Source organism: Lycorma delicatula, chromosome 7 (assembly GCF_047948215.1).
Source record: "Lycorma delicatula isolate Av1 chromosome 7, ASM4794821v1, whole genome shotgun sequence".
In the NCBI taxonomy this organism is placed as follows: domain Eukaryota; kingdom Metazoa; phylum Arthropoda; class Insecta; order Hemiptera; family Fulgoridae; genus Lycorma; species Lycorma delicatula.
In genome coordinates this window covers 40,466,728-41,043,443 of record NC_134461.1, presented here as the reverse complement: position 1 = coordinate 41,043,443, position 576,716 = coordinate 40,466,728, and the positions used below count along the sequence as shown (strand labels likewise).

At 30.7% G+C, this 576,716-nt stretch overlaps 1 long non-coding RNA gene across 1 annotated transcript; it reads left to right on the top strand.

Moving 5' to 3' along the window:
* Window positions 1–135,972: 135,972 nt before the first annotated feature.
* Window positions 135,973–538,177, top strand: LOC142327407 (uncharacterized). Its single transcript, XR_012756980.1, has 4 exons — window positions 135,973–136,014; window positions 298,773–298,818; window positions 413,774–413,795; window positions 538,117–538,177. It is a non-coding gene; the product is annotated as an uncharacterized LOC142327407 (long non-coding RNA).
* The last annotated feature ends 38,539 nt before the right edge of the window (window positions 538,178–576,716 follow it).

Below are 576,716 nucleotides of genomic sequence, written 5' to 3'. Positions count from 1 at the left end.
TTACCGTACAAATGACTTTAGGCTATTCTCATTAAATAATTTCAGTATATCAATATTCTGTTATTTCTATTTATTTTTCTATTAAATAATGTAGAATCTACAGTTACAGAAAATTCATGAATAATTTTTAAAATGTATTAAGGTTACAGTGATTTTACTTTTGATCCACAATATTTTCTCTTTAGTTACGTGACGGAAGTCGCGCGACACATTTGTCGAGGATTTACTGTTTTATCATACAGATTCCTTTTTCTCACTAAAATAATGAGGAACACGTTTAACTGACAATTAATATTTAGTCGTAGCACCTTAATTATTTTAAACCGCATTCATAATTATTGACTAATTTAATTACTTCTCGTGTTGTCGGTAATCATTAAATAAAGTTAATTTTATTTTTGGCCTGAAACTTTTATTTCTATAACATCCACATTATTATTTACATTTATATCTATATAATTTTGAAAGATTTTAAAAATAATTTGTAAGAAGTGTATATCTTTATAAAGTATTAAATAGCTTTTTTTTTAATTCTGGATATTATTCATTTAAAAATTCCAACGTTACTTTAAGTTGTAATAAAATACGTTAATTGTGTTGTTAATAAGAAAATTATATATTTTATGTGATTTTTTTATCTATTAACTTATTTTAAGAGTATGTTTTAACAAGGTTATTTTTTTCTATTATACACGTTATTTTTTTCTTGTATGTAAAAAGAACTTTTTAAGTTTACGTGCCTAGGTTAATAAGTATTCTTTTAAGTAGTCATTTACGCGTTGTTTTTACTAATGTATGGACGGCAGGTAGTTTTCAATCAGTGTGTTTATTATCCAATTAAAATATACTTTTATTTTTTAATAAAAAAAAGAAATAACCGACGCGGCATGATTATTGTGTAGGCTATACGTATTTGTACGTGCGTGATGATGTTCTTCGCTAATAAGTAAATATAAATAAAATGTAGAATAAAAGCAAAACTTTATTGAATTTATAAATTCAGCGTTCATTTTGTATACGTGTTATTAGCGTTAATATTTATAGTTTCGTTTAGTGGAGCGATATGTCCGGTCTAAACGGACCGAAGAGGTTAGCGAGTCGAGTTGTGTACTGTAGTAGATTCGATGAATCGTTCGATCGATCTGTTAGAAAAGCGAGAATTGTTGAGCGAGCGAGTAAGCGAGAGAATTTAAGAGAGACGGAAAGAGCGAGAAAGGAACTGTTGTTTCGACCGGTCACGTTTATGGCATATTGGAAGTGCATATCGAGCAATTGTCTAATTTGTTTTGTTAATCACTTTAGTCATGGCTCGGCTCGTATAGCCGCCCCCCTCCCCTTTTAGGTCGGTCCGTCTGTGATTACGATATCAAATCGTCATCATCTCATTGTGCATGCAAACAGATTATTTCCTCCCCCTTTCTTTTTATTCTTCTTCTCGCTTTATCCATCTTCTATTCCTTATTCTTCATTCCCTTCATTATATTTTCCTCTCTTTCTCTCTCTAACAATTTACCACCGCTACAATCACAAGTACTCGACTAACCCTTAATTTATGATCGGTTATTGTAGTTTCTTTTCCTCTCGTTGTATACCTTGCCGTCGGGTATCTTATCTTAACATGATTTCAGTAGGTGAGGATAAGAGTTTTGAGTTTTTTTCTTCATGTCTATGTATTTTACATCTAGAATTTTTTATTGTTTCAGATATTATATTACATTACATTTTCTTACCCTGTAGTTATATTATTATTATTAATATTATCATTACTAGTCTTACTAATAATTTTTCCTGATATCAGTTTGTTTCATCGTTTCAAATATTTAAGTTTGTTAGAATTAATGGTATAGATATGTATATTTTATTTTACGTAAATAAAATGTAATTAAGTTCAACATTATTTTTGAAGTTTCTGCTGTACGTTGAACTTGAAGATTTTTGATGCGCTACTTAACGTAAAATAGAAAACTAAGTAAGAAGTTTGCAAAATTTCTTTGTGTGGTGTAGTTTATGTCGTACAAAAACTATTTAAATTGAATCGTGCTCGGTTAGAATGAAGGAAGAAAAACTTTTTCTAATGCCTTGAGGAAAATTAAATGTAAGTACAGGATAATCGTAATGAAAAGGAGTAAAATAATTTATAAAAAATATATTATTTTTGAAGTGGTACCAGCCAACATAAATTGAATATAAAGTTACGTAAAGTTAGTCCCTCAATCGACCGCTATGCAGCTAAACGGGATTCCCACATGTAAAATGGGATGTCAAGAGTACATAAGGGAGAGCGTCTCACGATCATACATCATCTTGAGTTCGCTAAGGAATATATATACTTGGTGATAATATATGTACCTAACTAAGCATTTATAAAATATTATTTTATCGTACTTTTGTATGTCGCATTTTATTGTTGTATTATATTTTTCGTAGATCTCATTTTATTGTAGTAAATCTTCTATTACCAATTTTGTATCGTTTGAAGTAGGATTTGTATTATATAAATCTTGGGGTTTTTTTTTTTTTTTTTTTGTTTAAGTTGTGTTGGCTGGCACCGACTTCAAAAATCATTATTTGTAACTTTTTAGTACTATTTATTATTTGTTGAAGTCGGTTTTTATTTTTATTTTTTATAAATTATTTTATTTCATAATTTTTATTGGTGTATAGTAGTTATATACGTATACACAGTGAGCAACATAAAACGGAACCCGACTGATCTGATCAGTCGAGCACAAAAGTGCGTCGATGTCCAGGGTGGTCGGTCGTTTTGACATCTTTTCTAACAATAAAGTAAATAAATACAACATTTAAATTACGTTATATGTTTTTCTTATTTAATTTATCCGTACCATTGATAAACTTTCAGTAAAGTGAAATACTTGGTAAAAATTTCAAGAAGATTAGTTTAGTAATTGTTGAGAAAAGGTGCAACGTTAACATTGCGAGAGATAGACTTCTGGTGTAACTCACCGGGTTGGTCTAGTGGTTAACGCGTCTTCCCAAATCAGCTGATTTGGAAGTCGAAAGTTACAGCGTTCAAGTCCTAGTAAAGCCAGATATTTTTACACGGATTTGAATACTAGATCGTGGATACCGGTGTTCTTTGGTGGTTGGGTTTCAATTAACCACACATCTCAGGATTGGTCGAACTGAGAATGTACAAGACTACACTTCATTTACAGTCATACATATCATCCTCATTCATCCTCTGAAGTATTATCTAAACAGTAGTTACCGGAGGCTAAACAGGAAAAAGAAAGAAAGAAGACTTCTGGTGTAACCCACCGGGGTTGGTTGGTCTAGTGGTGAACACGTCTTCCCAAATCTGCTGATTTTGAAGTCGAGAGTTCCAGCTTTCAAGTCCTAGTTAAAGTCAAATATTTTTACACAGATTTGAATACTAGATCGTAGATACCGGTGTTCTTCGGTGGTTGGGTTTCAATTAACCACACATCTTAGGAACGGTCGAACTGAGACTGTACAAAGACTTCACTCATACATATCATCCTTTGAGGTATTATCTGAACGGTAATTACCGGAGGCTAAATAGGAAAAAGAAAAGAATTTCGGTGTGCCCGGTAGTTTTTTTATATAGGAATAAATAATGCACGGCGAATTAAGAAACATATATTAGATAAGTGGAAGAAAGGAGAATAAAGTCTGAGTCATTAGAAAAATTCACAAAAATTATTTTCCTACAGATTTACGGTAGTGAAACTTGAACAATAGGAAACCCAACAGGGAAAAAATATTTAAGATTTTTGATTTCGGCATGTAACAAAATGATTTTGAAATCTGTTAAGATAATCGTAAAATCCGAATCAGATATAGTTGTAAAACGGGAAGAAAAAGACCGAAAATTATAAGGGAATATAAGGGAATCATATATACAGTCAATAAGTACATTCTTTCATTACTCAGAAACTGATAACCGATATTATTGTTAGGTTTAATCATCCACTTGCGTGCTGATACGAGTGAGATCATTCGATAGTCAGTTCTGGATAAGTTTCTTTTTATTTTAATCTGTATTACACGCCCTTTAAGTTTGTTACATTCTTCGCAAATGAGTTACACATATTTTAAAATTTTTATTTCATTTTTTTCAGAAGTCGTCTACCTCTTTATTATTTTTTTAATTTTATTTCAGTTTACTGCAGGTTATTTGAAAAAAACGTAATTTTTTTAATCGTACTATATTATTTTTCAGCCGGAACTTTCGCTTACGAAAGTGCTTACGTGTTTTGTATTTTCTTCTTCATATTGTTCTTCTTTAATTTTAATTGATAAAATTATTCTTTTATTACATCTTTTAAAGAATGAGAGTAATTTTATTCCATCTGTATATTTATTTTATATTGCATCCTTTGTTATTTTCAAACTGACTGCTAATTAGTGATTTATCTGATCTAAATTATTATTTATTTTAGTATGTTTAATCACAAAATTATACGAAAGGAAGGAAAAAAAAAGACAATAAAAATAGGAAATAAAAGTAAAAGTACGTTTGGTTTAATGAGTGGAAAGACCGTAAAAATAATACAGAGTTCTTATTTTGATATGTTTACGTTTTTTACTTTTCCCATAGTCATTGCTGTATTACCGTGCAGATTGCAGTTGTATGTAACTAAATAACTAGCTCGTTAAAACTGAAATGAGAAGTTATTTTGGCGTTAATTGTGCGGTGATTACATGCGATCATAATTTTGTTCCTTGAACAGCGTAATAAAAAAAAAGAAAAAAGAAATATTACTATATTGCGTATTCACACCTTTGTTTATTTTTTGTTTAATGCCGTAGCTAATGAAGGTAAACAAAAATTATAGTTCTGTTTTGTCGTGTTGATTTTTGAACGTTCTTCAAATGTATTTACATTTAAATATATTTTTGACGATATACAAAAATTAACACGGAAAAGAATTGAAAAGGGTTCTCTTAAAAAAACTTTATTAAGGTTGATAATATAAGATTTTTCCCCTTATTTTAAATAATTACTAAAATATTTCCCTTGTAGAAATTTAAAAGTAAAATCTTTAATTAACCGTTGGAAAATCAAATATTTTCATTTTTCATCAGAGAAGGAGATAATTCCGAAAAGAAATTATTGAATTCTTGCAAAGAAAAACTCCGACTTAGAGTTTATCCTGATTATCATGATTTCCTCTACGTATTGTATACTGTGTTGCCTCTTATATAATACTCTTATATAATATACTGTATGTCAGGAAAGTAAGAATATATTGTAAATTATTTTGGGAAAATTTCTGAAAAAACATCAATAACCTACATAAAAAGTGTGAGACAAAGAATAATGAATCAGTTCTGTTTTACTTTACGTAGAGCTTAACAATATTTAAGCCGTAAAATCAAAGCACATTTATTTTTTTTTTACTTTTAAGACCATAATGGGTCACTTTAGTTCATTTTTTTTTTGGCAAGTTCTTTCTTTCTTGCTAATTTGTTGTTTTTCAGCTTTTCTTTTTTGCCAGTAATTTCTAAGGGTTTCAGATCTTCTTGCCCTTTCTTGTTCAGAGTACACCCGGCTTATTGTTTTCTTGGGTTTTGATAGGAATCTTGTTTCTTTATTTTTTAATTTCTCATAGTTTAAGGTTTTCGTGGGTTTCTAATTCCTCCAAGTCTTTCTGTACTTCGTATAACCGGTTCGGTCTGCTTTTCTTGTTCTAGAAAAGTTCGAGTATCCGTCTGATATTTATTTATTATATATAAAAAATTGTGGAAAATAAGAAAATTTTCATAATTGAAAAAGTTTTTTCCACATTAATCATTCCGATTGTTTTTCGATTAGAACTATATTTTTTTAATTTAAATTCCAGAAATGAAAAATCAGAAAAGAGCATTGTTCTGCTAATGCGATTCTGGTTTTTGTTCTTGTTTTATATAATGTTCTATATTATTAATCAGTAGAGAACATGATGTTTCCGACGTTTGATTTATTGTACTTTTGTTCATCTGACTTATTTGTTTTTAGTTTTATCAGCTCTTAGAATTAACTGGATGTAAATACTTTTTATTCGATATGGTAATAGACGAGTACGTGTTGAACGATGTGTCAACTACATAATAGGAAATGTAAAAAAAAAAAAAAAGAAAGTGTTTCATTGTAGAAGCCGCACATATCGGTCCGGACTGACTCGAATACCATAATCGGGTTTAATTCCTTTACCTGTAACATACCATCTTACCTAATCAGAAAATTTTTCTCGTATCTTATCTGTTTGATCAGAACCGACTACATTTTCTCCGTTTTACTATAATGGTGATATATTTAATAGATCAGTATTTTAATTCGCTCCCTTTTCGTTATAGACTTTTTATTCTGTTTTACATTGCCTAAATGTTAATTGAATTTTTGAAAATTACAACCGAAATAGATTTGCGAATGATTACTTTCCATTCGTTGTTAACTATAATAATAGTAACAATAGAATGTTACCTAGCTCGCCTGATAGAATGTTTAAAATAAATTGTTCTTTCCTTAACAGACTAAAAACCGATAAAATCTTTAAAAAACTTTTCTGTAAACATTTTCAATCATCAAAAAACGAAGTTAAAATTAATTTATTTTATTTTCAAGAAAAGAGTTTAAAATTATGTGTAATAAGATTTTTTATTCAAATTAAAGTCAGATTTTTAAAAGCCCGTACGTTAGGTTTTGGATGTAACGTATTTAAACCGGATAGATTTTAAAAAGATATACAAATGTGTATCACACGGGAAGGTGATTTAATTGAAAACAGGAACAAACTATTTTTAAATTTATCGGTGGATTAAAATGAACCGTTAACCCATCCCTATCATCATTCACGTGGTTCTTTATATTCTTTACATCTAGCTCATTGTGAGTTGTGTGATAGAGCTGTAGTGTGCTTTTTACTAATTTCCGTTTTCTCCGAGCTTTCCATGTCTTGAATTCATCTGCTCGTCAGTGTCATTTTGCAAGGTAAATAAATGTTCATCTTACTGTAACGTTACGTAATATTTTCCAAGTAAATGGTGAAGAACGTAATAAAAATTGTTTTAGTAGTTCCTTGGGAAGTGTGCATTTAGTAAGATGGCGTCAGGTGGGGGCAGGTTATTACAGTGTAACCACATACCCCATTAAGTTTTCATAGGAAGCTAATATTATATGACCGTAAGATGTTCCATATGTACATCGAGATTGACGGGACGGAATGCTACCGCGTTCGTAGATACTAACGTTAAAAAAACTAAAAATTGAAATTGAAAAAAAATATTTTATGACAGGGAGATTATTACGTATTTTTAAAAAAAAGTACGTAGTTAAAAAGTTGTGTTATCTGAAGATAACGCAAGTAAACCAATAATTATCTCTTTTAACAGATGATATCGGAACAAAACTATTTCTGTAATACTTTTTTACTTTATTTCATAAATTTCACTTTTGATGTAACTATTTGCTTGTGTTATTAAATTTTTAATATGCGTAACTTGTGCAAGCACAGTTATTTTTACGAAGGTTTCGTGAAATATAATATTAATAAGTTAATTTTATTCTTTAGCTGTGCTATAAGATATTTTAAAAGCAACGAGCTGACGACGTTTTCGAACGATAAGTAGAAACGGTTACAATTTGTTGAGACTGTACAAGACTACACCTCATTTACACTCATACATATCATCATCATTCATCCTCCGAAGTAATATTTGAAAGGTAATTCCCGGAGGCTTAACAGGAAAAAGAAAGTGTTACAATTTGTTAAAATATTTCATTTAAGCAAAGTAAATACTTCTCGATTTATAACATTTAAGAATACTACTAGTTCATACGTTTAAACATTAACATCGTTCGTGTGAAGATGAATGTATTAGATTTTGGCTGCGATTTCAGTTAAATTTCATTATTTTATGTTTCAAAAAGTCGTAAAATATTATAAGTAGATTAACAGAGTGAAAACACATTTCAGACATTTTGAAGCAAGCATAAAGTGTTTCCGAAGAAGAGTATTTTATTTTCTAAGACAGCCCCGTCGAGACTTATAAAATTGGATGAGCGAGAAGCCAAAGAAGACATCAAAACTGGCTATGCGAAGCCCAGACAAAACGTTTTCCACGATCAGAAAACAGAACTTTCAGAATATGCCCTGTTTCAAACTGAATATCGGGGTATTAATGCTATGTAATATTTCTCAAGTTTCACGTACGTTGATTAATTATACATGAAGTGAAAGAACAACTCAGTTGCTCTTTCATGCAACTACAGTTTTATCTGTGCGCAAGCTCATAGACTGTTTCCTGTACTTTCCCTTGAAAGCGCTAGTAGAAAAGATGGCAACCCCTAACAGAAAACATTCTGTGTTTTGCAGTATGCAAACAGTGAATCGCTAATTACCGTTTAACGTGCATTCCGTTTGAAGTTCAAGAAAATCCTCACGCAATATTGCATTGTGAAACTCACCAAAACTGAATATTTTTGTACCGTATTCCCACAACACGTTCACGGGCCGTTCTTTTTCGCGGAAGCAGGTGTGATACGCTATCTTGATACGCTACAACTAAGGCTCTTTCTTCATCTGCAATACGAAACGCAGAACTTAATTTGACAACAAGATGATGCGCCTCCTCGCTGCCGTTACGCTGTACGTGATTGGTTGAATGGAAATTTTCCTCGTCCGCTTGATGGGCTCGCCGGGGACCAGATGACAGGGCTTGTTTGCCGTAGCCTCCACGTTCGTCCGATCTGATGCCGTGCCGATACTTTTTCTTTGGAGGTTTATAAAGGAAGGATGAAGTGTATGTGCCACCGTTACCAGCAGACCTACCCGACTTGAGACACAGGATTGAAGCAGTTGTCGCATCAATTACTTCAGACTTGCTGATTAAAGTAAAGTATTGGCTGGATGTGTCCCGTTGACAAATAATGCTCACATTGAACACTTATAGGAAAAACTCTTTCAGTCGCTCTTCATTTCATGTGTAATTTATCAGTGTAAGTAAATCTTAATAAATATTACGTAACTTTAAAACTCCGATATTCATTTTGAAACACACGGTATAAAGCATTCAGCTAACATATATTTTTGGACTGTCGACAGTAGACACTAAAATTATCTTACTAAGACAATCCTATTAAGATCTTGTCTTACAAAGGTTGATTTATGAATATGGAACAAAAAAATGCACTTCTACTGCCGTCAAACTGCCACGAAAGCGAAAAGGCTACTAAATACTAGTACTTCTATACTGGAAATTCTAATACTTAGAATTTCTTAAGCGAAATAATAATCTTTTATTCTGAAAATCGGAACCCACCAGCCTTAGCTCTGTGACCTAATAAGACCTATAGCCTAGTTTTAATAAGCATAATGTCACGGAATTCGTCAGTTCCCTTTGTCAACTTTGCAAGAAATATGGCTTTCTGTGCTATGAAGTGTGGTATGTAGATGAAATTGATCTGATCAAGTTCATGGAATTTATAAAGTTGTTGAACGGAAGGGTGTAAAACAAGTTTGATCGGCGACTTCAGCTGAACGCGGGAATGATATAATATGGTTGCAACAGGTATACGGCCGTTAAATAAACATTTATTTACCGATGAAGGTTTTATATAATCGGAAGAAATAGATACACCGTACAATATATTGAAAATTCGAAGGCTAATCTTCAAAACTGTTGAAAAAGGCCAATCTTGAAAAAGAGAATCGTAAGGAATGGTTAGGAATGATGAACCAACGTCTTCTAAAACTAACACAAGCTTAAGCAGATGTAGTCAGAGGAATAGTAAATGTACAACACGTAAATTTAATCAGCACAGTTTATAAAAAGAAGACTATAAAATAGAAAATGCAGAAGAGAAGTTCCAGGAAAGAAATGTCAGAAATCGAATCTTGTGATACGACGAAGATGAAGACTGTTTACATTTCAAGTGTCTAAAACTATGGGAAAATCTGAAAGTGGTAAAGCATGGACTCATTGTCTTCAGGTACAATCAGTGGACTCGTGCGTTTTGTGAAAACAACAACTCGTCTTCTTTTTATTTTTACCGTTCTTCAGATTTCAATGATGACTCAGATTTTTAACAACTTTTAATTTCAAGCATCAGTATCCACTTTCAGCTTTCACATACTTATAATAGTTATTCATTCATTTGGGTGTCTTAAATTTATTTTAATCATAACGAAAATGTAAATTGTTCTTTCAGATTAATCTTATATATTTAAAAATTGGGCTGAAAACCTAATTCCAGACCGTGTGGGCATTCTACTGAACGGATCTAATTGATTTTTAAAATTCTGCTCGGAATGGCCCACAGATATGTCATCGGACCCCACACTTGAGTCTACTCTGAGCATTTCTAATTTATTTCTTAATTGAAAATGTTTGCGATGTTATTACTCAGGAAAATTACTTCGAAGGTCTGTTGATGCTTGATAACATATATGAGAGCCATTCCAAGTATTATTTGAAAAACAAATTAGCCGATCCGTCCAGTAGAATGTCTGGACGGACTGGAAATAGGTTTTGTACACGCATTTCATCTGTGGTATGAATGGAAAGAGAAAAACAAGGGGGTTGGGGGTGAGACGTGAGTAAATGGAGTAGGTTTTTAGACAATTTTTGTAAATATATAATATGACTTTGTAATAATAACGCTGTGGCGCAGCACGAGTCCACTAGGCTTTTAGCCGGAATAGAATTTTAGCTGATTTTTTCAAATGTATAACATTACTGGGTAATAATAACACTGCGGAAGAGCAACGGGCCACTAGTTTATAACTTTTTTAAAATTTTGTAGTCTACTTAAGAGTAATGTAAAAAAAAAAAATAAAATAGCCATTGTAATTAATATTAAACATTTATCAAAAATTAAATTAAATACTTTTGTTGAAGAAATGCAGGTTTATTTTTATATATAATAAACAATTTACCCCACACTCTGTAACAGATGTCCCATCATGAGGCACATTGTTACACTCGCCAGTTAAAAAATTATAGCTTATAAAAAGAGTACGTTAAAATGCTGCAGTTGTAAAATATTTTAAATACCTATGAATAATAGTTATTAACAAATATCAAGTTGCGATTATTGTAGTTATAATATAGGCGAAGGAAAATAATATTTTTGACAAATTGTAATAGTTAATCTCACTTACCCCTACTTAGTTTTAACAGCATTGAAGTCTTTTATTGGGTTGATTTAATACTTGGAATAGTGCAAAAGATAGAATAATTCTTTGTCCAGGATAAGAAATTTATACAATGGAGCATTATTTGAAAGTAGACCACAAAAATCCTAATTACTTCCACCAAGGAGAAATTGGAAATAGATAGACTATTATCTTAACATCTTTATTTTGTTTAATTACATTGTAATAAAACTAAGAAATACTATTCTTTTACTTAACATAACATATAAAATGGCATGAAATTTTAATTAAGAGAATTTTCCCTTCCTTTGTTTTCAAAAAATTTGTTCTCTCTCTGTTTGTGTGTATCATAGCCGGTCATTATCGTCTATCCAGGGGGGGCTTCGCCCCCTGGTCCGCCGAACTCAGCAGCGGTCCAAGTAGAACAAGTAGTTCACTACTTTTTAAAACGTGACTTATTTGAATATTGTAACACGTACTGTTTTGATTAACAATAATCGATGCAGTGTTTGAATATTATTAACTGTCTTTATTGCTTCGAGTGACGTGTTTCGATATCTATCCTTTATCGTGAAGCGAATAGTATAATGACGCATGCGTAGTGTTACCTTAACAGTCAGCGCGTTCAGTTGAAGTAAACAATAACAGTTATAAAAGCATTATAATTCGCTGGATTAATAGAACTGTTGTAGTGTTCTCTCGCAGAATTTACACTCTTTTAAAATTATCTTTACCTCAACTTTACGTTGCAATCCGAGTAAGTATACCCGTGATGATAGTTTATGTATTTTGTTGTATGCATTTTTTTTTTACCAAATCAAATGAATGTGTTATTTAGATTACGGATTGGTTATTCGGTTATATTCATTAACCGGGATATCGATTTGCAACAGCAGATTAAATTAATTTTTTGAACGTGTTACTGAATACTATTATGATTTAAAAGTTTTTATTTATTTTAGACACCATATTCTCGAGTTATGTGTAATGAAGAAAACTGAAATTACCATTTATTGGATATTCATCTATAATTTATTATAGTAAATCTCGCATATATTAAGAGATATTACTCTTATATCAACACCTCCTGTGGAGGGCAGCAAAGTGGTGGTTGTCCGGTCACAGGGCAAGTCGTATGCTGATCTACTCCGGACTGTAAAGGATAAGATCTTTAAAGACGAGGCAGGGGAAATCCTGTCCCTTCGCAAGAGTAGAAATGAAGACTTGGAAGTCAGAATTAAAGATCCTAAAGATGCGGCTCAGTTTACCGCAACATTGAGAGACGGGGCTTCTGTCCTTCAAGTGGATTTTCGTACTAAGGGCGACCGACGCGCAGTGGTACACGTTAAAGACATGGAAGAGAGTACCACAGCGCAAGAATTAAGCGAGGCTATTACGGCTGTTATTGGAGACACTGAGTCTTTCAGAATTACCTCATTACGACAGGCTTATGGAAATACTCGAAATGCGACAGTAATAACCAATCAGAGGGCTGCAACTAAGTTAATTTCCAGTAGAATTAAGGTCGGCTGGGTGCACTGCCGGGCTTATATCAGGACTGATAGTATGAGGTGTCAAAGATGCTGGGCCGCTGATCACACGAGTACGGTATGTAAGGGCCCGGATAGGTCAACCCTTTGTTACAACTGCGATCAGAAAGGCCATGTGATATGAGACTGCAAGGAGGCCACTAAATTCCTTGACTGCAACGGCACGGACCATCGCACGGGAGGAGTGCAGTGTGGACTACCTAAATAATGGCTAAAATAATACCATCTAACGCCAACAGGAGCATTCTTTCCCACGATCTGGTGGGGGAGACTGCGAACGATCTTGAGGTTGACTTTATAGTCATCACAGAGTCCAACCTGAGAACGGCGGCCAGAGGTGATTGGTGGGCTGACGCGGTTGGGGATGTTGCTATCAGTAATGTCTCCGGCTGTCTTGGCTGGCACCTACTTCATAGAGGTGAGAGAATTCTGGCAGTAGCACTCCCGGACTTTGTCCTTATAGCCGGTTATGTAAGTCCAAACATTAATATCGGGGACTTTGCGCAGTACATCAACGATTTGCAGCGAGTCATACAGCGGGCACCTAGTAGACCTATACTCTTAGGTGACTTTAATTGTAAGTCCATTTTAACTGGCAGCTCTTATACCAATGCAAGGGGACGAATCTCCATTGACATGATGATGACCAGAGGGCTGATCTGCCTGAATGACTGCACTTATACCTACGAGGCAAGAGGCCATAGATCAGTGCTGGACCTTACACTGGTGGACGGCAGATGGAATCCTTCCGTCTTTAGTTGGAGCGTTCTTGAATCTGAAACCGGAAGCGATCACCTAGCAACTTTGCTTGTTATGGAAGGCGCAAGACCTTCAACATCAGCCACTACACGATTTAGATTTAGTCCAAGCTAGGCGTACTTTGAATCATCTAATAAAGACTAGTAAAAGAAACTGTTGGAAACAGTTGTGTGCTGACTTGGATTCAGACCCGTGGGGACGGGCATACAAAATAGTAATGAAGACACTAGGACGCCGCTTGCCTGTCCTAGTTACAGAAACGGCCAGACTGCATCTTCATAGCCTCTTCCCTGTTCATGACGAGGGACATACGGATATAATAGACTGTGAAGCTAAACGCTTTACACAAAACGAGGTCGCTATTGCCGTTTCTGGTCTGAAGGATAAAAAAGGTCCGGGTCCGGATGGAATCCCTGCTGCCCTCCTCAAAGGATTAATAAAGATAATCCCCTGGGAAATCACTGACGTGGCCAATTATGGAGTACAAAACACGACTTTCCCCGCATGCTGGAAGGAGTCACGGACTGTTTTCCTGCCTAAGAAGTCCGGCAATCAAGAAATCATTAGCTATCGGCCGTTGAGTCTCATCAATAATATGGGAAAGGTTGCCGAGCGCTTGGTAGCGAACAGACTTATCCAAGAATTAGGGTCCAAAGACGGGCTTCATGATAACCAATTTGGGTTCAGGAAACATAGATCCACGCTGCAAGCTCTGGATAAAATTACCAACTGAGTATTGTCTGTCAGATCTGGTACGTGGCGTACCAGAAGAATCCCGTTGCTTATTGTGTTAAATATAAAAAATGCCTTTGGATCGGTCCGGTGGGATACGATTATGGCAGCTGTCACGGACAAACAGATTAGTTCCTATATCAAAAGACAAGTACGAGAATAGTACGAGAATATCTGACTGATAGGTGGACTTTGGTCGAGGCGCTTGAAGGTAAATTTAGATATCAGCTTCATGGAGGAATGCCGCAGGGGTCTGTGTTACGCCCCTTGCTTTGGCTAATAGTAATTGATGGAATACTCAGACTGAGATTACTTGAAGGCTCGGAAATAGTTGCTTATGCCGATGATTTGGCTATATTAATTGAAGCCAAAACTGAACGTGACCTTGAAGTTGCCGGTAATGAAGTGCTAACATTGATTAATAACTGGCTCTCAGACCGACAACTATCTTTGTCTTTAGATAAATGTTACTATATTTTTCTGTCTGGAAGAAGGCGACTCAGAGACCTAAATCTCCGCGTGGGCGATCGTAGACTAGACCGTGTGGCAGTAACAAAATATCTTGGTGTCATTATAGACCCAGCTCTAAAGTTTAGTCCTCATCTCGCACAGAAATGTAAAGAGGTCGAGAATACCGCAAAGGCTTTAACAAGATTGTTGGCTGGACATGAAGCTCCACGTGCATCTAGGCAGCGGGTCATTGCCTCAACTTTAACCTCTGTGTTATTGTATGCTGCACCTATATGGGAAAACGGACTTTGTGTTGCAAGAAATGTCGCATGACTTAAAACTCAACTTAACCGGAGGTCTCGGGTTCGAATCCTGGTCAGGCATGGCATTTTCACACACGCTACAAATCATTCATCTCATCCTCTGAACCAATACCTAACTATGATCCCGCAGGTTAAACAAAAAAAAAAAAGAAGAAAGCTAATCGTTACAATTTCCGAATAAACTATTATCGTCAAAAAGTTACGTCCCTCGTAAATTACACGGTACCTTCACCAAAAATTTCGTAATTCAACTTTGTACAAATGTTATTTCTTATCTTTGAACCGAATAATTGGGTTTCAATGAAATTATTTTGAGAATGCAATTAGATTCACTTAGACTAAGTTAGGTTACGCTTAAAGTGTGTGTTATGTTAAATGTATTATTGCATTATTTACGGAGTAAATAACTTATTTGGTTTAAGTGGACTTTAGTTGAGTTTAGTTAGGTTTAAGTCATTAAGATTAGATTAGATAATAAGTAATTTATAAATTTGACAGAATCAGAGGTGAATCCTTAACTGTATATGTTACCTTCTTCTTTTTTATCTGTTTAGCCTCCGGTAATTACCGTTCAGATAATACTGTAGTCTTCAGTATCAGTCCGACTATTCCTGAGATGTGTGGTTAATTGAAACCCAACCACTAAAGAACACCGGTATCCATGATCTGGTATTCAAATTCGTAGTATTCAAATAACTGACTTTACTAGGACTTGAACGCTAGAACTCTCGACTTCCAAATCAGCTGATTTGGGAAGGCGCGTTCACCACTAGAGACCAGCCCCGTGGGGCTGTATATAATTACCTACCTACATTTTAATTATTTAACGCTCACTTAGATGTCTTACAACTTATAGTAAAATTCTGTTTTACTAAGATACCTTCTTGTTTAACTCTGATGTCTATTAACGGTAAAATTTATCGTTTAAGTTGATAAAAAGGAATTCCCATAATCCCAAATCATTGATGTGTAGAAGGAACATAAAATATTCAGCCCATTTTAGGTGTTAATAAAAATGAACGAAGCAATGTAGCGTGCGTTGATTTTTTCAAACATTAGTGTAGGCCTGTAGGTACTAGAGTTACTGATGACCTTGAATGAATACGCCGGCGCGATGTCAAGACAAGGAGGATCGTCAGTTAAGTAATGGCTACTGTGTAGGAGGAAGCAGGTTGTATAGTTTCATGAATGCCTATCTGTTGTTACTGTTCGTATATGTTTTCATTTAGAGTACGACCCTGATCCTTCTAATAAAGACACTAATCGGTAAAAAAATGTAAACATACAAGAAGTAAATAAAATAGGTTCTTGCATACCTACTGTCTCCGAGGAAGTTGTGGGTCGAGTAAGAGAAATTTTTCAGAGAAGCCCGGGTGAACCGACTCGTCGTGCGAGTTTAGAACTGGGAATACCGCAATCTATTATGGTGAAGGTTCTACACAAGCGCGTAAAACTACATGCATGCAGTTGAAGGTATACTATAAACCACGCCTTTACAATTTTACCCTGGACATTCTTGATAGAGTAAACGAAAATATTTCGTTTTTGGAAAAAGTAATCTTCTCTGACACTGTAACATGTTTCTGGTCATATTAACGGTCATAATTGTCTGTTTTTGTGGGGAAGCGAGAACCCTCATGCCGTTCGACAAACACACCGCCATAGCCTGAAAATTAACGTACGGTGAGCGTGACTGCTTATGAAGTAATCGGACCATTCTTCGCCGAGCCAACGGTTACTAGCGCTAGTTATCTAGACATGTTACAGGAATATACAATACCACAAATTGAACATCGGCATCGTTTTTTTCACAAGATGACACACAACACGCCGCTGGGGTTTACATGTTAGGTAGTAACTACATGAACAATTTCCTCAACGTTAGATCGGTCGTGATGGGCCAATTCCCTGGCCACCTTCATTCCTTGACGTTAACGTCAAATAAGAAATCGATTTCTTTCTTTGGGGAGGTTTGTCAAAGACTGGGTGTATGCAACGTAGGTTGCAAACTTCACTGAAATAAAAAGAAGAATCGAAGAATTAATGGAGTAACTCTAGATATTCTTCGTAATGTGTGGCGTTAAATTGAATATCGTCTAGACATTTAACGCGCCACAAAAGGTGCTCATTTGGAACTTGTTCGAAGATAATTAGTGTTCTAAACAAAACTATTTAAAATGTCTTGTTCCAACAATAAAACAATGCGTGTAAGTACGAGTATGTTGCTTTTTTATTTATTTTTTATTAACATTTAAAATGCGTCAAATAATTTATGATTTCCTGTTTACCATTATATTTATACTGTAATTCACTTGTTTGATTTCTTTTATTTTAGATTATCACACGCGTATTTTGTTTATTGTACGTTTAAGTCGTTGCAAAATGGAATGTTCCGAGTGTTTTCTGGATCTATACTGTCAAGATACATATTTTCTGTCATTATTAATTTGAAACACGTAAATTTTTTTAATTCTATAGTGTATGAATCATACTGAATTTGTCAATGTAAAAGGATTCTAGCTTTAGTTACTAATTTATTTATATTATATTTTATTTATAAATGTCTTTTAATATAAATTTTGTCTTCTTACGACTTAACACGATGTCTACAGAGTAGAAATCGAAGCAAAATGGTAGTACTGTTAATTTTGTTACTTAACACACGATTATAGATTTTATAAATTCTTTCTACGGAAAAATTCCACTTTTATTATTGTTATTTTTATTTTTATTTATTGTTATTATTATTATGCAATAAAATATTAGATAAATAATTAACCGAGATAGTTGTGTGTTTTTAAACTTGTTAATTATTAAAACGAATGAATAATATGTGTTTGCACTATTAAAATTCTTGATTATTTTATCGTTCCTGAACATAATTTTTATTTTTCGAATTTTGTTCGATCTGTGTTTTCACGAAAACTAGAATTATCAAAAGAATCCTTATGTTTGTGGATACCTTGTAGTGAGGAAATTTGTTAGCAGCGCTTGAAGATCCAGTGATGATACGGGGAAGCACCGTAGTGTAATGCGGCCCCTGCGCTGTACTCTTTCATTCCGTTGGCCGTTCTGTGTGTTTGTCTGTGACCGCCGTGCCTCTTACAGCCTTGGTAGGTTTGGCTATTGGTATCTATCTACTCGAGCAGTACACACCTGGTCGATCGGCTTCGGCTCTTCGCTGACCATGCTTGTTCTGTTCTCGACTTCGTTCCTTCTCTTTCTATCTCCTTCTCTTTCAAGTCATACCATACTTCATCCTACTCGTCCGTTTTTTTAATATTTATTTTTTCTTTAACTCGCTTAACACATTATTTTCACACCTTCTAATAAGCATTTAATTATGGGTTATTTTAAACAGTAAATTTGTTTCTGAATAATAAGCAGTAAATAGATATTTTAGGTACCTCGTAGATTTCTCGTTGTTAAATGGCAACAATTATATTTTATATCTTTTTCCTTGGTAATATTCAGCTCTGCTGAAACTATAATTCTCTTTTTATGTGCATGTAACTCATAACTAATTAAAATATTACATCTGTATGTTTTTCTGTAATACACATGTTTTATAATCAAAATTGATGGTTTACAATATGTATTTTTTTTTTTATTCCGTATATTATGTTGCTTCATGCGCTAAAATAACTGTTAAAAAATCTTGTTTTTTTATAGTATTACTTCAATATTTATCTTTTTTACTTACAAGAAAAAAATATATACTGCAGTCGTCGGAAGGAGCAAATTTTTTCAGATTTGATACTTTGAAATTTTGATATTTATCGGAAATAAAATTTACATTGAAATGTAAAACATGTAAAAAGATCGGTGTAGAATTTTAAATAAACGAGTTAAAATTCTGTCTTACCTTCAGAGATTTTAACGGAGGTGTTAAGATATCCATCACGGAGTATTCGATTAGGTTATGTCAGCCACTGAAATTATTTGTGGGTTGAGTTGCCTCGCCTAGAAATGATAGTTTATGAGATTTAAGAGCAACCGTACCCATTTTTCTTCTTTTTTTTTTATGATATTGGTTTTAAATATAACTCGTTAATAATGATGTCCAAATATCGTAGTACTTTTCTTCTTTACATTGAACGACTTACTTCTTTACTTTGCGATGAATTTGAAGCTCTTCTCATAGCATATCGTACTTTATTAAAAACTATGCTAATCCAGGGTAATATAATTTCTGAACTTTGCGATCGGGATACGGGAAATAATTTAAAAAAATAATTATAGTGTACATTAAAGTTTTATGAACAGTCCATCATGTCATGTTTTTACTTTCTCGTCTAGAAGGGAAAGTATTGTAATCGGTCCAATTTGGGCATATGCATTTTTCATCGGATCTTTACGTTTTGACAACTAAGGAACCGAAAAAACCGATGGAAATTTTCTGGATGTTCGTATTTACGTGTGTTCGGTGTCGTACCCTAAATCAGTTTATATCTCCAGAACTACTTTGATCGATTCTGACCAAATTTGGTCAGACTACTTCTATATATGGGGCATTGATGCCATTCAATTTTCAACTTATAAGGTCAAGGAAGTGAGGCTGTAGAGCAAGGTCATCCTCAGTATCTCGAGATTTCGTCTAATTAAGGTCTTATTTTTCTTAGACACATTTGTTAACAATTTTTAAAAAATTTCAGCAAAATCGCACCTCCACTACAAACAATGCTCTAAATAAACTAGCGACTATAAGTAGGTATACTGCGTCATTAGTACCCCCAGTCATTACAAGGAGCGCTAGTGTAGCACTGATGTTCAGCTGTTGTCTGCTACGTTGTGACATGACGCAGGTGTCCGGTAGAATTAAATAAATGAATAATATTTAAAGTGGAAAAATCTATTTAAATTGGCCGCTAGTACCGCCACACTCGCGTGAATGAAATACAGTATGCGCACGCGCTTTAGTTAGAATCATTGAATTAAATAAACAAAAAATATTATATATAAATAAAATGATAAATATTTTTAATTAAGTTGTGTGTGTAAGCCGTGTATCAGAAAAAAGCCGCGTGACGGGAAAAGTTCTGGAACTGTGTTGTCAGCTTTTTTTGTTTACGTAGAAATCTGGTAAAGTTTTTTTATAAAGTACATATTTTACGACATGATTTGTTAAACACTAAAGTAGTTTCTATTTGTTAAAAGAAATTTAAAAATTTGATACGATATGAAATTTTAGTTGTAATTTTTTATTAGGTAGATTTTATAAGAAAGCTACCTATTGTAATGGGTACCGTGATTCGATTTCCGGAAAGTTACGACATATCTTCGCGTTTCGTATCCCTCAGAGTCAAACCACTGTCAGTTCAGAAGTTTATATACATTCTACTTTCATGTGGACACGATAATTACCCTAATTTTTTTGCCAATCACTTTCAAATTGATAAAATATAACAACCCAAAATCGCCGTAATTTGCTCCCACACACTTTGTAATTGATACATAAAGTATAATGACCCAAAATCTCGATCGAGTTCGTTAATGGGCAAAATCGGAACTTTGGGGTGGAAATTAGAGGGCTTTTTCGAAAAACAAAATATCGCTATAACTTTCTTATTAAGTAAAATATTGAATTCGTTTAAAGTTCAGTTTAAACTCCAAAGAGTAGCAGGAGTAGCCTAAAACTTATTTAAGTAAATTTTTTTGATATCACCAACACTGGCCCAGGGGGTGGAAAAAATCGGGTCTCTGAGACAAAAAAAAATCATTCCTCCCTTAATAAACATAGTATCGAATCGGTTTAAAGTGGTCGTTAGTTATCTAAACATTACCTAAAATCTGAAACAAAGCAAGGGATGACCAAAATGTTGTTGGAATTGTAACAAGATGGGGGGGCTTGTCATATGCTAAACAAGGAGTGGAACTTTTTTCACATGCAACCATTGCCGTATTGAATAAATTTGAAGTTTTTCTTAACTTTAAAGTGAAATCTTTTTTATCCCCTACTTAGCACCGGTGAAATCTACCTCCGCCTTCCGGCGTGCCGAAAGGGATTTTTATTTATTATTCTTTCAGATTAATTTATGCAGCGATTTATTTATTTATTACTACTTTTTTGTCATACTACTTTTTTGATAGAACTGCTTTGTCATTTAATAAAATTTATCCAAATGTGTGATGCTTGACTTTGATCCTCTTGTTTCGGCGTAATGTGATCAAATATAGAAATACGTGTATCGTACCGGTTATTATAAACTTTTCCTTTTTCGACTAATCTTTTTAGTTTTGCTTATTCCTTCTTTATTTTTATATTTGCTTTCTCTTTGTTCCGCTTATTTTGTTTTTTTTTTAATTAAATTTTTTTTTTTTTGATTGCGTACAAATTATTTATGTCTGTAATTTTGTTGTGTTTGTAAATTAATGTATGAAAAATAATATTTTTAAAAATAAGAAACATTTATATCTTAACCTTATTTTGTATTTAATTAGTTTTACGTTTTTTCATGAAGCTGAAAATCGACGTATCACTAGCCACTTCACCGAGTGGCCAGTTCCTTTCACTTTTACGAGCATTAGATGTAGTAAATAGATAATTAGATGATACATCGAAATAAAATTTTGATCAAAATATTATTTATGTCTATATTTACTACATATTTTCCTATATATTTATGTATTTGTGACGGTTGTAAGTCATACGTCTTTCTGTCTATGGATGTCATTGGCTTCACATGATACGGTGGTGGCCTATTTCGATTCTAAATATAATAATTTATTACTAAGTTTCGCTCGATTGTAATATACGTGACTTTTCAACAGAATGGTACTGGAAGTAGCTGATTTTAGGAGTCTGTTGTGTTATTGATTCTGCTGCTGTATGTTGATTTATAGTTTTGCAGTTACCATGTAACGGTTTCTTTAGTAACATTACAGCCAACGCATTTAAAACGAAGAAATGTTCTGTTTTTTATTATTGTTTTCAATATTACAAGAATTTTAATTTCCTGTTAATGTTTTATTCTGATGTTAAACTGTTATAAACCCTGTAGCCTACAACGAGAATGTCAGATTATTCAATGATTCGGCTGTATAACTCATTTCTTAAGTTATTTTATTTTTTAACTTACTATTCTCTAGAACTTGGTAGTCCAATTACAAAAAACAATAATATACTATTTATGAACAATGTAATTTTTTCGAAAACTGGTTTTTTTTGAGAATGACTTTGATAGTTAATATATGAATGCTGTCTTTATTTCTGTAGGCTTAGCGTATTGATGTGCTGCAGTACATTCGGCTAAGTAAAGAAGACGATTACGTGAAGACCACTTCATTCCTAATTTTTCCTACTGAACGTGGCAGTCGATGCTTCTTCTTTTTATATGAGAATAATGCGTTGTTGCCCACAGAAAGGAATTCATTATTTTGTTGCATCGCATTATCTATCCGATCTTTCTTATGGTTGTGACGTACATAAACGGCACGGGCGAGACTAACCAAATATATTCTCTCTTAGAGTAGTGATGAACGGTTTAAATATGTCACTTGTAGCCGGCTGGAGGCGGGTATTCGGTTTACGACCGGATATAAAATCTAAGCGATTTATTTTGTCGCTACATAAGAATATCATTCTGACTGGCTTACCTAGTATTACACGTAAAATTATTCGCAGCGTCTACAGTTGAATATCCACATCTGTTTCGATGAGTTATTTGGTTTCGGCGATATTCCGTTTTGTGAAGGACGCATCTGGAAACCACTTCACTTCTCATTCTCACTTTATCTGTAACCTTTTTGGGGTGCCTCTGCCGTATTCGCAGATGACTATTAGGACAGGTACTCAACAACCGTTTTCTTATGAAATATTTATAAATAATTATATTGTGTTGCAACCTTTTAAAATATAGTGTTTTTTTTCGGTTCTGTATGAGAAATATGTGTAGCTTTAGCCATTAGCGTTTAGTTACGAGAGTTCACATATACCCAGATTACTACTTAAAATATATATTTAAAATATTTTATAGTCTTATCAGAAAAAAACCACATTTAACTGTGAATTAATTTTACGTTTGGTACTAGGTAAGCCGGTCAGAATGATATTCTTATATAACTACAGAATCAATCGCTTAGATTCAATATCCGGACGTGAACTGAATAACCGCCTCCAGCCGACTGGAATTTAATAATTCCCCAGAGTTTTCTAGTGCGTTTAGATGATTTTTTTTTTTTTTTTTTTAGTTCTCAATCGAATTAATGTATTCTGAAAGTTACTATAATATTATACGTATAGTAATCTAATGCATAAATATACATTAATGTAGTTCGGCTTCCTGAAAGCTGTATTCACAACAAAGGGAGCATGAAGCATTCAAATTTGACTGTCCTTTTTTCGATTGTAATTCGGACAGTCGGTCGGTCGACAAGAAGAGCGCTAGTCGACGGTAACCTATTTTGTAAAGCTGTTTGGTAGGGTGTAATCTAGATGCTAAGTCGTGACAGTGTCCGAAGAGGCGTGGTCTCTCACGCGGGCGTTTGTTTTTCACTTCAACACACCGTTGTGTTATGTCCAGCCCATCCTTTGTGTTCGTTTATTCTGGCGCTGCTTTAAGTTACGTTTAGGAGTTAGAACCTGACTGTTAGAATTTTAAAAGCTTCACTCTTTTTAATTCTTCAACTCGAACCAGCTCTCTCTAGTTCTTCGACTTTTTAACTGCTCGTTAAATCCGACTTAGAATTCTGTAATTAAATTAATTATCTTTTTCAGTGTTGATTTTTTTTTTTTTTAGAAAAAAAAAGACGATAATGAATAGTCACGTACAACAGAGTTAAAGTATAAAGAAAAAAATAATTTAATGTTTGTATTATTTTTTCATTATCTTTTGGTCTTCGTAAAAAAAAGAAAAGAAAATAAGGTATTTTTCATCTTTGTATCTTATAATTAAGTACTTTTATCTGTCTCGCAAATTTTTTAATGATGAAATAATTATCATTATTTTATTCAAAATAAATTTGTATTATGGAACTCGTGTTATTTACTTTGACTTTTGGTTTGTTTTATATCTGTTTCTTAATTAGATAGTATGTAACTTTTTTATAAATTTCATTTAAATACTTTTCTTTAGTTGACGAATTGTAGTAATTTTCATTTCATTTAGCGATAACCTACGGTAGAGGTTTGGGGAACGATTTGTAGTTCGGTTGGATTTTTCCACGTAGATCTGAAGTTCTGGATGAGGTTTTAAAGTAACAAGGTTACTTTAAAAAATCTTGAATCCGTTTCAAATGACCCTTTAATTAATTACTGGTAAAAAGCTGAGTTATGTTGCAGGATATGTTTAAATAGGTCGATGTTAAATCGTCTATCGGTTTGTTGCAACCATACCGGTAAACGTGTTCCGATCTTCGTGCCGAGGTCGCTGGGATCTCCATAATTGACTCCTTTGGTGTTATCCAGTAAGGAAAATTGGCTGTGAAATCCTCATCAAATAAAGCCGAATCTCCTGAACGTTCCTAAAATACAAATATATATTTAAAGAAGTTCTGGCTTTTATTTAATATATATAAAAAATATTTCGTAAATGAACCGTCTACAACAGTACCGCGAACCGAATACAGACTATTGTGAATTTTTAATTGTTGCTGTAACTTTATTCGATTAATTACACAAATTATTGGTTTATTAAGTTTTTTACTTTTTTGAACAGATTTCCTAGTCATAAATGCAGGTTTAAGCTATTGCTGTAGTTTTTTAGCAGGTCAGCAGATAGGAAATGTCTGTAGAAAAAACTTTATTATTGCTGTTTCGAACGAAGAGAATTTTTAAAAATCATGGAGACGTAATTGGCCGTGTTATTAGCATGTTTTCTGTTTTATGAAACATCAAAGATTTCCTTAAGATTTAGGCAGTGTCATTTTAATTTTTTGTTTCCCTTAGGTCTGTGATTCCCAAACTGTGCACCGCGGCCTCTTCACAGGGGCGCCGCGAATTATTGTAAAAACTTCATAATTAATTGAATATTTATAATTTTATTAATTTAATGTTAATAAAATATAAAAGAAATGTTAAATAATGCAAATACACGAGTCTTATTTATTTTATCACTTTCTTACGAGTAGTCATACTTTTACTTAGGGTAGGGCGCCACGGAAAAATATTTTATTGAAAAAGGGCGCCGCGACTCTGAAATGTTTGGGAACCACTACCTTAGGTGTTAGCTTTTCTAAGGTTTTAGAAATTAATCGAGAGAATTTCATTTATTATTTTCTATGTGGCAGTTAGCTTTCACGATGTCTACTCGAATTCGTAATATTTGTTACCACGATGAAGGGACCCTGTGATAAAAGCTGAATTGTTTATAGTAAATTACTTGCAATACCACTTCAACAATCGGTTAGTATAAATTAAACTAAGGACCGTTAATCTGGACTGTCTAGTGTTTTTATCTATTTTGGATTAAAATTTTATATCGATAGTCGAATCTTACTTAAGAATAACGATATTTAGTTATTAAAAACGTTTAAAGCTGGTAGACATATTTCAGAAAACCCACCGGATTGATATAGTGCTGAACTTGTCGTCGCAAATTAGCTGATTTCGATGTCGAGAGTTCTAAGGTTCAAATTGTAATAAAGACCCTTATTCGAATTTATAATTGTAATAAAGACCCTTATTCGAATTTGAATACTAGATTGTAGATTCCAGTGGTAATTGGTGATTGGGTTTCAATTAACCACACATCTCGGGAATGGTCGATCTGAGACTGTACAAGACTACATTATTTACCACTCATACATATCATCCTCATTCGTCCTCTGAAGTAATACCTTACGGTGGTTCCGAAAGCTAAACAGAAAAGAAAGACATATCTCAAAAAAGTTAGCGTTTTGCTACAAACATACTTTTTTATACATTAAGAAAAAATTGTTAGTTAGCAATTGTAATCATTAAACTGCCAATCATCCGGTTAATTTATCGGTAGAAATCGCTAAGAAAGACTTTTACAGTATTATTAATTAACTTGTGTATTATTAAACGTGAATTAACTTGTGAACTGATTCTTATAAATTTAATATAACTCATGAAATTTGGTTGTTAGAAGCATTTATAAATATGAAGAATTTTTTTAAAACTTTTTTTTGATCTCTTTTAGTAACAAAATTTGGGTAGTTTGACCACTCATTTTGCTTTTCCAATAAAAATATTACATTTTCTTATCATAAGTGCGGTCAGTCTGACATATCTCTCTGGCAGATTATTTTCGCGATCATCATTTTTTTGCAGTAAAACGCTGAGTATAGTTCAGCTAAAGGCCTTTCCAGACATCACGTCCCATCCGTCCTCAAACAGGAAATGATGTTTGTTTAAAAATAAATAAATCATGGACTTTCGTGGATGTTTTAGCTCACCGATTTCTTTGTACGATCCTCGTCGATGTCTTGATCTGCTTTTGAGCGGCAGCTACTCGTGGTAGTTCGCATATGTACGTACTAAAGGTGTAGCGCATAAGTTTACTGGATATTGGATGTTCGTTTTCTGCTATGGAATATACGTTTACCTACATACTAGTATATCATGTCGAAGAAGAATGTCTGGGACGATATCAGAGCTATTCTTGGAAAAGTAAATTTAGAAGTTAGAACTAAAGTAAATTTGGTTAAACTTAATTTTCGTCGTCACTACGCTTGCTGTCATCCCACAGTAGACTTTTGAAAAATCGCTGGTGGAAGGACGTTCTGAATACTGATATTTGAGAACTCAATTAAGAACATAATGGCAAGAGTGAACCTAACACTAAAAACACATCCACGGATGGACATTTGCTGTGCGAGTTGGCATATCATGGACGTCCACGAAGGGATGAGACGTGCGGTCTGAAAACTCCTTAAATTGTCACGTGAAATATCTGCGAAGAGGATATTGATAAAGAAAAAAGTTTATTTAACTTTCAACCCTTCCGATCTTCAAGAATCTCTACATTCCTAGCAGGACCGTGGACTGGCATGCCTGCTAGCTGTATCACTGAGATAATTCAGGTTTGTAATTTTAAAATGTAAGCGGTCTTCTGTTTGTTGTGATCTCATTGGCGAGCTAGAAATATGATTTTTTTTTTTAATGATTAAGATATTTTAATTTTCGTTTAGGTTAATCCACAAAAATTATTATAATCTCTTTTTTATCAGTATCCCAAAATATTCTTAATATTTATTCAAGAACATCTGGAGGTTCATCGGATTACTTTAACCTACTGTTCTTTTGCCTCGTAATAATATTGTATTTATGCGATCAAAATTATAACGTATACTGAACGAAAGTAAAACAAGTCGGCATATTTACATATTTCTACTATTAGTCGATTGTACTTCATGATTTTTTTAATGAGAATTTTTTCGCGTACAAAAAACAGTTAATTGCTTTGTTGGAATAACACTGATTGTGTTGGTATGACTGATGATCTCCTGTATCACGTAAGTCTCTTTCGCTTGCTGACTAACTCCCTATCACCTTCTCGTTCATATTTTTTTCTCTCTCTCACTACGGTAATATACGCGTTAGCTGTATTACGTTAGACTGGATGTGTGTTCCGCCAGATACAGAAGAAGAAGGAAACATTAGATAATATTGTAGGGTGATCCATCTTCCTAACGGTCTGACAAATTGCGCATTGTTCCCACAGACCGGTCTACAGCCGCCAGACTATTGTGTGTATCGTTTATTTCTTACGGAAACGCCTCGAAATAACAATAATAGGCTAGTAAGTAACATATGAAAAGAATAACCTATTAAAAAAATAGTGTATGTACATTTTATATATATATATATATATATACACACACACACCCTAACAAATATATAATAAATATATAAGTAAATAAATAAATAACTTATTTCGTTTTATGATTGTATTTTAAATATGTTTATTTATTTGTATATACGAACTCGGACAGAACATTTGTCTACTGTTATTTTTACGGGTTTGTATACCTCTAAATAGAAAAAGATGTTTTACGTTTTATTCTGTTTATAATAGAAATACTTATATTATTTTTTTAAAAACAGTCTCGTTACTTTTTTGGGAATTTTTATCATTATGAAATTGTTAAGAGGAAATGTTGTGGTTCATCATAAAATCACTCAAAACTCACCATTTTATTTATACATTTTATTTGTACAGCAATGAAATAATTGATTTTGTGCTGTAAAATAGATTTCTTTAATATCGCACTACTTTTAATATTTTCTGCCAATCGTATTACCGAAAATCTTAAAACAAAACAAAGATTTTTGATTGACTATCGTATAAGTTAGTTTCTTTTACATAGAGTAAAATATCACTGAAATATAAAAGCTGAAGGAACCAACATGAATGTGGTGTAAATTGAATTGAATGTATTTGCCATAATACTTGTTAAAACAAAGAATAGTAACATAATTAGAAATCAAAAGCAAAAATTTTTTTGGGGCTGGCTTTAAATTGGTCATATATTCAGTTATTTCAAAAGAGTTTATGAGTCCTGGTTTTTTAGCTTGTTCTTTGAGAACGGTAATTTGCTGTTTGGTTGCTTCAACTGAGTTAGAAATGATGGCTAGGTCATCTGCGAATGCTAAACAATCAGCAGTTAAATTCTGTTTTCTTATGTTTTTCTTGTAGTTTCTTCCTCCTTGTTCGCTCGTTGGGCGTAAGCGTAGGTGCAATAACAAAGGTTCTGAATAGAATGCTTTTTGCTTGCTATTTTCTGCTTTGTTGGAAAAGAGGTGTGATTAAGCTTCTTTTTAAAGGTGGTGATAAGGATCTTACTGAAAGTTTGTCGTACAGGCCTCTGATGTATCTGCCAGTAATTGGTAAGGTGTTTGAGAAGGTGTTGTAGTTGCGATTTAATGGAAGGTTGGCCTCGCGAAATCTCTTGATGGAGGACCAGTGTAGTTTTTGACTGGGGAAAGGTACAGAGGATGCAATTCTAAAAGTGATTGACATTGTTACTAACTTCGACTCAAATTGTTTAACTCCGACTGACTCTGTGTGGGCATTTAAGAACTTGTGGTGGCCTTCTGCCATGTATCAATTTTAATGACGGGTGTGTACGCTTGATGAGATCAGGGTGCTGCAAAGTTAATTTTGTAACCGATATGTAGTGCTTCGTGATAGTGGCATGAGGTGAGTAAGATGCTGTCTAAGGAGTGTCCCCAAGGCAGTGTATTGGGTTATGGAGTTTGACTCTATGCGGTTGAGGTTGTCCAGTGGATGTCTTGTCATCGCTTATGCCGATGATGGGCTTCTGCTGGTCAAAGGAGGCACGTCGAACGAGTTCGAATTCCTGGCAACTCAAGCTTGTAGAGCACTAGAGGTGTGGAGCAATAAACATTGATATTTAGCCCTGAGAAGACTCCCATGATGCTGCTGAAGGGCCAATTGCCCACTGCGCAGGAAGCCTGTGATTGGATGATCAGCCATCAAGTTTGTAACGTCTCATTGCATTGGTATTTGGGTGTACTCCTTGATGAGAATTCAGATTCAAAGATCACTTTGAAGGCTAAGACGGCGTGCGATTTCTTCGGGAGGGAGGTCAATCTCGATTGGGGTCTAAATTTTTAAATAATGAAAATTTTGTGTAAAGGTGTATGTGAGGCGATTATGCTTTACGCTGCACCTACATGCGCAAACAGAGTGAGGTATGGAAGCTACCACTATATTCTGATGAGGACTCCTGTTATTTACTGTAACGAGCAGCTGTAGGACTATTTCATGTGAGGCGTTCTATTTATCGCGGGTGTTAATCAATTGATATCCTTGCGTAGGAACATCAGTTATGTTACGCTGCAAAGAAATCCTGACTGTGCAGCGTATTTGGGAAATACAGAAGGAAGGTGTTAGTATTTGGGAGGAAGGTGGATGGCAGATGGGTGTTATACGCACGGTCTCTTTCCAGAAGTAAGGGTGTTGGGAGTCCTCGTGTGATCTTCCTGAACTGGCATTTGACTCAGTTCCTATCAGGTCATGGCATATTTTTGGACAGGCTGGCTCGATTTGGCTTGCCTGACTCGGGTCATTGTCTTGAATTCTTAGTATCAGATGATCCTTCACGTGCTGTATGTCTGCTCAAAATATGAGTTTAAGCATGCAGAGGTTATCAGGGAGCTTCAGGGTAACGGTTCGAGTCTGAATCTGGAGACTATCTGGAAAGTTAGAGAAAATGGCGTATTGTTGAAAGATTTGGTTTTTGATGCTCAAAAAGATTGCAGAGGGTGTTTAGTGTAGAATAGTAGCCTGGGTGGCTAGGGACCCGTTTGGGTGCTTTTCCATCAGAGTAATTGGTTTTGGCAATTGTGCTTGGTTGCTGTTTGATGTGTTCTTGGGTTGATTTATGATAATTTTGGTAATTTTGGATGCTTTGCTATGGTAGGTGAAAATTGCAATGTTGCGAACACTCTTGATGATATGAGATTAATATTTTGTTAAAGCTCAGTTTGTAAATTTTTATTGTTATCATTTTTTTTTTTTTGTTTTGGTGAGTTTGAAAAATATTTTTTGTTAGTTGATGTGTTTCAACATCGATGAAAATGATTTCCAAGGCATTTGCATCAGTACCATCCTGATTGAAGCCATACTGATGACTGAAATATGTAATCAAGTATTGAGAGGGTCTAGAAGATGACCTCAGTAAAGCCCATCAGGGCTAGGAACGGAGGGGGTGATGTAGCGACTGGAATCGTCTCAAGGCCGGTGTCTTCTATGGGATCTAAATGGATGTGGTTTCTTCCTCCACTCTCTGATCATTTTTTGAAGGACCCACTTGGAGAAAAGTGGTGACATCATCATCCTGTTCTACATCTGCCTTGACCTCAAAGTTATTTTAGATTTCTCCTCAAAATTTCAGTCCAGAATGAGTGTAAGTTAAATTAATATTCTAGTTTTAATTAAGTTTAAAAAAGTTTAATATTTTAGTTTTAAATTAATTTTCAAGGCCAAATTCTGCTAGGATATTTAAAAGTGATCATACGATTTTTTGAAATCTACAAATGTGATGACATATTTTTTAGGTCTTAATTTTAAATTATTGACTTTAAGTTGAAGATTTGTTCGGTGCAAGATTATTCTTTCCTGAATCCACTTCGGTATTCACCAGTTTGTCTGTCAAGTTGTTTCTTGGCCCTGATTAGTTCACACGGCTCCTGACGAAGCAGCGGCTCCAGCAACATTATTCAACCAAGTCCGTCGTCATTCTTGGCGTCACTCATTATTCATTCTTAAGTCGTCACTCTTGATCAGTTCCAGCCAGACGTCTACAAATGGCAATCGCATTCAGTAACAGTTCCAGTTCATAATTCAATTGTAATAAACATTTAATAATATGTAAATAATTCATTTAAAATTTCAAGTATATTAAACATTCAATTTACAGAGAAAAAAGTATATTCAAATATAATAAAGGGTTGATAACAACATCAACTTATGACTTTAATTATTTAAGAATCAGCGCTGAACTTCATCTGTTCGTACAATAATGATACTATTACTTTTTCTTTTTTGATACTATTTCTTGACATATCATTTACGGAATGCCTGATAAAAGCGAAAAGTTATAAGGAGAGAGACGTTTTTAGAAGTAAAAAAACTTAACTTCAATTATTTAAACCATAACTTAATGTTGCTTGTTCATAAATTGTTAAATAAATTATGATAATTTTTTTGTAATATTTTTATTTAATAATTTTTCTTAATCTAAGTTGTATTAAAAATTTTGATGGGTGTTTTCTTTCAGGTAAACTTTTCATCGTACCTTACTCCTTGCATTCTGTAAGTAAAATTACGTATATATTAATTAATTGCCATCAATTTTACTAGGTGTATTTACTGTTTTCTTGTATTTATTTATTTATTTTTAATATAGAATTATTTATCCCGGGTCGTTGCAATTGAGTATTGATTTATTTTTTTTATTTTCATAGTTAAAGTATTACGAATTTATTATTCTTTATCATTAAATATTGATATCATTATATTAGAAAACATTTTTTATTGGAATATAAACGAATAGAAAAATAATAAAATAAGAGCTCCTTTTAAGTTCGCATGTTTTCTTTTTTCACAGTCGACGTATTTTGGTTTTCCTATCTTTGGTTATGTACTTTTGTTGTACACTTTCGTTTCTGTTTCAAAGAAGTAGTTGTTAATTAATTGTTAAAAATTATTTGTCGGTTTTTTAACGAGTTAAATAAATATTAGATAGTTGATTTTAATTTACTAACATACTATTGTTTGGCGAGTAAAGATTATTTTAATAAGCGAGGAAATTTCCATAAGTAGCCAGTGTGTCTGGGGTGTACTAGACAGTGACGGGTAGTTAAAGTCACCCATACGCTGTTTGTGAGTACGCTATGATGACAAAAAAAAACAATAATCGGAAATCAAATCGTCAATGTAGACAATCTTTGTTTAAGAACACTTCCATTTTATTATATTTCGAAAAACTTTAATCACCAGAATTATTTCCATATGAAATGAAATGGGATTATCAAAATTCTTTCATTTTTTAAAGAGTAAGACTTCCGCGCGTGTGTGCATTACCTATTTAGTTTTAATTTTTTACCTTTATCAAGCTGTAATATGATTTTTTTCTTCTAAGTTGTTTATTTACTCATACTGTTTTTAAGGACTTAAAATAAAGGTGTTTTTCTTGAAGCCCACTTATATAACATTAACTCTTTTAAAATATTTAACCTAGTCAGTATCTAGAACGGCTTTTGCAGCCTTTTCTGATGAAAATGACAAATTATATTCTTTTTTGTTACATAAAAAATAATTTTTAATTAATATAAAATTGCGTTTATATTTTTATAATTATGTTACGTATGCTAGGTTACAATTAAATCAGTCTGGTTCCGTTACCTCTAAATTCTTCTTGTTAAAATTATAAAAACTTATCACATGAAAATAATCTAACTACGAATCATCAGTTCGGTTTTCCATAAAGTCGTGCTACAATAGAAGAGATACAAACTTAAAAAGATCATCCGAAAATTAATAGAAAAGAAATCAATGAGATGTGGTAAAAACGTATCTAACCTTACTTTTTATCCAGTAACCAGTTGTAGCGCGGTTGGGTCGTCGTGGAATGTAACATCGACTGGTACTGGTTGCATATGATTCAGTTTTTTGTTGCCGTGGCTGCTTAGTAGTCGTGAAAGTAAAACGCGCAATGCTTGTCGTGTTTTCGTTGCCGTTTAAATTATTAAACGGGTTGAGCAGAGAAGCTACATTAAAATTTGTCAGAAACTTGGTTACAACCAAATAGAGACAATAAGGAAGATTCGAACAGCATTTATTGATCGAGCTGTGAGTATTACGCAAAATAAAAAGTTGTAACGACGTTTCCAAGATGGCTGAAAGTGACGAACGCTCTTAAAAAAAAAATTCCGAAAAAATTACAAGTAAGTTGGATAGATTGTAATGAATGATCGGGGAATAACAATTAGACAGCTTGAAGATGAAGTATGAATATTTTTGGTTCAGACCAATCGATTTCAACGGAATGCGGTGCAGTAGCAGCAAAATTTGTTACAAAACTTTTTACTCATGAACAAAAGGAAAACCGATTGCAAGTTGAGCAAGACATGCTAGAACATGGATGTCTTGATTTTATTTATTGTGATTTTATGAAGAAATATAAATCCGGAAATGAAATTTGGATCTGTGGCTGTGATACTACGGCTAAGGAACCATCCTGTTGGAAAACTTTCACCGCGTCAAAAGAATACCTAGTAATCATGAAGCAATGTGAAGATCATGCTGACAGTTGTTTTGTTATTAAGGTATAGTTCATTACGAGTATGCTCCTCAAGGACAAACTCTCAATAAAGAGTACTACATAATTGTTTTTCTTCGCCTAGGAGATGCTGTTTGACCCAAGATACCACACCTTTGGGAAAATGGCGATCGAAAAATTCATCATGACATCGCTCCAACCCATGCATCACAACTTATTCAGAGATTCTTGGAAAAACAAGGGATAGAACAAATTCAATAGGTTCTCCTTAGTTACTCGCCAGATATGGCTACCTGTGATTTTCGGCTCTTTCCTAAGCTAAACATTTCGCATAAAGGAATGAAATTTAAAGATTTAGAGATCAAAAGAAGTTCGACAAGAGAACTTATGGTAGGCGTTATGCTCACTAACTTAAGGAGTACTTAGGCTCACTAAAAATGCTTTCAACAGTGGAAATATCGCTTGGATAAGCTTGTGACATCAGGGGGTTACATTGAATGGGACAAGTCGTTTAATTGAGTAGGTTAACTATAATTGTTTTTATGAGCCAAAGTCTGATACTTTTTGGTTAGACCTCATATTGTACGCCGCGTTCTTGGATGTAGCTAAAGCGTTTGATAGCTTGCCATCCTCAACGATTTGTACAAATTGAAAATAAAATTTCTTTAAAAATTATTTCTGTCAAATAGGTATTTAAAGATTAAATTTCAAGATGTCTGTCCTTAACGTCAGCTCGTAAAATCCGGAATACCCCAAGTAATTATATTTAGTCCGTTTCTTTATAAATACTATTTCATGTAATACTCACGTGTCAACTCCATCGTTCAATGTTCGTTGCATGTTGTAGTGTAGTGTAGTGTATGTATGGTGTAGTGTTCATCTGCCTGTAACGTGTTTGTTTATGTGATTGGATGTTACTGATTGATGTGATATGATGTGTGGAGTGTGCGGCATGAGGTATGTATTCTGGAGTGTATGATGTGATTTTAGTCTCTTGTGAGGAATCTTGTGGGTGTGTGACACCGGTGTCTGTTGACTGTGGTGTCTGAATGTGTGTGAGGGCGTATTTCCTACTTCCTCAAGTAATGCACACCAGTTGTACCAGGAAGGATGGGTAGCCAGGGGTGGAGGTTTAGTCGGTAGTGCGCAGGAACACATACGCATTTAATAACAACTTGCGGAACCCGTTAGCGAGCTCGTAAATTGTGTTCCTCCACCTAGTGAACACTTAACAACCACCCCAAAGCACAATGAGATGAGGATGATACGTGACATTTAAATGAGATGTAGTCTTGTTCAGACACAGGCCGACCATTCCCGAGACATGTGTTTGAGCCCCATCCACCAAAGTATACTTAAGCAACTGACATTTACTAGGATTTGAACCTCAGTACTTGGACTTCGAAAATCAGTTGTTAAGCAACTGGTTTGCGATGATGAGTTAACCACTAGATCAATCAGCCTTTGATGTTTTAAATTCAAATCTACATCGATATATTAAGACGTGTTATATCCACTTTCAGCAAAAAAAACGTGCCCTAGTGTGAAGTCTAAACAATAGGCTAATGCCTTAGTGTGATAAATAAAAGTACTTGAGAATCCATTCATTCCACGACGGATAGGAGTAAATATAATTGAAATTTACAGCAAGACGAGCAAAGTATCCTTTTTATCCAGCGGTTCCGATCAGAATTATTGTGAATAAATTCGAACGCTCTCGTTGTGTGTTGCAAAAGACTCACTTCATAGGTACTTAGATGTAGAAATGATAAATGAAAGAATTTAACTAGCCGTTATAAAATAAAACCATCCAAAATTTGTAATGTTTATCTAGACAGCAGCGAGGAAGACTTGTCCAAGTCAAAGAGAATCGAGTAACTTGTTTTTCCGTTAAGATACGATGAATAACTTAACTCATTCACTTAATTTCATTCTATTTAAATAAATGTTCAGTTCATTCTTTACATTCCATTGTTTTATACATTATAACTGTTGGAGATAACGCCACTGTCAAATTAAAAAATAAACAATATAAGTTGTTCAGCAATCAAATAATAAATAAAAAGAAATGTCTGTTTTTACTTCCCTGTACGAAATAAAGGAAGTATTGCGATCGCGAAATATCGGTTTTCAGATTTCAACGGAAATATCCATTTCGACTAATTTCGGCGTGACGGCAGTACGTACGTATGTATCGAACTGATATAACTCAAAAACGATTAAACGTAGGATGTTGAAATTTTGGATTTAGGATTGTTGTAACGTCTAGTTGTGCACACCTCCTCTTTTGATTGCAATCGACTGAACCAAAAGTGTCCAAAAGGCCCATAATCCAAAACATTTGGGCAGTAATAAGCCCTCATTGAGAGTTTTTCAACGATATATCATAAGAGTGGTACATATTTTCATCGGTTCCAAAGTTATAGTCAAATAAAATTTTAATTAATGAAATATTTGGATCTTACAAGAGGAAGGCACATCGGTTCAAATCCGACTTCATTTCTTTTTTTTAACATTTATTTTTCAAATTTAAATATATTGATTTATTAATAATTATTAATTTGCGATTGTAAAAAGATTTTTATAATAAATAATAAAAAACAATAAAAAAAAATTTGGAAAATATCAGTAGTTATTAATGAAATAAAACTTTATGTAATTTTCATTTTATTGTGTATATGTTATTTAGTAGGCGTACAAGGAAGTCATGTGGTGTCCACATGAGACTTTTTCATAACATTTTTAGTTATTCGTAGCGTGGTTGCTAGCTTCAACATGATGAAAATTTTTTAATGTGAACATTCAGTGTTAATAAATTATATTTTTTTCTAACAGTATGTTTGTTCATTTATAACTTTAAATTTACAAACCCGGCGGGGATGAAGTAGCACCTATTAATATATGAATAGCTATACAGTCCACATGTTATTGCATTTCTATATTTAAATTTAAAAAAAAAATGAATTAACTTGAAGAAAATATATGTTGGAGAGGAGAAAGATGTAAAACTGAAACATTTATTTTCTTCAAGGTAATTAATTCTTTTCTTAATTTAAATATAGTTTTGTACTTGTAAATAAAATTGTTATTTTAAAAATTATCCTACGCTTCAAATGCTGTGTTGTCTCTTGTTCTTACTATTATCATATGTTGCACTATTTATTATTGCCGCATTAATTCGACGGAAATGACGCTAATCAATTTCTTCTTATTGAAAATCATCATAAATAACACGAAATCACGATTTTGATTGAAATTAAAGGTTTTAACAATATAATGATTTAGTTTATCAACTGAGAAATGTTTATTAAATAAGACGGTTTGAGTTATAAAATGAGATTTTTTTTTAATAATCTGAAGCAAACTGAGGAGTGAAGTATGATTCCAAGCGATTAAATTAAAATATTCATTTAATAAATTCAAATAAAAATCGAATATTAAAATTCTGAAAGAATCGATTTGTTGAATTTGGGTTTTATTTTCCGAGGATGAATTAATTCATTAATTCACCTCAGAAGCTTTTTAAGTTTGCACGTAAAAATATAGATTGGAATTTTGTAGCCTGTGAAAAATGCCATTCCTGACCGAGATTCAAACCCGTTAACCGTGGATGAAAGGTCGAGACGCTGTCACATCGCCACGGAGAACGACAATTTTACCGAAGATTCGATTTTGTCATGAATTTTATTGTCGGTTTAAATGCGTAATTTTCTCTTTACAAGTGTATTTATTAAAATAAGATGCTAAGAAAAAAGTGCATTATTAGTATATGTTGGAAAGTATTACGTTAGTGTTTTTAAAATAATAACTTTACAAAGCCCTAAAACTTATTGTTATCAGATAGATAATTTGGGTTTGTAATACGTGATGATACTGTTTTATTTCACAATAGAACAGACAAACGTTTTTGCCAAGTTAAATTAAAAATAAGTATATTGCCAGCGTACATTTTTTTATTGTTTTTTAATAGTGTCGCGAATTTTGTAGTCGTCTAGTTTTAATCAAATAGCATTTTATTGTTGATGATTGCACTTACCTTGAGCAAAACACATTACTAAAATTATTTGCAATTTTAAAATTAAATTGCACCTTTTTCTTTGAAATTTACTTATTTATTTTTATTACTATAAATTATTATTAATTTTTCTTATTTTCACTTATTTTTTTATAAAAAAAAAAATTAGCTTTATTTTTACCAATTTATTATAAGATATTACATTATAAGATATAGCTGTATGGGACAAGGCTGGTATTGTCATGCTGACCCCGATTCTGTTAAAACGTACCGACCCTGTTCTATCTGTTAATGCCTGCAATCATGGTTCGTGCCACGAGATGATGTTAAAGGAGAGAAAAAGTATATTTTCGAGTTAAGACTCATTAAATCTCACTCTCTCTCTCTCTCTCTCTCTCTCTCTCTCTCTCTCTCTCTCTCTCTCTATCTACCTCTATAACATCGGTAATGCTCGTCTTTCCTATACTCTCTAATCTTTTAGAGTATTATCAGCTAGTAATGTTCGTTGGGGGAGAATATAGCCCTATATATTATTTACTAGACGATTTAGTAAAAAATAGAACGTACTCTCTTTTTACCGGTACACGATCGACATTACGTCGTTGCCGATATCCGTTAAAAACTACTCATCGCACTTTTTTTATGTCAGAATTCAATAATAATTTATGGTCGATCTAATTTTTGTTTCTCATACGACCTAACCAAAACTTTCTGTAGTGCAGTTTAATGTTTGTTACGTGTAATAATTGTAACGGTTTCCCGAAAATGTCGTAATCATTCTCAAGAATATTAAGCGTGGTATGTAAAAGTTTGGAGTGATGCGATTCTTCCGATTCCTTCTTCATTTAACCTTGTTTACAGTTTCAAATGTCTATATTTAACCTCACAGAAAACCCGGTATGTTTTGGTGAAAAGCATTAAAGAACTGAATGAATATCATTAAATGTAAGTAGTTGATAGTTTTCTGTTGTAGCTCAGACCTATTTTAACAACTAGTATCTTCCTTTTAGTTACATATTATTGCGTCATGTACATTATTTCTAATTAGTGTAGAAATAATACTTCAATTTTTACTTTAAGAAGTAAAAGAAGTATTTTGATCGCGAAAGATTTCAACGAAATTATCCATTTTGAATAGTTTCGGCGTGACGTCTGTACGTACGTATCTCGCATAACTAAAAAACAATTAGTTGTACAATGTTGAAATTTTGAATTTAGGACTTCTGTAACATTTAGTTGTGCACCTCCCCTTTTGATTGCAGTCGACTGGACCATAAGTATCCAAAAAAGCCCAAATACCAGACTTTGGATTTGGGACTTCTTAACTGCAGTAATAAGCCTCATTGAGAGCTTTTCAATGATATATCATAAGTGTACTTATTTTCATTTTCCAGAGTTATAGCCAAATACAAATTTAATTAATGAAATATTTGGATCTTACAAGGGGACGGCACATAGGTTCGAATCAGATTTCATCTCCTTTTCTTTTTTTAACTTTTTTTTTTAATTTAAATATATTGATTTATTGATAATTATTAACTTCTGATTGTAAAACAAAGTTACGATAAATTATAATTCAATAATAGAAAAAAAATTGAAAAAATATCAGAATTTATTAATGAAACAAAATTTCATTTTTAAAATTTAATAGGCGTACAAGGAAGCCATGTGATGTCCATATCAGATTTTGTCTTCTAAATTCATAAAAATAATTACAACAAATGTTACACTGACATTACCTTCTCCTTTTAATGTTGCCTGTACTTCTCTACATTCATGCATTGTTGTTTTCAACAGGAGCAGCTCCTATAATACAGCTCAAGGTAGTTCGAGCTTCTACGTTACTCGTTTTTGTTTTAAATATATCGATTCATTATTTCTATAAATTACATATGCAATTAAATTTATTTTTGTCACATTTACTTTGATTTTTTTTTTTATGTGGTCATCGGACAAAATCTTTTTTTTGAAATCATCCATTGGAAATTTGGCTAAATTCCAATCCAAATTGTGCCTCATTGTATCTCGGTGCTAGTGCATTTATTTACAATTTTAGATGGAACACTGATTTTTAGGTTCATAAAGTTACTCCTGTAGTTATTTTCGAATGGATAGGTACAATACGTCTGCCGTGAATTACAGTTGATGTCACAGCCCTCGGATTCTGATGAGGAAGAAACTATGGCGAATCATTTTCACGAACTTACTTTTTGTTTGCCCTCATCACAATACTTTTATACGCATCACAATACTTTTTTATTATTTTGTACAAGGAAGTAAAAAGGTGCAATGTTTTTATTATTATTTTGACTTAGCTTAAAAAATGGTTTTATATTTTTTTTAAGTTTTTAGAATTCAAATTATACTATGAAAAAGTAAACTGAAGCTTACCGTTTGAAAATGGTCGTAATTCCGAATTTTTTGAGTTGTTTTTGGTTGAGATTTATTTGCATTTCAACTAACGTACAGGTTTTACGTGATCATATATTTGTAGGTTACAGTAGAACTACATTAATGTATTTGGTAAATTGTTTCTTCGTTCTTATCTTTATTTACTTTTTATTCCCTTTATTTTCTTTTGTCTTTAATGTGTTAATTATCAGAATTGAATTATAATGTTTTTAACAGGTAAAACGTTTGTTTAGGTCGTATGTATATTCTCATAACATAGCATCACTAATAAATTTTACATTTCTTTAAAAAAAAATTTGTAATCTTTTTTTGTTTGATCTTTACTTCGGTGTTCATTAGCACTTATAAAAATAAATGTAGCTTAGGTATTGTTTTTGATGGTAATTATTGACTGGTTTTTTAAATAGGGTTTTCCATTTGCGATTGTATAATTTTTTTACAAAGATGTTTGTTCGTAAATACTTTAATTCAGCGATGGAAGATTCATGAACCTTTCTGTTTTAAAATAAAATATATTAATCAATTTTTTTTTACACTTACATTTTTTAATGCTACTACTTCAAACTGGATGTCTGAAATTCAATCGGATGTTTATTTGGAAAATATATTTTTTCTTTCTTTTTAATTGATCGTTTATCAACGTTTGATTGCCTTGGAAAATTATTGACGGCCTTTTAGTTATTTTTTATAATTTAACTTTTTTAGTTTTATAGATTCGTGGGATCATTGATTTTTTATCATGTATTTCGGTTCGGGTTGTTTTACGTGCAACACAACATTAAAAGATTTTTATTTTCATTTAAACGTTCTAATGACTTATTCGTTTCAGTATAATCTTTATGATGTTTTTTGATATGCTAATTAATTTTATTCTTCATTTACAAATTAATATCAGAATGACAAGGAATTATTTGTTTCATTAAATCTGTAAATGTAGAAGAACTACATTGAAATATCGATCCGATGTTTTTGGCTAATGTTAATTGTATAGTAACTGTGATGTAATTCCGAAACAGGTCAGATTCCACCAATTAATCACACATCTCAGGAATGGTCGACCTGAGACTGTACAAGATTACACTTCTTTTACACTCATACACATCATCCTCATTCATCCTCTGAAGGAAATCATCCTCCGGAATCACCGTAAGGTGATTCCGGAGGCTGAACAGAAAAATAAAAAAGAAGATCAGATTGCACGACGAAGATAAACATTTTTTTGACAGTACTAGAGTTATGCGATTGTATTTTGCAATTAAGTTTAGTTAATTCGTAGGTAGTATCTTAAAGTACTCGACAGTTTAGACTTTTGATAATGTTGCCTATAAGGATTCGTTTGTTGCCGTAAAAAGCTTTAAATAGTACTTCTGGACTTTCTCGGGATTTTTATATAGTTAAAAATTTATTGTTTTATTATTGGATGAACTTAAAAATTAATGTTTTGATTTAATGTGACCTTACGCATGGCCGCCTTGCTAAGAAAAATAAATAAATAACACGGGTATGTAAAATTATTTGATAGATCAGAGAAAATGTATAAAAAAATTAACATACACGGTGATATTAAAGTGTGAAAACTGCTTCATATTTTTATAAATGAGGGATACTAGGAGGTAAAACAATTTTTACAAAATTACTTTGTGGTGTGTTTAAACATTTTATCTGCTATTTTGGATCTCCTATATAGAATTTTTTTTTAAGTAGGAAGGCGGACATGTGACACATGATCTTAATGCAAGATTTTACGAGAAAAAAAATGATGCTGAAACCCGTTTTTCTATAAACGCATTCGTTTTCAAATTATAATCATCAAACAAAACTGCAAAAACGGAAAAATGGTAGTAATAATAAAACGAGGTAAAACTCACCGTAGTAACATTTTTATTTCGTATTAGCTTCGGAATTACATCCAATAACAAACTAAACGGTTAATGTTGGAATTTACGGCACAAATATTAATATTAACAGCCTTCACTGTAATAAGTAATACTAATAATAATAATAATAATACACTATAACAAATACTTTGCAACAAATGAAATGGCTATGTGAACTGATATTTTCTGTAATTTCCACAATATTTAATTTTAAAATTTCGTTAATCGTTTTCAGTCCTAAATTACTCAAATACAAAAAGAACAGTTTTGATTTTTTTTAAATGTATTACAAATTTTGAGTATTAAATCAGCTGTTACTTTACAACAATGCAAGTTATTAACTTCTCATTTTGGTTTCTTCACCATGGAACTGCAGTATTTGATTTTCTCTAAATTAATTACGTATTGTAGAATTAAGTTGTAGCGATACAAATCTTTGTTCTCTAGTGCAGATTTTAGTATTAGTACTTTGTTTATTCATATTGTTGTATCAAATAATAATGCATCCTAAAAAGTTCTTTCAATCGCTGAAGCTTTCAAGTTATTTTGTCCTTTACGAAATATTCTACTCTTTAAATGGTGGTCAAAAATTTCAAACACACAAAAATAATAATTTTGTTACTATGTGGATCCGCACTTCTTTTTACCACTTAGTAGCCCTCAGATTTGAAATATAAAGCCGTTTCCACACTTTAATATCATTATATATATTCATTTTGTTGTAAGCGTTGTTAGGAATATCTTAAAGGTAACATCAAACTGTTTTAACAGTAATACTATGAAAAATAAATGAATGAACATTTAATTTTTTCCACAATTACAGTAATGTTTCTTTCTTTAATAATTTTAATTAGGATGCTAAATTTTATTATTGTTTAGTTTTACGTAAACCATTGAAAAGTTTATTTATCTTTTAATTCAAATTTGTTATTTTAATTTTTAATTAATTTCAGATGACATGAACGTCAAAATCTATTATTCAACAACGTTAATAAATATTAAAAAAAAATTGTACACTTTAATTTATTTCTAAGTTTTCGAGAATCGTTTATAAGATTAATACAGCTTGGTTCTCTCATTTCCTAGCTTTCAGTCGTTGTTATATAGTTTGTCTTTTATCGTAAAACATAATTTAATTTAAATAACCAAAAATGACAGTATTTTTAACTATTTGAGCAAAAAATGAGTTTTTAAAAGTTTAATTTTTCACGTCTGTAAATACTTTTTCTTCCCGATAATTTGTCATTTAGAAAAACAGTACAAGTAATTAAACATAAATAAATCAGAAAATATTAAAAATAAAACCTCTGGATTGGAACACTCATTTAGTTTATGAAACTTATACGTAGGCTTCACAGGATGAGATGAATGATATGTAGCGTGTGTGAAAGTGTCATGCCTGACCGGGATTAGAATCCGGGACCTCGCATCCCAAACATTCATTTAGTTTATGAAAGTTCTACCTTTAAGTGAATACTATCTAATTCTATTATAAATGATATACACTGTGATTACATCTAATTTATTTTTGGATGGGTAAATTAAATCAGTTATTGCATTTATTAATACATGAAGTAATGAAAAGCTTAAAAACTAATAATTTTGTTTTTGAGAATGAGGATTTAAAATTTTTTTCTAATACAGAGAAAACTAAAAATACTCGTAAATTCAATATGTATAGTATTGAAACCCATAATTTTACATCCAAGACAAAAAATGAAAATGTTGCGGTGTTAATTAATGTTAATAAAACAATTAAAAGTTCTTCGCCCTTTATTCCGAAGGTTTTGGAGTAAATCATATGTGTAAATGGGAAATTAAAGACGAACCACAGATAATACCATCAAAAGCGAATGGCAGAAGGATTTCTTGCTAAAAAATCTTAAGTTTGTGATATTATGGAAACTTTGAGCTCTTTCTTTCAGCAATAGAGGAAATTAAACCAGAGGAAATATTATTTAGGTTACTAGTATTTGAAACACGGGTACAGAAACATGGACTCTGGGTCGAGAAACTCGATATCTGGAAAGTTTTGAAATACGGCGATGGAGGATAATGCTTGGTTTCAACCGGTAAGAGAGAATAACTTACGATCAGGTCTTGACAAATATAAATGAAAGTAGGCGTATGATTAAATCAATACAAAAAAGAAAAAGATAATCGGATAGGCCACATCCTAAGACATGACTATTCAAAAAGTAATGAAGGAAAGATTGCGGGTATGAGAGGAAGAGGAAGGAGAATAGCAATATTGGGTGATTTCAAAAGTAGTCAACGATTATATAATTTAAAAGAAAAAGCTCAGGAAAGACATTATGGAGATTGCTTTTTCTTTGATATCTATCACAAGAAGAAACATTTCATAATACATAAAGCTCTCTTTTCCCCATCTTTTATTACTCGTCAACAAAAACTGGCTAAGGAATTTTTTTAACGTTGCACGGTTATCTAGATTTTAATAAAATGTTAAATTTTTTAAATAGTTAAATTATTTAGACGCTTTAAAAATTCGTTTTTCCATAGCATTTGAAAATCTTACTTTTCAGTCGATTTGTATTTAATTTGTTTCGGCGTTATCGAAAACTTAAATTATTTTTGAATCTGCCGCATAAAAACTTCTATAGCCAACTTCCGGAACGATTAGGAACTTTTATATTCTGTACATAACTGTTATTTAAAAATATTGATAAATTTTTTTCAATAAAATTTTTCCTTTTCCTTTTATAATCTATTTCAGTCGATTTCTAGAGTAAAGTTTTTTACTCTCAATACTGGTTTACGTTAAAAGTTGATAGGAAAAAAAATGTGGTGTCCAATTAAAATAACGATATGCCTATTCCCACGTTGTTTTTGTTTTTAGTTTTATATATGTACATATCTATAAATCATTCTTTTTAATTTAAAACTGGTTATATTAGATCGCATGTAAGTAACGTTCCTTTTTATATATTAGTATATATTATCTGAAAATACATACTAATAACTGAAAGTACCGTTAACTGAAAATTTATGTTAGTTTCTAACATATTTAGTTGTTAGTGTCTATTATTCTAAATATTTATTAAAATATATTTATATTTTTATACAGTTAAATTTTCTCTCTAGGTATGTGTGCGTGCGTGTTTGTATATGCATATCAATTGGTCGGTTGATTTTTTAAGTTTCACGCATTTCTAGGCGCTAGGATATTTTTAGCTAAAAGTATTTATAGTTGGCTTATTACCCGGTTCTCATGTATAAGCTTGCTGCATAATATACGTAATTACGTTGTCGTAATTGAATCAAGTGTAATCAGGTATGGAAATTATTCACAGGTGTCTACTAAAGTCTCGTTAATTAATCCCTAACACGGATAGTCCGAACATGAGATTTATGCTGTTGATCGGAAGATACTTGTTTTTTTTTTTTGTTTTAGTTATTTTTTTTAACTCGTTTTCTTTGTTTTCTGGAAGAAACCGTTTTGAATAATTTAATGAATTTCATCCGGTTTTGTTTTGTTTTCTTATCAATAGTTTATTTAAAATGCGTTTGTCCTCTTTTTACACTCAAGACCTAAATAAATAATTTATTTAATTAATTACGGTGTAAAGTTTAATGAATTATAATTGTCTTTCCCTCCCTCCCCATTCTTTTGTTGCCTATCTGATCTGTGCTTCTTTAATTAAATAGTTTTAAAATGTATTAGTAAGTGAATACATTTATAAAGAAAAATAAATAAAATTATGTATTGTAGTAGTGATCTGTTTAATTTATGGGCTGTGATGTGACCGTTGTTAATCAGTGAGGAAGCAACTTCAGTAAGCAAAAATTAGGGTGTGTTGGAATAAAATAATGGAAATAGTTTTTTTTTTACTTTTATAAGATTTAGAGAAGCGGCATTATATATATATACACACACACACACACACACACACACACACACACACACACACACACACACACACACACACACAAAAAACACCAATAATTGTAAAAATGTTTTCAATAAATTAAAAATGTTTAGTACTTCAAGGGAAATGACTGTACGTACATTTTTCCTAAAGAAACAATAGCTGTGTTTTGCGATGTATTGTTTAAAAAATTTGACAATAGGTCAATCTCTCCAGCCGGGTTATTAAGGTGTTTTAAAAACTGAGGTGAGCGAAAATAGAATTTACGAGGGTAAATTGGACAACTTTTTAAGAATATACAAGAATATTTGTACGATGTGTGCGCCACAGTTTAGATCTAGAAACTTTACGTGTTACAACCAGCTTTTAATGGAGAAGTTAGCTTATTTTTTTAGCTTTAATGTATAAGTTGAATAAAATTATCCTTTATGTGGCAAAGAAGAAGTATGGTATTACATTTTTCACATCACATGAAATATTGCAACAAGATAAATTTTGGGTTGAAAAATAGGCCGATTTTTGTTAGAAAAAATAATTTTTGAGATTTTTAAATTTTTTATATGTTTCCCGAAATTAATCTTTCAGGAACTAGATATTTCAAATTAAAACGAAAACGGCGGCAAAAAAGAGTTTCCAACTTAAGTCATATTTTTAAAGTAATTTTCTCAAAGAAAACATATTTTAAGGCTATTATAAAATTTTGGGGAATTTCTAAATGCTGGTACAGTTCGGGAGCTGCAGCTGATTTCCAGTTGGACCTTTGTACGTAAACTTTTAACGTCAATTTATAGCGTTGTTTTGTTTTTTTATTTTATTTTAGTGAATTGTTTATTTGTAATATTGGAAAAATGAAAGTGAATGGAAAAGAGGCAATACAGTGGTTTTATTCTTAGAGAAATAAGTAAGTTTTTCTTTTAGCTTTTTTTGTAGCTGTTAAAATTTTAAATATTCTAATGATGGCGAAAAGTGTAACCGATAGGTAGGAAAAACTATTGCATTTTTGTTTGATCGCTTTATGAAATTATAGAATATTATTTTTCTCTACATTATCAGGAAAAAACAGGTTATTTTTTATTTTTGTATTTTGCGTAATCGCTACAAGTTTTCTGCAAATAAATGTTCTGAGTTCTTATAAAAGTGTACTAAACTGCTTCTTTACTTCTTTTCAAGGGGATGTAGGTAACCTCTGTAATGAATACCAGGGGCAAAAGACTATTTACAGGATTATGCTTACTTAAAAAAAAAAAATTATTATATTTATTGTGGCTAAAATAAGAATCTTGTGGGTGCTCAATTAGATTCATTTCATTATTTGTTTTTTCAAAATATTAATTTATTTAAAAAAATTTAATGTAATTTTATTAGAGAAAACATACCATCATTATTATGTTAAAGGAAGAAGTAAGGGATATTCAGTGGTTGATAATATTTTTTCGCACAAAGAAACATTTTTACCTATTATTCTGGTATAGATATTATATGTTACGTAACTCAAAATTAAATTTTTTTTTTTTTTTTTAATAAAAACCTGTTAACTGTTGTTAATCTTCAGGAGTAGTCTTTAAAGTAAAGTAGATAACGTATTACTAACATTACTTGTAAAGTATGCGACGTAAAGATTTATATTTTATTTATAAAAATATTTTAATGTAAAAACTATTTTATAATTTAGTCTTCCATTCACGTTCCTCGTTAATTTCAGTCCTAGTTTTAAAAATTTCTGTTGGGGTTCGGTACGGTAGAACTCTAAATAATTAGCGACTCTCTCCGAAATATGTGATAAATTACCATTTTTATTAAAATAAAAAAATAAAAAAACTAACAAAAATAATTTAGGTTTTTATAGACGTTGATTTAAGGAACGGTTTAGTTCCTCTTTTAAAATATCATCCAAGTTACGCCCATATATGTGTTGATATATTATACACGTTTACACACATAACAACGAGTATTTATACATTTTCTCGCTCGTATATCTTAATGTTTTAATGTTTATCAAAGTTTTTATGAAGGATAAAACATTTTTAGAGTTACGATACATTAACTTAACTCTTGTTTTCTTTATTTATTTAATTAAATCGGCTGCTTACCGTCGGTGATTTATGTTTTGTATTTTAATGATAAATCAGTTCTTATTTACGTATATACACACCTATGTGTGTATAAATATATGTCTGTAAGGCGATTTAAACTATACTCTCATCATGACCGGAGTGTATGGTTGTTAAATGAGATTTGCGTGAGTTGTTCGCTCTACGCCGATGTTCTGTTGAAATAAAGGCTGCAGTGTTCTTTGGCGCGAGCGATCGCTCGTCACTTCCGGGCATCGTTGTAAATGAAACAACGGTCGGTTGTTTTTTTTTGTAGTCGATTCTTTTGCTCCTTATTTTTCTTTTTACTTTATTATTTCTTTTTTTTTAAATTCTATTTTTTTCTTCCAAGTAATTGAATGCCAAATAATTAATTGTACTGTTATTACTATTGCTGCAAAACTTTGATTATTCTGACCTGAATGCTGATCTCCTTGGATTTCAGTTGTTAAGTGGATTTTAATTAACGGTCGGATATCGAGAATATTTTAATAAATTGTAATTGCACTAATTATCCTCATCATAAAGATAGTTTTTATTTTCATTTTGCGTCCGTTTTATTCTACATTCATTTTTCTGTTATTTCATATTTTATTGTATTTGGATTGTAATTTATTTTTATTTAGATCAAAAATACGATACAATATATAAAATCGTTTGGCGTTACAATTATTTGTTTCTTTTTTTAAAATCTCGCATTATTTATTTATTCTCTGTCGGGTAACTATGGGCCTTCCTCCATTTAATTCCAGTTACCGTACTTTTTTCCTTTTACTCTACGATGATAATTCATTTTGTAAATTGCTAATTCTAACTGGTAATCGAACTTAGAAGCTTACAGATTAAAGACAGAGACTTTCCCGCTCCACTTCTGAAATCGGTAAAAGGTTTAAAGAAGAAATAGATTTTTAAATCTTAACTGTTTATTCTCTTACGCACTACGGACCGATTCATAGTTATATAGTAACGTTTCGATAGATGAATTTTGTAACTCCTGAAAAAAGACGAATCTACCTGGATTTCCAAACAAGGAACCCACTGTGTAGTTTATCTTGGCATAAATCCACAGAATAAACTTTTATCGAATGGAAAAAACACGAAAATCATATGAAAATTTTTGGTCGACATTTTGATCGGTTGTTTTCGGAAAATTTACTAACATATTCGTATTCCCCGTTACTGCTATTTTGGATTTTTTATCGGATAAAACCCACTTCCCAATCAATTAGAGCAACATTACCGATAAATAAACAAATCTTTGGATGAATTACATCTTGTTTAGTACTATTTTATGCTTGTCAGTTTAAAAAATTATTAAGGATTGAATTCTTAGGATATTATATTATTAACCTTCTATTTACTTGTGCTGTAATGTAGTTAATTTAATTGTCAGAACTACATTTTACCTGGCATAAGTGTAGTCAAGGATTATCTTAGAATAAATAGTATATTGTTATTAGGGCTGAGTTTTAAAATATCTTACTAAGCAAAAGAAATTGCGCGTTGCACTTATTTTAGCAATAAATGTTCTCAACTCTTCTGATATGTTAATCTAAAATGTTAATGAATGATGTATTGTTTTAATTCATAAGTGCATTAAAATGATCTAATTTAGTCGTTTCACCTTTCATAAAAGTTTGCTTATTTAAAAGAAAGCAAAACCGAATATCAATGAAAAGTCTAGTAAAACTTTCCCCAACGAACATTCTTATTATTATTACTGTTCTATCAGTAATTAATTCTTTTCTAACAAGGTTATTATCTCCAACTTCTATGTACGCTAAATACACTAAGTTAATGTAATGCATTTATTGTAAGTTTACGCATTTTAGTAAATCTTCCATAAGTGCGTTTGAACCAACTTGATAGTTTACATCAGACGTCGACAACCTTTTTGTCAGTAAGGGCGCAAAATAAATTAAAAAGTTGTTCGGTGCGCCGCACTATTATTACATAATAAGCTGATACATTTATCTTCAAAGTCAATAAAACAAAACTGTTGTTCCCAGTCAACATTAAAACAATAAATTCTTTTTCTTTTACAATTATTCATGATGGTTTATTTATAAAATCCGTTTAACCGGTACGATACGTATTTGATAGTGAAAAGCTCGACTATCTTGCACGATATGGTTTCTAATAATACTTAAATAATAAAATATAGTCGATAATAATAATACCCAAAATACGAAGAACTCAGAATACGGTAACATACTAACAAATTTATCAGAAGCTAGAATATTCCTACTTGTTAAGTAGCGAGCGTGTCAGTGTGTGATCTTGATTGCTATTTGCCGACACTGAGCTTACGCAATTATATTGTGTTGTATACGCGCGATGCCGATACGGTTATTAGGCTTAGTAGGTGTGTAATATAGTGAGGGCGTATAAAAATATCTCATCGAGGGCGTCATGGCCCCGCGGGCGCCGCGTTGCTGATCCCTGGCTTACACCATTATTGCATAATGATTATTACAAAATTTTAATTTTGGCAACCATTTTGATGTGATCCGACGGCCGATCGCGAACGTTCGTGTATTTTTTGTAATCTTCTAACGATGCTTAATTCGAATCCGAAATGAAAATCAAAATTTGAGGACAAAAAATACTCACACACATTCACACGTAAATATTGAATTCGATAAGGAACTGTTTGTTCGTTGAATATTCAATCGATTGTATATTTATTTTAAATCTGCTCTTTGATAACGATAAATGAACTTTATTCAATGATCCAATGAACAGTCGTTCATTTTTCCAATTTTACGTTAAATTTCGTAAATGTGTTTTACCTAAAGGTTCCTGTGTTTACCGATAAAAAAAAAATTAAACCACAGAATTACGAAAGGCAAAGGCTGAAGCGATTTACAATCCCTCTCGACTCGCACAAATTTACTTAAATACAACGTAAGCCATATATTTTTTGCTTAGGACGCTTTTATAATATTATATTTAGGCATTGATTTTGTTAAATTAAAATCTAGTCTTTTCTCATTATGGAATTCGGTTGGTCTTCTGTTATGCGGCCGGTCGTAGCCTCGAGCTTCATTGACCGTGCTACCTCTTTTCAATAGACGACCTGTTTAACAATGGCTTAGCGACGAAGCACCCGATCAATGAAAGCTTCTTTTAACTCAAATTCCGTTCAGGTCATTTCATTACAGCATCGTAGACCCCTTCAGCTTCATTGCCGCAATGCGATGCGATGCGATACGATACGGTGATTTAATCTCCTTTCTTAATGTGCGTTTCGCCCATTATCTTTTTTTCTTTCGTGCAGCACTTCATCTTCCCTACTGATATTCTTATTCGGTTTTTTTTTTTTTACTATTATTCTTTATGAGCATAACTGTTTGTTAGTTTGCTCCTGGCTTTTTTTTTGTTTGTTTATCCACATCTATCGTCATTATAATAGCAATAATAATCACATCGTACATTCTGGATATCTAATTTTATTTTTACATCTCCTGTCCTTTGAAAACATATTTACTGTTGTTTTACATTAAATTGCAATATCATACGTACGGTAAGGGATATTAATTTTATTCGTGTATTATTTTTTTGATGTTCGAAAATGGAGACATAAAGATTCCAGATAATAATAGAACGGTTTGGTATCGAGTCTAGTACTTTTATTATAATTAAATCGGCACAAAAATTGAAATGATGTTCTATCGTTCGTAGAAGCAAATATTTTTTCAAATAATTATTAAAAAATACATTCCCTTGTAGAGAAGTGTGAGTTCGAATATACAGATAACTGCCGGGCTTAGTTTTTTTATTAGAATATTATTTAAAATTAACCATCTTATAAAATTGTTACTTAAATAAATATTATTTTTTATTTAATTTTGAACAATAATAAAATAAATTTTAATATTGAAAACATACGGTTTTATTATTTTATTGTTGAAAACATACAATAACTGTTGTCTTAGTAACTATAATTATTATTTGATTTGTATTTTAAGGCATCCCAAACCAGAATATGTTAGTTTTATGATTCTATTAAACAACCGTGACTTTGTAGGAAGAATACTTTTTTTTTTCCACGAGTAGGTTCTTAGAGGGTAAGTGTTCATGACAGTCGGTTACCCTGCAGCTTATAAATATGCAGTGTATTACGAATACGTATTTTTTTCTTTTTATGATAACCTGCTGTGGACTGCGCCTAAACAAAACGACTTCACTTCAGATTGTTTTCTCTTTTCCCAATACGTTTTCATCCTTTCGCTTCTTCTTTGCTCTGTTCATTTTATTTTTAATCTTCTTATTTTGTTTGTGGTTTGTAGTTTTTTTTAATTTTTCGTAAAGTTTTTTGTTGATCTAATATGAATTACCAAGTTTTTTTTACTTTCGTGGATCCTATGATTTTTTTTAACTCGTTCTAGTCTTGTATGACCAGCAATTGTTTTTCTCATGTTGTTTCTTTTTCCTTTCTCCCTAATATTTTCTCATTTTAAGTTCACCTGTATTCTTTCTGTATTTCCTTTTTAAATTCGGATTTGATGTTTTCTCTTCAACCTAAGGGTCCTTTAATCGTATTTCTTTCTATAATCACTTCTCTTTTTTTCTATACCTTCAAATTTCATATTTTCCTTTTTCATGTCTTTAAACCAATTTGTTGTCTTTTCTGTTTTACAAAATAACCCGATATCTTCTTCGTTAGTCTTTATTTTTTCATTAAAATCGTTTTATTATTTATTTTTTTAATTACTCTTTTATTAAGCGTAAAAAATCACAGAAGCATAAGGTGTAACGTATTGTATGTAAATTATAATAAATAAAGGAAACACTACAAACGATATTGTGTTTATTACCTGAAACAGTAGGCAGCGAACGCATAAAAGATCGGGCCTTCTGTTAGAAACAAACATTAGCTCGTTTTTTCTCTTTTATTGTATGTTAGTTTTACCTTTTAATTTTTGCGCCTAATGTAACCATTTAAATGTTAATCTATTTATTTTTTGTAGCGTTAAACAAATAAAAATTACGATAAGCCATTTATTTCATTACATTTCTCTGTATTAGAGTGTTTCGTTTAATTTTATTTTAATTTTATTATGTATACCGATTGACGATTGGATTGATCGATTTACTGATGTTATGATAAGTCATCTAATGAAAACAGACCGGTGAAATCTATAATTATATTTTTTTAATTTTCTTTTCCCCTTCGAATGTTGACCTGAAATGAGTAGAATAACTGGCACCGCATCGCGCGACAGGTTTTTTCCTTTCTTTCTGTCTTTTTTTATTAGATGCACGCTCTCTTGTCTGCCAGTTATTATTCATAGGATGTCCGCCCATTCCATTAGTATACTCCGGTTTGCGCATTCATTCTATTTGCATTATTTTATAACTCGCCACGGTATATTCCTATGCTTTTACGTACGTACTACGGGCCGACCGAAAGACCGGGCCTAAACCTTAGTAAATTTCACTTAATCATCTATCTACGAGAATACTGTATTACTAATATTTGATCGAGTCTCCGGTCTTTTTAAGTGGTCCCGATAACCGGTGTCGGCACAAGAAACACCGACCGACCTGCGCGCGGCGGACCGGCGGTGCGGCATGGCGTGCGGCGTCCTTCATCAAACGTTGCACCTTCCACCCCTCCGTACGTGTTCAGATAAACTATTACAATAACGATTATCACGTTAAATAATAAATTTATTCAACGACCTATGAATTTCATCTTATCAAATCTTCGGTATTAAAAAATCTACCTACTCGTATAATAGTAAAAACATCAATCGATCTACTCACTCACTCACTCACTCTCTCTCTCTCTCTTTTCGTTTTGCTCTCTTCTTTTTGTGTGTTTCTGTCGATTCGAATGAATTAATAAATTCACTTCAACCAATTTAATGAACTAATCGATTTATTATGTTTTTTAAATAAAAAAATATATTAATTTTTAAATTTGTCTCGATTATTTTTATTTATACGTCGGTCCTGTTTGTTGTTATATTATCTTGGTATATTGCTGCAAGTAAATTGAATTCAATTCTTATTTGTTATTATTTTATAGTTATGTTCTGTATTCGTAATAATAATAATAATAATATAAAGGAAATACCGCCATTGTAGGCAAAATGTAAATCCTATTCTAGATCTGTTTTCTTTGTTAATGTTTTTTTTTCTGTTGATAATTTTATGTTATATAAAGAATAATTCTTTCCTCTCGTTCGACATCGGTATTATGTTTTTATTTACTTGACTGGTTTAACGATTTATTATAATTTTTTTGCAATTTTATATTTTTCTGATAAATGGTCGTCTACAGTTCAATTTTCCTAACGATTGGTGTGTGATTATTTTTAATTGCTTCTATGCCATAACTCCAATTATTATTTTTCATATATGAAATTGTATTTTTTTTTATTTTACTTATGAAGAAAATTATTACATGTTTCATAATATTCACTTGGCTACTATTTGCGTATAGTATAGGTGACACAGAGATGTATACCCATTTTGGAATGAAGCGAACTCTGTTACTATTAGTCCAACCTGTAATTTGTTTGTCGTCAAATGTGTGTGAACTAATGCCATTTATTTCAGTTACCACGCCTGAGTGGAATCGGAAAAAACGGTCTTCCAGAAAAAATTAGTCGCGGAAAATTACATTCCAGACGTAATATTTACCACCTAACATAAATGGCATCTGTTTTTCCACATGTTCCGGCCAGCATAATAAAGTTCGGTGAAAAATTACCTATGTCGTGTTCATTCCAAAACGTGTATACAGCTCTGTGTCACCCTATACACTTACGGTTTTATAGATCTACGAGGTGTGATAAAAAAATACGGTGAATAATTTTTTATTAAAAAAGTAATATGGTTACATAGAATTCGATTTAATCTTCAAAGTACTGTCCTTGGCTAGCAATGCACTTATCCCAAAGTTGACTCCATGACTGGAGGCATTTCTGGAAGGCGTCTTTCGGAAGGCCTTTCAGCTGCTCGGTCGTGGCCCTCTCAATGTCAGCAATGGTGTCAAAACGTTTTCCTTTAAGCACAGTTTTAATTTTTGGGAAGAGCCAAAAGTCGCATGGTGCCAAATCCGGTGAGTATGGCGGATGTGGACAGACAGGAACACTTTTTTCGGCCAAAAACTCGCGAATGAGAAGCGAGGTGTGACACGGCGCGTTGTCGTGGTGAAGAAGGAAGCCATTGGTCCATTTTTCTGGTCGCTTTCTTCGTACGTCGTTTCGCATACGTTGCAGTACATCCTTATAAAATTCAGAGTTTACAGTTTTTCCCTTGGAACAAACTCTGATCGCACTATGCCCTCACTATCGAAAAAAACAACGAGCATGACCTTGATGTTGGATTTTGACTGACGTGCCTTTTTACTCGTAGGGCGAGGAGATGAACTGGTTTTCCATTGGAAACTGTGCAGTTTGATCTCAGGGTCATAGCCATAGACCTAACTTTCATCTCCAATTACAATTTTGGCCATAAAGTCCGGATCTGCATGGTGACGACCCTTCAACTCCGTGCAAATTGACACACTATTTTCCTTCTGTTCATCAGTCAAAAGTCTGGGAACAAATTTTGCACTCACTCGTCTCATTTGCAATTCATTAGTTAAAATGCTTTGAACGGATCGGTATTAGATGTGTTAAGGTCTTCCGATAGCTCTCGAATAGTCATTCGCCTGTTTGAACGAACCATTGTTTCCACTTTTTGCACATTTTCAACTGTTATTGAAGTTACTGGACGTTCCGCACGCTGCTCGTCTTTAACAGACTCATTTCCGTTTTTGAATCGGCCATACCACTTGTACACAGTCTTCAAAGTTACCACATTATCGCCGTACACCGATTCTAATATTTCTTGAGCTTCTTTGGCACTCTTTTGCAACTTAAAACAAAACTTAATGTTAATGGGTTGTTCAAAATCCATGTTGCGCGACAGACACGATAAACACAACCTCACTCTAGCGGCTCTGGCAGCTAACTGGCAAGCTCGAACGTGTTACAACTTGTCCCTCCCTGTCTTAGTTGATTACGCTCTTGGACAAATTACAGCATATGGATGTAGCATCGGCAGTTGCCGCTATAAAAATTCATTCACCGCATTTCTTGATCACACCTCGTATAATGAATCCAAATATTTTATTTTCGAGATTAAAAACCCGATCGGTAAAGGTATATGATAAAATTTAAATCGTTGATTAATCCTTGAACGCTTCATGTGGTTAAGGGGTGTCTATATTTCTCAGACGTTGGAGTTTATTGAAACTCTCATCCGCTTACCTTCTTAGAGCAAGTTGTAATGGAACCTATAAATTTCCTCGTTTTAAATGCAATTTGCATGCACACGTTATTGTATATGCCCTGCGTATACGCATGTTTCGCTTCTAGAGATCTGGTGCGTTCCCACCTAGACATTGCCTGTATGGCTTTTCGTCCACACAGACTACCGCTCTAAAAATGTTCGATGCAGTCCACAATTTATTCATTCATCTGTCTGGCTATTGCAAGCTAATGGACTGTGTCTATTATGCGGCACTGCGCCGGAAATTTAAATTTGAGCCTAACATGAGAAATATTTTCGGTAATGATGCGACTATGATATCGAATGTCATACAGTTTCTTAAGGCCATACATCTGGATTCAAAAAATGTGATTATTCATACAATCTTTTTGTCTGTTTACCGTATGCCATTTGGAGTATGTCGGATCTTTTAACACACACTCACACCATGTTGCGTAACATATATTTTTCTCCATGTGCAAACGGAATAGGTCGTAAAAGTATATTCTTTTGTAAGATTTCGTTTTTATTTATTGTTATTTGTCACTGTCACAACTGCACATTAAATAATCAACAAAATGAAATAAACTCATTGTAAAATCAAATCAAACTCCATATGTTATATGATCCTTTCCCTACTAACTACTTACTAATTCGATTGATTATAGTAAGTTAGAAAAATTATACAAATTCAAGTTTTACAGCTGGGCATGTTTGTTTAAAAAAAAAAATTAAAAAACATGAGTGGGATGTATTCATACGGTTCAGTGAAGTACGATATAAATCTTTTATTACCACCCTCATCCTTCATCAGTTTTTTAAAAATGTAATAAATTCAATCTTCCGTAAGATACAAACTATAGGGCGAAATTTCCCGATATATTAGAAAGCTGTTGTTAATTTAGCCTTAAAATTCTTATAACTGCCGTTTTTATAAACCTTTTTGCAATAACAGAAAATACTGACGTTTACCGAAAAATAAATCGTGCAAAAAGAATTAGATATTTATCTGCCTTGATTGTTTTCTCAACGATAATTTTTTTTATCCCATTTTAAGTAATTGTTTATCTTTTATTTTATAAACAAGGGTGAACAGAAGTAGAACTCTTTTCCTCTTCGCAAATAAAATTATTATTATAAAGAATGTACAACATTCTGTATTTTAACTGCTAATTTGATGTTTCATAATTAATTAATCCTCGTCTTTAATTATTTCTTTTTATTCATGAATTAGCGCGAGCGCGTGCACACACACACACATACAGAGAGAGAGAGAGAGAGAGAGAGAGCGAATAAGAGGGCAATTGTAAAGCTTAGACGATTGACAAGATTTTTTTTTAAATTAAATCTGTGTTCTAGTTTACTAAAGAGGAATTGCATGGCTTTTTTTAAAATTGTTTTTAATTTCGTTTATGGTACATAAAAAAAAGGTACATAAAACGAATATATGTTGTACAGGTTATTGAAAAATTTAATTAGACGTGTGATAATAATGATAGATTTAAAATACCACTTTCTGTAATGATGATAATGAATTTTTGTGCACATGGGAAAAATGCTGTACTTAACCAAGACTCGAACCTAGAACCTCCGTATGAAGGACTGCGACGCCATGAAAGATAGAATATATTAAAAATCATTTAAAGAATTTATGAATGTGGCTTTTTATCGTGTGTATGTACGTGTGTACAATTCTAAATTTGCACGTTCGCTTTAATTTGTTATGAAATGATTTGAATTACATACTTAAATTTAATTGTGAACGATAATAAATGTAAAAGAAAATAAATAATAATTATTTTGGGTTATGTTGTGTGAAATGCAGAATAAAATGTTTTATTGGAAAGGATGAAAAGAATGAGCAGAGAAGGAAGGCGTTCACAAAGTTTTTAGTCGGGACAAAAAACTGCAAATTATAGGTCTTTTATACAATTCGACCCAACAGCAAATGTAGACGAGGAAACGGAAAATGAAATATGTTTTAATTTGGATGCAGGTTGTAATTTGGCCTCATAACAGCGAGACAACATTAATTGTAGGAGGCAGTAGTGAAGTTTGTTGTTTGTAGTTGTTAAAGACGAGGAAGAGAAGGAATGACGGAGGGTCACGCACGTGGTAATGGTTACTTAAGAAAAAATAATAATAAAAGAAATGTTAGTCGGGTTGAAAGATTTCAACTCGTTGACTTCTGTATGTAAACTGCTTATTAGTGGCAATTACGGAAATAAGCTCAAATAAGTCACTCGTTCGAGAACGTTTTATCAATTTTGATGTTATCAGTCGATTCATTATCGCTTAAAATCAATTCATATAACGGAGATTTCTCTTCAAATCTTAGATATCGTACAAGAATATTGTTAAAAATTTGTTTCCATTTAATTACACAAAATTGGAATTTTGTATACGTTGTCGCGTCAATATTTTTCAAACTTCTACTATATAAAACTCCATTTCGTACTTCCATACACCACGGAATTCCGTTAACGGGTGGTGGTGGTGATCCGTAAGGAAACTTAAGCTCTCTAATCTTAGTTGGCCCTTAAGGATCCGACGGAAATGATTTTATTATTGCTGCATATATTTTAGGTGACCGGCCAAAAAGTTCTAATGTGAAGCTACCGTACTGAATAAAGATATCACGATCGTCCGATGGATTTGAATTGGATTTCTGATGCCTGAAAGGAGGACTTGGTGTAATTTTTTAGGTCTGGTTTGTTTGTAGTTTTTCTCCATCTTCTTTCTCACCGTACAGAATTTCCTTTATCCTTAATCCTTTCCTTCTAACTTTATTGAGGTTTAGAGTAAACGCTTATCGAATGATTCGCGCTAAGGATTTGAAGAGTGTTTCCTTTGTATTTATATCGTTCGTTCGGAAGGATTAACCTAATATTCTGTTTCTAAAAGGTTTTATGCAAAACGTCCGAAATGAAGACGAATTGCGTAGATTATGCAGGTTAATATGGAACGGAACCTCTTTATCCTACCTAATACGCCGGCATCCGTGGCGCGAATAGTAGCGTCTCGACCTTTCACCCGGAAGTCCTGGGTTTGAATCCCGGTCAGACTTGGCATTTTTCAGACACGCTACAGAGCATTCATCTCATCCTCTGCGGAATGAATTGCTTGACTGCCTCCCGGAGGTAAAAAAAAAAAAAAAAATACTACCTAATACGGTGATTAATTTTTAAATTGTAATTACGCCAGGATTAAAAGTTAAATGGGCTTATGTAGGCAGGTAATGTCATTACAGTTTTATTTACATACCTTCAATTGCTGTATACACATTGCTCTCTCTCTCACACACGATGTATATATATTTTTTTTACATCCAAATTTTTCTTAGTCACTTATAAAACTACTGATAAAGAACTCTTTCCAGTTTTATTTTCCATACGAATGATATGTTAATATTTTTTTTAATTTTATACCCGATTGGAATTTGTTTGTTAATAAACTGATCAACCGGTGATAAAAGGATATATCCCTTTTAACTACCGCAACCTTTGCCGAAGTAGATTAGATCAATTCATGTAACCTATGTTAAACTGTTATTAAAAAGTAATAGATGCGGATTTGATTAACGTTTATTAACTTAAAATTTAATTAGTTACTTTACGAGCACGTAAATTAAAATAGTAAAAAAAAATGTAAGTACCGATTTGTTGCTGTCGCTTCTAATTTCAATTTATCGAATATCAGTAATTGATAGATGTCTTGAGTACCAACGCAGAGGACGATGATTAATTCGTCAGATACGATAGAAAATCACAGATGATATTTAACCCAGTATCGACAATAGACTTGCGTACGATATTAAATATATCTTAATGCTTATCGGTCTGTAAAATCAATTTGTTATATTTCAATGTAAATTCTAACCTTAAAAAGATAAACGTAAAATATATTAACTCGTCGATCAAGAAATTATTTTTACTTGCTACGTTTAATAAGTTTACATGGTTATTTGAATTTCTTCTTTTTAAAACTAATTCCAATGTAGAATTAATTACAAACATTCTACGATCTGTCCGCGAGTCTTAGTTTTTAACATGGGAAGAGTTTAATATTTTTTTTTTTTTTTTTTTTTTAGGGGATCGTCTTTTTATTTAGTTTATTGATTTTCATGATTTCAATTATTTTACTTTTTTCTCTTTTTGTTTTTTGAATGAATGTCTATCTTACTGTAAGAGATTTATCTCGTTTGGATTATTATGATCAAATTACTTTTTTATTCTTAAGTCGATTTTAAATACCATACTGTTGTGGTCTTTTTGAGCCCAAATAATTTATTAACTGTTCTCTCTTTCTTCATCTGTTTTAAACATTCTGTTTTTAATCATCCTAATTTGTTGTACGATCAGATTGTAGTTTTAAAATGTTTCATAACCGTGCCAAATTCTTGTTGTAAAAATTCTTCATCAAGTTGTAAATTTTGTTTCTTTACGGTACGATTTAATTTTTTTTTTTTCAAATACGATATATTACTCTCATAAGTTAGTATTTTATTTTGGTTATAATACATTGTTACTGACCGTAGAATTATCATTGCTTTAACGTATAATTTTGTTTTTAATAAAAGAAAAGATCAATAAATAATTCTTAAAATTAGAATTGTTTCTTATAGAGCGAATGCTCCAACCGACAACCGACTGTTCGGAGAGTCACGGACATCGAAATTGCTAGTATAAGTTTAAAATGTACGTTATAAATTTTGGAACTAATTTCGAGCACTCTTCTGAGCCGGGTTGTTGTACCTTTATGCCGACTGTGTTGTTATAGACGAACGGCCGGTTGTTTAGTATGATACGGTGAATAGTGTATAGTATATAAACTGTTTGTTACTACGTTTTATTCCTTTCGATTCTTCGTCTTATGATTTAAAAGCGTTTACCATCAGTAGCTTAGTTTTTATTGGCTTTTTAGTAATGGCATGGATTATTTCATGAGTCGGGCAACTTTTTTCTTCGGCTTATTGACTCTGTTAAAAGATATACATCGCTATCCTTTAAGATAAAGAAATAATTTAGTTTTCCGTCTAAGGAAATAACTATTAATAAGAATTTTAGAGCGATCTTTTTTTATGGGTAAGTTATCCTGATGTATATGGTAGTTGTGAAAATTATGATATGTCGTTATTTTTTTACGATCCTATTTTCTTATTTGGTCTTTTTCAGTTAAGAAAGTTTTTCTTATAAAAATATAATTTCTATTATTTGTTTATTCGTTTTCTTTGGTTTTAATAATAATAAGATAAATATTGATATTCACAAGTAATAATAAAAAAGGACACCCGTTTTTTTACAAAAAAAAAAAACAAAAAAAAACTGGTAGGATATTTTACACGCGATGCTCATAACACATCATAAAATTATTGACTCAGCATAGCACGCGATACAGGTTTTGCTCATCATTTTATCACAAAAAATCGCTTGTATCTATACATGAAAATATTACTTTAGCTTATGTGAATTGTAACAAATTTAACGTATCAGAATATTCCGAAAAAATGCTACCGCTTTAATAAATCTATCCGGGAAGATATAGATTTTTGGAGGACATTTCATATTTTTTAATTATCGTAACAAAATCGACTAATTAAAATACGTTGTTTCTCTACATTTTTTTACACCAACTAAAATAAAAATGGTTTATATTTGTTAAAATGAACTATTTAAAAAATAAAAATCGTGCGTGTAACTGATCTTATATAATATTTGTGTTATTATTGCTGAAAATATAAAATTATAAATACCACTGGATACGTTTCTCTTGGAACATTACGTATTATTATAGCGATTTTTTCGCAAATTTTTCAAAATAAATTTATTTTCCTTACTCCCGACCCATTTTCGCAAATTGTCTAGTCAGGAAATATTGGCCATCCAACAACAATATAAGAGATCTGTAAATAAAGTATTGATACTAGTTCAGAATAACTTTTCATTTGCAGTTCAATTATACATGGACTCTGTCACCTTTTAAATAGTTCCCTTGGGAAGCCACACAACGCTTCAGACTGTTTCTCTCTCTTCATATCAGTCTTGGAACTAAGATACCGGAATATCCTTCACATGATCGATTACATTTTTTTATGTTTTCTGCTGTTCTAAAACGGTATTCTTTGAGGTGTTTTTTAAAGTCGAGAACAGGAAAAAGTCGCAGGGACTCAACTTAGGTGAATAAGGCGGTTGAGGACTACAGGAATGTTTTTCTTCGTCCTTTAGGATCGCGGCACACTTCCACCCTGTTGTTTTTCGATTCAACAGTGAGGTTTTTTGGGACCAATTTTGCACAAACTTTTTCCACGACCGATTCGTTTGTCAAAATTTGATGGACTGTGATATAATTAAAATCAATTGTTCTGCAATCATTCTGGCAGTTAATCGCCGGTCGTACCGTACCAAGTCTCTGGTTCGCTCAACATTGTCGTCACATTTTGACCTTAACGGTCTTTCAGAGCGTGAATCGTCCGCAATTAATTCCCGGCCATTTGAAAATGCTTTAAACCACCTAAAAACTTGAGCTCGTGACAGAGCGTCATCTCCATACGCCCTTTTCAATTTTGAAAAAGTTTCAGTAGCATTCTCACCGAGTTTAATATAAAAATTGTTTGCACAACGTTGCTCATAGTTAGTATCACTCATTTTTGTAACGCACAACAAAACCTCGTTTCACGAAAAGTTAGTTTACATCTCACGTGGCAACAATAGACTAAAACTATTAATACCTAATATAAATCAGCTGTTCATATAACCATATGTTTACTAGTAACTTTACTTTTTTGCCACATTGGCTGCCAAAAAAACTAGTCTCATTACTTTATTTACAGATTTTGTATCTGCCCTTTATCTTGCATCCCTTAATATTTTTCAGCCGCGAATCTTGTTCTTTAGTAAGCTCAAACTATTTTAATTTTTTTTTTTTCATTTTATTTAATCTAAATTTCACAATTATCAATTAATTATTTTGTCGGATGATGTTTTACAGCAGGATGTTGTGCAAAATTTAATGCGGGTACGTTCAACGATCCCACGTAATTATTTTATTTAAGATTTCACTGTAGCGCTTTAAAAATTTACCTTTTTTTTATATTTTCCGCCTGTTTGCGGAATTTTTTTTATATTAGGAAATTATATTAGTAAAATTTGATTGATTTAAATTTAACTAAGAAAATAGATTTAAGTTAAAACGACTTCATTATAAAATTCTATTTACTAATAAATTTTAAATCCATTTGTTTTAATAATTTAAAAATATAATATTAATAGTAAATGCCAAGTCAGAAAAAGACGGACAACCTTCTTGTAAAGTAGGACTGCGTGGGAATTGTGACCCGCCTCGTGTTATGTAGTGGCGGCTGCTAAAAGGTTCCACAGTCTGTAATATAAAAAATGAGAATTAGAGGAAAAGAAAGAGGTGTGACACGTCAAGACTGACGAAAATGTAAAAAAAGGAGAATAAAATAAAATAAAAATATATATAGAATTGAAGTAGAAGAAGAGGTGGTAGTGGTGGTTTGTGTAGTAGTAGAAATAATAAAAAAAAAGAAAGAAAGGTTTAAAGAAGGAAAGGAAGAAAGAAATAAAAAAGGAGGCGGAGGAGTGTAGTCAGCTTAATTGGTCTATTAATAAAAACGGTACTAGTCAGGTCGAATTTATTTGCGATGACTGAACGAACCGACTCATTTTGAACCGAACCGAACGAGAAATAAAAATAATAGTATTCCGAACCACCGAACCGGGCCGAACCAAAATCTTTGCGTGCGTGCGCGTGTGTAACGTGTAACACCACCACCGTTCTCTACTGCCTCACCCCTCGCTTTTAAACTTTTCTCTCTTTCGTTATCCTTCCCCGTAGTACTCTTGACTCCTTCATCTAATCTCGACTAATAAATTATAATGTAGCTGTATATACACATAACTATATATACCTTACGTCAGCTATATTTCCTATATCTAGATCAATAAATAACATCAATAAATTTACACGGCAGTTATAATAGTGTGTATAGTGTATCTACACTACGTACGTAACGACCGAAGATAACTGCTGTATGTCTATAACAGGTTATTGTGGATAAAAACATAATGTTTGTACTATAATTGATAAGGTATTGGATATTTTTATTATACTGCTTTCATTCCTTCCATATATACTCGTACAAACTCTGGTTTACCTGTACGATGTGGTATGTGCGTATGTGTGTTTTTTTAATGTACTATGCAAGATGTATTTTCAGGAAACGTGTCCGTTGTGGGATACCGTTCCTGTTAAGGATTCTTGAGATTGTAAATTAATTTTATAGATTAATATATGCTCGTATTTTATAAACGTACTATCATCCCACCGGCGGCTTCGTCCGCACTATATGGTTACTTCCGTTTCTCGTCGCGGTCAATCTTCTTTTTTATTTTAAGTTTTTTAATCAAGTAACCGGAGGCAAATGCGGCCAGTCGCGCCGTACGCCGTCGTACCCCTTAAAAAATTGAAATTCCCCAAAAAAAAACGTAAGTGATTTTTATATATTTATCTTAAGAGTGTTTTCAAGGTGAAATCTAGTTTAGTGTTGTCGAAAATGGGGTAAATTTGTTGCAATCTTTGTTCAAATCTTTTACCTTTGCTTCTACACCTTTCAAGGTGGAATCTCCTAAACCCTGGAAAGTATTTTTTATATATTCACATGAAGGTTATAACACATCAAAGGTTAACGTATCATCTCCATTTGTTACCGAGAAATTAAAAAAAAATACAAAATATAAATTTAATTGTTATTACTCCATGTTAGCCTTTCAAACTCGGAGTTTCAAAAAATCTTTTCCTAGTGTATATTTACACCATTAGAAGAACTTCTGTACAAATTTTCATCAATTTATCCTCTGGGCGTTGTTTTTAAACGGCTCACGACATGTATTTTTGTATATATTGATATGCTTTAAAAATTTCGTTGAGTGGATGTGACGAGTCGTTGTAGCATTTGATATTATAATTGCCTTCAATATGCAATACTTTATTATTATTCCTCAGTCAAAATAACGTTTGTTATGTTATTGATCATTTTAGTTTATGTGAAATAAAACTTCTTCGGACTGTGTAAATCGAACCCACCGGGTTGGCCTAGTGGTGAACGCGTCTTCTCAAATCTGCTGATTTGGAAGTCGAGAGTTCCACCGTTCAGTTCCTAGTAACGTCAGTTATTTTTACACGGATTTGAATAGTAGGTCGTGGATACCGGTGTTCTTGGTAGTTGGGTTTCAATTAACCACGCGTCTCAGGAACGGTCGAACTGAGAATGTACAAGACTACACTTCATTTACACTCATACATATCATCTTCATTCATTCTCTGAAGTATTATCTGAACGGTAATTACCGGAGACTAAACAGGAAAAAGAAAGGACCTTGTAAATCTATTAAATCGTAAATGAAGTACACTATTTAATTTATGACGTTATTTTAATTTCCATATTTCACCGACTTATATTTTTTGCTTACACAATTACTCTAGCGTTACCTCTCACAACTATGTAATTTTATTAAGATTATAAAAGTTTTACCGTTTGAGCGTTTAGAACTTTACCGATCGATTATGTCTGTCCCTTCAACATCATGTTCAAAGGAAGCATCTACTGAAATATTTTACTTTTTTCTGCATTTTTTGTATTTATTAAAAAGCGGCTATTTGTTTTAAGCGTACTTCTTTTCGGTTGTAAGAATAGAAATTTAGAGAGAAGAAGAAAGGCTGCAAGGGTTTGAAATGTGAGCAAGGAGATTGGGAAATATTAGATGAGGGTAGAATGAAAGATGAAGTAATGAGAACAATGAAAACGAGTTTAGAAGCATTACTACGATTCAAAACAGGGAAGCTAACCGGTTGAAGTTAATAATTAAGAGGACGAATTGATGAACATAGAATTAAAAGGATAAAAAATATGAAAAAAGAGAGTCCGAAAAAGTGTAAAAATTATTGATGATGTAAAAGGAAACGGAAGCTATTAGGAATTCAAAAGTTTAGTCGGGAATAGACGAGAATGGTGGCGGAGAGGTTTCATGGGTCCTGTTTCAGATTAGATAACCGTATAATATATTTTTTATTCGATCGCCTCAGTTTTAATATTAAAATAATTAAGTTTCTTAAGAACAGGGAGAAATAAATGCGGAGACACCTATGTCTTCGATTTTCGAAAAGATCAAAAATGATTGTTGTATGTTATCTTACTCGTACTGCGATACGATTCCCACAATTCGTAAAATCTTATTGGTCGTGGAATTAAAATGTTTTTCTGATTATAATTACATCGTCGAGTGCGATGTATGTATATAGTGGATGGATTTAATTTCAGTTTAAATTTAAATAAGAAACGAGTTATGAAATATGTTATTGTTTAACTACTGTTTATTAGTTTCAGTTTAAGAATAGAAAGTCATTTAAGTTTTATACCATTTTAAGGTATAAAATCAGTAAAGTTCACCCTAATCTATATCTACTCTATTTTCTATTGGCTGGTATTTTATCTCGCTCTAAAGATTATAAGTACGAAACTGATCATTTAATTGGCTGATTGAGTATATTTTACCCGTCATTTTTTTTTTTTTACCGATTAAATTTTAGTGGATCAGTTGGGTTGTGAAGGTCTGACAGGATATCGAAGTTTTATTCCTTTTCATCAAATGTATTTGAGTTATGCATTTAAAGGAAGTCATAACCGCCGCCTACCTTTGCTAAGTTAATTTTAGCTATATTGAATACTTATTATCTCACGAACTATTAATGTTACAAACTTAAGTTTTTCTTGGTACGTTGTATTCTAAGTAGATAAATTCATTTAGAATTAACCACATAACTATTAACCACTTCCCTAATGAAATATAAGTTAATAATTATAATAATAATAAAAACTCATTTTTTTAGGAATTATTTTTTTTAACGGATAATAGTTTACATATGTTTATAATTCTGATGTATTGAAAGAGATATGTACATGTAGAATGTTAACATTTAAATTTCAATTTATCTTCGGTGGTTCCTAAAATAATCGGTAATAAATATAGAAAAATATGATTTTTGGAAAACGGGATTTAAAATTTATATAAACGAGTTTTTTTTTAAGTTAACCGTCTTAAAATTGCCCGGCTTCATAATCTGGGTCATCAGTGTTAGCTTTCTGATCTTCTTCTAGCTTTAGCTTTTTATTTCTGCTTGTCTGTGTTGCGTTTTTTCTGCATTCCTTGAACTGTTTTCTCCGCCTCTGTTACCCGTTCTTCGTCATTCTATTTTTAAAATGATTACGCTATTAAGAATCGAATTGATTCCAATATGCGGCAGAATTTTACACTTTCTAAGGTTTCCATTATTAAATGTTGACACTGTATCATGTACTCCAAACGCAAGTGTTTCCTTTCTTACAAAAATATTTTTTGGCAATCGGTTCCAAATTATGTGGTTAGAGACTCTCGTTGGAGTTTTTTGTCTGTTCATGGAGATTTTTTTTTTCAATAATTGTTCATCAGATAGACTGTGTAAAGTCTTCGACTTTAGAGTTTGAAGAACAAGACATTGGGAAGGAAGTATTGGGTAAGAACAGTTTTTACTAGTAAATTTGACAGTTTTACTGACAAATTTACTGGCTTAAATATCTGACTGGCCAGTAAGATATTTAAGAAGAAATTCCAAAAAGCTTTTTTTTTAGCCTTACCGGTTACGACTGTCCTTAAGCTTTGGAATTTATAATTTCTCATATTTAAATTAATAATTCACATTATTATAATTTTTTAAAAACTGGAATTATATACTTTTCATAGTTATAACTAAGATAAGAATTCTGATTGTGACTATTTTAACTTTGATTTCGTTAGTAATATAAAATATGTTGCCATTGTTATCGATTCAAAAATATGAAGTCTGATGTAATTATTTATAATAATTCTCTAATAATTGTTAAGTAGCTTTTGCATAAATTTAAGATTTTCATGTCCGTATTATGGGTACACAGTTTAAAATTATGTAATTATATTGTACTGACACCACGGGTTGGTCTAGTGGTGAACGCGTCTTCCCAATTCAGCTGATTTGGAAGTCGAGAGTTCCAGTCTACACGTCTTAGTAAAGGCAGTTACTTTTATACTGATTTGAATACGAGGTCGTGGATACCGGTGGATCCACCGGTATCCAGGACCGGTGGATGGGTTTTGGTGGTTGGGTTTCAATTAACCACACAATCTCAGGCACGATCGAACTGAGACTGTACAAGACTACACTTCATTTACGCTCAGACATATCATTCTCATTCTTCCTTATCCATCAAGATTTAATTTTAAATCTTAAAACAACAAACACACGTAATTGATCTAATGTATCCTAGGCGGGTGAATTCCAAAAAGAAAATAAGACAATTATTAAAATAATTTAAATATCTCGGAGAAATAGTATAACGCTTGTGAAAGATCCAACTCAGAAAGAAAATTAAATGGAACTAGCCTATCAATTAACAGAAAATATATACGAAAAAAATCAATCCCTTTCTTTTAACTTAAAATTTAGATTCTATAAGGCAAATCGTTATTTTTACGCTTCGGAAACGATGATGACATTCAAAGAATCGAGACTGGAAAAAATAATTAAAAATCAAAGGAAAATTTTAAGAAAAATTTTAGGATGTAAATGTAAAAATAATCAAAATATCTTAAGATCAAATGAAGACATTTACTTTGCAGAAATATGGGGGAAAAACCGATTCTATAGGAAAAAATATAATTTAATATTAAGAAAATTATACTTGAAAAGAATGGAGGGTAACAAATTAACAAAAAATCTTTAATTATTTTTCTAAACAAAAAATAAGGGGTTTTAAGAAATCAAAAAAATCTAATGAAATTGAATATTAAAGAATACATTTTTTACTGAAATACTTTCAGAAATAAAATAAAACAATTTTAGAAGTTTTCAGAAAAAACTAAGAGAAAGAGGGAAGATAATTTTCCAAAAACGAAAGAGACGAAATTAGTCAAAGAATGAAAGAGTTCTGGCAGAAAGAAGCAAAATACAAAGAAAGTTGTTTAAAAAAAAATCTTACTCCAATGATTGTTTAATATTGAGGTATTCTAGGACTTCAAATGTTGTATTTCCTGTGGTTATCTCAGTATTGCTTACAAATAGGAAATACTCATTTGTTTATAAGGAGTACTGAACCTTTATCAACCGGATACGTTTTTCATTACTGTTTAAATTATTATGCTATCACCATGTTTTATGGGCATTCAATTTCGACTTACCAAAGCTTCAATTCGATTTTCATATTTAGAGGATTTCTGCACAGATTCGTTAATGTATTGTCGTCGGATTTTGTACTTTATATAATTTGTATCGGTAGAGTATACATTTATTTTTGCTTTTATCGTTAACATTAAATTTCATCTTATTAGCATTTTCATATTATTATTAATTGAATGTTTTAGTTTAGAACTGTTCCTTTTTTTTGCACAGGATTTATTTTTCGAGAAAAAATGTGTACTGTATTATATACTATGTATTCTGAGTTGTTATTTTTGCAATTATAAGCTAATAAAATTTAAATAAAAATAAAAAGTAATGATATTGACACCTTGTTCGCCTATTAAATTACATATAAATTACGCTTAATAATGATGACTTCCTTGTTCGCCTATTAAATTACATATACACATTTTTTGAAAAGCACATAAAAGTTTATTTAAATAACATCTGATATTTTTTATTATTATTGAATTATTTTTTCTCGTAAATTTGCTTACAATGAGAGGTTAATAAGTATTAATAAATCAGTATATTAAAAAAAAAGGAGATGAAGTCTGATTCGAACCGATGTTCCTTCCCCTTTTAGATTCAAATATTTCATTAATTAAAATCTTATGTGGTTATAATTCTGGAACCAATCAAAATAAGTACCACTTTATATATTTGAAAAGCTCTCAATGAGAGTTTATTACTGCAGTAAAGAAAAACTCCAAAATCCAGATTTGTTTTGGATTTTGGGCTTTTTTGAAAAGTTTTGGTTCAGTCGATTGCAATCAAAAGGGGAAATGCACAACTAAGTTTTACAGCAGTCCTAATTTCAAAATCTAAAATCTAAAATTAGCCGAACGGCTAATCGTTTTTGAGTTATGCAAGATACGTGCGTTCGTACAGACATCACGCCGAAACTAGTGAAAATGAATTCAGGGATGGTGAAAATGGATATTTCCGTTCTGAAAACCGACATTTTTTGCGATCACAATACTAATTTTACTTCGTACAAGGAAGTAATAAAAAACCCTAAAACTGAATATTATATTATTTGTTTTATTTCGGACATTTTTGGGTAATTCGGGAATTTTTCGCGATCACAATTTTTCCTTTACTTTGTACAAGGAAGTTAAAAGAATAATGTTTTTTAACATGCAACGTGAAACTAAGTTATTAAGCTTCACACACATCGGTAATGATATAACATTTATTATTCAGAGAAAAAATCTAAAGATTTAGTCGATATCGGTTAGTGACAGGAATTAATTATCTATCTTCATCGAAATTACTGAAGACGTATAAAAAGATCACGGAGATTCTAAAAGTGAAAGGTGATTGAACCGTTTTTAACTAGATAAGTTTTATCATTACTTTTTTTAAAATTTATTACTTAAAACCCTATTATTTGCTAAATAAAAATCATAATTAATCGTTTCATATTATAATATAGGCTAGAATATATGGTCCGGACGTTTTGATAAATAATGATAATATGTAAATTAAGTTTTTTTTTTATCACCTCGTGTTTTAAATAATGTTGTCAATTAATGAAGTTGTTTCTTTTATTCGTTTATCATTATTTTTTAAACTCTTTCATTATAGTTTTTTCTACTGTTATATGCAAAATAGCTGATAAAGTTGTTGGAACGGTTAGTGGTTAACTGCAACCACGCATTTTTTTTCTGTTTCTGTCTTTTGTTGCGTGATTGATTATCAGAGTTGTAGGGGGTAATATTTGATTAACCCGTAACGAAATGTTTTTTTCTATTTTAAATCTGTGAAAGTGTGTTGTCGTTTAAATAGATATATCTTAGTACGGTACCGATTGTAATTCGCTAAAAAATAATTTTTGTTATTTAATATACTGTATAAGATTTTAAGTTTTATATATATGTGTGGTTAAACCAGTTTTTTTTTAAGAAATAGAAAAAAGTACCGGTAAAAGTATTTTAAATTTGAATGTGTTGCGGTTAAATGTTTAGCACTTAATGATTGAGCAAATTAATACTACCACAATAGCGTTAAAGAAAGTGAAATCAGAATCTTATTTGTGGTTTCTTAAATTATATTAGAGGTTCTTTTAAGGAAATGTAAATTTTTTTTTATAAGATTCAATTCTATACCATTAAAATCATAATACGTTTAATGGAATCGTTTCAAAAATCATGGGAATGTATCTTTTACATTTTTTTTTTTTTTTTGTTTTTTAACGGAAAGAAACGTTCGTGTTATTCATTAAATAATCTTTTTATTAACGAATTATTCATTAGACTACTTTCTCTCGTAATTTATTGTTTGTATTGGATTAATTAAATTTAATTAAGCGATTAATTAATGGCCAGAGAGGTTTTTATCTGCCTTTTTTTTCTAAAAGGAGAGGGAAATGGATTAGATTGGCCTTCTAGCTCAATCAATAGATACGCAGTAGGTCCTCGTTTCGCTTATCCGTACCAGCATGTTAAATGCTTTCTCATGCTGACTCCTTCGACGGGTAAGTTTGTTTCTGTTGAATCCTTTACTCCTTTTAGGACTGTTATATAATTCTTGGAAGAAAAATGATTATTTTGTAACACGGAAAGTTTGTAGGCTGAAATAGTCGAATTGGTACGACTTGAGATAATCTGCTGCTCCGGAATATAACTTTTTTTATATCCCGAGGATTACGTTTGGGATACTAGCTGTCTGGAGAGGGCTCTTGGTTTTAATCTAAATGTTTGTTTTTCCTCTTATTTTATTTGCTCGTCATCCTTCCCATTTCATTATCCTTAATCTAGTTTTTATTTCAGGATTCCAGAATCCTGGAATAAATCCAGGGTGCTGAATGTATTCAAGCATCCAGAATGCTTCATTAAGTATTGATAACACTAAGGATGTAATGGTATCAAATTGTGTGGGGCTGAATGTGGTCCGACTCGAGGACCCCGTTTCGTATCGGATGGCTGGACAATAAGACAGTCATTGTTGTAATTCCGTACTTCCTAATTCGTTCCGAAATACAAAAGAAGTACGTAGGTTTTCCGAGTTCTAAAATGCTTCGTTTTCGATTTATGGCTAATGAAAGATTTTGCTGTGATTTCAACTACCTCGGTGAAATGAGGTCGTACTGAAGTTTTTGGGATGTTAACTAAGGGGCACAATTAGTGATTTATCACAATTTTTCACCTGAAAAGTCTAGTAAAATAGGTTTCAGAACCGTATCTGCAGTAGTTTTTGAGAAATCTGGAATGAAACCTAAATTGGGGTAAAAAACCCTGTTTTTTTATGTTTGACATAGAATAACTCTGTTAAATAGGTAGTAAACACTTAAAATCTTTAAACAAAACCTGTAGAGAATTTAATTCTGAACAACTTTCTTGTACGATAAGTTTAATAAAACAAACAAAAGTTAGAAAAATTCGAATTTTATTTAGAAACAGTACACTAGACCGAGGGAGTGAATTACATTTTCTGAGCGAGTACATTTATAATAAATGTTCAAAAATGATCTCGCCATTTTCAACACATTTCTTGGCACGCATCTGTACTGCTTTTGTTGCTCTTTTTAGTTCTTCAGGGCTGTTCTTAAGTTACCAAGCCGTATCCACAATACGGACAATTAATTCCTCATGAGAATGTATTATTGTTTTGTATGCGATATTTTTCATCCTTCCCTAGATACAAAAATCTAAAGGCGTTAGATCAAGCGATCTTGGTGGCCAGGAATCTGAACCTCCAAGCGAAACGGACGGTCTCCTGGGTATAGATGTTGAATTGGTTGTTTATGATGAGGACAAAAAACTTGTTAAGTATCCTCCAAATCATCGAATCCGAAACTCCGATCCGCTTAAAAAGACGTTGTCTACTGACACGCTTAGATGCGTTGAAGTGTATCGATAATAATTTGAATAGCCTCGTGTTACACAGATCGTTCGTAGCTGGTACGAATAGTAGATAGTGAATCTGTTTCCCGAAGATTGCGAAAAGTCACGGTAATTGTTTTGGGATCTGGAATCCTGCGATTCGGAAAACATATTTCATATTCTACTGCAGCAGCTGTAGTTCTACCATTAAAAACATCCAAAATGAATACCATGTCAGCGTATTCCTCTGCTGTAAATAAGTACGGCATCATTTCAACGACAAACCGATCACGTTCAAAGTAAAATTCACAGAAAATCTTCGCTAACGACAACCCCATCAGCCGGGTATAGTCACAGTACCCGATATACTTAAAATGATGTAAACACATCATTCTTTACTGCGCATTGTTGATCAGCTGTTGCTATTTATTGCCAACTTTGGAATAATTTTACAAATAATTTATTGCATTTTGTGATTCATTAAAAAATTATGTAAGTCATTTTTATTTTACAATTGTTGTGTAATTTCCAGTTTTATTTTTAAAGTAATTTTTAACAGTAAATTTTGTTTTACAAATTTTTCATCACCAAAAATGAATTTGGTTTCTTTTACGTTAAATAAGTAATTTTCTGGCAATTGTAGTAATAAATTGTTACTAAATAAATTTCGAATTTTTCTAATTGTTCTTTGTTTTATCTAAATTATCTTACACCATTTTACTTGTTTACTACCCATTTAAATGATTTTCCAGGTCAAAAACAAAAATAAATCGCTAATTCTGCCCCTTAATTAACGTCCTAAAAATTTCAGTACGACCTCATTTCACCGGGTAGCTGAAATCCGGCCAAAATCTTTTACTGGCCGTAACTCGCAAACGAGAAATTTTAGGACATAAGTTTATATTAAATTTTTCCACTATTTTCAGCGTAAAATAGGTTATGAAAGTCCCGGGAGAACTTCGTGATACACCCTGTTTTTTAATCATAAATTTTTAAATCTCTTATAAAATTATTACACTTTTATTGCATCGTTTCATTTAATTACAGTCTTCGAATATTTAATTTTTTAACGAAACCGATGATGTTTTATTTCCATTTGAAACGATCATTACCATAAAACAAATCGCTCCGTAAGATAAGCCGAGCTACTTTTTTTGCGGTGAGTCCACTGTTTGTTAAAAATATAATGTAGATCAATATATCAACGGTAAACGGTTTTACGCCTTAGACTGCAGGTCGTTGAGGATACGGGAGGTCAGGCGAGTCGCTCCGTTGAATTGCAGTGTTAAATCTACAATCGGCACCTTGACAGCCGCTCAGATTGATAACAGGAGAGTGTGATAAACTGTAAACGCCTCGAGTATTTCGTGCCCGACTAGTTTTGCATTACAATATATTATATTATCGCCTACAAATAATAAATAATTGATGAATATTATAGCACGTCAAACGGAATATTTTCTTCTCTCGGGACGGACCCAACGGTTAAAACAGAAAAAGAGTTGTATGATGCAAAATACGTGCGAGAGAGTCAGAATACGAACGACAAAGAGAGTGCGAGGTTAAGGGAGAGAGTCGAGGAAATCGTGACTTAATAATAATTGAGATGTCCTTACATTTATAAACTTTGACCTTTAACCGATGCAATTTAACTGTCATTCGGCTGAAAATATTCACTTTTCTGTTTGAAAAAATGATGCTATTTTTGTTATATTTCATAATCTTACTTATCACCGAGACGGTATAAATATTTCTTCATCAACTCAAATCGATAGATTTATCTCCGCGTTCTTTCTGAATTATAACATTTATTAAATGTATCAATTACTTAGATAATATTTATTATTTTTTATTATGCGATTATTATAAAAGAAGGATTGTCGTCATAAATTTCTTCTCGTTAAACGTTATTGATTGGTAATAAGTATTAAAAAAAATAAAGGTTCGTGAAATGAAACCGTTGGTTGCAAAAAATTGTGGATGTTTATTAAAATAAATAAAGGTTTTGTGAGAGGATTATTGGATGTAGTAGTAGTGATTTTTAAAATAAAGGTAAAATTATGGAAAATTAAAACTGCGGGTTTGATGTAAGAATATCATAGTTCGTATATAAACGTAGTTTTTAAATTTTGATTGTTCTGCAGTAAAGGATTACTCTTTATGATGTCAGGAGTTTTTAAAAAAATTTTTTTACAGCTATAGATTGAGATAACCTCACTACTATATAAAGAGATAACTTCTTTTTCGTTTGTTTCCGGTAACATTAACCGCTAAAACTATTGAACTGACAATTAGGAAATTTTAACTGCTGCTTTCTTCTGACACCCGGAATGTTTACCAAATTTATTGTCATTGTTTATACCGTTAGATATTGTCTATATCGACCGTTGTTTACGTCAATATAGACTTCTTAAGACATTTATGTGATTTACTAAATGTTCATTTTAATCTGCCGATGACTCGCGAGAATTCATCCTCACTCAAATAAAGTAGGACTTGTAGATTTTTATATCATAAACTAAGAACTTCTATTAGCGTAAGCCGTACACGTAATCGCCATAGATTGGACTTTCAGTTTGGTATTAATATACTCATAACGCTTAGGTCGGTGAGCACAGATAAGAAGAAAGAATTAATAGGGCTACATTATACTAAAATCAATGATCGCAAGCAACTTGAATCAAACGTTCTCAATGACTTGAAAAAGAACGTATTACGCTCGGCTCATAAATAAACTTGTCGTTTTACTAAACGCCTTGAAGAGTGACATTGAAGAATTCTAAGTGAGCGTTGTATCCACCGGGTTGGTCTAGTGGTGAACGCGTCTTCCCAAATCAGCTGATTTTGAAGTCGAGAGTTCCATCGTTCAAGTCCTAGTAAAAGCAGTTACTTTTATAGGGATTTGAATATTAGATCGTGGATTCCGCTGAAGTAATAACACCTAAATGGTAATTCCCGGAGGCTGAACAGAAAAAAGTGAGCATTGTACTCCTACACGTCAGGAAAAAATTTAGCTGTGTTCGATCTATTTAAATCATATTGATTTAGAGCGTTCTTTCTCAAAGTGGGTAATAACGCCCACTTACGGGGGCTGGAGGCCTTCAGAGGGGCGGTAGAAGACCCACAGAAAATTGGGGATGTTCAGGCGGTCTAGGAAGGCGATGGCTGATAAAAAAAAGGCAAAAATAGTTATATTTTCTTGATATTTCGAAGTAAAATGCAAGTTTCAACTCGGAAATAGGTTATGCCACGTTTAAAACAATAATTGCAATTTCTATTTTTAAGAGCGCTTCTTAAAAACAGCCATTGCATTTATTATTTTTAACAGATAGTAAGTTTAAAAATTTTGGGGGCGCTAGGTAAGTTTTGATTCTCAATGTGGGCGGTGGGCGAAAATGTTTGAGAACCAATGAATTTTAGAGTAATAAAAAATTAATATACTATTTCTTAACTTTTAAATAGTATACGATGGTCGATTTATTACGTTTTTTTTACGAAAAATAATTTATTTATGAAAAAGAATTTCAAGTAGGATTTATAAATGCAAAGTTTGTTGCGTTCACACCGGTTTAATAATAAATGAAACGCATTGTAAAATAAAATGATTAAATTATTTATGAGCTCTTTGGTATAATATTAACGTTTGAATTTTTGTTTTTAATATAAAAGGTGCTTGTAGCTCGTTTATTTAAAGTCGTTTCGGTCGACAAAGACCTGTACTGTCTTCTTTCCTCTATTCCATAAATGGAAAAAAATTCTCCAAATTCGAATGCAGCACAATAATATTATCTTCCTGGATTTAAACAATGACTCTTTCCCATATTTAACCGTTTTTAAAACAACATGATACTTTTTTCTTCTTCTTTTTTTTTACTGTCCTTTTTTCGTTTGAATATTGTTTTCTTATCTTATTAAGGAATCAGGATATTGGGTTTATACGTAAATGACACAGTGTTTGAACGTCGGACTCGCTGTGAATTCTCTCCCTACCTTTTGTTAGCCGGAACACTACCTCCCTCGCATGCATGTCGTTACAACGCATCGAGTTTGTTTGTGTGCGTGCGTGCATATATATTATGGTTAAACACACATAAAACTCTCTATTACTGTACTCCTCTTCAGACATCTTATTTTTCTCTTATTTATGCGTTTCTTGTCACTCCTGCTTTGCAGGTTTCTATAACTTATTTTGCCATTCTGTCATAACTTATTCTGGCAGCTTACTTGTTGTATATCCCTACTGAACATTGCTGCCGTGTTTCTTCGAGGAATATGCATAGGTTACTTATTCCGTATTCTACACTACGAGTACATTATCCATTATTTATTTAATATCTACTGTTAAGACGCTGTAACTATAAGTATTACGTTACTGTATTACTTTTTTTAATTTCATTTACGTATTGCTTTTACGTTGGTTTCATACATTTGAGAATATAGTTCATGTATAGTTGAACCCCCGTTACTCAGGAAATTCTACGTGATCCTCAGTTACCAAATAAAAAATTAATTCCTATTTTTCATATTTAAAAACCGATATCTAAATCTATCTTATAAAAATAAAAAAAATTATACGGTATTACAAATTTTCATCAAATGTATATTGAACATTTCTAAAATATACCTTTATAATTAATTTCTTATTTATCTTTTGAAGTGATTTTTTTCTATAATTTGAGATCCGAGGAGAAAAACGCGTAAGTTAAATTCACACCTTTTCTGCTTTATTAAATCTACCCTAATTTTCTTAATTAGAAATTGCTTTAGAAGTTCATATGAATTTTTGTTTCAGTTCGCTTTCCGATGTTCAGGTTCGAACGTTTTCACTACAAACGTTAAAACTAGTCTAACTGTACATCGCTTTATAATGTGGGAAATATTTTGGGATATAGATATTATTTTCATTCGAATAAAATAACCGTTAAAAAATAAATTTTAAATTACAAGTTTTTTTCCAGTCGATGTAAAAATGAACCGGTTTTTACCTTATTTTGATGCTTCTGCAAATCACGCGAACTTTAGGTTGGTGACAAGTGAGGAAGTCTGAGCCTGATTTTCGATGGCTATTTAGTTTTTTAGAAGCATAAGTTATTAGAGCTATTTAGAAGGTGCGCAGCATACGAGGTCTGTAAATAAAGTAATGAGACCAGTTATTTTGGCAGCCAAAGAGTCAACGCTGTAAAGCTACTGGTAAACATATGGTTATATGAACAGCTGATTTATATAAGGTATTAATATTTTTAATCTATTGTGGCCACGTGAGACGTAAACAAAATTTCAGTGAAACTAGTTTTTGTTTTGCGTTACAAAAATCACAGATATTAATTACGAGCAACGTTGTGCAATTACGTTTTGTGTTAAACTCGGTGAGAATGCTACTGAAACAATTTCAAAATTGAAAAGGGTGTATGGAGATGACGCTGTGTTACGAGGCCAAGTTTTTAGATGGTTAAAGTATTTTCAGATGGCCGGGAATCGTTTGCGGACGATCCACGCTCTGGAAGACCGTTAACGTCAAAAATTGACGGTAATGTTGAGCGAATCATACTTTATACGGTACAACCGACGATTAACTGTCAGAATGATTGCAGAAAAATGTAATTTGAACCGTACCACAGTCAATCAAATTTTGACAAACGAATTGGACATGAAAAAGGTTTGGGCAAAATTGATCCCAAAAAATGGCACTGTTGAACAGTAAAACAACAGGGTGGAAGTGTGCCGCGATCTTCTAGGGCGAATGGAAACTGTTCCTGATTTTCAAAAAACTGTTGTAACTGGTGATGAATTTTGAATATTGAATACGATCCAGAAACAAAACGCCAGAGCAAGGATTGTCACACTTCAAACTCACCACGTACCAGAAAAGCAAAAATGAAGACCATGGTAATTTGTTTCTTCGATAGTAATGGCATTGTTTATAAAGAGTTTTTGCCTGTAGGACAGACTGTAAATCAATATGTTTACCGAGAAATCCGTGAAAAACTGCGGAAAAAAGTCGCTCGCGTGAAGCCAGCCATCAAAGACAACTGGATGCTGCATCATGACAATGCACCTTTCACACTGCACTCTCAATTAATGAGGTTTTGGCGAAGAAAATCGTTCTTGTAGTTCCTCCGCCATCTTATTCACCTGACTTTAGTCCCTGCAACCTTTTAATTTACTCCGACTTCAAAAAACACCTCAAAGGACACAATTTTTTAACGGTAGAAAAAAAATGTAACCGAACATCTGAAGGTTATTCCGTTTGAAGCGTTGCGTGACTTCCCAAGGGAACTATTTCGAAGGCGATTGATAGTCCATGTATAATTGGATTGTAAAACTAAGGTTTTTATGAACCAGTCTCATCACTTTATTTACAGACCTCGTTTGTTTAAGCCGATTAATGTAAAATCGGTGTAATGTACTGCGTATAGAAATGAAATAACCATTTCCCAATCTGAGGTCAATAATTTGACAATTTTTTATTTATCTATGTACTTTTTCAAATCACATCGGATTTGAAGAATTCAAATCAATCAATTCATTGATTGAAGATTGTACAGAATGCTCTTTCTTCTACTATTCTGAATAACATCACTATTTTCGTAGATTAACTTCGTCGTCAGTAGATTAACTTTTCTTTCGTCGCATTAACTTCGGAACAATTTCGTGCGAATTTCACCCGAAATCACGCTTTTAAGATAAAAAAAAAAATTATCACTGTCGGAATTTTTCAGCTCGGTAATGTTGATAGTCTTTTTTTAATCGTATGCGTATGCTTACCTTCAAAAGTCCGTATGGGAACGTAGCAGATGGTAAATTACAATTTCTACCATTTTGAATCTCGAGGGTATAACGTGAGAAAAATTACTGCACGGTCCTCGTTCTTAAAGTAGTTCTGTTATTACTAGTTATTAAAATTAGCGGTCTTCGTAGTATATAAGCAACCTTATACTCTTTGCGGCAAGCTCAATTTCGATAAACCTCTATCGGTCTGTTTTTATTTGCAGGGTAATTGCTAATCATGAATTACATTATTTTTGCCTCAATTTGTTGTATATCGAGTAAATGTAATTTTGGCTTGCTGCCGTGGTATGATAGTAGTAGTAGTACCGTATTACCATTTAAAACCATCGCGGTAGAATTTTGTTGACGTTTCATTTTTACGTGAACTTATAGCATATGTACAGGTAACCGTAGATGACTTGTGATTAAAGAAATTAAATAAATAGCTAATTACTATCAAACGTTAAATATTTATCGTTTATTTATTTCTATAATCGTTTAATGTTAACGATTTTTAAATATATCGTCTATTATTACGCTTGTCTAAATAAATGAATATTTACATATATACATATATGTAACGAGGTAGATGTTTTAGTCCGTGCTATTCCACACTATTACGATCGAGATGTTTTAAAATGAAGTAGTCATAAAAAAGATTACAACGGCAGCCGACTACTTAAAGATAGGAACTTTTTTATTTCATTTATTAAAAGCCAGAAAGCACCATCAGTTAGTCGAACGTACACAAAAAACTAACCGGTTTTCTTGTGTGTAGTATAGGTTATACGGTTATGTGTGTGTATGTTGAAAGATTTTAGGTTTAGTGCTTTTTCATTTGTTACCACCGTATTTGTATATAAAACCTATATAATAGCATTTTAATTAAAACCTATTTATTTAGAATTGCTATACACGAATTGAAATCGTGTTATATTATCTATCTTGTCTGTTTCATTTACTGTACGTTTAAAATTTGTAAAGATCGATTCTTATGTACATTAATTTCCTTTCCTTTGCGTTCCATTTACATACAGTTACTAAAAATGTTTTCAATGTAATTTAAAAACAAAGAATAAATGGAAATATTTTATTTTGAAAAGATTTTTAGATCAAGATAAGATATTATTTATAACTTTAAATATATTTTTTTTAACTTCGAACTTTTATCTCGGAATTAATTACCTTTTGAACGGAATAATTTTTACGGGTGTAATCTGTTTAGATTAGTGAAGAGATGGCTACGAGTCACCCTCACCTATTTTTTTAAAAAGTAAAATCAAATATTTTTTATTTCAAATCATTACATCGGTTTAGGTAAAGAGTTTAATCTCTCATAAAAAACTTGTAAGAGAAAGTTTTTTTTTTGTTGAAAATCATTTATTTAAAAAGCATTTTGTTTATCCCAAAACTTTAAGATAAAAGTGGTCAAATTAATTCGGGCCGCAATGCAGATGTTTACATGCTTAGGAAAGTATGGCAACGAACCTAAATAGTTTTTTAACAGTTATTGATAGAAAAATGACATTTAGCAAGTTTTCCTGCCTTGAAACAGTCTATTTCTTTATAAGACCATCAGAATCCAAGTACCCTGGATAGGAGGAGTCAACTACCCCCACCCCTTCACCAAGGGAATAACATAACGAAACAGTGCATTTATAACCGCCACACTCGTAGCACCTAGATTGCCCCCGGGGGAAACTTACAAATTTGAAACGGAAAGAGTTGAGTTGAGACACACCACTTTGTAGGACTGAAAAATAAAAATTTTGACGTAACTTTGGGCTACGACAATCCTAGTCAAAATGACGACCGCTTAATTTTTTTCACAGCTAGTTTCAAAAATGATTATAATACTTTTTAAATAACTGTTTAATAGTGAAACGTTAAAAAATTGAAATTTAGCAAATGCTCCTTTCTCAAAACAATCGGTCCACATAAAATTTTTGTGTATGTTACAATTAATTAAGGCGTATTGCAAACCGCTTAATTTTAATTAGAGTTCCTGGGCCGGAACTTTTGTACGTGAAATTTGTTGTTTTTTAGTTACCCTCTCCTAAGTGCTTTTGATGTGGTAGTATAATCCGAAAAATAGGTGATTTTTTTTAAAGTAGTAGATGTTCACAATTACTATTTTTCTTTGATGAACTGAAAAGAAGTGTTTAAGGATTATCGTATTTTCTTAATACTTTTAGATATTTAAAAGTTGATCGATATTGCAGCTGGCAATAAGATTTTAGACGACCGTCACGTGATAAAATTCTTTTATGAAAATATCATACTCATTTTCAAGAATATTCTTTGCTATCTATATTAAGTTAGGAATAAACTGGTTTCCTCTTTTCATCGTAACTGAACAGGATGCACTGTTAAGATACCAATATCCCATGGCCACCGAAATAAAGGTGACGTTCATGACTCCTTTATTTTGTTCCACGGGGACTGACTGTATTTTAAACGGCGTTACTCTCAGAGAAAGAAATTCGGATTTTCCTCTTCTCTTTTAATTGAAATGCGTGTTTTACAGCCCTAAGAAAGGCTGGGACAGATATTATAAAGTAAGTAATTAATGTCCTACTTTCTGTCGTTAAACAACTGAAAAAAATTATTTGAATATTTGCTAGAATATATCACTTCAAGACCAGTTATATCAGAATGTATTTTTACAGAGAATAAAACAAAGCATCCTCAACAAGATAAACCCATTAACAAATACAATTTTCCTGGGGATTAAAATCTAAACTGCTCAGACTGCATTAAGGTCTGTACATTGGACAAACAAGATGCTGCGTTAAAGAAGTTTATATGAATAAATAAAAAACATTTAGACAAAGACAATACAAACGGTACAATCGATAACTGTCAACCATTTACTTATTGCAACCGGTTAAAAAACAGTTAAAATAAGAAAAAAATCAGGATCTTCTGCTTAAAGGATCCATCTCTTAACACAATCAATATGAAAAATATGTAACAACATCAGATTTAATACAATTTTTGGCTTAATACTCAGTATAGATGTTCATTAAAATCAGTAGCGGCGGCTTGAATCAGTAACAAGTAGTACAGAGCAACGCCTAGTATCTGTAATAAAGAATACAAGTTTAGATTGCTAATGTGTTTTAATGTTGACCATTAAAACATTACCATTAACATTTTCATTTTTTTCTATGTTAAACTGGCATTAATATGTGTTGTTAAAGATTACTATTGGAAATTTTGGAGTAAAAATTCATTTTCTCCCTTTATTATTAACGGTTAATAGCGAAAAAAATGTTTTCATAAAATTTATTTGTTTACAACAGTTTATTAACAATTTTAGCGCAGATACTTTACATTTTTATTTTTATTTTATTTTTACAGTACCATTTAAATTATAATTAGCAAAGTTTAGTTAAAGTAAATTTAAATTAGCAGCACCAACAAGGAAATATACGTAGCGTAATTTTTTACGGGACTGTTTGACATTCAGTTCTTAAGTTCTGTTGGAGATTAAATCTATTTAACATTAACGTTTAATCACTTGCAGAATATGCCTTTATATATATATATATACACACACACACACACACACACACACACAGAGTTGTGATATGTAATATTTTATGAATGAAATGAAAACTTAAATAAAATTAGCAAAAGTTTACATATTTACCATATATTTCCAGAAAAATATTCCAAGTGAGCACCATGCGCAGTGATGCACTTTTGTGATCCAGTGATTGTATTGACAGTCACCTGACCCAAAAAACGTTGTTGTCGACGTCATTCTTGTTCAATGTCCGCCATCCGTTTATCATGTAGCGTGGGGATCAAATCTCCGCATAAACTGTTATCCTTAAAATAGCCCCAAAGGTAAGTCGCAGTTTGATAAATGTGGGGAACACTGAGGCCACCGCCCTTTGTTGATACTTCGTTCTTCTGTAAAACCCGCATGCTAGTGAATCGTTTGGTGTGCGATCATGTTGTTCGTTTGTTGGAAGAAGCCGTATTCCTTTTCACAATCTGGTTAATTGAGCGTAGAATTTTTCGAAAATTGTACAGTATATTTCTGTACTGCATTGTACCGCGGGAGGCGGTCTGTGTTATAGCCGAAGTGAAATCAATAGATATCTTGGCTAATGAGCGTAAGGAACGCTATATTTCCAAGGTAAATAACCTATTGAAGTTAGAACGAAAGCAGGAGATTGAGGATCGGGGCCTTGCGTCTTGGCAGATAAGGTGGGACGAATCCCCCACAAGTCGCTACACGCATGGTATATCTCCTGTAGTGTCTCACGTATGTTCGATTAGATGGGTTTCCCCCAATCGGTATATCACACAGTTTCTGTCGTCCAATATCTTCTTTCTTTTTTTCCTGTTTAGCCTCTGGTAACTACCGTTTAGATAATTCTTCAGAGGATGATATGTATGAGTGTAAATGAAGTGTAGTCTTGTACTTTCTCAGTTCCCATTCCTGAGATGTGTGGTTAATTGAAACCCAACCACCAAAGAACACCGGTATCCACGATCTAGTATTCAAATCCGTGTAACAATAACTGGCTTTACTAGGACTTGAACGCTGGAACTCTCGACTTCCAAATCAGCTGATCTGGGAAGACGCGTTCACCACTAGACCAACCCGGTGGGTGTCATCCAATATCTGATGTCGTGCGAATATACGTGCTTGGACATATGAAATTAGGCTTCGTTAAAACATAAAATACAGCATCGGACCTGTCTGTCCATGAAAAATGCTTTTGAGAAGCTAGTCGCAATAATTAAGACGTGTCGGTTTGTCTGTTCTGTTAAGTTGTTGCACATTTCTTACACGGTACTGTTTCAAATTTAAATCGCGGTTGATATTACGTATAGATATTATCGGACCCGTAGAAATTGTTTGGATATCAGCTATAATCTTTGGAGTTCCGACGGAAGGTTACCTATTTTTTTTTTTTTTTGTTGTGTTTGAAATCGACCCCGTTGTACTCCACTTTTTACCAATTCGGAAATTTGTACCCGAAATATTTAACGCTTTTCTTGAAAAAATCCAGTATGCACATAAGTTTCCACTATAATAATCCTTTCCTCGGTCGAATAAATATTCTTTGCAGGTGTGTATTTTAAAAAATACAACTCCAAAGAACGAAACTACACTGCTCTGATGCATTAACAGTTTACAACCGATAGCAATAGAGGAAAACAGTAACTTCCACAACCAATTTTGGCGATAGTATTAGTAATATTAAAGGTGATGCTCAAATAACTCTAGATTAATAACTTTAGATTAACTTTTTTATTACCAATTTTGGCAAACCCCATGTTAGGATCAATGTCTGTCATAATGGATTAATTTTAAAGAATTTTAACTTTTTATAAAAAAAATTAAAATTTTTATTTAATTACAACAACAGCATTTAGGTTTACTTCTTCGTAGTATTATTTATGATGAGTTACCTCATCATCTGTTGTATGACGAGAACAGTGTATGTTATCAAACATTACTTTAAAAGATCTGTTACGTATATACTCGTATACATGAAGAGAAACAATTCTCACATTGTGTACCTATCCTAAACGTTTTTAAGACTATGATTTAAATTTCATTTTATTATACTACATCAAACATTTTCTTATATGTTTTGATAATAATCAGTTTTAAATGAATTGGATTTAAAAAAAAAAAAAGATTTAATTTTAAGCGGTAGTTTTCAGTTCTATTAAATAAAAATAAATTTACTCGGTCACAAAAATAAAAAATAAAAAAATGTTGTAATGTTTATTGAGAAAGAATTTTGTCGCAATCATCACATTTTGATAAAATTATCATCCACTTTAAGACGCTATTTCTTCACTTAAGTAATTTATTTATTAAATTACTCATACCAATTTTCTTCCATTTTTGTTTCCTCCTTTATATTGTTTCTTTTAAATTGGTCGGTTTTATTGCTGTAATTTTGTGTTAATAATTTTTTTATTACTTGTTTCTTTTTTTTACATCTTTATTGTATATTCTCGTATTTAATTTATTTTCCCATATTGTATGTAAAGGAATTTATTCAGTAAATTATTATATATAATATTTTTATTAGGAAACAAGAAACCGATTTAATTATTGTCGTTTAATTGTTTATTATTAAAATACCACTAATAAAATGATAATTAATTCTCCACTTTATATTTTTGTGTAAAAAAATCATAATTCAGTCGCTTCGTTAATAATTGTTTATGTGAAAAATTAATACATCCTATAGGTGGAATATATCTGCGATAAATTATTGAAAAACTGGTTTTTTAATTGTGTGACTAATTGTCTTTTTTTTAATTATTAGAAAAACGCATGTCTATTATACGTTCTATCTATGTTAGGTCTCATAATAAGTAATAGTTAAAGGCGACCCAAAACGAGTCATTCCTAAAAATAGCAAAGTAATTCGAAAGATCAGCAAGCATCCCTTGCCAGTTATATTAAAGAATGTGAAAAATAAAATTTCCTACCGACCCATTCACCCGACAAGTGACACTTTTATTCCGTTCACCACAGGCCCTGGCTGTATAATGAACGTCATGACTCTCAGAGTTCTATGTTTTCAACTCAGCTGTATGATAAGTAGAGTAAACGACGAATTAAAATTCACTCTTTGAGTAAATACAGACATTTTAATCGAGAAATAACCTTTTTTTACATTCTCCTTCCTGCTAAAAAATATACACATTATAAATTTAAACGTTTATGATGGTAGCACAAATAATTTTTTTATCGAAAAGTGCGTGATCATCGATTAAAATGTATTATACTTTGCAGTTATTCTATCGAGAAGAGAAGTTTAACTTGAGGAATAAATTATTTTAGGAGCTAGCCTTCTGGATCGACTCATATAGAGGCGAAGTGAATGAAAGCGAGAGAAGCTAGGAAGCGATCGACCCCGCTTCTGTAAAAACCACTCTTCGCCACCCGTTAGTTGCCATTAATTTAAAGCGAAGAGCCAAAATATTTTACTTTCGTCACCGTCGGTATGCTTTCATATATAATCTGTTAAATTTATAGCTCCGTTCGATGTAGAATCTAATACATTCGCACCTGTATCATGAGATCTTTCTGTTAGGTCTTAACAGATTTTGTTAATTTACTTAAAAAAATAATTTTCGGAATCAAAATCGACTAGCCTGTAACTTAGAAAAAGTTATTTATTTTTAGGCATACGTCGCCTACTTCTGCATTTATTTGTTGCTTCAAGAATCGATTATCTTCGTCGGCACTCGATAAATAAATTAATGAAAAATATTCATCGGAAATCGCTTAATAAGTTTGTTTTTATTTTTTATCACTATTTATAAATTGGTTTTATCCGTTGAAAGACATCCAGTTTAGTTAGCCGAGTTGAAATATGATGATTGAAGATATTATAATAATAAAAAGCAATATTTATCTATAATAAAAATAAATCGGCTCGCTGAACTGGTTTTTTTTCTATTATTTAAATTTAATATGGTATGATGTGATAAAAATGATTACAGGCTTTAATGATAACATCAGACTTCTTGTTTTCGGCCGGTCTCTCGCTCCCACGGACGGGGAACAACCGTCCGCCCGAGTTTAGTTCTTTAACTTACCAATAACCTGTTTACGGTTAAGTTAGCCAGGCTCAGCACTTCGCGTCGGTCTTCATCCCATTTTATCGTATAATTGTTTTTGGGTTATCGGTTTAGTACCGTTTTTCATTATTCGTCGCACCTTATCGTACGTCAACGTTATACTTTTTGTTTACTTACCTTTGCGTTCTGTCCCGTACTGTTATTCTTGATGCTTACTGTTTTAGTCACGCGATTTTTCACTATCTAAAAGACCCAGTAATTGTTTCGTACCTTATCGATTCGGGATTTAATTATAAACCAGTTTTTCTATCTATATCGACCTATCAAAAAAGGGAAGCAAAACGCCTATAAAAAAACATTCACTAAGCTGAAGTTTAATTTTTCTAAAATAACAAAAATTCTGAATTAAAATTGTTTGGCTATTTTCTTCTCGATTTAAATTTTAAAAAGTCGTAAGCATTTTTTCGAATATTTAGCCGACCTTTATAAAAAATTTAGACCAGGTTTTCACAAAGTCTGGTATGATTTCAAAAAATGTTTATGCTCACAAGATTTTAATTTTTTTTAAAAAAGGAAAGTCTGCATATAGTTTTTTTTTAATGGTCAATTAATTGTTAATAATTCGTTGATGTGTTTCTGCTTTACAATATTTTAACGTCGTTCGTTTATCTACTTTAAAACACTGTTAAAAAAGCACAGTTTTTTACTGTACTTCTTATGTCATTTGGATTTTACTATTTATTCCCAATTTATTTTAAATAACATCCGCATATCAAAAATATATGCGTTTAGAAGACTACCTTTTATAAAAATTTTACCAAAAAATATTTATCTTTATATTCCGCAAAAAAAAAACCAAAAAAAAAACAGAATTTCATGGGCTAGACATCTTGCCGCAAAAGCTTCTTTAATTCTCTCTATATAGTTATAAAACGATTACGAATCTGTCATTAGCTAGTATTCTTCAGAGATCATGCCCCAAATTCCAATCTTTTCCTTAATTTTTTTTCAATAAAGAAAAAAACAAACGATTAGAATAAATACATTATAAATAATCGATTTTCAGGTCTCCATGGCGTTGTGGTAGCGTCTCGGCCTTTCTTCCTGAGGTCTCGGGTTCGAATCCCGATCAGACATGGCATTTTCCATAACGCTAATAATTTACATTTCATACTCCCTTGCGCAAACTTCGAAAGCTTATACGATCACGTAATTATCAATAAAATAAAAATAATCATCCAAAAGAGTTATAAAGAAAAAAGCGACTCAAAAATATCATGAGTTATTAAATGAAAATTAAGTATTAAAGAACCAATACAAAGAACAAAAAATATAAATTCCAACTGTACCGCCCTTATTTACTTTTTGGCAACCTATTATTATTGAGGATCTACTTAAATACTACCGTCATATTTAAACAAAAGCAAAAAAAAAGTTGATGAGCTTTTGTAAAGTGAAAACTTTTGGAGAATACTTTGGACCAAACGTAAAAATAAATAAGAGTGCTCTATAATTCTCTCAGTAAACAAAAAAATAATTTCTAAAGTTAAAGGAAAAAAATGTATTTCCTACTAGGAGAATCAATGAGAAGTCGGATTTCTATTGTAAGAACTTGTCCAGCTCCACCCGTTATATTCGTGGTATTATTTGAAACAGAATATTTTTAATTATTTTATCGACGGTAAAGTTTTCATTTACATGATAAAAAAATTTTCATTTATATGATATATTCGATTCAGATTTAATTTTCTTTGACGGCATACATTTTTTCTTGTGTATCCTTTAGTTGAAAAAAATGGTAAAGTAATCGGTAAATATATGTAAGAGCTGTCATAAATTCTGTCGGCCATTCATCTTTAAAACCTCCTTCTCAGCCGTAAATAAGACCATATATTTGCAAACTTTTTTTTAAATTTCTTTTGTAGTCTTTTTAATTTTGTAAGTTGTGCAGAGCTATTATGATTTATTTTTTTTAGATAATAAATGTTGAATTATTTTATTAACTAAATAATAAATTTGTCAGCTGTCAGTTTATTGTAAGATAAGAATTGCTAACTATGATTATAAATAAATTTTATATTATTATTATTAAACAAATAAATTAATTCAAATATATATATTTTTTAAAAAGTGACATCGAAAACGGTAAAGAATAGTATCGAGGTGGGTTATAAAGTATGAATGTATTTGCGTAGGAGTGACTGATTGTATGTGAGGTGCAAACAGAGCGTTGTGGGTAATTGACGGTGTATATAAAAGTTAGGGTTTGTTGAGTGCATGTTTGTCGAGCTCAAAGTAGATGGCGATGAAGAAGAAGAAATAAAAAAGGGAGGGTAGAAGTTACGTGCGAACACCAGTCAGGATAAGGCGGGCGGTAGATTAAAATTAAAAAAAAAAATGTTGAAAGTACTAACACGACGTGAATTTATTACCGGTTAAAATGATTGGATAGTAAAGAGGAAGGAACGGAAAGGAACACCGACAAGAAATAATAATAAGTGAGAGAACCGGACGGGGGAGGGGCCAGAAGGGGATCTGCTTCAAATATTATTCAAATATATGCTAAATACATGCACTACTCAGTTTATATATATTGGCCTTGTTTAACGCTTTATCTAATAATGCTGTTAATAATTGAACAGTCTTTATTGTTTTCTTAATCAAAAACCTTTATATCTATCGTATCTCGCTCATGCATTATTTAAGTTAGCTACATATTATAATTTAAATAAAATGCACGGCTACATCTCTTCTCTAGCATTTTAACCCTAGAAAAAGATAATTTTTAAATTAATCAGTAGTCTTTTAATTTCTTCTCTTTTTTTTGTGTTAAGTTCTTTCCCTTTCAGTTCGTTTTACCTCTTCTAATTTAGCACACGTTCAGTTACCCGTTCACAGGTCATTTTACCTGCCCTTTTTTTATCTTAATATATTTGTTGTTAACCTCTGCCATAATTCATCAGAAAAACTAATGTCGTATAAATAAAGTATTTCGACTAATTTACTACAAAGAAAATTATTTCTAATGTGAAGTTAATAATCAATTTTTTAACTTCCATCCTTAATTCAGATTGACAGTTGTGAATTATTTCTACTAATGATTTTAATTCTTATGATGACAATAGTTGTGTACGATAGTGATATATAAGTATTACTTCTTTAATTGGAATGATACTTTAAACGCTAACACAACTTCTTCGCGACCATCCGAAGATAAGATATGATAAATTGTGATTTAATATTTTTTATATTTAAAAAAAAAATGTAATATGAATTTTGGAAAATATTTGTTTAATCTGTAAAAGCAAAGAGCTAATATTTTACAGTACTAAGATCATAATAAGAAAATACGCTAAAAAGGGATACCATTTATCCAGATGAGGTAGCAGCACTGGTTCTGTTTACTGTGTGTTCGAGAGATCTATACTGCTACATAAAGAGGATCAAAGTTTTTGTTTGTTCGGTGTAAACAAAAAAAAATACTCGATCAATCGCGACCAAATTTTTTACCCATGTTTCTTGACATGACAGATTGGTTTTGATATAGTCAACTCAAAAAATCTTGAAAAAATAATCTATTTATGTATGTAGTAATGGAGATTTGGCGGTTGAAACACAAACTTTAATGAATTAAATTAATGAACTCTGAGTCTCTATCACTGTGGGAGCTGAGTTTGAACCGATTGATTCGAATCAATCAAATGAATAATATTACAAAAATAATAGAACTAAATTTACGTTAAAGATAATATTAGATAAATTTAAAAAATATCTGTTTATCAATAATGGGCTTCCCTTGGGGAGTGCGTTTAAGGCTAGAGTGGTGAGGTATGCGAGCACCTCGTGGTAGGCTAGACCAATCATCACCATCAACTGATAACAAACGGGTTGCCCCTTGAGCGCTATTTTGGGAGGTGCAATGGGATGCTCTTATAATATCTCTGCAAACAATCGTCCGATTGTTGCAGAGATTAAATTTTGAAAACCCCGATTTTCAAAATTAAAACGGGGTATTTGTTAGTGGCTTGAAGGCTAACTTTTGCATGCATCTCGGTTATTCGGAAATATATATATATATATATATATATATATATATATTTGTTTGTTATCGCATCACGCAAGAATCGACCGACCGATTACATTCAAAATTGCATGATTTGTTATCCCAGAGAAGGTTTTAAGCCATTGACCGAAGCCCTGGCTCTCTTGAAGGTTAAGATATTAAAGATATTAATTATTTTTTCGCCCCTAAGGAGAATGAAGTTGCGAATAAAGTTATTCATTAAGGAGAAAATAGATTAATCCTTTTGCGTCATCATTATATTTCTGCCACCATGGTAAAGAAATAAGTTACGAATTTTTCGTCTTCAAAGGTGTGTGTACTTCAGTTATCTTAGTTACTATTATTCTATTTTTTATACTTCAGTTTTTCAGGTTTCTATAAAGTCTGAGTACTCTAATTGTTATTTACCAGTATTTGTACAACCATGAGAATAACGTACAGTGCGGAGTCTAGTGGTTGGATCCCTCTGAGTAGATATGAATGGTAACTGAAGCAAGCTCTGCAGGTGTCCAGGGTGCCGGTCCTCCTGGAAAATATGGAATGGCAAGTGAGGCGGCCTCTACGACCATGAGGTAGACCCCTTGGCTCCGGGAGGCTCCGAGGAGCCCCTGAATTGGCTCCGGGTTTTGCTTGGGCTGACCTGAGCCCCGAGGGTTCAGTTTCTGGCTAGACGGGCCGGCTAGTCTTTTATACTGCGATACATTCCCTTTTTCTGCATTATATGAGTTTGAGTGTTTTAACCGTTACTATACATAACAGATTATTTTGATTAGTGGAATACATAAATAATTCATTTGCTATATTAAATCAGTTTAACTTGCTGATAGTTCATAATATTTATTGTAATAGAAGGATTTAAAACAAATTCCTGATTGTATCTACATTAAAACAATTGAATAAATCAATTCGTATATTATTATTTTTAAAATTTCAATAAATTCGGATTATAAATAAATTAGAAATGATTAAATAGTGAATAAAAGAAGATACGTGTGTGTATATATATATATATATATATATACTATAAAATTAAAATAGACAAATTTAAAGATCTATTTATTACCGGGAAGATATTGTTTCGTTATCGTGCTATTGATAAGATATTGTACTGAGAATATACTCTTATACTAGTTTCGTTATATTAGTAACAAGTACACGTAATTTGAATACGTCAAACATCCGGTTTGTTAGTTGGCTTTGCCATGTAATACTCTGTTCGAAAATGCCTCAAGTTACGCATGCGATTACTTCGGCCCGCAGAATTTGCATGACACTGTCTGGTAAATAATTGGTTTCTGAGAAAGTAATTAAAGAAGAAAAACCCAACCTTTAAGTGTTCTTTGTAAGTTTTATAAATTAACATAAGATTATTAACATTTATGTAAATGTAACCACAAGAAACAGATATAACGATCTTATGGTTAGTCCTAAAGTGGATTTAAAACTTAAAGTTTTAAATGTTTCGAAAAAATTCGATTATTTTGTTCTGAAATAATTAAAATATTTATTTATTCTTTACCGTCGGTTAGGTGTCATTAGTTTTAAAATTTTAACTTTGCTTTTGGCGTTTTTAATTTTATGAGATAGATTGATACAAACGCCGAGAGTTTTGATAATTTCATGTAAAAACCCATTCGGTGACGCGGGATTTTTGTTAAATTTGTGTCACAAAGGATGATCGCCCTATGAATTTGGGTTTTATTATCTAGAAATCTATTTTCTAGAACAAACTTTGAACAAGTTTAGTTAAACAGAGAGGTTTTTGTAAGAATTTCTGGTTCTTTAAAATGAAGCTGTGAACAATTACGAGTGTAAATAAATACTCACATCCAGCAGTTTCCTGATCGTCGTCCCATTTTTGGAATTATAATACGTAATATCTAATTTCTTTGTGAGATTACACTGTAAGCGTATATTGAACGAATTTTGGCGAAATATATAATTTTCAGAGTATTAACTCTGTTTTTCCTAAGTTCTTTTATTAGTAGAAATATACGAAAATCCTTTTCTAGCGAAGGTGCATAATTCTGCTCTTCTGTAAAATCTTAAAATATTAAATTTAATTATCAAGAATCTAAAAAAAAATTATAAAGCTAATATATGTTAGTATATCAGGTATTTTTTAATCAAAAAAAGTTTAGAAATTTTTCAAAACATTGTTTTTTTTCAAGATCCTTTTTGCTCAAAACTTGATGCTTTTACGTCCATAATTTGATGTCATTAAATCAAGCCTTCTTTGGCGATAAAATTTTACCTGAACACCTTACATTAGTTTTTATTTCTTTCAGACATTTTAGAAACTGGTTAACTATTGATTTTTTTCTTTTTATCAATTTCATTAAATATTTTTATTTGAATTTTTTATTTTCTTAATCTTAATCGTTGCAATCTGTTCAACTAGTGAACTATAAGCAACCCCCTCCCATACCTCAATAAGGTGAAAATGGCATGTAAATGAGGTGTATTCTTGTATTGAATTAGGCCGACCATTTCTGATATTTGTGGTTAATTGAACCCCAACCACCAAAGTACACCGGTATCCACCGTCCAACATTCAAATCCGTATAAAAGAAACTAACTGTGTATCAATAAAATATCTATAAATCACTGTGAATCAACTGATTTGCGACGACGAGTTAACCATTAGACCAGCCCGGTGGGCTATTTGAATTTAATATATTATTGATAGACTGTAAGTAGAATACAGTTTATTAGGTAAACTTGACTGCATTATTAGGTAATACGTACATTTCTCCGATAGTTCACGGAAGTTTCGGATGTATTTGTATAATATTCAGAATGTTTTTTTTTTTGTGTGAGTTTGTCTTCTATTAAGGAGTTCCTCCGGTTAAAAATCGATATATTTGTTGTCCTTATTAATTATTAAAATTGATTGACCTGGTTTATGAAATGTAAGTTCCTCAGTGCTTCTGCTGTCTGAAAGTTTTTACGTTTTACGAGTTTTTTAACCTTTACGTTCTTCATAAAAATCGCAACATCTTTGCCGAAGCTTCAGCAAAGAAACTGTATCTTTGCCTACCGTCCAACTACGTCGTTGTTTTCTTGATGTATTTTTTATATTCGATTTTCTTGTTAAATCTCCAGAACGTGTATCTTGTTCTTCTAAAATCATTTAATTCTCATCGACTTTTAAGCAGAGAGAAAAAGGTTTTATCCCTTTAACCGTTTCAGGTTTGTTTAATTCTATGGATTCTCCCGGTTCTTTACTTATTTCTTTTTTTTTGTGTACTATACCTTCCACCTTATAATTTTTACAAAGACGATTAGCCGTTCTTCTTTATACAATTACATATTTTTGTCACTTGTGAATTCTTGTTTCTTACTTACACAAGGAATGGTAATAATATTTTGTAATACCTTACTTACTTCTTATGCTGATGGAGTTTTCTTTAGTTTATTATTCTGCATATAAAAAATTACCAACTCTTTTGAGTATGCATTGTTTAAAATGTGATTTACTTGGTTTCTTGACTTCTGTGTGCAACAGAAAGAAGTTTATCGTTTGCTATTATAATTATTTTTTCCTTATAACTTTTAGTTACAAGATAATGTTCATGTTGCATGGAAATTTGTGTGTTAATATATTCGTAATATATTTTTTATTGCCAGCCATTTTTGAATTTCTTATTACTTTTTTTTTAATTATAGGTAAAGCTAAATTTCCTGTATCGATAGATATAATTTGAAATCAGGAAATATCTTGTTACTTCATTATTATTATATTATTATTATTATTACAGCTGTGTTTAAAAAGTAATGTAATTATAATCTACTTTTTTTTAATGATGTGTATTACCCTTTATTACGCATTAAATCGTTTGTAACTTTTGTGACCCATCGACTAATAACAAAAATAACGTAATTTTCATATCCTTTCTGCTTTGTTTTTTTGTATGTTACGTTTTTCACACAGGTAAAAAAAAACGTATATTGCTTCTGGCGATGGATGCAAAGTAGATATTTTTACTCAACAACTAAGTGATAATTCGGGTATAATTTATTAGCCCTCTAGCTTTTTTTTTTCGTGTATTTTTTATTTTTTTAATTTCGTAGCCGGTAGGAAATTGCTTATTTTTTAGTATTAGTGTACAGTAAGCTTATATTATTATATTTTTATTGTCTTCTAATTTTACGTTACACTCAAATTTGTACAGAAAGTCATTATATTTTTTTCCCCTCTGAAAATTTTCTCTTAGTTAAGTATGACAGATGTTCTTGAATTGCCTGCCATTTGTTTGTTATCTATTTCAGGTAACATTTTTTTTTTTTATATGTGTATTTGGAGAACGAGGAGTCAATATATTTCAGTTGTGTCTTAACATTTAAATCGTTTATGAAAGCCTTTGTTCAATTTTTTTTTTGCGTACCGGTACTCCAAAGGTTTAGTACGCTACTTGTAAGATGAATGCGTGGAATTTCAGGTGAGACAAGTCAAGGTATCGATGACTATGTTTCCAGTAGTATTATTTTAAATTATCCATAAATTATTATTCTTTAAAGTTAAAACCATTGGGTTTTCAATGATTTTGCGTACCAATAACCGAAAAAAAAATTAAACAACAAAACAATCTTACTTCAAAAATATACTCTTAATAGAGAAGAGAGACCGGACAACCCGTGAACATAAACTGCGTATTGTCCGGTAGATAGTAAATATTTTTTCAAGATTATAACTATCTTATCATGACTACGTCTTGGGAATTGCACTCTGTCCTCCGTAACTCAAAATAATTTAAAACTGAAGAAAAGTCAATTTATAAATTAATTTGTTAAAACTAATTACAATTTAAGATATTTAAGGCTGACTAGAAAAGTGAATGAAATCAGGCAAACGTAGCTAATGTGTGTGTGTGTGTATACATATATATATATATATATATATATATATATATATTAGCTACGTATAAAAAGAGAGAGAGAGAGAGATATCGGCCATACCCTGACATCGTCTAGAGAATGGTTACAAAATTTGTTTATTCCATATCATCGCTGTAATAATTATCCTGATAAATAGGAATTAGAAGCTACTTTTTCGGCAGTGTTGCCGAATTTTTATTTCTGAATAAAAATGCAGATCAATATCTAATACCTTATATAATTAAAAATTTATTTTTTTGTAAAAGTTTTCGGTTGCAAAAACATTAAACGTGTTATCCTCTATTTCGTTTTGCTCATGGGAGGGTATATTTCTCGATCGGTTTAAGGTTTATGCTACCTTTATCTTTCCAACTTATCTAAGAGGCGTGCGTACGTTAGGTCGTGGTAAACGAATGTATGTGGATATTTCAATGGTTTTGTTAGTTTTTAAGATAACTTCACGATTTATTGGAGTTACCTAAAATAATACTTTTTTTATGGTCAACAGATATTTTTATTCTTATAAAAGTTTGTTTTCTATTATTTCGTAATTATTGCTTATTTATTAATTAATTGTTTTTTGTTCATTATAATTTTTTTAATTTATTTACATTCTTCGAAAAACACAAAGGTCGGTAGAATTTGAAATGTTGGCCTAAATGTCGGACGAAATTTTAAAAGAATAAAATGATAGAATGAAAAATGAAAAAAGCGGATGTATGTTGACGTTTTAATGGGTTTTTTTTTAGTTAACGATTTATTGGAGTTACCTAATATATATATTTTTTTTTGTCAACACGTATTTGTATTGTTATACAAAGTTTCTTTTATGTTATATCGTAATTGCTTGCTTGTATTCGTTAATTGTTTTTCGTCATTATATTTTATTATTTGAGAAGAGCTAACGAAAAAAGAAGTAGCAGAACAGTTAAGGATAGGTAAAACTTAACTGCTGGAACCTGTCGAGTGAGGAAAAGAGTTGATTATAAGTGGAGTAGAATTAAAAAAGAATCGGTAGAAGGTACAAAAAAGAGAGGACCGGAAAAGAGTGAAAATCATAGACGATAAAAAAGGAAATTTAAGGAATCTTAAATGTTACCTTTAAATAAAGAACATAGAGGAATATTGTGCAAGGGACATGCCTCAGGGCAAATAATCATATCCTGGTGATTATAAAACTTTTACTTATTTTTTATAAAAAAAGTCCATCAATATCCTCTGATGTTTAACGACGTGGCTACTTAGGTACTGTATATATTAAAATACTTTTATTATGTAACTTTTTTGAACGGTTTCTTATTTTCCAACTTATTCCGTTTAGCACTGTTGTGTGTATGAAAAGTGAACACGCTATTTCGATTTTTTCCAGCACCCATAAAACTTAACCTTTGGCTGACAGTTAACTGTTAGTCGAAGGTTTCGAAATTTTTTTCCACTCGTAATTATCAGACAAAATAATTTATGTCCGAGGTTTTTAATTCGTAGTTTTTAATCAGTTTCAGTAGGTAAAATATAACATTCGACGCCTTACCTCAACATACAAGCGGTTTCAGCTTCATTTATTGATGGAAGGTTTACGTCTAAAATATTAATAAGCCATTACTTGCATGAATTGTTTTTTTGAAAACAAAATATTGTTTTATAAAATAAAAATTTTATTTTATTTTAGTACACTCTTTTAGGTTTATAAATTAAATTCTTTATAAAATACGTTTGCCATTATGGTAATTTCGAATATTTTTGTCATTTAATTTTTAAATATGAGTGTATTGGATATAAATGATGTGTAAAATACCACAGAATTCCTTCCTTATATTTACGAACGTTTATATCGCATACAATTAATCCGAAACCGTATTTCTATTTTTCAGCTGTTTGGTTAAGTTGTACATTTAAATGTCTCATCGCGTTTGCTAATGAAGTTGCATTCACTGCTGATTTAATTTAAATTGCTAATGAATCGTTTATTTTTTTTATAATCTAAAAGAAAAAGAATTTTTTAAGGTCTTGTATAAAATTTTTAGAGATGTATAGATATATTAATTAAAATGAGATTAAAACGAGGACAGAAAAAAGCTAAAATAAGTAGAAACGAGTGAGAGAATGGATGGGAAAAAAGTTGTAAAAAGTAAGGGATGTGTTGCTGCAAGCCTGTATCGTATTTTAAGTCTCGGACGCGATAGGTTTGCCGTAAATGCCATCTCGGCTTGTTCTTGAAAATACGTCTCCGGGTTTACTGCTTCGTCTTTTAAACGATCGAACAACCTCCTCCTTCCTTCCTCTTACCTTTCCCTTCAAGATTAGGGCCGTTAACATCGTTTCAGATAACAACACCGTAGAATGTTTGTGGAGTTGAATGTTAACCTCATCGCGGCCCACTCCTTCTAGTTTCTAAGCTTAAAAACATCGAAATAACCTTTCTTATAGATCGCAATAATGATTTTTAACAACTCATGTTGTTGTTTTATAAAAATTTGGTTATAAATTAAAACTAAGCATCAATATCAAGATTTTTTTAGTAAATCTATGTTTAAATTTCCTGTTTTCGATTATGTTATAAATTATCGTATGTAGGAAGGCCAGTGCGATGTAGTATTATGTTACTGCTGAGTTCCTTTTGTCTTTTAATTATAAAATTAAAATCTAATATCTTCTTTAAGTTTGTCGACTTAAAAACTCTATTCACTTAAAAAAAGAGCGTCTTGTACACCGGGTTTGCCGGCTAGATATAAAAACACCTCAATAATTCGTTGGTGTAAACTAATTATGTCTTCATATAGTCTGCTGCTTCTTATAAACTCGCGAAAATTATATTCTAAAATCTGTGTAAAGACGAGTTAGAATACATATATTGGTCATATACATTTTAGGAATTTTCTGCCGAAGAGTATTACGGAGGAAATCATAAAAGGAAAATGAGGGAAAACATTTTAAGTAACAGATATCTTAAGTAATAAATCGATGAAGATGTATTCTCATTACTGAAAAAGTGAACGAAATTCTCAAGTAGATATAGTTCACATAACAGTATTTTTTTTATATGATTCTTTTATAGGAGATTATTTCAGAAGTACGATAAAAATTTCACCCATAAATAATTAAAAATAGTAGCGACGTAAGTTTTGAGCGAAGGTCTTTGAGACAGAAATGACATAAAACATTATATTATGTTTTTTGGATTGTAATATGTTTCAATTAAATAAAGAAAAAATGCAAGTAGAGCCTTAAAAATATGTATTCTTCTGGTATCTAACTCGATTCGGCAATAAAAAAAGAAACGTAGTTAATTTTATTGGTGTTTAATAGTGGCGCTGGAACATAAAAAAAGCCTGATACCGCAAAGGTTAGACCAGTTTATGATAGAAGTTCCGCATAAAATTTATAAGAAAATTGAATTTTTGATGAATAATTTATTATTAAAAAATTGAAACTTTGCATCGATAGAACCATACGCTCTTACATGTAGTCTCAATCGTTATTTTGGTAGTGGAAAAATGAAGACAGCAAATGAATTGTGTTCTCATAAAGCGGATAATCGGGATATATTATTGGGTAGATGAAATCCGGGAACTCCGGATGAATGGCTGAGACGCTACCACTCCGCCGTGGAGAGTCTAACAGTCTAAGGGAAAAAAATTAATTCGAAAATGGATTTCCAATATTTATCCAGTGATGTTGCAATAGCCGAAAGACAATAAATAGGCGTGAAATTTATTGAAATGTTACTAAGTTTTTTTGCCATTTCGGAAGGAAAATCTATTTATCATTTTGATAAAAAGTAAGATAAATAGTGAAATGTGTGACAAAAGAACGATTATGCGGAGTTAAATAATTGAAATAGGACACAACGCTATCAAGAATAACTTTTATGCAGAAACTTTTGCTGGTATTAAGTATAGATATAGGGTAAGAAAATAATTTTTTTTTTTTTTTTAATTTTAACTTATTGTATAGAGTCTAGCCATTTATATCAGAGCTATAAAATATATGTATATAAGACAGTACTCAGAAATTTAAAGAACACAAAAAAATTTAGTATTTTACAGGAAGATGGTTCATTGGTAAGTGTTTTATAAAAAGAACTTTTAAGTCGAATTAAACTAGAAAGAGATTTGTTTTTAAATTTTGTGAAAAGAAAAAATAAGCTTTTGTTTATTAAAAATAATTTTTAAAAAATATTTTATTGTAATAAAAAAATTAGGTATTTGGTAAATAGATAAAGTTCAGGGTGATTTATGTAGTTAGTAGTTATTGGTACGGTTATACAAAATAATTTACTCTGATGATGAATAGAATCGAGCCATTCAAATTATTAATTACCACATGGTCTCTCTTTTTTGTGATAAATATCTTGTTTAAAATTATTAGTTCGTCTATTACGTACTGTAAGTATGATTGTAGACGACCCTATCTGAAAGAAAAATCAATTGTGAAAATGGCACACCGTTCTCAAAAATAACAAGCATCTCGGACCCTAGCTTAAAAAAATAAAACGTGAGGGTGAAGTGATTTCACGTTATCTTCTTATCAAGAAGTCAGGTTTAGCCTACTTTTGCGCATAAGCAAGTAAAACTCACCGAAGTGCAGGTGATATTCATCCTTACAGGGAACATATTTACTCTGTTCACAGGGACTTACTATATAGTGTAAAAAAATATGATTAGTGGCTTTTTTCACCTCAAGTGTTTTATATGCATGAGAGCCAAAAGAATGACTGTGTAATGCGTCTATTAATTTTTTGCCACTTTCAGTCGACCATATTTATAAAATATGGTAAAGAATAGCTTAAAAGGAAAACAGGTTAGTATAGGCGTGTTTTTAAAGTAAGGTCCTGTATGAAAGTAAAAAAAATGACAGATATGAACGGACTTCAAAATTTACTTTTCTACGTAGCTGCCGTCAACTTCAACATATTTTTCATAGCGTTTCACTAGCTTCGTTTTCTCTTCAAGAAATTCCGCAGCCAGAGACTTAAACCATGCATTAACCCGTTTTTCAATTCGTCGGTCATCATCAAATCTTTATGATGTAAGCCATTGTTTAAGGTGGAAAAAGAAAATAGTCGCAGTGGGCTGTCAGGGTTATGGAGGGGTAGATGATTGAAGAATATCCATTGAAATTTTTCTAATCGTCTCACTGTTTGATAGGGCACTCTTTTGTCTCAAAAACAGTAGATATAAGCTTCTTTACCGAACGTAATTTTTTTAACTTTTTCGGTCTGGGTGATGAAAGCCGGCATCGCATCGACTGCTGTTGCTACCGTCTCGACGTTCGAATATGAAATTCAGATTTCATCTCCGGTAACAAAGCGATCAGACAATTCAAATTTTTGATACGCCGCAAAAATTCAGGCTCTGCAGCAAACGTTTTTCTTTGTGTGTGTGCGTGTGTGTACAGCTTACGTACCCATCCGGTACACAGTTATTTATAGCCCAATTTTTCATTCAAATCTTCATAAATCACTCGATGAAGAAAATTATTTTTAGTCGCAAAACATCAGACAGTTAATTATGACATAGTGAAGGCCCGGTTTTCTCGATTTGTAGTCAGATTTTTAATCAAATAGTCAATTTTTCATCACCGACGGCCGGCCGCTACATTCTTCATCGTGAACGTTCGTTCGCCCTTGTCGAAATAAAGACACCAGCGTCTTCTCCACAAATTTGCTTGTGGAGTTCAGCTGCAGAACGTTTTTCATCGCAGTACATCTCACTAGAAGGAATCGCGCACGAATCGTAGATCCCACTATCCTCCTTCACAATTTGTAGAGCACGAATTGTAGATTAATGAATAATATAAATAACTAATTACAAAAGTGACTGTTGCTACTAACAGCTGACTACAGTTAGCTAGTCAACAAATTTAAACTTGAAAATAGCTGTTTTTAAAGTATTTTGTGGCTCTAAATTCGAAAAAGATATGCAAAATAGTGTTAACGCGAACAGTTCTTTTTTTTTTTGTTACAGGGGTTGGTGGTTTGATTAAAAACAAGACAAATTTTGCAATGTTATGTAAATTGAATAATATAAATATATTCTATTTACTTCTAAAACATGTTAAACCTAATTAAAGACGTTTTATTAAGGAAGATATGCAATAAAAAATATAAACTCTTACATAAAGGTACCATACAATGACAAAATATTTCCCTTTTTTCTGTTGTGTCCAGAAAAACTTTTCTCTTAAAAAACCAACAGTACTCGCCCATCATACATAGATTTCAACGTTCCTGATATAGTGTTTCCATTGTCTAAATGCCCTGGTGAAATCTGTCTCCTTTTTATCATTTACACCAAATATCCTTTTACACCAAATTTTTCCGGAAAAAATTCAAATGAGAGTGTAAAAATTACGTTTTTAAGAACGTGCGACATCCTAATAATTCATAGGATTTTAAGAATTCATCTATGAGGTTTTTATAGTTCTCGTCTTTCTTATTACCCACTAATCCCTTCACTACACTTACTAAACGTTCCAAGCTGTCAATTATTTGTCATTTAATTTTTGTTATTTACTTTTACGTCACCAACTGGGAAAATATTCTTTTTAAGTACTTGAAACCATTACCTTCTTATCTTTAACAAAGTTTTTCATTTGTTCAATATAGAGAGGCGGGAGAAGTACCTTTTTTTAAATCAGCGAAGGGAACATACTTTATATTTGAAGTATCTGGTTCAAAAGGTCAGCCTTCCTTAATGAAATCTTGTGTTACCTTACTATCCCATAAGCTTAAAAACCTGCTTGAAACCGTAGCAATATACTTACCACTTTTAAGTCTTCTCAAATATCGTACTGGTGTTGTTCATATTTAACTTCATTTAGGATGGTAGTCAAGTTATGGTTTTTTTTCTTTGTAGAATACAGGATTTTTCATTTATTATAAGCAAAATTGCTTTTAGGCTGTATTTAGATGAATCTATGAAAATATCCCACTCCGAAGATGTATGGTCCATTTTAATTTCATTCATTAAACCATCAAAATCATAACAGACGCATAGCGATCCTTCCATTTAAAAAAAAAACACACTAGAAAATGTTATATTCCGTTTTCGGTAAAACGAAAAATACTTTTTTTTTTATCCAAAAGGTTCCACTGTTGAAGTCTGACACCAAGTTCAGTTTTTTGTTTTGACAAACCCAGGTCACGTGCCAAATCGTTTAATTGAATTAAGTTATTAAACGAGGCTAATTGGTGGTTAGTAAACGTATAGAATCACTACTAAAAGTATCAAGAAGTTGTGAATCAGATCCTGATGAAAAATAAGAATCATCGGGAAACGTAACGTTGTTCAAGTTTAAAGGCGTAATCGGCATCGGCAATTCCTAGTTCGAGCAAGGAATGGGCCTTAGTGCCGAAGATAAATTTAGGTACTCAGTTTTGCGTTTTTTAATATCCCTCCCTCTGTTATTAGTACTGCAGGACTAATAATCGCTTACATTGTCAGAAGGTCCTCTTCACATTATAGGAGAATGATGATCTTGCCGTATATTTACTACACCAGATTTATGTGACAATCGCACAGCAAACATGAGTAGCCCGACGTTTATCTTGATATCCAATATTTCACTTAAAATATAAAAAGTAGGCTTTTTTGACTTCCTGAGATATAGATCTAGTCTTTGACGTTAAAGTAAATCTTCCACCCGTATAAAAAAACTTATCCGCTGGATTTTAGCATCATCGATTACTAGAACTTGCCATTTTATATAAACTATTACAAAATCACTAAAACCTTCTTGACTTTTCACAAGACTTAATCGAACGAAACTTTTATAAAACATAACAATCTTTAAAGGCTCGTAAAACGCGGTGGAAATTTCCAGTAAAGCCTGGTGTAAACAATTTCAGGTAATTCATAAATAGGTTAACTCTTACACGGAAATGGGCCGTGGTAGGATTATTCCTATGAATAGATATTTTAATAAATAGTAAAATGAAACAAAAAAAGAATGTCTACTAATGTTACAAAAATCATGTTAACCAGTGACATCAAAAATCCATGACATAGACCAGTCCATCAAAAATCCGATTACTTCTCGTATTTCACACTAGGAGGGATCATGAATTGTTGAAACGACCGTCCCTCTTCACGATTTGTTGGTCACCAACTGTAGATGAAGTAATATTAACAACTAATAAGTGACTATTGTTGCTAACAATTGACTATTGAATGAAATGACTGAGCTAAGCAAGCGCCATCTGTTTACATCGCTGCAAATTCAGAAGTAACCTTATTTTAAAAGCGTGCCTTGTATACGAAATTATGATTAGATGTTTCATCAAATGTAATCAATAAAACTATGAACGATGTTTCATACGGTAGAATATTTTTATAATATTAATTTTTCTATCTTTTATTTGTAAAACGAATATTTTTTACCGTGAAATACTTGTAAGTGCTACTTATTGTGTAATTCTTATTGTTTACGATAACTGCATCTTATTTGTGTGAAAATGTTTGATTGAAACTTTTTTACCGTTTCTTCTTTTTTTAATAGCATTCTTGTTGATGTGGGATTAACTTATCTGTGCTTTATCTGTCAAACTTCTAATCATTCATTTAAAATAAACTACTTATAAGTTAATCTACTTAAAAATGAATTATAATTAAATCATATGAATTAATAATGACTTATTATTATTATTTGTACAGAGAGGGGGATACATTTTTTATGCATATAAGAGGATTTTTATACTTTATCTGATGCTTTTTATCTTTGATAAATTAGCTGGATTATAAAATTGTGTATTTATTTTTTTTTATGCCCGTAATATTTATTTTCATGATTTTTAATTTGTGTTTTAAATAATTTTATTTAAAAAGAAAAACTACTTAAAAATCAACTTACCTTGTAATATGATTAAAATATTGTTTTTTAAGCATCGATGTGTACATGAATGAGTAGATCCGCATTTATATTTATCAGCCAGTATTTGATAGGTTGATGGATTTTTAAAGATTATGTTGAATTTTATTAGTAATGTTTATAAAAGAAAAAAATTGATCGTCTGGCGTAGCGAAAAAAACTATTTTTGAATTCGCTACAAAAACATTCAATTTATCCGTATCGTATAATAAATTCTTAATCGATGTAAAAGTTATGGAAGTTAAGTAGTCGAAGGTTGTAGACTTTTGTTTTTTTTTTACTTAAACGGACTTTATTTTCGATCCTGTTGCCGTTTTGATGAAGTATGTAACGTTAATTGCAGTGCGTCTCTTGAATCGATTGTTTATCTTAATAGATAATTAAGATTTGGATCGAGATAATTAAATTAATCTTGATAAACCGAAAGGTTCATTGTATCGTCAGATGTTAAGACATAAATAGAAAAAAAATTCAAGTCATTTAATTATAAGTTGCTGTAATGTAATAAATTTAACATCAACGTTAACAGTTGGAAATAATTTTATTTTTATTAATTATATTTTTAAGTGCATTAATATATATTTTATGTAAGAATAAATCCGATATTTTAAATCCGAAGTAAAGCATTTCTTTTGAGCTGTGTTTTAAAGAATGTACTTTATTTTATATTATTTAATTGTATTATTTTTATTTAAAATATGGAAAGTCGTTAAAAACTATTTCCTACGATAAAGAGTTTTTCACGACAATATAAAAGGCGAAAAAACCTACAAATTGACAAAACTAACAAGACTAGTATCGAATTTGAGATGAAGTTCTCTGAATTGAGTATTTATAATATATATAATTTTTTTACCTTTATTATACTTTTAGTTTACTAATTAAATGACGGAAATTTTCACGCGGGAAAAGTTAGATAGTTTGATAAGATTAATCTTTGTATCAACTGCGCTCTAAATATCAATTATTAGCATTTATGAAAAAAAAATCGAAAATATCAAATCGATTCAGATAATTATTTTTCGTTTAAAAAATATCTTCTATTTTGTTTTCGGGAAAATCTTACTACGTCACTATCAGAGAAAATCGTCTATAAAAATAATATTACTGAAACTTAAAAGAAACTTTCAAAACATTTAGTGAACCTATAAACTGGAACATTAAAAAACAATTAAATTACAAACCTAATTTTTTAAAAGGATGAAACGTAATATTAGTAGTATTTTTCTTTCAAATTTCACTTAGTTTGAAGTAAATTTCTTGCTCATTTCTGATTTCTGATGGCCTAAATTGAAGAAAAAACTAATAATCTCTTTTTTCTTAATAAAATCGGCTTATTTAAATAATTTTATCATGAATCATTTTTATTATCGATTCTAATATTAATTTTTTTACATTTAAAATTATATTCGCGAATAATCGTAATTATCAGGATTATATTATTGTTACTTATCCATTACTGACCATTATTCCCAGTACTGTTGAATAGTAGCGAATTTTAGAAGTTTTGGAAAGTTGTTATGCGATTTTATTTGTTTTAAATTTCGATTGTAAATATAAAAGTAATTGCACGAACATATCAGTTTTGTTATTGAACATTCGTATTATTTATTTGCGAATTAGTACTGATTATTCTGTTTTGGGAATTTCTTATAAGTTTGTAAGGGATACGATAGTCGGTCTGGTTTAGATGGTGTGTAAAACGCTTTTAAAAATATCATAGTAAACCCTTAGAATACGAGTACGAAAGGTTCTCATTTACTCGATGAATTTCTAGAATAAATTATAAAATTACTCTTACCACGGTAAAAACTTGTCGAGTTAGTAACGTTAATCCTTTTGTCGCTGCAGCTTATTTATTTTTCAGCAGTTTAGACCGATGAAAAAAAAATAAATTTCCAATCTTATGTTCGTAACATAGTACCTGCTTATTCAGAAGAAACAGATCGTTCTGTTGCCCGTGGAAGTTTTACAAAATACAGTTTTCAAAAGTAGTGGTAAAAGTATTAATACGACTCTTGGCATAACGATTAGAGCCTATGTATAATCGGATAATTTGTTACCGATATCTGTAAATTTTATAGACTCTCGGCTGCGAGACAACTCAGAACCACCCTGTTTAAGATTTAGCGCACGGCCAAGTTTCATTGTGTAAATAGCTTTCCTTCTTCTACTGCCTAACAAGAACAGCGTGTACAGTAATTTTAAGAATTAAAATTTTAATAATTAATTATCAATTAGTAAATTTAACGGTGTAGAAAACTATTAATGTATTTATTATTCGGGTTTTTTTCATACTGTAAAAAGAATTACAAATTTAGTTTAAATTTGAATAATTATGTATTTAATTGTTAATTTATTATTGGATTATGTCTGTAAGATTTGCTTATTTGTAACTCATAATTTTAATATTTCCTGCACCGTTTGTGTGTAAAAGATAGCAGAAGTGGGGAGATTATTTTATACCGGGGAGTGTATATCATATTCCGCCTTCGTATTCTACAAAACCCACCGACTTATAACTTCTGTCTGCATAAATGGTATATAGTTGTAGGTCGATGAAAACGTTCAAATTTTCGTTTCCCTGCCTTAGTTTGGCCAGTGTTTACAATCCGCCCACGTTTTACACGATGTTTGCAGAATGCTTGTAGTAATTTTTACCAAAAGTCTTGCTGATAACTCTAATATAACATCACTGAAATCCCTCGTTTAAAATTGTTAGGACAGGTAAATATCATTAACGAAAATGTACTATCTCAACTGTACCTAATTCTAAATTTATTTAAAAATATGCATCCGTCGGTTTTGTTCACAAAATTAATTGTCAGCATAACTGAGAAATTAATATTTAAAAAAATTTTTATAACAAAAATAAAAATTTAGCTGAATGAAACTGATAATCAGATTTTTCAAGTTCTTTGCTCTAATCCAACGAAAACTAAACATTCTGTACCGTTTTCATATCCCGTTTTATTGATATTTTCAGAATAAAATATTTCACTCGTTACTTTTAATTTCTTTAAAAACATTTACTTGATATAGTTAAGTAGGTATGTAATAGTTTTTTCTCATATTAATTATCTTACCTGAGCCCATTCATAAACTGTAATGTTTTTCACTTAGTTATAATATTAGCGCTTAGAAATGTTTTGTACATGTCTTATTTGCTGTAGGTCTTTATACATCGATGATTTTGACCTTGTTTAACGTGTTACGCTGAAAAATAATTTTACAAAAAAGGTTTTATTGATTTTATTTTTCGAAATTTCACCTTCGACCTAGATTATTTCATATTTGTTATAATACCGACGATTTTATCTTTTCTACTTTCTTAATTTTTCAATTGTTTAATCCCATTTTCAAATGTCCAAAAATTCTGATGAAGTTATAAAACACTTTCGATTACGCTTAACGCATTCAAATTCTCTTTTCATTTATGTACATCTCGTTTCATTGATGTACGAATAAAATTGCTCCAATACAAATGAAGATGTCTGTTACCTAACTAGGACGACGCATTTATATTATTTTGACGGGAGTTATGCAATAGTGGTCTTTTAGTTAAGAGACGAAATAAAGAAGCAGGTGGTAGCCGTGCGATGACGTGTGCTGTACCAAGGAACAAGCGCTTTCGTTCTCGAGTCGCCTTATAATTACAGTCATTACCCAGAACAGTCCATTGAGTAGTCAAATCGTAGTGCTTTTTCCGACTCGCTACGGCTCGGTATCACTCGTTAACGTTTATAGTTAGAAACCTAACAGTTTCGCGCAGACATCTACCATCGCCAATTCCGCAATTTACTCCTACTGTAGGCGCTACTCTTTTCACCGACATTCGCTTGGCTTAACAAAACTGACAGTGTAACCGGACTAGGGGTACCGACTGGCCGGTAGATAGCTAGCCGGCCAGCCGGCTCGACCGTCTCTTTTTCTTTTGTCGTCGAGTTAAAGATCCGCTATTCAAATGACTGGCTCTCTATTCATCACAACGGGGCCGGTCTTAACTCACTCCTTGTCATCTGCTTTGCACTCGACTTCTTTTTTTTTTTCTACTTTTAATCGACTGTTCTAATTGATAGATGAAGTTATTTACGCTCATAATTAACTGTCAAGCTTCTAAACACGTTTTGACGCTCATTCTTGTATTATTGTACTATTACTGTTGTTGTTGTCTGTCTGTCTTGTCTTGTCTTTTATTGTGAACCACTTTTATACAATTCAAAAGCGGTAATGTTAACCCTATACAATTTACTACGTATATGCCAACTCTCTTTTATGTAGTTACTTGTGACAGACGATAACTTAACATGTGAATTCAATGCGTAGACTAGTCTGTTTCTATAATACGAATGGAAAAAAAAGGATTGCGTAAACTGTTAAATGATATAACAAAATATTAGTTTATTCGTATTTTGTTTAATCATTTTTTTGTTTTGTAATTTAAGTGTAATGTTTTTAAACGGAGAGTTAAGTAATTTTTACTATTAAAAAGAAATTTTTGTTGTTGAAAACTAATAGTTTTAATACAAAGATAATACAAATATTGTATTGTATGTATTATAAATAATAGTTCTAATACAAAGAAAACTAATAGTTTTCTTTGTATTTCTGATTTAGTACAAAGAAAACTAATAGTTTTCTTTGTACTAAATCAGAAATTCCTACCAAACTTAAGGTTTTTTTTTTATTAACATTTTTGGCGAAATTGTATTCAATTTTACTGGAATCATAAAAACAAGCCTTGCATTTCGTAAGGTAGGTTGAAGAACAAGTTATAATCCAGAATAAAAAAAACAACCAAGATCGGTCAGTTTTCTTAAAGTAGTGTCGGCATCTTACGATGAAAATATGGGTTTTTATTAAATTAAGTAAAATCCTGTAATAAAAAACAATTTAGTTTCAAAGTGAACTTAAATAACCGAAAGAAAACTAACAACGTTAACAACTACAGATATTGAAGTATTACCTTTCATTGAAATAGAAAGCAGGTATTTCCTGAATCGCTTCAAATTAAATCCCCCTTCGTATCTGACAGTGTAAAGATACTTATTGTTTGGAAGACAATTGGAAACTGATACTAAATGATGAAGAGATGTTGACAATTTTTCTAAATTTTATTTTAAGGTTGGGTTCCTAACCGTTCGTTTCATTTTAGTTGTAAGTCCAAAATCCGTGTTCGTATAATTGCTCATCCTACAGCTATTGAAACCGGAAGTTACAACGATTTGTTTCAAGTTAGGCTTGTAACAATATCTTGGGAATTTAGATCCTTCAATTCAAGGAACCGTTACTTTGTTAATCTTAAGGGATCTAGCTAAAATACCTGACTTCCTAAAAATCTAAAAAGAGTAATTATGTAACGACCAAAATTAAGCAATGAAGAATCTGTTACATTGTACACGCTTTCATTTCGATGAGAAACCGTTATTATCCTTGCCTCTTGCCTTGCCTTGCCTGTCTTCTCTCGTCCATATTCCAAAACCTGAAAACTTTTCGATATTTTGTATTATCGGTTAGAAGAAATACACGATTCGTGAAAAATTTCCGAAACATGAGCACAGAGTAAAAAGGGAAGGAATAGACAATTTTTGAAAATTAGGTGGGTTGGTAAAGTTTATTTTGAAAAAAGATAAATTTCAGAATACAGATGAACGCAGAGAAAACGCAGCATATGATATGGTGTATAGTCTTAGTCGCTGTGAGATCTCTCAGGATCTCCAGGCTGTGTTAAACTTCACGGCTTCATGATAGTTCACATAGAGTGAATATATTTTCTGGAATTATTTTTCTCTTAAGAACACTGAAATACGTGGTAACTGAAGCGTGTCTACTTATCGTGTACCAAGCGAAATTAAATATTTTTGGTATTAAAAGGAATAGCCCGTACTATTATAATCTACCGAGAACATTCTCAATAAGTTGAGTTGAATTACGTGATTTTTACGATCCATCGCTACACGTTACTTTATTTTGTTTCAGTTTACTTATTTTTATTACTATGTTTGGTTTTGTTTTGACGTAAATTCAACTACAGTAACTGAAATGAATGTAGATGGGTATCAGAGTGGTCAAATAGCTGAGATCAAGATTAATCTGGAAAACAGTTAACGGTAGTTCAAGATTGAACTAAATTGCTATACGGCTTGATTGCTAGCACTATCGTCTAGATCGATGTTAGCACTTGCAAATTTAATATGCGAGTTAGGAATAAAGTATTTGCGCGCTCTGTTTCTCTCTCTGAATTGCAGTAAATTCTGACTTCTTGACAACATTTAAATTCCTAAAGAACCGGATTTAATATTATTGACTGAGAAATAGTGAAGATAAAATGAGTAACCTAATTCCTAATTGACTATCGGCTTTACTTCCGTAAAATACAGCCCACATTTTTTAATTTCTACGGAGCCGTCGTGATTTTTATCTTTTGTCGGTCTGAAACATTAATTTGTCCAAATTATGAAAAATTTATTATTTTAGTCGGTACTTAAAACACGATTAAAGTTACGCAGCGTAGATAACGTTTAAAACTTTACCTGTGTACCGGTGATTTTATTCGATGCCAGAATTATTTAGACATACTTGTACTGAAAGGTTAATTCTGCGGTAGTAACTAAATTTAAAAAAGTGTATATTCATTAAAATATTAGTTTTATTGTGTATACGACACTCGCTTAAAGCCGACAAAAATATTATAAAAATGTCATCGTACCGAAGTAATGCGAGGCATCTTAAACAAATCACAAGAAAGAATTCTACCGAATATGATAGCGGTATTTAACCGGATTGAGTTATAAAATAAACAGGTATTGTTATCAGATAACAGATAATTAAGTACTTTTGATAAACAAAACGCTCTGCTATAACGAGTACGGTGATAAATCAGCTAACAACCGGTAGAAAAAAAATCCAGTTTCCAGAAGAAATTTTATGTAATCTGAACTGCTCTTAAGGAATTCTATTCCACCAAATTATTACACCTGTCATTTATTAAATAACACAATATTCTAAATGCTTACGGAGAATTACATCTTTTTCTTAGAACAGGTAAGTCATATTTTTACTTTAAAGAATCACAAATTTTACGCTTAAGAAACCTGTCAACAGGTTTTACTCGCCGGAGATAACTTACTTTAAAACAGGGTGCTTTCTTCATAAAAAATATTTCTCGAAATTTTATCAGTAATCTTTAAAGATATAACGTGCAATATTTTAAGAAGATATTTTTTTTAAAACCTATACATTGTATTTAAAGGAAGGCTAATAAATACAATGGGTTGTTGAAATAAAAAAAAACCTTTGTAATAAAAACAAATGAAATTTCACTTACCAGAGTAATATATATATATATATATATATATATATATATATATAATAAGATGAATAGTATTGTTTATATACTCATCGATACAGTATTTGTATAGGAAAAGGATAGTACTGGATAAAGGCAGGAGTATACAAGGTAATACGAGTATAAAATATCAATCTTTATTTACGAGTTGGTATAACCTAAGAAATAAATTGAATTTTGATAAGTAGATAAAAATCCTAGCTAATTAGTAATTGTTCGTTATTACATAAAATAATCGATAAATTTGTAATTTATTTTAATTTTAAACAAGTTAACTAATTTAAATCTGTTGTTTAATCAGCTTTCTGAGCTAGGTTCGACGATAGTTAAAATAGGTTAAATTCGTTAATTAATTGTCGTTGACCCTCCATCACTATTAATGTTAAATACCGTAATTAAAATTTTCGAATGTTGTTTTAAAGGTAGTATATACGGTTCGACAAATCATGATATTAGTGTGCATACGTGGTGCTGCAGATTTTTTTTTTACAGCACCGGACCCATTATTTAGATTTCTATATCTGAATTTTTAATACGTGGATCGATAGCAATTTTTGATAATCGCAAATTACATTTATTAACTGAGACTTCTTTTATTACATTGTTTTAAATTTTGGGCGTAGATTCATTCGAAACAGGAGAGAACTGAATTTTTTGTTTCTCATTAAAATAAAAATTGTATATATTTTGATATCAGTTATGAAAATTTATTATCTCCTTTTCTTCAAGACTTCACTTTCAACAGAAAGTTACATGTTTAGATATATTTTTGTGCTTCTATGATTCCAGAACAGTTCCACCGATACACTCGCAAACAACTTAACCTGAAAGTTAGTTTTCAACAAAAAATGAAAGATAAGAATAGACGTTAAATGTTTATAATCTACTTTAATGTTCCGTGGTTTGCACTCTTTAATATCAGTGTAAATCCGTCTGATGCCTTGTCTTCTTTTTTTACCTAGGTTATCTTGTGGTGCAGTATACATCTTTACTCTTTATATAAACATATCCTTGCGATTTAACTTTGTAGTGTATAGCTAGACTACTAATGCGGAGGTTCTCAAACTGTGGTACGCGTACCACTGTTACTTTCTCAAGACTGTACGTAAACAGGGACAGCATTAAAAAGTTATTAAAATAAAAAAAAATTAAACTACAGAAAATTATTGTAATAAAAGAGTTTTTTATTAATATTATTAGTCTTTTATCATTATTAATATCAGTATTGACGTATTACACATGTAGTTCACTGTTACGCTACTGCTGTGTTTGTATTACACATGAGTAGTATGTAGAACAAAAAGTTTGAGAACCGCGTTAGTAAAAGATTCAGTGGAGGGTTGCAGTCATTGGGAACAAAAATGTTTTACGTCACGTTGGGTCGTCATGCCCACTTACTCACGTTACGTATTCTATTCACCAATTTTTTTTTTCTAATTGAACCAATATCTGCCCTAAATCTCTATTTATACGGCAAAGAGGTTGAGAGAAGAGATAAACTCTGTCATTGTTTTATGTATAAATAGGAAGCAGGCACGCGTACTTCTGTATGTCAGCCTAATGGGGTGCAGTAACTTTACGATCACGTACGTAACTTATAAACAAGTAAAAATCATTCACGCAAAATACAACGTTAAATAGAAGAGAAAGTAAAGAAGTCTTATGTCTAGAACAGATAGCTGTGTAGAGAGCTAATTATTTAATCGAAATTATTAACACAATATTTCGATATTAGACTATATATAATATTATCGATATATTATTGTCGTACCTAATTTCGAATATATTTACATTCATTTAAAAAACTCTTTCGCAAGAACACCGATAATTTCGTTTCCGACGCCCTCGCTATTTCACAATCAGAAACGTACTGATCTTTATAGAAAATTGAACTTCGTATATTTGACCAACGAGTAGTAGAATCTATATTCAAGCTTCAAGTTTAAACTCACTATTATGACTCAGCGGCATAAGCGCGGATGAAAAATATACTAATAAAACGTCTCTTATAGTGTAACTGAGGAAGGACTCCACCAATCTTCATCAAATTTTCACACGCACAACTGGAGGTACTCTACTACTAAAGCGTATATAAATTTCAGTGAAATAGGTTTCGTAATTTTTGGAGATTTTCTAGCCTCAAGATTTTTATATGAATTTATTTTTGAGATTTTCGAGCCGTAAAATTTTATATATGTTTGTTATTTTCGTACTACTCATACCACGAAAGTCTTGCTTTTCCTGTTTAGCCTCCGGTAACTACCGTTTAGATAATTCTTCAGAGGATGAATGAGGATGATATGTATGAGTGTAAATGAAGTGTAGTCTTGTTCATTCTCAGTTCGACCATTCCTGAGATGTGTGGTTAATTGAAAACCCAACCATCAAAGAACACCGGTATCCTCGATCTAGTATTCAAATCCGTGTAAAAATAACTGGTTTTACTAGGACTTGAACGCTGTAACTCTCGACTTCCAAATCAGCTGATGTGGGAAGACGCGTTCACCACTAGACCAGCCCGGTGGGTTATACCACGAAACTCTAAGAAAACTCAATTTCACCCACAAATCTCACCCTGCCACCGAAAGTAATACCGTGTTTTTCTTCGATAAGTCGGTGGAAATATGTAACTGGTTATTTCTAATTGTGCATGTATTCAGTTCGTTATTAATCCAAATGTTATGAGCACAATTGAATTCTGAAAAAAGTGTAAAAATACAAATCATTGTAGTATCTAAATAGATAAAAGTTGATGTAAATAAATTGAGAAGATTCAAAACAATAAACTTTGTTTTTTCTTAAAAACTGTTTTAATTTTTTTCTAAAAGATCTGTAAACTTGTCTATTATCATATTCGTTCATAAGAATATTTTTCGATAATTTTTTTAAACTTTTATAATTATCTTTTGTAATATATAAAAAATTATATATTAATATTACTAATAATGATAAAAAAATCTCATATAATACTATCATGATTGCACGTGGCTTTTTACATTTCTTCCTAAGCGTATAACCATTTCATAAAAACTAAAAATTCACGGCTAGTCTTACATCATTATTTCTCAATCAACCTTCTATCGTTTGTAAGTTCTTTTCGTTACTAAATTTATCATCAAAATACTGAAAGAAAGACACGCTAAACAAAAGTACTCTTTTTTGATTACTTTTTAATATTGACATGACTTTGTGCTCGTTACGGAACGCGGCGGAAAACCAGATTTATGTCCTATTAATCTATTAAAACTATTCTTTTCTTATTGTGTTCGTCCCGTTGCTGGCGATTTTCGACGAACGGTTTTCTACTTATCAACCATATTTCACGTACCAGCTACTCTGTTCGAGGATAATTATTTTTTTTAAAGTAAGAAAATTGGTTTTAATACTGGGAAAAATAAAATAGGAAATCGATTAAAAACAATTATCGCAGTGGTATTTGAGAAGTTGGGTTCAGTAACCCGACTACTCTTTGTCATTGTAAATGTATAAAATAATCCGGGAGTCCATATTTAATTTTGTGCTGCAAAGGTAGTTTAAAAATAAAAAGATTTTCAAGACGGTCTTACACTTCTAGTAAAAGGAATAGAAACATTCCAACATAAATTACATACATCAGATCACCGTTTGTCGATAATATACCGGTTAAGTATTTTCTTATGAGAGTTTTATATCACTTTCTCTGATATATATATAGAAGGTGATATAATCGCATTTTTATTAATAAATAAATTCATTCAAGATACAATAATAACGTACATCATTCTTGCTACACTCTTTCAAATTTTCTTACCCGGTTTTAAAAAAATATATATTTTTTAAATATTACAAAATAATCATTCCTGAATGATGGATCATATTATTGAAAAATGAAAAGCTAACAAATTTGGCGAGGAGAATGAGAACAAAATATAACTTAAATTTAAATAAATATTTTATTTTTCCATGATCGGTTTGATTTTTTTTTTAAAGAAAAATATGAGTAACGAGATGAAATTCCATTGGTTATCAGAAAAAAGATTAAGTATAATCTTACCCTGAACGAGCTCACCCTCATTTTTTTCATTGTTATAAAGCGAGTTAATGAACTCATCGACAAAGAACGCACCAAGAACACATAACATCGGTTACGAGATTATTAATACTGTACCGGATAATAATATTGTAAACCGTGTGTGACGACTACTTATTTAATCTCCATTTATAGATACAAACGAGTTGTAAATAAACTGCACCTATATTTTTGAAGTTAAGTAAACCTGATTATCTGTTTGATTTGACCGAGCATGATTTACCAGTGTATTTAAAATCACGAACTTCTGTACAAATAAATCCACACTTGTTTATTAATTTATGGTGGCCGACCTAGTAAGATGATTTCAATGAAGAAGCTAATAAAAAAATATATCAATTTATTTCATCAGTTAGGCCCTTTTTATTCGTGTAATTTTTACCTTCTAATTGAATTTTATCCAACATTATTAGGGTATCGGGGTGAGTTAACTTAATAGATGACTTTTTAAGGCACCATTTTGACGCAGAAAAAAGTAACATGCAAAAAATGAGCCTTAACATTGAATCATCATTGTTTGTGTTTATTGGTTTCATATAAAAGTGAAGAATTTATGTATTTTGAATACGTCGTTTACATTTATCTTTAACTACGTTTTTATCGAGTTTTCTAGGAAATATACGATATTACTTTCGGTCGCATGGGGGTGGGAGTGGTATCTTTCTTTTCTTTTTTTTTCCTGTTTAGCCTCCGGTAACTACCGTTTAGATAATTCTTCGGAGGATGAATGAGGATGATATGTAGTATGAGTGTAAATGAAGTCTTGTACATTCTCAGTTCGATCATTCTTGAGACGTGTGGTTAATTGAAACCCAACCACCAAAGAACCACCCGTATCCACGATCCAGTATTCAAATCCGTGTAAAAATAACTGACTTTACTAGGACTTGAACGTTGGAACTCTCGACTTCCAAATAATGATTTGGAAGACGCGTTCACCACTAGACCTACCCGGTGGGTGGGAGTGGAGGGATTAAAATGAATGTTCTTTACGTTTTAAGGTGTAAGGAGTACGAAAATACCGTTCACTTACGTTGTGGTATATATATATATATATGCATGTGTATAAACAATTTTGTGACTCGAAAATCTCCAAAATTACTTGATCAGTTTTATTGAAATTTATTTTTGCTATAATAGTGTATTGGGCATGTGAAAATTCGATGAAAATTGGTTGAGTTGTTCTTGAGTTACGATCAATTAACGGTTGAAAATATTTGTTCGGGGCAAGTTAGGAGCGTGATTCGTTATGATGCTCGAAGTTGGAACGTTCCCGTTTCTTTATCTGCGATATCTATTGTTCGGCATATTCTGGTAGCGTTACCAACTTTGAGGCTCATGATGAGTGCGTATGTGTTTTTTTATCTTAAAAGGTTACGTTGATTGTGTAGCGGTGTATTTTTCATCCGCGATTATGCAGGGAGTCAAAATGAAAAGTCGGTCGGATTTTATGCGCAGAACTGCGCAAGAGTTTTTTTTTTGTATTTATATAACGTCATTTTATCAACAGATTATAGTTTACGTGCCATCTACAATATTTTCGTGTACTGGTAAAAAAAAAACTTCTAAAGCAGTTGTGGATTAAATATTCACAATTAAGACGGACGATCGGAATTAACTGCACGAAAAATGTGTTCGTTACTCGTAATTTTGTTATTTCCTAACAGCTCTGCCGATGTTTAACGTAGGAAATTGTAAACCGCTATTATTTAGTTTAGTTTTCCATTCTTTCTCCCGGTTGTGTCTAGCAATAACCGATGTATTTTAAACGGACTTTTATTTTTACTGCTTCAAGTTAGCATATTTTATGTGCAGAGATGAACCATGATTGATACGGTTAAATTTATGATAATTAAAAGGAAAAAAAAATTATTTAAACTCGTTTATTCGTTCGTATTGCAGTTTATTAAATTTGTAGGATGTCCGTGTATTGCAATTTTACAACTGGAAGTCGCTTGTATTACCAGTGAGTTATAGTTAAGTGCTGATCGTATACCGGTAGAACGGTGGAGCTGCATAGAGTCGGGACTGTTGTGTTGTAATATAGGAACTTAATTATAATCTTATTGATAATATCTTGTTATACAGCTTCGCTTGCTTTCTTTCTTTCTTACTAGCACCGACTTACCCGGTCGAATCTTCCGCGAGTACAAGATTGCACTTGACCGCCACCTTCCCGCTTCTAAATCTTCACCCTTTACCTTCTATTAAATGACTTGTTAGAACTATTTAAGATAATTTTTTATTCACTTTAATTAAAAAGTTTAATCGAATCAAAAATGTATAATATTTATTTAAAATTTATATATTTTCCACATTTTTACGAAAACTCCTTATTTGTTATACGCTGTAGTCTTAGTGGAAAGAATATTCGTTTTTAATTTATTTTTTTAATTCTGTAACAAGTAAACAATTTTTTTTTTCATTTTTTAATGGTATCTATAATTTTATTTCGTTATAGTTAATTTAAATCAGAAAATTAACTTTTTTACTCTTTATTTATCTGTCTTATCGATACTAATCATTCTTCTGTTCGACTGAAATATTTAAAAAAAAAAAAAGAAAAGATGAATGAAAGACACAAAATTATTCTGGTTGAAATTTTAATGAAACTATATTATATATATAAAAAATTAAATAAAATTTGCACGGATTAAATAGTTTAATTCATAAAGAAAAACACTGATTAAACCCCGATAAACCATTTTTCTTGTGTATGTTATCAAATTTTTCCGTTATGAAAATGATCTTTGCGTTATGACATAAGTTAAGTAAATTTTATTGAAATATTGGCTCAAATATAATTTTTGAATATGCAACAATTCAGTGTAAAATTTCCTTGTATTCATTTTTGTTTTTATTTATTTGTTATTTCTATTTTAAATGACGAACAGTTAATAAAAGTGTACAAAATTTGAAACCAAAGTGTTATCAATCGTATAAAAAGAAAGCTACTTTATTCTACATAAATATTCTAGATAGAGTGAAAGGATTGTATTGTGCATTGAAAATTTATCTCTTGTTTTATCGTAAAAATTGGATGTATATACTAAATTAGAAGATTCAAATTTTTCCATTATCTGTAATAGTTACAAATTTGATAAAAAGTTTTGGAATTGTATGACTCTACTCCATCATTCTAAAAGATTATACATACTGTGCATATATATATATATATATATATATATATATATATAAAGCATATTGCTATTTCTATTAGCAAGTTTTCATGCTAATTTTACTTAAGCTATTATACAAATCAGGTTACGGTAACGTATGTGGAAAAATATTGAGAATAATAATAATATTGCTTGAAGACACGAAATTATAATTATTAGCGGATTTTTTTTTCTTTTAATATGAAATTGGTGATATTTTTGGAAACTTGATGATTACCAGTGTGTTGTGTCTTTTACAGGTCTCAGCATATAAAGCCTACCTCTCCGTCAACCTGTACGTAACTTCCATCCTGATATCAATTTGTTGAACCTCTATTTCCTTATATTATCTGTACAGTCTTAATTAGTATATAGTGCCCTATCAGTTTTTTTTCTTTGTTAATCTAATTATTCTTCTCCATCTCAGTTCATCACTTCAGTAGGAAAAAAAAGGTTTTGATTAATATTTCAAAGTAGGGATGGAAAAAAGAATCTAAAAGGGAGTTTTTAATCGCGTAGGAAATTTCGTCCTCAATTTGGTGGTTTTCTTTTCTTTTTTTTTAATTGCATATCGATATGAAACAGATCGATAGTTTTACTTGTAAATTCAAATATTTCCATTCGATTTTTATCCTTCTCAAACGCATTTACTTCGTTCAACTTCTTAAAAGATTTCTCTGAATTTCCCTTATACTAACATATGTTGTCAAGAAGATTTCTAACCGTTCGGTGCCCTCTTCTCGACCTGACGACACGTGGCATCATTTGATGACATCATACTTCCGTTAACGAAAGAAAGGACACACTTCTTCCTGTCTACAAACTCAAAATTATCAGATCCTGACAGGTTTATTACTTTACCAATAATTATTGTGTAAGGGCCTCTATTAAATTTATATTTTAATTTTATTGGAATTTTGTAGTTTTTTATTTATAATCGGTAATCGGTCTTAACCATTTTTATACTTAATGACTTGATATCCAGAAGATTATTTATTACTAAATATTATTGGTTGTGAGTATACATATTAAGCAATTTTTACCTCCTTGTTTTACGTTAAAACCTTTTGCGTATTACCTTCAAATTTTGTCTTGCACGGTGAAAGTTTTATATAGTTTTTATAAACTTAGGTGGTTGAATCACTAATGCGTTATCGTTAATTTTTATCAAGGTGAACAGATGACAGCTTAAAAAAAAACCAACCCGGTAAGTAGAGTGAGCGTGTGATACCACCCGGTGTATGGGTGTAAAACAACGTGGTCAGACCACGGCACACGTACCGAATATGTGTGCGTCTGTGTTAGTAGAACTTCATATTAAATATCCTAGCCACGAGACCGAAATAAACTCGTGGCAGCATCTGCAAAGCGTTGCTCAATCTTCTACCTCCTACCTCGGGTTCACCCTTTTCTGTAAACATTCTGACGTTCCATCTTCTGTCCTACAAAACCTGTATTTTTTTCTTTTTGCATCTATTCTGCAGCCAATTCCGGGTGGTGATGTTTATGCTTATTAAGAATTCTTTTTTTTTATTAATTCTATTTTTTTTACGCTCTTAACGAAATTAGTTACGGATTAAGTTTCCTTTTAATTTTATTGTATAAAAAAAATTTAAATTATACAATTATCCTTTGAGAACAAGGGAATTAAATTATAAAGTTAACAGCTCTTTTAAAATAATGCTGCAGATAAAAAAAATTGTCCAACTTCGTTTACAGATAAATCTGTGAAGTTTGTATTTATATAATTTTATTTTTTCTACACTAGTTGGGATGTATGTCTGCATCATGTTTATACAGACAATGTATTTTACGTACTTTTCAACCGACTCGACTTGAAGAATGTTAACTAACTTGAAAAACACTATACTATAATGTCGAAGCAAGAAAAGAATAGCGCGCCGATGACGCGGTTGTTGCATGCAGAAGAGAATGTTGTATTTTTTTTTCTGTGGAAACTAGCTTACTCTCCTCCTGTCACTTGTGTTTTTTGAATTTTAACATTCTTGATGATCCTTCGAAGCGAAAAAAGATAATCATACTAAAACCCTGTCATGCGTTCATAAAAGATTAGAAATGTGAGATTCTTTATTCGTCGGTCGGATTTAAAAGGATTAGAATTTAATAACGTTAAAATATCTTTATTCTGTTTGTGTGTATGTGTTTACTCAAATGGTTTTTATTTCGTTTTTAATGTTATATTTATTTAGTTTTTGATTTTGATATCTTTACAGCATCGGATTACAGTATTCTAAAATAATTTGCGTTATAAAGGTATGCTTTATTGTTTATTTTACTGCTGTTTTTGAAATATCAAGATTTGTTTCGTCAATATTTTTTTTTATGTATGTTAATCTTCGTACAAAGTTTTCTTCCTTGCAGTTTTAATTATCATATATTGTCTGCAATTTTTCCTCTCTGTTCTGATCGCTGCTTAATCATCCATTTACGAAGGGATTTTACGCTTTCGGTTTCAGTTTTTTTTTCTTTAAAATACAAAACTTTTGCTTTACCTCCCCCTCCGTCAATTTCACCTCTTCTATTTTTCTTCTTCAATCTTCTGTTATCTTATTTTTTTTTTTTTGTTTATAGTGTCTTTGATTTAACTTAATTCTCCTATTGTAGCGCTTTCTGTAAAATGCTGATCCCTAATTAATGTAGTTCAGACACGTTTTTCTGGGGTACCTGTTTTCTTCCTTTGCATCATCCAAAAACATCCAGATGTCGGAGGGTGCAATACCCTCCTATTTTTGCGGTATACGGACTCGCGTCCTTTGCTGCTGAGTGATTCTTGTATTCTTATATTAGTAATAGTTGGCGTTGATTCGGTTTGTGAAGTTTGGATTGCGTTCCGATCCAATGGAGGGTTTATCGGTAGAGACCCGACGGCACGATGTGCTAATAAGTTTATCTCCCGTAACGCGCTCCATTTCAGCCTAGAGTGGGCTGAAATCCTTTATTTAAGGGGTCGTCCTCTCTTAAGGAAAGGACGCCGGAGGCGATTTTGGGCCTGCACTTTAACATTTAATTTAATTTAATTTGTTTAGAATTAAAGAAAATGAGTTTGGCTGGATTGTTCTGAGACGTTGCGCCCCAGAGATATCTCGGTCGGTAGGAGAGTGGATTTGGGATGGTTGTGATGGAGCATGATGTTTGTTGTCGTGTCTGTCTATCAAATCTTCATATGGACCTTGTTAGAAGCCAGTTCTGGAGAGAACTAGACTGGCGAGAGACAGACAGTTGTCTTTTGTTCTTGTTTCTTCTGTCTCTTCTTCTTTTTTTATTCTTTAGTCGCTTCGTTCTTCAGTGGATAGAAGGGAAGCGAGACGGTTACTTGGAATCATGGTACCAGCGGTTTTAGTACTATTTGGTTTGATTAATCTAAGCGCGATACATCTCTATTAAGGATTAGATGTCTGCTCGCCATAAGGGCTGGCAGGAGAGATGTATTAAACGCAGGTTTTCCAGCGCCCGTGCGGCGGGGTGGTGACAATTTTTAATAAGACGCCCTCCTATTGTCTTTTTAACCCCCCGGTAAGTTTGGGGGGATCTGCTGGTGTTTTGGCCAAATACGCTTTCTTCTTGCTGTCCTCGGAGTTCTTCGAGTTTCACCTGAAAAAGAAGAAAGCCCAAGCGCACAGCGGATTGAACTTATGGAAGGCGGTGAAAAAGGTTTTACTCTTTTATCGCCGTCATCCAGTCGTATCCCTAATGCTCAATTTCTTTCTTAGACCGTTATGTCTAATAGTCTTGTTGCAACCAGCGTATGGTTCGTAGAAAGGAAAGACAAAGAAGAATTTACAGAACAAATAAAAAGTCACCTTTCTCAGGATAGTTATTCAGAATAAGAAAACCTTTTAATAAAACTTCATTTGGGAAATGTTCTTTTTATTCTTTTCACGAAAGTGAAATATTTAACAGAATAATGGTTCTCGTTCGGCTGTGTACAAGAGATTAAACCGTTTCTGAATAGTAGTTAGGTTTCTATTATTTTACTTTTTATAGTATGGGTCATACAAATACCAGGTCCTAACTTGGATACAATTTTTTAAATTACATTTTTTTTCTTACACTTGATATGATATGCTTCATATAATCTTGCTTCAAAATTCCCAGATACTTGGCTTTCGTAATCAGTTTTTCCTCCTCCGTTAAAAAAATTGTAACTGTTCAACCGTTTCTGGTCTTTAATGACCAGAAAAGGTCTTTACTTTTGATCAGAGCAACCTCTTTTACTTTTTTTTTACGTTTACTGTTGTCTTTTGTTATTCAGTCCGTGCCATTAAACTTGATTTTATTTTATAACACCTATATCATCTTAATTAATTATGTTTTATTTTCTTTAATAAAATTTCTCTTTATGTTTCTTTGTTTATTTTTATGTAAGTCTTTATTTGCGATCCTAAAATTGTTACTAGAATTACAGATTATTAAACAACGGTTTTATTTTCGAAATGTATCCTTTATATATCTTTATTTACTGTAAAATACATAACACCTAAATATTTATATTTATAATTTTAATTTTTATATTTCTAGTTTTTATATTTATATTTTTTATATTTCTAGTTTTATATTTCTTAAATTTTAATTTTCTTAGTGAATAAATAAATCCTACAAATTCTTCTATTTTTATTTCAAGAATAAATGTGCAATTTTATTTTTCGGTTATCCAAAAATCTTTATTTACTTCGAATATTAAAACGAAGTGAACGATACAAAGATTTTAGGATAGCATAAAAATGAAGAAATATTATTAAATATGAGTTTATTCTTCGTTAATTTAAACAATTAAATCCTAATTTAGAAACTTGTTATCGTGCGACTATAGATATATTTTCTCTACAACCACTTCTTTTTTTTTAAAAAGAAAAGTAATTTCTTTATCGTATCAAACATTTAAAGAACCTGTTGTTGTTTACTTTAATCACTTAAAATATATTATACGTTTACATTAGTATAGTTTATTCATTTTGTTAGAAAAAAGGAAACTTTGTTATACGATGTTCATTGTCTTTTTAATCATTATTTTAATCTAATAGGGAATAAAAAAATGCTGTTGTATAATAATTTTTTTTTTTTTTTTTTTGTTTAGTCATACCATTTAAGTATGGATGTTGTATTAATTTTGTGATAATAATTTATATCGACTTACAAGATTATTATTGAAATTTGAAATAGGTAGTTAAGAATATGGAAACCGGTTTTTTCCTACGTTTGGATTTTATAGTTATTGAAGTGTATTATATTATTCGATATTTGTTTTAATACGAACAGATTAATATTATTATTATTATAATTATTATATTATACACATATACGTATATGTCGTAGTCTTTGTAGGATAGTATATTGTAGATGAGAGAGGTGTAGAGGGTTAAAATAAGGCCTAAGGCCGTTCGGTACAACGGCTGAAACCGATCGTGTTACATGAAGGCCGGGTGGTCTTGTGTTCTAAGCTACTGTGGTTATAAGCGCATTGAACGTCCGTTCTGCCCTGTTATACACGTATATTTATAAATCCTCCTCTATATGCCCGTTTAGATGTTCTACCTAAATTCAACAAGACCTTATAAACATAACTTCTGATTATAAGAGAATCGACATCCTATTCATCAATAGTATAACAACCCTTTCCTACTGTGTGTACCTTAACTACATAATATTATCTACATGGTAGAAGCAAAAGCGAAATTACAGACGAGTTTCAAGGCCGTGAACTAGATTAGCGGTTTCTCTTTCTTCTTGTTGAAGATTCGTGAGTTTTTTTTTAAATATTTTTATCTCTTTTTATTTGCTACAGATTGTTTCTACATGAAATAGATTCTACTTTTCTTTTTTAACGTCTACATTACAATTATCCAAACTCTCTGTACTTTCCTTGGTGTACTGGTGTTGCTCATGCTCTCTTCCTTTATCTTCGTAAGCCTCTTCTTCTTCTCCTTTTTTACTTCTTTTCATTCATACTTTGATAACTTTATGATGAAGATTACTGTTTTATTCCCTTTATTACTGTGATTGGTTTACGTATCATACTGTAAAGTATATGTATGTTCAGTTCGTTGAACTGTATTCGATCAATAAAAGTTGAATCTTTTTAATAATATAATCATTCTTTTTCTTCGTTTTTTTTGTCTTGTTACCGATTGAATTATTAGATAATTTGATAAATTACGGTTGTGGTTTCTTTAGCTAATAAGGGATCTTTAATTTTTCTTTTTACATATAATTGAAAAATAATGACGGCATGTAAAGATCGCCATTTCTAAAACCGTAGTTGCGTTTTTTGTGTCTTGGCGGTCATTTCGTGACATTTTTTTTGTTTATTTTATGGTATTGTTTTGATATGTTTTCCATTACATACGATTTTGAAGATAGGCAAAAAATTTTCCGTAAGAAAGGCTGAACCTCGCGTCAGTCGGCTGTTTAATATCTGGAGATAACGCAGTCTGTTGCGGCATTTATTAAAGTAGGTCTGATCAAAATCGCTTATTAGTAATGTTCCGTTCCCGTTCGGGCTAATGACACTCAGAATTACCGAGAGATTATGATCTTTACGGATATTCAGTGACTGAAGCGGGCCCGAGGTACTATTATGGATGGCGTCGTCGGTATTGTTTCGTGTTCCTCTTAGTGGATCAATCTTCCTTCTTGTTACTTTTATTTTTTCTGCCGAGCGGTTTATTTTGGTCATTTGCCGGGTGACCTATTTGTTCCGTGTTGAAGACAAGTGAATAAAACTCTTGTTTTCTATCCGATTTCTGTGCAGAAGTAATTGTCGACAAATAAACGTTATCTTTCAGCACAAAAATACGGAAGTATGAAAGGCTTATTAGAAGAAATAGTTTTTTTTAATGGTTTACATTATTCGTAGGGAAGAATTAGTATTTAGATCTTTGTTGGTAGGTTGATCGTTATATTATTGTGCAACCTTCGGACTAGGACAGAGTCCACGGACAAGAAGCGGGTAAATTCTTAGCCAGATTACACCCGAACGGTATTGAATGTACAGATCTATACACTTTATCGATCTGGGTTTAATGCGTCTACACGCATATCGAGGTACGATGAAAATGGAATCGTTCTTCTGCACCGTTCATCGTGGATAGGTTGCGATTCAGGGAGAAACCATTTTGAAACAAAACATAATATCTTGCAGATTCCTGGGTGCAAGCACCCAGCGGGATTAAAAAATATTTTTACAACGTTATAAAATTATTTCACTCCCATTTTAGAAATATTTAGGAAAATTGGTTTTGTTCTAATGCTTGTAAATGCGACTGGTTAATTCCTCGATATTCCGGTGGAGATAACTTATGCAGCTCATTTGATTCAGGACCTGTAGACATTTGTATCTCATATTCTTATAGAGAAAATAGCTGGCTGTAATCTGGATTTTAAACTGTGTTTCTTCGATGGAAAGGAAACCTTCTGTACACTTCGCCATATAAAAGACGTAATAAAAATAAATTTGAAAAACCTTTTTTACTGGATTGCGGAAAAACTGTTCTAGTTTCAGTTAATATTTCGATTTTTGAACTTATTTTTAAGCTACATGTTCGTCATTTGTTGTTAATTTATAATCGCTCAGTGCTCTAGGATTAAATGTTTTTGTGAGATACCGTTACAAAAATGTTATTGGTGTAATATGTGATCGCCTTTGTTTTTTACACATTCTATATATATATATTCAAATTGTAGCTTACGAGTTATCCAGATCAATTTTTTAAAATGATTTATCTTTAAAAATTGTTTGGTGAATTGTTTTGAACGGGCTGTTACCTCGTCTTATTTACACATTCTTTTATTACGTGGAGTGATTTATTAAGCAGAATCTTTTCTTTTTTTGTAACTTATGACAGTTATTCAAAGAGGTTGATAGTGAAATGTCTTTATTTGTTTAACAGTTTATCATTAATAACAGGTGGATAGTTGTCATCGTTTTAAATTAACGTGTCATCTTTGTATTGTTTTTCTCTGTTTAAATGATTGAGTTGTCAGTAGGATCTGCTTATTATTATTATTATTATTACTATTTTTTTTTTTTTTTTTTTTAATTTTATGAATAGTAATTAAGGGGTAAGATAAATACTTGCAAGTCATATTTTCCATCGACAATTAATTTTTTTAATGATTTTCATTTTTAAAATTTTTTTAAGCTAAGGTAATTAATTAAATGAGACAAAAAGGAATATAATTAAAGTTAAATGTTAAGATACAAAGAAAATATGTACGATTTGAATTTTGTCATTTAGGCAGTGTTTAATAACAATGGTTGGCCTAAAAAAAAATGTCCTTATCCGATGAAAATTGGCGTGAGTCAAGGCAACTTATTTGCGGAAACGGAACGCAAGGATATCGGAAAAATACATATCCTCCTACTCATTGCAGTGCCTGGTCATCAGTCCCTTGCTACTGGTTCCTAATCTTGGACGGATATGTGTTAGCTATTACATATTTGTTTTATTTGTAGCCAGAATTGTGGATTGCGTTCCGGTCCTTACAGATCAATTTGAAACATCATTACGTATGTTATCCTTGGAAGACATTCTGTGTAGTACCTGTAATAGAAATTGGGGAAAAGAAATTCATTTCAATAAGAAATTTTAGTATGTCTACCATTTAGTTTCAGAGAATTAAAATTGTGGTAACGCAATAAAGAAAAAAATAGTGAACTGTTTTAGATGGGCATTCGAAATGAATGACTTTTAAGGAAATACGTTATTGGTAAATTTAGCCTTACTAGTCGTCTTAAAATCCAATTCACTATGCCTTAATATTGATTCCGAAAGGTTTCACTTTTCCATGGAGGAGGCACTTCTACGATTCCATTATAATAAAGAAAAAAACAGCGATGTTTTATTTCTTTTCAATAATTTTGTAAATATTTGCTGCAGATTTAAATAATATATTTGTTATAATCTTCTTTTATGTTTATTTCATTTTTTTAAATTTAGAATTGAAATTCTGCAGAATATGTAATTCCGCCTCTTATAGATTAAATAGATTCTTTATTCAGACTAGAACGTAATTAATTACACGTTGTTCAGAATATGTCAAGAATGTTTATGTTATGTATGTTTATGAATGGTTATCCTTCAACAGTTTCGTAGAAGGATGGAAAGAAACCGTAGAAACATTTTTATCAGAATTCCAAAATTAATGAAAAGAAATAAAAATCGTTATTGTTGATATTAAAAAATTGAAATAATAATCTTGTGAAATAATAGTTATTCGGCCACGTGAAGATTTACTAAATAAATAAAATCGACTCAGAATTAAAAAATAAGTTTAAAGGTGTTTTTAAATAAATATTTCAGTTAATTCATCACCATAAATTAATTAGATATACCGAAAATTCGAGCGCCTAATCAGTTTTATTTGAATTTTATCAATTGAGTTACAAGGTTTCTCTTAAAGAAATATTTTACGTTTAATCTTAATTAAATTGGCCGGAAGACCTTTTAGGTAGTTATACGCTGTTTATTAAAAATAGAAAGCGTCGGATAATAAGGCCCTTTTTTGTATGCCTAATTATTTATGTTACGCGAAAATAATTTATTGTGTAGATTAAAGAAAGTGAATATTTTTATTTTTTAGGGTATTTATAAATTTTTTCATAAATAAATAAAATGTATACATAAGAATTTTTATATTTTGAAAACTCATTTTGGCTTTCTAAAGAGCACAGGAAATGATGTGTTTTATATTGTCATTTTGTGTGTGTGTGTTCTTTTTTATTATTACTCAAAACATTATAAGGTTTTCTTTTCAATCTACGATAATCTTCGTTTTTTCCCGTGAACCCTTCATATGGAAAACCGTTACGTCTACCTCGTAACATCTTTGTAACGGTGTTGAAGTGATGTACGAGCAATGATAATCAAGATTTTTTTTTTAATAGATCGCTAATTTTTACGAAGTTTGATTACGTACAATGCCCTTATGATTAGGATGGTTTTGTCACAGTTCGGGCGGAGCGGTCTCTTTGAATCATTTAAATCTTGCGTCAATCAAAAGACTCATTAGATATGCATTCTTTAACTTCCAACCGGTAAACCTTCTTGTTGTAATATACATTATTTTTCAAACGTAAGTCGGATCCAATAGAATGATACTTAACTGTTTTTATTAGTTCCTTGTTATAGCATGCTGTGTTTAATAGGCTACGTCATTTTAGTTGGGAATTATTTTCATCGTTCGTTAATTTTTCTGTTTTAAGATGTTTGAAAAGAGGATTATTTTAATAAACCTTTTTGTTTTATGAAGATTCATGGTCCGAGCCTAATGAATTGCGAATCGATTCCGTCGTGAAGGTTTTTAAATGTCTTCGTACATTAATGATGTAGTTTATTGCAAACGCACATCTTATTTATACTTTTAGATTATTTGGAAGTTCTTGGAAGCAAACTATTTGCTTGTTTTTATATGGTGACCAGCAATGGACTTCGTAGTAACGGGAAAATAGACCGTGTCGTTGTTATTATTGTTAAACCGTATTACCGGTTTTATTTTTTGTAAATTTATTTGTCGTGTATTTAGGGATATTTTTTTTAATTTTGTTAGTATTTCCTTGAGATATTCTTAACTGCGTTTACGCGTCTAATTTAATTAAGGAATTAGTTTTGTTATGTTTCTGTAGTGTATGTATTTTTCTTGTTATCCGTAGGGTAAAGGAACCGTAGCAACCGTTATGTGATTTTAGCCGAAGCGATCTGACAAAGTTTTTAGAATTTTGATGGAGTCTTTATTGTAATATGACATGATTCATTTAGCAGGCATTTATATAGATTTTTTTTTTATTCATATTGTACAATTTTTAGTTATGTGGTGCCAAAATATTCTTTTCATCTAAAGATCTCCGACCCAAACATTTTTTTTTCCTTTTTACTCATAAATTCTTCGTCTACATTAAATTCATGAGCTACATACCTCAACCGTGTCTGGAATTATCACTTTTACTTATTTTTATTACGCGACCGGTTGACGTCTGAATTTTTCTGTATTTCTAAAATTGTTTTTATCTTTAGTTTAGATAGAAGTCAACTGAACTGTTCATTTTGTCTGCTCTAATGAATTAATTTTGTTAGGCGCATTGTTTTACGCGCGCACATGTATGTATGGTTGATTGTGCAATTATTTTGTAAGTATACATTTCCGTTTTTGGATCATAAATGATTATTTTTTTTTTTAATTTTGTGTATATCTCTTTACAAAAACCTTTAGCTTTGTACACCGGTGTTTATGAAACTTTTTAACGTTGTTTTGACGATTCGCGGTTAAAGTAAACATTGTGTCTAATAACTGTTTTTTTTGTTTTTTATTATTATTGGCCAACGAAGTAAAAAAATATAAACTATTGTTTTATTTTAAAGCTATTAATAACAGTTACTTATCAGCTCGTTTTTTTTCTTGTGCGATGAGTTTTTGTTGTCCGTGAAAAGCCCGACCGAGATTCGAACTCAAAACATTTCGGAAGAAAGGTATCGTTCACCAACCGAACAGTATCTTGAAAATATTTTCATAATTCGTAAAAGAAAATGCCAGTAAAGTTTTCAAGAAAAGTATATATTAAGACAGCTGTATTGCTGTTTACAATGGATTTTCTTTAACGCCTGATTTATTTGAGATTATTTTTATTTTTCTGGTAAATCTGATTCGTTTTAGAACTTAAATTCCTGCGAGTTTTGCGTCTTTGTCCGTTTATGTAGTAAAAATAAAAATTTACGGTTAAAGCGGGAGATTTTATAATAAACAGATTATCGTGTTTAATTTTTACTCATTATCATAACATAAGAAAAACACGAAAGAATTTATTAAAATTTGATTTTTACTTACAGCATCACAACAATTCCAACAATTTTCTCTGTCACTCCGTTTGTTTTGCTTTTTTACTTAGAAATAGTTACAATGATATATTGTGTGGATAATTTAATGAGGGTCTGCGGTTGTTTTGTTTTTTTTGTCAAGCGGTTTAGGGGTGGGTGGTCTTGAAATTTATTCTCGAAGGCCCGTGTGTTTTGGATAAAAACAGAGAGCAGGTGAGACTAAAGTTTATTTTGTTATGTAAAAAAAAAAAGTAGATAACTAGGAGGGTGTCCTGACTTAACCGGGGCAAGACTTGTCTGGAGACATATGGAAGTTTGACCGGCCGGCCGGTATCTTGTTACTACTAGTACTGACAGACGCATGCATTGTCGCGCCTGCTAGCTTAACCTATGCTGCGGTTCTAGTTAAGGCACCTGCTTACGATCGCATTACACTATTACGTATCAGTGTAAAATATTTTTTATATTATTGTAAAAATTTCAGTTTAATAATATAAAATACTGTTAAATTGCAATTTCATTTTGATGTAGCATAAAATTATGTAAACAAAACTGAAATTTAATTTTTCCTCGGTTAAATTAAAATTTCTAAACATATTTGTTTTCGTTATTGGATGTATTTCAGTAATAATGAGAATTACACTTTCTTTACTTAATAGAAACTAATTGCATCTACTTACTGGAATTTGTTTAATTAAATGTAACTTTTCAAACCATAAGGTTTGTCATGGCGTATAGTTAAAAAAAGAACAGTACTGAACACAATTTAAGATGAATAAAATTTTTTGTAACGTATTCCTGTATTACACTATGAGTTCTCTTTTGTTCTGTGTAGTTCTAATTGCTGTTTTACAAGGGTGTACCTTATCCTGATTGATTGATTACACTGATAAACATAATTTTCGTTTCCTACCATGCTTACATGATTTTAATCTGTTTTTTGATGCTGAAAACGAATGTGAACTCAGAATCCTTCTATCGCCCACCATTTTTGAAACAATTTAGTTAAGGATTTTTTTTTAATTTTTCAGCGTATAGTTAGCATTTTAAGTTCCTGTATTGTATTTTGTTAGCTCATTTTTTATTGTTTAACTTTATTTACATAATTTGTAAGCTATAAATAAATAATACTAGACAAAGAAGTAAATCATATCGTAGTCACATATGTACCTATGGTTTGGCGTGAACCAAAGGATCATGTAACCGATTGTTATTTGGTCAACAAGTGTATATGGAATTTCTTAAAAAACTAAACATACTGTAAAAATATCCTTCATTGCAATCTGCAATCAGGCCTGTACTTCACAGTGAAATTATTCCAGTTCCTGAACCACCTATGAATGTATGTTTCGAAAGCAACAATGAAGAATCAGGCAGTACTGAAGAACAGTGATTTTGATTTTGAATTATCCTTCAATAAGCCACATCTTATATCACAAGATGAATTAAACGACTTGGTTAGGGATTTAAATTTATCAAAAAATCAAGCTGAACTATTAGGATCAAGACTGCAAGGTTGGAATTTACTTCAAAAAAATACAAAAACTTCGGGCTTTCGGAAATAATTTGGTTTGTTGCACAAATATTGATGACCATATGTTGCACGTAGTACAAGTTCATAAACCTGAGGACTGGCGGTTTTTCATAGACTCGTCGAAGTATAGTTTAAAAGTGGTTCTGCTACACAACGGTAACAAATATCCTTCGATACCAATCGCTTATGGTATTAATTTGAAAGAGACATACGATGTGATGTTTTCTTCAAAAAATAAATTATAAAAAACAGCTGGAACATATGTAGCGATTTGAAAGTCATAACTATTTCGATAGATATGCAGTTAGGCCATACTAAGTACATGTCTTGGTAATGAGACAACCGAACTAGGGATAAACATTATCTTACCAAAGAATGGAAGAAACGAGACCAATTAATTCCAAATGGGAAAAATATTATTCATGAGCCTTTAGTTGAAACCAAAAAAAAAAAAATTTACCCCCTTTCAATATCAAGCTAGGATAATGAAAAATTTTATAAAAGCAATGAAGAAGGATAGTCCCGGATTTTTGTACATCAGGCAGAAATTTCCGAATGTAAGTGAAGGAAAAATTAAATAAAGAATGTTTGTTTGTACTCAAATAAGAAAGTTGGTCAAAGATTATGTATTTAACTCATTGTTAAATAATGTAGAAAATGAAGCTCAAGCATCTCAAAAAAAATCCGACACACCACGATATTGTTAGTAAACTTCTTACTTCATACAGAGCTATGGGATGTAGTGTGTCTTTGAAAATACATTTGCTCCACTCACAGGCTGGATTTTTCCCGGACAACCTCGAAGACGAAAGTGACGAACAAAGTGATGAATGTTTCCACCAAGACATTTTGGTGATTGAAAGCCGCTATAAAGGGAAATCTAATATTAACATGCTAGCCGACTACTGTTGGACATTCATTCGGGATGTGCCTGAGTCTATTTATAAAAGAAAGTATCAGCGAAATCATTCAACACAGGTATGGCCATGCAAATTAACAATTTTACAGATTTTAGCTATATTTTCCCTTAATTTTTTTTGAAGCGGTAATTTATTTAAAACTAAGGGTGATAGAAAACTTCTATTTACAGATCTGTAATGTGCGCAAATAAGCAATTCAAGAAATCGTAACTCACGTAAAGAAACATTACAAATTTTTTTTTTTGTCTATCAGTGTTATTAATGTGATTATTTTTGTTAGATTTTGTGTTATAAAATTCTACAAGATGCAATACTTAAACAGATTTTATATTTAATTTTTATTTATATGTTATTCTGGAGGCTCCTGTACGTAAAGCTCTAGATTCGGGGCTCGTAAAAAGTTGCGTTCCATATTCGTGTAATGAATCCACCTGTAGCTTGCTCTATCCGCGGATCGTTAGGCCTGAATTTTTTAACAATATCGAAAAGCCAGTGGCGTTAAAATGTAATTGATTTGGCCGATCCTCGAATATACATCTCCCGCACGGGAGTTTTTATGATTTTAACGATTTTAATGCTTTGTAATATTTTTATTAGAAGTGGCATACTTTTCATACGAAAGACGTGTTATTTAATTTTTTTTTATCATAATTAAGTTTATCGTTGTTTTTTTGTGAAATATAGCGTTGTTGAAGATTCAACGCTAAAAAATTCTTGATTTTTTTTGTTCTAAAAGAAAAAATTCAGTCGATTTTTTTTTTGTTGAACTTAACGAAAAAATAAGTTATTCTGAAAAAACAAAAGGGATTTGTAAACTCTTCAATATACCTGTAAAAGTAAACAACTAGAAAGTAAACAAGAAAAGTAAAGTAAGTAAGAAAACAAGTAAAGTAAACAAGAAAACTACTTTGCCAAGTAGTTTTCTTGGCAAATTGTTAACAAATAGTTGTATTAGTATAAAAAAACATTAAAAATGAGAAACTAAATCTAAACCTTTTGTTATTTAAAATCGTGAATGGTATATCAATCTCTAAGTCGACAATAAAATGAATCGGCTATACAAGTTGTTAGAGGATATTTAAATAATGCTATTTTAATGTTTTAAAATCTATTGAGAAACAAATCATCGGAAAGCAAATTCAAATTTTGATTAAATAGTCCTACATAATTTCATTTTTAATTCTTCTTACATGTGCACGCATTTTATTTGTTCAAAAATAATTTCATTTATTTATTGGCGCCAATTAAATTGCATAACATTAAACATAAGCTCGTAGTTATATGAGCTTAGTCATATGTTAATATGACACTTTATTTCTTTTTATTTTATTTCATTTTATTTCTTTAAAACACATTTTCAGATTATATGTATGCACGAAACAAAATTAATATTTAGGATAAAAATAAAATTTAGTTATCATGAAAATATACCAATTTCGGTTTAAATAAAACTCAAAAGAAGAATAATTTGGAGGTTCCCGTATAAAATCTATTCCTCAAAAAAACCAAAACATTCGACAACCGAATACGGCGATTAAATTTCTTTTTTTTAGAATTTAGATAAACTGCGATAAACATTTAGGATTAACAAAGTTATTTATCATTGTTTTATTTTGCAACGAAGTGACTTCTAATTTTTCCAATGTTTTTCTTTTGTTTCAGGTACGATCACAGTCTCATTTCTTGTTCCTGTACCAAATCTTGTAAGTTAATGTTTAAATAGTCATCGTGTTTTTAATTACTTACTCTAAATAAAATATTATCTTTCAATAACAAACAATACTGTAGGTCTAATTAATTTTGGTTTGTTTTTTACCGATACGGTACTTAAATGTAACAGTATTTTTATCAGTCGATCTTTTGTATAGTAAGCCGGCGGTTATCCTGTGCACTTTGGCCTTTAGCCTTATTGTACAGCGACCGGTTAGGAATTCGGGTTAACAGCCCGCCGCCGAATCGCAATAAAGGTGTCTGTCTTACAAGTCTCTGGAGCTTGGAGTTGATCTACATCCATAGTATCGGAAACTGTGGAGAAGGGAAAAAGGACAACCTTACTGCGGACAGAATAATGCCATCCGCAAGATACGCGTAGCTTACGGCATCCTTTAAGAAGAAGGGGCCCATTCTCCCCTTCTCAAGTTCTTATAAAGTTATGAGCTTTTTATACAGATGAGAATGATTAGTGATTCTGAATCGATCGACTTATATATATGCTACAACAAATACCTGCTGTTACTTCTCCAAATTAAAGACATTCGATAATAGAGACCCTGTTATAATGCGTGCCCTGATTCTAATTTTCAAAAACAGGTTGGTTTAAGTTTTCCTTTAAGGGACAATTATTTCAAAAATTATACTCATTTTAACAACTTTACTGACGTTTATCTTAAAAAAAGTCTTCTCCAGTGTGTCTATTTTGGTATTTGATTTGTTTTCTACTAAAGTAATTTTTTTTTTTTTAAGCAAAAAAAGATAACTTACGTCGAAAGGTTATAATTTTTTTAAATATGTGGTGATTTTTCAAATTATTAAATTGGAATTCGGATTTACTTAAAAGTTAACCAGTAAATTGCAATAATTGTCCTTTAACGATAACTGGGATTGAATAAGATTGCTTTGAGAAAAATGTACTTTTCTTGAGGTAGCAGGTTACGTTACGTTGGCAGACAAAGGTTTTCATCTGTATACTGAAAAATAATCCGAATATTAATTCCTACTTAAAGTTTTGCTGAAATCCGTACTTACGTCATATTGAGTTCTTTCGTAATACGTTATACATAAGCAGTACTAAATGGTCGGTAGTAATTCATTTTATCCCTTATTATGAAAAGTGAACTCTGGTTTTTGGCTAGACGCCTGCTCCTTAAATCGTTCGGACTTGTAGAATTACATCGTCCTCGGTGTTAATGTAATTTGAATATGAAGTATTTATCGAGTAAATGAGCAGTGATATTTGTAATCCCTGCTCATATCTACACAAATATACTTAAGTGAAGTAAAAGTTATGCGAAGCTGTAGTAAATATTTTAAAGTTGCATCTTTCAATTCTGTATAAGTAAAACGTTTTGTATTAATTATTTTTACGGAACTGGAATAATTTTTTTAATTTTTTGATTGTTTAAACCGTAAGTGAATGTTTTTTTGTTCTTCAAGTGTAATTTATTTTTCCTTATAGTTATAAATAAAATATGGACTTCTGTAATTTTTAAGTAACCTTATTCCTCGCTAAATGGAAATATATGATTTAATTTCCTGCGATTAATACAATAAATGAAATAAGTAACATATGACGTCAGTCGTTATTTTGTTAATTAGTTGTAATTGTAGCTGTATTTATATCACCCACCGGCTTGGTCTTGCGGTGAACGCGTCTTCCCAAATCAGCTGTTATGGAAATCGAGAGTTCCAGCGTTTAAGTTCTAGTAAAGTCAGTTATTTTTACGCGGATTTGAATAGTAGATCGTGGATACCGGTGTTCTTTGGTGGTTGGGTTTCAATTAACTACAATTCTCAGGAGCGGTCGAACTGAGACTGTACAAGACTGCACTTCATTTACACTCGTACATATCATCCTCATTCATTCTCTGAAATTATACCTGAACCGTAATTACTGGAGGCTAAACAGGAAAAAGAAAAGCTGTATTTATATCAGTCTGAAGAATCTGAATAAAACATTTAATTATACAGGATTTATCTGAATATATAAACGCCTAATTTGTTAAGCAATCTAAGTTGAAATGTTTATTTTTTAAAGTTTATATTTACATATAGGTCTTATTTATTTATAATTTTCCAATATTTACAATTTAATATCCTCATTCGTTATTACTGTAAAGAGTTGTAAAGCCTTAACATCGTCGACCAGGCGTGGAAAGTATTGAATGTTATGAACTAAGGATCGGTTCTTTTCCTTCTCAGAAACATATACTAGCTAAACATGCGTATTGGATGATAGTTTCTGATGATTTATCCCAGACTACCGTGTACGCGATATACAGAGTGATCATAAATTATTCAGCGCATTTTAGGTGTTAATAAAAAAATAACGAAGCAATTTACTAACGTACATGTTTTATTACTGACAAGGCATTTCAAAACGTTTTGTTTATTATTTCAAACAAGATCCACATGAGCACCTTTTGTGGCGCGTAAATTATCGAGATGATATTCAATTTCACGCCACATATTACGAAAATATTTGGAATTATTCCATTAATTAAACCTTCGATTTTTCTTTTTAGTTCATTGATGTTGACAACCTTCGTTACATTCTTCCTGTTTTTGAGGGTACCCACCCCCTCCAAAGAAAGAAATCGAGAAGCGTAACGAGGCGGCCAGGGGATTCGGTCCATCACGGCCAATCCAACGTCGAGGAAATTGTTCATTTAGATAGTCCCTAACATGTAAACTCCAGTGTAGTGGTGTGCCATTTATAGAAGTAAACTTTCCGACGTTCAGTTTGTGGTACTATATACTTTTATAATATATCTAGATTACTAGCGCTAGTAACCGTAGGCTGAGCCGAAAAGAATGGTCCGATCACTTCATAAGCTATCGAGCACATCAAACGTTAATTTTCGGGCTATCATGTTATGTTTGTCGAACGGTTCTCGCTATCCCAAAACCGACAATTAAGACGGTTAAAGTGATCAGAAACTTGGAAAGTAGGTTCGTTAAAAAAAAATACTTAAAACACATTATCTTCCTTCTTTTTATCGAGAATGTCTACGGCAAAATTGTAACGGGTGGTTTTTCGATATCTTCAATTGCATGCTCCGACTGAATTTTGTATGCGTGAAGTTTTCGGCGTGTTTGTAGAACGTCACGTTTGTCGACTCCGGTAATTTCAGTTCTAAACCCGACTCGATTTACCAGGATTTCTCTTACTCGATCCACAACTTTCTCCCGCCTCCGAGCGGGAGCAGACCTGCCTGCGTAATAAAGTCTTTATTAGAAGGAGGATGACGTCCTTACTGTAAACGAAAATTAATTAATTGTAGTTGCTTAAATGAAAAGTAAAGTATTTGCGTCTACGAACAGTAATAAAAATTCGCTTTCATGAAACCATCCGCTTTCAATGTACGCACATTTCTTCCTCCTTGACGGTAGCCATTGCTCAACTGAAGATCCCCCCTGTTGTTACATCGCACTGGCCTGTTCATTTAAGGTCATCAGTATCTCTAGTACCTACCCTAATGTTATAAAAAAATCAACGTGTACTAACTTGTTTTGTCCATTTTTTATTAACCGTTAAAATGCACCGAATAGTTTAAATTTATTCTGTTGAAGCCATTCGGTGACGGTATATATCCGATTTAGTTAGTGTAAAGTTATTTAAAAGATAGTGGGAAATTTAGTGCGACTGAATTATTTGAGAAATTTTTCAACAATTTTAATTGGGAATTTATTATTTGAATCTGTTAGTCGTTTTGGTGTGAAAAATTAATTGGTGGTTTTTAAAATATGCCACGTTAATTTATGTTTGGACATTATTTATATATTCCTCTTCCAATGTTTTATCGATAATAAAATTACTTTTAATACGCCTCGAACGTTATTTTAATTGATGATACTTTCAAACTACTTATAGTAATATAATTTATTGATTAAGCCTTAAGTCTTTGCTATTTTTCAATTTAAAAAATGTCCTAGCCGATATTATTTAAAGTAATCGAATTTATTTTGTTAACAACAAACACACAAACAGTTACATCATTAGTGGTTCTTTTTCCTTCTCTCTGAAGCAAGAAAAAAGAAAAATAGGTTTGTGTGAAATGTCTTACCTTTTCTGGAAGCTAAACCTTTGAAGAATAATATAATTAATTAGAAGCTCTATATATATATTTTTTTTTAATTTTCTTCCCAGTTTATTTCGGCTAATAACAAAGCGGTTTTACATCAAAGATATTCCGGTAGATTTGCTGAAATTTAATTCGATTTATATTGACAAAAATATTTGTAAATATTTCTCAGCCGGTAAAATTGCTTATAAATTCTTAAAACATGTAATTCCTGCTTTATGGATCGTTTTAGGCTATTATATAATTCCAAATTAAATTATTAAGAATTTTTTTTTTGTGTCTTATCTGTGATGATTATCGAATATTTATTCTATATTCTAGTGTTATCATTTGTTAAAAAGTATAATAAATAAGAGGGCCGCTATAGTTATTTTATTTTGTATTCTCCAATTATAACGGAACTAAATTAGCATTTCTTTATTGCCACCTGCGGTCTAGAATGTATGTGTTTGTTAATTCTTTACAATTTTTCACAAGTTCGTTTGCCTGCTGTTATTTATCACCGAGCTTGTTTAAAATAATTATTATTTTGTATATTTAATTTCGCGCCGATAAAATAGATCGTTTTATTTATTTATTTATTTATTTTTTTACTTCATTATTATTTAGCAAACTTTCGCATTGTATTTAACGAATAATAACGATAGTTCTTTTAATAATAAGTTAACGAACACCAGAAGTCATCTCAAGAACCGCAATGTTTTATCGTGTTATTTGCTTTTAAAATGAAATGGATTCTATATATTTATTATATGTATTTTAATTTCGGTACTATCCGAGGAAGATCGGTTCGATATATGAATACGCGACGCGTGCGCCTCGAACTTTTGTCATCGCAGCTGTATATTACACTGTGGTAGGCTTAACTTCCTGCAATAATTTTCTTTGTCTCCTATTAAAATATTTACAAATTACAGTTGTATGTTAGTTTTGTGGTTTTCGATATTTTGTTTGTAAAATTTTATCTATTATTATATTCAGGATTTCAGAAAAGCAATACTTAAGTTTTGTTGTACATTTGTCTATTATTTTCCCTTTTTTTCATAAAAAAATTTCCAAAAATCAGTTTATTATTTTTTAAATAAAATTTTGGATTAAAAACATAAAATATTTAAAAAATGAACGGTACGTTTTCAATCTCGGTCACCAGTATAAAAGAACATATATTCGTGATTGAGATGGTAAAACATACCTCTGCATATTTTCATTTTTTCATCTTTTATTACTATTTTCAGCTGAAACAAGGATCGTTTCATAATTCCATAGACATAAACACTTTCAAAATCGTTGAAATTAATAAAATCTTTCTTCCTTATATATATGTACTACCGTCCCCGATGCAGCTTCGCCCGCTCTGTATAGTTACTTGCGTTTCCCATCGCTGTAAAAATTTTTATTTTATGTTTTTTTAATAAAATAACCGGTGTCAAATACAACCGGTCGCGTCGCACATACAGTAACAGTGGCAGTGTCTGTGTTTGTTGAACCACCTCACTGTACACCGTCGCACCCCTTAAAAAATCGAAATTCAAAAAACCCAAAAATGGTTTTGTTTATTTATTTGAAGAATATTTGCAAGCCCAGATCTAATGAATATCTCGTTTAATACAGTCGTAAATGGAGAAAATTTACAATCATTGCTCAAAATTTGTTTACCTTTCTTCGTTCCTTTCAAGGTCGAATTTAAAAAATCTAAAAAATTGGTTTTTAGAAATTCATATGAAGATTACACACGCCAAAAATCATTTGATATCTTAATCTGTTACTTAAAAATTAAAAAAAATAATCAGTTTTCAATAAAAAATAAAAATCCATTTTAGTCCTTTAAACTAGAAATTTCAAAAAATCTATAAATCAGTTTTTACATGTTCACATAAAGATAACGATCCCCAAACAAACATCAAGTTTATATTTTCTTGTGTTACCGAGAAATTAAAAAAAAATTAATCCATTTTTACCCTTTCAACACGGAATTTCGAAAAATCGAGAAATTGGTTTTTAGATATTCACATGAAGATTACACACAACAAAAATCAAATTAATATCTTCATTTTTTACCGAGAAATTACAAAAATAACCGCGTTTTAAACAAAATTCAAAATCCATTTTACCCTTTAAACTCGGAATTTCAAAAATTCCTTTCTTACTACTGTGTAATTACACCGTAGAAGAAAGAGTATACAAATTTTTATCAATTTATCTTGTATATTTTTTTCTGAGTATTGATTATGAATGGCTCTTGACATATTGTTTTAAATATATAGAAATGTTTGTGTTCATGCCGCACTAGGCGGCAAACGTTAATTTTCATTAACGTTTGAAGAAAAGTACAGTGTTTTTTACGTTTTGAGGTATGAGGATGTCATTATGTCTTTAATAATGTATATAATTTCCTTATATACATATATATGTGTGTGTGTATGTATGCCTATGTATAAAGTTTGTGGCTCGAAAATTTCCAAAAATATTAGAACAATTTCATTGAAATTTAGATATGCTAAATTAGTGTATCTGAAGTTGTGCATTTGAAAATTTGATGAAAATTGGTTGAGTGGTTCTTCAATTACGCTCAATTTAATGTCGATATATGTACTGAGTCACAACGGTGAGTTAGTTTAAACTTGACGCGTTTGTGTAGGGTTTGAATCCAACGTATGTAGTGCGTTGTACTCTAGAAAATCAACGCTTTTCTAACTGCGAAACCGGGAGAGAAGTAGGAATTATTAAATTATTATATATTTTCTTGTTACATTATATTTTTTAATATTTTTTATTTTCTGAAAGTAACATTAATGTCGGGAAATAAATTAAAAATGATTGAATATTACTGGAAAGTCGTCAATCATTAAAAATTATCTGGTAATCCTTTTTTAAAAAATCGATTTTTACTATTTCATAAAACCGGTTTAGTTCTCCAAGTAGCTTTGTTGATATGAAATTATAGATTTAAATGACATATTCATAGACACATTAGCATTTATCTTTAAATGCAAAAGTCTTTGTTAGTTGCACCTAAATTTTTGATGATTTATGATTATCAATCGTAGAAGTGCGGAGAAAGTAGTTAAAAAAGACGAAAGGAATTTTTTTGCTCGGTTAAATTTAAACCTATCAGAGAAATAAAACTTCTGAATGAGCTGCGTAGAAGATGGTTGAAGAGATTCTCTTCTATTCGCTTCGGTGTAGAAAGTCAAACACTGGAAACCGAAATACTTTGTCTTTTCCCTCCGGGTAACTTTTATCGGGTAAACTTTTCTAGAGGTTCTCTTCGATTAGTGCGGAACATCCACAACGGTCTGAGTTTCTCTTGATTTCGCTGTAGGGGGCGAAAATCTTAAAACAGATCGTCGGTTAATCAAATAATTGATTTCCTTTGCTGCGATCAATATAATGAACAGTAATTACGAACTTATAATGGAACTTATAATTTTTTTTTTCGTTCTTTTCCTCTATAGCTATATTTAGTTGTTTCAGATTAATCTTTGGAGGTTTATTAGGATGATCCTGAAGAAACTCCTTATCTTAGAGCGGCTGATTCCCAAAGAAACGACTAGCGTTTCGCCTGATCTAATTTCATTTCCTTATTTATGTTAGTTAATTTTTCAAAATTCATTTTCAAGAAGTAGGGCTTCATACATAATTACTAATCTTTGCAGGTAAATTTCAAATTTTTTTCAAAAAAAAATTACTACATATTGGATTACTTCTCGCTAAATTCTATTTCTAATGAATGAACTTTTTTGTAGATAATTTATTTACTGCGAAAGCTGTAAGCTTGTGGGAATATGGAATGGAAATTTTTAATCCCTGACCAGGATTCGAATTCGGGACCTTCCTGATGAAAAGCTGGGTGCTTACACTCCGTCATGAATTTATACTTGCTCATCTCAATTGTAATTACTTCTTTCAAAACATTGGTATCTTGTTTTGTTTTTTTTCAAGTTTGTTGTAGTGTTCGCAAGGCTTATCCGCTGTTAGACTTAATCGTAACGTAAAATTCAGTGATCGTTGATTGATTAAAATTCTATTATTTATTTTTAATATTGATTGATCATACGTATTCCTTTTTTAAAATTCCTAATTACAAATAAAAATGTAAATAAATCAGTTTTTTTGAGCGCGTAAATGTATTGAGATTCGAACTCGGTACATTCTGTAGAAGGTTAAGACGATAACATACCGCTTAAGAAGTTAGCCTTGTGTGGTTGGTTAATTGTTTTCTTTAACGTTATACAATTGTATATAATTTTCTGAAAAGTATCATATATTTTAAAAAATAAGTTATAAAAATATTTCTTAGTTGATGTTATAGTAAATAAAAGATTGTTCTAAAATCATTAAGATATGTATATTTTTTAAAAAAATAACCCGTTTGATAATAAGATGTGATAATACGGTTACATATTTTTTTAAAGAAATATTTTTGGGTAATAAATGTTCTTATATGTGTAATCCGTAGCGTTTTATTTTATGTTTGTATGTAATTTCATTTTGTGTTATTGAAACGATCAGATATGAATAGCGAAGGAATTTGTAATAACATGATCTAGTGAGGGCGAAGCGGTAAAGAACTCGAGGTAGTAAAAGTCTGGAGAACTGGTAGCAGTGGTAGCTGGCAGAAGCAATGCGACTTGCCTCCTCAACTGCCAGCCACGTTTGCGACTTCAACTACGGCGGTCGTCCGGTTATAGTCGTTGCTTCGTGTGTATATATATATACAAAGCGAGTCCTGGTACTGTTTATACGTATGTATATATGCATGTATATATGTATGTATGTAGGCGTTATCATGCTGTAACAATCGTACACAATAATTCACATAGACTGCCGCTTCACCGGACAGCACTACACCAGATATCATAATGTATGTCCAACCCTTCTATACTGAATTGTATGTAAAATGCATTGTGCGTCAGTATCACCGATCGCCCCTCTTCCTCTTAGAAATAACCCTCGTTTTACCTCGCCACGCTAATCATTGCATTTGTCACTAACCTATACCTATATGGTATTAAAGAAATATACTCGTGTATGTACCGTAGTCGCCAAGGTACACTACTAACAACTCGCCTCGACCTGCCTCATAATACAATATGTCCATTCTCCTTCTATTAACTGCAGTATTATATTTATATATCGAAATAGAATACATATTGTATCGTTCTATTCTATAATCTGTTCTTATAACTCATCCGCTAACTACCTACTTGCGGATACGTACACTTTTTTTTGTTATTTGTATATTATATTCCATAATGTAATCTTATTATTTCTGAAAGACTTTCTTGAAGATATTTATTTATATATTGCGTTACTATTACAGTATTAAGAGGGTCCACCCTTTTTTGACATTTTTCTTTCTAACTATTGTCGTCTTTTATCATTTCAGTATATTATGTTATACACCTACTTTCTTCCTGCCCTGCCCTTTTTCTTCCTTATAGATTCGTTGTTGACGTTTTGATTTTCTCTGCATAATATGGAACTTTTTTACTCTATATTTATGATCTATACTTGCCGATTAGTTACCTTTCATAGTTTTCAATGGATCACGTTCTCGGTTTTTGTAGCCATCATTTTAGAATGTTTTTAGAAAATCTATTATTTTAATAGACGACTTCATAAACACCGTATGAAGTATTGCAAATAATTAATTGAAATTTTAAGTTATAAAGAAATTTATCAATTTTAGGTTACTATTGTACATTTAATTAATGTGTACTCTATTCAAATTTTATTTACATTTAGATTCGGTTTTTTCCCGGAGGGAGATTGTTCGGCTTAAGTAAATTTTTCTTCTAAGAATACATATATATATATATATATATATATATATATATATATATATATTTATTGTAGGCGACTTGATGCGAAACAGAAATCCCTCGTAAAAAATGGCAACGAATAGTAATAGTACATGATAAAGTTTTCTACAGAAGAAGGGAGTGAAGCATTTCAGTATGCTAAATCCGCTGCATTTGATTTTCGGCCGTACACGTAAAGCCTTTCCCTCATTTCACTATATAGAGTGGCTATGTAATAGACTTAAGTTTCAGAAAAAGTAACTCTTGACAGAGCGCCTGTACTACCCCAGGATTTTTACGTGTGTATCTTTTTTTTGAGATTGGGAATCCTGGTACGGACTTATTGTGTATCACATTACACCCACACATTACATTGTGCATCTAAGAAAAACTGCGACATTTTGTGTAAAACAAAAAAACAGATAATAATAAATTAATGTTCTCGCTTCTGTGAAAAAGTGTATTACGTATACTCCCTCCATTCAAAAAAAAACTTGGCATTGCAATACTTTCCTGGCAATAGTTATTTATTCTTATATAGTGGAAAAGCAATGGTACATGAAAAAAACTTTTAAAAAAATCTATATTTTAAACTTTGATCGCCTCCCACGCTCCCAATATTGCCCCAAAGTATGTTTAGGGACCATTTTTAGTACTACTTTGCTTAGGAAGACATTTAAAAAAATTTGCAATAAATAAAAAATTAATTTTTCCGTTTTTGGAGAAGGGGAAAATTTAAGGACAAATTTTTAAAAGGTATGATAAGCGTGTACGCATGTACCGAGCTTATTATAAATCGGGGGTTATGTTTGTAAATTTTGATAAATTTGACGCCAAAAAAACGAAACAATTTGGTGTTCCGATTTTAACCCAGATTTCATCAAAATTGGTTTATCAGTCAAAATTAAGCTTCAAACACGCCAACACATCTATATATATATGCGTATATACGAACATTACCCCTCACGCTTTAGGATCCCTGGGTGATGATACGTCGAGAAATGCCAAAAAAACCCATACCCGATTATTGATTGATTACCGTAGTTTCCTTCTAGCAGCGTACCTCTAAGCTATGATCTCAGGAAAGTAAATTCTACGAATTATTAGAATAGATTAATAGATCAAATTCGGTATTCCCCTATTTTCATATATTGAAGCCAGCACTTAATGATAATTGAACTTATCTCGTTCAAGTTTCCTTATTTTGGCTTGCAATAATTGTCGAGTTTGGTACTGATTTTTTATTGATTTCAACTCTCTCGAGTGTTGTTTCTGCATTTTAATCAATATAATATGTTTGCTTATTTGGTTCTGTTGTATGTTGTACTATATATGAATTTCAGTATACCCGGAATTATAAGGAAATTTATCTCAAAATTGTGGAAATCGGTCATCATTAAAAACTGGAATTCTATTTGTAAATCTTCCCTTCCTTCAACGATTCCGTTTGGAACTATGTAATGATTTCCTCTTTTCCATTTAAGGTTTGATATTTGTTCAGGAATCTATCCTTCATTATTTTTAGAATTTTCGAATTGGTTTTTTTCTGGCAAGAATAATTTGTTTTCAGCTTCAACTTCTATCTTATATTTTCTATTTGTAGTACTGGAGGTTTCCAAATCCATCAATTTTCCGGTTCAAAATTTGTTCATTATCTGTCGGTTTCCTTTACATCAAAATTCTTATATTTGTTCACTTTATATCCCAAATCTTAAAATTTATTATGTATGCTTTTATAGATTGCAAGATCTGTCGTTATGGATGCTTAATTTGAGCTACCTGTTACATGCATAAAATATAAAAAAAATCTGATAACAAAGTTGTAATATTTTCTTGGCATTGGTTATTTATTCTTATATAGTGGCAAAATAATTATACACGAAAAACTTACCTAAGATTCCTCTTTTAGGATGTGGTTTTTTATGATAAATTTTATTGTAAAATTATCATTTTATGCTTAAATAAACCAAAAAAGATTTAAAAAATTCAAAAAGGTGGTATTTTTTATTTTTTCTGCTTTCTTTTCTCCAAGAAGATTATTTTTATTTTTTATTTTTTTTTTTTTTTATTTACTGTGTTAAATGGAAGTAATTAAAAAAAAAAAATCCACTGAAAAATGTACAACCAATAAACATTTACCTAAGATTTTTTGCGGGGTGGCGTGAATAATGATACAATTTTATTGTAATATTAAAGTTTAAAAATACAAAAAAAGTTTAAAAAATATTTAAACTTTATATACTTTATCGGCTGTCGAATATTTACTTTATCGGATATTTATATACTTTGATCGGCTTCCCCACCCACCAATATTGTATTTTTTGGGGATCACATGCATTATTACTACGCCTATGGGTGGGGGGGGGGGGTAGAAATAACAAAAGTTTGTTAAAAATGTACAATAAATTAACATTTTTGATTTTTGGAGAAGGGGGAATTTTGGGGCATTTTTTAAAAATGGTTAGATAAGATTGCACACATGTTCTGAGCTTATTATAAAGTGGGAGTTATGTTTGAAAAATTTTGAGAAAATAAACCCCCTACCGAAGAAAAAACTATCTACCCCAGCCCCTGGAAATATTGACACCCACAATTTTACCAACAAATTAATTGATTACACCAGTCTCTACAAAATTTCATCAATGTCTGTTTATCCCGTTAAAAGTAAGCTTCAAACACGCCAACAAATGTACGTACGTAAGAACATTATCTCCTTATTGTTTTGATTTTTTTTTGCGGGGGGGATCTCTGGGTCATGAAACGTTAAGAAATGTAAAAATCCATATCCTGTTTTATGACTGATTACCGTTCTTTTCTTCTTGCAGCATAGCTGTAGAGCTATGATTCCAGGAAAGTAGAAAGATGTATAATTCTCTAACAATTTTTTTTCCCGAGACCTCGTTAGGTATTAATTTATCGCACATCTCATTACAAAAAAAAATCTGTCCTTTCCTAACAATATCTCATTTGATTGTAAATATGATAACGACTGCATTGCATCTTAGGTTATAATAAATAATTTATTTATAATTTAGATCGTAATTTTTCTCTTATAAGAATTACATCGCTTCATTGTTATAATAATGTAGACCTAACCGAATTGAAATTCTGAGGGTGATTGATTTACGATAAGTATTTAATAGGGCTACTAGTTGTTAACGACTATTCGTTTTATCTAATGTTACAGATCTACTCTACTGTCTTTATAGTCTTTCAATACCGGTATATTTTACGCAATTAAGATTTTATTAATTATAATTAGTGCGACCGACTTTCTATTCAAAAGTTTAATTGGAATAATTCAACATTGTTTGCCCGAGTACGTATTTAATTATAGTCTACCTATTCTGTTTTTTTTGTCTTTTTTAAATTTATACTGGTATAGACTGTATGTAATTTATGGAGGTCTATCCGTATCCGCTATTAAATAATTTTCGTTTTTTAAATATTTTATTTATCTTGATTTTTTTTAATATCATCGACTACTTACCGATTTTAATAAGTATGTTTCTTTAAAAATTCTTCGCTCTAAAAAGTATTTGTCTTCAACAACATTCAGTATTTACCTGGGCGTAACTAAATATAGTAGTGTAAGGTAATATTTATTTTTTTCTAGAGGGCATAAATTATTATTTTATTATCGATAATTATTTCGTAATTATTAATAATAAATATTTTAATTGCATTTAATAATAAAATAAACTATAATTTTAGGTTGATAATTTTTGTGTAAGCATGTTTTTTTAATGTTATTAAATTTTTTCCCCGTAACTAATTTGTATAATTGAATTTGTAGTACAAGGAAAGCTACTGATATTTATAACTTTATGTAACGTATCATTAAAATTTTAATCTCTATAAGATCAGCCTATTTTAAATGATTTCATAATGAATTCTTATCTCCGTTACTTTTATTCAGTAAACTAGATTTTTTCAATAAATTATTAACTATGTTTGTGAAATGGTTCACGATCAGTAGTTAGTTATACGCAGTTATAAAATTTAGATAAATAAAAAAATAAATGAATGTTAGGATAATGTAGTAGGAGAATAAAGTTATGAGATATTTGGTTAATTATGTCTAATCGTAAATATATTTTAAAAATGGGTAAATAAAAATTCAAAAATGTACTAAAAACTAGAAAAAAAGATTCTATTTAATTAATTATATTCTCTTTAAATTCAAGTATATGATTTTAATGTCAGATTAAAAAAAAACCCGCTATCAAATACCTTAATTTGGTACTGATTTAAAAACAAGAAACAAAAAGTGAATTTAAAGTGACAAAGTATGAATACGCCTACAAAAAAAGCACTGCTTGAATGAAAATAAAAAAAAACTTTTTTTCAAGCCACGTAAAAGGTGACAAACCTGTGTTTATACAAAAAAAAAAAAGTAAGGAACGATTGAAAAAAGATATGAAGGTAGATAAGTAGTTACGAGCGTGAGTTAAACTAGATTGGAATGTCGGGAATGTATGATTTATCATTACTTTTTTTTATTTTACATTTTCCAACTAATATTCTTTTAACTTTGGCGTGATACTTTAAAATTTAAAATGATTTCAAGTTCTGTATACATCTGTATATATTTATTTATATCTTTTATTTCCAATACTGAATAATATTAATAAGAGAATCGTGTATAATTGGATTCCTTTTTTTTTCTTTTTGAGAAGGATAATTTTTTATATGTGGTGACAAGTTGCGTTAAAAACTGTAACTACTATAAAGGGATCATTACGTATCATAACTTTTCTTTACGTATCAGCCTACCGTTCTATTCTTTTATTTGCTCAATGTACATTTTAATTGCATTTTTTCCTTTTTTATGACATTCTTTCTCATAATTTTCTTTTTTCTTTATGTTATGGTACTCTTTTTCTTAGGATTGATTTTTAGCAAATGTTTAATGCTTATTATATTTGTTTCGGCTAATATTTTTAAAAAAATCTCGCTGTTATGGTTGTCTTTTAGGTAGATTTCATTAGAAAATTACCTATTGTAATGGGTGCCATGATTCGACTTCCGGAAAATTTCGACATATCTTCGCGTTTCACATCCCCCAGACACCAAAACCACCGTCAGGTTTATATATACACATATATTTCACTTTTTGTGGACACGATAACCGTAATTTGTAATTTCACTGTGCCGTAATTTGCGCCAATCACTTTGTAATTGATACATAAAGTATAATGACCCAAAATCTCGATCGAGTTCGTTAATTGGCAAAATCGGACCATGGGGGTGGAAATGGGAGGCCTTTTTCGAAAAACCAAAATATCGGTATAACTTTACTATTAAGTAAAACGTCGAATTCGTTTAAAGTTCCTACTATTTTTTGGATAAGGGTCTAAAATTTATCAGAGTAAAGTTTTTTTTAATATCAGCAACCATTGGCCCAGCGGATGGAAAAATGGGGTTTTGAAGATAAAAAAAATGACATACCTCCCTCAATAGACACAGTATCAAATAGGTTTAAAGTAGTCATTAGTCCTCTAAACATTACCTAAACCTTTTTCTGAAACAATCTTTGATATGACCAATCCTTACAGCAAGGGATGACCAAAATATTGCTGGAATTGTAAGATGATGGGACTTGTCGTATGCTAAACATCTAAACCTTTTTTCACATGCAAACATTGTTGTATTGAATAAATTTGAAGTTTTTCTTAATTTTAAGGTGGAAATATTTTTTATCCCCTACTTAGCGCCGATGAACTCTACCTTAGCCTTCCGGCATGCCGAAAGGGATTTTTTAATTTTTATAAGTCTGCATTTTTTATCAAAAGTTATCGTATATCAAATTGAGGTTATTTTAAAACCAAGCGTAGCTTACTTGGAAATTCCTATAATAAAGCAAAACATCCTGCTCCTAATCAAATAATATTGTACTGTAATTTTTAATATTTTCAAATCAAATGAGTGAAAAAATTGTCAGTATTGATGAAATCAGATAGTGAAAAGTGTTACCGTAGTCTTTAATTATAATTATAGCAAACAAAAACGGAAGAGATCGTAAAAAGATTAAGTGAACTGAAAAAGTAAAATGTGAAACGGTGGGGAGTGTTAACGAGAATAAAAGATTAATCAAAACAGTTCAGAATTGGAAAACTAAGAACTGTATGGGATATCGTTAAATAAGAAGAAGGATTGAATAAACAGAATTAGAAAGATTAGTAGAAGATGTAAAAACAGAGGCAGAAAAAGAGAAAAGTTATAAAATGAAATTAAAATTATCAAGATCTTAGACGGGAATAGAGGAAAATGGCTACGATGATATCACAAGGAATATGCCTTAGAACAGATAACCAACTGATGCTTATATATTATTGTGGAGATGTATTTTAAAAACACAAAGTATATAAGTTATTAAACTCAGCGGTTTTATATTATATTTGCCGTAATTCTGAACGACTGTAGGGTTGTTTAATTTGACAAACAAATCACTCTTATAGTCATTTTAAAGAATAACAAACATCTAAGACCAGGTTTAATAGAAAAGTGAGGTGAAGTTTTCCTCGAGCCCAAATGTACTGTTGCACATCAACAAGCTGAAACCGAAAATACAGTTTAACCGTATAAGTGGCGCTTTGTTCTGACTAGTAAATATCGTACTATTATACTTCTTGTGCCTCAAATGCTTTCTTTATATGTGTCAGTCACAAAAAAAAACCTACTCGGACGTGTAGTGTGAAGTAAGAAATTATTGTAACCATTTCTACAGAAAACAATGCGTTGTATAATTTTAATATCGATAGAATATTTGTTATATAAATATCTCTTTTAATTAACTAACTTATCAAAAAAATAGTTATTTATATCGGTATGTGAAACGAATAAATAAATACAAATTACAGTATAATGATGATTACATTACCTAGATGTTAAAAAAGAAAAAGAAAAGAATATTACCATAAAATTATTATGTAACTAACTACATCTCGTAATAACTGAAAATAACGTTAATCAGTTTAGGTAATGGTTAGAAACATAGTAATTAATAATGTTTTTATATGTTAGTTGGTTATGCATTTCATTATACCTCTGATCAAGATCATAAACATTAAATAGTTTTTAACAACTTATCACTCATATTGTGTAATTATATGTTACTTGAAAATAATATTGAAATATGCATACCACCAACATAACATAAAGACAGGTGTTTATATATATATAATTAAGAAAAACTACAGTACCATTATTTTAAAATAATTCTATTTGTTGAGAAGTTATTAATAATTTTCTTTTTTTTTAAATTATGTTAAACCTTTTTTTTGTAATACCTACATTAGAAAGTGCATTATCATTAAAGCGCTTAAAAAAAATTAATGAAATAAAAAATTATGTGTAGGCTAAAAATAAAAGTAATGTACTTCATTATTCATCGTTGTTATGGTCTAAAACCTCATGTATGTAACAAACTGTTAATTTGTTACAACGCCTTCCTGTTATAATATAATGAAGATACGTATATATATTTTTTATATTATTACATTTATATATTGAATAAGTGGTTGATACGTACACAATAATATATTTTTCCTTTTTTTATTAGATTCGGCCGGAATAAAGTAATTATTTTCCTTCTTGAAGATAGCATTAGTTGAAGTTGACTGTTTAAAAAATAAAAGGAAAAAATGAAGTAGTCTTTCGTTGGGAGGAAGACATGTAAAAAGAGTTGTAATAAAGTGATTACGTTTTTTTTTTTTTTTTGAGTAGTTAGGTTGGAAATTTCGTATTATGCTTTTTCCCTTGAAATGTCACTTTACTTACTTAGATTCTTTATGGATTTTTTCTTTCTTTTTTCAATTGTTACGGAAGGATAATGGTGACAATGTAGTTACTTAGTAATGGGTGGGAGCTTTGATGTTAATTGTACGTCTTGAAAAACTCTCATTGTGGTTGTCAAATGAATTTTTAATAAGGTATTATGTCCTAGGCTCTTAATGTTATATATACGTGCATTCACACTGAATATTCCGGGACGTATTCCCCGAAGTTCATGTACTAATTCAGAACACTAAATCTAGCAAAAACATGTTCACATCGACGTAAGGTCTACTTTGCTTTGTTTTCCTTCTGGACGCCACTTTGTGATTTTGAAAAAAAAATTATTTCTCAGGAAAGGGGTAATCTATTTTAATTAAATTTTGCAGATCTAAGAGTAGTGTCTTATTCTACAAAATAAAAAAATTTGAAAACTTTTAGCAGCCAGCTTAATTTTTATATTTGTTTGGTGAAATTTTCAATTGTTACAAAATATATTAAGCATTTTATTTTGAACAAAATGATACCTCATTTGTAAAAATCCGTTGACAAACAATCGAGTTATTGCAGGCAATTAAGACCCGGCAGTACGCTTGCGCACCGTAATGCAAGCTGGTAATTTTTTGCCTGTATTTATTTCCTCCGCTAAATATAATAAAAACTATTAATAATAAATAATAATAGTAAAGTAATAAAAACTATCAGGTTGCATTACCCGTGCGCAGGCGTACTGCCGAGTTAATTGTCTGCAATAAATCGATAGTTTGTCAACGAATTTTTTTACAAATGAGGAGTTATTTTGTTCAAAATAAAATGTTTAATAAATTTTTTTTATGTAAAAATTTTATCAAACAAATAATTACAAAGATATTGAAGATTAAAAAATTATGATGGCGGTCATTTTGAAAATTTTCAAGGTGACGTATTCAAAAATTTCTATTTTGCAGAATAAGACTAGTAGTGTTAGATTTTACAAATTTAATTAAAGTAGGTTTACCCGATAAAATATTTTTTTAAATAAAAAATAATTTAATTGAAAATAACTTTTTTGTTGAAAATCACAAAATCGAGTCCAGAAGACACCATTTCAGAACATATGTCCTAAAATCTTTCGTTCGCGAGTACGGATAGTAAAAGATTTCGCTTCGATTTCAGCTACCCTGTAGAAATGAAGTCGTACTGAAATTTGTTGGACGTTAGTTAAGGGATAGAATTAGTAATTTCTTTTAGTTTATTACCTGAAAATCTAATAAAACAGGACCCAGAAGTGTATCTGAAGTAGGTTTTGAGAAATCTAACGTGAAATCCAATAAGTTGGGGTAAAATACGCTGTTTTTTGTGTTCTACGTACAATAATAACTTTGTTAAATGAGTAATAAACTCGTAAAACTTAAAAAAAAAACTTTTAGAGGATTTAATTCTAAACAAAATGGTATAAGAAGATAAGTTGAAAAAATTAAAAAAAATGTTAGAAATGTTCGAATTTTATTTAGAAACAGTATTACTACATTTATCTCATAAGTACTTATAATCAAAAACCAAATTTTCTTTGGTGATGTGAGAAATTTTTTTGAAACAAAATTTACTGTTAAAAAATTAAAAAAGAAAATTGGAAAATACACAATTATAAAATAAAAATTACTTACACAATGATTTTTTTTTTATTAATGACAGAAATACAATAAATTATTTGAAAAGTTACTATTTCAGAGTTGGCAATAAGATAACAGCTGATTAACAAAGCGCAATACTGTATTAGTCTTTAAATCATTCAGTGAGGAACATCAACTATATCAGGTACTGTGAACTGCGCTGTCGTTCAGCGAAGCTTTTCTGTGAATTATAGTTTGAACGTGATCAGTTTAGCATTGAGGTAATGCCGTACTTATTTACAACAGAGAAGTACGCTGATAGGGTATTCATTTTGGTTGTGTGTAATTGTGATGCTACTGCTGCTGCAGTAGAATGTGAAATACCTTTTCAGAATCTCAGGATTCCAGATCCCAAAACAATTAGCGTGACATTTCGCAACTTTTGGGAAACTGGTTCGCTACCTAATATTCGTACCAACTACGAACGAGCTGTCCAACACGACGTTGTTGTTTTTAAGGAAATTATTATCGATGCAGTTCAGCGTAGTCTAGGCGTCAGTACACGACGTCGTTCTAAGCGGACGGAGTTACGCATTCGATGGTTTATAGGACACTTAAACAAAACCAGTTCTATCCGTACCGTAATCGGCCAGTTTAACATCTGCATCTAGGGGACGGTTCGCTTCGCTTGGAGCTCTGCAACCGGTGAAATACAAATCGACAACTCTGGAAGTAGTTTTTGTTTACTAACCGAGGCAAATTTCACTCGAGATAGCGTCAACAACTTACGCATGGGTAGAAGTAAATCGTCATGAAACGGTGGAATGCAATTTTCAACACCAATCTAGCGTTAATGTATGGTGCGGCTTTCCTAACAATCAGTTATTTGGACCGTTCATATTACGCGGTCGCGTAAATGCTGAGGTCTACTTTCACTCTCTTCAAGAAGAATTTCCGCAGCTGCTTGAAGATGTTCTTTTGCCGCCCAGACGCAATGTATACTTCCAGCAGGATGGCGACCCTCCCCACTCTTCTTGTGCCCATTCATTCACGTAAATCAATCATTATTTATCTGAGAAATCGGTCGTGGAAATCCGCATTCCTGGCCACCAGGATCCCCTGATCTTGGGATCAAGAAAATATTGATCCCCAGTATTCTTCTGGGGATGGATGAAAAATATTGTATACAAAACAAAAATGTCGTGAGGAATTAATTGCCCGCATTATGAATGCAGCTGATCAACTTAAGGACAGCCCTGTAGAACTGAAAAGAGCAACAATAGCAGTACAGAAGCGTGCCAAGAAACGTATTGAAAATGGTGAATTCAATTTTGAACATTTACGTTTAGTCTAGTGTACAAACAGGTACGCATTTTGGTTTAGTGTACTTTTTCTAACTTTTTTTTTATTCAACTTATCTTACACCAGTTTGTTTAGAATTAAATTCTCTACAAGTGTTATTTTAAGGTTTTATTTGCTTACTACCCATTTAACGAAGTTATTGTACGTCAAACATAAAAACAGGATTTTTTATTCCAATTCATTGGTTTTTCACCTCATATTTCTCAAAATCTACTGCAGATACGGTTCTAGACTTATTTTATCCGATTTTGCTCTTCAAAACCATAAGAAATCAATAATTTTGTCCCTTAATTAACGTCATAAGAATTTAAGTACGACCTCATTTCACCGGGGTAGCTGAAATCCGAGCGAAGTATTTCATCAGCCGTAACTTGCAAACAAACCATTTTTGATGGCATATTGGCTAGACGGTAATGGCGAGCGAAGAAAGCTTTGCGGGGGTCAGGGGGCTTCGCCCACTGACTAGACGGTCGAGCTAGCGAAGCGAATCCTGACCGGTTAATATATATATATATAGTTTTTAACTGAAGTTATGTAGGTGTAAATTTTTATGAATTAAATATATGTCAAAGCAGTGAACTGTACTTATGTATAATTAAAATATACAATTTGTATGTTGCCTAAATTGATGGAGTATATATGTTGAAATTGATGTAGGAGTAATTTACAAAGAATTCCGTGCAATAATAATAATAATATCAACTTCAACAATTTTTAAAATTATCTTTTATCAGGATATGTTACAAACATAAAAGATTATGTATAAATATATAGTATAGTTTTTGAATATGTGCATCATGTTTTTCCGTATAAGTACCCATATTAAAAAAAAGATTTCAGTGCGAACATTACTTTGAATTGCACTTTGTAGGTGTCAAACAAAGATTTTCCCTAACTGTATTAGCTAAAATGGGAAAGATTTGATCACCGTCGTCGAAGCTTTAAAAAAAAAAGACAATTCAGTTTACGAGTATCAATTCCTTAATTACCAGAATTTTAGGAAATTTCTTGTCGCAGAGTAAGCGTTTTAGCTTTCTGTCTAGCAACGGCGTTAACTTATAATATTTTACGTGTATCGAATAATTGCGATCCCTCTTTATGGCGTTGTTTGAAGGACACGACTTTATGACTACTTTTCTGAAAAAAGATCAGTGTATTGCGTACCTTATTTGTTCTTCAATCGTCATATAACCTGCGGTTAACGATGAAATTTTTGTTCACGGTTGCTTCCAACGATGCATTCTTATTTTGAATCTACCTTCATATAGAGATATAGAGAAGGCAGTTTTCCTCTGCCGTATCTATATTTTCTGTTATTAATAGTAAAATCTTTTAAGCACATTTTTGTTCGTTTTTACTTCCTTGTACGAAGTAAAGGAAGTATTGTGATCGCGAAAATTTCCGGTTTTCAGATTTTCAATGGAAGTATATCTATTCTGATCATTCCTGAATCCATTTTGACTAGTTTCGGCGTGACATCTATATAAAGCGTATGTAGCGCCGAGTATTTATCTCGCATAACTGAAAAACGATTAGCCGTAGGATGTTAAGATTTTGGATTTAGGACTGTTGTAACAGCTAGTTGTGCACCTTCTCTTTTGATTGCCATCGACTGAACTTAGTGTCCAAAAAGAGCCCAAAATCAAACAATCTCTGATTTTGGACTTGTTCTTAACTGCAGTAATAACCTCTCATTGAGAGGTTTTCATCGATAAATCATAAGTGGTAGTTGTTTTTAACGGTTTCAAAGTTATAGCCAAATGAAATTTTAATTAATAAAATATTTGGATCTTACAAGAAAAATTCACACATCGGCACATCGGTTCGAATCTGACTTCATCTCCTTTTCTTTTTTTTTTTAAAGTTTCTTTATTTAGATATATTGATTTATTAATAATTATTAACATGTGATTGTACAAAAAAGTTTTACAATAAATAATAATTCAATAATAACAATAAAAAAATATATGGAAAATATCATAAGTTGTTAATGAAATAAAATCTTTTCATTTAAGAAAGGTGTGTATATGTAATTTAATAGGCGTACAAGGAAGTCATGTGTGTTCACATCAGAGTTTTTCAGTGAAGGTCTTTATAACCACCCACTAAAATTTTCTGTTGGAAATTTATTTTTTTTATTTTTAATAGATATAGCCTTTAATGGACCTGAAATGCAGTATTCTTTTTCTCATCGGTTTACTTCGTCATTTTCGGTTGATCGTCTGTAAAATATTAAAGAATTTTACAGTAAATTATTGCTGTTTTGATAAACTGATGTATATAAGATGTCAGTTCTTACCACGCTTTTATACTTATACTGCATACTGGAGATTAATTTATAAAACGGTGCAATTAAGCCATTGTTACATGCTTTCGATGACTTCAGGGCACACCAAGGTTTACGCGGTATCACTTGATAATCGATTCCTGTTGTTTAGTAAAGATGTAAAAATAAAATAGCTTACGAATTTTTATTGTTTAATTGGATAAAACCTTTTATACGTAGAAGTTAATCATTTTTCCTAATGTATTATATTAACGGGTTAGTTAATATTTATACATTTTTTTTAACTACTGTAGATAAATTTTTTAATTTTCTAAATAAGTTTAATTTTCTAAATAAGTTGAATTTTCTAAATAAGTTGAAAATCCTGCAGATAATTAATTCGAATTTATTTTATAGTTTTCATTTTATTGACAACACCTGGTTTTTTGACAAAATAGCTTTAGCCAGTTTTCCTAGTTATCTTTTGTATTTATTTTTTCTTCTTATATTTTAAAGTCTAAAGAGCACAGTAATTTTCTGAGTTCTCTGATTTACCTAATAGGTATTAGGGACATACTGGATTTAGGTGCAGTATGATTCAATTTTGTTAAGGTCACTTTTACGTGTAATTCAAGTGCTGTAAAGGGGCCTTTTTTGTGTGGATTTTATTCTTGCCGACGTATCTACAAGGCATCTACTTTATTTATTTTTTCTTCTTATATTTTAAAGTCTAAAGGGCACAGTAATTTTCTGAGTTCTCTGATTTACCTAATAGGTATTAGGGACATACTGGATTTAGGTGCAGTATGATTCAATTTTTTTAAGGTCACTTTTACGTGTAATTCAAGTGCTGTAAAGGGGCCTTTTTTGTGTGGATTTTATTCTTGCCGACGTATCTACAAGGTAAATATTTTGTAAATAATTTGACTCATAGAACCCGGTAAAATATATTCTCTTTTGGTAATTGCTACACCAGTTGTCATTGTAGTAGAAAATGAATTACGTAATTTCGCTAACAAATTTACACAATTACATTTTATAAATTTACGTATACGTATATCTTAATTTTTAAAAAAAATTGTTATATATTTATATGAAAATCTAAGTGTACTTGAGTTATTTTGAGTGGTAGTACTTAATTACTAATTGAATAGATGGCATTAAATTTTTATTTAACCATATAAAATTGTTTTTAAATAATTATATCCAAAACTTTATTCATATTTACGTGTTATTTGCATATATAATTAGATTTAAATTTATTTATTCTTCACACGATCTTTTCTTCAACTTTTTTATATATATGTTTTCCCTTTGGATAGTAATTTAAATTTGAGTAGAATATACAGATAATGATCAATTAGCCTTATATAAATATCGTACTGTTGCTTCTTATAATAAATTCTCTTCTTATTACATTTCAGTTAAATTTTTCTACGTTACGTGTAAAAATTGATAAAAAACCAATTACGATATTTTTTATTTATTAAGTCTTTGACATGGTAATATTTATTAACAATAAAGCTTGCCGATCAAACATTTATTACTGGTTTACTCGTAGATAACATTTAGTGTTTTTTTTATTGCTTGTCGTCCAGATATTTGCATTAGATTTAGAATTTTGTTTTTAAGTACGTGAAATTACGCGTAATATCGCGCAGATAGAAGTACGACGTTGAACATGTTCATTATATTTTATAAAATATGTTAGTTTTTTAATTAATTTATCAGAAATTCAGTTTAGTATTACTTTTCTTTTGTAGCCTACATGAATTACACGATTTAGTTTACTATCGATTCAGTTCGCCGCCCACTTTAAATTTAGTTGTTAAAATTTTGTACTGTACTTTCTACACTAGTAATCTAGTATTGTTATCTGACATTTTTTTGTATTTTAAAAAAACGTTGATTTTACGACATTTTTCAGGTGTAAATTTAGTCGACTCGTTGATTGCTCTCTTCCGAACTAGGTACTAAAATAGTAATATCTTCCTACTTTTTTTTGTAGCGAAGTCCAGCAATGATGGATTATCCAAAATTTGAAATCATTATATTGTAGTTTTTTTTTATTATTATTATTGGTTGAAATTCTAATTATGAATGTATTTTTTACTTCATAAAAATCAAGTAATACGCTCTCAAATCTGAAAAAAAATTCAGGAAATTGGGATGTGTGGAATTTAAAAATGATGTTTTTGTATAAAAAATTGTTTTTTTCCAAAAGAGCTTTCTTTTTCTTTCTCAATAATTTATGTTTTCTTTTTAAATGCACTCCTTAAAAAAAAATTGTTTAATCATCAAATCAAAATTTTTTGTAATTAAAAAGAAAACCAACGGAATAGAATCAGTAATTTTGGAGTTTTTATGAATTATTTTCATCCTATTGATTTTCAATGTAGTAATGCTACTCAATTAGAATTTTCATGGCACGATGTATATTGGCCATCTGATAATTAGCCCAGGAATAGAGGACCATCTGAATTAAAATTACGAATAAACCTTTCCTGAAATAAATACATTTTAAACAGTGTTCGACTGTATACTCGCTGCTAGTTTACTATCATTTTACTTCCTTGTAGGAGGTAAAGGAAGTACTGATATCGCGAAAAATTTCGGTTTTCAGATTTCAACTGAAGTATCCATTTTGACCATTTCTGAACCCATTTTGACTAGTTTCGGCTTGATGTCTGTACGTACGTATGTATGTATCTTGCATAAATCAAAAACGTATAGCCATAGGATGTTGAAATATCTGATTTAGAACTGTTGTAACATCTAGTTGTGCACTTAACCTTTTGATTACAATCGACTGGACCAAAGGTGTCCAAAAAAAGCCCAAAATCCAAAAAGATTTGGATTTTGGAATTTTTCTTAACTGCAGTAATAAGCTGTCATTGAGGGCTTTTCTACTTTTTTTTTTGATTTAAATTATAAATTTATTAATAATTATTAACCTCTGATTGTAAAAAAAAATTGTACGATAAATAATAAAAATTAAAAAAATGTAAAGATAACAGAAGTTATTAATGAAATAAAATTCTATGTACTTTTAAAAATATGTATATATAATTTAAAAAGCGTACAAGGAAGTCATGTGGTGTCCACATCAGAGTTTTTTTACATAACACTCCAATAACAGCTATTGTCGACTGCTTTAACGAAGCATTTTTTACCATTATTATTATTATTATTTTACATCTAACTATGTTGTACCTTTTTTAGTGGGGAAAAACAATAAACCCTGTGGAATTAGTGTAGGATATTGTAAAACAGACAATTATACAAGAGTACAGTACATCTAGGTCATTGGGCCCATCCTATATTAGTATGCGAATTCGACGAAAGGGTAAACTTTTATTATAAATAAATAAATCTTTTTTCTGATCGGTACATTATAGATCACGTACAATGCTAGCTTATATTTTACATAGTTTATTATAGTATATTGTTTACGTCTACAACATTTATAACATTTTTGAAAGATTATAGTGGGATAGAAAAAAGTTTTTTTTTTATAATTTCTAATTTGTTGAAACATAATTAATAATTTTTTTGACAATTTTTTGTTACTGTTTTGTAGACAGGTGCTTCACGATTTTTTTTCTCTAATATGAACTAGTAGATAAAATATAGACTAATTATAGACTGTTAAAGTTTTTAAAAGAGTACATTTTTTTTTAAAACGCACCGTACTAATACATAGCGGTCTTTTACGCAACCACGTGTCCACGTCTGCATTCCATATTTTGTTAAAAGATTAATTCTTTTCATTTAGTAGTTTAGAGACAAAATTCTTTAAACAAGAAATTCGCAAAATAAAAGAATTCGTCGTTTAGTTTTCTATTCAAACGTTTATAAAGTTTACCGTTTGAAATTAAATATTTTCTGTTTGACTATTTTGTTTGCCAAAACAAAAAATAATCCGATTTTTGATTTTTGGCCCGTGTGTGAAGAAGTTCAGGGGGATTCAGTTTTTGTAATTTATTTTTTCTGGATATTAGAAATTTCAAATAACATTCACGTAGTAAGCAGTATCGCTTAGTTTAATCGTAATCAGTAAAACTTTTATGTCGAAAACTATTATGAAAATTTCGTATTAGTGTAGACCATTTTTTTGAAATGATTTCATTTTGAAATAATTTTTTTCGCCGCATCCCTTCAGTTACAAGTTCTTAATTAGATTCACATAATTTTTTTTGTTTTCTTGGTAGTGATTAAACATTACCTTTGATCACTAGATTTACTTTTACGTGCAATAACATTTAACATGTGCATACATTTATCATAATAATGAGTTAAAATTTTATTTTTTACGTTACAATGTTTAGTTTCGTGCAGTATATAATCTAAAATATTTTTTTTTAAATGCATATTTTTATTATAAAAATAAAATTTATTTACTAATTTTTAAAAGTGTAGCATACTTAACAAACATAACTTGAGTGACTAATAAAAAACAAACTTTAATGGCAAATACAAATTAATAACATTTTTTAAATCTAGTTATTGTATAATTAATGTGTTCTTCGATTAAGTTGATCGGCCATGTTTTCTTTTCACTCCCGGTTTTCAATTTTGTGAAAAATGAATGGCTGGCATATTTACGTACTTAAAACTTATAGCAGTTCCTAGAATGTGCTTACATACGTATTACTTTAAGAACTCACAAGTTCATTGTCGTTTCAATTAATTTTTTATCTACTTCAGGGAAGTACAACCTGTAATAAGGCAATTTACTTTTCATATAATCATAATGGCGTGAATATGATAAAAATGGCGCGAACAACCACGGCCAAGCCGGCTGGGAAGGGAAGGGATGTGTACCGTCCCCGTTAATTCTTCGCTTTGTTACTTAATCTTATGTACATTTAAAAATTTTACCGATCATTACCATTTTTTATGAGTCTTATTTTTTTGTAAGGATCACATCGTAATGATGTTGCAATTTTCGAAATGGACAGTTATCCGTGAAGTAGGCGAACATTTATTTTATTGAACATCTATAGTGCTCGTTTAATTTGTCCCTAGCACTGATTCAATAAATACAGAACACACATTAATTTTAATAAATTTTTTAGTATTTATTATTAAGTTGATCTTAGTTTATATTAACTACTGGAGAAATGCACCAAAAAATTTTTTTTTTTTATTCTACGTTACATGCATATGTATATTCAGTTTTTGAAAGAAAAAAAAAAAAAAAAAAAATATATATATATATATATATATATATACATAATTGTTTATATGTGTGTGAATATTTACTTAAATGTAATTTATTTATTTTCCTCTTGATTAGATAGAATTAAATATAAGACATATTTTACTTAAAAATATTATCTTTCTTAATCCCCTGGGTTAATCAATCAGCTACACAAAGTTATAAATTAAATACACTACATTTCGCTTACAATTCTCTAAGCTTCCTCAGATGAGGAAATTAACTAGTAGACCAGTTAATTTCTTAGTATGCAAGAGAATTTTGAATGATGTGTGTATTGAATGATGCGTTTTGAATGTGTGTATGAATGTGTGTATCACTTGAGGAAGCGAAGAGATTTCTAAGTGAAACGTTGTGTATTTAATTTATCAGTTTGTATAGTTGATTGGTTAACCCAAGAGGTTAATAAAGATAATATTTTTAAGTAAAATATCTCTTGTTATTATATATATATATACACGGGTAACTTAAATGAAATATTTTTGAAACAAAAATAATTTCACTACAAACTTAAAAAATATTAGTTGGAAACCTTACGGTTAAAAAGATTATTTTCCATTGTAGACAGCCTTTACTCACAATTAGGAGAGGTTATCTACAGTTGGCAGTATATTGTATATATTATTTTATTTATTTATTTCAGGACGATAGTTTTTTGCCATTTACATTTCTTGGAAAGGAATTTTTACGACCACCTTGAGATCACGTTTACAAAATTTTGAATTTTCTTCTTTTCAAGAAATAATCTTATTCGGTTGTTGTTCTTTACTTCGTCCATTTTCTTTCAGGTTTACATTGTTTTTCCATTTTCGGAAACCTTCTTTTATGAATTAGTTTCTAAATTCATCTATAACTTCTATTTTATTTTTTTGTGATTCCTAAACTTCTGAGAGTTTTCTCAATTTCTGTAAACCGTTTAGGTTTGGTTTTTCTTCTATCAAAATAGTTGAATATTTTATTCAGTCAGTCTATTATCTTTCATTCAATAGCCATCAATAAAAAAAATCTTAGCCTTCTTTTGTCTATTTTTGTAGGTTTTCATCAATTCTATGGTAGCTCTAAGTCTGCATCGTTAATCTTTTGTAATCTTTCGGCCGTATATTTTCCTTACAATTAATTTCATTATTTCTTTACTAGAGAAGATTTGTTAACATTCAGATCCACATAAAAGGCTCGAGGTAGAATTTTATACATTTATACATTACACAGAATTAATATATATATATATATATATATATATATAAACTTACGGATCTTGAAAAGGGCTTTTTCTAATTTTTTTTCCTATTTATATTTAGTCGCTTCTTTATCTCTTCTATTTCTAGTTATGATTTTTCCTAAATAATTAAATTTATTGACTCTTTTAAGGACTTTTGTTCTGAAATTTTAATTTCATTACTTAGATTTTTCGAACGAGATTTGTATAGAGCATTAAACAAAAAAAAAAGTTTAATACGTAATAAAAGTTTTTTAAATAATTTAAGACTAATAGTTTACATTATATTACGGTTAAATCTAGCGATCCTTCTTCTAAATTAATTTTAATTTATTTATCGCTTACAAACGTATTTTATTTAAAAAAAATTTAATAAATAAATTCCGTTCATAAAAATTTTAGTAATATTTTTAGGTTCTTTTTAACGATAGTCGGCTATTTAATTTACCGAATGCAAAATGAAGGAATGATAAATGACTTCAAAGTTTTTTAATTAACGCCCGGTGAAGTTAATGGACGCCAAATATCATTCTCTCGCCATTCTTTTGTCGCATCTTTACGTCAGTTTATCTTCAGGCCGGACAGCCGCCAGAGCCGGTGTCAATCATTCGTATTCGTTTATAATATACGGCCTTGGGAAAGGTTTGTTTGTTTTTGCGATCGGTATGTCGTTAGGAGGGGGGAGTTCGGTTTCAGTTGAGCAGCCATTGGGGCCCGACAGCATGGAAGGAACTAGAAAGGGTTTCCGGCCCCCACTCGTAACGATTTAGACACGCCTACCGCCGCCCAGTCCCTTCTTCTGTTGTATTTCCCTCCCCACCACCGTCGCTATTAAAACATCCTGACTTCCTGCCACCGGCTGTAAAACACCTGCTTCTTGGTACAGCGTACTTATTTTAACCGTAATGATGTTCATCTTGTTTAATCGACCGGATTATATTGGGTTCTGTACGTATATGTGTGCACGTACAGAAAGCGATTAGTATAAGAAATATATGTATTTTAAGGGCGTACACTATATTTATTATACATGTATAATAGCCTGTTCTTGATAAAATATCGCCTTCTGTCGATTAAGCCACTATCCGGATTTTGTGTAATAAATCGTTAGCAAAGAGACATTTAACGTTTACAATTTTTTTAAACTTTTCTAAAGTTCTGGGTACATATTATTTACAAGAATAAGTAATGCGATATATGTAGTTATGTAATGAAACTAGGAGCAGGCCTAATTTTTTTTCATTATGTACGCTCTCTCTGCCTTATTATTATTATCCTGAAATAGTTTTTTTTTTTTTGACTACACATTACTTAGTCTTACTGTTGGTTATAGTTTGATATATTTATAAGATGTAAGGCATGTTCTGTACTGCAGCACGGAAAAGTGTTGCCTAGATAACCAAGAATTATATGATAAAAATATCAAGGAGGAGGTATAGTAGATGCTTGTTTATACGGTAAGTTAATTATTTAAATTCCCACGATCCAATCTCCGAATTATATAATTTACATATCTTTTTTCCCCTTTGTTAAAAAAAATCCTAAGGTTATTTAAAGTTATAGGATTTAATAATGTTTTCCGTTCTTTTTAGTGAATCTTATTAAAAATTAAAAAAATCCGACGGGCCCCTCCATTAATTTATAAAAAGATAAAATGGAGGATAATGTAACAAAATCGTATTTGCGGGCTGAGGAGGGATCTAATATATTCTTACGTAATACCCGTGGTAGAAAGTGTAGGTTTATCTGCTGTATATAAAAATAAATCATAATATTTTTTCAGCTCATCAAAACTTTTTAATTTTGATAAAAAAAGTAGGTAAATTTAGATAAAATGAATTTAATGTTACTTGTCGGGAGTATTATGCGTTTTAAATGAATTCTCCTAATTTATAACATAATAATTAAAAAAGTAAATTTTTCGTATATATTATGATTTCCGGTCATCGTATTTAGGTACACATTTAAAGATTAAAAAATGATAAAATTTATGTATTGGCTTTATTTAAGTTTTCTTAAACCGTATACAATTGGAAGTCAAATTCTTTTTTTTTAAATGTTTTGCTTGCTTAAAACGTTTTGTTTATTCTTAAATAAAATATATAAGAATGGATTTTATTCTAAAATTTAACGGAATTTCATATGCGGGTAGGATTCTATAAGCCGTAACTTATGCTTCTGAAATGTATAAATAATCCCTCAATATATTTTTATTTCGTTTCTATGCGAAAAATATCTCATTTAATTTTTCAGGCAAGGATAATAACATATTCATCTTGTTTTATAATATTTTTATTAGAATGTGAATTTATTTTAATAAAAATGAAATCAAAATTTATTGTTTAATTTAACTTTTACTACTTCACTGAATCGTCTATAAGAAAAAATCTGATGTGTATACCATTATTAAAATACATATTAATTTACTTATACACATTTTTTTTTATTATTGAAAAGCACATAAAATTTTATTTCATTGATAACTTCTGATATTTTTTCATATTTATATATTTTTTATTGTTATTATTTATTTTAATTTTTTTTTACAGTCACAGATTAATAATTATTAGTAAATCAATATATTATTTAAATTAAACAAAAAAAAAGTTAAAAAATAAGGAGATTAAGTCAGATTCGAATCGATGTGCCTTCCCCTTGTAAGATCCAATATTTCATTAATTAAAATTTTATTTGGCTAGAATTCTGGAACCAATGAAAATAAGTACCACTTATGATATGTCATTGAATAGCTTTTAATGAGGGCTTATTACTGCAGTTAAGAAAAAAGTCCAAAATCCAAACTGTTTGGAGTTTGGGCTTTTTTGAACACTTTTAGTTCAGTCGATTGCTATCAAAAGCAGAGCTGCATAACTAGATGTTATAACAGTTCTAAACCCAAAAAAATTCAACATCCTAGGGCTAATCTTTTTGAGTTATGCGAGATACATACGTACGTACGTACAGATATCACACCGAAATTAGTCAAAATGAATTCAGGGATGGTCTAAAGGAATATTTCTGTTGACATCTGAAAACTGACATTTTTGTGATCAAAATACTTCCTTTATTTCATACAAGGAATTAAAAATGGATTCGATTCGAAACAAGATACGGTTATTATTATTTACAAACCGATGAAATCTGATTTCACTTGCGTTGGTGTTACTTATGTGTTGTGCAATGTATGCTAATCACTTCAGTTTTTTTTTTTTTTTTTACAATAATCGTTATCATAATGTCGAGTACTCATTTAAGCCTATTTTACATTTTTTCGTTGTTTTATAAAAAAATTCGCGCCAGAATACAATAAATCTTGTACCAATAAGTACAGTATATAAGTTGCCACTGTTATTCAGTGTTCTCTATTTTATATATGTATAATAAATGTTTTCTCGATTACCTTGTATAAATAACCAGATTTTTGTTTTAATAATATTAAAAAAAACCTACAAATGTAGTTTAAGCGCAAAAATAAATCTGTAAATATCGCTTCATTGTAATATATATTGTCTTCTATAAAATTATATTATAGATTTTTTTCTAACGTAAAATGATGATAAATATTTTATTTAGTATCCTGTTTGTGAAGTGTGGTACATAATTAATTATAAAAAAACTTGTGTCGAATAATTCTTCGGAAATATCGATAATCTTTCTAGATGATCGATATTTTCGATAATCCCTTATGGATTTGTATCCATACAAAAGCCCGGAAATCAAGATGAAAAAACATATCGCGATTTACTAAGATCAATATTTCATAGTTAGTAAACGTTATTTTGCTTAAAAAAAAAGATTATTTTGTTGTGAGAATTCCCTTGCCAACTTGCGAATTGTCGTATTTGTTTTACGGTAACTCCATAAAGTATATATTTGAGTGCATACATATTTATAAAGTTTCATTTTTGAGTTAAAGCTATGTGAATATTGTATACTTTCGCAGTATATAGGGCGTACGTCAATCCGTTTTGTTTAATATTACAACTAATTTTCAAGATGACTTACCTACATTGATTACCGATTTCGGTTAATCATTTCTATTAGATAGTAAAAATAGTTAGAGTTTTTGCAAGAGAAAATGGTATTCGTGGTTGGAAAATCAAGGAAATAATTTTTCCAAAGTCTAGTGGTTAACTCATCGCAAATCAGTCGATTTCAAAGTCGAGAGTTCTAAGTTTTAAATCCTAGTTAGCAGGCAGTTTACTTTTATGGATTTGAATACTAGATTTTGGATATACTGGTGTTATTTAATGGTTGGATTTCAATTAACTACACATCTCAGAAACAGTCGACCTGAGACTACAAGACTACACTTCATTTACATCCTCATTCATCTTCTGAAATAATACCTTACGGTGGTTCCAGAGGCTAAACAGAAGAAGAGAGAGACAGAATTATTATTGTATATGGCGTTATGTGTTTGTAAGATGCGACAGAATATTAGTGTTTTAAAATTTACATTTTTGTACTACAGCAATTATGATAGGGGTGTAGATATGTTTATTAAATTGTTAACACCACGTAAAGATGAAGACTTCGCTTTCTAGCCAAATACATATACAAATAATGTGTCCCAGATGCACTTCTGTAAATCCGCTTAAATCAGATTGAATATTGGTTTATTTAAGTTTAAAAAGTGCAATTAACTAATATTAAGATTACATTCGATGTGGTTTGTAAGAATTACACCGTAAACTGTTTTTCATAGTGTACTTCGTTCTTTAATTATCAGATTAAAGGTTATTTAAATGTTTAATCGTTATTTATATTTTTTCTACTTTGGTGCGTTTGTCTTTTCGTAGGATTCAATTGTGTAACCCATCGGGTTGGTCTAGTGGTGAATTCGTCTTCCCAAATCAGCCGATTTCGAAGTAGAGAGTTCTAAGGTACAAGTCCTAGTAAAGGCCATACGGCATATACGGATTTGAATACTAGATGGTGGATACCGGTGTTCTTTGGTGGTTGGGTTTCAATTAACCACACATCTCAGAAATACTGACCTGACACTGTACAAGACTACACTATATTTTCACTCATACATATCATCCTCATTCATCCTCTGAAGTATTATTTGAAAGGTAATTACCGGAGGCTAAACAGAACAAAAGAAAGGTTTCAACTGTATGTCCTCCATTTTTTCGTTCTTCACTTAAGATATTTTGCTCCTTTTTCTCATTTTCATCAAATTATTCTCCTTTCGGATACTTTTCAATATTCATCTCATTTTTCATTTACTTTGTCCTTTTGAGTTTCCCAGTTATTATCTTTAATACTATTTTGAAACTATGTATGTACGTTTTCTTTTTTCTGATTCCACGGTTCAGATTTACATGACACTAAACTCCATGAAAAAAAAATTATGTTCGTTGAATTTCAATTTTTACTTTCCCGGCGAATATAGCTGGAATAGCTATATTAAAGGGGAAAGTATGATGGTCGTGTCAAAAATGTTTTTTTTTTTTGCAAATTCTTACGATTTAGTGCTCAACTAGTTCATCTACCAAAAAACGCACAGATATGTGCGTCGTATTGCTTTTGGTTTTATATCACAGGATTGACAAAAATCTGTTTTCTTTAATTTTGGCTCAAATACTTCAATATAGGGGTAAGTAGAAGGTCATAACCGCATATTCACTGGTCTTCCCGCACTTTCCAAAATTTATTTTGATCTTGTCGTACCTTTGCTCTAGAAGGCAGTAATCTTTGTTTTATTCGCTGACATTTTAAAATTGATGTGTTACTCGATTCCTATAAAGCTTCTTCTGAGGGCAAATACTTCTTGTATATATCAAGAAGGGTTAAAGGTTTCGGTTATTTGATGAGGTAAGAACAGGCTGAAGCTTCTTTATTGAAAACCTTACCCGTTACCAGAATTTTGAGGCGATTGATGATTATATTCGATGTATAAACTCGATGACAAACCGTTCGCCAGATCCTTAATGGAGGATGAAAATGATAATGTACTTCAAACCAAGATTTTATATAATAATTAGTTACGGTAGTAAAAAAACTTTTACTTTTTACTAGATGTCTTGTATTTTATGAAAAGTTGTAGGAACCAAAAGGTGTATGATATTTGTCGGTAATATATTTATATAGCCGATCATTATACATTCTAATATTCTTACAACTTCCCATCGGTTTTAATTAAGTAATTTGAAAGCTTTAGTAGGTACTTAAAGAGTTCATTTACAGGTATAAGCCGTAAAGGTTTTGGTATAATGCAGGTGTCATCAGTCTATAATTATGATATTAATTTTTTATGGCTGATTTTTTTCTGAAGATATTTTAGATAAATTTTTATGGTTTGTTATAGATTACTAAATAATAGTTAACCGATGTAAGTTTTTTTTTTTACAGGATTTGCCTCGTAAAATGATGCGTACCGTAAAAAGTAGATTATACACCACCCTACCCTTATAATGTTTCTTTTTTTTATTGGTAATATTGTAGTCCGTGTGTTGTTCATCCCTTTATTTCAGTTATCGTTTTCTTATCTAAAAGAAATAGTTTATTAATTAATTCATTTCTTTTATAATAGCGGTTGGTGTTTTAAATTTTTATTATTTTTTTAATTTAATCATTTTTTATTTTAATTTTGATTTATTTGAATACTGTTTCTATATGATATTATAATATTAAACTGGACTCTTCAAAGAAGAATTAATTTTTTTATGTTAACGAATAATAAATAATTGTTTTAAGAACGTTGAACATTTTCAGTTCAGTTATTCATCGCAAACTTTGTGTTGATAAGCACGATAGTTCTAGCGTAAGAATAATTTCTTTCAGATGAATTTCGAACTTAATAACGCGCTTCGCAAAAAAAATATCAATTTTCAAATCTGCAGTTACCAATCTCCGTAGTGTGGAGTGTTAACTCCACATCCGATGGTCTCGTGTTCGAATCTTGTCAGGCGTGGTATTTTTCATTCGCTACGAAATTTCATTTCCATATTCCCACCTTCAAGCTTTTTTGTTAAAACTAATTTTCATCGTGCAAAAAAAAAATCGGCAGTTTAATTTTATTATTAAGTTTTCTTCAAAACGCTGAAGAAAAACTAAAAAGAAAAACCCTTATTTTTGACTACTTTTTAATCAATTAAGTCTGTGTGAGAGACAAAAAAATTATAAAAGTATGTTTCATGGGCAGTGGTGTTTCTGTTAATGGCAATTTTTTTATACAAGAAAAAGCTATTTCTCTCAGGAATTGTTATTAAAAAAAATTATATTTCTTTCGACAAGATGAGTAAAATATTAATAACAATGAAAGGCATTATTACGTCACGGATGCATTGACGTTTAGAAATAAATGTGAAATCTAATATGTAGCTTTATTCGTACAAGAAACTAGACGATTAGTTGCGCATTTTCTTGTAAGTAATGCTTCACAATGGTAGTAAGTAGTATAAATGTATGTATGTAGTTAATAGTATAAGTAGTAACATAAATTGTACAATCACAATTAGTTGCTGCTGTAGTACTTTTTTCTTTCCGTAACAAATATTTAAAAAGAACGTTCCTTTTGAAATCCTATTCGTCATCTCCAGCATTATTTTAATTACTGTACACATTTTCTTATTCAGTTTTACAAATCAAACTCTCTTTTTTCTTTTTGAAACTATGCTAAAGAAATACGGGTACCAAAAACTATTGAAATGATAAAAATATTGGGTCCAAGAATTTGCATTACCGACTGCAATATCTATTATTTGGAAAATTACTGATACCTGGAAAACTGTTCGTTATAGTCAGTTATTTAGTAACTGTTGATAATCAGTTATTTAGAGACAAATTTCAATATTAGGCCAATCTTTGGTAAAGAAAAAAAATGTCATAGGTTAGCAGAAAAGTTATAAATAAAATAACTTAATAAAGTTATAAAATAAAGTAAATAAATTACCGGCGAATGTTTAACGTCATTTATAAGGGAGTTATTATTCTTCAAGTTGACTGACATATTGTAATTTAATCCATAAATTATTGCGTAACTGGAAAGATATTTGAGACAAAGCATTCCATTTATAGTTAAAAGAATTACTGTTCTAAAATGTAGTTTATGACCGATTTGGGTTATAACTTTCGATATAATTTCGAGTAGGTTACCGGATGAGAAATTTATTCGATTTCTTTGCTGAAATGAGGAATTCAGCAAAGGTTTTCACAAAATAGCTTGAAGATTTCTAAATTGTAAAGGTTTATCTATGTATTGCGGCATTTTAGTTTAGCGAAGTAAAATAATAGCAATTATGGAAAAGTTGTACGAAAACGGAGTCGCTCTGTCTAAAAACAAAAAACTTGGTCTAAATCTGTATTTTCCATTGAAAGATAAAGATATATCCTTATTTCTTTCTTCTCCCTGTAACTGTTAGAAATACATCAAAAACCGATGGTGTTTCATAGGAAACTGTTTTGGCTTAAATTTCATTAGTCGTGTGGACATAATTTGGAATTTTTAATTTTTATTAAATACTATATATATTTAAGTATAGAAATCATATTATTAATTTTTCTAAATAAATTAATTTTTTTGTTCTAAACACATTTTGAAATACTTCCTGGAATTTTTACTGTTATTATACATTAGGTGAAAGATGTTATTCGTTTATAAAAATAAATGAACTGAAAAGAGGAATTTTTATTTTAAATTCTTGAAATAAATCTTTCTACTTTGACTGACTTCTTATACTAATTAACATACCAGGTATTTATTTGTGAATCAAAAGAGTTCAACTTAACAATTTTTTTCCTTTCCCATTGATTTTTTTTTTTAATAATGTCGAATTCAGTTTCAGTAAATTTTATCAATTCGGATATAGAGGTTTACTGTTTTTAACTTCTTGAAAAATTTCTTTCATCTATTGATGCGGGTTTTAAGGCGAAGTTGTTTTAGGAAATCGTTCTTTAATATGAAATGAAGCATGGAAACAATTTCATTTACAATTCTTGCTATTGGATTTTTGTTTTAAAGACCGTGTAAATTTATTTTTGTTGTAGCTTAATATTTTAAATAAAATTTATTTTATTTAATTCAAAAATTTATTTTTGAAATTAAAATAATGGAATAATCGATTTTTTTCTAATTTCTACACTTTTACTTTCTGTTATTTTTTTTTTTTTTGTAATCCTTATTCCTGAATTTATCTGCTTCGTTTATTCACGTTACCCGTCAACTAACGGGAACGTCTTGCTGAATTCAAAGCTCTTTTTACAGTTCTCTTTACAAGGATTTGCCACAGTCTTTATCTTTTTGAATTAGTGTAAAAAACTTTTTATTTCGAACTTTATCTACGAACCTAATTAATTTTGATTTTTTTTTGTTTCCCTGTAACACCATCTATTTCAAAAGTCTGTACTATTTTCATTTGTGCGCATATTAAGCTGCTGTAATCGAATCTGTTGCAAGTAACTCGATGTGAGAGTTAAGTTCCTTGTAAAACAAGAAGATAAAAATATTATTACAGTTATCACGAATATTAAAATTTCACCCTAGGGTTAGTAGGGACGTATTGGTGAAGCGGTCTTCTTCACCGAACTGATATTCCGTTGCATATCTCCATGTTGAGCTCACTAAACGCAATCGCTGTTTACTCATGGATGAATTGTACAATGAAGAAACATTATTCTCAAAGGTAGAATCTACGTTTTCGGCTCTTGTACCGAACTGCCTTTTATATGTCACAATCGTAACGTTATCTGGAAGAAATAGTGTTACTCAAACTGCTAATTTACTTCTTTGTATTGAGAAAAAATATATTTGTACTAGTATTATGATCGCAAGAAATATCGGTTTTCGAATTTCAACGGAAGTATCCATTTTCACTAGTTTCGGCGTGACGTTTGAATGTATGTATGTATCTCGCATAACTAAAAACCCATTAGCCGTTTAAATTTTGGATTTAGTACTGTCGTAACATCTAGTTGTACACGTTCCCTTTTGATTGCAATCGACTGGACCCAAAGTGTCCAAAAAAAGCCCAAAATCCAAAAAAAATTGGATTTTGGGTTTATTTTTACTGCAGTAATAAGCTCTCATTGGGTGCGTTACAACGATGTATCATAAGTGGTACTTATTTTCATTGTTTTCAGCGTTATAACCAAATAAAATTTTAATTATTGAAATATTTGGATACAAGCACATCGGTTCGAATCAAACTTTATCTCCTTTTTTTAACTTTTTTAATTTAAATATATTTATTTATTAATAATTGTTAACCAAGGTATTCTCATTTTCGGTATCTTTCGGTTATTCTGTTGAATTATTAATTATTTTCAAATTGAATTTTTATTTTTTCTTTGAATACAATCCGTTCAGTTTTTTTTTTTTTAATAAAGAAATATCAGTGAACTGTCGTTTTTTTTATCTATTTAGGTTGTTTATCGATGAAGTTTTCCATTATATTATTTAATCGCTTCTTCGATTTATCTGTACTAGTACTGAATTGGAGCCGGTATTTTATCTTCTCCATATGTTTGTTTTCTCCAACCAGCTTTTCAAATACTGCCGAGTCTGAGTGTGGTGTGTACGAAAGTGCAAATACATCTTCCGGCTAGCCAGGTCTGATGCAGTGCTTATGTAGTGTAATAATAGTAGTGTTAATGTACCGGAAAACATGTAATCTGGAACAGACTCAGGTCAACCACTCCTGAATTGAAACCCAACCGATAAATAACATCGGTATCCACACTCTAGCATTCAAATTCGTATAAAAGCAACTGACTTTACAAGGACTCGAACCTTAGAACTTTCAACTTCGAAAATCCGCTGTTTTTGTTATGACGAGTTTAACCGCTAGACTAACCCGGCGGTTTTTCTTACCTATTATCAAAGGTAAATGATTCTATGTATAATTATATAAATATTTTGATTTATTTGAATTATTATTCTTAAAAATTTATTTAAAATTTCATTTTAGGCCGGTTGTAAATTATTTATTTTTATTTGAGCTGTTTTTATTTATTATTTTTTAAGTTAATAAAACGTTTTATAAAATGTAATATATAAGCTAATTTTGTAACGTCTATATTTGGATAAATTAAGCATAAAACTTAATTTTGTTACATTAAAAGTGTTATACTAAGCCTTTAGCTGTATTGCATTTTTTTTTTTATATATCTTTAATCGTTTTATTCATCCGGTTAGTTACACTTATTAAGAGATTACACTTTTCAGAAGCTTACACGTGTTAATTCGTTCGTTATAACTGCTCCTACTCGAAACATAACAAAATAACACATTGTTAGTACTTATTTAATTTGTATAAATTGTATGCAGTTAGTACATACATATGTTGTTGTTTAATGTTAAAGTAGTAGTTGGACTCGTGCCAGCTTAAGCGTGTGTTACATTACTAATAGGCTTGACTAAGTATCTTTCTCGTAAGAAAAAAATTAAACGGAAATAACAAAAAAATTATTTTCTCATTAGAGCTATAGTTTACTCTATTTATTGTAAGCGATCAATGTTAATTGGCTTTTGTTCTTTTAATCGATGATATTTCATGTAATGGAGAAAGTAATGTTTTCAAAAAAGATTGATTTTATTTAAAAAAATACTTTTTTGTGATCGTATCATTTTTTTTCATCGATTAATAAATGTTTTATTTTTTTTAGCGAATAACCTAACGGTATTAAATTGTCTTCTATCGTATTTGTCAGAAATTCATTGATATTGGACAAACTGCATTTATTTGCTAGAAAATAATCAATCATCCGTATATACTCGATTGCTCTGCTTTAAAATTTAGTGTATTTTTTCAAGCACCTCATACTAGTCGAGTTGCCAGAAATTGCAGAATTGTAATTTTGCAAATTTTTAGAAAAAAAATTGTAAATTTTTTTGCAAATTGTTATTTTTGTAAATTTTTTAGATAATTAAATCATAAACTTTGGATGAAGTAAAGAGAGATCAAAATCAAGCCGGGTGAACTATCAAATAAAAAGAAGACTTCTAGAATGAAATAACCAAGAATTAAAAAGATGTTATGCTCGTGCTGAGTGAAGCGCGCTTTACTCTGGCGGACGTTAGGAAACACAAAAAGGGAAAGGCCTTTGAATCGTAACGTAAAGGAGAATTTTAATAATTTATGCGAGTTGTAAATTTGAAAAAGAAGATCTTAAGACAAATCGAAAAAAAATTTTTACGGTGAATCTTGTTAGAGAGAAGAAATAGATTTAGATTGGGTCGCGTATTAAGTCTTCAGGTGTAGTTAATTTGGATGTGTAAAATCTCGATGGGAAGTCAAAGATTGGAATCTATAAAACAGATAACTGAGGATATATTAATTACGTTGAGGTTAAATTACAGAACACCAAGGAATTGAGAGTAGAATCAAACGATTGAATGACAGATGACTGTAAATTATATATACAAAAGAAACAGTCGTAGTTTGATTAAAATTTTTTATTATAACTATTAACCTGGTAATAGTAATGGAATTATTAACGAGTTGCACGACCAGAAATTTAACAGAGTAAAAAGTGAAAGATCAAGGAAGCAATTTTAAAAGGAAGGTGTGCGCATTTCTTTAAAGTTTATTATAGTCATCTGTAATAAACAATTTTACAAACATAATTAATCGAACGCGTAATAAAAAGGTCTTTCAAATTAAATTTCAGATTTTTTTGTACTTGAATTTATCTTACTGTTTTAGTATCGGTTTTAAAAAATTGAACACGATTGACGTTTTCTCAAAATACCGTCATGGTAAGTGATTGCAGGATATATTTCCACTTATCTACCGACGTTTTATAGAATAATGATGTAAGAACAATATATTGAGATGACTGCTAACATCAGTTATAACGAATAAATTATCCAAATCGCTCTGTTTCGTTACACAATTTAATTTTTCACGAATAGTAAGAAGTAGAAACCTGAGAGTTTAATCGGTAAAAAAGCAACTTCTTTCTTTTTCTGTTTAGCCTCCGAAACCACCGTAAGGTATTATTTCAGTGCATGATATGTATGAATGTAGATGAAGTGTAGTCTTGTACCGTCTCAGGTTGACCGTTCTTGTGATGTGTGGTTAATTGAAACCCAACCGGTATCCACCGGTACCACGATCACAAAGAACACCGGTATCCACGATCTAGTATTCAAATCCATATAAAAATAACCTGTCTTTACTACTATTTCAACCTTAGAACTCTCTACTTCAAAATCAGCTGATTTGCGATGACGAGTTCACCAAGAGACCAAACCGTTGATTTGCTAAAAAAGCAACTGTGGCGATCAATATGTCAAGAGGATGTCCTTTTCGTTTGGTTGATTCGAACGCTAGGTGAATACATTTAATAAAAAATATATTCTGGCCTTTAAAATGAATGCAACCAGATCGATCAGTAGAATTAGAATTGAAGTAATTAAAGAACAAATGAAATTAGTGCATATTTTTGTGTATTATATTTTTTCTAAAGGAGAACATGGAAACCTAAAACAAATTTGTAATATTTTCTAAAACGCAGGAGGACGATGTGGTAAGAAACTGTAAAGAAAATAGAGGAAAAGAAAGATAGGAGTTTTAATAGATATCAGGGATCAAAAAAAAAAAAAAAATAGAGAACCGACTAACTTTTCTGCCAAAAAATACTTTCGTATTTTGTCTAGAGATTTTTTAGAAAATCTCCAGATTTTCCGGGAAGAAATCTAGGTGCGAGTGCAGGAAGTGTATTTTTAAGGACATATTACAACCAACATTTTTATAAAACGTTATAAGATAGTTGACAATATCACGGTAATTTTCCGCCTTTCGATTTCCCAAAAAAATTCTTAGTAACATTTTTGAATGCTTGCCATGCTGATTTCTTCAGTGGATTCAATATTTCTTCAAACTTTTCATCTTGCATTACTTATCGTATTTGTGGACCCAAAATATTTCTTCTTTAATTTTTTAATCAATAATTTTAAGAAACTTCTGTTTTAAGTACGTAAAGCCAGGAGTATTGTCCATTACCTTGATGAAATTCTTCATTAATCCTATTTTGATATGTAACTGAGGTAGATAAACATTTTTAGGATTACACAATAGGTCATGTTTCACAGTTTTTTGTTCAGGAATAAGAGATTCGCATTTAGGTATTCTTTTCTAATAAAATTGTTTCTTCTTTCCCTAGTATCCTATTCACACAAAACACAACAGTACTTTCTGTAACAAGCTGCAAACCAAGAGTATGTGCATTATCTTCACCATAAATATTCCATTTATACACTGCATATTGAAGCTGTTCCAATATAAATTTAGAGTTTTCATATGTTTCTTTCATACTAGCAGAGTGAGCCACAGGGATTTTTGATGGGATTTTATTGCCATTATGCAGAAGCATAGCTTTTAAACTAACTTTAGAGGAATCGATGAACAAGCGCCATTCTGTTGGGTTATGTTCATTACAAAGTGTCTCCATAAGAGAAGAAATGTCATTACAAAACACTAAGCCATTTTCTTCAGAAAAATAGGCTTTAAATTGAGAATGACGATTACGATAAGTACATATCTTTGTATTCTTTTGAAGAAGATTCCATTCTTTTAACCGGGAAGCAAGCATTTCAGACAGTTTTTGGTAACTTTAAATATCGTATGAGATCATTAAGATTTTCTTGTCAATAAATGAGGCTCAGATGATCTGCTTTGTTCAAAAGTTGTCACCAGAATCGGTTTCTTTTTCTTTTTACTTCCATCAGACTCTGAGCTCTCTTCATCTAATGTCACATGTTCTGGAGGCTTTGGTATGGGCAATTCCTCGCAGTGCGGAACTGGCCTCATTGCAGATTGCAAGTTACAGTACACCACTGTATGTTTTGATTTTGACGTAATCTTTTTTTAATTTTTTTGAAGCCGAAATAACAGTCAGAAGAGTGATCTTTGGGTTCCCTCCAAATCATAGGGATAGCAAATGGCATGTGGCGTGTACCATTTTTCCATTTTTTTTTTTTTTTTTTGAGAAGCCTAGCACACGATAAGCAACAGATATGTGGGCCCAGACCCATGTTTGATCCGCCATTTTACACCCAAAATAAGTTCATAACTCATTTTTACTAATGAAGTAAGGTATCGCCTTCCTAATAAAAATTGTTAGGATGATTTAACCAAACTCTAGGCGTTTTGTAACTAAAGAAATAAAATTCTAAATATTTTATACACAATAATTCAAAGAACTCGCAATGACGTGTTTATTGGTTCACTACTATCTCACAACTGGCAATAGTTCCGATGAATGTGTACTACACTATGCTTGTACATGTCTATACACCTGAACCTGCACAACAGTAGCAACGCAACCCTTTGAGTTAGCTCATTTGGTTCCAACACATTTACAATACTCCAGGAGCTTTTACTTGACGATAGACAAATGGACAAAAAACATTTTAAAATATTTAAAAAAATAAAAAATAAAAAAACTGTGGGTAATGGAGAAATTTCGAATACATATTTCAAAACAGGATAAAAAACTCCATTAAGTTACACCTATTGGTACTCGTGAGGCAAAAATCATGTTGACCAGTGTAATTGGTTTAGTCACAAATGCGCATGCTCAGACCAGCGCTCTTAGCAATTCATTCGAACTATATTTTTCATATTGTCTCACATTTTCTTTTTGTAATGCGTCTGTTGCAATCTGTTCAGCTAGTAACAATAAACTACTCCCCCTACGGCCCTATGAGATGAGGATTATATGTAAATGAAGTGTAGGCTTGAGACGTGGTTAAGGAATCCCAATCATAGCACACCGGTATCCATTGTCAATAGTATTCATATCCGTATAAAAGCAACTATATTTTGATTAGAACCATAAATCTTTCGACTTCGAAAGTCAGCTGTTAAACAGCTGATTTGGGACGACGAGGTAACCGCTAGACCAGCCCGGTAATCTTACATTTGGCAGACGAATTGTTAAAGTTGCAGTCTGAATAAAAGTTGCAACTTTCGAAGGAAAAACGAAAAAAGAAACAGATCTGCGTCTGTTAAAAATGTATAATTTTTTTTTGTGACTAAAACACCTTTGATTTATTTTTATAAATTCCTTTGGACGTTTCAACTGACAAAAGCAGTAATATCCTGAAGGTCTGAACGTTTTGCCGTTTTTGTTTTTAACTTCTTCATTTAGCACAAATATATTTTCCCCGTATATTTTATCCATATCATCTTAAAAATGATTTCCATTTCTGGCTTTTCATTAATTTTTCAATCGGTAGAATTGAGATCTCAACGCCATAATTATTGGGTTATTCTTAACTTTGATATATGCAAAAAATAGGCGCTTTACAATTCAGCCGTATTACAGTTGTCTTTTCTTTAGTTTTTCCATCAACTGCTTCTTTACCGTCTTTCTTATAAACTGTTAATAAGTCCTTATTCGTAATATATCTTGATCTATTACATTTTAGGTAAGATATTTGTACACATGTTTAAATGTTTTTCTTTTTCCTATTTAGCATCCGGGAATTACCGTCAGGTATTACTTCAGATGAGTGAGGATGATGTGTATGAGTGTAAATGAAGTGCAGTCTTGTACAGTCTTACTTCGACTATACCTGAGATGTGTGGTTAATTGAAACCCAACCACCAAAGATCACTGGTATCCACGATCTACTATTCAAATCCATATAAAAGTAATTAACTGCCTTTACTAGGACTTGAACGCTGGAAATTTCAACTTCCAAATTAGTTGATTTGGTAGACGCTTTCCGGTGGGGTACGTAATTAAATGCTGGTTCGCGATTACGTCACAGTTTATATGGTATTACGGACATACACTTAATTCGCTAATAAAGAATAGTATATTTATCTATTTTTTTTAATCTCCTTCCTTTAATGCATAGTTAAAGCTATTTATTCTTATAATTATTATTCTTTGTTTTTTAGTCGTGATATTTACAGATTGGATAACGATTTCTTCAGTTCAACAGAAACGAAATTAACTGAAAATAATTCTTGTCATTTTATTAAGTATAAAATAAAATCGTACATTACGTATAATTTTTTGTTTATTCGTTACATTTTTTAAAATTTTATTACCGTACCCACTTTACTTGTTTTATTGATTGAATTTATTTTACGTCTTAATTTATACTAACGACGAATCTTTATTCAGTTCTACAGATCGTTAAATTGTTTACCACTGTTATTATATATCCTTAGGATAACACAGTAGATTCAAGTTTGAGTATTTAATATTTTTTTTTTAAATCTTTATTATCATTACTACTTTTTTTTTTAGATATAGGTACATAAAATTGAATTGCTAAGCTGTTATTCCAGTTAGTATTTTACTATGTATTTTTTTTCCTGTACTTTTATTGGATGTTCGGATGTTCAGTGGATGCGGAATGGTAGTCGTATTTATTAATAAGGCCGGATTAGTAAGCTAGCTACATGTGGTAAAAGATGTTTAACGCATATATAATATAATATAGGTAGATGGTGAGCTAAAAGACGTATAACTTAGGAACTTTAGTAACCCTTATGTAGATAGTAGGCTGTAATATAATGATAGCTGGAATACCATTCGAACAATTGACTTGTTTTAGATCCAGTCCCTCGGCTTCCACTTTTCATTTTTAACCGAGCTCACCACTTTGATTAAAACATTTTCTTGTTCGTAAAAAAAAAATATGTATATGTATTTACGTGATAGACCTTATAACGAATTGATTAATTTATTTATTAAAATTTAATAGTTATTTTTTATTCTTTTATAACTTATTCATTTTTATAACTTTATTTAAAAATGGTAATAATAATAATAATAATAATAATAATAATAAATAAGTGTTTAGTTACTTCTTCCTCTTCATCGGTCTTGTTTTAATCCATTCAATTTTGTTTAACCCGTTCATTTAACAGGCTATATACTATTTTAAACGTTAACCGTGTTCTTTCGCAACATCGTAAGAAATAAAAATAATAAAAACAGTAATCATAATAATATCGACTATAAAAATTCCAATCAACATTATCGGGGGCTGCTGCTATTTTGGACTGGATAATTTTTTACCTGTTAAAAATCCCCTGCCGTTGTTCGATGTTGATGTTGCCGAGCAAACCGTCTTAAGTATCATTTTGGTTTTCCTGTCCGGACGGACGCAAATATACTACGGGTTATTACATATCCTAATAACTGTATTATCGACTGACACGCGATCTGTTTTTGTTGTAATCGTTTTTTTATTCTTCTTATAAACCGCTTTCTGTTTTTAAACTCCTCATTTTCGCCTTCTACTGCTTTTATTCTTTTTGTTATTTATGGTTATTTAAATTTTCACGGTGTAACAAAACGGTCGTACTGTAAGTTGTTTCTTATAACGTTTTTAGATTTTTATTGGTTTCTTTTTCTGTATACTTTTTTACGATTAAATACCGTTAAAAAATATATTAGATACATGCAGTATGAAAGATAATAAAAGTTATTTTTTAATTTAACAGCTTTTTAAAGCGAGAGTAGATATCATTCTACCGCAAGCGTTTATTTGTTCGAAAATTTGTTTTAAAAGTTCTTTATTCTTTACCGAAATAATCCATCCATTAAAAATTCGCCCGATGATATTTTTTTCAAAACTCTGTATGCTTTGTATTCCTGTTGTCTGTGATTCGTTGCAGTGAACACTACTATATATATATATATATATAATAATCTATACTTAAAAAGTATGTTAAATAAAATATTTCTTCATAAAAATTTCTTTCTAATTTTTACATATACTTTTGATCATAATTAATTGTTTACTCATTAAACCTCTTTTTAGATTTTTCCCAGTTTGTTTTTGATGTCCTCCTCCTTACTTCGTCCATCAGAAGTGATTTAACTACCTAAAAAATTACAAAATTATATAATTTTTACCTTTCGTTACCCGGAGTGTCATAAGCTATAAAAAATATATATATAAACGAAACAATGGATAATTAAAAAGCGTGCAGGTGATAATTTTTTATGGAGTACAAATGTTTTTTTTTAAATTTATTTTAGCATAATAACTAAACTCTATTCTTTTGTTAGACAAATTATTAAAAAAACTAAATAATTTAGAAAATTATCCATATTAATAGAAAATTTTCTAATGCAATTCATTAGGTCAACAACCAAACAAACATAACAACAAAAACAAATGCAGAAAACCTCGACGTCATACCTTGACTTGACGTCTTGGTCATTTGTTGTTTGTCTTTATAAAGTCCTATATCTTGGACGAAACCTCGAGGTTTTCTTCTTTTGTTTTTGTTGTTTTGTTTGTTTGGTTGTTGACCTAATATGAATTGCATTAGAAAATGTTCTATTAATTTGGAGAATTTTCTAACTTATTTAGTTTTTTATTATATTGTGTCTAACCAAAGAATAGAGTTTAATTACTATGTTAAAATAAATTTAAAAAAAAAATTTACTCTATACAAAATTATCACTTGTACGCTGTTTAATTATACAATGTTTTTTTTTTTTTTGGCTGTCGTGTTTTTTAATTTTTAATATTTATATTTTGTGTAACTTATTTTCTTCTTTTTTGACGTCATATTTCAATTTTTGTTTTTTAATGTCAAATTTAATTATTATTCTAGCAATTAATTAATTACTTTTAGTTAATTTTTGTACTTCAAGAAAAATTATCCAATTTTTGCTGATAATGAATGAACCGTCTTACAATTTTCCGGTTCTGGCTTTGAATTTTAAAACCAGTGGTTTTATATTTCTGGGTCTTCCCGATTTTCGAGCCGATAATTGTTTATGATTCCATCTAACTTAATTTATTCTAATAGGAATATTTTTATCTCTTGTTCTACGCAGTGTAATTTAGTTCCTAGGTTGTGTTGTTATCAGCGTTATTATAAAATGGCAAGAGAGGGGTTTAACTAATACCCTCATACACATGTCGCGTTCAGTATCGCTTGTATTTTAAAAACGTTGACATTTTTGAACGATAATGAATGCTGACAGCCAATGGTTTTGTGATTTACTGCCGTTCTCAAAGCTTGACAAAATACTATTAGGTTACAAATGATTTATTGTAATCGTATGATCTGATAATCTTATTAATTGATTATTATTTTTTTTTATATTAAGGTCGTAACTGAAGTACTTGTATTCAAACTAGAGTTCTTACAGATATGCAGCTGTATTATTCAAACTTTCGTTAGTAAATAATTTTTACGGATTTAAATCCGGATGGTGTTGTTATAAATAATATGTAGTCTGTGGTACCTTTACATCCTTAAATGCAACTTCTACAATATTATTTGATAATTTATATCTGGATATTGTAATTGAAATATGAATAGTTTTTTCTTTTATTTTTGGATTTTCTTATGATGGAAAGATTTTCCATCTTATTGCAGTTGTTTCTGAAGAATTTACATCATAGTAATATTTGGTAGATGTTGAAATTCAGTTTTGTAAGGTACAATTTCTATTTGTCTTGTCTAAAAACTAGTAATAATTTCTATAGTCATTAAAAAAAAAGTAAATATTAACCCGGTTATAATAATTTAGATATGGAAAAAAAGACGATAAAGGCAGATGCATTTTAGAGCGTTGGAAAATTAAAAGGAAGTTGAAACTTATAAAAAAAATGATGCACAATAAATGTTGTTTGATGATACACAGCGGTGGATGTAGTTTGCCAACAAGATATGGCTGTAAAAAAAGATATTTGCAGAAAAATGGGCGTAGGTTGGAACTGCAATTAGGTTGGTCTGCGTTTAGGACTGAACCTGAGGCTAAATAGCAGGGTTATTTAGACCGACTTGCTAGGGAAGAAAGAAATTGTGGTCTTTTATAAACGAACAGTTTCTTCCCCCGATCTCTCGTACTTCTACCGGTAAAGATAGTAGTTGCATCAGTAATAGGTGTTTGTATCTCATATAAATATTATTATAGCTTCCATTTGCGTTTTCTAGAAATCTTTTAAACTTTTCTTAACTTTCTTAAATTATTTTACCCAAACTGTCAATTTATTTCAGTTAGATTTTATTATTTTAATAGTAATAATATAATAATAACAATGACAACGGTTGTATTATTTCGTACTAATTATAGTAATTTTTGATTTTCAATAAGTCCGATGGGTGTTTATGATTTTGATACTAATTTTATATCTCATCCAAATAATTAAGTCCGATGGGTGTTTATGATTTTGATACTAATTTTATATCTCATCCAAATAATTAAGTCCAAAAAACAAATTAATCGCTTAAGAAATTAATGTTAATCGTTTTATATTTTAATTTTGTTAATAATGTTAAACTTAGTTATCTTATTACATCAAATTTTTAATTATTAACGATTTCTTATTTCAAAAAGCCGACAGCAAAGTTATACTTTCCTGGCATCGCTTGTTTATTCTCATATAGTGGAAGAATAATGATACATGAATATAGACCAAAGAAAGTTTTAAAAGATTTTAAAAAATCCATATTTTTAAACATTGATCGTTTCCTCCACCCCCGATATTGCCTCAGAAAGTTTTTTTTGGATCGGTTGCACTAGTATTTTGCCTAGGGAAACAAAAACATTCTGTTAAAAAATATGGAGTAAATTCTTATTTACTCCATATTTTTTAAGAACATAGTTTTTTAGATTTTTGGGGGAGGGGGAATTTTGGGGCAATTTTTTTTCTAAATGGTAGCTAAGCATGCATGCATGTACTGAACTTATTATTAAGTAAGGTTATGTTTGCAAAATTTTGGGAAAATTGACCCCGTAAATATTTCCCCACCCCCTGGAGATATTGATCTGAAAATGTTACCGACAAATTGCCCCGTGTATATATACTCGTATAAAACGAATTTCTACTAAATTTCATCAAAATCGGTTTATCAAGTCAAAAGTTTTCAAACACGCCAACACACGTACATACTTACGTGTATTCTTACGTACATTACCCAACCACTTTTTTGTTTGTTTTTCGGGATCCCTGATCACAAAACTTCTCGAGAAATGCAAAAATCGATACACAATTTTTTGACCGATTACCGTACTTTTCTTCTTGTAGCAAAGCTCTAGCGCTATGATGCCAGGAAAGTAAAAATTGAGCGCGATAAAATTCGCTAATTCTTAAACGGTATTCAAAAGTTCTGAATATAGTGTTGAAACTTGCTGATAGACGACGATGAACGATTGCGATTTTTGTTTTCGGTAAGAAGACAAAGGTACATCGGTCGGTAAAATAAGAAAGATAATTTATTTAATCGCAAGGAAACTAAAATAAAACTTTTTTTTTATTAAAAAAAGACAAGGAATAATAAACTGATGATACTTTTTTAAAACTTATTAAAGCTCGAAGACGAAAATGTGATTCTAGAATTAACTATGACCATGAATGTAACTAAGAAAACTATTTTACAAATTGGAAATAAAAGAATATTTAACCGTTCAGTGTTCTTTAATCGATTATTTTATACAAGTAAATAATTAATAAATTTATTATAGAAATTAATTTCATTATTTAATTTATATATTGTGTTTTCTCTAATTTATCCTGTTTTCAATTTAATTAAAAAAAAAAACATTTAATGTACGATTTTAATCTTCCATTTTGCTAATGATAGAGAAAAAAAAATTTTACTGGTTCGTCTTAAATTTAATGTAATACAGTAAATTAACTTATAACAGGAATTAACAATTCCATACTATCAGGTGAGGGTGGTTTGCTATCTTTACGTTATGTAAATCTATTTTTCGTCTGTTAAAAATACTATCAAAATTAAATGGATCATTATTATCATACATAACTTCTTGAAATATGCCGACTTTAAAAATTATTATTTTATTATCTTTTTTTGTAAATTTCTGATTTGAATTAATAAACGCGTAAAGTAACACAACGTGTGATTGTGTGTGTTTGTTTTATGTTAATTCTAAGTAATAAATTATATTATTTATAATACACGATGATTTATGTGGGTACGTAAAGTCTCGGCGTGAGCTACCTGATTTCATAGTGAATTGTATTTGCCGCGAAGCGATGTGGGTAGCTATTCGGCCCGGTGCCTTTAACCCCCTTACCGTCAGTGAAGATTAGTTGGCTACCATTAACTGTTTTCATTGATGTGTGACTTACAGTCTGGATGGTACGCTGGGGAATCGAAATTAGATTCTAACCCGAATTAGTTTTTAGAACCCTTCGTTTTGTTATTTATAACCTTTCCCGTTGCTGTAATTTTGTTAGTAATTTTATAATAATGGATCTATTATGTGAGCGGGTCAATAAATCTACTTGTCTTTATTGATGGAGTGGAGCAGTGTTTGTTACGGTCACTCGAATTTTTAGTTTAAAAAAAGTATTTAATGAGAATATAATTTTTCTTCTTTAAAAAATGAAAACTGTCTCATCTAAATAAAAAAAAAAACCATGAAAAGGTAGTGAACAAAATTATTGTAAGTATGTAATTAAATTAAAAATTTGTGTATTAAAAATTATTGTAATTGCTCCGCATATATACCGTACTTACAGTAATAATTAATAATACGGTAAGTACCGTATTTATTATAATAAATAATAATACGGTGTACTACGGTATATATGCTCCGCATATATACCGTTTACCGTAAACCGTTTAAATTACATGCTTATAATTTAAAAATTATTAGGTTAATTATTATTAGTTAATTATTAGGTTGTAGTTCTTGAATGACGGATTATTATCTGTAGAATAAAATTAATTTACAATTAAGTGTATAACAAAAGTAATGAAACGGTGAAGTAAAGAAGTATAAAGAGGAATTAAATATGTAGAAGTTTGTTATTCTCTAATCTAAGTTATAAAATGAAAAAGGATGTAACGAAGTAAGCTACAAATCAAAACCGGTCTGGTTTAAAATAGAGTTTTCACGCAAAAAAGAAGTCTACCTGTATAAAATACAGATGTAAAAAGTAGAAAGATGTTGGCGTACAGCGAGTTGTAGTTGTTTCTGTTTTCCATCGGGAAAACAGAAAGAAAAGAAGGCTTTTGATATGTAATGGTACAACAGAATTTGAAAATTAAGTGCTTTGATAAAACCCAAAATAAAGCGTGCGGAACCAACATGTAACGGTAATGAGGCAGGGAGAGAGTAGAAAGTGTTTAAAATGAAATGAGATTAAAAATTGTTAAAAATAGATGGATCCGTGTAATATTAAACGAAGACGTCTTAAGACGAAAAGGGGATGAAAGAAATCTGTAAGGAATATTTGTGCTAAGAGATGAACTAGTCGGTTGGCTGTATATTAAAACATCTAGGGTTAATCAATTTGGCAGTAAAAGTATGTGTATAAAGTAAAAACTATTTAGGAAGACAAGCGATATTAAAATAGTCGAAGATTTAGAAAGTAGAAAATTTGTTAAAGTTGAATGATTTGCAAAAAAAGAGAAAACAGTGGATTAAGAAATAGTATCGGTTCAGTCGCACGATAAAAAAATTATATTTTCCTCCGATAATGTGACCGACGTGTCTGATGCATTGCCTCAAACAAACCCATATAAGAACGGTCCCCTTACTTTTCAGAAATTATAATGCATTTTTTATTTATCGCTTTGATGAATTTAGAACGTTTAAGGTACAAGAAGCTCCATTTTCTTTCTGTTAGAATCACGATGTTTTATATACAGCCTGTGGTTGAAGTCAAGAAAATGGTTCTATCACTTGTATGTCTAAATATCACCTGCGTTTTGGTCGTATTGATATGGTGGTGTGCCTCAGTACGATTAATTTTGTGAAAAATACACGTTTCTTCTGACTTATTCGAGTAAAAATGATTAGTGTGGGATACCTTCTTGCGTTTATGAGAACGCCTATCCCGAGTTTAGAGGTGACTTACGTCGCCTGCCATCTTATTGGTATCGATTCCTAACGTACATAGAAATGTTGTTCAGTTTATAATTTGTTTGATATTGTGTGTTTATAAATTAATTTAGTAACAGTCAATTTGTACTTTTTTTTTTTTTTTTTTTTTTTTTTTTTTTTTTTTTAGTTTTAATGTAGAATATATTTATTTGAGTACATTTTCCATGCGGAGACTTTAATGGTGTGTTGGTAAGAAGTCGGTTATAGTATGAGTCAATACAAAACATGGTATATTTTTTATTGAGATCTTAGTTACTGAAGATCTATTTTTTTTTTTTTTCAAAGATTAAAGTAAATCTTTAACTGCTTATTTAAAAATTATTTATTTGCTATAATTAAATTAAACCATAACCTCTGTTTTAATTCGTAAAACTTATATTTTTTTAAACGTAAAAGTTTAATAAATAGAAACATCGGGTCCAACTTTTCTTTATTTTTCATGTATTTGAAAAACTTTTTTTTTCAAACAAAGACCATCTCGTAAAATTTTGTCCTATTTTTCTACCATTATAATAATTGGTAGCGGAACAGATGAGGTAGACATGACTTAACTATGTCGTTTCTTTTTTTTTTCTAGAAAATGGGCGTTTATACCGGCAGATGTTTTGCAACTTTTGTGGATCAAATATGGTGGCTTCTTGTTATGTTGTTAATACTTTTTTGTTGTTAAGTTAATGCTGTTCATTGGGTCTTTCTACCTATTATTTAGAGAATAATAGCTGAAAATAATGGCGTATATCATTCTTTTGAAAAGCCACATTCCAGTTTTTTTTCTTAGCAGGTCTAATTATTATAATATTTATTTACAGGATAACATCACGATTACGTTTAATTCTTTCTATTGAATTTATTACTATTTATAAGAAATCCATCGATTTTGTTACTAATAAAATTTCAGAGAATTTAATTTTTTTGATATGAATTTCTGTTCGTTAGTTGAATCAGTAGTTTTTATTTAAAATAACGTGTTAATTTAATTAATTTTTTACTTTAATTTAACAAAATTTTTAAAGTTATGGAAGAAACAAGTTCCTACAATAAACAGATAAAATTTACAGTAAGTATTATACAATAAAAAATATTTTAGTGTAAGATTATATTTAGATTTCTTTTTTAAGTAGAAATAGATTGTTGTTTCCTAACAGAGACTGATTCTTTAATATTCGCTGTACGAGTATGTCAGTTACTTACAGTTACGAAATATGTTTAGTTAAAGCAGCAGCCATATTTCTGAGTAAGAATGATCTTTTATATACGGCTAATCCGTATTTTGAGTAGGGTGAGTTTTCGGTACTCTGCATTTCAGTGGGTTCAGTATGTTTAAGGCAGCACCACTTTCATTCAGTAAGCCAGCGAAAAGAAATCATACCTCCCTCACTTTTCTTACGCCTTATTTTCTTACTGTTGAAAATTAATTAATTTTAATTTTTAGTTTTATTTTAAGAACTTTTGTATGAATTTGTGTTTGTAGAATTTAATAACCAACCAGCAGATTTGTATTGTATATATAAAACTGTTATAAAGAAATTAACATCGATTGAATTCTGACAATGTTATTCCTGTAATTTGTGAATATAAGTAAAGTTAAAAAGTACAGAATTGTAAAACGGTTAACTGGTGTGAAAAAATAAAGATGACATTATTTGTTTCAAATGATACTTAATTTTTTATCGATTAGAGATAGTACCGTTTTTATTTCATAATCTTTATTTTTTATAAATTTAATTGATTATAAGTTATCAATAATTGTGTCAATACATTTATGAAATAATAGAAATTTTCTTTCACTTTTGAATTTACTTTGGGTGTTTGATTTTCGGATACCAGAAATATGTCATGAATTTGATTATATGCCGATGGAGGTTTCAAACTTGCCCGTTCCCGTTTGTAATCAGGCTTACTTATTACTAATAAATAGTACTTCATTCTTTGGGCTTATAAAATTGTCATTTTGTAATCCGGATAATAGATGTAACCTATACTGTATTCAGTTAACGTGTGTTGCTTTGTCATGTTTCTGCTGAGTTCCTTGTGTCAATGTCGATTCACAACGCGGCCGTATCTATATACAACAGAGTCAGTACTCTTATTAGTCCGTATAATTAATTGGTCGTGTAGTACTCATGTAATTAAACGTTTATAAATTTATAATATTATGTCTTTCAGTTCTATTAAAACCCTTGTTCTTTTCACATGATCACTCTTTTGTTCTCGTGTTCAATTTTGAGATGCTTGTGAATCGGTCGCGTACGCGCAGTTTGTTTACTTCAACTCTATAAACTAGCTGAATTTGGTATAGCTATTTTAGGCCACTTAAAACCAGACAAAAATCATTCCCGAAAGTGAGATTTTCTCTATAAAATTATAAGCATCTCACGCCGTATTTGGTTTAAAATTGCTTTCTTCATTGACCCGAATGTATTGACTAACACGCTGAAGAAATACGGATAAAAAGTCGGTGAATTTTAAATTTTAACACCGTAATTTTGTTCGTCATAAAAGCTGTTTAGTGATCATTATTAAATTACTACGATAACATCTCTTGAACTTATGTATTTTATAAACCATACCTCTAAGAAAGACTCGATCATACGTTTTAAAGTAACAAATTAACGTACATATTCTTGACTTGAAACAATAAATTATGCCTCTACTCAATAGCGGAAATTATTGTTATAACGGAAGTTATAAAAAATAATTTTGTTTTAAATAACTAATTTATTTACGTATAAAAAATGAATATGTTTAACATGTATTTCAGCTGAACTTGTAGGCCTAATTTAAATAAAATAAGTAAAAAAAAAAAAAAAAAAAAAATATTAAGTAAAAATAGTTGAGATATTTAAATGCGTTACATCTAATAGGTATGGCTGCTCGGTACCAGGATATCGGAAAATCTATAATTATTTTTTAGATTACTAATTAACATATAATAAACGAACATGTTACAAGAACAAAGTTTGTACTGCCGGTTACATAATGGAAGATCGAGTGATAGAGAAAGAGAGACTGAATCTTGGATGAACTTTTAATTAAAAATAATTTCCTGCCAATTTAGAGATATTTTCCAATTTATATGGTGCGTGTGGGTGTATGTACTTAAAAAACAATTAAACATCAGCCTGTATTAAAACCTAAGGCTACGGAAGGTATTATTTTTTATTATATCCGTTGTGAAGATCAATATGGTGAAATGTCTTTTATGATTGTGTTAGTACATTTGATTTATTTATCCTTTAATTGTACGTAAAATTTAAAATTCATGTATTTTGAATTAAGTAATAATAAAATCAATAAATGCTTCTTCGTTTAACGTAGCATTTTAATTTCTTCAGTTAACTGCACAAATTGGAATTTCATTACGATTTAATTATTATTGTTATTATTATTAATTAAATATAAATTACATAAAACGTTAACTAAATTAATTTTTCGTTAGCAATACTACTTAAATTATAATGTGAGTTTCGCGATTAATTAAAATTTATAAGTATAAGTAATTGAAGTTGTTACTTCCCCCCTCCCATTACAACTAACTGTGGATAATGTTTCTTACCGTCCCTCTCCTTCTTTTCCTGCCAGTAATTTCAAGTTGCTCGCAGACCATTTTACTGAATTCTTCTGATAAAACTCTTTCTTGTTTTTAAGGTTCTTTTTCGTAGAAAACCGTACCTTACAAGTTTTTACTGACTTTTCAAAGAAAAATATGTACGGTATTATTTTCTGTCGCATGGTAGGAGTGGATGGTGAAATTGAATTTTCTTTACGTTATGAGGTGTGAGGAATACGAAAATAACATTCAATTAAATTGGCGGTTCCTTATATTACACACACATATATATATATATATATATATATATATATATATATATAGGTCTGTATATAAAATTTTGTGGCTCAAAAATCTCCAAAATTACTTCATCAATTTAGTTTAAGAATGTCCTAGTAGTGTATCTAAAATTGTGCATATAAAATTGGTTGAGTCATTTTTGAGTTACGCTCAATGAAATGTCGAAATTTGAGGTTATGTTGACTGTTTAATGGTGTATTTCAATTACCCGTACTGGGATTGGGGGTGAAAATGAATTTCTTTATTTTTCGAGGTATGAGGAGTACGAAAATACCATTCTCCTAAATTGTAGTTAACTTTAATATATATTTATAGATCTATGTACAAACTTTTGTAGTTCGAAAATCTCTAAAACTACTGGTTCAATTTCATTGGAATTTGGGCGTGCTGCAGTAATGTATTTGTAGTTGTGCATGTGAAAATTTGATGAAGATTGGTTGAGTCGTTCTTGAGTTATATTCAATTTAAGGTCGAAAAGATTTGTACGGGTCAAGTTAAAAGCATGTTTCGTAATGATGATGCAAGTTGAAATATTGACCTCTTTTTATCCAAGGTATCTGTTGTTAGTAATATTAAAATCAAATTAAATTAAGAAACATACCTGTCTTCTTGTGCAGAACTGCGCAGGAATTTTTAAAAAATTTTTTCTTGATTAATTCCCGATTTTGTAAGCCTGGAATTTCTATTTTTGCTTTGTTAAAGTCTTTCTCAACTTTACCAAAATATACCCTATTAGTTTTCTTCCTTGATAAAGAAAAAGAATTTTCTTGGTAAATCTATTATAATTTATCCTTAAAATGTGGGTTGTAAGAGGAGATGTGGCTGTCTCTTCTCATTATTAAATCCTCATTTCATTCTTTCAATATCCATTGTTTCTGTTACTTTAACTTTGCAGTGTAGCACTTTATGGTGGCGAAGTATATATATATATATATATATATATATATATATAATATTGTATATACCTATATATATATATAGGCTCTTTAAAAATTTATAATATTTAATTTATAACATTTCGACCTTTAAAAATCTCCATTTTTCTTCTTTTATTAGTCTCCTATTGAGCATTGTCAATCATACTTCAACGTTCAACTGTCTTGGATGTATCACCGTATTCAATTGCCCTGAAATTGCATTTATAGTTGTAAATTTTTGTTTGTAAATGTATTGTGTTAGACCATTGATTCCCAAAGTGGTCCAGGTGGACACCCAGGGGTCCACGGGAGACTCGACGGGGGTCTACGTTGCCGTGACAGAAAAATGGGGGTTCGCAATTCGTAAGCGGGGGTCCACGAAAATTTATCTGCTTTCGATAGTGAGGAACTAAAATGTTGGCTTGACTTTGCGTATCAATCTAGGCAGATAATGTTTTGAGAAGCTCAGCGACTGTTACTTGTAAAAGCTTGCATATTCCATATTCAGTAAAACGAACGTGTCGAGACTTGCAAAGCGCCGCCGTCCGCAACGCTTGTTCAGACGTGCAAAGGGACGAAATACGACTTGTGGTGTGTGTGCTAGCAATCTTGCTGAACTTATTTGATTCTTCGCTAATATAAATACGATTGCCAAGGATAAACGTTACTCATTTGTTTCCGGAATTTCGAAAAGAAAAGTAAAGTTAATAGATGTTAGCGTTTGCCAGTGTCGGAAAAAGTAGTAAATACTTACCTCCAGGGGGTCCACCGGAGCTAGTACACTAGTTGCAGGGGGTCCACCGGAACCAGCAAAATTTTGAAAGTGGTCTATGAGAAAAATTCGTTTGGGAACCTCTGTGTTAGATGATGGCCTGATTACATCATTCGCCCGATTTCATAGAGCTGTTTATTTATTTTGCTGTTCCATTCTATAATTTATACGAGGTATTAGAACTGCTTTTTTTTAAATGTTTCTGTTTTCCGTTACCTTCTTTTTAAAAAAGTTCTTGATATCTTATTATAATAATATTTTATAATAGTTACAGTTTGTAGATTAGATCAAAAGAATATTTTGGAGGAAAAAATTAGTTAATCATATTTAAATTGTTTACTCATCTAATTTATTTTATATCATCTTTTAACTTGATAACAAATTGTTATCGGTTAAGAGTATTTACTGCGATTATTGTTTTATTTCTAATTTATTAATTTTCGTTTTATCGTTTAATTGATCCCCCCACAATGTGCCGAATGATGAGCTGAAATAATCCCGATGTCTTGTAGGAGAAAATGGGAAGGTATACTTTCTTCCAATTTTCTCCGTTATATTAATTGTAAATGATCTGCCTGAAAATAAATATTTTTTATTGTTATTGAAATTTTAAATGAAACAGAAATAGTATGTAAAAACCTGATAAATAATTTCGGTATTATACGTGCGGTATCGGTGACTTATTAAAACTATTGAGAAATGGATTGCTTGACGTCATTTTGCCGGTTAACTACGCGGCGACTTCCTACGCTTACTTTCCGTTACAACATAATTATGTCAGCACTACCGATATTTACTAAGGCCACTGTTTACAGATTATAGGTTGCTATTGCATATCCAATAAAATATGTTATATATTTTCTATTCTATTACCATATATTCTATCCATTTAACTATATTATCTGACAGTTATATAATTAATCATCGTCCTGTTATCGATACCATTTTATTTATAAAAATACCTTCGTAATTGTTACAGATTCGTAGATGATTGTGTTGTATCTATTTCAGAAGATTTCTCAGGATTAGAAGATCCTAAAAAAATAATTTGGTTCATTGCTATAGTAAATGTAGATAAAATCACTGGAGTGTGTATTTTTACTAATAAAAATGGCGATGGTCACATTTTTAATACCAATAAAAAGTAGCATCTCTGATACCCATAGTGTAACATTTTTGTGGAATGATCAAATTCTTTTGATATACAAAAAAGATGAAATCATACTGCTTTACTTTTGAGGTCCTGAACAGTCGCTAAACATTTCATAATTATTTACATATTTATTATGCCTTTATATATTCTTATAGTGTTATATTGCGGATACTTCAAACGTCAGTGTAAGCTTGTAACCTACAATAAAAGAGATATCGGATTTCGAACCGATAAATTAGATTTACGTAGTTAGTTTTTAAAAAATTAATTAAAACTATTAACATTTGTATGTTTTATTTATTTACAAACGGCTACATTTTCTGGGGGAAAAATAGCCTTTATTATTATGATAAAATAGCAATGTACATTTTTAACGGACCAATTTTTTATTTAAAATTTAATTATAAGATTTTCTTTTATTAAAACAATATATTGTTCTGTTGTTGAAGTGGTTACTAATTAGATGAATTTTTGACATAATCGTTTCCTCGTACTTAAATATGAAGGGCTGCAATTTTTTTTTACGCTAATTTTATTTATATAGTTATTTTTAAAATTACGGGTTATATCAATTTCTCTTTTTTATTCGTTAATTTTTTATTTTGTGATGCTTCTTTGATCAAAATATTTTGACGGTTACCCTTGTTCCTTCTAGGCAAATGCCGTTGCGGCTCTGTTTTTTATCCGTGTATCCTATAATTTTTTACATAACGAGTATAATTACGTTCTGATCCGAATAAAGTATTAATTTATTTGTTTTCTAAGTTGAAGTGACACGCGATAAAAAAAATATTTTACCTTTTTTGATATGCCTTTAATGGATTTTATTTTCGTAGTAAAAAACCAATTATCGTTGTTAGGGTAAATATAGTTTCGTTTATGATACGTTTAAACGGAAACGACTGGGGTTAATATAATTTATTTTCTTGTAATTCAGTGTTGTTTATCTTTTATTTATTTATTTTTTAATTTTCATCTTCATAGGTCTTAAGTATGTACGATATCGTAAAAGCTTTTGATTTTTTAAATTTTCTACTGAGATTTTAGCGAATGCACGTAAAAGAACAGGCAGTATTATACCGATTTCTTTAAGAAATTGGAAAACGTTTTTTAAGACTATTAAATCCAGGTTGATTTCGCTTAATAAGTAAAATATCGACCGATTACACGACAATATTAACAAAAAATAAACAATAAAAAATGAAGTTCAAAACTATGAAAAGAAAATAACAATATATAAAAGTCGAGTATTTTGATTTTTTAAACTATTTATAAAATTCTTTCAAATGTTACAATAAAAACCAAAATTAGTTAATACAATTATTATTCCAGCTTAGCTCGTATGGATCGAAATTTTAAAGTAGTCGTGTTATATTTTTTGCAATATAACTTTTTAATACCATAAATCATTTTAGAATCAATCATAAGCAGACTTGACATTTTTTCGTTTTAGGAAAATTTATTAAGTCAAATGTCGATCGAAAAATTAAAAATATACTTCTAAAGTTTTATCGTGATGTATAGCGTTTTATGTTAACCGAGTCATTCACTACAGAAACGGAAAAAATAGAAATCTTTAAAATATCGTGTTTTAAGAAATTTTGAAAATTATATGAGTATAAATATTAAATGAGTTGTCTTATATGACGTATATGGAACTAGAGAAATTTGTGTAGAGATGCTGGTGGACCGTTTATTGAAATACCCGGGTTTTGTTATAGAGATATGTAGAAGGCAGAAAAAGTAGAGGATGACAAATATTTTTATATTTAAAACAAATAAATAAGGTTGTAATAATTATATTGAAGTTGTATGATTGGCGCACAACAGAAAGGAATGGAGAATTGCATCGAACCAGTCATATTATTTTTGACTTTAGAAATAAATAAAACGTGTTAAACTAACAATTACAGTTTAAGTTTTGAAAAATTAATTTATTACAATACAATAAATAAAATAAAAGTACGTTTCTATTTGTAATCCTATAGCTCTGATTAATCGGTTGCAGGTGATAAAGTGATAAGTTATAATAGGGGAATATATATATGTATATATATATACTATAATTTTAAATGACTGTTGTAAAAAAATAACAAGCTGTGGAGTAATTTCTGTCCTGCCAATAAAACTGCATCTACTACAACCTTTTTAATTAAGTTTTATCATTAATATAAGTGCTGCTGGCCATTCTGTTAGGTTAAACCACTATTGAGCTACTTAAGTGTTCTTTCTTTTATTTTTGTCTGACATCATTATAGGGCAATCTTTCGTTTCTTTTATTTATTTTATTATATTTTCTCTTACTATTGTTTTGTGTTTAATTATGCTTAGTTCTTTTTATTGGACATATTAACGTTAGTTAAATAGAATGGTTTTAGCTTTTGTCTACGAATATTAAAATCATACGACCCCAGGTTTAACAAAAAATAAATCGAATAAAATTCTTCTTTTCTAAGATGTACAAATTTTCCTTTTTTCAGCTTTTTATAGCGTCAGAAAAACTTACTTTTTGTTGTTAGAAGATTTTTGTTGTAAAATATGAAGTGTAATCATCTTGAAATATTTAGTTTCTTATTTCAAAAAACCAGAGATTCTGGAGGTACTACGATAATAGTTGTAATGACGTTCCCAAATTTTATTTATAAACTTCTTTGCACTACATTTTCCCAAAATTATTATTCGCTAATCCAATAGAAATTTTGTAGAAGTCTGTTTTGATTGAATAAAAATCTTTTATTTCAATTATAAATGCATTTTAATACAACTAACATTTGGTCGGAACAACACTACCAAATACCGTAGCTAAATAACAGTACCGGAAACCTGTATCGAATTAGTTATTTTTTGAGTTAGCAGCGGTTCGAAAAAGTCAAGGGGTGATTCAATAAACATAAATTCTTCTCAAATTTCATAACAGAAATTTTATATATATATATCTTTTTAGATTGACCTCTAAACTCTAGTTTACTTTTTTAAAACCGTGTTGGGGTTTATTTCTGTAAACATTATCTCCGGATCACAATAATTAATCGTAGTTTTTTTCAGTTAACTAATAATAAGGCAGGTATTGATATATATTGAATATTCTGTTAGCTAAATTAGTGTAAAATTAAATAAAATACAATTTTGGTGAACCTTTTTGTGTTGTAAATGAATTTATTAACTCGTACACATTTAAACCCTTGCCGGTTTCGTAACATTACAGTGGTTATTAAAAGGGAATATATATATTTGCAGTATTTTAATGAATTTTTAATCGGTATTCCCGTAAAAGATAAATATTATCCATATCTGTATTCATATCGATCAATACATAACAATTAAATTAGATCGATTAAAACCTCTGAATCTTTTAAGTAATTAGATTTAAATTAATTTTCGATATTTAAATCCTTGATGATATAAAATAAAATTTTGTCGCGTTATTTGTTTAAATGGTTTAACGCAAAATCAGGGATATGCTGCTGCTATCACCATCATAGTGTAAAATATGTCCCGATTTTTCGAGGGATTATTGCTCGCTGCCTGGAGTAGGCCTTCAGCTTTACTTTGGGTGAGATTGTTTGTTTTATAGTGCAGTTCCTTCGCGGATTAATGAAATACGCCTTTTTTTAACCGAAACATTTATCGTTCGTAATTTTCAACTTTATGGATCTTGTTAGATTCAAAATGAGAATCGCGGAATTTTTTGGCCAATGAGTCCTTGATTGACATAATCTGTTCGGAAGGAGGCTGCCTTTGAACGGACTTGAGGATTCTGTTACAATTATCGAGGTCAGGTGGTTTCGTGATGAAGGTTGAAGTATTAAACTATTGTTAAAAGAGTCTCTCATCCCGTTTAGAAATATAAATAATTTATGTCGGATTTGAAATTTTTAAAATAATAAATATACGTTACGTTTAACGTAAACTTTTAATAATTTTTTTTCTACTTACGGGTTCGTAATTTTAAATCCAAGCTACAGGAAGTAATTACTTTAAGTTATCACTGATACACTAATTTGACTTATTATTATTTTTTATCGGGCACCCGGTATTTGTTATTTTGATGTTTTACGATATAAGTGAATGAATGTTGTTAGCTTAGTTTAAAGCAAAAATGCAATAAAGTAGACCTTTACAGTTAACTTAAAAGAACTTGATTATATACGAGTAGCTTATCGAGATAATGATTTATTTAATAGGATACTTGATTTTATTTATTTACTTCTTTCATATATTACATTGTATTAACAATATATTCTAGCGGTTTCATTGAACGAAATAAAAAGAAGAAATGTAATAAAATGCGGAAGAGAAATATTACGCAGTTGAATTATTTGAGGTTAGGAAAAGATCGGTCTTAATAATAACAATATTTCGTAATTATATAGGTGAACTAAGATACCTCGTATTATTACTTAGAGATTCCACTGTGCTAATACCAAAGCTGACGAAATATTTTTTTCCAGACTTAGTTATAAACGCTTTTATTGAATGTCTGCATCTCAATCTCTCCGTTTTTGTTTACGGCGTTATGTGGTTGTTTATTGTGTGGAATTAGTACACTTAGTACGTGTGCGTGCTGGAATATTTACATTATTTAGCGAAAGGATGTATATACAGATCGAAGAAACAAAAGGAAGATTTTCACTCCAGTAAAATTAAAGAAAAAGGTTCATACAAATAACAGTGCGGAAACACTTCGTTCACGATTTGTAGCTTCCCGCTGATTTCTGCTTCAAGGATGAAATTATTCCCTCATAGTTCTGGTAATCTAGGAGGGAATTTCAGTATTTTTCATCACGAAATTCTTGGAACTTAAATTAAGGAGCAAATTTGACGATTTTTTACTTTAAAAATATTAACAAAACATGTCCCAGAATTGTATATCTAGTAATTTTATTTTTTGAAAAAAAACTATTGTTAAATATAAAAAAGGGTGTCGCCAAGTAGTTTTTATGTTTGACATACAATAACTTAAATTGTCGTAAAAAAATTTTTAGCGAATTTAATTCTGAAAAAATGTTATATAAATAACGTCAATTGGACATGAGAACGAATTTTGAGTTTTAATAAAAACAAAACAGACCGAAACGTGGAAGAAAAATACTACATTTTAAACGGAAACGGCAATCATTTCGGTGGAAAATATCTACAAACAAAATCTGTTATTAAAAAAAAATGTATCAAAATGTATTACAAACTTATCTTTACAATAATTGTTCAGAATGTTCTCTTTCACTGTTAACACAATTTCTTTCGATTTAAAATTCCTTGGATGGCTCTTTATATATCAGGATTGTTTCGTACAATTTCAGCTACGATGAAAATTCGTATCGCTTACTCTTCTTTACTAGTTACTGTTCTCTCCTATGTTAATGATTTCTTACGATCACACCGATAGTAGTCCAAGGTCTTGTAACCTATTGGACAGTTAATTGGTCCGCCTAACCCGATCCGGTGGTTTGTAAATCTTATGTTTCAAATAATTCCTAACTTCTTGACAATCTGAGGAGCCGTGTCATATTTAAAATTCATTTATTTTCTCTTTGGTTGTAAAACGTCTTCAAGAATAAAGGAATTTCTAAGAAATTTAAATATAAATTTTTCGTAAACAATTTTAAAAAAATAAGTAGTCCAGTAAAATATTTGTCAATAATACCACACAATGTGATTTTTCAAAAAAAGTCTTAATTCTCGATAAATTTACGATAGATTTAGTTTTTGGGCATCTTCAATTAAAGGATTATACGCCCTACTGACTAAAAGCCTGTTCTTTATTCATTTTTTTTATTATCGATTAGTAAAATAAAAGTAGATTAACATGTAGCACTCCCTTTTGGAATGCCATTATATTTTTAAGAATAAAGGCAATATTCAGATAAAATTCCGAATTTTTAAGTTATGCCACAAGAATGTATGTATCTTATATAAAAATATTAAACATAAAAGATCGTAATTCTGTAAAAAGAATATTTACTCGTATGAAACGTTTACGTAAGAAACCGTGATATTTATAATTTATAAATTTTTTCTCCATAAAACTTTACGTTTAGAATAAATATTAATTATGGACGTTTATTAATTTAAGCTTTCCTATAATTTTAGCCTGCAGAATTTTCTTTGTATATTTTATTTTATTAAATATTACCTTATTAATTAATACTTCGAACGTACCTGGTCAGAACTCGTGATATCTGTTTGTTCATTTAACGAAGAAGTAATAAAAAGTAAATATGAAATCGCACATATATATATTTATTGTAGGTCAGTTTTATAGGTAGCTATTGCCTATGAACCGTAGACTAATGCCTACACCGGTTAAATTATACGAAATAGAAATTGATGCTACTATGTACATACTACGTACGTAGATATTTATATATATCTATATATTAACTAAATAACCAACAAGTGATAATATCTTTCTATTAATCTAAACTGTGTAATACTTTTATAATGGAGCAAGTGGAGTCTCCTCCCCGACACCCCTCCTATCCCTTTTATTTTCTTGACTGCAATCACGTTTATAATGATATCGTTAAGTTAAACTATCGTTATGTCCTTATTGCTTTTTCTGTACCCCCTCTTCATCTCCTTCCTACACCACTACCGTGCCCTTAACTTTAAAATACTTTATCTTATATCTTATGTAACACTAAAAAGAGAAGATTGCTTTTGCCATTGTTTAAAATCTGATAATATCTTAACTAAGTTGAATCGTTTACTGTAATTAATGGACAAATAAGTTGTATGAACTAATTTAGAATTTTTTTTTTTATTTAAAAAAATGCATAGAATTGTTTAATGATAAAATAATTAATTTGCTTGTATTTCAATGTATATTTTACATTACATAAAATTTAATATGTTACTACTATTTAAAACTATGCAAATTATGTGCTTGTCTACTTACAAAACTTGTTTGTGACTGTACTTAGAGAATATATGTACAGAAATATAATAAATACGTATGAATTCAAATCTGTTTATTTTGTTGAATTTTTTTTTTCTTTTTTGTATCAGTTTGAAGAACATGTTTCACCAAAAAAGGAATCGGTCATTGACAACGTAACTGTAGATCAATTTATCTTGCCGGGTTTGTCTAGGCTTTGTACATTTTTCCAACTATAATATAGTTTTCTTTTTAAAACTCCTGAGTGTCGCAGTAAGAAACAGTAGATTTTGAAACCTATATGGATTGATGGCTTCATTCGATGGATAATATTTATTTAATACACCGTTTTGATCCGATAAGAAAGCCTGACTTTCCTCAATATACATGTGCACATTATTCATTACAGTTATGTGAAACCGTCGGAAAGTAAACATATTTCACCGGATTACTTCTCATAATTATACAAAGGATGCTATGTTTATTTTGGATCTAGCCGTATTACACTTACACCCAATGAAACAAAAATGGTATAAAAAGGCTCAAGTTTATGGGAAAGAGAAAAATTGCATAAATAAATACAGTGTTAAAAAGGTCATGCAACCTTACAATTGTTATTGAAAGTGGCCTTCATTATTGAATACGACGTTGTATGCTCCTAAATATGTGTTGTAACATTTGTTGAGGAATTGCAGAGACAGATCAACAAAAATTAGCGATACTAATTATGAGCAACGTTGTGCAAACAAGTTTTGCATTAAACTTGGTGAGAATGCTACTTAAACTTTTTAAAAATTGAAAAGGGCGTATGGAGATGACACTTTGTCACGAGCCCAAGTTTTTAGGTGGTTTAAAGCATTTTCAGATGGCGGGGAATCAGTTGCAGACAATCCTCGCTCTGGAAGACCGTTAACGTCAAAAAGTGATGACAGTGTTGAGCGAATCAGAAACTTGATACGATACGACCGGCGATTAACTGTCAGAATGATTGCAGAACATTCAATTTGAACCATACCAAATTTTGACCAACCGAATTGGAGATGCCGCGCATGTCCAATTCGCGGCACACTTCCAACATTGAAAGTGAGCTGCTATTTTCTAGGGCGAATTGAAACTGATACTGATTTTCTATAAAATGGTATTACTGGTGATGAATCTTGAATATTGATTACGACCCAGAAACAAAACTTCACAGCAAGGAGTGGCACACTTCAAACTCACCACGTCCCAAGAAAGCAAAAATGATAAAATAAAAATCAAAACCATGCTAATTTATTTCTTCGATAGTAATGGCATTGTCCATAAGGAGATTTTGCCTACAGGAGAGACTGTAAATCAATATATTTACCGAGAAATCCTTGAAAGACTGTGGTAAAGAGTTGCCCGCGTGCGACCACCATCTAAGACAAGTGGATGTTGCATCTTGACAATGCACCTTGTCACACTGCACTCTCGATTAATGAGTTTTTGGGAAAGAAAAACATTCCTGTAGTTCCTCAACCACTTTATTCACCAGACTTGAGTCTGCGGCTTTTTCCTGTTCCCGACTTTAAAAACATACCTCAAAGAACACCATTTTGGAACAGTAGAAAACCTTAAAAAAAATGTAACCGACCATCTGAAAGATATTCGGTTTCTGAGTTCCAACACTGCTTGTTATGAAGAGTGGAAAAACCGTTTAAAGCGTTGCATGGCTTCCATGATAGAGTCCATGTATAATTGGATTGTAAATAAAAGGTTTTTCAGAACCAGTCTCATTACTTAATTTACAGACCTCGTAGTGTTTACAAATTGTTGCACAATTTATATGTAGCGCTCACTGATCACTGTGCCAGGAAACAATATCATTAAGATTCGCTTATGTGACACTGGACACCAAACACCCACTTTTTGTCCGTGAAGAGGAGACTCGTTCAGCTGATGCGGATTTCCCGTATATCAGACGCGTGAATCTGTGCGTTCACGTATGCATCAAGGTGGAACCATGCTTCGTCAGACCAAAACCAATCGTCGAGTTCTTCCCCATCTGGCGTTACAGTTGACATGAAACACTGACAGTAAGCTACACGTTTTCTAGGATCTGCGGATAACAACTCGTGAACAACACGAATTCCGTGCGGATGCATCTTTAAACAGTTAAGCAATGCCGTGTGGACACTACCAACAGAGAACAGACGGGCTAGATAGGCGTCACACAGACTTCTTGGGCCTAATAGAATTTGCAGCTTGGATGTCGATCAATTTTTCTGGTGTTAGCAGTTCCGGTCGACCACTTTTGGCTGCATCTAAGATTTCCTGTCTCTTGGAACTTGTTCAGCCGTTTGATGAAGGACTTGTTTGGTGGATCCACATCATTATTTTCTGGGAAAGCATTCTTGATCTGGGCATAACCAGCACATCTAATGTGTTGGGAGACAATGAATATTCTCTGTTGCATTAAGTAACCTATTTTTCGTTAATTAAAGCTGGAATTAAAGAAGGAAACATTCTTCTATAAGGTGACGTCACTTTTTGAACTCTTTGTAGATGATCTACTGATAACACAGATAAATTTGACGAAGGGAAGGACGTCCATCTCGCTTTCAATCCTCCGATATTATCTGGGAATTTTTACCTAGAAGAGATAAGCATAGTATTTACCGTCAATTTTGTGTCGTTAAATATGTAATGCAACAGAACTTATTTTTACTCCAGGAGTTGAAAGGTATCCGAAGTATAGAGTTTCCAAAAGTACAAGTTTTCCCCTTTTCTGAATTGCGTGTGAAAGCATCCAATTTAATTTAAAAAGTGTTTCAGTCTCAACATTTCCTACATCCTATATCCTCCTTTATCTGTTTCAAATTTATTCCAATCTTTGACTTCCTCTATAGTTTTTACTCGTTACACATCTTTTTAATACTACGTTAACTAAATTTCATCTATTCGTGTTTTAAGATCTCTTCATTACGTATTTTATCGACCCTCCCATTAAAATATACATACATACATATATATATATCTCGCATGGCAGCGTCCCAGCAACTATGGCGTCTCCAGAACAGAAAGCCTTCTGTGTCTTGCAATTTATTAAACGCTAATCTAAGCAACAATTCAATGTGCACTCGTAGAAAGTTTAATTGTGATCTTCAAGTGATAATAACATTTGTTGATGTCATAATCAATTTGAAACGACCAGACATCTATGTAAAATGAAGAATACTAGAAAACCAAGAGGGTCTGTAACCTCTAGGGATGAAAAAATTCCAATGAACTCTTAAATCCGAGAAGGATTCCCTAAAACTAAATGTTTTCTTCGCAATAGACCGATGGCAAGCGTGACAGGATCTGTTTATTTGGATATGCGGCGTATATGGCTGTTTCCTTAACTGAAAAATCAACCAGAAAATTTTATTTGGCAACAAGATGCTCCCCTCCCTGGCATAACTCTGTACGGAATTGGCTGAATGAATTTTTCCCGTCTGCTGAATCGGTCGGCATACACTTGATGACAGAGAATGTTTTCGTAGCTTCCAAGGTCTGACCTTCACGTGATTTTTCTCTATTGGAGTTTTACAAAGAATCTTGTGTTTGTGCCTCCTTTACCTACCGATCTACCAGATTTGTGGCACACTTGAAGAAGTTGTCGCTTTAATTACTCAGGACATACTGGTTTAAAGTATGGAGCGAATTCTATCGATTGGATGTGTGCCGGCTGACGAAAGGTTGTCCCACTGAACATTTGTTAAAAAAACTCTTAACAGTTACTAGTTTTAATTTTATTTTTAATTCATTACTGTAAGTCAGAATTAAGAGATAAATATTAAATAGCTTTAAAAGCCCATACCCTTATTTGTGCACCTATATGTACACATATACAATGTTTTCTTTTAGTTCTGGAGTACTTTTCTTGCGTGTCAGTAGTTAAAGTTCGTTCTGATTCCTCATTATTATTACCTTTTTGTAAATGAATATATAGTTAAATTGACGATATAAAAATATTATGAATACTTTTGAATAATTTTTTATAATATTGTATGTCATTTATCAGTTAATAAGTGTAACGTTAAAATAAATTTTAAGTGCTATTGTTTATCAAAGTACCAGATAAGGTTTCCCTCGCTAAAATATGTTTAATTTTATGATTCTGGACTTTAATGTTCGTATTTTTTTTTTCTTAATTTATATTGTCTCTAAAGGACTGTAAAGTTCCAGTATATATATATATATATGAATATTTTCACTTAAAAATTATGTGACGGTTAAACGTTTTCATTTCGCTGAATGTCTTCATTTCAAAAAGATGAAAACGCTCTTTGGACTTGTTCCATTGGTATTTACATTGCTCTTTCTAAAACTGAATATATTATGTTGAGAGAAAATGTTCATATATGTTCTTGTTGCTTATGCGGCCGAGAATTTTATGTTGATTTTTATTTACAATATTTGTTATCTCGTCATTTTTAAATGCTTCTGTAATTTTGTTATTTTTATATCCTTAAATCAAATTAAATTGATTCTTTTTTTTTTTGTTACGTATTTATTTTTCTCCATAATCTCTTCTGGTGTATATTTTTATGGTTGACATTTTACTTGGACATGAATGCGCGTTTACATTTTTATTTTTTAAACTGTTTTATATTATCTAAAGAATTTCAATATCAGATTGAATGTGTTACCGTAGTAAATATATCAGCTGATTAACGTTAAAGATAAAATGTATATTCTTAATATAGGCTCTATATATATATATATCTACGCGCGCGCTCCCGTGCGTTCATTTTTTATTTTTAATATACTTTTCTAATTTAGTAAGTAGTTTGTGATGAGGTTAATTTTCTCTTGTATGTGTGTGCTTGTGTTAACAATTTTATATATCTTTCATTAATTGAAAAGAAAATATTATATTATTTTTATATTATGTAATTTAATTCAATCTGTTGGTAAAAGTAGTCTTTTAATAAAAAAATATAATGGTTTTAGCTGATAAACCAGTGGTAGTTTGCGGTCTTGCACTTAGATTTACGTGCGTGTGTGCTTAGTTAGTTGTTTTTTTATGAAAATGAAACACTTATTTATAAAAGTTTGCCAGACACACTTATTATGTTAAAACAAACAATTTTATCGTTATTTGGGTTATAAAAAAGTTTTTTTTTAATAAGCTTTAAAAACCTAATTGTAGTAAAAATTCATTATTTCGTTGAACCTAAAAAAGCGAAATTAATGCATCCTTTTCTCAGTGTTGTGGCTTACTTTCAGCGAAGAACAATAGACTGATCTACATATATAGCTACACCTCTCTGCCCTATACCTGTCGTATGACAGGTATACGTATACATATTTTAGGCTTTGCTTCCATATTTAAAAATTATACGTTTTTGAGTTTAATAAAACGAAAATTTTGACTAGTCCGTATTGTGAATCACCGGACTACCGACACATTGATAATCGTTTATTTAATTTCAGTATATGAATATAATTTTCGTGTAAAAAGATCTTTCTTATAAGTAAACTTAAGTTCACTATCTTAATTCCACAAATTGGACGATTAAGATTATCCTAATATACCTGTGAAGTCGTTAACGTAGTTATAAATAATTTGTTCAACATCTGGCTCCAAATACGACCAGGGATGACTTCAAAATAAAATAATTATTTATAGAAAGAGATGTACCGTAAAGATATGATTAATAGTCGCCAGTTAAATTTAAAAAAAATTAAAACTGGTATTCTGTCCTGGAAGTTATCGCTATGCCGTCGACGTAAAGAATTGTTCTTTGGTTTCGTTAGCGGCAACCCAATATAAAGCATCTAAATCTTATGGCATACGCTGTAATATTCCTCTTGAATAACTGCCGCGTTATGTATCATATTTTTCTTTGTACGTTGTGTGTCATTACCTCGGAGATTGCAACATTTTATGATGTTGCCGAAACTGCAATTGAAATTTTTACGTATGTTCTTTAAGTTTTTTCTGGGTTTTTTTTTAGTGGTCCTTTGGTAGCCCTTAACATTATATTATAAAGTTAACTAATTAATATTCCATTTTCATTTTGGTGTTATTTTTCTTTCCAAATGATGGATTTTTACCCATTTTAATTTAACCTACCTTTTTATATTTAATCTATTTAAATTGGTAGATATTTCACCTACCTATTTTAATTTAACGTTTTGTTGTATCTCAACACTAAGAGGAAAACATCCCCTTAGAGTTGTTTCCGGTTTTTTCCGTATTTGCATTCTTTTCTGAAACATTAAATAAATAATTTCTCTCTCAGTACAAGAAGTCAAATGAGTTGACAATATATTGTTTTACAAATTTCCGTAGTTATAAATAAATTTGAATGTTTAGGCTTCTTTTAATGCAGATTATATCGATTAGATTAACCGTTGTGTTTAGAGACGAAATTTTTATTAACGCGTAACATTTTTTAGATGTTCTAATCATCGTTTTTAATGTAGTAAGCTTTCCAGTGTAAAGACTCGTAAGTATTTAATTACTCGGTCTCCACCTTATCAACTGATATAATATAATTCATGAACGTAACTACGTTCATGAACTTTATATGTTTTATTTGCGTGCGTATAATTAACCACGTAAAATAAGGTAATTCTGTAATTAAGACATAAATAATAAATTCGTAATTGTTCCACCGCTATAAAGATGCGTAGTAATAATTAATTAGGGTTTCGTAATCTTGTGTAGTCACGAACAGGACTTATTTAATTTTTACGTTACTTCATAATGGTAAATCTTTGTTGTTAAAAGGTTTAATGAATTAATTCAATGGTAATTTAAATCTTCGGTTGATATTCTATACAAAAATTATTAAATGAAGTGTTTTTATCCAGTTAGAATTAAAATTATTACGTACAAGTTAATGACGATGAAAGTTTTGGGATTGATAATATATCAGCATGTATGTTTACTTAACAAAAAAACAACAAAAAATAGTTTATTCTTAGGGGATGGATTTTACTTTTTTTTTTAAATAAAAAAATAGTTTATCTAAGAGCGGGAAAATGTTAGCTTCCAAAAAAAATTTGTTTAAAAGTTTTGTCAATAAATGATTATTGTACACACTCGCCGAACACATTTCGTCATTTGTTAATAATTATTTACCCTTGCAGTAAGCAATAACCACAATTTCCTTCTTCCATGTCAAATTTCGACTTGTCGATTAACAAAAGGATTGTCCTGGAATAAAGCCCTAAATTGAGAAAGGACCCTTCCTACATCATTAATCAATGTGCATTAATCGTAAATAAGTGGTTTGCAGATGTTAAATCGTTAACCAGTCTATAATCTAATATTGCCGAAAGTCTTGATACACTTTCAAGACTTTCGGTAGTCCGAATATTATGTCGCAATAAAATTTGATGTAGTGTTAGAAGTGACACTAGATAACGACAAAAATTATTACTGATCTGATAGTTCTATGGGAGTATTACATACTTTTTTTATTTTTCTCGTAACATTGAGTCGAAAATATATATCGCATACTGTCGACATGATAACAGCTCTAGAAGGAATGGTAACGTCATTTACTGATAAATCTGTAGCTTATAAACAAGTTTGTTCATTATTAAAAATGCATCTTTAGATTATTTATTTATTCCTTTTTTATGATGTATATATTATGATGAATAATATTATAACAATTGCAAATAAAATTATTTAAAAGTTTTAAAGTACGCACTAGTAACAAAAATCTACTAAATATTATTTGTCTTGGTTAAAAAAAATGAATTCTTTGAAACTGTTCCCCCTGTTTTAAGATTTGTTGAAATACTTTCAAGTTATGAAGAAATATCTAATGTTGTTCCCTTCCTTCACAAAAATTAATTATCAGAATTTATTATCGTATTATTTATTTAATCTTTCTTAATTTTTTACTTACGGTTGATTAATGCGACCTAATTTTTAATTTTATTGAAATAACAGATCGGCTAACATGAAAATATCGTTAACTATTAATTTTTTTTTATTAAAGTAATTTTTATTGTTATTGCTTTTGATCATGTTAATGTTGTTATTCATGAATATGTTTGAGGTCAATGTTTTCTATTTATGAAACAAGGAAAAGTAATAATAATAATAATAATAATAATAATAATAATAATAATAACTATCCCTTAAAGACCTACACATATCCGGCTCAAAGCCAATCAGAAATAGTTATTATATCTTTTTAAGCAACAATGTGTTGTTGACAAGAGAGTTTAAAACGAGCGTGTGTTCTTATGTTGTATATGTTCTTATGTTTAAATATGCGGTACACAAGAATAGTTCACAAATCACAACGTGAAATGGGAAGAATCATAAACAAGCCACACGTTCACAGTCCATTTGTAATCCGATGTATTATTTTCTATGCTTGTACTGAAAACCCTGCACTGCCACACGTGGTACTTAACTAATGCCACGTAGGCGAGATGTAAAAGAAAAAAAAATAATAGTCTTTTCTAATTTAAAATACATTCTATAATACTGAAACATTATTGTTTAGCAAGCTGGTGTTTTAATGGTGAAGTACCTGTTAATAAATATTTCCTGATAATTTTATCGTGTGTTAATAAAAACGATAATAAAATCTTAGAAATAAAAATTGTTTATTTCAGTGCATTCGAATAGGTTGTGCGCAATTTTATAACAATGTTTTATATAACTTGTTACATTTTAGTATACTGTTATTATAAAATTCTGTTACAAATAATCTGTAAGTGTTGGAATTTATGGTTGTATTTCAACTAACAGTGACATTATTTTAAAGCAAAATGCTGATCGATATTAACAATTAAAATTCATTTAATTAATAGGTTTTTAAATGAATTTTATTACATCATAATATGTTATTACGTATCGTTATTACAATTATAAATTATTTTATTGTGTAACATCGTAAGGTTATTATAGAGGTTAAGTCGGTGAAAGTTTAAAATAGATATTGATTTAATAGTTCAGTAATGAACTGTTGAAGTTAAATTTTACCACCCATGTAAATTGGAAGGTAAGCAATAAATTTTGTATATATCTAGGCTTCAACTTAAATAAACAGTGTGCAATTAACAGTTATTATTATAATTGTTATTATTATTATTATTGTAGTTGACTATTATTATGTTATTTTATATAAGCTATACTTTCGTAAACCCAGTGACATTTAATATTACTATTATTATTGTATTTTTTATTTTTTATAATAAAATAAATAATGTGCTCACTTCTAATCGGATACAAATCTTTATTAATTCCATGCTACACGATAGTTTTATTTTTAAATATTTTCTGTACTATTATTTTGTTTCCTAATGCATTGTATAATTCTTTCTATGTCTATGTAATTTTTTAAACGACCTTATTTTTTTATTTTTTCCCTTTTAACAGGCAAGGTTTATCTAGTAAAATCAAAATTTCATTTAACTACAGAATTCTTCCTTCCCTCTCCAAAAAAAAGAAAATTAAGTATAAATACTTGGAAGCGGTCATTTCTTTAAAAAAATATTTTTTGGAAGAATCTTAGGTTTTCTCGTTGGTGTGACACATTTAAAGCAACCGAATTACAACAGATATTAGTCAGAGTTTTCTTTCTTTCAAAATAATTTTCACTACGCATTCAGTTTTTGTGATGTACAAAATACATAATGTGTGTGACTGAATTGCAATTAAATGAATCGTTTATGGTGGTATGAAGTAGGCGATATAAGAAAGTCGTCAATTATTTCAATAGTTTGTTACTAACAATATAATAAAAAGTGTTCCTATAAACGTAAGTCTTTGAATGCCTTTTTATCTATCTGTCGGTCGTTTTGCGTTTTTTAAACAAAATGTGTATCCCTGAAAACGAATTCGGGCTATTTTATTGAAATTTGGCATATAGTTTTAAAATTTTGCTTAATCTCTGCGAAATAAATGTATATAGAACTTTTATGTTCGTAAATGTTAAATCGGTGGCCATCTATCCTAATTTTCCATAGCACGGTAGCTCAAGAACAACTAGTTTTAGGAATTAGTAGTAGTAGGAATTAGTTTTAAGGGTTTCCTGGTGTAAAAAATGGCACCTTTTTTTCAAGTCTTAGGTAAATCGGCCGATTTATAATGGAAAATGAATTTATACTAAAAGTTATAAAATAATTATGCGCCGGTCTTTATAGGAACTTTTTTATTTTACTGATGTTAGGAACACACTACCGAAATATTGGACGTAATTTTTTTGCGCTGTGTACATCGGCTTAGTTAAAGAAGGTAATCTGAAACCATTTCATCTCTTATTTTTCCTAGTAAACACGGCATTAGTATTCATTTATCAGTATGCAACAAGCCTGTACAATGATAAATTTCGGTTTGTGAAAATTAACATTTATTTTTTACAGAAAATCAAGAATATCGCTAAATCGTTTTCAGGAGTGACGGTATTATTCGTTACAGGTTTTCTACCGAACGTTATGATTATGATAACATACATGTATATATATATGTTTGCAGTATATTATGTTTGCAGTTGATGGTGATTTTGAAATAAAAAAATTAAAAATATTATATCCTTGCCGAGAATCAAATCCAATGGACTGAAAGACCAGCTTCCCTGACCAACAGAGCTCGTGTGTCATCCTGGTATACTTTACAAAATAACTTTCCAGAAATTTTCCTGAAATAATTCTTTCGTTCACTAACGTTTAAAATTTTCTTTACGATTACTGTAATGTTCCTTGATTCTTTGTTACTGGATATAATGGGATAATTCTTTTACGATGTTCTTTCATCAGTTTCAGATCTTCATTTAATTCAGATGTCTCTACTAATTAAACTCAAATCGCGTGAAGATGTTGGGTTTTTCCAGTCTTTTTTAGCTGACCTTAATTCTATGATATTTCAACAACGGTGTAGGGATAAAATAATTATTAAAATTAATATTCGATACCGGGCGCTGTTCATTACAGATAAAGTAACGGTATTAGAGACACGTGTATATTAATGTATGCAATATAATGCAAGTATCGCTTACAATAGATCAGTGATGTTCCTTCATCTTCATGTAAATTATAAAATATTTGATAAAGTGTATTTGATGTAGTAAAAAAAAAAAAAATCAACAGTTGTAAGGATTTTTCGATTACAAATTACTTTATTCTTGAATATATCAACATTTTAAGGGTAATAAATTGTCGCATCGACTCAATATCACTACATCTAAAAATTGCTTTTTTTGGATTGGTCTACTACAGATAATCTTATAAAACTGTTTAATATGCATTAGCTTTTTGACGTGACGTTCAACATATGACTTTTTTCAAAGATTTATATCCTATAAAGATAAGTAAACTGGGAAGTCGTAATAAAAATCTCTCGCAGATGAAATCTTATTAAAGCTATTATCATTTATAAATTGAAAAAAATACCTTAGCAGTTTTATTTTTTATGATAAATTTGAAAAAATAACGCTAAAATTTATCGAATTTAATGTTGAAGTTGTAGATAGCTCGGTTTACATCAGACCAGGAATAGTTTATAAAACAGGCAGTACCGAATAAGAATTATCGTACGATCTTTGTCATAATTTTCTTATATGAAATTTATGTGTGATTTGATAATATATTTTCCGTTATATAATTTATGTTACAGTCGGATGATTAAATATTGATTGTCAGAGAGTTAAAAGCTACGTTATATATTTTTAAGTTAAGAAGGGGCGGTTTAACTCCTCATCGGCTCTTCAACAGCTAAGTGGAGCGAAGAGCCGAGAGTTCTGTACGAACGGCGGGCAGTCCGGACTTCAGTTTTAGACCTCCAATCCTATCCCGGTCGTTACGTACCTCCACACTCCTTTTCCTGCCTCGCCCGCAGTGGATGTGAATTCCTCGGCGTAATAAAGATTGTCTTGCGCACGAATAAGATGGCCCATCCAAACAAGATAATAACAAAGCATACAACAATCCGAACCAAATCATGTGTTTGCATTTTCTATAGCGTGTAATTACGGAACCCTACCAAGCCGATCGCCGGCCGCACTCCTTCCCTTTTTCCACTCTTCAGCCTCTCCGCGCTCTTTATCTACCCTCGACTGCTCTCTCAGAACTTCTTCATCTTTCTTCTTCCCCCTCTTTATTTCTATTTCCTTCTCTTTCCTTTTTTCTCTTCCCTTTAACCCCTCTACTTTACGGATCGTTCTCTTGTCAGACAACGAAGACGGTGATGGTGTGATGGCAACGGTGTTAGCTATAACTAGCAACGCAGCACCGTCAATATATATATGTTTATACGTAACCAAATAATTCTTTCGTTCACTAACATTTTAAAATTATTCTCGACTTAACTTTATACAGAAATCGCAGTATATATTCATGTACTGATACCGACTTCGACCAACATTTATTACTGTAATTTGAATTTCCATATTTTTATTTTATTCGGCTTATTTAATAATATCTTATCACTTATCTACGATACAATAGACGTAATAACACTCTGTATTCCTTACGTAACAAAAGTAATAGAAAGAAAATCAAGTCGTATATACCATCAATTTTAAATGGAATTACAGATTCAATCGATAGTTTATGAAATATTTTCGACCGTACATTTGTAATATTTAACGACGATTTATGTACAGAACTTATTACGTACTTTAACGTTTGAAAATTTCTGTTTTATTATTTATGTATTAAACATGTTGTTGATTCTGACCCGTGATAAATTTGTAATTTCAATTCTATGTTGTTTTTAATGTTTCCTCCTTAACAATTTCTTTCTTGAATTTTTTTTAATAAAGCGCATGACTTCTACCGGAATAATCATTATAGATTCACTACGTATTAAAATTTTAGTTCGTGTAATAATTTTTTCTTTTTGTTTTAATCGAAACTATTACTTATTCAATCGAGTTATTATATTTTCCCAGCATTTATATATATTTTTTTTAAATTATCCATGTTTAGGTGATAAATTTATATACTCCATCGTATTGATTTTATTTTGTTATTTTTCCCACTAGTAAGATGTACTGCGGAATTCACGATTCAATTCTAAGAACACTTTTATTTTACATGTATGCACTTCTTAATTTTATTATTGTCAACTTTACTTGTGGTGCATAATAAGTAATATGCAGACACCTCCAAAGAAAGAAAAGAGTACAGACGTGTGAGAAGGTCGTATGAAGTCCATTGACCGACCTTCATTTATCCTACAGTAGAGGCAGTCTTTTTTTTATGAGAAATTTTTACGAAATGTATATTTGATTGAAAATTGTTTATTTTTTTAAAAATATTGTTTAAAAATTTTGATTGTTTTTTTTTTGTAGCATATTTTCTTTATATTTTTCCAAAGAGAAAACTGCTTATAAAAAGTAACCGTACTTTTAGCTACCCCTTTTAAAATTATCAAAGATCTTAAAAAAAAAATTTTAAGTTGTGTTTTTTAATTATAATTTTTCCAATTTTTTTTTCAGTGTGAACTTTTTTCGCTCTAAACGTCAAAGTTGTCTATTTATCTAAAAATTCTTATCCTTTTTCTTTCCATGATAGTTGAAATAATAGAAACCTTTAAAGTTGCAATAGCGAAAGACCGTGTTATTTTCCATACGGAAACTATTTCTGTATAATTTTAATTTATTTCCTGTTTTTATATAATTTACATCTTGTTTGTGAGGATGTATTTTTACTTATAATTTTTCAGATGAGTTATAAATTAATAAACCGATTTTGAAAATAGGAGGAAGGGGATTTTAACATATTTAAATCATACAATCAAACGTAAGAGCCATAACTAAACGAATAGTCTCTTTGTAGCAGGCAATGGAAAAATTATCGACATTCGTCAATCTGATGATGCAGTGGTAATTCGTATCGGCACATTTCAATGGAGAAGATTAACAGTAGCATTAATGTTTATGGAATTTAATATGAAATTTGAAAAAAACAAAATTTATGATAATAATCAGATGGTTTTTCAGCCTTCATTATTTTTTAGTCATTAACAACGTAGATGTTGTGTGTGAGAATAGACCGATTACTTGGAACGATTTTGAATCTAGTGAAATAAAATCGCTAGTCATCGAGAAGAATTTAAATTCAAACAAGAATTCGTATGGTACACAGTTACGGCTTCTTAATGTTGTTTTACAGTGCGGAATCTTGGACGTTTAGAAAACATGATGTAAAGACAATCGAGTTGTTAAGTTTTGATATACATGTATATTAAGATCTTAAAAAATTATCAAAGAATATAATTCTGCAGAGGTGTAATAAAGATAATAGAAACTTGCGTATTAGATCTTCAAAAGAAACTGGACTCAAAAAAAAAAAAAAAAAAAAAAAAAATGAAAAGACCGAAATGTGTAAAACTCTAAAATAGAATCGACGGTAAACGATCTGTGTAAATAAGACGAAGACATCGTGGTTGAAAAAATTCAGGAAATCTTTTTCACTGTACATCGATAGATTTATGCAGACCAGCAGAATCAAAAATTCGTGTAGGCTTGTTAATTTCTGATCTCCGTAGGAGGTCGGCATCATAATTAAAAGTCTAATTATATATTTTTAAAAGTAATCAAAAGATTAAGATAATTTGTCAACATAAGTTGTATCTCTTAATCTGAACATAGCTGTTACACGACAACCTCTTGTATCTATGGCAGGTCATCGAATTAGGTATGTTCTGATGCAGAAACATCTAGGTGTTATCCTCGATGAGAATCTTCGATTCAAGGAGCACATTCAATGTCCTGCTAAAAAGGTTTGTTCTGCTTTCTTCAGTGTTCGGAGAGCGGTTCATCCCGATCGGGAGCTTAATTTCAGAGCCATGCGTGTTTTATATAAGGGTGTGTGCGAAGCTATAATGCTGTATGCTGCACCTGACTGGGCTCTTCGAATGAAGTAAAAATGTTATAGGAATACTTTGTTGAGAACTTAGCTATTGTTATCTGTGGTCGGTGCCTATAGGACTATCTCTCGAGAGACGGTCTTTGTTATTTCTGGTATTAAGTCCGCTGATATACTTGCGGTTGAGCGTCAATTACGTTATGATGCTAAGAAAGTAGGGCAACAACTTATATCTGGGCGCGTAAAAGAAATAGACGACCAAGGTTTCCATTTATGGCAGGTCAGGTGGACTGAATCGTCCGATGGCCGTTGCACGCATGGTATTTTTCCTAATGTGAGAAGTATGCAACTACCTGCATACTAGTTAGGTGGATTTCCTTCAATCGGCATATTACACAGTTTCTTTCTGGACATAGTGCTTTTCCAGATAAGTTAGCCAAATTTCGTTACATTAATTCAGGCTTTACCTGTCTCCCGAAAGCGGACCATAGTAGACAGAGTAGGGTATGTTTTCATTAGAGGCAAACTAAATTTCTGAGTCTTTTTCTTGATTTTTAAGTAAATCAAGACGACTTAGAGTAAACTGAATTGTAGGACAAAATTGTCGTTGCAATCAACGCTTGCTTTTTTTGAGGATATTATTTTTGGTGTTTAAAGACTCAATCAAGTAATGATTTAAGTGCATCGGTAGATACAATAATTGCTTTTTCGTGAAACCTACGGTGTTAGAGGAAGGAGCGGGGATCGCGCTTCAGCGAATCGGTTAATTTGATAGTTGAGAGTTGTAAATTCTGGTAGGTAGGTTGTGTAAATACACTGATGGAAATGTCTTCCAAGGCATTTGCACCGGCGACATGCAAATGTCAGGCATTTCTTTCAGGCAAACCAAACATGACATATCAGGCATTTCTGACAGAAGCCAAAGTGTTGCTGTGTTGTTATCAAGGTTAGAGGTCTAAAAGACGATCTCCGATAAAGCCAATCAGGATTAGGAAAGTAAGGGGCGGTGCTGATGTCCGGCATTGTCACAAGGCGGGTGTCTTCCCCTATGTTAATCAGGATAAACATTCATCCAGATTTGTTTGGTGACACAATTTAAATTTTTCCCTGATACACCCGCAAAGGAGTATTATGTGTCAAGAAACAAATCATGATTTGTTGGTTACTAAACATTATATAAAATTACACTGTTTGTTACTAACTACAAAAATAAAGTTATAAATATTTTTTTAATGTTATATATAATGGAAATAATGATTGTATAATGCAGTATGCTACATTATACAATGATTATTTAAATAATTATCTGCTTATACTCTTTGTCAAGCCTTTGTGAAATTTGGCTGCGTCTAAGATGAAATGTCATACTGAAATTCTGTAAACACTTATCTAAGCTGCCTCAAGATTTCTGCGAGGGATATCTCTATTAAAGTAAAAACCGCTGGGAAATTTCTCTCCTTAGATTGGCGAACCTGTATCGTTTATGGGCACGCTAGTAATATACAACCTGCATTGTTGTCTGTAAGTTATCACGTAGTATCTTTGATTACTTGTGATTTATTACGTTATAAAATGGATAGGAACATCGATGTTGCCGCCGACTGTGGAATTCGAGGAATTATACGTTTTTTAAACGATCAAAACGTTAAGCCGGCTGAAATTCAAAGGCAGTTGGTTGCTGTGTACGGAGATAATGTTATGAATGAAAGGACATCCGAAAATGTTGTGAAAGGTTTAAAAATAACAGAATTAATGTGCACGATGAAGAACGTTCGGGAAGGCTTTCGATAATCACCGAGGACTTGTTGAAATGCGTCGGTGATGAAAGCAGAAAAGATCGTCGCTCAACGATTTCCGACCTGGCCCTTCGTTTTCCTAGTGTTTCAAGAGCTGTTATCGGTCACATTGTTCATGACCATTTAGGCTTCAGAAAAGTTTGTGTGCGTCGGGTGCCTTACGCCGTAACGGAACGTCACAAAAAAATCCGAACGGGAACTGATTTGGAATTTTTGATGCGCTATACATAAAAAGGTGATGTGTTCCTTAATTCGATTGTTACCGGCGATGAAACGTGGATTTTGTATTACACTCCAGAGAGAAAACGGCAGTCAAGTGAATGGCGTCATTCTCAATCACCAACCAGTCCGACAAAGGGAAAAGCCACAGCCATTTAGACGCAAACTGATTGCCACAGACTTTTGGGATCGGTTTGGCTTACTGCTGATCGATTTCATGTTACGTGGAACGAGTATAAATGCAGATGCCTACTGTGAAACTCTTACGTAAGTTACGGCGCGTCATTCAAAATCGGCCACGTCGTCCTGCTCGACGATAATGCACGTCCTCCAGATGTTGCGGGTCCGACACGTGATTTACTGAGACCATTTGGATGGGAAATTTATGATCACACACCGTATAGTCCGGACTTAGCTCCTTCTGATTACCATTTGTTTGGAAGATTGAAAGAAGCTTTGAGCGGTAAGCAATTCGCGGTTGACGATTAACTTAAAAATGCTGTTATCAGTGGCTAAACGGACTGGCGGCAGAAGAATGCGACGAAGATATATTGAAGCTGGTGTATCGCTACGATAAATGTCTTAATTCGTGTGGCGATTGTATAGAGAAGTAGTATAAGTTGTTTAGTTTTAAGAGAAATAAAAAATATTTATGAAGTTTTCAGAATAATTTTTTTTTACAATGAAACTGTCTTTACTTTAGAAATAACCTGTCGAATAACTGAATAAAAATTCGCCTTATTCAAAAGCAATAGCCTCAAAATATGTTCTGTACTGAAGCCTCGCGTTCACAAATTTCACGAAATACAAGTAAAATTCGAATGTCCTTGTATTATGAATTTTTTATTTTCATTGAGAGATTTTTTTTGTAATCTCCTTTCAACAACTTTACATATTTCTTGGAAAAGACATCAGCTACCACCTTGTACAATCTTCTAATCTGTTCTCTGTTTTTAGATTCCCATTGTATATTAAAAGTATTAAAAGGTTTATAGCTACAATTATTAAAAAACGTTTTTGACGTTCAATATTTAAAAATGCAAGTGACACTACGCCATATAACCCTTGAATTAATGTTCTGATCGAGATTTAAAATAGTTTAATATGACAAATATCCTGTAACATTCCACTTTGCATTCAGAGCAACTTGACCCAAATACTGTATTTCTTTTAAACAGTTGTTATTAATTATTAATAATTTCTAATCAAGTATTTTAATCTTAACATATTATTTTTAAAATCCAGCTTTGCTTATGTGCAAATTATATTTTATTTTCTCTATTTCTGTTATAAGAGTTATCTTTATTGCATTCATTGTTAAGCTATAGTTTGTGCCACAATAAAACAAAACTTTTCTTTAAAATTATTTATGAGCTACCTATAACAAAATTGAGTTTTATGCTTATTAAAACTTGTTTTGTTCTCTGTATTATTGTTAGTTATGACTTATGTAGTTCATTTGAAGGAAATTTGTAGAAATTGCAGAAAATTAAGTATATAAAGCACTTTGTAATGTAGCACAATAATACGTATATAATAAGTAATGTTAATAAGTGTTAAAACGTTTCCGATTAATTTTTTTATTACTTTTTGACATTTACTCTTTTAATAATCTTTAATAATCGGAAGTGTAAAATTTCATTTTAAATTAAATTTGTAACCGTATTTTCGATTAGTTTGAATTTAATTTGCAATTATGTGATGAAAAAAAGACAAATTTGGTGTCAATATTCAGATGAAAAGATCATTATTGACTTTTTGGATACCATATCACTTTGCAACTTGTACAAGAAAAACGTTTTTCGCCTACGGCTGAAGAGAAAAAGTTGATAATTTATCGGCTTTTTAATTGTTTATAGGCACATGCATCAGGGGATTTATTTTTTGTTGGTCAATTTTTATTTTATGTTAAGGTCATCTCTATTATTATTTTTTTTTACCTCGATTTATTTACTCATTAAAATCTTATAGTTTGTATTTTCAAGTGTGTATCATTTAAAAATAAATAACAATTGCTTACGGAGATTACGGGTTACAACTGGTTTTTCTTATGTTAAAAGTCCTTTTCTCATTTAGTCGCGAATGAAATAAGCCTTCACGTGTGAACATTAAAAAGTTATAAAAATTTTTTTTATGGAAGATGTTAAGGTATTAGAAAATAAATAAAATAAAGTTAATATACCAACATTATTTTCCATAAAAGTTATTGTCGAGATAGAACTCGATTTTCTTTTTTAAACGAAAAGTTTTTGTATATTTTTATTTTTAAGTACTATATTTCCTAAATTTAAATTTATTTTTGTCATCGTTCACTGCCTTTTGCGGGTCCTCGTACGTTTTCTATCGCAATAAAACATCGATGAAAGATTTATCGTATACGTAATTTTTTATTACGTTTTTATATATTTTTCTTTACAATTAATTACGATAATAAAATGCGATTCTGTTGTTTGATAAACGTTTTAAGATAATCGCTATACAGTAGTAATAGCCTCAGAATTTTACAACTGCAGTAAAAGGCCCCAACAAATTGGCTGTTTATAACAACTGCATTCCATGAATTGCGTCCAACGCAAAACTGTTTCTCCTAATACCTGGCTTTTTATTATTCTGTTTGGGTTTGTGTGTTTCTAAAACTTCTTTATACATTCGCATCGCGTTGTAATTGCTACATTTCTTAAATATTTATACCCGTGGGTAAAAAAAAGAAAAATAAAGAAACAAGTAAAGTAGTTATTTTAAGAATAACTCATAATAAAATACCTAAACGTATTTAGGTATTATAATTTCCCTTTTTGTTTTGCGAGTTTTTAAATTTATATTTATGAATTCTATATTCTGGGAAATTCCGGGAGAGGGTTTATAATTTGATTTAATTACAGTAAAATTTTATAATTTCTAATTCACGATTATAAATAGCATAATATATATCAGGTTTTGATTTGTTATTTTACATAACCCTTTTTACAAGCGTTCGGAGGACTTGATCTGATTCTATGATGTATAGTTATATATCCTAAAATCGTTGATATAATTAATTTTTATTCTGTTTTCATACCAATTTTTTTTATTAGTATTATTGAAATTATTTACGTTGTCATCATAAGTAAACAATTACTTTTACCCTTAAAAATTGCTTACAAGACGTAATAAGCACCTCAGTATCATTCCCTCTAATGTTTCTTATTTATTGTTGTTTGTTTTTTTATAGGATTTTTATAAAATAATAAAGTGTTTGATTGCCATTTTTTTTTTTTTTTTTTTTGGAGTTACAAGGAAGGAGAATATACGACGGAATTTCAAGGGCCGGATGTCCTTTCCTACGCCAGCCTGCTACAAAAGTTGGAAAAGGGTTAATCCAAAAGGAAACTGTGTTACAACTGATACAGGATAGTTTTATAAAATTTAATTTTAGATTATTACATATGATTGATGAACAGTTTGATTACAGTTCGCAAGCGTTAGTTTTGGTTGTTATTATTTCATTATACGCTGAAGAAGAAACTTTTGCCTGCGTAAATAAAAACGTTCCTTTGCGATATATTAACAAAAACGTATAAGTTAGAAGGAATTTAATAATTAAAAATGTACGTATGTTTTACGTTATTACTTTACTTTATTACTTTATATTTTGGCTGGAAAAGTTAAGGCCAATATGGCTTATACTACTGTACCTAATTGCAAATTACATGAGCTTATCAATAGTAAATAGATGCGAAATTTTTTTTTAGTTTATCTTTTAAGATTATTTTTAAAAAATTACCTGTAATTTAAATATGAAAAAAATTCAATGTCGAACGTTCTCAGGTTCAAATCATATTAAAGGTTAGTTGCTTTTATACTGATTTGAATACTATACAGTAGATACCGGTATACTTTGGTAGTTAGGGTTTAATTAACCACACGTCTCAGGAATGATTCTTACAAGATTATTCCTCATTTCATGTCATACATATTATCCTCATCTTACTGGGCTGTGGAGGGATTGCTAATCGTTCACTAGTAATATTAGTAACGTATACGTATATATTAGTAACAGAACGTATTATTAACCTATTTCGTTCAACGTATATATTAGGATAAAAAACTCGTTGAAAGAGTAGCCGTATTACTTGTATATTTACAAATTATTTTTACCAAACATATTTAAAAACGAAAAATTTAATTTAAGAGTTTAAATAAATAAGAGTGAAAAATTTTAATATGAAATTCTCTTAAACTCTCTCTCTCTTAAACTAAAACTCGATAGAACGAAACATCACTCGATCTCAAATCAGCAAAATATTGTTGTAAGTAACGTATTCCGTTAGATGACAAAAGAAAATGTAATAAATTTATCGTAAATAAAAATAGAAATTTCATTAATTTTTGTAAATGTCTAATTACACCTTTATAAATTCGATATACTGTAGGGTACTTCATTATTAGTCCGGAATTGATGGGGTTGAATAAAATATATTGTGTAGAAATTGTCTGTACCCAATAGACGCCGTGAAGATGTTGCCTCTTTTTCGAAGTTAGCCTTTTCTTTTTGAAAAAGTCATACATTAGCTTGTATACTCCTAAATACAACACAACACTCACAAATACCCGGTAGGGGGAGGTCCTCCCGGGTTATCGTCCATGAGGTTAAGTCAGAGATTTGTGAAAGTGAGTTTTGTAGAAGTGGCGGTCGAGGAGATCAGGCGTACGGAGTGGCTGCTTAGTAAATCTCGAGAAAAGAAGAATGGACAGGCATCGATCCGGCTGGGGCAGAGGGCTGCGGGTGTGCCGGTTTCAGTCTATGGAGGCGATGTTGGTGCCAAGCCACTTGAGGAGGATGTTTAGCCTCCTGCAGCGAGCTCTCGTGCGGTTGTGGGTGTTGAACCGAAATTTTTGAAGCCGACCGGGAAACGACGACTGCGTCTTTCTCCCGGCTACCGAGGAGCAAAGAAATCAAAGGCGGGTAGTAGCAGTTCCTTCTCCTCATGGGAGGAGGCCTCGGATCTGGATCGGGAGTATGCCTCCCGATGGAAGAGGGGGAGCTCAAGGAGGAGCGGGTGACGAGTGGTGTGACTTCTGATCCTAGCAAGCTGAGGTGTTGTCTAGTTAATAATACGGCTATTCTTCTCCGTTATATTAGACAGCTTAGTTTTCTACTTAGCCAACATGTAGATTCGAATACAGAGATTAGAGAGTGTTCTCATAACATGTATGGTATTGCTCGGATGGTGGAACTGTTCCTAGACGTGTTAGAGGATACATCTGAGGAGCCAAAGAGGGCACGGAGCTGATGGCCTTGCGTGGGTGGTCGACCTGGCACGGGAGGCAGATTATTGGGCCACCTCGGCGTTGTTGGAGGAGATGCCCTGGGCGGGCCGGATGCTTCGATCGGGATCACTGCGGACTGGTCAGGTTATTGCTGGCAATACCCGTGCAATGTATTTGACCGGTGGGTCAGTAGACGTTAACGGACTGAATTATTTTGTGTTAGTGGACTCATCGGAGGGTGAGGAACTTTTTGTCAATCGCTTGATGGAATTAGCTTGGTAGGTGTTAGGTGATAATGTCAATGCCTGTTTATGTAGGGCTTCTTTTTTCGAGTGATTGAGTATGTACCTCGTAGGCGCTCTTGTTGTTAGCTCCGGCCGGACACAGATATGTCATCACTTTGTTCCACAGTGGATAGGCTCTCTGTGAAGTGGTGACAGTGGTGGTGAAGGCGGCAGGCCACATGTATGCGGAGCTCCTTCGCACACATGTCCTGTAAAGGACTCCGTGTCGCCGGGCGAAGCAGGTATACTCTCGGCGCGTCGAGATCGGTGAGAGGACCTTGACATCAGAAATACGGACACTGGAGATGTTGCTGAACAGCTGCCCGGTAAATTTTGGGACAAGGTGGAGGGCACGATAGTTAGGGCCGGTAGGGGCGTTCGACGTGTTCACTTAATCATAAAGAACGTAGACGCCCTTACCTCTGAGGTGGATTTATTGCGTGATATCCGCAAGAAGAATCAGTGACGATAGATATCCTATCCCTGCGGCCCTCATTTGGGGATACAAGTTGGCGACGGTGGCGGATAAATTGCTGAAGGATGGCCGCATCCGCATTGGGTGGGGGTCTTGCTAGGGTTCAAGGAGGTCAGCTGAGGAGCATTGCTATAGATTTTGGGGTTTGGGCACCGAGCTGGGTCCTGTGGCGGCCCCGATACGCGTGGACTGCTTCAACTGTGGGATTGCGGGGCATCTACGTAAGGATTGTCCAACGGAGACCAAATGTGCCCTTTGTAATTCTCGGGGGACGCGGCTGCAGGACCAAGACCAATGCTTTTCGTGTGTTTTGGGGAAGAGCTGGGATGGTACAGCCCTGTCCAGGAGGGGTGGGGCTTAGGTGTCCCGCTGCCAGTGATTGGACAAGGACTCCCTTAGTATTCCATTCGAACTTTGATGAGGGCTGCAATGAAAGACTGTTATCCCGGTGGGGGATCTCTTTGGGGTTCCTCATTTGAGGCGTGGCCTCAAGACCGGAGTCCCGGTGGGGGATCTCTACGAGGTCCCCTTATTAGAGGTATGGCGAATAATTAAAGACCGAGTCTCGGCTGTCTGGGGGGAACGTCAGTTCTCAACTAGGCAGTTTGAGGCGATGGCACCCCCTGGAGCTGTGTTCATGCTTGGTTTCGGGTCTGGCTCCAGGGGGGATAAAAACTGATGAACTCCAAAAAAATACAACACAGTAGTATTTACACATGGTTGTCGCGCCGGTCTCCGTGGCACGAGTGGTAGCGTTAAAAAATTAACGGAAGTTAAAAAATTGTTAAAATAAAAATTAACAAGTTAAAAAAAAATACATGGCTTTTTCGTATCATCTATGATTGTTTAAATTTCTCCCTAAAAAACTAGTGGGTGGCGATTAGTTAAATTTTTTTCTCTAGCGTGTAGCTCGCTTTTAAGTAACATTTACTAGTTTACTTTTGCGGAGAATTTTTAAATTAGTATGCAGCGTAAGCGGTATTTTGGATAACGATTTGGTCAGAAAAAATTGTGTTTTTGAACATATTTCGGACTAATGTTCGAACTTCTTGTAGTATTGGTTTTATCTAGTGCTTCCTGACGATCATATTCTGCTTTATTTTAGTATATAGTTATTTTAAATTTTACTCATGTCTCTTGTTAATATTTTTCTTACGGATTTTGTAAGCGATGAATCTTTGAACCAATCTTTTTTTTTTGTAATCTTTTTCAACATTTATAACCCGTTCATTTTACTGTTTTCATCTCTATATGTTGCTGCTAAATAATCATTTTTGAACGTACAAATGAAACATTGACGCATAATTTTGTCCAATGTTCATAAATTTTCTAGTGATTTCACCTTAATAATAACTGCATTATTCATTCTGCTTTCTCTTCGTAATCATTTTTAACCTAAAGAAAAAAGGTAATATAACATTTTGCATAGTTTACAATAAGGTCTCATTTCAAATCGTTTTGAACATTGTTAAATTAGTATCTTCTTACAGACGACAAATTACGACGGTTCCTAGTTAACAAGAAAAGCGACATGTTTTTATCGATGCTCGGTAAAGATTCAAAGGTAATAACGAAAATAATAATCATATAACAATGCAGGCATTGATGTTCCAATTACATCGATGTAATGTCATTATTAATTATACCTTTTCCCAAAACTTGTAAATTTTAAATTACGTAATGTTATTCTAGATCCTTATCGTACTTTATGATTTAAACAGATGATTTTAAACTCCTTCAATATATAATCTATTGATGTATTCTTACGATTAACAAAACAGAAAAAAACAACTAACTACAAGAGAGAGTTGAGAAATGGAAAATGACAAATTAATTATATAAAGTAATTAAATTTCACGACTCTCTTTACGAAGACCTGGAAGTATTCTTCTAAAGTATCTTTTCTAGGCTATAATCCAGTCTCTTCACACTTTGCAGTGGATTGAACTGGACCATATACTCTTCACATTAGATTCTAGAAACATATTTTCTAGTATTAGAAATTTCCGAGCGTAGAAAAAGAGTCGCGAAATTTTATATAATTGTAAATTTATTTTCATAATACTAAGTAAGATATGAATGGAGTTAATTTTTGTTGTTTGGAAAAAGAGTGAATATTTTTTGTTTGGTGATGTTAAATGATATCGTATTTTTCCTGTAATTACCATGTCGTTCGTTGTACATCCAATAGGATAGTCGATAACTATTCTATAGTGCGGTATATAAATACTGTTAATGGGTTTACGTTAAAAATAATATGGATAATTAATTTCACGAAACGATTAAAATTTTAATAGTACATTGCGATTATGTAAAAATATTTCGTTTTTACTATAAACTACTTACGCTGTTTTTAGATCACGATGTCATTGGATTGAAAATTATTTACTGTATCTTTTAGGAAAACGATTATTGTTTCAGAAGAACATGGAAAAATGTTAAATTAATGAACAATTTATAAAAATTCCGTATATTACTCGTATTTATTTAACAATGTTTTATATATATTATATAGTGTTTTACATAAGGTTATGTAGGCTTGATCCATTCCATATGGGTTTTTTTTGTTTCAATTTGGGTCATGTATGGACTGCATGATCAACTTCACGTATGATTTTTAATCCAGCAATTTTTCATTTTTTGTGATCGGAGCTGATTTATCTCCTCAAACCACGCTATGTTTAAAATGTTTTGTTAGTTCTTCAAACCCACTGAAATTTTTGATTTTGTCTTGAAATGCATTCTGGTCTTGTGTTTCTTTATCGGTGATGTTTATTTCTTGCGTATATTTAAGGATGTCGAAACTGTTGTTCTCTTAAGTTTTGATGTACTTGAGGACACGTTTTCCGAGTCTTATGTCATTCGTGCGAGAAATGTACCCCTAGAATTGGATCTTGCGTTTTTGGATTATATCGATGAGTTTTTACAGTGTCTTTACATTGTTTTGCCTGATCTTTCTTTCTTTGCGTTCAACTGCTTGGTCTTACGTTTTGCTAGTGGTCTATTGTTAATGTTTTGCTAGTGGCATTCTGCTGCGTATGTAACCGTTAGAATTCGATGCTGGTGTTATAATGGCCGATCTTGGATTTGATGGTGATGTATTTTTTACTGTAGATGTTTTGGGTGACTTTGTATAAGAGATCCAGTTTGTTTGCTCATCGATTCTTTTTCAGAGATGTTGGACGAGTGATGGTTTCCCCGAAATACTTGAATTTGCTGACTTTACAAATTTGATCTTTGTTTCGAATACGTTTGGGAGATACTAATGTTTGTAATTAATTGTATATATAATCATGTATTTCTACTTCGGGGTTATTTCTTCATAGAATTTCGGATTATTTAATTTTCTTTCAGTAGATTTATACAACTTTTGATTTGATTACTAATTTTCTGCTTCTTTGATTTATCTATTCGTGTGATTCTTATTGAATCATAGGATTAGATAAATATTAACCGATATTATTATTCACAAGAACGAAATGGAATCTGCGAACTTATTTAATTTTTTATCGATAAATAATATTTCATTCTCTTATTATATGTTATATTTATTTAGTTCGTAATTTAATTTTGGATGTTGTTTGTTTAAATGATTAGCAATCGGGCCCGTATTTTAGCCTTTAGTCTACAGACCTACAACTTTTCATTGTTTATAAAAGTAATTAAGTGTTAAAACGCCCGGTTACTGGCGCCACCGTCGTCAGTCATCGAAGGCTATATTTACTTCGGGTGGCGGTTACTTAGCCCTATGCCGACTCGACCGATCGTATTCTATATGTTCACGGAGTCGTTCCGCTTGTCTAACCCTATGTTTACATTGTTATACACTCTTTTGTCACGCTTAATGCTCTCTTTAATTCTTCTTTACACTGTATACACCTCTTCATTTCCCTCCACGCCCGTGTCTATCCTCGATTCCGCTCATTTTTTCGTACCCCTACCACTTCACTATTAAATAATCGTATCGGCAGCCATTTTACTTTTTGACACTTACTTAGATATAACATCCGCCATTATAATTACGGTGTATAATTGTTTATTTTTTTTTTTTTGAACGACGGTAATAATATAATATTATAATTTTTTCCTTTCATTATATGTTTGTTTAATTTTTTTATTACCATTTTTAATTATAACTAAGAACCATAATTAAACCAATTTATTTGTTTTACATTAGACGGGTTTTTAGATTAATTGGACGTTCCGTTTCGACTTTTGAGATGTGATGAACGCTTCGTTGTACGTTTATGTTGCATCTAATTGCCGGTTTTACATATTTTTTTGTTGCTTACAAAGTTATTTAAATAATCACATAGGCTGCTTGTACGAGATGTGTTATTTTATATAATTATCACCCTGAAAATCCTTTTTTTATCATTAATTTATCCGACGGTTTTGGAAATATTTGTAGATATAGTGTAACTAGTCTGTGGCTTGCTAACTAATATACACGTGTCAGTTTTTGCCGAATTTATTACCGTCTAACAATTACAGAGTCGAAAACATCTATAGACAGTTGTCTTTCGAAAACGTTTAATCATTTTCGATAATAAATTCCTTTTAAAATGTTGAAAGCGGTTAATGAAATCGAACGATTTGCCATTGTAATATATAAAAGACGTGATATCACTGAAGAATTTCAGCGCGAATTACTCATTAGAATCCATTTGTAACATGTTCCGTAAATTCAAATTAATACGTTGTTTTCTTTTATCGTTGATTCTTCAATACGTTCATCGTGTAAAAGTTACGTTTGATCGATTTTATGAGTTATTCGGTGTAAATTCAAGATGATAGAATTGGTGAGATCGATAATGAAACCGAGAGAATTGTTAATAAAAAATCAGACTAAATCTGAATATTACGTATTATTCACTTTGTATTTTATTCATATTCGTTTGTATTTTTTTATATTTGTACGTATTATATTTATTTCTACTAATGAAGATCTTCTGATAAAAATATGAAAATTTCCAGTAATCAGTTTACGTTTTATATCTTATTCTCCCGAAGATAAGATTTTTTTTAAGAACCAAAATTTTATAAGCATTTAAAATATGTAAACATAAGTTTTGTTGCAGGCTGTGGATTTTCCAATATAATTAAGTGTTATGTCATTGAATAACGTTATGTTTTTGTAAAAAATATGTTATTTTAGATTGCGTTTTGAATTTTTCCTATAGAAAAAGAAATAATTATATATAAACAAAACTTTTGTTTTTTTAACAAACTCCTTTTTATACCTAAATAATAGTTTTTTTATCGATACCATTTCCCGGATCGTCAGACATTGATTATATTTGTGTACGAGTATGTCATTAATTTTTTGAATCTATAATTTAATTTATTATATCTTGTACAAGTTCAGTTAATATTTGCCCACAGTGTAAAATCAGAAAACACACTTTACAGTTGGGCGTAATTATTTTACATTCTTAGAAAATTATACTCTTTAACAACAAAGTTGTTAAATTAAACTTTTTAACTTTACGATATGATCTTACTTTTATATTATAATGTACTGATTCTACCCGAAACATAAGAGAACGGCAATTATTCTAATATTAATTTTTTTATGATTTTATTACGAACAAAAATATTTATTTAATTTGTTTGACTATTGTTTTTCTAGTCGTGTTTAAATATTTTTTTGAGCAGTCATTTCCTAAGATTACAACAATTTAGTTTTGTTATTAAATTTATTGTTCTTAGTTGATACGCCATTTGGTGCGCAATACTTTTAAAATAAATAAAGAAATACGTTTAATTTTTTTTAATAATTTAGAAGCTGTAATGCCGCATGCAACAATCTTCAGCCGTTCGTACTACTTGATTTTTTTTACTTAAATTTCTTTTAGTTCTGTAAAACTGTGCACAATTATCGCTTATGAGTTTTCTCTGTTTACTTAAACCTATTATTTCAATTATTATTTAGTACTGTAAAGTATACGGGAAGTATTTTTTATTTTTATATTTATTATTTGTTGTAATATATAAGTTATTTTCTTGAAGAAACGTAATGTTTTCGGATAGAGGTGCGGGAGGGGGACTGTTAAAAAGAACTGTCTGCTTGCAAGTCGTATTCGTATGTCTATAAAGAGCACGACTTTGTAGTTTAAACATTAAAATGATGATGATTACGATGATGTCGGTGAGACGATAAGTCGGGTAAGAAGTAAAAGAGCAATATTTACTCGAACGCCTGATGATGAGTACCTCCGGTGCTGTGCGTTCGCTATCTATCTACTCCGTGGCCTCGTTACATTAGCATCACAAAGAGTTTTACGTTGTATAACCGTGTCTACAATATATTTATATCGCTGTGTGTTTCTCGTAAAGTATACGATCCGGACTGATAGACGATACTCGTTGTCTGTATTCTTAAACTAAAAAAAGAAATATTACATCCTTCGTGTTTCTCTTTATGAAAATACATGTGACCTAAATTATCTTATTTAATTTACGAGCGTAATTTTCATTTTCTGCGGTAGTAGTAATTGTTTTTACCAATATCTATATTTCATATCGGTCTTCGTAAAATGCATCTAAAAATGTACGTTTTAAATAGGAAGTGGAGAGTTATTGTTACGCCCTTCTTTAAAAATTATGGTGCTATATAAAAATTTAACGGTTGAGTTACGATTAACCGAACGTAGTGGAGTCGTATTTTTAACAGACTTCAAAAAAGGAAGAGGTTATCAATTAAACCGTATTTTTTTAATGTATGTTACGCAATACTTCCGACGTTAGTTAACCGATTTAGATAATTTTTTTTTAATCGAAAAGCATACTTTCGGAATGTTCCCGTACAAATGTTAACCAAATCCGATGATAATCTTAGGAAAAATAACAAAAAACCGAACGGCTCAACACCCTTAGCCGCTGACTGCTCCTATCAGTACCGTGCTATATTAATAACTGGCTATATTATCGTTGTTTAGTCTCCGTGAAAATATTCATGGGATTTCTTTCTTTATTTTTCTTCCTTAAACAATCATTCCTTTTTTTTCTTGGCGACTTTCCTCTAAACTCCATATTAAATCTACATTTAATATTTATATAAAATGTTGTAAAAGTGTATTATCCCTAATTGCAAAATTATAATATAAATATTTATGTTATGTAATAATAAATTCTAATTTTGCATATTTAAATAAATAGTCATATAACAAGTTCCCAACCGATATCACCATGTATGAACCGAATTAGACATTATAATTTTCCAATAAATAATATTCTATATTTAAAAACACTTTTTTTAACCGGATACTCGCAAACCTTGTCCAAATGTCTACTCGCAATAACGAAATATTAGATAGATTACACAACCTCATCATTTCTGTCACAGCTTTCTCGTCACGTGATCTAGTTAATAACTTATTTGGGTCTAAATCAGACAAGACGATGTCCACTAAAGTTTTAACTCGACTAAGAGCGACGTAAATCTGCCCCTTGGAGAAAATCTTTTCTTGCCGAGGTCTATCACTGCCTTGTCACCAGTTTTACTCTGCAGTTTGTAAACGTTTACAGCCCAGTTTAATATTAGTGGTAGCATTCTGCACTAGACATATCCGTATCCCTTAGTCGCTTGGAATGCTGTACAAACTGGCGAAATGGCTACGCAACCATCAATATATTTCATTCTAAAACTAGTAGTCTTTGTCATCAAATTTTATTACAGCCTCCGGTAGCTCTCCTTCCTCGTATATCAAGCCGAGGCGATGAGAACGTTGCTCTTGCGTTTCGTTTGACAAATGTTTGTGTATTAAATTGACCGATGAGCATTACTCTCTAGACTTTCATTCCGTAAGAATCGGCTGCTGTACGTTCATTTGTGAGAGTCTACATTCTCGGTGTTCGGAAGTCTCTGCAGAACTATTCATGGCATTTCGTTCTTTATTTTTCTTTAAACGATCATTCCTTTCTTGGCAACTTTCTTTTAAACGTCGCTGTCTCATTTTAGCAGCGACGTTATATATTAAAATATACATTAAATATATATATATATTAAAATGAGATCTACAAAAATATAATTCACAATAAAATGCGGCTTACAAAAATATGATATAAGAATCCTTTATAGATGCGCTTAGATACAAATACTATCATAAAATATATATGCCTTAGCCAACTCAAGATGAGGTATGATCGTGAAACGCTCTCTCTTATATGCTCTTTTTATCCCAGTTTACATGTGAGAATCCCGATTAGCCGCCTAGCAGTCGGTTGAGGAACTAATTTTACGTAAGTTTATGATTAACTTGTGTTGGCTAACACAGAGTTCAAAAATAGTTATTTGTTGTAAATACTTTTACTTTAATTAATAAAAAAAAAATATAATTATTAGTAACTTTTTAGTACTATTATTTGTTGAAATCGGTTTTTATTTTTATTTTTATAAATATAAAAATAAATAATGTCTGTGTGTCAGTTCGTTTAAGTTAATACAGTATCTGCATGTATATTTTTTTTATTTTATCGGTTACTTAATCACCGAATCTTCAATCCTTTGGAAATTATTGATTTACTATAACAAGCAACACTCCTATTACAATTTAGTTGAGAACTAACATTACATAGATTTTGTATGTTGCGTTAAGCATTTCAGTCAGTACCCATCAAATACCATACTGTGTGTGGTGAAAACGTTAACTTTAAACGCAGGATAGCCTTACGAAAATATGTTTTCAGTCTGCGTATTATTATAGTTATGTGACAAAGTCTTCTTTCTTTTTCCTGTTTAACCTCCGGTAACTACCGTTGAGATAATTCTTCAGAGGATGAATGGGGATGATGATATGTATGAGTGTAAATGAAGTGTAGTCTTGTACATTCTCAGTTCGACCGTTCATGAGATGTGTGGTTAATTGAAACCCAACCACCAAAGAACACCGGTATCCACGATCTAGTATTCAAATCCGTGTAAAAATAACTGACTTGAATGCTGGAACTCTCGATTTTATGTGACAAAATCTAATAATTAGGAAACCTTACGCTGTCGATATTAAATGTGTAACTAACCGTGTTCTAAATCCTCTTGGCGTTACCAGAGGATTATTATTTATTGATTTACAGGATAAAGTTTTTTGAAATTCCTGTTAAAGTAAGAGCATTGATCCAAGTTTTTATTTATAGTTATTTATAGAATGAGATGGAACTAGAAAATTATTGTAGACTATTCAAGTGTATGTTGTTTTTTTGTTTTATATTTTTATTATTTTAGTGAACCTATATTCTTTTCGTGGCTTCTCAAGCAGAAAATATTGTTCGTAAAACCATTTATCAGGTGTTATAATACAAAGCAATATATCTATCTACCTCTGCGATATTACTGGTTGTTGACGGTCCACGTATTTCTATACATACACATAAATATATATATATATATATATATACATTTCTTTACTCTTATAGGCTTATGTAGCATTTCTGATCTGTCGCTGAAAGCAGAGAATCGTTTAAATTTCTTTTCTTTTTCATTCATTTTATGTTGTAACTGCTAGCAAATTTTAAATTGGTTATTTTTACTGCATCCATTTTCGTAAAAAAAAAAATAAATTGATCGAATATTGTATCTTATTTTATTTATGATCTTATCTTTATGTTCCATACATCTATTATTTATTTATTTAATCATTTCTTTTTTTTTATATTTCATATATATATATATTCATATTTCCCCACAAACAACACGGAATAGGTACGCTTTATGTATTTTACTTGATTTTTACCCTAAAAACCGACGCATTTAGTTTTTTGATAAATCTTTCACTGTTTTGTTTGTATAAAAAAATTAAAATATTTATAAAAATAATAATAATAAAGTTATAACCGATCTCTGTGGTGGAGTGGCAATGTCTCAGCTTTTGATTCGGAGGTCCGGGGTTCGAATCCCGGTCAAGTACGGCATATTTCATGCGCTACAAATTTACATTTTCACATTTACGCGTACAAGCTTCTTTATAAGCTTCTGAGATGAATTAATTAATTAGTCAAAAAAAATATATTTTTTTCTATTGATGAAATAATTCATTAATTTAACCATAGAAGCTTTTTAAGCTTGCAGTGGGAATGAATATAGACAAGGATTTTTTTGTGTAGTAAAAAAAAAAATGTCATGCCTGACAGGGATTCGAACCCTAGTGAATTCCCTTATAAAAGGACGATTTTAGTAACACGTAATCAAATTTCAGAGTTCAACATCCTAAAATTTATTCAGCCATCATTAAAATCGTCCGACGAATCACGAACGAAACTGTATTTTTGATAAGTGGGAAGCGGCATCAGTCATTTCCATTTTATTAATTTGTCTGTAATCTCTAAATTTAAAAAGAATTTAAGTTAAACGATTGTCATTAATAATTTAAGTTTTCATTAGCAACCACATACGGCATTACTTCCCTTGACGTTCCCACATTTGCGTAAAAAATTGTATACTTTAACGGAAATCGCTATAATGGATTACAAAGAATTCTTTTGCCAAAAACAAACTGCATGGTGTTTCAAAGCACGTTTTGTTAAAACTGATTTAAACACGTAAAAGTTAAATTTAAATAAATAATAATTTAGGTAAAGATAACTAATTGATGATTACATTAATAATATGTAGTTTTCAATATAATCAATAATTCATTTGAATACACCTCGATGCATTTTATATACAATAATTCAAAAACTTTCATGCTCTGCAACTGACCTTTTCGTAGATTTAATATCTTTAAATTTATTCATGAAATATTTCACAGAGAAAGTAATTTAAGTTATCTACAGTTTTTTCATTATTCATACGTGGAAATGAACGAAAATAAGACGTTATTTATTTTAATTAATAACAGATTATAAAAAAGTAAGGCAGTGATAGGCTTAATATTAAATTTATTTTGTTCTGTTTTTTTTATTAACGTTCAAAAATCATGTTAAAAAATTCAATTGTTTAACGATACTATTATTTTTCACCGAACAAGTTGATGAATCCTGAAGAAAAGCGTGCTGTATTTTAAACTAGAGAACGATAGGTTTTTTAAGTTAACAGTTATTTATGTAAAGGTAAAGACGCTGATATCCTAGATCTTTGTTTATCCTTGGCTGTGACGACACGAATACTCATAAAAAATCGGAAGGCTTCCGAGAAAACTGTAGATGTGATCATCGCCTACTATCCGGAACGTCTGAATCACGTAAAAGACGGAATAGGAGGTATTCGGATACAACAGGTCCCGTGTTCCATTTCCCGGTTTCAGGTGAATAATTTTCTCTACTTTAATTTCCTCTCATATCTACACGAAAGCGTACTAATTAGTTAGTAATCGAGAAAAACGTAATAAACATTCCTTTAATAAAAATTTAACAAAAAAAAAGTATTTCAATTATTATATTTTAAAGCATAAAAACAACAAACTATTGTTTAATTTCTACCAATAGAAGATGTGTAACATTCCAGTTAATAAAAATTACAATATATAAAGTAATATAATAGTATACAGGTAGTGATGGATAATTATTGTTAATAAAAACTGATCGGTGCGTCAGGTAAATTACTAGGTAGGTTATATTTAATTGCATCGCCTTGCAATTTAATTTTCATTAAATTTATTAATTTTATTTTATATTTCATATTTGTAAACGTCATGTAATTAAATTTATTAAACAATTTAATTTTCTTACTGTTCAATAACGATATATTGATAAAATGCTATTAAAATAATGCTTACTACTTTTTAATGGTAGTTAGAGTTGATTAACCCTAAAGTTATTTATTTATTCATATAATAATTACCGACGTTTAATTGTTAATTACCTTTTTTTCTTTTAGTTATGATAAATAACATACTCACCGATCGGGTTACTTTAAATCGCTGTGAACGATTAGTTTAAATAGTTTCACTTTAATCGATTATGATACGTAAAACGTTAATCTTTTAATAAGATTTGTCTATTAAGTTTGCACTCGGTATTATGTGCGATGTAACTTATTCCTGAACTTTATACTCAAAATATCCTACTCATTGAGGAACGTGAGAGGTAAAGCGGTTTCTCTTTTGTTGTCTTTTCTTCCGAACCGAAAATACTGTTTATTTGATATCTCCACTTCAAGCTCACCGAAATATACGTGATATTTTCCCATACAAATGATAGTTAATTAAACTAATAAGTTCAGAAAAAAAATACTGTTATTACTGTCGCTTTTATTGCTTCACATAAGCTATAAAAAATAAAAGACTAAATAGTCGAGAAACACGCATTAATGTACTCATTTTTATCGTAAAACAATTTATTGTGTACTGTACTTCCACTGATTAGAGAAATTGATTGGCTTTGAATTTAATTTTTTGTAATTCGAAATCAATCTCCTATAGTATAAATTATGACATGTAAAAAGGTCGCAGAATCGGCATCAATTATATAAATATTGTCGAAGGAAAAATGAATATAATTATATAATTTAGTTACTTAAAATGTATTATAGAACAGCAGGACAAACACGAAGTAATCTATAAACGTTTTAAATCGGTGAGAAATTATCGTCTCGAGATCGCGTTGAAACTTTACGTTCTGAAGAATACTTTTCCCTACCCGATAATAAGTAATAACTAGTTGTGAGTATAGCTGAATCAGATTCAGCTATTGATTCGCCTTATACTTAATAGTAAGTTTACCAGAGGACTGTTAAAAAAAAGAATATATTTGACCGGTTAATGTACAAAACAATTTGATATACAAAACGATTATTAATACTTGAATTACCGTATTGGAAATTATAAGTAATAATTACTCGTAATTTTATAAAAGCTGCCGCAACAGGAATTATGAAAACAATTTGGGTATTAAGAAAGGTTACAAGGATTGCGTAATAATAAATGAGATTATGGAAGATGTATCACACTTTATGTTAAAATTAAACGGGTATATTAATAGCGTAATTGAATGTCAGCTGGTATTTACCAATTTAAAGTTTAAAACCCGAACTAAAGATAAAAACCTTGGACCTTTTAAAAAGTAATGGCAAACAAATTTTAATTATATCATAACCTTCTGAAAACGTTTTAATACGGTTATGCAGTAATAAAGACTTATGGATGCGATGCTACATAGGTTTGGAAGATTTTTTTTTTACGTTAAACAACTGGAAAATATAATTTCATAGTTCTCGCTATAATAAGTCTAATTCTATTACGTACGTGTTTGTATATACGTGGTAGCTTGAAAAAAATTCGCCGAATCAGCCTTTTCAGTCCGAAACAGTAAACGGGGGGTAGGAATATGGTTATTTCTTAAGTTAACAGTATTTATACGTATTAATAGGTCGTCGTTATATGATCGGCATAGCCCTCTTATTTCTTCTCCTACATTAGTGACTGATAAATTTACGTATAACCCGTGTGTGGAAGTTAAAAATATCTGTCAAAGATCAAATATGGTATTTTCTTCAAGCATCTGTGTCAGACAAAGTAAAATTAGTTGAAAAATATTTAGCAAAACAGTGATGAAAATAAGAGTTCACATAAAGCGTGTTTCTGTGATCGTGGTGTTATACCGATAAAGAGATTTGTATTGAATTCCCGTCTGTACTACGACAATGTTGAAAACATTGAGCGTGTTCAAAGTTATGAAAAGGAAGCTGCTTATTGGCAGAGTGTCAGAAGTCGGAATATCAGTGGGAGGTTGCAACATTATTGTCCTCGACGATCTGAAAACGCATCGTGTTCGTAAGTTCATTGTTCCATAAATATGTTATCATCACATCGATCCACGCCGTTCTCGGTGAATCTTACACGACCACATGTAACGTCTCTGGAGCGTTTACCGTACTCTCGCAACTTAGCGTCTGCTGTTGTTCACTACGTTACTTGAATTCGATTCTGAAAAGGAAAGCGTAATAAAGATGTCGATCGTAACATCTGTGATCTTGCTAAGCGGTTGAAGAAAATTTTTCACCCTTTTTACTTCGTTGTACTAGTACAAGGAAGTATTATAATCGCAAAAAATTTCGTTTTCAATTTTCAACGGAAAAATCCATTTTAACCATCCCTGAATCCATTTTGACTAGTTTCGGCGTGACGTCTTTACTTATATCACGCATAACTTAAAAACGATTAGCCATTGAATGTTGAAATTTTCGGCTTTAGAACTGTCAAAAAATTTGAATTTTGACTTTTTCTTAACTGCAGTAAATAAGCTCTCATCGAGAGCTTTTCAACAATGCATCATTTCTACCGTACCGTTTTTCAAGTGGTACGTATTTTCATTGTTTCCAAAGTTATAACCAAATAAAATTCTAATAAATGAAATATTTGATCTTACAAGGGAGGAAGGCACATCGGTTCGAATTCGACTTCATCTCCTATTTTTTTTTTTAATTTAAATATATTGTTTATGTATAATAAATAAATGAAATACAATCATATTTTATAACAACTGCGACCTTCTTACATAACAGACATGACTAACTTTATACTATGACGACCGGTTTTTGTGATTTTAAATTTACTTAACCTTCTGGTATTGAAGATTGAGGATTAATGATTTAAAATTTAACGATATCAGTTGGAATAATAACTTTTCCTGAGGATGGTCGAATGACCGAAAGTACTAGAAAGGAGACTGCGGACCAGTTGTAGGTAAGGTTTTATTTCATTTATTTATATATAATTAATATTATATACCGACTGTGCCATGATTGAAAAACTTAACTTAAATATGAGGTTATTTATGAATATAAATAACCTCTGATTGTAAAAAAAAATTTAATAATAACAATTAAAAGAAATGAAAAATATCAAAAGTTATTAATGAAATAAATTTTTATGTATTTTTCATTTAAAAAAATATATACATACAATGCGTATGTATAATTTAATAGGCGTATAAGGAAGTCATATGGTGTCCACATCAGATTTTTTTTTTGTCTTGCTTTTCTATTCCCATTGTAATTCCAATTTAGCTCGTGTTCAGGGTTGATACTTTTCACTCTTTTTGTTTTTGTGTTTTTTTTTGTTCTTTAAGTTATGTGATCGAATTTCTTTCGAATAATCTGTTTTTTATAGTAACTTTTTTTTAAATATTATCCTTAATTTCTATAATTTTTCAACTTTTTAAAATACTATAATTTTATTTTCCGAAATAACGTCACAGATAACAGTTTAAAATTTCGATGCGTCTTATTTATTGATTTTCTATTCAGAATCGCTTAACTACTCTATTACGCGGGTGTACTTTAAATTTTCTTTCATTAAATAAATATTATAATTTCATGTTTTAAATAATTATGCATTATACGCTTAGGTCAAGTAGATGTGTTATGTGAGAGTACAAAAAAAATTTGCTTCTGTATTTGCATGGAAGGATAAAGGAAGATCTTTGAAAACAAACCTTGATAAAGGCAACTTACAAAGCATAAATTTGATGAATAAAAAGATATTAAAAATATTATGCTAAATGATGTAGTTTATAGCCGTTAATTAATAAATAAAAGTAATAATTGTATGGAATAAATATTAAATTTATTTTGTTAGGATTCTGAGGCAAATTAACGTTTTCTACTGTATATTAAAACGTTATATTAAGTAACCTTTTTGTGTATTTGTTCTTTTGTACGGTTAACAATAAATAAGTGAAATAAAGAATAAAAGGAGGAAAGAGAGAGCTTAATAATTCTCCAGGTAGTTTTAAATAAGATAAGAAAGTTAACTTCAGAAAATTGGAGACGCCAGTTTTATAAAAGATTAGAGATGCGTCGTGTTCGTCCCTTAGGGATACCGTTGCCACGCGTTTTGAAACTGTAAGTTAATTGCATCGTGTTACCCCGTTATCATCCGTCCGCCTTACCGCCCTTGGAGTCTTCGGACTCTAATCTACCCTTTAATTAGTTCATTAGAACACCCGCTGTTTGTTTCCTTTGCTAACTTGTCGCCTCCTGCTGGCGTCATTTGTTACTGACATTATATTAAGCAAATAATTTAAAAAGGAAATTATAAAATAAAATCTTCGATAAAAATCTTTAATTTAAAATGTTATTTGTGAAAGCGTAATCAGAATATTCAAATTAAAAATTGTTTTTATTTTCGTGTCTGGAATTAATTTTTAAAAATATTTCGTATTCCGCTTAATAATTCGTGGTTGTTAAGGGTAAACCTATTTGTGTGTGCGCGCACGCGCGTGTGTACTCATTATTTTTGTAGTTTATATTTATTTACGAGTAAACTGTTTAACGTAATTACATATAATTACTTTTTTTGTAGCTTTATGTGCGTAGAATGTCGGAATTATTGGAGAAATCCTACTGCTGATATTAAATACAAATCTTTGCGGACTTATTATAAGACTGTTTTATCCAGTTCATTAGTGAAAAAGGAAATGCGGCAGTATTAATACCGTATATATCTCGAGTACTTGTGTAAATATTGTATGTATTTCGGGCCGCTACACCGTTCGATAAAACTTTTTTAGTTTGGCCTTAAAAATTATCTGAAACGAGTAATTTCTTCAATCTGAGAATGAACAACTGCCCTTACTACATAAACACTTTACCTTTAATTTGTACCGGCTTATTCAGCGGGAAAAATCTGGACCTCGATTAATATTTACGTTTCGTGCTGATGCTGACGATGTCAGCATCATCATTTAGACACTTCTAACGTCAGCAGTGGTTTTTCTCCTTTTTTTATGTATCCTTTTATCTTCTATTTAGAATGCCGATTAATCTAGGTTTAATCATTTATTAAGATTTTCACCAGCGTTTTGACTATGTTCAGCGTTAACAGTATACTTTTGCTCATCCATAATAGATGAATTCGGCTAACGTAGTATTAACAAAATTAGGATATTGAAGAGCAAATTGTGACGCTTAAGGAACTGATTCTAATTCTTGCGTGTATTCAGCGTCTTATGCTACGACTTGAATGTGTAATACAATCCTCCGGAGTTTGTACCTTTAGGAATCGTATACCTGTTCTGAGATCGATATTTAATTCCTGAAGAAAAATAAATTTTTGTTGTAGCATATATTTAAGCCAAACAACGCAAAATTGTTGATCAATGGTGCCGAGTAAAAATTTCGCCCGATTTTTCCGAGAGATTTCGCCTTATTTTATAAGCTGAACGGGCGTTTGCTGTTTTGAGCTTTCCTTGAGTGCAGTTACTTGTTTCGCATTCTGGCTTCTTTGTGAACGATCATCTGTTTTTACCACTTACCCGTTTTTCTTATTTTGATCAAAGTTTTGGTTTCTTTGTGTGTAGGTCGGTACATACGGAGGAAAATTGAAATTTTACACTCTGTGCATGTTTGGAGGTTGGGGTATCGGTTGACTTATCCCAGTATTATTTTTCTTAACACACCGGGTTAGTCTAGTGGTGAACTCGTCATTGCGAATCGAACTGATTTCGAAGTTGAGAGTTCTAAAGTTCAAATCCTAGTAAAGTCAGTTACTTTTGTAGGGATTTAAATTCTAGATCGTGGATACCGTTGTTCTTTGGTGCTTGGGTTTCAATTAACCACACATCCGCGGAATAATCGACCTGAGACTGTACAAGACTACACTTCATTTCCGTTCATACATATCTTCCTCATTCATCCTCTGAAGTAATACCTTACGGTGGTTCGGGAGGCTAAACTCTAAACAAAGCAATTAGTCTCTTTCTTTTGTAGTGGCTGCACTATAAGCTTAATAGATTAGGTTTCAGTCGGTTAAAACCAGGTTAATCTTTCCTAAAATACAATGTCTTACGTGTTATAATTTTTATTTTACAAACGAAGCTGTTTTACACCGGTTTAGGAGAAGGGAATTTCATATTTATTACTTACCTTTAAAATGTTGAATGCGAATGTACTTTTTCCTTATGTTATCCGTTTAAGGAACCAGATACAGGAAATCGAAAATTAAATTACATCCTTTCGTAAAAAAGAATGATTTCAACAGATAAATTAATTTAATATTTATTTCATGTTTCAATTAAATAAAATTGTTGCAAATATCTCCGGCGTATTTTAATTATGTTTTTAATACGAGGAATCGTATTAAAAAGGCGTATGTAAACGTGAATAACGGAATGAGTATAAATGAAATCAATTTTTCCAAAAGAAAGATTACTTTATTTATTATTATTTTTGTGACTCAGGGGTTCAACATGTAAAACATATTTACGTAGGTTTTTAAATATATCTTTAAAAAAATTTCGATCAGCCTTAATTCGTTCATTAGGTGTAATCATCAAATATTTTTTAAGTTAAACTTTTTTCTTATTCTGAATTGATGAGATTAATTTGGATAATAGCTGGGTCCTGTAAGTTAGCTGCCCTGAGAGCTGGAGAATTGATCCTGTTGTCACCCATTTGTTCATCAAATTAACATTTGTGTGTCGAGTTGTATTCGCATTACAGTGATTGAAAATGACACATTTCTGTCCTTGATAATTCGACGTTACTTCCCTGTTTTAAAGGTTTCGGATATTTAACTCCTTGGTCTTGATAAATAATGAAGATGATATTTCTATTTCCAGTTTTAAAAATTTTGTTATCAAAAAATTGGTACCAATACCCTTACAATATTTTTTTTCATATTATTCTGTTTGAAATCAACATGTTATTTCCTGAAAGCAATAGTAATTTACACTTTTTCCTGGACTGGGTGAGAGAATTTTGAAAATTGAACGTTTATCCATCTGTTTTATAATTACGGTCCGATATTACTTAACTTCGCTGGACATTTTTGCAGAAAAATGTCCACTAGTTTAATAAACAAGAACCAATTTTCGGGAAATCGTAATACTTTTAATTATTTTTTTCCTTTTAATTTTATTTTATATTAATTGGTTTTTTCTTATTTTTATCTGATAATCGAAAATATTTTGTTAAGATTCCTTTTTTATCTTTTCTAATTTATATATAATATTTATTTAATTTTAAAACAGAAACGTAGATAAATAAAGAATTAGAACAGGTTTTATTACGATTCTGGTTTGTCTGGTTGTAAGAATTTTAACATTGAGTGTGGAAGAATTATTATTAAAAAACTCAAATCCCAATTTCTTTGAATTATTACCTCTAATTAGATCATAAATCTGTTTGAAATACAATGTTTGAAATATTGACGTTACGCGTCATTACCTTCTGCTTAAAATTGCTTTTATCCTTTTTCGTATCTCATTTGAAATTATTTCAGTTAATTTTTTAATCAGTCTTCTGTAATTTATTTTATTATAATCGAAGTAAATTATACGGAGTATAATTCATTCTTTTGTGGTTTTTGTTCATTGTTCTTTAACAGCTGTTGTGTTATAAATGTTACAGTTTTTAATCCCAATTTATATAGGATCTCTTTTTGTTGTTACAAACAAATTATCTAGATATAATATTCTGTTTCGCTTTTAGAATGTAGGATAGATTTAAATCCGAACGTATAAATCTAATCAAAACATTCCATTTTAAACCTTAATTCATTAGTTAGTAAGCTACTATTCATTTTATTATTAAGTTTTTTTTTTATTAAAAGCTTTTATGGTTGACACTTTTATCATTTGTCTTCTTGTAGAAACCTGAGTTTCTTTAATACATTTGTTTTTATTTGGATTTGTTTCTGTAATTTCTCTTCGAAATTGATATAAAAATATACGTTTAACAGATTTTTTTTTTGTTTTTGTAGTTCCTTATACGAAATAAAGAAGTATATTGTAATCGCGAAAAATTTCGGTTTTCAGATTTCAACGGAAAAATCCATTTCTGGATGACCATTTCTGGCCCGGCATTGCATCACTATTGCTAGATTTGATATATATATATATATATATATATATATATATAGATTTTTTCTTACTTTTCCTGTTTAGCCTCCGGTAACTACCGTTTAGATAATTCTTCAGAGGATGATATGTATGAGTGTAAATGAAGTGTAGTCTTGTACATTCTCAGTTCGACCATTCCTGAGATGTGTGGTTAATTGAAACCCAACCACCAAGGAACACCGGTATCCACGATCTAGTATTCAAATCCATATAATATTTACTTCCTTTATTTTAATCTCCCAATGCTTTTTTTACAATTTTTTTTCATGTTTCTTTTCAAATCTTGCATTCTTAATTTAACATACTTCCTGATATTGCTGATTGATGAAAGTTTGCGCAGTTACTAAGGTCGGGTGACAGTACAATTTACCCCATAACTTTTCCAAAAGTTTTCCCTTACTGGGGTTAATTAAGGGTGCGGGTATAGAAAATTGCAAAATCTGCAAAACGACTATGAGGGGTTTTATAATTCAAATTAACCTACTAATTAAGTTCATGCAATGTATGATAATAATTTGATAATGTATGACTAAAAAGAATGAAGCAAGTTCTTTAAAAAAAATTGTAATATTGTTATGCATATAAGTCACCAAAGGAACAACTTAATATCTAGGGCATTCGTATAATTTGACACCTTGCAATCTTTCATTCTTGTGAAACAAAAAAGACATGGTATTTCCTTTAATACAAATCAACTGAAACCATCTCAAACTGTTAAATATTTGGCCTGATTTTATAAATCAGGATGGAACATTATTAAAAAATATATGTACTTCATCGGTTAAATGCTGCATGAATGCATCAGATCATATCGGAAACACTTTGAATGATAGACTGTGAATACTGGTGTTTTTTGCTGATTGGGTTTCAATTAACCACACGTATCCGGAGTGGTCGGCCAGAGTCTGTCCAAGACTACACATTTACCGGTACATTTACACGCCAGACTGCGCACAGATGCCTTGGCATCTCTGCAGAGTAGTGTCGACATCGCGTCACAGTGCTGTTACTCTGTAACCTGGTATACATAAATAAATCAATAAACATAATTTTAGTCCACCTTGTGTAAGATACCCACCTGAGAATTGTTTCATACTAACAAGATGCATTATTTAAATGTTTAATAACAAATTTTTGCCAGGTTTCTATGTTGCTTGCATGTACTCCCTGAAATTATATGTAAAACATGTTGCGTCACATCGATTCAGCCATTCCTGATGCTGAGTAAATATACAAAATTTGACTAAAACTTCATTGAATGATCAAAAACTTCATTTTTGAAAAAATCTTTAGATCCAACACAAGTGATATTTGCAAACCGTATACATTTTCAGTTTTTCCTTAATTTAATGAATACTACTAACATTGTAACTGTCATTTTGTTTCATAAGATATCCCGATCACTGTCACTTCCAATATGAATATTCTTACCATTATTTTATTTTCCCTAATAGTTAAAATATTACATATATATATATATATATATAATATTTGAAGTAAATTTGTACAGCAAATATGATTATGTATTCTTATGAATGATTAGGTTCCATAAAGGCATAGCAATTTAGATGCCCTGTCATGCATCACAAGTTCTAAAAACGGCAGAGCCGTCATGAAGAATAATAGGCATCCCATGCCAGATTTACTAAGAAACGTGAAGACTGAAAATTTTCTATTGCCTTCTTCACCGAATCAAACATATAAGCATCCGCTGAAAAAATTAACTAATTTAACCTTTCCACTTTCACACTAATGTCCAATGCACTATGCCTTTCCACTATGTTCACAGGGATTGACTGAATAGTTAATATCACTGCATTCAGAGAAGGCCGCTCTAATTGTTGTTCTTGCTTCTTGTTACCTTTATATACATTACAGTTGTAAAAAGAGACTGGGACTTACAGTGTAACGCTACACATGTAAATGGTGTCTCATTCTATTTTGAAACACTGGATTGTTTATATACAGCGCTTCACCTCACCTCAGTAGGGAATATTCACGTGCTCACATATTATAAAATACTTGTATTTGCATTTTATGTATTACACAAGAACTAAATGAAAAATTTAACAAAGCAACAAAATTACAGATTTTTTTTAACAATGTTTAATGTAAAACAGTAACGAACGTCATATTATTTTAAAATTCACTTCTATTTAAATGTCTGATAGTAGTACTTCAATTAAGCTTCGCTTAAGAACTACAAACTTATTCAAGTTCAATTTAACAAAGCCTACAAGTTAGCACGTTACATATAAAGAAGAAAAGAGCTTTTGTTATTAAATAAAGAAAACAAAAGCCAAATAAAAAGGAAAAGACCTACGTAGACAATTCAAATATCTAAGTCTAGTTTACAGGAAACAAGAAACAAAACTAATCGAAAAAGGTTTAAATCAGCTAATTAACAACACTTGAAAAAGAAAACTTCTTAACAGTTCAAAACAAGGTTTTAACAAACGAAAACTAACAAGTAAAAGAGAAATGCTAGAACCATAACGATAATGGAGGGGTGGGATTAAGTGTGGTGCTGTGGATGGCCCCCATCACAAAAATTACCATATTTTTTATTTTTACTGACATTACAAGTTGCAAATAAATAACTTTTTCTTCTAATTAATTAAATTTAAAAAAAAGAGAAGCCATAAATAACGAAAAGACATACGTAGATAATCGAAAAAGATTTGAAATGTATTAATTAACTACATTTAAGAAAAAGAAAGTACTTCTTAATCGTTCAAAGCAAGGTTTTAAAATCAGCATAAACAAGAAAATGGTAGTAAAAAAATATTTAAAGAACCAAAAGGACATTATAAAAAAATGAACTAAGTAACACCTTGATTAAAATATGTCATAAATAAAAGAAAGACATCAATTAAGTACTAAACGAAAGCAGATATATAAGTAAAAGTTAAGTAAAACAGAAATGGTAGAACCATAATGAAAGCGGGAGGGTGGGATTAAGCGATATGGGGTGGAGGGCCCCCATGCCAAAAATTGAAGATCTTAATAAAATATTATTTTTTTAAATAAGTAACTAATGAATTGAAGACATTTATTTGTTCTTAATACAATTTTTAATATTATGATTAAATTCTGTGCTACATTTTTTAGTAAGTAATTTTAATATTTACTCGATTTCCTTTTAAAAAACCAAGATATTTAAAACAGAAAATATTTTTATATGTGTATATAGAAATTTGGTTTAGTTGTCATTACAAAGTTTAAAATTAAATTATTTTAATTAAAACACTTTAATAGAAAAATAGATTTTAATTAAATTTTACAGTTGTTTTTTTTTAATTTAGATTTGTAAAATATAGTCAACATTTTGGGATGATAAATTATTTAATTTTTATTCGTCAAACGTACGACTAGAAAATTATTTTATTGTTTTTGTTTAATTATAATTTCCGTAATGTAAAGAATACCATTGGGAATTTTGTTAAATTTTAAATTCAATGAAACAAATAAAAATTGTTAGCTTTTTTTAATATTTCTAACGTTTTGTTGTTTGTAATTACTAATAAAAACTTACTTAATCGAGTAAATTATTTTTAAATAATAATATATTGCACTTAAACGCTTCAAGTTGGCACAGACCATACAATATACCTCCGGCACGTTACTAGTGGGCGAACTGAAAACATCGATATACGTCAGTATTAAGCTACATGTAAACGTCAATGTTTTCAATACGCCTACTACATAACGTGGTGTACATAGAAAACTATTAAAGAATCCTTACTGTTGTGCCAACTTTCACGTGTTATCTGTATCAAGCGATGTTGCAGCCTACGAACTGTATCAAACGAAGAATTAAAAGCATTTTTGGATTTCATACTGATTTAATTGGAAATATTTTTTGTATTTCATTGTTTGATACTCGGATTTTAAGTCAGATAATAAGTATTTTTAATAGAAAAGCATTTTTGGATTTCATACTGATTTAATTGGAAATATTTTTTGTATTTCATTGTTTGATACTCGGATTTTAAGTCAGATAATAAGTATTTTTAATAGAAAAGCATTTTTGGATTTCATACTGATTTAATTGGAAATATTTTTTGTATTTCATTGTTTGATACTCGGATTTTAAGTCAGATAATAAGTATTTTTAATAGAAAGTTATGTATTATAATATTTATTACGTGTAATCACATCAAAACTATTCGGCATCTTTAATTACATTTTGGACTGTAAATAGTGTAATAAACAGTACTGCATGACGAAAGATAAGTATTAAATCAACTTTCTGATAGCAGACTGTTTTACAGAAGCTATTTCATCCGGATGAGTTATTTAAATTAAATTTAGAAATCTATGGTATAATAAAACAAGTTTTTTTATTAATGTTTGTTTGTGAAAATTTCAACCGAGATAGGTTTCATGTATTTTCTTAATTATTTTATATTATATTGCCCCGTATAACTTATATAAAACAAGATAGGTACCTATAATATATTATCGTTGTTTATCATCTTTTCTATCATTTCTGTATTATGCATTTCACTTTTAAATTTGGCCAAAGCAACGAACTCTGCACGTAAAAATAAAAACAAAACGTTGAAATTTAATTCGTGCTTCATAGGTAGCGTTATAAAAAGTCATTTACAGGTTTTAATTATCAAAAACAAGTTAATTAAGAACGTAATTTATTGTTTTTTTTTTTTTAAATTTAATTTTTTCTCTTTTTTAAATTAATATTATACTCTGACTCTTAAGTGTTATATATTATTTAACTTAACAGCCACCAATATCAGTAGCCGATCTGACAAGGATCGTTTTACGTTCAATTTTCGAAATTAGAGAACGAAAACAAAAATTAAAAATTAGGCATGTATTCAGCGGAGCTTTTTTTTAGCTTTAGCTGTCCGGTTAGTTAGTCGTTTAATGATTCAAAAAGGTCAGATCGGGTAGCTTAATTTATTCGAGACCTGTAGGTAGACGCGTCCTTTAAAAGTGACGGTGTAAGTTTAGTTATACCGGTATACACGTTCCAAGACACTAAATTTGCCAGTTAAGGATAATTAGAATGCGATAATAAACAGATATAATTGGTGGCAAAGAGATATATAAAAAATTATGGCGTTAAAATTAATTCGTACGGTTGGTCTTGGTCGGTCGCGGTTTGGTTGGAATTTAATGGCGCTCTATCTGGAACATTCGTATTATTGATAATAAGATGGGTATTTTTAAAAAAATTAAAAAGTATCTCTACTATAAACTACACTTAGCAATTTGTTTACATTTTTCTGCCGTTTCCTTAAAAAACAATGGACCATATTGTAGCCGATTGTTTTTTCAATGTACTCGTACATTACCAGTACCAATGTGATGCAGTTATTTGCTTGTACCTAGGGTCCTTTTATGTTTCTGAAGTAACAAATATTTTTACTACTTTTTTTTCAACTTTTGCTGAGCTTTGAAATGATTTTGCAGGATTATTTTTACAACTAACAGCTAGGTATTACGTAAACTATGATCTTCCAAATACTATTCATGCCCACTGTTAACAAAAGATATCATGTTCATTTAGAATTTGTATATTAAGAATTTGTATTTGGGTATTTAATACCACTGATATTGTTTTAACCTATGTACACCTTGTTTGTTCAGCGGTGGCGGATAGAAATTGGATGCGCCATACCATCGCAGCAATATTTTTATTTTAACAACTTGTCAGTTGAGATCAGGTATCAGAGCATAAAACATTGTGTTTACGTACTTTTCTGAAAACATTGTATACCTTTTTTATTACCAGTAACTGGATTTAATTCTTCCATAGTCGATCTTTGTTCGCATCTGTTATTTGTCAATACGTTTAGCAGTAGTATTAGTTTCGTTAAGGAATAGTTATTCTTTAGTTAATTTGATTTGAATTATTCGTAAATTTAATTTATTGTACTGTAAACATAAACCCGTAGTTTCGGCAAAATAAAAACTGGTAAATATTGGGTGAAAGAGAATGATTAAAAGTCAGACTCTAGCAGTTATTCTCAGTATTATATTTGGGCTCTTCATGTAGCCGTGAAAATTTTAGACTTCCGGTGGAAAAAAGCTAAAAAAACAACAGAAAAAGTTTGACTGAGAATGATGATATGAGACAAAAGATTATATTACCTGCGCTCCATAACGTTGTACAGAGAAGAAAATCGTTCATTTATATACGTAGATGAAACCTATATACATTCTTCCCGCACGAAGGGTCAAGCATGGACCGAAACTACATAAATAGCCATTTAAAACGTACAAATAGAAAATAAAATTTATATTAAAATAAAACTTACGAATTTAGACATTTTAAATTCTATCTTACCTCATTCATTACTCCTGTAGTTTTCAGAGTTGATGATCGCTAGATCAACTTTATTGGGGGGAATCTAACTTCTTCATACGCGTAACATTGCATAATCATCGAGTATGCGCAGTCGTTACTTCCAAACCCTGCCTAGCCAATCACTTAGAAAATGCATTTCGAAGAGATATTACGTATATAAAGTCCGGAGACTACTTTTCAGGCAACTCTAGCCATTCCCACACTCAGCGATCTGTTCTGAAAAATCCTGGAGTTTTCTTCATTTTACATACACATTGCACGTAATCAGATAGCGAAATAAAAACTTTTATCTAGAAAATGGAATCACATTGCGGACTGATTTACAGTTAAACTATTAAAAATTTGGAATTTTAAGCTTCTTCTAATTGAACTATCATAACGGAAGTTTTCTGAGAAAATGAGAATGTCGATATTTACAGTTACGTCTACTTTATACTTTTAATTTTAGTTTTATTTTTTCTTATATGTAAGTGCCAAGAGCAGGAAGTGGCAAGTGATGCTACATATATTAATTTATTTGAATTAAACTTTTGTCCTTACCTCCTCTGTACAAAAATTTTAGCTAATCATATAATATTCTTTTAGTCACTCCACAAAGTACAGAATTAAAGAACATTCTTACCTTTACTTTTTTTTTTGCTGATTGCAGCGCTTTGAGGCATAACTCCATCTTCAGTAATGTTTTCTTTAAATTTTTTTTCTTTCTTTCTATCTACACATTAAAATAAAATATAATACATTAAAATCTATAGAACAAATATTTTTTCAGTCAAAAAATTTTTTTTTTTTTAATTTAAAATGTTAATGTTAATATTTCAAATTTTCCTAAAACATGTTATCTATATGTTAACACAATACTGTACTGATTATTTGATTTATTAAAATTCTTATCTATGTATTACCAACTTAAATAATATTTATAAGAATGTTCCCATCAAATTCTGTCTTATATGTAAGTGATAATATTTTCACAGAGAGAAAAAAGGTAGAAAAAATTGAAAAACTGTATCGGTTATTTTGTATTAGTTATTTTTTATGGTAACGATATGTTACGGTAGCCGGTTTAGTCTAGTGGTGAATGCTTCTTCCCAAATCAGCTGATTTGTAAGTCGAGAGTTCCAGCGTTCAAGTCCTAGTAAAGCCAGTTATTTTTACACGGATTTGAATACTAGATCGTGGATACCGGTATTCTTTTATGGTTAAGTTTCAATTAACCACACATCTCAGGAATGGTCGAACTGAGACTGTAAAAGACTACACTTCATTTGCAGTCATACATATCATCCTCTGAAGTATTATCTGAATGGTAACTACCGGAAACTAAACAGGAAAAAGAAAGAAAGCATGAAGATGCGTCGTCGTGTAAGTGAGTATCTAGTTTTGCACGGAGTTTTTTTAACTAACTTTTCGAAGAAAACAAAACGATGTGATATTACTTTCGATGGAATTGTAGGATTGGGGATGAAATTGAATTTTCTTTATATTTTGAGCTATGAGGAGTACGAAAATATCGTTCATGTATAAAATCTTGTGACTCAAAAATCTCCAAAACTAATATATGAATATCACTGAAATTTAGATGTGCTGTAGTAGTGTATTTGAGGTTGCCCATGTGAACATTTTATTGAGATTGGTTGAGTCGTTTTTCATTTTCGCTAAATTTAAGGTCGGCAAGAGAACAACATAACCTCAAATTTGAGGTTACGTTGGCTTTGTATTGGTGTATTTTTCATATGCGCCTAGGTAGTAACAGTGGCGAGCGAGTTTAAACTTGAAGGAAGCTTGCGTGTAGGATCTACTCGTTATTTTTAATTATTTCATCAAATTACGTTATAATAATTTAATTTACTTTTAAATAGAAAATATATATATTTTTTTTAATTATTCCTCTTTTAATATTCTCGTTTAATTTATGTTTTGTATATTTCTTGCCCAAAAAATTATACAAAAAAAAAATTACGAAAAGTCTGTCCAGAACTGCGCAAGAATTTTTTTAACACGTTTGTACTTCATTATCAGCTGTTTGAGAAATTGTATATTCATTATTCGAAATTGTATATTCACAATGGTAGAGGAAACTGTTAGTATTCTTTATTTTTTAGTATTACATAACTAATTAAGTTCAACAAATACTTGATGAAATAGAAAGAGAGTCATTAATTGTATCGCAACGTTTGTACACCTGATATAGGGCCAGATGATTGGTTAATAAATTCTGTCATGGATATAGCAGATGTATTTTTTTTTATATTTTACCGTGATGAACAGAAAAATAAAAACCATATAAATTATGTCAACTTAAAACAAGAATCTGAAAAATTCCTGGTTGAATGCTGATTAAAAGTAATACAAGGAAGTATTTGAAATGAATTTAAGCATAAATTATAATATAGATCTACGTATAAATCTCTCGTTTGTGACAGAACCGTTTTCTTTTACCAAAATTTAAAGATTTCTATCTATTTTGTCTCGTATTAAATTAATCGTTTGATTAACGTCTTTATCTGAGTGAAATAAAAGCCAAAAATGGTTGTTTATTTTTTTCAAAAATGTCTAAGTTTAAATATATACATCTATGTTTTGGTAGTATAGTTTTACAGTTTTTATTTTTTGCTACAAAATCAAATAATTTGTTTAATCATGATAGACATTATAGAAAATATTTTAGTAAAGTCGTTATCGTACGGAACAGGATATTTTTTTTACGAATTGAGAAATGAGTGTTAATTTAATTTACATCTGTTCTTATTTTGATTTTGAATTAGAAATTAGAATAAGGAAAATGGATAACATTTAAATAAGTAATTTTAAAAAAAAATTATTTGAAAAAGGAATTCAGAAATACGTTCCTGATCACCACGTATGAAATAACTTATTGAAATTTTCCGGATGTTCGTGTGTGTGTGTGTGTGTGTGTGTGTGTGTGTGTGTGTGTGTGTGTGTGTGTGTGTGTGTGTGTGTTCGATGTTGGTCTCTAAATCACTTTATATCTTCACAAATATTCGACTAAACTTTTTCAGATTACTTCTATATATGGGACATTGATGCTATTAAATTTTCAACTTGAAAGGTCAAGGGGGATGAGGCTGTAGAGCAAGGTCACCCTCAGTATCTCGAAATTTCGCGTAATTAAGGACATATTTTTCTTAGGCACATTTGTTAGCAATTAAAATATAACGATATTTACAAAAAAAGTTTTGAAAACTCGTACCCCCATCCTACAGAAATGTTCTAAAGTAGTGGCTAAGTGGGCATATTGCGTCCCTGTCACCACAAGGAGCACTTATTCCCTTTTTCCCCGTGGGAAATTCCTTTATTTCTTTGTACTCTTGCAACAGAAAATTTGAAATCGCACAAGGTTTCCTACCAAATTATTTTTTACACTTTAAATATTAATTATTTATTTTATTTAGTTAACATTTCAAAGGTTGGTAGCACTGACGTAGAATTGTAGCAGACTGTTATGTTGTGTCGTCACAGGTGATCGGTAGAATTAAATGATTAATATCTAAACAGTAAAAAAGTAAGACGGTCTGGCTGGGTCTCAAACTCGATCGCCTGGTTGACTCGATACATGGTGCGTTAAGCCTCACGGCTACACTAGTCTGCCGACCGTTCAAGCGAAATTTGTTCTGTGTAAATTGCGAAGTTACATTAGTTTAGTTGGTGCCGACCGTCACCGCTAGTACCGCCACACCTGCGCGAATTAAATACGGTATGTGCCCGCGCTTTAGTTAGAATCATTGACTTAAATAAACGAAATATATATTTAAATAAAATAATAAATATTGTAAATTAAGTTGTGTGTGTAAGCCGTGCATCAGAAATAACCTATAGTTGTAGAACTTTCCCGGAACGCGGCTTGTTGTACGCAGTTGTAGGAAAATCCTGCTACTGTGTTGTCAGCTTTTTTTTGAGTACTTTTTATATACACGATACAAAGTCAGATTTTTTAAATAAAATTAATGATTATAAAGTGAGACCTTAATATATAAAGCTTTATTTTTGATTTATTTTTTTCAGAACAATTTCTTGTTTTAAAATTAAATAAAAAATGTTCTAGTTAGCTCGAGTTTATGATCGTACATTTTTGAAAAAATTCATTCTTTTTACTTAATAAGTTTGTCTTTAGGAATTTAATTTTGTGGTTCAGTTTTTCTTTATTTATTCAGAAGCTTTTACAGACTATAAGAACGGTAAGGTATGGTTTGGGGTAGAAATAGACAGATCAGTAACGCCTGCGAGTGTCAATTAGAAGACGAATTTAGATTTACAGCCTTTGGGCCTACTGCCAAATTACTTCCTTTACTCGGGATTGACCGCTACCTTGTCGAATTCCCATGAGACTTGCGTTGGCACTAGGAATATAACTGACCTCCCCATTCTTCTTCATCATTTTCTACCCTCTATCTCTCAGTACCTGTTAAAATTCACGTGCTAATTGACATATTATGTTTTTTAAATCTTACTACAATCTGTTACCATTATTTACTAGTATTATAGTTTTCCTTTTCTTTTTTTTTTTTTTAATTATTTTTCGCATTTCTTTCATCCAAAGTATCCAGTTACGGTAATCATCGTCAGACGAGGATTATAACAAAAATCTTATTATTATTTTTACTGAACGGAATTAAATGAACTTTGATTTAATTTAAAATCAAGTGCGTTTTAAAGAAACTGTTGCTTTTTTTAATTGAAAAGTTTCTTGGAATCCGGCGGTCAAATTATTTGTTAAAGTTTATATATAATGTAATGTTCGAAAGTTCACCTTCTTTTACGCCTTGTGGTGTTGATAATTCACACTTTTTTTAATCTAAATTATAGATTATTATTTAAAGGATGTGTCTGTTTTGTGATCTACAAATTTTTTCATCAGTCAGTAGAACTCATAAAGCGATTTATCAAACCCAATTTCTTTTCATGAATGATTACTCTGTAATCATTTTAATGAGATAGTAATGGTTAGAAATTTCTCGTGATGTAAAAAACACTACCTTTTATCAAATAATCGTATGTTAAACCGTATGAGTTTAGAATTTTTTTTTTTAAATATGTTTAGAGTACTTTTTATAGCATTACAAATAAATGTAACGTATTATAGATATTTAAGAAATTATTGAAACATGTTTAAGAAATTCAGATTGAAGATTTATGTAAGAGGTCAAAAGATTAGGCATTCCAATTAAACTAGTTGTTTTTAAAATATCAGCCGCAATTTTGTAATGAGGTTAACATTTTACGGTTAACATACAACGGTTAATTTCTTCTTTTTTTTTGTAATATTTCTAGTAAATATCTTCTGCTTATCCAAAAACATTTTGGTAAATTTTTTGTTATTTCAACGAAAAGAGGTACTTTAATCTGTTGCTTTACACTGCTTAATCCAATTTTTCTTATGACTATAACTTGCGCAAATCCTGAAGTACAAGAATTACAAGTTAGAGTTGCTTTGTTTGCGAGTGTTATATGCAGTATATATATATCCAGTCTGTGAAATTAATTAAGTATAGGTGATAAGGCTGAATTTCACATCAATTCGACGGAATTACAATCCTTTAAATAAAGTTTTATTGACTTTACTATGATGACAAATTAAAAACAATCCCTGTTATCTTTCGTCATGAATTCTCTCAATCTTGTCTGATTTAAAGCCGGATGCAACTGTCTATACTCTTCACAGGGGCGCCGCGAAATATTGTAAAAGCTTCATAATTAATTGAACAAAAACATTTATAATTATTAATTTAATGTTAATAAAGTAAAAAAATAACGAAGATACACGAGTTTTATTTATTTTAATCTTTTACTTACGATTGATTAGTCATACTTTTATTTATGGTAGGACGCCATGGAAAAAGTTTAATTGAAAAAGGGCGCCGCGATTCGGAAAAGTTTGGGAACCACTGTTCTATACAGATGACTTTTAATATAATAATTTATTCGGCTGCACTTTTTTTGTGGATGAGCTGCATATCTCTTTGGACTGTCGTTTATTACACGTGTTTTTGTCGCTGAGCTTTATGTTATTAACAAATCTCTGAACTTTTTAAATCCTAAACGTCATGTTTTTATCTGTAGTAATTCGTTGAGTGTATTTGAAGCGATAGATCGACTTGTACTCGAAGACTTCCTCTTGTTTTGGAAATACATTCTCTATCCTAATCCGTCGTAATACACGTGTCAGCTTCTGATGGATTCCAAGCCACGTCGGGATCTCAGAAAATGTGAGTGCCTAATCGTTTTCTTGCTATCGATTTTTACAATTTTATAAAACAACTCGAATAGAATGGAAGAATGAGTGTAATGTGACTGTAGATAAAACGTTTCGACTTTTAAAGAATACAGTTCGTCCAGTAGAGCAAAGAGGAGAGATGAAGTTGTACAGGGTTATCATAAAAGAATGGTGCGGTTTTGAACATGGTTTAAATTAAAACAGAATTACTTACAGTTTATGTTTTTTATTTTTCACTCAAACATTTTTTTACATAATTAATAAATTTCAATATGTGCGCCCTTAGTCGCTCGGCAAATGTCCAAACGATACTCTAACTTCTCTCCAAACATTAGTTAACATTTCTTCGTTAATGGTTGTCATTGCTTCATTAATCCTGTTTTTTAAGTGGTTTAGGACGCGAATTTTTTGCGTATAAACAACGCTTTTGATATACCCCGACAAGAAAAAATCGCAAGGTGTCAGGTCTGGACTCCTTGGAGGCCAAAGTACGGGTCCTTGCCGGCCTATCCATCGATCTCCAAGTTTTTCGTTCAAACCGTCCGTGACCAATGCATTGAAGTGCGAGGGTGCACCATCTTGGAAATGAAGTCGATGAATGTTTTGGAGTTCATCCGGCTGAGGAAAGCAATAATCGGTTAACATGTCAAGATACACAACTCCATTAATTGTTTTTTCAGCAAAGAAGAAAGGCCCTATTACACGATTTTTCATCGCACCACACCAAACATTAACTTTAGGCCAATCGCGTTGTTTCTCGATAATTGCGTGTGAGTTTTCAGAGCCCATATTCGTGAATTGTGTCTGTTAACACATCCATTCCCATGGAATGTAGTTTCGTCTGTAAAAATTATATCGTCTAAAAACGATTCGTTTTCACTTATTCTGTCCAACATTTCAACAGCGAAATTGTAACGTTTTACACCATCATCGGGTTTGAATTCCTGCAGTATCTGAATTTTATAAGCGTGTAATTTCAGTTTTTTATGTAAAACTTTGGTTTCAATTCCTGCAGTATCTGGATTTTATAAGCGTGTAATTTCAGTTTTTTATGTAAAACTTTGTGAACTGTTGATTTTGGAATACCTAATTCGACGCTTCGACGGGGGATGGTCTTCCCAGGACTTATTGCCGATCGTCTAATTAGTTCAACCGTTTCGTATGGTACACTTGGTCTGCCGGTTGATTTCTGTTTCTTAACCGAACCAGTTTCTTCGAATTGTTTGAACCAACGTGTTATGTTATTTTTGTGTGGTGGGATCTCTTCCGAATTCACGTTGAACTAAAATTACGGATTTTAATTCAGCCATCAATAAAACACACTTTGCTTTGTGTTTATCCGAAAACATAGTAACTCACTAAACTCACCGCAACAACAATACAAGAACTGACGTTGTGGTTACAACTGCTGATAAACAAACTTTTGGGTTGGAGGCTTTCAGGGATACCATTCTTTTATGATAACCCTGTATTTTGTCGTCTACAGATAGGTCATCCCAAACTGACACACAGAAGTTTTATGTTGCCAGATGATATCCCTATGTGTCGTCGATGTAACCGCCGTCTAACTGTTCACCACATTCTTGTGGACTGTGTATGTTACATGGCTTTACTTCTAAATGTCTACCGCAATACGTTGTACTCTGGGTGGCGATGTTACGATGAATGATAAAATAATTGATTTTGTTCGTTGGAATAAATGGTTGGTTGTAATACTTTTATTTTTATTTCTGTTTTTATAACAGAATGTATTTATAATGTCTGTATATTAAGATATTTTTCTTCTTTTTTTTTGTATACTGTTTTACGTGGTCTACGGTACCTGTTTCTTTAGTTAGTTTTTTATTTTACTGTTATTCGAGAAGGGCCCTTTAACTCATCTCGAATTTCGTCGAAGTTTATGTAAACTTTTAATGTTCTATGTTTGCTGCAATTTTTTAAATAAAGTATATCATTTTTTTAAGATTCAGTTTTGATATTAGTTTTAAGTAAGTTCTTTTGGAATGCTAGCTGTGATATTGTAAGTTTTTTTGTTTTTTATGTTGTTTATGAAGTCTTGTTCCGAGCAGTGATAATGGAAAACTCGTTTTTCGCGAAAAAAGAAAAAATCGACAGGTATAGAATTGTGATAAGCAACACCATATTAGGCTTTCGTAGTAAAAAAGGCATTCACTCTTCATATAAACTCCTCGTTAGCCCAGCACGATTATGCTTGTTGTTCTTTATAAAGACTGTGCTATTTTCTTCTGTCAGGCGTCAATTGCAACATTAATAAATTTATGTAATAAACTTTTTTCTTTTTCATAAAATAATTCTAAAGGATGCTTAATAAAGAGGTGAATTTGAAAGAAATTTTCTTTATTAGCAATTTAAAAAATATATTTTTTTAATGATTCGCTTCCATATTTGTTGATGAAAATAATATTGCGGAAATGAATTACATTTTTATTAAATTTTTATTTCGATTTAAGAATAAAAAATCCGGAAAATAATTGTGAAATACATTCATTAGGCGCTCTAGTCGTTTAAGATTCGCCATGAAAATATAGAAAAATTAATTTAAATATTGTACGTACGATATAACCTAGTAGTGTGGATATTTTTGGTCCATATAACACTTCTGGTCAACAACTTAGGTTGACTTAGTAACTTAGGTTACTAATAAACTAAAACATTATAAATAGTAACAACCTTAATTTTATCTTAAGTGACAACCGATTAATAGAAGTCTACAATAACGATATACCGGATAATAATATTTATATTGCGATTAAAAATGTACCTTTTTTCTATTTCAGATTAAACTATGTAAAAACAAAAATAGGTACGTTAATATAAAACTATTTATTACTTTTAATTATATTTTTTTATTGCGCGATCGTTTTATTTCAAAATAAAGCCCTCTAAGGATGACTCGTTATATAAGTTTATTTTATTTAATATGTAATTTTATAACAGGAGTTAGATGTAGTAAAACCAGTTTTGAAAATCGTTATGGAATTATATTTAAATTACTACTGTTTTTCTGAAGTTTGTAATTAACTCTTAACAGGTTACAACTACTATACTAGTTGAGAGGAAGAAGATTGTATTTTAAATATTAACACCTTTTAAAATTATTATATTTATCCAGTTTTTTATTTTATTTTTTGTAAACTTTTATTATTTTTTCTTAGCTCTAGCTGTCAGTATTTTTGATAATTTATTTTATTTCTTTTTTTTTTAGTCTTATTAATTAATAATTTTTTAATAATTGTTTGTTATTAAGCGAAATTTGTTAACTTTATATTTGTTTGCTGTTGAACTTGATTCTTTTTTTTTTTCAAAATTGCCTAGCAGTTTTATCTACGTGAGTATATATCACTTAATATTACAGATTAGTAAAAATTTAATTATTGTGTAACTTGGTTTCAGGAACAGGATCTTTTTGAAGTATCGGTGCCGAAACCGGTTAAAGGTCAGGCGATCCTTTTCGTAAATTTAAAGCCGTAACTCTTACAATGTCGACAAAAAATAATTAAGTTAAATTTTTGTTGTAGCACTTCTTTAATACTTTTCGGGCTCTGCCACATCGTCTGCATATCTGATATTTTAGTATTTTTATATTTTGTTGTTTATTTTTCGGTAAATATATTCGTTATTGATGTTGATACGGTGTGAATCTTCGTTTCTATCCGATGGGAGGTTGCATCCACGGGTAGAGGGCTAGTTTTCTTCTGTAAAAAATAGTTTTTTTTTTAATTTACCGATGACGTTTTTAAATTGAATAATAAATTAAATTGTAAATTTTATTTTAGTCGGTATTATAATGTGTTTTATTTTCATTTAACGTTTAACATTTTTTACCTACTCTTAAATCTTGTTCGATTTTCTCTAATAGTAAATAGACAGATATTAGCAATTCCTTTGCTTTAATAAAGTAGTACTAAAACACCAGAATTAATTACTAAAAATATTTAGTGTTGGAGTAAATGAAATTAAATCATTTTTGTTTATCGCCGAACCGTTTGTTCTCCAGTCGGAATATGTTTCGATGATAACAAGTGTTATGATATCTCTTATTTTAAAATTCAGTTTACGGCGTGGATGTGTCCTTTCAGCTGTGCTCTTTTTAAGATGGATGTCGGTATTTCATAAACGTTTCTCAGTACATTAATGACGAAACCGCTTAAATTATTTATGGAATCGTTGATTTCTTTATTATTTCAGTAATATTAATATGAACGACATTTATCTTTTTCAACAGTGTATCATGACACCAGTTAAGGTAGCTAGAACCACCGGGTTGGTCTAGTGGTGAACGCGTCTTCCCAAATCAGCTGATTTGGAAGTCGAGAGTTCCAGCGTTCAAGTCCTAGTAAAGCCAGTTATTTTTACACGGATTTGAATACTAGAACGTGGATACCGGTGTTCTTTGGTGGTTGGGTTTCAATTAACCACACATCTCAGGAACGGTCGAACTGAGACTATACAAGACTACACTTCATTTACACTCATACATATAATCCTCATTCATCCTCTGAAGAATTATCTAAACGGTAGTTACCGGAGGCTAAACAGTAAAGAAAGAAAAAGTTAAGGTTGCTAGAAGACTAATGGCGATTCGATAGCAGTAGCTGTATTTCAGTTGATGTATTTGAAATTTAAATATTGTTTATTTACTTCCGTTTATAATAATACATCAGACGTAATCCAACAAAAATCATAATTCTGGGAAAAGGAATAGTAACAATTGTTTGAACGTGTAGGTTTTGTCGGTCTCCTTTTATTAAGTTAGCTACTCAGATTTTTTTTGTAGTTTACATATTAAAAAATAAATAAATGTTGAAATTAGATATTTTATTTGATTTGTTTCCTTTATAGTAGAAACACTGATGAAAGCTCGAAGTGGTAAACTTTGGGAGAAAGTTTGAAAAATACCGATTTAGAAGATGAAAAAATGGAGAAAACGTACAGTTTCTTCCTAAAACTGGTATCTCTAAGATTAACTCCTCAATATTTATATTACTTGACGGTTTTTCTTTGTTCATGTAACTTTAATTAAAAATTAAATAATTTATTGCAGGTTGAAAAAGGAAATCGTACTACGGACACGAAGTTTTCACTATAACGATTAAGTTTATGTTAAGTATGTAACACTGGTTGGTTATCTTAACAAATATCTGCTCTAGATTTAAAGTAAAACGATTACAAAATTAAATTAAATGTTTTCTTGACACAAGGTTTATACGGTGTGGGTTAATTCGTTGAATTCACTGAAAGTGGATCGCCTCGCGGTGTATGTGTGTATGTGTATATTTGTATGTACGAACACGCATAAAACTAGTTTAGCGATTTCACCCTCAGTTTATTTCGACTCGATCTTAATGATAACTTTAAAGATGCAAATACGATGCTTAATTAATCTCTTTATTGTATTTCACCTTTACTAGCTTCCTTCGTTCTCCGTTTTCATTGCCGTTTCTCTCTAACACTGTCTCTCCTTGATCTTTCTTTTCGAGTGCTTTTATTATACTTAGCTAACGTAGTAATAATTTAAATAATTAACGCTGAGATTGTGACAGATATAATTTATGTAAATATAAACTTCCCGTTGCTTTTAGTCTGTGACATGTATTGAGCAGAATAAATAATTTATGTTGCTATCGTATTGTGTAATGTAATCTTGTTGAAAAGTGAAGCTGTTAATGATTTGAAAGTGACATCTTGTGGTCCACGATCCTATTATATGTATTGTGGTCGGATAACTGTCTTGTTGAATAGCGTGTGGTTGTATTATCTATCTGTTCAGTATTCATTATTAATTTCACACGTTTATAACACGCACGGTTTAATTTTTTTTTTTACATCGGTTAAGTTTTTCTTCTTTTTTTTGTAAGCATGTGATTACTTTTTTGTAAGTAAACTTTAATATTAATTATTTGTTTCATTTATTTTGAACGACGAACTCCATAAGCATTAGTTAAACATCGCTTTAATCTTAATTCTATTATCCGTAAGGTTATAAAACTTATTTTTGAATTGCATTATTTTTTAATGAAGATGAGGATGATGAAGTAAACTTCATCGTCTTTCGATCTCAAACGGGAAAATAATCTCGAAGAATTTGGCCAACCCCTTTTTTCCTTCAAGAGCATAGTTTCCAATAGAATGTTTGAAATTTCTCATCGGTCGCTTTTCCTTTTTGCGCATAAAATAAGAATTCTGTATCATCTTTCTTCATTATCTACCGTAGAAATCATGGGATTTTCTGAATTCGATCAAGTTATAGATAGACTTCGATTTAATACGGACCTATTACGAAACAATTTGAGGTATATAATATGAAGTATTATGGTAGTGCCGGTAAGATAAAAGTATCTATTAGATATTCTATGTAGTTTCTGCTATTTTAAACTGCACTTAGCGGTAGACGTCGATTAACAAGCTGTATATCAACCGATGTTTATTTTTTATTTTATTCTTTTTTAAATCGTTGCGTTGTTTTAACACAATAGGAACACGACTGAAATTTATACTTGACATGAATAAGACATGACGTTCGACATGATAAATTCGTGCTAAACGTGAGCAGGAACAGTTTCACAAAAAACAAAACAAAATATGTGAGCGCACCCGTGACGTGCCGTGATTACGACGTGACGTCACACTGAAATGGGAGTCAGTCTTTAGGTTTTATCTTATGCGTGTGTTTGTATACGACTACAAAAGCAAGGTCGTGTGTAGATTGCAGATGTTATGTGCGATAAACCGACCGGCCAACGTATAACGTCTCATCCCATCAAAACGCCTGCCGCACCGCCTGTAAAATATACACATATATAGACAGCGTGTTTGTGAGAGAGGTATAAAGCGAGAGGGGAAATCCCAACAGTGTATCCAAATAACAAGAGTTAGTGTGTAACTATGCAAGTTCACTCAACTCTCTTTACGACTTATCTACTTGATGTTTTAAAAAACTATCGCTTTTATGATTGTTATGATAGTAATATCGGTATTCCTCGGAGTATAATTCTAATAAACCAAATACGTTAATCGATCTTAATACGGTAGGCTTTGTCTTCTTTATAAACTTTATCAAAATATATCCCATTTTGTTAGACATTTGATTAATAAGTTGGTGGTTTATAAGAGAAAAGAAAAAAAATTAGTCTGTGAATTAACTACTGTAAATATACGTTTACGGGTAGAACTAGCGTCTATCTTCAACTACATCATTCAACTACATTCAACTACATCTTTATTTTATTTATTAGAAACTTTGGGTTTCCACATAAATGACAGCGTTTCCAACTTTCTACCATGTGATTGAACTCTGCATAAACTTCCTTACGAAACTGAATTTTATAGCATGTAACAGTTGATTATCCAAAATCCTATCTAATTTTTGATGAAAAATATGAAGTGAAAAGAACCGATTACACTAGGGATAAAAAAATAATTATTTTTTGGTCTCAAAAAGAAAATTATGCGATTGTGATAGTATTTTTTCTCCTGAATTCAAATATAATATCGGTGTTTCCCCATCCTGCAAGGTTTCCGAGAAATAGGTATTTATAATTTCAAACGTTTTAATACTTTCTGAATTCTTAACTACACAGTATTCAATCATGTGACTCAACTAAAAAGTAAGAAATGACGATTTTCTGCTATACTTCGCCTGTGGAGCATCCCCCTTGATGGTCCAACAATAATCGGCCAGCATATTAGGATTTCATTTGCCTTGATACCTCTTTTCCATATCTGAAATCGCCTGCTGAAATTGTTCCCCTTGTCATCGATCACTGCGCCAAGATTTTACGGTAAGAAATCTGGGTGCGACTGCAGGAAGTGTACTTTTAAGGACATGTTACAACAGAAATTTTTATAAGATCGTTGACAATATCACTGTAATTTTCCGCCTTTCGATTTCCCAAAAAACCTGAGTAACATTTTTGAGTGCTTGCCAAGCTGCTTTCTCCAGTGGATTCAATTCCTCAAACTTTTTATCATGCATTAGTGATCGTATTTGTGGACCCACAAATATTACTTTTTTAATGTTTGCATCACTAATTTTAGAAAACTTCTGTTTTAAGTACATGTAACCAGGAATATTGTCCATGTCCTTGACGAATTTTTCATTAATCCTAGTTTGATATGTAACGGAGGTAGATGAACATTTTTAGGATTACACAATGGGCCATGTTTCACATTTTTCTGTTCAGGATTGATTGATTCGCGTATAGGCCATTCTTTTCTAATGAAATGGTTTTTTGCTGTTTCTACTATCCCATTCACACAAAAAACAATAATACTTTGTTTGTAACTAAGCTGCAGACCAAGAATAAGTGCACTTACCTTCAAATCACCATAAATATTCCACCCATACGCTGCATATTGAAGCTTTTCCAATGTAAATTTAACGTTTTTATATGTTTCTTTCATACCAGCAGAGTGAATCACAGGTCCTGATGGGAATTTATTGCTATTATGCAGAAGCATAGCTTTTAAACTAACTTTAGAGGAATCTATGAAAAAGCTCCATTTTTCTGGGTTATGTTCATTACAAAGTGACTCCATCAAAGAATAAATCTGTTCCTTTTTCTTCCTTATTTCCCCAGATTTAGCTCTCTTCATCTATTGTCACATGTTCTTGAGGTTTTGGTATGGCAGTTCTTCGCCGTGCGGAACTGGTCTCACTGCAGACTGCAAATTAGGGTAAAACACTGTATGTTTTGGTTTTGACGTAATCCCTTTAATGTTTGTTAAACAGAAAACAAATCAGAAGAGTGATCTTTGGGTTCTCTCCGAATCATAGGGATAGCAAATGGCATGGGGTGTGTGCCATTTTTCCATGCAGTGAGAACCTAGAACACGACAAACAACAGATATGTTGGGCGCAGGCCCTTCCTTGGTCCCCGACTTTACATCCAAAATAAGGTTCATAACACTTTTTTACTAATGGGAGTAAGATTTCGCCTTTGGGACTTGAGCGTCACTTCACCACATACATAACAGGAATTGTTAGGATGATTTAAACAACTCTAGGCATTTTGTAACTAACAGCTAATAAAAGAAATGAAATTTTAAATATTTAACACAGACCCACAAAGCACTCACAACGACGTTTTTACTGGGTCACTACTATCTCACAACTGGCATAGTTCTGATGACTGTGTGCTACGCTAGATCACGTTTGCATACGTCTATGCACGTCTGAACCTACACAACAGTAGCAACGCTACCCTTTGAGTTAGCGCATTTGGTTCCATCATATTTACATTGCTCTAGGAGCATTGTAAATGGACAGATGGACGAAAAAATTTTTTAAATATTTAAAAAATTGTAACAAAAAAAACTGTGGGTGATGGAGAAATTCCGAATATGTATTTCAAAACAGAATAAAAAACTGCTTTATGTACACCTATTGGTACTTGTGAGACAAAAATCATGTTGACCGGTGTTTTAAATTTAAAAAAAAAATTATTTAGCTTTGTTTGTAAAACTGCCCTAAAATGACAACAATATGTTTTGTTATTTTAAACTTATTTATGTACCGTGATTGTTATTATCGAATTTGGTTCCTTTTGGGTAATTATAAAATTTGTCTAGCTTAGCGTAATAATCGATTGACCTGGAAAACCAAAAATTTATAGGGAAGAAATACAGGTTGAAATGAGATCATGTTAGCTATAAGATTTCGTACACATCCGTGATAAAAGAACAAATTCAAACTTTTCATAAATGATTTCTACAGTAGATTTATACATTAGGCCGTATATTAAGCAAACATCGAAGATCTTTGAATAATGGAGGCTTTTTTTGTAAAATTATAAGGCACTTCTAGTGATACGGTATTTAAATATACTTAAAAACTGTTCCTTAAAAATTTATTTACTTATTTCCTTAAAATATTTTTATTTTTTCCTTCAAGAAGGTAAAGAAATAATTTTTTTTTACGTATGCTTAGTATGAATGGGATATCAGTGGTCAGGGTATATATGACGTACTTTTTTATTATGTCAAGTAGTCTGATGCATAATACAATTTTTTTTTACTCTTGATTACATATGTGTTTTTTTAATGACTGAAATACGAACGGGTAAGAAAATAAAACTATGGGATGTTAGTAGAAATTCTTAATGCGGATAAAAATTTTAAGTATTTTAATGATTTTTTCTGTATTAGATTTTTATTTATAACTTATTACGGATGTTATGAACGAAAATGAATAGTGTGGTTAAAAAAAAGGAGTATAATTATACTATACTACAGCAGAAGATGATTTACAAGTAATAAATAAGACGCCTTAAAATAAGCAGACGAATGAATGTATAGTGCGTACAATGAAAATAAACGCTTGCGTTGGAGAAGGCTGAGATTGGTTTACTATCCAACCTGAAAACATATACACCCATCTATAGAACTACAATAATAATTGTTGTAATTTTTTTTTATGCATGATTAATTTATTGCCGTTTTCATGTTTTATTAGTAATTATTACGTAATTACTATTAATAATTCAATAAATAAAGTTTGCAAAAACAAGAATTTTTATATGGATACCACATGACTTCCTTGTACGCCTATTAAATTACAAATAAACATTTTTAAAAATGCATAAAATTTTATTTCACTTATAATTTCTGATTCTATTTTTCATTTTTTTTTTTTATTGTTATTACCGAATTTATTATTTATTGTCAAACTTTCTTACAATCCCAGATTAATAATTGTTAATAGATCAATATATTTAAATTAAAAAAAAAGAAAAAAGGAGATAAAGTCGAATTCGAACCAATGTGCTTTCCTCCTTGTAAGATCAAAATATTTCATTAATTTAACTTTTATAAGCTATATCTCCAAAATCAAAATTTTTGAATTCTGGGCTTTTTGGACATTTTTGGTCAACTCAATTGCAATCAAAAGGTTAGCCTAGCTGCACAACTAATGTTACAACAGTCCAAAATTTCAACATTCTACGGCTAATCGTTTTTCAGTTATGCGAGATATGTACAGACATCACACAGAAACTGGTAAAAATGGATATTTCCGTTCAAATGTGAAAACCGAAATTTTTCGCGATTACAATAGTTCCTTTACTTCGTACAAGAAATTAAAAATAGCTTGAATGTGTATTTTATCCGTAATTACACTACATTAGATGAACAATTATTATTGTACAATTCTTTTTGTAAAAGTTCAGAAATTTTTTATTATTTACAATTTTCAAATTCTTTTTTTTGTATGATTGTTTTCATTGTTGATTGTACTATTATTATTGTTAACCGCTTACTTGAAATTTTCATTATGTTCAGTTCCTGAGCATCACCATCTTCTCTGTCTTCATGGGAACAATCACTTTCACTACCAATGTCTAGATGCATGATAAATTTATCCATCATTTCATCGATTTTCCTTCTTCTTATAGTCATTTTCAGCTTTTTTTTTATTTACAATATGGTTTACAATCCTTTTCTTATTTCATTCATTTTACCTCAGCTAATTTTTTTAATATCTGACTTTAAAAATGTTATGTTACCACTTTTACCTACATATCTTTTTAGAGCTGATCGTACCTTCTCGATCGGATCTAAATAGGTATGGTATGATGGAAGTCGCAGAACCTGATGCCCGAGTTTTTTAATAGATCATCAAAATGGTACTTTATTTTTGAATTTGTTTGTGATTTAATTATGTCATACAACTGCGGTTTTAACATTGCTTTATTATTTTCTAACAAGTTTCCTATCATTCTAACCAGTTTCACATTTCCTATCATTTGAATTCAGAGGTTTCTCTACAAGTGAAATGTGGTATGGCTCATTATCGATAACAACCACTGAATAGGGAGCAGATCAGGAGTTAATTTTTTCAGATGCTCCCTTAATGAATTTTTTTTGTCGTGATAGTCACCGCTTTTGGACTCTTTTCCTAGTTAACATCGCGTTCGGAATGAATCTAGTTTCTCCTCCTGCATGGATTATAATTAACCGATCACGTTTATTAATCGGCACTTTTATTGGATTGAAAATTAATTTCGTAAAAAATAATGTAAAGAAGAAGTGAAAATACTTCCTGGAAAACTTCGTACACAGATAATTTTGGCACTGGATTATAATTTATTGCGCGTTCTTAGCCCGCTACCGCTAAACGATGTCGACGGTATTTTATACGGTGAAACAGATCCATCGATTCTTTTTGGAGGAAAAAGCTTTCTAATCACTTCATTATATTTAAAAGGTTTTTTCGTTTTTACTGTACCTGCACCTGTCAAGTGGCAAGACATATAATCCTCGATATATTTTTATTATTTTTGAACTTGCTAATAATTTTATTTTCTTTGCAGCAACTTTTCGAGAAGATTAGCGTGAAATTTTTTTGTCGGTGCATGTTGTATATTTAACGTAGCAATTTTTTTCTAATTTATAAATTTTGAAATAAATTATAAACTATGATTAGGTTTTTCAGATTGATGGAACGTAGTAATTAATAAGTATCTTTACAGTTATTGAAAAAATTATTTGGATTTTTTTTTTAGTTTAATACACAATTTTCACTTCCTTTCTCGAATCCACATTATTTAATTACTTGCAGAAATAAAAGAAAGAACGATATGTGCGTACGTATTTTATTCTTATAAAATTCATGAAATTTGGAATCACCAAAAATGAAATGTTCTTAAAAATGGTCAAAAATAAAATTTATAAAATCTTGCCGCGGTGTTACTGGAAATATCTGAATTTTGGGTGAACTGTAAACCTTAAACAGAGAGGCGTCATGTTTTATAACTTCATCCTTTCGTGTTGAATTTTAAGATCCTAAGTCACGTTCTGTAAAGATAATGACATTCGCTAAAGCAATTTAGTAAAACGAGTGAATGTTATTTGATGTTTTGTTGTATAAAATGAATCGATACAATGATTTTCGTTTGTTAGCTGGTGACGTAATTTTTCAGAGCGAGCGGTATGAATAGTATACAGCTCAGTTTCCGTATTATAATACGCACTTAAATGACAGTATCTTGGCCATTAAAGAAAATATTAATTATATATATATATTTTTTTTCAATTGATGTTAAATAAAAAGGGAAAGCTAAAATACAGTAGTAATTTTGTAAACGGTTGACTTCGCTCATTTTGTACTGAAGTTAACAAATTAAGCTTTACAAAAATATATTTTAATTAAAAATTTTAATGATATATCTAACACATTTTCTATCATAACTGAACTTTTAGAAGTTCCAGAGAGTAGCATCAGATATGATAATCTGGTGATCGTCGATTTTCATACAATTTTTTTTTACTTTCCCGTCTAGAGAGCGTTATAGCAAAACTATAGCTCTAGAAGGGAAAGGATAGTAATTTGTCCAACTCGGGCATATGATGTTTTCACCGGATCTTGACATTTTAACACGTAAGGAACCCAAAAAAATCGGGGGAAAATTTTCCGGTTGTTAATGTACGTGTACCTGTGTGTGTTGTGTGTTGGCCTCTAAATCACCTTATATCTCCAGAACTACTCGACCGATTTTTACCAGACTTGGTCAGATTACTTTTACGTATGGAGCATTGATGCCATTAAATTTTCATCGTAAAAGGTCAAGGGGGTGAGGCTTTAGAGCAAGATCACACTCACTATCTAGAGATTTCGCCTAAGTAAGGTCATATTTTTCGTAAACACATTTGTTAATTAAAAAATAATATTTGAAAAACAAATTAATGCAAAATCGCACCTGTACCACCAAAAATGATCTAAATTATGTTGTGACATCACAGGTGAGATGGGTCTCGAACTTGATCGCCCGTTGACTCGGTACCTTATGCGTTAACACTCGCGGATACGCCAGTCTATCGACTGTACAAACGAAATTTTTTCTTTGTAAGTTGTAAAATTACATTAGTTTAGTTATTACCGACTGTCACCGCTAGTATCGCCACACCCGCACGAATTAGATACGGTATGCGCGTGCACTTAAGTTAAAATCGTTGAAGTAATTAAACGAAAAAATATTATACTTAAATAAATATGTAATTATTTTAAATTAAGTTGTATGTGTAAGCCGTGCATCAGAAACAACTGTATCGTCAGCTTTTTTTTTTCTAAATAAAGTATCCAAATAGAAACCAAGTATTTAATAATATAATAAGAAAGGCACTACGCTTATGTTTAGAGTAAACCTTGAAAGAATGAAACATCTAATGCGTATGCGTGTAGAAACAGATTGGAAGTAGACGTCGGGAGTTTCATGAGTCTCATGAAGAATAAAGGAGAGACCATGTATTACCAGCAATGACTTGGAAACGGAACATTCCCTTCACCACACCTTTTCAATTTGTCTTGCTTCTGTATCGTTTTAAGAAAACTATCATTCGTCACTTATAAACTTAAAATCAATGAATTTTTACCAGTAATAGTACATTGTTTTCTCCATTAGCAAGGAAAGTTATTGCAAATTTGATAAAAATCGGAAAACTGCGTAACATACACGTTAAGAAACAGAAGAAAAGCATGATAACAGAAGCATGAAAAAGCATGAAACAGAAGAAAAGAAATACAATATGTAATTGTATAGTATTTCGTATCAATCGGCTACCTATAACTAATTTATCCCAAAAATATTTTTGCTTTATTACTTTGAATGCATCATATATCTTTCTCCCTTAATTTTTGTTCAAGATTATGGTGAACTATTTTTTAAATCAGTTTTGAAACCTCTTAATTATTTTCCTTAAATTAATCATTTTTCCCCTCTTTTGTTATTCACGTTTTACAAGTCGTGCATCCTCATTATTCATCATCCTCTTTATTTAAGATGATTTAATATTTACTTTATTATTATATATCAAATGAAAGAAAGTCTTTCTCGGATGGTCGCAAAACCAGCCCTTTATTATCATATTAAACAATATGCTTTATTTTAAAAATCATCTCCAAATTTCCTTAAATGTAGGAAACTATATAAAAAAAGTATTGCACATTTTTTATCCTCTCTTTTTGTGTTTAGCCTCCGGAACCGCTGTAAGATATTACTTCAGAGGATGAATGAGGGTGATATGTACGAATGTAATTGAAGTGTAGTCTCAGGTCGACCATTCCTTAGATGTGTTATTAATTATAACCCAACCACCAAACAGAAACATTGGTATCCACGATCTGATATTCGAATTTGTAAAAGTTTGCTATTACTTTACTGTTACCTGATTTTTTATCCTGTAAACATCTAACTGCTCACGTTACAAAGTTATCATTTACTCGGATTATAATTCCGCTGTTTTCTAGGTTGTTGCATTATTTCGTATTTAATTTTTATGTTATTTCCAATTATTGCATTAACAATTTTCTTTAGACTTTCTCTTTTTTAGATTAACACTCTAACTCTGCTTAATTTAACTTTTGTAATTCTTACCATTTTCTAATTTACAATAAATATTTTACTCAGTAACGTATGTAGGTTCGACTACGCCAAGATTTCCGTAACGTCCTGTTTATGCCGACATTATAGTTGTAGTTATGTTACTGTGCTGTTTCCATCATGTTGTCACTTAAACGTTAGAAGTTATTTTCTCATGTGTAGGTTGATTTTTTAATTCAATACCTTGATTGAAACTTCTACAACGTAGCTGTAGTTTTTATATATTGATAGCTATCTAAAATGTTTTATTTTTATGCTCGTGCATAATTATTCGTAAAATCTAGTTTATTCTATATATTTTGATACGTTTTACTTAATAAAGAGACATTGTAAATTACAGTCTGAAAAAAAATTACACGATAGATTTGTTTAAAAATATTTGACCTTGTACAGTTTATTGTACAAACAGTAACATTTATTTCACATTTGTCTTGTATTTAAAGTTCTGACAGGATTCTTTGTATTTATACGTAAATAATAGTGTATCAGACTAGTTTGCATAGTGATTGGTCGAAAGCTCGATCTACATTAAACGGACAAGTATTAGGTTGACTCGATTAAGTTATTGTAAATAATGCAAAAACCGTTGTCATGCCGTTTGTCACAAGCGATCGAATTCATTTAAAACAAGTTGCCGTTATGTCGCAACGATATTTTAAATTTACTCTGTGTTAAAGAGATTATTATTTTGCATATTTATGCTAACTAACCGTTCTATATTTCAATTCTCTGCATTCTTACTATAATGTCAGTTAGCTAGTTCATAAACTTGTGAATAGCCTTCAGAGATTTTTTTATTATTTAATTCCTTCACCTTTTTCTTTATAGGAATAAATATATATATATATAAACAAAACCCCAGACTGTTTTATCAGCCGATATTCTAAAAGAAAAGGTTATTAAAAACGGATTATTTTGGTCTTATTTGCCTTTAATTATTTGCAGAATTACCAAATATTAATATCTTCAAAATTCAATTTATTGTAGCTTGGTACTTTAAAAATAATTTACAATTTTAATTGTTTTAAATTAAATTATTTCTATAAGCTAAAATTAATCTGTTTTTTTAAACTATATTTTATAATTGCAGAACTTTTTTTAAGTGTGAGATTAAAATATTTTTTAAATACTTTCAGTCTTATATTGTTACAAAATGTACGTTTTTTTAAAAAAAAATACTATCAGCATTTTTGTTATATATTTTTAAGTGTGCTTGAAAATTTTGTAAAAATAGGAATCTGAATTATGTGAAACTAACACAGTTTAACAAAAAACGTATAATAAAAATAAAAAATAATTTTCCGAAATTCAAAAAATAAATAAAAAAATTAAATAAGCAATAATTTTTGAGGAACTCTTATTTGTAAGAATGTAAACAAAAAAACGTATTTTCACTTCCTTATACGAAGTATTATGATTGCGATAAATTTCGGTTTTCAGATCTCAACGAAAATATCCATTTTGACGATCCCTGAATTCATTTTCACTAGTTTCGGCGTGAAGTCTGTACGTATATATGTACGTATCGCGCATAACTAAAAAAACTATTAGCAGTAAAACGTTAAAATTTTTTATTTAGGACTGTTGTAACATCTAGCACTTTCCCTTTTGATTGCAATCGACTGTACCAAAAATGTCCAAAAAAGCCCAAAATCCCCAAAAACCCGATTTTGGACTTTTTCTTAACAGCAGTAAGAAGCCCGCATTGAAAGCTTTTCCACGATAAACAATTTGTACTTATAAGTGGTATACATAAGTATAAGTGGTACTTTTAAGTATACATAAGTGGTAATTATTTTCATTGGTTCCAGAGTTTTACCAAAAATTTAATATTTGGATCTTACAAGGGAAGGCACATCGGTTCGAATCAGACTTCCTCGTTTTTTAGTGTAAATATATTGATTTATTAATAATTATTAACCCGTGATTGCAAACAAATTATTTCAATAAATAATAAATTAATAATAACAATAAAATAAAAATATGAAAAAATCTGAAGTTATTAGTGAAATAACATTTTATGTACTTTTAAAAGTGTGTATTTTTTTTAATCGGGTTTATTACATGTGTGTATCTAATAGATTTCGTGAAACCTCTGATTATTTAATATTAATTGAAAATTATAATTTCGAATCGTATTACTTTTGGATTTTTTAGTTTAATTTTATTTAATTATTCTGGAATTTCTGTTTAATTTCATTTACATAAAAGTTAACTACAGAGTGACTGTAAAATAAACCCTCACAAAAACAACATATACACTGAGGCATACTTGCCCGATCTTTAATAAATTGCAAAAACGTTTTATCTTTTACTTCATTACTCCTCTGATATTGTTGGACAATACATTCTCCCTAAGTTGGAGTTGATTATCATTTCGTTTATTTGTTTTTAGGTGGTTTGATATAATTCTTCTGATCTTAATTTGTGAACACGGTTTCTAGTTTTCAAATTTTCTCTCTCTTTACATTCATCATCCTCTCATAATCTTTTTATTCTTTCCTTGGTCATAACGTTTTTTTCCTCTTTATATTTATTATCATCTCTTTAACTTTTTATTCTTTCTTTGGTTTAAACATTTTCTTCCTCTTTATATTTATCATCTTCTCTTAATTTTTTATTCTTCTTAACATTTTCTTCCTCTTCATCTTCTTATCGTGATATATTTCTTCATGTTATCTTTCGTTTACTTGTATGAATGTTTCTTTTTCATTTTTTTTTCTCTTCAGTCATTTGACTGGTTTTATGCAGCTCTCCAAGATTCCCTATCTAGTGCTAGTCGTTTCATTTCAGTATACCTCTACATCCTACATCCCTAACAATTTGTTTTACATATTCCAAACGTGGCCTGCCTACACAATTTTTCCCTTCTACCTGTCCTTCCAATATTAAAGCGACTATTCCAGGATGCCTTAGTATATGGCCTATAAGTCTGTCTCTTCTTTTAACTATATTTTTCCAAATGCTTCTTTCTTCATCTATTTGCCGCAATACCTCTTCATTTGTCACTTTATTCACCCATCTGATTTTTAACATTCTCCTATAGCACCGCATTTCAAAAGCTTCTAATCTTTTCTTCTCAGATACTCCGATTGTCCAAGTTTCACTTCCATATAAAGCGACACTCCAAACATACACTTTCAAAAGTCTTTTCCTGGCATTTAAATTAATTTTTGATGTAAACAAATTATATTTCTTACTGAAGGCTCGTTTAGCTTGTGCTATTCGGCATTTTATATCGCTCCAGCTTCGTCCATCTTTAGTAATTCTACTTCCCAAATAACAAAATTCTTCTACCTCCATAATCTTTTCTCCTCCTATTTTCAGATTCAGTGGTCCATCTTTGTTATTTCTACTACATTTCATTACTTTTGTTTTGTTCTTGTTTATTTTCATGCGATAGTTCTTGCGTAGGACTTCATCTATGCCGTTCATTGTTTCTTCTAAATCCTTTTTACTCTCGGCTAGAATTACTATATCATCAGCAAATCGTAGCATCTTTATCTTTTCACCTTGTACTGTTACTCCGAATCTAAATTGTTCTTTAACATCATTAACTGCTAGTTCCATGTAAAGATTAAAAAGTAACGGAGTTAGGGAACATCCTTGTCGGACTCCCTTTCTTATTACGGCTTCTTTCTTATGTTCTTCAATTGTTACTGTTGCTGCTTGGTTCCTGTACATGTTAGCAATTGTTCTTCTATCTCTGTATTTGAACCCTAATTTTTTTAAAATGCTGAACATTTTATTCCAGTCTACGTTACCGAATGCCTTTTCTAGGTCTATAAACGCCAAGTATGTTGGTTTGTTTTTCTTTAATCTTCCTTCTACTATTAATCTGAGGCCTAAAATTGCTTCCCTTGTCCCTATACTTTTCCTGAAACCAAATGGGTCTTCTCCTAACACTTCCTCCACTCTCAATTCTTCTGTATAGAATTCTGGTTAAGATTTTTGATGCATGACTAGTTAAACTAATTGTTCTATATTCTTCACATTTATCTGCCCCTGCTTTCTTTGGTATCATTGCTATAACACTTTTTTTGGTGTCTGACGGAAATTCCCCTTTTTCATAAATAATACACACCAGTTTGTATAATCTATCAATCGCTTCCTCACCTGCACTGCGCAGTAATTTTTACAGGTATTCCGTCTATTCCAGGAGCCTTTCTGCCATTTAAATCTTTTAATGCTCTCTTAAAATCAGATCTCAGTATTGTTTCTCCCATTTCATCCTCCTCAACTTCCTCTTCTTCCTCTATAACACCATTTTCTAATTCATTTCCTCCGTATAACTCTTCAATATATTCCACCCATCTATCGACTTTACTTTTCGTATTATAAATCAGTGTACCATCTTTGTTTAACACATTATTAGATTTTAATTTATGTACCCCAAAATTTTCCTTAACTTTCCTGTATGCTCCGTCTATTTTACCAATGTTCATTTCTCTTTCCACTTCTGAACAATTTTCTTTAATCCACTCTTCTTTCGCCAGTTTGCACTTCTTGTTTATAGCATTTCTTAATTGCCGATAGTTCCTTTTACTTTCTTCATCACTATCATTCTTATATTTTCTACGTTCATCCATCAGCTGCAATATATTGTCTGAAAACCAAGGTTTTCTACCAGTTCTCTTTATTCCGCCTAAGTTTGCTTCTGCTGATTTAGGAATTTCTTTTTTAACATTCTCCCATTCTTTTTCTACATTTTCTACCTTATCTTTTTTACTCAGACCTCTTGCGATGTCCTCCTCAAAAATCTTCTTTACCTCCTCTTCCTCAAGCTTCTCTAAATTCCACTGATTCATCTGACACCTTTTCTTCAGGTTTTTAAACGCCAATCTACATTTCATTATCACCAAATTATGGTCGCTATCAATGTCTGCTCCAGGGTAAGTTTTGCAGTCAACGAGTTGATTTCTAAATCTTTGCTTAACAATGATATAATCTATCTGATACCTTGCAGTATCGCCTGGATTTTTCCAAGTGTATATTCTTCTATTATGATTTTTAAATTGGGTGTTGGCAATTACAAAATTATACTTCGTGCAAAACTCTATAAGTCGGTCCGCTCTTTCATACCTTTTGCGCAGCCCGTATTCACCCACTATATTTCCTTCCTTGCCTTTTCCAATGCTTGCATTCCAATATCCAACTATTATTAAATTTTCATCTCCTTTCACGTGTTTAATTGCTTCATCAATCTCTTCGTATACACATTCTACCTCATCATCATCATCATGGGCGCTTGTAGGCATATAGACGTTAACAATCGTTGTCAGTTTAGGTTTTGATTTTTTATTATTCACCAAATAATCCAATCAGAAAAACTGAATATTTTACACCGTAAGATCGAAGTAAACATTTTTAACCAGTATACAGGAGTTCATTAAACGGATTAGTTTAATTATTAACTTTTATTTATACTTTTATTTATTTTTGTGTATCGTATAAATAAAAGTTAACTTTTGTTAATCAGCAACTCAAAAAGATATGAATAATACCGATCAGTAATACTAGTAATTGCGGCACCTTTACTCTATCCTAATATTTCATGTAGGATTGTTGAATTAATAATTGTACAAATATTTGATGTTAATAAAAACTAATAATTCAGCAACTGTGTAACTGTCCACTTTATTAAAGAATTGGAAAATCGTATCTCACTTTCAATTAAAATAAGTTTAAATGAAGTGCAGCAAGATCCTTGCCGTAAGGGTTGTTCATATCAGAAATTGCTTCAGACAAAGTTTTAGCTAATGTTTAGAGGACTAATGACCACTTTAAACCGATGCGATACTTGCCTATTAAGGAAGATATGATTTTTTTTGTCTTTAAAATCCCAATTTTTCCACCCCCTGTGCAATGGTTGGTAACATCAAAAATCGTTACTTACATAAGTTTTAAGCCCTTATCTAAAGAATCGTAGAAACTTTAAACGAACTGGATATTTTACTTAAAAATGTTATAGCGGTATTTGTTTTTTTTCGAAAAAGCCACCCTCTTTCTATTTCCATGGTCCGATTTTGGTCGTTAACAAACTCGACCGAGATTTTGCGTCGAGTTTTTTTTGAGAACAATTTGAAAGTTATTGGTGCCAAATACGGTTTATCGTATCCACAAGAAAGTGAATATATATATATATATATATATACTTTTGAACTGACGGTGGTTTTGGGGTTTAGCGGATATGAAATGCGAAAATATGTTGAAATTTTCCGAAAGTCGAATCATGGTACCCATTACAATAGGTAGCTTTATAAAATCGTTTGAGGCCTAGTTTTTGCAATCTTTTTAATTTGTCGTCTGATTTTTAGGACTAAGGTGTAGTTTTTCACAAAAAGATGCTTCATAATTTTTATAATACAACACAATTTGGTAAATTTAATAATTCGTAAGATATTTAAGATTTAAAAATTGAAACATCGCCATTTTTAAATTTATCAACGAAGGGTATCCTTTTAAAAAATTTTATTTTAAAACAAAATACATAATTTTATTCCGTTATCTGCAACCGTTCTCGAGAAATAATTTTTTTTTAAACACAAAATGGCGGACAGACAAGAAAAATATCTATTTTCAGACTTATGTTCATTTTTCAGATCTTAAGTAGAATCATTTCCTAGAGTTAAGGACAACCGGTATAATCCAGTGTTTCAAATTAAAAATCTGATAAGTAACCTTATTTGTTTCCTTATGGCTGCTACATTATTAAACATCTTAGGTAGGTTTAAGAGGTACCAGCGTAAGTTTCTTTTTCTGAAATTTGAGATTGACTATACAGCTAGTCTTTATAGTGAGTCGAGTGACATTGTCAATTTTTTTAAATTAACTATTACCTGCATTTCACTGGGCTTAGCACGACGAATCCCAGTTGTAAATTCAGTTCAATGAGAATGACAGCAGAAACCACTTTACTCCTCACTTCTCTTAATGTGGAGATCATGTGGCAATCTGACTGATGAACGTGTCAGATCGCCTACAATCTTATAATTATGTTAATTTTACGTTACCATGTGGTACGAATCGATTTTTGAATCTGCGATCGCGTCAGAAATATTAATATTATTTTAGAAGATAAATTTCCATCATTGCTGTAAATTTCTTTATGATTTTTACTACTGCTCAAAGTAATTAAATTGCGAAAAGAATTGTCGATTTGCCAGTACTAATTAATGAAATGTAAAATTAAGAAAAAAAAAGGTTTATCAAGATTATACGTCAGTGTTGCTTTTAATAGGATTCTAGAAAATAGTATCGGAAATTCTATTGAGGTTTTTACATTTGCGCCGTTTCTCATTCCTGCCTTTGCGTATACGATAGGTGTACAATTTATTGAATGATTGTTCAGAATCAAGTCGCACACATACGAACTGAATTGCAGTTTATAATGCAATCTTTGTAAGAATCTAAGAGGATTTCAACCTGAATGTGTGTTTATGTATGCGTATGTATGTATGCATATATATATATTTGTATCGTAGAATGGGTCTATATATATTTCAGTTTTACCTTTTACGAAAGGACATGAAGGTAAAATTATCGCTTGTTTAAAATTATCACTGTTTTGTACATCTTTTATGTTTAATTATACAATATTTTATTGTACTTACGTAATGAATATTAATAAGGTTCTATCATCTACCATTTTAATTGGCATCAAATCTCTTAATTGTTTTATTTCGTTATTTATTTTAATACTTAATAAATTTAGAAATGTATATTTTTTTAGAATTTAAAAAAAATAATATGTTTCTTGGTTGAAATGAAACGTATCTCTTAGATAGTTTTATAAGAAAGCTACCTATTCTAAATGGATACTATGATTCTACTTCTGAAAAATTGCAACATATCTTCGCGTTTCACATCCCCAGACCCCAAAACCACATTCAGTTCAAGGTTTATATATATATATATATTTCACTTTCTTGTGGATAATTTTTCGCCAATCACTTTCAAATTGATACATAAAATATAACAACCCAAAATCTCGGTCGAGTTTATTATTGGGCAAAATCGAACCATGAGGGTGGAAATGAGGAGGCTTTTTCGAAAAAAAAATATCGCTATATTTTTCTTATTAAGTAAAATATCGAATTCGTTTAAAGTTCCTGCTCTTCTTTGGATAAGTCCCTAAAACTTATCTCAGTAAAGTTTTTATATCACCAACCATTGGCCCAGCGGGTGGAAAAAATGGGGTTTCGAAGACAAAAAAAAAATCATACCTCCCTTAATAGGCTCAGTATCGAATCTGTTTAAAGTGGTCGTTCGTCCGCTAAACATAACTAAAACTTTTGTCTGGAGCAATTTTTGATATGACCAACCCTTACGGGAAGGGATGACCAAAATGTTGCTGGAATTGTAAGAAAATTGAGCTCTTCGTATGCTAAACATTTGAAACTTATTTTTACATGCAACAATAGTAAATTAAGAAAATCTTTTTTATCCCCTACTTAGCACCGGTGAAATCTACCTCCGAAAGGGATTTTATATTTTTCAAGCGAAAAATTCAAAATTGAATACTAAATTATAATGACTATTATACACTGATTTTCCTTAAAATGGCGCTTGAGTTTTTTTTTTTATGTCGTAAAATGCAATTTTTTCTTACATACTACAGATTAAATAAAAATAAAATTTTTTTTGTCTCGTTCATCGAATAGCTTTTTGTGATTAATTTGGTATCACGTTTCCTTAATCAGCTCTCAAATGATTTAATTGTAAATTAATATCAAATAAATCTGAATTATAATATTATTCTTTTTATTATTAAAAGTAAATAATTATTTTTATCATTAGTTTGATTACTGTAAATCATTTGGAAGATGTATTAATTTTTTTTTTTTATGAATTCACTACAGTTAGGTTGAAACATGTGCGTGGAAATGTGGAATGTGGGAATTTTTTAATCTGTTGAAAAATGCCATGCCTGGCATAAACGCATAAAAACAAATTATAAGATTTAAAAAAAAAGATGCGATGAAAGACCATATTAATTATTTATTTACAGTGTGAAATAACGCTAAAGGTAAATATATTAAATTTAAAAAATATTAATTCGCTTTTCAGATGGCGTTACTGAAATTTTTTGAGCATTTGTTTATGGTCACATTAAATAAACGGGATGCAAAAAGAAAAATCAGTGGTTTATTAAATTATTTTTTTAATATTTTCTAAAAATGCATCGAAAGTGTAGTATTGTTTCCGTAAAAGACATTTTTTTTATTATATTTCAAATAAATTAGCGGGAAAATTTTCAAACGGTTTGTTAATTTATTAAAAATGGCAATGGAATCATAAGCCTAAATATTATGTTGAATTATATAAATAGAGTTTTGTTAATTTTATAAACTTGGTTATCGTTTTTTTTTTTTTTAGGAATAAGTAATTATTTATAAAAGAATACAAATTAATTAATATAAACTCCTAGATAAATTGACATATTTAATTTTCTTAACATCGATTTACACGATTTACCCACTTACGGGCGCAGGTAAATGATATGATAGCCCATTTTTGTATCTCAAAATCTCGTTTTGACTTTTTGAGGGTGCCGCAATACATAACATTATACGTAGGCTTAATAAATATATAATAATGGCGACACGCTTACCGTTTTATTAATGCATTTATTTATTTTAATAAAATGCACCGGCACACATTATTAAAAACGCGATAGATTTTTTATTATTATATAAATTTTTAGCTTTAAGTTATATGGCGATGAAATTCTTTATCCCATTAATGGAATTCAGGTAGGAATTACCCGTCGTTTTATAATTTACATTACTTAAGGAAGTGGGTAGCATTATATTTGACCTTTTTTCTAACTTTATTAAACATTGTACTTTAATTACAACATAAATATCTACGCGTTTAAGTTTCTCTTTTATAAAAATAATTTAACTTTAGTATATAATTTAATATAATAGGTTAAAATCATAAAAATAATTTAATTTACGTATAACATAAATATGTACATAATAATATAACGCGTAAATTTAGAAAAATTATATAATAAATGACTTGATAAAACGACAATTTTCTGGTTTTTATAAGTAACATATTATCGCTTAATAATTATAATATCAAACACCGAAGTTTTAACCGTGACTATATATATAAAAAATAATTTAGTAATAAATTCAGCGTTACAATATATTTCTTATAATAATATTAATACTATTACGTATAGAACTGACATAATATTACGTTGTTAAAAATGCATAAATAAAATTATACTGTTTTATCAGTTTAAAAATTGTATTATTAATTAGAAAGTATAATATTATGTTTACGAAATGTAATAATAAATATGTTATCATCTGGCAAGTTTTATAAATTACCAGTTAATAACGTATAATGTGGTGTTTATATAAATATATATTTATTTATTTATTTATTATGTAACAGATAATAAACAGATTGTTTTAAAAGATCTTTTAAATCAGAAAGAGAAATTTCGCAAGGTAGGTAGTGAAAAAAGAATGAGGGTAAAATATTTGGATCAAACTGGTATACACAGCGTTTTATCGTGTTAGTAGCCGTTTGTTAGAGTAATTTATTTCGGCCGGGCGAACAAACAAGAAAGACCGACCAAGTCTTATGTTAGAGAGATAGATGAACGAAAAGACGTGTTAATAAAAAAAGAATAGTAATAATAATAATAAACAAAAAAAAAAGATGGTGCAATCTGTCAATATCGACCGGATCAGTAGGAGGTCAAACAACGTTAAGACACACCTGATTTATAAAACGGTCAGCTTTTAAATTAGTTGGGTATGGTCAGAACTTCATTCCATTTTATAATATCGGTGTACCGCTTTCGTTGTAACCATATATCGTAGCTGTTCAAAATATAATACGTTGTTATAATAATAATAATATTAAAATATGAAAGGATATATTATTAAATAAACGTCATAAAATGTCACCATCTATTATAGGTTAAAATAATTGATCATCAGGGGTATGCCGTATTAAAAAAATAATCGTAAATGAATAAATAAATATATTTTTTAAGTTCAGAATTTTACAACGTTATAATCTACGAATTAGTTCTTTTTTTATTTTAAACGGTGCTTACATTATAGGTACCGATATTTTATAATATACAATACATATATTCAGAACCGAGTGGGTGGCGTTCTCGAATTATTCCGGCTACAGATTTCTGTATTAAGTTTATTATATTACATGCTAATATTAAGACAAGAAAGCCGGTTTTATAGTTTACGTTCCATTATATTAAATGCAATACGAGTATAATAATTTTTTAACGTTTTAAAAAATAAATAAAATTTATTTCAAAAAAAAATAAACATAAGATTGTAGACGCGTACAAGTTCATTAAATTTGCATAATAAGTTAATAAGTAATTACTTATCTATATTTTTATTTTATTTTATTACTTAAAACAACAAGTTGTTACAAAATTACAATAATCGTAAACTGTTTATAATTCTTCTTTTGAGACGATCATTTTATTCCTACGTGTTTCTGTATTAATACATATTATTGCATTTTTAATATTATTACGACCCGGTATCAAATACTGAACAGTCTTAAAAAAAAAGATAATTAATTAAGGGAAATGTAAACGAAATTAATTGCTAGGTTTTTTAAGCATCCCCACTGCGGCTTCGCCCGTTCTGTATGGTACTTGCGTTTCCGTCGCGGTCAATTTTTTTATTTATATATTTTTTGTTTTTAGTCAAATAATCGGAGGCAGGTGAAGCCAGTCGCGTCGCACATACAATGATAGTGGCAGCGGTTATATTGGTTGACCCGCCGCGCCGCGCCGTACACCGTCGCACCTCTTAAAAAATTGAAATTAAGAAAACCCCGAAAATTTTTTTAGTTATTTATCTCAAGAGTATTTGCAAGCCCAAATCTATTGAATATCTCGTTTAGTATAGTCGGAAGTGGGGAAATTTTGCAATCATTGTTCAAAATATTTGTACCTTTCTTTATCTCTTTCAAGGTCGAATTTCAGAAAGTTTAAAATCGGTTTTTAGATATTCGCACGAAGATTATACATCAAAAATCTATTTGATATCTTCATTTGTTACCAAGAAATTAAAAAAATAGTCTAGTTTCACAAATCAATTTTAACTCTTTAAATTCGGTATTTCAAAAAATTCCTTTCTTAGTGTGCACTTATACCGTAAGAAGAACTTTTATACAAATTTTCATCAATTTACCTTCAATAGTTTGCTGGGAGTTCATTATAAATCACTCACGACGTGTTAGTATAAATATAAATTTATATATATATATATATAAATAAAATAACAGACTTCTCGCGGATTCGTCCGCGCTATATAGTTACTTGCGTTTCTCTTCTCAGTCAGGGAACCGAGACGATAAATGTTTTGATCTGGGGGTCCAGGGACAGAAGGCCCCTGGACCTCCCTGTTTTCATTAAACTCATGCTTGTGAGAGTAATAATAATAAATAAAATTAAAGCCTCTTCAATTTATAAAACTATCAGTGTGTAGTAATTTCTTTACAGTAACAGTTTTGTCTTTACAGTCCAACTTAACTTGGTGTGATGTAAGAAAGAGGGTTTTACCCACCGGGTTGGTCGAGTGGTTAACGAGTCTTCCCAAAATCAGCTGATTTGGAAGTCGAGAGTTACAGCGTTCAAGTCCTAGTAAAGCCAGTTATTTTTACACTGATTTGAATACTAGATCGTGGATACCGGTGTTATTTGGTGGTTGGGTTTCAATTAACCACACATCTCAGGAATGGTCGAGCTGAGAATGTACAAGACTACACTTCATTTACACTCATACATATCATCCTCATTCATCCTCTTAAGAATTATCTAAACGGTAGTTACCGGAGGCTAAACAGGAAATAGAAAGAATGAGGGTTTTACAATATTCTGCTTCCATTTTTAAAATTTTGTTTATTACGTACGACTAAAAATGTATTTTGTCAAGTTCTTATCGTTACCAGACAACACCACTAGGAAGTAACCGTACTTCGTTTCTCATTATTTTTTTAAATTACTTTTATGGGGTTTAGTCAAGTATCCGGAGGCAGATGCGCCCATTCGCGTCGTACTTAGTCTAACAGTGGCTGTATTGACTGAAACACCGCTGTACACCGTCGCATCCCTTTAAAAAAATCGAAATTAAAAAAAAACCGAAACTGATTTTTTTAGATTTTTACCTGTCGAGTATTTGCAAGCTCCAATGCCATTTAGTATAGTCGGAAATGGGGGAAATTTTCAATCGTTTTTCAAATATTTTTTTCCTTTTTTCACACCTTCAAGGTCGAATTTCGAGAAATCTAGAAAATGGTTTTTAGATACATGGAAATTACGCACACCAAAAATCATGTTGATATCTTCATTTTTTCCAGATAAATTAAAAAAAAAAAAAATTGTAAATTTATTTATTGTTATTCCATTTTGACCCTTTAAACTCGAAATTTCAAAAATCCTTTCTTAGTGTGTACTTACACTAAGAATTTGTATACAAATTTTTATCAGTTTATCTTCAGTAGTTTTTACTAGACGTTGATGAGTCAGTCACTCAGGACATGTTTTATATATACAGTCCAGTTGCTTAGAAATCAAACATATTCTATATTTAAAATATTTGGTAAAAAATATATAAAATATTATAATTCTATATATAAAATATTTGGTAAAAAATTACCAGTTGATGGTTAAAAAAATGTTCTATTATTATATAAAAAGGATTTGTCTAATCATAAGTTAACATCCGGCAAGGATTACCGTAACTCTTTAAATACTTGGTGGTAATTTACACATGCGCTTCGATAAATATATTTTGTCAGTTTTTTTCATCTATATCCAATTAATAGAATGTTGGTTAAGAATTTCGGTGTACATCTCATAATAAGTAACAAAAATTCCCTTTTTTAAAATGAAACTATGTAGACTTTTTTCTTACATTCGCTTCTTTTTTTTCTTCTTGCGAACCAATCGTGGTAGTTCTAAATTATTTTTCTTGAAAGCTAATGATTGAACAGAGTATCTACTACAAACTTTACATCCAATGTTTGAATTTAACAGAGTGTTCCGGATTGCTTATTATTTTCTATATATGTATCGTGTCTGGATCATAGTTTACAATTTGTAAACTTAAGGGAGATCTGTATTTAATTTTATTAGTTGTTTATTTTTTCAGTGTAAAGGTCAGCGGGTAGATAATAATGTTAAATATATCTAAAACTACATAAAAATATTTTTAAAAAGTGATCGATTTCAGATTTTTTGTTACTTCTAGGACTAATGGTTATGTATATCGTATATTTTCTCAACAAAAACGGTATATTATTTTCTTTAATATTGTTCATTATTATCATTCTTTAAAAGATCAAAAAAAAAAATTCATTACAGTTATGACTAGTTATTATATATATATATATATATATATATATATATATATATATATATAATATTGTACACATATATATTGTACACACACACACCGCATATATAAACAGCATAGTTTACAATTATTAAATACATATTAAAACTTATAAAAAGATTAGTTCACCATTACATTATCTGTTCCACCCTCTCTTACGGCTGCGGCTATGTATAATATCTGAATTACAAGAGGCTCTACTCAGCGTTCATTTTTCTAAGAGTGATAACGTTTACTTCATAGTTATGCGTGGAAGTTTTATTTCCGTGGTTTAATCGGTAATAAATTTGGCTCGATAAAAACGGTAGACGTACTTAATGCGAGACTTGTATTTACGTAGTACACCGGTCATGGGATGCTTATTATTCTTGAGAATAGTTGTGCTATTTTCAGGAATATCGTATTTCTGAAATGACGTCTTCTGTAACCGTTTAATTATGACATCTGATGGACTTGACATTTGTCTGTTAGTCCAACGGTTACAATATCGATCTTAATTATATTTCTATTTCTAGATTATGTTTAATTTTCTTTTACATTGGTTAAATTTTTAAAAAAATTGTTATTTTTTTGTATAACTTTGCATGTAACATTTTTTGTAAAATAGTTTTTAAGAATCGTGAAGTTTGGGGTAGTGGTCAGGCTATTTTCTTGAGAGGGAGTGATCTTATTTTTATAATATTTAAAATATAATTTAATAATTTATTTTTCTTTTGTTAATTACGACGGGGAGTATAATCCATTATTTATCATTTCATTTTTTTTTGTATTTTAAAATAAGTTTAAAAATCAAAATAACATGAATATTTTATGACTTTCCTGTAGAATAATTTTTAACCAAGAATTATGGTGGTTTAACCCTTTTTTTTCTTTATTCTATGTATCTATATAATTTAAATGTGTAGTTCAATTAGTAATGTAATAACTTTGAAAAAAGAAAATAAAAGATAACAGTTTTAATGCTTTGCAATATAAATGGATAGAAATTTATTTAATATTTATGCGTGCGAGTGTATGTCACACACATACGAATACACTTAGACAAATCTCAAATGATTTACGTATATAAAATGAGGTTCAATGAAATAATCTATTATTTTATTTTATTATAGTAATTAGGTAGTAACGCATTTATATAGATAGCTTACATCGTATCTATTTACGGTAGGAACAGGAATAATAATGAAAATTACAGCTGTTAAAAGGGAATTCGAAATAAATAGATTAAAGCGATTTTTAATCGTGTAAAATCTATTTAACATTATTTTAAAATTAACGATATATATTTCTTATGGAAATATATATATATAAATTAATGATATTTCCTAAGCAGTATAAAAAAAGGAACGGTTGAAATAACGTAGGGGGATGATAGGAAAACGAAATGCGTTGTTGCATATTAATGGAGACATTAAAGGAAATTTATTATGTTTATATGCATCCTACAATAACTGGAACGGATAGGATAGCACTTACATTAACTTTTTCCCATTTCTTTTACCGGTACGTGTAATTTCTAAACTAATGATCGATCTTATGAAATATGTATTACTATTACGCTAGTATTTGTAAGTGCTTTTATCTTCTCCGTACTTTGTGTTAACGTATTCATTTTATTCTTCGAAGAATACTCGCACACTAGATATGAAAACTATATTATAAAATTAATTTATTTACCGGTTAAATTTTTCAATTCTTTTAAATTCATTTTATTAAAACATGCAGGTAAAATTAGACATTTATTTAAATTGCAATACAGCAATATAAAGTATAGTGTAGGTAGTCCTCAATTATATACAACAATATATCGAATTTTGACGCAGACTAAGAAAAAAAAATCTCTAGAAAAATGATAAAACAATTTCATTCCTACAAGAATAAAATTAAACTTAAAATTTATATACTCGTATTGGAGCAGAAAACGTCAGGGTCGACTATCAAAATAAATACTAAATACTTTTTAGGAAGCTTGAATTGTTTCTTTACAAATATTACTTTTTTTGCTCGATGCCATCTGTAATTGTCTTTATTATGCATATAAAGGTCTTGGAGATATACATGCAGTACAAAATTTATTTCTCTGAAAATAATGATGTAACTTAGTACCCAGTCTTTGTTATGAATAAAAAAAAAAGTTATAGTTTACAAGGTCGAGAATCATCTATCATATCGATGTGCACCTATTCGTTTGACTCGATGTAGGCAGTAGATACCACTTTATTTCTTATTTTTGTTAGAGAGCTAAACATAGGATTATACTGAGTAACTTGTAACTGTTATCAGGTTCCTAAAACTTTTTATTGATTATTATATATAAAAATATATATATTTTTTATATTAAATATATAAATGAGAGGAAAATAGAAAAACAAAGAATAGAATGAAATATGGTGTAATAGAAGAACGGTGAAAATTAGAAGTCTATAAATTTCTTAGTGAAGAGGTCTTCAGACGAATACGAGAGAAGAGAAATCGTTGGTAAATTCTTGTAAAGAGACAAACTAAGCTAATGGGCCATGAATTAAGATATCCAGGTTTGGTTAATTTCGTGATAGAAAGACATGTAAATAGTAGAAACCGTTAAGGACGACAAAATTGGAACATATGAAACCAACGATTAGGACATAGGAAATATATATAAATATATATTGATGTTAAAAAATTAACATTTCACTGAAAGGAATGGTGAATTGAATCAAACCCGTCCGTCCACTGACTGATGAAATAACATATGTAAATAGTTTATTTTGTAATTACATTTTTTGTTTAGTAATACTGTAACAGGAAACCGTATAATATACATCTGGACTATTATTTTAAAACTTACTTGTTTGAATTTGAAAAAGACTAGTTTTTTGGCTTATAAACTTGCGTCTATTTTTTTTTTTAGGAGAGCAAGAACTACAACCCTGCTGCTTTATGAGCCTCAGTCCTTAATGTGTTAAAAAAGTTATTCCTTCTTAATTTTTATTTATTGTTTTTCTTTTTTTTCCTAATGTATAACAAGTAAAATTTGAATGTATAGATTTAAAAAAATACAATATTAGATGAGAATATTGTAACTCCTGATTCTGCATGAATGTTGTGTCTCAATTAAAGCTTATTAATTCTCATAAAAAGAATAACGTTTCGCCCGACAATTTATTCCAAAATTATAAACTCGGTTAACCGATTTAATATCACGTAAGGGCTCTGGTAAATGTTTTATCCTGTTAATAATAGAGAGGCCGTAATAGAAGACGTTCCGTCTGAGATAATGAGAACTATTATTATCGATGGACTATATCGATCAGTATTACCATCATGAAAGAGCGCAGGGTGCCTGCCGTCGATCATCTATCAGAAGACAAAGACTAGATGTTAATTATCGCAGTTATCTCGTGCTGAGAACGCTTTCACTCTCTTTGTGTCGTAGCCGTGCGCCAGCCGAACCGAGTAAGACAAGCGAAGCAGGCGTTGCTCCAGTTATGTTGTGAGGCCGCCCGGAGCGCGTTACGTTGTGCAATAATAGGCTCAGTCGACCACTTTGTCCCGGTATAAGCTATATGGCCTGTTTGCCGGACTGGCCGAGTCGGTTCGGCTGCTGCTGCTGCTGCTGTTATTACTCCATATGTGTATCTCACTAAAAGAAAAAAAAGAAAACGTCTAATCAAAGAAAGAGAGAGCTTTGTCAAACAGAACAACTAAACTTGAGTCGCGGTTTCAAAATGAGTCGTTCAGTAAAGATCTGAGGAACGATAAATCATCGTCCAACTTCTACTACTGGATTAAAACTAAGCAATCTTGTCTTAATACCGCGCGCGCGCACCCACCAACACTCACATAACTTGTATTTTATGCAGCCATGCATCAACAAAATATTTTTAACTTGACTTGTATGTCAGTTCGGGAATATTTTCCAACTGTGTGTTAATCCACCGTAAAGTTTAACGGAATTTCTTCATTATTTTTATTATTACTTTTATCATCACTAAAATATGTATATAAATAAAATATATTCATTTTCACTTACGAAATACATTAAGCTATTTATTTATTACGTAATTGTTTAAATTAAACCGAAACATTAATCATACTTAGAAAATCTTTATGAAGACATAAAATACACATTTATTACAAGATTTATATTCATTTATTTGCTTACTTTTAATGTTTTATTATCTCCGTATATTACTCCGTATAAACAGTTCCGGTATTTAAATTAAATTAGTCATTTTTTATTATTCATACATTGTTTAATTAAAAATTTTGCATTTAATATTTTAGTTTTACGTTTGCATTATTTTTACATTGCATCAGCCGTTCAACGTTTGTAATGTTTATTAGAAATCTGAGTCATTTATTTAAATGACAATAATAAGAATGTTATATTACTTACATCAATATAGATGTAATCTCGTAGTACATTTATTTGTTTTGGCTGTATGAAAAGCGAAGAAAATCCTCGAGAGAAAAAATTTCAGTATCTTTTCTGAAGTAGAACGTGTTTAAGAATTTTTTTTTTGCATCGTGACAATTTATATATTTTGTTTTATTAGTGGATTATTAATGAGGATTTTTATCAAAGTAAATGAGATAGTTTTCAGTTTCTGGTGTAGTTCGACTAATAAAGTATTGCGGCTCGACTACTTCGCGCTATGCAATTCTATTTTGTTGGCTCACTGCGTATCTTCATAATCGCGGTTCTGTTCAATCTATACTTTGGAATACAATTTTTTTTTTTAAATACAAGTTTTCAGTCCCTCTTAATTAGGAACTACTGCTATTTTGATTTATTTAAAAGAAATTCCTATAATTTTGTAGTCAAAATTTCTTTAAAATGATCAGTTTCCTTCCCACTCAACCCCCCCCCCCCCAAAAAAATATAGTAATTTCGGACTAACCGGAATCTCGCTTGGGTACACTTCAAAGAGAGAAAGCATTTGTGTGTGTATGTTTGTGAGCCCGCGCGCTTGCAGTTTTTCACATATATCAGTATTTTATTCAAAGTAAATTTCTTCTACAGTGATACACCATGTTTACTTCTAGTACGGATTGGAACGACCTCTTGTTAGTTTTCTTTAGGTACAACTTGATGACATATTCCGTTTGTTGCCTCCAACGTCATAAAAAAAAACCTCTTTCAATGGTAATTTTTAATTTTGGAAAGGGAGAATAATAGCCCGGGAAAAATCTGAAAATTAGGGTGGATGATGTGATTATTGCTTTTCCAGAACATCCAAATTAAAAAAAATCAAGTGATAGTTTCCACTTAAAAAACACATTCAGATAGTATTTGTACATTGGTCAGATCCGTTTTTACACTCTATTATAATAAATATTAAAATATTATATTATATATAATATTATATTATAATTATTATATTTAATAATTAACAAGTCAGTTATATGGGATGGTAGTCCAATGTATTCTATGACAGCAGAGGAGCCCCCTTTTTAGTTTTTAAATTATTTTTTCATTCACCTCTGTTGAATATGTTACTTCGGTTCCTAAATTGTTGGAAAATTTACTTTCTGAGACTAAAACATGAGACTCCGTTGACCACAGACTATGAAATTGAATCGAATTATACAATTCTCTCTATGTAACGCTCGTATACAAACTGACTTATCATAACATTAGTCAGCTAGTTGTAATCACAAGATACCAACCAACCTACTTGTGTGACGGAAGTCAGGTACCATTCTATCCAGTTGCTCGTCATAGCAGCGACACCACCGAGTGAGTGAAGCTATAAGAACCTGTTATTATACGAATTCTTATTTTATATGATAAAGATGATAGGCATCTTTACACTTCATCACACCTTTTCACCAGAGCAGTTTCATTTAAATAGTTTCCCAGGGTAATCCATCTAGTTGGTCTAGTGGTGAACTCGTCATCGCAAGTCAGCTGATTTCGAAGGCCGGAGTTCTAAGGTTCAAATCCTAATTAAGGCAGTTACTTTTATACGGATTTGAATACCGGTGTTCTTTGGTGTTTGGGTTTCAATTAACCACACATCTCAGGAATGGTCGACCTGAGACTGTACAAGACTAAACTTCATTTTCATTCATACATATCATCCTCATTCATCATCTGAAGTAATACCTTACGGTGGTTCTGGAGGCTAAAAAGAAAAGATTTCCGGAGCTCTCACGGAAGTGTTACAAACTATTAATGAGAAATTCACCTTTGAATTTGATAAGTTTTTCATTCGTCTTGGGCTAGTTTATTTTAAATTATATGATCTCTGGCAAAGGACAACGTTACTGAAATCTTTCTACATTCTGTTATTCAATTTTACAGATGTTTGTCGACGTTTGTAATACTGAAGACTTTTTGTTTTACCAGTCACAGCCTTCTGTTTAACGATAACAAGTTAAAGAGAAGATGTTTCAATAAAGAATGTGATAAATAAATATAAATTAAGTTCAAATAATTTTCTTCTCGTTTGTGAAAAGATTTGAACTCCAAACAGAGGAAGGAGGTCAAATGGATTAATAAAATTTTATTTATTTAATATTTAAATATAATTGTATTTATTAACAGTTATTTTCATATAACTTGAAAAACGTATACTCTTGAAATACTCTTGAATATAATACTCTTGTTTAGGAACCCCTTAACTCTTCGTTTTCTGTGGTAAGTATGGTATTGCTGATTTCGTGAATAACGTTATGTCTCGTGTTGTACCAAGACTTTTACAACCGTACGGTTTATGACAACTAACATAGATACAAGTCTATGTATTGTGCTGAACTTTTATCTCTCGTTTTTATGACCGAGATTTTATGAATAATAGTAGTGCTTTTGTATTGAAATTTGTTTCATTGGGATTTTTTTCATTTCTTTTTACAATGTTCTTGTATTGTAATTACATCATTTTTTACTAGCCGTTAGCATCCCGAAGACATAACTTAAATTAGTTATTAGAAATAAGAAGATATCACTCATTTTTGTTAATAGCTGTTTGTTCCTGTAGTTCAATGTTTCTCAATATTTTTAGCTGCACGACCCTCAGAAAGTAAAAAAAAAATATAATGAATATTTCACGACCCCGCCTCCAACCACAACCCAATGATACCTAGTTAAAATTATTTAGCTGCGTTGGTAGTGACGGATAACATGCTTGTATGAAGTGTCTAATACAAACATGAGCAATTTACAGGTTCCAACCTGATGTGTACGTCTTCTTTGTAATTTGGTCTGCTTGCATAATATTCGCTGGGAGAGCGTCATATTCGAACATGCATATGATACGTTTGAACATGTCGTGCTCTCAGAATTATTAAACAGGCGAAAGGGATCGCAGAAAGTCATTTTAGTTTCCAATGCGAAGCATGCGTCTGGCCCCTTATTTAAGTTTTTGAAAGGGTAGTTTTATTGAAAATAATAATAATTGAGGTTCGATTTTTTAGTGTGCTATCATTCTGAATGTGCCATTATCAATATCTTTACAGAATAATGAGTATATGCCGCTGTTGAGTTAGTTAGCTGGTGTATTTTCGCATTTAAAGACTTGAATGTAAATTTAAAACGACGTGAGAATAGCATTTTATTAATGACAAAAGTTCTAGCATTCATTAAGAAGTCTGGTATCTGGATTATTCGCTTTCAACGTTTGTTATGATTCCAGTCACTTCCAATTATATTGAAAAAGGTTTGGATGAAGAAGACCACCACTGTTTGGATAGCATGAAGATGGATTTGCGAGAGCTACAAATTCAATTGTCGAAGTATTTCCCGGAAGATAAAAATGATTTCTCGAAGTGATGGGTACTTTTTTCTTTCTTTTCCTGTTTAGCCTCCGGTAACTACCGTTTAGATAATTCTTCAGAGGATGAATGAGGATGATATGTATGAGTGTAAATGAAGTGTAGTCTTGTACATTCTCAGTTCGACCATTCCTGAGATGTGTGGTAAATTGAAACCCAACCACCAAAGAACACCGGTATCCACGATCTAGTATTCAAATCTATATAAAAGAAAAGCAACTGCCTTTACTAGGATTTGAACGTCGGAACTCTCGACTTCCAAATCAGGTGAATTGGGAAGACGCATTCACCAATAGACCAACCCGGTGGGTTGAAGAGGTGGGTATTTAATGAAACGTTGCAGCTGCTAATTTATCAGTTGAGATTCACGACCAGCTCAAAATATCTGCCGATTAAACGTTACAACTACGATTCACATCTGAAGATTTAGATACGTTCTGGCTTGCTCGTCGAAATTAATATGGACATTTAATAACAGAAGCATTTAACATATTAATCCCTTTTGCCACTGTGGAAAGGGTGTTTCATCTACGGTTGTCCTAAAAAATAAATATCGGAATCGTCTTTTATCGCTTGAAAAATAGTTTGCTTTTGCGTGTTTCTCACATAGATCCACGTACGGAAAAACTTTTATATGAAATTTAAAAAATACAGTAACCATCTCATTAATTTATTTTCTTTACACGTGTACTTACAAAAGTAAGTAAAATGTTTAAAATAATAGATTTTTTTTTGTCATAAAACGATTTCATTATTGTGAACGTGTTAAGTTGCCGGCTAATTTCGTGATCCCCCTCCTTTTATATCACCACGATCCACAGGTTAAGAAACGCTGCTGTGGTTCATTGTTATCGTTGTCTTGCAATGCCGGATTTTCGTTTGGCGTGAGAGCGATTTCTTGTTTTAGAGATTTTGCAATTAACCTAGAGCTTTCCTGACCTTCTGCAGACGGTCCAGTTAACTTAGTTTCTCAGAGCTGTTCGACGTAATAAATTCTCCAAGGTATTTAAAGCGAGGGACTTTATTTATTACTCCATATTTTGCGTTTAAATTTGGGATTTCTATTAGGGACCAGATAAATACTGTTTTTTCAAACGAAATTTGTAGCCCCACTTTTTCTGCACATTCTTTGAGTGTTTCTATTTGTTTTATCGCAGACTGTTCGTCTTCCGCAAGGATTGCCAAATCGTCTGCAAATGCCAGGTAAGGGATGCATACCCTTACCTGGTATTTGGTAAGGGTATGCATTACCCTTACCAAATATAAATCTGAGTTATCATATATCATATATCTGAGTTATCTATTTTACATTCTTCCTAAAAAAAGGAATGCATTACTTAAAATTGTTTTAATATACGGTTTTTTCGCCACTGTGAATGTAAGATGATTTATACTGGAAGGGCACAAATCAGGAAAACAACTGCGTACATAACGAAACGGAACGAAACGCAAAAGTGGCGGGAGTTTCACAAATTTCTTCCTTCGAATCGCAGAGCCTGGACAGTGTCCCTTGCTGCCGTATGATTCTGTTAATCGGGCGTGTTTCAAGTGTTTATTTTAATGTCGGGTCTAAGTTTAAAGTTTTGTTATAATTTTATGGACGGATTTGTGAATAGCGTTCCATATCCGTTTGGACCAGCGTTCTCAAACCCATTTCTGGGTCCGACCGCGGGAGATTCTTTCTTTTTCCTGTTTAGCCTCCGGTAACTACCGTTTAGATAATTCTTCAGAGGATGAATGAGGATGATATGTAATAAGTGTAAATGAAGTGTAGTCTTGTACATTCTCAGTTCGACCATTCCTGAGATGTGTGGTTAATTGAAACCCAACCACCAAAGAACACCGGTATCCACTATCTAGTATTCAAATCCATGCAAAAATAACTGGCTTTACTAGGACTTGAACGCTGTAACTCTCGACTTCCAAATCAGCTGATTTGGGAAGACGCGTTAACCACTAGACCAACCCGGTGAGTTCGACCGCGGGAGACTAGGCTTTTAAAACCTGTGCTCCCGACGTAATTCCCCTTCAAACCGTCCACTGAAGTCCTTTCGGTGCTAACGCTTAATAGGCTAGCAGGAATACGCCACAACGGGCTCGTAATTGTTTGGGTGAGCAATGGCGCCCCCTTCTCCGGAGGGAGTCGCAATTGCTGATACGTACATCAACTGAGATCTGTAGGCTATTAAAGGTTTTCCTTTCTAAAGTTGTCTCCTTTCATATCAAACTGTACACATGAGGGTCATATGTCAGTCACCAGTCCTTATATCTATATTTTTTATATCTATATACTAACAATTTCTTTTCGTTTTTTTTTTCAGGTATTACTAAATTGATATTACTAGACCCACTGGTCTACTACTATGCGTAAGTAATGTTTATCAAATTTTTGCGTTATTTATTAATAGTTTATAGTTATTTTTCTGTTTATGGTTTTTCTCGTAAATTCATTAGCTTTATCTCCCATTAACGTTTTGTTTTTTTGCGATTGTTATAAAAAAGTGGTGTAAAAATTCTTATTATGTATAACGTTCTCGATAACATATTTTTACTTACCTGATTTTACGGTAGGGAATTCATGTCTTGCCGGTTATCTTTATTTAAGTTCTATGTACAAAATAGCAATCTTGTTGAATTTTAAACATCAAAATCTTGATCCATTTCATTATTCGTACTCGAGGTTATGGATAAATTCTCAAGTTATAATTATTACCAAGAGTAGTTTGAATTTTCTTAGAAAAAACTTTTAGTGAGAATTTTTTTGTTTTGATCAGAATATTTGTGTCTACTTATGATCGCTTTAAACCTAAGAACCGCTCGAGCTATTCTAAACGATTGTGTTAGCAATGTACAAACATTTTTTTGAAATTTGAGTTTTGTTTTAGCCTTTCATTAGTTGACAGTGATTTTAAATCTCTTTTTAAAGTACGGAGACGTAATTTAATATACGTTCATTACGTATAAAACGTAATTTTTTGTGTAGTACTATTTTGAATTACTGACGAAATAGCGTTATGTAGTGACAGCCATGTAGTCCCGTAAGAAAAAATAGAAAAAATATTAAATCAAATTTTAGTTTTTAAAAAGAATGGGTGAAATGTTTCCCAGTTCTCAGGTATTAAGAAAAAAATTTATTGTACCGCAATTTTTGAACTTCGATGTAATTTTTACAATCTAGTGCTATCTAAAAATACTATTCATATAAAGTTAGATCTGTTAAATAAGATAATTTTTTTTAATTTCATTTTTTCTAAAACTAAAGCAAAGGAGTTTTCGTTCAGTTAGTTATTTATTTAAGTTACAATCAGCATCTGTTATACTCTTTCCACTGGATTACGCATGAACGTACATCAATTTTCTCAACATCTTCAAACGTAACCCCACTTTATATTAACTTCAGTGCATGAGTGCGTGGTTATCTTACCTTTTTTCGAAATTGCCCTTAATTTTCCCCTTCCCCAAAAATTGAAATATATTTTTATTTTTGCATATTTTATAATCGAAATTTTTTTTATGTCTTCCTAGGCATAGTTGCAGAACAAGGGATCACAAAAATTACTTTGTAGGTAATACTTTATGGGTGAAGGACCCGATCAAAGTTTAAAAATTTCGATTTTTTAATACGTTTTTGGTTTATTTAATTTTTAATAATAATAATATTACAATAAAATTTTATAATTCACCCCCACCGCCAAAAAAATAAATCTTACATATTTTTATTGGTTGTACATTTTTCAGTTGAATTTTTTTTAGTTTTTTCTATTTAACATACTAAAGTTGAAAACACAAAAAAAAAATTCTTGGTGGTGATTTTGGCGGTGGGGCAGCAGAATAAAATTCAGATTTTTTGAATTTTTTTAAACTCTTGTTAAGTTTAAACATATAATAATATTTTTATAATAAAATTTCATCATAAATTACCCTTACTCCATGACGGAAGTCTTAGGTTTTTCAAATATCATTACTTTTCCACTATATAAAAATAAATAACCAATGCCAGAAAAGCATTACAACTTTGTTGTTAGTTTTTTACTTAGATTATGATTTTTAAAATCATCGAAGCATTTCGATTTAATATTATTTAGATTTGTTTTTAGATTACACTTTAGTCTTCTTTTTTTTACCAGTTAAATGTTAAATTAATTTAAGCATCGAAAGTTATTTCTTTTACTTTTCTAAAAAGAAAAAAGCACAAAAATGTGTCGTTAGTTATTTTCCATGTCTCCGAACATCATTATTTTAAGAACATTAGAATAAATATTATATGTAAATATTCAAAGAATCCTAAAGAAAATTAAATTACACGTAACTATTTTCTATGTAAAATTAGATGTTTTAAGATTGATCAATGTTTTCCTGTTTTGAACGAGCCCATTTCTTTTTTGTGGTCGGTGCTTATCAATTGTTTTTTTGTTTTTTTTTTTAATTTTTAAATGTAAAATATTTGACGTTTAGTCAATTACATTTCATTATATGCGGTCTTATTAGGCTGTGTTATTTGTTAACTGGATGAGTACAAGAGACAAAGGAAATTGTGGTTGTTATTTACGGTTGTTTATGATCGGGAGGTATAGGGTGGAGAAACTTTGTGGCCAGAAGGGGGTTGTTTAGACATCTGCTCCTCAATTAACATACCGTATTTTTTATATATATATTTTTTTAAATTTTATTATTATTCTTTTTTAAAGTCGACTACCGTATGCCTCTTCAACCCCTTAATCATCAATTGCAAGAAGATACGCCTTCCTTATTATTACATTTTTTACATCTTTTTTTATTCGGTTCATCCATTCCAGTTAATTCAAGTTATAATCTTTTTTTTATTGCCATTTAAAACTGTCGGCGTTAACGAGGTATCCTTTTGTTTAATTTTATCGTTCTTCAAAAAATATAAGGTGTCAAACCTATTCGTTATTATGCTGTTACGTCAATTTATTTGTATATGTGTTTGTATATTTTTTATATAAGACCTTTATTTTTTCTTAATAACTAATGGTTTGCGTGTTTATTATTTTTCGAGTGGGCGCAGCGCTTTAGGGGCCGCCCTTCTGTGTTTGTAATACGTAGTATTTGGTGTCCGTACCTTCGACAAAAATATTGCGTCCGCCTAGCACACCGCTTGTCGATTTCACGAATGAATTTTGTTAGTCTAACCGGATAATTTTCTCCGATTGCACGACGACTTCTTATAAATTTAGTAGAGCAGGTGTAGTCAAACATACCAAAAAGAACAAAGGATGTATATATTCATGTACACCTATTTTACTCCTATACTTTATTCTCCGGTTATTCGACGTAGTGTTTCGTCGGTATTGTACAAATACAACCGTTACAAAAAAAAAAAAATTGCTTAAATTGCCCTTTAATTACCGTGGTTGGGTATCTTTTTCATTTTATCATAAACAGTTGTTCTTTTTCAACATTCATTTCATATTATATGACATTAATTGGAATTTTTATTCGTTTATTTTTTTCATAATTGTAAGTTTTGTTTCTAAAATTAAACTGGCAGTTAAACGTATCGGTATCAAGAGACTAAATATGTTGTCATTGTCGTAGATATATGGGAAATAAACATGTATAAATAAAAATATTTACCGTGCTTTTTTTTTTATTTAGAAAGTTTGTATCCTCTTTATATCTGTGTGATATATTTACACTTGAAATAGGAAAAAGTTTTTCTTTCTTTTTTATATTTCAATCGTTTTATTGGTTTCATATACTTATCCATTAATTTCTATTTCGTACCAGTATATTATCCTCAACATCATCCTAAATACTCGATTGCTTACGTTATATTGATTCTAAACTTTTTTTCTTCCTTTGCTATTTCTGTCCTCTATATTCCTTTTAAAACTGAATTCATTTACCTTGCGTTAAAATGTACTACTTATAACCTTTGTCCTTTTTTTAAAATTTTGATACAAACTTTTCTATTCTTTCCGTCTCTCCAATTTGTCTTAAGACCTCTTAATTTCCTATTCTATGATTTTTAATGCTCTCCTAAAACAAAAATTTAAAAGCGTCGGTCTTGAATGATATTGTTTTTATTGGAATCCATGTTTCGGTACCATATGATCTATCTAATTGTACTACCGAAATAATAAACTTTAGTTATTGATGTGTTGAACTCTTCTTATCTTAATAACTGTTTTTATTTCATTTTATTATTCTTACTCTTATTTTACATTTCTTCCCTTTTTTAGTTTAGGACAAAATGACAATTTAATCAGCGAATCGTAACAATTTTTTTTTTATTGATTTTTCTGTACACAAATTAAAAAAAATGGGATGGGGGTCATTATTATATCCTTTCCTTTTATACTGAATACTTAACTTTCCTAGTTTCTACTTTCGTTGTTACTACGTTACAAATTTTACTTCCTTGTACGAAGTAAAGGACATACGTACGTATCTCGCATAACTCAAAAACAATTAGCCGTAGGACACTGAAATTTTGGATTTAGGACTGTTGTAACATCTAGTTGTGCACCTCCCCTTTTGATTGCAATCGACTGAACTAAAAGTGTCCAAAAAAAGCTAAAAATTCCCAAAAATCCGATTTTGGACTTTTTCTTAACTGCAGTAATAATCCCTCATTGAGAGCTTTTCCACGATAAACAAGTTGTACTTATAAGTGGTATACATAAGTATAAGTAAGTATATAAGTGGTACTTATTTTCATTGGTCAAAAATCCGATTTTGGACTTTTTCTTAACTGCAGTAATAATCCCTCATTGAGAACTTTCCACGATAAACAAGTTGTACTTATAAGTGGTATACATAAGTATAAGTAAGTATATAAGTGGTACTTATTTTCATTGGTTCCAGAGTTATAGCCAAATGAAATATTTGAATCTTAAGGGAAGGCACATCGGTTCGAATTAGATATCATATCCTTTTTTTTAATTTAAATATATTGATTTATTAATAATTATTAAAACGTGATTGTAAATAAATTTTTACAATAAATAATAATTCAATAATAACATTAAAAAAATAAATATGAAAGAAAATCAGAAGTTATTAGTGAAGTAAAATTTTATGTTTTTTTTTTTTTTTTTGAAAATGTATATATGCAATTTAATAGGCATTATTACATATGTTTATATGAAATAAATTTGGTGAAACATCTGATTATTTAATATTAATTGAAAATTATGAATTTTCTAGTTTATTTCTGTTTAAGTTTATTTAATTGTTTTGGAATTTCTGTTTAATTTTATCTACATTAAAGTTAACTACAGAGTGACTGAAAAATAGACCCTCACAAGAACAACATATACACTAAGGCATACATGCCCGATCTTTAATAAATTGCAAAAACATCTTATCTTTTAATTCATTACTCCTCTGATATTGTCGGACAATATATTCTCCCTAAGTTGAAGTTGATCATCATTTCGTTTATTTGTTTTTTGTTGAGTTTGATATAATTCTTCTGATCTTAATTTGTGTGAGAAAATTTGAAAACTAGAAACACACGGTTTCTAGTTTTCAAATTTTCTCTCTCTTTATATTCATCATCCTCTCTTAATTATTTAATTCTTTCCTTGGTTTTAACTTTTTCTTATATATATTTATTATCTTCTCTTAATGCTTTAGTTCTTTCTTTGGTTTTTACATATCTTCCACTTTACATTTATCATCTTCTCTTAATTTTTTTTATTCTTAAAATTTTATTTTAAGAATAAAAAATTTTTTTCCTCTTCATATTCATCTTCTTATTTTTTTTTTTAGATATATTTCTTCACGTTATATTTCTTTTTCCTGTATAATTTTTTATTTTTCATTTTTGATTATCCACCAAATAATTCAATCATAAAAACTGAATATTTTACATCGTAAGGTTAAAATTTACATTTGTAACCAGTATACAGGAGTTCACTAAACGGAATAGTTTAATTATCATTAACTTTTATTTATACGACACACCAGAAATTTAAAGCTTTCGTTAATCAGCAACTCATGAAGATAGGAATAATACTGATCTAGTAATACGAGTAACAAAGGGAACTTTACTCTATCCTAATATTTCATGTAAGTTTGTTAAATTAATTGTATAAATATTTGATGTTAATAAAAAAAATATATTTCAGCAGTTGTGTTACTGTCCATTTTATTAAAGAATTGGAGGATTGTATCTCACTTTCAAATGAAATAAGTTCAAATGAGGTGCAGAAAAAATGTGTGTATGTAATTTAATAGACATACAAGGAAGTCATGTGCAGATTTTTTTCTTTATAGTTTGATCCTGTTTTTCTCCTTTTTTCGAAACCGATTTCTTCTTCATCAAAGACACTGCCTGATTCTCTCCCTATTCTTCTATATAGCAATATTTAATACAATTAGATAAATTTGGAGTATTTTTAAGAATAAAAATAATGTTTTTAATGATGTTTCTCTTTTCTCATAAATGTTGCGTACTAAGACGTAGAGCCTATTTAATCCAACTTCTCACAGATAGCGTAGTAATTCAGCCGATATATCAATTCCTTCAAATTTATTGTTGTTCATATCTCTCTGAACTCTGCAAATTCAGATCGTAGTGTAGTGATTTCCTTTGAAATCATCAGTTTCTTTTTCCTGCTTAAGCGCAGACTAATATGTATGAATTTCTGTCATCCTTTTAGCTCTCTCTTCTCTTCCTGATACCAGTTTTCCATCTGGACTTCTAATATTATTAAATTTAGAATAAATTTCATATAAATTGATAATAAGTTTTAGTTTGTTTTACGATACGCTACATCTATGTAATAATTTTTGTAAATATTTTCTCTTGTACATCATTACATTTTTCCTTCAATCAATCTCTTTTTTTACTCATATTCGTATATGTATAAACGAATGAAACGAACAACAATTGGAGTTAGAAATTATTTCATTTACATAGTTTTTTAATAAATCGGAAGAATAATATTTAAACGATTAAATATTGGTGATAGTTAAGGATTTTTTTTCTGATTCTAAACACTGATTTTTTTTAGAATTCGGAGTAGTGTTTACGTTGTCCATGAAATTCTTTTTCATTGATATATTATTAATAGTTGAATGTTTGATCTGATTGTGATAAATGTTTTGACTTTGGATGATAGTTGAAGATCAATGTTTTTTTGTGATCCTATTAAAAAAGCAGAATTTACTTTGTTGACACATTGTAAATTTAGTTCTGTAATTCAACCGAAATATATTGAGAAGTGTATGATCTCTAAAAATATTTTATAATCGAATACTGTTAGGAACTTTATAAAGGGTCGGATAAACGAACCGATTGTATTGTTTTCCCAAGTTCTTTGTTTATATAATTTTATTTATAATATTAAGCTTGTAAAAATTAAAAAATTCTGCGTTCTTCAATGTACGCGTAAATCAAATGATTAAATTCCTTACAATTTGGTTCTTATATTAAAAAAAGTTTGTTCTGACTGTATGACTGTTAACTCGTAGCTGATAGTATCTTCTTTTTAGATTTTTTGTTTAATTTGATTACACTTTAATTACATTTATTATTTATTTTTTGGAGCGATAGATTTATTTCGAATTAGAACTTTAAAAAAAAGATAATCGTGATTCTGTTTTACAATTCTTTTATTTTTTTTATAAGTTTTATCGATACGAATCAGCAGTTTGGAAATAAAGTGATTTTTAGAAAATTGTTCAGTTTATTTAGTTATTTTAATCGTCAGAATACGTCGGTTTTAACATTTATAGTCGCTTTAATATTGGAAGGACAGGTAGAAGGGAAAAATTGTGTAGGCAGGTCACGTTTGGAATATCTAAAACAAATCATTAGGGATGTAATATGTAAAACAAATCATTCGGTATAGGGGGTATAACGAAATGAAACGACTAGCACTAGATAAGGAATCTTGGAGAGCTGCATTAAACCAGTCAAATGGCTGAAGACAAAAAAAAACATTTATTATTCCTAAAAAATGTTAATATTCATTTCATTTTCAAAATATTGCTCTCCTCTAAACACATATCTTTAAAACGTTATCCATTTTCATCTGCAAGTCATGACAAGAGAATTTTTTTTATCTTTGAACGGTGATATATTTTCAATCTGAACTTACGTCAGTATTTGGTTTTTCGATTTCGTTGAAAAAATTATATTAGGATATTTAAGCTATAAACCTGAAATCTACAAAAAAAACCTTCCCGTTTTAATAAATATTTACTATAAAAACCGCGAAATTACCTTTGATATTCCAGTCACATGTCTTTTTCTAGAGCTTACATGTAGGAAAAGACTCCCTGGTTTTAACCGCAAAAAGATAATCCGTTTTTGTAGTATCCATCATCGTTTCAGCGTTGTTGCACGGAAAATCGAAGAAAAATTTTGGAATAAAACGATTTTGAGAAGAAACTTTACTAGTGTTGAGAATACAAAAAAAAGAGTAAACGCGGCTCCGTTGTCAGAGAAAGACCTTGATGGACCAAGTAGTGACACTGATGGAAATGTACAGACCAGGATAAGATATATTCTTCAAAATTCAGCTGTTTTACTTAACATATTTGAAGTAGATTCCTTCCATAAGAACCTTTTTATTTATTAAACGAGTTACATTGTTACCGATTAAAGTACGTTGCTTTAACCGTTTTCATCTCTATTTGGGAAGGAGATAAGCTACACTCGTCTCATTTACAAATAAAATGCTACGAGGATGGCAACATTTAGCGCCAAACTTCGTAGAGCTCAAGTATAATCTCCCTTCAGCACCACAGAAATAAAGGGATCATATTTGGGATCGCTTGCCAGATTCAAAGATTTTAGAAGTTTTTATAAAAATACTTTATTGTAAAGGTGCGTGAACAACTTCGGTATTCTTGCAATTCCAAGTCGACCACATGATTTCTTAAGAAATATCATTATCTATCTCATAAAGCGTATAATGACCTGGTGACGTAGTCTATCCGATTGAACTACATTAAACTTTTCAACCAATCCTGTACGGGAAAAAAACATTACACAATAAATGTATACTGTTTTTATAGATTGTATAGTATTTATAAATTTAAAGCATTAAAATTTATTTACTATTTGTAAATTAATTTGTAGTAAAATTTAGAGCTAAATTAAATTAATTTTTTTTTTTTTTTAAATTATAAATAAAAGTAAAAACGTTTTTTTATCTTATTTTTTTGAGAATTATCATTTTTTAAACAGATTGTAGGAGTTATATGTTCCGGCTTGATAATCGACCGGGTAGAATGTGGTGGATAAGTCAGTTAAAGAGTTGTACAGTTGTGAAGACGCTACTGATGTGTTAACATCAAACACTCCGCCCAGCTCACTTATGCTGCTGCTGTAATCACGGTGATGACTACAATTTACTTTTAATAACGGAACAAAACCTCTTTTCTCTCTTGTCTTTTAGTTCCTATAACTACATGTACCTGCGTACCTATGATTTGATGAGATGTAATGTGGCCAGTTGCCAGTTTTCAGATCTCTTTGTAATCTTATCGGTAGAGTAACCGTCTTTCCTTACGCCACTTCTTTTTCTCTTTTAATTCACTTACTTCATCAATTTGTAATGTAACACAGTTCTTGACGTTTCGTATATTTTATTCCTGTTTTCTTTGTTCTTTATCTTTGTACTTAATCCTTATTATATTTTAATTTATTTTACAGATTCGAACAGAAATTCTTATTCCTTATTTTATCTTTGTATCGTATCGCCGAGATACGTTATCGATAGGTTGATTTACTGTACTTGTATTGTGGTCGCCAGTAATACATCGTACGGGACAGGGAAGGTATTTTCTCTCTAGTATAAATAAGTTGGAGATTATAAAATCCCACTAATATTTTGTTTATACGTGTCACCTTCTTAATAAAATTTCAGTCTTTGTTAATTACGCTATTATGAGTTTAGATTTTGTATGAAAATGGAACTGTTGTGACACAATCATCTGTATTCTAAATGAAGAAGTTGCATTTTTCCTTCGTCTAATAATCTCCTCTTTAACTCAAATAACATTAGTCATTTTCATCCGTAATTTTCTTCCTGTGTTCTTTTTATTTCTTCTTAAAGTGTTAGGATTTTATAAAAAAAATTTTTTCTTAATTGCATTCTATTCGGTTTCATAGATTTGATTTCATTCAAAACAGTTCCTCTTTTTCCATTTTTCTTGCCCGTTTTCATTTACTTTGTCTATCGCTTACTTTTTACGACGTTTAAATTTCATCTCTTCCAACTTGCGGTTTTTCTGTAGTGAAATATAGTTTTGAGTATTGTAATATTGTAAAAAAAAACTGACTTCGGGTTGCTTCACTCTTATCTAAAAGTAATTTTTTGTTATTAAGGGACATACGTTATAAATCTTCACAAATAAGTTAAACGTAAAAATGAGATTAAAGAAAAAAGCTGCCAAGTCGTTATATTTTTCTGGCATTGGTTATTTATTTTTATATAGCGAACAAATAATATTACGTGAAAAATACTTCACCAATCTCAATATTGACTCCCAAAGTATTTTTTTTTTTTTTTTTGTCGCTTGCACTACTACTATGTTTAGGAAGACATAAAAAATATTTAAAAACATATACGGTAAATAAAAAGATAGCTTTTTTGATTTTTGGGGAAGGGGAGAATTTGGAGGCAATTTTTTTTTATTGGTAAGATAAAATATACTGACCGTATTATAATGTGAGATTATGTTTGCAAAATTTTGAGAAAACTTACTGCAGTGCAAACTACTTACCCCGTTCCCAGCAGGTATTGACCTTATACTTTTATCGATGAGTTGTCCAGTATACACAGGACAACTTATATATATATATATATATATATATATATATATATATATATATATATATATATATATAAGTTTCTGTGCCAGATTTCATCAAAATCGGTTCGTCCAGCTTCAAAAACGTGTATACATAAGTGCAAACATTACCCCCTCCCACTCTCTTTTTTGTTTTTTTTTGGGTTCCTTGGGTCATGAAACGTCGAAAAACCCATACCCCATTTTTTGACTGATTACCTTGCTTTCCTTCTTGCAGCATGCTGCACGCCTCTAAGGCTATGATGCCAAAAAATCAATATATGAGCGAAAAAATTTTCAATAACTACAACATACAATTTCGGTGAAATTTTCTGTAGGTTTTGAAAAATATAAAGTATAAATAATTTTGTGATCGATAAATTTTTATTAATAAACGTGGATTCTAAAGAAGGATGAAAGTTAGCGGAACCTGTTAAAGAAGTTTGAGGTTTTATTTGCCTATTATGAAAAATCAGTTTAATTTGTTGCAATTTGTATTTCAGTTCATCGGTGAAAAACGGTTAAATAATTTGATGTCTCAGTCATCGGTTAAGATGGATGGATTGGATGTCCAAATAACTTCGAATCATTTCTGTTTTGGATTGTCTTGTTTGATATTTCTTCTATTGATTGATATTTCTTTCTCATTATCCATCGATTTTCCTTATCTTTAATCCCTTTCTCCTTGGTGATTTTATGTGAATTTTGAATGTACGTGAGAGTTATCAACTGTAATGCGTTTTAGATATTTTTGTAGTTCGGTAAAATTGCCTCTTTTGAAACTTTAGTGGCTGTACGAAAAGCTCAACCGGGATTTGAGGTATTTATCGAATAAAGAAGGCCCTAACAAACTATTTTGATCTAATACATACATGTAACACTCAAAATCTGTTTTAATTTTTTTAAATAAATTTGGGATAGAATTTATCCCACGGTACCCCCAGACCACTTTTTTTGATACGTAATTTTTCTAATACTTTTTAAATATTACGTTACGATATATTAATCGAAGTCGTTTAAATAGTGTAAATAATATGCGGGTAATCTAATGATAAATAATATGCGCTAGTACGAGAAAATGATTTGTTTTACCTGTATTGTGAATCAGATTATGCATTCGTTTTGCTTTATTACCGGTGGTCATTGTTTCTTTTGTTTTCAATTGCTACGTATATAAACGCGTATGAGATTTATATACCCGATTGGAAAAGTTGGAAATGATTTATCTGTTGTAGGGAAGTCGTGTAATTGTAGGGATTGAATCAAGGACTTTGTGTGTGTGTTATTAAAAAATATGTTACATGCTGTATCCAAATGGGTTATTTTAAAGCGACTTACAGAATAAGATTCTAGGTCAGGTAGACGATTCATTAATCTTACGGTGAGACACCGCCCCTCATAGTAACCCTGTAATAATAAAACTCAATAAAATGATATTATTTACTGCTTAGCTGTTGTTGTGTCCTGGGACATGACTCATAATTACACCTTTATTACATTCTCTCTCAAGAATAGAGAAGATTTGTTATGCCTGTCAGCCGGCTTGAGGAATATGTCCTAATGATTCTTTTCCGGGACTGTTTTTGCTCAAATTCATTCTCTCTGTAAATTCTGTGTTTCCTTTTCTACTTTGTTTCTCTTTGATATCATATTTATTACGTAACTTTTTAACAATCGTCATTTTTCTTGTTTAATTGAAATTTCTAATCTTGCATAAAACTTTGAAATTATAAATTTTGTTTTCGATCGCATGATTTTTTAGAGGTTGCGTTTATCAACAATTAATAGATTGCTCGCTTTTAAATTAAGTTTTTTCTATCTTCCTTGTTTTATCTTTTAAACAAATTATAAACAATTTTAGTGCACTTTTATTTCTTTTACTTGTTTTTCCCTACTTGAGATCCGAAAATAAGTAATATTTATTTGGTCGTAATTTTTTTTTTTTACATTATGATTGATTTTTTACCCCTTCTTTCTATTTAATGGTGTATTTTACAACACCCTTAGCTCGTATCTTTTCAGAGTTTTAACAAGGCAATAATTGTTTTCATAAAAATATATGCGGATTATTTTGTATTCAGCGATAATAACCGATCTTGGTTTTTTGCCCGTGAATTCTTCTTCCAAAAAAAAAGATTAAAATTATTGAAAAATATCGCGAACAGAGGCTACATAAGGATGTGAAACATTATCAGTTCTTTACTGATTTTATTGTGTGTTTTTCAGTTATAAAATTATTCCATGGAATTTCTTCTGTTCATAATTAAAAATTAATTTATGAAATATAGAAATATATATATATATATATATATTATATATAGGTATTTCCAAACTGCTCGGCAATTTCTCAGGAGATGATTCTATAGCAAAAAAATAAGAAAAACAACTTCTACAAACAAGTCGGAAAACAGAAAGCTAGTTTTCCTCGTGAAACATTTAACACCGCTTTCTGCTCCCTGTGTGAAATTAAACCGCGGTAAAATTCTTGAAGTACAAATCAAGGGGTAAATTTGGTTCCTTTTTTATATGGTTTTTTATCTAAGATATTGAATGAAAGTGGTCTCAGACCTCTATCTCGTTTAGGTTTTACGAAAAAAGGTAAAACACAAAAAGGTTTGGTCGGAAAATAGACTTTTTTAGGTTTAAAATATAATAACTTTATTAATTTACCGATAAAAATAAAAATTTCTAGTTGAACTTTCTATAGAATTTGATTCTAAGAAAATTGATGTAAATAACTTTTATTAAAATTAAACGCAAATTTGAGAAGTTCATTGGAAACAATGCACACAAACTGGATCGGACAATCGATACGATTTTAAACAGAACAATTTACAAACCACTGCTAAAAATTACAAAAATAAATTTGAAAGCCATCCTCTTCTAAAAGACATTAAAAATTGTTATTTTTTCATAGTTTGGCTATAATAGCTGATCAAAAATTAAGTTTAGTGTTTAGCATTTGAATATTCATTTGAGCGGTGTTTGTGGTGTTATTGTTTGGTCAGTAATTGGGCAGTGGGTGGCAAATTTGTTTTCATTTGGAGAGTGATTTGACGGACGTGTTTGTAATTTATGGTAAAGTAAATAAAAGTGGATTGACTGCTGTGCATGAATATCGGGAAAATTATCCGGATCGAAGAGTACCGGATCGTAAAACATTGAGGCTTTGGAAAGGCGACTTCGAGAAACAGGTATGGTTAAACCTCAACGATTCGTTGCTGGTCGTGAACATTTTGTGAAAAATGTCAACGCTGTAGAAGCAATATTGAATGCGGTACCATTGGAATTGTAAATTATCGAAACACTCACACTTTGGCAGAAAAAGATCAGCATGAGACTGCTACAAATCATTTCCAACGCAGTTTTTCGTTTAACTTATGGTTTATGGTGATAATCTCATTGGCTCTTTTTTTTTACCGCCAAGTCTCAGTGGCGACCGGTACTTGCATTTTTTACAAATAAATGTGATAGAAATTTTGGAAGATATTCCGCTTGTAGACAGAGTGCAGATGTGGTTTTTAAATGATAGCGCACCTGCTCACTACTGTCCTGATGTGATAAATCATTTAAATATCACGCTTAGTGAGCAATGGATTGGTCGAAACGGACCAGTAAAATGGCCACCTCGATTTTCCGATCTCAAGGCAGCTGACTTTTACCTTTGAGGTTAGATGAAGTCGTTAGTCTATTCCGCTCGTATTGGGACACAAGAAGAATTGAGACATCGTATAATGAGCTACTATTAGGAATAATAATGATGCTATTAGACGTGCCCGGCTAGCATGGATTCGCAGAGCTGAACTATGCATTGACAGAATGGCAGCCACATTCAGCAACTGGTTTAAAAAAATATTTGCAGCTTTAACAAGTAACAGTTTTGATAATTTATCATTTTTAGAAGAAAAAAACCAAAAAGTATGCGATTTTTAATTTTTTAAATTATTTTTATTCATTTTTTTCTGTTATTAAGTTTTCTATTTGTTTGCATTTACATTATGTTGTTCAAACATTAATGAAAATTGTTCTGTTTAAAATCGTATTACTTTTCCGATCTAGTTTGTGCGTTTTGTTTCTAATTGAAATTCTCGAATTTGTATTTAATTTCAATTGACGTTATTTGCATCAATTTTCACAGAATTAAATTCTCTATAAAGTTAACTAGAAACTTTTATTTGTTTATTGGTAAATTAACGAAGTTATTTTATTTGAAATCTAAAACAGTATGAACATTTTTTTTCTTATTTTTGGTTATAAAATCATCTCCCGAAAGATTGCCTTGCAATTTGGAATCGCCTGTATCTATGTATAATTTATATACAACTGGGTGATTCACGAAGAATGTGACAAACCTTCAGGACATGTACGAGAGAAAATAAAGAAGAAATTTCATTTAAACATAGGTGTGGGAACGCTTCATTAGCGAGTGTCGGCTGGCGAAATATTTCGTTCTGATTTCTGTGACTTCGGTAAAATAAGGCCAAACAATAATTCTTCGGACCCAGATTAAGGGATAAATCTAGTGGTTTTTTTTTTAATGAAATCTGTTCTCAAAAATTGAAAAAAATAATAACCATATTTTTAATAGTTTTTGAGAAATCTGAGGCAAAGCATAAAAGATTGGACTGAAAAACACCATTTATGGCGTAAAATAAATTGATAATGTTTTAAACAAACTTTTAAAAGATATGATTTTGAGTAAAATTGCATGAATAAAGTTTACAGAAACTTAATGGTACCTTATTCAGCAGAAACTTTATTTTAAAATTTTGAAGTTTATCATGAGAGTTATAGTTATTTTTACTTTATTGTCTTTCATGAATTTAAGTTTTTTATGCATATTAGAATATGTTTATTCCCGAAATATGTAAGCAAGAAAGGATATTATTCATTTATAGATCTGGCGAATAAATGTTGCACGATTATTAAATATAAGTGAAACATCGACGCAAATACTTGATTTCAGCCGATGTTTCCGTCCAGGCTAATGTGAAAAATATTGAGAAACCTTTTTACTTTGGAATGAAAAATTATTGTAAATATTTATTTGTTAGGTTTACATTATGGATTTTAATAATTATTTTTAAAAAGTTATCTTAAAATTCATCTCGTGAGACACGGAAGTAAAAATTGTACTTTTTTATTATTCCATATCCGTGCGTACTAAACTGGACATTTTTTACGCATTCATCTTCAGTTAGGTTCATTTTAATCATAGATTTTAATCATCTGACTAATTCGATTTTTATTTAGATCACAAATCGATTACTTTTACTTAAATCTTTAAGATTAGTTCGCTTAATCCTTAATTTATTAATTCTTCAGTATTAGGTACCTAATCTTCATTATATTGTATCCTCTAATTATTTGCGTTAACGAAGTTCTAATAACACTTTTGCGTTACTATAATGCTGCATAAAATTTCACGCGTTGCTGAATTATTACGAGAGAAACCACCATTTTTATTTTCATAAAATTCTGCTTCCAACATATTTATATTCGGATTGTCGAATTCGACGCGACTTTAAAATTGTTTTAACGAGTAATTCGCCACACAAGCTGGAAGCTTGTCTGGGGAAAATGGAATCTAGACTTTTTTAGAGTATGAAACATTTTTTACTTGACTAAATTGGAACCTGGGACCTTTTGGCTGAGACACCGAAGAGGTTCAGCTGACTTTTTGGGGTGAGAAATACAAATAACATATTAAATATTCTTTAAAAGAATAATGACATATTCTTTTATTAATAAAAACTTTTATTATTTTTTTGGTTGTAACGCATGTAAAGCACAAGCGGTAGTATCAGAGTCTTCTTTCCCTGAGAATAATGATATTAACCGTACAAGTACTTCCTTCGTCGAACTTAATGAAAGTGTAGGGCTAAATATCATCCGCATTTTGGCGAAATTATGTTGATATCTGACTGATCCCGATCAGTAAATAAGGGCGTTGCATTTACTGCTGTAAGCCTGGTATGTGAGGCTTGTTTTCCTTGGTAAACGTTGTATCATTTTCAGGTGCGTCTGGTCTTTTATGTCGGTTCTTCTACAAGCCTTTGAATATAGTACAAATATACATATATACCATTTATAACAATGAAAAAGAGTACTGGCTAAGGAGTAGATAAACGATTTTGTACAATTAGACTGAAATATCACAATGCATCCGGTTTCATCTTTGTCGGATAAAATATAACATTTATTTATAAACTTTTATTACGTAAAATTGACGAAAATATTTGAAACATTTATTAAACTTCAAAATATTTACGTATCGAATCGACTGTTTTTAAACAATATGTTTTAGTCAGTTTATTAAATTTTTACACTGCTATGCCTCTAATATTAAGAATTGTAATCGCCTGGAAATTTTATGACTCTATCGGTAATGTAAATATTTTATTTCGGTTCTTAAAAATAATAAAAAATACTTGAAAAAAAAACTTTCTGTGCTTTATGGTTACTGAATTACCTTTATGCATGGAGGTTGCCTGTTCCCCACCGCTTACTACCGTCACAACAATCTAATGGTTTACGCTTAATAATAACGACAGTGGTGGCTGTAATTATTTACGGTTTAAATCTTTGTTATTGACTGTAAAGAATTGATGTTCGCTTTTAATAAACATTTTTTTTTTTTTTATTACTCTCTGTCACCTATAAATATCAATGAGAGTATTCAATTTTTATGTTTAATAATAATATTTTATTGATTTTTGTATCGATTGAAATCATTTTTTATTTTAAAACATGTACTGTCATCCGTTGCATGTTTTTACTAAATTATAAATAATGTATCGGTAATCTACATTTTGAATTTTAACTATTAAAAGTATTTACAGTATTTATCTTTTCTTACATATTTAATTATAACTGAATATGTAAATTACAAATTCATTTTAAAAATGGATCCAGATCGATTAAACGGTGGAAAGACAAGATTTCGTGATTCAGTAAACGAGTTCAGAAAATGAACTTTATTTTTCTGTTATAGCTGTTTAAAATTTAATCAATTTGGCACGCCAAGGAAGGTAATTTGAGTTACTGCACTTAAAATCGTTTCAACAAAAGGGTTCTAAATCTATTAATATGTTTCCTGGTACATTGAGAGTCGTAGGATGGATTTTCCTGTAAATCGACGAAAGGTTAGTTATAATTAATTATCCTTTCAGTGATTATGCTAATGTTGTGCCCAGTGACAATTCTGCACCCAGTTGTTTTAAACATAAAAAGTATAACAGGGTTTTGCGAGATCAAAACCCTGTTATATTAAACCGAGAGGTTTATCATTGTAATAAATACTAAGTAAATATAACTTTAAGAGTTCAGTTTAGAGACCTCATTCTTTACCTTTTAATTGGTACCTGTAACGATACTTATGTAAGATACTTACTGTATTACTTAATCGTTTTAAACTGGAAGATAGTGGATACATAATATATGATTATTGAATCTCCTTGGCGATTTTCATAACTAATTTTTCAGCACCAGGAAAATCAAATACTTTGTCATACGTCCAAAGAAATATAAGTTTTCCAAAATACAGAATTATTAAAATCAAGTTTATGAAGTCTTATTCCGGTTGGATTTAATTTTAATTTATCAAGAAATAATGGAAATATGGGAAATTTATCGTGGATATAATTTTTCTTAAATTAAATTTATATTGCGTTCTAAAAGTTTAAAAATTCGAAGCTCACTGAATCGTACGCCAGATTTAAAAAGATTATGGTTTTTCAAGCGAAAAAGATAGTTATTGTTAAAAGTATTTTAATGAAATTACTTTTGTGTAAATTTTGTCACCCGGATTAGAGTTACATTGTCGGTTTTACCGTTTAATTTGTAATTCTTTGTGCGTTAGCTCTGTGTATCTGGAAAAAAAGAAATGTATAAATATTTAAATAGTATAGAATATTGCGTTGAAGTTTTCTTATTTTTTAAATTTTATTGGCGCATAAATCTTAAGTTATCATAAGGCAGTTTGTATGTTGCTCAGGGTTGCAAAAGAAACCCGTTCCCACCTCCTGTGCTCCGTATGGTGCAGTCAAGTATGAATATAAGTGAAGAGTCAGCGAGAAGATACGAAACGGTGTGAAGTTAGGAAGTGGGGTCGATGACTGTAGGAAGAAGAGGAGGCCTCCCGGTGGAGGATGCCGTCTGTAGTAAGATGTGGCCGTAAGTGGGGGGCAGGAGGAGGTGGTGGTCAGGCGGTCGAGAGCTGGATAACCAGGTCTGTCGCTCAAGGGTCCGGTGTGGGCCGCCCTCTGTTTTCGTATGGAAATGAGATGCCGCGCTGCTCACACGGGCCCAAGTCTTAAAGAATTTTCTGCTTGTTAGGATCGTGATTAGCTCGGTCTCCGCAGAGCTTTCTTTGAGATATCAATCCTTCCTCCTCGTATCCTTCGCTTCTTCTATCATCGACCGGTCGGTTATTTACACTAACCTTGCGCTCGGATCGGGGATAGTTTCTCCACGCGTTCCACCGGTGTTGGTTTAACGCTGTTTACTCGCCGCAACAGATTCTTAATATCGTAATTAAAATGTCTTATAAAAGTTTAAGAGCCACACACACGCTCGCACTTGCATACACGCCGTCTCGACTAGCACCGCTCGTTAATGCCGTCTGATCTTTAAGCCCCACCGACGGTGACCGCACGGACCCGGCCGGCTCCGAGCACCGTTCTTGATTTATCACACCTTCTTTGTCGTCGCTGCGTTTCCTATAATCGAATTCGAACACTGTTAACGAACGAACAGAAGAATTGTTTCGACAGAATCGTACAGCCTATGCGGTCCAGCCTGTACGATCTAATCGCATAATACCCGATACGTTTTTAAAATCCAGAGGTGGTCTGTTCTATTTGTCACATAACCTAATTCTGTCTGGATATCGCTCTAATTACCACACTTGGCCTTAAACTTATTAATTCATTTGTATAATTTTATTTAATGTACGTCTGCAAATTATAATTATAAAATTGAAAAATATATTTTTGAAAAGTAAAAAGTTTTCTTATCCGTAATTACAGGAATTGATTAATACCTTCTCTTTCCATTTTAGATTCCTTAGATTCAGTTAATATATTATTCGAATACATTATCCGAGTATTTTTCATTCTTTTATTTTGAAAACAGTACAAGAGTTTATTTTCGTAATTACAGTTTATTTATGGCTTTATGATTAGGATGATCAGACAAAGGGTGAGAATTTGAAAATCCTTTGGTTACGTAATTGAGAGTTTCAGAAACGCAAATTGTGGTAATAGGAATATGTCACCATTTATTTAATATTATGTATATTTTAACTGGAAATCGTTTAATTTTTTTTTATTTTTTTTTTTTTAAATATTTTATGTTTTTATTTATCTACAGAACGCGTACTGAAAATCTGTTTTCTTTTATTATTATTATTAATTTTATTTTTTTAGTCAAAACGAATTATTTAATTTTTTATAAAAAAAACTACGTTAACGTTTTACATAACGTAAAGTTTTATGTGACAAAATGATAATATTTATTGTATTATGATTACATCTTTGGAAATTTCTGACACCTATATTATTGATACATATATATATATATATATATATATATATATATATAAATAACGCAAATTATTTTTTTAAATTTGTTTGCCTCAGGGGTATGAACAGTTGTAATTACAAGCTGATAAATAAGTCGGAAATCAAACTTGAAATAATATTAGCGTATAGCGATATATCCTGTATTACATTTTTATTATGTCAGTTACTAGGTTCGTTTGTTTTCTTTTCTGGAGAAACCCATTCCTTACCTGTATTTATCTGCTATAAATATTATCGTAATTTTGTTTGCTTCAGCATTTATAATTTTACTTCCCGAGTAGCAGAACGTTTCATTTGCATGTATTTTATTGAATTGAAAAGTATAAAAAAGCTTTTTCGGTTTTTATATTTAAAACTGAAGGGGAAATCATTGCTGTTATTCAAAAGTGCCTGGCTCCGACCGATATTTTCGATAACATCGAATTTTCAACAAATTTTTTTGAGTCGCTTTTTAATCTCAAAATTATTAAAATGTTTGTTCAATGACGTATGATATGGAGTTTACATCGCCAACGGCTTAGTTAGATACATTCGAAATATAGTGAGAAAGTTGGCGTGTTAATATTGGTTGGATATTTTAAAAGTAATCGGTAATGGATTGGGAAAATATTAAGAGGTTTATTATATTTTGAAAAGGGCTAGACTTTTTGAATGTATTTACCATGAATATTTTGCGGTTACCAAAAATATTTTCAGAAATTTCATTGGAAGTAATAAAAATTATGTATTTTGTCAACTCCTTATAGCTTAGAGTTTTCTCTTACTTTGATTTGTGTGTGTGTGTGTGTGTGTTACACCTGACCGGGATTTGAACCCGGTAACTTCGAATGAAAGGCCGAGATGCTACCACTTCACCACGGAAATGGGCTAACTTTTATACTTAAATTTTTTTGTAAATTATTTTTGTCAAATACCAACATGTTATTCGAGGTATTGTAGCGCTGAGTTTGTTTGTAATCAAACATTTTCTTATGATAAGAGAAGGTTTATTAATAATTTCCAATTTTAACATACGTGTAAGAATTAAATTTAAAATGTGTAAATATGTGGAAAATTTGTATATATATCGTTTACACGTTTCTATGATTATATTAATAACTTTAAAACGAGCTTATAAAAGCATTTCTGTATCCAGCTGTAAGTTTATGACAAGTATTTCGCAATTAGTTGAATGTTATTTAATTTTTCTTTTAATTATAGTTTTAATTTTTCAATAAGCGGCTCTATATTCTGTTTAACGTTTTGTTTGGTATTATTGTTTTTTTTAATTAGGCTTCCAGTTTTAGTAATAATTAATCTTCTGGTTTAAATTTTAAAAAAACATAGCTGATTTTAGCTTAAGTATATATTTTTTAACTTTTTTTGTATCGGTTATTTGTTTTATTTTTTTTTTCACTCATTTAATTTTATTTGATAAGAAATTATTAGGTAGTTTAAAATCTGTTTTATAACGAGATAGATTATGCCGCGGAGAATGATTTTCTAACCTAGTAGCCGACGTTTATTATTTACTGTAATAAGTTTATAGTGTAGATAAAACATAAAAGAAAAAAAAGGAGATTGATTTGGATATTTGTAAGCGCACGCGCGCTTTGCACACATATATATACACATACACACACTTTTACCAAAATATATACTTGTTGGCGCAGAGCGCAATTTCGCTCAGGGCATAGCAGTAACTCGTTTCCAAGGTTAAAAGGAGTGCCGTAATTCTTCAATCTAAGAATTTTGTATTTTGCATTTTTTTAAATGTTTAAATGGAAAACTTTCTTACGCTAAAAGAAGTCATTGTATACGGCTTTGTTTATGAATTTAAATCTGTATTTTATATTATATGCTCTTTTCGTTTCAGTTGTATTTTTGTTTGTTAACGTGTAAATACTTATATAATTTTGAAGTAAACATCTTTGTTGTTGAAATTGTGTCTCTTAATAATTGTAGTTCTTAAGAAGCTAACTGCAAAATTTTTAGCTTTTTTTTAAATTATTAATTTTTTTAGAAAACTCCAAATAAAAGTAGTAGGTATTTTCCCTTAATTGTGATGATGCTACGTATTCCCCCCCCTTTTTTTTTAAATTTTGATTTTCACCTATACCTAAAAAGCAATTTTTCCTTTTTGTTATTATTTAGGGTATACAAACTGTTTCTTAATAGAGTAGTTACACATTCTCAATACAAATATAATCTTCTGATTTTTATTCTCTTACGTTAAGAACATTATGTTGTCAGTCAGTAGCTGTTGTACATCAGCTATATAAATTTGATGGTCCTTTAATATTTTGTTATCATCCAAATTCATCAGTTAATACCGACACCATTCCCACTGTTCTCGATATATTTGTACCCCGTTTGTAGTAGTCTGTGTTTTCGTCAGTTTCTGTTTGAATACAGCCTCCGTAGCTTTGTGTACTTATTGCGTCCTGCGTTGTTCTTTATGCACTTATATTCTACTAATATTTCATTTAGTTGCGTTAATTTTACTGCTGCAGCAATCTATTGGTTTATTTGTATGACGTACGATATTCAAAAAGTCTCCAGATTTCTAGGGCAGCTTTCTTGATTCGGAACTGCAAGGGAGCTGCGCGTCTTCTTTACGTAGTAAATATTTTTTCATAAATCACCAAATCAGAATATATTGTTAATTAGAACTCAACCATGTGCTGCATTCCGATTTGCGCTGTAGTTAGATCCGTATTTATTTTACGTTCCTGAAAAGGGAATTTTGATATTTTTTTTTCTTACCTTCTTTCGGTGGTAATTTTTATATTAATAATTAAAAATCTTAATAGGATTGGTAATGCGTGAATTCTTTACCTTTAAAAAAATTAGGTTGTGAGATTGAACAAGCAGTTTTTACGTAGAATTTTTTTCAGCTTCATGTGAACCAGTTTTCCAGCTTCTGTCAGACCTGACGTAGCTGCAATGTCAGTGTAAATGTACCGGTAAACATGTAGTCTGGAACAGACTCAAGTCGACCACTCCTGAGATGTGTGAGGTTAATTGAAGCCTAACCACCAAAGAACACCGGTATCCACGGTCTACCATTCGAATTCATATAAAAGCAACTCCTTTAAAAGGACTCGAACCTTAGAACTGTCGATTTTGAAAATCAGCTGATTTTGCCATCACGAGTTAAATCACCAGACCAACCCGGAGGTTTTATATATATATATATATATATATATATACATATTTATTAGTTGCTGTGGCATGCAGGGATAACTGTTATTATTAAGTAAATCTTTGTAAAACAAAATTAAAAATGAATTAACCGATCGCTTTCCTGATAGAAATATGATTATAATGTTAGGAACACCTTTGGAAATAGGGATATTTAATATATTTGGGGAAGGTTAGAACTAGTATTAACATCCTTTTGGGTAATCAATTTTTTTGGAATTAGGAGTTGGGGAGATGATGTGATCAGTAAGCCAACTGCATTTTCCGTTAATGTATACAGATTTTCAGTCTCGACCGTTTTTGAATTCTTAGCGATCCTTACCGCGTTTTAATTTTCCCGAATATTCTCGAAATAAAAACCGAGTTGAATTTTTTAATTCAATAAATTAGAAATGTAAAATTAATCTATTTTGGAAGATTAAACGCCATTTCTTGGTTTCGTTATCAGAAACTTTGCTAGCCGAATAATGATCGAAATAGACCAAAAACAACGGTTATAATCTCATACTTTTTAGAAATTGGAAGTCTTAATTATCATTCAGTCAGTTCGATTCCTATTTCTATCCTTTTGGGGTGAAATATTTACAAATTTAATAGCGGGTGCTTTGGGTCGAAGTAGAGCTCTCTTCATAATTTATTTTTCATCAGGCCAGAAGTTCGCGAGATTCTTATAAAAGCCAGTGATAATATGTATTTTCTTTTTCCTGTTTAGCCTCCGGTAAGTGGTAATATTTACATATTACGCATACGGAAACTAAAACTATTTTAATACTACTTCAATAAACATAGACAGTTTTTAACTCGGTCAAGTAAAAAATTAAATTTACAGTAAACTCGATTATCGTGAAAGTGGTGATATGATCGGTACGTTCTGACACACTGCGACTTTTTAAAAACAGAGATCAGAACCGTTATTTTATTTATAAAATACTATGGAAAACTGTCAGCTGCCAACAACAAGACAAAATGCTGCTGCTACCGGCCGCACCAGTTGTCAGCTTCCCGGATTTGATAAGTGGAAGAAAATATTTTCTCGTGTGCAACACCCCAAAATTTATATTTTTTCATCGATTACTTCCAAAAATTTACCTGGATTTGTATTTATTTATTTAGGCTGTATTATGATAATTATTCGTTTCGATTTGTTTTCTGATAGAGCTCTTTATGTCTGTTTTCAATATATATTTATTAATTTAACGCATATGTTCTTCAGTCGTATAATTTTCTTTATAATAATTTAATATGAACCGAGATAATTTAATGATTTTATTTATCCTTTAAAGTTAAAATATGTTTTTACGGTAATAAATATAAAAATAGGTCGCATTCTTATAATAATTTATTATAAAAGGTTTGAATTATATAATATAATATTTTTTGCCGTCTTTTATTCTTTATTAAATCGGTTATTATTTCATATACGCATTATGTAATATTATACGTTAAGTAATAACCGTCACTTTAATACTATATTATCGGTTATTTAAAAATGGTGTGAAGGTCATTGTCGTTGTTTATGGCTATATACTGTGTACATGTGTGTATATCTGTTTTAATACTTCCTTTGATTTATATTCATTACCATAATCAGAATATACGTTGTAGTAAATATTCCTTATACTTTCACTTGTAAAATGTTTACACATTTATTTATTATCACGTTAATAGTACGAAGCGGGCTAGTTTTCTAATTTTGATTTTTAACGTAACATTTTTGAGTTTAATTTAATAACGGCCGTTTTGAAAAACTGCCATAAGAACGGAGGCAACATTCATTGTTTTTAATGTTTTGTTTCGTCGTAGTCGTGGATAATGTTCTGTTAATTTTATTGTTATATTAAACTTTTATTGATTTATCGTTTCTATTTGTTAAAACAAATTTAATTAGTTCCTTTTTTCCGATTAAAAATTTATAAAATTATTTTTCAATCGGTTTGCATTAAATTTATGAGAGTATGTATATTTATAACAGTATCATTGAAAAATATTAAAAAAAAATGTAAGATATTACAATCGATAAGTAAGATTATTTTTATAGTATATGATACTACCGTCGCTCCGATCTTTCAGTTATTAAAAAAAACTTATCGAGCATCCTAATTTCCGGTTAATTACAAAAATACTAAATTTTATTTATAAATGACCGCTCCAAGCTGTTTGTTTAAAATTATTTACTAAAGTTATATGTACACAAAGGCTTTTATGATTTAGAAGTTAATCTAGTCTTTTACTTTCTAGAATACTTGAATTTTGGAAATATGAGAGTATATATATATATATATACAAGAAAAATTATTTTTGACTGGGATTTTAACAAATCTCGACGTTTCATATGGAGTCGTTTGATAAAAAAGAAAAGACCACTAAATTTTTCCGAATAATTGTATGATGTATATTTGTTACTAAATATATTAAGACTGGTGGAACCGATTTTATTCAGACTTGGTCAGTAGGTTTCTACGTGTACAGTATTAACATTTTGTGCAAATTTTGCGAGGAATAGAAAATTAATTTTTTTTTTGCAAAAATGTAGCGCTTACGTAATACATATATATCATTTTGTTAAATAATAATGAGATAAGGAAAATTTTGAAATCGTTCAAAAAACTAATTTTCGAATAACAGTTAGTTTTTCAATTCTAGAAAAATATAGCGATTCTTTTTTCAGCTTATATTTTAATAACTCATTAATTTATTTATAGAAATATATCATTGAGGATCGTATCAGTGGTTTCTAATAATCTTATTTACTAGAAGAGATAGCCAGAATATATTTATGGTGATAATTAGCTGTTCTACAGGGGTTCTGTAGTGATATTAGCCTCAATGATTTATCAAGACTGAACCTCGATTGTAAAAAATCTACATCATAAGTTAAAATTATAGTTCGAATTGTTAATTTTATTTTTTTAAAAATAATAAATTTAATTTATTCTATAAATGCTGCTTTAATTTCTATAAGATTAAAAAAAAAAAAAAAAGTCTCCGTATGTTTTTCCATTTCCGGCTTTGCCTTAATTAATTTAATTCATAAAAATTACATCTGTGTTTATTAGGAGGGAAGTCATTTCCGTTTTTTTCACAGGATTAGCTGGAGTTTGCAGATTAGCAGTGATAAATACGATGAATAAATTGTAAAATTCTCGCATTACCTAAACTTCATATGCTTTACAATTTATTCACTGTAGAAGAATGTTTTTGTTTTAGACCTAGAGTCTATTACTGTACCACCCATCTTGGGTGTACCACCCATCATTTATAAGTTATAAAGTAGGTGCAGTATATATGTAAAACACTAAAAATTAGTTTTCGTGTTTACTATCTTCATAGGTTAACTTTCTTTTCAATATAAAAGGTGATGTTGCGGCGACACCACTCATTAATTCTTAAAAATATAAGAGTACAGTATTATTATTTTAAGTGGAAAACAGTATGAAATATTCGTATTGTGAAACTAAATCTCGTGGCAGTGGTTATTTAGTTTAACTCCTGAAATTCAATAGTGAACTTTTTTTCACTTAATGAAAGTATTATTTCATTTATACACACACACACACACACCGTAATATATAAAGCTATACCTAGTATTATTTTATGGTTAATAATATTACTTCTGATTAGTAATGGTGTTTATAAATACAGTAACCTGTTTGAAGGATGTTTTGTGAGAACTTAAGTGTTATTTAATAATAATACTTCTCATAAAAGTTTTATAACTCTATACTAAAAGCCTTTACCTTCTAGCTAGGTAATTGTAATTACCCATCGCATACCGAGCTCACTATTGTATGTAATGATATATACGCCGGTTTTTCTTTGTATCAGGAGATTTAATTGATAAAATGTTTTCCCTGATCGATCAATTTTACTTACACTTCTTTACTTTTCATCGGTTTTATTATTTTGGCACAAATGTTTACTGGAAATGTTTTGATATATCCTGTTAAAAGTTTTTTTTTTTTTTAGACTAGAAAAAACATCTGAATTCATTCTAGATTTAAAGTATTTTATTTTAATATAATGCAATTTAAAATTTGGCCTTCACTATTTACTATTTAAATTGTTTAACTTTTCCTATTGTTGTCCTTTAGTTAAGTGAACTTAAAATCCTGAGATGGAATTGTAAAACCTCGAATGTATCATTCCGAGTTTAATCTATTTAAAATAAGTATATTTTTAAGTAATCAAATAGTACGATAATACTATTCACTTAAAACGTAATTTCCTTACATATATGTAAATATATTTTCACAGAGCGAGTCAAAAGTTTCAATCCCTTTAACAATTTTAAGCCCGTTCCAGAGAGAATAACATTCAGGATAAACTATCGGTCAGCTTACTTTACCTTTTGACGGAAAATAAAATATCAACCCCTTCTTCTTGGGGGATGGCCAACGGTTGTAACTTAAAAATTTTAAATGGCAACACCCTTTGGATGATAATCATGTTAAGGGACTCTTTAAGAAAATTGGGACAAGAAAATTGGTATAAATAAATAGTTTGTTTGATGTCTGTATACCCAAAATGGCGGTGTAATAAACGTTGGATTTTGAAAATTACTAAATTTAGTTCAAATAATAAAATTAAATTAGACTATGTTAAATAAAAATTTAATCTAATTTAATTAAAATTTATTCTAAAAGTTAAATTAAATTTTTTTTTAATTAAAAAAATATATATATTTTTTAACACAAAAAAAAAAATGTTTTTGTTACATACAATTTAATGAGTAAATAAATAAAAATATTGCCATCTAATCATGTTATTCAACTGAACATTGATGGTCTCTTACCGTTGTTGCAAAAATGAAGCTTACTTCATTGTTGTGTAATATTCCATTTAGTACGTTTCAATACTACACTGTTAGTTCTTTATAAGAATTTATTGTGATCTGTAGGCTGATTGATTTTGTCTACCTTTACCGCATTTGTAAGCTAATATTGTTATTACATCTATTTTTACTTTTTTGAAATTGATGAATTTCAAAAAATTACTGAATTAATTTTTTCTGTGCTGTCTACTAACATTGCTATCAACATGTTACTTAGTGGACAGGAGGAGGGTCACACTTTTTAACTATGAGGGGCTTTGGTGATAGTGTTAGGTCGTATAATGAAGTTTGTGATTTGTTCAATGCAATATTTAATAATCGTAAGCTTATTTCAAAAGGTACATTAACGATTTGATGAAACAGGAAGCATTAATAATAGGTGAAAACCAAGGAAGTCTAAATCTGCAACAGATGAAAAGAAATCAGAGATAATGCTAGAATTTATTGAAAATTCTCTTTCCTCGACTCAGACAGGAGGACACGAACATAAGGCAAAGTTCAGCGATTCGAACATGGACTGATATTAATCCATACTGGTATCGTGAGGCAGATACACAGTATGCGGTCAGAGTAAATCTACGGAAAGGTATTGTTGGTGGACGGTTGATATAGCCTATATTTATTGATGGAAATTTAAACGCAGTAAAAGATAAGGTTTTGCTTCTCGACTACGTCATTCTAAACATTTAAAGTATTGTTGGCCCCCTACAAAGGTTGTGTAGGTTATTTTCTTAGTAACAAGAATTCCAGCTCTTTTGGTGGGTTTTTATCAGTGTTGTGTTTTGTTAAGTGTTTAGTGTTTATTTGTGGTTTATTAGAAATTATAATCTGTAATAGTTTTATTAATTCAGAGTATAGTTTGTTTACCGAAGTAACGGTCGTCATCTTATTGCATTGTGATTGGTCCTATGTTTCCGCGCTGGCCTATTGCCTTGTGTTGATTGGCTCGTTTTTCTGTTTATGTTTGCTCTGATTGGGCGTTTGTTTATTCGTTCTAAACAATTTCTACGTTATTTAGTTGGTTATTTATCGTTTATAATTTCTTTTTAACGTGATTATTGTGTATTCCGTCAGGAAAAGAGAAGTGGGTTAGGCCCAGGCTGGACAAACAACCCATTCCTGTCGACGAGGTATTAACTGAGGTATGAGTTGATTCGTCCTCAGGAGATGAGATACCGAGGGGTGGATTATCCGGTGTTTTGACTCGAGCGGTTGAACTTACTGGTGAATTTCGTAAGGTTCTTGGGAGTCAAGGAAGTTTTGCTCCACTTCTGCGTGAATTTAATGAACGGTATGATACGCTCATGCAATTTTTGAACAGTTTTAAAAGTGGAACATTGAGTTCACAAAACCTGGTGTCCTCTGAGTTGAGAGATATTAAATCTTTCTTCGTGGCTCTAGTTGAGGGGTATGAGGCCTCAGCTGGAAGACCTGCTGAAATGAGAGAGGTCATAGTAAAGGAAAAAGAAATTAATTCCCGTTGTTGTGACTCAGCGTAAGCCTGGTTGCAGAGTATAAAGATCGCAGATCTCATTATTTTCATAATGAGATTGCAGTGGGTGGGGGGAGACCGCATACCATCTGCGGGTCAGTCTATTTGTAGTTTAGGTAGAGGTAAAGCCCCGGGCTTTGATGGGATAAGGCTCCTTGTTCGCTCCGTAGAGATAAGTGTGAAAACTATGACACGGGTATTTAATAAATTGTTTGGCGGGTGCTTCCCTGTATGTTGGAAGAAAGCGATTGTTTTATTGTTGTTTAAACGAGGCGACAAGGATTCAACTGTTAGTTCGTCTTACAGTTCCCTGACGTTGCTGTCGGTTATTGGTAAAGCCTTTGAGAAGGTTATGTCTCTTCGTAAAAATCAGTGGCTGACAGCGTGTGGGTTATTGATGGAGAACCAGTACGGTTTTCGTCCCGGTAAAGGTACTGAGGACGGGTCCTCGGTTTTCCTGGACATTTGCGGTGCTTTTAATAACCTGTGGTGGGCTTCAGCTATTTACCAACTACAATGAAGAGATTGTACTGATAGTGAATTGCAGGTATTGCAAAGCTCTTTCAGTTATCGCGATGTGTTGTTCCGCGAGGGTAACCATCAAGTTGGTAAGACATTGTCTAAGGGTTATCCTCAACGAAGTGTGTTGGGTCTTCTATTGTGGGTGGTCGAGTTTGTTTCTTTTTTGCGGCTGAGATTGCCCAGTAGGTGTCGCGTGGTGGCTTATGCCAACGACGAGCTCCTGCTGGTCGAAGGATGCTCACGGAGGAGATAGAGTTCAGGGCCCTTCGTGCGTGCAGGATATTGGAGCTATGGGGTCATCAACAGAAGATAACGTTGAGCTCTTATAAGACCACTATAATTCTCCTGAAAGGCCGTTTGGCTACGAGTCGTCATTTCGATTGCAGGCAAACGTATTGAATATATTCAGGCTCAGAAGTACCTCGGGGTGTTTCTGGATGGAAGTTGCAATTCAATAAGTCGCGGAGAAGGCTTGTATTGCCTTCCTCGGAATTCGACGTGTGGCCAGACCCGATTGGGGTCTTAACTTAAAGAAAAAAAAAAATTCAAAGTTACCGGAATATTTTACTGAGGAGCCAACAACTTATCTTGCTGACGGCAACGGGAGGTTACCGACCTATTTCAATAGAGACGACTTGGTGATGCACTAGTAAAACTAATCGATATTCTTGCGGTACAAAGGCAGGAACGTTATGCTGCCGGGAAGTTGGGTGAGATAACTTTTGAAAAAATCCGGGAGATCGTGTAGCATGGATTTGATTTATGGCAAGCAAGATGGGATGAGACAGAAGGCGGGCTACATACGCACAATCTCTTCCCAGATATTAGGCGCTTGCGGCGCGGCTCTTGGATTTCCCCAAACAAATATGTTACACAGTTTCTTTCGGGACATGGTACTTCTCTGCCCCCGAAAAACACAAATATTCAGCCTGGTTGATAGGAATACGTCCACGGAGCGGGGTGTTAATGACGCTTTTCATGTTTTATATGAGTGCGTGAAGTATGTTGAGAAGCGTGTAACGAGATGATTTGTCGACTGGACATTCTTGGATCAGTGCTGAATTTGCATCAGAACTGGGATTACCAGGCCGAATGGTCTATAGTTGAGGAATTCATGGTTTACCCAGCAAAAGAAAGGATAGTGGAGGGGATGTAGTCCCTCCTTGCTTCCCTTGTTTCCTTTGTCTCTTTTTGTTTTTATTGTTCTTGTTTCTTTGTTTTTGTTAACTCTCTACTAGCTGTGTTACGGTTTAAGTTTTAGTTTTATGTTTTGTTACTTTTAGTTTTAGCTCAAGTTGTTTGTCGGACTCACTTTTACTTTTTACGAGTAGATGTAGGTAATTTCAGCTCCTTTAATCAACGATTGATTGGATTCAGTGTTTATGACTAACTGAGATGTGTTTTGTTTCTACATGTCCACCTTTGTTAGAAGTATGCCGATGGGAAGTATCGCTTGCGGCATTCACATCGGTGGCGTCCTGGCCGAGGCGAGACTTCAACATGTCTACCGCTGAGGTTTTTGAAGATGGCCTCCGGTAAAGCCCATCAGGGCTAGATAAGGAGGGGGTGGCGTGGCGACTGGAAACGTCACATGATGGGTGTCTTCCCTTTCGGGGTCAGGATGGCCCCAACTTCCAAAACATTTGATTTCAAAAGATGTGTCCCGGTTAATTTGAATCTTTCAAGTACGTAAAATTTTAGATTTATTTTTTCCTAAAATTGGACTGGACGAAGGGGTCTAGTAGAATGCCGAGCGAGATCACCCGACTTGTCACCAGTGGATTATTTTTTATACGGCCTGTTAAAAATATATTTTATCATAATAAACCCAAGATAAGATAACGATGATTTACGAAGTAGAATTCAAGAATTTCACAAAATATATCTAGGAAATCATTGAATAATGCAGTATCAACCTTTTACAACCGAATGGCGCTATGTGAAATAACAGAAGCAGGACATTTCGAACATTTACTAAAATGAAATTCAAGTAATTAAGCAAAATTACGCTTTATAATTTTTTTTTAAATAAATTTATTAGATAATATCCATTTAATCAAATTTTTATAAATTTATTTATTTCCAATAACAGTTCCTTAATTTATCAGTGTAATTCTTTTCAACATCCAAACTTCTATCCAGCCGGAATTTTGGGTACAAACATCGTACGAAGTTTTATTTATACCTTTTTTTTATTGTCTTAGAAGAGACCTTTAAAAATTATATCACACGAAGGGTGTTACCATTAAAAATATTTGAGTTACAACCCCTGGACCACCGTGTAAGAAGGGGTTGAAATTCTATTTCTCGTCAAAAGGTAAAGTAGTGTACCCTTAACCTGAAAGTTACAGTATTCTCTCGAACGGGTTTAAAGTTGTTGAGGAGTTCCCATACTTTTAACTCGTTTTGTATATTCAGGGCTATGTATAAAATTTTTAGCTCGAAAATGTCCGAAATTACTTGATCAATTATTTCATTGAAATTATTTAGATATGCTGTATCGTATATCCAAAGTCGTGCATGTAAAAATTTTATGAAGATTTGTTCGAGTAATTCTTCAGTTACGCTCAATTTAAGGTTGACAACGGACCTCAAGTTGAGGTTACGTTGACTTTGAATCGGTATATGTTCCGTACGCGCTTATGCACAGATTCACAGTGGCGGGTGAGTTTAAATTTGATACTTGCGTGTACGGTCTTTTGTTAAACTAATATAGTAGAACGTTGTACTCTGAAAATCAGTGGGTTTCTGACTGCGAAATAGTGAGGGCGTCGGAAACGAAAAGTCTACTTTCTTTCGCAAAGCTGCGAAAGAAGTTTTTTAATTATTTTTACGAAGACAGGTTTTTTGTGTTTTTATGTTTATTAACGACATTTAACAGACAGGCCGCGTTGTCTTTTGTAAGCCTAACCAAATTTTAAATAGAAATATAATAGGTAAATATTTGAAATAAAATAATATTTACTACAAAAATGTTTTAACCGAACAACTTTTAACAATAAAACAATAAAGTAAAAACAATAAAATAAAATAAGAAATTATTTAAATTTAGATTTATAGAATTTTACCCTAACTTAATTGTCGTAGTTATTTTTTTTTATTTTTAATGTATAGTCGTTTTAAAAAATGGAAACTAAGAATAATTGAAAGACATTATTTTTTTTTATTGTTGACATCTTTAAAGGGCTTCTTTTGAAGTCGGTCTTTTTAAGGAATTCATAAAAAATTTTAATGTATTCGTGAAAAAAACAACAAAAATCAAAGAAAATGATGGAAAAACAACCTTTGCGTGAAAACGTTTTTGAAATTTCGACTGGATGTTTCCCTACTGAGTGATAAATTTGAGTAAGTAAATACAAAGAACTCCGAATAATTCAACTTCTCGCGATTATATTATTCTCTATACATTATTTGTCGTTTAATATTTATTTTAAGTATTTTTGTATATTTATTTTTATTTAAGGATTATTTCCATTCTTTGTACTGACTGCTACACGACGTACCGTGGATTATTAAACGAGTTCATATTAACTTTGTCTCCTGCGTTCTTTTTTTATTTAATAATTTTTTCATGTGTGTTTTTATACGGTGAACTTAGTTTATATAATTTAGTGTAACAGAAGAAGTTATATTAATTGAATTTATATGTAGTTGTTTGATTGAATTATATTTATTTTTATAATCTCGGTCGGATGTATCAGCTTGATATTTGATCTTTGGACATCTGGTCGTCGACGACTGTGCCGCCGCTTCTTCAAATCTCCTATCTACGAAATCTTTATAATCTGATTCTTCCTTTTTCTTAACTTTTTTTATCACCTCTAATTTTTTTTTATCGCTTAACACCTCACGAATTCATTCATGTGAAATTTAATTGGATTTTATTTTACGTATTTATTTTTTATTATTTTTTTTACAAAAAAATAAAAAGACTGAATAAAATTATTTTATCAATGTATTATGAATTCACCCTGTCCTTTAATAAATTCAATGTTCATCACCTGTTTCATTTTTATGATAGAATTACAAGTAGAATTTATTATCCTATAATTCGGTGATGGGCTGTCAAGTATAATACCTTATTGTTGTTTCCATTTGAACAGTAGTCTGGAATTTTTTATTATCTTGACAAAGAGAATAATGTATTTATTAGTTTTATTTTTTCATTATCTTTTTTTTTTTATCTAATAATATTTATTTTAGTTATTCTATCACTGTTTACATACATATACACAAACTGTACATAGTATTTATTTCTGTATAAAGTTTTGTTGATCGTAACTTTTCCTGGCTTCGGAAGTCCGTGGAAAATAATGTTACTCTCTCTATTTATTTCATATTAAGGGAAAAACATTTTACGAGTTTTTAACAATTTTTCGCTTCAAGTTCTGTACAAATCGTGGTAATAAATATACATTTAAAATCCTGCTATTTAATTTATCTTTGAAGAAACTTTCTTCCGTTAAACCGAACATTCGGTTTTATATCTTAAAAACTAATAATTACAAATTTTTTCCGTGTAGACAAGCATTTAAATTAATCTCTAATAATACAAAATCAACAAAGTTTAATTTTTATTAATATATCACCTAAGACCATACTGTACGGCCGAAAGTTTTGTGATTAATTACTCTTTAACTCGTTTATGGTAACCATTCAAAATAAAAAAAAAGCATCGTTATTTACTTCCTCGAACTAAACATTTGTTACTTTAAAATAAATAAATATCCTTTGGTGCCTGACGTATTATTATTCGGCCTGATTAATTTAATTCGGGGCTAACCATTTAGCCAGCCGTTCTCCATTGGACATCCCTTCTTGAGCACCTGTGATCATGGTTTTTCATATTTACTTTATTGATATTCCCAAATTTGAAAACGTGTTTATTTAAGTGTCAATTATTTATATTTCAACTTAATAGATTTAAATGCACATATTGTTAAAAGTTAAAATTGTTAGGTTTTTACAGGGTGTCCCATATAAAACGCGCATCAATCACTCATCCATGAAATTTCAAAAGTCAAGCTTACTCTCCCACTCGTTACTGAAATGGACTCGTCCAACATCTGAACATCGCGGCGACGCAATAGAACACTACCGATAGTAACAACAATGCAATCATAACGTTCAGTGTATTGCTAGAGACAAGATGGTGTTTTCGCTAGATGAACGTGTTTTCATTGTTGAGTCGTACTTCAGTACGAAATGTGGTTGCATTGCAAGATTTATTTCGCCGTAAGTACCCAGATAAACCAGCTCCTAACAAAACATCAGTGTTAAGGTTAGTCGCAAAATTTAGAGAGACCGGTTCAATAACAAGGAACACAAAAGATCTGCGTCAGTGTTGAATACAGATACAGTCACTGAAATCAAAGACCGATTACTCGCCTCGCCAAATAAATCGATCGGACGTTTGTCTGCTGAAATTAATTTGTCTAAATCAACTGTTCATCGGGCGACCAAACAATTACAATTACGACCTTATCGCATTCAAACGGTTCATCAACTTCTTGAGCCCGACAAACAAAAACGGCTACAATATTGCCAACGGTTCCGTCGATTTCTGCGCGAGGGAATTAATGTTATGGATTCGGTATTTTTCACAGATGAAGGACGGTTTTTTTTGGATGGCTACGTAAACAGCCAAAATAGTAGAATTTGGAGTGCTGAAAATCCCCACGTTTATCACGAAAAACAATTACACCCGCAGAAGTCGGACGTGTGGTGCGCGATATCGCGGAAGAAAATAATCGGTCCTATTTTTTTCGAGCACACCATTAATGCAGAACGATATCAGGATATTTTATTTCAGTTCATCGCACTCTTGGAAGAGGAAGACAGACACTGCCGGCTACAACATGACGGTGCGACATCGCACTACACAGGTTCAACATCTGATTTCGTCGAGGAATTCTTTGGTAATTGGTGTTATCGGTCGAGGCTTGTGGCCACTAAGATCTCCAGATTTGACTGCGGCGGATTTTTTTCTACAGGGTTACCTCAAAGAAAAAGCCTACAGCAACAAACCACGAACACTTGAACAATTGAAAGTCAATATTGAGCAAGCTGTATTAAATATCCAGCCACAAACTTTGAAAAAAGTTGCAAGAAATGCTGTAAAAAGAATTGAAGCTTGTATTCAAGAAGATGGCGGCCACTTCCAACATTTACTCTAAATGTAAGGTAATGGATGGTAATAATAAAAATTACATTTACCTTTACACGTGCCTTTTTATTATTTCAATAATATGACAAACTAATATCCTATATTATTTCCTTATTGTATTACGTAAAAGTTATTTTTTGTTGGCTGTAAAGGTAGTTTAAGAAAACATAGTTTTTGATATTTTTTTGACCATGACAAGTGCTTTACAGTATTGGGACCACATAAATGAGATTTTAAATTTTTTGTATAATAAAAAAGGAATAAATTAATAAAGTAAATTCTAACTAAATACTTACCGATTTACTTACTTCTTTATTTTTATTTACTTATCTCTTTAATAAATTTTGAATATCGCCTCATCGGTTAATGATGAGGCGAAAAAAGGAAAAGACTATTAAGGTAGACGTGCCGAAGGCAGCCGCATGTCGTCCCCTTCCTCGTCCTCATTCGCCTTCCCAATCGTCCTGCCGCGATCATAGATCATTCCCCGATAGAGATGCTCTAAAAAATGATCTAAATATTTATGTATATCATTATAATAACATTACAGCATTATAACGACCTAATTATTATTTAAGATAGAAAACTGGGCCGCCGCCGGTAGTACCTTGTTAAATAAAAGAGAAAAAAAACGCCCGCTAACCGACGGATCTGCCTGCATCTACATCATTATGATGACTACACGACTAATGTAATCAAATTAATGAAGTACGAACGGTCGGGACGTTTTTCTGTCGTTACCTACCCGTTCGGTCGATGAAGATTGTAGTCGAGATTAAATTTTTTTAATAGTCGTCAGCGTATTATATGAGCTTTTGTGCTCGTGTAAGTGTAGGTTATATGTGCTCGTTGTATGCTTAGTAACTTTGTTTAAGTTTGCTACTAAAATGTTTATGCTTTTACAAACATGGACGTTAGCATCTGCTTTACACATTATGATGTATTCCTGTCAACAGGTGGTTTTATTATTTCTTTCATACTTTACTGCCGGTGAAACAATTTTTCATTCTTCAATACGTTTTTAATTTTATATGAATTATTTAAATCCTTTATTACTATTATTTAAAAAAAATAATAATTATCAGTATAATTGTAATAACTTTACTTTCTCCTATATTTGCTTAGTATATTAATTGTCGTTATAGACCAAGTATTATTACTTTCGGTCTCTCCCCAGATCTTCTGAAATTAATCGTCCATTACCAAAATATTCGGGATCGATTACATTTTTATTCTCTATTTCTTGCTTATTCTTAAAAACTTCTGCAGCAATCTGTTAGGATACATCCGTCCGTTGTATATATAGTTTACAAAAACATCATTATCCCCGGCTTTACCGGATAAGCGGTCGGTCTCAAAGCCTCTAGATAGGCTTTTATCGTCGATCCTCTTTTACTTCTTTTCTGGATATACGATTTACTTGCAGTAAATCCGGAAATGAAGGGCAGTTCCTAAGAGAATTTTTCCAATCTTCTGCCTAGGAAGAATGAATTTCTTATCGTGTGTGTTATCTTCTTTGTTTTTGAGTTTTCATTTTCGGTCGTTGTTGAAGTTTTTGGCTTTTATTTTATTAATATGATTATCATTCAACCAGGTATGATCCAAAACATTGACTTTTTTGCGAGTTCCCCCTGAGTCATACTTAATATACATGTCCAGAATGTTGGTTGGGATACGATTATCCTTTTTTCCATCTAAATGACTATTCATTTCCTCCATACAGTAAACTATTGTCCTGTTTAGAAAATACAAGTTTTTCTACAATAATTGTATTAATTATTCGACCTCTCCTTGTTGATTTTCTCAAACTTTACAAGAGTAATGTTTCTAAAGTTTTAAATTTACTTACATCGGTATCTTTTATCGGCGTCTTAGTCTCGTATAGTTTTCAATTGATGCTGAATATGGGAGTTTTGTTCACCAAATTGCTGTAAATCTATCTAATCTCCTTCTTATGCGGTATAGGATGCCTTAGTAAAAAAAAGAAAGCAATCCAAATAATAATATTATCCACGTATCCCTTTATTTGCTTTTTTTTTTATTACCGGTTCATATTTTCGTAAACTCTCACTTCGGTTATCTTGACTGATAAAATTTAACTTGACAGATATTATTTACTTGACTGATTTGCTAATAAGAAAGTTTTTAAATTATAAACCAAAATTTACATTGTGGTTTTACGAATAATCCTATCGTCTGTAAAGAAATAATTTTCAAATATTTACGTTTAATCCTACAATTTATTTCCTCTTAATTATAAAAATTGATATCGTTAACTAGATTTTTGCTCGTTTGAAAAACAAGATTGAATTTACAAAGAACTATATTTTTAATTTTCAGTCGCTGAGAGAAGTAAAAAGAATTGTTTACTTGTGGACGCTAATAGCTTTTGTGGTCCTAGAGAAGATATTAGAATGTTTTTCATAAAAATTTTGGCAGATTTTAAACGATAAAGGGTTTCCTCTGCAGGTAGTCAAAATTATTAAGAGAGCCTTTATAAAAATATAACAGCGAAGAAGTGTTTTCCTAATAATCTAAGTACTTAATTTTAGGAACTTCTATTTGATGCGATGAAATGAATCAGATATAGTTGGAGATCAAGTTTGCATACAGCGTCTTATAATTTGAAAAATTTCCTTTTTCTACTATTTGTTTACACCTAAATTTTAATTCCTAATTTGTTGTTTTTTTTTCTCATGTTATGTTACATTGATGAGCGAGTACCTTCCTTTCCAGATAAAACTCTTAAAATGCCAGGCCTTACGCTCTAAGTTTTTGGTCTTGTACCGATGACAATTAGTACATACTAAAAAAAAATGTGGGATAAGTTAAATTACACCGGTTAAACCGAGCTGATCATCTAACTATTATTTTGATGATAATTTTAAATTTTGTAAACTGCAATCTTATAAGTTAGCGGGGACAGTATTTGAATTAATATCCTAGGCTGTAAGATACGATAGTCATGGATACGGTCCATTATAAATTTTGAACGCTTTTTAACACCGTCTGATTTATATTACATTAATTGATTCTTTCAGAATTCAGTGAAAAGATTTTTTTCCGTATTTAATTGTAAAAATAAATTAAAAACGGCGCTAATAGTCATGTCAGTTATATAATGGGGTTAATATATATATTATTATACGTGTTATAAATTATTCGGTTCCAGTTGAGGTTTTTTTTTATTTTAATAAGTAGATGCGTATTGTGTTTCAAGGGATGTGGTATTTCAATGGATGCGTTGAGGCGGACGCGATATCACATAATGTGAATTCACGATGAAAAGGTGTCGAGGAGTTATGCTAATATATATATATATATATATATATATATGTATATGCTGTGTAGTTTTATGTCGAGGGTTAAAACAAGAGGGAGTTACCTCCGAGTACACAAAGTGATCTTAAAAAGAGTGTGTGTGTAAGTGCTAGAAATCTGAACCCGGTCGGAGAGTTAGCATGAGGTAGTAGTTGTCGGATCTTAATGGTAGTTGGGACCATTATCCCGTTCTAAAGCAAATGATCCATTGAGAATTATAAACAAAGCTCTCTACCGGCCGAACAGTAATACAGTCCCTTACTCGCTGATGGTGTCAGCGAAGCCATTGTGACGATCACAAAGCGTGTACAGGAAATCACATCGTGTTGTTTGTTGATTGTTATTGGACTGTGTAGGAAATTATATACCAGTCGATGCACCGATTTCGGTACCCATTAAAGTTTTGTCGACCCTATCATTACTTCTTATTACTGTCCTTAAAAAAAAATATTCTAATGCAACGTCAACTTTCAGTTTACGTCTTTGACAATTACTATAATTAAACTCTCCTGTCCGATTATGAAACGGAAGAATTTCTAATAGGTTTTTAATGGAAACTTTTGTAACAGTCTCGTTAACTCGTGTAAAATAATGTTACCCAAATCGAAAATGATTATACCGTGCAATTAACCGAATTAATACTTAAAACTCGATTAGACTCTCAAGTCGCGTTACGCTGATACGAATTAAATACAATTCACAAAACCGATACTATATACAATACCTTAAACTATATATATATATGTGTGTGTGTGTGTGTGTATTTTTTTTTATTATTTATTTATTTTTTACTGTTTGTTACATTTCTTGTTACAAAATTAGTTCATTACGTTAAATTAATTGGTGGGTATTGATTTTTTATGAATTAGGATGTATACTACTGAAGCTCTTAATAAAGCTACCAAAAATATTCATTTTTAAATAATAATTAATGAAATACTTTCTCCTGACGATTTATGTTTTAAAATAAAACATATTTCATTTAATTGTGTAAAATTACGCAATATATTATATTATAAGCGTATATACTGTGTTTCATTTTAATCGACCCAGGCGATTTTCTCGTAAATTATGCACAATACAAAAAATGTCCTAAACAAAAGTTACTCTGACTGGAGGGAAACACTTCATGGTGACCTTAAACTTGACCTTGATTGACATTTCAATGTTAACGCAATTTTTTTCAAATGGAATGACCTAGTTTTGAACTCGCCAATGAAAAGAGAAAAAAAATTATCTAAAATATGCGGTCACAATATGACCTTGGACGTTTTTTAAGGGTGTTTTCATTTTAATCGCCCCAGGCATTTTTCTAGTAAACTATACACAATACAAAAAAAATTACTTAAACAAAAAGTTACTCGGATTGGAGGAGGGACATCTCACGGTGACCTTGGATTTGAGCTTGACCTTGACATTATTTAAAGTTTAACACGATTTTTTTTTAATGGAATGACCTGTTTTTGACCCCACAAAAAAAAAGAGAAGAAAATTTTACATTGAAATATGTAGTCACACATATGATCTTATGGTCTTGGACCTTCAAAAAAGGTCCAAGACCTTCAGAAATAGTGTAAAGTCATTTTTATGCTCTTTCGTATAGTTTGCGAGATAAATGGCCTGGAATGTAAATATTCTAGGAATACTGTATGGCCTTCAGAAACGTGTAATTCGTACAACACTATCACCGTACAACACTGTCACCCACTTAACACTATCTCTGACGATTAACCTATGACCTTCAAAAAAAGGTCCAATATCATATGTGTGACCACGTATTTCAATGTAAAACTTTCTACTTTTTTCATTGGTGGGATCATTCCATTTGAAGAGTCATGTTAACCTTGAAATAAGGTCACGGTCATGTTCAAGGTCAAACCCAAGGTCAACATAAGGTGTCGCTGTACAATATCAGTGGCTTTTCTTTAGGCAATCGTTTTGTATTGTGCGTGGTTTACGAGAAAATCGCGTGATGCGATTAAAATGAAACGCTTTGTATATGTGATTTATTCTTTCTTTTTTGTGATGCAAAATTTATTTAATATATTACACAATCGTTACGTTTAACAAGTTTTACGTTGTTACAAAAAATATGCTATATAGTGACATTTATTATCGTTTAATCCTATAATTATGTAAATATAATTTTATCTATTTAATTATTGTCGACTGCGTTTCTAATTGTAACAATAATTTACTATTCGACGTTTTTTTATTTTCATTTTTTAGTTATAGAGTACAGTTAATGATTTTTTCTTTTAATCAGGTAAGTGATGCTTAACCCATCGCAAAATCAGCTGATTTTCGAAGTCGAGAGTTCTAAGGTCAAATCCTTGTAAAGGCAGTTGCTTTTATATGGATTTGAATGGTAGCTTTGGTGGTTGGCTTTAAATTAACCACACATGTTAGGAACGGTCGACCTGAGACTGTTCAAGACTACACTTGGTTTGCATTCACACGTACCATCTTCATTCATCCTCTGAATTAATACCTTACGGCGATTCCGGAGGCTAAACAGAAAGAGAGGGAAGTGATATTCAGTGACTCAAGTCATACGGTGATGTTCATATTTTATAAGATACAAACTTGAATTTTCAGAGGTAAAATAATTCCAGCCGGGTCCATATATTTGATTGACGGCTTAGCACTTGTTAGAATCATAGATGTGCTGCGTAAGGTGTGTGATCCAAGCATTTCTGAAAACATATAAAACAATATCACACACTGTCCCAACATGAACTGATGTATCACTCAGCTCACAAATAGTTTGTCCTCGAATTACGTAATTATTATAATTGGCGTTTGTAATAAATTTGTGATTTCATTTCTTAGAAGTAAAGAGCTTTGCTCGCTTTATTATTGCGTGATGGGAACGGGTAAGACACTGGTTTACAGTAGTAGATTAGCATTGTGACGTCACATTTCCCCAGTTGTTATATAGGCAGACTTATAATCTCTTTAGAGTAGGCTTATGTATGGTTTTTTAGAAATATTTAGTGTTTATCACAGAATTTAAGTATTAAGCAATTGTAATGTTTTCAACTGTACGAGTACTATTACTAGATCTATTAATAGATCTACACAGTTGGTACTCCTTTTGTTTTTATGAGAGTTAACAAAAAGTCTAATTATCGATCTCCCTTGAAAAATTGGAATTTGGTAATTTTATTGCATTCGATCAAAATGGATAGAAAGAAAATCTTTCGGCTTTTCTACACAGGTTCCATATATTGGATTTATTCAAAGATTTTATATCCTTTAAAACCAACCTTATTTTTTATTAATATTTAAAAAAGTTTATACGAAGAATTGAAAAAGAGAAAGATTTTGGTCAGAATTTTGTTTAATAAAAAGTTTGTATTAAAAATCTATTTACCCAGGATGATAAAGATTAAAAATAGTGAAGAAAGACAAGATTAAATACGTGTTGCAAATAATTAAGGATATAACGTTTTGGTTAACACGAAACTATTTGTGCCGAATACACAAATATCGAAGAATGCACAAATAACAGATCTGGAAAGATGCTTTCAACCTGTGTTGTGTCAGACGATTGATCGAATGAAAAAAAAAAGACAATATTAAAATATTTTAATTATTAAGCCGGGCTTGAATGTTTGTTAGTGATATTTCTACAGTTTTTATAGGTTACCCTTATCATTAATTAACCAATGGTATAAGTAGTTAAATTATCATAATTTTTTAAAAATTGAAAAATTTACCTATTCATCAACAAAAAATATAACGCCACGAAAAATCAATTCATAGGCAAATATTCTAATCTGGTCTTGAATTGTTATTTATATTTATAGAAATTTATTTTTATATACTGTATGATTAATAAAAATTAATGAACATTTTTTTTTTTTGTATTAATTATACCTAAAAAACACTCCGTATATTTAATTGCTTAAACATTTAGTAAGTGACTAAATGTACTTCAACTGTTTCATCGTAACTGGACTTTTAGCCTAAGTTAAATAAAGTTATTAAGGTTATTTGAACTTTGTTTTTGTATAAATTCCATTCTTTTTTTTCTGTTAATATTACGTTCTATCGTAAAATTTAATGTCGGTCTCTTTTATAACTTTTATATTTGTTTATTGTTATAGTAATAACACGTATATGAATATAACAAATAGGTTCTCTTAATACACTGATCTTTTGATATGACAATGCCCGCTTCTTGTGTACCAGCAGCCGTGTTGTCTCTTAAGATACACGCATGGACGCTTGTACGCGTGTCAGTACTTTTCATTCTTATACGGTTTTTGATATGTCTTTCTACTCATTGTAAAATAGCTACGCATGGATTCCGATTTCACGGATACCATGGCCCAGTGAGCTTAGTGTGTTTTGCCAATGGCCTATTACATAGGCCTACATATATATATGTATATATATATATATTTTTCGAGTCAAGGTAGTCTGCTACCTTCTCGTATTGTAACGGTGGCCGATACGATATACATCTGGAACGTTTGATCGTCCACAATTTTATTTTTATAACTGCAGCATGACCTTTAAGAGACAAACAAATTTGTTAAGGTTTGTAAATTACATTAAACCTTTAGCGCAATAAACCGATATTATTACCATCGGTTATATTATTATGTCTGCTTCTCTGTGCAGCACTTCATTCCCCTTAGTTGTTGTTTAATAACAAAAAGGGCTACATAAAATAAAAAAGGTACGTTTATGTAACGTCACGTATTTATTCGCTTTCGAAATGTTATCATTCCGATCTAAAAGGCGTACATAATCTGTTGTTGTCGTAATCATAATTAAATTAAAGCGTTCAGTGTCCATAATTTTATTACTGCATCGATTTTTAATTACCCCTGTTGTAAAATATGCACTCGATCCGTTTAAATTTTTCTATTGAGACGTGCAGCAGTTAAAAATAATAACAGTATAATTTAGTACACTTTGATTTATGTTTGTGTTCGATAGAATATCCCCGTTTTAGTATATATATATATATATATATATATATATATATATAGAGGAGAAAATAATTTGACGATATTTATAATACTTTTGTTAATTTTTGGACCTGATGAGATAAGATCGACTTGGCTGATTTGTTCGATGGTATTCTAAGAGGTAATTCCAGAATCGATGCCCTTTTTAGAATTTTTTCTTAAATTCGAAGACGGGTGATATTTTGTTGGATCAGCAAACCGGCTGAAAATTTCGATCATTATACTGGAAAAATTGCAGATGAACCCTTCAACTAATAGTAATTTTTTATTTATTCATTGATGTTATTATCATCAACGATATATTTTCTTGAAAAATTATCAAAGTTTGTTCATTATGTTTATAGCATTGTAACTTTCGTAGATTGAGAATATAAAAATTCATTGTTCTTTTATTTAATCGTTTTCTAATCGGTATGAATCCTGTTTAGACTAATCAAAAATATACTTTGAAAAATAATTTTTTTGAAAATGTTTTTAACTTTGAGTAATATTTCGTGGGTCAGTTAACTGGATAGTTATAATTAAATTACGAACCTTTAGTTGAAAAATTAAATTTCTCTGTTGCTGTGTTTTAAAACCGCATGTAATCAACAGAAATTAACAATAATGAAATGAAATTAACGTCAACAAAAAATGTTTCCCGATGTTGAACTTCCATTTATTTCTATGGAGAGAGTAATATTCATGAGTTACCAATCGATTTATACCTCCATTCGTCCATATTTCCACGATCCATCTCCTATTTAAAGGCTATACAGCAAGAGATAGGATACGAAGTATTTAGAAATATATCATAGGTATAATTACGTGTAATTCTATTTACAAAATTATTTAAAAAGAACGGTTTTAACTATCTGAGACTAATCTCTTTAACACTACCGTCACGGGCTTAATTAATTGAAGCGGTGTTTGTTACGCTACTTCACAGTTATTTAATAGAATACATTCTTTCATGAATCTTCTATAATGAAATTAACAAAAATTAAATTATTGTCAGCAAAAAATGTTTCCCAGTGTTGAACTGCAAACTGTGAAAATCTAATGAATCCTCCAAAATTAAAGTCACAGGATTGTCTTAAGAAATACACAACATTTAAGTCGAATCTAGAGACATCTATAAATAAACGGATTATTGCGCATTTTTGATCTATTTTATTAAAAATAATCCCGGGAATGTTTATTTCAAAACAAACGTAAAGGAATTAGATTCTAAGCCAGTTTGGAATTCCATCCTGTCCTGTATTTGTTTACCACTCTTATATACGCCTTTTTTCTTTTTCTGTTTTGCCTCCTGAACCACCGTCAGGTATTACTTCAGAGGTTGAATGAGGATGATACGTATGAGTGTAAATGAAATGTAATCTTATAAAGTCTCAAATCGACCATTTCTGAGATGTGTGGTTAAGTGAAACGCAACCACCAAAGAGCACCGGTATCCACGATCTAGTATTCAGATCCGTATAAAAGTAACTGCCTTTACTATGACTTGAACCTTAGAACTCTCGATTTCGAAATCGGCTGATTTTCGAAGACGCGTTCACCACTAGACCAACCCGATGGGTTACCCCTGTTATATAAACTCGCTCTTGGACTATGTATGTGATTCACGGTACGGAACCTTTCAGTCGAATTTTGAAGCTTATCTATTCACTCTGAAGTTTTGCACAAAGGTTTGCTCCTGATGACAACCCGTTTTAGCAACATTTTCAAGTTGCTAAGTGAAAAAAAAGCCCCTTAAACATATGCAACCTCGTTTACATGCATATTTGTTTAGTGAAAGATAACCTAGCCTGTTCGGTAAGTTTGGTTCTAAAATTCGCGCACGTTTGAAATACATAATTTTACCAAAACGTAGTAGGGCTCTACCTACTATAACAACCGACTGGAGCTAAATGATAACACGCTGTTAGCTTTATAAACAAGTAAGATATATATTAGGATATACTGTTGGTACTAGAAATTCTGTACCATAGCGACCGAAGTTTTGGAAAAATTTAGTACGTTTAAACGGACCCGTATTTTCGAACGAAAATCACAAATATTTCGAAAACGATCGGTCCTAGCGCTCTAAAAACTTTTTTCGACTCCTTTCGATGATATTTCATCCGTTCCCAGTCGTACCCGTCGAATGATAATATTTTCAAGTGCCACCGGTGCGCCGTTCGGAAATTTGGGAGGGGGTGCGATGGGGTGCCACCGTAATATCTCTGCAACCGCCAGTCCGATTTTCACGATTCAAACAGTGTACGTATCAGCAGGTCGAGCGCTAACTGTTTACGCATCGGATGCACTCTTGATCGACCGAATCTTGGTTATCCGGAAATTAAATCATTTAGCCCTATGTTTCGACTGCACTCTCCCTCTGTAAAACGTACCGATCCGATCTTTCTCTAAATACGTTCAAACTTGTGCGCTAACGCAGCTGTAAAATGTAAACTTATGAAGAGTAGAAAGTAGAAAATGAAAAATATGTAAAAAAATGTTTAAAACACCATTCTTAAATTAAACTCACTAAAAGGTAAAAAATAATTTTAGGACGATATCTCAGAATGGATGTGACAACAAGTTTTGATGGTGATATGTAAGATCATCTGAAAGTCATAGCTTCAAATTAAAAATTTTATGTTTTTGCCAATTTTTTCTATGTGTGATGAATGGCCTAAATAGTGAACACAAAGATTTGTACTTTGACTTGAGATCCCCACTCTTTAAAACATTCATCACGCATAAGAAAAATTTGGCAAAAACATCTAATTTTTAATTTGAATCTGACTTTTCATATAATGTTACATATCACCATCCAAGTGTGTTGTCAAATCGATTCTGAGATATCGTCCTAAAATTATTTTTTACCTTTTAATGCGTTTAATTTAAGTGATGTTTTAAAAAAAAATTTACATATTTTTTATTCACGTACATTGTTAGACCTGTATCAATTTTGGTTATTTAACGGGACGGAAAACACTACATTCCTAGGTATATTTATGCTTAAAAAAAACATAAATTTATACGATTGCGTTTTATCGATCGCAGCTGATATTGTTCGTATTATTTTAATATAGACAGCAGAAATTCTTATGATTATTAGGAACTTTATTTCTACCAAATCGTTGTGACAATCTGATTTCACACGGGAATATTTTATCTGTGTGGGCCTGTATATTCAGTATTTGTATAACAGTGCACATTTATATGTGTGTGCGCGGGCTTTCATGGCTGTTTTTTAATTTTGTTTTTGTTAAATAGTCTTTAACCAATTTAAGTGTCGATACAGGTTTTCGTATAAGGAATCATCATTTATTTAGTATTGAGTCTGTTTTTACTTATTATTTGTATTTTATTTAACTCGTCCGGCTTCGAATATGTTTTAAAAGTTATAACACTTAAAATGTTTCTTGTTTAATTAATTAATTTTTATTAATTTATTTCCATCTTTGTAAGGAATTTTTTGTAATTTGTCGTGAAAGTTTTAGAGATTTCATGCATGTAACTTAGTTCCATTTTTATATTTTTTAAAAACTTTTAATGGTTGTTGCTACTGTTATATTTTATAAATATATATATATATATATAAGCTGAAAGTTCATTTTCAGTAAGCAAAAAACGGGACATTATTAAAAATGACAGTTAAGGACGTTTATTATTTTTATTGATAGTATATTTTAGTGGAGAAGTACCACTGTGGGAAAAAAACAAATTCATTTTCGTATAATTTGGATTTAGTGATGGGAAAATTGCAGGGGGTACCGTATCTTGTCCCGATATCGGTTTAATGATATGAAAGTTTTCGGGCCAAAAATGTAATTAAAAATACTATTAAAAATCAGTGTGCATATAATTTTTTTTTACCATTTGCTATTTTAAACTATCGAATTCACATTTTGTAAATTTTTTTTCTTAACAGAAATTTATTGGGAGATTATTTAATATTAACTGTACCCTTAAAACTGATAGTCAAAAATTCACCTTTAGTCATTTCTTTTGTTTAACCTTCGGAACCACCGTAAGGTATTACGTCAGAGGATGAATGAGGATGATATGTATGAATGTAAGTGAAGTGTAGTCTTGTACCGTCTCAGGTCGACCATTCCTGAGATGTGTGGTTAACTGAAACCCAACCACCAAAGAACATCGGTATCCACGATCTAGTAGTCAAATCCGAATAAAAGTCTTTACTAGGATTTGAACCTTAGAACTGAGGAGTTAACCACTAGACCAGCCTACCGGGTTGACCTTTAGTCCTAAAATTAGGTTTTTACCTATAGATTTAAAATTTATTAATTAATAATTCTTAAATAATATGTTAGTGAGTGGAATCAAACTTTTTAACGCATGATTACGGAGAGATAAATTTTTGCATCGTTTTTATAATTGATTTTTTCAAATACTCCAGAATTTCATCTCTACTGAAGTGTTTTTAGGTACAGTTTATACGTACTTAATATAAAGTACATTGTGTGTGTATATATATATATATATATATATATATATATATATATAGATGCCATAACCATACTGGTTGTATGCAACCTGATGTGGAATACAATTCAAACGAGAAAGTTGTACAGCTACCCAGAGGAACATAACATCCCTTGCCAAACTTTCTGAGGAAAATGAGGGGTGAAATAGTTTTTCACTTGTTTATTTACTAGATAGAAAATCAGTTTTCACATTTTTATTATTTTTCTTTATATAAGTGAACAAACAAATAAGTTTGTGGAAAGTAAGATTGACTGAAAATAATATCTTATTGTGTCACGACAAAGGTTAACTTTGATTCTTCCTGTGCTTAATCTGGGGACCCACCGGGTTGGTCTAGTGGTTAACGCGTCTTCCCAAATCAGCTGATTTGGGAAGTCGAGAGTTACAGCGTTCAAGTCATAGTAAAGCCAGTTATTTTTACACGGATTTGAATACTAGATTGTGGATACCGGTGTTCTTTGGTGGTTGGGTTTCAATTAACCACACATTTCAGGAATGGTCGAACTGAGAATGTACAAGACTACACTTCATTTACACTCATACATATCATCCTCTGAAGAATTATCTAAACGGTAGTTACCGGAGGCTAAACAGGAAAAGAAAGGGAGTTGTGCTTAATCTGGGAGTGTCCCTGTATCATATTTTATGCGGTGAATATGTCAGGAATTAAATCGAACTGCAACGATCAGCTATTTTTAAGACATCTGTTAATTGTAATATTTTAATAAATCATTGTAATTACTCTCTTCTGGAAAATTAATTTTGATAATTTATTTAACAATAATTCATTCGCGTTGAAATAGATCTTCAGTTATTCTTTGGACACGCTGTTAATAAATTTATAAAACAAGGGACAGTACAACCCTATTTTCTTTACTTGAATCGTATTTAACGAAAAGTAAGTATTATAAAGTATTGAAAACAATTTCGTTTAACATAACGTAATTTCTGTTTAATTTTTTTTTAATAAATGTTATAACATGCGTAAAACTGACTTTTCTTAAATCTGGTGCTTCCTGTTCATTTTTTTCTTTTTCCTTAAATTAAAAAATAAAATACTACTATTATTAGTAAATTACTGATCATTAAAATTGCCTCGTAAAATTCGAACTCCTAAAACTTAAGTTGTACATGTGTTGTCACGACTGTCAAAAATTTTTGACTAACTACTGTGATTTTTTTTTATATGTTTCACAGCCATTAAAATCTTGAATACCTAATTTTGTATTAAATCATTTATTTTGTATTTTATTTATGTAACATTTACGTATTATGTATTAATTGATTATGAAGTGATTAATATTATTATAAAAACGTTTAGATTATTATATCATTTAATTCTCCCGGATTGTAAATAGATAATTCTATTAAAAATATTTGGCTATTTAAAAAACATTTTTCCCGATAATATTTTCAACATCTGTCCTTTTTTGTCCCGTATCTTGTATTATTTTATTTTAACAGTTCTGTTTCATTTATTAGCTTCTCTTTCCTGCAAGATTCTCTAGGAAAATTATGTTTTTAATCTAAATTATCTACCATCTTGTTACATCAGTTCAGTAATTTAGGTTTGTCTCTAGCTTTTATACGCGCACAAAGATGTATGTGTATTTATATGTGTACGCGCGAAAATATAATTGTTTTTGCCCTAAGGGAAATGAGTTCATGCCACCATTTTAGAAAAGAGTGACCACTCTTCTATATAAACTGCTGTTGAGACCCATTGGGCATATGAATTGCTTAATGATTAGGTATAACTACTTCGCGTTGATAATTTATAGGTGTCATAACTTTATTTGAATAACGGTTTTGTATTGTTTAAGGGGGTTTTTATTGTTGAAGTGTAATTGAATGTTATTAACAATAATTTTTTGTTTTTTAACTGAAGGATTATACCGATAGTTTTAAAAGGATATATTTGTACTCTGTAGATCTGTTTGAAGATAATTTCTAAACTTTTATTTCATTGTTATTTTCTTGATAATCGTTTGAAATTTTACTTCCTCTTGTTATTTTTAATTATATAAATAATACTCATCTTTATAGAAAAATTGGTATATTTAAGGGATCGCTTGGAAGTCTTTTAATAAAACGCAATAAGAGACCCGTGGAATTGTCTTTCATTAAATAGCGAGTGAATATTTCATTTAATTATGCTAACTCGCCGATTTCAACAGCTGAAGAGTCCTGTGTATCGATTGAATAATCCAACATACTTTGATGAAGTGTGAGCATAGTAGTAGGTAGTCCAGCAAGAGTACTCTGAAAGTGGTGACTCGAGGGAGAATAAAAACGTGTATATTAAGAAAGTTTGGCGGACATCTTCAATTTAGTCGCTTTCATCTATCACACGCACAATGTATCGGAGTGATTCAGACGGTTAACCGCTAGCTTCCCGAGCGACAAATAGAAAGTCGAGGTCTAGCCGTATGTAGTTATATTTTAAAAGTGTAACGCTAATGGATTCTCTCGATACTACCAATATACACCATTCTGGTTTTGGGTTATAATTAATAACACATCTTGGCGCGACAATTCTTGAATGACGCGCGCGCGCATACACTCTCATCCACGTCTAACTTACCAATGATAGCAATGTTTTTGTGATCGGCAGTATTTATTTTATCTGTCATACGTATTAGGAGATTGATTCTTGTTTAGGTTAAGTGTACTATTATTTTACATATCCAATACGTGAAGTATTTATCATTTTTCTCTGGCAAAATTTCAGTTGTAATTCTATGCATATGTAAGAAATTTGGATACAGGAAAACTAAGAAGGCGGATACAACGAATGTTTCAGGGATATTTTTACCTTACTGACCTTCTAAAAAGTTCTTTTTTTTCATGGGTCGATGACATGGACGCAATGATATTCGTCCGACTTGTAAGTGATTTTGAATCTTTTCTTTCTTAATTCCTGATGTACAATGTTTTTTTATCTATAAATATATCGGTATCATTAATCCAATATCGTAGTAGTACGGGAACAAATGTAACTAACTATATATATCAACCCACCGATGCGGCTTTCGGGAACTTTCGCACAGTGCTTGTAAAAGTTGCTGACCTCTAATGTACAAATATTTCTTTGTCATACATTTTTTGATGCAAGAGATTGAGACTGTACAACGAAGTATGTCAATTTTTTATTTACGTTCATAACATTTTCGATTAATTTACATTTAAATTATAGAACTAATATCTAATAAACAGTTGAAATAGTATGTATTGTAATGAATAATTTAGATTAATTTTCTCAGCCGATTAAGAATAAAAATATTCTGTTGAACTCGTTAGGCGTTTAAAATTCAATAGTATATAGAAAAACAAACGACAAATCTGCCATTTTCAAAACTTGGTTTTCTCAATTCTTACTAAAACTGTTCTTTTTGAATAATTCCATTTTTATTTATTTATTTTTATTTTTTTGTAGATCTTCCCTGATAGAATTACATTTGCGTCTCGTTATTTTGAAAACTGTACTTCATATTTCAACGTTACATTAGAATCCTAATTATTCGCCTGATTATATACTTACTGATACTGAACTTTATGAGATATTTACAAATTTCCTTCTGACGCAGATTAAGAACCGAAGAAAACTAGAATTTATATTATCAGTTTTTTTATGTACTTCAAGATTCAGTCGATCTGTGAAATGAGGAGAGGCTATGCAGTTTGACGATTTTGAAATTTGCCTTATATTGAATTCAGTAATACTAGTTGAAGTGTAATAGATGGTTATTTTGGGGGTGGGAACACAAAGCCTGTGAATATTTCTTGCTTGCAAAACGTGACTTCACAATAGAATCCACCCTGTTATTTATATGACAGTTCCTGAAAGGCTTGTCTTTTACTCGTTTAATTATGTGTACAACATTCTCATTAGTATCTTTCCGGTCGATTAGAAATTAGCCAAATTCGCCAGCAAGTTACTTGGTTTCAGTTAGCAGTATTTTGATTTCTTTTAGGATCTACTTTAAATATTAACCTACGAGGACGTTTGCTAACTGCTATTTCATTCGGTATAAAAGACCTAATTTATCTTGTTTGTCTTTCATTATCGGTCAAATAATCTTATGTTTTATGTTAATACCTTCTTTTAAATTTCTTTAAAATTGTCAGTCTTTCACTTGCCAAAGTAATCTGCATTTAGCAACTACTATACGTAATTCCGAATTTATATTTTTTTCATTTGTATTCTATCGTACAGTTCCGAACGGTTAAAATTAATCTGAATTGTCTTTTATATTATTTTATTACGTTATTTATTCACCCAATGTATAAAAAATAATTAAAATTTTTAGCCATAGTCGTGTCCGATCCTTGGCGATTCCAATTCCTTAGAATTTTCCTGGCAGGTTTTTACGGGTGGTTTATTCTTTGTCTTCCCAATGTGGTTAATTGAAAACAAAGAAGACCGGTATCCACAGTCCAGTATTCAAATCCATATAAAAGCAACTGCCTTTACAAGGACTCGAATCACAGAACTCTGGACTTCGAAAATTGAGACTATTTGATTTTGAGATGACGAGTTTAACCGCTAAACTAACGCGGCGGGTTAGTTATACCCAATGTATACGCTAATAATGTTTTATTTTGGAATTTCACCGGTCTTTTCAGAAGTTTACTTCAAGTTTATGTAAAGTAACAGTATATAACTAATTTAAAATTATAAAAACTAAGTTTTTTAAACACAAGTTGGTGACTTTACAATCGCAGATTTAGCTGGTTTTTTAAACGGCGCTGGTGTGTCTCTCATGTCAACGGCGTCAGTCCGGGGATGAGCCTTCTCATCTTTACTTTGTTTTCTCTGATGAGTCGACTCAATCCTTGAATCAATGATTCTTTCAATCATCGTCGCAAGACTTGGTGCCATCGTGTTAAGCAACTGCTCCACATTAATTTTAGATGTGGAAGGGGCAGCCGCTGCTTCTGCATAAGAAGTCGATGGTCGTGGTGTACGCTTATTAACAATCTTCTTTGCTTCAGGATAACTTACCTTCTGAAGCGTTTTTAACTTCCTGAATTGCTGTTTCTAATTTATACGTAGGGCAGTTTCTTGAACGACAATTGTGAAGCCCTTTACAGTTAACGCAGGTTGGAGGGTCTTTACATGGGTCACCCTCATGTGTTTTCTCTCCACATATACATATTTCCTGCGCTTCACATCTTGTTGCTGTGTGTCCGAATCGTTGACACTTAAAACATCTCATCGGCTGCGGGATGAAAGCTCGTACATCAAGCCGATGGATGCCAGCTCGTACCTTTTCAGGAAGATTCGGCCTATTAAATGTCAAAACATGCGAGGCCGAAGGAAGAATTTCACCATTTCTTCTCATAGTAAGTCTGCGACATTGAGTTACTCCCTGACTCGACATTTCTTGTACAATTTCTTCTTCTGTACAATTAAGAAGATCGCGACAAACAACAACTCCTCTGGATGAGTTCAGTGTGCTATGCGGTTGGACAGAAACCGCAAATTCACCGATCTTCTTCAACGCCAAAACTTTCTGGCTTTGCATGTCGAAACCATCAACGACATCCATTAAAAGTTTTACGAATTTCCTTGACAGGACCACCAGCACAATTTGTAACTTCTCTTGCGATAAGGAATGGACTAACTTTTTGAAAGTTTCCATTCTCCCTTGTAATAATTAAAAATCTTGGCTTAGGTGCGCTATAGCCAAATAGACTTTTCTTTAATTCTTTACTGATTCTATCAGCATCTTTCTTTATCCTATCAGATTCTTTACTTTTTTCCTCTTCGCTTGCGGCGAATCGGAGGTTTCTAAACGAGGGTGTTTACCTGCACCCTCTGCCACGTTTGATTGTTCAATATTCATGAACAGTGGATCCCTTCTGTAGCAAGGCTAGCCGCCGGGGTACACCCCCACTCCAGGGCTACTAACCTTGGAGGTCCGATCCGGTACTCCGGTGGAACCGGCATATGTCCTGGCAGAGAGCGGATGTGCAGTCTCTGCACTGACTCCAGGCTCCTACTCACCGAAGCTTTCAGAGCTCCCATGCACCGACATACATGGGCACTATTGCTACATGCTTGCCATCGCAGGGGGCATGTGGACAACGGAAGGGTCTCCCGTTACACCTGCAATAACATTGACCCTGGCCACCACACCGCCAGCTCTAAGAGTGGTATGAATCCATTTCCAAAATCGTTTGTTATTCCATTTCCTGCAGGTAGGCAAAAATCCAGTCCGTTTAGTGACCTGAAGTTGGAACCAGGTCAAACTTAACAAAGCATAACCGAGGAATTTACTCGGAACCCCGTTAGCCAGCTATATGTAATGTACGAAAGTACAGCTGCTGCCGCCCTGGACGTGGAACATAGATGTTGTGTTCCGGACGTGGGGATTATCTACCTCAGGGCGATTAATAGTTATTATTCTGGTTGTAGCTGTGTTATTTTATTGGCTTTCCTCTTATTTATTGCTCATAAATTGTATAATGATATTTTTAATTGTGTTTCCTCTTTTGAAACTATATAAAATATTATTACAGGTTGCGGTTAACTAATTAAATTCATTTCATAATTTCTGTTAGTATTATAGCATTTTAATTATATAACTTAGAGAAGTTTTGTAATCTCGTTGACCATTTTATGTACGGTTAATAATTTTTAAGAAATGAATACAATTTATTGTAGCCGAGAACCGATTTAATGATCATTTTTTTAGTAGATTTAAAAAAAATAAATAAAGGAGTTGTTTGGAATCTCCGTGGATATTTAAAAAAAAAACTGTTATATATGTAAGAGTTCATTATCCATGTAAATAAATTTTAATTTCGTTATTTTTCATTCTGCGTTTGACTTGTTTGATGCAGTTCTCTATAACATTCTATTCTAATACCGGTCTATTAGTCTCAACATACCTCTTACATTCTGTATTCTCAAATTATCTGTTTTTCCTGTATAATTTTCTTTGCTGAGTAGATCTTTGCTTTAAACAAAATTTCAAGTTAAACGATGCCATAGATAAGAAACTAGGGATTCTTTTTAAATTTTTTAATTAAATTCGCTTATTGACTGAGTGATAAATGGTATCGATATTTAAGTTTTACTTACATACGAATAATTTCGTTTTATCTCTGTAGATAATTTACAAATAAGAAAAATTACAACTCAAATTATTTTGTGCAATTAGTTTAACTATAGCAAAACAATCAGTTTCAAATCATTTGTTATGATTTTTCAATCAAATCGGTTTTTGGATACAAAAAAATGTTGTATTAGAAATAAGAAATGTTGTGTGTTAGAAATATAACGTATTATTATTTTTTTTAACGAGACTAATCTTGTTATTTACTAGCGGGGATACACTGTACGCGAACGACCGGAAAATTATATATATATATATATATATATATATATATATCTATGAATCATCATCACTGCCTTCGAAAAATTGTACACAATAGGGCGTGTTCAATTATTCGTCACTGTAAACGTATACAATAGAATATGTAGATGTAGGCTTTTAAACTCTAGGAGCGGCAGTAGTTGAATTTTCGATGACTGGGCTCGCTATAAAAGCGATACGATCGATTTTTTGATGGTCAAATTTTCCGCTTTAGAATTCACTTATTAGCTTATATTTCATTCAGTAGTGTATATGTATTAAAGTATTCTATTTATTATTTACTGTGTGAATGAATAATATATATATATAAAATTCGTTGTGTTTACTATCAATTTCATGCGTAGGAAATCGAAATATAGTAAAGCGTGTTTACTCCCTAACCTCCAATGCCTTGAATTTGTTATGTTCCTTTCGCCTATGTTTTTGTAGTTTACATTTCCGCTCACCTACGATTTAATTTACATAAGATATTGGTTTTTTTTTTTACAAGATATTCTTGTGATTTCAAACACGAATTACAATCTCTAATTCCTTGGGGTGGTAATTTTTAGATTACTTTTATTTAACCAAAAGGTTTTTGAATTATTTTTACACGGAAAAAAGTATGTAATTTTGTAACTGTACCGTATTTTAATAATGCCGTGAAAATATTTCCATTCATTCTTAGTTAATAACAAATAATTTCTTTATTGGAGATCTGGCTGAACGGTTATACTTCAGATGAATAATTCCGGAGCGTATTTTTAAGAAAGCTGAGCTTCTTTCGGGCAGTATCATCTTAGTCGGAAACGAGATGGAAACCTTTATCTCGATCTCTTGCCAAATTAATTAGCGGAAAGGTTACCTAGGAGAGCCTTGAGAACGTTTCGGTCTGTTTTATCAAGTTTCGCGAATTCTTTATGGTACCTTATTGTCGATGAGCAAATTTTTCTTTTTATTCTTTTATCCCATCTTCCCTAGAATATATTTTAGATTTTTAGTCAGACGCATACTGTTTTTGTATTAAGTATCTGGGAACCTGTATAGTAATTATCGGTAGTAAGAGTTTAATTTTTTGGAAGAAAATTGTGTAAAAACGTGGCAAAACATTGTCCACGTTACATGTTTTCATAGTTAAAAATGCGTTCTCCAAAATCAAAACATTAACCTCCCGTTTTAGAAAATTTAACTCCTGCACCTACAGTTATAATAAACTACAATATTGTTGTTAGGTGGGGTTGGATTTTTTCACTGTTTTTTATTAGGTAAAGTCTGTAAATAACGATTAATTAAAAAAATTTCAATCTGTGTGACCAAAAAACAGAAGTATTTTCTTGTTATATTTTGCCCTATTAAAATTACGGTAATTATATGATTAACTGTTTTGTAATTTATTTGTTTTTAACTAAATTATTTAACGATATGAAAAATCTGTATAATTTAAAATTATAAACGATTTCTTTTTACCGTACTTGTAGCCTATGAACCTCCTCTGACGATTTATAAAATAATACCATTTTTATAAACCCGTTTCAGATGTATCTAAATAAAATTTCAAACATCTATAAATTGTTAAACAAAAAACATTAATTTCCGCAATGAAAAAATGTATTATCAAATATTTTCATAAATTCTACTTCGTGTAATTACGATTTTTTTTTAGTATTGACTAACACTTCTCTGAAATCTCAGATGAATGTTTATCTGCGGTTTCTCTTTGACCCTTCCGGGGTTAACTTATCTTAGAATAGTTAATCTATCGATCCTGAAATGTTCTGATCTGAATAGAGTATTTATGTATTTAAGAGAGGGTTAAATTTTATTATTAAAGTTCAAACAACCCTTTGAGACATGTTAACCGCATGCACTAGATTTTATATAAATTACATTGAAGAATTAATTAAAATACTGTATAATGTTTTATGTGCATAGCTTTTATCTAAGAGTTTATTTTAAACGTTTAATAAGATAGATATACTCTAGCGATTGCGTGTATATCTATATTTATATATGTTTTACTAGTTATTTAAATAAATTATGATCGTATTTAGATTTGAATTATTATAATTGGTATGAGTGTTGATATAATTGGGTGTGACTAGAAAAGTAATATGGTCGTTTAAAATAGATTTAAACGATTGGAATTAAAAATAAAAAAAAAAAATTAATGTATTGTCTAAGCTAAATGTTCTCTAAGAATGTTCAGTTGAACTTTTATAATATATCTGCGCTATATTATAAGTAATAATTGTTAATATTGATTAATAAATGGAGCGATATACTTCGAAATAACAAGGCGAGGCTGTCAATAAAGTCGGTGACTTAATGAGGGGGCGGGTAATGATGAACGCGGTAGACCGTGAGGTAAAGAAGGGGAATTAAATTTACATACAGATTATGAAACGGAATTAAAAATAAAGAAAGGGCATTAGGTTGGTGCATTTATTATTTCATTTCGTAGTTCTATACTCATTAGACTATGGAATCTAGAGCAGCAGCGACTCGTTTACGGACAACTATTGTTTTGTTTTATGTACTGGCTTTCTATATGAATTCATTCGCTCCTTTTTCTATCTTCGTCGTACTTTTTCGCCGTCGCATTTCTGTTTCTCTTTCTTACCCTTAGCGTTAACGAAAGTGCTGTAAGTATTTATTGGAATAATTTACGTATACTTTTGACAAAGTATAACCACAAATTTGATATTGCAGTGTACTATACATTATATCCCGTTACTGTTAGCATACCGGCCGATCAGATCAGTTGATAAAAATTAGTACGCGCGTAACTATATTACGCGGAATGTTGTTTTAAGTTTTATTGTTATTGTTCTGAAACAAATAACATTATCCCCCTCTGGCAAAATCATTTTTGACATTAAATTTTTTTTATTAAGATTTTTAATACAGACATTAAATCATTGATCTCAAAGTGAAATAGTTATATCTCTTTCTTTATTTTTATTTATTAAAATTCACATTTATCGCTTTTGTATTTGTTGAGGACGGAATTTTTTTATAAGATAGCTTTTTTAATTATTTAAAAAAGCGTATAATTTTTTTCTATTTTAGAAAGATTATATAAAATAAACTTTAAAAAAGTAAAAAAAAAAAGGTGAAACCGGTAAATAAAGCCGGCTTAAAAACACATTAAGAAGTAAAAAGTTATATTCATTTTCAAAAATAGGAATATGGTGCCGGCGGTAAATAAATTCGGCGCCGACTTCAAACAGAAGATTAAAAAAAAACAAAAAAACCGTGTAATTACCATTTAAAACCGTTTTCAATAAGTCGGATTTTATTATTGTTATTTTTTTAATTTATTTTTTAACTTTATCTTTTGAAGCTATTTTGAATAAATGCGGATGATTTGATTAATACAAAATGTAAGGTTTAAATTTAGTGTACGAATTGTATGAATAGTATATTAGCTGTACGGGGCTAGAGAGTTTTTTAATGTAATTTTTTATATGATTTATTATTTTTTTTATTGAATTGTATAGTTAGTTACAGCATTTCTAATTAGTTCTACTTTTAATTTAAAGAATGCGATAATGTTGATATGTTACAAATAATACTGTGAAAATTATGGTAAATCACTTAATTATTTATAATTCAATTGATGCTGCAAATTGTAGTTGCTTTACTATTGTTTTGCTTTTATTATAATTTGTAGTTTTTATCTTCCCTGCTATAGCAATAACGGAAAGTGATGAGAAAAAACATCCAAAAATTAGTCTTTTTTACGTTTTTTGAATAAAGGACACATTAAAAAAAAATTAACAATACTAAAAGATTTAAATAAATTATAAATATCAGCGAAAATAGTTTTTATTCCAATCCTCCCAAATCCAAAAACGTTTTGTCAGACTGTCGTTCATATATGTTGGCCTGTATATGGTCTTATAATTATAGACCCCTTTGACCGATTTTCTTCATACTTATTAGACAGCTACTACCTAAATTTTTTCAAAAACTGGGAAGAGGAGTGGAGGTGTTTTGAACGAAATAGGATTTCAAATCTTTACTAGGCCACTTCAGCAAACAATTATTTTACTAAAGTTTGATGTTTTTTTTTATCAAAATGACCAATTACCAAAATTTTTATTTAATATTCACCACCTCCCCAAAAAATAAATGTGTATTTTTCTTTTTTTATCTATACCTTCGTAAAAGGAGTTAGTGGGAGTTTTTCGCATCTGTATTTTCTACATCAATATGCCTTCAAAACAATATAAAAACATTTAATCTACTCCACTCCAATGATCTGTGGTAATAAAATAATAGTTATTTCATTTATTTTAAATTTAAATCCATCTCGCAAGTTACCCATTCCATTTAAAATGTAAAAATCTGGAATTTTTGATAGCCCTTACTCTTTAGTATTTAAAACAATATTTAAAAAAAAAATTAGCTACAATTTTCACCCTCTTCCTAGAAGAGGGTGAACGTTTATTTAGAATTATGTCTTATCTTTGTACTTTGTTAAAAAGTTTTTTTTAATTTTAATTGTCATAACCACTTAGAGATTATTTTCTTAATTTACCCGGATGCTTAATAAAAAATTAATTTTACTCTAATTTTTCCTCTTGAATATGGGAGCCTTCAAAATGAAAAAGAAATTTTTTGCAATTTTTAGTGCTTTAACGTATTTTGTTAAACAATAAAGTCACTAAAATAACTTAATACCCTCCCCTAATGGAGGCTCCTAAATCTAAAAAAAAGTAGAAAAAGATTTTTTTAAATTTTGATTTATTTAAAATCAATTTTGGTGATTGTTTTAATCATTAAAATAAAGCGCCCTGACGCATGATCTTCTAAATAGCTTAAAATGTTCGAATTGAAGAAATTGCATAACTCAACCAGTATAGCCGGGTAATTATGCGATTCATTTCCGGATTTTTTTATGTAAATAATAGTTTGTTTTTTTTTTATAAAAAAAAAAAAAAGATTAAAAATAAACTAAAAAAATAGTTCTATGTAGCAAAAAAAAAATATTTTACACATAAGAAGAAAACTGCGTATTTTGCAAAGTACAACTTATAAAAACTGATTTTCCTATTTTTTTTTTTTTTTTTTTTTTTTTAACAGGATCAAATATTGGTTATATTAACTCTTCGTTTCTTGTTTTATATGAAGAATTTCATTAAATTTCCTAAACACTGAAGTTGCAAATCTTCTAGTTTTATCTGTTTGAATGAAATAGTGATTGTGAGAACGGTTCCTAGTTATTGCATATTTAATAAGCAAGTAAATTATTCAAATGACCGTAACTTCCTTAACGTGTATTTAATTTTAAATATAACCTACCTAATAATTGTTTATAATTTAATGTTACAAATAAAATTTCAGGTATTAATACCATTTTCTTGTAAGTCATAAAACGTGAGAAGTAATGAAATCCAATACTTAAGTTAAACAGTGCACCTTGGCCCAGTTCATTGAAAAATAGTATTCTCATTTGTATTTTTTTCCTGTATTTTATTATTTATATTTTGTTAATTGTTATACCGTTTATCGTTTTATTTTTCTTGTTTGTAATTACATGTTTTATTATTACTTATAAACAATCGTAGAATATTGTTTTGCTTTTGTGGTAATTGATTAGAAGAAAGAACCGGATGAACCTTCCTCTAATAAAATAGTAAAATTCTGTCTCTGATTATATTGTTTGTATTGGATTTTTTTTTAACTAAAATGTTATGTATTTATATATATACGATAAAACCACGTGTGTGTCTGAATTCACACCGATTCTGATGAGACCATCAATGAATTACTTAATTTTCTTTTCATAAAATGTTTCATACAGCGGTACCTCCTAAGATTATTAGTTCCAAAATCACTAATTATTAATTAAATTAACATAAAATATACGTATTAAAAAAAAACAATTCTTCTTGTTTGATTTAGAAAATTGTATTTACCACATTTGTTTTGTCTTCAGTCATTTGACTGGTTTGATGCAGCTCTCCAGGATTCCCTATCTAGTGATAGTCGTTTCATTTCGGTATATCCCCTACATCCCACATCCCTAACAATTTGTTTTACATATTTCCCATATTAAAGAGCCGAAATAAAAGTAACAAAAGAACCGTTTTTTTGTTTAACACTTCCGATCCTGATTCGAGATTCTTACACCCCACCTAGAGATGTCCTACCGCCAAGGAAGTACATTGGACCTTCCACAATATTAGGCACGTCAGGTGCATTCCTACTAAACCGAAAGGCTATTTTAAATTTCTGAAAAACTTCTTCATTTGATCTTAAGATATTTTGTATAGTTTTACAATTCACATCTTAAAAGTTTTCTAAAAATTTTTTTCTAATTTATTTTTAGTGTCGATTTTTTTTATTGTCATTATCGTTTCTGCAGTGTATAACCGTACTAGTATAACGGTTGTGTTTTAGTGTCTAAATTTTGCGTTAAACGAAAAGTTTTTATTTACGTTATTCTCTATCTACAATTGAACAATAGTGTCTTGGGTTTGTTTACTGGCTTGATGCCCCAACCGGTCTCTTTACCTTTAGGATGATACTTATTAAAAAAAATTAATAATTCTGACTTATAAAAGTTTTCAAAAAATATTTTCAGTTTTCAAAAAATATTTTCGGGAAGATTTATGAATGTTTAAATCTGTTATTTTGCAATCTTTAAGGATGTAATTGGTTTTAAAGCACTTCTGTTACAAATAGAGAAATTTAAAGAAGGAATTATATTTTTTTCAATTAGTATATCCAAAATTAATGGATTCATCGGTCGATTCATTTTGATTATAAAATTTATTGACATTATTAATATTGTGTGAATTAATTAAGATTTTATCGGCAGAAGGTTTTCCTTTAGCTGAAATGAAATTCAATTTATTTATTAGTATAAATTTAAATTACAGTAAATTTCTACGGTGTTATATTTTTATTTTGTTATAATCTGCATATTTTTATAGCCATTAAATAAGTTATCGATTATACAGTGACAGTCAATGAAAAATATCTACGATAATTTTGTTTTGCATAATAATAATATCGTTATTTAGTTATTTGATTTGGGTAAAAAAAGCTTTCAATTTTAATGGCATTTGTTGTACATTTACCAAATAAATGTGAGAATATATGGAATTAATATAATAGCATCTGTAAGAAGAGTGTGCGTGTGTATGTATATATATGAGTTACTGCCTCAGGTTTTACCTTTTGCTAATACATAACGAGTCTTGTCTCCCGGTGAGTTCACTACCATTCATCCTGTAGGATGACGCCATCATATACACCTCCCCTCTGGGCTTAATCCAGTCTTTCTGGAAGCTGAAGACAAATTACAACTACGTCCGAAGAAAGTATATGTAATTTTTTTTGTTTCTTACACATGTATGTATACATAAATAAAACCATCTTTCATATTTCTTCCGAACAAAAATATCACGTTCAATTATACGTTAGAAGTAAACAGCTTGCAATTTATATCGTTGACATGTTCATCTTGCAGAGTATAATATTTAATACGGACGTGTCAGTCGTATATTACGTATTTCCAAGTGTATTACTCCAGAAAAATCCTATTATTGGAACTTTACATAAGTAGAAGAATAAAATTCCTTCAGGGTACGTATTATAACATTATAACTGAATGTTGTAAAGTAAATGCGGAATTTCATAATTGAATGTTTAGAGTATAATGAAGAGACAGAATAACAGGTGTCTTATTAACTTTTTTTTACTTGGGTTAGTTTCTATTGTTATTGTTAATTTACTTTTCTCAATAAACAACAAAATTATATTTAATTTTTAATGTAAACATTTTTATGACAATTGAAAAAAGACGTTACTACATTAAAAATGATCCACTGACCAGTAATGAAATTAAATATTTAAATGAAGAAATTTTAAAAGCTAAGTTTGTTTAAAATCTTTAGGTTAGTCCAAAACATTTCTTTTTTTTTTCATCCTTGTAAACAAGTTGTTATTAATGTCCAAGAAATTTAATTCAAATGATTCTTTATGAAATTTAAGAATTTTAGGTATTTTTTTTTTTTTTTTTTTTTTTAGTAAATTTGTTTTTAAATAAAATATCTTGCTTCGCTATCTTAAATCGTTTTTCGTTGTATATAAATGAATTTTTAATGAATCCCGGTATTCTGGGAATTGTTTACAGATAATCTATTTGAAAACGTGTAGAATATCTGATGGGTTTCAAAAATCAATTGTATGATATTGCTTCACAGTAAAGACTGTTCCTCAGTCAACCGGTATTCTCGTCCAATTGAGTTGGTTACTTTTCACTTTATGATTTTTCTTTTCCGCATTACAATATGATCTTTTTTTTATTATTTCGTTTTGGTAGGATTCAAAGAATATTTAGTCTGATGTAATCTAAACCCACCGGGTTGGTCTAGTGGTTAACGCGTCTTCCCAAATCAGCTAATTTGGAAGTCGAGAGTTACAGCGTTCAAGTCCTAGTAAAGCCAGTTATTTTTACACGGATTTGAATACTAGATCGTGGATACCGGTGTTCTTTGGTGGTTGGGTTTCAATTAACCACACATCTCAGGAATGGTCGAACTGAGAATGTACAAGACTACACTTCATTTACACTCATACATATCATCCTCTCATTCATCCTCTGAAGAATTATCTAAACGGTAGTTACCGGAGGCTAGAATGAAAAAAGGAAAAAGGAAGACCCCAGAACGTGAAAATAGAAGTCTGATGTAATCTAAGTTTTAGATTTCTTATCTTAAATCTAGCCTTTAAATTAATTGTCGTACTGTTTACTAATATTTGAATCTAATTATAATTTATATAAATAAATTAATATAATTTCTTTCTATTTTAAGATACGGAAGGTTTTTGAAATTATCTAGGTTGTATTCACCAAGAATGCAGGCTTGACTTGGTTTATTGGTATTGAATTTATAGTTTATTGATGGCAGTTATGTAAAATTGTATACTTTCGCAATTTTTATTTATTTTAATAAAATTTTAAAAACTCCTTGTTTTTCGTTTTTATATTAAATAAAAAAAACCTGTTTTGGGTTAACTAGATTAGACACAGGTAATTCTAAAAAGCTCGATTATTTTGATAATCTAGATTTGTTAATAACTGATTTAAAAGGATTTCTTTTCTGCGTATTTATAAGAAATTTCGTTTTATCAGATTTTAAATAATTATATATATATATATATATATATATATATATATATATATATATATAGGAGGTGTGTGAGAAAAGTAATGAGACTGACTTTTTACTTACCAGAGAGTTTTTATTTTTTTCAAACAACAATATTATCCCCTTCAAAGTAGTTCCCTTGGGCAGCTGTATACCGGCGGAGTCGTTGTTCCCACTCCTGGTAGCAGCGCTGGTAGAGCTTTTAACTGGTCGGTCACAGTCTTATGAATGTTCTCCAGAATTCCAAAATGATGTCCTTTTAAGACTTGTTTCAATTTCGGGAAAAGGAAAAAGTCACAAGGACTCAAATCAGGTGAATAGGAGGGGGGTTGAGGAGCCGTAGGAATGCGTTTTGAGTGCCAAAATTCCCTGATGGAAATGGCCATGTGACACGGAGCACTGTCATGATGAAGCATCCACTTGTCTGCAATTTCTGGTCTCACGTGATTCACCCTTTTCTTTAGCCTTTCAAGGACACCTTTGTAAAACACTTGGTTGACAGTTTGTCCTGGAGGAACAAATTCTTTATGCACGAAACCCCCACTGTCAAAAAAGCAAATCGGCATGGTTTTGATCTTTGATTCGACATTTTTTCGGTCGAGGAGATGACGGATTGTGCCACTCTTCGCTTTGTCGCTTTGTTTCAGGATCGTACTTAAATATCCAGGATTCATCACCTGTGATCACAGGATTGAAGTATTCTTGGTCATTGTCAATCCTCTCAAAAAGATCAACGCATACGTTTCTTCGATTGTCCTTATGTTCCGTTGTGAGGTTTTCCGGCACCGATTTCGCACAAACCTTTCGCATGTCCAAATCGTTTGTCAATATTTTATGTACGGTAAAAATGTTTAAATTTAACTGTTCACTCATCATCCTTATTGTTAAACGACGGTCTGATCTCGCAAGAACCCTCACACGCTCAACGTTTTCGGCAGATTTTGAAGTTGAAGGTCTCCCTGAGCGAAGTATGATTTTCAACGTGTTCTTGGCCTTCCAAAAATAATTTGTGCCAGCGGAAAACTGGTGCTCTTTATAAGCAATGTTCCCCATAGGCCTGTTTCAACTTTTCAAAGGTCACACTCGCGGATTCCCCAAGTTTTAACATAAAACTTGATTGCACAATATTGCTCTAAATTCCGATGCTACATTTTCGTAACACAACGAAAACACAACTTTACTGATGATTCTGTCAAAGAAAATGTTTTGGTTGAACGGAGTTGAAACTCGAACTGAGCATGTGGAAGGGATGAACAAACCGGTCTAGCACAGATCGGTAAACACAGCGTTGCCAGATCGCTTGCAATGTTACCAATCTCATTACTTTTCTCGCATACCTCGTAAATGACATATTTTACTTAAAAATATTATCTTTATTATTGAGGATTGAGAATTGTGTATGATGTGTGTGTGAATGTGTATTGTCCCTGAGGAAGCTTAGAGAATTTGAAGTGAAACGTAGGAATTTTAAAAGTTAGTATACTTGATTGGTTAACCCAAGAGATTAATAAAAATAATATTTTTTAGTAAAATATGCCTTATATTTCATTTTATCCATCAAGAGGAAAATTAACTTAGCTAAATTACATTTAAAAGTTATATATGTATATATATAAGTTATATATGTATCACCACTATTAACTTAAAACTCCTAACGTAAAATTCCTTATACCCTGTGATTTTTTAGTTCAATCTATACCGTACATTAATTTTATATTTTAATAAACTAAAAAGGGATTTGTGATTAATTGATGACAATGACATCATGAGATTATCTGATAGGCGTGGTTTGTTGGTAACTGATTTACAGCTGTTCTAAGTTTATTATTTGATATCATTATATTTAATTACATTTTGTCTCATTTTAATGACAGAAAACAATTAATTATATTGAATTAGTATCGATTTATATTATTATTATGACTTTACATTCGAGATCCTAACCTTATCTAATTAGTTTTCGTACACTAAATAATAAAAAACAGATTTGTAAGCAATGAAAATCTCTAATTAGAAAATGAAATTATTTTACAATCTTATGTAATTAAAATTAATTAAAAGGCCTTTCTTATATATTTTTTAATTAATTTGTTTCCTATAACCATACCATTTTTTAATCTTATAAATTTGTTACACAGTCAAGATGATAATAAAAAAAAATACTTTAGCTTTCTTCGTTTTAATTTCAATTGGTTTAAGAGAAATAAGTAATCATAAAATATTATACTAGTGTAGTTTACCTACTACAGAATTTGTCTATTTCAAAATTAACCTTATGCTAAATTATTTTTTTTATTTACACGAATTTCAATAATGTATCAGTATATCTTCAAAATACTCTTATTATTTTTAAAGATATCCTTATCTTTTGGGCGGTATTAACACTATACAGAATGATTCACGAAGAGCGGAACAAACTTTCAGGACATGTCTACTAGTGAAAATAAAGAAAAAAGTTCATATAAACATAGATTCCGGAAACGCTTTGTTAGCAAGTGTCTGCTGGCGATAGTTTAGTCCTGATTTCTGCTCCTTCGATAAAATGAAACTAGAGTGTAATTCTTTGTACCCAAATTAAATTTTGGGTATTTAACCGATTTTATAATGAGATTTTATCAAATTTCTGCTCCATATGCTTTTTACAATTTCATTGTGGATTCAAAAATACAGTATTAATTTTATTTCTATTTTCCTTATTATTTTTTATAATAATTAGAATTAGATAATCGTTTTAATAAGGTAATGTTTGCTGTATATAATTTGTAAATAAGTTGTAAGTTTTTTTGGTAGGTTTTGCCTACCAATTGCCTACGGGCAATTCTTAATATTGTTAGCTTCTTTTAATTTTCTAAATAGTATTTTGTTATATTACGTATGGATGTTTACATTCAGATAATTGGACATATAATCGCAATCGCGTAAAACGTGTAATTAAAATTTACCATTTACGTATTAAAAAAGGGAAAAGAAGTGTAAGAGACTTCTAAATAGGTCTTTACGTTTTAAATTTAATTACCTTATTTATGCCGAATCGTGTTGTATAAGTAATTTGTAAACTTGGAAGTAAATTTACAGTCGATAGAATATGAAATAATTTAATACGTATACCAAACCAGTATGACCAGTAAAGATGCGCCTTTTTTATTTATTTATTTATATTCAGCGTATGTGAACTTAAAAGTAATACTGCTTTGGAACGGTATTTTTATTTTTTCCCTTCGTTTATTTTAAACCTCGTTAATAAGGTGTATTCTTTAGCTTGATTATTGAAAAGATACAGTAGTATAGAAGGAAGGGAAGTTATGGTTAGATTTTACTATGAGATTGGAAGGGTGGGAGGCGTATGTGTTTGTATATAACAGTGCGTACGTGGAGTGCAAGGTTATGAAGAAACTAAACGGGTTAAAGGCCATCGTATAACTGTATGCATGATAAACACGGTTAAAACAAAAGCGTTGTAATATTGTTGTTATTATTATTATTATTATAGTAAGATCATGTGAATTTTGTTATATTATGTATTTTTCCATTTTTTTCCCAAAAAAGAATTTCATAATTCTCTGTACTTTTTCTAACTTCCTGCTACATTTACTCTTATCAGTAAGCATACTTTTTTTACTTACACAGTTTTTAAAGACCAATAAAAGTTAGGTTCATTCATATTTTCCACCATTTTTATTTTTCTGAATATCTTTTTGTTTTCTTTTTAAACCCTAAAATTTTTATTTTGTTTAGTTACAGTTTTTCTGTTTACTTTTTTAACTAATGTATTTATTTATGTTTTAAAAATTTCGATTAGGTGCACCATTTAGAGTTTTTTTGTTTTTTTTATTATTTTTTACTTTCTTTTACGAAATAAAGGAAGTATTGTAATCGCGGAAAATTTCGGTGTTCAGATTTCAACGGAAATATCCATTTTTACCATCCCTGAATCCATTTTGAATCCAGTTTTGGCATATTGTCTGTACGTATGTATCAATTGGCCATAATTCAAAAACGATTAGCCGAAATTTTGGATTTAGGACTGTTGTAACATCTAGTTGTGCACCTTCCTTTTTGGTAGCAATCGACTGGGCCAAAAATGTGTGTACAGTCGGACCTCTATAAAGCGGGGTTTCAATTTTGAAACATTTGGATTTTGGACTTTTCTTAACTGTAGTAATAAGCCCTTGTTGAGAGCTTTTCAACGATACATTATAAGTGGTACTTATTTTCATTGCTTCCAGAGTTATAGTCAAATAAAATTTAAATTAATGTAAATTAGAATCTTACAGTGCACATCGGTTCGAATCAGACTTCATCTCCCTTTTTTTAACTTTTTTTTAAAATTTAGATTGATTGATTTTTTAATAATTATTAACCCGTGAGTATAAAAAAGTTTTACAATAAATAATAATTCAATAAAAGAGTAAAAAAATAGATGTAATTAGTGAAATAGAATTTTATGTACTTTTCATTTTAATTCAAAAACGTCTACAATCAGAGGTTAATAATAATTATTAATAAATGAATATATTTAAATTAAATAAATAAGTTAAAAAAAAAATGTATTTGAAGTCTGATTCGAACCGATGTGTGCATAGTTACGGATCCGACACGTTCTCACACCACATATCTACTTCAACCACGTGAAACAAAATTAATGTAAAAACTAATATAAATGCTAAGAAAATTTTTAGGGCCATTTTTCTGTGTAACTGTCCAATTTGTTAAAGAAATGGAGGATCGTATCTCGCTTTCAAACCAAATAAGTTTAAATGTAGTACAAAAAAAATGTGTATACTCGTATGTAATTTAATAGTTGTACAAGGAAGTCATGTAGTATCCACATGAGATTTTTTTTTAAACAAGACTACTTATCTTTTATCTCGCAACCACAATTATTCGTTATTGCATTATAATTAGCGCTAACTGCTCTTTCGACGAATTTAGGGTGTAAAAAATGTACACTGTCATTTAAAAGGAACACAGTTTATCATCTATGGATACATAATGAATAAAATTGCAATTCTATTAATTGTAAGGATTGTAGTTGATCGTAATTCGTAGAAGGATGAAATTTTATTTGCGAATAAAAGAACCCGGTCATAGGAATTTAAGTGCACGATCGTCGTTACTAGAAGACAGTAGTTCATTCTTATCACTTATTCTAAACATTTTTTATTAATACAAAAATCTAAAGTAGCTTTTGATTGTAGAATTACAATTAAATATTTTTGAATATGTGTAAATAAAAATATAAAAAAATCGTAAAATTGAATTAATGAAAAGAAAGCCTTATGTATTAGCGCTCATTTACGTTGTAATAACTGTTCTTCAGAGATTTTATTGTGCCATAAACGTAGCAGTTGAGACCAGGTGATATATATTTTCGGAATTTTTTTCCAGATGTTTTCCTAACTGATCGGAGTGTCTGTATACCATGCTAACAAAATCCTTTCGGTTGATATTCAGCCGTAAAAGTGATGTCTTAACCTTGTTTATTACAGGTACCGGATCACAGTAAAAATTAGTATTTGAGGAAGCTACGATTACTGGGTGCCATTTTTACGCAAATTGCTTCATATCAATAAGAAATATTGGGAATCTGGATAGGCGTGTAAAGCATAAATAATGTATCACTTTCTCTTTCAAAACAATACCTTATCTCAATTCAAAAGGAGAATTTGAGGAAATGCAGGAAGAGAAGTGAATCTAACGATTCAGATATTATATTTTGAAAAGTTTACGATATTGATTGCATATATTTTTTTACGTAGTGAAAAACGCAAGGTAACTGTTATAGATAGCGAATTTTAGGCTCTCTGTAGACGAATCATCATCGATTCTGAGATTAGTGTTGTACTGTTCTTACCGTAACTTTGATGTTGACAAAATGTAAATTAAAACCAGTAAAAAAAACAATGTATTTTCAACGAGCAGTTTATTTAGAAAAAAAAAGCTGACAACACAGTTGTAGGACTTTCCCGTCACGCGGCTTGCTTTTTTTTATGCACGGCTTAAACACATAACTTTATTTAAAACATTTATCATTTTATATAAATATAATATTTTTCGTATTTGATTCAATGATTCTAACTAAAGCACGCGCGCGCGCATACCGTATTTCATGCTCGCAGGTGTGCCGCAACTAGGGCCCCTTTGAATACTATTTTTACACTTTAAATATTATTTAATTCTACTTCTCATCTGTGACGTTACAACATAGCAGACGACTACTACACTACTGCTCTTTGTGGTGAGAGGAGGGACTAATGACGCAGAATGCCTACTTAGCTGCTAGTTTACTTAGATGATTATTTGGGATGGGAAAGCGATTTTACAATTTTTTTTTGCAGATATAAATAACTGTTTAACAAATGTGCCTAAGAAAAATAAGACATTAAATAGGCGAAGTCTCGAGATACTGAGGGTGACTTTGCTGTACAGCCTCACCCCCGTTGACCTTTTAAGTAGAATATTTAAATGGCATCAATGCCCCGTACATAGATAGTTGTAATCTAGCTAAATTTGGTCAATCGGTCGAGTAGTTTTGGAGATATAAAGTCATTTAGAGACCAACATCGAACACAGGTACATACGAACATTAACATCCGGAAAATTTCCATCCGGTTTTTTGGATTCCTTAGGTGATCCGATGAAAACCGCATATTGTCCAAATTGGACCTATTACAATACTTTCCCCTCTAAAGCTATAGCTCTGCTGTAAGGCTATACGGGAAAGTAATAAATGTATTTTAAAAGGATTGAGCAAAATTATGTTAAAAAAATGTCGTGTCAAATGTTGGAGGTAATTTTAATGTATAGATATGTAGAAGATTTGACTAACTTCTAAGATGCATTATGTTTCTTAATGTAAATTAAAATATGAGGGAGTTTTAGTAATTATACTTTAGACTTTTGTTACTGTGGGAAATAATGTGGTGATAACCACGTTTCTACGAAGACCGGCTGAACTAATTGCAGTCCATTAACCATTAATTAATAAGAATAAAATCGGTCATATTGCAAGGTGAAAAAAGTAAATAAATCTTCCTTTATTTTTTAATTAAAATTGTGACAGATTATGCGGATTTTTTCTTTTTTTCGTCATTACTAACTTATCCATTCATGGTTGAGAAAAAGGCGTATTCATTCAAAAGTCATTGATGTAGAACCCTTGGTGTTTATTTAAATTACTGAAAAAGACAATTTGGTAATATACCATTTGAAACTATTTCTTTCCTTTAAGAGTAATTTTTCCCAAATTTGTTTTAAAAATCTATTTTTTTGTATAGTTGTACAATATTTATAATTTCTTCTAGTACTAGAAATATAATAGTTTATTTTAAAAATTACTGCGGTTTAATTAAGAAAAATATTTTTTTTAGATAAGATCTTTATTTACTGATTACGCGGAATCGTAACCTAATTAATTTTGTTTGTTTTTTTACGGTATGTTAGATTTTTTTTTTTCTAGCCGTGCTAATATAAATATTTACCCATTCATACACCAGCAAGCGAAATAATTTTACTTTGAATGTTTTAAATGAGATTGATAACAATTTCATCATATCTTAGGCCTAAATCTACAAAACTGATGTTAAATTAAAACAGCTAGCGTTCCATGCAGTTAGTGAAAACATAATATAATGTATTGTAATGTAGAACAGGTAGACCTACATAAAGGTAGGACATAATAAACATATTTTAATAATAACGTTGAAGAATAACAAAAACTTTAACAAAGTTTTATCAAAACTAAAAATAGAAAATAAAGATTTTCAGATAATTTTAACATTGTAATCATAAACGTACAAAATAAAAAAAGAATAGAATAATAGGGTCAAAGATCAGGTGTTTTTTTTAAGTCGTGATAATGAGGTGGAGTGAATGAATCAAGCTACACAACATCTAAAGTAGAGTTAAGCAAGAAATGTCAGCTTTCACTTAAGGATTGTATTAATGGGTATATAACACAATAGTATGCGCGTGCAAAATGGACAAATTGTTGTTCTACACTAGGGAGAAAATAAGAAGGAATGTGTTGAGCGATTTAATACATTTTTAAAATAATATTAACAACGGATATCTAACCCCGATAAAAACAAATCGTAAGACATTGTACTAAAATTCATCGTAAAACAAATTGCTAATACGTAAAACGTTATGGCAAACAAAAACAGATAAAAATCTTTTTGAATAAACTTTCGCTGGTTTCAATAATCAAAAACTTGGCAACCAGTTTACAAGTGACCGGATCTAACAAATGAATTTATATAAAGACAGTATTGAGCAACTAAATAAAGTATAAAATGCCCTGAAGTCAAAAAGTAAAATAATAATATAAAAGAACGCCCAAGCTGTCTCATAATCATTATTTTTTAAAGATATAGTTACCTAATTGAATGTTAAAACTGTAGCTATGCCTTGTATAGAAACCTATGGTCACAATCGTAAAAATTATTGCGAAATTAAATCGACTATGAAAAATCAAATCGTTGAACTATCCAGTCGTCGTAGTTATGAAATAAAAATATAAGCTAACGTTCCAAATCAATATAGTAATATAATATCCTGAAGCAATTAAATGTAAAAAAAAGAAAGTACGGTATTATAAATAAAGAAATGAAATCTCGTTTTTATTTTTAAATAACTTAACGTGTTATCATTTATTCGTTTAGTAAATCAGTCGGTTGTAAGTACAGGCTGTTATATTAATAAATTATCATATCAAATATTGTATACCTAATATAGATTGCCTAATGAATTCCTTATATAATTTTTTTTTCGTTCTCTGTTTCGGTCCATGAAGTTTGTTTTTTAATTTGTTTTTTAAAAGAAAACAAATTTTGTTGCTTTGACTGTGTTACGTAACATATAGCGGCGATAAAATTAATTAATCACCAGTCAATTAATTAACGTTCTATGCTTAAATTACCGGCGGGTTTTTGCCCGTTACCTGAATGTCGTAAATAAAAATTATTCAAAAACCGTTTACATACGCTTTAAAAATTTAAAGGTACTTGTAACGTTTGGAGTGTTTAACAGTCGTCATCTTAAGTTGAATCTGTGAGATAAAAAACAAACAAAAAAATAATAAAATAGATAAATTAAAAGAAAATAATTGACAATTCCTCTTAGATTTTACCTGTTAGAATACTGTATAACTTCTTATGTTGGTATTTTTTCTGTTTTACAAATACTCTGTTGTTTGTTGAATTACGATTATATTACTTTCCCGTCTAGCGCTATAGAAGAGATCTGTATCTGTAGAAAGAAAAGTATTGTAATCGATCCAATTTGGGCATATTTGATTTTCACCGGATCTTGAAGCTTTCATACCGTACGAACCCGAAAAACCGGATGGAAATTTTCCGGATTTTAATGTTCGTATGTACGTTCAGTGTTGGCCTGTAAATCACCTTACATATCCATAACTACTGCACCGATTTTGACCAAACTTTGTTAGATTACTTCTATATATGGGAGATTGATGCCATTAAATTTTCAACTTAAAAGGAGGTGAGGCTGCAGATCAAGGTCAACCTCAGTATCTCGAGATTTCGCCTAATTAAGGTCTTATTTTTCTTAGGCACATTTGTTAACAATTAAAAAATAATAACATTTAAAAAAAAAATTATAAAGTCGCATTCACATCCCAAAAAAGCTCGAAACTAGTGGCTAAGTGGGTATACTGCGTTAATAGTGGTACCCTCTGTCGTACAAGGAACGCTAGTGTAGCACTGACCTGCTAAATTAAGTTGTGTGTGTATGCGTGTTTAAGCCGCGTGACGGGAAAGTCCTACAACTGTGTTGTCAGCTTTTTATTTATTTATATAATTATTGTTAGTATTAACAATTTTTTTATGTGATTTTCTTTTTTTTAATTTTGTCTTTCTTTAAATTTTTGTTTTGCGAAGAATGTTGAAATGATTATTTAATATTTGGAATGCGCGTATAATGTTAAATTTTAATTTTTAAATAATTTTTGAGGTTTCCTACCCGTGAATTTATTTTATGAATCGTTTAGCGTTGCTTTCTTTTCTATGCATTGTATTGTTATGATTCGTCACTTTATTCGTCCCATATGCTTTCGAAGTATGTCACCTTATAACCGTAGATTCAAGCATTATAAATAAAGATTTTATTGATTTACGTAATTACATATTATACAGGTGATTTGACTCACCTGTCAAATCATGTCAAAAGTATGGAAAACCCTCACCAACTTTAAAACCGTTCTAGATAAAATACAGTAACTTTCAGTAAATTACCATTTGACGAGAAATAAAATTTCAACCCCTTCTTGTGGGAAGGCCGAGGAGTTGTAACTCAAACATTCTAAAAGGTTGCATCCTTTGTGTGATAGATCATTTTAAAAGTCTCTTTAAGACAAGAAAAATGTTATTAATAAAAAGTTGGTACGATGTCTGAACCCAAAATGGCGGTAGGATAAATTTTGGGTTTTCAAAATTAATAAATTTAGCAAGTTCAAATAAAAAGAACTTAAAATGATATAAATTAAATTTGTTTTAAAAGATAAATTTAGATTTTAAAAAATTTATTTTTTATCACAAAAAATTGATTTTGACCAATTTAAAGATTAAAAAATAAACTGTTGTTACAAAAATATTATTCATCTACGTTTATCGAGAATGCGGTTTTATTTTTAAATTTGTTTTGCTTAAAATCCCGTAATCTTTTGATTTTAATTTTCGAATAAATTGGTTTAAAAATGCTTTAAATGCGTTGCTATTTGTTGGAAACGGTTTAATAATGCCCTTTTCATCGGTTTAAGTATTCTTCTACGTTAGTTACGCGAAAACTAGATGTTTTCGTTAGTTACTTTCCTATGAATGTTTTATTTACTAATTATTACTATTCACTCTTCATATTTAATAGGATCAAAGAACTTACAACCCTGTTTTATATTCTAAACTCTTGTTCTGATATTTTGAAGGACCCCCAAGATAAATTTATATTATATTTCAGAAGAGAGTGTACGTAACATGATAATGTTATAATGAAAAACTGCTTCAGAGCCAAATTTTGGAGCAGACGAATTATCCGATGAGAATTTATCGCATAAAAAGACACCCGGTAGTTTTACACTCATTAATCGTATTATTTATTATATTATTATTTATGATATGCAAAATATTTTTAATACTTTCTTGTATAGCATAGGGTATTTGTTTATGCACGTTGCGAACTCCGTTCCGTTCCATATAACATTCTTGCCGCGAATTGGTTTTTTTTTTCTGAAACGCTACGTGTTTGAACTTGCTTGAGCGGTTACTGTTGAATATTATATATTACTTTCAGTTTCATAGTTGTCGAGAGTAAGCACTCTCTTGAAAAAAAGACTTGTCTTTTTTTAATATCATACATTACAATTTTTACTAGCATTATTATTATTTTTTATTTTTTAAATCGGTTTACGTATACGTATTTTCTTTCTGACACCGTGAAATCCTCTCGAGTTTTAAAATATTTAATAAAACTTTTGTTTAAAAAGATGAGGAACAGTTTGTAACTACAATTATTAAATTTATCTTTGTCGCTTTTATAGTAAACCAATCGGTTCTGTTTCATTTTTAGGAAAATCTGAATAGGGGATGGAAAGAATTGAAGAGGATATAAATAGCATAAGGGATGGATTTATAAACCGTGTACCGTTTTATTTGCTTAAAAAAAATTGTAATTTTTGTTTTTTAATTACAGGAAGCAACTCCCCCTCCATATAAAAATTGTATTTAAAACAATTTGTGTAACATTTTAGTACTTGAATCTATCGCTTATAATTCAAATCAGGTGTTATCGGGTTGGGGAACATTTTAAACCCATTTTATGATCAAGGGAAAAAGACAGAGGAAATTTTATAAACAAGTAGAGAAAAATGTAGTCATTTTATTTTTTAATTAGATTTTAATGTATCTTAATGTCTTAGGATAGTTATTTTTATATTCATAACTTTGTACTGGTTTCAGGAAACAATTGTTTTATTTTTTATATTTTTTAAATAAACAAAAAGTCATTAAGGATAGGTTCTTATCAAAGTTTGGAAAAATATAAAATGTACTGTTTTTAGCTGCAATAATCACAGAAAAATGCTGAGTTAAAGCTGAGTTAGGCAATCTTAACAAATAAGTCTTTATTACGTCAGTGCTGCAATGAATGTTTTTTTGTTTTTTCAACCTTTTTAAGCACCCCTATGGAAACCGGTCCCCGCCGTTAAGCAAACGCGGTTCCCGTAGGCATGCCGTGGCCGCAGACTGCCACCCCCTAGCTTGACCCTTCTACTAGGGCTTCTTCCAACGGGGTCCCCACGTTATCGACCCTCTTCTGGCATGCCATGACCCCCTCCTCCGCTGGGCTACCCTTTCCATCCTATCCTATAATGGGCGACATGTCCCCCTTACCCCTCGCGACCCGTCTTGTTACCTCGAGGGTCCCTAGTGCTTCATCGAGTAGGGCCGATCCACCTTCCTCTTACATGTCAGGTGGACCTTCACCCTCTCCACAACAGGACTGCCTCCCTGGTTCTAGGCTGCAATGAATGTTGAGTTCATCAGCTTTAACGGTAATCACAAATCTGTTTATTTTATTATAATGTATATTGATGATAATAATTTATATACGCGTATTGTGGATAGAAAGTAATTACTTAAGAAGCTCTAATAAAATAATTACATCGAACAACTGAAAATCTTTAACTCAAAATAAATTATATATTACCGTTTTTTTTTTTATAATTCTTTACGTATTATTAAAAATGTAATATTTTGTTAATTAATAATAATAGACCGGGTTGGAAAATTATAAGCATTAAAATTAGGTTGGGATTGTTCTGTTGTATTTTGAAGATGTAAAACCTCCGAGTTGTCATCTGGTCGTATATTACTATATTGATGGAAACAAAGAGCCCCGGATAAAAGGCAAAATCAATGAGGTCCCCGCATTGTATTCTAAACATGGCTTTAGTTAATTCTGTAAAAAACTTCCGGCTAACTACAGAAGAAGAAAAACGATTGATAAAGGATAATCTACAAAAAAAGCAACGACGTAATTAGAGAACCACACTCGAAGTATTTTCATATAGTAGCCTATATGCCACATACCTTCGGGAGATTTGAGAATTTTACTGATTTTGAACATTACTGATCAACGATTTTTGGTAGATTTTTAAAAATATTTTCTCTAGTCTTTGGAGACCCTGTGAATAATGCACAGATTCACATACAAAAGAACATTAATTTGTTACTTTGTATAATCTCTCACGGATTTCTTATGACTGTAACGTGTGAAAGTACCTAAGATACAAGAGATCCGGGTTGCTTTCTCAAAATCTAAGGATTGTTATTTTATATCGGTCTCTAGGTAGAACAAAGTGAAGGGATCACTTTTACAGCTGAATACTGTCTGTATTTTAACGTTTGGCATGGTAATATACCGCAATATATTTGGTTCAGTAAAGTCAGCAATTCTATGCTTTTTTTTATATGGATGTACTATTTCTGAAAGCGACTTTATTTTGTGTCATGTCACCGATAATTTTTACGGTACCTAACATATATACAGTTCACTTGTATTTTGCAATAACAAATTTCTTTTCCTCCACTTACTTGAGAACCACCTGAGGCGAAGCCGAAATTTCTTTATGGAAAATTGAGTGGCGTTTTAAAGTATTTGACTAACCGTTTGGACAGGTCTTATTGATCCATTATTGAACATTTTCCACCGTACCGTAACAAAATAATATTTTAAGAAATAATATGGACGAAGCTTAGTAAATTACTCATCATGATATGAATGTATGTCCTGGGGTTTCTCCATAAAATATTCATAAAAATGATAAAATATTCTGACAAAACTTGTTTCTCATGACCCTATTAACGACATATCCATTAAACATAATTATTATCTATATAATGGAATCTGACAAATCTTACTTGAAATTGAAATATATTTGGATCGTTTCACTTTTGAAATATTTAATTGAATTTGAAAACGTTTCGGAAGTTTGTTGAATTGACCTAAATATTCATAAAACGAATATTATTTATAGATTGAAAAAGAAATCTGTAAAAGAAAACATTGATATAATCAATTTACTCTACCGAAGTTGAATTTCTAATTTATGAATAGGTTAGGTGATTTATGTTCCGCATTAGAACAAATTAATTCTACGGAGAATAAACTGACATGTATATATAAGGATGAAAAGAAATGCAAATCTTAATGATCATCTATAACCGTATTATTATCACCGTAATTAGTAGTGCAATTAATATAGAATTAATTTAAATAATTAACGGTATTTTCACTGTTTGTGGCGTACGATATGAACAGAGTACGGTTCATTAAGGGTTTAACTTATTACGATTGCAACGGCTGCAACATCGTTTCGCTTTAAGGCAAACGAACGGAACTGTTACATTACCGAGTTTGTTCTGTTCGCTGTATCGGATCGGCAAGGAGGATAAAGGGGTCGAATATAGTAAGTACGAGAGGGTTTACTGTAGTTATCAACTGGCAGATGTTTGACCTGCAAAATACGTAACCCAACATATATACTGTATATAATGTATTATATATATTATTATATTATATTTGAGGTGATGTATGAAGGCGCGCTGCACGTTCAATCTATCCATTGTGTTTTTAATTGTTCTATAAACTGTGTGGATCGTTCTATTAAGAAAAGATCTTTCCGATAGAAAGAAGAAAGAGAGGTTATTTGATAAAGATAAACATACAATAGCCTAGTCATTAAAAACATTTGTAAAAAAAAGATATCTTTTTGTTTTACTTTTTTAGTTTTAATTAAAAGTTAAATATTTATTATAGTTTTTTTTCCTAATACTTTATCCTTTTTTTACCGAATTCTTAATCCTTTAGTCATTAATGCGATCTTTAAAAAATTATTAGCAGTTGAGGGCCTCTCGCTAAATCATTGCTGCTGAGATCTAATTCACGATGATGATTTTTATTATCCTCATACATCTATAAAGTCCCTTTGTTCTTTATTCTGACAGATTTTTGCAGACTTATTGGGAAAATGTCCATCTAGCCTTTTCTACATTTTGTTCGCAAATCCACTATTGATTGTGTTTAAGTATCGACGAATAAAATACAGTTCGTCGCAAAAATCATTTTTTTATAAAATTTCGAAAATATTTTTGTTGTCGAAGTTTAAGTTTAAAATATTATAGTGGAAGTTTAAATAATTAAATTAATTAGTTTAAATAATTCGTTGTCTGACTTGTCTTACGGGTTTGCACGTAAAACCTTTATTTAATCAAACGGTAAGATTCTATAGAATTCTTTATTATGGACCTCAAGCTTCTTTGAAAAGTATTGTAAATATTTAAAATCTATTTGAAATAGATAGGTTCTGTTCTTATCAAATCTATAATGGGTGAAATTATTCTGTAAATATTTATCTATTCTTTAAAAGCAAGCCCGTATTTACTATGAATAAATCAATTTTGATATTTTGTGTAAGGAGACTGGTTAAGACGATTTTAATTTGTTATTTTACATTTAATATACAAATTTAATTTGTTCATAATTTAATTGTTTTTTGTGTTAATTTTAACTCCTGTAGCCGAATTATCCAGCCGACACAGATGTTGGTCCTGTGTGGTGCCCGGAAGTACATATTTTAACGAGAGTAACCTCTCGTTAAAAATTCCTACAGATTTTATCACGAATATGCCCTTTGTAGGAAAGGAATAGTTTCAATCATATTCCGACATACTTATCGTATTTAGTCACTTGCCTCTTACGTTTTTTTTTTTTTTTTTGAGGTATCTTTTTTTCTATTTAAAGCTTGCTCTGTAAAGCATGTAGGCTGAGTAATGTATGTCGGCCCGTAACGAGATACTAGCTTACGATTAATCGCTATAATGCAGAAAGAATAGAAATGTGTATCCCCTTGGAACCTTAACGGAATTTCTTTCTGGAATTTTCTTGCAACAATAGAATCAAAACAACAAATCCGTTAGATCCTGACAATTATAATGGTGTACAAGGCTCCTTTCCCAATTAAATATTTTTCGTATCTTTAGACGTAAACATTGTTTGAAAGGTTACCTTAATTTCCCTAAAATGGTTCGGTAAAGTAACCACGTAGCAGAAAATTAATACTGTCCCGTCCATAAAAACACGAACCCTAATCTTGAAAAAAAAAGGGTACTTACGTATTAATGCCACCGCAGCTTCAGCTTTATTTAAAAACAAAGTAGTCAATCGGATTTCGGTGGAAAATGGGCCGATACAGAGTTTAACATAGATTCAAAACAGTCTCTTTATTAATTTTAATAAATGGTTATTTATATTTATTTATTTTATAAATATAATTTAACCAAACTTAACCTACGCTCGCTTCGCTCGCTAACCTTGACTAATTAACACCGTAATTGTTTAATTTTTTGAGTATTTATTTAATAAATACTCAAAAAATTACGGTGTTAATTAGTCAAGGTTAGAGAGCGTAGGTTAAGTTTGGTTAAATTATATTTGTAAAATAAATAAATATAAATAACCATTTCTTAAAATTAATAAAGAGATTCAATAAAATAAATACTCAATTTTAAATAAAGCTGTAGCTGCGGTGGCGTTAATACGTAAGTACCAAATAATGTTATGAAATTCGGCAAATTTTCATCGAATATAATTTTTATACCTTTTAAGTTCTTAATAGAAAATTCATCCTGAGTTAGTAAATCATAAAAAATAAATTCCACTAAGCAACTTAAGGTAGAAGCTATTAAATTTTCCGAAATTATCTTCTGTTTTAAATTTTTTGCCTTGAAATCTTTCCCAGAGCTTATCTTCATTATTAAATAAATAAATAAAATTCTTCCTGTAAATCTATTGACACACTTTATTATTTCTGTGGAACGTGCATTCTCACTGAAAAAAAAAATGCCAAAAAAAGTTAATTTCGGCTAAGAGGAAGTACCGGTAGGTTTTCGACCATTAGACTGATTGTATCGCCGGATGGGAAACTTGAGTGACCGAATTGGTCCACAAGTAGGCCTTCTATTTGAATTTGGAGGACCTAGCAAGATTAAATTTATGTCATCAGAAAGCAAAGGGAAGAGGAGATCAAACACAAGGAAAAAAGGTAGATGCTTAGAAAGGGAGGAATTATTATTGCTATTAATAGAAAAATTGGGATCGAGACTGATAAATATAAATTTACGGCTTCTCTGAGAATAGATGCTCATTCCGCTACAATTTCCTGAGTCGGAACAGGTTTTAACGATCGGCAGTTTTGAGTACGTTAGAACTAAATAGCACTATATTATCTCCAGAAATTTGAGCCAGCAGGCAATATGAATTGATAATCCCTTTGCAATGTCTTTCTGTGGTCTTTTTTTTCTGATACCTCTAGTATTTGTATATATGTATTACCTCAGTTTTTAAGTCGAATATGTTTCTGGATCTTTGTGAACGAACTGTAAAGTTTGATTTCAGTTATTGCAACTAACATCTCTTCGTTATCCCATTTAATGTATTGAGTTAAAATAAGTTAATTTTGCTATCAGTCGTTTGCTTGATTTGATTCAGTTCCCCATTCCTGTATTTTTTGTGCCTCAGTGCATCTCCTACTTTCCACACACTCAATTATTTGTTTCTTTTATTCTAATGTTTGTCGTATGTTTAAACATTATATGTACTTATATGCTCTCTCTGTTCTCTGTTAAGAGGAGAAGACTGTATCATTTACACTTCTTAAAGGGTTAAACATTTATTGCTTATCATCTACCTCAAATGTTTGAAAAGTATGTAAGGGAAAAATGGCACCAGCCAGAGTTCCTTTCTCTTAGAGTAATAATAATCATCAAACAGCCAATCCTTGAAAGATTTCGCTTGTAGGCTGAATGTCCCGTGCATTCATTCGTCATGGCATTTTTATAAATTCCAGTGTATTCGACTCGCTGAAAAATACAACTGCAAACCACACCACCATACTCTTTGCTTTCAATAGTAAGCCCTGCACAGGTGAAATACTAATTACTTTTTAAAGTTTCTTTATTATTCTTTCGGTAGTGCCTAATGAGTACAACCTTGTAAAATGGATCAACGTATAGTAGATATATATTTTTTTAGGACCGAATTTATCGGTTTGCCTTTTTGTACAGCGTATCATTCTCGTCCCTTTTTCTACAAAACTTTGACACAACTTCTAATTTCAAATTTTAAATACATCGCAGTATTTGAAAAGTTTACCTCTGCATTATATACTATTCTTCATGCAAGGATCATAAATGAACCGATAAAATCAATAGATAAATAAATCAGAATCTGTAATTAATATAAATGAAAAGTATTTTAAAGATTTGAATAACAAACTATGTACAGCATTTAATTTATGTAACATTTAACGAAATCTTTTTCGAATTAATCATACTTTATTGTTTGTTACGTTCGAAAATTGTGCCTTATAAATGTTACTACTACGTAATTGTTATCGTTATGTTTTTCAAATTTTGTTAAAATTTGTAAAGCACTTTGAAATTTTGAATTGCCAAAACGTGTTACATAATTTTTTGCAAAAATTTGGTGTTTTATATATTTTTTTTAATGATGAATGAATACCGCACGATTTATTTTAGGAACCACACCATTGATCCAGACAGGCTACATCTAAAAGTCATTACATTATTCCGTATAGCAACCATTGTGTGAAATATTTGCCATACAACTCTTGGTCGGTCTGTATTACACGCATATTACTGTAATACTAATTGCGGGAGTGCGTAGCACGGTTTACACAGAGTCATTAAGTGCATTAACATGTTGTTGCGTTAAGTAACATCGGTCTAATCCGGAGAAGTTATTTAACCTTCGCTCTATGTTAGTCGATGTTGCACTGTTATTTTTCTTCACCTGATTGCATTATTGTTTCTGATGTTTCCATCAGAAACACTACTTGTTGGTATAATTCTGTTACAACTTAATATTATTAACTTAATGTTATTGGTTTGTTCTTTTTCACTTCAATTATTATTGATAATTTCCATTAACAATTTTCTCTTTTTAATTCTGTTAATTTTTTTCTTTTTTTTTCTAAGTCGAACGTCTTTTTTGATTAGAATTTTTTTTATGCAGATTAGAAACGAATAGAATGATAAAACTACTCCGTTAAACTACTATTCCAAATTTTAATTCATCATAACAAAGTTGCACTAATACATTCTGTAGGGTAAAATAAATTATCTATTTAGAAATAAGAAACTACATGATTTTGTTGTTAGGAATTCTCTTGCCCAAAAATGATTACATTAACTTCACGAATAGCTTACAAAAAATGTGATATACAGGTTGCGTAGGCACACCATCTTTGACCCACCGGGTTGGTCTAGTGGTGAACGCGTCTTCCCAAATCAGCTGATTTGGAAGTCGAGAGTTCCAGCGTTCAAGTCCTAGTAAAGCCAGCTTATTTTACACGGACTTGAATACTAGATCGTAGATACCGGTGTTCTTTGGTGGTTGTGTTTCAATTAACCACACATTTCAGTTATGGTTGAACTGAGAATGTACAAGACCGCCATTTTGACTCTTGGAAATAGAAAAAAGTCGCACGGAGCGATATCTGGTGAATAAGGGGGGTGTGGTAGTACTGAAAGTTTTTTTGAGGTTAAAAATTGCTGTACTGACAGAGCAGTATGGGATGGCGCATTAACGTGATGCAGAATCCAATTATCAGCAATGTTGGCGCGGACACGAAGAACTCGTTTACGATGTCTTTCTAAAATTTCTATGTAGAAATATTGGTTAACTGTTTGTCCAGGAGGCACCCGCTCTTTATGAACAATTCCCTTGGAATCGAAGAAGCACACTAGCATGCATTTCACTTTTGACTTTGACATGCGAGCTTTTTTTGGTCTGGGTGAGCACCTTGCGAACTTTGGCGTTTTGTCTCTGGATCGTATTGAAAAAACCAACCTTCATCACCAGTGATAACACGGCTCAACAAATCTGGATTGATTTCCGTTTGCTCTAACAGATCGGCTGCCGCATTTTTCCGTGTTTCTCGCTATTGTTGTGTGAGATTTTTGGTGACCATTTTTGCACAAATCTTTCTCATACCAAGATCTTCAGTTAATATTAGACGAACCGTTTCTCGATCGATGTTGAGTTCTTCTGCAATCATTTTCACAGATAATCTTCGATCAGATCGTACGATTTCACGCACCCTGTTCAAGTTGACATCTGTCGGTGAGGTTGACGGTCGTCCACTGCGGTCTTCATCTTCAACATTCGTTCTGCCTTCACTAAAAATTTTATGTCACCGAAAAGCTTGAGCTCTTGACATAACCTCCTCTCCAAAAGCCTTCTTGCAAAGCCATATCTTGCAAAGAAAAATCAGTCTCATTACTTTATTGTCGCACCTCGTATGTATTTCAAATTGGCATTAATTTGTGTTTAATATGTAGTTCTTGTTTTTTTTTTTTGTTTTTTTTTTTTATAAAATAGATATTCTTATTACTTAAATTTATAATTTGTTATTTTATTTTAATTTTTTTAACTAATAATTTAGAAGTATTTTTCTATTTTAATTAATTTATTTACATATTCAACGATTTCCAAATTTGTTATAATTATTTATTTTTATTTTTCTTGTTCCTGTTTACACGCCAGCTTCTTGATAACCTTTAAGAATTATTATTTTATTACGTATATAAATATTTCAAAAAGTAGCAGCATTTTATGATTTTATGAAAACCCCCAAATTTTTCAGAAATTTAAGATTAAAGTTTTCAATAGGACCTAGTCAGAATCGGGATTTTTATTGTACAATTTTTTCCGAGAAGTTTTTGTTTTGGTGAATTAGGCCTACTTTTTGTACTTTCGTTTTTAATTCAGATGTCTACTTTCGTTTACAATATTAAAAATGAATTTTTTTCGTTCGGGATGTTTATACTTACATAATTATGAAACTTTATTTAGTTTCTATGCAACATGAAAATCATTTTGATTATATGTTATATATAAATGCGAAAGTTTGTGGATCTATCTTATTTGTCGGTTTGTTTGGAACAGCATCACGCGAGAATCAACCGACCGATTACTTTCAAATTTTCAGAATATATTTATGTTATCCAGATAAGGTTTTATGCCATAGATCGAGGCCCTAACCCGTTTGGGGGTTAAGATATTTATAAATAGGGCTAGTTATATAAATTTTTATTTATATAAACTTATACGATTTTTAACCTGACAAATCCAAGATTTGCTGCCTTGACTCCCCGTTATTGTGAGGTTTTGAATTTTTTATACATTATTTCCTTGAAATACTACCACACATTAGCCTTAAGATTATGTTATGTGATGGAGATATAATCGCCAAAAAAAGACCTCAATGGTCTTTCTTTTGATCGTGCTTTTTCGACTGATCAACACCTTTTCTTTACCTTGATTCCTTCTTCCTTATTTTTCCGGTTCGAATCTGGATTCAAACCACAAATTCCACGCCTAACCGGAGTTAGGCGTGGAATTTTTCATACTGGGCTAATTACTATATCAGTTGAGTCCGTAATCTCAAAAAAAAGCTTCCTCAGCTTTTTTCTTTCTTTTCCTTAGCTAACTTTCTCATTTTAGATAAAGATGTTGAAGACTCAGACCAAGACATGTACAATAGAACCAGTGAATCCTTTTGATCTTCTACGTGTGTGGGGGGGGGGGGGGTCGACTTATAAACCGTTCGTGTCCGATAGTCGCAAAAAAAGCCTAATATTTTGTCGGATAAAACAGGTATTTTACAATAAAAATACATTATAATAATACAAATTTAAAATTCTCATAGAATTTAAGTTCAGAACGGGTAATTTTAAATAAATATTAAACTCGTATATCTTTCAAAGGATGTTAATAAATTTTGTGGTAGGTTTATAAAGTTTTTTCCTGGCATATAATATAAAATTTAATTTATTTTAATATATAACGATAAATTATATTTAACCTTATGCTATACGTTTAAAAATAAATTAAATTTTTTTTTTAATATATAAAATAGAATATAATGTGTTATATATCCTAGGTTGTTTTAATTTAATTTTATTTCGTATCATTGAATTAATTCTATTACATCGCCTTAACGTAGCTATATATAATGTATTGTACGGTACAGTATAGTACGTTATAACGAGTTTAATACACGCATGCATGACTTAGCGGTTAACAGGAATTGGAAAAATAAATAATTCTTACGAGTAGAAGAATACGATGCGGTTATCATGTTGAATACATACTAACAATAATGGAAATGAAATGTAAAGAAAAATAAAAAAAGAGGTATGTAACAGGTGAAATTGGAATGTAGATATACAGGAAGGAATAGAAGAAGATGAAGATGATGGAAGAAAGAAAGAAGTAAAAGAAGGATATTGGAAAAAGAGGAAGGGTCAAGATCTGTATGTAGTTGTTCGGTGGTTGTATTAGTATAAGTAGTGTGTGAGCATGCTCGGTCAAGTTCATATATGCCAAGTTGGTTGTTGTGGTTATAAGAGATGAAGTTTAGAAGTGGGGGAGGCAAAGAGAAAGAAGTATGAAGAGGTCAAGATCGACTGGAAAGAAGAATATGGTAGTAGTGTCTGTATGTGTGTGTGTACATATATACTATATATATATTTATATGTACACACACATAAAAAGATTCAGAAGAGGCTTTCTTTATGTAACTTATAAAAGTAACAATCGGTACAAGGTTAAGGTAACTTTAGTTTGCGGATGGCCGATGCTGATAATTTGTTGTAGGAGTTTCATCGACAGAACTACCGAATCGGAACGTACATGATTTTTGTGTACAGTAGTGTACATTTATTACTCAACATAAATCTTATTATACAAACATATGTACGTAGACTCAGGTGGTTGCATTACATTATTTCGGAGTATTACATATATAAATTTGTGTCGATGTGATGCTAAATTATGAAACTTTTTAATCCATTTAAAAACATTTGAAATTTTTTTTATTTGTTATGTAATGCAGAGTTCATAAATACATTACACTTTTTTCTTTTTTTTTTTTTTAAATAAAACTACTATATAATAATTTATAAGTTAAATACAAGGCATAAGTATACCTATAATATATTTATCTACTTGCTTAATAATAGTTTTCTAGATATATCATTATAAATTACACACTTGTTAGTTTATTACCTTATAACCAGAACCAAAACGATTAAGTAAACATAGACGTATAATAAACAACCGCTATTTTTTTTCGTGATTCGGTACTCTTCTTTTCCCTATCGAAGTATTTAAATTTAGTTTTGGTTTTAGTTAATCGTTTTATAAATCGTTAATTTGTCACATCAAATGATCTGCTGATTTATCTTATTATCTACGGATTAATTTCGACAAAATTGTTTCAATCTTAAAAGAAGACCTTAAGCGATTATTTAAAGCGCGTTAGTATGAATATTTATTTATGTGTTTATCAATTTAAATAAATATGAGTTCGATTATAAATATAAAATAAAGGTAGAAAATAGAAATTTATTTTAACCAAGACATTTGATTGGTTTTATGCTGTTATCCGTACTTTTCTCTTCTTTGCTAATCTTTTAATTTCAAATAATCGCTGTAATATATAAGTAACCTAATTCCTCAGTTATTAATCTGTTTTATATGTTCCAGAGTTTGTCTTTTCCAGTTTTTTAACCTCTACATTTAGTTTACTTCTGTTAATAAATTAATGAAACTTGAAAGACTAACCACTTTGTTGTTCTATTCAGATTTCGCTATAATTTTCTTTATTTTTCTGTACTCTTTATGGCCTCATCATTTCGTATTTTATCAAAACATCTCGTTTTCAAAATCTCTTGTTACATTACGTTTTATAAGACTTCTATTTTTTCATTTCTTCTTTAATTTGTGTGATGTGATGAAATAGTATTTATTAGTATTAAGAATATCTAACTAATTCTGAGATTTGTAATAATACTTGTAAAGAGTTTTTCTAGAGAAAATCTTTCCTTTGGAACAGTCTTTCTTTTTCCTGTTTAGCCTCCGGTAACTACCGTTTAGATAATTCTTCAGAGGATGAATGAGGATGATATGTATGAGTGTAAATGAAGTGTAGTCTTGTACATTTTCAGTTCGACCATTCCTGAGATGTGTGGTTTATTGAAACCCAACCACCAAAGAACACCGGTATCCACGATCTAGTATTCAAATCCGTGTAAAAATAACAGGCTTTACTAGGACTTGAACGCTGTAACTCTCGAATTCCAAATCAGCTGATTTGGGAAGACGCGTTAACCACTAGACCAACCCGGTGGGTTCCTTTGGAACAGTCTACTTTTGGTCTGTCTTACTTCATTCATCCTTTGTCATTTTGCTTTACTTGCAAATTGAACCTCTCCTTGCAATGATTCTTCCATACCCTTACAAATTCGACGTGTTTTTTGTTTCATTTTTTTAAAAGAAAAATCCTTATCATTTTATCGTTTCTTCTTGGATAATTACTCCATTCTGAAATGTATCCTTCAATTTTCGAATTTTTTCTTGTTTATATAAGTTTAAATGTAATGGAGATAGCTAGATATTCTTGAGTGTTATTCCTTTTGAATCAGAGCCTACCTCACTTCATTTTCTACTCTTATCTTTAATGCTACTTGATTCCTGAACCTTGTTTCCTATTGAACGTTATCAATTTCCTTCTGTAGCTCGTTAAGTGATTTGAAGAATGATTTATTTCTGTTTGCGAGTTTTATATTATGAAGATATCGAATCAAATTTGGGATTAAAATTTTTACGTATATCATAATACTTTATCATTATGTTATTATTAGTATAATTCGGTTTCTTAGCCGATGAATTGCGATACTGGGGTTGTAAAAGACTAGCAAAACAATAATAGTCTGCAGTATTAATTAATTAATTCGTTTAATATTTATCGTAATTAAACATTTAAAAAAATAATCTTTTAATATACATACAGAATTAGTTTGGTGTAGAATATTATTGTCATATTTAATTTCATGAAAATTGCTGTGAAAATAAAGCGTATTGAAAAATATATATATAAATTTAAATGTCAAATCTCGTTGATAAAGCGAAATAAAAAAGTAAATTAATTTTAGATTATTGGCCCGAGGCAACAGAAAAATTATTAAATGCGATTTATTAGATGATAGAATAAATCAATTTTAAAGCATTGTGTTTTTTATAACGAGTAATACTGATCTAATTTTCCTCTGCCGATCTATTTATACCTAATTTTTACTGAAAGAATTATCGTTCTGATTGTCACGTACTTTTTAATAGGATATGACGGCCTACGTTATCAGACCCACCGGGTTGGTCTAGTTCGTCATAGTGATTTCGAATTCGAGATTTCTAACGTTCAAATTCTAGTAAAGGCAGTTACTTTTATATGAATTTGAATGTTAGATCGTGGATCATGGATATCGGTGTTCTTTGGTGGTTGGGATTTAACTAACCACACATCTCAGGAACGGTCGACCTGAGACTTTACAAGATTACACTTCATTTACTTTCATATATATATCCTCATTCATCCTCTGAAGGTAACCTTACGGTGGTTCTGGAGGCTAAACAGAAAAAGAGAGAGGCCTATATTAAAAGTACAGTTAAGTTTAATTTATCGTACTGGCTCGATAATGGATTAACATGACTGATCTCATGATCTCACATATTGGTTAGAATACCTTCTTATCTACTCAGGAATTTGATTTTAATATATTATTACAATTGAAATTAAAACACATAACCTTTTGAATAAAATGACGTGCGTAATTTGAATAAACTAAAACTGTGTTGGTTACAAACCGACCTGTAAAACAGTGTAATGAAATAATTCTAATTAAATTGGTTTAATTTTATCGTAATGAAAAATATTTTTTACTGGACGACAAACATTTCACAGAGATTTTACTGTTTACCGGTAGTTTTAAATATGTTGTCTAAAATTAATTGAACTCTGTTCTGTGTCGTGTTATAGTAGATTGATTTCTAACAATCAGTTTAATTTGTGTTCGATATTTTTCGCTGTAAAATAGTGTCCAATTAATTGAGAGAAAAGTCTAATTTAGTTAAATGTCTTTAAATAATGATTTACTAGGTTCGGTCGTAACGCTTGTTTACGGTAATAAGTAGATGTCAATGTTGACGAGAAAGAAGGCAGTAAGTGGTGAAGGGTTGATGAAGGGTATTGTGTGTATAGTTTAGGGTATGAGAGAGCGAGTGAAGTAGGGAGAAGGCGTGCTCGTGAGAAGAGAAGATGCAGAGCAGATATGTACAGACAGCAGACAGACGTACGGTACGGGTCGGGCTGGGAATTCGATGATGAAGATGATGATGATGGTATAAGGTACGGTACGGTGCAGTTGTGTAGCATAGCACTGCCGGATCAATTATTCCCACGGATAGAGTAAAGAAGAAAGGAACATATTGAAAACGGTGGATAGCACAAAACAAACAAGCCGGACAGACACAAATCACTAGGTGAATTACAGATAATGACACCCCCTCAGTCGTGCGGATCGCCAACAGATTATCGGCAGCTAACCCACCCCAAAAAACATGGAACGTGACGGTGAAGCACGAACACGCCCGCTGGACGCTACCCTGCCGTCGGACCTGGGCCCCGGGCGCCGCTTTCGTCACGTCTTCACTACGCGCGGCCTGCCTGTTCCGTGAAAATAAGTAAATTATTAACACTGAAAGTGATTAAAATCATTCCTAACCGGTAAAAATAAAAATAAAAAAAGATACTATAATGTACCTTTTTGATATATTATAACTCTTGACTTAAATTAGCATTGTTTAAAAATTTCTTTCTTATCTGGTATTACATTCACTTCTCTTCTCGACCGTTTCACGGCCTTAAAAACATTATTTCTTAAAATTGCCTACTCATTTTATCACGTTATAATATTTCATTTTATAAATACTCGGTTTCTTCTTTTATTTTTTTAAATTATCTCTACGAGTTATATCTAATGTAATATTATCATAATCAACGCTGTATGTAACTACCTTACGCTGAGGTAGGTATCTTTAGTTTTCCATTCATTTATTTATTTAGATGATTTGTATCATGTTATACATGAAACTGAATTGAACATTTTATTATATAAAATTCGAAATAGTTACATGTAACTTTTGTGTTAAAGTTGTTTTTTTAATGTTTTTGTTATATAGCTTTTAATTTTTAATGATTAAATTCTTATCTGATAAAATCTATTTAGTTTTTTAAATCTTATGACTTCGTTGTACGCCAATTAATAAATTACATATACACATTTTTTTTTAAATGAAAAGTACATAAAATTTTGTTTCATTAATAACTTCAGATATTTTTTAATATATATATATTTTTTTTATTGTTATTATTTTATTACTATTATTATTTGTAAATTTTTTTACAGAGTTTAATAATTATTAATAAATCAATATATTTCAAGTAAAAAAAAAAAAAAAACTGATTTGGACACCACATGAGTTCCTTGTGCGTTTATTAATTATACGATGGTAAGTCAATTGTTATCCGCAATGTAGTTATAAATTTTATTCCTATACAAATAGGAAACTCACATCTACATATTTTTTCAACATAGTCCCCTTGCATTTCAACGCACTTTGTCCATCGTTGCACACGCTTCTTGATGCCCTCGTAAAAGAAAGTTTTCGGTGTAGCTGCGGACCAGGAATGCACCGCTTCTTTCACTGTTTCGTCGAGGTAAAGTCGATTTACCTCGAGGCCGAAGAGGCCGTCGGGCCTCTTAATGCGTCTTTGAGTGGACCAAATAAGTGGTATTCAGAAGGGGCAAGATCAGGACTAAACGGAGGATGAGCCAATTCTTCAAAGTTGAGTTTCTGGAGCGTTTTAGCAGTGTGGGCAGCAGTATGTGGACGGGCATTGTCGTGCAACAATACAACACCTTTCGACAGCAGTCCTCGGCGTTTTCTTCGAATTGCAGGCTTCAGCTTGGCAGTAAACATCTCGCTGTAACGCGCACTGTTTATTGTCGTGCCCCTTTCCTCATAATGTTTCAGTACTGGGTCTTCTGTGTCCCAAAAAACCGTAAGCATCAGTTTTCCTGCGGACGGTTGGTTCTTGAACTTTTTTTTGCAGGACGTATTTGGATGTTTCCATTCCATACTCTGCCGTTTACTCTCTGCCCGTAATGATGGATCCATGTTTCGTCACCAGTGATGATTCTGTCATCACTATGAAGAAGATCATCACTATGTTCGTTACCATAGCGATCCAAATGTTTTTGGCAGATGTCCAAGCGCGTTTGTTTATGCAACTGTGTGAGTTGTTTTGGGACCCATCTTGCACAGACTTTATGAAACCCAAGTCTGTTGTGGATGATTTCGTAAGCAGAACCGTGAATAATTTGCAGACGATATGCCACTTCATCAATAGTTACTCGTCTGTCTAAGAAAACCATGTCACGTGTACGTTAAATGTTTTCCTCATTTGTGGCGGTAAACGGTCGTCCGGCTCCTTCGTCGTGCGTAACACTTGTGCGACCATTTTTGAATTTTTCGATCCATTCGTCGCTGACACTCCGTTGCGACAACACACTGTTTCCGTACTGTACCGAAAGTCTTCGATGAATTTCGGCCCCTGATACACCTTCCGACCACAAAAAACGGATCGCTGAACGTTGCTCTTCTTTGGTGCAAACAGAAAGTGGAGAAGCCATGGTTAACGGCAGGGTAGCGATAATGGAACTAACCTAGTAGCTTCAAACCTGCGCAGACATAACAAAAATTATGTTGAAAATGATATTGTTTTCATAAAAAAAAAAAAAAATTATCTTGGTAACATTACATTGAAATAATGAGATATTAACAAATTAGTTATCTTAAATTGATTTGATTTGTTATTTATTTTTTTATTCTTATAATAATATTTTTTTAGTAAAAATTTATGTTGCAATGTACTAGTGAATAACGGAATTTTTCTAACCTGATTATGATTTTGCTACTGGATACTGTATAGACGATTAAATTATATGTTATTAGATTTTTTTTTTATTGATGAGAAATTATGTGCTTTGAAAGTTATCGTACAGTAAATAAATAAATGTTATTATATAATTAATTAGCTATGTTTACGGTTTATTACGTTATCGCATTTTATTAGCTGCGATTAATTATTTATAAATTAATTTATATTTCCAGCTTTTAATCACATTTATTCTTGATTGATTATTATTTTAAATTATTTGGTCTTGACTGTAATAATTTTTTTTCTGCCTACTTATTAATATAAAATTATTTGTTTATTATACGCATGATTATTTATTTTTAAAAGTTTTTTCTTTAATTTATTTTTTAATAGTTAATAGTTTTATCGTTAAAGTCATTTTTTGCGTTAATTGTTCTAATTCAAGCGTTTGCTACAATCCTTTTGTTTTAATAATCATAATATTTCTTTTTAATTAAATCTATTTATTGCGTAAAAGACATTTTTTTCTTTTTTTTTGTCTTCAGTCATTTGACTGGTTTGATGCAGCTCTCCAAGATTCCCTATCTAGTGCTAGTGCTTTTTTTTTTATAAATTTTATATTTTATATTTTTTCTTTATAAATTTTAAACTATTTTCTATGATTATGAAGAATTGATTTGGCATTATCTTTCTACATTTTTTCTACGATATATAAAATTATTGAAAAAATGACTGAGGCCGTGTGTAATTAAGTCTGAATTCACTCTAAATAATGTTTTTTTGTTTTTTTTAACTTTATTATAAAATTAAAAAAAAAGACTAGTTTTCTTTTAGTGAGAGCTTTATAAATGTTATAAATATTGGAAAATGTACCGGTAAGAAAACAATTTTTTTTAAAGGCAAATATTTATTTAGGGCTAGTATATTTAAAATATGTATAAACAGTCATAGTTTAACTAGAGTTTAAGGGCGGATACAAACACGTAATCAAACATTACAAACAAAGGAAATACACAATTTGGTTTTAATAAAGTTCTTTACTTGGTAGATTCCATAACGATAACAGTTATAGGCTATATAAATCATAAATGTCATTTATGAAAATGGCATAGCCACTCTCACTAGTAATAACAATAATAATAAGCATCCCATGTCGAGCTTATTATGAAAAATAAGGATGAAATTTTTTCCTGTTGCTTTCACCTAGTTGAAATATTATTGTATATTAATATATCCTTCCGACCAAAATTATAATTAGCTCTACTAGGACACCATCACTCTTTTTATTAAAGGTACTAGCTGTGTATTGAACATCATATTTTTGAGCATGTCAAATCTGATTGGTGCTGCTACTGTATCAAATGCACGTTTACATGAATTTTAGCTGTAATTATCTATTTGAGACAGATAATATACTAGGTGTATTTTTTAACAAAACTGAAATATTTGAACAAACTTTATTACTTAGGCCTAAAAACTACATTTATTTACTACATTTCTAAATAGCTGTTTTCAACTTTAATACATTTTTTATACGTTTTCACTAGCTTCTTCATTATTTTTAAGGAATTCCGCCGTCAGCGACTTGAACCACGCAGTAATTCCATATTTAGATTCGTTAACATCATTAACCTATTTGATGCAAACCACTATTTAAGGTAAAGAAAAAGAAAATATAATCGTTACAAGCTAATTCAGGGCTAAAGGATGAACGATTGAAAGTTTTCCAACGAATTTTATCCGTTCGCGTCACTGTCTGATTTGCCGTGTTTGCCCGGGTATCATGCAAAAACAAAACATCGCCGGTTAGCATCCCACGTCTGTTTTTTAAAACTCTTCTAAAATCTTTAAACGTTTTCTAATAAATATCTGCATTGACAGTAGTTCCGCGATTTCTAAACTCGACAAGCCAGATACCCTTCTTGTCCTAAAAAGCACTAGTCGTAATTTTTTTTATCGAACCGTTTTATTTTTTGTCTTTACGTTCGTATAAGAAATCCAAGCTTTATCTACGGTAGCAATATAACAAAGAAGTCTATCTTCGTTTTCTTGGCGCCGCAAAAATTCTTGCCCTACAGCTAGACATTTTACTTTGTGTGTGTCGGTTTAAGATCTTCGGCACCTAATCTGTACAGAATTTTTTATAGCCCAATTTTACCCATAAAAGTTCATAAATCAAAGATAGTAAAACATCCGAGACAATTGTGATACGGCGAAGCGCCAGTTATCTTGATTTTTTTCAACTTTTTTAATCAAGTTTTCCGTGTCGCCATCCACGGCTGGCCTTTACATTCTTCATCGTGAAATTTCGTTCGTTCTTACTTCTTGAAACGAATGGATGATTTTATTAAATTTTAATCATAATATTCGGCCCGAAAACGTCACAAATTTGGCTATAACATGTAGTCGCAGAATTGTTTTTACAATCAAACATCGCAGAATTGTTTTTACAATCAAAAATCGGATTACTCCACGTCCTTCATACTTGGCGGGATCACAAATTTGAGGACTGATTATAAATCGATAAATATAAACAACAAAATTACTAAACTATTGTTTTTAAAAACTGATTATTAAGTGACTGAGCTAAACAACCGCCATCTGAGAACATCGCGTATAAAAGATACCTTATTATAAAACCATGCCTCATACAATAAAATAATTCATTATATCACCTACTTATCTTAAAACATATAATTTAAGGTAAGTGATAATAAGTATTGAAAAAAGTTGTGGAGAGGAAAAATCGTACAGAAATTGTGGACATTTTTTTTTTCTTTTTATATTCAGTCATTTGACTGGTTTGATGCAGCTCTCCAAGATTCCCTATCTAGTGCTAGTCGTTTCATTTCGGTATACCCCCTACATCCTACATCCCTAACAATTTCTTCTACATATTATAAACGTTGCCTGCCTACACAATTTTTTCCTTCTACCTGACCCTCTAATATTAAAGCGACTATTCCAGGATGCCTTAATATGTGGCCTATAAGTCTGTCTCTTCTTTTAACTATATTTTTCCAAATGCTTCTTTCTTCATCTATTTGCCGCAATACCTCTTCAGTTGTCACTTTATCCACCCATCTGATTTTTAACATTCTCCTATAGCACCACATTTCAAAAGCTTCTATTCTTTTCTTCTCAGATACTCCGATTGTCCAAGTTTCACTTCCATATAAAGCGACACTCCAAACATATACTTTCAAAAATCTTTTCCTGACATTTAAATTAATTTTTGATGTAAACAAATTATATTTCTTACTGAAGGCTCGTTTCGCCTGTGCTATTCGGCATTTTATATCGCTCCTCATTCGTTCATCTTTAGTAATTCTACTTCCCAAATAACAAAATTCTTCTACCTCCGTAATCTTTTCTCTTCCTATTTTCACATTCAGTGGTCCATCTTCGTTATTTCTACTACGTTTCATCATTACTTTCGTTTTGTTCTTGTTTATTTTCATGCGGTATTTCTTACGTAGGAATTCATCCATGCCGTTCATTGTTTCTTCTAAATCCTTTTTACTCTTTGCTAGAATTACTATGTCATCAGCAAATTGTATCATCTTTATCTTTTCACCTTGTACTGTTACTCCGGATCTATATTCTTCTTTAACATCATTAATTTCTAGTTCTATGCAAATATTAAAAAGTAACGGTGATAGGGAACATCCTTGTCGGACTCCTTTTCTTATTACGACTTCTTTCTTATGTTCTTCGATTATTATTGTTGCTGTTTGGTTCCTGTAAATGTTAGTAATCGTTCTTCTATCTCTGTGTTTGAACCCTAATTTTATTTTTTTAATGCTGAACATTTTTTGGACGTATTCAATTTTAAATGTTGGAACAGTTTTATAATTACTTTAACGGTATGTTCGATCGTAGTTTTTCTGATTTTAATTTTTTAAAGTATATTCTCAAAATCATCTAAATATATATTTTTGTTTGTACGTTTCGGGGCAGACGTTTCTTCTATTACTGATAGTAAAATCAAAATAGTTTTGTTACCCGGATTGCCAGAGCTAATTTTATTAGAATTCCAGGAACGGATTTTAATACCAAGTAGTTTGTTCTTGTACTTGTAAAAAACACATTTGTGTATTTTCGTTTATTAAATACCGTCAAAGAATTTGTTAACTTGTTTATATCTAAACACCGTGTACGTTATGAAATACATACGTGTACGTTATAAAACACCGTGAACATATTGACGATTTATGACAAGGAAACGTGTAGTACAGTAAGATAATAATTTTTCTTGATATAGACTTGATAATCGATCGAGTTTTGAACTTTGGGTTTGAAAAATGGCTTATTCTAAGAAAGAAAAAACACGATGATCGCTGTACTTGATTTATTTTTAATCACGAAATGTATTTATTCTTATTACATTAACATTAATGAAAAAGCATAACGTAAATTAAGGTAAGTAATAATTAAGCATTGAAAAAAGTTTTGAAGATGTGGGTAAAAATTTGTGGAACACATTGAGTTTTAAATGTGGGAACAGTTATAATTACATTAACTAATGTTCGACCGTAGTTCTTCCGACATTAACGATTTGATTACTTTAAAATAACATTAACATTTATATAACAGTAACGCCTATATCAATGTTAGTTTATATTTTGTTGATAGATTGATTTATTAATGTTTTCCTGGTTGTTTGTTTGTAACGTTTTAAAAATAAATAAAATAATTAAAAAATAAAAATGTTCTAACAACAAATCGATTGAAGACTGTAAATAATTTACGACCTCTGGATTTCCTATCCATATACGCTCTTCTTTATTCCATCTCCGTTCTTTACTCGCAGATGTCCTGAAGGATGAATGATTTGTTGGGATGAGAAATGCCTTACGGTTATAACGGTCTAAACTTTAATGTACTTTCTCACTCGCTCTACGTTCTTTCTTTCATTTTTTCATTATTCATTCTTCTTCTTCCCTCAATCATTATTATCCTCTTCATTTTATTACCTTGAAAATGTCACCGTAATCATTAAAATATCGCGTGGAAAGGTATTCTTTTATGAAATTACATTTATTACTTAGTATATATTATTCTTCGGGCGGTTAACATGAGTGAACCAGAAACAATTGAAAATACAGTTAATATTTAAGAAAAAAGAATTTAAGTGAAATAAAATTTGCCGACCAGACCTTTTACCATTAGACATATTTCGTCTTTGTGATCGGTAACAGTTATTATTACTGATGACTATTTTTTCTGTCACAATATTAAGAACTGTTTTGATGTGCTCTGGGCATTATTTTTTCCAACTTTGTAGAATTTTTTTTAAATTGTCCTTCTAAACTTGTAGGTTATGTGTAGAAAATTTCGAAATATATGATGTACAGTGAGCTTTATCATGACAAAAAACTTTTTTTAATTACTTTTTTCTATTTTAAATTATTTTTTTACAATACTTTTTTTTTGTAAAGGAACATTTTAGCTGATTATGCCTGATACTGTTTGTAGCGAATATGTATTCGATGTCATAAATTGAAATAGGTCTTCTTTTTGTGTAAATGAGGAAATTACATAGATTGATAGAATACCGGTGTGCTGTTGTTAACGAGAAGGGCTTTCACTTTTATTTACATTGGCAAGAATCAGGTATCAATTATTCGATGTCGTTTCCAAACTCTGACAGTTTTAATTTTTGATTTTCTCCTGATTTCAAATAGTCGTGGTGAATCCAGATGTGATCTACATCGGTTAGTCTGTCTACGGAGATTCAATCATTTTTCATGGTCGGTCGCAGACTTTTCGATATTCGATGTTACTCGCTAAAGCAGTAGATGAATGCTAATTGTATATATATATATATATATATATATATATATATATATATATATACAGTGTCATACTTAGGATACCCTTATTTCTTACATCACAAGTGAATTTTTTTGATATACTGAATTTAATCAAATGCTTTTAAAATGTTACACAATGTATTTACTACGCAAAAAATAGTTTCTGGTATAAACACTCTTGCTAGTTTACTAAAGTAATCCGCAAGTCAATATCTGCTTGGTTACTAACGTTTTTGAACAACACCCAAGGAACTTCCTTATGAAATCGGTTTACGTAGCCTGAATTCGGCCAGAATTTTGTGGAGAATGTCATTCTTTTAACGATAACGCTTGGTTTGTAGCGAGATTTACAACAGTTCATCAGATATTAAGTTATAAGTCGGATATATTTGTCCGATATAATTCACTGTATTGCATGGAAAATGGAAATTATCAGTTAGAGGTTGTACCCGTTAAAGTTTCCTGTGTTTTCGCAACACAAAAAGTTGACTGTTCGTCACGTTCTTCTATAAGGTTCACGTATGCGGCATAGTGGTGCTGAATAAATTATCACACGAAATAAACCGATGTTCTAAATAATAAAGTTGCTGAAATAGATATTCTTTAAATTTTAAAACACTTTAACTGTACGAACTGGAGTTAATTTTTACGGCAGTAACCTGTTCTCTTGAAACCAGATGGAAGTCTTTTACATTCTTGTCTAGATTATCTTGTGATATTTGCATATTTTATTTAAACTATGATTTCATTTTAATTTAATTTTCATCGCCTAACTAACTTTTTTTTTTAAGCTTGTTGTTGATGGAATCTTTACATATATTTTGATTTGATGTTTCATTTCAGTGAGATACATTTACAATTCCTACCGATACACCTTTTTACTAATCACCATGCTTAATATATATCTCGTAATTTGTTTTTTTTTCTTTTTTTTTTCTATTTAAATATGTATTTCAATTAATTGTATTGTATCATAAATTTATTTTTGTTTTCGATCACTTTCAATATTACTATTTAAAAAAAAAGCTCGTGAATTTTTTGTTTAGTTTCTGTTTAGATACGACTCTCTTGTTGAGTATACGAAACGTTTTGAACAAAAACTAAGCTTATAAGAAGATATTTTTTTCAACGTTAATAAATTATGTTTCTGACTTCGTGAAGTCAGATTTATGAAATCTGTTCTTGACCTGTGTTTATAAACTAAAATGGGTATCTAAATACTCAGTGATATATTGATATAAAAAAGTATTCTTTCTATCTAAAATAAAAATAATGTAAAGATTCTTAAGAGTTATATTACCTTAATGTAGATTTGGATATTCCCCTTCGTTACGACGAACTTTACAGATCAAGTTACGGATGTAACTTATTTCTTAACAGTGTTTTAATTGTTGGTATATTGATCCCATTTTTAAAAACAAAAGTTGTATTTTTAACTTTTTTAACTTAACGTTAAACATTTTTTTGTATTTTAACTTTAGTGTGTACGGTAAGTATAATGTATTTTTTTTTTTTTATTCACAATATTAAGTGGTTACTTTTGATTTGATTAAATCGATTTTTGGTACGTAATTAATTTACAGAATATGTTTTAGTACCGATATTAAGCGTTGTTCATAGTACCTTGGTAATGCTGTTTGATGGTCTTATTTAACAGATTACTTTGTGTGAGTATTATTTATATATTAAATAGAAATGTATATACATAAATTCACAGTGAGTGAGAGAGAAGGTGAGGGGGAGAGTAAGAGAGTGTGTATACGTCTAAGTTAATTTAATTAAATATTGTTGTTTATTAACTGTGAATTAATAATATTTAATTAGTATGATGGATTAAGATAATATTGGTAATTGTGTTAATAGTAGTAAATGTATTTTAGATTTTACCTTTTGAAATATCGTTTTGGTTACATTTTATCATATGTATTTACAATTATATATTATTATATTTTCAATTATATCGTATATATTTACGAATCTGCAACCTAATAGTTGCCGGCGACACGAGACACAAATCGCTTTAGAAAGTAGCAAAATAATATGATTCCAACTCTTTATTAAGCTTATTAGAAAGATAAAGGAGCTGAGTAAGGCTGATTTTCATTGCATTCTTCAATGTACCAAACAAACAGCGGCGAATCAGCACATCGATCTCATCGAAATGTAGATAATATTCAGCGCTACAAATATTACGTTCACTCAGTTCACCGTAGGATTGTTTGTATAACATGCATCACCACTCTTATAGAAAACGATCTTAGCTAATGTCATTTGCACCTTACATGAAAGAATTGTGAATAATGTTGATCGCTATTATTTCTTCTAGCGCTTTAGGAAGTGACACCATCCTGTACGGTATTACGGATTTGAGCCGCAATTTTCAATCCCCAAGATGATGCACCCCTTCATTGTACTTCAGATAATGTAAATGCGTCATAGTCTAAAATTTGGGACACATATAAGGCAAGAAATTAGTATTTCCTCTCTTTGGTAGACGATGAATGTACGCAATATTTCCGCCTAGTTAAAGAAGCAATTTAATATAGAAAATAGAAATATCAGTAAAGCAATTATAGGTAGCCGTAGTTTTATCTGTAGAGGTAATCTTCAATACTCTTCTCAGAGTTTGAAATGATAGAATACCAAGGTGTTATAAAACGAAATGGAGAAAATTGATGTTAGTGGAAGAGTTTTATTAAATGACAACGGTTTTTTTACACATCTCTAGTGGATCCATGGATTTTTTATCAGGGCTATAGTTTTTTTTTTTTTTTTTTTTTTTCAGAAAGTTCCATTTATAACTCAGAAATTAACATGCTGTTTGTAACTGGGAAGAAAAAAGCTTGCGTTATTATTTATTTTGCCCTATCCCAAAATACTACTCTTGTTTTTTCAATATTTTGTATTAAGACTTCGGAAAGTATTTCAATTTTTTTTTTCAAAAATTTCAGTATGTAAATCTTATAAAATCTTTTTGAAGGTGTCTTTCTTACTTATTTCACGGTATCTAAATAGAGGTATCTCTTTCGGTTATTGCTGATGTACGTTTTATATTAATAGACAAAAACAAAAAAATAATATTTTGTTCAGAAGATTTTTTTTCTTCCGACACAAAATTTTACTATTATAAACAACGAACCTACGTATAAAATGGTGAACAATGAAGTCAGCTGTATCAATGGTGCCTACAAGATTCATTTATTATATATCTACTAGTCTTTGTCAGTCTGTTTTTGCATCAACATAGGTGTTCCTGGAAAAATACCGTATTAATGTTTCAGTTTCAAAATTGTAATCGTTTTAATGGCTTGCGATAACAATCGAGTTGTGTTCCTTGCCGATATTAAACTTTATTGCCGCCAAACAGGTACTCAGATCGAATTTAGAAACCAAAAAATGTATTTTTCTATATATCTATTTGTTTTCGAGAAAAGCAGCTTTAAAGGTGCGGCATACACATTCTTTTAGACTTGCCTTTCGCTTTCAAGCTCCTTCAGTTTCACTTACCTGAGATGATAAAGTCACAAGGACAGACGTTTCAAGCGGCTGGTTTCCAATGGAGAGGCAATGCTTCTCGCACGGGCAACTGTATGTGGCTTGCTCCTGTGGAATTAGTCTGTATATACTCCAGCGAGAAAAACTGTAAATATTGTATGCAAGTTCATTCTTTAGATTTATGTCCTTTCGAAGAACTTTTCCATAAAAAACCTCATAAAATAAAAAAAATAATAAAAATTGGAAACGAAATACGATCGTGCTGTTTGTCGGGTAACGCTAAAACCGGGCAAAATACTTTTTTACCCGTACGAGGAACGGGTTGCCAGCTATAATACTATTTTTAAGATGAGAACCGAGTACTTTGAAACCCGCATACTGTAAAAAAGTTTGAGTCTGTGCTGACCAAACTGTTGCTCTGAAAAAATTACAATACACTAAAAAATTTTATAAAGTGAATAGACCTTAACTATTTATCAGTATTATTTTCACAACCATATAAGGATAGTGATCACAGTGGGGATCCAAAGGAGCAAAGCCCTCTGGCTAGACGGAACGGCGAGCGATGAGCGCCCTGACTGGCTGGTTATCAAATAAAATATTTCAAAAAACATATTTTTTGTCGGAAATATGCTTATCTATAGATTCAAATTTCTTGATATAATTTTCTTTTGTATTATTTTTTGACTTGCCGTTCAGTATGAACGAATTTATGGATTTTTTAATTCATGTTCGTGAGTTTTTTAATGTAAAATATTTAAAATTTTATTCAGTCCTGCATATGGGATGTAATATTTCAGCATATACCAATTACGTACAATGTTTTAGATAAACGTATATTTTCACGTACAATAAAGTTAAATGACTCGCAAATTATCATTCCAGTTTTGCTTGATTTTCTTTTATAATAATATTTTTACTACACGTACTTCTATTTTTCATGTTGTCGTACCTTTTTATCTGTAATTAATGGGTTTTTTAATTAATTGTTTATTTGTCCTTGAATGTAGATCTTATTAAATGGTCTCTCAAGTAAACTATATATTAATGTTATGTTGGATGTAAATACATCCTTGATAAATGTACTACATGAAAATATGAATTTTCACGTGTATGAAAGCGTATAATAATATACACTTCATGTAGGGTGTTGTATATTATTTATCTTGTGGCTATTTATGTATGTATACTTTCAAAGAGGGATGTTATTATTTATGTAATAATAGTAGCGGCCATATCAGTATTATTATATGATGGTTTAAGAGACTTGGCTTAAGTTTTATTTATATATATATTTATTTATAATTTTTGTTTTAAAGGAACCTTATATTATGATAATCTTTATCATATTATTTTTAAAAAAAAGACCGTGTCCTCTTTCCACCTTATTTAACTGTATTTTATTTTTATACTGTTTTTTTATTTTTGTCTTAGGAAATAAAACTGCTGATTACATGCTAGTTTACAGTTTTATGTGTATTATATATGTTCTATTATTAACTGAACTTATGGTTTGACTATTAAATTTATGCCTTTCTTTATGTTCTTATACTCTTCTTTATTCCTGTTTAATTTTCTATCTGTTTGACGTAGCCTTTATTCCCTTAGCTTATTATTAGTCATCAAAAATGTATACAGCAATAAATGGTTCATTTTAGTTTGTTGTAATTGTTAGTCGGTCTTCTCCACCAATTCTATTCCAAAATTGTTTTATTAGAAAAGATAGACTGTTGTGGAGAAGGCTGGAGTCCTTTTCACAGTCATTATTTAGAATCTATTCAATATAATAGAAATAATTAGTAATAAACTTGAATTTTTGTTTCAACAAATACGCAGGTTGTAATGATTATTAAGTCTGTATCCTAAAACTTTGTTATGTTTTATTGCTGTTGAAAATCAGTGGACGATCTGGTCGGACGGTTTATGTTTCAGGGGAGAATCTTGTTCCACCTGTTGCAAAATATTTTATGCGATTGTGGATTAATTTATTAGGGGAAGAGTTATTTTTAAAGTTATTAATCGAAATCATTGATCAATATTGCGCTACTCTCACCCTGAGTAAAAATGCTCGGATCTCCCGAGGGATGTTGGATGGAATGGGAGCCGGTACCTGGAACTGATTTTGGTGTATTCTCCTCTCATTCATCAGCCACTCCTTTAGAATGCAAAGTCAAGAAACTTGCACTAAGAAATAAGAAAATAATGCAATCGTTAATACTAACAACAAACATCCAAACTTTAGCTAAGCTTGTCTGAAATGCGGGAATTTATTAATTTTATTCTCGATGAACTTAAGTTTACTTAAATTTTCCTGCTGATTTCTTGATTTTTTTTTAATTTTTGTATGAAAATATTGTATATTAGAATATTATTAAATTTTATTTCATAACGCTTTAGTAGTTCAATATTAATTCTACTGAGAAGTGTGACGATAATTTTTTTTTTTAAATCTTTCAATTAAGTTTTCTCAGAAAAGTTAAAAACGTGACCAGCTCAGAAACCTTATCTTATAAAAAAAATTGAATCTTCGAAATCTGTCCATTTCAAGAAGATTAAGGTTTGAATGTCTTTCTCGTCAAAAGTTTAGAATGCTCAATCGACTCGTTAGGTGAAGATAAGCAGGGATCTCTAAGCATATTGCCTCAATACTATACATCCAGGTAGAAATTCTGCGGATATATGTATTTAGGATTTCTAAACTTTTGACGAGTAAATACATCTATGTAGAGGAAAAAACATAACTAGTCAAATGGAGAATTGCCTGATTTTATTTAAAGTCTGTTAATAACATAATACCATCAGAAGAGTTGTTAAATAAACGAAATATAAAATTATATTTCCCAATTATATGCCTCCTATATATTTCTTAATAATTAAATGAAATAATATATACGAAACTGTTGTTCACTGATAAATATAAAGGAACGGGAGTTATTTATTTTGCGTGTGTGGTTTTATAAAGAGAATGAAAATTTTATTCTACAGCAATTTAAAACAAAGGTTAATAATGTTTACAGTTATCGTACGTTGATTGGATACCGATATTAACTGTAAAGGTTAGAATATTTCTTTTCTTTTATCTACATCCGTGACGCTTTGTTTCATAATCCCTCTGGTGGTTATACATCCGGTGTCATTTCCTTACGTTAAAACGCTTAAAGAAAGATACTATATACCAGATTTTGAATTGAGCGTTGTCTGACTGGAATCTTTATTTGTTTTATACTTTGTAATTAGGAACCAGATGCATTTTTAATACGATTAATATCTTACGAAACGGTACTTTGGCGTTTATCTCGTTCCTCTTTTTTCTCATCGATATTGAATTTTTTTCTAGCTATCGATTTTAATTCTAAATTAAATTTTTAAATGTGTCAAAAAGCGTGTGAAAAATTATCGTGTTGGTAACTTAAAGAGCTTACGATGTACGCAACAGTAACGGTTGTGGGCGACCTGATATGAGATGCCAGTCACTCCTTAAAATAGCATAGCCAATCTCAAATATAACAAGTATCTCATTATTAATAATAATAGCATTTTATTTCATTGCTTAGATACAAAAGATTCTATAGTAACAATCAATAATGTATACAGTTATCCTATACAATAACCAAAGCAATAAGAAATTTTACAGGTATAACTGTGATTGCAATTAAATCACCAGTAAAATTTTAAATAATAATGAAATTATGAAGATATTTTGACATATTAACATATAATTTATGAAATATTATATATATATATATATATATATTTTTTATGCAACAATCAGAATAGTTTTTCATTAAATTATTTACGTAGCTCAAGAGGAAGATCGTTTTGAATACGCGTTTAATTAGGGTTGACTTTTAAATTAACCAAAACCGTATTTAGGTGGTGGAACCGGGCGCGAAAGCTGTGATTAATAGGGGAGACTGATTTTTTAAGTTTGGTTTTATTTTCGAACATAAATTTACAGCTGAAGCGTTTTTCGCCCAGAAAAAACTAATAAATAAATGTACAGCACCGTTTTTATGTCTTAACAATCTTTAATTATGGTACACATTAGGCGAGAGAGCATTTCCCTTTTGTCTTTTTTCTTGACTTTTAAAATGCGCTTAATTAAAATATTTAAAGCCAGTAGAACAATAGAAAACTATCTTTAAGGGTGTTTAAGGTGTTCCTTAAGATCACTTTATGTTCCAGTTTATTTCCAACATTTTATTGACCGGTATATAATATTAATTGATAGTTAACTAAATATAATAACCGAAAAATGATTCTTCAGTAAAAGGTTATTTCAGTAAAAGCGGGCAAAGTATAATAAAACAGGTCTATTCTTATTTTAATGTGGGAAAAAATGAGATTAAATTAAGTCGACAGAGTTTTTTACTATTAATAAAGTTACATGTATATTTTTGTACGGAGTTTTAAGTAGATTATTTTGTTTTCTGACATTCATTTTTCCTATTTATTTAGATTTACCAAAAGTGAGGTTAGCGGGAATCTTACGGCAAGAGTAATAGATTTTTAGTAGATATTAAGAAAAATTTGCAATTTTTTTTTATTAAAAAAGAATAGTTATTCTTCTAGCCGTTATACAATCTCCGTTTAATTTTTTGTATTTCGTTTCAGTTTATGGTATATAACATTTTCCACGAGTAATATAAAATAAATTTATGAGCGGAAGAGTACAATCGTGTAGATAGTTTACATTGTATATGAAGATCGGTAGCGAAACGAGTGATATAAACATATATATGAAGTCTGCTGGAAATTTATATCGACGGATGTTACCGGATAACTTAGTCGGTGGTAGGTAGCATCGTTGAAATATACAGACCAGGAGGAGCAGCGCATCCCTCTCTTCCGACAACAAACGACCGAGTGACCGAAGAATGAGAATAATAAGAGGAAGAAGTCTTAAGGAGTCTTGAATCCGGTGAAATGAAGTTCAAGTCGAGAATCGTGACCCGTGAGACGGTCACGCCGCAGGCCGGTCGGTTGCTCCTTGTTTGACGATGGATTATGACTGTTGCATATCATCCTTGTAGGGGACGTGACACGGGCCCAGGTGCAAACCGAGTAGAGAAAGAGAAAAAAGTTTCCGTTGCGCGTAAGCGAGTTACATTGATCCTTAAACAACCAGAACAATACCGTCGTCGTCCGACTCGACTTTAACATTCATAAATCAAAACAAAAATGTTTTGTTATACGGTACAAACGTAGGCTATGTACATAAAAAAAAATTAGAGAAAGAAATCTTTTGTCGCGTTGTCGGAACGAAGGTTGCAAAATGTAAATAAGATGAAACAAGTGTACTGATATTTTTGGATGGAATTAAAACAACTAGTTTACACCTTCTATTTTACAAAAGATTCGCCACTTCTTTTATCATCCGGAAGTTTTATTCTTGCCGACGAAATGTTTTCATTCGTTCGTTCATATTTTATACGCTCGTTTTTTACTAGATTGTATGAGCAGAGATAATTAATTTTATTTTCAATTAACGAATCTCTTAATTCATATAAAGATAATGCATACAGACTATATTGATATCAACACCTTTTATACTATCTTATTCGGTTTCTTTTGTCTATTTTTTTAAACATCCTTCGTTTTATTGTTCGTTCAAAATTCTGAAAAGAATTAGAATGTTTCTTTAATAGAAGGAATTTCGCTTTTCTTGTACTCCTTTGTAGAAAATTTTGTACGTCCTTTTTAGATTAAAATTTAATTAAAATGAAAAAAATATATAATAAAATGAAAATTAAAAATAAATTTCATTAAAATGACTTTTTTCAGTATTGCATTTCAACTGGAGTGAGTAAAATAGTTTTGAAGAAACGGTATGCCTCCTTTTTCACTCCATTAGGAGTAAATAAAATACACCTTTCTACCTGTTTTTTTAAGTCAAATTTTACCGAGGAAGTTTTGGGAATAATATTATAATACAAAGTTCTATTCGGGAAAAGAGAAAAGTTTTTAATGAGCCTTAATGTAATGTGGTTTTTCCATATTTGTACATATATGGAAATAAGATGGATACAGAGTGATTCACGAAGAATGTAGAAAAACTGTCAGTTATGTTCTACTAGTGAAAATAAAGATAAAAGTTTATATAAACAGAAGTTAGCGGTGTCGGCTGGAGAAAGATTTCCTCTTGATTTCTGCGCCTTCAGTAAATTTAAGCCATACTGTGATTTTTGGGAACCAAATTATAAAGGGATAAATTTAGTGGTTTAATCTGACCTGAAAATTTTTAAAAAGGTTTAAAAACTGTATTTTTATTAGCAGTTTCGAGAAATCTGTGATAAAAAACAAAAGATTGGGGGTCGAAAAACACACTTTTTAATGTTTGGCGTAAAATAAATTCTTAAACGGCTAATAATCATAAAAGTTTTAAAAAAAAACTTGTACAGAATTTGATTCTGAATAAAACGGTACGAAGAACGTCCACGGAAAATAAATACAAACGAAAGAATTTCGAAGTTTATTAAAAATAAAACTTACCAAATTCGATTTTAACTGGGTAGCATTATTTTTTATATGTTGATATTTCGGCTGTTAAATAATTATCATCGATTTATTACATTAAATTCTTTAAGGGCATTCGTAATTGGTACGGATTAAAAAAAATCGTTTTTTTTTCATTTCTTCTCGGTTTATTTTTCAATATTTTCTGAGTCATTTGATATAAGATTCATAACTGTACGTTAACAAATAAATTCTGTACGATTTTTTGAAAAAAAATTGCATGACTGCGTTTTCTAAACAATGTCGCTCAAATTTTCCAGTATAACTGGCAAATTTACCTGTAGAAACTGTTATTACAAAAAACTCCTCCCCTTCACTATCTGTTTACGCTATAAAGTCATTATTTCAGAGTTTATCTAAAAGAACAGACATTGGGAGAGACGTTTTGTGCAAGTAAGAACAGCTTTTACTGGTAAATTTGAGCGTCGTTGTTTTCAAAAGGGCTGTGACGCAGTTTTAAAAACAAAATCGTAAAAAACTTATTTGTTAACGTACAGTTACGAATTGTATATCAAATGACTCAGAAAAAATTGATAAATAAACAGAGTAAGAATTCCAAAAAACGATTTTTTGACCCCCTTACCGGTTACGAGTGCCCTTATGTTATTATTAATAGGATTTTTTTCTTTTATATGTTATATTTTGAGGCAATATAGAATTTATTCATGAAAATAAACAGCTTAAGAGTCCATTCGGTTTTTTTTATAACGTAATGCAATTTTAATTATCTAGAAAATACTAATTAGAACAGTAAAATTGTTTATTAATATTTTGAGCTTCCCTTTGTGTCTGTTAATTATTTATTATAAAAGGGTGTCTATAGTGTGTTAATTTTTTGTTATCTCTCTTTTATTCTGATGAATATAAATTCTTGGTAAAGAATTATTTGTTATATATAAAAGAAAATGTTACTTTTTTGTATTTTTCATTAAAAGTAGAGTTTTTTAAAGGAAACATTTTTATCGGGTGCAGTCTATTCATTTTTTTCTATAAGGTGATGAAAAAGTATATAATAGAAGAATGAAATTGAATAATTGAGGTAATGGATCCGTTCTGGACGCATCCATTGTATTCACCGGAATGGGTGACTGTGTACTTGCTCTGTTGAAGGCTAAAAGAAAAGAAATTGCTCTTCGCAATTTTTATTTTGTTTACTAATAAAACTAAATTTAGCTTCTTCTTAGTTAACTGTCTCCGTACCATCTACTGTTCATCGGAATTGTCGTTTGGTCTCATCACCTTTCATTTTGTGGCGGTTTTTTATAATTTTCCTTCTTTTTTTCTAATCCGTTAAACACGTTAATGTAGATTGTATGTAACTTAGAAAGTCGTAAGATTATTTTTCTTCACAATTTTTACATTTTCTTCTATTCAATCTTCTTAAAGATATTCAGAGCATCACATCGCAGTGTTCTACTTATTTTTATTGAATTCCGTCACATAAATTGAATATTCCTTTCTTTTTTCTTTTATTAAGTTCTATTTCAGTCGTAGTAAGAAACACGTACTCTATTTTAGAGTACAATCGTTTGCCTCTATTTTATTTTAGTTTTATGTATTTCCGTTCATTATTTTTTGCATAGTTTGTGGTATATATATGCAACTTTAAAAAAAAAATGATGAAGATTTTTAGTCTTGTCTATTTGGTTTTATTTATTAGGACATAAAGCAATTTTTTTTTTTTGGAATTTTATACCTGAGTTTAGTTGATAGTTGTATTGCGAAGAGAATTTATCATATACAGAAAGAGGTTTTGTTTGCATTGAAGATCGGAATGAGTTCTCTACTTAAACAATATGAGGCGTTTTGCCTGTTTTTCAGTTTGGTTCAACTTTTTTTTAACATGAAAATCACTTTTAGAAAGATAGCAACCGTTTTTATTTTTTGGCCATTTTGTTGAGTTTATTAGAAGAAAAAATATGTTCAAAAAGTGATTCTTCTTATTTTTGACATTCTGAAAACTCTCAGTTTATAAAATAAAATTCTATATTGAGGGGGTCCACAGATTCATTAATGTTACCTTCTTTTTTTTTTAAATATTTTAACTGAAAATAATAAAATTTGATGTCGAAATTTGTATGATAAAGTTGTAAAAAAAAAACGTCGGAAACAATATACAACAATTATTTGCAATTAAAAAGTTTTTTGTTTACTTATATGGGAGTTTCCTGTGTGATTGAATAGTATAACGATATAAAAGTTTTAGGAATTTCTGGCTTAGCTTTATTTGGTTGCGTGTACCGTGTTTGTAAAGCATCAGTGTACGAGATGTGTGAGAAAAGTAATGAAACAGACTTTTTACTTACCAAAGTTTTTATTTTTTTCAAACAACATCCTTCAAAGTAGTTGCCTTCGGCAGCTGTACACCGGCGGAGTCGTTGTTCCCACTCCTGGTAGCAGCGCTGGAAGGCTTCAACTGGCCGGTCACAGTCTTTTGACTATTCTCCAGAGTTCCAAAATTACGTCCATTTAAGACATGTTTCAATTTCGGGAAAAGCAAAAAGTCAGAAGGACTCAAATTAGGTGATTAGGAGGGGTGGTTGAGGAACCGTAGGAATGCGTTTTGAGGTCAAAAATTCCCTGATGGAAGTGGCCGTGTGACACGGAGCATTGTCATGATGAAGTATCCACTTGTCTGCAATGTCTGGTCTCACGCGATTCACTCTTTTTCTGAGCCTTTCAAGGACACCTTTATAAAACATTTGGTCGACAGTTTGTCCTGGAGGAACAAATTCTTTATGCACGATACCCCAACTGTCAAAAAAGCAAATTGGCACGGTTTTGATCTTTGATTTGCTCATTCGACATTTTTTCGGTCGAGGAGATGACAGATTGTGCCACTCTTCGCTTTGCCGCTTTGTTTCAGGATCGTACTCAAATATCCAGGATTCATCACCTGTGATCACACGATTGAAGAATTCATGGTCATTGTCAATCCTCTTAAGAAGATCAACGCACACGTTTCTTCGATTGTCCTTGTGTGAGGTTTTTTGGCACCGATTTCGCACAAACCTTTCGCATGTCCAAATCGTGTGTCAAAATTTGATGTACGGTAAAAATGTTTAAATTTAACTGTTCACTCATCATCCTTATTCTTAAAGGACGGTCTGATCTCACAAGAACCCTAACATGCTCAACGTTTTCGTCAGATTTTGAAGTAGAAGGTCTCCGTGAGCGAGGTTGATTTTCAACGTGTTCTCGGCCTTCCAATGATGATTTTTGCCAGCGGAAAACTTGTGCTCTTGATAAGCAATGTTAACAGCCATAGGCCTGTTTCAACTTTTCAAAGGTCACACTCGCGGATTCCCCAAGTTTAACACAAAACTTGATTGCACAGCATTGCTCTAAATTCCGATGCTCCATTTTCGTTACACACAACGAAAACACAACTTCACTGATGGCGCTGTCAAAAAAAAATGTGTTGGCTGAACGGAGTTGAAACTCGTACTGAGCATGTGGAAGGGATGAACAAACCGGTCTAGAACAGACCGGTAGACACAGCGTTGCCAGATCGCTCGCAGTGTTACCAATCTCATTACATTTCTCACACACCTGGTATATGTAGTTTTGTATTAAGCATTGGTTAATCACACTTGAATGAGTTGTAATTTATAAGAAATAAACCATGAACTAGTAGCATAGAAATAAAACGTAATAGAGGTTTAATATGTAAAACGAAGTCAGACTGTGATGCCACGTATCTCGCCAGGAGAAAGTCTCAGAAATTGGGGTTTAATTAAGTCGCTTTAAACATTTTTGTAAAAAAATTTGGTTGGCTCTGATCTTTTAAATAATGTAATATTGGACCTTCTTCAATAAAAAAAAATAATAAAAAAAAAATTATTCAATTCATCCGACAATCATTTATTTACAGAAAAACTCTGCGCATTAAAATACTGCCCAGTTTTTTTTTTGTTTTTTTTTTTTACTTGTTTTACCGAATTCTATTTTTATAACATGTGAAAAATACTTAAGGAAATATCTGTTTCGAAGAAACATATTGTATTGCATGAGTGAAATACATATTGCAAATTGACTTGCGTGAAAATATATTATAAAAAATATGATAATGTTTTCTTTATTAATAAATGGAAAATAACCTGTGCATTTTAATTATTGACGTTTACATTAATTGATTAATTAAGAAAAGAATGAGCTTTAAAACGATTCATGAATACTAATTATTTGATTTCTTACTGATGAGTTAATTGGCATTCCAGTCACGATTTCATGTTTCATTTTATATACTACTTATTTTTTGCACGCAAAAAGGTAAAACCGTAACTACTGCGTCATTATTACAATTAGTGCCATCAGTAATATTGAATATAAATTACAATATAAAGTATATTGAATATAAATTAGATTAGATAACGATACTGGTTGTAAGGGAGTTGACGTGATTAACAAATTTTCTCCGAAAGTAGTGTATCCATTCTCATCCCTTCCGGGCATACTTAAGAAAGTGTTTCTTAAAGTTTCCCTTTGCCTTCTTCATCGAGCTGACTGCATCAAAATTCAAGTGGTCTTAACAGTTGATAAAATTTTAAAAGAAAAGTTTTTCGTGAAATTTCTCATGAAAATATGAAACTTCTATTAATTAGAAAATTATTGACATGTATAATATAATATGAATAATTAATTTTTCATTGTACTTAAAACACGTTTGTTTTTTGTTGCAGGTTAGCGTTATCTCTCATTTCTGTAAGTAAATGTATTAAACAGCCTGTTGTATTTTATTTTAATGTTTTGACGTAATATTTTTTTTTTTAATTTGCGTGTGTTCTTTGAACATGTATTGAATAAAATTTTAGTATTTGATCATTTAGTAAAGATAACTAAGAAATTCTCAATCTTCTAAAGGCTATTGAATGCGTTTTGGATACATGTAACTTGTGTTTTTTAATCGTTTAATCACAAGAGGATTTTAAAAGTATAGCATTCTGTCACATATTTATTTATATTTGTGACCACCTCTCACGATTCTGTTGTTTATTTCTTGGGTCCACTTTAGTTCTCTTCGGGGTGCACTTGTATATCCATGCCACCTTCGGTTTGGAGATGTAAGCTCCCTTGTACTGACAAAACCCAGACATTTTATAATCGTGTGTGTTTTGTTGTGATTAATGGCTTACATGGAACTCCCACATAATTTTAATATTGCAAAGAAAATGTAAAGGGCGTTAGCATTTTTTTTCAAATTAAATTTATTTTTTAAAAACTTTTGCGATGATAGATGGTCTTTGTGGTTTTTTACTCGTAAATCGTTTACAAGTATTTCAAATTTTTTTTTTTGTGAAAAAAACTTTATTTTTGGTGTGTGTGTGTGTGTTTTTATATATATTCGCTTACGAATATGTAAAAGGAAAGTTTTATCGCATCTGATTTAATTAAATGTATTTATTTTATAAGTATTAACATATTAAATATTAAATCAGTTATTTCGTAGAATAACGGAAACTGCTCCATTAAAATAAATAGTTTATTTCTTCAAATATTTATCTAAAATAATTGACTTAATTCCGTCAGTTGATATATAAACCTGTTCATTTTTTCTTTGAATGTTTTTTCCGCTGTTATTTAAGTAAATACCAACGTTTTATTAATTAAATTACACATATAACTAAACTAATACTCATTTTACTCGTCCTGTCAAATAAATCTCTCTTTCTTTTATAGTCTATCGTCAAGTAAAGGCTAGTTGTGGTATCTTACGGTGTAATATAATAGTATAGATCCGCCAGTAATTTAAAGAATATTAAGAATTATTTACGCAGTAAATTACAAAGGTGTAAGGAATGAATTAAAAAAAAAAGGTTAATCAGGAAGGAGAGCGTTCATGCAGTAAAAAAAATCTATTTAATATCAAACACTTATTTAAGAATTGAAAGAAATTTTTAAGGAATCTTAATTTTCTGAGAAAACAGAAAGTTTGAAATTTTAATTTATGAAAAGTTTTGATAAGTATTGTTAATGTCCATAATTAATTAGAAAAAAATAGAAAGATAATTAATTTAATTAACATCGCACCAATCAGGTAACCGATAAAAAATGAATAAAACAAAATATTATACCCAAGATATTAGATTACCATGAATTTCGTTGAATAAAATTCGTTTTATTTTGATAAAAGTTTCTTGTAAAATAAACGGACTATTAGTGTATTTTTAAAAGGATACGCTTTGTAAATTGTGTCAAATTATTGATATTTGTAGTAAGTTATTCGTTGTAGGTATTATTCTTGCAGGCCCTTTTTTTAATTAACGTAAAAGCTAGGAACGTAATAATTGATTTGCTATCGGTGTTTGTTAAATTAATTTAGGAAATGGCGAGTAATAAACACACAATTATTTGATAATTGTGCGAAGATGTTTTGGTTTACACCTGGTAGCAGGTGTTGTATCTATCCGTCATATGTTTATAGAAGGCCGACTACTTGATAATACATCGTGGTCGTACTTGAAATAACCATCACATATGGCTAGCCAGTAGATTTAAAATCAACAGACCGTACGCGACACGTATATGATGAAATAAAATCCCGTGACCGATGACTACTCGACTTTATGTTCGGTCAGTTAAAAATTAGTCGAAAAAATAGTTCTCGAACGGTTTGTTTTGCGAGGAAAAACTTTTGAGAACAGCTGGAGGACATGGTTGTGAGAGTGCATGTTATTTGTTTTGTCGGCTGTAGGACCCGATGTGATACCCTATAATCACGTCAAACCTTGCAACGATATGCAAACAGCTTATTATTACCGTCGTTATCGTATCGTTTAAACCGAGTGAAGTCTTTTAACACCGTATTACTTATTACACGAGCCGCTTCTAGTCGTTCTTTCGTCGGTTTTATACGTCGGTCGTTGGCTGTTGGTTATTTCGTTGCCGGTCGGTGCGCTCGTTGGTTCGTTCGTTTTTGTATCGGCAAATTGCTCAATTACCGACTGTGGGCATCCATCGCCCATCACCTGTCCACACATCACTTAAACACATAAAATTTACCGTGGGACGATGTTTAAGAATATTTGATGTAAAAAATTACTAGCGATGAACCTTTGTTTCGAGGTCATTTAAAAATAAAAGAAAAACGTTACGTAAATTTTAAGAGGCACAATTGCATCTTTTTATTGAAATTTTGAATTTTATTATAGTCTTTCTTATTTGACTATTATATTTTCGTGTAAAATAATATTTACTGGTTTCTACACGTCAATTTTTTTTTTAATGTTTTTTTTTTGTTCGTACTTCATACAACACAACGATTCACTAAGTTATACAACTCTTTTCATGAACTGAGAACCACGATCTTACTATTTAAACTAGGGAATTATTTTGCGTTACTGAAGGTGTTACAATTTATGGTGTGAATTCGAATGCTTCTGAGAAAGCATCATACATTTTTCAATTAACCTACGATCCCCGCTCCATTTATGTTTGGAATTGATGTAGAAAAAATGGTTTACATCAGTTCCAAACATAAATAGAATGGTTCGTCGGTTTTTACTCTGTTGTTGATGATGGCTTGAGCTCACTGAAAACGATCACCTGGGACTTCCAATGTTAAATAATGGTATAAGTAATAAATTGTTTTTAATCATTTAATTATCTTTTTTCCTATCGTGGTGACGCTCGGCCATTTCGGCAACCAAATGATAACAAACAGAAGTTTTTTCGACCGCGGTAGTAATGGTTCTAATAATCTTGTCTTAATGCTGGATAGTTTATTTACATCGATTTCAAATGTCAATGAGATAAATTATAATACGTCTGACTTGCCCGCATCTTTGGCTATTTATAGAATTTGAAAGATGGCAGCGGTCCATTCGCATTACTCGCCCTGCGCGTAAACATAGATCATCATGTTCGAATCCGGTTCGAGTCTTTGCTAGCATAATTGTAGCGTAATTTATAATTTGAATGATGTTCTTAGTTAGGAAGTATATAGTTATTTTCTAGCACTATCCTAACGGATGTATTTGTTGCCTGTTTGTTTTTCTTACAGACAAGAGCAGATTAATAATCTTTAATCAGTCTCTTTAAGTCTTCCTTATTTGGCAATCTAAATTCTTCTCCTATATATTGTGTCCTAATTTTGTTATGTTGTTAATTTTTTATTTTTGATTCGACTTCTTATGCGATGTGTTGATCATTCGCTAGCGTAATTTTTTCTACACCCATACGTGAAGTTATTGGATTATTTTCATTCAAACGTAATGATTATCTTTCTTTTATACAACTTGCTTACCCACCGGGTTGGTTTAGTGGTGAACGCGTCTTCCCAAATAAGCTGATTCGGAAGTTGAGAGTTCCAGCGTCCAAGTGTCTTAGTAAAATCAGTTATTTTTACATGGATTTGAATACTAGAACGTGGATACCGGTGTTCGTTGGTGGTTGGGTTTCAATTAACCACACATCTCAACGACGGTCGAACTGAGACTGTACAAGACTACACTTCATTTACACACATACATTTCATCCTCTGAAGTATTATCAGAACGGTAATTACCGGAGGCTAAACAGGAAAAAGAAAGAAAAAACAAAATATAACTTGCTTACTTTAATATTTAGTCCTTGTTCAAAGATTTTTCTGGAAATCTCTGCATTGTAATGTCAGTAGAGAGGTAGAATTCTCCGCCTGGTGTACGCTTTTTTGTATATATTTTTGTACTAGTTAGTCTTTGGAGTCTGTAAGCTACATTTTTTTTGAAGATATTCATAACTGCCCAGATGCGTGTAAATTGGAGAATTTGTACGCATCCGTTTCCACATTTGAGTATTTCAACAACCATTACCCTTCCCCACTGATTGTGCTTTCCATGATTTCCAAACTATAATTTTTTCGTAATGTAAGTACGATAATAAAATTTACCATCAGTCATGAGCTGTAAGAAATTTGAAAAATATTAAAATTTTGCGGTGTTGAAGTCAAAAAACTGTTATCGTATGTTGAATACAGCGCCTAATGATTATAGTTTAACTCGTTCATATGGTTGAATTAAATGTATAACGTTTAACCATTAAAGAAATAAGTGCTTATTGTGTTAACCGTTACATAAACTGTAAACAATAAAATTGTCGTTCGCCGATACATTAAATTTGTTAAGAAATGTTATTAAGTGGGAGGAGTTATCGTCAGTTGTCTTGCTAGACTGTGATTCTCCGTCCCACGTCTTCGGTGCTTGTTAGCTTATTTTTCTATTGTGTCATTAATAAGGCATATTATAGTTTAGTTTTTTATTGTTCGTTTGCCTTACGGTCCTTGTGATCAAATTACAGTTTATTTGAGTGAACGCTCATAAAAAAAAAATAAATTAAGTTTGATAAGAGTTAGCGACCTAAACGCTTGTTAAAGATTCTGGTACATGTAATTTCTTTAAGTTATATTTTACGACACGGAATGCCGACTCTGTATTTCTTAGATGTATTTGTAAAAAATAATAGCGGTTTGTTTGCTTTTTGACTTAAACTTATTTAAATGCCTTAGTCCGATCCATCCAGTCGTATTACGCAGTTATGACTTTGCGGCAAGTTGGTTGCGCGTGATCGAATTACTCATCATCATTCGCTGGGTTTGAATAAATTCTAATTTCCGGAGGGAAGGAAGTTTTATTGTAGAACATACAGAACGATTCAAGAAGAATTTAATTAACTTTTAGCGCATGTTTCACCGGCAAAAATAAAAGATGAAAGTTCATATGAACATAATCAGAAACTATTCGTTAACGAGTCTCATCTAGCGAAAGATTTCATCCTGATTTCTGCACCTTTGGTAAAATTAAGCTAGATTGTTCTTAATTCTAAGGACCCAAATTAAGAGGTAAATTTATTCGTTTTATAGGAAATCTGATCTGAAAAAAAAAATAGGTTCCAGAATTGCAATTTAGTAGCTTTCGAGAAATCTGGGGTAAAAGATAAAATATTGGGGTCGAAAAACACATTATTTTATGTTTGGTGTAAAATAACTTGTTAAATGGCTAATAAACACACAAAAAAAGTTTTAAACAAAACTTGTAGAGGATTTGATTCTGAGTAAAATGGTATGAATAAAATGTTCTGTGGCCTGGAATCCTTCAGGACTGTATTTTATTTAATTTTTCATTTTGATTCTGTTTTCCTGAAATATTTTATTATTTTGTTTTGTAATATTGAAAATTTTGTTTCGTTTAACTAGGAATTTGTTCAAATCTGCCACATTTTGGTATTATGTTTTGTTTTTAACAAGCTTCGAAATTCTTACATATGTATTTAGTTTCTGTGGATTTATTCATATTATTTTCCTCAGAATAAAATTCTCTATAAGGTTTATTTAAAAAACTTTATGTTGATTAGTCGTTTAACAATGTTATTTTATGTCTAACATAAAAACTATGTTACGACTCCATTATTTTGTATTTTATCCCAGATTTCTCGCAAGCTACTGAAAATAAGAGTTCTGGGACTTTTTTTAAAAATTTTTCAGGTCAGATTTCATACAAAACCACTAATTTTACACCTTAATTTAGGTCTCAAGAATTACTACCTGGCATAATTTTACCGGATGCACACAAATTGTGGCGAAATCTTTCGGCAGTTGAGACTCTCTATTGAAACGTTTCCGAAAATATGTTTATATGAACTTTCTTTATTATTTTTACCTGAAGAACATGCCTAGAAATTCAGTTAAATTTTTCGTAAAATACCCCTGTATTTCATGTCGATCCGTAATCTCCGATCCTATTAAAAGTACTACGATCTCCTGAGTATTGTGGGCAGTATGGGTTTCTGCTGCCTAGTTTGTACCTTACGTTTCCTTTGTAGAGATACTCGTTTCGTATTTCGAAGGTACTTTGTGGGAAAAATTATCCTTTCTTATTATTAATTTTTACCTTCTTCCCCGTTTTATGTTTTTTAGGTTAGTTCTACGTTCAGATACCGGTACCAACATAGCCAGTAAATAACGGTGTGTGATCTGAGGGGCTGCTGTACTCGTACACCGACCGATCCGGCAACATCGTTTATCTTCCTACGTCTGTACAAGGAGGCTAAACGTTTTAACTATCTACAGATTAAAATTAAATCTTCTAATCGTTCCCAAACCAATTCGGTTAAGAAAAGTCACGTTTGAATCCGCTTTTAATTAGTTGAAAAATTTATGAATGATTTATCAATAAAGTAACATTTTATTTATTGATATAATCACAAATTACGATATAATTTGCGTAGAAATATATATTGCGTTTAAGTCATTCGATATATGTAACATCACTTACTTAAGTTTAAGGAATATAGAAGAAATATGATCTGAAAAACTCATTGTCGGCTTTAGCAGTATTATCCTGCTGTATTATTATTATTTTATTCTAGGCTTTTTTTTTTAAGTTTATCATTTCGAAAAGGGTTAACTTAAAGCGTTTACAATTTGCAATTTGAGTTGATCCAAAGAATAGTGAGAAGAAATGTCGTTTCTTCAGAGGCCGCTCGATGCTTTGAGGAGAAGCAAATACATTTCTGAATTTGTCAATCGAGTTAACCCGATCGTAACCGAATGTCTACGAAAGATAACAAAGATAGATTATTTTGTCCCCTTTCCTTTCCTTGACAGTAAATCCAAGCATGTAAAAGGGAAGTGATTATCTTTGGTTGCTCCCTGATTTCTTTATTGCCGGACTTTAATTCGCATTCTTTATGGTATAGCAGTTAGCGAACTGCTAATCATAATTTTTTTTTACGCTAATACCCGTTATCAAATATTAGTTTATTATAAACATTATTTCTGGTTTAAACGGTCTACGTTTTGTATAAAACGACAATTTAAAAACAGTCGCCTGTTTTTACATTTTAAAATTTTTCGATGAAGTTTTTTTTTTTTATTATTTCAAAAAACTTAGAAATTTTTCCCAACGGTTACTTGGTATATATAATAAATTTTATACACCAAAAAATGTTTAATCTATTTCAGTTCGATATTAGTTATTAATTACTTTTCTTATTAATTCGCATTAAAAAAGTTCATTCTTTTGTTTGTATTAACTAAAATATAAATATTATTTTATTAGTTAGTCGGTTGAAGATTAATAATGTTCATTAGGCTTTTGACCGATGTGTTCGCCATTACGTCATTTAATTTAAAAATATGATTGTTTAATCAACATTTATTTATTTATTTCTCAAGAAATATCTGAATGAATGGAACGGATAGGTGTATCTTGTGTGTATTAACTCAGCATTTCATTGAATAACTATCCTCTAAATCTTGTTGTTTTTTTTTTATTTAATATACTTTAGCGTTGTTAAATTTAACTAAGTAATCGTTTCTTTAGTACTATTCCGTATATATATATATATATATATATATATATATATATATAATTAGAATGAGAATGATTAAATTTGTTTTAAACCTTTTTTCATTCGTTATAAAATATTATACCGCTCAATACAGTTCGTTGAAAGAAGCAGACATCATTTTAAAGTGCACTGTCAATATTGGATTCTCTACTTCCAGGCCTATAAAACAGCATCGGTTCATGTGACTTCTGTGGGTAGGTTCATTTCCTCTACAAGGATCTCTTGTCGTAGCCACTCCAACGCTAATTGTCCTGCAGCTGCCTGCTGTCTTGTCTCGAATCCACTTCACTTTACCGTATCTTCTTGACCGTTTCTTCTTTTTCATCGCCATCATCATCATCATCCTATAGGACATATAAAGTTGTTTGTTTTCTTAAAGGCAATTTAAAAATTATGTGACTATATAAACATTCACCTATTAGTAGGCCTGTGTTTTGTTTTATCATATTGGGTTTCGTTCTTTTTTTATTTTTTTAATAAACAAGTTTGTTTATTAAATTATGTTATTTGTTTGTTTTTATTAAATTTAAATTTTGTAACGTTCAAAACATAAATTTAAATATTTAATCTGTTTGGTCTTTAGCTTTATTTTGACTTCTTTCAATTATTATTTTAAAAGTTATTTTCCCGATTAACTAAATTTTATCTATTTATTTATTGTTAATAAATTTTTGACCCTTTTGATTTTGTAAAAAATTATTATTTACTGCTGCAACCGTTTGATGTTTTTCTTCAGCAAAGTAATTTTTTTTTGTAATTTCCTGTTAATAATTAGTAATAATTTATTTATAACTTTATGCAGCTTTCTGAAAATTGGCAGATTCCGTGAAAACCACTCATTTTTGTATTTAGAATACTGGAATTTGCAACCTGTTTTTCTTTAAATTAATTATTAACTTAATTATAATTGTTAAATTAGTATTATTAATTATATATACATATATGTATATATATATATATTTTTTTTTTAATAATAAAATAAAAGATTAGTTTGTGATTTTATGCGGAAGTAATTGTCCTTGTGACCCAAATTCTTAAAACTTGTTTTGGGAGTATTTTGTATATGTAATTTTGATTAACAAAATGACAAGACCTGTTTACCTAAAAATGTTATTCCTATCTAATTAAATCAGTTTGTAGACTATATATCCTCATCATCTTGTTGGCGTATTTCAGTTTTTTTGAGGAAATCCTATGCAAAGTTTAGACAGGTCTAGAAAAGTATACTTGAATAAGAGGACATGTAGAATTTAAATAGATCAATATTCCCTGAACCAATATACCTTTACTTAATTACAGCTAGCTCATTTCACGCAGCCAACGATACATCATGATACGATTAGTACTTCGTCCGACCACTTTTAACTTTTTCATGTATTAAAGATGATGCTTCTTTTTACATCTTAAACGTCTAGAATCCTGTCGGTTGAAATTTTTGATCGATCGATTAGTTTGATCATCTGCAAGTTTCCAGATATAATGCAGCATTCTTGATTAAGAAAATACATTCCTTGTTCCCAAGACAATTGAGCTTTACTTGTAACTTATTACAGTCCTATATCATCAGATCAAAATGTGTCCTTGATTAGAACTTTTTTTTTACCTTGCCAGTGAGGATGAAGTAAGATTGTGCATTGCGCATCCTCAGTGGTTGGCACCCTTCTAACCTCCCGGGACTCCGCAGGATCCGGTAATGCTGTGCCCTACGGAGGTCGCTTACCCAGTAGGCCGGCACTCGATCTTTTATAAAGTCATTGTCTCTAACTGTACCCCCTACAAGGGAGGGATCCAGCCGGGTCTCGGTCTTTTATTTTCCCACGAACTCAAGGGGTCCCCGGTCAGTCATCAAGGGCGGCCCACCTCAGCGAACCGCCCTCTGACGAGCAGGGCTGCCCCTGTGAGTCCCTACCTTCAGACTACACCACGTCCTGTTCCCTGGTGTCACATTATTTGGTCTATATAATCCTCTTGACCACGGTAACAACAGATTCACGTTTACTCCGTAACATGAACTCAGTCGTATTCTCCGGGGTCAATATACTTACTCAAAGAGCTTGCCTTACTTTATCCCATCTATAGCGCAAGTATATAGAATGTTCAACAGCATCACTGCCATTACAGTAGCGACATTCAGATGTTGTTCTTCCGCCGAACCGGTGGAGGTAAGCTCCAAACTCTCCGTGATCGGTTTGACAGCTGAGAAAGATGGAAACCTGCCTCTCCGTGACGCCTGTTAACCCATACACCGACGCGGGGGATAAGTCTTTTTGTCCAAATACCTGTTCTTGACGTGTCCCACTGTGTTTGCCACTCTTCCAACATCTTTCAGCTCGTTTCAGCTCTATTCTGACCATTATATCTCTCTGATTCTCCTTCTGCCAGTAAGAGCGATCGCTGAGGACTTTGTTAGCGCCAATGTTAGGCTCTCTCCATTAAGCTACCTTTGTATTTTATCTATCGCAGCAGCGGCGCGATGTTCTATTTCGTAGATCTGTCCTTCCAGCAGCTAATACAGTTAAGTCGTCTGCAAAAGCTACGAGTTCCAAGTCACCTTCGAACTCTATCTTCAGGACACCGTCATATGCTAAGTTCCTCAGAAGTGGCCCGATGACCGACCCCGAATATTTCCACTCTAATATCTTCTTCTTCTATACTTTACTTACATGCATTCTCCTGCGGTGCAAGTAGGAGTTTATATTACTTCTGAGGTAATCACTAACTTTGATTAGAACCTAACAGTAGAATAGTGACCGGTAAACAATATCGAGGAGGCTTTATCTTTAAAATACTGTATCTGGTTTGGCCTCGAACTATCTACTTCATGTTGTTGATTTTGAATCCTCAGCGCAATACCGGGTTTTTAAATTTTAAATAGTCTGTTTAGTTAATTGTAATGGCGGTATACATCTTGCTTTTTTGTTTTGAATTTAATGTTTGTGTACTTTTGGATTATTACTTTTATTCTGTAAGCTGGGTATGACACCACTAATCTAAATTATGCTTAAATATCGTGTTGTAGAAAATCGACATAAATTCAGCTTCTTAATGATACAGTTACATAATATTTGTATTTTAAACTTACCTATTTGGAGTACACACTATGTATTCGGCAAATATTAACTACGAATACCTGTAACTCTACAACATATTCCAGATCTCGAATGTAACACCAATGTATAAAATTTGACATTTCGAATATCATATCGTACGTATAGCGCTGTCTTCTCAGCGATGAATATTGCACTTGACTAAGAAGCCATCATGCCATCTACAATATGTTATTTGTAACTTTGTGTATTACGAAAGGGGGGACGGCGTTGCCGGCTGTGATTCCTGCCGTACAAATTCTTATGGATGATGATTCAGCCGCTCGTTAGTAAAAGTTGCTGTAATAATTCCAAAGAATTAATTTCAACTAAAATTCAAAAAAAAAGTTACTCTAAATGAGGTTTTGTTTTATCCTTTTTACTTACAGTTTTAAACGCGTTATTGTTTTGCAGTTAACTTAATTAATCTAAAGCTAAAAAAGACGTATTATTCTAAAATAAGAAAAGTAAATTTTATAAAAAAAATTCCGGTTTTTTGGGTTCCTTAGGTGTAAAAACGTCAAGATACGGTGAAAACTCTTCTAGAGCTGTAGCTCTGCTATAGCGCCACCTAGACGAGAAGTTAAAAAAAAAAGTAAATTACAATGTAATACTTAATATATATTAACGATTTAGTCATTTCAATCCTTAAAATTTGGTTAATATTCAAATTCCAGAGAAATAGTTCATTACCTAGATTAAATTTATGTTTGAATTCTGAATATTCCTATATTTACATAGAACATCCTAGCGGGAGAGAAAATGTCGAGTAAGAGATTTAATGTACTGTCGTCTGTGTTGTGTGGGGTTGAGATATGTATGTATATAAACCTTGCTGCTACCTGTTGGTGACGCTCTCACAACGTCCAGTGTTAGTGCTACTATACAAATAACGTGACGCACTAATATTATTGGCTTTGCAGAAGTCTGTTTGTAGAGGAATCCCATTGTCAGTTCTGTTGTTTGATTTTTCAGTTTACTAGCATCGGTTATGATTTTATACCTCATTTTCTAATTAACCGTCTTACTTTTATTTATTTATTTAAAAGGGTTGGAGTGAAGTAATGCTATTTCATTAGTTTGAAGAAAGGGATTTTGTGCCGGGATAATGCATAATACTATCTGGCCGTTATTAGAATTAAACGTTATAAAACATGAATCTGAATACTGCGTGATAATACAGCTAGATTATTGTAAAAAAAAAGTTTAAAAATTCGACTTGGAAACTGTATAAATTATTTATTAAGTTGAATAAATTAATTTATAATTTGAAGCTTCCTTCTTTTTATTTTAATAAATATACTAAATAGATACGCTATGTTTAAAAATGATTTCATTGTCAGTTTTGTGCGTTAATATTTTATTGATACTTTGTTGTTTGACCAGTTATTTTTTATCCTTCACGGACATTAATCTATTATCTGTAACTAATTATTATGAATTACCATGGTCCATTACCCATTTTTGTGGTCCTCCAATTAACTCATTTATTGAGTACTCCAGTCAGGAAACTATTAGCATATATTATGTCTCTTTAAGAAAGTAGCTTTGTAGGCTGTATTATATTTTCGTTTCCTACGGCTAATTCTTCTTGTTATACTACTACTTTTTCATCTTCCTAAGCAGAAATCTTTGTCTTCAATTATATTTTCAGTGTAGATAGTTATAAAAACGGTACGTTGAATATATTTAACATCAACATTAGTAAATAAAAACGTTTACTTACAACAGACATAAGAATAAGACACTATTAATTGGGATGACTTCGGAATTCAATGTTTGCTGAAGGAAATATGTCTGGATATTGTCTGGAAGTTGTTATAACATTATAATAACGTCTAGAAAAAAACTGTATGTAATTTACCTAATTGAATCCTGTTTTGTTTTACATTATTTTATTAAGAACTCAAACAACGGAAACGCGTCATTTATTTATATTTGTTAAAAACCGCGACAAATTTTGGCTTTTTTGTTTCGTTCGAAATTTCTGAGCTCTATTCCTTTGACAAGAAGTTCTATAAATTTATAGTTAACATGTTTCAGTATTAAATTTTTATCAATACCCTGCTCAAATATGATGTCGTTACGTTTATTATTTTCTCGACACTAGGAGTTAAAAAAAAAAAAATTAACTTACTACAGTTATCGCATAATTTTTTATAATAGTTTTAATGCAGAAACGAAAATAAGTCAGAATTTATTATGTGTTGTTGAATAAAAAGTGTACAAGTAGTGAAACAGCAAATTCATTAATAAACGTTGTACCGGAATATCACATTGGTGGAGTACTGTAATTTTTCATCTAAATTAACAATAAATATGTATACCTTGTTTCCTTTGTTAATTAATCATTTTTATTTAATTTTATCTCTGTGTAACTATATTTTCTTCCCCTCACATTGTGTGTGCGCGTGCGTGAGTGCGTGAATATAATTTTATGTACGAATAAGAAAACAGATTTTTTTTGGTAATTTCTTGTAAACATTTCTAAATATAGTGTTTATCAATCGTTGAGCTACGTTTATAGCTTTGTTTATGCAGCAAAATGTAAACAGTGAACTATGGAATAACAAAATATTGTTAAATATGGAATAGTAGTTCCTAATAGTCTTTGGATAAGGGCCTAAAACGTATCTAAGTAAAGTTTTTGATATCATCAACCATTCGCCCAGGGGGTGGAAAAAATGGGGTTTTGAAGACAAAAATTATACTTCCCTTAATAGGCAGAGTATCGAATCGGTTTAAGTTGTTCGTTAGTCCTCTAAACATTACCTATAACGTTTGTCTGAAACATTTTTTTATATGAACAACCCGTACGGTAAAGGATGACCAAAATGTTGCTGGAATTGTAGGAAGATGGGGCTTGTCGTTTGCTAAATATGTGAAACGTTTTTCACGTGCAACCATTGTATCTTTTTTATTCCCTACTTAGCACCGGTGAAATCTATTTCTGCCTTCCGGCGTCCGAAAGGGATTTTTTGAGTTATGCGAGATACATACGTACGTACAGACGTCACCTCGAAACTAGTCAAAACGGATTCAGGGTTGGTCAAAATGGATATTTCCGTTGAAATCTGAAAACCGAAATTTTTGGCGATCACAATACTTCCTTTACTTCGTACAAGGAAGTAAAAAAACGAATTTTTTCTTATTTATTAAGAAAGCTTTGTTGACTGGGTTGATGTGAATGGAATGCAATAAGCTTACGATGACGTGACATGATAAATTACTATTCCCTTCAGTCCCAACTACTGCGCATCTACGAGTTTACGCTTTCTTAACTTGGAAGTTTTTTAAAAGTTAAACATATCCCTTTCTGCAGGCCGGAAGGCGGAGGTAGATTTCACCGGTGCTAAGTAGGGAATAAAAAAGATTTCCACCTTAAAGTTAAGAAAAACTTCAAATTTACTCAATACGACAATAGTTGCATATGAAAAACGTTTCATTGTTTAGCATACGACAGGCTTCATCTTCTTAGAATTCCAGCCGTTTTGGTCATCCCTTGCCGTAAGGGTTGGTTATATCAAAATGTGTCTATTAAGGGAGGTATAATTTTTGTTATCATCGAAACTCCATTTTGCCACCTCCTGGGCGATTGGTTGGTGATATCAAAAGACTTTAGTTAGATAAGTTTTAGACTCTTATCCAAAGAGAAACGAATTGGATATTTTACTTAATAAGAAAGTTAGAGCGATATTTTGTTTTTTTCGAAAAAGCCCCGCATTTGCACCTTCATGGTTCGATTTTTCCCATTTACGAACTCGAGTTTGGGTCGTATTTTATGTATCAATTTGAAAGTGATTTGCGTAAAATTACGGCAGTTATTTTGTCACAAGAAATTGAAATATGTGTGTATATAAATATATATATAAACCTTTGAACAGACGGTGGATTTGGTGTCTGGAAGATGTGAAATGCGAAGATATGTCGAAATTTTCCGAAAGTCGAATCATGCTAACCATTACAATAGGTATATTTCTTATGAAATTATGTAAAACCTCAAACTCAGGTATAAATTTTTAACTAGTCGAATTGTTGGAGTCATACTTTTCCCTCACTGGTATTAATTACAGCAAGAGCGTTTTTTTTTTTTTTGGACAAGCGGATCTTTATGTATTGGTCGTGCTTATTGTGCAGGTGTTAATCGATTATGTCGAGTTTGGTTGAAGTTATGTTGATAATTTTTTTTATGATTAATTTTTTTATTGCCACACAGATCGGCGTGATAATGTTTAACGACTATATCCGATCTTTTCAGTAAAGCTTACAATGTGAGCCATCTGCCTTTCACGTTTTTATATGTGTGGTTGGTATTATGAAATAGACAAACTGAATATTATCTTAGTTTAGTTTTGTTGCAAATTTATTCTAAAATAATTTTTTGGCAATTTCAGAACAAGTTTTAAGTTTTATTATTTAATCTGGTTAAAAGTATACACTGTTTTAAGAATAGTGGTGAAATAGTACACCCTTATTCGTTGATGGAATTTAAACGTATTTTTTGGGGACGGGGGTTTCTCATAGATTTCCAATTTCTTTTATTTTATTTTTAGGTTGGTTCCTTATTTAATAGCAAAGAGTTATAACTTTGTTGCATTAAATATTTTAACGGTTTGTTATGAAGCACATTTTTATTCTTTGCCTTATTAGCCCGGTAATTGGGAGCGTAATCAATGAATAAGTTTATTCCTCTTTAAAATATATAGTAAGCTATAATACAGGAATAAATAGGAAAATACAGTAACAAGAGTATAGGAAATTAATACACTAAAAAAAGCAATGTGAATGGGAATAAGTCAATTAATTTATTATTTATTTTATAACATATAAAACTCCAACCAAATATAAAGTTACAGATGTTAATTGTAAAATATTACAAGTATAAAGCAATAAATTTTTCTTAAGACACATCTTATTTATTTATTTATCCTCTATACCTTGAACATTTTGTTGAAGAGGAGAAAAACTTAATTTAAATTTTTTTTACAATAAAGGTGTTAGATTATTTGTTGTAGTAATATCGTTCAAATAATAGATTCATAGAATACAGCAAATAATATTTTTTTAAATGTTACCATATACTTTATTTTGTATAAATATACAGACAGGTATATTTTGCGGAAAATTTCTGATAAGTAATTAATTATTTTATTTGTAATTATGTTAGTCAGTTTTTGTATATTATAGACCTTTTTTAATTGTCTTAGTCAATTAATTGTAATAATAATAATTTAATTCTATGTATATCCCGACATTAATTTTAAACATCCATAAATATACAAATAATATTACATCGTTATAAAATACAAATTAATACAATTTCTATGAATGTATAAAAAAAAATCAAACAATGATCCAAACAGTTCTCTTAACATCCGTTCCTCTGTGGCACGAGTGGTAGGGTCTCGGCCTTCCACCCGGAGGTCCTGGGTTCGAATCCCGGTCAGGCATGGCATTTTTCACACATGCTACAAAACATTCATCTCTTCTTCTGCGGAATGAATTGCTTGACTGTGGACCCGGAGGTAAAAAAGAAAAAAGTTATCAGAAATTTAAAAAAAAATTCTATTAATAAAAGAAAACTGAAAAAAAATGTTAATTTTTGATAATTTTTCAAAAAAATTGATTTAATTTTATTTTTATAAATAAGATTCATTAACCGTAGTCAAAAGGATATGATGATTACATATTTGGTACTTAGTACCAACGTAGGATTACGTGTTTTTGAGATTACTATCAGTAGAAAAAACTGATAGTAAAACTGATATTAAAACTTGAATACTCGGAAAAACTCAGAAATACGACATAAAAAAAAGTATTAACGTAACAAAATAAAGAATATCAAAATATATAACCGAATACATCAAATAATTCGGTAAACATATTAAAATATAAATTACAATCACAAGTCTAAAAATGAATAATAAAAAAAACTAAAAAAAAAAATTATTTTTAATTACTACAAATATGCTTTTAGCGAGGACCTGCGCTCCCTGGATCCCCGTGTGCCACAATTTGGGGCAGGCGAGTCCCGGGAAAGACCCCAAGGGCTTCCCAGGACCACAGAGCTCGCCATTCCGGTCTTCAAATTTTATAAAAAACTGAAAAAAGAAACTAAATTACAAAAGACAGAGTAGTAGTAACTATAACTATGGTAACTGAAGTCATAGACCTTTGAAGAGGAAAACTTAACAGATCATTTCTGTTCCCATAGGTACAGAAATTAATTTAATTTTTTATTATTACCCAGTTAGTCCTTTTTTTATTCTTTAATGAATATCTCTAATTGAAAACTCCACCCAAAAGGAGGCTAGGGCCACGATATATGGTTTAACATTTTTCTAACACGAATGTACCCTGCAAATTGGAAAGGGATCGTTCGTTGGTTCTCGCATGATGCAAGAACAAACAGACAAACTTTCCGACTTTATAAGATTAATCGATCATTTTTAATTATTAAATTTACGGTGTCGTCGATGTTCAATGATATTTTTTATCAGAAAAATATTAAGATAATTTAAAACCATTTTCATTTTTGAATTTTATTTGTAATGCGACACCATAGAAATTTTATTGCATAATGAATCATATTTTTCTTATCATGCGTGCTATCAAGTGTTATTTCATGCTTTCATTTTTACATCCTTATTACTTTCTAGAGTAATTTTGTTGTTAGATATAAAAATTGTTATTGATAATTATAACGATTATCGCATAATTTTAATTGATTACTATCCTGTTTAATGGATTTTATGCTAAGATACATGATAATTTTATATTGATATGGTGTATATATATATATATATATATATATATATATATATATATATATATATATATATAATGTGTGTGTAAAGAGTCGTTTTAATGTGCAGAATAAAGTGATCAAAACAAGGTAAGGAAAATTTAATTTTATGTATGGAATTTCTATTTATCTTTTAGGCCTATCGATTTCTAATTTTATTAACTAGTTATTTATGCTAAATAGCCAGTCGATCTATTCATTTTTATATTTTTTTCCACTTCGTTAACTTTAATTTACATTCTACTGTTTAATTTTTTAGATTTATTATGATTAGTCAACTTTCACTTCAAATATAAGATATTTTTTTAATAGCAGTGTCCGAATATGGTGTGTGGGATTTTAATATTAATCTTAATTTTTCCTTTATAAATATTTATTTTTGTTTTTTTTTTCTTTCCCGCAGTGTGATGAAAACCAGATTTTCTTCGAAAATTTAAATTTTAATTGTTATTTTTTACTTGTCAGTTAAAGAGCGGCCATCAGAAGCGCCTAGTTACCGCCGTACCTGCGTGTTGTATACTGTTGCGCACAGTACACAGTGTTGATATCATTAATTGATTTCCGGCTGTTATCTTCCGTCAAATCCTTAACAAGGGTTTAATTGAGCCGTGTTCGAATGAGACCGCCGGACTGTTCTGTACTTAATGAATCCACTCTATCCGACATAACACGCAATGCCTAACCGAGTTTCCTTCTTACATTTTTTTGTTTTTTTTACTTTATCTTCGTCTCTTTATTTCTCTCTCGTTTTTCACTCCCGCCCGTTCTTCATCCTTCTTATTCTCCCACAAAATTTAACGTAACGTATATTCAATAGGAAGTCATTGCACGTTATATGTTATACTATTAATTTTACTTCTAGTACATATTTTAATCGGCAGGTGTAATTATCTCACTTAACAAGTTTTTTTTTTTTAAGATAAAAATTATTACGCGACATTGTAAAGTAGCCAAAAATGTATTTAGAAAATAATAATAATAATCAGTTTTTAATTATCTTCTTCATCTATATCAGATCTTTTTATATAAACTTACATGGTTTTTTAATTGATGAAAAAACAAGTTTAATTTTATTTTATGACTTTCACATTAATTGTTTGTAGAGTATTCAGTGAGAACATAAATTTAATGAATAAAATCTTGATTTTTTTTCTTTTTTTTTAAATTTAAAATATGCGATGTATCTAAATTATTATAATAATTTTGATGAAAACTACTTATTTTTAGAGTTCACTCTTTTCTTTTTAATTATTATTAATAATATTTTAATTGTTGTTTTTACCTTAAAGTACTGTGTAACTTTTTATTCTTCTTTATTTTTATGTTTTTCTTTTCTTTTACATATCGTAATTAAATAATCTTGATAAACGTACTTGTTATTATGAGTATCCAAATTTATTCTTTATTTCTGTCCCGGTTCTATTTATGATTTAATATTATTATTTATAAGCTAATGAATACGAACTATTTAGTTCACCTGCAATGGAATTCTGGCTGTACGGTTTCTAGTTTAGTTAGATAATCACGCCTTACAATTTTGGAGATGGAGGGATTCTTTTTTTCTATAGTAATCCTGTAGCTATTCTCGGATTAGTGTTTAATTTTCACCGGCAACTATTTTTAAATCGGGGCATCTAACTGAGTTAAGATGCTCCAATTTTCCGTGGGTTTGTGGGGCTCCGGATTATATGGGCTGTGCTGGCTGAAATGGGCCTTGAATTTTTCTCTATGTTTTTTACCTTCTGCAGCTTCGTGGGCTGATTTTCCTTTCTTGTCATCTAGTTCATCTCACCGAGATAAACCTAGACTGAAGCTATTAGCCGTATAATGTTGAAATTTTGGGTTTAGGACTGTTGTATCATCTAGCTGTACACTTCCCCTTTTGATTGCAATCGACTGGACCAAAAGTACCCAAAATCAAAAAAATTTGGATTTTGGACTTTTTCTTAACTGCAGTAATAAGCTCTCATTGAGAGATTTTCAACGATATATCATACGTGGTACTTATTTTCATTGGTTCCTGAGTTATAGCCTAATAAAATTTTAATTAATGAACTGTTTGAATCTTACAAGTGGAGGCTCATCGGTCCTTCACATGCATATATTTTTTTTAACTTTTTTTTAATTTAAATATATTGATTTATTAGTAATTATTAACCTCTGAAAAATTTTTTTACAATAAATAATAATATTCAATAACAATAGAAACAAATATGAAAAAAAGCAGAAGTTATTAGTGAAAAAAAATTTGATGTAATTTCAATTTAATTGAAAAATTTTTGTAAATATTAATAAATCAATATGTTTAAATCAAAAAAAAAGTTAAAATATAAAAATACATATATATATATATATATATATATATATATATATATATATATGTATTTGAAGTCGGATTCGAACAGATGTGTCCATGGTTACGGATCCGACAGGTTTTCACTTATACCACATAACTACTATGGCGACGTGAAACAAAATTAATTACAAACTAATATAAAACGCTGATACGGACCCCACGAAAAATTGGATGCAATGTGGTGTCCACCAGAATGCAATTGTGTAACGTTCACTTTATTAAAGAATTGGAGGATTGTATCTCACTTTCAAGTGAAATAAGTTTAAATGAAGTGCAGAAAAAATGTGTGTATGTAATTTAACAGGCGTACAAGGAATTCATGTGTTGTCCACATCAGATTTTTTTATGAACTACATAATGTAGAATATTTATTTTACGGGTTTTTTCGTTATTAACTCTTCAAAGTCAAATAAATCATCCGTAGTCAGTACTGGCTTTGTGTCACGTCCAATAACTTATCGCCAATTATTTTCGATATAAAAATATTAAACAATTACACATTAACAACATATGGTTAAGACATAACTAATTCTTAACCGGTTTATCGCGGTAACGCACACAGTAGACCGAGATAAAGTAAAGATTGACGTCTTCGATAATTATGTAAATTAACCAATAGGAAATTATCTTACCGGAAATTGTAAATTATCGAAGAGAAAATATATGGGTATCTTTAAATAATTTAATAATAATAAATATTATATGGTCTTAAAATTGTTTAATTTTAAAAACGCATCATAAAATCAAAAGTATTGCAAAGATGTTTTCAACAAATAAATTCAGAATGTAATATCTTTTTATTTCTGCGATGGAGAAGTAGAATCTAGGCCACGTATAATTTTGGATGATTTGTTTGTATTAGGACGAGAATATTTTTTGGGGAAATTTTGAAAAATTTGTATGGAATACTTCAAGTCTAATGGAATTGTAACAAAAGATCTTCCAAATGAATGGTTGAGACGCAAAGGATTTGCTTAGGAGTTCGGCGGTATAACGAATAACGAACAAACATGTTTTCGTAATATTTTATAAATATTGTTAGTTTTGATTTAATTAAAGATTTTTTCTACTGTATTTAATTGAATAGATCACTATTTTGCGTAAGCGGTCGCTCGCTGCTCTTGCTCCGGCAAATAAAGGTAATGGTTAAGATTATTTTCCACCTCGTTCAACAGTACTATATAATATTATAAGTTTGTTTATCGCTATAGGAAACACTTTTGAAGTGAGTACCGGGTGAAAAATTCTTTAGCTTTGTGTTGAAACGAATGACGGACGGTTAAAAAACACAGTTGAAATTTAAAATTTGTAACCGTTAAATGTAGAAAGCGTTTTAAAAATTTAATTCAGTTTTTAAAATATAACCGCTTTGAGTTTATCAGTTCATTATTGTATCAAGTGTTACGAAATTGTTATATTTGTAGATGATAAATTTTAGTTATTCTTTTAATATCCATTCAAGTTTTAAAAAATGTTAGCTATCCATAAAACGAAGTAAATTAATAAGAATTAGATACCCGTAACCCAAATTAACTCGGCCACAGAATTAATTCAGATTAACTCAGCGTAGAATGTTTGGTACGTTTATTAAAAAATTAAAACGTTCTTTTCTAAATATTTAAATAGTTTTATGAATTTGAACTTTTTATGTTAACCAGTTATCACCGTCAAGAGGAAAGTTTAAAAAAAAAATCGGCTGGGGCTGTGTCGGGGCGCAAGGCCGTTAGTTTAACGTGAGACTTACAGACCATGGATGGAGTTCCTCTGAGCTACAGACCGATTAACTTATCTGTAGAGTTAAACGGGAGAGCCACCATCATATTTTTTAAACAAAACTGAGTCTCGGATGGAAAATTTTATTTTCTTCATTTGGTCAACTCTACAGCGAGTCACTTTTAGTCTATTGGATTGAAATAAAAATGAGACTGCGTACTAAATTTGACTATTGGTATCTATCGATTTGGTACAGATACAATATAAACGAAATTTGCCGCTACATTTTCGCCTGGGAATTTAGTTTGAAGAAGAGGAGTGTCGCGAACTTTCGCTTTTAAATCTCTGTCGAACCAAAGTCGATCACGAACACTGCAAGATAGACCAAAATGATTTTCAAATACCGTTTTGAAGCGTTTGTCCGCTGCTCGCCAATGGTCCTGCATCGTATCAATTCGACTGATGTTGATATCCATCAGCCCGAGGACGTCTTCGACAGATGTACACATGGGTGTTATCTTTACTCGTTATGTCCATTAGTTCGGGTACAGCAGCGTTAGAGGTGCTCTCGTCGTCGGCGTCGTTCACTGAGCGCGCCATGCCAGCTTTGCGACGCTCCCGAAACAGTCTCGCTCGCTCGGCTCCGGACATTACGGCTCCGGGGTACGTGAGCGTGGCCCATAACACCTCCCCTTTCCAACGAAATACGTATATTTCCGGCTGGCTTTTGCGCAACATGAGGCTGACATATCGAATTTTTATACATTTTTTACACGTTTACTTCAATTTTTTACACATAAATATTGCCCAAAATACACTTATTATTACTTAAATTGATCTATCTCGACAAATTCTAAACGCATACACATGAATCACAGCGACATCACGTCTAAATTGTGAGCTACACTAAATGAAAATGAGCGGGAGTGCCAGTTTTTGCCGATCTGCGCTGTGCCCCTTCCCCGTCATTCCGCTCGCCAGTGATGTAAACTGAAAGTCGTATCGGCGAGCTGACCGTGTAAGTTATGAAATGACACACCGCATTTACGTCTCTGAGACTAATAGAAGGAATTCTTAAGGCAGGACGATATAGACCTTTTGTTACGCTACAATTTCTCTTTTGGTACCCATATCTTTCGGTGTAATTTTAAAGACATTTCACGTCAAAATTCCTTATATAAGATTTTACGGTAGCTTTCTTTCGAAACATACAGAAGTGTAATATTATTTTCTTGTCTCGTACGTATTAAATGTACTAGTATATAAATACCGTTACGAAACGTTTATAAATCTATTTTATTTGAATATTAATTTATCTGCTTTTCTGAGCACGTCTGTAGTATCTATTGTAACGTAAATACATAAATTACCACTCTTGAATTAGAATGATATTTTCTCGTAACAAATCCATTTACGTTTAGAAATTAATATGTTCGGTTGATATATGGATTACGATTTAGTACTTATCGGACAATATTTAATAAACAATTCAGATACACGTGCTAGATGGAATTATTATCGTATGATTTATGTTGTGACAATTATTTATAAAATGAGTTGTTGGTTCAAAAATTTACGATTTTTATTTTATTACTGCGTAATAATTTCTCTTCGTTCTTGTGTACGTATCCATTGCATCACTAATAAATATAGTTAGGATTTTATTATTTTGTGTGAATGACATTTATTGTACTATTTTATTATCTTTATACTGATTTTTTTCATGCTGAAATCTTGACGCTAGTTTGATGTCATTCCAAGATATCATTTATCATTCACTACATACTCGCGCGTGTGTGTTGTGTATGTATATATATATATATATATATATATATATATATATATATATATATACAAAACCCGTGCTGTTGAGATATGGTTTCATTTGAGCAGCAGCTGCTTGCAGCCGCTGCAGAGATTGATTTCAATGTACAAAATACAGACACTGCGTTCGTGTATACTATACGTGCGTCGTCTGACATGTGCAGCACTGTTCCGTCTCATGCAGCTGTTAGATATATTTTTCTTAGTATCTTGGATACTCCTACAAAATTAGACTTTTGTTTCTTGTATTTCTTTTGTAGTTAATTATTAAACGAAGCGGTATGATGTTTTTATCAGTAATTTTATCAATCGAAGGAAAAATCGATTGATCCCAAAATTAAATCTTTTTTCTTCGCTCGGTCACTGCAGAATAATTTTCATCTAAGTATGTATAAGGAATATTTTTTTTGATCATATGTATTTTCGTAAATATTATTTGTTTAACTATTGCTATTGTAATATAAAAATGAAGTAGTATTAACAGTTGGACGATGAATAACGCTGATAGACAAAAAGAGAGTTCTTAATGTTTCTCTAAGTGTGATACCATTTCTTGAATTGCTTTTTTGCGTACATTACAGATCTGTAAATCAATATTTTTCTATCACTCTTAGTTTTAAATAAATTACGCTTCAAAAAAAATTGAGGGAAAATATAGTTAAAATCTTTAAAATGTATAATTTTGCATGGTCATACCTGTGTTAGAATTATTTCGCTGATGCTTTTCTTTTATAAATAGCCTCAGGCACATTCCGAATTAATTTCCAACTGTAATAGGCTATGTTGATTAGCAATATCGTGGTAATTGTCGGATTTTTGTTTAATAAAAAAAAATTTGAAACGTCTTTAAATGAAGCACAAGCTGCACTTTCTACATTATTTAACATTAAATTAAATACATCGTCTTTAACCAACTATCTTATTTGAGGACCAACAAATATTCGTTCTTTAATTTTTCCTTCACTTACATTCGGAAATTTCTACCTGATGTACAAAAATCCGGAACACTTCATTGCTTTTAAAAAATTTTTCATTAGTCCTAACTTGATATGGAGAGGGGTTAAAATATTTCTTTGGGAAACTCCAAATGGAAAAATTTTCCATTTGGAGTTAAGTTGTCTCGTTTCTTCCACTCTTTGGATACATAATGTTTATCCCTAGCTCGGCTGTCCCGTTCGCAAAGATAACACGTGTACTTGATATAGCATAACTGACCTGGGTTGGAATAGCTTTGTCCAGGAGGGTGAGTCACCCACCGGGTCGGTCTAGTGGTGAACGCGTCTTCCCAAATCAGCTGATTTGGAAGCCGAGAGTTCCAGCGTTCAAGTCCTAGTAAAGCCAGTTATTTGTTCATGGATTTGAAGATCGTGGATACCGGTGTTCTATGGTGGTTGGGTTTCAATTAACCACACATCTCAGGATTGGTCGAACTGAGAATATACAAGACTACACTTCATTTACCCTCATACATATCATCCTCATTCATCCTGTAAATCCTCATTGTCTAAACGGTAGTTACCGGAGGCTAAACAGGAAAAAGAAAGGAGGGTGAGCCGCTTAGGTGTCCCGCTGCCGGTGATTGGACAGGGACTCCCTTAGTATTCCGATCGAACTTTGATGAGGGGGTAAAGAAAGACCGTTGTCCCGGTGGGAGATCCCTTTGGGGTATTTCATTTGAGGCGTGGCGTTTGACCCCACGCCTCAATTGAAAAACCCCATGAAGTCGGGAAATGAAACCCGATGGGGGGGATCTCCACGAGGTCCCCTCGTTAGAGGCAAGGCAAATAATTAAAGACCGAGTCCCGGCCGTCTGGAGGGAACGTCAGTTCTCGACTAGGCAATTTGAGACGATGGCACCCCCTGAACTGTGTTCATGCTTGGTTTTGGGTTTTGCTTCAGGAGGGGGGGGGGGATAAAAACTGATGCTCAAAAAAAAAACTGCTTGCCTAACAAAATAGCAATAACTTTCAAATCACCACATATATTCCAGCTGTTTTTTTTAAATTTATTTTTTCAAGAACGTCTTGCATCAAATCGTATATCTCTTTCAAATTAATACCATAAGCAATTGTATCGAAGGATATTTGTTACCGTTGTGAAGTAAAACCATTTTTAAACTACACTTGGACGAATCTATGAAAAGGCACCAGTCCTCAAGTTTATGAACTTGTCAATATTTGAGCTCATCAATATTTGTGCAATAAACCAAATTATTTTCATCAATAAAGTATTGAGAAAGTTCTTTTTGTCGGCTTCGAAAGCCTGAAATTTTTGTATTTTTTTGAAGTAAATTCCAGTCTTGCAGTCTTGATCCTAACAGTTCAGCTTGTATTTCAGCATGATTTGATTTGATAATCATCATTCAGCATGATTTGATTAGGATTTAGATAAATCTAAATCCTAATCAAATCATTTAATTCACCTTGTGATATAAGATGTGGCTTATTGGAAGATAATTCAAAATCAAAATCAAATTGTCTTCTTCAGTACTGCCCGATTCTTCATCGCTGCTTTCGAAACATACATTCACAAGTGGTTCAGGAACTGGAATAATTTCACTGTGAGGTACAGGCCGCACTGAAATATATTTTACAGTATGTTTAGATTTTTTTATAAATTCCAGACACACTTGTTAAACAAAAGTAACAATCGGTTACATGATCCTTTGGTTCACGTTAAACCATAAGTTCACCAAATGGCAAAGCCTTCCGTGTACCTTTCAGCCGTCCTCTTAAATACACAGAAGAGTTAGTGCATACTATATGAGGAGCCATGTTTATCCTGATCACCAATTTTACACTGAAAGTACAAATGATCTGCTTTTTTAATTAAAGGTTTAATGTTTTTTTATTTGATTTCACGGTAAATTCACCACATACATAACAAAAGGTATCCACATCATTTACACAATTTCGATGCATTATGACACTACACTGTTAAAAAACTTAAAACAGCAGTAAGACTGAAGGAAATTAATTCATTCCCAAATCCAGTGCTTAATATAAACAACACCGCTGTGTTTTCAGCTACATGTTTTGACCTGCACAGACACGATTAATCTTGTCCATGAAGGTTCACGCTTCAGTATTAGATATGATGTCATAATATGTGAATATGATATGATTTAATTTTTTGTCTAGCTTTGTTTATTTATAGTTTACAAATTATGTTAAAAAAGTTAAAACAATAAAAAACGAGCTAACAAAATACAATATAGGAGCGTTGAAAAATGAAAAACATCCTTTAATTAAAATTAAAAATTTTCAGAAATGGTGGGCGATAGAAGATTCTGAGTTCATATTCGTATTCAACATCAAAAAACAGATTAAAATCACGTATCGAATGTTAGGAAACAAAAATTATTTGTCAGTGCAATCTAATAGCCGTTAAGACTTACTGAAACCGATAACAATTTTTCAATTTGTTAATAATATCCATCGTCAATTAGAGTACTTGTGATATGATTAAGAAAACTTTAAATGGAGACATGTTCCCTGTTGTATCAATTATTACAGAATTTTTTATTTTATACATAAATTGAATTTTCGTTTAATATCCATTCAGCAGTTTTAAATAAATTTATAAAACTGCCCAGAAAACAAAGTAGAAGGCTGAAAAATATAGAATAGAAATAATATTCGTATTTTTGGTATTATCCAATTTCTATTAACCTTATACATAAATGAACGAATGTAATTATAAAAAATATTTTCACTTATTTTATAGGTAATGAATGTATGTATGATTTAAAAGAATTACTTTTATTAATTACAATCGTGAAACGATCATTTTTGTCTTATAAGCAAGGGTTGACCTTTTAGTCGGCGTAAAAACTTCATATATCGTTATTGTTTACTTGCCGTCCACCCGGTAAAGAACATCTAAACAGATTAAAAATAAACATCCTCTTATTTCAGTACAAGTAACAAATAATCTGTATGTATTTTGATTAGGCTACGTTTTAATAATTAATTACCGGTAAATTCTATGGACTAATTGTTCGTGGGCTTCCTTTAAAGACTATTTCCTCTATATTATTATATGTGGTGAATTGTTTTAATTGCCGTATTAAAACAATATATTATTAAATATTGTTATTGTAAATATTATATTGTATGTAAAACGTTCAGTTAAAATTACTTATGTGTTTATTTAGTAAATAATAGTTAAAAAAACAGTAGAATTATTAATATAAGGAGAATTTTCTCTATTGTTATTCTTTGTAATTTTCTACAAATATAGTAACAAATACCAGGTTTGTATTGTTTTACGATCGTTTGTTATTATTTCTTTTCGCTGCTCTTAAACCTTTTATTGCCAATAATTATTGCAGTAATATAATTTCTTTGTGTGTTTTTTTTAAATATAATTTCTGATTTAAAAAAATAATTATTGTTATTTTATATTTTTCGTTTTAATATTTGTTTGAATAAATATATAGATAACCTGTTATGCATTGAAATTACTTTTTAGTTTTCAGAGTGCTAATCGTTTTCTTATTTCAAGTGAATGAAACAGTATTGCTAATGACAAAAGTTTGTTATTTCTTATTTTTATGATCCTAAACGTGCTTCTATTGTAACTGTAACCCTAAAACGGTTATTTATAATGAGGCAAAAATTCTAAGTAAAACAATTAATTCTGTATTTCCGTTAAAATCATTATATTTCGTTTAAAGTAGGAAACTACGTATTAAAATGGTATTAAATTAACCTACGCCTAGACAAAATATCTGTGTTTCTTTAGATATATTCCCATTACTGTATATAGAATTAGGCGATTATTTGTTAATTTGGGCGTTTTCCCATTGTACAGCTTTGTTTTATGTTTAAGAAATATTTTTTCTAGGTATATAATTCGGTTTAATTCAACTTGTTCAGAAATTTCCTACTGCTGTATTTTTCTTCTAGAATAGCAAAATCTTATTCTTTCACAATTAACCTGATATATATATATATATATATATATATATATATATATATATATATATATGTATATATATGTAAAATGTTTGTATGGTTATTGAACAGTTGTTCTTGTGCTATGAGTCCCGAGTTCAATTTAAAACTGTTATTTTAATCATATAATTGGATATGAACACTTACGTTAACAGCTTACTTACGTCGTCGCTATTCAGTCAACAACTTACTACTCCCTCAATACTATGGACCTGGGCAAAACTAGTAGCTACATTTTTCTAATTACTGGGTTTAAAGACTTAAAATTAAAATTTTTTCCCGTTTTCTAATTAGAAACTTTTATCGTAATGTCGCTGTTATTTCCTGTTTCGGAATTAGGTAAATTTTATATAGTTTCTTTATTAGAATATTTTGACATTTATATTTTAAAGACTTCGTCTGCGGTATTAGTTTTGAGTTTTATTTTATGTTCTTGACTCTTGTTTTAATAAATTTTTATTATATGATTAATATTAATTTTACACCTTATGTTTTATTATTTTGGAGTTATTTTACCCTTTTATTAATAAAATTCCGGCAATGATAACGCCCAGGCGTTTTTCACGCACAAACAAACAAAAAAACTTCCTGTTTAGAAAATATATCGTAATGTTTCAGGCTATTTATTAGAACTGACGATTTTAGATAATATAGGTTAACAATTTTTGTTCACTTTGAAGATACAGGAATGTAAAAAATGTCTGCAAATCTTTTTTCATTTACGATTAACATTTTCAGGAACTACGTACGCAACTCCTTATGGGATTCAATTGGATAATCAAATTGATTTCCGGAATATCATCTCGGTTAATTAACATCTTTTGGATCTTTGAGTCGTATTATATTGATAGTTTCTTCATATCAAATTTCTTTTTCTGATAATTATTGAATTTACGCAACTATTACCTACAAATACACAGATTCCATTACTCCATATTTCACCCAGCTATGAAGATGAACTTTTTCTTAAGTTAATTAATTAAATTATTTATTATTTCTGGGATCAAAATCTATACTGAATTTAGCTATTCTGCGCCACAACCAGTTAACCGGGTTCTTCCTGGAATTTTTTTTTATACTGTACAATCCCTTCCCGTCAGCCAGGGGGCTCCACCTTCCACTAATTTTGTTACCCTCATGGTTGTGAGGATATTAAATATTTTATAGATATTCGTTAAATAAAAAAATAAATCGTTTTAATTCATTATATTTCTGTTGTCACAGGAGACAGAAATATAATAATGAAGTAAAAGGATTAATTTTTTTCTCTAATAAAATCTTTAATATCTTAACCTCCAAGGGCTGTCGAGGGCCTCGATCTACGGCTTAAAACGATCCCTGCGATAACATGATTGTATCCAGCAAATTTGAAAGCAATCGATCGGTTGGTTTTCACGTGATACTTTTATAATCACACAGCCAGACAGAAACCGCCACAAACTTCCCCGTTTATATGTTTTTTTTTTTTTAATTTAATTAAATTATATTTTTCATGGGTATTTAAGTAAAGAATATTGTGATTGGTTTTTTATTGTAATATTTGGTAGTTAATTCCTGTTTCTGAAAATCATATTGCGCATATTTCTATCATACATTCGTAGTACAGTGTGTATGTGTGTGTGTGTGTGTGTGTGTGTGTGTGTGTGTGTGTGTGTGTTTTTCAAATAACCTGTTCCTTAATTTCCCTAATTTTTTTAATTGTTTGTATTAAATCCTTTTCAGATTTACTTTGATGAAACTGGATAAACAAAAAAGAAACAAATGTTTAAGTAAATTAAGGGAAAAATACGTCCTGAATGTTGATATGTAATTGCAAGTGATTGAGGGAGGATAGTTATCAAGTTGAAATTCTGTTTCACTACAAACTGTTTCGTTCTAATTTGTTATTTTACGTGTGGCTGTCCCGTTTGTTAATTTAGAAGGAAATATTTACATTTGATAAAGTAGATTTAAAACTTTTGATTTAAAAATAAAGAAGTACCTATTATGTTCAAGCGGGTTATCCTAAACTTGTTTTATGGGACGCATTTTATTGTGTGACATTTGAAACTATCTCGTTTCGATTATTACTTCTTCTTTATCGCTTTGTGTTTTTCTCCCTTTTCTTCTTCTGTTGGATATTTTTATCTTGTTTTACCTTCGCCGTCGTTATATTCTTCCTGTGTTCCCATCCCGACATCGTAACGCATTCAACATGTCGGATTATATCGACACTTTTGAATTTTCTATTAAACTAGCGGACACAATTTCTTGTCATCCTAGAGTAGACCGTCCTCCTACCGAGCCGCTGTTGTTGTTTTCGCTCCTATCGGGCGCTATAAATAAACATAGTTAAAGAAAACAAATAGGTAGGTGTTAATACAAGCGAACTGTAGTTTTATTTATAGACCCACACGTATACACATGCATACACTCGCTTACACCGGGCAGACCCTCGGTCAGCTCGGCCTAAGTCGGGTGATGTGTTATCGGGATCTCGTTAAGGAGGCAACGTAGTGCTGCGGCCCGGCCTGACACGGCATAGCATGCTTCTTCTCTCCCTCCCGTACTTCTACAATACACTTCTGATCTATACCTCCCATCCCCTTTATCCATCCTTTTTAGTTTTTACCTCCTCACACTCTCATTCTTATCTTGGCCCATCTTTATGGCCGTAAATAAGTGAATAACAACACAATGTGCAAGTCTTGTTCTCCACTTTATCGTGTTTAATTACGCTTCTCGTACTGAGCCACGAATGTATCCTTCCCTCTTGTGTTTTTCTTCTGCTCTTATGACATGGTTTATGTCATTTATCCACACCCCCTTGCCGCTCCTCAACCTCTCACCTAAACATACCATCCAATATAACCCACCCCATTCAGGCTCAGGCCTGAAAACCTTATAAGTTTATATATATATATATGTATCTTTATATATTTGCGCGCGTGTATAGATAATAATAAAAACTTCTGTATGAGATAATTGCATTAAGTACTTACTACATGTCGGTTTAAAATAATGTACATAATCTGCATTCCTTCGTTTATTTATTTAACATCTTCCTTTTAATTAAATATTTTTACTATTATTATTATTATTATTACTTATTTTATTTTGTTATTTTGTATTATCACTTCAGTCTGACTTACGTTGTTCATTTTCAATTTTTTATGTTTTCTAATATCTTCTTGATTTCTTAGGTATAATTTCAAAATTTCTGCGTGTAATATCAACTTTGATTGATTTTTATACTACTTAAGTATGATTTAATGCTATAATTATTAATAAGTATGTCAGTCACATGTAATGTTAATAAATATATATATATTATATTCCAGTTAGATAAAAATACTGTTTTTTTATAAATTAAATACAATAAAACAGTTGTCATCCATAGCGATTCTGAAACTGATTTTGACTTACGTTATTCAAAACAAGCAACAACAACGGTGAAAATATACAGCGATTCCAAAACAAATTAATGAGGATCATAACAGAGGCGCCGTTGTTCGTGAAAAATAGTGAGATCCAGTAATATCTTGATTTACGGTACGTCCGAAAAGAAATACACCGTTTCGGTACAAAATATAATCTTCGGCAAACAACCACGTGAACTATTTGAATGCAAACCTTTTAGACGTTCTAGTGAGGACTTTAGAAGGCTAAAACGACTCCACGTGTTGGATCTTTGTTGACTTTATGTGCTTTGAAGTGGGACTACATCCACTGAGCGCTGCCTATCACTTCACTATTTTACTTCATTGTATTCTTTGTTTTTATTTTTTAATTTTATTTTTGTCTTTTTTCTTCCAATGTTTCATAATTTCTCTTGTTTATGATTTCTTATGATTGTTTTTGTTCTTTGTTGTGCTACCGATGGTACTGTTCTCTTACTTCTGTAAATTCAGAGAACTTACTTAAGTGCATAAAGAAGTTATTTATGCAAGTACATATATGTTCTCTTATCTTACAGGAATATTAGGAAGTCATTTTTGAGAAGCTTCAATGGAAGCCTCTTTACATGTGATTTTATGTGATCATATTTAACTAAGGTTTCTGTAAATGTATAATCGATTGGAAAAGTATTTATAAACAAAAAAAAAAAAAAACTGAAAAAAAGAGTTAAATACTGATTTTAAAAGTCTGTCTCGTGTTATTTTAAAATAAAACCGAAAGATATATATATATATATATATATATGTACATATGTTATAAATGCATTATTTTACATGAAGTTGCACTGTACTGATCGACTGACATAACTGTGATTCTTCAATTGTGTTGTTGTGTGATGGAAAAGGCTTTGAACAAACCATAATTTGACAATATATTGGTAGATTTTTAAAAAATGTATTTACTTTCGTTAATTGTGCTAGCTCGTTGACCTAGCTTCATTCAATTTTCCTATTTTAAACTGTTCTTATTTTGAATTGTAATAATGACATAACCAAATAAAGAATAACAGTAATTCCTGTATTCTCATCAGTCTGGCAATCATCAGATTTTAGGGAGTTTCGTTTTAATTTATAACAATATATATATTTTGTTGTAAATTAAAACAAATACTCCCTTTATATATATAGCTAGCTAGCTTTATATATATAGTTATGCGGGTTCCCTTTACAACCTCTTATTGTTATCAACTTTATTTTATTTGTCACTGCTAGCAAAATTTCTTTTTTCTACTTTTATGTCTAATTTTTGTACAGTGTTTCTGATGAATTACGTAATATTTTATATTTATATTATGGTATCTTCGTTGATCTGGTTGTTCCCAATAAAAAGTAAATAAATCTTGGTCAGATGTCTTTAAATTGGGTTTATTTAAAATATTTATATATTTGCTTGTCGATTATGTTAATTAATGTAAACAAGAACACTTTTTTCGATCGGATTGTAGGTATTTGATCTATTTACTTATTTATTTTTTGTATTTGTTTTAGTACCAAACAATTAACCATTCAATGGGTATCTGACAGAATTATCTATTTCGCTTAACGCCATACAATTCTGAGGATGAGAAAGGGTTTTTTTTTTAAGGAGCTGATTTTTATTTTTGTATTTAGTTATTTGGAGGCAGAGTAATTTTTTGCGGCATATTCTTGAACTTATCTAATCAAAATCATTAATCAATCATTTTTCCCTGTTCCTAGGAAAGATTCGTCGATAAATAGGGGCTTTATCGATGAATTCAGAGCGGGATGATCGACGCACTGCTTAGAAGGAACATTTGAGTTACTCTTGCTACTGCTACTACTGTTTTTTTTTTTTTTCATTTTCATAGCAAAAAGTAAAATTGCAATAAAGAAAAAAGTATGTGTAATATGCAAACAATTTTTTTTTGCCTATAACATTACATTATGTTCGAAAAACAATATCATTCGTATGACCTCCATGGCTTTGCTTGACATAGCCAAGTCTATCCAACAAATTTTGCTTGACTCTTTTACAGAAATCAACTTGAATTCCACCACGCGTCGAATATTTGCTTTCAAGTCATAAATTGTTCGTGATTTGTTGCTACAGACTTGTGTCTTAACATATCACCAGAGAAAAACATCTAAGGGGATCAAATCACACGGTCTCGGTAGGCAACTGACATTACCGTTCAGCAGCTGAACGGTTCTGTTCAGCACCGTTCTGTTGAAACCACATCTCATTAAAATCAGAATCTTCCATATTTGCGAAGAAAAATCACAAATCATAGCTTGATAGCATTCGCTACTCATTGTTCATGCCACCAGCCCATAATCCACACCAAACAGTGTTTTTTTCGGATGTAATGGTCGCCGTTGAATCATTTGTGAATTGGAATCATCCCAAACACGGTAATTTGGGTTGTTTACAAAGTCATCAAGCCAAAATGATTTTTTGATGAAAATTTCGATCCGCTTCGAGCTGCTTTAGTAAACCGTCGATGCGAAGAACGGTCCCGTCCTTTTAATTCTTGAGTTAGTTGAATCTTATATGAGTGTACACAAGATCTTTACTCAAAATTCGCAATGTGAAATCGATAAATTTCGCTTTTCACATACTTTTCCATTTACAGCAGCAATATTTTCTTGACTCCTTGCATTTCTTTTGTGAATCGGTGTTTCCACATCAAGTAAAAAAATCTTTCTTGGAATTTTTTAACCAAAGAATGAATTGTGCTTTTGTTTAGCAGATTATGTACACCGTAAATATTGCGAAACGATAAATATTGTAACAGATTCCGTATTTCTTTAATACATTTTTGTGATTTGTAAACGATTTAAGATGTTAGCGTTCTATGATGATTTATCATAAACTACTGAAAACAAATGATGCTTAAAAGATATTTAAAAAATTGACGTTACCACAATCTGTCAATTTTTTCGCTCAATTTGAAAGACCCTTTATAATTTGGTTATCCTTCTACGGTTAAGTAATCTACTGTTTCACTAACGATCGCTTGTTTTCCTTTACCTTTGTGTCCTAATGATGTCCCGTAGGTTATACCTAGGACTCGATGGAACTACGATAGGAATGGGAGGTCTCAACAGCAACTACGTTTTATTTGTTTTATTTTATTTATTTATATTTATCGGTTTAAATCGAGCCTCCTAATTTTTTCTAATAAAAATAATTGTACAACATCAACAACTTTCCATCAAAACAAGGTATGTCCTCTTTTATCGATTTTTTTGTTACAGTAGAAACGTTCGATTTTGTATGACATTCTGTTGTAAGGGAATTATCATAATGCAGTAATAAAACATCTGGAAATCTTAAAACTCCATACTTTTGACACATATCAAGGCGTTTATATTGAAGTTTTATTTAAATTTTGGAGATCTCAATATTGAGAACAGTGAAAAAAGAAACGTTTGGAAGATTATTCATTAAAAATGCAGAAATCTCATAAATATGCGTTATTTAATTATATAATATAATTATAAATGATTCAACTCCATTAAATATTAATTTTCAATATGTTGATTGATTTCAATTTTATGTTTCATTTTAAAAGTAAATGTTGAGGGTATTCGTATAATTGACTACCTTTTTTTATGTAAGTTCTCAATCAAGACATTGAAAAAAGATTATTTGAAGATAAAAAACAGTATTTCCCATGTTATTATTTTTGTGACTTCTGTGCAATTTACAGTATATGTTTCTGCCCTCAATGACACACTGTTTTTATCTGTAAAATAATTTGAATGATATCAGATATATATATGTCGGAGAGGCGAGGAGATTTGTCAGGGATTCAACGTTTTGTGTTTCACTCATTTTTATTATTACAAGTGGAGAATATATAAGATTATAATAAAGTTCAATTAATAAAAATGAGTAGATAACTCGTACAATGAAATAATTACAAATGATAATTATCACTTATCAATAACTCAGTAGTACACGAATTATAATATAAGATTAATTCAATTTAGAATTCAAATAATATTAAAACAACTTGCGATAGACCGAGGCTCAGGGAAATAACGAATTCGCGATCACCAGGACGTCTGTTCGATCTGGGTTCCAAAGCAAGACTACCTTTTCTCAATATTCTCAAATAATATGCCTACTGCATATTTCCTTTTCCTTATTAATTTTATGATACCCCTATCGTCCTGGGATCCCGACTACGTTGACAACCATGTGCCTACCTAGGCCTAAGCCTACCGCAATAAAACAATTTAAACCTTATTTTACAAAATATTACAAGTAATAGTACATTTCTTAAAACTACTAAAAATACAGATATTCTAAAGAATATTCTCATCGTTTTGTCGGAAGATACTCCACTGTACTTTATTCTCCGACATATATATATATATATATATATATATAATTTTTTTATCAGCAAATCTGAGATTATCGTCGACAAGGAGTGCAGGTTTCGTTATGTTTATTATGTTAAAGTCCTAAAGATTTGATAATGTCTCTGAACAGTTCGTAATTGTTTACCACTTTACAACTGATAACAATCAAAATAAGAAAGAGTTCTTATATTAGTTATGACGTTTTCTTAAATTTTAATTACTAATTTTTTTTTCATATAAAGTTTTTTTTACTTGTGTATAGTTTTTTCCTACAGTTTTCCCCTTTGAATGTCTTTTTTAAATGAGAATTTAGTTTTCTGTTTTTATTTATTTTTTTCATTTGGCATCTCAGATCTTGCTTAAAATATTATATTTATGCAAAATTCTGCAATTATTTATATTTTTACTATCTTTATTTTTATTTCTTTAAAAACTTTCTCTTATATTTACTTGCTTATTTTATCTAATTTAATTATATATAAATGGGTTGATTGAAAGATGAGGTGAAAAATCCCAGATCAGTTCCGGAATTAAATTAGATGAAGACTAGATAATATTCGATTAACTGATCTAGTCATAGTAGTCAGCAGCGAGGAGGTTATTGTAAAATCGTGTAATAAATTACAGAAATTAGGCTATTTTATGTTGTAAATTAACTTATACCTTCTTTCTTCATGAATACATGGTACATTTAAGTCCTTAAATATACTATTTTAAGGTTTAGTCTAAATATTTTCCTCTAAACTCATTTAGTTCCTTAGAAATTTTTGTTATTTTCTTATAATAAATAAAGATGTATTTCCCGACGTCATTTATTTTCGATTCGTAGCTTGATTTAAATTCCAGTTATAAAAATTTACATTAGCTTGATAGTAATTGGAAATGTATTTTCTTAAAAGGCATATAACTTTTAAATTTACACTTTTAGTGCTCTACAATTTGAACGTGAACAGTAGTGATTTATTACTACTAGTAATGAAATGAAATTTTTCTACTTTGTTGTTAAGTTCTCTTTTTTATTTTATATGTAAAACAAAAGAAATATTTTTGATTAATTTATCGAAACTTATCTCTGAAATTCCACGATTGTTTTTGATTCGTGAAAAGCATACAACCACGTAGGAAATGGAGGAGAATACGATTACTTAATATCAACCATAAGTTAACCGAAATTTTGTAGGGTATTGTGACAACTATATGCACCACAATAGTCCAGCAGAAATATATATATATATATATTAGTTTCTACTTACATAATATTTTTACAAAAGTTGTTAATCTATATTTTTTTAATTTTATTGATAGAACAAGCTCTGATCTCTCTCTCACTCTCTTATATCTGTGTAGATTTAAACCGGAACTGTCATGGTGCGCAATTGTAGACACAGATAAAACGAATATGGCTTTCGGTTAATCGTATTAATAAAAATATAAGACAGTTGCATAAATTCAATATCACCTGATACTTATGTGAATTTATTTGGCAGTTTTAAGTTACCAGCCGCGATTTGAATAAATAAAATAACGTATCGAGTGATATATATACCACCATATTAGAGACCGTCTTATTAGCAAAAAGGTTCATTTACGTTTTAATAATATAATTTTTTACGCGTGAAATGTTTAATATCTATACGATGGAATTTTTCAATTTATCTACTCGGCATATAATTGTAATATAATATTCTTTGTTGCATTATATTTTTCGTAAAATAAGTTCTTATAACCAAAGGACATATATTGTGCGCTCGGTCCACGTGAGCCTTTTAACCGCGTAACACGTATTGTTATTTGTATTCCGACGATCGGATGATCCCTGAGTGGAACGACCTCGTCGTAGAAAACACATCCACCGGGAGTATCTTATTAAGTCCCTTTTGTTAACAAGAGATACCTGCAACGGGCTTCGGTCGTATTAAGTTATTTAATTACTTTGATATCGTGACGGTTTGGTTTTTAATTTATGGAAATTGTCTTAATGCTATCGTAAAATGAAAATTCATTTGTTTTTTTATGTTGCAGTTTTTTTATCTGTCTACAGTAAAAGACGTAATTACAGAATCGTCTATGTAAAGAATGTTATTATGGATTTGATAAATATTTCAAAACACATATTTTCGTGTGGAATATATTACATTTTACTGCTGCTGAACGCTTTCATCTATTGTTAGTTAAATAAGGTATATTACTTTCCGTACACGTGTCCTCTTTTATCTCCGTATCGTATACACTGCTAAACGTCATCTGATTTCATGACATATGTTTTATTGGCTTCATATACTGCCCGTTATTGAGAAAATTCCGTTGTCAGTCTTCTGACAGCATATTTCTTATACAAATCGATAGTCGGTGCTACAAGTTTTGACTTCTCGTATCTTGTCGCATTTTTTACTTTACTCCTTTATCATTTTATAAATAATAAACTATTCTCCTTTGGATTTAGAGTACGTTCGCTTTTTCTTAACGATTAAAGTAATAATTTTTTTACGTAATGATAATGTTATTTTTTATTTTTTTTTTAAATTATAGTCGTGTTACACACGCGTGTTTTTACATAGGATGGGTTATGAAGTTCTGTTTAAAATTTTAATTTAAAAGTCAAATAAAACTTAGGGATTTATATCCGCGTTTTGTTTATTTCTCATAAATAGCTTTACCTTTCATAATACATTACTGAAAAATATACTATCTTTTTACATGCGTCGTTTATTAGAATTTTATATTTATGAATTATTATAATTACTGAAGTATAACATAATGGTTTAAACATAAATTATTTTCCCGTTATAATTTAACCGTAATAACCAGACGTAAATTTCATGATTTAGGTAAATAATATTTATAAATGACTACTCCTGGTTTTAAATAAGATGTATACTAGATGTTGCTTCAAACATTTTATTTCTTGGTAACTTTGACCGATACAATTTATGAAACAGATGATCGTTACTTCGAATAATAAGTAATTTTTTATTTTATTTTTTACCTTCGCAGGTTTTATTTAAGTAAATTACTGTTGTTTTCAACCGGTATTAAAAAAATAATTTATCTACGTCATAGAAGCTAACCGTGAAACGGTACACCGTTTTATCATAAGTTTCTATCTTTATTACAGATTTTAAAGATGTAAGATGTAACAATTATCCATGAAAGTGCATAACTATAACATACACTGCTTACTTAGGACATTTGCGTTTAACGGTTGGAAATATTTCTTACGTAAAAAAATCTTCATCATTTTAAAACATTTTTACATTTTTTTAAATTTTTATTTGATATATTATTAAATTTCTTGGAAGTTTACCATTTATTTATTTTTTACCTTTTATCATCTTCTGTTATCTTCTTTGTTAAAATTATTATATACTTACGGTAATATAATTTAAGTGCAGGACATTTTGTATTTAAATCGAATGAGGGATCAAACTCTTATAGATTAAGATTGATTGTTGATTTGCGTAATATTTCTGATTTCTGCAGTTGACATAGTACAGCTTTCTTGATTCGAAGCCCGTCGAATGCTGCGTCCCTTGTTCATGGAGTACTTGTAACTTTTAACTGTGCTTAGCCTCTCTCTCTCTCCCTTTTTTTCCCTGTTTAACCTCCGGTAATTACCTTTCAGATAATACTTCAGAGGATGTGTATGCGTGTAAATGAAAGTAGTCTTGTACAGTCTCAGTTCGACCATTCTTGAGATGTGTGGTTAATTGAAACCCAACCACCAAAGAACACCGGTATCCATGATCTAGTATTCAAAACCGTGCTTAGCCTGGCCGGAGTCGTTTGTTAATTAGAACACGACCGTAGAATGATGACTGGTTATGAAGGAATCGGGAACGTTTTAAATACTCGTATAATTGGATATGCTAGGCCTCGAGCTATCGACTTCCCGTATGGAAAGTGTAATCGTGCGTTATGAACTTACTACCTTGTTCTGAATTTATCTTAAAATATTTTTTTACAAAATTTATAATATTAAAGCTACAGCCGCGCGTAAATTTTATAAAAATAATATATAAACGAAATTCTAGAAAACTGGAAGAAAAAAAAAATATTTTTTTGCGTAACTTAAAATTAATGTGTTGTTCTTAACTCCTAAAGATAAGAACAGTAGAGTAAAGAACAAAATTTAGTAAATGAAAATACTTTTAATTTTGTTGTTCATAAGATAAGTTATCTGGATTCTTCGAATACAAGCTTTTCTTTCTTGATCCATTTTACTATCGATGGATAGTTTGATTATTGATTTTACAACCTTTAAATATTGGAATTTTCATAAAATTAAAATAATTTATTTAAAAATAGCATTTTGTATTTGTGATGCTTCTATAGCCGTTTCCGGACTATAGAACATCGCCATCAGAAAAATATTTTTTCTTCCTTTCCCCTTTCATCATTAAAATATTTTGTTTACCGTTTCTTGTCTGGATAATTTGACAAATGATATTCAACTGCGGTGTGAAGTTTAAATTTAACTTTAATTTGGAGTTTTTCAATTATAGTTTTACAGAATTTATAAATATTTTTCTACATTTGAAATAATTTTTGTTTTAATTTAATAAATTTATTAACGAACATAAATTTTAATTATCAATTTACGTTTTTACGATCTCTTTTTGATTTCATCAATGAACTGCTTTTGTTTTTAATAAAAATATGTATGAACAAAGAAAATTTAAATGAGTATAATATTAGTTATAATTTACCCTGACATTTGATTACCGAGTTTTTAATTAAATAATTTTAACTAAAATCTTAATATTGTGATGACGAAGTTTTGATTTCAGATCTTATCATAGTTCAGTTAAATATTTTTAATAGTATTACAATGCTTGCATTTCCACGGGTAACTTTGGAGGATGAGACAGAAACAGATGAAGACAACAGTGGTGCCAGGGACCTGCCAACAGGCAGAACACCCATGATGATGTATCATTATTACCTCTTCGGCGTGTTTATTGTATATCAAACAGAAAAGCTATTCATTACTGAATTTTTTTTTACGTATAAATATAAATTTGGCCGCACGTACTTTTAAATAAACTGTTTCTGACGTCTATAAATTTCATCAGTGTTAGCGGTACTCGGCTTAGTTCACAGCAGCTCAGCGGGCGGACAAGTTTAAGACAGATGTGTGACGGACATACGGTCCAATCTCATATCCGGCAGCTAAAGACAAGTCAAACCGTGCCATAGGACATTGTATATCTGACTGCTAAACTATAGTTAACCTATCCGAAGAACAAATGAGGTGCAACACAACGTATAGAATATACTATTAACAGCACCTGCCCCTGTCTTCCCTCCGATGTTTAGTTCGCATCTTATGAGGAGCAGGTGCTCTATTACTCTTTAGCTATAACTTCTTTTTCTTTCTTACAACTTATCTTTTTTCTTTTCATCTAATTTATGATCGTAATTTGTCTCATTAACATGTACCATTATTGTAAAGGTCCTGTTTAAAACCAAAATTATCGATCGGTTTGTATAGCTTAGCAATTCATATGCTTATCTGAAAGATCTCGTTTACGATCAACTCTTGTTCGGCTTTGAGGCGGAACATAATTTTTGCGGTATCTAAATAAGTTCTTTTTTTAATTTAATTTTTTAACGTTTATTTTTTCATTTAAAATTTTATTAAACATAAATTAACTTATACATAGGTCATCTACAAATAAATCCGTGAGCGTGTTTGTTCTTTTGGTAGTCATCGACGGTTCAACAATTATAAATAAAAACTTTATTACTTGTTTAATTGTTAAATTTTGTTATTTTCTTACATTTATACGTTATAAACATTTTTTTAATTTAACGTTAACTATCTAGAACTTTTGACGATTAACAATGATAAGGTTTTCTTACTTTTCATTGATTTCCTGATGATTTAACCGCCGAAAATGCTCGGAACATTTTTTTTTATGATTATTAAGCACGATGATTTATATTTACATATTTTTCTTAAAATCTAGACCAAGAAAAATTAAAAAATAAGCTATTCCTACGTTATAAGGGCTCCTTTTACAGTTTTCAAATTCATGATTTCAGTAACTAGGTATTTAAAAATAATTCTATTAGTTCATTATTTATTATTTTGAACTACGTTATTTAATTTAAAATAATTTAATTTTTTTATGGAAGATGACCAAAAATTTGTTATTTTTAAATTTTCCGACGGTACACCGATTTATTTTATTATTGTCGTTTAAAATCCTTCATACAATAATTTATGCATCTTCGATTATTTTATTAAAACAGTTTTTTTAATCGAATAAAATTGTTTTGTAATAAAAAAAAATTATCAATTTTTTTTCTTCTGTTCTATATTATGCTATATTTCTTTTGATACTCTGGACTGCATTGTAACAGTAACACTCAAATATTGTTAACATAATTATCTGCATAAAATTCTTGTCAAAAGGCCTGTCTCTGATCCTTACTAGCTTTATTAGCGAGTATTACGCTATAGGAAGTCCTGCAGTATATCGTATTTGATCAGTTTCTTTTTCTTTCAAAAACCTAGGCCTGTACTGTATGGTAATAATTAGACAATGTCTAGATAAATTTTGTGTATTTAATAAAATTAATACAGGGCGTTTCATAATGTTCTTAGGAGTTACAAAAATTCAGTACAAAAAAAGTATTTCACTTCAAAAAAAGTTGTACGAGGTGATGCAGGGACTCAAACAGTTTTTGTTAAAATCTATATATGTTCATATTAACACGAAAGTCTAGCTCTTTGCCAAACTCGTTCTAACATGTCATTTTCGATAGAGTTGATTGCATTGATTATGCGATCCCTTAGCTCAGCGATATCGTGCGGCATTGGTGGGATAAACACCTTATCTTTCACGTAACCCCAGAGAAAGAAATCACATGGCATGAGATCTGGTGATCTTGGTGGCCACATCATAATGTTTTGGTCTTCTTCAGACGCACGTACTATCCAGCGCCGAGGTAGTGTTGTGAAGGTACTGTCGAACCTCGTTATGAAAATGGGCAGGACAACCATCTTGCTGGAAAATGAAGTCGTTGAGTATCTAAGGCATAAGCCATAATTGTAACATATCCAGGTATATCATGCCGGTTACTGTCGTTTCCATAAAAAAGAACGGCCCATACACTGCCTACGAGAGATCGCACAAAAAACCGTTTTTTTTCGGAGAATCCCGAATGTGTTCTACATAAGCGGTGTGGGATTTCAGTTCCCCAAACTCGCACGTTATGACGGTTTACTTTGCTGCTAATATGGAAAGTGCTTCATCGCTGAAAATTATCTTGAATAGAAAACTTTTATCTAACAACATCTTCTCCTGTAACTGTAAACAAAAATCGAGCCTACGTGTTTTATCTCCATCAGAAAGACGCTGGATTAATTGAAGATGGTAGGTTTGCATAATAAACGTTTACGGAGAACTCTCCACACTGTTGTTTTAGGAAATCCTAATTCTCAGCCTGCAGCCGCAGTCGATTTTGACGGGTTGCGAATGAAACTTGCACGCACACGTTCGACATTGACTTCTGAGATTGATGGACGACCAGTTGATTTTCGCTTGCACAAGCAACCGGTTTCACTGAATTGTTTATACCATGCACGAATTGAATTGTCACTTGGTGGCTCCTTATGAAATTTCAACCGAAACGCCCGTTGCACAGAAATTACTGACTTTGACAAGTGAAATTCTAACACACAAAACGACTTATCGCTTCCCGTGGTAGCCATTTTCTCTACTGTCGACGCCTAGGTAGGAAATGGTTTACTAACTGCCCAGTATATGTAGAAAAAACTGTTTGAAGAACTCTTCGGCTTTTTTTAACATTTTTTGTCAAATCGATTGCAATCTAAAGGGGAAGTGCAGAACTAGATGCTACAGCAGTCCTAAATTCAAATTTCAACGTCCTACGGCTAACCTTTTTTGAGTTATCTTTTTTAAATTAACTACAAACGTCACGCCGAAACTAGTCAAAATGGATTCAGGGATGGTCAAAATGAATATTTCCGTTGCCGGAAAAACAAGTTTGAAAACCGAAATTTTTCGAGATCACAGTACTTCCTTTACTTCGTACAAGGAAGTAATAAGAATGTTGTTTTTCTGTATCTCGTAAAATAATTATTATATATTAATATTTTTGGCCACTATTTGTAATATTTTATCCAAAATCAGAATTTTGATTGGTTGTATAATTGTGATTGCAAATTAAAATGTAAATTTCAATTATTGATAGTCAAGCCGACTTGAATTAGGTAAATTTAACGTACTTTAATAAATTACCTTAATAAATTTCGTGTGCGGTTTAAATTTTTTTTTTGAAGAGGTCCAAGTTGTGGTAGTTGTAAATACGTTTATTTGTTCATAAAATAGATGTTTAACTGGTTTATGTGTATGAAGATATGTTTATCTGTAATAATTAAATATTACTGTAATAAATCTTCTTAATACAATTTTCTATACCGGCGAGTTGCTGAATTATGTATGTACTTCTGACACCTTCCAACTGACATTCATGTTTTACAAAATTATATTTTAGTAGACATAAAGTTGCATATAAAAATGTTACAAATCGCTAAATATTATATTATCTTTTTACTAATGTAATGCAAGTCTTCACGTAAATGATTATTTAAATAAAGTAACGATATTTTTTATAATACATCTTTTTTTAGCGTGCCATGTTGAATTTTTTTTTTTAATTCATTCCTATTGAAAGCCGTATTTATACATGGTATTTTTACTACATAACAAGTGTGTTTCATGTAGTAATGGCATTTTTATACAATTTCTAGAGGTAAGTTAATATATTTTGGATTTGAGTAATAAACTGTTCAGATAAAATTTTATGTAACATATACATAGGGTATTGATACAAAGTTTTATGGAAAACTTACATTTTATTGGTTTACTATCTAAATAATATAAAATTTTAAAATTAAATATGTAAAGTAAAGTTTAGTTTTTATGGATATTCTTATCAACCTGTTTGCTTTTAATTCGGTATCTATACTAGTTGTGTTTTACGTTTGTGGGTGAGTTTGAAGCTTAATAGCTTGTTTCATAATACGATAAAATTCAAGAGGTATCTTATTCCACAAATAAGTTTCTTTAATTTGTGTAATGATATTTCATTACAGAAATCGTTTTTAATTTAATCGAAAACTAAATAAGAATATTCCCTATTAATAAAGTTGTAATTTCAGTCGACTAAAAATTCAGTCGAAAAAATTCGTATAGTAAACTTTTGTTAGCCGTTAAATAACCGTAACGGTAAACATTTGTTTCGCTAAATTTGGAAGAAATATTTTTGTCACGAATAGTTACGGTAAAAAATTATTTTTAAAAAATTATCTGTTTTGATGAATCTAATAATACCCAAATTTGGGGAGAAAATAAGGAAAGATTAGTTATTGATTGGTATAGTAATTATGATTTTTAGGTAGATTTCATAAGAAAGCTACCTATTGTAATGGATACCATGATTCGATCTTCGCATTTCACATCTTTCAGACCCCAAAACCACCGTCAGTCCAAAAGTTTATATTTACATTTGTATATATATTTCACTTTCGTGTGGACACGATAGCTGCCGAAATTTTGCGCCATTCACTTTCAAATTGACACTTCAAATATAACAACCCAAAATCTCGGTCGAGTTTGTTAATGGGCAAAATCGGATCATGGAGGTGAAAATGTGGGGGTTTTTTCGAAAAAACAAAATGTCGCTATCACTTTCTTATTAAATGAAATATCGAATTCGTTTAAAGTTCCTACTATTCTTTGGATAAGGGCCTAAAACTTATTTTTTTATATCGGTAACCATTAGCTCAGGGAATGGAAAAAATGGGGTTTCGTAGACAAAAAAAATCATACATCCCTTAACAGGCACAGTATCGAATCGGTTTAAAGTGGTTGTTAGTCCCCTAAATATTACCTAAAACTTTTGTCTGAAACGATTTTTAATATAACCAACCTTTACGACAAGGGATGATCAAAATATTGTTGGAATTATAAGAATTTTCCCATATACTAAACATATGAAACTTTTTTACATATGAAACCGTTATCGTATTGAGTGAATTTGAACTGAACGCATTTAAACTGCCGTGTTTAGTGCTGTGTATATTTTAATTTTTGTAAACGACAATATTTTATTATCAAGAAGTGTGATTTTTCTGTGTTTTATCCTTGTTTAATGTGAAAGTGTGTAAATGTGCCTACACTTAAGTAAAAAAGTTACCAACAGCGAAAAAACTCCAAACGGGTACAAATATTTGGCGATGGAACGTGAGGATGTAGATAAATATAATTCCAGTTCCAGTCGTCAGAAATAGGCTCGTCTTTAGCAGGTCAAGGAAAACCAGCAGAAATACCTTAGGGCACGGGCAAAGCGCGTTGAAAAAGCGTGAAAAGTCATCCCAACAGAAGCGTCTTCTTTCTCCCACTAATCCTCAAATAGGTGTGTTGTCAAGCAGTTCAGGAAAAATCATAAGGAAATCTTGATAAATTTAGTAATAGCTTGTAGTTTAATGAGAAAAGGTTGTGTCCATGTTTTAACATGGAAAGTAATGTTTGATACGAGCTCGTACAATCTGAGTTCGCCTACCCCTATTTTGCCCCGGTGAAATCTACTTCCGAAGGAATTTTTTTAAAAGATTTTTGTACCTTTCATCAGAGAGTAAAAACGAATCAGTTTAAATAGTAATCAATACGTGTTTCTTGTTTAGTTTTATTTCATTTTCTTTGAAGACAAATTTAAGTAAAAAATTAGGCCACAAATTTTAAAGCTCGTCACAAAAAAAAATCACGAAACGAGCTGAAATTTGAAAATATGAATAATAATCCGTATTTTAATTAAATATTTATAGTATTACTCTGTCCTAGATATACAACCCCAAAATTGGATATACCAAAAGGCATAAAAACAGTGTTTTGTTATTTTTTTTTTTTTTTTAATAAGGACGCCATTTAAAAAATATAATAAAGACGCTTTTAAGTAAAGTAATGAAAAATTGAGAAAGCATTAATTTTGTGTCTTTTAAAACCTAATTTCTAACATCTATAAATTTTCTTAATATAATTAAAAGTTTTATAGTGTTAAGAAATGGGAAAAATATCTTTTGCTAATCTACCGAGGAATAAGCCAAACAAAAGCATTTTAAATCCCGATCTACAAAGGACCGGAACGCAATCCGCAACTACGACCGTCTTAAAAAAAAACAAATATATAACCGCCATTAAAAATTAAATACCCACCCCAATAATTAGAAAGAATCCGCGGCAAGGGACTTATGACCAGCCTCTGCGATTAATGGGGGGATAAAATGTCCTCCATATTCTTGCGTTTTGTTACTTCCGTGTTGTTAAACCAAACTCATCTGTATAGATAGATAGTCGTCATAGACTGTAAAATGATTCCTACTGTTGCCACGTGGTCTTAACTTGGTGTCATCGTTCTGTGTAGTATATTTCATCTGTTCTAGTGTTTGGTTTACTAATCTAAAGATTGCAATAAATAATTGAATAATACGTTGAAATGAGTTTAATGTTTGATCAGCAATTAGAAAGTATTGTGCGAATAATCTTAAGTCTGGTAAACCAGCAAATGAACGATTCGTATGCCGAATCGTTGGTTGGTATGATTAACGTTGATTATAAACGTATGATTAAATGTTTGTGTAAGATAATGGTTTTAGAATATTTGTAGTTACAAATATTGCTTTAATTTTAAGATATCTATTTTCATAAAACTGTTTATACGATTTGATAAAATTGAACTATTCGTTATAATAATCATATCTTGGCACTGGAATTTGAAACTTTCATTGAGTTATTACGGATTCTTATAGAAATGTTTTCATTCAATGTATGTTACATACTAATCTTATTATTAAAGTTGGTGTTCAATATGTTAAATCGCTATCGATAATTGTATATAATACTTTTTAGAAAATGATTTTAAATTGTGAAATTAAATAAAAGTTGAAAATTAGTATAGGGGAAAAGTAATAAGTTACGTTCATTTCATTCCGATGTCAAGTGACGGGAAAGAAAAAAGAAATCGAAAAAAACATGCCAAGGCATGTTCTATTTTAACTAGATATATACTTACCTTACAGTACGTACCGGTTTTTTTACTATAAGGTGAGAAGAATCGCTGACAGCCTGATAATTGTAAACCACTGTTGTATGTTGAGTTTTTTCTTTTCTTTCGACAACAGCATTCTGTCGTAGACTTTGGTTCTACGTCGGGTTGTGGCGTTTGTTGTTTTCTGCGGATGTTACCTCCGTCTTAATAAATAATTTTGTTAGAGACCGTGCCGCTAAAGAAATCATGTTAAATATATTTTTATTAAAAAAAAATTGTTAATAAAATAACTGTCTGCTATAAAAGTATTCACCGTGAAATTTTTATTTACCTAATTCTTTTATATTATTTACTTTGATAAGTTAGTAATAGATTAATTTTTCCTTTTTTTTTAATTTGTTTGTTAAATTGTTTTTTTTCTGACGTGTTTTATATGAAATATTTTTTGTATAGTCTGTTTATATAGTAGTATCTTATATGCTTTTTCGTATATTGCATTTTTTTTTATCAACTTGTTATAATGATTATTTATTTTTACTTCCTTGTGCGAAGTAAAGGAAGAATTGTGATCGCAAAAAATGTCGGTTTTCAAATTTCAATGGAAATAACCATTTTGACCATCCCTGAATCCATTTTGACCAGTTTCGGCGTGATGTCTGTACGTACTTACTTTACGTATGTACTAGATACGTATGTATCTCGCATAACTCAAAAACGATTAGCCGTAGGATGTTGAAATTTTGGATTTAGGAGTGTTGTAACATCTAGTTGTGCACCTCCCCTTTTGATAGCAATCGACTTGACCAAATATGTCCAAAAAGCCCAAGATCCAAAAAAATTGGATTTTGGACTTTTTCTTGGATTCTTTTTTTGGATTTTTTCAGCAGTAAGCCCTTATTCAGAGCTTTTCAACGATTTATCATAAGAGGTACTTATTTTCATTGGTTCCAGAGTTATAGCCAAATAAAATTTTAATTAATGAAATATTTGGCTCTTACAAGGTTAACGAAAATCGGTTCGAATTCGACTTCAATTCCCTTTTTTTAACTTTTTTAAAATTTAAATATATTGATTTATTAATAGTTATTAACTTGTGATTGTAAAAAAAAGTTTACAATAAATAATAATTCAATAACAACAGTAAAAAAAAAAAAAATTAAAAATTTTTAATGAAATAAAATTTTATGAACTTCTCATGTTAAAAAAATGTGTATGTTATTATTTAATAGGCGTTCAAGGAGGTCGTGTGGGGTCAACATCAGATTTTTTATTTAATAAATATGTGTGTATTTAAATTTATTACATAATGGATTTTAATTCATTTTTTTTTCTAATAAATTATGAGTTTAGAATTGGCTGTGGACTGCGTGTAAGCAGAAGCAAATAAGTCCAATTATTACCTCGTAGTTTTTTGTATCGTGCTTCCCGCATGGCTGGGATTAAACGATTAGAAAAGTTGGCCAATTTTTAAAATTCGATGCGTTGAGCTCTGTAGCGTGAAATTTAATACTTTTTTGATAACTTTAAAATTAATCACGCACTTGACTGTGAATTTTTAATAATTTACTTACGTGAATGTGTATAGTGAAGAAATGTTCAAACATAGACGAGTAGGTTGTTGACGTTGTTTACTTGTACTTACGGTTAATGTAATAATGTACCTGGAGGTGAACCGAGTTCTTTAATTAACGATATTCTCTCCTGTTGCTCACTCACAGCTAAGTGCAGTTTCGTTTTGCCTGATTACACAAAGCTATTAGTATGTATTATGTACTACGTCTTTCTGGAATGAAATTTCTGCAAATAGAAGTTAAATGCTGTTGTTGAATTTCTTTCTGTAGAACCATTTTGGCGTTCTTTTATTAAGGTTCCAAGTTATCAAAACAGGCATTAGTAGAACCAATGTAACATTCTATTTTTGTTGTCCTCATCTCCAAGAAATTATATTACAATAAAGAATGATATTTTATTTTTGAGCTTACCTTTTACTTTCATGTATATAACGTTTATCTTTGAATATTTTATTGGATTTCGATGAGAGGAAGTTAACAAAGATTTTGTTAAATTATATCTGGAAAAGAGCTTTTAGTTAACGATAACATTTTATTGTTTTTTTTAATGTGTAAATTTTACCCTCATTTTCTTTTCCTTAAAATGTATTTTTTTTTAATGTATTTCCCGGTTATTTCCCAAGTTTCTTATCTTTTAGAAGATGTAAAATCTGACTAACCAAGGCCTACAACGAAAATTGTTAATGTCCTAAATATTAAAGTTTAATTTATTTATTTTGTAGTACAGGGCTTCATTTCCAAGGGTCATTGACGTAATTAAATTTTAGGTTATTAATTCTGATAAAAATTTCAAACTAAATATAGCGGCCATGTTCCCCGTAAATTGAACATAAAATATTTGTCGAAATGTTTTAAAAATTTAGTTAGGATAATTTATACAGGGATAGAAGTTTTTTTTAAATTATTCGTTCCAGAAACGTTTTAGAAAAAGCATTCATGGAGTTTAAGTAATTCAGTAATTTCGGTATTAATATCAAAATTAGTTTTTTCTAATTGCCCATCTTAGGATAGCGTGAAAAAACACTTTATTTTTTCTTTAAGGCTTAATTTTTTTCTGTCTTACAGTCAATTTTCTTAATCCTTCTCCGTGTTATTCGGTTTTCTTGTGTTTGTTTCCCCTTCCGTTTTGAACCAATTAAAATTTTTATATCTTTCTTGAAAATTTCCCTATCTAAAATTTCTTCTCCTCTTATTCCGATCTCTTAGAGATCGTTTCCTAAAACTAGAAGCGAAGTGCTATTATTTTCTAGATTACTAAAGAAGTTGAAAATCTTACTTGTCAATTATTCTTCATTCATTCTCTTTAAATGACGTAAAACATTATTCTCTGTTTTTTTTTTTAATTGTGCCGTTTATGTTTTCAAATTTTCTATAAATTTTTAAAATCATTTATTTCAATTTTTTAATCTAAAATAATTTTTATTTTTTTCACACTTCGGACCTAACATTTTTATTAGAATTTAATGTTATATTTTAAATTATTTCTTCGAATTTATATTGCGGTTTATTTGTAAGAACAAATCTTTCAATGAAAGATACTATGGAAGCACAAAGCAGTCTAACGAGAGGGGTATTTACCAGGATAGGTTACTAGGTTGATTTATAATTCATTTGATAAATTTGTACGAGGCCTAAAGATTTTAATTACAACGCTGTTATTAGAGTTACTGTGTAGTTTAACGGAGACGATTACCTACTGGTCAAATATTCTCGTGAGTCTTATAATCTTATAATTATGTTTTAGTTACTGAAAGGTTATTTTATATGGCTTCACGTTTGGCGAAATTTTTTTTTATATTAACAATTTATTGCCTAATTTTAATATAATTATACTGAATAAATTTATTTTGCTTTCCCTACAGTTAAGAGTACAAAGATGAAATTATTAAGGCGTTCAAAAATTATTTTTCCCTTGGTTTTATACTTATTTCCATTGTGAAATATCTTCATCCAAACTATATATATATAAAATCTTTGTTAAATGAAAATTGAGCTTATATTTGTGTTGTACTTTGATTTAGATTTTATTTAGATTTAATTTAGTAAGCATTTGGCATCGTTGGTTAATACATAATGGTGGTAATGTATACTATTATTATTCTATAGTAGTCGTAAACATCTTGACATGATGTTACAGTCTTATTGCCGTACAAATTATTTTTATTTCTTGACGACCGACTATTATGAACTTAACAATTTTTAATTTAAATATAATTAATTATAAATTTGAATTTTGAATTAATATCTTATAAGGAATCCCTGACGATAGAGTAACGGCTCCGAAACTGCTTGGAAATATATTTTGAAAGTTGTTGGTAAGTGGAACTTTAATTTATGCAATTTGTATTTAACTGCGGTTGAAATGGAATTCATTATATTATATAATTATTTTTAATCATGAGACTATAAGCATATAAGATTTTTAAAGTATCTTAAAATACATTGTTTATATTACGAGAATTTACTGCTGAAAGTTTTTTAATATACAAAAATGAATATCGAAAATTCAATCGTATTATTTAAAATAAAAAGTTAGGTATTTAAATCTGGAGCATTGGAAATTTTTTTAACTATAATATTTCAACTCAGCGACTTGCATTTTTTTTTTGTAGTAATCAGGATGGGAACAGCTCATCCAGAGAAGTATCGTTTAATAACTTCAAAAGTACTATTAAACGTTTATGACAGGTGTAGGGTTAAATAAAAATATTATTTGTAATTTTATATTCGAATAACCTAAAATATTATAATCCAGCTTGTTTGAATTAATTTTAATAGTGCCTTAGAAGGGCACTTAGTTCCGAAGTAAATATTTTGGGAATTTTTAAAAACTTAATTGTTAATCATGAGAACGAAAATGATTGTGAACAGCAGTGGTTTCCAAGCTATTTCGATTTTTGACTCCGTTATTGAATCCAGATTTTCTCTAAGCGTCCTTTATGAAATTCTAACAAGTACTCTTAGAGAAATAGCCAAAATATCGTTTTGCAAGAATTAAATGAAAATAAATAAAACACATTTTAGATCGCAAAAAAAAAGTGAGATCTAGCGGAATTGGATGAAATATTGTGCTGCGTATTATGAAATACAAATACATATTTATTTCATAAATATGTTGTGAAAATCGTGTAATACGTCACTAGGCCTCTTTGAGGAAGTCGCGGCTTCATAGGGCGCCGATGCACATATTGGGAACCACTGGTATACCGGGAAAAATGATAAAATGATTTAAAAATTTTGTCAATGGGAGAAAGGATACAATCTTTGTTCCTCCTACATTTTGAGACACTTTCTATATTTTTCAACTTTATTTTCAAAAATTAAATCGGGAGTAAATTTTTAATTCTGTTTCTTAGAGACTTTTGAGTTTACATTTTAAACAGGCAACAAATAACATTTAGTTGGCCTGTAATCTTCTTTTTATCCCATATTACTAATCCTATTTCGAAAAGTTTGTTCTATATACATACATATAAAAGTATTTCGTGTTTGTGGGTTACACATTTGTTTATTCAAAACTGTCACTAGTTCTATATAAATAAACATTTGTACCCTTTTAGCATTTCTTTGTCAAGAATATCGTGTACCACTTTATACCTGTAAACCGATATTACCAAAAGCTTTGTCCTTTGTCAGCCGACAGAAATTTTGGAACATATGTTCAAAAACTAGCTGGATATAATAACCGACTGAATTTTGTGAATATATAGTACTTATTGTTTCTTTTGTGTTTCTATGTGTGTGCACGCGCGCGATCACGCTCGCTTTTGTCTGGTATATCTATCCACCCATCTTATCTGTAGCACGTTGTCGTCGTCCCTGATTTCCCTTTCACTATGTAATAAATACCGTTGTTTAACGTATGATAATTATAAATAATATTAATACGTTTTACGCTTTCATTTACATCTTTTTTATATTTATGCTCCTATAAATAATATGCTTTTACGAGTTCATGTATTATTCCTTACTATTTATTATTATTATTAGAAGTAGGTTACTCGTACAAACAATAGAAAAACCTTTCCCAGTTTTATTATTACTTACGTTGTCAATGATTTCATTAATATACATCATCTTTATATATAATGAAGTATCATATCTTTATTTATTATTGTTTTTGTTATTGTGTTATCATATGTCTTTGATAACATATTTCATTTTTATTATTATTTTTTTTTAAATTAATACAATAAATTAATCATTACGGATTTATAGTAAAATAATTTTGTTCTGTATTTGTACTTCATGTTATTATTTTTTTGCTTTTATCTATCAGTATGATCTTAGATTTTACGTAATTTCTTTTTTTCTTACTTTCTTATAATCTTTATTATTTTCCAGGTACATTTTGTTATTTCTAGATCGATCACATTTTAAGAAAGGAGCTTAACATGTCTTACGGACTAAACAACTGAGTTTGAATTGTTATAACTTTGAAACCTATTGTTAAAAAAAACTGCACACACAAATTAAAGCGCGCTATGTTTTGCTTTATTTTATTAATTCGTTTAAAATGGCAATAAAATGTCCTCTGTATTTCCGAAAACTGAGAGGATGTATGGCTTTTCCGCCCTTATTTTGTAACAGGTAGTCTAAAAAGTATCGCCGTTTGTGCGCAAGGCAACGTTAGCGCAATCTGGCAAAAGTCGAGGAAAACCGGTATGTAAGCAGTTATGCCATCGCTAATGACCTAAACATCAATCACCAAACATTGTTAAACCGTTTGGAAAAAACTGGCTGCAAAAATGAAGCACGACCTTTGGATGCCACATGAGTTGACTCTGAAAAATGTATTCAATCGAATTTGTATCTGCAAATCTCTACTGAAACGTAACTAAATCAAGCCATTTCTAAACCGGTTATGAAAAATGGATAACCTACGACAACAATGTGCGAAAAAATCGTGGTCGAATCGGGAAGAAGCTCCACGAATTGTGGCAAAGCCCACACTGACGCCCCGGAAGGTTATGCTGTGCATTTGGCGGGATCGAAAGGGCATCGTGCATCACGAGCTGCTGCCGCCAGGCAGAACGATAGACGGACCTGTACTGTTGACAATTAGTGCGTTTACACCCAGCAATTCAGAAGAAACGGCCTGAACTTGTCAACAGAAAGCGTACACTGCATTGACAACGCCAGACCGCATACATCTTTAATGATCCGTCGGAGATTGAGAGAACTTTATTCTTGATTAGGAGGTTTTAAAGTGTTCACCGTATAGCCCGTACCTGGCATCGTCAGAGTATCATTTATTTCGGTCTCTGGAGAACTCCCTAAATCCTGTAATTCAGTATCAAAAGAGATCAGTGAAAAGCACGTATCACAATTTTTTGACCAATTACCACAGAAGTTCTATAGTAATGGTGTCGCCGGTAAAATTGCAGGCCATCGGAAAAAATGATGCATATACGGTCTCATATTGTTATTTTTAATAATTATAAATGCATTCTCAATTTTGTCCTCCAAAGGCTCAAATATATTTTACGCAACCAAATATAAGAAATTTCCAAATTCTATTCTAGGATGGAATATAATAGAAATATAAATAATGTTAGCATATAAAATATAGACTTATATCGTAATACCTCGTAAAATGTCAGGTTAATTCGATTATTATTTCGGCAGTAGTTTTTTAATATTAGCTTCGTCTCCAACAATTTTGTGGAAATAATTTTTCCATAACCAGTGAATCCAATAACAAAATTTTATATGTTAACACCTAAAATAATTCTAGATACAATACATCCATATGACTTAAGTCTTTCTGTATACATTTTTTTACGTTTTCAGTCGTTCCTAAATTCTGTTGTCCTTGACTCGTGAAAAAAATTAAAGATTAATTAATACAAGTTTTTTCTTGTTTTCTCTGGGTTTTAACGTAATTATTTTTTTTTAAATATACATTTTTACCGTTATAAAAAAATTTTTATGTATTATAATTTTATAGTCTAACCTTATTTCTTCGAATCAAACGAATGAAAAGATTAATATATTTGCGTTATGAGGAAAATATGTACTTACGTATTTTCCCTTTGCAATAATGATGACGGTGAATAACAGTCAAGTGTGATTTGTCAATCCTTTCCGTTTACGTGTATAGAGAGAATAAGTTAAGCGGTGTATTACGTTGAAGTAGCATTTAATATAACGGCAACAAAACTTTTGTTTGTTTTATTTAACCTTTTAAAAAGTGAAAATATACTTACAATACGATATATATAAGGCGAATTTGTTACATAATGGATAAAGATAACAAGTATTGGTTGTGTTAGTATTAAATGTACTGAAATTAAAGATCAATTGACGTTTCAGCGCAAAGGATAGTTCCACTTACCGCCTAGTTCTGGGAATGAGCGAAGGTTTCCTTAAGAAAATCAACAGGATATACGTCCTCTGCCTGGAGAGGCCTTTTCTTTTTCTGCCTTTTATTTTCGCTGGGTTTCTACGGGTATTTTTTTAATATTGGTTTCACGGTAACGACGTCTGTTTAACTTTTATATATGTAAGGTTTGATCGGTTAGATCTACTTATATACTTATACAAGGACTTGATTTCTTATATATTGACTATGACACCGATGAGGCTAACCTGAGGCCGAAATGCTTACCTGATAAGACCGAGGCTCCTGATCCTTTTATGCAATACACTTGAAAACACAAAAAAATCAAGTTTATAGATTTACTTATCCGTCTTTTCAAAGGTATTTTACCCTCCATTACACACCGTTATGTCTAGTAAGATTATACTGTATTATAACTTAATTTAATTGGATGTCCGGCTCGGGGATGTAGGAAAAAAGTAAGTACCGTTTTGATATACGTCCGCTGCAGCATGGCAGTTGTCGTTTCGTGCTGAGTAACTACATTTATTAACCGGCCTCCGTGGCGCGAGTGGTGCGCCTCGGCCTTTCATCCGGAGATTCCGGGTTCGAATCCCAGTCAGGCATGGCATTTTAACCATACACGCTACAAAAAAAAAAAAACAAAAAAAAAAAATATATATATAACTTAATAGAGATAGTTATGCAGTTATTCATATTTATAATGAATTAAATTTGTATCGTGATAATTGTCAAATTTTCTTCTGAACTCAATGAATTTGACCTTTGTTTTTTCTTACATGTTGTACATCTACTTTAGCTCTCCGTTCCCTCGAATCTCGATCGATTTAAAATTGAAATAACGGTATTATTCTAATCTAAATCTATTCCGACAGAAAATAATTATCTAACTTAGTACATATACTGTAAGTTCCGTTTTTGTATATAATGGAATAGAAGATAAAAATAAAATTAAGAATAAGTATATTTCCTTCTCTTGTAAATCCTTAATCCTTTGGAAATATGCGTCCAATTAAACAGAATAGCATGTTTTCAAAGCCATTCGTGATTTAAAACTTTACTTATTGTCAGTTGAGTATCTGCTTTTTTCGAATAACCTGTAAATAAATAAGTTCTACGAATTTATATTTATTTTGTCTTTTGATTTAATGATGTAAATAATTTTGAATTTTTTTGTGCTAAATCTCCTTGAGACTTATTTTTCGGTTTATTTATTACTTTCTGCTCGGCACTTTTCGTTTCACTACAACGTTATCTAACGTAGCGTATTGACACATCGTTGAACAAGGTCAGCGTACAACTCTACTATCGTTGACAAAACTATTTTAACAGATTCAATAGTTGGTGAGATTAGAGTTTACTTAACAACAAACAAACGTTTTCTCTTAACGATAATAATAATATGAATTGTTTTTTTTGTTAAATATTATTAAATTATTTTATCGAGTGGGTCATGTATTTTTTCTAATTATTTTTTTACGGCGGTTAAGTTATGTACGTGCTATAAGTTTGGATATTTAACATACCTTGAAGGGATCAGTTTGTGGATACGTTTATCGAATGCGCTTCTCTAATCTATTTAATAATTAATGGAATGAATCTATTAGTATTCAGAGAATGAATATTCAGTTATAATATATTCATGAATAATATTAATTCAACGGTATTTGGCCAAAATTGTATTTTGAAAATACGGGTAATTTTTTAATAATATAATTATTATTATAATAGTGATGTGTCGTGATGTATTACAATTATTAGTTAAAACTGGTTTCGAGTTTTCAACACATCATATCATTAACCCTCAACTCATGTTACTCGGGTTCATAATAATACGTGATTGTCTTTAAGTAAAGTTAGTTAACCAGCTTGATTATTTGTTACCAGTTCGGCGGACTGCTCTACGTTCTTTTTCTTTCCTAACGCACTCTTTCTTTCTTTCTCGTTCTATCTCTCTTCATTTTATTCGTCCATCAATGTGTTCACTGTTTTTTTTCTTCTTGTTGGCCACAACTCTTAACAGACTGGTAGACCGTTTGATGAAATGTGGATGACGACCAGTCACTCCGGAACCGGTTATCAAAATTTTCCTGTTGGTTTTTTATTAAACATCTATGTTGTGTTGATGTTAGTCGCTTTTTTTCCAATAGCGATGTTTGATGGCTGTTATGATGAAATGGAAAGGGAATATCTTATCTAGTTTGTGATGATAATAATTTTATTAAAATATGTAGTTTTAAGTTACTAGGGTGTATAAATTTACCTTTTTATCTTTGTTTAATTATAATTATTTTTCTTTTATAAAATATTTGATGATTCATCGCTAGAATTTTATTAAAATTGATGTCAATATTAAATTATCATATTTTTGTTTTTTATTAAATCGAGTACATATAAAAGAAAAGTGTGATGATAGTTGTACGGAACTTGTTCCGTAAAAATTCTAGTAGTACAAATTCTAGTACGGAAGGGCGTTAACATCGGATGTAATTTACTTCACTTGTACTGCTCTTTAACGTCTGTGCATAAAAGAAACACTGATGAAATTTTATGGATGTTAGGAGTATTGTAGTAAGAAAAAAAATTTATCGGTAATGTTGTAGTGATGTAAATGAATTTCTAGGACAAAAAAGAAATCAATTAGAAATTAATACAATAATGGAAACGTGGATTTTAATAAAAAATTACATAATTGTGAGTTTTACTTTCTTGTACAAAGTAGGCGAAGTATTGTAATCGCGAAAAATTTTGGTTTACAGATTTCAACGGAAATATCCATTTTCATTATTCCTGAATATATTTTGATTAGTTTCGGCGTGACGTCTGTACGAACGTATGTATCTCGTATAACTCAAAAACTATTAGCCAAAGGATGTTGAAATTTTGGATTTAGGACTGTTGTAACATCTAGTTATGCACCTTTCCTTTTGATTGCAATCGACTGGACCGAGTGTCCAGAAAAAAGCCCAGAATTAAAAAAAAATTGATTTTGGACTTTTTCTTTATTGCAGTAATAAGCTCCCATTGAGAGCTTTTCAACCATATATCATAAGTGGCACTCGTTTTCGTTGGTTCCAGATTTATACTCAAATAAAATTTTGATTAATGAAATATTTGGATCTTATAAAAGGAAGGCACTTCGGCTCGAATCTGACTTCATTTTCTTCTTTTTTTTAAAATTTAATATATCGATTTATCAATAATTATTAACCTCCGATTAAAAAAAATCAGAAGTTATTAGTGAAATAAGATTTTATGTACTTTTCATTTTAATTCAAAAATTTTTCCAAGGTTTAATAATGTATATAAATAAAAATGTAAATTTTCGTTCGTTCAAAATCTTAAATCTCCGAAAGTTCTTCACCGATTGTTTCGAAATGTTGACACAGAGTTGCATTCGAATACGCGCATGTTTTTATATACCTAAGATGTTACACCTGTGACAGATAAAAACATGTTTTTTTTTTAAAACAGCGCTATCTGTTGGACGTACAAGCAACACACGTTATACTAAATGTTTTACGACTTTTATTTCAGTGTTTCCGATATGTGTGACCGCTATAGACTAAAAAACTACTGATCCGATTTACGTGCGGGGGAAAATGAGCGAAAGGGAAAGATCGGAAAAGGGAAGAAGAGAAAAAAGGAAAAAAGAAAAAAGGGGAAACGGGGAAAAGGAAATGGAAAGGGGAAAAGAAAAAAGAAAAGGGAAATGGGGAAAGACGAAAGGAGAAAGTGAAATAAGTGAAAGAGAAGTGGGGTGGGAAGGAAAAGGGGAAAATTGGGGAAAAGGAAATATGGGAAAAGGAAAGGCGAAAGGGAAAAGAATAAAAGGGATGGTTAAATTTTGTGAAGTTCCGCAATGGTCATTTTGTTAATGTTTTATCAAACTTTATATTGTGTTCATTAAATCTATATATATATACTCAAATCTAGCAATAGCGAAGCATTGCGGGTCTGCTAATTATTAATAAATCAATATATTTAAATTTAAAAAAAAAAGTTACAAAAAGATATATGTGTATGAAGTCGGATTCGAACTGATTTGTGCGTGGTTACGGATCCGACACGTTCTCACTTACGCCACATACCTACTCGTACTTGAGCGACGTGAAACAAAATTAATATATAAACTAATATAAAATGCCGATACGGACACCACATAAAAATTTGAAGCAATGTGTTGGACATTAAAAATTTTATTAAAAAATTAGGAGGATCGTATCTCACTTTCAAATGAAGTATATTTAAATGAAGTGCAGAAAAAAATGTGTATATGCAATTGTGTATACATCAGATTTTTTAGATTCTAGAATTGCAGTGTAGTTGAAAATATCAAAACAGGTTAATTAACGATAGTTTTTATGAAAAATAGAAATCTGCTTTAATATTATTAAACATATATTGATGGACTGATAGATAAAGAAAAGTAGTTATTTAGGTGGAAATTAGCATGAATAGTAATGAAAAGTGATAATAGGAAAGACAGAGAAAGCCTTAATCAGTTAAGGCTTTTGGATCAAAAGTTGTTGTAGAAATAAAAAACAAAAATTAACAATAGTAAAAAAAATAAGTAGATATTAGAAAAAAAATAAATAGAAAAGATGGGCAAAATAGAAAAAAAAATAGATGGGCACGTCACGTATTTAGATATTCAGGATTTATTGATCTTCAATTTTAGGTCATTTCTTTCGCATTCTAAATTTTTGGAAAAACATGTGGGATGTATGATTTTATACGTTAATATTCTTTCTTCATGTAAAATGTAATAACATTAACTTTCGCATCATTTACCTTTCATTGGGTTAGCAATAACTTCTTAAAAAATGAAGAAACTGCATCTTAAACAAAGCAACAGATGATCTGTCAGAAGGTCATCAGAATATTCAACTAGATTATCATAAACTTTCCTTTTACTGATGTTGCATTTTTAATTTATTTTTAACGTTTATCAATTTGCGTAATGTAATCCTCTTAAAAAAGAAGAAAAGTAACGGAGGAGTACTAAATCAGGGCTAGACAACCATTTTAATTGATATCTTTAAGTTTTCTTGAAATGCACTTATAATTTATATATACGAGTATATTGGTTACACCTCTTCCAAGAAAATGTTCTCGTACATTTAAATAATGAAAGTTATTTGAAATTTAATTGAAAATTTTATTTTCGTTTAAAAAAATTAAAATTGATAATTTTGTGTTTTATTCGTGATTACTGATCGAGTCTCTGAAAACTGTGAAATTTCCATACGGTCATTCCTACCATACGAACAAGGATAATATAATTAATAAGTATACATTTTTATTTACACGTTTCAAGCTACAGAAGCTTTTTTTCCAGTATTTTGATTAATATTCTGACCGACATCAAAGTCGCATTGAGTAAAGTTTTTCGACCTTAAGTAATTTAACTACACATTCTGTTGATAAAATGTAATAAGAGGGTTTAATTTATTTCTGTAAGTGAATTTTTCAATCGCAACGGTTTTCAAAGACGGCAAACCTACTTAACTTATCGTCTTGAGTTGAAAATTCTTACCGCTGAAGTAAGCCTGACGAGCAGTTACTTCAGGTACGGTAGATGGCTAAGTGATTTGCCAAGATTAGAGTTGATTAACGTGTTTTAATACCAGAGGCGGCTTTTTCATGATGAACTGGTAAATGTTAATTTGATGAGTCATGTCTGTTGTGCCGGTGTCGTGCTTCTAGTTTTATATAAAGAGATTACGCAGTGCATCAGACAATCGTACTTTATTGTCTTCGGTTAAAACAATTTAAAATTTCTTAACCGAATCCATCTTAATATTCATAAAAGGATTAATTCTTAAATTTTATCTTGAATTTACACGACAACAGGTTGTACGCGATCAAATTGCACGTCTTTACTAGAATTCATTCGGTTTATCGTGCTATAGTCTTCTGAAATACATTATAATAAATAAAATTATTCTATTCGGATCGGTGTGCAATTGTACATTATATAGATGACGTCAGGATTGGATAAGTGTGGAATTCCATGGATAGCAAAATGGAACTGCGACAGCATTTACTTGGGCGGTTCAAAAAAAGTCTTGTGGAGAACAGTTTACAAAATACAATTTATTATAAAATTGAAAAAATCTGATGTGGACTTCCTTGTACACCTATTAAATTACATATACACGCCTTTTTAAATGAAAACTACACAAAATTGTATTTCATTAATAACTTTTGATATTTTTTTATATTTATTATTGTTATTGAATTATTATTTATCGTAAATTTTTTGTTACAATCGGAGATTAATCATTATTAATAAATCATACTTAAATTAAACAAAAAAGTTAAAACAAGGAGAAGCGTTCTGATTCGAACCGATGTGCCTTCCCTTTGTAAGTTCAAAATATTTCATTCATTAAAATTTTGTTTGGTTATAACTCTGGAACCAATGAAAACAAGCACCGTGTATGATATATCGTTGAAAATCTATCAACGAGGGCTTTTTACTGCGGTTAATAAAAAGTCCCAAAATCCAAAGTTTTTGTATTTTGGTCGGTCTATTGCAATCTAAACGGGATGTTACAACATTCCTAAATCCAAAATTTCAACATCCTACGGTTAATCTTTTCTGAATTATACTAGATACATATGTACGTACGTACAGTCGTTACACCGGAACTAGTTAAAATGGATTCAGGGATGATCAATTGGATATTTCCGTTGAAATTTGTAAACCGAAATTTTCCGCGATCACTATACTTCTTTTACTTGGAAGTAAAGGAAGTAAAAATATGTATTCGCTTATAGAAATAGAAAGTAAGCATTTTATTCGTATTGTTATTCTATGGAAAACAAAAAGAAACCGCTCCAGCATTTGTCTGGAGAGATCAAAAGAAGCAGTTCAAAAACCTTTAGTCCAACATTATAAATAAATCAATGAGTACTGATAATAATTCGTAATAATCTATTAAACTACCTTTTCTATTAAGTAATAATAATGATTCAGCTATATCAAGGTAATAAATGGATAAAATAGTACGTAATAAAAATGAAATTTTAAAGCCTTTAATCGCTAAATGTTTTATGTAAGTATTGAGTAAACCGTTGAAACGAATACGCAGAAATTCAGGTCTATTCTGTTAATAAAAAAAAACAAATCTTTTGATTTGCTTTTTCACTGATCATTTAAAGATCTTTGATTGTTAAGTAAAAAAAAAAAAAGAAAGTGAACAAGATCCTTTCTTTTTGGTTTACGTTGGTGTGTAACGCAAAAGTTTAGTTTTCTGGGTTGATACAAGATAATATTATTTCATTTTTTTGAGATAAATGATTTTTACTGTAGTTACATCTGCATTTTACTCGTTTACGACCATTTTCTTCATAATTCATCTTCTTTGTCGGATTTTAAAAGATTTAAAATTTTTTATTTTGTTTTGGAAGAGCTATTCATCAATCAGCCTGATAAATCTTGTCACAATTTTCGTGAAATAACAGTTATTTTTGTGAATTATATAAAAAAAAAATCTAGTATTATAGATAATGCTTACATTGCATGTTTGAACGCGCGTCTCGTGCAAATGTGTACTCGCACAAGCTTATATAACATGTAGTATATGTTAAGAACAACATTGTATTACCTACCACTTTAATAAGATCTCTTTTAATGAAATGTCTTTTTTTCATTTATTTTACATTGCATGTTATACAGACACTGTTTTCTTAAAGACGGTTGTACAATGCTGAAGTATAAAGTTTAAAAATATTTACGAATTTTATTCACGTATTTAATGTATCAAAAATTGGCTATCTCATTCCAAAAACTGGCGATTTAACGCCTAGTTAGCTAGGCTAGTTTATAAATATATAAATGTGGAATTAAATTTTTTTTTTTGTGTTCTTTAATTTCCGTTACAGTACACAATAATAAAATACATAGTTTTGAAACAATCTAGTGTACTCCCTTTAAAAGGCTTGCGTATTAGCGTGTTATGATATTAATCAGTGACGCAGTTACTGATGAAATAATTAGTGTACCGCTATTATGTAACCAGAACGTTTTTTATCTTGTCATTGGACAGCCCAAGAATGTCATTGGTATTTTAAATTGAAAATGTGAACAGATATGAATGGAGTATCAAGGTTGTAGATTTGATAAAAACTTTATATTCGGTAGAAAATATTGAATCGCGTAATATTTCTTGATCCGTTATAAATATTACTGTGTAAAATTATTAACTGCATGTGTTATTTTGACTAAATTAATACAAATAATAGATTAAACAAATATGAAATGTTCTCTCTAAGTCTTACGTTAGCTAACTAACAAGGTTGTAGTCAGTAACCGCTGATTTTTTAGGTTATTTCTTTGTAATAATAAATATATTATTTACTAATTTTTACATTTTTATTACTGATTATACCAGTGTATCTATTACACTGGTATAAAGATAATTATTTATCGGGAATTTAAAATGTACTAAAATTTACGGCATAATAATTTTTTCTTAAAACATATTAAAATAGACATAAAAAGGATATATATATATTTTTCTCTTTCTAGTAATTATTTTTCTTTTTCTAGTAATTAAAATTCCGTAACCATTCTCGTTCTTTTTAAATTTTCGTAGATTCCTCGAACAATTATGTATTTATTTACTAACACATTTACTTTCTTTCTTTCTTTTTCCTGTTTAGCCTCCGGTAACTACCGTTTAGATAATACTTCAGAGGATGAATGAGGATGATATGTATGAATGTGAATGAAGTGTAGTCTTGTATATTCTCAGTTCGACCATACCTGAGATGTGTGGTTAATTGAAACCCAACCACCAAAGAAGACCGGTATCCACAATCTAGTATTCAAGTCCGTGTAAAAATAACTGACTTTACTAGGACTTGAACGCTGGAACTCTCGACTTCCAAATCAGCTGATTTGGGAAGACGCGTTCACCACTAGACCAACCCGGTGGGTTACTAACACATTTACTGTTTACAAATAACGTTACGTATAAATAAAATTTTTACTTTGAAAATGCATTAATATGTTGAGTTGAGAAATATTTTGAGCTGTATGAATAATAATATATAATGAGTGATAACGAAAAAGGAATTATATTTTTAAATAAATTAAATTTAAATATTGTGAATATTTTATACTGTCATTTTTTATTCACAGAAAATATATCGCGTTAAGTATCTGTATAAATTTATTACCATTTTTTCTTTCGACAAAAAAGTCTACATAAAATTGTTCCGTGCATAAAGTCACCTGGAAAAATATTACGGATGTCATGAAGTGTATATGACATTCCCCTTCCCATTGCGTAACACTTCGTCACATTCCCTTCTCCCAGATCTCATCGTGCGATTTGTGATTGCCCCCTATTGAAATATAGTTGAAAGTTTACGATGTTTTTTTTTCGATGTAACATTGCCAGTTGAAAGGGTGGTTTTTCCATTAGCAATAATAATAGAGGTAGTATTCTTTTGTCCCGAAGGTTTTGAAAAAAATTTTTATATGTTTTATTAAACGATAAAATTTCAAGGGGCGATCCAGAATAGTTTTCTTTTGCTATAAAATCTGATCATAATTTTTCGTTAAGAAACATCCTAATAAAACACTAAGGTTGTTATAATCATTAAATACAGTTTTTTTTTTACACTTTTGTATACAACATGGAAATATAAGTTGTAAATCAAAATGAGCTTCCAAAAATGTGCTGCCAGGTCATTATTTGGACCCTGTAAATGTGAATCGTTTTGTCCGATGTATTAGAATATTAATAACGGTATAAAAAATGTGTTGTCTTTAAATTATATTAAAAAAGAGAAAAAAAGTATTATTCATAAATATACAAAAATATTTGTTTCCATTAAAACAAATTATTTTTTCTATACCCACAATAACGCTTAAAAGAGACTTAATGAATTTTTTATTTTTTTCCCCCAATTTTTATAAATAAATGTTTAAAGATTTTCTTTTACGGAATTACTGTTATTCTGATGAATTTAGCAATTATAAAAATGCGGATTTTCTAATTCCTGATTTAACGTATACAAATAACAGGGACTGAAATAGATTTCTATTTTTCAGTTAACATCTTAAAATTGTTAATTTATTTAGTAATACTAGCCAGTCCGGCGAGCGAAGCGAGTCTAGTCTGGACCCTCGACGCGTTCGTATCCTGATGTTTGTGAGAATATTAAGAATTTTACGGAAACATTTTAAGAAAAGAAATTTCATTTGTAGAGAATATTTATCTAAACATTTTACCGTTTTTATTTTTAAAATAGGCCTAAGGGGTGAATAGATATAGAATTTAATAGTTTTTAATAGAAATATATATTTAATGCTAGCCATATTGATTACACGGAGTTGGCTTGTGTGAGGTTGTGTTAATTGCCAGACCCACGTGATGCGCAAGCCGGATCGCACCAACTATTATGGCCGCTAAATATTTTTACTGCTGATTGTTTTTACTGGTAAATATTAACAAATAACCCCTTTCTTTTATTAATAAAATTAATAAATAGTGATAAGTAAACAAATATACAAATATGAAATATAAATTAAAATAATCTTCGCTTAGAAATTAAATTAAATAATCATTAAATTAATTGATCAGGGAGAGAGTCGTGGAGGGTGTGCAGCCGCCCGGCGCACTACCATTTGGTCCGCACTGCGCCAATAGCAGCTAAAATAAAAATGTGAGCACGTACGATAAACAAACCCACTCACCATAATTTTTTATAGAAAGTGAATTGCATTTTATCTTCGCATACATTTATCATAATTTATTTTTATTTTCCAACAAGAGGTTTTAACATTATTTTTTTCATTTGTATTATAGCGTGTCTATATTTACGCGTGTATATATATATATGAATGTAACATATCCATCGTTGCTTCGTCGGCGCTTATGATTACTTGCGTTTCCCGTCCCGGTCAGTTTGTTTATTTTATGTTTTTTAATAAAGTAACTGTAGACAGGTGCAACCAGTCGCGTCGCACATACCGTAACAGTGACAGTGGTTGTGTTGCCACGGCACCGTACACCATCGCTTTTTTTTAAACATCAAAATTAAAAAAAAAAACGAAAATGGGTTTTAGCTATTCATCTGAAGAATATTTTCAAGTCCAAATCTACTGAATACCTCGTTTAGTACATTCGGATATTAATAATTATAATTTTACGGGTAAAATGTGCAATTATAGTTCAAAACGTTTACATTTATTCACTCCTTTCAAGGCCGAATTTCGATAAATGTTGAAATTGGTTTTTAAATATTAATGAAAATTACACACCAAAAATCAAGTGGATATATTAATTTGTTACCAAGAAATAAGAAAGGTAGATGGGGTTCAACAAAAAAAATTAAAATATCTATTTTAACTTTTTAAATTCGGAATTTCAAATAATGTGAAAATGGGTTTTTAGATATTCATACGATGATTACACACACCAAAAATCAAATTGGTATCTTCACTTGTTACCGAGAAATTCAAAAAATTGTTACTCCATTTTAACCCTTTAAACTCGGAATTTTTAAATCTCCTTTCTTAGTGTACACTTACACCGATAGAAGAACGTGTATAAAATTTTTCAGCAATTTATAATTTATCTTCAGTAATTTTAGCTGGGCGTTGATTATGAACCAGTCACGACATATATATATATAAAGGTATACAAGGCATACCTATTGTAGTTCTGCTAGGATCAACATTTTCCCATGGATTTATTAAATCTACCATTAAATGCGGAACATCCCTTTCTTAATTTTCATTCCAAATTCCTAATTATTATAATATTTGGGAAAAGTACTGCTGTGTTAAAATTTTCTTATAAGTTCTTTATATATATTTATTGAGACTCAAGATGGCATAAAACGTCGAAAACCAAAAAAATCGCTTACAAAATTAGGCGCACGCCTGCTTAATATTTCAGGAAGGAATTGAAATTCGTCGGTAGCGGGGAATGGAAAATAAATCACGTCGTGAATGGGTAAGTGTGCATCGATAAAATTATAACCCATTTTGAAATGTTAATAATTTAAATACATTGCAGTCTAATTGTTTATCAAACTATGACTGAAATCTCTAAAATATATTTTATATTAATATATAATTAAATTTAAATAAGTTTTTTTTTCAAAAAACCAAGCGTTTATTGAAATTTAAAGGGAAGAGGTGGTTTTTTAAATAAAAAAATCATTGTTTCAAATTAATTGAAAAGGCATTAAATATTTAAAAAAAATGTTTATCTTGATATGACGTTCCTACCACCACTAATCTCCATATCCCCTTGATGGAATTTTTAATAAATGATGACAACAATATAATTGTATGTTTTTGTATTAAAGTAATGCTAACAAATTTGAGGGATGGATGAAATTATCGGTGAAATAATATCAGAGCATTACCGAGAATCGAACCTCAGACCAGTTTCTCTAAAGTCAATTAGTCATTACACGAGCTGGCAGTTCTCGATTACATACCGTTCTAACTTCTTTTTATGAACTTGCAAACAAATATACTAGCCGGTCACCTCATTTAGCCTTCTAGGCCCTACTGTGTTCGTTATCGTCATGGTTGCGAGTACAACACTGATAAACATTTAAAGGCTCTCTTTCCTCCAACGTTTCTCTTGTTCTTGACTTAGAAGCTCTGATACACTACTGCTATAGACGAAGCTACAAGGTAGAGTCTTGGGGTAACGCTTTCGGTCAGTAGCTGATCGAGAATCACGCACTTCAGCAGTTTCCGAGATATTATTATTCTTTTAACTGAGTGAAAAATAAAAAAAGATTACGTCTCTTTCTTGAAGGTATTTTTATTAACTTTTGGTAATCCAATATCGACACCCAAAATCCATGAAGTTTGCTGAACGTGCTAACTTAAGGTGATTTCAATTATAATAAACTAATAAAATATTTCGCAGTGCCGTTGGCATTCATGTCGGTCATATTTTATTATTTTTTGAAAGCCATGCGTAAAGCACTTACAGTATGAATTTACTGTTAGAATTAAACAGTTATGCATAATAAACTAAAACAATTATATAAGAAAATATAATTCATTTTGATGGACATAAAAATAATAAATCAATTAAACTTATTTTCAAAGCCAAATTTATTTTAGATAATACAGTATTCAGATTTGTTAAATTTGCCTGATTTTTATTTAGATTCTATTTTAAAACTTCTTCGTAGATTACACTGATGGTTTTACTGTCAAATGCTATTATTACCATACTGCAAGGTATGCTCACTCTTGAGCATGCCGCGTACAGCTGCCAGTGTGATAAACAATCCCCTCGTGAGTCAACCCTTACTGATTTCAATGACTGTCCCTGAGACTTGTTGATAGTCATAGCAAAGCACAACTTAAAAGGAAACAGTATCTCGTAAAAGGAATTGGTAGTCAGATGGGATGAGTAGAACTCGAGGGATGAAACAAACTCCACCTTAGCACGCCGATGAATATGTTCGCTTCTGTCACATTTCTGTGAAGGGCTTTCACTTGGAGTCTTGTACCATTGCACAGTTTTGGTGGTTTGAAATTTCAAAGCAACATCACAGGGACTCACACTTTGAGGAGAAGCCTGTACATTGGCGTGTCAGGTGGATCTGAGATATGCAGAAACGAGGCTGTCCACGGGATAGTGGACAGCCTCGTCTGGATTTAAAACAGAAGCTACAGCTGTTTCAGACATTAGAAAAAATATGGATCGGAACAGGCAAGCACCACCATGCTCCCGGATATGGACCGATTCGTGAGGAACCATATTCTCATCAATCTTTAAGATCTCGACAACAATTTTTATTTCCTGTGAAATTTAATTAGACGATTTTAATTTAAAGCAAACGATATTGAAGATATTCATTAAAGTAGAAAATTAATCGTTTTACTTCAGTATATTTCTTTTACTATGGTAAGAGAAATCTCTCTTACAATGGTAACTCGGAGATAATCCCATCTGTTGGGGTTGTTAACCCGTTTTGGGGATGAATTTTGAAAAATCCTTTCTTAGTATGTGCTTACACTCCTGTAGGAGATTAAATGCGAAATTTCAAGTTTATATGTCTAACGGTATGGACTGTACGTTGATGTGAAGTGAGCCAGTCAGCGAGGACAAATTGTTTTACGTTAGATATAAATTTAATCTTTAACTAAATCGTAATATCATATTTTATGATGGTTTATTACTTTTTTTATTACCATTTGTAACACTAATACCGTAAATTACTTTAATTTGTATTCATTATTCCTAACCTACGGATTATAAGTTGTGAAAAGTCATATATATATATATATAAAATGTTTCAAGGTGAAAATAATATTAATATATTTAAACATAATACTTAAATATTTATTTTGCTAAACATTTTATCGATCCCCGTATAGTTAACTACCACTGAGTAGTTTTATTTTTAAGAGGCAACTCATGAAAAGTCAAGGTAAGAGTATTGGGTTTATTGTTGCTTATAATTTTTATATATATGTTGTGTGTATGTATTTCCAAGTACTGTTGGGTAAATATTAACTATAAAATTACATTTTTAGCGTCGCTTTTATTACATCGGTATAATATTTTTTCGAAGTTATTGCTCTTTTTATAGATTAATGATCTGAAAGAGATAAAACTGATGTTTATTTATCTTTCAGAATATTTTACGAAGTCATACCTTCAGTTTATATGGCCTTTAATATATTGTTATTTTTATATTACTCTCTTGTTAATAGTAACTGTGGGATTTAAATTACCATACATATCTGAGTTAAATTCTGATTTAGAGTATAGTTACTAACAACTAGATTTAAATTACCATAGTTATTCGTTTGATGGGGTTCAGTTAATAGCATTGCTTAATGATCGGTCTGTCTAACAATGGACGAGTAACTACCAAATCGTAATAGAATTATTTGATGATTAAATTAGTAGCCGTGATGGATTTTGTAAGAATTTATATGTTATATTTCATTACGTGACAGAATCGATAAAGTGAGTTTGTTTATTAACGTACGAAAATGTAGTTTACTACACAATAGATTATCGCCAGTCGAATTAAGTGTGACATGAAAAGTCTATTGATACCAAAATCGAAGGTTCTGATTCAGAAAATAATCAGCTTATTATCAAACATCAATTTTAGGAACTGGAAGATGTTTTTAGAAAATGATAATTTTTATTTAATGTTTATGTCGGTATGATCAAGTTTTCGCTTAATCGAATTTAGCAACGGAATGTACGTTAGAAAAGTTGATAATGAAGAAAATAATGGCTTTTTAAAATTCGGTGTTACAAAGAATGTTAAAAGTAACGTAGTTAATTTGAAACTCGAAATGAACATTTTTATGAGAATTGGAGATTGCAGAAGTTTGGTAAAATCTTATGAAAACAAGAAAGCATTTATCAAATACAGAGTGTCCCATATAAAACGCAACCCAACCTTATATTGGTAGGTATTGAAATAATAAAAAGGCATGTGTAAATGTAAATGTAATTTTTATTATTACCATCCATTACCTTACATTTAGAGTAAATGTTGGAAGTGGCCGCCATCTTCTTGAATACAAGCTTAAATTCTTTTTACCGCGTTTCTTGTAACTTTTTTCAAAGTTTGTGGCTGGATATTTAATACAGCTTGTTCAATATTGACTTTCAATTGTTCAATTGTTCGTGGTTTGTTGCTGTAGGCTTTTTCTTTGAGGTAACCCCGTAGAAAAAAATCCGCCGCAGTCAAATTTGGAGATCTTGGTGGCCACAAGTCTCGACCGATAACACGATTACTAAAGAATTCCTCAACGAAATCAGAAGTTGAACCTGCGTAGTGCGATGTCGCACCGTCATGTTGTAGCTAGCAGTGTCTGTCTTCCTGTTCCAAGAGTGCGATGAACTGAAATAAAATATCCTGATATCGTTCTGCATTAATGGTGTACTCGAAAAAATAGGACCGATTATTATCTTCCGCGATATCGTTCACCACACGCCCAACTTCTGCGGGTGTAATTGTTTTTCGTGATAACCGTGGGGATTTTCAGCGCTCCAAATTCAACTGTTCTGGCTGTTTACGTAGCCATCCAAATGAAACCGTGCTTCATCTGTGAAAAATAACGAATCCATAACATTAATTCCCTCACGCAGAAATCGACGGAACCGTTGACAATATTGTAGCCGTTTTCCTTTGTCGGGCTCAAGAAGTCGATGAACCATTTGAATGCGATAAGGTCGTAATTGTAATCGTTTGGTCGCCCGATGAACAGTTGATTTAGACAAATTAATTTCAGCAGACAAACGTCTGATCGATTTATTTGGCGAAGCCAGTAATCGGTCTTTGATTTCAGTGACTGTATCTGTATTCAACACTGACGCAGATCTTTTGTGTTCCTTGTTATTAACAGAACCAGTCTCTCTAAATTTTGCGACTAACCTTAATACTGATGTTTTGTTAGGAGCTGGATTATCTGGGTTCTTATGGCGAAACAAATCTTGCACTGCAACCACTGATTTCGTACTAAAGTACGACTCGACAATGAAAACACGTTCATCTAGCGAGAACACCATCTTGTCTCTAGCAATACACTGAACGTTATGATTGGATTGTTGTTACTATCGGTAGTGTTCTACTGCGTCGCCGCGATGTTCAGATGTTGTACGAGTTCATTTCAGTAACGAGTAGGGGAGTAAGCTTGACTTTTCATGGATGAGTGATTGATGGGTTGCGTTTTATATGAGACATCCTGTATTTATACATTCAGTGTCAGTTGGTTTGTTTAAAATCGGTTATGTAAATTGGAAAACTGAAGAATGATTTGGAATGTAGGCTAAAACAGATTTACTCATAAGATTACTAACTAAAAAATTGACATTCTGTATACTTTGCGTCAAATAAAATACTAGTTAGGAATCGGTTGTAGGAGGTATTTGGAAGAATGTGTAATAATGCGAATATTTATTATTAGTACCTGTAATTTCGGAAAAAGTTCGGTGTGTTTCAGTTAAGATTACACTAAATACTGTAGTCATTTTGGGAAAGGGCCGAAAAATACACTGCTTTTAATTGAATTGGTTATTTTTACTTTCCCGCCTAGATAGTACTATTTAGAGGAAAAGGGTTTCTTATTAGCTCTAGAAGGGAAAGTATTGTAATCGGTCCAATTTGGGCATATGCAATTTTCATGTTTTTACACATAAGTTACCCAAAAAACCGGATGGAAATTTTCCGGATTTTAATATTCGTATGTACGTGTGTATGTTCGGTGTTGGCCTCTTCACCTTACATTTTCAGAATTACTGCACCGATTTTGACCAAACTCGATCAGGGTACTTCTATGTATGGGACATTGATGTCTTAAAATTTTCAACGTAAAAGGTCAAGGTGAGGCTGTAGAGCAAGTTCACCCTCGGTATCTCGAGATTTCGCCTAACTAAGATCATATTTTTCGTAGGCACATTTTTAAAAAATTAAAAAATATATTTAAAAAAATTTTTTTGCAAAATCACGCATCTCCACCCTAAAATATGCCCTAAACTTTGAACCTTTGTTGTGATCGCTATGACGATTGTTTTTCATTGTGGTTTCTGCTGTTCTCTACACATATACATTAGTTTTGACTAAATATTGAGCCCCAAATCCCACCAAGCGGCTAAACTCGACCTAAAGTCATGTATTTTTTAACATTTTTCTTCTTTCCCTTATTTATTGTAATCGAAGACTGCTTTACAGAAGTATTTTTTATAAGATGAACTTCGACTACCACTGGAGTTAGCGCAAAAAGTAACAAACATGATCGTGTGAGGTATCAGTTTATACACTTTCAGGGGCGCTGAAAACGATTTTAATATTTAAAGTTGTTGAAATAGAAGCTTTTTTTTAGTAATACCAGATTTGACATTTGCGGTTTTAACCTCAAGCCCACATTATGATCTTGTAATTATAAGGTGGGATATTTTCAGTATGTTATTAATATATTAATTATATTTTATTTATAATAGCCGTCTGACGGGAAAGTCCTACAAGTCTGTTGTCAGCTATTTTTTAATAACTTGATAATTTATGAGCATAAATTATTCTTAGTGATAACCTGATTCTGAAAATCATTTTTTTATTTTTTATTAAACTGTTTGTGAATTAATTTTGAACATAACAAGAGGTTATATTAACCTTCCATCAGTATCAATCTTAAATTTACGAATACTCTTGGCATATTAAATTGTAAAAGTTTTTCTGAAAGAAAAAAATTAATATTTTTATTTTTATTTTGTTAATTACCTAGTTTGTAAAAAATAACAAATAAATTTTCAACAATCAATAAATCATTTTTTTATTGCCACAATCCATGTTTGTAAGACTATTAGAAAAGAAAATTTCCAAATAAAATTGGACTCGATAGAACAGCGAACTTTTTTAAGAGAATGACCTGATAGTTAAAATTGGTGTCAACAAAGTACGGCAACCTTTTAATAAATTTTGAACAGTCTTTTTAACATAGAAAGATGAAATTAAGAAATGTTTCTATCTCGAAACGAATATTTTTTTACTGTAAGATAACTATCCTTTAAGCATCAAGGGGAGCAATTAAAAAATTTTAAATGGAAAGGGTACAAAGCTGCATGCGATACAAGGCTAATTTTCCTATATTCCTCACGTAGTCACGAAATCTTCTGGCCAATCACCACTCTCATATATGAAATTACAGAGGCTTGTGATATCTCTAATTCTCCTTTCCGCTAAACCTTTCCACGGCTCAGCCGGTACTTCCGACTCCACATGCTTTCCTGTTCTTCATTTCCTTTAAGGCTTTTTCTACTTCTCCTTCCATAATGTAATAACCTTTCTCCTTCTCACACACCTCTGATTCATCTTCAATTCCTAGGATTTCTGGTCTTTTATTTACTTAGTAAATTCCTTCCACATATCCTTTCCATCAACCTATTAGAACCTCGTTCTTCCCATCAACCACTCTATCTTCTGTCGCTATTTCCATTCTAGTTTTACTTTTTCCCTTTCTAAGTACCAGTTCCATAACTACTCTATACATCTCTTCAAACTTCCCTACCATCTCCAATTTCTGAATATCTTCACACCTCTCCATCAACCTTGTTTGCCGCGCCCTTTCCGTCTCTCTTCTTAATTCATTATTAGTTTCCTGTACATCTTCTTACCCTCTTCTGTTCTGACATTCTTCCACTATCTTCTCTCATCCATTTTATACAGCATCACCTCTGTAACCCATTCTTTCTTTATCCTCCCAGTCTGCTTTTTACCCCCAGCATTTTTTATGGTATTTATTAGATTCCCTTTCATGTATATCCATCTCGTGTTTCGATCTGTGTCGTTTTCTCTTATCTCTCTATTTACCAAATAATTCTCCACCTTTCCCTCTTGTCTCCATATTTCAGTACCTCCCTATTTAACCTCTCTGCTCTTTTTTCTTTGTTCATTTTCTTCATCCTGATTCATAACTCTTCCACCACAATATCATGGTCCGAATCTATATCCGCACCTGGATATGCTTTTGAATTTTTAAACAATTTCTATACCTGTTTTCTATCATAAAGTAATCTATCTGGTACCTCACTCCATTTATTCTTGATGTCCATGTGTAACGGCGTTTCTTGTGGGCTTGGAATAGCGTATTACCAATTACTAAAGAGTTCTCCTTACCGAAATCCAACAATCTTGTCCCTCTTGCATTTCTTATGCCTAACCCAAAGTCTCCCACAACATTTCCCTCTGATCCTTCCTCTACCACCGCACTCCAATCTCCCATTACTATAATGCAAACTCCTCACCTTTACCCATCTATCAGTTCCTGAATCTTATTATAGCATTCTTTTATCTCCTCATCTTGATTTTGACTTGTTGGCATATACACTTGTATTATCACTAGATCTTTTCCTTTCGATCTCAACAACAATATTCTTTCATCGACATATCTTACTCTTTCTACACTATCTCTCATCTGTGGGCTCAGCAAAATTCCCACTCCATATTCACCACCACTTTCTCCGTCTGAATAAAAGATTTTGTACCTTCACTATGTAATTCCCCCTTCCTTCCCACCACACCTCACTCAAACCCAGCTCATCTAACCTATTCTTTTCCATTTCTCTTTTTGCATTTTCTAGCTTTCCTGCTTTAAGTAACGTCAAAACATTCCAAGTTCCAGTTCTAATCTTATATGCACGTGACCTCGCTGTTTCTCTCTCGCGGAGAACCGATTGAGGGGAAGCTTTAACTCCGGATTCTTTAACGTTTAGGACCATCATATGTGTTCCTGGGGAGTAGTATAAGGTGGAAGTTTCCCGTTGCATTCCACCTAGGCGTATGGTTGCCCAACAATATTGATAGGCCGCCCCTAACATGGGGAACAGACGCCTTTCGCAGCCGCCCCCAACTTAGAGAACAGACGTTGTCTTACCAGTGAGCAAATAGTGATCACTGGAGACCCTCGCTATGTTGACCCCATGGACCAACATGTTTTACCAGGGCTATAACAATCCTTTAGCCTTCTTGGAGCCAAAAATGAGAGTTGGCTAAATGTATTTTGGTAAGACCACTAAAATGGAATGGTTTTGAAGTGAGAGAATTTGATAAATTTAATCTTTTTATTGAGTTTTTCTTTTTGTTCAACAGTTACTAAAGCGGTATTGTAGACCGCTTTTGAAACTAGCGGTGGAAACGTTAAATTCTCACCATTTTAGTTAAGATTATCGAAGACTTTTACGTCAGTAATTTTGTTTTTCAATTCTCTTTAAAATGATGCGTCATAACTCTATCCTTTCCATTTAAAAATTCTGAATTTTTGTAAAAAAAAGTAGTATCTCTAACATTAAATGTAAATTTATTTAACTTGATTTATAAACCCGTAGCATAATATTACTACGAAGCGTTGTTGCTGTGGTACGGTTGGGGAAGAAAAGTTTAAGAAGGAAATAACTGGCGGGGTTAGATTTGTATTCTAATATAAACCGCTGATAAAGTTTCCCGTTTTTTTTGTCTCGCAACGATCTTTTCCCTTCACTCACTAGATTGTCGTCAATTTTTTGTTTGTTAATCAAGTTTTTTTGTTACGATAATTGCTTTATTCCTAGAAATTTACTTAATTCTATAGAAAATTACTTTTAAGTAAATTGTAGAATCTTTTTACTTTAGTTTTTCTGAGAAGAATTCTGTTGGGAAATTTTTTTCCATTTTTAATGAACTGGTTGTTCTCGTCAACCGATTTTCACTACTTCTTTTACTGGTAGGTGTTCTATTATGGAAGAAGGCGGTATTTTTACTTCTATTGTTTGAACTGTTTGGTGTAGCTAGCTCCTGGATTAACAATAGACCATTATCTTGAACTTCGTTCGATGTGTGTATTGTGTTGTATGTTTAGTTGTATGCGGTTTTTTTCGTTTAACATAAATTACTATTTCAATCACTCTCGGTAAGTTTTAATACATATCACAGTACGTTGCTGGTACTTGTCTTGCGCCTTATTTCTTATAACTATAATTAAATAAAAATCAGTTGTACACGGAATATAGATTGTAACTTGTCTATCACCTTTCCCTATTATTTCTTTGCATTGTCTTGACAAAGATCATTTATTTTCTCATCACATATCCTACATTTTTTTTTCAAATACTCTATGTATCGTTATCATTAGTTTAAATAAATTCAGTTCGTTTTTGCTACAATGTTGCATTAACCGCGCGCGCGCGCGGGGACACACACAGACACACACACACAATGAGAGAGAGACAGAGTAAATAGTAATTTTCTGAAATAGAAAACGAATTGATTACTTCATGTTTATTTCCTATTCCTTTATATACTTATCTTCTTAATAGCAAGAAGTTTAAAAGTATAATTAGTAAATAAGAAGTATATTATTATTATCTTCTTGTTTTTTCTAACTCAGAAAACCATAAAAATTGAATCAATTTTATTTCTAATTGGTTTCTATATATCTGCTTTTTAAATTTGTACTTCAATAATTATTAATTGAAGTATATAAAAATAAATCGAATCATTTATAAAAACATTTTCCTTTACAATGTTAATATTTTAATCTGTTTAGGTGGAAATAATATTATCGCTGTGTAATTGGCTACTCGTGATTTCTTTTATTACATCCATAGAATTAATATTTCAACATTTTGAAGAATGTAATAGTTTATTGTTATGGTGGCGGCAGTGGTTGCTATGGACACATTATACATCAGTGTCAATTGCTTTCCCGTACCAACAGCATGCTTTCCTCTAATCGGCGGCATTTATTTATTAATTAAAAAAATGATTGGAATACGAACAGTTTAGATAATATAAAACACTAGCCTGACGATTTAGGTTACAATTATGAACAGATTCCTCTTTTTAATAAATTTCTGCTTGTTGAAAATAGATCAAGAACTCAATCAATATAGGTGTTTCTTATGCTTATCAATTTACTAAATGGTCTTCCTATTAAATTAATTGCTTTAACGTTGCTGTATCTTCATTCTGATTAATTAAAATTCGATCAACAGTTATGATTGATAATCTGAAATGTATGTGCAATTCTTTATTAAATTATCTTTAGCGAGAAGGTATTAAGCATTAAGTTCAGCAGTTTTCAGAATCCGAAGTATTCAGCCTGTTAGGCATGCCAATATAAGGAATGCTTCAAGATTATTTTGTAAGATAAGTTTTGACATGGCACATATGTCAGTGCCTGTCTTTTTCCTATCCATCTCTTCAGTGGCCCCTAGCAACTCTATCCTTGTTTTTGCCCAAAGCGTGTGCAGTCTTCTACACCCTATCCTATGTTTAGATCATTTTGTTATTTTAGGTAGATTTCATAAGAAAGCTACTTATTAAAATGGATACCATGATTTGACTTCCGGAAAATTTCGACATATCTTCGCGTTCCATCCCTCATACCCCAAAACCACCGTTAGTTCAAAAGTTTTAATATATGTATATATAAACTTTCTCGTGGACACGATAACTGCTGTATTTTTGCGCCAGTCACTTTCAAATTGATACATAAAATATAATGACCCAAAATCTCGGACGGGTTCGTTAATGGGTAAAATCGGACTATGGGGGTTTTTTTCGAAAGAAAACCGCTATAATATTCTTATCAAGTAAAATATCGATTCGTTTAATGTTGCTACTATTTTTAGGATAAAGGCCTAAAACCTATCTAAGTAAAGTTTTTTGATATCAGCAATCATTGACCCAGGGGGTGGAAAAATGGGGTTTCGAAGACAAAAAAATCGTATCTCCCTTAATAGGTACAGTATCGAATCGGTTTATTCCTCTAAACATTACCTCAAACTTTTGTTTGAAACAGTTTCTGATATGACCAACCCTTACAGCAAGGGATGACCGGATGACCAAAATGTTGCTGGAGTTGTAAGAAGATAGGGCTTGCATGCTAAACGTGTGAAACTTTTTTCACATGCAACCATTGTATTGAGTAAATTTGAAGTTTTTCTTAACTTTAAGGTAGAAATATTAATTAATATTAATAACATCCCCTATTTAGTACCGGTGAAATCTATCTCCGCCTTCCTACATGTCGAAAAGGATATATATATTTTTAAAAGTATCTTTTCGCATATTATCCTTTCTTCATCTACTATTTATTATTTATATACTTTATTATTAATTTCTTATTTTACCAGTTTTATTTTCCCTATTTTATTCTGACGCACTTCTATATTGCTTTCAATCTCTTTTCATTTTTTCCTTTGATATTAATACGACTACACAAAAATAAAAAAAATAATGTCTTCATTATATGTACAGTATCTTGCTATTTTTATTATTAAATCTTTGTTGGCCATTGTTAAAACTTTGCCGCTATTTTTGAAATTTGGGATTATAGTTCTCATGGCCTATATATTCTCTTTAATATATTTATTAATTGTGATAATACGAAGGATATTTTTTTTCAAGATCTGATCGGTCACGAAATTAAACCACAGTGAAAATAAAAAGTGTTTATTTGTAACAAGTACTTACATAGTTACACTATTTCTCTACATAGTCGCCACTCCGATTTAGACATTTGTCGTAGCGTGGTACCAACTTTCCAATACCCTTGTCATAGAACGGAGCCGCCTGTGTTTTCAGCCATGAGGTCTGCAACTCGATGTCTGTGTCAAAATGTTGTTCTCCTAGCCAGCGTTTCATGTGATCAAAGAGGTGAAAATCCGATGGAGCCAAGTCTCCGGGCTCTATAGTGGGTGACCAAACACTTCCCAACGAAAACGCTGCAGGAGCTTCTTTGTTACAGCTGCAGTGTGCGGCCGACGTTGTCATGGGGAAAGACAATGCCTGATGACAACATTCCTCTCTGCTTATTCTTATTCACCCACCATATAGCCCGGAATTGGCTCCATCCGATTTTCACTTTGCTCACATGAAACGCTGGCTAGGAGGACAACGTTTTGGCACAGACATCAACCTGCAGACCAGCGTAGAAACATGGCTGAAAACACTGGCGGCTCCGTTCTATGACAAGGGTATTGGAAAGTTGGTACCACGCCACGACAAATGTCTAAATCGGAGTGGCGACTATGTAGAGAAGTAGCGTAACTTAGTAAGTACTTGATAAAAAATAAAAAATTGTTTATTTTCACTGTGGTTTTAATTTCGTGACCGATTGGACCTTGAAAAAAAAACCCTCGTACTCTCACCTTATGACAGGTTAAAAAACAAAGAATTCGATTGATTTGAATTTCGGGCGTGATAGTGATAAAAATTACTCTCACCTTATGATTGGTTAAAAAACAACGAATACGATTGGTTGAAATTTTGTGCCTGACAATGATAAGAATGAGGTAATTCTTATCATTTTCCGCACGAAATTCCAACCAATCATATTCGTGTTTTTTTAACCAATCATAAAGTGATAGTAATTCTTTAAATATCAGACACAAAATTCCATCCAATCGTTTTTTTTTTTGTTTTTTAACCAATCATAAGGTGAGAGTATATATTTGAGAAAAATTAGATTAATTTATCAGTAATCTGCAGTTTATATAAGTTTTTAATTATTAGTTATGATTAACTAGTATCGCCGTCGCTATATGGTTACTTGCGTTTCCCGTCGCGTTGAATTTGTTTTATGATATTTAGTCAAGTAACCGGAGGCATAGGCAGACAGGCGATTCGGACATAGTCACAATGGGCAGTGGCTGTGTTGGTTGAGCCATCGCACCGTACACAGTCACTCCCATTAAAAAATCGAAATTCAAAAAACTGAAAATGGTTTTTAGATATTTATCTGAAGAATATTTGCAAGCCCATATCTAGTGAATATCTCGTTTAGAATATTCGGAAATATAGGGGAAATTCGCAAGAATTGTTCATAATTTTTTTTACCTTTCTTCATTTCAAAAATGTAGAAATTTGTTTTTAGATATTCAAATGAAGATTACCGATAAATTAAAAAAAAAATAGACGGTTTCAAAAAAATCAAAAATCCATTTTTATCCCAAATTCAGATTTTCAAAAAATCTCGAAATTGCTTTTTGTTTAAATGAAGATTACACGCACCAGGAATCATGTTGATAAATTCTTTTGTTACAGAGAAAATTCAAAAAATAGTAGATTTTATTGTTTCTCCATGGTATGTAGTTGCACCGTAACTAAACCGTAAGGAGAACGTGTATATAAATTTTCATCAATTTATCTTAAGTAGTTTTTGCGGGGCGGTGATTATGAATCAGTCACGACATGTTCTTTTATATATTTTATTTATATTAGGCTTTTCGTTTGCAAATTTTTTCAAGATTGATTGTAAAATGTTTTTATGTAATTAATACTGCAGCGTTCAGCATTTTATGTGCGTTGGTGTGTATTTTGTGTGTCTGTCAAAGCTTTTTAATCTGAAAATTAAAAAACCTACAATTTAAAATTAAGATTCATATTTTAAATACAAGCTGCTTTAGTGAGACAATTCAGACATTTCATTATGTGTATAATATATGCTTAATGCAATATATTATCCTATTACAACTTAACTACTTACTATATTTGTTGGCAAATGGCTTTTAAGCTTGTGAACCTGTAATGCAACTTTAACTTTTTTCTTCATTTAGCACATCACCGACGACGACAATATATATGTATACTTTTACAGAATAAGAAGAACCAGTTAAATAACATCCCGGTTTGTCGGTTTCATTTGTATGTATGGAGTATAAAGTTTTTTTTAACTCTTTATTCAATAAAAGTGTTATAATTCATTTTTATTTATGCAGCTATCAACATAACTGCCTTGTAGAAAAATAGATTTAATACCGACTGTTATCAGATATTCCATTACAGTACTTTATTATTTCTTTTTATTTCTTATTTGTTGTTTTGCTGTATTAATCTATTTTCTTTGACACGTATAATTTTTAAATTATGTAAAGAGGGTTATTATTAAATAAGAATTAAAGTATAATTTACATGTTCTGAAGTAAAAATAATTTATTGAAAATTGTTCCATGCGATATCTTAATTATTTGAAGGTAATTGTAACCGACCCGGTAAACTTAAAAATGTAAAACAGAATTTTATAGAATACGCAAAACAAGGCTACTATAACACGATAGAATAGGAATCATTAATATAATATGGATTTTCTGAGAACGTACGAATAATAGAAATGAGTTTCATAGAACTCTATTTGTGCTAAAGCTTAAGATATGTATGATTATTATATCTTTTCGGCGTTTCTGTGTCAGTTTTATTCTGTAGTGGTAACTTAAAGAAATATTTAGAGTCCATCTTTAAATATTTTAACAAAACATTTGTGGATTTTTCTGTAAACTTTAAGAAACATAACATTTTTTACAGTGAACTAACATATAAATTAACATTTCAAACACTTATTTAACTGAGATTGTAATAGAAATAAAAACACCGAGATTCTCCTAATCAATTTCTCCTTAAAAAATAGTTATAGAATTGTTCACCCCAGGATGCCTAATAAGATCGAAGAGGTTTTTTTTTCGGGGTATATTTTAATCCTATTTTTTCAATCATGTCCATTCTTTTTTAAAAAAAAAAGAATTAACAATTAATAGCCAAATTCATAAAATTAAGGATATTTATCTGAAAGTATTATCAATTTTGCGATTTTTTTAATGGATATATTTTTAATCTTACGAGCAAGTAGATATCGGATTATTTAATGAGTCAACGTTCTGATCATGCGATTTGATATTATTTTATTTAATTTTTGATAAAATGTGTAATGTTTTCCTCTGTTGTATTCAAAGACGTTAAAATTTTATTAAAATTAAAAAAAAATTTGCTAAAGAACATAATTTTTAAGAAAAAAGAACATTCTGTAGCGTTTTTTCTTGATATTAAAAAAATAGCATAATGATAAAGAACGTCAACTAGTTATGTGCTATAATGTTCCTTATCTGATGAGGGTTTTGTATGTAACATTAGCTAGTTGACAACACAGAAAAATATTTAATTTTTTTTTGGTGGGGATATAAATTTTTTTATCTCCTAAAAGCTTTGATTATTTAAAATAAACAAATTAATTATATATATATATACTCAATTTTTAACGGAGATTTTGATAAAATTTTGTATGTATATTTATACAGGTTTGAAAAGTCCCGCACCAGTGGCGGAAATACAGTATTTTTTTCTATTACTCATCTATCGTATGTTGGTGGAATTTCATGTTGTTTAACACCCTGCCATAATGATTTATTTATAGCATGGCATTTTTCCTCATTCGTGGTGTGCAGATAGGCCATATCAAAAATCTTCAGATTGATCACCCGTAACTTCAGATATTCCCAGAATCCCAGAAAAAGTCTATCGGATTCAAATCTGGGGATAGCCCATTCCATACGTCTTCTGCGGCCAATCCAGTTTTCAGTGTCCAATGAAGGCAAAGGTTTCATCCAGCCAGTGTTTTACAGCACCGCATAGTGCGGTTGCGCTCCGTCTTACACGAACCGTTCAGGATTAGCGGTACTTCTCACCGTCTACATTTCCTTCAAAAAAGTACGGCCCAATGATACAATCATTCCAGATGCCACGAACGCGGTCAGACCCCTGCTGTATGGAGGTATCGTACCAATGGGTGACCGCTAGCGTAGTTATTGTCTGTTGATTTCACATTTTCCTCAATTCTACCCAGAAACCACATTTCCATCCTACGATAAGGATTATCTTTCGATAAGTGTTGAAACAAATTTTTCCTTCCTTGGAAAAAGGTGTAAAGATTGCAGTTGTACAAATATCGTCTTTATTTTGAACTAGAATCGCATACTACTTTTTTTTATAAACTATGTCGGCACATCATGAATTCATGGGGGATTCTAAAAAGTTTAAATTTAAGTTAATGAATCTATATTAAGGTTACGTATTAAATAAATGTTTAGATACATTTCATAAATATTACTTATGATTATATGTAAATAAAAAAATTACAATATGTGTAACGAAAGATTATAAAGTACTTTTTATATATTTAAGTAAAGTAAACAAAAAATCCTTTTTAAGTATAATTAACGTTTTCGCAATTGTACCAGGGAGAGACCGGACCCGCTTTTTAAGCATAACTCAGTCCCCACCCTGCAAGAGGTCACCGCCTTTGCAAAAACGCCCACCCCGACTAATTTTCGGCCACACAATTGCAAATAATTGTTCATTACAATTTTCATGTACTGAACAATGTTATGCTCCACACCTGATTGAATATTTCTGCAGTCAAAAATTGTTATGCTCAGTACATGAAAATTGTACTGAACAGTTTTATGCTCCACACTTTTTCCCCTTATATGGAATAATGAAGAACGAGAAGCAGAAACATTAAATCTGATGAAACCCATCTTATGTATCCATTACAATCTTACGCAATAGCACCACCACTACACGAATTACTGTAGCACTAGAAGTATACATCATATACTTTTCTACATCGTAGTACGATAAAACGAACACGCACGATACGATACACGCACGAACATGCACCATAGCACCACCACAACACGAATAGCACCCGAATTATGCATCACTGTTTTTTACATAGCACGATTAAACGAACACGCAGAAGCATTAGATTACATAACACAACCAACACCAAAAGAAAAGACATGTTGTTGCAATCTTGCACGATTGCAACACGACACACGATGAAGTAGACACATAAAAAACTAGTATAACTAGCTACCCGATACGTTAGCACCACAACACAAATTAAAGTGGCACCCAAAGATTTCAACCCGTGTTTTTAAATATACATAATCAGACGACAACACGCTTAAGACGATTCCATCAATTTATATAGAAGATCCCCTAAAGTCCATAACCAAACATTTGCATTGGGATGAACAGGGATCAGACAACCTCTACTAACCTTCGTCCTCCTCCCTACCGCGAACAATTGCTTCCACCATGGCAGCTACGGCATTCCACGCCGCAAATATATATATTTTTTATTTTATTTATTTATTTATTTAACCTCCGGATTCACCGTTAGGCATTCTTCATAGGATGAAGATGAATGATTTGAAGCGTATGTGAAAATGCCATCCCTGACCGGGATTCGAACCCGGGACCTCCGAATGAAAGGCCGAGACGCTACCACTCGTGCCATGGAGGCCGGCGCCTCAAGTATCGTTAACTACAAACGATGTTACGTTGATGAATAAGAACAATTCTCTACAGTTTATTACCTACACAGCGTCGTATCATATTTGCTGGCCTATCAATTACGATGACTTTTAATCCTAGAAAAAATTAACTATTTTTATAGATTTTAAATTTGCCTTTTTCTTTGTATTTTCTAAATGCCTTTTTTACTAATATTGTAAATATTCATATTTTTCTTTTTGTGTTTTTCAACCGAATTTAGTAGTTATTGCACATTTCCCGTGTTTCATTAGTCTGTAGCTTTGTTGTCATCGTATTTTCATTTTCTCCTTAATTGATGTTCATCTGCTAATTACAACCGAATATTTACACCGTAATATTTACATTTCTGCCATAGAATACGTTTACTTTATTGTTGCTAAGAATAACTATAATTGTACTGTCTTCCACCGAATTTTATAATTTTCCGTTAGCCATTGTTGAACTTTTTTCTTTAATAATATATTTTATATTATGGCAAGTATTCTATATTAAAATTATTTAAGTAATAACATTCTATATACTACATTGTTATTATTATTATGTTTATTATATTAAAACTCTGTACGTGTTGTATTTAATTTAAAATGTTACAACTAAATAAACGGTTTATTAATATAATTTTTATCGATTATTATCATGTAATAGTCGATTATAATATAATTTGAAATGATTTTAATCAAGTGTTATAATATATTAAATTAAATTACTTAACAGTAATTATGGATTTTTTTTAATTGATTTGAAACAAATAATTTTATTAGTTTTTACCTACGTAAACGGTTGTACATGTACTTTTTAATATATAATATATTAAATTAAATTACTTAACAGTAATTATGGATTTTTTTTAATTGATTTGAAACAAATAATTTTATTAGTTTTTACCTACGTAAACGGTTGTACATGTACTTTTTAATATATAATATATTAAATTAAATTACTTAACAGTAATTATGGATTTTTTTTAATTGATTTGAAACAAATAATTTTATTAGTTTTTACCTACGTAAACGGTTGTACATGTACTTTTTAATATTTAAATGTATACTAAAGGAAGAACATAATTTATTTTTAATGTTTTAGCATAAGTAGGCGTTATTTTTTTTTAATTTTTTTTTAAAAATATACTTATTTATAAATTATTACTTTTAACATTTTAATTAATTATATTAATTGATTCAATCTAAGTGTTCAAAATGTTTAAACACCATTTTTAAGTGTTATTGTTATGTTTATGACGTTTTATTTTCTACATGTATTGTTTTATTATTAAGTTTAAAAAATGTTTTTATTTTACATGTTTACAACTAATGTTGATAATTTAAATACGCATAACTTTCCGTACGCTTATAAAATTAAATTGATCGGTGTTTTTCTTTTTTAATTCCTTACTGTGTTCTTTAATTGCTTAACTATTTATTCTGTTATCGATTAATTTTCTCGTTACTTGTTTATAAACGAAAATGTTTTGAAAAATGGTTTTAAAAAAAAATTGTATGTTCTGATGTCTGTCCTTCGATACTGTATAAATTGTCTTCAGTTGTAGTATTATAATTTTTTTTTCTTGTTTAACATAAATGTCTGTCTCCCATTCCTTTCAGATTAAAAATCGTTTTTATCTTTTTTGAGATTTTTTTTAATTTCATCTTTTATAAAAAGTATATGAGTCAAGGATACGATTATTTTTATTCCTTTGCTTTTGTGTATTCATAATCCGAATAAGGAAGACGCCCACCGTAGGAGTTAGTGCTCTCCGACCACCTGCTAGCTGTAACGGTAATCGTGGTTCTTCTACGAAAATCCTAGTAGTTTTAAGCCACGTAGCCTGGTTATAGATGTACACTTTGGCTCGTAACTAAATTTAAATTGTTATTATTGGTATAATGCAAGAAAAAGAGGAACGTATCAGTTAGTAAGATCAATAGGATTTTAGTAATATCTGCAACAAAACCTTAAAAAAAATGCATTACTTTAGACAGTTATTACATCCAGCCCCCCTTTCTAATAAAACTTCTACTCTTAAACCTGAAGAATTCTGCCGCAAAACTATATTCGAATAACTTTCACTGTTAAAATTTTTGAAAATAAAGCTAAATTTCAACGGTTCTTTGTTTTTGAACCCTTGTATGCGTTTTCCCTCAGGTCTAATCCAGCACAACCTTCTCCGTAAAGTATAAACCAAAATATTATGGTATCCATCATTCTTGCGATCCTACATAACAATGTAGATTAATTGTCACATATATTAATTTTGTTTAACCCATGGGATGAATTTTACTTATTATTTTAACTACACCGGTTTCCACGAGTGGTCCCACGGCCACTCTGATAATGACTGGAATGAGGTGATTCGTTAATCTAACAAGAGCCATGAAACTATCATTCCCTTTTCTACGATTTGTATATCCTCTCAATTATAACATCGTAGTAAAAATGTACTACCTAGTGAAAATGTTAGGACTAGTAACCAAAATTTTTAACAATTAAGCAATTAAACCTGAAGAATAAACCTGCAGTTAAATCTTATACCTGAACCTTCTACTTTAAACAACCAGTTATTAATAGACTATTGAAAAATATTTTGATGTTATTGGTCGACTAAAAATAAACTCATAATATTTTTTAATTATTTTTCCTGCCATTTTACATTTCTTTAATTGTACCTCCAGTTCATATTCACAGTGTTGTATTTAATAATATTATTCTTTTCGCTCCTTGGTTATCAAAAAAAAAATATATTTTGCGGAAGTATTTTTCTTACACCTGCACTACACAATCTGTGATCTGTTCCCGTACCATTTTGCATTACCATTGTTTTTTTTAACAGTTTTAACTTTTTTAATTCAACTTCGGTAATCAATGGAAACCTTTTTTTTTACACGTTTTTGAAATGAGTTTCATCATTCATATCGTTAACTTTACATGTCTTTATTTGATATGCTACTTTTAAGACGATCGGTATACCGATCTACAGAGTTTTAAGTAGCATGCCAATATTATGAAAGCTTGTAACGTAAAGTTACGTGTCACACTTTCCTGTAAGGAACGTTTTTACCTTCCGTACGATGAACGATCAATGTAAATAAAATTTTACCGGATATAAACTATCTTCTTTCTATCGTACTCCCGTTTTATCAGGCAAAACGTTATAGAGTTGATGTGTGTGTGTTTTTTTGGAGCAGTGGTTAAGAAATCATCAGACTGTCACTTCTTACTTTTGAATTACTCGGAATAAGAATACAATTACTATTTTTTTTTCGATACATGTTCATCACTTTCTTGATGGATAGTTTTGATTTTTTTTTACTTAATTTTAAAAACGGTATAGCTATTATAGCTATCGTTTTTTTTTTTTCGTTTTTTTTTCAACCCTTATTAAGAATCAGTTCTGAAAAAAAAATGATCAAATATTTGTTTAACATTACAAAAAACTGGTTATTATTATTTAGGAGAGATAAAAATTTACATTCCATGCGATAGTAAAATTATTTTTGAGTACGTAATTTTATTACATTACTAATTGTTATTTTATTCACATAAAAGATTTTAATGGGATTATAACTTTCTATGCATGCATTTAGCGTGCATTTTTGCATAAGTATTTGTACTTTAAATATCGCTTTAATTATGAATGAATTTGTTTTTATGTACGATAGATATAATAATATTAATCGTGTAGGCTTTATATGGTCTCGTACGGCGAACGAATTGGAATACAAATGTTCATTATTTTATAAATTATCTTTACTATAATTGTTATATATTGTAATACCATTTTAAATTTGACACAACAATATTTATTTTATTAAATTAATCTGTTTTATGAATCGAGAGATTTTAATCGATATAAAAACACACGCCAGGTTAATATCGTGTTGAAACAATATAAGATTACTATTATTACTAATACTATTGTTTGTGTGTTTTTACGTATGTGTGTGCATATATATATATATATGAAATATAACTTATATACATTACAACTTACTTAATATTTTATATGGCTTTGTTGACAACACATACTTTATTGGCTACTGTTTATTTTACTTAATTTATTTTGTATTTTTATTTATTAAGAAATTTTAATTAACTATTTTTCGTTATTATTAATTAAACGCCTTCTGTAATATTTTATTTCGATAAAATAATAGTCTATTAATTATAAAATTAATTGCAAAATTATTGTTTATTTAAATTGTAAGTTAATTTTTTTTTCTTAAAATGACAATTATTATTTAAATTGTTTAAAAAATTATTAATCTTTAACCTTAAATTTTATCAATTTCACCTCACATAAATTTTTACTTGTTTATAAATATATTTTTACGTCATACAAATACAAAAGTGATTTGTGTACTTTCTCATTAATATTTTTCTTTAAAATATAAATTAGTTTCAGATTTTGATTTGAATATTTACATTTATAATTTATTATATCCTGTTGTGTGTGTGTGTGTGTGTGTGTGTGTGTGTTTTGGTTTGCGCGAACAGATACTTCCAAATTTGATTTATTGCTTTTATAAGCGACTTTAGTTATTCTGTATAACCTAGCCTTACCGTTATAAAACACCTAATATTTTGTTTGTATTTTTCTAAGTTCATACCCTAGATAAATTCTCTGAATATTTTTAGCGATAAGTGATTTTAAATTCAATTTAAAATAGATTAATTTATTGCTGTATTTAGTTAAAGGAAAATATATAGGTAAAGATAAATTTATTGTTAGGCAAGCCAAATTGAAATTATGCTATAACTACTTACCTGATTTTTGTAGTTTTTTTTTACTCGAGTCGAGTGAAAATTACTTTCTTCTCTTATCGATCGAATTTTAGAAATTTTTTTCTGAGGAAAGTAAAAACAACAGAATTAGCAACTACGAATAAACATTTTAGAATTTTTTTAAAGTGGTGATGTCACGATCGTCTTTAATGAATTACGTTTTTTTTTTCACGTCAGCTAATAACTTAAAATTTAACTTTTCTATTGAAATTTATTACAGCTACACCTTTACTTTTAAAATAAATTGAATAATCAATTGTAACCTAAAAACGGAAAGATAAATTTAAAAATAACTGTAGCTGTTATAAAATATTAAGAAAATTAGTACACGTGTAAAAAACGAAACTAATTTGTAAAGAATGTAAAGGGCTCTTTCCTGAATTTAATATAACAAAGGTTTTGTAAAAGTAGCAGTACCTTGGAAGACAGCGTACCAGATTTAAATGTTTTATTTTGACCGCATGCCTAGAATATTATCGATTCGGCGTACTGGATAAAATATGCTCTGCAATATCGCGTTACGTGCACAATCAAGGAGAATGTGACGAACGATTTCACGTCAGTTATACGGTAGAGATATTATAAGAGTTAATCTTTGTGATGAACAGTATCGTTTGAGAGATGAACGAATATCACCTGCATTTCGAGGGGCTGTACTTACTGATGATGTCCAACAGTATATTTAGTTCAGTGAAAAAGGCAACGGTAAATTAATTCACACTTACTCCGGTAAGTCCGGCACGGGAGCTTGCCATTCCTTGTAATGATATCTGTGTAATTCATTATTGTTAGTGGATTTATGTCTCCGATGCGGTCGCCTACAATCGTAGTTTACTCATATATATTTTTATAATTTTTGGAGCATCTTCATTCGGCACAGTTAATACATATATTAATTGCAAAACTCAAACGGTAAGATCGACTTCATCAAGCAATTATCGTACTGATGATATACACGCAGCAGGTAATTCGTTAATGGAAACTTATTTTCAGAGAGGATTATCTGAGGAATGATTCCTGGAAAGGAGAATCGACGTTTTCAGTAATAGTCGTGATTGTCTTTCGACGGTTTAAAAGTTGTCACGCCTGAAGAACAAATGCGAGTCGATCCTAAGCACAAAGAGGTTTGGATTTGAAAGCGTGCAAATAGAGCTCTGGATAAATAGGAAGATAGTACTTTGGAATCCGTATTTGGTTTGTAACACTTATTCGTGGTTCCCAATTTACGACGAAATGCGAGTAGTACGAGAACTCCGTTACGACTTAACCGATATTACAGCTGACATTTCATACGTAGGATCTTGTACGTCTGGTGTACGATCGACGGCAAACAGGGCAATTTCGGTGTCACAAACGGGGCTTTATGTTTTCCTCTTCTCAGCAATCGGTATTATATCATCACTTCCGGTAACGGTTCACTCTTGATGAAAAAATAATCCCTGTTGTTGCATTTAATAATTTTAAATACTAACTTATTAAAAATAGTTTAAAATACCGATACAATTTTGCCGTTATTATTTGTCTTTTTAGGATATTAAGATTGGATTCGTTTGGTAGAAGCAGTTTATTTTCCGATTTGGATTTATGGATTTGACACTACTGAGAACCATAGGATCATGGAATTTTTTTTTTCATAACCTAAACTAAATAAATAAATCGAAGCCTATAATTTGAAAAGGGCATTGATAAGTTAAGATTAAATATAATAACAATTATCAAGACGGGTTTTTTATGCGGGAACATCCTTATTTTGTCTGGGGGTACTGAATTAATGGATCTGCTAATTAAAGGATACTTATAAAATAAATACTGATAGAAAAGCTTAAAATTGTTACTGGTAGAACAATGATAATTAAAAAAAAAAAAAAAAAAAAAAAAAACATAAGTTTACTTAAATTTTATACATTTGCGTTTTCACCCTTGCAGTTAATGTTATTTCATATTTATAATTCTTTAATAATAATTTATAAAACTTAAAATAGTTAATCAACGTACTTAGACGATCGGTTTCCAATATAAATTTGTTGTAAATATCTGTACGTTAGTACTATTGAATTATAATTATAATTATCGTCGAGTTGTAATATATTGGCGTGTAGTGGTTATTAAATCGGTAAGTTGCAATAGGTACTTACGTAAGAAATGTCATTTTATAATGTTAACGTGAGGTTAAATTCCTGTTATTGAACTTTATTCAGGGCTTTGCTCAGCAGCAATACTATTCAATGTGCAGGGTCAATGTGTATGAACGTTCCTCTGTACACACTACCCCGCCTGTCTTATTTTTATCAGCTCTTTTGTATATATGTAAGCGCGCGCGTGTGTGTTTGTGTGTGTGTGTGTATGTGTGTAAAGTGAGCACACGTAGATACTCGTATATATGTAATTATTGTATGCCAACTCGCAAGTTGAAGGTGCAGTCACAATTACATATTATACATGTATTATGGTGTTTTGTGTAATGCAGCAACGTATTCAAATGCTATTTTTCAGATGTATGCCACATCGCATGGTAGAGCGGTGTTATGAAAATTATGACTGTCATTATAATTTCTTTTTCTACTCGTGGTATATTATAAACTTATTAGTTATAGTTGTAATACTGGTTTCCAATTGAAAGCGACATCTATCATTAGTTAAATTTTTTTACAGCCGATTTTTTTCTCGTTATTTTATTTCTTCCCTAAAGTGAAATTATAAATAATGTTTTTTATTATACTATAAGTTCAGTTTATTTAATTTTATTTACTTGTTTCTTTTTATTAAGATATTTAACACTTCTTATTCTGTTCTTCATTTTATAATTTCTTATTTTTGCATGCACTTTTACTACATGAATTTTAAATAAACTTATTAGCGAACAGCTTGCTATAATGTATAGCTGTATGTATTCTTATATTCTCGTCTGAAATCGTACTTATTTATTATTAATCTTGTACACCTGCATTTATGACAGTTTATTAAAGATTTTTTCTTTTTTTTTACGTTACATTTTATTAGTGTTGATATGCTATATTATATTCAATTCTTTATTACATTATAAACGTTTGGTTATTATTTTTCACACGAATATCCACCACTTGATATATAAACTAAACATATTTTCATAACTAATTATATATATATATATATATATATATATATATATATATATATATATATATATATATATATATATATATATATATATATATATATATATATATATATATATATATATATATATATATATATATATATATATATATGTAAACGGTTGTTGTTAATGTTTTGAGCTAATAAAGTGGAATTTCAGAATGCGGATAATTTTTTGAGGAAAAAATGTAATAGTCCTCCTCATGAAATTGCCTTAAACTTTTGTTTCTTAATTTTCACAACCGGTAACGGTGGAAGACGCAACTGTCATGAGTTACAAATCTTTATGAAAACCACGTAGTTATTTCTCAAGAGTATTAAGCATCAGGCTCTACTGCGGGAAGTAAAGAGCGAAGTAGTTTCCCGTGTTGTTTTTGTCATCGAATCGGTAAATTTTTGTGTATCGAGCCCGCAGTAATGCAATTAATATTCAGCGCTTCTTATAACACGTTCATTCGATTCAGTGCAGCGACTTTGTAAATACCGTTATCAGAGAAGGTAACTCTGATAAGCGGTTCTTGTGCTTCCGGATCTTTATTTCTATTATAGCAGTAAGAAGGACGATACAATTAGCGTATTACAATAAATTGTGTACGTTGTTAGCAATTAGTTTTATTTATAAGACTTTAAGTATATTATTAAATTAGAAAATAATTTAAAGCATTTAAATAATAAAATGTTTCAACTATTCAGTAGATTAAGACGCTTATCTACGCGGTGGAATCTCTGTCTTTCATCCGGAAGGTTCACGGTTAGAATATTAGTCACTTTTCATACGATGCTAATTTTCATACTAATCATTTATTTTTTATTCCAACACCGTTTCCGATATGGACTTTTTTAAAATTGGATCTCTTTCTGATTTCGGTTAATCGGAACTTGAAATAAATGTTTTACAACTCATTTTGGAACAAAATTTCATTTTCAGTTAAACCATTAGCTCTACGTCCTGCCACTCCTTAAACTAAGACCTGGTTATTTTTAGTCGAGGTTTTTTTCATTTAGCCCCTCATTTAATCGACTTTCTTACGCAAGACTGTCGTTATCAATATTGATTCTTTACTAGTATTTTGATGTACTACTATCCTTCGTAGGTTAGTGAGAGTTATCAGACATACGTCATATGGGAGTTGTCCGTTTGGAGATGAGCAAATCCGTTCACTCAACAAAAAATTACGTTTTTTCGTAGACTGAAAAAGCAATTTTTCAGTTAACGAATAGTCTATTTATTGATTGACCATTGTTTGGAGTACTGTCCATTATATTGTCACTATATCTAAAAAAAATGAAAATTAGAAAAAAGTATGATTTTTGATTGAACTTTTGTGTCGTATAATACACTAATTTTACTATTGTCTTAACAATTTCAGAAATAGTCGAGGATGTGAGCCGTACACGGTTCCTTTAGGAATCGGTTGTCTTTTTAATTTCGGAATAAAAGTTCAAACTTCTCAACCCAAACGATCGATAAATTATGCATTGATAAATCATTTGCTGCTGTTGTTGGTTATAAATTCCCTTTTTTTCCGAAGGATTGCGGGCTGGATAGTCGCCGCGTTAAGTTTTCCTTTAGCTGGAGTTGTTTTCTCGCTGCGTTTCCCCCGTAATTAGGTCATCTTTCCTGACCACTAGCTCTATTCGCCCCTGTGTCATATCCTCCCTATTTTTGGTTTTTTGTGTGAAGGTCTGTCTCAGAAAAATCCATCCTTAGAACTCATAGACCCGGTTCATCCGTGCGGATTGCCTGATACCGACCGATGCTGCATAAGCAAGTTATAATTCCTATCGGATAAAACTGAGATTTTTTATTCCTTTAAGATATAAAAGTATGATACAACATTACTCCACTGCCTTAATGACTATCGTAGTTTTAACGGTGTAATAACTTACTAATCTCTACGATTCGCATCTTGTATTTGACGATAATTTGCGAATGACCCGCCGGAAAGTTTTGAATAGTTGATCTTTAAGTTTTGCCGAGCAAGTAAATTGTTTGTGAGAAAGTACTTTTAAAACCAGTCTCACTATTGTTTTTTTTTTCTTTAAAAACACCACTTCCTATCATTTTATGGAGTGAAGATTTAATACCATTTTCTTTAATAGTTCGTAATAGTAAAAAATTGATGACTTTTTTTTTTGTATCACATAAATTATAGGCTGTATTAATAATAAACATTCATTATGGAAGCTTTCATTTTTATAATAAAAAATCATTACAGTTGAATGTTTAAAGTCATCAAATTTTATCTTTTGTTTCATTTAAAAAAAAAATGCAACTAATATTTTTTCGTAGAATATTTCATTGTTATAATTTCTATGTATTATTATTTTCTGATATATTTATGTATATTGTAAAATAATATTACAATAACAATAACAATAATAATAATAATGTAGTAATTGTGCAATAATTTTATTGTAAATCGCCCTTTATTAGTGATTTTATTTATAATATAGTATGGTTTTCATTGACAGAAAGACCTCCCTAAACAGTTTTATCTAGCCGTAAAAATCCAGACCCTTACCCAGGGATCGATCCCAAAATTTTAGGTTTTAGTGATGGTGTCGGTCGATCCAGTTCTGCAGTCATACTTACTAATTTATTAGACTAATTAACAGAGGAACATCTGATAATTTATTACTTATCACAATTTTATAAGATAATAGTAAGATTTTATAAAGGTTTGAATGTAAAAAACATAGTTACTTTTATATAAATGTTCCCACGATGGTTTTCAGTAACGAGATAGTATTTATATCTTAATTACGTTTGTATTTGTAGAATTTTAATTTATTTTAGGCATTAAAGAAAATAAAATTATCGTAAATAACGCAATTTATCTAAAAGGCTTTCCCACCTTTTTTGTGTCTGTTTATGTAACATTAACAAATTTTTTGGTTTGCTCAGAGTTTACTAAATATGTTCGTTGTAATACGTATCTCACAATCCTGTTTTCTTGATTTTTTTTTCTATATTTTGTTATACTGTTGCTTTTTTTATTACAACCGATGTTTCGTCTGTCTTTTACAATCTCTCATCATACAATCATCGTAATTTTTTATTTTTATTTGAAATGGATCATGTTAAATCAGCGAAATATATTATCTCTTTGTTGATTCCTAATAAATAAACTACATATTTCTTCTCCTATTACTGACTTATTACAACCAGTTCCTCGGTGAAACCAGTTTTAGTTAGTTAATTCGTTAGTTACTTTGTATGTTTGTTTGATTGCTCGTTTTTATTTGATTGCAAGTTTCAAATTAAATGTTGTAGGCCGGTATCAGTTATTTACTGGAGTCGTTTTACTTATTAATTTTTTTTATCCGTCTACCCTGTATGCGCTGTTTTTATGTTGAATTTCAAATTCCTTTTTAATAGGATTTTAAATACACGAATATATGCGTGCAAGTATTAAACATTTTAATACTCAACCTGTGTATAAGGTTACAGTTTTTATGAAGAATGAGTTAGCTTCTGTTTAAAATACGTTTTACTGAAATGTTTGTTGCTAGAGACTACATAACAGTTAATGAATCGTTTGTGAAGGTGCCAGATGATTTAATTAGCTCTTATAAATTCTATCCCGATTAATCATCAGTGAACAGTGGAATAATGTTAGGAAATAGGGTGATTAGATTATTAGAAAAACACCCGATTGTTGTTGTTCTTTTTTTTTTTCATTAGTGGTTGTAGTTAATTATTTATAGAATGACATCCCCACATGTTTTTGTATACGAAAGGATTTTTTTTACATTTTCTATATAATTTATATATATTTTTTTTTACGAGAGAAAAAACACGACCAAAAGAAGAAAGCTCAAAAATTCCACGGCTGTGTGCACCCGTCCCTTATCTCTCGGAAAATCCGATCTTGCCCGGATGTAAACACCACTTTTTAATCAGGGTATTTAAGGTCTAGTTACGACGTCTAACAGAAATATAAATAGTGTTTATTTTTTCTGAAGAAATTACTAGTACTTAGAGATAATTTTGTTTTTTGATTTGTTATTGATTTAATAAAGCATATGAAATACAATTTTTGTTGAGAATTACTTAAATTAACATTTAAATACTAAAGAAGCACAAGCGGACCTCCAACATGAAAAGCACAGCTGTACAGTGATTGAAGTAAACGTATGTATAATGTTTTAAATATACATATGGATAACGACTGTGCCGTATTAGTGGCGATTGAACGCATCAGCGGGCCAGTGAAACGGATTTGAATTAATTTTTTTGCGGTTTCAAGCACTTTATTTTATTTTTCGTCTTAAATCTGTTTTTATGCCGTAGGGATAATTCCCTATCAAACAATATCGCATTTCTACGACTTTGTGTTGATGACGTGTTATAAATGTACACACCCGTCATCTTTCGTTAGCGTATTACACTAACGATTTAACAATGATTTCGTTAACGTAAAATATTGTTATTAAAACAATAAGCGAAGAAGTGATATAAATTTAAATGATTTTAGCCTAAAATAAACTTTTATTTAGGGTTCATTGTCATTGCGATGCACTATGTCGGTTCAACTCCATCCGATTATTTTCTCTTATTTACTGATTTCGTCAGTCCGATTACGGTGCAGAAGCAGTTTAAGCGCATATCATTAACGAATGATTATGCGTTTACTCTGAGGAACTCGCAAATCAGTGAAAAACTATTTATCTATTTAATGAATTTAGGAATGTCAGTAATTATTTGATTATATTTTCTTTTTTTTAATATTCAGATATTTTTGATTTGGTTTTCTAAATTAATTGTAGGTTTTTAATAAACTTTTTAAATTCCTACGGAACAGATGTATGTTTTCGACCAGAAATATCTCCGTTCTTTTGAACGAATTACGCTACCTTAATATGTTTACATGAAATAATTTGTTAATTTCCCTGAGGAACAGTATTCGAATTAATTTTTCAGGGGAGTGATTATTTAGTGCTCCCCTTGTAAATACGGCAGCCATCCATGTCTCATGCTTATTTTTTCGCTCGTAAACCGACTTATACCAGTACCCTCGGGATTTTTTATTTTTTTTTACATGACTGCCCAAAAAGAAGTGTAATGTATTTAGGATGTATGTATGTATGTTCCACTGTAGCAGCTCAACGGCTGAACCGATTTAGATTATGATCCCGCTTTGGAATCCTTACGTTACTGGGATGTCATAGGCTATATAAATATGTAACTATACGATTGTATAGTAGTGGAGATCTGCCGGTAGAAACACAAACTTTAATGAATTAAATTAATTAATGACCTCTGTCACTGTCAGCCGGGTTTCAACTGAATGATTCGAATCAATGGAATAAATAATATTACAAAAATAACAGAATAAAATTTATGTTAAATGAAATAAAATTATATTAAATAAACTTAATTTAACGGGGACTGCGTGTGAGACTAGAGCGATGAGGTGATGCGAGCACCTCGTGCGAGGCTAGAACAATCATCACCTTCAACTGGTAACAAACGGGGTGCCCGTGCGGTGCTGTTATGGGTGGTGCAGTGGGTGTGCTCTTATAATATCTCTTCAAACAATCGTCCGATTTTCAAAACTTAAACGGAGTATTTGTAAGTAGATTGAAGGGTAACTTTTGCATGCATCCGGTTCACTCTCGATTTGCCAGATCACGGTTATTCGGAAATGTTGTTATATCTTCGCTGCCAATCTTCCGATTTTCAAAATTCAAACGGGTTGTTTGCATTTATAATACAAAATCACGATGGAACCAAACCAGACCAAAAAGAGCAATTTTTTTTCGGCAGCCGCGTTTTTTTTTAATTTTTAATATTTATCTGTTTTTATTATTTACATTATCTTTAATCAATCAACACCATTTTTATTCGGAAATTTTTTTTGTATGGTAAAACATCTTTCAATATAATATCTTTATGAAAATTACAGAATGAAATTCAAGAATAAGTCTTCTTCATAAGGTTTAAAAAAAATAGAACGTATTTCTGTCTCTAATATAAGCCAAATCGTATTAAATATGTTTCGTAAATTGCTAGGAATAAAAAAATTTATACTGAAAAGCGTTTTACTTATGCTATTATGATTTTAAATATTCCTGTTTTGTCATGAAATGAGCCCTTTATTTGATTTTACGGTATTTTTTATATAGAACTTAATGTAACTTATTCTCCCTTCCATATTGTTTGTAACATTTATCTATTCCTACTTAAATGAAAACTAAAACATTTGCAATAACGATGAATATTTGCTATTTGGTGACCATATTTCTTATTGTTGCACCATCTTGCTCGCGCGATTATAGTGGTTCACTTCTGTATTTGACACCATTTCTAAGGGTTCCAGGTGGCTAACATATGCACCCTTAGGATCTTATTTAATTTTTCATGATTGTATTCAAAAGCACTTTAGCCTGATTTAACCCCTTTTACAACTTAAAATTCACTCACTGAGAGGGGAGATTCTACAATTAGCACTACTACTACTGTAGGGTACATCCAAAAGGAGAGAAAAAAGAGATCAAATTAGAGGAGGAACATAGGTTTATAAAATCTAAAAATGGTAGTACTGTAATTTTCCATTATTTATAACATTAAAGAAATTTCCACGAAGACATTTATATGTAAATTGTCTCTCTTTAGAATTTTTCATTGAAAATATTGTTCGTTAAATTTATTTTTATGGATGTAATATGAAGTTATTAACTAAAGCGTCAAAGTAAATTACCGTAATTTTTTTATTACCATATGTAGGAGGCAAATAAAAATAAAATCGGCGTCCGTAAAATGTATTTTATGATTTTGTTTTATGCATTGAAGTTTAAGAAAAAATCTTTAGTTAGTATTTTATTAGGAGGGCAGACTCGTTTGAGTGAATTCTTGCCGGTCGAGAGGCAATTCACTGTATTGGAAGATATTTCAATTTGAGATTTTGCTATATGCCTTTATTTAACATCCAATACGTTTTATATAAAAAAACTGAATATTAAAAAAAAAAAAAAATAAACACTTTCTCCCTTAAAATTATTCTTACTCTTTAATAGTTATTGAAAGTTTTAATTGCTTTCATCTACATAAATAAAAATGTAAATGTTCGTTTGTTCAAAATGTTAACTCTCCCAAAAGTTCTTCACCGATTGCTTTGAAATTTTGACACAGTGTTGCATTCGAATACGCGCGTGTTTTTATATACCTACGATTTCACACATGTGACAGGTAAAAACATTCTTTTTTTGGAAAAACAGCGCTATCTGTGGGATGTAAAAGCAACACATGCTATACTAAATATAACATTTAACGACTCCATTTCAATGTTTCTGATATGTGGGTCCGCTATAGAGTAAAAAAACTACTGGACCGATTTACGCCTGGGGAAAAAGGGGAAAGGGAAAAATCTAAAAAGGTAAAACAGAAGTAGGGGAAAATGTGAAAAAGAAAAAGGGGAAAACGAGGAAATGAAAAGGGGAAAGGAGGAAAAGAAAGAAGAAAGGAAAATAAAAGGAAGATAAATGGGGAGAATTGGGAAAGGGAATATGATAAAAATGAAAATGGGAAAAGAAAATGAGGAAAAACGAAAGAGGAAAAGTGAAAGGTTAAATTTTGTGAAATTCCCTGAAGTTCATTTTGTTAATGTGTATCAAACTTTCAATCACTTAATCTATATATATATATATATATATATATATCCCCATCCCTTTCCCCCTTTTCCCCACGCGTAAATCGGTCCAGTAGTTTTTTTAGTCTATAGCGGACCCACATATCAGAAACATTGAAATGGAATCGTTAAATATTATATAGTATATATATTTATGTATATATATATATACTCAAATCGAGAAATAGCAAAGCATTGCCGGGTCTGCTAGTTGTTTATAAATGTTTTAATTGTTATTAAAAACATTGTCCTCTGTTATAATTTGTAATAGGGAATTATGAGAGTCCGTGAACAGATGTGTGTAATAAATCTTACAAGACGTTTTATCAATTTCAAAATAGTACAATTTTTAAATGGTGATTTGTGATTTAAATTTTTTTTAAAAATATTTATGAAGTTTAATTTTTAATAAAGAAAAATCAGTACTGCATTAGAATAATTTATAATTTTCATTTAGAAAAAAAATTAAAGATAACATTAATATTTAAAAAAATGAAAAATCTGTTTATGGATGTTTTTTTTAGCTTAGCACAATGTACGCGGCTGTTTCGTAGGGAAAAAATGTTCCATTTTTCCACCGGTGGCGGCTTGATTGAATCAGCGTAATAGTTCTATCTATCAGCCTTTTATTCTATCTATTACGGGAAAGTTACTTTCCTTTTTGCAGAAATAAAATTGTTTTATAAGAAGTATTTTATTCAAAGTACTAAATTCTCCCTCTAAAAATAATTAAATGTAAATATGGTATTTTCGTATTTATCTTGTCAAAACACGTACAAACCATTTTTTTTTTTTTTTAATTTTTAAGAAGAAACGTTTTTGTAGAAATAAAGTGAAAAGCCATCTGGAAAACTGTTGGTTTCGATATCACCCAGTTAGGGTGATGATAATGAAAGAGGATAGATTGATAAGAATTTACCCGTTTTACATACTAGATTAAAATTGAGTGAATGTTAAAAGAAAAAAAAAGTTTTTTAGTTTTGTGAAGGGACATTTTTATAATGTAATGAAATTGACTCGGTAATAGTAAAAGTGACTCCAGAGTAAATTACGGTACCACTTGATTCTTTAATGTTATTTTGAACCGAGTTATTCAGGTTCAAATTCATCGGAAAGAATATAAGATGAATATATATATACTTATAGGTATTACTTCTCGGTAGTAAATTTTCTTTAGATATTATAGTACAGCACCGCATGTGTGGCATTTCCTTTCGGTTAGTCGGCATAAGTATTGAACTGCTTTAACCGCTAGAATGCACGTTTGAAGGATGTGAAGTGGTATATTATCTTTTGTACAGTGGTTGTAGACATTTTATATTTTCATAATTACTTTGTAGTTTACCTCGTGTGTTTTACACCGGGGTAAATTTTTTGCCCTTAGTTTAATATTAAATCCCGAACCTTTGCGCGCTACGTAATATCTGGCAGGTTATGTAATATGTTGTAACTTATGATGTCTTTATTCTTTTACAGACGCGTATGAAAACAGTTGATCTACCGCAGCGTAAACTTTCTGTTGTCGTGTTTACGAATGAAGGTTCACAGCAGTTTGTTTTATTAATACGTACACAGTTATTGTTTGGTCGCAGTTATACAGTTTATTCCTTTAAGAGAGCATTTTACTGATGTTCATTGTTGTTGTACGGCGATGTTCATATTAAGATTGTTGCCGTTGTTACTTACCCGTGCCGGTAACAATCAGTTACGCTTAACGGCCGAAACACGTCACATCACCACATCTAATGACACTGGATGGTGGGTCCAACCCCCTCCCGTTCGCTATCGTTATTCCTGAGGGGGTTATAGCTGTAATAATCCCGCTATGATGCAGTGCATCTAACTATAATCTTTTTTTTTTTATTTTAGTTTCACTTTATCTCCGTTTATCGTTACGTCTTCTTTCTCCAACCCTTCCCTACTTTCATTCTTTGATTTTTTCAATCTTCTTTCTTTTCTTTACCGAATGATCTTCGGTCGTTTCTCTTCACTTCTGCTTCCGGCTAGTCTTTCTTACATTTATCCTCTTTTGTAAGTTCATCGAACTTCATCCATTTCTTCTTCGCTGTAGTTCATTTTACCAAATTACTCGCATTTATACTTCTATACTGTAAAAAAAGAATTATAATTTGCAATTTCTGTTTTTTTTCTTGTTTTACGAATTTTGTTCATTTACAGGAGTCGTCTCGCTGTAATTATGTTTTTGAAAAAAAAAATTGTTTTATGTGTTATTTTATTACTGCAATGAAAGTAAAGATTGTGTACCTTCTTGAAATAAGAGAATTATAAAGTTGTTGTGATTATAAACATTTAATTAAAATAACAACTAGCGTTTTCCTTCAATCACGGTTTTATATTCCCTCTGTTCGTAATTTGTGAAAAAGTTTTTTTTTTAAGTTTACTGAAATTTCAATTTACTATCCGATTAAATATTGTCTGCGGTTAGTTTGACGATGAACGACTTGAACATATACTGTCAGGTTTTCATAAAGTATAAATTCAAATTTAGCCTGTTCGATTTTGTTTTGTTGATAATGATTTTTCATATTATTTATTTTAGAGGATTTTTTTCTGTTACAAAGCAAATAGATCGTTGCAACCGTAAAAGTTGGTGCCCGAAAAGAATATGGCAACATTGTACTTCTTTTCATGTCACATTCATCAAGTAATAAAATTATAAGAAATCTGCTGATCATAACGTGATTTGAATTTTTAATTTGGAATGGAATGGAATGCAAAGTTGGCGGGAGTTTATTACTCCCTACTTTATCGCAGAACCTGGACAGAGTCCCTTGCTGCTGGATGATTCTAATCGGGCTTGGTTTTTAAACGGGTTATTTTATATCTCGGATCTAATTTTTCAAGTTTTGTGTGTTATTTTAGTGAATTTAAGACGGATTTAATTGCATTCCAATCCGTTGTTGAACCAGCGTTATCGAACCCATTTCATGGGCCGACCGCGGAAGGCTAGGCTTATAAAGCCTGTCCTCCCGACGTAATTCCCCTTCAGACCGTCCACTGAAGTCCTTTCGGTGCTAACTCTTAATAGGCTAGCAGGAATACGCCACAACGGGGAACTAGCTATAAGGAAAGAGCAATGCGTCCCCTTTTCCGGAGGAGTCGCAATTGCTGGGTTATTTTAACTTTCTTGTAAGTATTGAAAAGGAGAGGTTGTGTAGAAGCTCTTCATCCGCTTCTGGTATGGCTGCCCTTCAGGACGCATCTCTGCTGGGCTGTGTTCCGGACTCCAGTCCGTGATGTTGAGACGAGTGGTGGGTCTTCCTTCTTCTTCTCCCTCTTCTTCTTCCGAAGACCTCTTCGTTCTTCTTTAGATTTTTAATTTATTATATCATATTCGTAACTGAGCCGATCAACTCTTTTCCATTACGTACGTATAATAGAGCATAATATAGTTAGTCCAAAGGTTACGCGAACGCACTTCTCATTTTTTTAATTCTTCATGGGATGTTCCTTTTTGACGTAAACGATTTGTGTAACGACTGTCGCTTACGATCATTACAGTTATGCGTCATCCTTAACTTAACTTGCTTTTTAGCAAATTTTTTTTATAATTGATTTGAATATTATCTAATTTACTGAAGTATCATACCTTTTAACATGTAAGGCAAAGATGTGCGTCAATTAAAAAAAAAAAAAAAAAAAAAAAATAAAAAGGACTTTCTCTAAGAAAAATGTTACGTAAATATAAATATAAACCTAGATAGAAGAATACAATATTAAAAGAAAGGATTTATCTTATTTAAAAGCACGGAAAAATATTGCAAGCCGAATTGAAAAATAATTTTATATTATCGGTAGATCGGAATATCGTTCGGATTTTGTGCACTTTATGCACTACATATGGCATAAAATAGGTTTAAGTATAAATTATTGTTTACGACTACAGTAAGAATGAGCTTTGTTTATTAAAATCTTTAATATAAATGCGTTACAATATCGCGTCGGATTGAGTTACTCGATAGTAATCCTTACAAACGAGCTCGTAACGAAGAATGAAAGGAGCCTGATGGGTTATGCAGTGTATAGTGAATGGTGACATAAATGGCCTGCTGAATCAGAAGTTAACTGCAACGGCATTAAGCTCGAGACATATAGTAAGTCTTTGCTCCCTCAAGACGAATTGCTCCATGTGACCCCATTACCAGTCGTATATGTACTACTGCCTATCGCGTTCTTGCCTAGTCTTTGATTTATAAAACCAGAACCAGTTCGGACCGTTGACATAACTATAAGCGATTCGCTAGCTACTTGTTCTTATAAGTTTTATCTATCCTTAAAAGAAAATGCATACTCTTTCATTGATGTTTATTACTTTCAATTTACTAGCTCGTTTCGCCTATTCTTACATCAGATATAGTTAATTACACGATTACTTAAAATCTTCCTGGTGTAGATCGCATAAATTTATCGTATTATCGATTACTTTTTTAACTAATATTTTATTGATTCCATCCCTCAGATATTCCAAGGATGATATGTAAGAATAATTTTGAACTTTTGCTCATATACCTTAAGACCAGTTTCCTTCTTTATTAATGTTTTATTTTTACGTTCAAAGTTTTAAGATTTTATTCTCTACGACTGTCATTAAATTCACAAAACGATCGGTTTTTTAACTTAGATCTAAAGGAGTTTCAACTAAGCGCATAGCAATGGTAGATTAAAATGACACTTTTGTAATACGCTTGAAAATATCATAAGTGTTGTGTAACCCAAAAATACCTCTCGCAGTAAATTCGAGGTGGAATAGCACTATAGTTATAGAGGAATGTTTCTCATACGTTTTGCGTAATCTTTTATAGAATAAACTGCTAAAAGTCACTTGACTTAAATAAAGCCAATAGCATGCAGGTAAACTCCCTTCCGTCGCGATCTACCGGTATCCTGATTTCGGCTGTTTGCTTTGAAATCTTCACACTTCAGTTTTCCTAGATGCTTATCCTCTATAATTCTTTCAGGTTTTGCAAAACTCAATTAATATGTTATTTATCCATTTACGTTTGTAAAAGCAACTTTTTTCCATCTACTGGTGGGTTTATTTTCGTCCATCAGCTTTGGATATTAACTTACTGGAATGCTTTTGTTCAAATTATGTACTTTCTACTAAAAAAAAAATCATCTCTTTTTACTGTCTGGATATTACATTTGTATTCCGAGTGTAGTTGAGCATAATCGGTTGGTTCAGCTGTAAAAAAAAGTAAAAAAAATGAGTTTTCTTGAGAACTGCTCTGGCGATTTGATCATACTTTATACTTACAGTTTCTGTAATATAATTATCACCCGTGTCTGTATGAGTCCCGATATTTCCCGAAATTGTTTACTATAAAATATGGTTTGCGGTATTTAATTTTAAAGTACAATTCCTTCGTTTTTAATTCGTTTAGTATTCTAATTAATCTGTAGATAATTTCCATTAATCACTTTTTCTTCCTAAATAAATCTTTTTTTTTTAATATTTTGTTACGTTTATTATTTTTTTTAATAAAAAAAAAGGAGAGAATAAAAAATTTTGCTAGCGTTCAACTGTAGCAAGAACGTTTCAGTACTCTTATAAGAAAAACTGGTCCTGGTTATCTTCATACACGAGTTCCTTGTCACGGTTTTTAACAAAATATTTAGGACTTGTAATTAGCTGTGTAATAAGTCTCTACCGCTAATACGCGGTTTATCTTATAGTAGTTAACAATTGATCGAGATTTTTATGGTTTATTGAACACCACCTTGAAATTGTTAGTCGCTATTGAATAGTAGTTCAATAAAAAATGTAATATAATAAAATTAGTTATTTAACAAACTATTATAGAAGGGTTTTTAAATATGAATCGCGTTCTAATTTTATAAAATGTTTTAAAATTTTATGTATTTAAAAAAAAATCTGATAAAATTATATATAACTTAGTAGGTTGTCTCATAATTATTGTATTACATAATCAGTTAGGAAAATTCGCTCTGTTTAATTGTAATTTTAAAAATCAAATGATAGTTTTTTTACAGTCAAACCGGAGTAATACGAAATATTTTATTCCATTAAAGTGCTGTAAATTTCTCCAGCATACAATAATGTAATCGAAATGTAACCAGTTAGTTTCACAAAAACGGAAATTGTAGTCGTGGGATAAACGCGATGTACTTTACTCTTAGCTATAAATAATGCAAGCAGTATTATTATTGTGCAATTTTTAATGATACAGGACATCGACTCAGTATTACCTTGCTTCGTAACCCTCTTTCCATTAAAAGTTCTCCTAACCTCCAAGTATTAAGAAAATAATTTGCTTATGTTATGTTAAACGTTTTCTATGTACAAATATCTTCTAAACAAAGTTATTAGCATATTATCTAAAAGATAAAACACCTCTTCATTGAAGTTTATATTGGTAAAACTAAAAATTAGACACTGTATACAAAAGTGTTATCCTGCTATAGACAAATACTTTTAAAAAATAGATAAACGTAGACTCCCTTCTGTCTCTGAGGATTTTTAATCTTTTTTTGGTACATAATTTATATTCAAAGCTCAAATTGTGAGGCCACCATATCCAATTTATTTAATATAGTTTTACTATCGGAAGTAGCCTAATTACTAAAATTTTCAAAACTCTACCTAATTTCTTTGCAGTTGTAGAAAAAAAATCATATATAATGTTATAAAAACTTCATAAATAATGTTATGCTATGCGGGTCTTTAGTTTTGGAAGAAAACATGATTTATATTTTATTCGAAGTTCCGTTAATCTGAAATATATAACATTGGGGCTCCTTAAAATGTCAAAAAGAATTTTTAAGATACAAAAATTGGCTGTAGGCGACCTGTTATTTCCGTGGATATCTAAATAGAACTGTTTGACCAACGCTGTTTTCGACGATCTTAATGACTTATTACTAATGTGTTTGTACACTTCAAACATCCAATAAAAACTGGCAACATTGGAAATCCTTTAAAATGTTAGTTAAATAAGGTTCTACGCCTAAATAACTTAATAAAAATTTTTTTGTAGTAAGTGAATTTGTTTGTCTTTACTGATTATAACCTCAGATGCTGATTTATTTAACATCTTACTAACCAATAACACATTTAGAATACCCACTGATATTTTTGTCCCAGTCATCAAAAGTAGCACCGATAATGTTCTTCTACCCGAAAATCGACGGGAATGGAACGATTTTTGGACCGTTTGAAATGTCACTGACGGAAGTAGGAAGCCACCTCTCGGCTGAGAGATCTTGTTTTCCGTTTGTAAATATGAATCATCTACACTACTGCTGGTATAAAATTAGATATCACCGAAAGTATTTATTTTCGCATAACACACCATAATGTACGAAATTTGAATTGAGAACCTCCATCTTAAAATATTACTCTACTTTTTTCAATTTTACTAAATTTCCGAACCGTTTAAGAAATAGACTCGCTAATCTGTTTAAATTTAAAAACAAAGATTTTGCTTTTACAAAATCAAATATATTACTCTTTGGTAAAGTTTATAAGTTTATAAATAATGCTCTGTAAAGACAAACTCGAATTTTCTTCTCATATCCAAGTATAGGCCTGTGAACCGAAACATTTGATTTATGACCGGTTTCGTATCCCGGCTTTATTTTTTTCTTACGCTATAAAACGTTCAAAATATATTCCCACGCACAAACATCGAGTTTGTATGATGAATTATTATAAAAATATTTATCTAAAAAAGGTTGTGTTCTGATTTAACTTATTTTATTACAAGTGTCTTCACTTTCATAAATGTTTCATTTTTTTTGTACATTTGAACACTTAATTTTTGTAATTTGTGGTGCTGCTGCTATTCCGTTTTAAGATTTTTCCCACGGTCTCTCTTATTCCTTCCAGAAAATTATTAACACAGCTTGTTTTTTAAACCATGCAGTAGCAGCATACTGATAACATCTTTTCATTCTTAATTTGATATGTTTTTATATATAATTTACTTACCGATTTAAATAAAATATTTATTCATAATTTTTCGCCAATTTTCAATAAGACTATTAAAAGAATTTGCAGTCTAGGCTTTTAGTTCAACGTTAGTCAAATTATAAAGAACAGACTTTATAAAGAACAGAAAATTGTTTCATTTTAAAAAAAAAATTGTTACATCAGGAGTGAATTTAGAGTTCTACTCCTCCAAAGGTAAAAATAGAACTGTCACAGCATTTACCTGGGCGGATCAAGGGAAATCGTGGTTAAGACCTTAATCACAAATTACATTCAAAATATAAAAATAAAAAAATAGTTGAATTCGATATTAATATATAAAAATAGTAGATTTTTGAAGATATTGAAAGAAAATAATACGTACCAGTATTTCATTCAAAATTATTACAGTACTTAGGTAATCGTACATGTGTAAAGAACATTACGAAAATTCAATTTTTACTTTAATTACGATTATTTAAAAACTTATCGGCTGAATAATATAAGTTCTGTAAAAGAAAATTTAGATCTTTTAATTTTATTTTAAATAAAGTCATGGTAAGATGTTTTAAATGGATCGGTATTTAAAAAAAAAAAAAAAAAATAGCGTCAAATACGTGTTAAAACGATTTCTCTGTTTTGATGAGCTATATGCTTTGATGAAGTTGGATGTTATTTTTTGGGGGAAAAAAATACAATTATTAAAATCTAACTATTTTATACCAGAAATAAAAATGAGATTAAAGGTTCTAGTGTTCTTATTTTAATGCGTAATCTTTTAGGTAATAAAAAACCCGTTTTAAATACTTAATAAAGTAACCTAAAATCTTCGTAGAATATCACATACCCCGTATTATGTTTCATTGTAACGTTGTTTGTAAGGGGCTTGATAATTGATGTTCAACCCTGCAATCACGCTGCAATATGGTTATTAAGGGGGGTGCCATTGATGATTTTTAGATGATAAAAAAACAACGTAGCCTATCATCAGTTTCAGTCGTCTTCCTTCTGTATTCATTCTAATGATGATTATCATACAGAAGATATCATTTGTACATAAATTATTATATCCTGTTACTGTGGGAATAATATAGTTAATACTCGAATATCCTGTTCTATTTGAGTTTATTGTGTGTTTATTATTCAAAAAAGTCGTCGTATTTACATCTATAATTTGATTCCAATGTGTTATAATATATTTTTCTACGGATTTTGAAACAGTTAAACGATTCTTTATCATATTCATTGATTTAGAGTTAAAAAAAACTCGTTGCTTTCTTACGAATGAAATAATGGAATGATTTCTATCTTAATCAGTTAAGGATGTTCACTAGATTCGCCTGACCGTACCAAAGTAAGGCCAGACAATCTGTATGTATTACAATTTTAGCTACTTGGTTCGATTGCATATTTGTTTTTTTTTTAATATCAGTCTCACACTTTAGGTTAGTTATAGTTTGTCTCAGATACAAATTTTTGAAGGTTATTCTATTAAATAGGATTAGAAGACCCAGTTTTAACCGACAAGCGCTTTAATCACAGGTTGAACGTTTTGTAAAAGCCACTACTGGAAACTAGAATCCCTGTCAAAGATCTACGGGCACAGAAACCCTAAGACTACGAAATACCAAGGTCTCGGCAAGCTTCAGGTCTACAACACATCCTCAACATGAATCTGATGGATGTCTAGCAAAAATTCATAGTAAGTCACCAGAGAGAAAAGCATCAGGAATAAGGGAACTGGATATGAATAATAAACTGTACAATTCCTCAAAGATTATCAAACAAATACTTGAGGTAGTGAAGTAAAACAGTTCCATCGTTCTATAATCTTTCAGAAAATCGAAGTATCTCTACCAGGATGGAAACTGTGTTAACACCTACATTTTTTTAGATCTGTGCAAATATTTGTAACAAATTGTTTTTCTTCACGCACTATGGCTTTCGTAAGGAAAATCCTCATCCATCTAAGAATTATGAATTTTAGAAGTATATAAATGATTATGTAAACCTTTCAGCAAGTTGAATAAAGAAGGAAGAATCAGATTAATCATCCAAAAGTAATTAAATCATAACGACCGAAGTAAATCGGTAAATTTCATACGATAAGATTTAATTGAGTGTATCATACATTAACTAATTCTTTGTCTAGGAAGAACCCGGTTCGGTTCCAACTACACGTATGGCAACCTTAATCTAATATAAATCAATTGATTTAGTTTTCCAGAACTCTTCTTATATTTAGTGCCACTTTCTTTATTTGAACTCGTAAGAATATGCGTTACCGTTCTTGGCCACCATCTGTTGCTTATTTAAAATCGCCTGGCCTGGATATCACTGAATTTAAATTGCTCAAATACATCGACTACACGAATAACAGAGGTAACCGCCTACAATCGATAAATATAGAAAAAAAGCTGCGCTAGATCTGTGAAGGCTTCCAAAATATCATACAAATCAGTCAAAAATTAAAAATTTTAAGACGTATATCTAGTGGGAACCGAACCAGCTTATTCAAACATCAAAGAGATTTTAGTGTGTGATAATGCAAATCGTCCACTCGCTAGCGAGTATTTTTTATATTAAATTTCCAGTAGTATTTTAGTTTATGTTCTATTATATTAATGATGTTTATTTTTTACTAAATTTCTCTTTACGCACGGAATTTTAAGTAAATTTACATGTAAAATAAGTTCACGTTAATTTATTTAATAAAATTTTATTTAAAAAATGCCTACATATTTTTACACTTATCTTTTCTTGTTCCTCCCACTTTTTTATTTATGTTTTCGTTTTTATATTATTATAAGTAATATAACCTTGAACCTGTCAGAGAAGTTGTATATCCAGACGGATTCCAACAATGCGTTCGTTGTATTAATTATGAATTGAGATGAGATGGTTAAATGCCTTTCTACAGCTTATTACTTTGCTATCGCTATCTTTTCCTTTTTTTCCTCTCTTCTTTTCCTCATCTTTCTTTAATTCTTTCTTTTACTAATATCGTAGAAGAATGCATATTTTACTCCGTATTCGTATATGCAGTTGTAAACTTGAACTGTGTATTACGTAACAGGCAATAAATATTCTTATGTTACTCTACTTAACCCGTATTAATTTACTTTATTATGATAATAATGTCTACTAAATATATTAATAGTAATTATTGTTATCATCGTTTGGTTAAACATTTCTTTAGATTATTTTAAAATTTAACTATAATTCATAAACGTTTTCTTCTAGTTATATTAACATCGATGTGTACACAGATGTCGGAATATATAATGTTAAAACGTATATTAATGGATGATTTGTAATTTTAGAAACGTTTTCAGTTATTGAGTTGAATCAGGAAAAGGATACTTTAACTTGTTGTTTTACCATTTTTACCCCTAGAGTAATTATATTCACTATGTAGCTAATCCCTGAGGTGAAAATAACATGAAGACGTAAATGTTAGGACTGAATATTCAACAGCAATATATGATGAAGGAATGAATGGGAACTTACTTCTTATTTCTCCTTTTAAGCCTTGCGCGGGAGTGTTTATTGTTTATGAAAATTGCTAATTCATTTTCGGTAGTGATTTGTAACAGTTACATTTAAGTTAAATTTTTGAGATGACATAGATTATCTTTGGATAATTATTATATTTTCAATAATTTATCAGTGGATACATGTTAATTTAAGGATAAAGAAAGTAAATCTATAATAGCATATATAATTTTTGTTTGTATGAATAATTGTTAACTGTTTATTAGTTTTCTAACCGCTATTTTCATTCGTAGATATGTATGGTAAATTTGAAGCATGAAATGAAAATGTAGGTCTACAATTGTAGAACTTTTAAATTTATTTATTAGTTATTGTTTGTACTAAAAAAAAATTCATTAGAATGAAAATATTACTAAATTACGTAATGAGAGAGATTCTGAAAACGGATCTAGAATTTTTTAAACAATAAAATAATTTAAATAATAGAATAATTTAATAAAATAATTTTACTCAAAAAATTACACACTTTTTGTCGACGAGTTTCATTATTCTTCGTTAAATCGATTTATCTATTAAAAGATTCGAATATATTTTCCTTATACAATTTGTAAGCGTGGTAATAAACGGTAAGCTATTGTGATAATAATTACAAATCGGAATTCTCATATAAAATAACACTATTGTTCGTTATTGACGACCGGGGATGGTAAACTAGAAGAAGAAACGGTCAAGAAGCAACGAGCGACCGAAGATACGCCTCGAGCCGCTCGCACGTCGAGCTTTAGCTAGAGCTGGAAGCTGGTCTGTTGGAGCTAGAACCGGGCGGGAAAAGATAACTCAAACAAATGGCCGGCCCATTGTGCTCGTTGCCTGATCTATTTTATTGGGAGATGCTTGTCTCCCTGGAGTGAATTTGCCAGTCTATTTGTTGTACGCCGGCCGCCTCCTACTTTCTTGTTAACTTATGTCGGTTAAATAAGAAAATTGAAGGCCAGCCCGATCCGTACACCCTCTTTCTGTCGCTTACTGTATAGCCCGTACCCTATTTCTTTCTCCTTCCCGCAACCCATTTATACCGTACTCCCATTATGGTTCGGTCGGTGATTGTAATCGCGCCTTCTTTACGCTTATTGAAAGAACAGACGTTCTCCCGTTCTCATTCTCATTATGTCTTATATTGGGTAAAATTTTGTTTTGTTTTTTCTCATCTTTGATTTATGCATTAAAAGCCTTACAATTGGGTTCAATTGACGGTCAACATTTTGCATGAAAGATTTATGTACCTTATGATTTTATCAGTTTTTGTCAACCTTCTTAAACCTTTCTACAGATACTTTTTCCCGTAAAAGTTTTTTTTTGTCTACTATGAGGCTGCAGGAAGCTATATCAGGACGTTTATATTTTTTTAAAAAACGTTTGTTTAAATTTCATACGTACATAACAACACATATTTCTTAGTAGTTTAATTATTTACTAACTACGTTTTCTTTTTTTTCACCTTCTCCCCCACCGGCCGGATCCAGATAAAGCATAAGGACGGCCCGGGTAAGTGTCCTTAACTCTAACGAGCTCACCCGTCTACCGGCTGTAAGTCCGGCATGACAGGCAGGCCCGCCGGTAGGATCTTGATTTCCTTGCCTGCCTCTATAACTCCCAGTGTGAAATCACCAGGTCCGACAAAGTCGTGCCCAGCGACCACCCCGGGAGCCGGGACTCGGTCTTGCATTGCCTGCCTCAAACGGAAGGAGGCAACCCAAAGGTCACCTCCGCCGGGACTCGGTCTTTCAAGTCCCTGCCTCTAACAAGCGCGACCCACAAGCCGCACCTGCCGGGACTAGGTCTTACCAGCTCCGGGGTACCAGAGTCCCCATGTTTCAACATCGACGGCCACCCACACAAGCGTGGACAGACGCCGATTCAATACTATCCGGCACCCCATCGCTACCCCACCCTTCACGGTACTGAAATAAACTAGAACACCTCCATACAGGAGAAACCAGAAAGCCAGACATTGAACAGCAACCACTCTCCAAAAAGCAACTCATTCAGGACAGCAACTCACTCGCGAGCAGCACAATGTGTCCGATCATTATTTTCCACAAATAACGCATAACCGCGGGTTCCCACAATTGGCCCGCGAGAAGTCTAGGACACGTGGCCCCGGCCCTAATAGCGATAACGCCTATCAACAGTATCCCTCACGGAAGCCCGACAATTCACCCAGCCGATCCTAACCCGGTATTCAATCAGCTTCCTCGCAACACTGTACGTGGCAATAGTGGCAATTATCAGAAAAAAGATCCCGAAAACCACAATGAAACGTAAAAATTAAATAATAACCAGTAATACAAAACAAAAGCGCACCAAAAAGGCCAGAATATTCTCAAGAACGAAAAGATTTTCTAAGGCCGAACATAAACAAACAACGAACAGCTGATGTAAACAGATCCTTCTTTCCAGTAACTTTCGCAAAAAATCAAACGAAAAGTAGCAAAATACGTCAAGAATAATTATGAAAGTAATAAAATTGCTGAAAATACCGTCCACAACCATACAAGTGCACTTATTCGACGGAAAATTACTAAAAACCGTAAGTAGCCTACGGTTGCTAGGCACGAATTTTAGGCTAACGAAATCGTTAAAAAAACAAGTTCCAAGCCTCTAAAACGACACAAAACAGTTCGGAACGTGACCGAACGGCCGTAATATTGTCCACAGGCACCAATTTCGCTAAAAACAGTCCAATATTAAAAATTAAATGCCTTAGCTCACCTTTCCTAAGGAAAGCATTGCGTAGCCTCGGAAGGCTTCGAAAATAAAATGTAAATAATACGGAAAACGAACATAAAGCAATAAACGCAACTAACAAAACGGAAACAAGAACAAAAAACAGAAATAGTAAAAAGTGAAAGCAAGTTGTTGCAGACACGTCTAGGCTCCACGAGACCTCAGCTGACACTTAATAATTATAGTTAAGTACCTTCTTCATAACCATGCGTTCTTATTAATTATGATGTATTAAATAGTATTTATACAAGAGGTTCCATCCTACTTGTTTTATATTTCTGTCTAATTAACCGTGCTTAAAATTAAAAAACTGTCCAAATTCTTGAAATCAATTAAACTTTTCTCTAATTGTATATGTATTTTCTAAATCTTTCCACTTTTTCGGGAAGCCCTTTAACTCCCTCTTTAATTAATTACGAATCATACATCTAATCTATTTTTATATTTTAATTCATCCTTTACGGCTATATTCTATTGATTTTTGTTTCCAGTAAGGTGGATTTTTATGTTCAGTTATCTTTCACATTTTCTCTGTAATGGGTTTCTCTTTGTATAACTCATTCGTTGAAGTGTAGTGCGTGCATTACGATGTACGAAGGTACTTGACAAATTGTATACTGCATTTTGAAAATTTCTTTTTATTATTTAATACCCTTTATAGAGTTCCTCAAAATTTTATTTAAAAGTTTTTGTATATTGAAATAGAAAAATTTTATATCGATTGTATTTCTGCAGTGGCAACACACTGCTTAAAAAAAATAAATAAATAAAATTGAGTAGTTTTTTTAATTCGAAAATCGAGAAAAACACTTTTTCGTGTGATCTTAATGGTTCCTTCAAACTACCTCTGGTATCTCAAATTACACTGTAAAAAATTCTGAAAAAGCTCCTCATATATAAAAATTTGTATAACTTATCGCTAAAAGTTTGAGGAAATCAAATTTTGAGGAACTCTATAAATGGTATTGAATAATAATCGCTTTGTTTTAAATTTTACGATCTAGAAGTTCGTTGTTTTATTATAATATCCAATTGGCATTTACAGGATTTTCTGTCTAGGCACTATAATAATTTCGCTCACCATCAAAGGCTAATTCTTGATTGCCCATTTTATTCTTAAATCGTTTTACTCGTTTTTTTTCTCTGTAGTATAGGAGTAGAGGAAAAGGATGGTCTACTCTAAGATTTAATAACATGAGATTAAACGGAAAGAATTATTTTTTTTTACTTTCAAACTTACTTGTATATGTGCAAATTCGTTTTTGTTTTTTACCAACGGATCGGATTATCCCAATTTTTAGCAAAATTGTTTTGGAGTGATTTATATATTCATCAGATTAATTGTAATTTAAATTAATTTAACCGCATTTTCCCCAATTAATGATAAATTTAGGATACCTAAATGCTCTATTCTAAGATCCAAAAATCAAGAAGTTCACGGTATTAAAATGTTTCTTCTTGGATTAAAAATAAAATTACTACTGTTATTTTAGTTTCAAGATAATTAACGTTTCATATTTTTTTGTTAATGGTGAACAAAATGATATATCACAAAATTTAACTTGTCAGAATAAAAACTTTTTATTGGAAATTAAATTTTTAGAAGTTTTTTTTTTGAAAGTGATAAAAAGTCGATATTTTTTTTTTATAATAGTATTGTTTAATGACTTGTTATATCGTTTTTTGTATGTTGCCCTATACATTATTAAACACCTTTCGTCTTCGTATATATTTAAATACCACAGAACAGTAAAACAGACTTCTCTGTTGTGATAATGAATGGTGTTTTTTAATTAAGTTAGTTAAAAACCGTATATTTTATTATATCCGTTATTACAATAAAAAAACACCATTTTTTCGAACATATATTGTTAAGCTAGTAAGATTTTTCATCCAGTTTTAATAAAAAAAAAGCAGTATATAAAAAATTTCCGTTAAAAATTTTGATATTAAAATCAATAAAGTTGGATTTTCACGCATTTTTTAAACCTTCAATGCTAGTTCGGGTTAACGATAATACGCTGCTAGGGGCAATGTTTATTTTAAATTTTGGTAGTATCGGATCATGTTATTTGTTATTAATAATAACTTATTTTTATTACAGATAAAAAAAATCGTAATTTCTTTTATTTTTTCTAAAAATTGTTAAATTTATAGTTAATTTTGTAGAAAAGTAAAATTGCTAGTTTTCATTATTGTTCTGTATTACTTCATTGTTCACTGAACAATGTAACCGCTTGTTTGTTATATTATTCCAGTTTTTAAATCAACTCCTTAACTGCTGTTGCTGCTGCTTTCATTTCAGTACGGTTAATAATAGACATGACAAGCTGACTTAGTTTATTTATTAATAAAAAATTACGTTTTTACTTTTAGTTAATTTAATGTTGACCTATAAAATATATTATAAATAAATACACCCACCGCATAATACATTATATTGTTTCAACAATAATAAACATAAAACTGAAAGAACTATATCGGGTTTTTTGTTGTTTAAAAATAAATAAAACTTTATAATATGATAATAGAATCGGTAGTTATTATGTCTGGTACATATTATGTTATATATCTATTACATTTACATGATTCTTAATATAGTTTAGTTATAACATAGATAATACCGATCAATTATTTAAGAAATAGAAAACTTGTTTTAGTTGGCAACTGTATTAACTATGTTATTAAATGCAAATATCAGGTATTCAGTGAAAAATGTATATACGGTATCTTTTCTTATTTTATAATTGTATGGGAACGATGATAATAATAATAACAAATGACAGTAAAAAAAAATAATGATAAGGAAACTACATTCCTCTTTTTTATTTTTACAACTGTTAAAATTTTTGTTTTCGTATAATTTAATATTATTTGTTTTCATATTTACATTCTTGTCGTTTCATTACCATATTTTTATTTTATCTTAATTTGTAACGAGTAAATAATTTTAAATATGTTAAGTGGTTTTAGTTGTTATTTTCATTACAGCTTCTTTATGACATATTTACTTCTTAGTTTACGCTTAAAGATAAAAAAAATATAACTGTGAGTTTGCAGTTATAAATTATTTTCATAAATTAACCGAATATTTTCCTTAACTATTAATTTACCTTTTGGAATTATTTTGTAAACTATCTTTTACCTTAAAAATTACATTGATGAAATAAGTAAATTTAAGGTGGATAATTCTACATAATAATTTTATACTGTTAAGTTTTACCTTTCATAAGCATCTTAGCCTAAGGTTGGACCTTTCTTTTATAGTCAGTAGATGGGAGGTCTACGAACAGATCCAATCGCTATCAAATTACATAAAAACCAAAAATATAATAACTGCTAGTTCCCCGCATTTACGCAAACTGAAATTCTTAGTTTTTTATGAAGTTTAGATATGTTCAGTGTTGTTTGTTAGTAATATTTAATAATGGGGGGGGAGGGGAGGGCGTAAAATACATCTTTATATTTTGATAAAATCTCGATCGAATTATGGTTAGGTTGTTTTCTATACGAACGGAGCTCGGGATGTTTGGATCCAGTTCATAACAACTTTCTTTGGCATGCTACCGTTGCATTCCGATCCAGTTCTATAATAAGCATTTTACGGATAGCGGGTGAGCCTTCTTTTCTAACAATGATCAGCTAATCGTGATTTAAACATGACACGTGTCATCTTATGACACATATAAAATCTCATTAGACACATATAGAATCTTCTTTTAGATGGTATTGTTTACAGGATTAGGCTCAGTAACAGTTTCACTGAACGTTTCCCATTTAATAGCTCCACATTGAATGTTAGAGAAGAATATTTTCTACGCTGCATCTCGAACTACCACCTACTACGTTCGCTACCTATTAATGTTATTAATAGGTTACCTATTAATCATTTCAAAATTAACTTCAGCTAATTACGGTTTCCTTTTTGGTCGCTTGCAGAGATTACATGTTTCAGTGTTCAAAATTACAATATTTTTGGTAAAAAAAAAATATTTGCCATATTCCTGGTCGTTCATCATGTCGCAGATAAATTCCACCACATACTGGTATATTGTTATTTAGTAAGTCGTCTTCATGGATTATCAGATATACTCACTACAATGGGTTTGGGGACGTTTTCTATCTATACTTTTGGCAACCACACTAGCTGATGTGTCGGTTTCTACTGAATTCCTATCCACGAAGGAATTCCAGACAACCACTGTTAATGTTAAGAAAGCTTTCGTTTAGCCGATCTTCATCAAATATGATACGCATTTTAATTACGCAAACTTTTCGTTCTAACAGAATTCAATAATGTATGGTTATGCAGACAATCTCCAACAGCGTGTAAGAACAGTGTGAACTGGCGGTAACTTCGTTCAGTCATGAATGTTACGCTGCAGACGTAACATTCTTTTTTTGCATTGTTTCGGCTTCTTTCACTTATTTACTGAAAAACCATCGATAATTCTTTATTTTAATACAAGGTTATAACCAAGTGTTTAAAATATTTCTCCGCGGAAACCGATTAAAGAAAAAACTTTTAATACTTTCCGCCGTAAATTCCACGAGGTCTGTGGTCTCGCGAGCGATCTACCTTCTTCATTCTTATTTTATACATTGCAGGATAATAAATTATGGAAACAACAACTTTAAAATGACTCGTAAGTCTAACTTTTATGACACATCAACCGTTAGATATCTTCAAAAAATTTTTTTAATTTATATATCGTTGATTAAAAAGGAATCGTAATGATATCAAATCATTGGAATGCCCGTTTATTCTTCCTCCTTAAAAAAAAATTCTTTGTGAAACATGTTTCGGTCGATCACTTTCTTCTGAATCTTGTTTATAATAATTTATACTCGTACTTTTGCTTATATATGTTAAGTCAGAAGAAACGGAAACTGAAACATTATATCTTCAGATACTAATAGTATTTTTTTGGTTCCGGTTGTTTCGCTTCATCGCTTTATGGTTAAGCTACTGGTAATAAAGAAAGAAAGTACAGAATATTACTGGTCTGTTCGATGTTGGTCTACGTACGATATTGTAACAAATTTTTTTGTTCCCATCTGTGGATTTATTATTACAATAACATTATTACTCGATGTAACCTTGAATGTTATGCTTTCGCTCTCCGAATGGATCGTTCAAGGTCATTTCTTTTTATCTTTCTACCAGAATATATATATAAATTTATTTATTAATTATTAAAATATGTTCAATTTCTTTATCAGCTGAATTATGTTCGTTTAGAAGGCTTGGACACTATATCGGTTGATGTTTTTTGGAAACTCTTTGCCATCCCAAAAAAAAATCATTATTAAATATTTACTGATTTGATGTACTTTCTATCCCTTTTCATCTATGCTATAATGCATAAAAAAAAATCTCAACAGTTAACAAATAACAAAATTAAGATTCACGGCTCTTTTTAAACCTTATTTATTTGTTAATTTACTGATTTTTAGTATCAGAGGCAAAAACGATGGAAGTATTTTTAGCTATTAATAATTTTATTTTAAGAAATACAGAAATTTTATTGTATTTTTCTGGTAGATAAAAAACTTTGATTTTATATAGTTCGTACAATTAACGACGAAAATTTCGCTTTCCCGTTTGGCGCCATAGTTTTAGAAGAAAAAGTATTGTAATCGGTCCAATTGGGGGATTTACGGTTTTCACCGGATTTTTACGTTTTGACACTTAAAGAACCCAAAACACCGGATTGAAATTTTCCAGATGTTCGTATGTATGTCTGTGTATGTTCGGCGTTGCACTCTAAATCACCGTATATCTACAGAACTATTGGACCGATTTTAATCAAACTTGGTCAGTTTACTTCTATTTATGGGGCATTGATGCCATTAAATTTTCAACTTAAAAGGTCAAGAGGGTACAGCTGTAGAGCAAGATCACCCTCAGTATCTCGAGATTGCAAAATCGCACCCTCACCCCGAAAAACGCTGTAAATAAACTAGTGGTTATAGTGCGACATTAGTACTTCTCTCATCACAAGAAGAGCTAATGTAGCACTGAAGTACAGCTGTTGTAATCGCCTTATTTTTCTGTTCAGCCTCCGAAAACATCGTAAGGTATTACTTCATAGGGGATGAATGAGGATATTATGTATGAATGTAAATGAAATGTAATCTTGTACAGTCTCAGGACGACCATTTTTGAGATGTGTGGTTAATTGGAACCCAACCATCAAAGAACACCGGTGTTCACAGTCTAGTATTCAAATCCTTATAAAAGTAACTGCCTTTATTACGATTTTGACCTCAGAACTTTCGATTTCGAAATCACCTGCTATGTTACAACGTCACAGGTGAGCGGTAGAATTTGATAAACGAATAATATTTAAAGTTTAAAAAAGTATTTAAAGTGACCGCTAGTATCGCCACACCCGCCTGAATGAAATACTGTATGCGCACGCGCTTTAGTTAGAATCATTGAATTAAATAAACAAAAAATATTATATTTAAATAAAATTTAAATTAAGTTGTGTGGGCAAGCCGTGTATCAGAAAAAAAACCCCGTGACGGGAAAGTCTTACGATTGTGTTGTCAGCTGTTTTTTAGTATCCAGGGAATTTCAGTTATACTCTAAATTTGACTGCCTAAATTTTAATGTTCTAGGGTTGTGGTACTTTAGAAGATTTAAAAAATATATTATTTCTGTTCTATAAGAATTATAGGTCCAAGCACTCTAAGCGGTTCAAGCATGTTAGAAAAAACTGACTGAAACTTAGGTGCCAAAGTGATATTTGTGTTGTAGCATACGGTTGAAGTAGGATCGTAATTTAGTCTCAAGCGTAATATTTTGGGAACGCTTATTGATGCTGCTTTATAAATTATTTATTCTCGTTTTCCATAATTATTTGTTATAAAAATATTGTAAATTTTTGTAACCAAAATTAAAGGAAAGATCTGATTTAATTTAATATTTAACGTAATTTCTTTCTTGTTATTATAATTTTTGACGTGATATTTTTCTGCGTAATATATAATTATTGTTTTTGTTATTATCACTATTATTACTAGTAGTCTATAGTTATTATTTATTCCACGGTTTGATTCTGCAGTTGTCCTTTACGTGGTTACAGTATGTACAGGACGTGTGTTATGGTATGGTGACCACATATACAATTATCTTTAACCAGTGAACCATAACCATCAGCTGCGCGCTTATAATCCTTATTATTATTACTATTACACTGGGTTGGCCCTGTTTTGTTTTTAGTCTACCGTCAGTTATTATTTAACAAAAATGTGCAAGTATAAAATAAAATAGTAGTATTGAATAAATAAATAAAATACAAGGTTTATGTAAAATTCGTCTTATCGAAATCATTTTAAAATCAGAATATTCTAGATTGTATATTTTATATTTAAGTTGATTCTATTCAGCATCTGACAATTATAATTTATAAAACGAATTTTATACTTTTTTTTTTTTTTACCACGTTAATAATATTCATTCCTGTACACTTGTATGTCAATTATTCCTGTATCCATTTTCTCATCCCCCTGTAGTGTAATATCTTCTTAGTAAATTATATGGTTCATTTTCCTTGTATAAAATTCCATTGACTTCCATAGCATCAGGAAATCTAAATAAATTTTTGGTTGTATTTACTTTCTAAAACACTATCCGTTGGACTCCTTTACCGATATTGTAATCCCAAAGCAACGATTTAATTCTTGATTTAAATCTTTCATTTAATTATTATTATTATTATTATTATTTACAATTACTGGTATTAACGCTAGAAATGACACTACAGTAATAAATTTACTTATAATCTTCTCCAATAAATCGGAATTTATGGGTATAGTTAATGACGTTTGAAATTTTCTTGCGACTTATTCTACTAAATATTTGTAATCTTTGTCTTCTATAATATCTGTAATGTTTTGTACCCTACGAACCGCTTATTATTAAATAAGAATGTTAATCAGTATTTATAAATAATTGTCATGAGTGTGATTCAGTCACTCGTAGGAAGAGTTAATCAATTAGAAAAACGTTTTTGCAGCCTGATATATTGATAGGTAAAAGCTGCCTTAGTAAAATTTCATTGCGAAAAATTGTTATTACAAATAAAACATTGTAGATGTAGATTTTTAAGCGCTTTACCAATCATAGAAACCACGGCAGTGAGCTAAGTTATGGCTTTATCTACCATACGGATTTCTGATAGAAATACTGATTTTGGGTTGAATTTCGTGTTAAATTATTTAAATATATTGTTCTGAAATACAAATAAAACTTTTATTCTTACTAAAGAATAAAATATGCTTTAACAAAGTATTAAAGTAAAAGTACAGTGTCTATTAGAATTAGTTTTGGAATATCGTAATGTATCATATGGTGTTACTGGAAATTTGCTGTCCAGCTTTTTTAAATCACGAATTTCAAAGGATGTATGTTAAAATAAAATTGCTTGATTTAATTCTTCATTAAAGATATCTTAGATTTGTACTTGATAATTAATTAATGAGGAATTATTAACATTTTCATCAATCAGGAAAAGTAGATTAACGCAAATAAGCTGCGTATCTGATATTAGTTGATTTACGAGCATAATCATATTCAGAAATACTCGTACATATAGTATGTGTTACGTGTTTATATTGTAGGATAATTTCATTTTAAGTGGAATAGTATCACTAACATTAGTGTTGATAACTTTATCGTTTGTACTTTAAAATGTTCCATATAATAAAATTAATTCATTTGTTAATTCATTTTTTTTGAAATTATTTATTAATAATGATATTTTTATTTGTTTTTTTTGCAGGTTAGTGATCCACCGTTCTATGAAAACCATTTGCATAATATACAGGTAATAATACTGTTTTTATTAACGTCTATAATCTGAAATTAAAACCAAATTTCACTTTCTTTTTTAAGTTCATATTCTTAGAAAATAACTGATTTTTTGGTGTTACTTATAATTCGTTTATTTACCGGATTCATATTGATTTTGGCTGGAATCGTTACAATTATTTTAAATTTATATTACAATAAGGTTACCAAATTAAATTAGCGAATAGAAATTCTCATAATCATTTATAAAATTAGGTATATATACTTTTTAATTGTTAAACTTTAATCTTTAGATATTTATATAATTGTAAATCTTACTTAAAAACATAGAAGAAGATATAAATTAGTGATCAGTAATACAAAATATCTTTCTAAAAAAAAATAAACATCCTTTTAGCTCTAAAAAAAATTTATTTTATATTTATGAAAAAAAAAATGGATACCATAAACAATTAAACTCGGTTGTAGAGGAAATATATGTCAAAAGAAGTAAAGCTGGCTCTTTAAGAAGTAAACGGTTCTCTCCACATCACTAAAATTCCTTCCTTAACTTACTGACACGGTTTATTAAAAATTGATTTTAGTAATGGGGTTTCCCAAATGGTGATTGTATCCAGATTATTGGTAATCACCGTATTAGGGAATATAATATTAAATTAAGCTTAAAACATTTTTGATTGATCCGTGTTGAAAACTTTCTCTTTTTAAAAAATGGTTTTATTTTAATGCAGCAATTTATAAAAAAAAGATTACATTGCATCAATGAAATAAACGAAATAGTACATGAAGGGAAAAAGAATCAGAAAAAAATAATAAATTAAACGAAAACTATAAATAAAAGTTAAACCAACACAAAAAAAACTCAAAAAAAAAAACCTTAGAATAAAACCCAGAAAAAAAAGGAAATCCACACATAGATATTAAAGAAACAAAAAACATTACACTTACATAAGGACACTTTTTAACAATAGCTTTTTTCAAGGTTGTTTTGAATCTGCCTGATATCATGATATTTATCATATCAGATAAATTTTACAATTTAAAATTTAATTTATATCGGGAAGGAGGTTTATAATTTATATCAAATTATGATATTTTTTCCTATATTGATTTTTTTCTTTTCTATTTTGGCCACTTTTGGACCACTTTTCAACCTTTTTCACTTCTTTCTTTTTTCGTGTTTCTCTTTTTTCTAGTACCTTTACATTTCCTTCGCACGTCATTCTGTGTGTTCTTCCGACGGTAACATTTTCGGATTTTCTCTCTGATCTTTATTCCATAAATATTCGCTTGAACTCCCATGCTTTTTTAAAATATTACACTCCTATTCTTTGTATTACAAGTCGATTTTAAGAAGGGTTCAATCTTTATACCGATCATTTCATATATTGAAACCGGTTTAAAATAGCAGTAGGGTAAAGATTTATGTCTCTTTTTTTGAGGTAAATAACAAAATACGGAATTTGTATGTAAGCTCTACACCATCTTTTTCCTTATTGCAAAATAAACGTTGTGCTGAATATTTGAGCGGATCAGTTTCTCCTTAATGTTTTTATTTTATCGTGTATTGTACGATTTGTTGTGTACTCTAATTTACGTACTTGCGTGCGTGCAAGCAAGCACTCGTATATAATTATGTGAATAGGCTAGAGGGTAATTATTACTAAGGTATTGTTTATTCAGCCATCAAACCCCAACAGACATTTTGATATTTATTAAAGGGTAGAGAGAGTATCTGAGTAGGCTGTCAACCGCAAAGCCTGTGGCGTTTTTTTGAAGTTTGCCTGTATAGTTTTACGTGTAATGATTTATTATTAGAATATTTTTACTATTAGAAAATAACTATAATAAAAAAAAAAACAAAACAACCCGTTGTTGTAAATGCGCATCGCATCAGTAAATCATAAAATCACTTTCGATGCAGTCGTTCGAAGCAGGTGAAGTGGTGAACTATATCGAACAGTCCAGTTGTTACACGTATTATATATAGTACGTTACAACAATCATTGCACTTTCTTAACTCGGCAGTCTTACCTTGCGGTGATACGAATACAATGTAAAAGGTTTATGCTTGGTGGCGCGCAGCACCGTATTTATACGGCACTCTTTAAGTTATTAGTAGTTTCCATATAATACTATATCGGTGTAACTTCTCCTTTATTTGGTATTTGGACCTGTATAAGATAAAAAAATTATAAAACCAAACTAATTCTTAGTTACCCTACTCTTTTTACTGCTTACAGTTTCGATGGCTCAGTTTGATCAAGGAATGCCAATGGCCTTAACATTGGAATTTTGTGGTTTGATCTTTATCTTATATCAAAATTACCTTCTTCTAACAACAAAACAACAATAAAGATTTTATTGTTTTAAAAACGATATTTTTTTTCCTTTTTATCTAGGAATACTACATGTAAAAATAAGTAACTTCCATTGTGTCCAACTTCGATAAATTTAAAATATTGATACACAACCCTTTTTATTTCTCTACAATCGGTGCAGGTTAATTTCATTAGTTTTTTTATTCATTAGTAAGAATTAACTTTTTTTTCAGTAATAATGTGTTTTGCTTATTTTTTGTTACGAAATTTCTTTTGTAAGTATTTTGTTTCTTTTTATATACGCTAAATGAAGTACGAAATAATTAACAATTTATTAGTCATTTTTTTTGGTTAGTAACATTCTGTTAAATGTTACTGGTTTTATTACACATTCGGTAAACTTTAATTGGCGTTACCACATACAGTACATACAAATACACGTATAAAATTTCAACACAGTTTTTTTTTTTTTTTGTTTAACAGCAATTTTTTAAACGTGTAATTTTTTTAAAAGCTTTTTTTTTAGTCCAGTGTCATTTCAGAAGTTAATTTAAGGCGACACAATGGATGTTAATACACTAGTCGCTAAACGCCCACTAGTGGGAGTTGTCAACAGGGCTAAGGTTTGGTTTATTAACTAACCTTGTTACTTGTTTTCATCATGTTATAACTTTCAACTAAGTGTTCGGGAAGGTCTAAATTTACAACTGTCACTTAAAACCTCGATTTTAAGAACACCCTTTGATTATTCAATTTTTTAACAATAAAATTATTAAATGGAGTATATTTATTATGTATTTTGTTATCAAAATGGGGAAAATAAATTCCCACAATTTTAAATACGTAGTGGACAACTAGTCTTAGTAAAATTTTAAGATTTAATTTAAAATTTGCATGTATATTATTTTTTAATCCGTGATTTTATTTGATTTATCGATACTATTTAAGGGTAATAATTTAGTAATTAACATGTAAATAAATCATATAACTAAACCAAAAAAAAAGCTTAAAAAGATAAAAAGTAGTTTTATTTGGAGTATTATATTTTTATCTGTTAATTTGAAGTTTAATAATAACACTTTAGAATAATTTTAAAAATTGAAGGTAATAATTTTACTACATCCTCTCCCAATTTTTGTATTACAGTCATCTACATTCACCCATTTAGAAGTTAGTGTTACTTATTGTAAAAAAAATGATTATTTTTTCAAATATTGAATGTACTCTTTAATTTCTTTTGTGCTTGCGATTACTTTCTATTACTTTACACATTTTTATGGATTAGTACTTTATAATAATATGTAAACACTACCGGGATATATATGAAATTTTCAGCGAAAAGCGTTTAAGTAGTTTTTGCATTATTAGGGCATACACAAAACGGAGATTGTCTTTTATTTAATGTAGATTAGTTTTTACTTTGCAAGCATCGTAGCTGTAGAATTATGATCCAAGAATGAAGTTTAGTAATCGGTCAAAAAGTGAGGTATGGATTTCTCGACGTTTCATTTCCTAGGGATCCCAAAAAACAAAAACAAAAAAACGAGGAGATAATGTTCGTAGGTACGAAATACTATGTACATGTGTTGGCGTGTTTGAAGCTTAGTAACATTTGACTGGATAAACCGATTTTAATGAAATGTTATACATTCATGTATATGGGGCAATTTGTTAATAAATTTTTGGAGTCTGTATTTCCAGGGGGTGGGATAGATACATTTTAGGGGTCAGTTTTTGTCAAAATTTAGCAAACCTAATTCCACTTTGTATTAAGCTCAGTACTTGTATACATCTTACCACTTATTTTAACACTTAAAAAAAAAAATTGCTCCTAAATATATTCCCCCTTCCACAAAAATCGAAAAAAGGTTAATTTTTATTTATTACATATTTTTAACCGAATTTTTTTTTGTCTTCCTAGGCATAGTAGTAATGTAAATGACCCTTAAAACACACCTTGGGGGCAATTTTGGGTGTGGGGGTGCGTTCAGAGTATAAAAATATCGATTTTTAGAATTTTTCAAACTTTTTTCATGTATCATTGTTTTTCTATTACACAAGAATAAATAACCAATGACAGGAAAATATAATAACTTTTGTCAGCTTTTTTTATTTATTGTTGATCTGTCCGTATTTTAAATTAAATATTTAAATTCACACTTTTTGAAATCTGAGCCAAATTAAGAGTCTGTAAATTATTTGTTTTAATTTTTTTGTATGAGGTAATTTAATTTTTTGGTGAATTTTTAGGGCAAATATCTCCAGGGGGTGGGGTAGATAATTTTTTTTTTGATCGTTTTTCTCAAAATTTTACTAACATACCTCACTTTATATTAAACTTAGTACATGCGTGCATGACTTATATTACCATTTTTGTAAAAATTCTTACAAAATTTCACCTTTCCCAAAAATTGAATAAATGATCTTTTCATTGTATTTGGTATTGTATACCTTTTAACCGAATTTTTTTTGTCGTCTAGACAAACTAATAGTGTAAGCGACCCAAAAAAATATTTTGCGGGGAATATTGTTGGTGGATGAGCAGATCAAAGTTATTATTTTTATTAATTTTCCACTATATCAGAATAAATAACAAATGCCAGGAAAGTATATTACAACTTTGATGTCAACTTTTTTTAACATATAAAAATAACGATTTCTGACGGAAATTATCATATCATGAGAAATAACTAATAAACTATAAAACCTTTGCTCAAGAAGGCTCACAATGGACAGGAAGTAATATTATCTAAATAAAGACTAAATATTTAAAGGGCGTAAAGTCAAGATAGTTAAAAAAATGACCAGTATTTTAATAAAATTGTAAAGTTTAATAAAAATGTTGTAAGGAAGGAAAATAAAATCTTTCATTATTATTTAATGTTTTTTTGTAAAACGAGTTATTAAGTTTCAGATTTACTGGTAAAGATGTTACTGACTGGATTAAATAAAAATTGAAAATAAATGAATTATTATTGTGATTTTTTAATGGTATGCTGAAAAATAGAAACAAAAGAGAATAATACATTTATCTCCATATTTAATCATTGCGTTTGCTTATAGGATTAAAACTTCATCTCGTAAAATTAATTTTATAACTAAAAGATCACGGTTTATCTCTGATACATATATGACTCATGCATGGAGGTTTTTAACGAATTTTTTTTTTTGTAAGTTACGTTCATACTGCTAGATAAAAACATATTACCATTTTGTAGAACGATAAGAATTATTTCACTATGGGTAATTACAGCTTAATTACTAAGGGATTAGAATTAATAACCTTTGTATAATTATATCTTCTAGTAACGTACGCGTAATACAATAATGAAAATATTAAATCTTTATACGTTAATAACTTTCATTTATTGAAAAAAAAAGAAATTAATACTGTGAAATAATCTTTATTGATTTATTGCACCTGTGTGTTTTGAACTGTCAATCGTAAATTAATTTTCCATCCGGACATGAACGTTATTTTTCACAAATTTTCTTCTTTAATCCACTCTTATATACTAAGTAAATTTAAACAAATTTTTCATTGCATTATAATTTGTACATTATTCATTTATTATTTTATATCAAATTAATTTTTGTTAGTTAAAAGGGAAAATATAAAAATTATGTTTTTGAAAGTTCATTTTGTAACGTTAAAACAATCGTTATAATTTCGTTATGCTACTGTATAAATTACAAATGGGGGAGTTAAACAAAATAGTTTGGTTTTATGAATAATTTGAAAATTAAATACCCGTTTAGGAATTTTAATTAAAATGAATACAATAATTACATAATCTAATGCTACGAGCGAGCCTAGCCTAAACGTTTATAACTTACTTCTGAGCCGGTAATTACTTAGTATTTATTTAAGTTGGCGTTAGTATATTTTATTTGAAAGAAAGAATATCTGTTGAACGTTTCAGGATATCTTAATAAATTTTCAAGGCTGAGGCTCTTGAGAATTTTTAAAGTAAATTTTTCACTGTTAATATAAAGTGAAATATTCACCTGGATGAATATTTTGTCGATTTTTTTTTTTTTCAATTTTACGTCTAAATTTTAATTATAAAATAGCTGTATTCAACGGGGTACCGGTTAGTAGCTGCTACGTTTCTTGTTCCTGTGAAAATTCATGCTCACAGAATGCTCAGAATGTACTTTAATTAAAAACTTATTTAGAATTGTTGCCAGAAATATTTGGGTGTCAATACACGGAACTATGGAATTACTGAATTTGGTTGACTTACAGCTCTCTGTAACATAACCAATTTAGAGTATAAAACGTATACTTTGAAAACGAGATCTTTGTTTTGTTAAAAGATTACAAACGTATTTTCTGATCCGATAGCAGATAAGTTTCACGTTACATTTCTCCTGAAGATTTTGCATTGGTTTTTTTTTTTGGTTGAAACAATTCTCATTTCATTTCTTTTGTAGTGCACAATTACAGTAGGTGTTTCGCGTGGTTTAATATCGATCACGGTGGCATCAGCTTACTCAATAACACGGGTGAGATTGAAAGTGTTGCAAGCGACCGCATGCTTCCTATATTCTAGCTGCCGGTCTCTGTGTGTGTTTTTCTTTGTCCAAGACGGATGTTACGGGCGGTTGTCTGCGGTTTTCGTTGCCGTAGAACGGCGTTGAACCCTCATAATCGAAACCGCCTAGCTACCTATCCTTTCCTTTTCGTTGTGCGTTGTTATTATCGCTGTTATTCGCCGTCGGTTTTATGGAATCTTTGTCCGTTTCAACTTCTTATATGCTCCATTTGTGTTTCCGACTGACGTTTCATAATACTTCAGCTACTGTCGTCATCCATCCTTTTCAGTTCGTTCACTTTTGTAAAACAAACCAACATCTTGTCCTTGCTTTTTTTCAATTTTTTTTTTAAGTTAAAACCGCACAATAACAAAACAGTAAAAGTGCTGTATGTTTTCTGTTCTTTTCGTTGTTACAAACAACTATTATTCAAGAAATTCATTTCTCTGTGTTTAACGACAGTTCATGTAATTGCTGCCGTTCGCTGCGGTGGAGACACGTAAACTAAGAAACACGGCTTCTCCTGTTCCGACTTCCCCCCCTTATTTTTTTACAACAGTTTCCTTTCATTTAGTTTTACTGTTATTATTATTTTTTATTATATTTCTTGCACAGAATTGCGGTTATTGTTGTTATTTTCATTATATCCTCACTGGAAACTAATTGTACTCACAATTTATAAGTAATTTTTTTATAAATACGTATAAGAATATTTACTTTTTCTGTAATGTATCGCATTCCAGTATTAAGTAAATGTGTTTTTATTTTGCTTTTTATTCGGTTAATATTGATGATAGAATGCGTGGTTTTTACGCCATTTGCTGGAGTATTAACTTTAGTATCACGTTTACGGTTTTTTAATCGATTCTCTTAACCATAAGTTGTTAAAATAAATTTCACAAATTATATTTTTGTTAAATAATAATAAAAAAATATAAATATTTTTAATCGTTATGGTTTTATAATTTTTTAGCAAATTAATATTTCTTGCAACAAGAAAAAACATTTTAATTTTATTTCAATGTTAGTGTTAATATTTGGTCTTAAAGGCTCGATTAAAATCACTGTAGTTAGGCATATTGAGGGAATACGAATTCACAAACTGGCTATGTGAACTGGAACTGAAACTAGTACGTGCTCTCTTAGGACTCGATAGTAAAACATTGCATTCGGGTTGTGAAAATATAATTGTTCTAAACGATTCAAAGTTTTAATTCTTAACGTTTTTATTTTATTTTATTGTTTATTTCGTAGCTCTGGGTCTTCTTCTGCATGTGTTCATGAACGTTTCATAATCTTTCTGTTGTTATCGAGGTAATAAGAGTTAATGATATGACCCCTACCATTAACGGGTTAATTAAACGAACAGTATCGCCGTTTATGGGAGTATCAGCATAAAAATCTGATATAGATATTATACAAATACGAAATTAGTTGTAGATCTACCTTAAGGAATCGTATCAAAAAAAAATATATATTGAATTTGAATATTAGAATTCACTATAGGGCCACTTACAAACTGGTAGCATACAACATAATACGAATAATAAATAAATTATATAAAAAATAAAACATTGTGAATTCCATTCATTTTTACTTTCTGGATGTAGATTAGGTTGCAGTTGTAGCTATAAAGTGAAACATATTGACCTGTCCAACATTTCTATGTAAGGTTTTTTGCTGTTGTAGACGTTTCACGAAACTGAGTCAAATAAAAACTAAAAAGAAAATAGAAATTTCGGAAAGCTGTATGTACGTCTTGTTCGTTAGCCCATATTTTGATTAATCTCAGCACTGGCTCGACATAAATTCTTTGAAAAAGGCACACAAAACATTTCTATGTAAACATGGGGGCATTGGTGAAATTAAATTTTAGACAAAATTAAAAAAGGGGAGGGCTAGTTTTTGCAATCTTTATTTTTTTATTTTTTTGTATAGTTGTAATAAAAAAATTGAGCTTTACTACGATGAAAATACTTAATAAATCATTTAAAATTGCTAAGTTTTAAGTTAGTCGGTTTTAAAATTAGATTTACGGATGAAAGAGATTCAACATTATTTCTAAACAATTTTTTTTGGTCACTTATCTCGAAACCCGTTCAGGGTAAAATGTTTAAATTTATATGTATCACAACTTTGACCTGGTTTTTGATACCATCGGGCGTGGGGCTTCACGTTATCCTTACACCCTTTCCGACCAGGCGATAGGTATTCAGGGTGTTTCGGGAGGTGTTCATCAAACTTAAAGAACTGATTTAAGACATCAAAATAAACAATAAAACGTTCATGTAGACAAATACTCCATCTCCATGATTCTTTTTTCTGTGTATCTGCTATTTTGTGTTTTATAAGTAAAAATGTATATCTTAAGAACGGATTGAGATATCTTGATGAGTATGTGTACCCAACATCTACAAATAAGATTTTTTTAAATTTTTCTTTTGAAAATTAAAAAAATCGCGGCCATTGAAATGTTTTATAATATAAAATCTTAATACATTTATTTTTAACAAAATAAGACGTTTGTTCAGAAATTGGCTGATAAACGGTTGAAATTTGTTTTAAATGGATCGCAAAACTTATGCGTGAAACTAAACACAAAATTGGTTGGCTGCATAATTTCCAGATTGCACTTCTAAAGCGGGTAAGACGGTATCCGATTTCACGTTTTATTAGTTTTTCTTTTAATTCCATTAAACAAATTTTGAATAAAGCGAGGAATTTACTTAAAATGTTTCCTTATAAAGAAAACATACAACGGGTTATTCATTTTTTGGTTTATTTTATTTTAATTTTAATATAATGTGGTTAGTTTTTATTACAATTATTCGTAAAGATTAAAATAAAAAAATGAAGTATTTTTTAAGTATTGTGGTAATTTATGTAATTTACTATATGCCTACCATTATTATCTATTTAAATATAATGAAAATTGTGAAAGAGATTGTTTGCCTATAAATATTTATCTCCCTTTATAGATTCTGTTGTAGTTAGCCAACAGGTATGTAGGTGTTCGGGAAGTATTTTGTCACGAATTTGTCGTAGTTTGTCTCGATTTCTTAATAATATTAGCCTATTTTTGTGGTATTTCAATATAGCCTAATACTAATAACAGTACTAATTTATAGTCGATTGTAAGATTTAATTTCTATTAATGTTAGGTAATGAATTTATTACGTAACATGAATAAAATTTACAAGTCACCAATTGTTTGTTTAAAATAAGAATTTAATAACCGATCGGCTGATGAGTTCAGCTAGTCTTATTTGTAAAGCCCGAATTAAAATTTCTTAGAAATATGAAACAATAAGTTTTAAATAATATTGTGCGTTTTCATAATTAAATTGAAAAAAGGACCCTACTAGATGGGGTAGCACGTCTACAAATGGCTCCCTTAATCGGTAAAAATCTCAATGATTATTGATTAAAATAAAATTTTAAAGAAGCCGATACGATTTAGAAGTTTCATCCAAATCGACTTTCGAATTCAATTCCCGTATTCTCGCACTCGAACCCTTAAAAAACTTATATTTTGTTATTTAAAGAAAAGTGATAAATATGGATGATAGTTATAAATGTTTTCTGTCGTTTAATTTGAAATAAATTACTGTATAACGTATGAAATTGTAGTCAGCCGATCAGGTCTGAAATTCTTATCTCATTTTAATTGCTATAATTTTATGGTTATCTAAAAATAAGTTGTAAATACTCGAGTGTGATAAAATAAAAGTCAATCAATAATATCTGAAGGAATTCTGTTTTATTACGATAATCGATTAGTAACCCGGAGCGGCAGACTTCTACCGTAGCGAATAATTCCAGCCGTTCCCCGACCACCCCTACTAATTCTAGCCTACTGGCCATAATGGTAGTCGTTATTCTTTCTTCTAAGTTTCTTTTTTTTGCAAAGTAAAGCCGCGTAGGCTGGTTATAGATAACTCAGCCCGTAACCATACATACACGCATCTAAAATTCATTGCCATAACGCAGGTAGAACAGGACCTCCGAAATGAAAACTACAACAATATCAAAACGACAGATCGATTACTTCATGACAGTTTTTATTTCTCCAGCGGCGATTTATTCTTGGCTGAACGTTGATCGATATGTACTCAGTTCAGTGAGAATAATTCTTGTCACACAAAAAAAAATACTTTTATAAAAGAAATTATTTTTTTTTCGTTTTAAATATGTACTAGACCAATATTTTATTTTTTATAAGTTTCAAAATATAATTTATTTCTATTTGTCCAGTTTCAGTTTTTTCTATTTATTTATTTTTTTTGTTTTTTACTGCGCCAGTAATCATCAAATCCTCATATAAAGCATTGTGTAATCAAATTTTAAACAAATATTTATCAGTGCATAATTTTTTGTATGCTTTTGTTTTTTTAATGGCATTTATTAATATATATATATATATATATATATATATATATATATATATATATATAAAACATGTCCTAACTGAATCATAATTAACGCCCAACCAAAACTACTGAAGATAATTTAATGAAAATTTGTATACATGTTCTTACGGTCTAAAAGTGCACACTAGGAAATGATTTTTTTGAAATTCCAGATTAAAAGATTAAAAGAGTAGCAATGAAATTTACTATTTTTGAATTTCTCGTTAACAAATGAAGATTTCAACTTGATTTTTGGTGTATCATTTTCATGTGAATATAAAAAAAAAAAAAATATTAAAATTTGAACATTGATTCCAGATTTCCTCCATTTCCGATATTCTTTGGGTTTACAAATACTCTTCAAATATCTAAAAACTATTTTCGGGTTTTTTTGAATTTGATATTTTTAAGGGTGTGACGTTATTCGGCGCGGCGGTTCAACCAATACAGCCGTTGCCATTGTTTCCGTATGTGCGACACGACTGGCTGCACCTACTTCCGGTGAGTTGACTAAAAAACGTAAAATAAAAAAAGATTGAAAAAATGAGAAACTAGATACGGGCACCTCCTAGCGGTGTTTGTCGGGTAACGATAACCGGGCGAAATACTTTTTTATCCGTATGATGGACGGGTAACCGGCTATAACTAAGAGTTTAAGATGGAGGCCTACTATTTTGAAACCCGCATTCTAACGATCTATCAAAGTTTCGGGTCCTGTACTGAGCAAAGTGTTGGTCTGAAGAAATTACAATACACTGATGTATTTTCATAAATTGAACCGGCTTTTAAGTTATATTTATCATTATTATTCCACAACCGTAAGTTTTAATGAACACATGAGTAGAGCTCCCTGGCTAGAGACGGGAAATATCCCCTTCTAAATATTTTCTGACCGCGACGGGAAGCGCAATTTAGCACGGGCAAAGCCGCGATGGGGATGCTATTACGTATACGTACTAGCATCCCCATCGCGATATAGAATATATTCTTGTATATATATTTTTTTTAGCTTAAATTGAGTTAATATATATATGCCTTATTTACTTATGTTTTATTTACTTTAATTTATTAATTTTTTAATTTCGTTATAAACCTACAACTAATTTTATCTTTTTGATCAGATTCAGATATTAACACTTATTTTTAATATATTATTTATTAAAATGCTTCCGCAAATCATATCTTTTTTATATAAAATATGTATTCCGTGTGGTATTTAATGATGATTATCCTTAATCTATCTCCTTACAGCTTAAAGTGATCGTCTTCCTCTGAGCAATTGCCTTCCTTTTTTTTAATGCTTGGAAGAGAATCCCTCGATCGTGATGTCGTCTATCCAACATTTATAATTTTCCTATCTCTCCCACGCTTTTCTTCAATCATTTCTTCTATTGTATCTCTTAATAAACCGTCTTTTTTTATAGTATTTCTCCAGTCTCGATTTTATTTCTTTTATTTCTTCTACGATTTTCTAGTACAATAAAATTAATTTAATTTTTTTTAAAGTAGTAATAACTTTTACTGTAATGCTTGTCACCACTAATACGGTCACTAATTTCTAGGAGAAAAAAAACAGTCCCTTAGACGATTAAATAATTTAATATGTTTTTGGATTTAAACGTCGATTTTTAGATATCATAAATTTTATTATTATGACAAGTATGATTTGTGTGTTGTCGGTTTCATAATATAAATATGTTGCATAAAAATACAATATAGCTAGCATTAATGTGCAATAAAATGTTGATGTGTATACCGGAAGATTATCACATAATGTGCAATAAAATTTAAAATCTAGCGGGTGATATCTTGTAAGTCGTTATAATAATGTCTAGGTTATATTTATACATTATAACCGTTACATTGGCGGTTTTATTGCCACTCGTTTGTTAATTTGGTTTTAGCTTCAGACGATTTTGTTATATGGATTTATTTAATATAAAAATAAAACTAAAGTAATGGAGTACATATTTATGTATGCTATTTTTTGGGTACTGAAGCGTCCTTATGTTAGACACAGATATTTATTGGCAGTTTGATGAGGCACAACTTGAGAGAAAAATTGTATTCACTCTTTGATCTAACTGTTGGAATTCTTTCCTCCAACTATATTGAATTTCGTAAAACGTTCATACCAACTACGTCATTTACCTATATGTTATATTATTTTAACAAACAGCCGGTGTCAAAACTTTTTTTTTTTGAGCATTCAGCGCCGCAGCATTCAGTGCGATATATGCACCGCAGAAAATAAAACTGAACTTTTTATATGTACATTTTCACTTTTTTTTATTCAATGTGCCCAGCATATGTTCTTTAAATTTCCTTCAGTTACTGTACGTTTAAAAAACGAAATATATATTTTTGATATAACTTAATTATTAAGGTCAAAAAAATATTCGTTAGCTTTGGTAATGTTGTTATTTTATTTTATATGTGTAGATACGTCACAACGATCTGCAAGTCCCCCTATCGTGTTTTTTTTTTTTTTTTTGCTGCTGAAATAAAATAATTACTTAGGTTTCTGAAAATGTTTATTTTCAAATATTTTTTAAACCGCTTATTAATAAATTTCTTCTTTTTCTTTGGTCATCAATCCAAAGATTGTTCGATAACACGTTGATCGACTTTAGTGCTTTCAGTTTCATGTCTAAGAGTTGCAATGCTTTTCCAATTAATTCTTTCTTCTCCTATTTTGGTAAGAACCTCCTTGTTGCTGAACCTGTTGACTCATTGTATTCCCAAAATTGTACGAATTTACGTTACAAAAAAAATATTTTTTTCATTTTTTATAATTTAAACAAAGTAAAACAATAATAATAGTATTGATAATAAAAAGTTTGTTGATACAAAGTAATTTGAACTTAAGTTTACAAAATACAGGGCGTTTCATAATGTTCTTCGGAGTTTCGAAAATTCATTAACAAAAAACTATTTCCCTCATAAGAATAAAACAAGTACTACACGAAAGAGTACTTCAAATGTACTAGGCACGTGTGCGTGCAAGTTTCATTCGCAGCCGTCAAAATTGACTGCGGCTGCAGGCAGAGAATTAGGAATTCCGAAAACAACAGTGTGGAGAGTTCTCCGTAAACGTTTATTATGCAAACCGTACCATCTTCAATTAATCCAGCGTCTTTCTGACGGAGATAAAACACTAGGCTCGATTTTTGTCTACAGTTACGGGAAAAGATGATGTTAGATGAAGGTTTTCTAAATAAGATAATTTTCAGCGATGAAGCTACTTTCCATATTAGCAGCAAAGTAACCCGTCATAACGTGCGAGTTTGGGAAACTGAAAACCCATACGCTTATGTGGAACACATTCGGGATTCTCCGAAAGTAAACGTTTTTTTGAGGGATCTCTCTTGAAGCACTGTATGGGCCGAAACGACAGTAACTGGCATGATATACGTGGATATATTACGATTATGGCTTATGCCTCAGCTACTCAACGACTTCATTTTCCAGCAAGATGGTTGTCCTGCCCGTTTTTATAACGAGGTTCGACAGTACCTTAACACAACATTACCTCGGCGCTGGATAGGACGTGCGTCTGAAGAAGACCAGCACATTATGCTGTGGACACCAAGATTCCCAGACCTCACGCCATGTGATTTCTATCTCTGGGGTTACGTGAAAGATAAGGTGTTTATCCCACCAATGCCGCACGATATCGCTGAGCTAAAGGATCGCATAATCAATGCGATCAACTTTATCGAAAATGACATGTTAGAACGAGTTTGGCAAGAGCTAGACTTTCGTGTTGATGTGTGCCGTCACCAGAGGAGCCTATATTGAACATTTATAGATTTTAACAATAATTGTTTTTGAGTCCCTGCATCATCTCGTACAACTTTCATTTAGGTAAGTGAAGTACTTTTTTTGTATTGAATTTTTGTAACTCCTAAGAACATTATGAAACGCCCTGTATAATAATCAAAATAAAGAATTTGTGCTTCAAACATAAAAATTACCTCAAGATACATAATACATAATAGACAAATACATAATAACTGATAATTATCACATCGTTTATTACAGTTAATCAAAATTTTGTTTTTTTAAAGAGTTTTTAGGTACATTTTTAAACTTTTTAACGTAGTTTTGGTGTATGGAAGCATCCGATTGAACCTTTTCGCGAATAAGTGACTATTAAAAATACTGTTATTAGTGTAGTAATTTCCATATATTGTGAAAGAACCCTTGCTTTTTATATCAAATTCAAACTTATTCAATTGAAACTTAAAATTAAATTCAATTTTAAACTTTTTAACCTCCTGTAATAACTTTTTACTCGATCTCAACTTATTAGAAAAAGTACATTCTCCTCTTAAATAAAGACCGTTATTAATTAGCTGAATTTTTTTTTCTGAACTTTAATCCTCTTGAATTTTTTAATCCTCGTAGTATTATACCCGTTGAAATATTTGGTTATAAATTGTACACTTTTTTTAATAGCGTTCATATTTTTTTTGTTATTAATAAAATAGTTCGTTAAATGAATTGTTAGAAATTCTCATTCAACGAATAATGTTTTATATGATAAGTTACTAACCGCAGATATATACCGAATTATTAAGTATAAAAATGCATTTCAGTAATGTTTGTATGTAGAATTAGAAAGTAATATTAGTTAAGTATTATCCGATAAGTCCCTGGTTGGAGTTCGCATTTTGGATAATATTCTTAGAAAGGTGTACGCGAAGAGCTGAGGACCGCGTTACTCGTATATCTTAGAATGGGATAATTTTAGGAGTCCCATATACTTAACTGAGATTCATTCAGCGGAAAAAAGGCACAAAACTGCAACTATGTGAAAACTAGAAGGAAAAGGGTGAAAAGAAGACGATCTATTCGCATTACAACCCTGAAACGAGGAAGGAAAATAAATCTATCCTAAAGAATGCTTATTGTAGTCAGCGTAATTCATCCTGCCGAAAATCCTTCTGGAATAAATTGCTGATCGAAGTTTTTGCGTTAATTCTAAGTAAATAATCCCATAAATTTATTTTTAAAAATAGTTGTAATAAAACCACATTTTCAAAAGGAATCATCAGTCTGTTGGCTCGTGATTCCTTATGAAAACGGCTGTAAGTCTGCCATTTGTAGCATAGTTTTGGTTTATGGAAGCATCCGTGAACTTTATCGCGAATAAGTGACTATTAAAAATACTGTTATTAGTGTAATAATTTCCAAATATTGAGAAAGAACCCTCGCTTTTTATATCAGATTCATTGATGTTTAGTTATTTTTAAACGCTTTAAATTAATGCCTTTATTCCCGACTATAGTGACGTTAGCATTCATTTAAAAAACTTTTGTATCCTCTAAAAGCTATCGTGGTACATGAAGTTTTATATGACATTCATTTTTTTTTTAATACGTTTTTTATGTAGTTTTATACTCAAAATATTTTGCTTTACCTTTATTGTATTTTTTGAGTAAATGCGTTTTTTTTTAAGTTTTGTATCTGTTAATTGTAGATTTAATGTAGTTTCCGTAGCTTTCTTACCGTCTTTTTCCCAACCATCAATAGTTATGTTCTCATAATTCCTCCAAAAAAAGGAATCAGTTTCTAAATGTATATGACCGTTTTGGTGATGATCAACGAATTCATGATTGTATAACATTGTAACTATGTTTGTCCTTCTCAGTCTACCGATTGGTCTGCACTTGAACTCCAATATCGATTATTTTATAGCCTTCTACTTAATCTTTATAACAACTTCACTTTATATCCTTGGTTTAATTTATATCTTACAGTCAAATCATGGTCTCCCTGTATATTGCTTCTTTTCAGTGTAACGTTAAATTATTGTTTTGATAAGTACCTGATGCCGTATAATTTGTTCAGTAAGTACATCTCTATATTTTACTACATTTCTCTGTCTCTTATCTTATGAAAAATTAAGCACTACTTGCTTTTTCGATCCGCATCATATTTTCTATATATTTCTACTGAAAGGTATTGAAAATATGATGTGTGAAATAATATGCTACTGCATATTATTTCAAAAGATGTTTTTCCTTCTGTTCCTGTTATCTAAGCCTCTCAGATATATACCGCTACACTCCGTAAGTAATCTTAGTATATTTTTCATTAAAAAACAATTGTATTTAACTGTCGTCGTTAATTTAAATTAAACCGTGATGTTATTTATTTTCGATGGTCTTCCTGGAACTGTTGTAATATTTATTACGAATGTGTTCGCTTATTGTACGTCTACATTTAACAAAAATTAATAAAATTAACTGTTATATTTTATAAATATCACCAAATCGAGCTAATTCCAAACGAGAAATTGACTTTGGAATGTTAGAAACCGGTTTTTAATTTATTTTTATGAATCCCAAGATATATTTTTATAAAAAAATTAAGTAAAATTTTAAGACGAAACCTATTTAAAAAGACGGAAGGATTTAAAAAAAGAGTTCCAGTTTTATTAGAATTAACCATAATATTCAACATCTTTGTATGATTTTTTCTTGTTTTTTTTTTGTAAAGTTTCTTTACGGAGTTAGTATGATCTTCATTTAATTATTACATCATATGTAGTAAAAATAAAAAATCCGTGACGTTTATACATATAAAAAAAAAGAATTTTCTGATGTTATTTTTATAGGTAGAATAAAATATTACAGTATAAGCTTTAGTTGAACGGAATAAGGAGGAAATTAGAACCTGAAACGACTTGCTAAATACAGTAGCAGTAATAGTAATAGAAGTAGTCGCATGTAACCGGTAGCACTTCTGTTCGCATCTGACGAGATTTTTGCCATCAAAGGAGTTTATCCAATAAAGCTAAGGAAAAAGACTTGATTCCGACTAGAAGAGAGGAATGACTTCTTCAATGTTAACTTGCCCATACATGAACACAATACGAGACAAGTGAGTGAACGATTCTGCTTCATCGGTGTGCTTATTTTAATTAAACGATATCGAATAAAATTTTACTTTTGTTTGAAATTCTTCTGTAAGTCGAGTCTGAATATGTTTGTCGCGATAAAAAATTGTTCAGTATGCGTTCTGATTTGTTAACAGTTCAGAAGTAAACTAGTTATAGTTAGTGAAAAACAATGAATATTTTAAATTCCTTTTTTTGCCTATTAATATTCAAACATCTGCATGTATTCGCCCATCTGTGGATTAAACAAGAGTTGAAGGCTTCGTTATTTTTATCTTTTTGTTGAAATTAATTGAATCGATTTATTGAAAAAAGAAAATATATATATATATATATATATATATATGTGGAAAATCATTTAAGACACTGGTGTATTTTAACTTCAAGATAAAAAACATTTGATTTGTTTATTCAAATTAATTTGTAACACAAATTTATTACGGTGTTTTTTTGTGAAGAATATGGGTAAAATTAAGATTATTTATATCTTGTTGGTTGTTTCCATTCGCAAACAAGTACGAGGTATTTCATAACTTATTCTATCTAGAATGAGACATAAATTGGTTGAATTAGATTCCAACTATTTATTCATGAATGTCATATTTTTACAATAGTGGTAGTAAATTTTCCTGTTAGATCTTTTAACCATTTTTATTTTGATGGATGTAGGAAATTTTTTATTCTTAAATCAAACGCAGCTCTTGCACACAACGCCTATTATAAAGTATTGGTTCACGACAGAAATCGGGTACGTTAATCTGTTATTTTTCATTACTTTTATTTTTTTTTAAGTGTAATAAACATAATAAACATCTTAAATAAAACAGAACTAGTCAGGAGATAATTTTTTAAATTGTAATAACTTTCATTATCAGTCATTCCCTACAGCGAATAAAATAAGCTTATCACTAACTGAATATCATCTACTTTTCGGAGCTGATTTTGATGCGCAACAAAATATTTGTTTAAGAATGCAATGGGAAATGACTTCCCTTTCTTAGTAAATCTGAAAAGGGATGCTTTTTATTTTTGTAATGGCTTCTGGTCTGATAATAAATCATTTAAAATCGTTGGTGATACAATTTAATTTGTTTCAAATCGTTTTCAGCGGCAAGAAAAGAATTTATTTATTTATTTTTAATGAAGATCGATTACGTCTAATAGAAAAGTACGGAAATTTAACTTTCCGTTTCGTTAGAGTTCTTTTAATTCTTATTTACTTCGGTAATAATGATCGAAATTCACATGTTTATAATGCAGTTAATAATCTTCATCAGGCATCGTTAGCATCAGCGTGAGATGATTTACAGGCATCAGATTAAGGCTGTGAAACTCTTTTGTTTAACCTTTTATTAACCTTTTTAACAAACTCTTCTAAATCAACTGTTGCTGATGTCAGTTATCATTTTATAGCTCTAAAGTTTCTTCACATTTGCATTATTATTTTATAATTATTTTCTATTTTATTATGTAACGTCAATTGAGCCCATCGAACCAAATGTTTTGCACAGAAACATTGTATTATTTTCTTACAATTTTTCCTTTGATAAAATTTTTCTGTTTTTTTTTTACGGCCATTGAATTTTTTGTCTTATTTTTTCATTAAAAAGATTGTTAGGGATTTATCCGCAAGTTAATTCTTTATTAACTTTATCCTATGTTACAGTTGTTTATAGTTTACATATGTTTTCTGGAAGTTAAATGTTTAATGGTGTAATTAAAAAAAAATGCATTAATATTTTAATTTTAGTTGACCTGTTTGTAAACAGACCACGAATAAAAAAAATTAAACGCATAATACTATTGTACGATCTTATGGAATCAATCATGTTGAAACTTGTCCGCTGATCGAAGTTAGATTTCGACAGACTGATATGATTCATCGTTTGAAATATTGTTAGAAACAGCCTGCTAATTAAAAGGCACGTTTTGCTAATATTATTTTTTCTGCGATTTGTTTTTCGACTAAAGAGCATTGGAAAATTATTTCATCCGGATTGAGTAAAATGAATTCATATTTGTTATATATAACGACGTGGGTTACGTTATTTTGAGATAAATAAAATAGTAACAAACCTTTGCTAAATAAAAATAGTTTGTAGTATCACAATTTAACTCGCATTACAACAAATGTTTTTACTTTGATTATTTAATTATTTTGTGTTAATACTGTTATTATTTGTGTATTCCATGAAATGTTTAAAAGTCACGTTAAGTTTATTTTCAACATCATTTTTGGATCATAATTTGTGGAATGTAAAGGGGAAAACCCCTTATACATAATTTTCATAATATACATAATTTTAAAAGAAATTATGAGAATACAAAGAGGGCAGATCGTGCCCAGAGCAAATCCTGTACCTGAAATTTATACTAAAAGACATAAAAGATATAAAAATCCAGATTTAATTTAAGTAATCGCATTTTGATTTATTCGCAGTTGAACTTTCTTCCTTTTGTAGGTACATATAACTAGAGATCTGTTCTCAGAGTAATTCTGTACGGTTGATCTACAAAAGTGAACCGTATATAAGTTTTGAAACGAAAAAATTATAAACGACTGCTGTAGTTATTGTTTTTAATGATTTAGTTTTACTAGTAATTTAATAAGTTTCGTCAATTTTTCTTCAGTATTTTCAAATCGATATTATCGTCTTCGATTAAATGCGTGTTAATTTTTTAATTTATTGTAAAATTTAAGTATGTTTAATTGTTTATATTCCGTAAATGAAACATGATTTCTCTTAATCGGTTACACTCCTGCATAAATTACGTAACTGGAGATCATAATTTCATTTCTATAGAAAAATGTGCTAACAATATTTTTTTTTATTTTGCTTAGTTAAATTTCATTGTTTTTCTTACAGTCGACACTTCTTTTATACAATTAATGCTGGTACAATTTTCCTTCTAGTAATTTAAAAAAGAATATGCGTTAACATTTTTTCTTTGTCGTATTATTTGAATTGTACTTGCCTATCTTATTCAGTCCATTGTTTTATATCTTTTATATTAATATTATATTAATAAACAATTATGATAATGAAAAGTCTGACTTCGCAGATTGTTGTGGGTGGAACTGATGTTATATATTTGTTATAAGTAAAAGAAAATTACTAAAACAGTGAATACAATCGGTCGTATGATGATGTAATTCTAATACTCATAAAGAAAAGCATTTCGTCAACATTTTTTCTTGGATGTATGTCAAGTCGATTTTATACACGTATTGTGTTTAAGAAGAAAATTAATATTCGTGTATTACTTGTATTTTTTTCTCAGAGTTTTGATACACTTAAGGTTTTTTTGGTAAAAGAATAGTTTATTGAATGAGGAACCGGAAAAAAATAAAAATATTATAAGCTAAGTACTGTACTGTTATTGAAGTATAAGTGCTTAATAAAGAAAGTAACTCGCTGTACTTTAATATCTAATTACTTACTGTTATTAAATCAAGGTAATTACCGTGTGGAATAAAATGTAATGGAAGCAGGGACAGCTAACAGTACACAAGAGGATGATGTATTTATCAAAACGACCGTATTTATTTTTTAATATAAACTGTGTTTGATAGAGTCATCCATTTTGTTAGAGATTTTATTCGGTCTGCTCCGGTTTTCTGTGTCTCTTTCAGCATTATCAACTTTAATATTTCAGTGACTCGTCCAGTATAATAAATTTTAAAACTATTAACGTATATTTCCTGTCGATAAGTTTATACGCTTTAGTTTTGCATTTTATGTTTCGCATAATATATTGTTAGTTAAATGTTAACATTTTGCTTGAATGTGTACACCGTATACAAAGCAAAGTAGTTGTTTTATGTACTACATATATTGAACTAAAATGTAGTCAAGGATAATATATTTATTTAACCTATAAATATATAAATGAATAAACGGTAATTCTTGGAAGAATAGACAATAGATAAATGAAGTGTTGCGTAAATTAAAACTTAACTTATTATTACCATTAATGGTAGGCTTGCATAATTATTTATAACATTTGCGATACTACAGCAGTAGATTCCATTCCTTTAATAGCAAATTTATATAGACTATAAAATATTACGTATTGTTATGACCGGCTGATGTTTTTTAAATTTTATAACATTTTGTATCACTTGTATGTTCGTACATAGATTTACCTGTACACTTAATGTGGAAGTTATTCTCAGTATTTCAAATTCACTAGGCCATATATTTTGTATTTTATGATTTTTAAATACTTTTATTTTATTCGTTATTTATTTATTTATTTACTGATTATGTTTCGAAGGATATTTATATATTGTTATAACGTTGACATTTGTAACCAGATTAAAATCACTCTGCAGGAAAGTGGAAATTATTGGGTGAGGTCTTTTGTAATTCAAATAGATTTATCTATACAGGTATCTTTTTCACCCACTGGGTTGGTGTAGTTGTGAACGCGTCTTCCCAATTCTGCTGATTTCGAAGTTGAGAGTTCCAGGGTTCAAGTCCTAGTAAACACACTTACTTTTATACGGATTTGAATGCTAGATCGTGGATTCCGGTATTCTTTGATGGTTGGGTTTCAATTAACCACACATCTCAGGAATTGTCGAACTGAGACTGTACAAGACTACACTTCATTACACTACTCATACATATCAGCCTCATTCATCCTCTGAAGTAATACCTCAACGGTAATTCCCGGAGGCTAAACAATAAAAAAAAGAAAGGTATCTTTTTCAAAAGATTTGGCAGTAGAAGAAAATTTCCAAGGAATAGAAACTAGCCCTAATCCATCCATTCCACAAGAAGGTGACAAAATAGAGGTCATCAATTATGGAGAGATCTCACTGCTACTAGTTGCGTACAAATTTTTCATGAAAGTCTTCCTAGCCCAGACTTCAACCCCAGCGCGAAAAAAAAATTATGAGAATACAAAGAGGATTTAGGAAGGGCACATCGTGTCCAGAGCAAATCCTGTACCTGAAATTCATACTAAAAGACGGAACAGAACAGCATTTATTACATTTATGGACTTCAAAAAAAGCAAACTACCCTTAGATAGAGAAAATTACAACGAACAATAAAATAGTAGGTAACAAAACGTAACATTCAAGAGAGCTAACCCTCACAAACACAATACCAAAAGTTAAATACAGAGGACCTCTAAGCGCTCCCTTCGAAATTAAAACTGGATTAAGACAAGGAGGCTGATTAACTTCACTGCTTTTCAACTTCATGCTGGAAAAAATACTAAAGATCATCCGATAAAGGAACGAAAAAGGAATAAAGATAGGGATAAAAAACAGTTGAACCCAAGGCAGATGTCTAGCGTATGCGAATGGACTGGCTTTGCCTAGCCGAGACAGAGGAAGAAGCGATTCAACAGTAGTGGTTCTAAATCAGGTGGATGAGAGAGCAGGCGGATATCCTTTGAAAAATCAGAATAATCCTCAGCGACAAGAACGACTCCAAAAAGAAAATTAGCTCATCATACGGAAATATTAAAGTGGTGTCTATTTTAAAATAACTAGAAGAAATGGTATAATAGAATAGGGTAGAGCTCGATAGAAGAGAGAAAAAATAAACTGGATAAATTACATTCCCTGACCAGAGAGATATCTACAGTAAAAATAACCTCTCAAAATGGGCCAGACTCAGATTTTACGCCACAATGGTGAGACCAGTGGTATTTTACGGAAGTGAAAAGTTACAACTTACCATCCTGGAACCGTTAAAGAAAATAGAGGGAACAGTCTTACGCTCCAAAAAGAAACAAAAGGATACAGACTGTAATCCAATCAAGAACTGTATGAAGATCTAGAAGATGTCAAAAAAGCTTTAAGAAGGAGACAGATTCCTGGGCCATGTGTACAGAATGGACGAACGGTGACTAAATTAACAAATATTCATTAAACTTTGTCGTATTTTATCCTCAATTTTATTTCTGTTAACTTTCATAATCTCATTCTAACACTGCAATTTGTCTTAAAACACTATAAAAAAAAACAAAAAAATACTCTTTTTACTACTATTTAATCCAACTTGTCTTTACGTCCATGTGAAACGCATAAAAAAATCTATAAATGTGAACCTATCGTAACAATTAAGATGAACTGTTAAAAGTTATTCGTTTAAATTCAATTTCAATCAATTCATATATAAATTATCATTATATATCAATAATATAAAATAATAATATAATATAATATAATAATATAAAATGTGAACTATTATCTAATAACTAATATTTTCTCACTCTCCTAGCCAAATTTGAATGTGGTGTTGGGCCAACAGTGTTCTGTTATTGATCATTTTTTTTTAAAACAACTACTTTAGTCAGAAATTATTTTATAAAAAAAAATCAAACCCTGCTACTTTTTTTTTGATATGTAAATAAGAAACTAGTGTAAAGTAATTAAAAAAATAATTAACACGACAGAGATGAAAAATTTGAAAAAAGAAAGACAAGCTTTAAATTAATTGGTTTAAAGTGGAAATTAATATTTCCTAGAAATAATCATTTCTAGCTGCTCTTGTGACAAGGGGCCGGTTAATCAATTTTTTTTAAGAATTACAAGTACTTTATTAAACGTTTTCTTTGCAGTTTTAATTTTATAGGTCCTTCCTTTCTTTAGGTTTTTGAAGAAGAATTTCAGTAATGAAATGAAAAAGCATAGATTAACAGAAAACTTATTAAATCTTCAATTTTTTACAGCGAATATTTAGTTTTAAACACTTCGACACGTGAATCATATTGAAATCCATGACTCTCGATTTATGTACTTTTTTTTGTGAAGTAGACAATTCGTTTGACCGGTTTGCTGCATTTTTTCATTATTTTCTATTGTGTAATTTTCTTAGCTTCGACATTCTGTTTACGTCTTACATTCTAGATCAGCTACTATTTCAACATTTTAATATTTTTTGGTGGAGGTTTAAACTCTAAATTTTTCTTTTAGAATTCCATAATATTCTTATAATATGGCTCAACAAATTTCTTCTCACATCTCCAGACGGTTTCAAAATTCTTTTGTAACATCTGTCACCTCAAAAGCTTCTACTCTGTTCTTTGTTTCCTTATTGGTTTAACCTTCTGATTTTCCTTTCGTCCATGTTTCTCTGCCGTAAAACTATTCTTTTCAAGTATTTCTTCCTTATTGCTAAATCGATTTGATACCGGAAAATTTCTCCTTAAAACCTTTCCTGGCTTGTGACAAGTCTAATTTTGTTCTGCTTAATCCATCGGGACATTTTAATTTTACTACCTAAGAGGAAGATTTCTGATGTGTGTGTTACCTAATGTAATATTTGATCCCTTTTATTACAGTGCTTTCTGTTGTTTATTATTCGTTACCTTTTGTTTTCCCTTTATTTAATTTATAATTAAATTCACTTCCGAATAATTTTTTCGTAGAATAACTTAGCCTAATTTATCGATAAAATAGTAGTACTATTAAATCCACCTATTTATTTAATTAAGTGATAAACCTTTTTATTTTATTGTATGGCTGTTTTCTGGAATTTTTATGTCTGTAACAGATACACGGCTCTTTTTTTTATGAAAAATAATTTTTTTTTTACCTCCTATGCCAAAATCGAATCATATCGATTTAAATAAATCGATGATGATATCATTTGTTGAATCTATATCATACGATTTTTCTCAATTGAGGTAATGAAACCGGTTAAATAATATAATTGAAAAAAGGTTAATTAATGATCGACTAGAAACATATTCTCAAAAGTAAAATTCCAAAAATTTTAAAAGTAAATTTGAAGTTGACTGTGACATATAAATTAGGTTTTTATAACCTTCTAAAAATAAAACTTATTTAATGACGTCGGTTGGTTTATTATTATGATGAAATATGATGTGTGTCATTGATAATATCCCCACATGTACTTAGCTTGTAAATTTATTGACATAAGCATTTTATATTTGTATTTTTATGAGCACTACATTTTATACAATTAACTACTATTCTGTATTATATAGAACCCCTTCAAAGGATGTAGGGATGAAAGCTGTAAAAAGTGACTCACTTTTTAAATCAAGCGTACACAACGGTGCAGTTAATACTAGCTTTACGCCTGATCGCCTTTAATTCTCCCTTATAAATAAAGGTGAGTTTCCTGAGTAATCGATCGAGTCGATAATTATTAGTTTCATATTTAGAAATATACCCTACGGAAGTTTAATTTTTAGGGTCATATGTACAACGTTCGAGTTATTCTTCGACGAAATTTTATGTGAAAAGTCCGTTAATTATTATTAAAACTTTTATTTCTTTTAGAGCTAAATTATTTGACTTTGGTATTAATTAGGTACTGGCTAATAGTAAATAACAGGCCGGTTTGGTTTTAGCAGTACTTAACCAGTTAGCGGCAAATTTATTGTTATGATCAAACATTGACGTAATTTGTAGCACTAGTTTCTCATCTATGTAATTAAGTTACGCAGTAATACGAGTAGTTGATATTAATTTTTAACTTGTATGCACTTAACTGTAATATATGTGTTTGAATATTACCGTATCGGATTCGTATGTTATAGGTTGTTTTTGTTACCGGTCTTATCGTAATTAGCAACAATTGTAAATTACAATATTTAATTTTATTTCGTTTCATATAAACTTAATTTAATATTGATCGTTCAAAGATAATCGAACTCGCTTGTAGGATCGATAGTTTTTTCGATCTTGTCAAAAATCGTTAGGTTTGCTTGTGAATGGAGGTTATTCAGTATGTTATTTTTTTCCAGTTCAAACCAAAAGTTCTTTCTGTACGAAGGCTTTTCCGTCTAAATATTTATTTAAAATGCAAATTAGAGAAATATATTGTGGTTTAACAGAAGATAGAGCATCTAAAATTGTGTAATGAAAGGTTGTTTTTTTTTAAATTAACTGTGATACCCGATTTTTTGGCACATTAGGAGGATACGGAATGTAGTAAGGAAAATATATTACATTATAGAATACCTCCATATATATATACCCACACACACACACATAATATATATATTTATATATACATGTGGGCGCGGGTATGTGTTGTCAACTGAATAAATAATAGTTTTGGGAATTTTTTCAAACTTCTTGGAAATGTTTCGAGGTTCAAGTGCACCTTTCACCTACATAAATTATCCGACCTCATTCAGCTTTTTAAGTTTTCTGATATGTATCATCAACAAATTAAAGAATTTTAATTTTAGTATTTGTTACGTTACTGTAAATTTATTGACTTTTAAAAGAGAAGTTAACTCTTTGTTAAATAACATGTGGTAGACGGACATTTGATTATCATGTTTAATTAAAAGAAGCGAATCGGTTAAAATTAGTCGGAAAATGTGTTAAATACGATAAAAGATTTAGTCTTGTATGAAATGTTAAATTGTTTACTAGAGAATTTTGTAAAAAAAGTATCAAAACATAACCAAAATAACCTTAATAATATCTACGTCTGAAAGTAAAATATTCGTATAGATTTTTCGTTATTTCTGTTACTTTACGTTTAATCGGCGCAATATTCGATGACCCTGATGAGGTGATTTGAATATTTTACTTCTAGCATTATTTTAGGGTGGTCGGAATAAAATTCTCGACAAAATGTATCGCTAAGTAAACGAAATACTTCAAAAATGCCTTTTTTGAAATTTATAAATTCAGCCTTCTTGAAAGAATGGAGTTTGGAAATTTGTACTTCATGAAAAATAAAATGTCTATCAGGTATTTTAAACCTTTACCTTCCGGATGAAAGATTGAGACACTATCACACCGTTAAGGGGATCGGCACTTTACCAACGTGTTCTGCCGATGAAATTGAAAGAAAACATTCTTATAAAGAAAGATTTGAATACTCTTTATTGTAAGGTTTCGGCTACCGAAATATTTAAGCAAAATTTAGCGTTAAAGCACAAAAATGTAGATTTCTATTTATTGAAAAAAAAGGCGTGGTTTTCATTTTGTTCCATTAATTTTATTTATTCTTTCTTATTCGTTAGTTTAGCTTTGTATTATCAGTAGACTATAATAGATATAATACATTATATCTTCTTTTTACAATTGGAAAAATCTTGTTTTTTTTTTTGTTTAGGCTTGTTTCATTTACTTCTTATATACATAAATTAGAATTTTTTTGCATTATTTAACAGGAGAAATTATTTTGAGGGAAATTTAACACTTATTCATTTATATGTATCAATAATAAAGCTTTTTCGTATAACATGTAGTTTTTAATGCAAGTTTATCTAATTTTTGAAAAATTATTTAAATCGTAGATCGTGGACAGTATTATCTAATTTTTCAGCGATGTTGTGGATAGAACTATTTATTTCATACAATTAGCGTACGTTTGAATAATGTAAATCACTATTTTACGCTTTTATACTGAAATTTGAGTTAAATCTTTCGGTTATCGTTACTAAAACAAGAAAACGTTTTTGTAAACGTAGTTGAAAAAATTTTTTCCTTAGATTTCATCAGTAGAACACATTCCTAACGTATTTATGTTACTTTGTCACATAAAATGATGATTGTTCCTTAAAAGCTACATATTATGGTTGAACTTCGTGCAAAATTATGGTTGAAACTTAAATTATAACGTCAGGCAATCCCGGTTCAACCGTGTATTTAGTCAGTCCGAAGGTCGTTCAGTAGGCCACTTATACATTGTAACGTTGAATTTCTTTTATTGGTTTCTTATTTCGTAAATATAACAACACTGAAGTAGAAATGTGGTTCTGATTAAACAGAAAAATAAAAATGAATTCGTCGAGTTTTGTTTTGATTTTCATTTGACATAACTCTTTATGATTGTTTCATAACTCTGTAATAATAATAAAAAAAAAAGTAATAGTACTCGTAATTGTGGTAATAGGATATTTGAATGAATGTATTTTTTTTTATTGTTGTTTTTTATAATAATTTTTTTCTACGGTCTTTTTTTATTATATTGAGGTTGGAGTAGCAATTATTTTTAAGATTTTACTGGTCATTTATCGAAGTTATTACGCTATAGTTCATTTGTTTGAAGGAATTATATGTTCAGTATTTCGTAATATTTGGTTGATTTTTCGTTTTATTTATTTAATAATTTAACTATTATGTCGTTCATTTTTTCTTTTCTTTTTTTTTTTTAAGAATCGAACCTTGAGATTTCCGCTTTAACTTTCTGTTGAACTACTATCCACTGCATCTGAAAGAATTATTGTGTTTTACCTAATAAGATTGTAATGATATGGTCTGGTCCAGTTCAGTCGTCTTTTCTGTATACGCATTCCTATATATATATATATGTTTTGGTCCTGTTGCTCTTCTTTTTACAATCTCTTATAACACTTACATTTCTATACCTGGTTTCACCTCCACCTCGTTGTTCACCTTCCCCTTCATCATCCACCTAGTTTTAAAAAAAAGTTCAGTTGCGTCAGTCACGTGAGTGAACGATAGTTAGGGCCCATTTCACTCTCTCTTTTACGCCCTAATAATATATTTTTGGAACATAGTGAACGTAGCTTCGACCGTGTTTTTTTTTTTTTTATGCGACTGTTGCTGCGTACCGGATGGCCGGTCGACGGTTAGTTACTAGATCGTTTGGGTATGCATGATAGATGGAGTTACGGGGGAGATGTGATTTTCACGGCTGTACCAACCTAAAGGTTGAAGAAGTAAGCCTGAAACAACGGGTTATTTCTTCTTCGGTTTGCCTCTCTCTTTCTTACACCTATACACCTTCTTTTTCTCATCTTCTTCTTCTTCTTCATCATCATCAACCCATCTTAATCTTTTTCTTTCATTCTTTTATCCTTTTTCTTATTTCTTGTCCTTTTTCTTTCTTTCTTTCCACCTCAACAGAAAGGCCTTCGTCATTCCAAATATAATACGTGAGACCTGCGCGCGGTAAAGTCTGTCATCTGACTATACGCACTGGTCACTCGTTCGTACTGTTTATAATAAATCTTACCAAGATGTCAGTTGTTATTATTCATTTCATTATTTAAAAAAATGAAGCAAAAAACTTATTTCACAATGATTTAGTATCACTTACGTATTTATGATTAATGTATTTTTATGTACAGTATTTATTTTAATAGTTGTTGAATCAGGTACATCCTACTTTAATCTATTTTTTATTTTTGAATACATCTTAATTAATATTATTTCTTTGTGTCTTTTTTTCTTGTGTTGACTTTTTTTTGCGCGAAAAATTAACTCGTATCTCTTTTCTTTGTAGCGAATTATAGTAAGGGGTGAAATGAGCGTTACTGTAACTGTATTCTATTTTGGGATGTGAGGAAATGAAAAAAATGGTAGTCTATTTCGATCAGTTAAAAAAATTATTTTCTTTTGAATATTCCTACTTGAATAAATAATGGAGTACTGTTAAATATATATTTAATATGTACGATTCTTAAAATGTAATATTTCATATAGATTGATGCTTCTGTACGTTAATTCGTTATTCTTTTTCGGTATTTTAATTTTATTAACATTATTGCAATGAAGTGATAAATAATAACAAATCCCTTTTAAAATTTGTTTAAATATCTATTTCTAAAAGAAGAATTTAACTCGGTAGTTACTCGGTATTAACTTGGTAATCTACAATATATCGTAGTAGGTTTCATTCTCTTTATAATTGATAGTACAGTTAACTTTGTCATGAAAACTGTGTCTCCGAGTCGGTCCACTCTACCGATTCAAATCAAGGATAAACCATCTCTACAGGTTCCGTGATCTTTAACATGAAGTCAAACCTCCAATCGTAGAATATGTGTTTGCAAAAGAGGATTCGAAGTGTAAGGAAAAGGTTAGGTTGGTGAGAAAGGTCGATCTATGTCCAGAACACAGGGCTCGAGACGAACAATTCTACCAATAGACTCCTCCAGGCAACGGTTAGCCATTCCACCCATATTCCTAAGGTAGACAGCAGTACTTTTATCCAGGATGACAGCAGTACATTATATTAACTCTTCTGTGTCGGCCAATTTTAATATTTCGCAACAAAATATTCTGTTCCTCCTGGAATTTAAAAGCCATTATAAAACAGATAAAGTTCCTCAAGAGCCATTTAGCTAATTCCGACTGTACTTTGAAGCGTTTAGCCAAATATAACCTTATTGGGGGTTGAAACGCAGATATTTTACTCCGTTTTTTAAATTGTGACAAAATATATAGGTATATTACACCAACCTTAGGTTACTTAGCTCCAAACGTGCTTTTGGTTACAATTCAAAATGTATTCTAAATAGATAACAATTTATCTTTAGCTACATTCAAAATTCTGTATGATGATAATATACATACGTAGCAATGATACCTAGACCAATATAAGAAAAGTAGGGCTTTCTAAAATTAAATTTATTTATTTTAAAATACGCATTTTCTAATTACAGTTAAGATTCTTATTACTTACACTTCATTTCAGAAATCTCTTCAATGACGTGTTCATAATATGAATTTCAGTTTAAATGTCCAATAAAGCAATTCAGATAAGTCGCTTGAGTTTTATCTGTATAGTAATTAATTAATAATATTTCCTATATATTTTTACGAAAATAAAGCAAAGTTATTTGAATCTAGAATGTTTGACAAGATTACGTACCAGATTGTAAAGATAAAAGACGTCTTTTTTTTAATAGTTTACCCAAGGAAAATAAAGATCAATTCACATTTCAGTTTATTTTATATACTATTTTAGAAACTTTGGAAATTGTTGAGGAAATCATTATTCCGTTTGTCATCGTATATACTCATATATTCTTGATTTTTAACAAATTGGCTTTAAAAAAAAAATTAATGATAAAAATTATACCATAATCTGCTTCATGAATTAAAGCTGTAGTTATATATTTCCTTTTTATTGTTTTTTTTCTACCTTGTAGATTTGTAAAACGAATAAAAAAAAAGATAAAATAGTTTGTTTTTTGTTTTTGTTTTAACTTTTATAAAAGAAACAAACAACTTTAAGGGAAATATAATACAAAATAATATTATACATTTCATTATCTCTTTATCTCTATTGTGGATCCAAAGAGTTTTTTTTTGAAATGCTATTTTAAAAAAAAAGAAAAAAAAATTCTGTGGGCGGTGAACCATGCAACATCGCATGCGATGTGATCCCGACAGTGTATCTGATCAGAATAACACTATAACCATTCAGCATTCTTCTTATTTTAGAAAGAAGGAAAAGAATTCTAATTCTATTCAAATAAATTATTCTTGATTTTTCTTTTTGTAACAATGAATTGTAACGGATATCCTTTTAAGTGACGACTGAAATTTAGAATTTATTCTGTTTATTTTGCTACGGACAGAGCGCTTATACGCACTTTTTATCAAAATCGAATTGTTGTTGTGTTGTATAAATTATCTGTTAGAATTCCTAACGGTTACGTAGTTCGTACACAACGCTATTCATACAATAAGTTTTCTTTATCTCACCGCTTTAAGCAATTAATTGTAAAATGAAAAGAACTACATGGCAGTAAAAATTTTACTTGCAGAAATCAAAATAAATCTTATTAAGTTATTCTCCGCTGGATTAAATGACCTTTTTAGCAGATTTATTCCGATCACTGGGATTGAATTAAAAGAATCAAGTAATTCTGTATAAAAAGTCCTGTTTAAAAAACTTTTTTTTCTCACAATTGTTCAGTTGAGGATTAACTGTCGATGAAATTTCAACGTTATGGACTCTATCCTGATGATAGTGGAGAAAGGAAGTTGCCTAATCTGCATGATATCTTGATTACGATTTTTTGCATCGATGCTTATTTTTTCTTTATCAAAAAAGTTTTTTGTTAAAAAGAATTGTATAAAGTATCTAATATCTCACAGGGCTGATCTAACGGTTCACTCGTAGTCGCAAGTCAGTTGTTTAACAGCTGATTTTCGAAGTTGAAGGTTATGAGGTTCAAATCCTAGTCAAAGTTAGATGCTTTTATACGGATTTGAATACTAGATAGTAGATACCGATGTATTTTGGTTGGTGGATTTCAGTTAACCATACATCTCAGGAATGGTCAGCCTGAATCTGTACAAGACATCTCATTTACGTGTGGTTCATCTCAATGACCCTTCGAGGGGGGGGGGGGGGTTGCTTATTATTCACTAGTAGAACAAATTGTAATGTACACATTAGGAAAAAAGTTATTAATGTTTACAACATTTAAATTTTGATTTTAATGTTTATACTCTGTGGTTCTCATCGTTTTTGTTTTCTTTTCAATTATTAGTAAATTTTTTGTACAATAAGGCGACAAAAACAGATTGTTATTTGACACATCATAGTTTTGATAATAACTCTACCACGGTAATGTTGATAACTACTGTGCTAAACATTTAATATTAAGGAAGTATTTTTTTGTCAGATAATTCATAAAAATTTGTTTCGATCTAAATGTATGTACTTCTGAATTCTTTATTTACCTTTTTGTTATTTTTTTCTATTGATTGAACGAAGAGTGGTCTCGTTAACAGACAACTTTGCATGTTTCGCTTTGTATTGGTCATATATTTTGAATAGAAAAACAGGTGAAATAAATTTTTCAGAATTATTGTTCGTTCAAAATTGGAAAAAATGCTCAATTTTGGAAAACTTTTAAGAAAGAATTGAGTTGCTGTAAAGTAAAATATTGTTAAATATATGGCTTTATCTTTGAAACATCATATAATTAAACAATTTTATGATTAGAATCCGAGGTTTTTATTTACGTATATAATGCATTTTGTTAAAAATATAAATAAATTTCAGGATACGGCTGAACTTTGTTTGATTATATCAAACAAATAAAATTCTAATTACGCTGTTTAAATAGTAGAAATAACATGTATATTTAAATATAAACAATATTTGCATATTTAAAATCAAGAGAAACAAATTTAAACCCGTTCTACTTGAAAAGTAGTCGTAATAAACAAAAAACTTTTACAATATAATTAATAAAGTTAATTATATTTAATTTTAAATATTCAAAGTGATACGAAAACAGTAGTTTCAGTTTCTATCATAGGATTATAATGCAACATCATATTTCAATACGTGAGATTGTAAACATATAGCTTTCATCATGTTTTTTTTTTTTCTTTTTTCTTGGTATGAAAGAACGGGTATGAATAGCTATGGTCATTAGCCCGGTGGAAATCGATACCTTATTAAAAGATGCCATTTCTGACCGGGATTCGAACCCAGAACATCCGCAAGAAATGCCGAAACTGTTTATTTTAAAGTAAAAATAAACAATTTGTTTCTTTAAAAATAGAACGGCAAACGATAACAAAATAATTAATTTTTAATATAACCATATTCTGCTGCTAGACGCACTTTGCTTAATTGTATCTAGTTTATTATTCTTTTAAAGGTATAAATTATTGCTTTATCAGAAATAAAATTTCTTCAAGGTCTTAATTTTGTAAGTTTTTTAGGGTTGAACATTTTTAAACGTAATTATGATTTATGTTGCGAAATACTACGCAGTTTTAATTTATAAAACTGCGTTTGTCTACTGAAGTGTTAGCATGTTCGTTACAAAGTACTGTGAAACATTTGATTGCAATTAGGATATGTGCGGGCGTACATGTGCACGCGGCAAATTCACACTTACATTATCTATTTGAGTGCATAAAATTTACGATTTAATATATTTTATGAAAGATTTATTGTTAAATAAAACGTGCCATAAACGTAATTTTCTGACCCTTGTGGATTTGTTGAACTTAGGTCGTAAAATATTTATGGGATTAAACGGAGTGCTAACAGTATCGTGTAAAATGAGTGTTTTTATATTTTATATTAGAATTAAAAATAATTACGAATAACTGTAAAGTAGGAGGTTCACTTACCTATAACGATTCCTGGATTCGCTTCTTCGTAGTTTTCTTGATTTATGTATTGTGTTTCTTGGTTCTTCCTTGATTATCCAATAATGATTTCAATATTCGATGATTTTTCGTAATAAAAATGATGTTGTTTAATCGTATATGTACTGGAAATTGCTTATACACTAACTATTATAAACTACGGCGGTATTATGTATTTTGCTCCTTGATTTGTTGTTAAGAAATGAGTTCCAATTGAACAACTTTACACTCAATTATGCATCCTATTTAATGTTGCAATAAATTCAAAAGTGTTTTAAACCTTCTGATAAAAAGGTTAACGTACATTTACGTTAACGGTTTAAATCCTGCGTTCTTAAAAATGCAAGGATCATATTGGCCAAACAATTTTATTCAGATTAAATTTTAAAATTTAGAATTATTGACTTTATAACTAAAAGAAATACGGTTAATTAACTTTATAAATATCATACTTAATAAAAATAAATTAATGTAGTAATAATATTGATTTTCCTTCAATAATTTATCGTAAATATTTATCCCGCACATTGGCTAATAGTCTAGAATTAAAATAAATAATATTTCTTTTTTACTTTTTTTTAATTGAAAGAACTATGGCATTTATTTCGTTGAGGTTGTTGATTTCGTTTGATGTAGTTTTGGCAATGGTTGAGACATTTTATTAGCCTTTTTTTACCTTTTTATTTGTCTTCTTTTTTTTTTACAGATTTAATATTGTTTTAGATTTTCCTAAAAATTGTGATTTTTTTTATAATTGATAAAAATGAAATCTGTTAGTTCTAAATAAAATTAATTACTTCATCAGAAAGTAGAACAATACTTTAAATTATGAGTAACTTAGTTTTATTATCCCATTTAACAGAATTACTAGCCGTAAAATTCATTGGCCTGTTATTTTTATAATAATTTTCATTGGCCTTAATTTTTTTGTACAATAATTGCTGAAAGGATATACTTTTTTTTTCAAGTCATTGACATAGATTGTGGATTGTACTGCATATATTTGTGTTTGAAAATACAACTAATTTTTATATTTATTTTGCATGATTTTAATTATCATTTTCCAGAATACTGGAAATTATAATAAATTTTAATTAATATATATTTTATCTTAATTGGTACTTAATTCCGTTTGATAAATTATTTTGTTAAAATATGATACGTGATTTTACATAGTGAACGGAGAGTACATAAATCATTGTATTCCACATTTACTAATTTGTTACTTAACGTCTATCTCAGTCTTCATTATTATTATAGCGGAGCTGTTTCAGCTAGAGTAATGATGTTTATTACATATCTGTGAGGAAGATTGTGATGATGTCGCACATGAACATCAATTGTAGTTTGGTGGTGGGCTTGTCATTTTTACGTCTGTATGTTAAAATACGAGTATATTCATCTCTGTGTCGAAGAGAAATGGCAAGGAATGTTTATCATTCTTTGGAATAGCTTCGATTGTCATGAATGATTTATATTCCGTGTCTGGTCGCCGACAAGCGTTAAATAACTATAGCACTCAACTTACGTATGCATTCTGTGAATACTTATAATCTGAATAAAATAGATAACATTACATAATATTATAATAATTATTAATATAAGTCATTTCATGACATTATTACATAATATCATTCAGTCAATTCATACACCTCTGTACGTTATTGCAAAATGTATTTTCGTAATGCTGCATCCCCCAACAGCGCACTCCAGTAACCACCCAATAAGGGAGGAGCAACTCCTCATACGGATCTCATTCGACCAAACAAAGAGCGAACAGTACAGACGGACTGCTAAAGTAATCTACAAGATGGGTTTCGAGCCAGCTGAATGTTATCTTCTTAATAACTAGTAGCGTAATGTAGTCCTTGCAACTGCGAATGCAGTTTACAATTCGTACTGTTAATAAGATAGGGGAACTGTATCTTTAACATCTTTACGTTCCGTTCCTTAATTTGAGTCATCAATTATACGATTGTGCTCGTACAGAAACATTTTCAATGACTCCCCCCTCCATCTTGTTTTCGGCTATCATTCACTCTTGCTTTCTTAATGTAAACGCATTTAGTAAGTTTTGACTGTAAGAAAGTTGAAAGTTTATTCGGATGTGAAATATCGCATGATCGCATGATCGGTTAACATATTTTTTCCGCAATTAATTAAAAAATAATAATTCAAATCATTTTATTATTATAAAATCAGGTATTACTTAATTCATGAAAATATTTGTCGGTTGAAAGTGTAACTGGTTTTTAAAAATTCTTGATGTTTATAAATTTCTTGTTTAAAAGAATGAATTATTTTAATCTTTTTGTTCTGGTTTTGTAATACAAATCCATGAATTTTTCTGAAATTAAACTTTATTCCTGAATATGAGAATTATACCTAATGATATTTTATTGCTTAAAAAAAAGCCCCTCGAACACCTCTATTAAAAATCGTTTATATTCAGTTTTTAAATGATTAATTTTTCTAATGTGATAAGTTGCACAAACGTTAAGTTGGTATAAAGAAAAAGAATTCTGCCGTATTTTTAAATCTAAATTTTTTACGATTAAATAAAATAAATATCTATGTTCTATTTTTACTGCTTTGTGCATACTGCCTTTTGAAGTAAAGGAAGTATTGTGATCGCGAAAAATTTAGGTTTTCAGATTTGACCACCCCTGAATCCATTTTGACCAATTTTGGTGTGTACGTATGTATATATCTCGCATAACTCAAAAACGATTACCGGTAGCATGTTGAAATTTTGGGTTTAGGACTGTTGTAACATCTAGTTGTACACCTCCCCTTTTGATTGCAGTCGACTGAACCAAAAGTGTCCAAAAAAGCCCAAAATCAAAAAAATTGGATTTTGGACTTTTTCTTAACTGCAGTAATAAGCCGTAATAATCGAGAGCTTTCCCAAGATATATCATACTTATTTTCACTGGTACCAGAGTTATAGCCAAATAACATTTTAATTAATGAAATATTTGGATCATGGGGAATGCACAGGGATTTGAATCAGGCCTCATATCCTTTTTTTTTTAATTAAATATATTGATTCATTAATTTCATTTATCTCCATATAAAAAAAAAATTATGACAAAATGTCAGAAGTTATTAATGAAATAAAATTTTATGTACTTTTCATTTTAAAAAATGTGTATGTAATTTAATAGGCGTGTACAAGAAAGTGATGTGATGTGCATGTCAGATTTTTTAAATTAATTTTTTGACAAATTTGTTAATTAATTTACTTTGAATACATGCATATTTAAATACAAAATAAACAAAAAAATCGTCAAATTTCCAATTTATTATTTTCTTTTATTTATCGTTTTATTTTCGTGAATTTTTTCTCAAAAACTGTTGTTACCATTCTATTATAAACAATAAAGGTGTGAGTTATCACAAAATGTTGTAATCGGTAAATCTTTCATAAGGTCAGAAAACATCTTGATAAATGGACGTAAAAGATTTTTTAAATTATTTTTATTTAGATGTATGAATATCCATTAAAAACTGTCTGGAAAGTATGAGTATGTTATTTACTAGTTGAAAATGGCGTTT